This window comes from Anomaloglossus baeobatrachus, chromosome 7 (genome assembly GCF_048569485.1).
Source record: "Anomaloglossus baeobatrachus isolate aAnoBae1 chromosome 7, aAnoBae1.hap1, whole genome shotgun sequence".
Classification (NCBI taxonomy): Eukaryota; Metazoa; Chordata; class Amphibia; order Anura; family Aromobatidae; genus Anomaloglossus; species Anomaloglossus baeobatrachus.
In genome coordinates, this window is record NC_134359.1 from 49,381,560 (window position 1) to 49,891,262 (window position 509,703).

General features: G+C 45.7%; 1 protein-coding gene across 5 annotated transcripts; it reads right to left on the reverse strand.

Annotated features, from left to right (window-relative positions):
* Positions 1-112,750: 112,750 nt before the first annotated feature.
* On the reverse strand, positions 112,751-408,438 carry LOC142245033 (sodium channel protein type 2 subunit alpha-like). Of its 5 annotated transcripts, none has more exons than XM_075317276.1 (27): positions 408,210-408,438; positions 338,697-339,011; positions 300,304-300,424; positions 288,901-288,988; positions 288,675-288,803; positions 281,381-281,472; positions 280,016-280,279; positions 269,168-269,231; positions 267,189-267,330; positions 263,225-263,431; positions 262,054-262,356; positions 257,563-257,904; positions 252,288-252,420; positions 239,268-239,506; positions 206,802-206,975; positions 203,505-203,864; positions 200,943-201,428; positions 154,045-154,168; positions 152,754-152,908; positions 149,758-149,931; positions 145,050-145,172; positions 127,091-127,372; positions 126,229-126,282; positions 124,381-124,518; positions 121,560-121,664; positions 121,193-121,463; positions 112,751-115,590 (listed from the first exon to the last, which is right to left on the reverse strand). In XM_075317276.1, the coding sequence occupies exons 2-27, from the start codon at positions 338,961-338,963 to the stop codon at positions 114,395-114,397; spliced, it is 6,033 nt and encodes a 2,010-aa protein (XP_075173391.1). In that variant the 5' UTR covers positions 338,964-339,011; positions 408,210-408,438; the 3' UTR covers positions 112,751-114,394. The 5 variants fall into 5 exon arrangements, with proteins under 5 accessions (XP_075173391.1, XP_075173388.1, XP_075173390.1 ...); XM_075317273.1 differs by having other exon boundaries at positions 257,530-257,904; XM_075317275.1 differs by lacking the exon at positions 145,050-145,172 and adding an exon at positions 145,448-145,570 and having other exon boundaries at positions 257,530-257,904.
* Between the last annotated feature and the right edge of the window lie 101,265 nt (positions 408,439-509,703).

Below are 509,703 nucleotides of genomic sequence, written 5' to 3' on the forward strand. Positions count from 1 at the left end.
GAAACAGAGAGACAGTTACTATTCCGGGCAGCGGATATTGTGTGCAGAATAAATTTTTGTTAATACATTCTATTTTGTTAACAACAGTTATTAACCCGGGCGAAACCGGGTAGTACAGCTAGTGTGTGTGTGTGTGTGTGTGTGTGTATATATATATATATATATATATTATACAGTTGTGCTCAAAAGTTTACACACCCCGGCAGATTTTTGCTTTCTTAGCCCTTTTTCCGAGAATATGAATGATGACACAAAATATTTTTTTCCACTCATGGTTAGTGGTTGGGTGAAGCCATTTTTTGGCAAACTATTGTGTTTTCTCTTTTAAAATCATAATGACAACCAAATACATCAAAATGACCCTGGTCAAGAGTTCACCCACCATGGTGATTTTGGCCTGATAACATGTACAGAAGTTGACACAAATGGGTTTGAATGTCTAATGAAGGTAACATCCTCACCTGTGACCTGTTTTCTTATAATCAGTGTGTGTGCATAAAAGCTGAGTGAGTTTCTGGGATCCAGACATCTTTCATCCAGCCACTGATGTTTCTAGATTGTGATGCATCGGGAAAACGAAAGAATTGTCAACGGATCTACGGGAAAAGATAGTTGAATTGTATAAAACTGGAAAGGGATACAAAAAGATATCCAAGGAATTGATAATGCCAGTCAGCAGTGTTCAAACTGTGATTAACAAATGGAAAATCAGGGGCTCTATAAAAACCAAACCACAATCAGGTAGACCAACAAAAATTTCAGCCACAGCTGCCAGAAAAAAATGTTCGGGATGCAAAGAAAAACCCACTAATAACATCAGCTGAAATATAGGACTAACTGAAAACTATCGGTGTGGCTGTTTCAAGATGCACAATAACAAGGCTGCATGGTTGAGTTGCCAGATGAAACTTGCCATTACTGTGCAAATGCCACAAACTATCTCGCCTACAATATGCCAAACAGCACAGAGACAAGCCCCCAAACGTCTGGAACAAGGTAATTTGGAATAATAAGATGAAAATAAAACCTTTTGGCCACAACCATAAAATTACATTTGAAGAGGTGTCAACAAGGCCTATGTTGAAAGGGACACCATTCCTACTGTAAAGCACGGAGGTGGATCACTGATGATGTGGGGATGGGAGAGCTACAAAGGCACAGGTAACTTGGTCAAAGTTGAAGGAAAGATGAATGCAGCATAATATCAGCAAATATTGGAGGCAAATTTGCACTCATCAGCCAGGAAGCTGCGCATGGGACGTAATCCGATGTTCCAACATGACAACAATCCAAAACACAAGGCCAAGTTAACATGTCATTGGCTATAGCAGAACAAAGTGAAGGTTCTGGAGTGGCCATCTCAGTCTACTGACCTCAATATCATTGAGCCACTCTTGGGAGAACTCAAGTGTGCAATTCATGAAAGAAAGCCCAGGAATTTACAGGAACTGGAGACTTTTTTGCCAAGAAGAATGGGCAGCTTTACCATCTGAGAAAATAAAAAGCTTCATCCACAACTACCACAAAGGACTTCAAGCTGTCATTGATGTTAGAGGGGGCAATACACGGTATTAAGAACTGGGGTATGTGAACTTTTGATCAGGGTCATTTGGATGTTTTTGGTTGTCATTATGATTTAAAAAGAGAAAACACAGTAGTTTGACAATAAATGGCTTCACCCAACCACTAACCATCAGTGGGAAAAAGATTTTGTGTTATCAGTCATATGCTTGGGAAAAAAGGCCAAGAAAGCAAAAAATCTGCCAGGGTATGTAAATGTTTAATCACAACTGTGATTTATATATATATATATATATATATATAAGTATATAACATATTAGTGCCTTTCTAAAGTTTTCATGCAAAACAAACTAAAATAGGGGCGCAAATGAGAAGCACCAGTGAGATAAATGAAACTTTTTCACCTGAGAAAGACAACATTGTTGTTGAAACGTGTTGTGACTTTAAGGGACTACTAATAAAAGGATTGTTTTTAAAAAAATACCTCTAAAAAACATTTCCTGGTTTCCTCTAATCAGATATAGTACTCCATCAGACCGGCGTCTTTTTTTCTTACATATTTCTAAAGTATGCAGCCCCCTTGAATTTTTCTACCTTTTCCCACATTTCAGGCTTCAAACATAAAGATACAAATATTAATGTTGTGGTGAAGAATCAACAACAAGTGGGACACAATTGTGAAGTTGAACAATATTTATTGCTTATTTTGACCTTTTTTTAAAAAAAAATAACTGAAAAGTGGGGTGTGCAATATTATTCTTCCCCTTTAAGTTAATACTTTGTAGCGTCGCCTTTTGCTGCGATTACAGCTGCAAGTCACTTGGGGTATGTGTCTATCAGTTTTGCACATCGAGAGACTGAAATTCTTGCCCATTCTTCCTTTGCAAACAGCTAGAGCTGAGTGAGGTTGGATGGAGAGCGTTTGTGAACAGCAGTTTTCAGCTCTTTCCACAGATTCTCGATTGGGTTCAGGTCTGGACTGTGACTTGGCCATTCTAACGCCAGATACGTTTATTTGTGAACCATTCCATTGTAGATTTTGTTTTATGTTTTGGATCAGTGTCTTGATGGAAGACAAATTTCTGTCCAAGTCTCAGGTCTTTTGCAGACTACAACAGGTTTTCTTCAAGAATGGTCCTGTATTTGGCTCCATCCATCTTCCCATCAATTTTAACCATCTTCCCTGTCCCTGCTGAAGAAAAGCAAGCCCAAACCATGATGCTGCCACCACCATGTTTAACAGTGGGGATGGTGTGTTCAGGGGGATGAGCTGTGTTACTTTTACGCCAAACATATTGTTTGGCATTGTGCCCAAATAGTTCGATTTTGTTTTCATCTGACCAGAGCAACTTCTTCCACATGTTTGGTGTCTACCAGGTGGCTTGTGGCAAACTTTAAACAACATTTTTTATGGATATCTTGGAGAAATGGCTTTCTTCTTGCCACTCTTCCATAAAGGCCAGATTTGTGCAGTGTACGACTGATTGTTGTCCTATGGACAGACTCTCCCACCTCAGCTGTAGATCTCTGCAGCTCATCCAGAGTGATCATGGGCCTCTTGGCTGCATCTCTGATCAGTCTTCTCCTTGTTTGAGATGAAAGTTTGGATGAACAGCTGGGTTTTCGTAGATTGGCAGTGGTTTGATACTCCTTCCATTTCAATATGATCGCTTGCACAGTGCTCCTTGGAATGTTTAAAGTTTTGAAAATCTTTTTGTAACCAAATCCGGCTTTAAACTTCTCCACAACAGTATCATGGACCTGTCTGTTGTGTTCTTTGGTCTTCATGATGCTATCTGCGCTTTAAAGAGAACACTGAGACTATCACAGAGCAGGTGCATTTATAAGGAGACTTCATTACACACAGGTGGATTATATTTATCATCATCAGTCATTTAGGACAACATTGGATCATTCAGAGATCCTCAATGAACTTCTGGAGTGAGTTTGCTGCACTGAAACTAAAGGGGATGAATAATATTGCACGCCCCAATTTTCAGTTATTTATTTTTTTAAAAAGTTTAAAATAAGGAAGAAGTTTCGTTCAACTTCACAATTGTGTCCCACTTGTTGATGATTCTTCACCATGACATTAAAATTTGTATCTTTATGTTTAAAGCCTGAAATGTGGGAAAAGGTTGAAAAATTCAAGGGGGCCGAATACTTTTGCAAGGCACTGTATGTAATATATATATATATATATATATATATATATATTTATTTAAAATGTGCTGTATATATTCTAGTTTATTGTATATGGACATTGCTATATACCTGTATACCAACACCTTTACCTTGACCTCTTTTCCACATTAAATATGGGTCAGAGATCTTTGGTTGGTTGTATAAGTTCTGTGACTCGTCAGAGACCCTTACATTTCTTTTAGCTCAAAAACAATGAAAAATCCACTTTTCACTCATTATTCACTAGACATTTTGCGGTAAATAGTTACAGTATTCTTGGATCCAACACATGTCTTAAAAGTAGGTCATCCTTCACATGAAGAACATGTTCATTTTTTTCTTGATCACAACATGAATAAATAATGAAACTGCTGTTTTGGAAACTCCAGTTATAAGCTTTGCATATTCTTCTGTAGAGATAAGAAAATGATTAGTTCAAGTCTCCTTCCTGTTCTTAGGAATTTGACCAAACATGGGCTCACTATTTTTCATAAGAAAAGAACAACATTTATAATCAGAAATCCAAATGGAATTCAAAAATAAAAAATCTGAAAAAAAAGTGTCCATCTTTTGTTTAAACAATAATAATAATAATAATAATCATAATAATAGCAATCATAATAATAATAATAATATAAAAATTAACCCTTTAATATTTAAATAAATAAATAATAAATTAATTAAGTTTGCAATCCACTAACTGAAGTTGCGCTAACATGCCAGCAAAATGCTGCACCCCCTTCATTGTTTTCCAGGAACATCTTGGTATATTTGGTAGTGACTGTGCTGCTACTGCAGATCTGTCTCATTTATTTAAATGGAATTTGTCAGCAGGTTTTTTTCTACTTCATCTTATAGCAGCATGATGTAGGAAAAGAGATCCTAATTCCAACGATGTATCACCTAGATTACTGGCTGCAGCTGTTCTGACAAAATCGGCCATTCTGACAAAATTTGAATTTTAGATTTAGCTATGTAGCAGAGCTGAGAGCTGTCCCACCCACATCTTCATATAGAGATTGTACATTGACAGTGTGGTGTCAATCCGAGGAGGGGGTGTGCCGTACTGCCTATGCCTGACGTAGTCCAGCAATGAAAAGTCCAGCTGCTTAAACAAACATAGCAAATAAACATCAGATCGGACCTTGACAAGACAGGCATTCCTGAATTTTATGTTTTACCCTTTGCAACATGCTGTCTTTAGCTTACATAACAAAAACCTGCTGACAAATTTCCTTTAAGTGACTGTTTTATGAATTTATCGTATAACTTAGATTACTGCGTGCAGCCGTTCTGACACAATTTTAATTTTTAGCTTTAGTCATGTAGCTGAGCCCAGAGAGATGTCCCCACCCACACCAGGCTCTCAATAGAGATTGTACATTGACAGTGCGGTATCAGTCACAGCAAGGGGGTGTGCCGGACTGCCCTACACCTGAGTTTCTAGTCCTGTAATGATAAGGGTCCTGCTATTAAAAACAAACATAGCAAATAAACAAAAGATCAGACTGTGACAAAACAGGCTTCCCTGAACCTTCTGTGTTAACCCTTGCAGGATGCTGGCTTCAGCTTACATAGCAAAAACGTGCTGAAAAATTCCCTTTAAACAGACAGTAAATAGTGATGAGCGAGAACTACCATGCTTGGTGCTTAGTACTCGGAATGAGCAATTGGATACTTCAATGGGTGCTACTCGAGTACCAACTATAATGAAAGTCAGTCAAGCATTTTTTCAGGAAATCTTCCAGAAAAACTCAAGTTCCCCACTGCGTTTCATTATACTCAATACTCGAGTTCTGCCCGTCCGAGCGTCCAACTGCTTGTTACAAGTATCAAGCACCCGAGCATGGTAGTGCTTACTCATCACTAGTTATGGGTACCGAAACCCCGAGCATGGTAGTGCCAACTCATCACTAGTTACAAGTACCAATCACCTGAGCGTGGTAGTGCCCGCTCATCACTAATTATGAGTACAAAGCACCCGAGCATGGTAGTGCTCACTCATCACTAATTATGAGTACCGAGCACCCGGGCATGGTAGTGCTCGCTCCTTACTAGTTATGAAAACCAAGCACCTGAACATGGTAGTGCTTGCTCATCACTAGTTACGAGTACCTAGCACCCGAGCATGGTCGTGCTCGCTCATTACTAGACGTGATGTCAGCATAACCCATAATCGCTGTGGGTCCCACTGCTGGGAACCCATTCTTAAGATTGATGAGTATCCCAACAGGAGGGACCCACAGTGATTAGCAACCTTATTACCTATCGCATGGATTGGTGATAACTTGCTACGTTGAGACAACCCCTTTAAGGTTTAATTTCTAACTGTTTCAAGCCTTAATACTGTAATACCCCACAAATGTCTTGGTCTACCTCCTTGGCATCCATGTAGGAGCTACTTGACTAGAGATTGTTTGTGAAGGAAACGTCACTGATTAGGGAATCATGCAGAAAAAACCAACCGCATGCAAGGTTTAAGAGGATCAGCAAACCCAATGTATATATGGCATATCCATTGCAAATAAGATCTTTTCATTTGTATATGTCACCTGAGATGGGAGGTTCACTATACGTTATGGATGGTGAGGAATGCCGGGGAAAGAACGAGGAGAGGCATATGACCAGTCATTAATAATTAGTAAATGATAAAACAATGTGACTTGTCAAGATCTGATAACTATTGAAGAAAAAAGTAATATTGTAAGAGTATTATCCATCTGCAAGTGTATCATGAGTCATCCAGCCAAAAATAGGCCCCCGCGTACTGTATGAATATAGGTCAGTACTGTATGCATTCATTGAAGTGTTCTATATACTCCTACATCCCTGAATGTCTGCTGATTGACTTTTTTAGTTTAGAGGCTTAGGTTCCCTTCTGCGCTCGTTAAAAATTCCAGTGTTGAGGCATCAAAGATTTATGTGATTTTTTTTTTTTGCCGCATTGAATAGATTCTCAAAAAAGAAGCACGAATGACTTGTTAATGTCCTGGCACAAAGAAATTACTATAACTTGGTACCAAGGGAGTGTTTAAGGGGGCAACAAAATTTCCTACTCGATCGTGGTCGCATGTAACTTTTTCACTTATATAGATAACCTCTTCAGAGCGATATATTGGATGTGCCCCGTGCCAATCCATGTAAGGCCTAGTTCACATTTGTACAGAGGTCTATACTGGGAATTCAGACAAAACCCCCAACAGAGTCATTCAGTATAATGGTACAGGTGATTCACTTTTGTCACTTTGGTTCTGGAAGTGTCCATTGTGCATGCCTAAAAATACATGGTGTGATAGAAGAGACCGCTGTTCCAAAGCAGCTTTGTGTGTCGTGATACTGACATATTACACCACAATAGATTTGGGAGAGACCCTGGCTGATATAGGGAAATGTTTAGACAACACAAAAGTTGGAAAGAGAACCTGCTGATCCATCGTTAAGGAGTTGGGTTCATCGGCGAGGGAGACTTCTTATATATTTTTTGGTCATGCCCTGCCTTACAGCGGTTCTGGGAGGGAGTGAAGGACATTATCAGGTTGGTGACTGGAATCACGCAGACTTTGGACCCAGAGTTGTTTTTTCTCCAACTTCCTGAGACCTCTTCTCGATCCTACAAAAGCTCTCAGCTTGAGTTTCCTGGTGATGACGGCCAGTACATGTGTCCCCCTGGGATGGAAGGTCCTCTGTCCCCTCTATCTGTGACGCCCTGGCCTATCAGGTCATCACAGGGTATTGTGCAATCTGCCCTTCTGCACAGTATCTGCATCCTCCTTGGTTACGGATCCCTGTTCGTTGGTGTTGCTAAGATCAGAGCCAGTCAAAACCCTAAGAACACTCTGCACCTTACCCACCAGACACACCATTGGGGGGCCTGAAGGGAATAGGGCCGCCCACTTGGGGGGTTGGTAAGGGGAAGTGATAAGTGTCAAAGAGTGTGAAGTGGTGAGCGAAGGGTGCAGAGCTGGGCTCCGAGTAGAATCCTAGGTTGCAGACGTTGGTCTGGGCCTGGGAGGAGCTGGAACCCCGGTCACAGGGGATCGTGTCAAGGGGCACGGGCTTGCCGAGGAGGGCAGCCGGCGGCCTTGAGCCATCTCCGGGCAGGGGCCAGTACACGACGGGGTACGTGGACCATAGGCCGGGAAGAAGCTTCAAGCGTCCTGGTAATTTACCCGACGGGGGTGAAGTCTTCAATATTCATCCCTCACCCCCTCCAAAATCGGGGTACTAGTGCAACGAGGGGATAGGACTTTTCCCAATTACAGTCCACCAAATCCCAAGCGTGGAACCTGAGAGCAAGCTCACTCTGTTAGCCATACGGGTGAGCGGGACCTGATTGGTACCAGACTATAGGGTCCAACATGTGAGAAGGTGCCACGGAAAAGGCCACAGGCTAACAAGCAACACCAAGGGCACGGATCCAGGCATGCTCCCCCGTTGCTGCAGCGGTGCTCAGAACTTTGGTTTACAAGCTGCCGGTGTCAGTATTTTTGGACTGAGTGAGTACGCAGAGACCCTTCCTTTTCCCAACAGCACCCCCCTGCACAACCACCGGGCCCCGGGGCACAAACCCTCTACCCACGGAGGGGTTAAACACCTTGCTGCCATACCACCGCCACCGGGCTACCCCCCACCAACAGCAGCGGTGGTACTCCATATTACCACACACCGTGGGTGGCGTCACAAACTTCTAACTCCCCTGTATATACCCCCCTTTTCAAACTCGAGTGACCATGTGAACCCCCGGGTCTGGAGACCCCTCGAGCCACCTCGGTTCTGGATCCGAGCGGCTCGGCCGCTGACATGGGGCGGTACACCTCGAAAAACTTGGCGTCACAAACAGGATACAAGCAGGACCTACTTACCTGGGTGACGTGCGCCTTAAAAGTCGAAAACCGTGAGTCAAGACTCCTTTTCCCTCCAATTCCGCCATTGTCCGCCATCTTTTCGCACCAAAACACTGTCTTCTCTGAGAAAGTGCGCAAAGCCTAAGCCCCGCCCTTCGTCTTGCATGTGAGGCCGGAACTGGAAGTTCCCAGAGGGCCACAGCGTGCAAAAGAGTGCTGAGAAAAGACCAAGGGGACGTGACAAAATGTAATACCAGCGGAAGTAGCCAGGACTCTGTCACAACATTCCTGAAAGATGCGGAGCCAGGTGGTGGCGGTGCGAGCCTGTGAGATCGAAATCCCACGTGAAGAGAGGGTAAGCGGTTACCCAGTCCCTACTGATTGCCCAAATCCGGCCACAGCGGCTGAGGGATCCGGACTGCCCCCGCTCGTGGAGAGCAGTCCACCGTCACCTACTCCGTTCTCGGCGGACGCCAAGCCGCCCACACCAGCCCCGGCAGCGGAACCTTCAGTGCATTTACAGAAAGTCCCAGCTGTGGAGATCCCGACCATGACCCTCATTCCAGTCGCGGCAGCAGTCATCCAGACACCGGCCAGACCAGACCCGGCCACCTCACCGGGCCCGTCCTCAGAGGCGGAGTACCCGTACCCTGCAACCCCGGCTGTGGAGCAGTTGGTTTGTCTACTAACAACCACAGAAGCGGAGCCAAAGAGTCCATCTATCCCGCTACCGCGCGACATTCAGGTAGCTGTTGGGGCCGCCGGAGTTCAAATAAAGCCAGAGCCAGATAGGGAGCTGAGGCTGGACGTTGATGCCCCCTACTGGAAACTACAACAACACCACAAACAGATGATGCCAGCGATGACCACACAAGAACGACAACGACAAGATATGCTTGCCCGAACCTGGAAAGAGAAAGAGTATCTGAGGAAGGCTACATTCCATGTCCGTGGACCACAACGCAAAGGGTACGTCAGGCGGTTTAACCCCGAGAAAGGATGGGGTTTCCTCTGGGGGAAGCAGATCTCCCAGAAGAGGTGTTTGTCACGCGGCAAGATATCGAGCAACATCTCCCAAGTGGCCATCCAGGTCGCAACCTGGAGGCCGGAGAAGTGGTCAGCTACACCCAGCACTGGTATGAACGGGGCTGGTACGGCCTAGATGTGAAACGGCTTGCTATGGTTGATGAGCGAGGGGTAAGAGCCGCCGCCGTCGACTACCGGCCTTCCAGTGAGCGGTACAGAGAAGAGTGTTGAAAAATGTTATAATACCAGTAGTTTTGCGATGCCATAGATTTGTTAGGTATCGGTGCTTTCATTTATTGTTTTTCACAGTTTGTTATTTTTCATATAGAAACTGTTAGTAAATAAGTGCCTAATCAACCAGTTTTAATGAAAAGAGAGAAAATTACCAGATTTGCAAGAAGATTGATAAAATGTGTACAACCGGTACATGGACTCCGTTAAAGTTTTATATATACAGTAGGTAAAAATGGACCATGGTCACAGGACTGGCATAACCAACACGAACTTGTGTATTGTACATAGTTGCACCTCCTGTGCCAACCAGAGTCATCTAAAAACAACACCCTGGACCTTAACCTGGTCACGGACCCACCATAGGTTTCCAGGGGGAACAGGTTGTTTGGGTGGCGGGTTACTGGGTCCGGGACGTTGGGACTGGACTCTCGCAGGAAGGGGCTGCAACGGAGTAGGTTGAGCCTCCGTTACCATTGAAACCGGTAGCGTCCCACAGTTGGACTGCGAACTCTTAAAAAGTTAGTAACGTTTAAGTAAAGTGCCTCCCCTGTGTGGGATGGAACCCATTAATAAAAGTATGTAATGCTTAAAATGTTCCTTTTCTTCTACAGTTAAAAACAAAAATAAACCTCTGGTGTCCTGTAGCTCGGGGACGAGCTACGTTTAACCAAGGGGGAATGTGACGCCCTGGCCTATCAGGTCGTCACAGGGTATTGTGCAATCTGGCCTTCTGCACAGTATCTGCATCCTCCTTGGTTACGGATCCCTGTTCATTGGTGTTGCTAAGATCAGAGCCAGTCAAAACCCTAGGAACACTCTGCACCTTACCCACCAGACACACCATTGGGGGGCCTGAAGGGAATAGGGCCGCCCACTTGGGGGGTAGGTAAGGGAAGGTGAGAAGTATCATAGAGGAGCAGAGTGTGTAGTGGAGAGCGCAGGGGCCAGGGCACGACTGGGTACGTGGACCCTAGGCCGGGAAGTATCTTCAAGCGTCCTGGTAATTTAACCGACGGGGTGAAGTCTTCAATATTCATCCCTCACCCCCTCCAAAATCGGGATACTAGCGCAACGAGGGGATAGGACTTTTCCCAATTACAGTCCACCAAATCCCAAGCGTGAACCCTGAGAGGAAGCTCACTCCGTTAGCCATACGAGTGAGCGGGACCCGATTAGTACCAGACTATAGGGTCCAACAAGTGAGAAGGTGCCACGGAAAAGGCCACAGGCTAACAAGAAACAACAAGGGCACAGATCCAGGCATGCTCCCTCCTTGCTGCAGCGGTGCTCAAAGCTCTGGTTTACAAGCTGTCGGTGTCAGTATTCTTGGACTGAGTGAGTACGCAGAGACCCTTCCTTTTCCCAATGGCACCCCCCTGAACAACCACCTGGCACCGGGGCACAAACCCCCTACCCACAGAGAGGTTAAACACCTTGCTGCCATACTACCGCCACCGGGTTCCCCCCACCAACAGCAGCGGTGGTACTCCATCTTACCATGCACCGTGGGTGGCGTCACGAACTTCTAACTCCCCTATACATATCCCCCTTTTCAAACTCAAGTGACCGCGCGAACCCCAGGATCCGGAGACCCCTCGAGCCACCGCGGTTCCGGATCCGATCGGCTCAGCCGCTGACACAGGGGCTGTACATATCCACGTGGGCGTGTAGAGTGAACGATCTCATGTATATGGAGGACCTGACGAGTCGACTTCGCTCCTTGACAGATATGATGTCTTTTACAAAACATGGTAAATAGATACCCCCAGAACGAGTGTGGGTCTGCGTGTCGGTATGTGTCCTGTTTTCTGTTGGTCCCTCATGTGCGTCCCCCTCCTTCCTCCCCTCTCCTTCACCTCCTCTTCTCCTTCTCTTTGTCTGCTCCTCTCTTGTCTGTTCACCATTTTCTTTCTTTCCTCTTTTTCTATTTTTATTTTTGCTCCCCTGAAATATTGAAAACTCGATCAATATGGAAAGACTATTGTGATGTTATCTTGATATGTTGATGGTTTGCAGATGTGTACCAGGCCAGGCAAGGCCAAAATTTGTATGTTTTATTTAGGGCTGTTTATATGTTTGCTGTTAAATAAAGAATTAAAAAAAAAAAGGAGTTGAATTCAAGTATTGGTTAAAGAATAAGGCGCTAAAGGAGGATTCCTGTTTTGTATAGGGAACACAAGTAGACACCTACTGGTGAACAAAAGCTCTGGTGTAGGGAGTGAGTACATACCGATATTTGCTGTATTAAACAGCAGCCCCTAGTGCAGCTAAATAGGACTGTACTACAACTATCACAGGCTCCAAAAGTGCCACAGTCTATAAATAAATTGTGCACTACTGTAACCAGCATTGGACTGGCCCAGCGAGACACCAGACTATACTCCGGTGGGCCTCAGGTGCTTGGTGGACTCCCAAGCAGAACATAGAGTGGATCCTCCAATAACTGGTCCACAGTTGTACAAAAATGGCCCCCATCCTATAGGCCTGAAGCTGCCAGCTGTTGTTATATGGCAGCGTCCATTTTAACGACCATGCCGGTTTTGAACCAGCAAGAGGACACAGAGGACACTCACAGAGTGAGTGTGTGTTGCTTTCATTATCGATTATTTTTTTTCTACATGCCCTGGTATGTGGGAGAATATGTGGGGTTTCAGACTGTGTATAGGATGCTATTGGGGGTAATACTGTCTATAAGGGGCTATTTTAGGCTCAAACTGTTTATAGGAGCTATGTGGAGGCTAATACTGTTCATAAAAGGCTATATGGGACTCATACTTTACATGAGGGGCTATATGGGGCTAATAGACTCTATAGGTGTGTATGTGCATAAGTGGCTACTTAGGGACTCATGCTATATATAAATGGACTTGTATGGGCTCATACTGTATATAGGGGGTTGTGTGTAGGCTCATGTTGTATATGGGAGGCTGTGTGTGGGCTCATGTTGTATGTAGAGGGCTGTGTGGGGGCTCATACTATAAATAGGAGGCTATATGGGACTGTGAATAAGGGGCTGAGTGTAGATCATACTGTATATAGAGGGGCTGTGTGCTGATCATACTGTGTCTGGGGGTTGTGTGTGGGTCATACTGTATATAGTGGTGCTGTGTGTGTTACACTGTAAATAGGGGGTTGTGTGTGGTCATACTGTATATAGGGGTGCTGTATGTGTTACACTGTAAATAGGGGGTTGTGTGTGGTCATACTGTATATAGGGGTGCTTTGTGAATCATAAGGTATTATAGGGGGGCTGTGTATGAGTCATATTATATATAGGTAGGCTGTGTGGAGGCTCATACTGTATATAGGGGGGTTTCACCATACTTAATTCTGCTCAATAGTAAGTAATACAATTAATATTAATATACAATAATAATATGATTAATATATTAATATTGAGCAAAATTAATTTCAGCATATTGGTCAGCCTCCGCAACAGTCAAAGTTTCTCATTTGGCCCCTGAAGATAATTAATTGCCCACCCCTGCTATACACTATATACAGAGCTCCTGTGTATAATGTCCACTGGTAGTCCGGCGTCTCTGATTGTTTGCAGTCAGACCACGCCCTCACCCTGTGTGACAGCACATGTGACTACTGGGAATCACACATGCTGGTTGCATCTCCATAGTGGTGTAAAAATAAATAAATAAAAAATTGGGTCCCCCCATATTGTAAGACCCAGCACAGATAAAGCATATGGCTACAGGCTGCAGCCTCCATCTGTGTGCTTATAAATAAATAATTTTTAAAAACTGGCTCTCGGTTCCCTCCCCCAATTTTGATACCCAGCCATAATAAACCCGACAGCTGGAGGCTGGTATTTTCAGGCTGGGGAGGCCGATGGTTATTGGGTCCCCCCAGCCTAAAAATAGCAGCCTGAAGCCACCCAGAATTGTCGCATCCATTAGATGTGACAATTCCGTAACTTTACCTGGCTCATACTGATTGCCCTGGTGTGGTGGCAATCAGGGTAATATAAGCTGCCACTAAGCCCTAGATTAGTAATGGGAGGTGTCTATGAGACTCTCCGATTACTAATCTGTAAGTGAAATTAAATGTACACAAACATGGAAAAATAATCCTTTATTTGAAATAAAATACAAAAAACTCCACTCTTTTTCTCCAATTTAATAACCCCAAACACCCAGTTCCGACATAATCCACACGAGGTCCCAAAACAATCCGGCTCTGCTACATACTGAAGTCACAGCGTGCAGACAAAGTACATGACTGCATTCTGAGGCTTCAAGCAGAAACTGAGTGAGCCACAACTGTGAGCATTGACGTCACTCAATTTATCTGCGGTCACAGATGGAGGTTCCCACTGTACCCCACTTGTAACTGCAGGTAAACTGACATCTGTTGACCTCATTAAACTCAGTGATCTCACCTCAGGTGAACCGAGTTCACAGACCTTCACTTCCTGACAGAAAACCACGATTTTTTTGCCAAGAGATACAGATTTGGTGCTGAACTTTGTACATCATTTACCTGCACCAAATCTGAATCATATGAATAGAAAACAATACATCAAAACAGTATTTTTTTTCTCATGCCGAAAAAAAACAGTGGTGGACAACAATGGAGCTACCTGATAAAACATCCGATAAGATGCTTACAAGTTATATACTAGCTATACGCTAGTGTGAGCATACCCTAAGGCTGCTTTACACGCTAGCGATGTCGCTCGTGAAAGCACCCGCCTCCGTCGTTTGTGTGTCACTGGCAAATCGCTGCCCGTGGCGCACAATATCGTTAGTCCCCGTCACATGTACTTACCTGCCTAACGACGTCGCTGTGGCCGACGAACTACCTCTTTTCTAAGGGTGCGATTCGTGCGGTGTCACAGTGACGTCACACGGCAGGCGGCCAATAGAAGTGGAGGGGTGGAGAGCAGTCGTAGGAAAGACACGCCCACCTCGTTGCCGGAGGACACAGATACGGTGTTGTTCGTCGTTCCTTGGGTATCACATGTAGCGATGTGTGCTGCCTCAGGAACGACGAACAACCTGCGTCCTGCACCAGCAACAATATTTGGGATTTGAACGACGCGTCAACGATCAACGATGTAGTGAGTATTTTTGATCGTTAGTGGTCGTTCATATGTGTCACACGCAACGACGTCGCTAACAAGGCCATGACCCCAATGACATCTCATTAGCGATGTCGTTGCGTGTAAAGCGGCCTTTACTCTAGTGGACTCTGGATCAAGACTGGTGACAAAATGTAATTTTTTATGAATTCAACCTTTTGTCTCTGAGCTGATGACGGATTCTAGATGCTAAATAATCTGTTGTTTTCTTCCTAACCTACCGTGAGAAAATTTGATGGATTATCAGAATTCCCAGGCTATAGAGTGTTAATTTTTGCTACTTAAATGGAGGCAAAGCAAATTGGGCAATCTGATCAATTCAGCAAGTATATTGTGCATGTGACTGTATTCAGCAGGGTCTGCAGAGCAGCATGCTGAGGTGGGAGTTATGTGCTGCAGTAATAAAGCCTCTGGAAAACATGACACATCCTCATTCCAATTGCAGCAGCTTCCATCAACAGCTACAATATCACATAATCCCAGGGAGAAACCTCTTGTGCATTATGTCTTTATAACTGACTCCGGTCCCTTGATGGTATTATTTGGTTTTACAATGCTGCACTCTCAGCCTTAAATTTTCACTTACAATGTAAAAAAAACCCTCGCTAATGTTTAGCTACAACTGGCGATATTAGTCTTCGCGAGTTCTAGTCCGACAACCGAAGGCAACACATATTGGTGCTATTAATTATTAATAAACGCATAACTTTGCATTATGTGAGTAGTACTAATGTCGCCATTAATGTGAACTGCTAAGTACAAATGAAAAGGTCTCGGTGGACTTTCTATAGAAGACAACCCCATTTCGGCTACAGTTAATGGGATTGTCCTAACAAGAATAGTTTTTTTGAAAATAACTCAAAATTGGTTAAAATAACACAGCCACAATTTAAAAATCAAAAAGACACACACAAAAAAAAAAACAAAAACAGGAGTTAGGATACTGTGTAAAATGTCAAGAACACAAGAAAGTGCCCGGCTGGAACCTCCACCCCCCTCCCCAGGGGGTAGGTGGAGGCCGGCATGACGTGGCTAGGGGGGGATAGGGTGAAGGAGAAGAGGGGTGGGGTTATAGAGACTGTTAGGGCAAGCTAGAGGGGAAAGGAGCCATTGCTGCGGCTGCAGCTGAAGTGTTTGTCCCGCCCACCCTCCCCTTTTTGTATTGTTTCGGGTCATAGTGGCAGAGGCGGTTGGGGTAGGGTCCTCAAAGTTGGTGAAAATTGGATTGGGGGGTCCAAATGGAGGGGGAACCCCCGTTAATTTACTGGTTTGGGGAGTGGTCTGGTGATCATGGGGGAACGTCGGCTTGGTGGGGTCGGTTGCCGTGTTTGGTGGTTTAACCCTTCCCCCTCATATTTGTTTGGTGTTCCCGTGTTGGTGGTTGCGACTGGGAGTAATGGGGTTTAGGGGGAAGGTAAGATCGGAGTATTGGGTGATCACCAGATTGTTTGAGCTTCGAGGACCACAACCCCCTTTATAAATGTTATTGTAAGTTATGTTTAAATAAAGGCTGCTATCTCAGGAAAATCCACCGAGGTAATAGACATTTTTCACATTTTTTTGTAAAAAAAAAAAAAACTACTTTAGAAAATGATGGCAGCAGCACATCTAAAAAAAAAAGTTGTGCCCAAGCCGTGTCTCCCAAGCCGTGTCTTTGGGAAATGAGAAGCCCAATTGCTAGATTTTTGGGAGAGGGAGAGGAATGTTGTCCTATTCCTGTCTGATATCAAATTCTCGGTACTCCAGACTCCCACGATTTTTTCAATTTTTTTGTTTCATAATGCAACAAATGTTTTCCATTGGTGAAAGGTCTGCACTGCAGGTGGCCGTTCATCTCCAGAACTCTTCTCCACAGCCATGCTATTGTGTTGGATGAAGTATGTGGTTTAGCTTTGTCTTGCAGAAATATGTATGGTCTTCCCTGAAATCAATGATGTCTGGATGGGAGCATATGTTGTTCCAAATCTTCTACATATTGCTGAGCACTGATTGTGCCTTTTATGTGTAATCTGCCCATGTCATAGGCATCAATACCCCCAAACATCAGAAGTGCAGGAACTGTGCTCTGATAACAAGCTGGATGGTCCCTTTCCTTTTGGATCTGAGTCCATGGTTTCCATAAAGATTTTCACATTTTGATTCATCAGACAACAGAACAGTTTTCTCCAGTTCATTCTAAATGAGCTTTGGCCTAGAGAAGACATCACCATTTCTGAATTGTGCTGATATGTGGCTTCTTCTTTACAGGATAGAGCTTTCACTTGCATTTGTAGATTGTACAAAAAACTGTGTTCACAATGATTTCTGGAAGTATTCCTGAGCCCACAAAAACATTTACAAGACTGAATGACTGTTTTTAATGCAATGGTCATGAAACATGACCATCGAATGTTGACCGTCAACCTTGTTCTTTGTTCACATGTACTTCTCCAGGATCTCTCATTATTTTAATGATATTATGTACTGTATATGGTGGGATATTCAAAATCTTTGCCATTTTTTACATTGAGGAACAATTTTTCTGAAATTGTTCCAAGATATCTAGATGCAGTTGTTCACAAATTGGTGAACCTCTGACTATCTTTGCTTCCGAGAGACTCTGCCTCTTTAACATGCTTTTTTTATACACAGTAATGTGGCTTAGTTGAACATTGACTCTCCAGCTATTTTTTATTAGTCCCACTTAATTTTCTAACCTTTTTTTTTTTTTAAGGGGTTCTATGCTACCTGGTATAAAAATAGGAGGACAGAAGACCTCCTGTTTTTAGGAGAAAAATAAGCCTGGTGTAAAACGCGTGTCAAAGGTACGTCCCAGGCTACCACACAGTTCTTATGACCACCTGTTTTTATACCAACATTGTTTTTTCTTCGTCTACACTGTTTCTCAGCTCTGCAGCGTCTAACAATCTCCACACAAGGTATTTAACCCTTTTTCTTCTTATATATATAGGCTAACCTCTGTGTATCTTTATCCACTTTGAACTATTTTCTTGTTGCCTTTGAGCATTTGTACTAATAACAGATGCCTTCCCTGGACACTTGATCCCTTACACCTTTTCATATATATATATTTTTATATATAAATGCATATATATTTTTTGCACAAGCATCATCACATTTACCTTTTTACAGTGTTTTTTTTACTTTATCATTTCTGCATACTCAGCTGCTCTTGGACTCTGTCTATTTATGTTGTGTTATGTTGTCTTTCACTTTGAATAGTGGATATTTGGAATGTATTAACTTGCTGATCCCTGTAGGAATTTTTTTCCAGTGTATTTGTGGTGATCTGATGTTTACCAAGATAAACCGCCGATTATATTCCTCTTGATATTCTTGCAGTCTGAATACCTCTTATACAAATAATTCTATTTTTACAATTAATTGCTACAGTTGTGTTCATTTATTCATTAATATCAAGGCCCCTGTGAGACTCTAGATTTGTTTGACATTCTCCCTTTTATCTAAAGATTTTTTTGTCCTGATTCTCTTGTGGCTCTGTAGAGCCCTGTATTTTCCAGGTTCAGGCTCGGTGGGAGGGGCCTATTTGGTCATGCCTCATTTCGGGGGATCGCTCTGCCTTACCTTGGAGTCGTTTTACCCGGAACACTGCCAGTGATAGTTCCTGCTCTGCAGTGTACATTTCTGGTTCCCGTGAGTTGTTCTGATCTTGTCCTGTTACCTAGTTTTCCATTCCCTGTTCCTTCTCTTTTCCTGCCCTGTCTCTACTCCCAATCTCCTTCACCTCTGGCTTGTTCTGTTGTGAAGCCCCGCAGGTGTTGTGTCGGTGTCGGTGCGTTACCTTCAGGGACTCCACGTAGCTGGTGCTGGTCACAGGTAGGAAATCTTCGGTTTTTGATCGTGACGCCACTCTCAGTATTTGCGGTCAGAGGGGACCGCCACTGCAGGTTAGAGGACGCCTGGGGCTGATGGTGGGTGCAGTCGGGTGTAGTAGCCTCCTGAGAGTGAGGCAAGCCCCAGGGCCCTTTGTAAAGCTGTAGTACCACAAGTCGCAGAATGACCACACACAGGCAGAGTGTCTTTCAGGGTTTTTACTCACTTCAGGTGGCAGGGTGAGTAACCCGGGCGTAGCTGGGATGAACCAGGTGGGAACCAGGTATCCTTCCGGCTGACTGTATGAGGGTGACTACAAACTCGCCTTCCTTAGCCCTTGGTGGTTTGGGGTGACCCCGACTTTGAGTCCCTATGGGGGTCACCCAGGGAAGATGCTCCAAGCCTCTCTCCCCTTCTTGTTTTGCCGTGTGCTTGTTCCCCGGGCCAGGCCACTCCAGCCTCTTGCCTCCTGTGACCTATGGGCCCTACTTGCGGTTACGTGGCTGCGGCTTTTGGTTGTTGTGGTGTGGGCTGTAAGAGCCCCACACCGGCAGGTTTAGCAGGGAAAGGTGAATCTATCCTCGCTTCGGGATCTGCCGCCCGGTTGGGCCTGGTGCTCTCTAGAAGTCTCCTTACTTCCCACTCCGTGCACTCTCTAGCTGAAGCTGGCTTTCAGGCAGCACTCCTAGTTGACCGTTCTCCCCCGTCTGTAGTCACTGCGCGGGCGCTGTTAGACAGCATCAGCCCCACAGGTCTGCTCCTCACTGAGCCCTATGGAGTTCTCCTTCTAACTGACTCACTGCTCCTCCTCTCCTGTTCTTGCCTACGCCACCTAGCAACCAGACTCTCCACCACACCCCTTGAGAGGAGATGGAGGCTTTTGGCCCCCTCCACTATTCCAGTGGAGGTATAGGCTTTGCCCCCTCCTGGGATCCCCAGGGGTCCTCTCATGGGTACATGTGTGAGACCTGATCACTATGCGCCTGTGTTCCACACCCCGGTCAGCCTTCTGGATTACCTGTATTGTACTGTCCCCAGCATGGGTGCAGTACTCAGTGGTGCCTGACCAGGTCAGGGGCGCCACATTCCCCCTTAGTTATCACCAGCACGTCCTCGGGCTGCAAGACAACATTTTAAAATGCATAAAACATTAAAACATGTAAAACATTTTTAAAACCACCAGGTATCAGACATCACCACCCTCCACCCACAAGTCCGTTAACCCACCCAAGACCCTCTCAGGAGGCAGGTCACCGGTCCTGTTGGTAACCAGGTCTGGGCCATCTACTTCCCCAGACCTTTCCTCCAATCTTCCTCTCCCGTTGGCCGCGACTTCAGCCACTTCTGGCAGGATGTAGAGGCGGCTTTCATGGGCTGGTGGTTTCAGGGTATACCTGGCCTGGTGGATCCGCGCCGTCAGCCTCTTCTGGCAGGATGCAGAGGCGGCCTCCACAGTTGGTGCTGGCCAGGTACCCTCTTTGTGGTGGTGAGCCAAGGCCCCATAAACAGGCGTGCTCTCTGGTCGCAGGTGAGCCAAGGCCCTTTTCTACGGACGGGCCCCCCTGGTTGCAGACGAGCCAAGCCCCTAAACAGGCTGGCCCTGGTGGTGGTGCCACTGGTGTAACTATTTACACTGCGAGAGTTTGTGGCTATAGCAAGTTCATAGCCTTAAAGTTTATTTCTCACAATAGTTTTTGTGGGCGCATTTCTTTAACGTTGCAAACAAAACTTGTCAAAACTGGTCAAAACAGTAACTTCTTACTTTCCTTTACTTTACTTTTTACTCCTCTTTTTCACTAGGGCGAGGGCACGTTGGGCACTGGCACCTGTGACTTTCCTGCTCTTTGTCTCTGTCTTCATCTGTGGTTGCCTCATCTATAGGTTCTGTGTCTTTCCTTTCTTGGTCTGCATCTGATTCCTTTTCTGTATCTGTTTCTTTATCTCTGTCTTGTCTTTCTTGTCTTTCTTGTCTTTCTTGTCTTTCTTGTCTTTCTTGTCTTTCTTGTCTTTCTTGTCTTTCTTGTTGCAGGGGATGGCTGTAAGGTTTGTTGGGACATAGCGTTACGTCCAGAGCATACAATCCTCTTTCGCCTTGATGCAGGGTGAACTGAACGGAATCTCCCATCTTTAGATTTCTGCAAGGGTGTCCTCTTGGCAGATGAGCGTTCACATCTCTGCGGTTTACAAATATCCCTTCTTTTATTCCTGGTGCTACAACGAATCCATAGCCGCTTTTCAGATTAAAGTCTTCCACTACGCCATAACACAGGGGTCCTCTAGCCTGGGCTTTGGACTCTCTCAACAAACGCTTCTCCTTTAGGTCTCTGGCGGTGACTGCTCTCTGTTCAGGAGACTGTGGTGCTGGAGCAAACTGTGTTCTTCTGCGCCGTGTCTTGCGGGCTGGATCCATGCCTGTGGGCTCCCAGGTGAAGCTCTTAGGCAGCTCTTCTTCTGCAGAGGGGGTCAGATCCTCCTCGTCCCAGCGGGAGTATGGCAGCATTTCCGGCTCTGAATACACAACTGCTACTGGTGGCACTGGAGTCGGAGTCAACCCTTCTGCTTCCTGGCCTCCTCTCCCCCTTAGTTCTTCCTGGCACTCCAGCTGTGGCAGTGCCGGGGATGGATGCTCTTCAGCCGGCCCAGGTGGGGGACTCCTTGGTGTAGCTGCTGCAGGAGTTAGCAGGAGACTCTTTGGGGTATGCGGAGGGGGTATGTACTGGCTCACCAACCATTGTGGAAATTTGGCCTCCAGGTCAGCCTTCATCTGCCAATATGCAGGGTCTTCACCCACCGTGGGCTGCCTATCAGGGACCTCTGTGGACCGGGGAGCGGTGTCTGCTCTGGCCTTGCAGGCCGGGGAAAATGATAAGGTAGTCTTCTCTTCTTGGCGGGCCACGCCCTGTATGGCGGCGGCCTGGTCTTGGCGGGCCGCGCCCTGTATGGCGGCGGCCTGGTCTTGGCGGGCCGCGCCCGGGATGGCGGCGGCCTGGTCTTGGCGGGCCGCGCCTGGCATGGCGGAGGCCTGGTCTTGGCGGGCCGCGCCTGGCATGGCGGCGGCCTGGTCTTGGCGGGCCGCGCCTGGCATGGCGGCGGCCTGGTCTTGGCGGGCCGCGCCTGGCATGGCGGCGGCCTGGATCAGTGTCGCTGTTGCAGGGGGCTCTGTGCAGGCTGGGCTGGACGTCGCTGCAGCAGTCTGGGCTTGGCGGGCCGCGCCCTGTATGGCGGCGGCCTGGTCTTGGCGGGCCGCGCCCAGGATGGCGGCGGCCTGGTCCTGGCGGGCCGGGCAGGGCATCGCTGCAGGGACTGGGCCTTGGTGGGCCGAGCAGGGCATCGCTGCAGCCGCTGGGGCTTGGAGGGCCGCACCTGGCGTGGCTGCGGCCTGCTTCAGCGTCGCCGCACCGGACGCCTCTTCAGGGACCGCGGACGTGGCAGCAGGGGTCGGGGCACTTGCGCGGGCCGGGGCATCATTCGACTCACCCGTTGTTGGTAGCACTGGGGTCTGCGTCGTCGCCGTCCCGCCTGACACCCGGCGCGCAGCTCTCCCTTCATAGGCCCGAACCGCCGCGGTCATCTCCTGCAGTTCCATCCGTTCCTCCCGAATCTGCTCCACGACCCGGGTCTCCAGCCGGTTGCAAAACTGGGCCAGCTCTCGGTACCACCAGGCAGCGGAGCCTGGTTCTGGGTTCCTGCGGTCAGACGCCATTTCTTCTGCGCCGTCTTCTGCACGGTCTCCCAGCAGTGGACTCTTCGCTGCCTCCTGTAACAAGCTGTCCAGTTTCTGCTCTGCCTCTTTCAGCAGCTCCTCTCCCAGCAGCAGGCTTGTGGCTTCCTTTCCTTCCCGCCGTCTCTCGACGCTTCCACTCTCATAGCTGGCAAGGTCAGAACTCTCCAGGGGATCTCTGGGTAGCCACACCTCTTCGTGGGCGGTAACTTCTTCCAGCGCGGGCTGCTGTTGTTTTTCAGCGCGCTTTTCATGGTGGCAATATGGCGGCGCTTCCAATTTTTCAAGCGGACCGCCCAGGCACATGGTCACCTGTCTGAACAGGTCTAGTCCTTATCCTGTTCACAGCGCCAGATGTGAAGCCCCGCAGGTGTTGTGTCGGTGTCGGTGCGTTACCTTCAGGGACTCCACGTAGCTGGTGCTGGTCACAGGTAGGAAATCTTCGGTTTTTGATCGTGACGCCACTCTCAGTATTTGCGGTCAGAGGGGACCGCCACTGCAGGTTAGAGGACGCCTGGGGCTGATGGTGGGTGCAGTCGGGTGTAGTAGCCTCCTGAGAGTGAGGCAAGCCCCAGGGCCCTTTGTAAAGCTGTAGTACCACAAGTCGCAGAATGACCACACACAGGCAGAGTGTCTTTCAGGGTTTTTACTCACTTCAGGTGGCAGGGTGAGTAACCCGGGCGTAGCTGGGATGAACCAGGTGGGAACCAGGTATCCTTCCGGCTGACTGTATGAGGGTGACTACAAACTCGCCTTCCTTAGCCCTTGGTGGTTTGGGGTGACCCCGACTTTGAGTCCCTATGGGGGTCACCCAGGGAAGATGCTCCAAGCCTCTCTCCCCTTCTTGTTTTGCCGTGTGCTTGTTCCCCGGGCCAGGCCACTCCAGCCTCTTGCCTCCTGTGACCTATGGGCCCTACTTGCGGTTACGTGGCTGCGGCTTTTGGTTGTTGTGGTGTGGGCTGTAAGAGCCCCACACCGGCAGGTTTAGCAGGGAAAGGTGAATCTATCCTCGCTTCGGGATCTGCCGCCCGGTTGGGCCTGGTGCTCTCTAGAAGTCTCCTTACTTCCCACTCCGTGCACTCTCTAGCTGAAGCTGGCTTTCAGGCAGCACTCCTAGTTGACCGTTCTCCCCCGTCTGTAGTCACTGCGCGGGCGCTGTTAGACAGCATCAGCCCCACAGGTCTGCTCCTCACTGAGCCCTATGGAGTTCTCCTTCTAACTGACTCACTGCTCCTCCTCTCCTGTTCTTGCCTACGCCACCTAGCAACCAGACTCTCCACCACACCCCTTGAGAGGAGATGGAGGCTTTTGGCCCCCTCCACTATTCCAGTGGAGGTATAGGCTTTGCCCCCTCCTGGGATCCCCAGGGGTCCTCTCATGGGTACATGTGTGAGACCTGATCACTATGCGCCTGTGTTCCACACCCCGGTCAGCCTTCTGGATTACCTGTATTGTACTGTCCCCAGCATGGGTGCAGTACTCAGTGGTGCCTGACCAGGTCAGGGGCGCCACACTGTGATCCCGACTCCGCTTACTTCTGTGTACTTACGTGTCCTCCTGGCTCCTGACCCCGGCTTGTACTCTGGCCACGGCTCTGCTCCCCTTCTGTACCTGATGCTACTTCATGGCTTACCGACCACCGGCTTATACGTGACCTCGGCTTCTCTTGCTCCTCGGTACTGACGTGACCTCCCGGCTTCTGACTCTCGGCTTGATCGACTACTCTGCAGACCAACTCCGCTTGGGTATTGGTGACCGCTTATGGGCTTGCACCTCACTAAACCTTAATATTTGACATCATTCTAGTGTACCTGTGCCCCCTTGTGGTGACTTCATTCTAGTGTACCTGTGCTCCCTTGTGGTGACATCATTCTAGTGTACCTGTGCTCCCTTGTGGTGACATCATTCTAGTGTACCTGTGCCCCCTGGTGGTGGTGACATCATTCTAGTGTACCTGTGCCCCCTGGTGGTGACATCATTCTAGTGTTCCTGTTCCCCCTGGTGGTGGTAACATCATTCTAGTGTTCCTGTTCCCCCTGGTGGTGGTGACATCATTCTAGTGTACCTGTGCCCCCTGGTGGTGGTGACATCATTCTAGTGTACCTGTGCCCCCTGGAGGTGGTGATATCATTCTAGTGTACCTGTGCCCCCTGGTGGTGGTGACATCATTCTAGTGTACCTTTGTCCCCCCGGGTGGTGACATCATTCTAGTGTACCTGTGCCCCCTGGAGGTGGTGACATCATTCTAGTGTACCTGTGCCCCCTTGTGGTGACTTCATTCTAGTGTACCTGTGCTCCCTTGTGGTGACATCATTCTAGTGTACCTGTGCTCCCTTGTGGTGACATCATTCTAGTGTACCTGTGCCCCCTGGTGGTGGTGACATCATTCTAATGTACCTGTGCCCCCTGGTGGTGACATCATTCTAGTGTTCCTGTTCCCCCTGGTGGTGGTAACATCATTCTAGTGTTCCTGTTCCCCCTGGTGGTGGTGACATCATTCTAGTGTACCTGTGCCCCCTGGTGGTGGTGACATCATTCTAGTGTACCTGTGCCCCCTGGTGGTGGTGACATCATTCTAGTGTACCTTTGTCCCCCCGGGTGGTGACATCATTCTAGTGTACCTGTGCCCCCTGGAGGTGGTGACATCATTCTAGTGTACCTGTGCCCCCTTGTGGTGACTTCATTCTAGTGTACCTGTGCTCCCTTGTGGTGACATCATTCTAGTGTACCTGTGCTCCCTTGTGGTGACATCATTCTAGTGTACCTGTGCCCCCTGGTGGTGGTGACATCATTCTAGTGTACCTGTGCCCCCTGGTGGTGACATCATTCTAGTGTTCCTGTTCCCCCTGGTGGTGGTAACATCATTCTAGTGTTCCTGTTCCCCCTGGTGGTGGTGACATCATTCTAGTGTACCTGTGCCCCCTGGTGGTGGTGACATCATTCTAGTGTACCTGTGCCCCCTGGAGGTGGTGATATCATTCTAGTGTACCTGTGCCCCCTGGTGGTGGTGACATCATTCTAGTGTACCTTTGTCCCCCCGGGTGGTGACATCATTCTAGTGTACCTGTGCCCCCTGGAGGTGGTGACATCATTCTAGTGTACCTGTGCCCCCTGGTGGTGGTGACATCATTCTAGTGTACCTGTGCCCCCTGGTGGTGGTGACATCATTCTAGTGTACCTGTGCCCCCTGGTGGTGGTGACATCATTCTAGTGTTCCTGTTCCCCCTGGTGGTGGTGACGTCATTCTAGTGTTCCTGTTCCCCCTAGTGGTGGTGACATCATTCTAGTGTTCCTGTTCCCCCTGGTGGTGGTGACATCATTCTAGTGTACCTGTGCCCCCTGGAGGTGGTGATATCATTCTAGTGTACCTGTGCCCCCTGGTGGTGGTGACATCATTCTAGTGTACCTTTGTCCCCTGGTGGTGGTGACATCATTCTAGTGTACCTGTGCCCCCTGGAGGTGGTGACATCATTCTAGTGTACCTGTGCCCCCTGGAGGTGGTGACATCATTCTAGTGTACCTGTGCCCCCTGGAGGTGGTGACATCATTCTAGTGTACCTGTGCCCCCTGGTGGTGGTGACATCATTCTAGTGTACCTGTGCCCCCTGGAGGTGGTGACATCATTCTAGTGTACCTGTGCCCCCTGGTGGTGGTGACATCATTCTAGTGTACCTTTGTCCCCTAGTGGTGGTGACATCATTCTAGTGTTCCTGTTCCCCCTGGTGGTGGTGACATCATTCTAGTGTACCTGTGCCCCCTGGAGGTGGTGACATCATTCTAGTGTACCTGTGCCCCCTGGTGGTGGTGACATCATTCTAGTGTACCTTTGTCCCCTAGTGGTGGTGACATCATTCTAGTGTACCTTTGTCCTCTGGTGGTGGTGATATCATTCTAGTGTACCTGTGCCCCCTGGAGGTGGTGACATCATTCTAGTGTACCTGTGTCCCCTGGTGGTGGTGACATCATTCTAGTGTACCTGTGCCCCCTGGAGGTGGTGGCATCATTCTAGTGTACCTGTGCCCCCTGGAGGTGGTGACATCATTCTAGTGTACCTGTGCCCCCTGGTGGTGGTGACATCATTCTAGTGTACCTGTGCCCCCTGGTGGTGGTGACATCATTCTAGTGTACCTGTGCCCCCTGGAGGTGGTGACATCATTCTAGTGTACCTGTGCCCCCTGGAGGTGGTGACATCATTCTAGTGTACCTGTGCCCCCTGGTGGTGGTGACATCATTCTAGTGTACCTGTGCCCCCTGGAGGTGGTGACATCATTCTAGTGTACATGTGCCCCCTGGTGGTGGTGACATCATTCTAGTGTACCTGTGCCCCCTGGTGGTGGTGACATCATTCTAGTGTACCTGTGCCCCCTGGTGGTGGTGACATCATTCTAGTGTACCTGTGCCCCCTGGTGGTGGTGACATCATTCTAGTGTACCTGTGCCCCCTGGTGGTGGTGACATCATTCTAGTGTACCTGTGCCCCCTGGAGGTGGTGACATCATTCTAGTGTACCTGTGCCCCCTGGTGGTGGTGACATCATTCTAGTGTACCTGTGCCCCCTGGTGGTGGTGACATCATTCTAGTGTACCTCCGCCCCCTGGTTGTTTGTGTTACTTTTTTATCTTATTATTTGTTCAATAAAGATTTTTTTTATTCACTTTAAACTTTACTTCTGAATTTCTGTAGGATTTTTGTTCGAGTTGAGTATAGGGTTTTTATATATTTTTTTTATTTAATACTCCACCCAGGGCCAAATAACATTAACTTTTAAAGTGTGGGATAATGCCTTTAATTATATTTAATAAGTTAAACTTGATGAAAAGTTTCCAATCACCAAAATGCAAAAGGTTAAAGCTGCATTATTGTCACAAGGGACTTTGGGAATAGCATGAAACCAGGACCCCTAAGCTGACCCTCAGACTAAAGGGGCCCTTTCCTATCCTTATTCTCAGAGATACCTCTAATGGTTGGGATGTCTGGGTCTCCTTCCTCGCCCAGCTCCTGACCAGCCCTGATCTTATACCCCCTCCCTTGGGGAGGGGGGGATAGGAGTGTAATTTAACTCACAGATATAGACAAACAGGGGAACCAAAACTCTGTCAAACAGCACGTGCTCATGGAGGTATAAGACAATAACAGATTAGGAGGAAAACAAGAGCAGGGTGGAAACAACAAGTCAACAATTAACTCCACAACAACACCAAGCACAGGCTACTCTTTCTCCATCAAATCTGGGACACAGACCAACACAGCAGAAACTATTGTCGGCATGGGTAGAAGATCTCCTCCAACCTAAGTATGAGAGAAGCAGATGTGATTGGCTTCCTTATAACATGTGATCCCAGAAACCTAACAAGCAGGCTAGCAGAGGTTAACTCTTGCTAGCCTGTCTATGAATGAGCACACAGCTGGTCGATGCCCGAGTCTGTGTAGGTCAGCAGCACCAGAGAAACCATTGGGTGGAGTGTTAGAATCTGCAATGTGAACAGCGTCTGATGCTGCCATGACAATCTGCGAGTTTTGTGTAAAACTCTGTGTAATAATTATCTATGGGGAAAAACCAAACAGAAAAAAATACTCCTAAAAACAATGTTTATTAAGGTAAAATATTAAAAATGCTCAGAAATACAGAGCATAATAACTCTTATATTATCAAAAGTAGTTTACTGGTCACGTGAAGTGAGTGGGAGGACAAGAAGGGTACAAAACCAGCTAGTGAGGGAAGGGGCACTCGTTATCTCAACGTTTATAGGTGAGCCCTAGGTAGCATGGCTCCAGATCTTTTAATTGGAAATGTGAGTAGCCTATTATCCTTAGGGATATATCGGGGATGGTCTCTCCCTCCCTTATAGCTACCTACCAGCGGAGGTGCACCTTAAGGTATTGGGTACCCCCCGCTCCTCGTCGGCTGTCCCTAAGCTGTCCCTTTGACCCGCAAGTCGCAAAAAGACCCACCACCAAGAGTGGAAGTGCAAAATAGTCAATAGGTCATTATCAAATAATGGTTACCTAGAAACATTGGTAACCGTGATACAGCTTATCCTTAAATAAGGAAAGAAAAAGCAAGATAAACTACTATGTAGTATATTTTTGCATCAAATTTGGGAATCCATACACAGTTCTTACGTATGCTCCTCATGCAATAATAGCCAATTCTTACTGTACATATGTATATTCATGCACAGTTACATAAGATGATATTAAGATACCAATGTACCGATGATGTATAGTAATAACAACATATAATCCCAGCAGGGAACTTATCTGCTGAGGTCACTGGTGACAATCCAACATCCCGACGCGTTTCCCCCCTAAATTTTTATCTTAGGGGTTCATCAGGGGAAGAAGAACCAAGGATTTCATTATATCCGAATACATCAATTTCATCAGTTTTTATATCTGGACAGAAAAAGAGATCGATTTCCCAAATTAGGACATACAATGACATCCCAGACTAAACATACATTCTCCATAAGACAATACGTCAACATCAGACGTCACTAACCATTATTTGATAATGACCTATTGACTATTTTGCACTTCCACTCTTGGTGGTGGGTCTTTTTGCGACTTGCGGGTCAAAGGGACAGCTTAGGGACAGCCGACGAGGAGCGGGGGGTACCCAATACCTTAAGGTGCACCTCCGCTGGTAGGTAGCTATAAGGGAGGGAGAGACCATGCCCGATATATCCCTAAGGATAATAGGCTACTCACATTTCCAATTAAAAGATCTGGAGCCATGCTACCTAGGGCTCACCTATAAACGCTGAGATAACTAGTGCCCCTTCCCTCACTAGCTGGTTTTGTACCCTTCTTGTCCTCCCACTCACTTCACGTGACCAGTAAACTACTTTTGATAATATAAGAGTTATTATGCTCTGTATTTCTGAGCATTTTTTAATATTTTACCTTAATAAACATTGTTTTTAGGAGTATTTTTGTCTGTTTGGTTTTTCTGCACGAACACTCCTAGTTTTATTGTGTTTGGTTGTAAATTAATAATTATCTATCCATATCATTCATTTCTATTCACAAAAATTGCCCATGTGCCATGCAACGTCTATGTGAGGACCCAGCCTAATGTACTTAAAGGGGTATTCCAATCTTCAAGATCCTATCCCAATATGTAAGATATGTAATAATAATAGTTACTGATAGGCAGACCCAGACTGTAAAAGTTTGGATCTGAGCGGTTTAAAAATTATCCGGGTGCTGGACCCGGGCCCGGAGTTTTCAGGAAACTCAGGGAAGTAAAAATAAAAATAAAACAAGCGCTTCATACTTAGTGAGTCTCAAAATAAAAAGGACTGCATGCTATTTTTTCATTATAATTTAAATAAATATTTAAAAAAATGGTGTGGGGTCTCCCAATTTTGATACCCAGCCATGATAAACCCCGACAGCTGGGGGCTGCTATTCTTAGGCTGGGGAGAACCATGCTTATTGCCCCCCCAGCTTAAAAATAGCAGCGATATGGGCGAACCCGATATCTGCATGTTCGCCCATTACTAATAATAACAATAAATAGAAAATTCTTCCAGTTAAAAATGTAGTATATTTCTCCTGATATAGCCATGTCTCTTACCTCATGTGCAGAGTATTGAAACTTAGGTATCCATGGCCACATCCACTCATATAGTGACAGTTAAGGCTGCTTTACTTGTGTTGATATGTCAAGTGATCGCATTTGCGATCGCACCCGCCCCCATCGTTTGTGCGGCACGGGCAATTTGTTGCCCGTGTCGCACAAAGTCGTAAACCCCTGTCACACGTACTTACCTTCCAAATGACCTCGCTGTAGGCGGCGAACATCCACTTCCTGAAGGGGGATGGACGTTCGGCATCACAGCGACGTCACACAGTGGCTGGCCAATAGAAGCGGAGGGGCGGAGATGAGCGGACGTAATATCCCGCCCACCTCCTTCCTTCCGCATAGCCGGCAGCTGCAGGTAAGCTGCAGTTCATCGTTCCCAGGGTGTCACACAAAGCGGTGTGTGCTGCCTTGGGAGCAATGAACAACTGGAGCACAGAAGGACGTTCGATTTTTAGAAAATGAGTGACGTGTCAACGAGCAACGATAAGGTGGGTATTTTTGCTCGTTCACAGTCGCTCGTAGCTGTCACACGCTACGATATGTCAAACTATGCTGGATGTGCGTCACTAACGACGTGACCCCCGACGGCATATCGCTAGATATATCGTAGCATGTAAAGCGGCCTTTAGTTGCTCGTGGTTATAACCATGGATACCTAAGCAGCAATACCCTGCATATGAGGTAAGAGACATACCTAATCTACATTTCTAATTGGAGGTATTTGCTAATATTATTATTACACCTACCATTACTACATATTGGTATTGCATCTTGGAATCTGGAATACTTTAATTAATACTTTTTTTAATTAATTAAAAAAATCCTCTAAAAAAATCTTTTGAATAAACTTTATTAGTAACACTAATAACAACTTGGCTGCAAATTAGACCATGCAATAAAATCCAGCTCTTGTTTTCCCCGGTATAATCCTCCATGACCTTCAGAAGAACACTTTAGTGTTCATTAAAGTCTGGCTTTGCTTCAAACCCTAATCTTTCCAGGAAATGATGACTTTGATTGGTGGATTGGGGCGGTGTAGGCGGAGAGCGGCAATCAATTATCATATCAGCATTGTGTACATCTCATCACATATTCAGCGTAGTATCCTGTATGTGTACATAGAGATCACCTGCCAGAAGAGGAAGCCACGCAAATGTATGCAAAGCACACAGCCCTCGGCCGGAGTCAGCGCAGCGCGTCTGCTGGGCACAATGACTGTTGGAGCTATATGAAAGAACATTTGTTTGGGAAATCTGTCGTTCACTTATATAATAGCTGGTGGGGTTTTTTTTGCATATACCATATCCATTATTATGAGTGCACTGTACTAACAGGTTAGGATGCCAATGATTTTGCTTACTGCCTTCCTGCGCCTTCATTCATAGCAGAGCCGTGGATAGGCTTTATTTTTTCATTAGGAGGTAAATGTTTCGCTTGCTGTACGGGCTCTGAACCTAAACACTCCAGATAAGGGCTCCTCCAGGCATCTGATTTTTGTGTAGGAATGTTACCTGTGGTTTTCACGGATTACACTCATGCTTGACATAGTCTATGAGGCCATTCACATGTCCACAGAGAGGGTTTGATCAAAAATAGCAATGCAAATCTATAGATCCGTGAAAAAATTGCACTTGGATGACATCTGAGAGCGTTCCAATTATTATGGACTGTCAGAAAGGAGAAGGTGGAGAATACCTATGGTGTGCTTCTGCAGTATTAAACATGTAATACCATGGTTGGGAGCCCACTCATGGGTCTTGGGTCACTCCCTTGTGCTGAACCCCTTAGTGCGGTGTTCTGCCCCTCACTCACTAGGTGTCATGGCGACTCCGGACTCAGTTCACATTGCAGAGTCTGGCAGGCAATTTGATGCTCCTTAAGTGGCCTTTACATGCTGTGACATCGCTAGCATTAGCTAGCAATGTCGAGCGCAATAGCACCCGCCCCGTCGTACGTGCGATATTATGTGATCGCTGCCGTAGAGAACATTATCGCTACGGCAGCGTCACACGCACATACCTGCTCTGCGACATCGCTCTGGCCAGCAAACCGCCTCCTTTCTAAGGGGGTGGGTCGTGCGGCATCACAGCGACGTCACACGGCAGGCGGCCAATAGAAGCGGAGGGGCGGAGATGAGCGGGACGTAACATCCCGCCCACCTCCTTCCTTCCGCATTGCCGGTGGAGGCAGGTAAGGAGATGTTCCTCGCTCCTGCGGTGTCACACACAGCGATGTGTGCTGCCGCAGGAACGAGGAACAACATCGCTAACATCCTGAAAACGATTTTTTGTTTCAGGACGACCTCTCCACGGCAAACGATTTTGCCCTCTTTTGCGATCATTTAAGATCGCTCTTAAGTGTTACACGTTGCGATCTCATTAATGGTGCCGGATGTGCGTCACTAACGACGTTACCCCGACGATAATTCATTAACGATATCGTAGCGTGTAAAGCCCGCTTTAGTTGCTCAGCCAGATTCAGACGTTGACTGTTTAGTGCTCTCTGGTCATTGGTTTAGCAGGAGTTAATTCCAGCTGACTGGTGAATTGCCCTGGGGTTACAGGTTGCTGACGTCCTATCACAGCCACCTCCGCCGTATAATAAATGGTGGAACTTAGCCTCACATGCCGATTATAGCTCCAGCTTTGCTCCAGTGTTATCAGTCTTTGTGCTTGGTGATCCAGTTGTTGGTGAACTGTTGTATGCTATTTGGTGTACTGTGGAAATATCCTTGTTGTTTATTTCCTCCCTGTACTTTATTTCTCCCTGAGCATGTATTGTCTCTATCTCTGTGTGTGCCTGCAGTGAGTTTGAGCCTTGGTTTTTCCCTGTCTCTTGCTATTTGTAGGATTGTTTACTCTTTTCCAGCCCTCCCCGGGACCCGAGGTGGTCTTAGACCAGGGCTACTCATGTGTTAGGGCTACGCCGGTGGTCCAGATGTCGCCACTATCTGGCGTGTAAAAATAGCAACAAAAAGAGGATAATATCCTCCAAAAATTAAGTATTACTCACAGCAAGTTGGGCTGCAGTGTGTACATCGCCCAGGCCAAAAACTAGTGCTCTACCAGGATACAGCTAAACCCCCACTAAAGTGGAAGCATCACAGGTGCAGGAGAAGCAAATCACGCACACTTCCATAGAATGGAGGGGGGAGAATGCTAGATGATAAAACTGCACACTAGTGGCTTGCATAGAGCGCTGTTCACACATGCAGATAACACAGTCACAAACCCGCAGCCTATTAGGTGACGTCCATACTATTAGATCAGGCGGGCTGCCAAGCCGTTCCCCACTGTGTATCATGTGTATCGTGCATGATACATAGGTGGGGTACGGCAGGGCAGCCCGCCTGATCTAACTGTATGGGCGTCACCTAATAGGCTGCGGGTTTGTGACTGTGTTATCTGCATGTGTGAACAGCGCTCTATGCAAGCCACTAGTGTGCAGTTTTATCATCTATCAATCACCCTCCTCCATTCCATGGAGGTGTTTGTGTGATTTGCTCATCCTGCACCTGTGATGCATCCACTTTAGTGGGGGTTTAGCTGTATCCTGGTAGAGCACTATCTGGCGTACCTGTGGAATAAGAGATAGTTTAGGGTCCCTATTCTGAGGGCCAGTCTAGGTGTCCCTACTTCTGGTTACCATGTCACATAGCTAGGCCTCTGATTCTGCTTTATGCTGTAGTGGAAATGTCCGATACTTGATCAGCAGAATATTTGTGCGTTTCTGTGATTGAGCCTCTGTCTACATAGTGCTATGTGGTCTACACATTACGTTTTACTATAAAGCACATTATATGACTCTTGGCTAAATTATCGGACAATCACCCCAAGTCGCCCATACACAGGAATGCACAACTATTCACTTCTGTAATGTATTTTACTTTTAGAGCTGTTAAAGAGGAATAAAAGTCAGGTTTTGTTACTGTAAAAGGGGGAAATATTGAAAACTATGATATAGAACTGATTAGCCAGAGATATCTCTCTGTTGCATTTTGCAGAGATAATTCCTGGCTGGAAGAAGTTGTTATAGTGGTCTGTGCTGGGTGGAGAAGAAAAGAGAAAATGATTGCCTTCCATTGGAGACTTCTCTGGCAATCATTTCAAGTTACCTGCATTGTACATACTGCTACCTTCCCCTATACGGTCATCGTATGAGGGTAATATTGGTGAGAGTGCTGAGAGTTTATATTAATAATCAGTATGGCGGTAATACTGATTATTAATATAATCTGTTATACAGAAATTAAAGTCAGGTATTGTTATTGTAGAAGGGGGAAAACACTGGAAACCATGATGTAGAAGTGTTTAGCCAGAGATATCTATGCGTTGCATTTTGCAGAGATAATTAATGGCTGGCAGAAGTTGTTTTAGCAGTCTGTATTGGGTGGAGAAGAAAAGAGAAAATGATTGTCTTCCATTGGAGACCTCACTGGCAATTATTTTGAGTTACCTGTATTGTACATACTGCTACCTTCCACTATACGGTCATCGTATGAGGGTAATATTGGTGAGAGAGCTGAGAGTGTTTATTATTAATCAGTATGGTGGTATTGCTGGTTATTAATATAATTTGTTACAGAGAAATTAAAGTCAGGTATTGTTACTGTAGAAGGGGCGAACACTGGAAACCATAATGTAGAAGTGTTTAGCCAGAGATATCTATGCATTGCATTTTGCAGAGATAATTAATGGCTGGCAGAACTTGTTGTAGCGGTCTGTACTGGGTGGAGAAGAAAAGAGAAAATGATTGTCTTCCATTGGAGACCTCACCGGCAATTATTTTGATTTACCTGTATTGTACATATTGCTACCTTCCACTATACGGTCATCGTATGAGGGTAATATTGGTGAGAGAGCTGAGAGTGTTTATTATTAATCAGTATGGTGGTATTGCTGGTTATTAATATAATTTGTTACAGAGAAATTAAAGTCAGGTATTGTTACTGTAGAAGGGGCGAACACTGGAAACCATAATGTAGAAGTGTTTAGCCAGAGATATCTATGCATTGCATTTTGCAGAGATAATTAATGGCTGGCAGAACTTGTTGTAGCGGTCTGTACTGGGTGGAGAAGAAAAGAGAAAATGATTGTCTTCCATTGGAGACCTCACTGGCAATTATTTTGATTTACCTGTATTGTACATACTGCTACCTTCCACTATACGGTCATCGTATGAGGGAAATATTGGTGAGAGTGCTGAGATTTTAGATTAATAATCAGTATAACAGTAATATATGGTCAGGTTGTTGTGGTATTATTTGTCCTCTCTTTATGAGGGCGGCATGGTGGCTCAGTGGTTAGCACTACAGTCTTGCAGCGCTCCCCTTGGTTGCGTGTGTTTCCTCCGGTTTCCTCCCACACTCCAAAGACATACAGATAGGGACTCTAGATTGTGAGCCCCAATGGGGACAGAGTCGCCAATGTATGTAAAGCGCTGTGGAATTAATAGCGCTATATAAATTAATAAAATTATTATTAATTATTATTATTAGTAAATTGGTCTTGGTATACGTTTTGCTCAGTAACAGGTTGGTGATTATATTCAGACACTATGTGGTGGTAATATATGGTCCTGATATGACACCATTATTTGTTTCTTGTATGCGGTATTATTGGAATATTGATTTTAGTAATGGCATGGGACGGGGATAATATTTCTATAATATATCTTATTGGCATGTTTTTCCGTCACAATTATATATTGTGATTGTATTTTTTTATGGGGGCTAAAACAAACGTTTTCAATGCTACTGGGGTCCGGACTTCAGAGCAATGCGCTATAGTGTGTTTGCAGAGGGTAAGGGGGTCCCAGGGCCAAATTTTGCCCTGGGCCCATGGGTATCTAGTTACTTCAGTGGGGAAGAGGGACTGTTTTCGTGGCTCACCCTGTATATATGACATGATAACGGATTCACAGAATACAGTCAGATCTGATGGGGATTCCAGCCGAGACACTAATATTAGATTACATTCCAAGAGCAAATATAATAATATCACTCTATTACTTATGAAATTACCCAATGGAGGAACAGATGTGACCCCGCATCCGAGCTTCGCTTGAAGGAAAATGACCATTGAAAGCCGCGTGATTGAAAAAAGGATTTTATGGTCCAACTTAAAATGTAGGTTTTGTAGGCGAAATATTCATAAAATGTTATCAGTCATTTGCCAGATGCCCTAGAACCAGAGAGAGACATAAACACTGGAGCCGGGATAGAAAGTGCTTTGTGGGACTTTGTATCTGGCTTATAATACACACACATCAAAGAGATGATGACTCCAGAGGACACATAGATGGGATTAGTGAAAAGTTGTCCCGCCATGATATTTGTCCAGGTGCTGGTATATGTACAGGTTTATTTGTCCTGCCTGTCAGATCCCCATACACTATGGAAAAGCACTCGTTTACATTTATTAAGGGTAAATAACGATTTTCCATAGTCTTTGAATACACAATTGAACACAGACAAGAAAAGAACTGAACCACCTGCATTGTGCCTTAAAGGAACAGATACATATAAACTGGGAGTGAGATGCAAATAAAGAAAAAAAGGTACAAAAATAGACAATAATACACATAAAATTGTCAATGCAAATGCATGGTACACAAATAAGGTGCAGTGCATATGGGATATGCAAATGCAGAAAGTTAATGCTCTGCAATTTTAGGCAAGGCTGCACTTGTTTCGTATGTGACAGTGAAATAGGGATGACCGGAGGGGCTGAATGATGACAGATCGGCAACAGTTTAAATAGGTCGACTATTCTTCTAATGCACACAGAACAGTCAGTAATAGATACATTACCTTAGATGTTATTGTTCTTGGCAGCACATGTCCTGTTTACACAGGACAATGCGCTGATGAGAAAGATGATCTTTTAAAGGGAACCTGTCACCAGATTTTGCCCATCTAAACTAAAGCTAGCACCTTAAGCAGCGCCTGTGCTGCATTCTATGAAGGTGCATGTGACCCCCTGCTCCCCCCCTGTAGAACCCACAAATACCTTTATAAAATCTCCCACCATGTATGTAAATTGCCCGCTCAGGTCTGATGGGCGTCCTAATCTGTGTCTCTTGTCCGTCCTTTCACCCTCCTCCTGTGCTGATTGACGTGGATGACGCCTCCGTCACCATCCACTTAAGGCCGCTTTACACGCAGCGACATCGCTAACGAGATGTCGTTGGGGTCACGGAATTCGTGACGCACATCCGGCCTCGTTAGCGACGTCGTTGCGTGTGAAACGTACGAACGACCGCTAACGATCAAAAATACTCACCTTATCATTGATCGTTGACACGTCGTTCTAATCCCAATTATCGTTTCTGCTTTTGCATGCAGGTTGTTCGTCATTCCTGAGGCAGCACACATCCCTACGTGAGACACCCCAGAAACGACGAACAACAGCTTACCTGCGTTCTCCGGCAACGAGGTGGGCGTGTCTTTCCTTCGGCTGTTCTCCACCCCTCCGCTTCTTTTGGCCGCCTGCCGTGTGATGTCGCTGTGACGTCGCACAAACCGCCCCCTTAGAAAGGAGGCGGTTCGCCGGCCACAGCGACATCATAGGGAAGGTAAGTAGTGTGACGAGGCCTAACGATATTGTGCGCCACGGGCAGCAATTTGCCCGTGACGCACAAACGACGGGGGCAGGTACGTTCGCTAGCGATCTCGCTAGCAAGATCACAGCGTGTAAGCGGCCTTTAGGCGGGCAAGTTCTCACACCTGCACAGACACATTCCCAGCTGACGCAGGTGCACTTCACTCTGCCCTATTGCGGACATAGGCGAAAACTTGGTGCACCTGCGCAAACTGGCGAGATCCCTGCGCAGGTGCAACATTTTGCCCGGGGATGTGGATGATGTCAGTCGCGTTTTGCACGTCACAGGGCAACATGTCGCGCCTGAGAAAAGAACTGCGCAGGCGCACTTATATTTTTGGCTCTGCTTGTAATAAGGTAGAGAAAAATGTGTCTCCATGAGACGGGAATATGTCTGCGCAGGCGCAAGATTTTGCCTGCTTACGTGGATGGTTCCCGAGGCGTCATCCACGTCAATCAGCTCAGGAAGACGGCGAAAGGAGGCAGAGGAGGCACAGATTAGGACGCCCATCTGTCTTGCTAAATTCTACTAAAAAGGGGGCTGAAAGCCCGTACTTACGAAGCGCTCACTGATATCCTAATCAGGCACGAATACTAATATTCTTTATTGCAAGATACTATTTATTTTAATAGCACATGAATAGTTAATGGTACATAGGCATTTAGAATCTTATATAATAACAGAAATATGCATCAACATTACCGTTTGTTGTAGCAATCCTTTCACATCGGAGGGAACTCGAGTTAATGATAAAGGAATCAACATCATGGCATCTTGCATCACAGGAACAGTGCGTACACTTCAATGTCCTGGAAGGTTTCCCTAACATTAAGCGAGTCTGGTGTATTTTTATAGGAAAACATTGTAGGTTGTGTTTAAATGGTCACCAGCATGTGACAGCTGAGTCATGTTCATGTAACTTGACCACAAAATGCTGTGGGCACCGGCAGCTTCCTGCACATTTCCTGCACATCCTGCCAGTTGACAACTGACCGACCATAGTTTGACCATAGTGTTAGTGAAATATTGCAATGAGCCGTAAATTTCATATGCAAGCTTCCTTAAACCTGTCTTTAAGCTAACCACAAGTTTCCGGCAAGTGGAACTGTAAATGTTACTTCCTTATTATCTAAAAACTGCTTCAAAACCTGGTTGACATGTATTCCTTGGTCATCATTAGTGAAATATTATCCAAAGGACATCTCTTTGATACTGAATTATTGATAGGTCAAATAATATCTGGGATCACTCCTATCTTTTGATTATGATTCCTATCTAATTACATTCAAACTTCAGTCATATCACATTGGTATCACAATCGGTCCTTGATCCCAGGGATTATTTTCCATCATCAGTATTCCACTAGAAGATCACTCGGAATATACCATACCATGACCAAGAAATATTGTTTGCCACAAATTTTGTTTTCTTGGTTTGTTTAGATAAATGTTGAATCACAAATATAATCACTTTCACTACTTTTGTACAGTATATTAAAACTAAAAGCAATATTATCTGAAAAGCTCCCTTGAACATCATGTGTTTTGGCATTTGCTCGATATTCAAAGGAATCATTACACATTACATTTCCCGATCTGTTACTACAAGTTTCACTAGTCCCATTTATGAACATATTGGCATAAGGCCATAACATATCATGAATTGTCCTTTCCACTAAGCTGGGTTTAAAAGCATCTACAGTATTTATAGCTGTCCCAAAACTTATTTTTATATTCCCCATAGGGATGAATCCCAGGTTAGTCAGTCCAGTCTTATATCTTAGTACCCAAATTCCTCCCTTAAAAGCCAGATATTGCAAATTTGTGACTTTTGCATTGAAATTGCCTTGCCACCATGGAAGATTGATCCATCCCACTATGGAAATGGGTACTGTAATATTCTATAGACGAACACTTCGAGTGTCTTTATCAGCAAGATGATCAGAACAACTTTTCTACTTTAAGATTTCCTCCATCGATACCGGGACATCCAGATAAGGGATACTGGTGGCTGTAACCGAAGAATGTGTACAGATCCAGCAATCTGTGTGTTGAAAATGTGATGGTGCATCAGAAATTCATTCGCCACAGGTTCCTCCTGATGTAGACTTGTCCATCCAACGACCAGAGAGGCAAACATCAAACACAGGAATTTCTCCATCTCATCACTATCGAGCTCTTCCCAGTAACCGATACCATGGATTCCGCTTATTTACCACACCTTCTGCAAATAAAGATACACTATTATTCTCGTAAATAACATTTTTCTTGTGGGACATATTCCCACTTCTCCACTCCTGGTCTCATTATCAGGAGAGTACGATCTTTTCCGACCGCTATTACTTCTGTCTCTGAGGGCAGTCCTTGGAGGTTTTGAATCCATATTTTTGCTCCTACATTTGTAATATTAGAGGATCCAAAACCTTTAGTACCCCGTATTGTTAGTTCTGCCGGGGCAGTTCCTTCTCTTATTTCAGACAAGTTTATTGGAATTATTAACATCTGAGCCACCTTCTGGTGTTTCATCAATATCAAAGGTTCATTTCCCAAATTTAGCATCAGTACCTTGATTTCTCCCTGATAATCTGCCTCTATTACCCCTCCCACCACTATGGCTCCTTTTAACGCTAAGCTAGAACGAGTGGCTATTTGACCATAATGATCCTTTGGTGTATGGCAACCCAATCCTGTTGAAATTGGTTTTACCTTACCTGGGGGTACCACGACAGTTTCAAATGTACTGAGGTCTAAACCTGCTGAATAAGGTGTCGCTCTTTCTGGTGTGCCCAAACAGCTGTACCTTGCCTTGTCAACTGTTGGACTGACTTGTCTGATGGCTGCTGCTTTATCTGCTTCTGAATTAAACAAACGTTCAAGTGAGTTAGTAGGGACATGAGCATCGACATGAAATACAGTGGTCTTGGTAGATTGAATAATCCCTTCAATGTCTTGCCACACTACCCTGACCATCTCAAACACATTTTGCTGTTCCTCTCCCCAGTGGAACTCATATTTTTTCCTCGTTACTTTGTACAAATGAGCCAACATTTGTCCCAAATGAGGGATATGTTGTCTCCAAAAATCAAACAATCCAATATAAGACTGAGTCTCCTGTTTGGATTTAGGGACCGGAAAATTAATAATTTTCTGTCTGGCATTGGGCAAGATCTCTCTGTGCCCCTTGTTCCACTGAATCCCTAGAAATGTTACCACCTGAGACGGTCCTTGAACCTTGGCATCACTGATTTCCCATCCTTTACTCCACATATGAGCAACCAGTTTTGTCAATTGATCTTTCACACTTTGCTCATCTTGTCCTTGTATCATTATATCATTGATATAATGTGAGATCTGCATTTCCTTATGACAAGACATAACCCCAAAGGAGAATTTTCCTTCGGTTAGATTCAGAGTCATCCATTTTAGGATATCAATTCCCAAATTATATTCTGGTATAGGAACTACCAGTACCGTATACTCCTTGATAGGTAAATTACCTATCTTCAAAGCTACCTGTGTCTGAACCCCGGTGATCACTTGACCACCTAGTCCAGCAATTTTTACTCGAGGTCCTTTTATTGTTTCTGGGTTTCCATGAATTAAAGTAGCCTCCGCCCCCGTGTCAATCAAAGCTGGGACTCTTTGAACATTTCCCCCTTTCCAATGTATGCTAAGATTGACGTAGGGACGTTCGTCCCTTTTTATCAATAGGGGGGCTTGGCTGGCTACCTATGGTAAATCACTTCCTTCTGAACTTTTATTTACACAGACTTTAGTCTGTGTATTAGCCCTTCCTTCCGTGACCTTTGTGGCCACGGCTGCAGCCAGTTCTTCCCATGGATAAACTGACTGAAAATCTTCCCAAGACACATTCTTTGGGGGTTTTTCCCCTTTTCCTTCTGATTTCTTTACCTTGGGGGTTTTTGAACCCCCTTCCACATTTGTAGTGGTCACTTTCTTTGTGGATAGAACTTTCTGTTTGTACAACTTCCATAATTCTCCTGTCTCCTTTCCATCAATCCTTTCCTTATTGATCCCGGCTTTAAGCAAAGCCTGGAACATATCTTTGCGAGACACTCGTGGGGCCTTCCCTACTGATTTCTCTTTCCAATCAGGATTGTTTGGCTTACTGTTACCAACATGGCCTCCAGGGGACGATTTATCCCACTGTCCCATATTCTGTAACTCCTTCATCCTCCCTAGAACTACATTGATTGATTCTCCAATCAGCGCTACAGTTAAGGTTAAAATAACTGTTTTGTATGCTGGAGGAGCATGTTTAACCAGCCTATTTCTTATGCTGGCTTTCAATGGGTACTGGAGATAATCATCGTCCAGTCCCAAAAGAGGAAGAGCATTCCTCATTGCTTCTTCCTTCAGCCTTTCCATACCATCTTTTAAGGTATACCAAGGTTTATCATTGATAGGAAAGTCTGCTTCTGATGGATATTTGTCCAGAAAAGCATGGGCTAGGATCATGATTAAGTTTTGAGTACCATGCTCATTATGATCAACAAAATAATTTTTTATTGATCTCTGAATTTCTGGGTCCTGAGACATGGTGACAAATTTTGCCACGTCTCCGGCGTCAAAGTGCACTCCACCTCCTCCGAGATCGTGCACCCTGACCAACCAGGGAATTTCTCCTTCTCCTGGTTTTTGTCTAAACTGTGTTAAAATGCTATCAACTTCTCCTTGAGAGTAATCTTCAATGGTTACTCGATTTTTTACATGAGGAATTGTTCTCTCATTTGTGATGGCATTACCATCTTCGTCATATTGCAGATTCCCCTGACCATCCCGGACATGTTCCCGGATGATCTCATTCTCTGTCCTCTCTAGGCGCCTCCTTACGGGATTAGACTGAATTTTCCCTTTATGGTAATCCTCCTCATCAGATGATGAAGATGAATCCCACACATCCCCATCCCAAGTATCGGGATCCCAGTTTATAGAAGCTGGGACGATACTTTTAGGTACTTTGGTTTTATTTACTTTTCCTCTTCTTTTCTTGTACTTATTTTGAGCAATTTGGATTTTATTTATCTTTCCTCTTCTTTTCTTGTACTTATTTTGAGCAATTGTTATGGCAGCTTTTTGTGCCACATTCTGATAATGTTCCAATTTATCCTTCAACAGTCTGGTATTACATTCCAGAACTGTTTTCAGGCCACCTAATTCTATCATCTTTTGTTCCATCTGGGAACTTTTCTTCTGCATCTTTAGATTACGCTCATGCATTACACTATATGCACTTGCCAAAATCCAGATGCGCCGTCCTAAAGACACTACATCACCTGCTTTCACAGGGACACTACCGAATACCTTCACAACATCAGTAGGTACACAACCCTTAAGCTTATTCTGCCATTGTTCTGCCAATCCACAATTGACCAATTCATGTGCTATAAGATTGAAGGGAGCCTCAGTCCAGCTGGGGATCTCCACAACAACCTCCTTAACATTATCCTTACGTTTTCTGAACATTTTGACACTATGCAAAAAGATTGAAAAAATATCTGGAATTTTGCCAAATATATGTTTTTTAATTTCTAAATTACAAAAATTCGTTAATTACTTCTTATAGAAGTAATCCTGCCGACTACGCCAATTTATGTCTTGCTAAATTCTACTAAAAAGGGGGCTGAAAGCCCGTACTTACGAAGCGCTCACTGATATCCTAATCAGGCACGAATACTAATATTCTTTATAGCAAGATACTATTTATTTTAATAGCACATGAATAGTTAATGGTACATAGGCATTTAGAATCTTATATAATAACAGAAATATGCATCAACATTACCGTTTGTTGTAGCAATCCTTTCACATCGGAGGGAACTCGAGTTAATGATAAAGGAATCAACATCATGGCATCTTGCATCACAGGAACAGTGCGTACACTTCAATGTCCTGGAAGGTTTCCCTAACATTAAGCGAGTCTGGTGTATTTTTATAGGAAAACATTGTAGGTTGTGTTTAAATGGTCACCAGCATGTGACAGCTGAATCATGTTCATGTAACTTGACCACAAAATGCTGTGGGCACCGGCAGCTTCCTGCACATTTCCTGCACATCCTGCCAGTTGACAACTGACCGACCATAGTTTGACCATAGTGTTAGTGAAATATTGCAATGAGCCGTAAATTTCATATGCAAGCTTCCTTAAACCTGTCTTTAAGCTAACCACAAGTTTCCGGCAAGTGGAACTGTAAATGTTACTTCCTTATTATCTAAAAACTGCTTCAAAACCTGGTTGACATGTATTCCTTGGTCATCATTAGTGAAATATTATCCAAAGGACATCTCTTTGATACTGAATTATTGATAGGTCAAATAATATCTGGGATCACTCCTATCTTTTGATTATGATTCCTATCTAATTACATTCAAACTTCAGTCATATCACATTGGTATCACACCATCGGACTGGGCAAGTTTCATACATGGCATGAGATTTTATAAAGGTATTTGTAGGGTCTACAGGGGGGTCAGAGAGTAACATGCACCTTTGTAGAATGCAGCACAGGCGCTGCTTAAGGTGCTAGTTTTAGTTTAGATGGGCCAAAATCTCGTGACATATTCCCTTTAAGTAGGCCAAAAGATAATTTCACCCGATGAATATGTAGCATTCACGGGGCAGGGGTTAAATACTCGTCGCTGGGCTGGTGTTGTCGGGTCTGGGATGTCACGGGTGGCCCTGCCCGCCTTCGTGGCCCCGAGGTGTACACGAAAAGGGGAATGGAGATGGGATGAGGATGGGTGATGTTAGGAGTTGTAGTTGACTCGTGACGCCACCTGCGGTATGCGGCCAGGGATTAGCCGCTGATGCGATCTCAGTTCTCTTGGACAGATGGTGTTGCAGCTTGGATAGTTCAGCTTCCCGCAAATGAAGCTAGGCCCCAGGGAGGATGATGATGGTAGTAGTAGCCGTTGGCGCCGAAGCGCGGGGCGACGATGACAGCAATAATGGGCTGACACAGTGGCTGCGTTTCATGGTCTTTACTCACTGTCCGTGGGCTACCCGGAGGTACCGGTGTCCTCCGTGATAGGCTCCAGCGGATCCTGGATAAGTTAGAGGTAGCCACCGGTATTTGAAAGTGTCCTTTCCCAAGGGATGCCCTTTCAGAAGTGAGGAACCCGTGCTGAGCTTCCTGCTCCAAACCTCAGGCTCCGTAAAGAAAAAGAAGGAAGAAAGTGGTGTCATGATGCCAGAACTGAGGTCTTGACTTGACTGCTGGTTGTCTAATGGTTGATCCTACTTATACCTCAAGTGGTGCCCGCCCCCCCAGGTGGTTGTCCTAGTGACCGAGAAAGTCCCATGCCTCGTGATGGCAATCCCCCAGCCTACCCTAGTCCAGTCCCCAGTGAGGAGGTACCTAAGCTGTATGTAAGGTGAAATGTGGAAGTGCAGTACACTGTGGTGACTGAAGCCTCAGGGGCACCACAAACGTTCATTTTGATCTTTAGTCGGGCGATTGGCAGCCTGTTTACACTGCACAATTATTGTGAAAGGAGCAATCCTAGACTCCCCTTGGAATGATCTCTAAATTTGATTGATAAGTCAAAAGGCTTCCAAACACCATGTTGAAAAAAAATGTCTTCAACATCATTTCAGAAAACAAAAATTGCTTAAAAAAACAACCAAAGAGCAGCATTTTCCTGAAGTGGATCCCTCTTGAAAAACTAGTATTTTTCCTCCTCTAACTTCTCCATGTCAATATAGCCTTACAAATAGTGATGTGAGATTCATACCAATTGCTGACGTGTGAGACGTGTGAGTGTGGCCTAGGGGTCATTCATATGTCACTTTTCCATGTACAAGTTCTATCTGTGTTTTCATCACTCGCGTGTGAGTGTGGTCTAGGGGTCATTCATATGTCACTTTTCCATGTACAAGTTCTATCTGTGTTTTCATCACTCGCACCTCTCATAGTCTATGGGGCTGTTCACATGTCCATTTCTTTCCGGCACGAATGGTCCACACCAATACATAGAGAAATGTTGAATTATGATTTGCAAAAAAAGTAGAAAAAAAATCAAGTAGCACTCAATCTTATTAAAACATTATGGAAGGTAGCGGGATGCATATAGGACAATGGCCGTTTCACGTCTAACACATGTTTTAACGGGTCCCAGACTGGGACTACTTGATTTTTTTAATACATGCTGTTTGATAGAAGAAGCTTGAGGACATTTATAGGGGTTGTTAAGGTTTGGCAAGAAAGTCTGCAGTCACTATATGTAAATGTAACCAGGTGCCAGGAATGCAGCACGGAATAAAGGCAACTCAGTGGTGACATTGATGGATTTTTATAGTACGGGAGCAGAGAAAGGAATGGATAAGTGGAAGGCAGAACAGAAATTCAAGGCAAAACAAAGCAGATCAGAGTTAGCAATATTCACAGTTTCAATCAACTGATCAGTTGCATACAATCACTGAAAATGTTGGTGAACAAATTCCATTAATAATAACCCAACTCCTGGTCCTATCGTCAAGAGAGCTTCAGTGTCACCCTACTTGTAGTAATATACAATTAAGCCAAAAAGCCTAAACTGTAAATAAGTCTATCTATGTTAATGGTGCACTAAGGTTGGCAAAATTGTGTTGCGATTCATTACATCAACAGTCTATCTCTAGTAATTTATTTTTTCTTAGTACTGTACATCAAGGCGAGAAGTAATGATCCGGCTCACTTAGATGCTGCATCAGAGCAAATGTTCTTTCCCCGGTCTCTAAGTCCTCAGTGTCCAGTCTTGACCGCTTAGCCTGATCCTTCTCTGGGGATGATACTCGGCTCCAGTGCTAGACCTCATAGCCTGATCCTTCTGTGCCAGCAGCTGGTCTGTTCGGATCCGGATTCGCGGTGGCTCGAGGGTCTCCGGACCTGGGGGTCGTGAGGCCACTCAAATGAAGGGGGGTATTTACAGGGGATGTATTAGAGTTCGTTACGCCACCCGTGGTATGTGCTAATTAGGAGTACCACTGCTGCAGTTGAGAGTACCCAGGGGTGATGGAATGGGGGAGACAGGTGTTGTGACCCTCAACGAGTAGGGGGTATGCCCGGGACTCAATGAAGGTAGGGGGAGTGCCGTTGGATGCAAAAGGGTCACTTGCATACTCACTTAGTCCATTAAGCTGACACCGACAACTGGATAATCCAAAGTTCTGGATACCGCTGCTGCTGAGGGGAGCTTAGTTCGGGTCCTGTCCCCAATGGTGCTGCCTGGTGATCCGTGACCTGCCTCCTGGAACTAAGTTTACTTCTCTGTTGGTCCCGGTAGTATGAAAACTGCCGGGTCCCGCTCCCCACTATGGCTAAGTGTGGGAGCTTGCTCTCAGGGTTCACGCTTGGGATTTTATAGACCGTTTTGAGTGGAAAGTCCTATTCCCCTCGTTGCGCTAGTACCCCGATTTTGGAGTGGGTGGGAATGGCTCTTGAAGACTCCGTTGTCCTTTGGTAAATTGTCAGGTTGCCTGATGCTACTCCCCGACCTAGGGTCCACGTACCCCGTCGTGCCCTGGTCCAAGCCCAGTGATGGTGCAAGGCTGCCAGATGTCCTCCTCGACAGACCCGTGCCCCTTCCCACAATCCCCTGTGACCGAGAGTCCAGCTCCTCTAGGCCCAGACCACCATCTACCACCTAGATTACTTTCCAGGAGCCCTGCTCCTGACATCCTCTCACTTTCACTTCTCAAGCTCAACAACTTTCCTCTAACACTTCTGACCTCCCCTCCCCAACCCCCCAGGTGGGCGACTCTATTCCACTCAAGCCGTCCACTGGTGTGTTTGGTGGGTGTGGTGCAGGGTGTCTCTAGGATTTGATTAGCTGATGTAGGAAACTCCATATGGTTAGGGACCCAAAACCAAGATGGAGGTGGATACTGCACAGGAGGGCAGATTGTGCAATACCCTGTGACGACCTGATAGTCCAGTAGAGCTGTGTGTTTGTCTGTATGTACAGTTAGGTCCAGAAATATTTGGACAGTGAAACAATTTTCGCGAGTTGGGCTCTGCATGCCACCACATTGGATTTGAAATGAAACCTCTACAACAGAATTCAAGTGCAGATTGTAACGTTTAATTTGAAGGTTTGAACAAAAATATCTGATAGAAATTGTAGGAATTGTACACATTTCTTTACAAACACTCCACATTTTAGGAGGTCAAAAGTAATTGGACAAATAAACCAAACCCAAACAAAATATTTTTATTTTCAATATTTTGTTGCGAATCCTTTGGAGGCAATCACTGCCTTAAGTCTGGAACCCATGGACATCACCAAACGCTGGGTTTCCTCCTTTTTAATGCTTTGCCAGGCCTTTACAACCGCAGCCTTCCGTAGTAGTGCCTATTACATAAACAAACATCCTAATAACTGGAGTTCCCAAAACAGACAAAGGACCAAGATAGACTACCAGTAAGTCAAATACAGAAAATGATAAATATATTAGAAGTACAAAACTTTATTTATTCATCATTAAGTTAAACTACCAAAGTAACCCCATAAAAACACCACACAACCCAAGAAAGCAAGGCAGTGTGGTTAGGATAGCAAATAACATGAAGGTCTCAATACGTACTGGGCAGTATTCAAATGATACACAATACATAATGCATAACAAAATTGTAAGGTATCCGGAAATACTAAATAACATGCTACACAGCAAGCCATAGGCTATTACTTTTAAATCTTCTTTTAGACCTCCTTATAAAGTGCCAGGGTTCAATCCATCCACAATACTAATCCAATTGTGCCATAATACATGCGCCATTAGGAAATTACACTGCCCAGTGCCCCGACGCGCGTTTTGCCCACAGCTTCGTCATGAGGCACTGGGGTCAGTTTTTTATAGGTCCAGTGAGTCCCTTTAGTTTCTGTGGGTTTTGGGGTGTTTTATGGGGTTACTATAACAGTTTGTTAAACTTAATGATGAAGAAATAAAGTTTTGTACTTTTAATGTATTTATCATTTTTTTTATTTGATTTGGCCATAGGAATGCTCCCTTTGTAGCCATGGCACCAACTTTGCCTTCTTCCTGCTGGCCTGACATTTTATATTATGTAACTGCACCACATTTGTCACCCGACCCATTGTTCCCATCTTACTCTTCCCTCTAGAAAAGACACTCCCTGCAGTTCAATTGATGTCGGTTCTGGTTCACAGGCAGATTGCAGTGTTGACCTACAGCTGTTGTGGAGCATTCAAAATGGGCATCTTCTTTCGGCGACTCTATGCAGTCATGTGACCACAAGTATGCAATATGCATATTCCTAGTCACACTCCAACTAGTCGTGCGCAGCCTCTCTCAATACAAGTAAATTGAGCACATCTGGTCAGAATGTGAATTCTGATAGTGTGCAATGTGAGGATTTACAAGTCTTCAGTCACATAGAGGGACTGCAGACTTTCGTGTCAGACATGGACAACCCCTTTAGGTTCAGCTCCCTGTATTGGTAATGGCCAAAAGGCTAGGCTACTTAAGGTGGCTTTACACGCTACTAGATCACTAAAGTGGTCTCGTTGGGGTCACGGAATTTGTGACGCACATCCGGCCGCTTTAGCGATTTTGAATCGTCGCGAAAATGTTAAAAATCGCTCATTGGGGACATGCCCCCCTCTTCCCAAATATCGTTGCTGCTGCAGTAACGATGTTTGTCGTTCCTGCGTCAGCACACATCGCTATGTGTGACGCCGCTGGAACGACAAACATCTCCTTACCAGCGTCCACCAGAAAAAGAGGAAGGAAGGAGGTGGGCGGGATGTTCAGGCCGCTCATCTCCTCCCTCCTTTTCTATTGGGCGACGGTTCAGTGACACTGCTGTGACGTCGCTGTGGCGCTGAACAAACCGCCCCTTAGAAAGGAGGCGGTTCGCCGGTCACAGCGACGTTGCTGCACAGGTATGTGTGTGTGATGCTGCCGTAGCGATAATGTTCGCTACGGCAGCGATCACCACATATCGTTACAACGACGGGGGTGGGTGCTATCACACTCGACATCGCTAGCAATTGCTAGCGATGTCGCAGCATGTAAAGAGGCCTTTAGACTCCCTTCTGGTTGGTGGAATTTTGAAAAATCAAAACCGTCAATCTCTGCAAATCTGGGACTGTTGATATAATAAAGGATGTGCTATGGTAGAATCCAAAGCCCTCCCTGCTACATAAGAAAACACTAGTAGTATAATTTAACATGTATGTTGGGGGTTATCAAAGGGAGAGTCAGGCAATTCATGCTACCCAAACCATGGATGATTGTAAACATCTAAATTGTTTTCTGAAACACTGTGGTATTCCAGAAAGACTATACTTTGATGGGAACTTAGCCAGAGACAAGACTAGTCTGTCTGCACCCCCAGCTGGCTTCTACCAGCGCTGCTGCAGGTGACTGACAGATCTCTCCCCTCACCATCTCCCGCCTCGACTATTGCAACCTCCTGCTCTGTGGCCTCCCTTCCAGCACTCTTGCACGCCTCCAATCTATCCTAAACTCTGTGGCCGAACTAATCCACCTGTCCGCCCACTATTCCCCTTCCTCGACTCTCTGCCAATACCTTCATTGCCCAAAGACTCCAGTTCAAAACACAAACCATGACATACAAAGCCATCCACAACCTGTCTCCTCCATACATCTGTGACCTAGTCTACCAGTACCTACCTGCACGCAACCTCAGATCTTCACAAGACCTTCTTCTCTACTCCTCTCTTATCTTCTCTTACCACAATCGCATACAACATTTCTCTCCTGCCTCCCCTATACTCTCTAACACTTTACCCCAGCATATCAGACCCTCACCTACTGTGGAAAGCTTCAAAAGGAACCTGAAGACCCATCTCTTCCAACAAGCCTACAATAATGCACAGACCACTGCATAACCAGCTCTGTCCTCACCTACTGTATCCTCACCGATCCCTTGTAGACTGTGAGCCCTCGGGGGCAGGGTCCTCTCTCCTCCTATACCAGTCTGTGCCTTGTATTGTTAATAATTGTTGTTCTTGTTTTTTATGTATACCCGTTTTCACTTGTAAAGCGCCATGGAATAAATGGCGCTATAATCATAAATAATAATAATGTACATGCAAGGTGAAAAACTTGTCAATCATCTTCAGCAGTGCTGGGAATAGCCGGCTGGAAACGGATCTTCAAACTATATTTTTTATGAAACGCCAGAACTTTTCAGAGAATTCTATACTTGGCTATAATCGTGCAATTGAATTGGGGCAGAGGAGCTTTATGTTACACCTCAGGGGAAGGAAGGAGAAGTCAATCACTCTGGGTATATGGGCTCCATGGCTGCTACAAGCAGACCTCAATGGTGCGTGTTGCTTAATATCAGGTGTACTTTCCTCTACAGCTTTTAGACTGAAGTTTAGTGACCCAGTTCTGCAGCCGTACAGTGCAGTGCACTCGCTCTTCTCCTCCATGTCTCTGTTACACAGCTCTGTAGACGGCTTTATAAATAAATTACACCCCTGTAACGCAATAACGCAGATATCTGAATAGATCTGCTATATCATTTTATTTTTGAATCTTTAGAATTATGATGTTTTTGTTTCTCTGGTGCCGTGGAGGATTTGACATAATGTATCGATAGTGATGACATGGAGCCGGCATGCACTTCAGGGAGAGTCGGTCCCTGCTCTCAGGCTCTTAGCACAACAGATTAGACTGAAAAAAAAGCAAAGTCAGGTCTTCTTTTATGCAACATGATCTGTGCAAGACAGGCTCTTCTTCATTATTTATTGCCGGTATTCAAAACACATTCGACTTGAATCTCCCGTAACGTTCGTTACACTGACCGGTTTAACTTATTCGTATCATATTTGATGACCACTTGGAAGAGGAAGACCATTCAGTTTTCACGTAAAAGAATTAAATGGGATGTCCTGGATAGGTCATCAATATCCGATCTGCGTACACCTACTGATCAGATGTTATCAGTTCCAACGGCAGAACAACAAAGCGCCGTTCACTGTGTACTGGCAGCACCAAGGTACTGAAGCTTAGCTCTTTTTGAAGTGACAAGCTGCAGTAACCAAAAGCAACCTCCGTGAAATGTACGGAACTGTGCGGTTCTGGCTTTGTGCACTCTTTACATCCGGCTGCCACTGGAGGCTGATAATAACTAATCGGTGGGTGTATTGGTTGTCAGACCGTTCTGATATTGATTACCTATCCTGAGAACAAGTAGTGGATAATGCCTTTAAATTATTAATGTTATAATGTCTAGAGATGAGCGAAAGAGAACTGTAAAGTTCGGGGTTCATACCGAACTTGTATGTCATGGATGTGTCATGGTCTGTCACGAAGGTGTCACGGCTAGAGATGAGCAAACCTCAGGCTCGGGGTTCGGGCTCAGAAAATGACGTGAAAATCCCTGTGATGAGTTGAGCGCTGTGCTGGTGACTATGTGATTACCTGCATTGCGCGGGCTGCTGGAAGTGTTTGTTTGTCTCAAATTAGGCTTTCATTCATCGTACTGAGATGTTTTGTTCATGGAGAATTCATTAAAAAAAAACACCGCCCACCTTGCTCCGAAAATGTTTTGCTACGGGCCTAAAGCAAAACATTTCCGGAGATGGGTGGACGGTGTTTGTTTTTTTTATTAATTATCCATGAACAAAACATCTCAGTACGCTGAATGAAAGCCTAATTTGAGAGAAATAAACACTTCCAGCAGTGCGTACAATGCAGGTAATCACTTGGACACAAGCACAGCACTCAACTCACCACGGAGATTTTCACGTCATTTTCTGAGCCTGAACCCTGAGCCTCAGGTTTGCTCATCTTTAGCAGTGACACGGGGATTTTCACTGTCATTGAGTTCAATGAGGTCCCCTGAGGTCAGTTTTGCTGCGGTCACAGGTGTGGTACCATGGGAACCTCCAGCTGTGACAGCAGATAAATTGAATGACGTCACCGCTCACAGCTGCGGCTCAGTCAGTCTCTGTCTGAAGCTACAGCGTGCGGACATTTTCTGTGCCCGCACTTTATGTAGCAAAGTCGGAATCGTAGTGGGACCTTGTGTGGATTACGTCGGAACTGGGTTTTTGGGGTAAATAAATTGGAGAAAGTGTGTGTTTTTTTGTATTCCATTTCAAATAAAGGATTTTTTTTGGTGTTTGTTTATTTCTTTTCATTTACAGATTAGTAATGAGGGGGTCTCATAAACCTTTCCCATAACTAATCTAGGGCTTAGTGGCAGCTGTGAGCTATTATTAATTCTTCATATTACCCCGATTGCTACCGCACCAGGCAATCGGGATGACGTATGGACATCTTCATAATATGTGGATATTCCATGATTGCACGAGATAAGAATACACCATTAAAGCACTTTAGATATTAAGAATCCAGTGACTGATACAACCTCTTACTTCCCATTGGGAAATCAAATTAGGTCTTGGGTTAATGTATGAGAGACTTTAAAGGAGCACTCCAGTAAGATAACACTAGAGCAGGTCCCTTTAAATGATCATGTATTATCAACTATGCTTCTTCAATAGGACAAATACTACAAGACTCCTACCTGTCATCTTATACATTTGTCGGTAAGAAAAACTATTACTGGATGTAAAGACCAGCCGTCTCATTGCATGCAAAATACTTATTCACTATCCAAGGGAATATTACATTTTGTGATCATTTCCCTTTAAGGAAATCAGATTAAAAGAAAGCAAAGCATATTTTTAGTGAATCCATATGTTCCCAGGAGGCTGACAATTTCTAGGTCTGAGCCGTACCATGGATCTAATGTAAATACATTATCGAGACAGATAGAGCATGGCACTTCCCAACACTAATACTCAACCATCATCTACAGTTATGGATGCTCATGAGCACATAAAGCCATTATACTGTACAGATAATATCTAGAGGAGACAGCGTGCAAATGGATATAGGCAAGGTAATGCCAAGTTATGGCAGGCCCAATATATGATATGACTGCTATATGGTATGTCTGGTATGTCCGTTCTTAGTGTCACCTAATGGGGTCCATCAGGTTTCTGTTTGCTTTGACGACAAGAACATCGTTGCAGACGACAGCATTATTGCCGATGGCAATGAGCCCTTGTCGGGGCTGGACATGCCATGGGCTGGGTTGCCAACGATCCAAAAGTTCCAGCACAGTGCTTAATAATAGGCCACTTTTTTTGCACTATCTGTAAAAAAATTTAAGGCATTCGTGATTTTTTTTAAACTGAATGCACTTACCGTATTTTTTTTGAATTATAAGACACACTCCACATTTAGAGGAGGAAAATAGGAAAAAATAATTTTTAATGTTAAAATGAGGGTCCGTCTTATAATCCTAGTTTGTCATAATATCTCACCGGAGGGAGCGGCGATGGTGGAGCAGCTCAGAAAGGTCACAGGAGGCGGGGTCTGCGACGCTGCAGGCTCAGAGGAGGGGTTGTTGCATCTCAGAAGGGTCAGTGAACGGAAGGTTGTTGATACTGTGGCCTTGGAGGTGATGCGGCAGCGGGCGCCATTGATCTGTCGGTGTGCTGTGGGGGTGTCACTGCAGTGAAATGACAGGGTCACAGGACAGGATGTCGCTGTGGCAGCGAGCGCTTCATCTGACTGTGGGCTCCATTGAATCACCCGCGGTTGACACAATGGACTTCAAGAAAATAGGAGGTGGCGCATGCACAGAAAGGCCTCCGCGGCCATTTTCTTGAAGTCCATTGCGTCAATCTGTGCACGCCGCCTCTGCAGCCATTTTATTGAAGTTTATCACGTCAACTGCGGACTATTCAATAGAGCCTGCAGTCAGATCAGGTGCTGCGGTGATACTGCAGCAACACTTCAGTATCACCGACCCTTCCTCGTATGACCCCGCTCCACCACCGCCGCCCCGATAAGCCATATCTGCATTGTAAGACGCACCCCTATTTTACCCCCAGATTTGGGAGAAAATAAGTGCGTATTACAATCCAGAAAATACGGTATAAAAACTATTTTGACTGTCATCATTTTACAGTTTACAGTGAATGCAGCTGATGTTTTCATATCAGAATGATGATCTGGAGACATGAATCTCTTATAATCATAATCATTTATTATGGTTTTCCAATGTGACCATAAAAAATATTGTCTGTCCGTGATTTTTTTGGTAAGACGTCCAAAAGATATAAAAAATCAAGTTGGCAACCATGGCCATGGGCCTCATTCATCATTTCTGATTTATTGAAGTCACTTTATTTTGGATGTATCTATAGAAGGCCCTTACCGAGGCAGCCAGGTTTCCCTGTAAAGATAATCTGAGAATCCAGCTCAAAACATACGAGGTCTCTTTATTTATATGACGTGCATAATAATAGCAAACGTCACATCAACGCGTTTCAAGTGCAAGATGAACTCTTAGTCATGACTAAACTAAGAGTGACTAAACGCGTTGATGTGACGTTTGCTGTTATTATGCACTTCATATAAATAAAATAAACCTCGTATGTTTTGAGCTGGATTCTCAGATTATCTTCACTCGTTTGGAAGCCATGGTGAAGCTGGATCCAAAAATTCCATACTGAGGAAAGATGGACATAGTGGTGAGCTGGACTTTCTTTTTCTAATACAGTTTGTATTGTTGCATCTGGCGACAGATCCACTTGAGGCACAGTATTACCATAAAGTGAATCGGAAAGTAAAAAGGTTTTACACACTGTTAATGGTTCATAATGAAACTTCCTTGGAAAATCCATCAACTCTAACCTCCGGCAATCAATGGACTTCACGGAAAAGGTTATGAAATAATCATATGTGATGTGTTGGAAGATCTATAGACACACAAATGCTGGGCTCCTTAAAGGGGCTGTCCAATAATGACCCCTTATCAATAACTCTACCATGCATCCTGAGGCCATTGTTAAGGTTGTCCAGTAGTAGACAATGCCTTTAAATACCTTTCAATAGTTAAAACATTTATATTTCTTACATTGGTATATCAGAAGAGGCTGAATATAGCAATATGTGTGTTTGTGATATTTAGAAGAATCACAGATGTGATCGTCAGCTTGTGGCCCTCCAAATGTAAAAAAAGGAAATTACAATACTCAGTAATATCATTCCACAAATGTCTCATATCCTTCTACTAGCCCACTTGTGCTTTCAGGTATAAGGGGGACTTTGCACACTACGACATCGCAAGCCGATGCTTGCAATGCCGAGCGCGTTAGTCCCCGCCCCCATCGCAGCTGCTATATCATGGTGATAGCTGGCGTAGCAAACATTATCGCTATGGCGCTTCACATGCACTCACCTGCCCTGCGACGTCGCTCTGGCCGGCGAACCGCCTCCTTATTAAGGGGTGGGTCATGCGGCGTCACTGCGACGACACACGGCAGGCGGCTAATAGCAGCGGAGGGGCGGAGATGAGCGGGACGTAAACATCCCGCCCACCTCCTTCCTTCCGCATAGCCGGTGTGAGCTGCAGGACGCATGTAGGAGATGTTCCTCGCTCCTGCGGCTTCTCACACAGCGATGTGTGTTGCCGCAGGAGCGAGGAACAATATCGTACCGTCGCAGCCGCGTAATTATGGAATTCCCCGACACTACACCGATGATACAATTACGACGCTTTTGCGCTCGTTAATCATATCATCTAGGATTTACACACTACGATGTCGAGAGCGACGCCGGAAGTGCGTCACTTTCGACATGACCCCACCGACATCGCACCTGCGATGTTGTAGTGTGCAAAGTGCCCTTTAAACTTAGAGATGTATAACAATCAAAAAGACTACTGGAACACCATTGTGAATGTAAAGAGGGTGCTAGCCAAAAAATACACAATCCATATGAAGTGAAAGCTGCACACCAAATTCAGAGAAATATGGACAAGCATAACTGCTTTATAATACATAACCAATGAAAAATACAATTAGCCATATGAAAAATTGAAATAAAATGAAATGTGATATTGCATAACTGCTGAGGATTATTTGAAAAAAGAGATATTTAGCTAATGTATTGATCAATTCATTACTGCCCCATAACCACTTCACGGTAATCTCTTATTTATGGGGTCCCTAACAAAATGTTGCCTCTATATGCGGTTAAAACCTGCTTGTGTGCATGGGTACCTAACCAAATGTTACCTCTATGTGCGGTTGAAACTTGCTTGGGCATGGGAAGCAAGGGACCATACACAAGGGAAGACTACTGGAACACCATTGTGAATGTGAACAGGGTGCTAGCCAAAAAATACACAATCTATATGAAGTGAAAGCTGCACACCAAATTCAGAGAAATATGGACAAGCATAACTGCTTTATAATACATAAGGAATGAAAAATACAATTAGCCATATGAAAAATTGAAAAAAATGAAATGTGATATTGCATAACTGCTGAGGATTATTTGAAAAAAGAGATATTTAGCTAATGTATTGGTCAATTCATTACTGCCCCATAGCCAACTTCATGGTAATCTCTTATTTATGGGGTCCCTAACAAAATGTTGCCTCTATATGCGGTTAAAACCTGCTTGTGTGCATGACTACCTAACCAAATGTTACCTCTATGTGCGGCTGAAACTTGCTTGTGCATGGGAAGCAAGGGACCATACACAAGGGAAGACTGCTGGAACACCATTGTAAATGTGAACAGGGTGCTAGCCAAAAAATACACAATCTATATGAAGTGAAAGCTGCACACCAAATTCAGAGAAATATGGACAAGCAGAACTGCTTTAATGCAGTTTTTTTCTGTCTGAGAACCCAGTCCCGCCCTTTAGCCATGTTTATTCAATTTCCTATATAGCCAGGTCCCTTGCTTCCCATACACAAGCAGGTTTCAACCGCACATAGAGGTAACATTTGGTTAGGTACCCATGCACACAAGCAGGTTTCAACTGCATATAGAGGCAACATTTGGTTAGGGACCCCATAAAAAAAGAGATTACCGTGAAGTTGGTTATGGGGGGGTAATGAATTGATCAATACATTAGCTAAATATCTCTTTTTTTCAACTAATCCTCAGCAGTTATGCAATATCACATTTCAATTTTTTAAATTTTTCATATGGCTAATTGTTTTTTTCATTCCTTATGTATTATAAAGTAGTTATGCTTGTCCATATTTCTCTGAATTTGGTGTGCAGCTTTCACTTCATATTAATAATTAGAGATGAGCGGATCAGTGGAATTCGGTTCTGGGTGTTCCGATGGATTTTAGTTGGGTTTGGGAACAGAACTTGACGTGAACCCCAATTGAAGTCACTAATTGGGCAGTTCTGGTCTCCACCCACATGCAGCCAGCCATAAACATAACACTTCCAGGAGTGGGGTTTTTCCAATTTTTTTTGGGGTGCACATTACATCCAATCACGCTGTTGTTACCCTCCAGTACAAGCCGATGAAACACTGCAAGCGGCTCGAAGTGGGCTGAGCACCGAGCGTACACAAGTACAGCAATGCTAGTGCGAGTGGTTTGCATTCGTAAGGCACCCAAACTCTGAACCAGAACTCCGTCTTTTTTTGTAAAGTATGTGTTTGGTATGAACACCAAACACCGAACCTCGGGTTCATTCATCTCTAGTAATAACAGACATCTTTTACTCTCCCTTTTTACATCTACTTATTTTCACATCCAAGACTTCTCCCGTGCTGTACCTATTCTACAAAAGTTTTTACCAAATTAAATTTTCTTTCTACAGTCAAAGCTGTGAATGTGCCCTGAAATCAACTTTCTTTAATGATATCATGCTTTTGTCAGATTTAATTTTATTCCAGCTTCAAGCATATCCTATGGCCCACACACAACTTGACTCGGTGACAGATACGTGATCACTCAGATTTTCTGCCCTTTACGTACTGACTATGCCTCATTATTTTATGCATACTGTATTATCCCTCTGTGCCTTTATATTACAGCATTAATATAAATCTATAGTCCCATACTTTACCTCCATATGACTGGCTCCATATGGAGACTCATGAAGATTTTTGAATCCACAAGAAAAAAAAGGGCCATTTTTCAAATGTATGGAAGCACAGTAATTAATGGAGATTGTTGTGTATGAGACATGAATTATAGGGATTCTTTGTAGGTGACCCAACCAGTAGGTTGGGTCACTGAACATTTAAAGAGGTTGTCCACTAAAAAGCATAGCGGACACATCGGTGTAAAGCTGAGACAGAAGGCTTTTTCTAAATACTGTCTGTAGCCCATTCTACCCGTGAGTTGTGCTATCGCTGTAAGCTCATTCCTCCTCACATTACCTGGGCTGCAGGGACCTCTGATGTCTGATGATGTCATGTCAACTTCCGGAATTGAAAGTTGACCCGGCATCACCGAGGTGGGACCCAGTATTCGTGAGTGACTGGGCTTTTGGTGAAGTTTCATCACACTTCACAGCCCATCATCTCGCGTGTTTTCTCCTTCACTGCAGAGCACCGCAAGCACGAGCATTGCTGGGCTATGATGTGCAGGGAAACTCCACCCAAGCACAAGCTGTGCTGGACTATGATGTGCGGGGAAACTCCGCTTTGCACAGGCATTGCTGGGCTATGATGTGCAGGGAAACTCCACCCAAGCACAAGCAATGCTGGGCTATGATATGCGTGGAAACTCCGCCCACGCACGGGCGTTGCTGGACTATGATGTGCGGGGAAACTCTGCCCACGCACGGGCGTTGCTGGGCTATGATGTGCGAGGGAACTCCGCTCACGCACAAGCGTTGCTGGGCTATGATCTCTGAGGAAACTCTGTTCAAGCACGAGCATTGCTAGGCTATGATGTGCGGGGAAACTCCGCCCACAGCCCAGTCACTCATGGAGACTGGATCCCGCCTCGGTGATGTCTGGTCAACTTCCAATTTCGGAAGTTGATGTGACTTCACCGGGCATCATTGGTCATTGCAACCCAGTTCACGTGATGGGGATGAGTGGACAGCAATAGTGCCGCTCACAGGCAGAATGGACAACAGAAGGTATTTAGCAAAAGCCTTCTGTCACAGCTTTATACTGATGTGGCCACTATGCTTTGTAGTTGGCTAGCACTTTGTTCTTTATTTGTGTCTCCATTATATACACAATTTATATAAACTTTTCCACCAGGGGAAAAACTATTGCCAGTTTTCGATTTATATTTTATATCTAACTGTTTAATTCCTTTCCAGACTGGAAAGAATCTTTAAACACCCAAATGAAGGTTTATATGAATGTTGGTTCATCATGACCTGATGTAAACCTACACATCAATCAAATTGAAAATGTTCATGTGGCACTGATCACATCTTTTATGCAAGCATACAAATTATCATTGGTCAGCAGCACATTCTCTTATGTCAACAATAATGTATGTCAATTTCAAAAAGGAGCTGCCAGCAGTGAATCTTGATGAATCCTCAGAAAACCAGTTTTCTCCTCACTGATAGTCTTAGGGGTACTGTGCACGTTGCGACATCGCTACTGCGATATCGCCGGGGTCAAATCGAAAGTGACGCACATCCGGCGCCGGTAATGATGTCGAAACGTGTAAAGCCTAGATGCGCCGATAAGCGATCGCAAAAGCGTCAAAAATCGGTAATCTGTGTAGCATCGGTCATTTTCATAATAACCAATAGGAGATACGATGTTGTTCCTCATTCCTGCGGCAGCACACATCGCTATGTGTGAAGCCGCAGGAGTGATGAACATCTCTTTACCTGCCTCCACTGGCTATGTGGAAGGAAGGAGGTGGGCGGGATGTTTACGTCCCGCTCATCTCCGCCCCTCCGCTTCTATTGGCCGCCTGCCATGTGACTTTGTTGTGACGCCGCACGACCCGCCCCCTTAGGAAGGAGGTGGGTTGCCGGGCAGAGCGACGTCGCAGGGCAGGTAAGTGCGTGTGAAGCTGCCGTAGCGATAATGTTCGCTACGGCAGCTATCACAAGATATCGCATGTGCGACGGGGACGGGTACTATCGCGCTCGGCAGTGCTAGCCAATGCTAGCAACGTGCAAAGTACCCCTAAGTGTAGGGATTTGTGCATTATGGCACTCGTACTCTATACTGAATAAATGAAAGTGATTTTTTTTGAAAATCTTGTTTCCAATTTTTCACCATTTGCATATCAGTAACACGTCTATCCATCCTGTGATTTCCATATGTCCACGACTTTTCCTACTTGGTGTAGGAGGAGTGTAAAATGTATGGCAGCAATCAAAAGAATAAGCGATTTTCTTCTTTTCTTTCAACCCACGGAAAAGAACACTAAATAGAAAAATTTGTGGCTAACGGCAGGGTCTAAGAGGAAGGCTATTCTCATTGCGGAGACTGACACACCAATCCAGGATACCAATGGTGAGGAGACTTTAAGCTGAAATGCTCCTCTGGTAAATATGCAAATTGTCTGTTCAGTGATTAAGTATACAAACTCTAGTGCCACCTATTGGAGGTGGCAATCCTAAAAGTCAAACGTGACCCTTTTAACGACCTTTGGCATATGCCTTAGAATTTATGCCTGATCAGAACCTCAATTTGCAGACACAGTGGTTCAGGATGGTTGTGCCTCATCAGTGCAAAGTAAGAGATCTGATCTGGTTGTATGAGAGGCTAAGATGGGATCCAAGGGGAAGCTATTCTTGTTGCGGAGACTGACACACCATTGCAGCATGTCAGTGGTGAGGAGACTTTAAGCCGCAATGCTCTTCTGGGAAATATGGAAATTGTCTCTTCAGTGAGGAAGTAGACGATCTCTAGTGCCACCTATTGGAAGTAGCAATCCTAAAAGTCAAAAGTGACCCTTAACAAGCTTTTTCATATGACTTAGGATTTATGCCAGATCAGAACCTCAATGTGCAAATATGTTGTTTCAGGATGGTTGTCCCTCATCAGTGCAAAGTATGAGATCTGACCTGGCTATATGAGAGGTGAAGACGGGGTCCAAGGGGAAAGCTAATCTCCTTGCGGAGACTGACACACCAATCCAGCATTTAAGTGGTGAGGAGACTTAACTTTTAGGATTGCTACCTCCAATAGGTGGCACTAGATTTCCTCACTGAAGAGACAATTTGCTAAAGGCAGTAAGGCCGTGCTCACATCAGCGGTATTTTGCCGCAAAACCGGATCCATCATAAATGCGTTTCAGTTCCATTTATTTACAGTGGAATTGCGGCAAGATGCGGTCACATCCTGTTGTGTATGCCGCACGCAACCGCATGTGACTGCATCTTGCTGCGATTCCATTGTAAATTAATGGAACTGAAATGCATTTATGATGGATCCAGTTGTGCGGCAAAATACCGCTGATATGAGCGCGGCCTAAGTTTACCACCTGCCCTCTGGATCCTATGTGGCTTATCTTTTACTAGCTGTACTACCTGGCTTCGCCCGGGTTAATAACTGTTGTTAACAAAATAGAATGTATTAACATTCCCGGGATAGAATGTATAAATAGAATGTATTAACGCCCAGGATAGTAACTGTCTCTCTGTTTCTCTCCCATTCTCTGTCTGTCTCCCCCTCTGTATATACCGTATCTCGCTGTCTCTCTCTCTATCTCTTTGTCTGTCTCTTTCCCTGTCTGTCTCTGACTATCTCTGTCTCTTTCTCCATCTGTCTCAATCTCTTTCCCTGTCTGTCTATCTATCTCTTTCCCTGTCTGTCAATATATCTCTGTCTCTTTCCCTGTCTGTCTCTTTCCCTCTCTTTCCCTGTCTGTCTCTTTCCCTCTGTCTCTTTCCCTGTGTCTGTCTCTTTGTCTTTCTGTTTACCTGTCTTTGTCTGTCTCTTACCCTGTCTGTCTCTTTCCCTTTCTTTCCCTGTCTGTCTGTTTCCCTGTGTCTGTCTCTTTGTCTGTGTCTGTCTCTTTCCCTGTCAGTCTGTCTCGTTGTCTGTGTCTGTCTCTTTGTGTCTGTCTCTTACCCTGTCTATGTCTGTTTCTTACCCTGTCTGTGTCTGCCTCTTTCCCTGTCTGATCTGTCTCTTTCCCTGGCTGCATTGTGACATGCCAACATTCCATATAAGGGTGTGGCTGCGCATTCTTCTGAAGTTCTGGCTGCACTATGGCTCCCAGCTCCATTCGCTTTAATGGAGGCAGGTTTTTTGGCGAATAACTGTAAAGCGCGGGGTTAAAATTTCCCCTCAAAACATAGCCTGTGACGCTCTCGGGGTCCAGACGTGTGAGTGTGCAAAAGTTTGTGGCTGTAGCTGCAACGGTGCAGATGCCAATCCCGGACATACACACACACATACATACACACACATACACACATTCAGCTCTATATATTAGATAACATTATGTAATGACTAGAGTGCTTCTTAATATCTTTGTGGAATAGTTCAAATATTTCACAGAAATCTTCACACTTGGGTCCAGCTTGACTTTTACTACTGTTACATCTACAAACTCCGAACCTCTGATATCCTGTTCTGTAGATTTCACACTGTGGCTCAATTACACCTCACAGCATGGAGGCGAGCTAGCCCGAGAACATCTAAAAGCTATTTTATCCAGAGAAAGGTGAGCGCATGTACAGAACTGATAATTGGATAAATACTTTTTTGCCGTCCTGTAGAATGGAAGCATTTGGAAATGGTCTGATGCATTCACTAAGTGAGTACATTCCCCAGAGGCAGCGGTAATGTAATATTGTGCCTTGTGTGCAGGGTCGGATCACCAATAAAAGGCCCATAACCTCTGATTGCTTGGCTCTTCTTCCCCATACTTAGCATTCCAAAATGACATATTACATAACCTAGTAGCATTTGTAATCAAACCATATAAACCCGCCATCAAGGTATCTGATATTTGAGCAAAAAAAATTAATGAATTTGAATACCGATTAGGGATGATCGAATACCTCAAATATTCGGCTTCAAGAATATCCGACAAATAGGTCGCCGCTATGCGAATATTCGATGCGCAATGTAAGTCTATGTGAAGCCCGAATAGTTCCGATTAGTTGTTATTCGGGTTTTCCATAGACTTACATTGCGCATCGAATATTTGTGGATAGTCTAATAGCGGCGACCTATTCGGCAAATATTCACAAAGCCGAATACTTGAGGTATTCGATCATTCCCAATACCGATATAACAGTGAGAGAAATACTAAACTGCTGTAAAGATTAAACAGACATTCATTCCCCATTTTCTTATCGAAAAGAATATACATAGACCTAAAAGAGAAGCTGTCACCAAGTCAAAAGTGTCCAGTTGTTGTGTTTATTTTATTCCCAATGCTGCCCTGAGTATTCAGTTTTTATCATTTTAAAAGTGGATTTATCATTTGCAAAAAACCCCAAAAAACTAAATATCTTGTAAAAATGCTTGAGCTCTCCCCATTCTGCTGCTCTTTTCCTTTTTGCGCTGTGTTGCTCCATTGCGGAGGTATTCACATTTGTTGCTTTTAGAGTGCAATATGTGAATGTTACACTTACACGTGGTGGACGCGTCTATACAACAGACGTCTGACACACACCAAAAAATACAGCAGACAAAACAACAAGAAAGGGGGGACACCAGGGATTCAAGAACAATGGTGGGCCCTAGTACTAGTGAGAGGGGTAGATGGGACACCTCCTATCCTCACCTGCAGCTCTCCCTACATTCCTAGCCAGGCCTTATACAGTCTCCGCATCTGTTGCCGAGCAGGAACCTGAGACCCTGATAAAAACTCTGTAGTTTCCCTGGCTAGTGCGTTGGCAGGTGGGAGAAGCTAGCTTCACCACTGCATGAATATAACACAAGGAAAGGTAAGACAAACAAGGGGAAAACAGCAACAAAAAATATAAAGCCCGGCTTCTGGAACACTCTAAGCTTCTTCCACCAAAGGGGCCAGAATACAAAAGGATTTGTATCTTCAGCAAGGATTGCTGGGAAACACCTCTTTTTAACCTGAAGGGACGTGGCTACAAAGCAGCTGCAGCTGACACACTCACCAAGGAAATGCTGGAAAAGCTGCTAGCAGCAAAACTGACATTAACCATTTCAGTACTAAGAGAAACTAAACCACATTTAAATGTAGAGAGCCTGATGGAGATGAAAGGCTTCAGCCCTATAGCTGTCACTAGTCTCCAAACACTGGGAGATGATTGTGACAGGGAAATCTCTGCATGCAGACCAACTGGGCGTTTCTTCAGTCTTCTCTGGGGTGTGTGCTTCCACCTCTTCCTCCCAGATGCTGCCAATCACAGCAGTCTCAATAGTTGCTATGCCGTGATCGGTAGTGTCTGAGAGGGAGGAATTAAAGAACACACCCCCACAGAAGACTGAAAATGGTCTGCAAGCAGAGATTTCACATACCGGGCTCCGAAATCAACAAATGTGAATATCTCTTCTTCAATAGGGCAATGCAGCACAAGATGGAAAAATGCGGGAACTCAGGAATTTTTACAAGGTATTTTACTCAATTTTTTTGAGCTGGTGACAGGTCCTCTTTAAATCTGCCATATGATTTAAGAGAAATGAGCCTTTATATTTAGCTCAAATTTTATGGTCTTTACCAAAGGGATGTGGCTGATAGAGTAATAATGCAGAGCGGTCTAAAGACACTCCCTCAGAGAATCCTGTGAGCCACACCCAATTGTAAGACCATAAAATCAGCACTTAATATATAAAGGTTTAAATCTCTGGGACAGTATGGTGGAATTTAAAAAAAATAGGTAATGGAACACTGAGGGGAACAGCGGGAGTAAAATAAAGACACTTCAGAATTCTCATTGACTTTGCTGGCATAAGAATTTCCTTGCAGATTTGTGAAAATCAGAAAACAAAAACACAACATGTTCACTCAGCCTAAAAGCAACGGAAAAAAAAAGGGCAGAAAAAAAGCTGTAAATTACGGCAAAAATTCTAGTTTTTGCCGCATCATTTTTCCTGCCAGGAGATGCAGATTTAGTGCAGAAATTTCTGCAATTAAATCTGCAACTTGTGCACATAGCCTTAGTGCAGTTTTGTCAGAAAACTGCAAACAAATGATGCCAGCGAAGTCAATGAGAATCCTGAAATGTTGTGCACACATTGAGTTTTTCTCTTTGCACATTTGGTGCAGAAAATAATGGGCAGCATGTCAATTCTTTAAGCACTTTTGACAGCATTTTTCACCAAAAATGCAGCAAAAACACATGCGCTCTACGTTTTTTCCTGCCAAGAGATGCAGAAATGGTGCAGAACCAAATACTCAACGTGTTCACATAGCCTAATGCCGGCATCACACGGTACGATATATTGGGCGATATGTCGTCGGGGTCACGTCGTTAGTGACGCACATCCAGCGTCGTCAGAGATATTGTAGCGTGTGACACCTCCGAATGACTGTGAACGAGCAAAAATACTCACCTTATCGTTGCTCGTTGACACGTCACTCATTTTCAAAATGTCGTTCCTCCTTCTGTGCTCCGTTTGTTCATTGTTCCCGTGGCAGCACATGTCGCTCCGTGTGACACCTTGGGAACGACGAACACAGCTTACCTGCGTCCTGCCGGCAATGCGGAAGGAAGTAGGTGGGCGGGATGTTACGTCCCGCTCATCTCCGCCCCTCTGCTTCTATTGGGTGGCCGCTATGTGACGTCGCTGTGACACACCGAACGTCCCTCCCACTTCAGGAAGAGGATGTTCGCCGCCCACAGCGACGTCGCCCGGGAGGTAAGTGCTTGTGACAGGGGGTTAACGACTTTGTGTGCCACCGGCATCTAATTACCTGTGACGCACAAACGAGGGGGGCGGGATGCGATCCATTGTGCAATCGCACAATAGATCGTTCCGTGTGACGCCGGCATAAGGCCATGTCATGTGCCCACAGGCGAATGTAACTCCGTATTTTGCAGAATTCCTGCCTTTCTACTATGGAGATACAGGGTGGGAAATCCGTATGAAATCCAGTTTCCGCAGGTTTACCGCAACAATTCTGCAGAAATACCGCAGCAATGGATAGCTGCGGTTTCCGGGGAGTTGCTGCGTGAACCTGCAGAAATACCTGCAGAAAAGTCCGCAGGTACGACTTTTCTGGGCACATAGCCTTAAAATAGCAGACATTTTTTTTTGGGCTTGACTTTTCCATTTTATAATCCAGAATTTGTTATTGTTCAACACCTCTTGAGTACCATTGATACCAGATTACAGAACTGTTACCATAAATACATAACCAGGACAGGCTCTGTGAGTGTCGCGCTTGATTGATCAGTCGTGGGATAATCTGCGCAGCATGATACTGAATTTCCACGTACGGTGCATGGGGGCCCAATGGGATTGTGGTCATTGGGAGGAGGGGAGCACGTAATGGGAGTTGCACCAAATATTGCATGGCTGAAATTATCGGGTACCCATGACCTTAAAATTGAATATATTTGCACTTTATTTTTAATTTTAGTATGATTAGTTTTTAATTATCTGCCAAGTGTGTATCAGTTTAGGAGAATTCACCGCGCTGAGTGTTGTAGCAGAATGTAGAGCGTGCTCCGAGGTGGAGTGCTTCATAAATCATAAATGATGTGCCTTTTACAGCTTCCATCAAAGTGCATCCAGGAGACCATGTGGTTTCTCTGTGAGATCCTCTCTCCTTGAGGGAGGCAGGAACACAAGCTGTAGCTGGGCAGATGCAGAACAATGATGTATATATATTGGGCGGATCTGCTCCACTCCCCTCACCGGCAGCAGTAAGGGATGGGGGGTATTAATCCGGAGGTTGATGGTATCATTCTTTTGTACAAGACTTTGTAAATTGCACCATCCCCCTCCGCAACCGATGGAAGTGCAGACGCTCGGCACAGCAGTCATTATGTATTCCAGTTCTGCAGAATCACTGCGTCAGGAGGTTTCTTTCACCTCTACCCCGAGCGGCGGCCAAACTGAAAATCACTTTCACACCAAACATAATCATCTCAATCAATACGACAATGTCCATTAAGACTTGGCTAATTCCATACCGGCTTAATGTGAAACCCATCAAATGCAGATTAATTGTAGTTTACTTCAATACATTATTCAGGGGTTCTAGTATCAAAATATAATATAGTGGCCTTAATTATTTACTGCTGCTGATGGGACGTCTACGTAGTCCAGAGATTGGTGCACACGACCGTCTTCTCTCCATCCGAGAAAAACGGCCTGGTTTATGGTAGGTCTCTTTCACACGTCCGTGAAAATCACGCACGTTTTTCACGGACGTGTCAAAGGTGCGTATTGCCCTCCATGTGCCGTGTTTATGCTACACGTGTGTTCTCCGTGTGGTATGCGTGATAACACACGGAGAACGGGAACTTTCTACTCACCTGTCCCTGGCATTGCTGTCCGTGGTGCTGATTTTCGGTCTCTGGTCCTGCCGACTCCCCGCAGCTACTGCTTCCGGCCCGCAGTGAAGTGAATATGCAATGAGCATAATGAGTGGGGGTCGGAAGCAAGTGACAGCAACGGCAGAGACAGCAGGGCTGGAGAAGGTGAGTACAGAAATTCTTTTTATTTCACAGGCACATGTGTTTTCTCTGGTGCATGTCACATGGTCCGTGTGCGGTACGTGTGACACCCGTGATGCCAGAGAAAAACGGACATGTCTACGTGTGGAGCACACAGGCACATGTATGCTTCCCACGGTCCATGGCAAAACACGCACGTGAGCGCAGACCCATTGATTTTAATGGGTGTACGTGTGCCAGTGTCTCCGGCACGTGAGGAAACGGACCAAATACGTACCGGAGACACGGACGAGTGAAGGGGGCCTAAGATATTGATCAGAGTGGAATTAGTTTTTCTCAGAGGTGGAGAATAAAAAAAAAAGTTTCACCACCTTCTCCATTGTGTCAGCCTGTGAAAATCGAACTGCACTCAGGTGTCATCCGAGTGCAGTCCAATGTTTTTCCCAGACTCATGGACTTGCATTGCCAATTGGACTCTCATTTCACTGATTTTTTTTCCTTGGACCTCTCGAATAGTGGTGCACGGAGATATCTTAGGTCCGAGTACGCTCCATGAAAATCACGGCCTGCGGTTGGACGATAAAATCAATTGTGTGCACGAGTCCAAGAGCTTAGCTAGCATTTAGGTTACGTGCACACATTGCTTCTTTTCTGCACATAAAAAGCATTTGTTGGCTGAAAAAAAGCAGCTAAAAAAATGCGCGTTTACGTATTTTTTCACATGTGTTTTTTCCTGCTTCTCTTTGTGCTTTTTTTTAGTCTTGGCAGATGCGGCAGATGAAGCGCTGTACCCCTGCGATTCCAACCGGGTGTCCGGCTGATGTTACAGGTAGAATGCAGCACTCACTGCCCGCAGTTTAACCCTTTAACTGCTGAGATCAATGCAATAGCAGCATTCAGGAGGCAGGGAGAAGAATCTCTTACCTCTCCCTGGCGATTGGGTCCCTGTAATGCGATCACAGGGACCCTATTGCTGCCATGGTAACCCTGAGTCGTCACTATGACTGCGCCGGGTTACTGAGCTACAGAGAGCCTCACACACCATGCTGTATGCACAGTGTGTCAGGCAAAGTGCTGCACTATAATCCCCTGTAGCGATAAAGCATTGCAGGGGATTATAGAAACGCACAAAAAAAAAACCCGCACAAACCTAGTGACATGTGGCTTCTTTTTTCAGCAACAAAATCTGTAAGGAAAAAAGAAGCAGCGTGTGCACAGCAAGTCACGAGTTTCATAGACTTTGCTGGGATACGTTTTTCCCTGCAGTATTTATTAACATCTGGAAGGAAAAATGCATGAAACAACGCGGGAAAAAAACGTGACGAGTCCACATAGCCTTAAAGTTATCACCTATGCCCAAAAAAGGGGCTCGGAAATGACCCATTGTTATAGAACAGTAGCTCTGCACTCGGCTCTCAATGGTGATCCCATAGAGAATAAGGGGTGTTGCAACGCGCAGATGAAGCCACTGTACAGTAGGCATTTTTGAGCCCGATTCTCGGAATAGGTGAGGGTCTTAGATTCTCCATATTTCTTCACAACGATACCGCCAGCTCCCTAGTTCTTGTTGTGTGTAATTGTTTGGTATGACATGATGATGTCCAAGCAACATCAAAGATCTTCACCTCTTTTGCCATTCGTGGTCTCATGATGTAAAATTAATGAAAATGAAAGCATTACAACATATATGCCAAAAAAATGTCTGAAAGATGCGGATATCACTTGTAAGGCCCACATCAGTCTCAAGAAAGTGGACCCATTGCTGTCAGTCGAGAACTGGCCAACCAAGTGCATCTCAAAAGATTTGCATAGAAGCTTCCAAAATTGCCCGGTGCAACTGCTCTGCAACCTTCCAAAACTCCCATCTATCAGACCCTCTTCAACAAGACATTTACTGTATGGTATATTCTGTAGATTTTCCTTAAATGTGATATCCATAGATACAGATGTTATCTATAAAGTAAAGCGGGCTTTACACGCTGCGACATCGCTAATGCGAACTCGTTGGGGTCACGGAATTCGTGACGCACATCCGGCCGCATTAGCGATGCCGTTGCGTGTAACACCGATAAGCGATTTTGCATCGTTGCAAAAACGTGCAAAATCGCTAATCGGCGACACGGAAGTCCATTCTCAAATCTCGTTACTGCAGCAGTAACGAGGTTGTTCCTCGTTCCTGCGGCAGCACACATCGCTGCGTGTGACGCCGCAGGAACGAGGAAGCTCCCCTTACCTGCCTCCCGGCCGCTATGAGGAAGGAAGGAGGTGGGCGGGATGTTACGTCCCGCTCAGCTCCGCCCCTCCGCTGCTATTGGGCGGCGGTTCAGTGACGTCGCTGTGACGCCGCACGGACCGCCCCCTTAGAAAGGAGGCGGTTCGCCCGTCACAGCGACGTCGCCCGCCAGGTATGTATGTGTGACCGGTCTGGGCGATGTTGTGCGGCACGGGCAGCGATTTGCCCGTGTCGCGCAACAGATGGGGGCGGCTACCCACACTAGCGATATCGGGACCGATATCGCAGTGTGTAAAGTAGCCTTACTAAGTAAAGAACTATAAGAGATCTTGGTTAAATTGGCAGACAGCTGAGGGCTCCATGCATAGGCAGCACGTGTCCTACTTTCTCCGCCAATATCACCAAAATCACACAACCATTTAATGTGTATTGATGCCTTCAGAGATATACTGACAGGAGAGATACAAATTGGGATGTTTGAATTTATTGCTGTACAGTCAGATAATCAACTACTTGATGAGTCTGGAAGGGCCAACTCCACTCTCCCCATAGAGAATACAAGTATGTGTATAGGGGGAAGTTGGGAGAGAGCTGTTAGCTGTGAGTTATTTAAAGTGTATGGCCAATGCAACCATTTAGTGCACCCTGATGTAACTGGATGTTACAGTCAGAGTGCACATGTATGTGTATGTGTATGTATGCATAAGCCTGATTCATACGAGTCAGATGTAACACAGCTGCTGCATCCACCTATAACAGCAGCGACATGAGCAAGCTCTGATTGCTACTACTTAGCAATTAGGATACCATTATCAATCAATGACAGTAGCTCTTTTTTTAAAAAAAATCATACTTGTATACGTCAACAGTCAGTTTGCAAGATGTTGGTCCACAGACTGTGGTATATGGCTGGACAGCTGCTCCATCTTTCTGGGAGGCTGCTTGGTCACTTTGGCTGGGAGACTGCTTGCATCATCTGACTGGGAGGGAGCTCACTCTATCTGGCTGGTAGGCTGCTTGTGACGCGCCCACAGAGTCTTGGGGGTTACTTGTCACCAGGCCGGTGACGGCTTGGGATGTCACAGCGGCCTGGCCCAATTTCGTGACCCTGGCGGTGTCAATAAAGATTGGGATGGGGAAGATAGGAGTAGTAGTTATTTGTGACGCCACCTGTGGTATGCGGCTATGATGGGAGCCACCACTGCAGCGAGATGCCTTCTCTCTCTCTGGGGCGGATGATAATGCAGCTCAGATGGTCCAGCTCTCCACAGGCAGAGCTCAGGCCCCGGGGAGGATGTTGGGACTGGTAGGGAACTCCAATAAGGGAAGGAAGACGCGGGAAGGATTAGACAACACAGTGGTTGCAGTTAAGTTGTTTACTCACTGAGTTGCTCTGTTGGACTGCCGGACTCCACTGTGATGGGCTCCAGCCGATCCCAGATAGTTCGGAGGCCAGAACCGGTGTTTCCCTCAGTGAGTCCTTCCTCCCTGCGCTGTGTTGTGTGAGTCCCTCCGGCTTGAAGCTACACGGGGACCCAAGTCCTGGGAATGGTAGTTTTCCCCATCCCATGTAGCAGGCAGCGCGGGTCCATAGATGGAGCTGCCCTATGATCACGACTCCTGGCTCTATATGGTGCTTTGCCCCGGGATCTGTGTGTGGGCCAGAAGGCTTGAAATACTCTGCCTGGTGGATTCTCCTGGCGGGACTTGCAGTGCCCACCAGCCTAGGGCTTTGCACCCTGAGGTGTGCGCTATCAGCTCTCCCGTTAGTGACCGTGTCCTCCTGCGTTTCACTTGTTTCCGGGTCGTTTTTCTACTGACTGAGTGTGTGTGTGTCGCCTTGCTCCCCCAAACAAATAGTAGGTGGGAGACCCCAGATGATATGGTGACCATCCTAAATGACGATACCCTAACCCAGACCCATTGAGAGGTCAACTAGCTATGTGTGTTGGTGGATTGTGGCTTACCGGCAATGACCTCCTCCTTACCCGGGATGAATACTGCACCTCTGGTGAGGCGCAGAACCCTGTGGCGACTGAAGCCTCAGGGGCATCACATTTGCACCATCTGACTGGGAGGCAGCTAGCTTTATCTGGCTTGAAGGTTGCTTGCACCATCTGGGTGGGAGGCTGCTTGCACCATCTGGGTGGGAGGCAGCTCGCTCTATCTGATTGGGAGCCAGCTTGCTTTATCTGGCTGGGAGGCAGATATCTCTATGTGGCTGGGATTCTGTTTGCACCATCTGCCTGGGAGGCTGCTTGCTCTATCTGACTGGGAGTTAGCTTGCACCATATAGCCATTGTCCACCATTTTCACACAGCTATCACCTTCCTGCCACTGGAGACACCAATGACGTCATGTGTTGCTGTGTGGATAATGTCTGGTGTCTTTTGTAAATACTGTGATGTAATGTGTCCTGTATATTGTATTGTAACGTGATGCTTTTGTGTAATATTAATGTAATGTATAGTTTATAATGTGAATGTCATGGTGTAAGTTATAGTAATGTATAAGATGTAGCAGTGTTGGTAAGGTATAATGTTTACATGTAACTAGGTGTTTAGTTAAGCTTAGTCTGCAAAGCAAGAAAGTAGGAACACTTAGGGGTACTTTGCACGTTGCGACATCGCTAGCATTGGCTATCGATGCCGAGCACGATAGTACCACCCCCGTCGCACATGCGATATCTTGTGATAGCTGCCGTAGCGAACATTATCAGTACGGCAGCTTCACACGCACTTACCTGCCCTGCGACGTCGCTCTGGCCGTCGACCCGCCTCCTTCCTGGTCGTGCGGCGTCACAGCGACATCACACGGCAGGCGGCCAATAGAAGCGGAGGGGCGGAGATGAGCGGGACGTAAACATCCCGCCCACCTCCTTCCTTCTGCATAGCCGGTGGAGGCAGGTAAGGAGATGTTCCTCGCACCTGCGGCTTCACACACAGCGATGTGTGCTGCCACAGGAACGAGGAACAACATCGTATCTCGTATTGGTGCGACATTATGAAAATGACCGACGTTTCACAGATCACTGATTTCCGACGCTTTTGCGCTTTACACGTTGCGACGTCGTTACCGGCGCCAGATGTGCGTCACTTTTGATTTGACCCCGACGATATCGCAGTAGCGATGTCGCAGCATGCAAAGTACCCCTTAGAGTTGTGTTCGGACTAGCCCACCCTGGGAATGGTCAGCTGATAGAGGAAGGTGACAATTCATTCTAGAAAGAGTCAGTGAAGGCCTAGTGAGCATATGTGACAGACGTATAGTGTCTCGGTCGCAAGGGCCTAGGGCAGTCATAGTGAACCTTTTACAGGCCGAGTGCCCAAACTGTAGCCCTAAACCCAATTTTTTTTCCGAAGTGCCAACCAATCCTATTATATAAAGAATTGATTTTAATCTTACCTTTGCCGTCTTCTCCTCAGCAGGGGGTATCACGCTCATGCTTACCACACATGGAAGCTGAGCCCCTGCCCTTTCCAGAAATAGCAGTTGGATTGATCTTTCTGGAAAAAAATTGCAGCATATTAGACAGAGATTTTAGCCTGGAATGCAATCAGATGTCACCCTGTAATCCATATCTACATTTCAAAGTTTGAAGATCTCGAAATCCCATAAAGACGTACGAGTGGCTCCCCTCCCCTTTCATTGTGTAGTTCTGTCCCCCTTCCTCGGCCACTTCCTGGTAAACATGTCCCCCATCCTGATATAGATTTCCTACATTCTGGTATATTTGTCCCATCATGGCCCCATCCTGGTAAATGTCCTCCATCCTGGTAAATGTTACCCATTCTTGCATGTTCCCCTATGCTGGTAAATGTACCCCATCCTGACATATTGCCCATCCTTGTAAATGTTCCCCCATCCCGGCATGTACCCCATTCCTGGTAAATGTTCCCAATCCTGGTTAATTTACCCCATCCAGGTAAATGTACCCCTTCCTGGTAAATGTACCCTATCGTGGCATATTTCCTCCATCCTGGCATGCATGTTTCCCCATCCTGGCATGCATGTTTCCTCCATCCTGGCATGCATGTTTCCTCCATCCTGGCATGTATGTTTCCTCCATCCTGGCATGCATGTTTCCCCCCCATCCTGGCATGCACGTTCCCCCCCCATGCTGGCATGTGTGTTCTCCCACCCCATGCTAGCATGTGCGTTCCCCCACCCCCACCCCACACTGGCATGTGCGTTCCCCCACTCTGCCATGTGCATTCCCCCACCCCCACCCTGGCATGTGCGTTCCCCCACCCCCACGCTGCCATGTGCGTTCCCCCACCCCCACGCTGCCATGTGCGTTCCCCCTCTCCCACCCCACGCTGCCATGTGCGTTCCCCCTCTCCCACCCCACGCTGCCATGTGCGTTCCCCCACCCCCCACGCTGGCATGTGCGTTCCCCCTCTCCCACCCCACGCTGCCATGTGCGTTCCCCCTCTCCCACCCCACGCTGCCATGTGCGTTCCCCCACCCCCCACGCTGGCATGTGCGTTCCCCCTCTCCAACCCCACGCTGCCATGTGCGTTACCCCTCTCCCACCCCACGCTGCCATGTGCGTTCCCCCTCTCCCACCCCACGCTGCCATGTGCGTTCCCCCACCCCCCACGCTGGCATGTGCGTTCCCCCTCTCCCACCCCACGCTGCCATGTGCGTTCCCCCTCTCCCACCCCACGCTGCCATGTGCGTTCCCCCACCCCCCACGCTGGCATGTGCGTTCCCCCTCTCCCACCCCACGCTGCCATGTGCGTTACCCCTCTCCCACCCCACGCTGCCATGTGCGTTCCCCCTCTCCCACCCCACGCTGGCATGTGCGTTCCCCCTCTCCCACCCCACGCTGCCATGTGCGTTCCCCCTCTCCCACCCCACGCTGGCATGTGCGTTCCCCCTCTCCCACCCCACGCTGCCATGTGCGTTCCCCCACCCCCCACGCTGGCATGTGCGTTCCCCCTCTCCCACCCCACGCTGCCATGTGCGTTCCCCCTCTCCCACCCCACGCTGCCATGTGCGTTCCCCCTCTCCCACCCCACGCTGCCATGTGCGTTCCCCCACCCCCCACGCTGGCATGTGCGTTCCCCCTCTCCCACCCCACACTGGCATGTGCGTTCCCCCACTCTGCCATGTGCATTCCCCCACCCCCACCCTGGCATGTGCGTTCCCCCACCCCCACGCTGCCATGTGCGTTCCCCCACCCCCACGCTGCCATGTGCGTTCCCCCTCTCCCACCCCACGCTGCCATGTGCGTTCCCCCTCTCCCACCCCACGCTGCCATGTGCGTTCCCCCACCCCCCACGCTGGCATGTGCGTTCCCCCTCTCCCACCCCACGCTGCCATGTGCGTTCCCCCTCTCCCACCCCACGCTGCCATGTGCGTTCCCCCACCCCCCACGCTGGCATGTGCGTTCCCCCTCTCCCACCCCACGCTGCCATGTGCGTTACCCCTCTCCCACCCCACGCTGCCATGTGCGTTCCCCCTCTCCCACCCCACGCTGCCATGTGCGTTCCCCCACCCCCCACGCTGGCATGTGCGTTCCCCCTCTCCCACCCCACGCTGCCATGTGCGTTCCCCCTCTCCCACCCCACGCTGCCATGTGCGTTCCCCCACCCCCCACGCTGGCATGTGCGTTCCCTCTCTCCCACCCCACGCTGCCATGTGCGTTACCCCTCTCCCACCCCACGCTGCCATGTGCGTTCCCCCTCTCCCACCCCACGCTGGCATGTGCGTTCCCCCTCTCCCACCCCACGCTGCCATGTGCGTTCCCCCTCTCCCACCCCACGCTGGCATGTGCGTTCCCCCTCTCCCACCCCACGCTGCCATGTGCGTTCCCCCTCTCCCACCCCACGCTGCCATGTGCGTTCCCCCTCTCCCACCCCACGCTGGCATGTGCGTTCCCCCTCTCCCACCCCACGCTGCCATGTGCGTTCCCCCTCTCCCACCCCACGCTGCCATGTGCGTTCCCCCTCTCCCACCCCACGCTGCCATCTCCGTTCCCCCTCTCCCACCCCACGCTGCCATGTGCGTTCCCCCTCTCCCACCCCATGCTGGCGCTGCCGCACACGAGTTATAAAAAAAAAAAAAAAAGCATCGCACAACTTACCTGCACACGCTCCCCCGCTGCGCGCTGCTGGATCCTCAGTTCCCACGCGGCCAGCAGACGGCGCTGGCGCTGCTCTCTGACGCTCCTCCGTCTCCTAGGCAACCCACTGCAGCCTGGGGGAGGAGGAGTGTCAGAGCGGAGGAGAAATGTCTCCTCCGCTCCAACACAGATTTGATCTGCCGGCGCGACTGCACTAGCAGACCAAAGCTGCAGCATCGGGCGACAGCACGCATGCCACCAGAATGGGCTCAGCGTGCCCCTGGTGGCACGCGTGCCATAGGTTCGCCATCACTGGCCTAGGGTAGTCAGCCGGCTGGTGGCCTGGTGGATCGGTCATGGTGGTGGTCCCCAGAAGATGTGGCCCTAACCAGACAAGTAAAGGGGATATTTACAGGAGAAGTAGGTTGTGATACCAGCTGGAGTGCTGACCATGGGTGGCCAGGGGCTGACCATTGGTGGCTGCAGTAATGCTTTCAAGGGTAGATGGTGGAGCAGCCTGGTGGCATACTCTCTCCAGGTTGGGTAGATCCCTTGTAAGATAGAACAGGGTGATATCGTAGATGGTGCAGGAAGGGAGGAATGATGAGGGGGTAGTGCAGTGCAGTAAGAAGGAGGCCAAACAAAATCTTTGCAATTCTGTACCTTTTACTTGTAGATGATGGTGGTTACAGTACAGCCGGAGTACAGAGCAGGTCAGGTGCCCGGGGTCCTACCAGTCTGGAAGCAGCTGGGGTCCACTCACAAAAAGAGAGTCAAATTGTGCCGCCTGAAGCTTTCAGGGTCCCGCTCCATACAGTTAGTTAGAGGAGCTGTGCTCTCGATGGCTGACACTTGGGATTTCAGTGACCCGCATAAGCTGGAAAGCCCTATCCCCCTCGTTGTGTTGGTGCCTTCGATCTCTGAGCTCTTGGGGAAAGTTCATAAAGAGACTATCCTCCACAGGTTAATTATCAGGTTGCGTAAAGCTACTCCCTGATCTAGGGTCTAGTACCCCGCCGTGCTCGTTACCAGTCCGATTACTAGATTTTCCAGTGCTGACCATTCTCCAAAACTAAGTCTGGGCACCCTTCTCTAATACCCTGGGACCGGGTGTCCGACTCCTCTGGTCCCCGACCACCATCTGCGATCTAGCCAAAATCCCCAAGGGAGCTCCAACTCCCTCAGCTCCTCACTCTCTGAGGGTTACCACTCAACTCACTAAGTCTCTCCCACCAATCTGCATGACCCCTAGGCAGGTGGCCCTTTTCCAGCTAGACCACCCACTGGTGTGCCTGACAGGGTGTGGTGTGAGGTGTGGATTTGGATGCTGATGCAAGGAATACCGACAGTTAGGATCCCAGAACCATGGGGGGTTGAGCTCTGCACCAGAAGAGAAAGGAGTGCAGTTCCCTGTGACACCCTGACTAATTCAGGGGTGTCACATCAGCAGTCTTGCCCATGGTTGTGTAGCTTACTGAACCAGACTAAGGGATCATTTTAAATGCTTAGGCAGCCTTTGCAGGTGTTTTGTGGTAATTATTCTGCTTTTCTGAGATAATGACTTTTGGGTTTTCATTGGCTGTAATCCATAATCAGCAACATTAACAGAAATAAACACTTAAAATAGATCCCTCTGTGTGTAATGACTATATAATATATAGGAATAGATCCCTCTGTGTGTAATGACTCGTATAATATATAGGAATAGATCCCTCTGTGTGTAATTACTCCATATAATATATAGAGGAATAGATCACTCTGTGTGTAATGACTCTATATAATATATAGGAATAGATTCCTCTGTGTGTAATGACTCTATATAATATATAGGAATAGAACCCTCTGTGTGTAATGACTCTATATAATATATAAGAATAGATCACTCTGTGTGTAATGACTCTATATAATATATAGGAATAGATCCCTCTGTGTGTAATTACTCTATATAATATATAGGAATAGATCCCTCTGTGTGTAATGACTATATAATATATAGGAATAGATCACTCTGTGTGTAATGACTCTATATAATATATAGGAATAGATTCCTCTGTGTGTAATGACTCTATATAATATATAGGAATAGATCCCTCTGTGTGTAATGACTCTATATAATATATAGGAATAGATCCCTCTGTGTGTAATGACTCTATATAATATATAAGAATAGATCACTCTGTGTGTAATGACTCTATATAATATATAGGAATAGATCATTCTGTGTGTAATGACTCTATATAATATATAGGAATAGATCCCTCTGTGTGTAATGACTCTATATAATATATAGGAATAGATCCCTCTGTGTGTAATGACTCTATATAATATATAAGAATAGATAACTCTGTGTGTAATCACTCTATATAATATATAGGAATAGATCACTCTGTGTGTAATGACTCTATATAATATATAGGAATAGATCACTCTGTGTGTGTAATGATTCTATATAATATATAGGAATAGATCCCTCTGTGTGTAATGACTCTATATAATATATAGGAATAGAGCACTCTGTGTAATGACTCTATATAATATATAGAAATAGATCACTCTGTGTGTATTGACTCTATACAATATAGGAATAGATTCCTCTGTGTGTAATGACTCTATATAATATATAGGAATAGATCCCTCTGTGTGTAACGACTCTATATAATATATACGAATAGAGCACTCTGTGTAATGACTCTATATAATATATAGGAATAGATCACTCTGTGTGTAATGACTCTCTATAATATATAGGAATAGATCCCTCTGTGTGTAATGATTCTATATAATATATAGGAATAGATTGCTCTGTGTGTAATGACTCTATATAATATATAGGAATAGATCGCTCTGTGTGTAATGACTATATAATATATAGGAATAGATCGCTCTGTGTGTAATGACTCTATATAATATATAGGAATAGATCACTCTGTGTGTATTGACTCTATATAATATAGGAATACATTCCTCTGTGTGTAATGACTCTATATAATATAAGTGTTTCCCATTTTGTATTGAATTACTGAAATAAATACATTTTTTGATGATATTCTAATTTATTGAGATGCACGTGTATGTTTTACTGGGTCTCTCTATGCCTCATTACAGTTAGTGGCTGTTAGTTATAACATACATGGATAAACAGTACATCAGGCACCAGCATAGACGTGTTGCTGCTCATAGATACCAAGTAAAAACCTTGGCTCATGCTTGCCAATACTGCAAGATTACAGTATATAATATAAGGGATGACATGATCAGGTTCATGTACTTATATGGACAAAAAAAGTAAATAAGCAAAAAAAAAATTATCTATTGCAAAAACATACATATAGAAGTGTAAATCACCTCCTTTTACCAGGTCAAAATTAAAGAAATAAAAAGTAAAAATAATAACTATACTTGGTAGTGTTGTGTCACTAAAAGTCTGACATATTGTGGGGCATCGCAGCCATGTTTGTGATGCTGCCCCCTGACTGCCGGCCCTAATATGGTCAATAAAGTGATGTCCCCTTTAAGAAGGAAACATCTCATTAGTTATGCAGTGATGCGCAGGTGATGTCACTGGCCCCGCCCCCTGTAGTATATATACCTCAGCACGTCCCGGGGGCGGCCTCTCTCTGAAGGACCCAGACCTGTCTGGTCAGCCGGAACGATGGACCCACTTCAGGAAGCGGTAAGAGAGCGTATCGGCAGGGAAGGGAGCAACTGGCTCACGGCGCTTTTAATCGCGGGTGACTCCGTTCCTGCCGAGGTTCAAACAACAAAGACCGGGGGGCGGAGATCTAAAAGGATTGCCCGCCCTCCGGTGCGTTTGAGCCCACATTTACAGTCAATAAAGAGTGGGAGGAAATTTACCTCAGGCTCTGTCCAGGAAGCCACGCCCACTCGGGTCTCTGAGGTAACCACTGCAGCTGTGGGAATCCCTGTGGGAGTTTATCAACACAGGCCAGTCATTCAGGGGGACAGGGGTTTTATCGAGTCTGGGCGCTGTTTCACCTCAGAAGGGGCTATTCAAGTGCAGCCGAGTTTGGAATTTTTGGCTCCCATCACTGGTGGCTGCAATTTAAGGGAGGGTATAAACGCTCAGCAGGGTAATTTAGTTATTGTTCCCACATACACTGACCTGGGGAGACCCATAATGGGAAATAACCAGAGTGTGAGTCAGGGTTCCTCAGAATCCACTGGTGACCATGCGCCAAGGAGAGATAGCCGAGGCACTATGACAGAATCTCAGAGGGAGGTAGGGAGAGGGGGTGGGAGGACCCCTACCATATTACAATATGCAGCAAGCCAGCAAACAGAGTGGGTTCCTGGAATTGTAACTCCCCCTATATCTCAGGCCACTCTGCCTATGCTTCCCGCCCCAGTAGGGTCTGCGACGGTGCCTCAGGGCAATAATACCCATGCCCAGGTACTTGTTCAACCAGCTCCTCAAGCATTAGGGGAAATATTTAACCCATCTTTAATGGTACAGAGCGGGGTACAGCAGGTCGCAGCAGCGGCAGTTCATAGTACAGAACGGCAGTCACAGTGGTCATGCGCAGGAACCCTGGCCGGTGCTATGTCACACGGTGCAGGCAGCCGCCATGATTTCTCGTCATCCTCATCATCAAGTGAACGGTACGGGCATCGTCATTCAGGGCATTAAGGGCATCGTCGGCATAGTAGACGTAATAGGAGGTCGAGATCCAGACGGCGTAGTAGACGATCAAGATCGTCGCGCTGGCGTTCTCCCTCTTCTTCGGAAGATTCACTAGCTGAGTCAAGGATCAGGAGAAGATCAACAAGGGAGCAATCGGTCAGGACGGTCGCCCAACCTCCAACACAGAGCGAACCTTTGCAAGAGCTGGTTTCAATGACATCGCCACATGGTGAGTACCCTTATGTGGGTGTATGGAAAGGTGGTTCGTCACAGGGGATGGGGAGTATGGAGCCTTCTGGTCATAAAGTTTTTATAAATCCTAAATTGCTTCATACTGATGGAGTCGATGGAGTCCCTCCATTGCCCACCCCTTTACGCCCGGATTTATATAAAGAGGGCTTATTTTGTGGAGTCCCTCCATTGGGAGCCCATTTGGACGAACAAGTAAAAGAAGCTATATGGGCTAATAAATATGTGGACATTTGGTCTTTTATATCTACCGAACAGAATGCGGTAGATAGAGAACAGCGTTTCGGGGAGAAGTCTTACGATCGTAAACCTAAGGTCGCTAAGACTATAAACAATTGGTTACAGGTTTTCGCAGTAATGGGTTGTGTTATGGGCCAACATCATCCGGAACGGTGTTCAGAACTCTTTATTTATATGGATGTTATCTACAATTCATATAAGTCACATGGTGGTTCAGCTTGGTGGAAATACGATGAGGATTTCCGCCGGCGCTTGGATATTCAGCCCCACTTAGGTTGGGGTGTAAAAGCCACGGATTCATGGCTGAGGCTGATGATGGCGAAAAAAACCTTGCAGCCCTTTCCAGGTTCGGCCGCTGGACACGGGAACCAACATACAGGTCCAGTGGCCGTCCGCCGTCCCGGAACATGTTGGGCTTTTAACGAGGGGTTCTGCAAATTTTATGGGCTGTGTAAGTTTAAACATGAATGTTCAGCATGTGGAGCCCTCCACCCGGTTTCAAAGTGCCCAAAACCGGGACACAAAGTTCCAGGACAAAAGCCAAATACCCATAGTGAACACCGCGACCCCGGTGAGCGTAATCAGGATGGGACCGTGGCTAGACAGGTACCCCAATAAACCGGCAGCTGCACAGCTTAGGTTTGGTTTTTCTTTTGTTTTTTTCATCCCTTTTGTTTACTCTAGGTCTCCATCTTCTTCCCCCAATTTGAAATCTGCGGAGGAACATCCGGAGGTTATTCGGAAAAAACTGGATAAGGAAGTTGCGCTTGGTCGTTTTAAAGGCCCTTTTAGAGTACGGCCTTTTCGCAATTTAAGGGTATCCCCATTGGGGGTTGTGCCCAAAAAAGACCAAGGCCAATTTTGTTTAATCCATCATCTGTCTTATCCAAGGGGCACTTCGGTGAACGATGGTATTCCGGAAGAGGAATCTGCGGTGAAATACGTGCCTTTCGATAAGGCAGTGGAATTAGTTAGGGAGGCAGGTCCAGGTGCCCTTTTAGCAAAATCTGATATTGAATCCGCTTTTCGGTTGCTACCAGTACATCCTGATTGTTATCACCTTTTGGGTGCTATGCTAGAAGGTGCATATTATTTCGACACCTGTCTTCCGATGGGTTGCTCCATTTCTTGTCAGTATTTTGAAACTTTTAGCACATTCCTGGAATGGGTAGTGCGGAAGGAAACAGGATGTTCTTCAATAACCCATTATTTAGATGATTTTTTATTTGTTGGCCCCGGGAATTCGCCTATATGCGCAAATATTTTGGTTCAATTTAAACAACTCATGAAAGATTTTGGGGTTCCACTGTCACAAGAAAAGACCATAGGCCCAGTGACAGAATTGGCATTTTTAGGGATAGTGATCGACTCCAAGGCAATGGAATTCAGGCTCCCACAGGACAAAATATCTGGTTTACTGCACCTTATTCTGGGTTTTTTGTCCGTTAACAAGGTCACGTTAGTTCAAATGCAATCGTTATTGGGATCCTTGAATTTTGCGTGCAAAGTTATGCCTATGGGTAGAATATTTTCAAGGCGCCTTGCTTTGGCCACCCGCGGGGTAAGATTGTCTCACCATAAAATCAGGTTAACTGTTCCTTTGAAGGAGGATTTATTGGTATGGCGGTCCTTCTTGGAAAATTATAATGGCCGCACATGTTTCCAGGAAAATATGCAATCAAATGACGAGTCGGAACTGTATTCCGATGCGGCCGGGTCAGCTGGATTTGGAGTAATTTTTGGTAACCAATGGTGTTCAGAGAAATGGCCTCAAGATTGGGAAGAGCGGGCATGGACGAAGAACCTGACTTTGCTTGAGCTGTTCCCTATAGTGGTCGCTACGGAATTGTGGGGTGAGGCTTTGAAAAACAGGCGTATAACTTTTTGGTGCGATAACGCCAGCGTCGTACACGCTATTAATCATTTGTCCGCTTCCTCTCCTCCGGTCATCAAGTTAATTAGGTTCATGGTTTTAAAATGCTTAAATTTAAATGCGTGGTTTAGAGCAAAATTTGTACCTGGTTATAGTAATAAGATGGCTGATGCGCTCTCACGTTTCAATTTCCAGAGATTTCGAGAGCTCCATCCTTCGGCACAGGAGGAAGGTCTGGTATGCTCTGCATGGTTGTGGGATGTCCCCATGCACTAACATCCATGGTTCAAGGATCGGTGGCCCCATCAACCTGGCGTGCTTATGGTAAAGCATGGAGTGAGTGGTGTGACTCGGGAGGTGTGGCTGAGGGCAAGCCCTCAAGAGATGTTTTATTACAGCAAACATTGCATTATTTAACATATCTGAATAACCGGAACACATCTGGGACTGTCGCTCGTAACCGATTATCGGGCCTGGCTTTTCATTTTAAATTGCGGAACTGGCTGGATGTGACAAAGGCTTTTTTAGTGACCCAGGTATTAAAGGGCTGGTTAAAGAGTGCCAAGCGAAAGGATCCTAGAAGGCCCATTTCATTCCTTTTGCTGGCAGAGTAATAAAGGGCGTGGGAACGATTTGTTACTCACAATATGAGTCCATTTTGTTTTCGGCCGTTTTTGTAATTGCGTTTTTTGGTGCGTTGCGAATTTCGGAGCTTATTCCAAGGACACTGGGGTCAGATGGGGGCTTGCGCCAAGATGACGTGCTGATATGTGGAAATGGGTTACGTATCAGGCTGCGTAAGTCAAAAACAGATCAGTCAAGTAGAGGCACATGGTTCCCATTGTTTTCTATGGACGGCCCAGTATGCCCGAAGGCATGCGTTACGGCCTTCTTAGGGGTTAGGAGCAATGGCGAACAATTTTTCATTCATGAGGATGGTTCACCTCTTTTGTCGGGACAATTTTTGGCGGTAATGCGAAAAATTTTAAGCTCATTGAGTTTACCCGCGTCGGAATTCGGCACCCATTCCTTTAGGATCGGGGCGGCTACGGAGGCATCGCGGGCTGGCATGCAAGAACTGGAAATCCAGAGGGTAGGAAGGTGGCAATCGAAATGTTTCATGAGATATATAAGACCTGATTTGATTCTAAGTCCAGCTTTCTCTACAAATGTTGTTTAGTTCCCCGGAAAACGATGTATATATGGATATACAAAAAAAAAAAAAGGGGATTGTCGGACAGATATGACATTCGGTGGTGGGTTTGTAGTTCTTGTATTAACACAGTTTTTATTACAGGTGAAAACCGGCCTAGCGTTTGGATTTTGGGACATTCGTTTGTATATTGGGCCGCAAGGAGAGCCGATTCCTGTCCCGGTGGTCGAAGTCTAGGATTTCTGGAAGAGGACATCAATTGGAGGGGTTATAGGGGCCTGTCATGGCCACAGGTCCTACCGGAAGTCGTGAAGATTGCAAATAGTGTGGCAGCGCCAGTTGTCTTGGTCATTCATGCAGGGGGAAATGACTTAGCCTCTTTTCCCTTGGCAGAACTTTTAACGTTAATGAGGTCAGACATGGATAAGTTTCCATGTTTCTTCCCGGTTTTCAAGCTAGTCTGGTCTGAGGTGATCCCCAGGCTTACGTGGCACGGGGCTAGAGAGGGTAGCGCCATGGAGAGAACCAGGCGCACGCTTAATCAGCGAATTTCGAGGTTTGTCCGTTTCAAGAACGGTGTAGTGGTTCGCCACCATCGCCTAGAAGGGGACAACTCCTTTTTCTTGCGTCCGGATGGAGTTCATTTAAATGATTCTGGTTTGGATATTTTTCTGGAAGGGATTCGTGAAGGTATTGCCCAGGCTCTTGTGGGCTTGGGGGGGGGTCACAGCTCATCAGGATTTCGCTGTTCCTTGGCGGAAGGGGTTGTTAGAGGTGGCTGGAGACACCCGCACCGGACGGCCGGTTTAGGCGGTAAATATCCCAAAAACCCCATTTTTTGTGTGTTGGCCTTGTTAAGGCCTCCTGTTGAGTTTATAAGCTGTGACCTTTAAATTTTTGCCCCTGGAGAAAAAGATGAGAGCTTCTAATTATCAGTCTCTCCTTTATATAATAAAATGACATTTAATAAAAAAGTTGGATTTAAAAGAAAAAAGACTTGTTGTGGTGTTTTCTTTTTGAAGGGGACGGTTTGGTGGTGGGTCTGGGCAGTCATAAACTATTTAGACTGCATGTTAAATGCCACATAGAAAAAAAAATATGATCCATTTTGTGAGTTTACACATTTTCTCCTAAAATGAAAAAAAAAATCCAAAAAAAAAAATCATAGTGTTGCAAGTATCCCAAAATTAATGTCAGCAAAAACACACACACACACACACACACACACACACACGGTACGGAAAGTATTCAGACCCCTTTTAAATTTTTCACTCTTTGTTTAATTGCATCCATCTGGTAAAAGTTCATTTTTTTCTCATTAATGTGCACTCTGCTCCCAATCTTGACAGAACCTCCCCCCCATGCATACATTTTTGCAAACTTATCAAATAAGAAAAACTGAAATCTCACATGGTCTTAAGTATTCAGACCCTTTGCTCAGTATTGAGTAGACACACCCTCCTTTTGAGTTAGTACAGCCATGAGTCTTCTTAGGAATGATTCAACAAGTTTTTCCACACCTGGATTTGGGGATCCTCTGCTATTCTTCCTTGCAGATCCTCTCCAGTTCCATCAGGTTGGATGGTGAACGTTGGTGGACAGCCATTTTTAGGTCTCTCCAGAGATGTTCAATTAGGTTTAGGTCAGGGCTCCGGCTGGGCCGGTCAAGAATGGTCACAGAGTTGTTCTGAAGCCACTCCTTTGTTATTTTAGCTGTGTGCTTAGAGTCATTGTCTTGTTGGAAGGTGAACCTTCAGCCAAGTCTGAGGTCCAGAGCACTCTGGAAGAGGTTTTCTTCGAAGATATCTCTGTACTTGGCCACATCCTTCTTGTGCTGCGAGCATGAGCTGAGTGTCATGCGAGCACTCACACTAATTCCCGTGTGGCCTCAGCCTAACTGGTGCCCTCCATTTGCTCAGATCGACATTCTGCTCCTTCTGGATCCAACATGGTGGCATGCGCAGTGCAGGGGTAATTCTATCCCACATACAGGAAAGGTAGTGGAGGCATAGTTTGGACTTACCACTGCACTTCCTATGCCACCATATTGTATGCAGGAGGAGGAGAACATCAATCAGCTGATGAGGAACCGAGAGGAAATGGAGGGAATCAGAGATGAGTTTACATGAGAAATGTATAGCTGCTTTTCACTTCCAGTTTGAGGTTCGTTTTAATGGGGTTTTCCAGTACTGCCTAATCAATCCAGTTCCTGAATTAAAATAAAAGTAATGTATACTACACCTCTCACAGTCATGACATGACATTGTTGCGTCACATAACCCACTGCAGCCAATGAGCAGGCGCTGTTTGGCTTAAGCCTTTACTATTCTGTTAGAGCAAATGCCATCCTGACAGAATAGTGATAAACTGCAGCCAAAAACCAGCCGTTGATTGGCTGCAGTGGTTTCATGACACAACAATGTTAATTCAACCGTTAGGAATAGTGGTGCCGACATTGCAGGAACCGCACCATTGTGGAAGGTGAGCATTCACTGTTTTTATTTTAATTGAGGCTCTGAGTTTATTAAGCAGGGGTTGTGTCACGCACAGAGTAGGAGGTGTCCATATGTACCGCGAGACATATGTGTTCCCTATGGCTAGGGAGAGAGGTGAGGGGACACCTCCTGAACTTACCTCAGTTTATTACTTGAGCTCACTAGCGTCCCTATATGGGGTGTTTCAACCCGTCACTGAGCCGGATACCTAATCTTTCTCCAGCCCTTCAAACAACTTGGCTAGGGAAATGGCCGGCGGGAGACACTAGTCCCAACACTGCACTAATAAAAATGGAGGGAAAGGAAAAACAGACAGGTGGATAAACTGAAGGACACAAACACCAAATTTCACAGCAGCAGATAGAATCCAAAGTAGCAGGTGGATGGGCACAGGACAATTCCTCAGCAGTTCCTTCCACCAGGATGGCCAGAGTAAAAAGAAATCTAACAACAGTAAGGATTTCTGGGAAAACTCTGCTATTTAAACCTAAATGGGCGTGGGTTCAAAGCAGCTACAGCTGACATGAGCTACTGACAACAAAAACTGACTAACTCATGAGACGACAAAGGAAAGGAGACTTTGTTTAAATGATGAGTCAAGATGGAGATGGGAGGCTCCAGTTCCAAGGCTGTCAGAAGTCTCATTCAGTAGGGAGACGACTGTGACAGGTTGTCCGCTAGTGGACTACCCTTTCAGCAGTCATGCACTCAGCATAGTACAGCTCTATACATATTGCAGCTATGAAACATCCATGTGCCTGAACCTTTAGCAATGCTGATATTTATTAGACTATCCGTAAGTTCATATGCAAATAGGTATCCAGTAATGAGCCCAGGAAAATCACGAATAATAAAAATTAAGCCATAATAAGATCCATCAACAGCATCTATCCTGCTCGTTTATAGTTTTCAAGAAGAATACAAATGTTTAGAGAGTCGAAACAAACTAAAGTGTAAGTAAAAGATGACAAACAGGCAGACTATACAGACAACGAATGAATGTGGAGTGTGTTTTCATATCCCGGAGTAAACGGTAATAACAAAAATGTTTATTATTACATCAACACTTGAAAATATAAACGACACACCACGGGTCTAGGCTTCATATTGCTGTCAGACTCTCCATGTTTCTCTTGTAATAAATCATTTACTGCCTTTCGATAGTTCAGAGTAGCTAAATGGATTACATTAATGACTAGACGCTTGCCTTAACTCTGCTCCCCAGGGTACAACATTCAGGTCAAAGAAAGTACAATAAAGCACTCAAGTAAATACTCCTGAATTAGCAATATTCTGCCTTTGTCTTTAGACAAGGTGGAGTAGTAAAAATGTAGCAATGATTTTCTTTTTCCCACTAAGTGATGGGGTCTAGTAAGCAGAACATGGAAGTATCGGATGAGCATCTTGTCCAAGATATCACGACTTTCCAGTCACCAGAACGAAACCTTCAATATGTGACATATAAGAAAGGAAAAATATAAATGTTTATGTAAATATCTAGAATTCTTGTCTGGATATTGATGATTTGGGAATCAGGAAAGAAAAGGTTCCCCTCTATGGTAGAATGACTGATGCATTATGTTTTTATTGTATTTGCCTCTGGATCAATAGGGTAAATAAAAGTTATAAAATTTACCGTTTCTACCTCATTGACATCTTCTGGTTAAATTTGGAGGACTTGAGTCTTTTTTCAATAACACTGTAACTAATATGACATTTTTAATATTTAGACTATTTATGTTGAACTTGAATAACACTTTGACCCCGATTCATTAAGACTGGCATTTTGCACATGAGTCGTAAAGGGTTTACTGCATGCAATGCAATATGCATACTGCCAGCCACATTCCAACTAGACGTGCACAGCCACCCTCAATTTACCTGTATTGAACAAGGCTAGACATGTCTAGTTGGAATGAGTCCGGAAGTATGCATATACTGTATTGCCTATTTGAAATCCTATTACTGCTCATTATCACCTCTGGCATTGAAGAACCCTTAGGGGTACTTTGCACACTACGACATCGCAAGCCGATGGTAGCGATGCCGAGCGCGATAGTCCCCGCCCCCGTCGCAAATGCGATATCTTGTGATTGCTGCCGTAGCAAAAATTATCGCTACAGCAGCTTCACATGCACTTACCTGCCCTGCCACATCGCTCTGGCCGGCGAACCACCTCCTTACTAAGGGGGCGTGTCATGCGGCGTCACAGCGACGTCACACAGCAGGCGGCCAATAGAAGCGGAGGGGCGGAGATGAGCGGGACGTAAACATCCCGCCCACCTCCTTCATTCCTCATTGCAGCCGGGACGCAGGTAAGGAGATGTTCCTCGCTTCTGCGGCTTCATACACAGCGATGTATGCTGCCGCAGGAACGAGGAACAACATCGTAACATCGGTCCTTCCGAAATTATGGAAATGACCGACGCTACACCGATCATACGATTTTGACGCTTTTGCGCTCGTTAATCGTAGTAAAAAGGATTCACATACTCCGATGTCGACAGCGACGCCGGATGTGCGTCACTTTCGATTTGACCCCACCGACATCGCACCTGCGATGTCGTAGTGTGCAAAGTACCCCTTACATTGTGCATTGCACTCAATATGAGGATTCACAAGTCTGTAGATACACATAGTGACTGCAGACTTTCATGAAAAGCCTAGACAACCCCTTTAAGTAAGGGAGTCCTGGAATTAGGCTGATACGCAGTTTTTTTTCTTCAGCGAAAAATGCACCCTTTGGTAGAAAAAAGAAAAATGTATAAAAAAGCATGCATTTTTGCAGCGTTTCGGTGCGTTTTTGGTCATGCGTTTTTTCAATATATTCAATGGAAAACCACAGGTCAAAAATGCAGAAGAAAGTGACATGCTGCTTCTTTTTTCTGAAACCAAAACTAAAAGGAGAAAAGAAGCAATGTGCGCACAGCCTTTCTGAATTCTCATAGACTTTGCTGGGGAGGGTATTGCATGCAGTTTAGGGCAACAAACTGCACCCAAAAGCGCCACGAAAATGTGGCAAAAACACAGTGTGCGCACAGGGCCTAAAGACCCCTTTACACACTGCAACATTGCTAGCAATATTGCTGTAACGTCACCGGTTTTGTGACGTAATAGCGACCTCCCCAGCCACATTGCAGTGTGTGAAACGCATCAGCGACCTGGCCCCCGCTGTGAGGTCGCTGATTGCTACAAGTCGTTCAGGACCATTCTTTGGTCCTTTGTTTCCTGCTGCGCAGCATGTATCGGTGTGTTTGACACCGTTACAACGACATCGTTAGCGACCCAGCCCATAGGCGTGCTATAGCGTTCCCTTTCCAGTGAGGTCGTTCTGCAGGTCCGTATCGCTGTTGCGTCGTTTTCCAGGTTTGCCTGCCTGACAGCTCACCAGCGACTGTTAGAGACTTTCCAGCGATCCCGGCCAGGTCGAGATCGCTGGTGGGATCACTAGAAAGTCTCGGTTTGTAAAGGGGCCTTAAGAATCACTATCTTAATTAAGGGTCTCATACCTGCTGTGTAACTTCATTAGAAATGTTAGCCTAGTCAAAAACTGGCCTAAATTACTTTTATTGCATCAACTATGATGGAATTGTTGGGCAGGTTTCACCATGACCTACAATGTCCTGCCCCAGCAGGTCCGACTTTCTGTGGGACATTTTTGTGCAATGTAAAACTGCACAAACACTTTGCGACTTTTGATGTTGATTTCTTTTACAAGCTAATCCCAGACAATTCCGCCAAAGTCGTAAAGTGTTTGTGGTATTTAAAATTGCACAAAAATGTTGCGGTTTCCAGGGGTTTTGCACCAGAATTCTGGTGAAAATATCTTCATGAATCAGCCCTTCATCTTTGCCCTCTGAAGTTAGCCCTGTGTGACATAAATAACACAGCGATGTCATATAAAAGTGTGAAAGAGCCACTGACAAAGACCTTTTATTTTAGGAACTGATAGAAATTCATCTCACAGACCTCAATTAAAATGTTTTTCCCTTTTTTGTGCCTATACTTGTATAACGTCAGAAAAATATTTTAGGTAGCACTGAAAATGATTGTTCTCCCGCTCCATTTAGGAGAGGATTGTCCCCAATACAGAAACTCCATCAAATAGCTGACGTGGAGAGCAGCTCCAAAAGAGTATCTCTGTGGAGGACCTCGGATGTCCATGCATTACATGTGCTGCCTACTGACTTTTAAGGGTACAATGTAAATCTACTTAAAATCTTTGGTGTAAATAGCTTGGGCGGTCTGTAGACTTATGGTGTAATGATGTAAGAAAAATCTGTAGCAACCCCAACTTTCCCGTGTCATTTACAATTTTAGGGTCTTTTTAACCAACATGGAAAAGGTGCAACTACTACCTCTGTGCACCCTATAGCCTTGCCCAGGGTAAGGTGGTACTGAAGTCTTCACTAATGCTACTTGTACTCTCTCACTTATACACTACTGTGTATGCACTCTCTCCTCTAGAGGACATTGTGAATTATGGGGTTAGAAGGCAATTTTAGCCAGGGTTGTATGTTGCGTGAAGAGATGTTTGGTAGCACATTGAGAAATATTTTTCCTTCCGTATATTCAGTATTGAGATATTCCCATATATGCTCTGATTATATCAACCTTGATCCAGATTTCGTCACAGGAAACCCTTTTTCTAAACATTGCTGTCTAGGGATCAACTTATTGCTGGAGATGTGACACCTGGAATCTTCACCATTCGACATTAGATATTTTTGTATGGCTCTACATTTTTCCTTTCGCGACCATGGCATTGTGGTATTTCATGGAGATTATCGATCATGTGCATTCTTAATAGAACCACTGGAGATAGACTTACACTACACTTGGGTGGTCTATGATACTCCCGCAAGAATAAGGCCTAAGCCACACGGCGAGAAAAACAGTGCGAGTGGAGTGCGATAAAACATCGCATTCCCCTCGGACCAATTCTAGCCTGTTTGTCAGCACACATGAGCGATTATTTTCTCAGCCCTAATCGGACCGAGAAAACAATCGCAGCATGCTGCGATTGTAATGCGAGACTCTTTCTCTTGCACCCATTCAAGTGAATGGGGTGAGAGAAAAATCGCACTGCACTCGCGGTACACCGGTGTACCGCTAGTGCAGTGCGTGAATGGCAATAGCCGGCTATGCAGGAGAGAGGGAGAGAAATCCCTCCCTCCCCTCCTCAGTGCCGGCCCGCCCCCTGCAGCTGAGGTCTGCTTGCACGAACGGACCTCAGTTGCAAGGACACACGCATGACACTCGGCTCTGCTGTACTGCCAGCACGAGCCGAGTGTCATGCAAGTGGATCGCAGTAGTCCCCGTGTAACCCCAGCCTAAAAGGAATATCGGTACTCATGATTGACCACCATCCCATTCACGGGAAGATCTTCAGAGCTTCTATTCTCGGAATCCCCAATGATCGATCTTATGTATAGTAGGGGATAACTTCCAAATTTGAGAATACTTCTTTAAAATAAATTATTTCTCTGTAGAACATACACAGCAGAATAACTTAATACATAATGTTGTATTATATTTTATGTTTAATTATGATGCAAGTCACAGAGTATTTGAGCTTTAATTACTGGACCTTCGTGTGATAATTATCACCAGTATCCGTCATACTTTATTTTAATTAGCTTTACTACTTCTCCAATTACCAGGATTATCCCATTTATGTTCCAAAAAAAAAATCTGTAATTCCAATATGTTATCTTGAAAGTCGTCAATGTAAAAAGATTAAAAAAAGGCATAAAAAAAATGTTAATCACATATTTGAATTGTAAGATTGTGAGAACGGCAATATTCTGCCCTCTGATGAAATGACTCTGGATCCTGCCCCAGTCTACACAGCACAAGCTTAAGAATTAAATTAGTAAGTGTTGTTCTATTGTGGGGATGTTATAATGACCCCTTCCCAATCAGGTGTCACCAACCTCTAACTATATAATAGAGGTGCTACTATAACTGTATTTCTGCCCTCTGATGGGGATGAAATGGCTCTGGATATTGCCCCAGTCTACACAGCACAAGCTGAAGAATTAAATTAGTAAGTGTTGTTCTATTGTGAGGATGCTTCAGGATTCTTTTTTAAATATACAGTCAAAAGAAAAAAAGAAGTACACCCTCTTTGAATTCTATTGTTTATATATTAGGATATAATAAAAAAAAACCATAATAGGATATAATAAACAAAATCTGGTCTATCAAGGTAAAAATAAATACAACCTCAGATGGACAACAACTAATACAAATGTCATCATGTTTTTATATATTTAACAACTGGGCCAAAAAGCAACAGTTGAAAAAATTGTAGGCATTTGTTTCTGCACAGCTCAATTAAGGTCCCACCACAGAATTTCAATTGGGTTGGGGTCTGGTCTTGGTCTGGGTCATCGCAACAACTTGAGTCTCTTCTTTTTCAACCATTCTTACGTAGATTTACTGTTGTGCTTAGGATTATTGTCCTGTTGCTCAACTCAGTTTCTAAAGCTTTGGCTTTTTAATTGTGGCCTCATTCCTTCCTCTAAAATACTTTGGTATACAGAGGAACTCATGGTCGACTTCTGGCTGCAAAATAAGGCTAAATCATTACTCTTCCACGACAATTGATATCAGGTGTTTGTGCTGATATAGTGTGTTTGCTTGTTTTTTTCCAAGCACATCAAAGAGCGTTATGGGCGGCCAATCTTTGTTATTGTCTATCCATAGAACATGTTTTTTTCAAATTTATCTATGCAAGCATTCTCCTGGCAACCATTCCAAATAAGCCATAACTCTACAGGCTTTTTCAGATTGGACTGTCATGTATTTAAACATTTAACATGATAACTGAGGCCTTTAGAGTCTGAGCTGTAGCTCTTGGGTTTTTTAAATTCCTATGAGCATTGCACAATCTGACTTTGTGGTGAATTTGCTGGAACAGACACCCTTTGAAAAAAATGACAAGGCTTTTGAATGTCTTCCACTTGTGAATAATCTTTCTCACAGCAGAATGATGGACTACAAATTGTTTGGAAAGGGCCTCATAACCCTTCCCAATTGTAGGACACCAATAATTGCTTCTGTAAGATCATTGCCAAATTAAAAAGCCTCTCCTGGCTGCTAATTTTCCTTTTAAATGAAGGATGTACTTAATTTTTACATATTGCTTCTGCATTTTGGCCCTGTTTTTGTTAAATAATGGCACAGTGAAATGTCATGTGTTATTGTTTATTTGGAATTGTATTTACACCATTTTAAAACCTTCTAAGATTTTTCAATAATTATTTTTTACCTATGTCCTGAATCGTTAAACCATAGAATTCAAACCCGGTATCTTTAGGTTTTCTCATAACTATAGGTAGCAACACAGAAAATTAAATTAAAAAAGAAATGAAAGGAACAACTCACATCAAAATGTTTAATGTTAAATAAATAAATAAATAAATTACTATTAATACAAGTAGATGAATATCTGGTGTGCCCGACTTATGAAAGATCATGTGTAGTACTTCTGTTAAATCATATATGATTTTAATTGATATTAAGATACTTTAATTTTGGTGGGTAAACGTACAGTAGATTTTTTTTTTCCACTGTTTTTCAAAGATGGTGAAAGAACACACACATATTTCATCTTTCTTTTGCTTTACATTGAACAAATGTCATTGCACTTAATGACATTTTTCTTGAAAAGCACTGTGGACAAATCCAATTTCAAATGTATTATTTATTTAGTCTTTTCAATTATTTAAAGGGGTTGTCCACTACTTGGACAATGTCTTCTGATTCCACGTTTCCATCAGGTAAAACTAAAAAGCCTGTACTCACCTCCCGTGCCGGCACAGTTCCAGCAATGCCGGGGCTCACGTGATGTTGTGATGTCACATGAGCACCGTGTCCAATCAGTGCTGTCTTCTATCTCCCCGCTTTTGAACTAACGAGTAGTCAACAGGAAGTGAACGCTGCGGCAGCCACTCACTTCCTGTTGATTGATCCTGTGTCCAAAGGTGCGGAGACAGAAACCGACACTGATTGGATGCAGGGTTCACGTGATGTCAAAACTCCATATAAGCCCCAACACCGAGAGCTCAGACACCGCTGGAAGGGTGCCGGTACGGGAGTTGAGTATGGTATTTATTATTTTTCCTGGGGAAAACTTGGAATCAGAAGGGGTTGTTCTAATAGTATACATCCCCTTTAATGTGATGCAGCCATCATCTACATTTTTCACACCATTATTTGTACCACAACCATCCCATTTAAAGGGGTTGTCCACTACCCCTCCTATTTACTTGAATATATCAGGATTGGTCACTAAAAGGCGCATTGATCTGTACCATTCTGGTTCTGTTCACTGTGTATTTCCGGTGACCATCAGAACTGGTAACAGTTGATCAGTGGGGGCATCAGACACCCAATGATCTGATATTGAATGATGTACCCTAAATATACAGTCAGTTATCATCAGTATTTAATTGTAAATATTTTGGGGGAAAAAAGCGAAAATGAGTGATGCAATGGCATACATGTAAAGGATCCTAAATGGGTGTGTGTAAAAATGTAAATTAATTTTATATTTCCAGACATGCAATACAAACTGTTGTCCCCATTATTGCATTCTGAACTAATAAAGGGAGGGGATCCCTATTTCAGGACCCTCATCAATCAGCTGAGACCGAAAGATGCTACAACAAGGTCTATGTCCCTGAAGGACCCGGCGTGTCCATTAATTATAAAGACATTTCATTATCTCCAATGAAAACGTTTTTTTGTTATATTTCCCTGTTGTGGCGCTGCAGGAAAAGCAAACACTTGTTAACACTTTCCCAATAAGATGCTAGGACAGCTCATAATTGGAAAATTTGGGGGCAGCTTAAAAGGGTTATTCCCATCTTTATAAATGGATATTGTTGGATAGTGTTTATAAAAACAAGGAGGAGTTTTTCAATTTACTGGTTTTAAAAATGTACAATTGCTCTTAAGATATTAACACTTTTACTTTAGATTTGTTTACAGCTTGTTGCCTAGGAGATCAACTGTCTAGCTTGTAAACACTGCACTAAGGCTGGCCATGTTGATTAGGAGGTATTAATGCAGTCCAGTAATCCTGACCAGCTTTAAAACTATGCTTACAAGCCCAATGGAAAAGAGTTTGTAAGCACTGGACATGCTCTGCTGTCTAGTAGTGGTGGTCGGGCCCTAAGGAAACGAGCTGTAAACAAAACAATAAAAAAGTATTCATATCTCAAGAATAGCTGTAAATTTTAATAGGCAGCAAATTGCACAAATGCTTGTACACACGTGGTCAAAATTGTTGGTACCCCACGTTTAATGAAAGAAAAACCCACAATGGTCACAGAAATAACTTGAATCTGACAAAACTAATAAATAAAAAATCTATTAAAATGAACAAATGAAAGTCAGACATTGCTTTTCAACCATGCTTCCATATAATTTTTAAAAAATGAAGCTCATGATGGTACCCCTGAAAATAATGTGCCAAAAGGTAAATCGAGGTGTGTCCACTAATTAGCAGCACAGGTATTTACAATCCTGTAATCAGCCAGTGGGCCTGTATATAGGGCTACAGATACTCACTGTGCTATTTGATGACATGGTGTGTACTACACTCAACATGGACCAGAGAAAGCGAAGGAGTTGTCTCAGGAGATTAGAAACAAAAATTATAGACAATTATGTTAAAGGTAAAGGTTATAAGACCATCTCCAAGCAGCTTGACGTTCCTGTGACTACAGTTGCACATATTATTCAGGAATTTAGGATCCATGGGGCTGTAGCCAACCTCCCTGGACGTGGCCGCAGGAGGAAATTTGATGACAAATCAAAGAGACGGACAACACGAATGATAATAAAAGAGCCCAGAAAACTTCAAAAGAGATTAAAGGTGAACCTCAAGCTCAAGGAACAGCAGTTGCAGATCGCACCATCCGTCGTTGTTTGAGCTAAAGTGAACTCCATGGGAGATGAACCAAGCAGGACACCATGGTTGAAAAAAAATCATAAAAAAGCCAGAATGGAATTTGCCAAACTACATGTTGACAAGCCAGAAAGCTTCTGGGAGAATGTCCTATGGACAGATGATACAAAAATTGAACTTTTTGGCAAGGCACATCTGCTCTATGTTCACAGACGGAAAAATGAAGCTTATGAAGAAAAGAACACTGTCCCTACAGTGAAACATGGAGGAGGCTCAGTTATGTTCTGGGGCTGCTTTACTGCATCTGGCACAGGGTGTCTTGAATCTGTGCAGGGTATAATGAAATCTTAAGACTATCAAGGGATTTTTAGAGAGAAATGTGCTGCCCAGTGTAAAAAAACTTGGTTTCAGTCGCAGATCATGGGTCTTGCAACAGGATAATGATCCAAAAAACACACAGCTAAAAACACCCAAAAATGGCTAAGAGGAAAACATTGGACTATTCTGTGGCCTTCTATGAGCCCTGAACTAAATCCTATTGAGCATCTTTGGAAAGAGCTGAAACATCTGGAAAGGCAACCTTCAACCACCAGACATTTGGAGCAGTTTGCTCTTGAGGAGTGGCTAAAATACCTGTCGAGAGGCGCAGAAGTCTCATTGACAGTTACAGGAATCGTGTGATTGCAGTGATTGCATCAAAAGGTTGTGCAACAAATTATTAAGTTAAGAAGAAGGTGGAAGAAGAGGAGGAGGAGAAGGAAGAGGAGGAGGAGGAGCAGGAGAAGGAAGAGGAGGAGGAGGAGGGCGCCATCATTTCTGTCCAGGCCGATTTCATGAGTTTTATTTTTTTTAAATTCTGTGGAAGCAGAAAAGCAGCAATGTCTGACTGTCATTTGTTCATTTTCATAGATTTTTTATTTAGTATTACTGTTCTCAGATTCAAGTTATTTCTGTGACCATTTCATTAAATGAGGGGTACCAACAATTTTGACCCTGTGTGTATCTACAAGCACTATCTGACAATAGCCATTTATGAAGATGGGAATAACCCTGTAAGATTTATGTCTCTACTATGGATCATGATGACTTGACCTATTTTACCTGTCTCAAAGGTCATTTTGCCAATAATTAAAAATGAAAAATATACCCTTTTAAATGTAATGTAATTGTATTTTGGGCAGCACGGTGGCTCAGTAGTTAGCATTGTTACTTTACAGCGCTGGGGTCCTGGGTTCAAAACCCACCAAGGACAACATCTACAAGGAGTTTGTATGTTCTCCCCAGTATTTGTGTGGGTTTTCTCTGAATTCTTCGTTTTCCTCCTACACTCAAAAGACACACAGATAGGGAATGCAGATTGTGAGCCCCAATGGGGACAGTGATAATAGTATCTGTAAAGTGCTGTGGAATTAATGGTGCTAGCTAAGCAAGTAACATAATACATTTCCCCAAACTACTTTTTATATTGTTTGATTACATTTCATTAAAAATAAAATTTTGCAAAATATCAAATTCCTTTAGTACACATACAGAAGAGTGGACAATTGCACCCACTAAACAGATCAAATTTTTATGAATGGAGGTGAACAAGGCTCTCTGCAGAGGCTGGTCTCGGCTGCCATTCCCTCTGGGTGCCTTAAATGTTAAACCAGCACCAAGAATATGTATGTGACTGGACCACTGGCAAGAGCCACCATACATGAGATAGCTGTTGGCCTAAAGCTTTAAAGGGAATGTGTCACCAGGCTTTTGCCACCTAATCTGAGAGCAGCATAATGTAGGAGCAGTGATCCTGATTCCAGTGATGTGTCACTTACTGGGCTGCTTTAGGCCTCTTCCACACTCACGTGTAAAAAACGTACGTTTGCTGTAGTCCGTTTTTTGTATCCGTGTTCCGTATTTGCAGTCCGTTTTTCCCCTCCGTGTAGTGTCCGTATGCATATCGTGTGTCATACGTGTGTACGTGTGTGCGTTTTCCTGTGCGTGAAATACGTCAGTGTGTGTTCCGTGTGCAGTCCGTTTTTTGTGCGTGTTTAACATGTTTCACACATTGAGATAATGGTGATTACTTGGAATTAAATGACACATAGGTGTATGTGATTAGGACATAAATATAAGTTAACTATAAACTGTTTCCTGCTTGTATTTTGCCTTGGAGCACCTATGTGTTGTGACAAAATTTTCACAATGCCATTATCCACGGAGGCCTTAGTGTTTTTATGTTGGATTATATCTCGTCGTTTTGGCGTTAGACGGCACATGTTGCAATATGATAATGTAAGAAGAACCAGATTGTGGGTGCATCCACTAATGATGATGCGGCCTATGCATGGTCATTTCCATACTTTATTTTTTGAGTTACGGAATTTCCCAGATAAGTTTTTTTCATACTGCCGTTTGTCAGTTGAGAGTTTTGATTACTTACTAAATATTTTACGACCTCATTTGCAACATCAGGACACTTGGATGCGGCTTTCCATTTCCCCAGAGGAGAGATTTATGGTGACTCTGAGGTATTTGTTTTTTTTTATAATTTTTTGTAAATGTGTTATATTTCACATTGAAATGTGTAATTGATCTTTATTGATGTAATATCTGTTTTGAATCAATGTTTGTTTTTTATTTTGATTGCTTTAATTTAAAATAACATATTGTTAATTGTGAATCATTGTTTGTCTTGTTTTCATAGATTCTTGGCGACTGGTCAATCTTTTAGTGCTTTACATTTTGATTTTTTGTTGGGGAGATCAACCATTGCCGTTATAGTACATCACACATGCGACATGATATGGCAACATTTAAAAGAACAAATGATGCCTCAGCCCAAACAGAGAAGATTGGTTGAAAATCTCTAAGGGCTTCAAGGACTCTGTTGACTTTCCTAACTGCATAGGAGCTTTGGATGGCAAGCATTTCAGAGTTAAAAAGCCACCAAACTCTGGGTCACGTTATTTCAATTTTCATAAGTTTTTTTCCGTTGTTATTTTGGCATTGGTTGACACAGAATACCGTTTTATTTATGCAGACATTGGGGCCTATGGTAGTGCCTCAGATGCCCGTATTTTCCGTTCATCAAGATTAGCCCAACGCCTGCAAGAAAATGCATTATTGATCCCCCCACCAGTTGCCCTACCTGGTACATCTGGACCGTTGGCACCATATGTGATGGTAGCAGATGCAGGATTTGCATTATCCAAACATGTTATGCGACCATATCCAAGGAGATCCATTGATGACAGGAAACAGTACTTTAATAATCGGCTAACTAAAGCAAGACGTTATGTGGAGTGTGCATTTGGTATTTTAGCTAACAAATGGCGCATTTATCAGACAACTATTCAGTTGCAGCCAAACTTTGTGACATCTGTCCTCAAGGCTACCATAGTGCTTCACAATTTCTGTCGGATACATGAAGGAGGAACTTATGTGGATGATGAATTTCAGATAAACCATGTTGTTAATCCAACAGGTGAACCTATGTCTCATAATTCCGTGACATCTGGTTTACAAATTAGAAATTTATTTACTGATTACTTTAATTTTTTTGATGATAATAATAATAGTGATGTTTGTTAAGATTGTCATGGATTAATTTAGATAAAAATGTATTATTTTTTATTATACGAAAATGTGTAATTTTTTCTGAACATCTAAGAGCTTAAATCTTACTTGTATTAAAGTGAAAATGCGTTAATCATCAACTGACATTTCTGTTAACAACATGGATTTCTGAATGTTGTATGTATGTTTTTGTAAATTTCTGTGTTACTATCATGTTATTTTTGTTATTTTAAACTTACAACATTAATAATGTTAAACGTCTATTGAAAAAATGCAATATTATTTAAAAATTTAAATAATAAAGATGATAGTTTTTTTAACAAACATATTTTTTATTAATAATAAGCATATTAATCCATAAAGTAATGCTGTTATTTTTTCACATCAAAATAAAAAATTAACATATTGTTCATCTTCTGTTAAATTTTTCAAAATGTAAATTTTTATGGTATTCTTTCTAAAATTAAAATTATACTTTACTTACAAGAGTACATTTTCAAAAATGTGTGCATTGCTTACAATGTTGAAAAATTGTCGACCAATTAAGTTGGTCTCATGTTGGACATTGACATAGACATAATAAATGTAAAATGTGTTTTGAGAATATAAGAAGTAATCTAACCATCAAATTGGTTGGGTACAAATGTGTTCCTAAAATAAAAAAGAAAAACCATGCCATCAAACATATATGTGATCCGTCACTAAATATAATCACACATGTTTTTTTTTTTTTTTAAACTCAGAGTTTACACATTTTTGGAAATCCTTTTTTTTTGAAATTTTGACACATTCATCATATTTGTTGTTTGAATGTAAAGATTACCAAAAATGTGTATCATAAGTCAACAAGATCTTCTAGTGAAGTAACCTGAGTGTTGCTGAGTATGTTGTTTTGTGTGGCCTCAGAAATGGTATTTTCAGGAATGGAAGTTGTTTGCTGAACAACATTCCTATTACTAGCTACAGTAGTGTGTGGAACAGTCTGTTGCATGCTTGTTTGTCCCAACACATTACCTGTTGTTGAGTACACCTGTGGATCTACATGGGTAATTGGGTATTGTGTGTGTGTATGTTGTTGACCTTGAGGATAGTTGACTGATGTTTGTAAGTGTGGTGTAGGTAACATAGTTGAGATTGGATAATGAGGCATCATGAATGATTGTGGGTATGTTGAACCAGGAAACAAGTTAGGTAAACCACCAATATTTGTGGGTTGAGTAAAGTAACTAGTACTTGGAGTGGGTTGTAGATTCATATAGTTCATGGGTTGCTGTGAGGTAGCACTTTGTACAGTGCTTAAGGCACCAGTATTGGTTGCAACATACCCTTGTCTAATTGGTGTTGGGAATAACGTACTTGAAGCAATTGAAGGTTGACCAGATTGTTGTAATACTGGATTATTGACTATTACAGTTGCCATTGTTGTTTGTGTTGAAATTGTATTTTGATTGTCTGTTGTGTTTGGGACTGTATGTTGTTGCATAATGGTACGCCAATTTTCTATGGCCTCATATACTCTCACTGGTTCCTGTTCTGCCTGACTAGCTGACAGGAGGGTCAGCATAGCAGCACGTACACGTTCCTGCCTATCGGATGGAATTTTGGTTAAGCTAGAAGATAAAGACCGACAAAAGCGCTCGGCATCTGTTTCTGGAATTAGAGTGTTCATTATGTGAATAATGCGTGTGTCAATTATTTCCGGTAAGGATCTCATTTCCTCAGGTCTCCGGATTTTTCTTGCACGTAGAGGTTGTGGTGCAAAACGTGGAAGTACATTTGTTTGTGTTGATTGTGTAGCTGGTGTGGTTGTTTGTTGTGTGGATGAGCCTTGGGTGTTGGTTTGTGCACTCTCTGTCCCACCCTCATGTGATTCAGTTGCTGCATCTTGTTGAATCTCTGGATTTTCACTGTCTTCTCTGCCAGGTTCTTGTTCTGATGCTGAGGTGGCTGTAGCAGAGGGACCTGCTGTTGGTTGATCATCTGAATCGTCTAGATTATCCTCCGTTCTATAAGAAATGAGACAACATATTACAATGTTAACATTTATATTTGTACAATTATCTTAATGAAGTAAATGAATGTTGTTTTTTTTTTTTCTTTTTCTAAAAAAAAAAAAACTTACTGTGTTACTTCTAAGATGGGTGCTAGGAAGCTTATTTGTTCATAATAAACATATCTGCGTTTGCGGCCTTGGCTGGATGAGGATGGTATAGGGTTGTACTCCCTTCGGTACTGATCACGTGCTGAACGCCAACGCCTTTTGACCAAGTCAACTGTGTAATTTAAATAAATATGTCACTTGCAACATTCACCATAAATCTGCCCACATTAATTAAAATAATGTTTGCTAAATGTAATATACAATTTAACAAAATAATGTTGGCCAAATACTTTTGAGGAAAAAACATTTTTTTATATATTCTTCATTCAAAAGCATTTTTAGACATTCACACATAACAAAATAATATTTCTGATAAATTATCTTTGAAGTAATTGTCATATATATTTAAATTTTCCATTTTTTTTTAGAGCAATATCATTTGGCAAAAAATTATTAGAAATATTATTTTATTCATGTAGGTCATGATATTGAAATGTTATTTAACTAAATTAAAAAAACATATTAAAAATAAAAAAACATGAATTGAAATTGTGATACTGAAATTAGACTAATAAAACAGGGAATTTAAAAACACATGACAGTTTAATCAGTTAATTAATTAACTTCATGAAGAATTCAAAGTCAGATTACAAAAATAAGTATACTTTGATTTTTGTTAGTTATGAAATGTTTGGTTAACTTTTTAAACATTTAACATGAACTCAATATATAGAGTAGTACATATACCAATTCTTCACAAAGATTTTTTAACTAAAAGACAACATAACTATAACAAAACATTCACAGTTTGTAATTATTTGCAAAATCCTAATATATATATTAAATAAATAAATATAAAAACATACAACAACTTACCATATTTAGCACGCTTTGCAGGCGAACATCTAGCCCATGCATTATTGGGGTACACTTCCTCAGCTACTTGATTCCAATGGCGGTCAACTGTCAGTCGGTCATGGTAACCATCAACACGTGTATCCCATAATGGTGGGTGAGTCTCGACAGCTGTTATCAGTTTCTCCGTGTCCACCCGTGGTGCCATTATTATATTTCGAAGCCGAAATTGTGCTCAAAATATATCTTTCAATACACAGAACTACAACTGCTTGCTTGCTCACTCCTTCTGCAAATGCATAGTTAGTTTTGTGCTAAAAAAATATGTTAGCTACGCCACCTGAAAGTATTTGAGATTGTAACAACCTTTCTAATGAAAACACGGACACGGACCACACGGATAGCATACGGAGCCCATCCGTATCACGTACGTGTAAACACGGACCCATAGGATTTAATGGATCCGTGAGGACGTTATGCCGGTGGAAAACGGACATGTCAGCGCTTTTTCGGCACGCTCAAACGTACGCACGGAACGGACACACGCTCCGTGCGCAAACACTGACGTGAGGCTTTTTATATTAAAAATACTGTGTCAACATCAGCACGTGTCTCCGGTACGTGTAAAAAATGCCAAAAACGTACCGGAGGCACGGATGTGTGGCGCAGGCCTAATGTAGTTTTGATGAAATCACTGATAAATCGGCAGGAGATCATCATGACAGGACTACGTGCTGCAGTTAGACCAGTATATTCATAAGATCTGAATGTATAAAACATTGATTTTATCAAAATGACAGCAAAAGGCTCAGTAAGTGACACATTGCTCGAATCAGGGTCTCTGTCTCTACATTATACTGCTCTCAGATAGGGAGCAAAAACCTTGTAACAGATTCCTTTTAACGGCCAACAACTATCTCCCCTGATTCCTTCATAACCAGCCACCTTGGATTGCTCATCTGCTTTCTGGCCCCAGTAGGTGGACTGATACCAAATGAAATACCAAATCCTTGCAAAATTGGTAGGTTTGGCCAATTAGTGTAGTTACCGCTGTACTGCCATCTTTAGCCCAATTGAGATTCCATAATGTACAGCTTGAAAATAGCCAATAAACAATAACGAGTGTTTATTAGACTGCTCATTTAGCAAATATCAATGGCAATCATCCGGCGAAGAGGCAAAATGCTCGTTCGTTGAGTACAGAATTCTTGTTGAACAGCGTAGTAATGATTATGGATTCAACTCAGTATCAGCAGATTCTTGACAATAATGTGCAAGAATCAGTGACGAAGTTGAAGTTACGCAGGGGATGAATATTTCAGCAAGACAATGATCCAAAACATGGCTCCAAATCTACTCAGGCATTCATGCAGAGGAACAATTACAATGTTCTGGAATGGCCATCCCAGTCCCCAGACCTGAATATCATTGAACATCTGTGGGATAATTTGAAGCGGCTGTCCATGCTCGGCGACCATCAAACTTAACTGACCTGGAATTGTTTTGTAAACAGGAATGGTCAAATATACCTTCATCCAGGATCCAGGAACGCATTAAAAGCTACAGGAAGCAACTAGAGGCTGTGATTTTTGAAAAAGGAGGCTCTACAATATATTAATGTCACTTTTATGTTGAGGTGTCCATACTTTTGCACCGGTCAAATTTGGTTTAAATGCGGATTGCACATTTTCTGTTAGTACAATAAACCTCATTTCAATCCAGAAATATTACTCAGTCCATCAGTTATTAGATATATGAAACTGAAATAGCTGCTGCAAAAACCCAAATTGTTATAAAGAAAAAAGGTTAACATTAATAGGGGTGCCCAAACTTTTTCATATGACTGTATTCATTGGAAAGCACACAGCCTCACCTCTATCAAGACATTTTGCAGATGCCTTCGCTTAAACAGATTTCCCCTGGTAACAGATTCCCTTCAACCACAGTTCTTCACATGCTTGTTTAATTAGAAGCGGGTATGTAATAAATAATGAACATATGTCTACCAGCAATAAACTGCATGAATATTAAATCATTTACTTGTTTCAGAGAGACTGTTATATGAAAAGACAGCATTTTGGACCCGTGCACATGGCTGAGCCTTTATGGGGAGGTTTTATGGCTTTTTCATTTGGAGCTACATATACAGCCTCTGTGCACTCCAATGCAGGCTATGTCGGGTGCTGTATGTAAGGGGATATTGTCTCCTAGAAGCAATATTTTGTTATACTTCTCTTCATACCAAATCCAGTGTCATGATTTTTTTTTTGCTGTATCCAACAGAAAAAAAAACAGAAAAATACTCCATATGCCACAGTATGAAATCAAAAGGCATATAGAGGAACAGTGTAGGCCTCATGCATCTCATGCAGCCCTGTTATACTGTATTACAGCCACGTGCCATGTCCTGCAAGGTTATGACAATTAGGATTTGTTCTAAATGGTGTAGTACAGAGGCAGCACCATGCAACTCCATATAGCTACTATGTAGACTGACTGATATACTGATAACTGCCTTTTTATTATACTATACCATTGCTTTATAGCAAATTATTTCTGAAATAAGGAGCTAATCCAGATCCAGATATATCCAGCAATCCAAATAATCCTCAGGGGTGTAGCTATAAAGGTAAGCGTCGCGCCTGGGCCCGAGTGCCAGGGGTTCAAAGTCACCTGCATCCTATACTGCTTTATAATTGGCATGTGGAAGCTGGTGGCCTTAGCACTGATTTTGGATTGTGATTTACAATCTTCAAGTTACAGTGATTTGTCCATATTAAAGGGGTATTCCCATCTGTGGGGGTCTGACCTCTGAGTATGGGGTCACAATACTGATTCAGTGCTGAGATGCATACACCCTTTTTGTCTGCTCAGCTTCATTACAGTCCCACAACTTTGCAGGGTACTGCAATCCACCCTATTATTCACTTAAAGTACCACTTCAGTGTATTTTTGTTTTTCATTTTTCCATCCGTTAGCCACAGAAATGTTTGTTTAGTGCATGCATTAAAAAAAATTACCATTTGCCATCCTCTGCCGTTTTAACCACTGCTCGAGTCCACTTCTCAATCTTGTGACCTGCAGGCTTACAACAGTGTTTCTTTATGGACTGAAAGTTAGGGTGGCTTTACATGCTGCAATATCTGGCCCGATATCGCTAGCATGCGACCCACCCCCATCGTTTGTGCGAAACGGGCATATCGCTGCTCGTCACGCACAAAATCTGGCACCCCTGTCACACATACTTACCTGCATAGCGACGTCGCTGTGAACGGCGTACCGCCTCCTTTCTAAGGGGGCGGTCCGTTCGGCGTCACAGCGACGTCACTAAGCGGCCGCCCAATGAAAGCGGAGGGGCGGAGATGAGCGGGACGTAACATCCCGCCCACCTCCTTCCTTCCGCATTGTGGCCGGAGGCAGGTAAGGAAATGTTCCTCGTTCCTGCGGCGTCACATGTAGCGATGTGCACTGCCGCAGGAACGAGGAACAACTTCGCCCCAGCGACAGCAGCGATAACTGGCAGCGGACCCCCATGTCAACGAGGAGCGATTTTGGCCGTTTTTGCAACGATCCAAAATCGCTCCTAGGAGTCACACGCTACAACATTGCTACAGCGGCCGGATGTACGTCACAAAATCCGTGACCCCAACGAGATCGCTGTAGCGAAATCGTAGCGTGTAAAGCCCGCTTTAGTCTCTTAGCGGTAGTGTATGAGAGGAGGCCATCAAACATGTACACTTAAAAAAGGATCTAACGGTCCGTGTTGAAAGCTGGCATGAAAGCGCCGTGGTCATAGGATGCTGGAGAACCACCCGAGCTAAGCTGGAAACGGCAGAAATGGCGATCAGTATTTTTATGCAAATACAGAACAATATTGCTGGTGACTGGCACCACTCCACATCTCTTCCCCCTCATGAAGCTTTCTGCGAGACGCGTAGGGGTACACACCAACTAAAACTCCTTCTGAAGTGACCTTCCACATGCGTGAGTTAATTGTTTCCTCCTTTGGATCTATCCTTCCATCTATATAGATGGATCATTTGGACCTAACGTTTGGGCTCTTTGTAGCCCTAGATAGATGACAAACTGGTCCTTTTTTGATTACAATTAACCCCCTGTTGGACTTTTTTTGCTTGACTGAGTCCCTCCTGCATGTCAACACTTGCCATATACTTTTGATTTGTCAGGCTATTACCTAGAGGTCTACTTACCTTGATTACTATGTAGGGTATATTGTGCCAATTTTCCCTTGTCCTCGTTCTCCTGCACTATATATGTATTGCTATACTGTATCCTTATTTGATATCCCAATCCTCTATATTTAATAAAAAGGAATTTTTATATGCAACCAATTGATATTGGGTGGCATTAATTAGGTTGGTACACACTTTTGGCACACAAAGTCCTATCCTCTCTCATTTTCTCCTCAATATTGCTGGAGAAGCACCTGAGCTAAGCTGGAAACGGCAGAAGACGGCGATCAGTATTTTAATGCAAACACTGAACAATATTGATGGAGAAGCGTTCGAGCTATGCTGGAAATGGTAGAAGACGGCAATCAGTATTTTAATGCATAGATTGAACAATATTGCTGGAGAAGTGCTCGAGCTATGCTGGAAACAACAGAAGACAGCGATCAGTATATTAATACATACACTGAACAATATTGCTGGAGAAGTGCTCGTGCTATGCTGGAAACGGCAGAAAACAGCAATCAGTATATTAAATCATACACTGAACAATATTGCTGGAGAAGTGCTCGTGCTATGCTGGAAACAACAGAAGACAGCGATCAGTATATTAATACATACACTGAACAATATTGCTGGAGAAGTGCTCGTGCAATGCTGGAAACGGCAGAAGACAGCGATCAGTATTTTAATGCATACACTGAACAATATTGCTGGAGAAGTGCTCGTGCTATGCTGGAAACGGCAGAAGACAGCGATCAGTATTTTAATGCATACACTGAACAATATTGCTGGAGAAGCGCTCGTGCTATGCTGGAAACGGCAGAAGACAGCGATCAGTATATTAATACATACACTGAACAATATTGCTGGAGAAGTGCTCGTGCTATGCTGGAAACGGCAGAAGACAGCGATCAGTATATTAATACATACACTGAACAATATTGCTGGAGAAGTGCTCGTGCTATGCTGGAAACGGCAGAAAACAGCAATCAGTATATTAAATCATACACTGAACAATATTGCTGGAGAAGTGCTCGTGCTATGCTGGAAACGGCAGAAAACAGCGATCAGTATTTTAATGCATACACTGAACAATATTGCTGGAAAAGCGCTCGTGCTATGCTGGAAACGGCAGAAGACAGCGATCAGTATTTTAATGCATACACTGAACAATATTGCTGGAAAAGCGCTCGTGCTATGCTGGAAACGGCAGAAGACAGCGATCAGTATTTTAATGCATACACTGAACAATATTGCTGGAAAAGCGCTCGTGCTATGCTGGAAACGGCAGAAGACAGCGATCAGTATTTTAATGCATACACTGAACAATATTGCTGGAGAAGTGCTTGTGCTATGCTGGAAACGGCAGAAGACAGCGATCAGTATTTTAATGCATACACTGAACAATATTGCTGGAGAAGCGCTCGTGCTATGCTGGAAACGGCAGAAAACAGCGATCAGTATTTTAATGCATACACTGAACAATATTGCTGGAGAAGCACCCGAGCTAAGCTGGAAACGGCAGAAGACGGTAATTAGTATTTTAATGCATACACTCAACAATATTGCTGGAAAAGCGCTTGTGCTATGCTGGAAACAGCAGAAGACAGCGATCAGTATATTAATGCATACACTGAACAATATTACTGGAGAAGCGCTCGACCTATCCTGCAAACGACAGAAGACAGCAATCACTATTTTAATGCATACACTGATCAATATTGCTGGAGAAGCACCTGAGCTAAGCTGGAAACGGGAGAAGACGGCGATCAGTATTTTAATGCATACACTGATCAAATATTATTGTGAGCTAATATATGGGGAGTTAAAAAAATATTGAGTGGTACTGTAAATGGAGCAGTGCACGGAGGGTGATTGGGGAACAGCAAAAAGTGAGAGAGCTGCAGCGTTACACCAGTGCTGTAGCCAATAGATTCTGAGAATCGGCATGGGTTCTGGAGGTTGATCATAAACTGATGGCATCTCTTAGCAATCCACCATCAGTTTGTCAGATGGGAATATTCCTTTAATGCATTGACTTCTACATTTCGATAAAGTAATAACAGGGACTGAATTATTAATGAGGCTGCACAGCTAATTACATGGATTACTGCCCACTCTGCATAATTCTTGATGTACAGTATAATAGTGCAATGAAATGCCAGATAAAATAAAAATGAAATAATAAAAGAGAGGCAGAACACAAATATACAATACAAAATGTAATCTTTATTCTTTTGGCTTGTTTGTAATGTAGTTAGCTGTAATTTTAGGTAATAGCATTTTCCTGCATGCAGTTCACAGTACACTACAAGTCATTATTCCTGGAAAGCAACGGATTTCTACATTAAACGTCTGCATGTGTCCAAAAACAGAACTGAAGTTGAACATGGTGTCATAAGCAAATTCATTTTTTTTTTTTGGAAAAAAAAAAAATGAAGAATGTGGATCCCACATATTGGCTAAAACATTCCAGTGCAGCATGAACAATAGAATGAGTAATTTAGACTCTAAAAAGGAAATGTAAACCAGGCCTATACAACTTGTGGCTTACCAGCGACTGATCCACTACAATCCTGAGAATGCCGTACCAGCCAGTTAACCGATGAAGCGAGCTGGAAGGTGCAAACGTTCAAAGCGTACATAGGGCATTTTGTGGGCTTAAAGGAATTCTCCACCTTAGGCTAAGTTCACACTAGTGTATAAAAAATGGTCTGATTTTCATTAAGGACCAACTACAGTGTCCAATGTTAAGAATTACAATATATCAGTACAAATCATATGCTATACGAGGTTTTTTTTTTAGCTCTTGGGTACGTCTCTTCCCAAATAGGTGGGCACTAAGTGCATGTAAAAAAAAAAAAGTCATCTGACCAGCCCAATTGAAATGCATTGGTCCGAATGCTGTCAGTTGTTTCCATGAGCTAAAAATCTGGGCATGCGGTCATAGTCCAAAATTTCAGCAGTTGCTTTGAAACAACTATCTGGCCATGTGAGCATAGCCCAAAATTTCAGCAGTGACTTAGAAACAACAATCTGGTTATGTGAGCATAGCCCAAAATGTCAGGAATTGCTTAAAAACAACTATCTGATCATGTAAGCATAGCCCAAACTTTCAGCATTCGGTTAGAAACAACTATCTGGTCATGTGAGCATAGCTCAAAATATCAGCAATCACTTAAAAACAACTGTCTGGTCATGTAAGCATAACCTAAAATTTCAGCAGTCGCTTAGAGACAAATATCTGGGCATGTGAGCATAGCCCAAAATTTCAGCAGTTATTTAGAAACAACTATCTGGTCATGTGAGGATAGCCTAAAATTTCAGGAGTCACTTAGAAACAACTATCTGGTCATGTGAGCATAGCCCAAAATGTCAGCAATTGCTTAAAAACAACTATCTGGTCATGTAAGCATAGCCCAAAATGTCAGGAATTGCTTAAAAACAACTATCTGGTCATGATAGCATAGCCCAAACTTTCAGCATTCGGTTAGAAACAAATATCTGCAGTTATTTAGAAACAACTATCTGGTCATGTGAGCATAGCCTAAAATTTCAGGAGTCACTTAGAAACAGCTATCTGGTCATGTGAGCATAGCCCAAAATGTCAGCAATTGCTTAAAAACGACTATCAGGTCATGTAAGCATAGGACAAACTTTCAGCATTCGGATAGAAACAATTATCTGGTCAAGTGAGCATAGCCAAAAATTTCAGCAGTGGCTTAAAACCAACTATCTGACCATGTGAGGATAGCCCAAAATTTCAGCAGTGGCTTAGAAACAACTATCTGGTCATGTGAGCATAACCCAAAATTTCAACAGTCATTTAAAAACAACTATCTGGTCATGTGAGCATAGCCCGAAATTTCAACAGTCACTTATATAGCCATAGCTGTACGGTTAGGCCTCACTGTATTACTGATTTAGCTCGTTGCACTCTTGTTAACTTCGTGAAAATCGGTAACATAGTAAATGCTGATAAGAACTGTCCTTGAAGTCTTAAGGGGTATATCCACCATTGCAACCAATTTTTTGTGTCACCCCAAAGTATATAATATAAAAAAGTGAAGCTACTTTCCATACATATACAGCCCTTATGAAAAGTTTTCCATGTTTCCATGGTAACAGACTACAAACAGACCCAGTGTAGTCAGATCCTGTCATACTTCCTTTGATCTGTTCGATTCTTATTACTGACCTCAAGATTGTATGTAATCAAAAATTAAAGTACAGGTGGGAGGGGAGGATCATACCACAGAGAATTTATCTGTAGTCTGCTACCATGGAGACACATAGGTCTGCATGGGAGCTGTAGACCCATACTGTTATGTTTAACATTGACAAAGTTGCTCCATTTTTAATTTTTTTTAGATTTTAGGTGCTTCAAAGCTATAAAAATATGTTGTAATAGTGTACTCTACCCTTTAGACACTCGGTAATACTACCAGAATGTAGTGGATTTCCTTAAACTGATATTTCGAAGAATATAGATTACAAAATCCATTAGGCACTTTAGATATCACTCAGAAAAAGTTTTTTTTGTGCTCCATCATAAAAGGGGCCTCTTATCAATTAGTATCTATACAGGTCTTCATTCGACCAAGTTGTTGGGACATCATCGGTACCCGGTAGCCCACATTTCCTTGGCCCACAAAATGACCAACGCCCAACGTTTGCTCAGTAAAATGGATGCCAGAGAGCAACAATATGTCCAAGCCTTATGTAAATGATTGAAAATGTATATAATATATATATATATATAAATATATATATTTAACCCTTTCAGCTAGCCCTTCCTGAAATAACTTGCTGGTCAAGCATTTCTGGGGAACCGGTGTTGAAAAAAATTAAATCCCTGATGCAGGCATTTCTCACAGTCCCTGCAAAAATGTTTTGCCTGGTGTTACGTCTGTCATCAACATACATGTGGTTTCATTGTGCGAGCTGTGGTCCCATATTTTTACACACTTACTTCCGCAATCAGCAGGGGTGCACCAAAAAAAAAGAATAAAAAAAAAAGAAAAAAACAAAACAAAACAAAAAAAAAAGGAATTATAATAAAAATAGCAAATTTACAACTTTCTTTGTCATTTTTATTTGCAAAGGTCTCCAATTTAATAGTGCTAAGCATGGGCAAGTAACAAAAGTGACCACAACATTAACCCCTGAAGTTTAGGTTATTTTTTTTTTTTGTTTTTTTTTTTCATCTATTCTTGTTATGTACAAAATGCTGAAAAATAAAGCTAAATGAATATTTACAGTATTTATAGATTTTTTTTTAATTTTCTTCTTCCTAAAAACCTCTGTATCCTTTAACGCAGTCTTGCAACACATCCAATCAAATCTGAACGAAAACGAATCCTAAAATAATACAACAAAAAAGAGGGAACAAAAAAAGGAAAATAACTGCAAACTATTGCTTAATCCTTTAAAGACTGCAGAGCAGAAGCAAAAAAAAAAAAAAAAGAAAAAAAAGGATTAATAAAGAAATGAGTTATTTTTGAAAAATTTGTCTTACTCAACCATTGACATATGGCTTTCCATAATATATACTGCTGGATGGTGGGGAAATAAAATATCATAAGCAGCCCTGGCAATACAAACATGCACCTGTGATAGCGTCCAAACTATTTATATTGGTACAGAATATTTCTATATTTTTTTTTCCAAAAGCTTGCAAACTACACATATTGTGGTACATATTTGATGCAATAAATACTGTGCCCAAACCATTATTTTCTTGCTCAAACATCCACCAACGTAGTAAAGGAACTATTTACATACCATAACATAGGCATTTCCATTGGCTTGTACAATGTCAACCTCGCTGACAAGCTGAAGATGGCCAAAATAATCATAACAATGCAGGAGAAAGCCTAAAAAACTGTAATTTTTGTAATTTTTGGGGGTCAACCTGTGCTACCGGTTAAAGAAATTTGATAATCTATGCCTCCTGGCACTAAGATCTTGCGGATTTGTATCTGGTGGTTGCATAAATCGTGAATCCATCTGTCCTTAGATGTGGGATTTTCGAAGGGACAAAACAGGCACATTTTTTTTCCGGCTGTGACACGGCATGAACAGTTAAGCACCCCAACAATAAGTGTCACTTGATAATGATATTTTTTTTTTGTATCGCTATTTTTTATTATTTTTTCCCATGCATGACCTATGAGCCTGGCATGCTTTCATGCAATCAGTTTTCTTCATATATGTAATAGAGAAAGATATTGAAGAACGCCTGGTCCTCATACCTTTAAAGTGGTAATTATCAGCTCCTTCCCAACATAAAACCCAATTTACAAAAATAGTCGCATATAATCGTAGAGAACCTATGAATTCAAAAAAATGATGAATCCATAAACATAGAACTTGTAAACATATGGCAAATATGGCAGTTGAAATGCAAACAGTGGATACAAGTAGTTTACTAAAGTGTTCAACACACAAAAAAAAACAATAGGATTTGTATCCCACAAAATGGTCCCCATTCCGGACAGTCTGAGTAGCCATTTTGACTATCCCCTTCAGCAGTGTCAGCTGGGAAATTAACCCCTTTACTTCCGCAGGGACCGGCAAAGCATCCATGTGATGCCTTTGCGAGCCTCTATAGCAGTGAAGTGGTTAAAACAGTAACCTCCAGTCAAGGTTTGTTGAGCAGTCTTTATAGTCCGATCCTGACAGGGGGTCACTGTCGAATTGTAGGCACTGACCAAAAGTACATAATTTTTAAGAACTGTCAGTTTGGCATAAATCTCTGAAAGGAGTCCTGCTGACATAAAGAATGTTCACAGGCTGTAAACAGTTTGCCAGGTTAAAAACTACTTTTTACGCTCCCTGACGTCTTTCCCCCTGTCTTCCTTCTCTATTTTGTCTTTTTCGTGTTTTTCTTTGTCTGGTTTTGTAACACTGTCATAGGACGGGGGAGAAGTAGTGGAGGGAGTGATATCTACTTTATCTGTGGTGGAGTTTCCATTGAGTCGGTCACTCAACATGTCTTTCCGTGTTATTAAACTATCGCCATCTTTGCCCTTCTCTTGATGGTACATAAAGGAAGCACGTTTTAAGGATTTCCTCAGAAGGTAACTTCGGAAAGCTCGTTGGATAATAACGGCAGACTGTTCCTCTTGTTTTCTACGTAATGTTGATGTGATTGGTTCGTAAGAGGCTTTGGAAGGGTTGGAGGCCATAAACCTTTCTTCCATCGGTGCTCTGAGATTATCCATTTCATCTCCTTCACCCAACACACGCTTTGTAAAGGCGAAAAGGATGTCAAGGCAGTGAATTCTGTCACCGCTTACCATAGGAAGATCCATTGCAATAAGCTGTACATGGTTTGGTTTTGGTATACGAAGAGGTGGATCCAGTGCATCAGCAAAGTCAGTTAATTTACTATATTGAATAAATTGTGTTGCACCCGGATCAAACTTTTCCCAAACTTCGTAGAACATCTCAAAGTCATCCTCCCCTAGAGGTTCAGCGCTTTCTTCGGTAGCAACACCAAAATTCTCCAAAATGACAGCAATGTACATGTTCACCACCACTAAAAATGATATGATGATATAACTTACAAAAAAGAAAATTCCAACAGACGGGTTACCACAATCACCTTTGACAGAACTCCCTGGATGTTCTGCTTTCGGGTCACAATCTGGATATTTACTATTAAGAATTGGATTCAACAGTCCATCCCACCCGGCGGAAGTTGTGATCATGAATAAACAAATCATGCTGTTGCCAAAAGTTTCAAAGTTGAACATATCATCGATGCCGCTTTCTTTCTTCACATAAGCAAAGTTGGACATTCCAAAAATGGCATAAATAAACATAACCAGGAAAAGCAATAAACCAATGTTGAACAATGCAGGAAGTGACATCATCAACGCAAAAAGCAAAGTACGAATCCCCTTTGCTCCCTTAATAAGACGTAGGATACGACCTATTCTGGCGAGTCTTATGACCCTGAACAGAGTTGGTGACACGAAATACTTCTCAATGAGATCAGCCAAAAACATTCCTATGGGTAAAGAAGAAAAGAAAATGGAATGAGAATTTTCAGTGAAGCAATTGTTTGTCATGCTTACATATGTATCCACTACCACTCAAACAAATTGAAACTGACTTAAAGGGAATCTGTGAGCAGTTTTTTGCTATGTAAGCTGAGGACAACATGCTGTAGGGGTTAAAAAGCAAAGCTCAACTGTGCCTGTCTTATCAGGCTGTGTGCTATTGCTTTCATATACTAAAGGCTTTATAACCTAGCGATTACCATTACTGGACTAGGAATTCACATGCAGACCAGTCCAACACACCCCCTGCTGTGAATGACACCTCACTGTCAATGCACAATCTCTGGGCTCATCTATATGCTAATTCTAAAGGCACTGACTGTGTCAGAGCAGCTGCAGCCAGTAATCTAAGTAATACATCATTGGATTCAGAGTCTCTTTGCTTACAACATGCTGCTCTAAGATAAGGTAGCAAAAACCTTCTGACAGATTCCCTTTAAGCCTATCTGGATTGCTAGACCCTCACAAATAGTCTTGTCATGTCATATGTGAATGGATTTCCAAATAATTCTATGTACAAGTAAAAGCATTTCAAAACTGTACATTTAACTAAATTAACAACATTAATAAAATCCTCCCTTTTACTTTATGCAATTTACAACTTCATACATTATGGATACATTTACAAATACAAGGTTAGTACTCTATAACTTGTTGAAAGTCCATAGGTACAGGACCACACTAAATTAAAGGGTTATTCCTATCTTCTTAGATAAATATTCTCAGACAGTTCTTGTAAATACAAACATTTTTGCAATATACTGCATATTAAAATTTGCAGGCATTCTTGAGATATTAACACTTTACTTCTGTTTACTTTTGTTTTCCCAGGAGATTGACCACTGCTGTTCAACTTGTAAACACTACACTCAAAACAGTGCATACAAGTTCATTAGAAAAGAACTTGTAAGCACTGCGCATGTTCTGCTTTTTAGCAGTGGTCTGTCTCCAAAGCTGTAAACAAAAGAAATGTGTTGATAATTCAAGAATTGATGAAATTTGTAATAAAAAATTGCTTTACCCGACGATATTCATTTATGAAGGTTGCGGATAACCCTTTAAGGGTAAACTAAACTGAATTACTGGAAAATCATTAAGATTACAAATAGTCTGCTACAGGATGTCACGATGATTAATTTGATGGAAGAGTGGTTTGGATAATTGGCTTGAAAGAGGTGATACAACAAGTTAGTTACTTTAAATGGGCTGTTGCGGTTGGATTATTTTGCCCCTAAAATTGGGCAATTGTCTAATAAGGGTTCTTATCCCTCATCTGAATTAAAGGGAATCTGTCAGCAGATTTTTGCTACCTCATCTGAGAGCAGTATAATGTAGGCAAAGAGGCCCTGAGTTCAATGATGTATCACTTCGATTAGTGACTGTAGCTGTTCTGACAGTGAAAGATTTTAGATTTTGTATGTAGCAGAGCTCTGAGAGCTGCACCTGCCCACACCAGGCTTTCAGTGTACATTTCCATAGAGAGAAGCTGCTAATCACAGAAGAGGCGGCGTTTGACTACAGCTCAAGGGCTGCTGAGACCCACTAATGATAACGATAACAGGCTTAAGCTAACACTGCAGGTAAATAAAATAAGACTGTGAGATAACAGAGGCAGGGCTGAAACCTCTGTTTTAACACTTGCAGCATGTTACATTGCAGAAAGCTATTGACAGAGTCCCTTTAATACTGTGAGATTACAGATTAAACTTGATGGTCTTTTGATTCTTTAAAGAATTACAAAAATAATGGCATCTCATCTAATCTTAATCAGCCAACCAAGTTAATGAACTCCTGCAGGAGCATTTGTCTTTTTATCATAAATACATGTATTTTGGGCTAATTAAAATAATGAGCTTGTTCTCATATCTGTGTCTCTCTAAGCTTTAGGGTACCCTCACACTAAACGACCTAGCAGCGATTCCGACCACGATACAACCAGGCAGGGATCGTTAGTGCGTCACTACATGGTCGCTGGTGAGCTGTGAATCAGGCAGATCACCATAGCGACCAGCCACAAGCCACCAGCGATCCGTGTAACGACGCTGTGCTTGTAGCTAGGGTACACATCAGGTTACTAAGCAAAGCGCTTTACTTGGATACCCGATATGTACCCTCGTTACCAGTGTACGCCGCTCTTAGGCTGCCAGCGCTGGCTCCCTTCACACGTAACCAGGGTATACTTTGGGTTACTAAGCAAAGCACTTTGCTTGGTTACCCGATATTTACCTTGGCTACCAGCGCGCTCGTTGGTCTCTCACTGTCAAACACGCTGATGCAAGCTGCACAGCAGGACTCCTAAGAGCAAAAAATGAACCAGAACAGTGTGTAACGATCAGCGATTTCACAGCAGGGGCCAGGTCACTGCTTAGTGTCACACACAGCGAGATCGCTGATGAGGTAACTGGTACGTCACAAAACCTGTGACTCAGCAGCGATCTCGCTATGTGAGAAGTACCCTTTATTCGTCCTCTTCTAAATTATCTCAGCAATACATTTATCACTAGGTGAAAGTTTAACTTTAATTTGATCATAGATCAGCTTAAGAGATCGTTTAGGGAAGAATTACTAAGGGTTACAAACCCTGCCATCTGAATTTTTTTAACCCCTTAGATAAAAGGAAAAATATACATGTTTGGTATCTACGAATTTGTACTGACAAGAGGCTTCATACTGACACATCAGGTTAACCATATAGTGAACACTGTGAATAAAATACCCCAAAAACTATTGCGCAATTGCACTTTTTTGAAATTTCACCACACTTGGAATTTTTTCCCCATTTTCCAGTACACAATATGGTAAAACTAACAATTTCATTCAAAAGTACAACTCGTCCTGCAAAAAATAAGCCCTTATAAAATGAAAACGTTATGGCTTTCGGAAGAAAGGGAGGAAAAAATGAAAATGAAAAATGGAAAATCGCCCGGGAGTGAAGTGGTTAAAGAAAATCCATCAACGGGTCAGAAATGGCCAGTTTTCCTTCTTTTTTTTTACCACTCCTCCTCCAAGTATTTTTTTTATTTTTATTAAATCCAAGATACAGTTACTGAGATATTTATTGCTATTTTTTAATGCTCTTTAACAGGGGTGCATGGCTCACAGGATCCTCTGGGGCTGTCTTGTATTATTACCCAATGAGCAACATCCATCATTTAAAGACCATAAAAGTAACACAAAATAAAAAGGCCCGTATCTGTAGAAACGTAACAAAAAAATAATGAAAAATGAGGGAAAAAACTGGACACTCAACTTGGTGACAGGTGCTCCTTAATTTAAGAAAACAAACAAAACTTGCCTCTGAATGTGCCCAATTGTAAAGCCCCTTCAATCTACCTAATTATATAGTATATATTTATTACAATGTTTTGTCATTTTTATAATTCTTCAAGAGACAAAAATAGCTTTCTGAGGTCCCACATATAATCATGGTAAAAAGTGTTGACAACCTTGAAATTGATCTAGAAAATTAAGTATTTCTTCCAGAAAATGATTACAATTACATATGATTTGTTATACACATATTTTTTCCCTTGGTGTGTATTGGAACAAAAAAAAAAAAAACAGAGGAAAAAAAGGTAAATTTCACATAATTTCACACAAAACCACAAAAATAGTCCAGGCAAAATTGTTGGCACTCTCAACTAAATATTTGGTTAAACACCATTTGGAATAAATAACTGCAATCAATCACTTCTTATAACCATCCACAAGCTTCATACACTTCTCGACTGGTATTATGGACTCTTCGGGGTACTTTGCACGCTGCGACATCGCAAGCCGATGCTGCAATGTCGAGAGCGATAGTCCCCGCCCCCGTCGCAGCAGCAATATCTTGTGATTGCTGGTGTAGCGAACATTATCGCTACGCCAGCTTCACATGCACTCACCTGCCCTGCGACGTCGCTCTGGCCGGCGACCCGCCTCCTTCCTAAGGGGGCTGGTCGTGCGGCGTCACAGTGACATCACACGGCAGGCAGCCAATAGCAGCAAAGGGGCGGAGATGAGCAGGATGTAAACATCCCGCCCACCTCCTTCCTTCTGCATTGCAGCCGGGACGCAGGTAGGAGATGTTCCTCGCTCCTGCGGCTTCACACACAGCGATGTGTGCTGCCGCAGGAACGAGGAAAAACATCGGACCTGTCGCTGCACCAGCATTATGGAAATGTCGGACCCTACACCCATGATACGATAACGACGCTTTTGCGCTCGTTAATCATATCAAAAATGATTTGCACACTACGATGTCGACTGCGACGCCGGATGTGCGTCACTTTCGATTTGACCCCACCGACATGGCACCTGCGATGTCGTAGTGTGCAAAGCCCGCCTTCCTTTTGCAAACTGCCCAAGGTCTCTCACATTTGAAGGCGTCTTCTCTTCTCCCAACAGCAATTTTAAGATCTCTCCACTGGTGTTCAATGGGATTCAGATCCGGACTCATTGCTGCCACTTCAGAACTCTCCAGCACTTTGTTTCCATCCATTTCTGGGGGCTTCTTCAAGCATGTTTGGGGTCATTGTCCTGCTGGGACGTAAACCCAGCTTTCTGATACTGGGCATTACATTGAAACTCAAAATCCTTTGATAGTCTTCAGATTTCATGATGTCTTTAATTCAGTCTAGGCACCCAGTGCCAGAGGCAGCAAAACAATCCCAAAACATCTTTGATCTTCCACGATATTTAACTGTAGGTACTGTGCTCTTTTTTTTCTATAGGCCTCATTCTGTTTTCAATGAACAGTGCTTTACCAAAACATTCTATCTTGGTCTCATCTCTCCACAAGATACTTTCACACAAGGATTTTGGCTTATTCATGTACAATTTGGCAAACTGCAGTCTAGCTTTCTTATGCCGCTTTGTGGGGTCCTCCTGGGTCTCCTCCAAAGCGTTTAATTTCATTCAAATGTGGACAGATAGTTTGTGCTGATACTGATGTACCCTGTGCCTGCAGAGCAGCTTGAATTTGTTTGGAACTTGATTGGGGCTGCTTAATTATCCACCATCTGGACTATCCTGCTTTGCAACCTTTCATCAATTTTTCTCTGCTGTCCACAACCACGGAGATTAGTTACAGTGCCATGGGTTGCAAAGTTCTTGATTATGTTGCATAATGAGGACAAAGGAATGTCAAGATATCTGGAAATAGACTTGTAATCTTGAGATTGTTGATATTTTTCAACAATTGTGGTTCTCAAGTTCTCAGACACTTTTTCTGTTCTACATGCTTGACTCAACTTCTCCCCTTTTTATATGGGGTAAGTTGTGATTTTCATATTGCCCTCACCTATTACTTGCCACAGGTGAGTTTGAATGATGCTTGAAACAAAGTTGTTTATCCACAATTTTGGAAAGGTGCAACAATTTTGTCTGGCCCATTTTTAAGTTTTTTTGTAAAATTATGTTCAATTTGCATTTTTGTCACTCTTTTTTTTTGTTGTGCCAAAACATACAAAGGAAACAAACGTGTATTACAAAATGTGTAATTGCAATAATTTTCTCCAACACTTTCGGCCATGACTGTCAAAGCTTATACCTACAAGAAATACCTACCTACAATTGAAAGAATGACAACCACAAAATCAAATATATTCCATCCCATTGTGAAGTAATAGTGCCGGAGAGAAATAAGCTTGAGCACACATTCTCCAGTAAAAAGAACAATGAAGACTGCATTAATCCAGTACAAGTTGTTCTCCATATCGTCACTTTGGTCATCAGTTTCAATCATCATCGTCACCATGTTTAGGCAGATAAGAACCATGATAGTGATGTCAAAGGGTTGCATGGATACAAAGTCAAAGACTGCACCTTGAAATTTGTTCTGAAATAGGAAAAACATTATACAATGAATTTCAGAAATGGGAAGAATTTACTGTAACATTCTGACTTTCTATGTTTACAAGGGTGAAAGCCGCACCTGAGGCCTTGGAACAGGCTTTTGTGGTTTTTTTGATCCTAACTTTTTCATGGCATTGTAATATTTCTTTTGTTCCTCTGTCATGAAGATATCCTGACCTCCGAATTATAGGGAAAAAAATCAAACATGGTTATGACAAAAGAATTCATGGATTATACGTTAGGTTAAAAGGATCTGCTGCTTCTTTCTGACACATCTATTTTCACAAATTCTTAGGGGTACGTTGCACGCTGTGACATCGCAAGCCGATGCTGCGATGTCGAGCGCCATAGTCCCCGCCCCCGTCGCAGCAACGATATCTTGTGATTGCTGCTGTTGCGAACATTATCGCTACGGCATCTTCACACGCACTTACCTGCCCTGCGACGTCGCTCTGGCTGGCGACTCGCCTCCTTATTAAGGGGGCGGGTCGTGCGGCGTCATAGCGATGTCACAAGGCAGGTGGCCAATAGAAGCGGAGGGGCAGAGATGAGCGGGACGTAAACATCCCGCCCCCCTCCTTTCTTCTGCAGAGCTGGTGTTAGACGCGGTGACGCAGGTAGGAGATGTTCCTCGCTCCTGCGGCTTCTCACACAGCAATGTGTGCTGCCGCAGGAACGAGGAACAACATCGTACCTGTCACTGCTGCCAAATTATGGAAATGTCGAACACTACACCGATGATATGATAACGATGCTTTTGCTCTCGTTAATCGTATCTAAAAGGATTTCCACACTACGATATCGACTGCGACGTCGGATGTGCATCACTTTCGATTTGACCCCACCGATATCGCACCTGCGATGTCGTAGTGTGCAAAGCCCGCCTTACATTCTTCACAAAATACTGATTGTGAAGTATGTAGTCTACATGGAGCCATTTTTCTCGAATTCCTCTTTGAAATGACAACTGGGAATTATCAAGTTGGGGGGAAGGTCACTACATAGCCTTACATTAGTTTAGAGACACAGACCCACAGGTTCTCTACGCGTTCCATTCCAGGTCCTCGTGCTCCACCGCATTGCGTTCCAGGATTCTCTGCCAACTGGATGCAATTGGTATCACAAAATCTGGTGTGTGTGTGTGTGTGTGTGTGCGATCTGATGTGTGTGTGAGTGCACATGAGTATGTGTGAGCGAACTGATATATGTAAGTCTTGGCCAGAAGAAGGGGAGGATGGCGTAGAGCATAGCTGCTGGGAAGGCTTGCCGAAGATCGCAGGAGGACATGGGAGCCATGCAGATGCCTGGGGTCTGGTAAAAAGGACTCTCCTGGGAAGTGGGATATGCATTTTTGGGGGTAAACTTTCCCCCAATCGTGTTTCCTCGAGAATATGCCCTAACCTGAAAATAAGCCTTAGTACATTTTTTGAGGCAAAAAAAGTATGACGGTGTCTTATTTTTGGGGAAATACGGTAGCAGCAGAGAGGGGGTTGTACATATCTCGCAACAGTGTAGAGGTGGGAAAATGTATGTACAGGGATGGGAGAGAAAACAAGCTGTAGACAAATAGGAAAGCACATAATAAGGAAATAAGTGCAGGATAGAAGCTGTGCTGATATAAGAGCTAATGAAGACAGCACACTGGATACACACAAACCTCTCACCCAGCCTATATTACTGGAAGAGAAACTCACCCAAATAAAAAATCTGAAACTTGTATCAGTCTGAAAATTTCATGTCAGGAGTTCTAAAATTAAGTGAAGGAATGAAGACTACCGACTTAAACTTAGCTCAATTTTTTTTTGCTAAAGGTAATGTAAAATAATGCTCTCCATGCCAAACTTCTCCATAGCCTATATATACAATGTATACATTTTCAGCCCAACCCAATTATGATTGAAGCTGAAAACATACAACAATTTGTACCTATCAATTTTAATTTCTAGAGGCATCGTTCAGTTCTGGGGATATGTGCAATAAAATGGGAATATGCCGGTTTCAGAACAAGATATAAAGTACATGTTGGTTCAGCATAGGTCTAAAATGCTTAAAACTAGAGATGAAAAGATCCATTGAAGTTCGGGTTAGGCGGGTTCAGCCAAACTTTAGATAAAGTTCAGTTCTGGACTCGGACTTGACCTGAACCTCATTGGAAGTTACTGATTTGGGCAGTTTGGCTCTCCGCCCACATGCAGCTAGTCATAAACAGATCCCTTCCGGGGGAGGGTGGGCTGAGTTTTTTTCTTCTTTTTTTGTACAGACCACATCTGATAATGCTGTTTTTGCCCCCGAGCGGCAAATTCTGAACTCGAACACTGATTGTTTTGAAAAGTCTGTGTTCAGTGCGAACACCAAACTTTACTTTTCTGGTCCACTGATCTCTATCCATAACCAAACCTATACAAAAGAGAGCAATTTTGCAGTACGTTTGGTTGCATACGTCGCCCTTGTCTCAGCAATATTGGAAAGTGTGGTTGACTTCACTCGTCAATGTCAGAAAGGTCTTTTTTTTAATGGGTGTCAATGGTAAATACATGCATTCAGTTACCTATATCTGAAGCGTACTGTATGTTTGGTAGTAACATTTGAAAAGCCTGAATACAGTGTGAACTTAGGCAAGATTGGAGGACTTTGTGATATTTTGTATCCAAAGAAACCCAAAATTTTGGAAAGCAATTAAGAATGCTATGGTCAGTCATATTCTACACATTGTATAAATAATATGCTTCCCGATAATACGCTTTTACTACCTATTAAAAAAAAAATCATATCTTTAAAGTACAACATTGAAGGCGTTTTTAAAAGTTGGGCTAACTGTATATTCATGTAAGGGAAGAGATTAGAGAGTCATTTAGAGCTGATAGAGTTCAGTGACAAAATATTAAATATGAAATACTTATCTTCTTTTTCTGTTGATTAAAATTATCAATGATGACACCAATGAAGAGGTTGAGTGTAAAGAAGGATCCGAAGATGATAAAAATAACAAAGTAAAGATACATGTACAGATTGTCTTCATACTTTGGTTGCTCTTCCATCTGAAAAACCAAATAACAAAAGAGTCAAAGTGAAACGGAACAAGTGGTGTAATAACTGCACAGCATTAGCGGAAAACCCGGGCAGTGATTTTGGGCAATTTGTCTTGATCAATTTACAAATTGTTCAAATTCGCTCATTTCCTAAAATTCAATACAAATTCGATTCACATAGAATCAATTTGTTCACCACTAGGGCATATGATTGCTAGGATAATTTTAAATGAGTTACTTTGCTGTTTCTCTATATTAAAGTGAACCGGTCTGGTGCAATATGCACCCAGAAGCACAAGCCGTTCTGGGTGCATACTGCTAATCCTTGCCTGACCGTCCCTGTATCTAGTAGTATAGATAAAGAGATCTTTAGTAAGAGTATTTCTAAATATCCTTTATGATATGCTAAAGTGCACAGTGACTAGTCGCAAGGGAGTTAGATCCTGTGCTCTTTCCACCCTTTTTTGCATGTTAGCCCGCCCATAGGGTCCTGCTAACATGCTATTCAATGTCCATTGCCCAGCATCATCATTGGCAGTGACACGCATACATGTGTCTGCTGCCACCACTCCAGAACCCTGAGTATAGGGTCAGTGCCCATGATCCCCAAACTTCCGGTCATGCGCACTAAACCAGTTTGAAGCCGGGACACGTACACCTGGCTTCATAGTACACATGACCGAATGTCCGGGGATCATGCACACTGAGCCGAAATCCAGCGTCGGGGGCGATGGCAGCAGAGGTGAGCGCGACCATGCTTCTGACTCTGCACATTCATTAGCATGTTAGTATGTCCACAGGGGTGTCCTTACATGCTAAGGGGGTCAACTAGCCAAGGGATGTAACGCCCTTGCGACAAGTGGCTGGCCTTATTAGCATATCATAAAGGATCTTAAGAAATACTTTTTCTAGAGATCTTTTTAGCTATGCTACTAGATACAGGGGCGGTTAGGCAGGGATTAGCAATATCCACCAAGAACTGCTCATGGATCTGGGTGCAAATTGCACCTGACAGGTTCCCTTTAAACAGTTTAATTTATTTATGGAACACTTATATAGCACCAATAATTCCACAGAACCTTACAGATGTGATCATCACTGTCCCCCTTGGTACCTGGCATCCTAGGTAATAAAATGAAAATCCTTCTGCTCTTGAAAAGAGGATATTTAAGAAGAGTAAATTGCAAAGTTGCTTTCTCTTATAAGCACTTTTCAATTTTACCTAAGAAGATGATAAGGTCTTTTACGATGAAGGATCAGTGAATTCGTGATAATTCAAATTTGGCAAAGTAATTCAAATTTGACTAAGAAAACTAATTTGCATCTAATGTTTTAGATTTTTTTTAATGTCAAATTAGATCTGATTGCCATAAAAAAATAGTTTATTATGCTTTGAATTAATTGGTTGGGAAGCTTTTCCTCAGCCCTGCAGTTTCCCGTTGGTCATCCACCCACTACCAAAGGCACCTGCTCCAGTCTTCTCTTCACTCTATGTCACATACCACCAAAAGTGGCAAAGAGTGAAGAACATCTAGCCCATACGAATCTAGAAAAATGGCAACTCAATGGCCATTATGCTGGATTTGATCAAATAGAATCCCCACAAATTTGAATTTGCTAGATTCTGCAAATTTTGGGAAATTCAAAATGTATTTGAATTGGTTTTCTCATCCATAACATATATATATATTTATGTAACCTATGTTAGTGCAAACTCACCTTTCTTGAATCAACTGCAGCATACATAATGTCCATCCAACCTTTAAATGTTGCCTATAAAATTGATTAAATAAATTAAAATATAATACTTTTAAAATGTAAAAATATTAATCCAAAAGATGGTCTAACGACTTTTTAAATAAAATATTTACATTAAAAAAATATGCTGAAAGTAATAGAACGAGATCTTCTCTAAGTAGAGTTTAAAGGGAATCTGTCAGTATGTTTCTGCTATTTTATCTGAGCACAAAATATTGTAGGGAAAGAGATTCTGATTCCAAGGATGTGTTACTTACTAGGCTATGTGTTGTGGTTTTAATAAAATCAATGTTTTATAAGCAGTAGATTGTCACTAGAAGACTAGATTGCAGGCCAGTCCAGCTGATATGTGTAACCCCGCCCCCACGTCTGATTTGCAGCTTGTATACAGGAAGCTGCCAATCAGGTGTGTGGGCGGGGTTATACACAGCTCAGCATTATGACCTCTGCTACATCTGTAACAAAAAAAAGGGATTATATGAAAACTACAGCAAGCAGTGCAGTAAGTGATACATCGTTGGAGTCAGGGTCTTTGCCCCTACATCATGCTTCCCTTGAATTACAAAGCAAAAACCTGCTTACAGATTCCCTTTAAGGATATAAAACATAGTACATGAGAAAACAGACTGATCACATGGGAACACTGCTGACATGTCCATGGGTCATAAATGAACAATACCTAGATAAAGTACAAATATGATACAGTATACTTGATTACATGTTCAGTTTTATCATTAAAGAGGGCAGACCTCTATGATGTTCATGTATTCTGATGGGGCAAATGAAAAGGAGTTATGTGAAGCCAACAAAAAAAATGTCTTACCACTTGAAGTAAAGAAAGGTAGCCAAAGCCAACATTGTCAAAGTTCACTTTGACATTTTTCCATCTTGCGGATTCGTTTTGATTTATAAGTAGAAAACAGTCTGATTTGTTATTAACTTCGTCAGTAGAAAAGTATTCTTCTGTAGTGACATTTATGCAGTAGCCATATTTGCCAGAGAACATGTTGACTCCCATAATGCTGAAAATTAGCCAAAAAATTAGACAAACCAGCAGCACGTTCATGATGGAAGGAATGGCGCCTATAAGGGCATTAACAACCACCTGGTATAGAATTGAGAGGGGAAATACATATTAGTATGAGTTTCCATCAATTATGCTAAATGATAGTGGGATAGAAACAAAAGTAAAAAAAAAAAAATTATGAAAAAAAAAATTACAAAGTATGATGATGAAATGAAGCACAAGCAAAGTGTAAGAGAATGAATAATTAAATGGAAAGATAAAGAAGGTAGAGAATTTGCAAAAAGAGCTAAAAAAAAATATTTTGGGGGTAAAATAATCAATAACCATTGTTCATACGTATATTGTTTTTGAAAGAAAATAGAACACAAATTGAAAAAAAAAAATTACCTTATTAACTACAGATTTGAAAACTTAAAAAAAATCAAATAATGAATGAAAAAAATGTTAACACGTATGCAAATATATTTTTAAAACAAAAGAAGAAAATAAAGTAATGATATAAATTAAATATATATTGTGCTTTAAAATACAGAATTATATGACATATGATATGATTGATAGAATATTCTATAGATGGAATAATAGAAGCATGCAGGTGATAAAATGTTAGGTCATCAAACTTCCTAGTGCAAGCAAATTTTTAACATGATCTATTCGCAAACCACTAAATCTAGTAGCCAGCTAATGATGGGTTGGAAGCTAGGCAGGCAGCAGTGATATATTCACGAAGACTATTATTCCATTCTGTGCATGGAAACATTCTTAGCAAAGAGAACCATTTCCATTTGGTATTTCACCGGACTTAATTTCAAACTTCAGTCTTCAACCATTTTGTCTAAATTTAATGTCAAAATTCTATACAAAATTATTCGATTCTTTTCATTTCCTTTTTTGTGTTTTTAAATTTAAATTTTTGAATTATTAAAAAAAAGTATTCAGTTTGCATAAATTCAAATCAACAGTAACAAAGATCATAATACCAATTATATTAGCTATGAAAATGTAAAGATTAAAGGGGTTTTCCAAAGTCATAATACTGATGGTGCATCTTTGGGTAAGCCATAATTATCAAATCGGTAGAGGTCTAAAGGTCACTTTACATGCAGCGACATCGCTAGCGATTTCACTCGTGAAAGCACCCGCCCCCGTCGTTTGTGCGTCACGGACAAATCGCTGCCTGTGGCGGACAATATTCGTAGAGCGCGTCACACGCACATACCTTACTAACGACGTCGCTGTGGCCGGCAAACAACCTCTTTTCTAAGGGGGAGGTTCGTGCGGCGTCACAGCAACGTCACACAGCAGGCCACCAATAGAAGCAGAGGGGCGGAGAGCAGCCGCATTAAGTCACTCCCACCTTGTTGCCGGAGGACGCAGGTAAGCTGTTGTTCATCGTTCCTGGGGTGTCACAAATAGCGATGTGTGCTGGCTCAGGAACGACGAACAACCAGCGTCCAAGAAGATTAAAAATAATTGGGAAATGAACGACGTGTCAACAATCAATAATATTTGTGGTACTTGGGATCGTTAGCGGTCGCTCGTGTCACACGCAATGATGTCACTAATGACGCCAGATGTGCGTCACAAATTCAATGACCCCAGCGATATCTCGTTAGCGATGTCGTTGCGTGTAACGGGGCCTTAACTCTTGGTATTGAAGCTAATAGGACAACGCTGCAAGACTACAGGTGAGCGGATAAGGCAGGATTTGAATTTACCTGTTTGTATGAATTTTCTTGAGAAATTTGATTTATAGGGAATGTATTCTCTACGGATTAAGTGCCCCTTATTTTGGTCTAGAAAGAAAGGGGAAGTCTCCAGCATCCACGTAAGGGACAGGTGAGTAGATTATAAAAAAGTTTATACTAAAAATTAATAAAAACAATTATGGAGCTAGAAGTGAACCACCATGATACAGACAGTGGATGATAACCTATGCGTTTCGGCAAAAAGACACCTTATTTATGTATAATCCCATTTCTTTCTTCTCTGCAAGATTCTGTCCAAGGCCAGGGCGGCTTCGTGCACCGGTTGTGACATCCTCCGTTGAAGTGGGTGAGCTGATGTTCTATGTCTTCTTATTTTGGCCTAGGGTCTCTCCAGACCCCATAACATAGTTAATAAAAGATGTAAGAAAAACCAAAACATTTTTACTCACCTTACTGCTCATCTCTCCTGAGTCTCCACTCCTCACCATCACTTGTCTAGCCCTCACCACCTCTTGTTATCACCGTTGTAAGTGCTGTAATCCTCATGCCTCTCATGTTAGCCTGAGACTTCCGGCTATGATGAGGTCCAGAAGGTCACAACAGAATTATATCACATGTGTCATGGTTAAGGATGGGCAAGCTTGGAAATCGATTCAAGAAGATCAGGCGCTCTGTAAGTGCTCAACTCAACTAAATAGTATAATGGAAGTCAATGATTGGGCAAATCGTCTCTCTTCCCACATGCAGCCAGTCATCAACAGAGCATTTCCGGGAGATGGATGGTGGGGTTTTTTCTTTTGATACACTACATCCTAAAACATTGTTTCAACTCCCAGTGAGAGCCATTCATAGACTGTAAGCAGCTGCTACTGGGCAGAGCACCAAGCGTACCTGGGCACCCGAATGCTTGATCAAGCGGTTAGCATAAAAACAGCATCCAATGTCGGACACAGACTGGGAGTGGCTCTCCTTGGGGGTGCCTGCACACATCATGCAGTGAAGCAAGCCTGTGCTCTGTGGTCTTTGTTTCACGGGCAAAATATCAGATAAAGCACAAAGCTCCGGCACACTCCAAGAATAAGAGAAAAAAGTCGTATTTTTGAGGTATATTTTATTTAACTTGTGTATAGAAAAGTCCAACGTTTCAACCTTAGTTTAGGTCTTTGTCAAGAACATTCTAAAACACAGTCAATAATTGAGGTTTTTGCTAGGCAACGGTTGTTGCATCAAAGTAAAGGCAGCTTATAAGGTGGTATACCTTGCAATACTGTATATCGGAAATACGGACATAATGGTCCAAGGAAGTGAAAAAATTGGCTCTTTTTATCTTATATCAAGATTTGAGATGAAAATCCAACAAAGGGAAAGTAAGTGAGAGCGCTATATGCGTGTACTAAACCACTCCCCAGGCTCTTCAAGAGTTTAGATTAGATCAGAATGAGATGAAGGTGCTCTGGCTGCAGAGAATTTGTATAGGGTAATGCAAGAGTGCAACTACATGTTCAACCTTCAGTGGTGGTTCAGGGTGTGACATCTAAGAGAGGGGAGTCAAAATATCAGAGCACCTGAGATACTCGACCGATCACCGCAAGTACCTGAGCACTCCAATGCTCGATCGAGTAACGAAGAGTGGCGATCACACTCACTCATCACTAGTCATGATCAGAAGTTTTGACAAGGACCGGATGGGTGACCGTGAGAAGTGGAGAGACGAGCAGCAAGACGGTATTAGGATTCTTTTGAAAACCTTTTGATGGCTCAGTTCAGAAAAATGTCTTCCAAGTTGCTGAATCTGCATCTGCCTGGAAGTAAATTACAAAAAAATCTGGATCTAGGCGAATGAAAGTTTATGTAAAATTCAAGAAGAATTCAATTCCTTTTACTCATCTCTAAGCAGGACGCGAGACGGTGAATGGCGTGCAGGTAGACGAAGCAGTATCAATAATGTAAAGGCTGCAGCGCTCGCATGAGCAACATCCTCCCTTCCAACTGCTGAGAAGGCAGGGTTGTATTATGCTACGCTCACACAAAACATTTCCACTGCAGACCTTCTGCAGTGCTGGATATAATTGCAAAGAAGCAACGGAGTAGTCGCACATTTAATCCTTTGCATCACAAAGGAGTGTAGTTCGCACCAGCATTTGCAAGCATAAGTTGATATTCTGCAGATGTCAAACCTGCAGCCCCTGTCAATTTACGCTTTGGATATATTTTGCAGCAATGGTATACGATTTTTACAGCTCTCATGTACTATGCTGGCACTGTAAAATGCAACGTTTGGGTTTTTTTTGCAAACGAATACCCAGTGGAAAATCCGCTGTGTTTTTGCTTGTTGAGAATTTAGCCTTAGGGCGGCTTTGCACGTTGCAACATCGCACGTGCGATGTCGGTGGAGTCAAATCGAAAGTGACACACATCCGGCGTCACTTTCGACATCGTTGTGTGTAAATCCTAGATGATACGATTAACGAGCGCAAAAGCGTCGTTATCGTATCATCGGTGCAGGCTCCGACTTTTTCATAATTACGCTGCCGCAACAGGTACGATGCTGTTCCTCGTTCCTGCGGCAGCACACATCGCTGTGTGTAAAGCCGCAGGAGCGAGGAACATCTCCTTACCTGTCGCCGCCGGCTATACGGAAGGAAGGAGGTGGGCGGGATGTTTACATCCTGCTCATCTCCGCCCCTCCGCCACTATTGGCCGCCTGCCGTGTGACGTCGCTATGACGCCGCTCGACCCACCCCCTTAGGAAGGAGGCGGATCGCCGGCTAGAGCGACGGTCGCAGGGCAGGTGAGTGCATGTGAAGCTGGCGTAGCGATAATGTTCGCTACGCCAGCTATTACAAGATATCGTACCTGCGACGGGGACGGCGACTATCGCGTGCAACATCGCAGTATCGGCTTGCGATGTCGCAACGTGCAAAGCCCGCCTTAGACTGGAGTGGCCATCAACATTGTAATCCTGGAAAACCCTCTTAATCTATGTTTAGGATTGTGACGCCAGTATAGAGTGTCCATGTACAGTATTTTCTGGATTAGTTTCATACTATTTACAGGAATGATGTGGAGTACTTACTGTGACTTTGTAAGATCTTGTGACATATATTTTATAGAGAGGAAATCACAGAATTCCATGCTGGTATACTGCATATAAAACCATCAGGCTTAAGCTAAATGGAATGTAACAAAGCCCACAATTGAAACAAAACAATTCATGTAATAATGTGTTTAAATAATTCTTATGTTTAGAAAGAAAAAAAATCTAATTTTTTTTTCTTCTACTCAAAAGATGCTATATAGGCTGCCATAGTACTTAAAATGTGATCATATGCCCAGTTAGAGGCTTAAAAAATAAATTGTATTAATGTTTTGATTTTTTTTTTGTATATTTCAGTACTAATATTAAGTATACATTACCATTACACTTACCGTATTTTTCGGATTACAACATGCACTTTTCCTCCCAAAAATTAGGGAGGAAAATGAGAGGTGCATCTTATAATCCGAATGAAGTTTACTGGGAGATGGAGAATGGGTGCTGTGCTGGCTGCTGTTGGGGCTGTGCTGGCTGCGGTGGGGGCTGTGCTGGGTGCGGTGGGGGCTGTGCTAGCTGCAGGTGTGGTGCTGGCTGTGTGGAGCTGAGCGCTGTCGCGGGTGTCCCAGATGCTCTGTCGGTGGTGTGGGCTGTGGGCTTCAAATAATGGCACTCAGAGTCGGCACATGCGCAGATGGAGCTCTTGGTTCAAGACCTCATCTGCACATGTGCAGTCTTTGGCCCATTGATCTCCCAGCAGCGGAGGTGGTGCGTACACAGATAAGATCTCGACTTGTCATTGAGCCAGGAGCTCAATCTGCATACGTGTCAACTCCAGGTGCCATTTCTTTGATGCCCGCACCGCCGACAGAGCATCTGGGACACCCGCCGCACCGCCTCACTCTACAAAGCCAACATGGCACCCGCAGCCATCACAGCCCCAGCGCAGTCATCACAGCCCCCACCGCAACTAGCACAGCTCTCACCGCAGACACCACAGCCACCACCACAGTGCATGCAGTATCGTCCTACTCTAGCACTGCCCCTGCCTCCTATGACCCCGCTCCACACCTGTTGCTGCCCCCCCCTCCAGTAAGACACCACCGGAGTATAACACGGACCTCTTTTTATTACCTTTTTTATCTTTAAATTTGGGGTGCGTTTTATAATCCGGTGCGTATTATAAAATGAAAAATACTCACCTTTGTGCATAGTCGTTCCCTTTAACCCCTTCCCACCAAAGCCAGGTTTCACCTTGCTACCTCCAATTTTTTCAAATCTGACAATGTGCAACTTTATGTGGTTATAACTTTGGAAAGCTTTGACATATCCCAGTGATTCCCTTGTTTGTTTTTTTTCATGGCACTTAGTACTTTATGTTACTGGTAGAATTAGGTTGCTATGATTTGCGTTTATTTAAGAAAATGTCATATATTTGCTGAAAATTTTTCAATTTAGAAAATTTTTCAATTTTTTTTCAATTTGAATTTTTAGACCATTAAAACAAATAGTCAAACCACACAAAATTGATAATAGTTATTTACTGCATGTCTAGCCTACATCAGCATCATTTTTAAACCATCCTTTTATTTTGTTAGAATGTTAGAAGGCTGAAAAGACTTGTCTACTACCTTTACATTGATGGCCTATCCTTAGGATAGGTCATCAATGTCTTATCGGCTGGGGTCTGATACCCCACATCCCAACTGATCAGCTGTTCATGACCCAGCAGCTGCAGGCAGACAGAAATGCTCAGCTCCGATGTTGCTCCGTCTTCTCATAGTGGCCATGGCCGGGTACTGCACATACGGCCACGGCTGCTATCAGAAGATGGAGCAACTGCGGAATTGAGCATTTCCGGTTTCCTGATGCCGCCACCGGGACCAAAATTATCTGATCGGCAGGGGTGCATGGTGTCAGACCTCGGCCGATCAGACATTAATGACCTATCCTAAGGATAGGCCATCAATGTAAAAGTAGGAGATAACCTATTTAAATCTTTAGCAGCAATTTTTTCAACAAAATGTAGTAAACTTACTATTTTTAAGGATTCCTTCACTTTTGAAGTGATTTTGAGGGGCCTATTTAGCAGAAAATCCCCAAACAAGTCCCTATTTTTAAAGCTGAACCCCTCAATGAAGTCAATACTGCATTCAGGAAGTTTGTTAACCTTACAGGTACTGCACAGAAATTAACACAAAGTGTAATGAAAAAATTAAAAAATTAAATATTTTTCAATTAAAAATGTTGCTTTAGCCTCAATTTTTTCCATTTTAAAACGGGAGAAAATGGATTACACAATTTGTTATACAATTTCTCCCAAAAGTAGAAACATCCCATATGTGATCAGATACTACGGTTTTGGAAGGCGACAGGGCTCGAAGAGATAGGATGTTATTTATTTTTTGGAGCCTAAATTTAGATGGAATAGATAGCGGCTCTTGAGGTGTCAAAACAGTAGAAACCCTCAACAAGTGACCCCATTTTGTAAAATACACCCTGTAAGAAATCTGTCTAGGGGGGTGAGCATTTTGAACCCACAAGTGTTTTACATAATTTTCTACTATTTTTTTTTACTATTTGACCAGTGAAAGAAAATATTACATTTTTTCCACTAATCCTAAAGGACCCTACAATTTGTTACACATTTTTTCCTAAACAAGGCAGTAATGGTTGGAAACTACTGTTTGAGCACACCACCGGGTTCCGAAGGGAATTTGACTTTTGGAAGACAATTTTGGCTGAAATAAATTATGGAATTGATGCTGCATTAGCAGAACTTCTGATGTGCCAAAATAACAGAAACCCTCGAAAAAAGGGAATTAATTTAGGAAACTAGACTCCTTATTTAATTCATGTAGGGGTGTAGTGAGCATTTTGAACCCACTGGTGCGTCACAGCATTTTAAGCCATTGGGCTATAAAAGCAAAAAAGTTATATTTTTTCCACTAAAATGTTGCTTTAGTCTCAAATTTTTCAGCTGGAGAAACCCCAAGTTACCCCATTTTGGTTACTACACCCCTCAAGGAATTCATCTAGGCGTGTAGTGAGCATTTTAAACCCACAGGTGTTTTACAAAATTTCATAATATTGCGCCATCACATATGAAAAGTTATGTTGTTTTCCACTGAAATGAAACACAATTTAAAGTGGGTTCTTCGCACTATAGCAATGCCATACATGTGAACGCTAACTGCAGTTTAGATGTACTGTGTTACATAGAAGGAAAGACGGTCATTTGGCTTTGAGAACTTGTATTTTGCTGGGTCATTTTTTGGAAAGGGGGGAGGCAGAGCCATGTCTCCTCCCAGAGCCTTTGGGTGACCATTATTCCGGAAACCCCATTTTTTCCTTTCACAGGTTTTGAATCTGAATAGGAGTTTGTTTTTTGTAAGAGTTGCAGCTTTTATTGGTACCATTTTGGTTTAAATAACATTTTGAACCACATTTTAGGCCAAGTTGTCATTTATCTTGTGCTATGCACTGAGTATTTACATCAGAGCTTCCATTGAAATCGCAAAAAAATTATTTAGACAAAACCATTCACTGAAATGAGGCACATGGAAACTAGAGATGAGTGAAAATTTAAAGGTCCGGTTCGCCATGTACAGTCGAACCTTAAAAAAGTTTGGTTTGTGACCCTGACTTGATCCAAACCTCAGTGGAAGTAATTGGGCAGTTTGTGGCTCCACCCACATGCAGCCAACCATAAGCAGACTTCTGGGAGGTGGGTGGGGTTTTTCTTTTTTTTTGATGTGTGTGTGCACAGATTTTACCCCCAGTGTGAGCCATTCAAACACTGTAAAGGGTACTTTACATGCTGCGACATTGCTACCGATATATCTTCGGGGTCATGTCGTTAGTGACGCACATCCGGTGCCAGTAGCGACATCGCAGCGTGTGACACAAATGAGTCACGATCAACGAGCACAAAAATGTGAAAAATCGTTGGTCGTTGACACGTCGTTCATTTCCTTAATATCGGTGCTGCTGCAGGTACGATGTTGTTCGTCGTTCCTGCGGCATCACACATCGCTATGTGTGACACCGCAGGAACGAGGAACATCTCCTTACCTGCGTCCACCAGCAATGCGGAAGGAAGGAGGTGGGCGGCATGTTCCGGCCGCTCATCTCCGCCCCTCCGCTTCTATTGGCCGGCTGCTTAGTGACGCCGCAGTGACATCGCTATGACGCCGAACGCACCTCCCCCTTGAAGGAGGGATTGTTCGGTGGGCACAGCGGCGTCGCTGCACAGGTTTGTGCGTGTGATGCTGCCGTAGCGATAATGTTCGCTAAGGCAGCGATCACCAAATGTTGCATGGGCGACGGGGGCGGGTGCTATCGCGCTCGACATCGCTAGCAATTGCTAGCAATGTCGCAGCGTGTAAAACACCCTTTAGGTGGCTCAGACAGACTGAGCATCACTCATACCCCAGCACAGCGCTGAGTGGTTTCCACTCATATCTAAAGGGGGCTTTACACGCAGCGATATCGCTGCACTAGGGCAATCGGGAAGAGTCAGGTAAAATCACATCTAATGGATGCGGCAATCTTGGGTGGCTGCAGGCTGCTATTTTTAGGCTGGGGGGCCTAATAAGCATGTGTATCCACAGCCTAAGAATACCAGCTATCGGGCTTTATCATGGCTGGGTAAAGCATACGTCTACAGTTGCAACCTGTAGCCATATGCTTTATCTTTGCTGGATATCATAATATGGGGCATCATAATGGCAATTTTAATTTAGTTTTACACCACGAAAGTGACCCGCAGACAGCGCCTATGATTGGTTGCAGTAAGACGCTGTCGTACAGGTTGGGGGTGTGTGACTGCAACCAATCACAGACACCAGGGCGGCCGGTGGGCAGGGAAAGCAGAGCATTTCGCCGAAAAATAATGATTGTCCCTGGAAAAAGCAGAAAAAGAATGAATGGCCTTGAAGCAGTTACAGCAGTGCAGGAGGCTAGGTGAGTATGAAGCGCTTGATTCATTTTTAGTTTCTTTATTTTTCCTTTATGTTTGTTTTTTATTTACCAAGTTACTGAATCCGGATCATTAACCGGAATTCCCTGATAATTCCAGGCCCAGGTGGAACACACGGGCATGTTTGAAACTGCGCAAATTTGGACTTTTACAGTCCAGGAAGAGTCAGGTAAAATCACATCTAATGGATGCGGCAATCTTGGGTGGCTGCAGGCTGCTATTTTTAGGCTGGGTGGGGCCAATAAGCATGAGTATCCACAGCCTGAGAATACCAGCCCCCAGCTGTCAGGCTTTATCATGGCTGGGTATCAAAACTGATTCCCTGATAATTCCAGGCCCAGTTAGAACACACGGGCATGTTTTAAACAGCGCAAATTTGGACTTTTACAGGCCGGGTCTGCCTATCACTAGGAACCAGTGTGAAGCACCCCCATATTAATCAAGAATATCTTAATAAGGTACTTTACAATAGTTTTCTAAGCTTGATATACTCTTCCTTTGGAGTATATTTTCTTTGTAAAGTAAAACATGAGTTCAACATAGATTAATACAGCACTGGGACAATAGTGCTGAGGGGTGTCGTATTCAGCCAAAGTATTAACGTCCAGAGGGAAAGGTCGGCACAACCAAACCATTGGAAGAATTTCATTTTATCCGATGGTTGCGCCGACCTTTCCGTGCAGAATTCAATACATTTTCTTTGTTTTTCTCTTGCAGTAATCAGTATGTCAATTGGCTTACAGTGTTCTTACATCTCAAGGCAGTGATTCTCAATGGAACAAATCACATATTTGACCCCGTGGAAAACACAAACATACAATGTGGGGACCATCACTACTGGAGATAATCCAGCTCTCTGTAACATGTACTTATTTCTCACAAGAACACATTCATGTGATTTCAGAAAATAACACGACTTCTTTGATATAAAAAATTCCGTCTTTCGTAGTTAACATATATTATATATAAATACTTATTGTGATTGGATTGTCAAATGGACTGGAAGTTTGAAATACCATTTTTAATTCTGAGTGCAATCCAGTGAGCATGCAGAGCTGACACTTCAACTTTAACGTCTTAGTTTTGTTTTTTAAAGTTGAGTTGTCTGTTTTCTTTGAATTCAAGCAGTGTGTGACATGCTTCCGTGTCTTACTGTTAAATGCATGCATCGAAATATTGCTGATTAAATCAATGGAGACTTTTGCTGCACAATAAGATAGAACTACACAAAAATCTAAAAAAACACAATCCTATATTACTTATTACCCTTTAGTGTATTTTATAATGTTTGATATAATTTACTTATGGTAAATTCAATAGAAACTATGATGTACACTGTGCGGCAAGATATCCTGATGCGGAAAAGTTTAACTTGACACGTTCACTTGCTTGTGCCGTATTAAAGAAGACCTGACAATCGGAAAAATATGGAATCAGCTTTTTAGCTTTTTCCCTGTTGTAAATATCGCTGTTCTCCTGAAGCTGCCATTATTTTTATTTTGTTCCAAAACCTTTCTGCTCCTGAGATACGGCCCCTTCTTCTGTGATATAAGTCTTTTCTTTTTAGCCAAGGGGGTGTGGTCCTCATAAAGACACCTACAGAGAAAAGTTGAGGATCACACCTCCTTGGCTAACAATACTGTTGAAAAGTTGAGGATCACGCCTCCTTGGCTAACAATACTGTTGAAAAGTTGAGGATCACGCCTCCTTGGCTAACAATACTGTTGAAAAGTTGAGGATCACGCCTCCTTGGCTAACAATACTGTTGAAAAGTTGAGGATCACGCCTCCTTGGCTAAACATACTGTTGAAAAGTTGAGGATCACGCCTCCTTGGCTAACAATACTGTTGAAAAGTTGAGGATCACGCCTCCTTGGCTAAAAATACTGTTGAAAAGTTGAGGATCACGCCTCCTTGGCTAACAATACTGTTGAAAAGTTGAGGATCACGCCTCCTTGGCTAAAAATACTGTTGAAAAGTTGAGGATCACGCCTCCAGAAAAAAGTTGAGGATCCTTCCTTGGCTCACAATACTAGATTTATATAGAAGAACAGGGGGGGGGGGCATATCTTAGGAACAGTCACAATACTAGATTTATATAGAAGACAGGGGGGCCATATCTTAGAAACAAAGAGGCCCTGGAAAAAAAGAGAAAACAAATTCCAGATTCAGGAGAACAGTGGCATTTACACCAGTTTTCTTCTTTTTTTTTTTTCCATTTTTAGATCATAATATTATCAAATGAGGGATCCTCTCTAATATTCAGCTGTATGTAAGGTACAAAAAAATGCTACATCTGTAGTCAGTTTGTCTATAATTTTGCCTGTTCAAATAACTTTATATGTAATTTTTCAAACACTAACATACAATTAGTTGTATTATTTGAAATATGTTTTTATTAATATAATACATAAAAATCTAATTATTTTTATTAGTATTATTATTATTAATAATAATAATAAATTACAAGTAACAGTCAATATTTTAAAAATATATATACATATATTCTTAACAAGTATTTTAACCTTTTAAAAATATATATTTTTTCTAATATGATTTTTTAAGACTTTTACAGCATATGTATCTTAATGATGTCATTATACATCATATATTGACATTAAATCCTAAATGTAAAAAAAGAACAAACACAAAAACAAAAACCTTTCCATAACTAATTTCTATCACGTAATAATTTTAAGTTTTCTTAGAAAAAAAAATACCTTAAAATATTTATTTATTTTCTGGTTTAAATGTGCATAAAAAGAATATATATTTTTTTCAGATTCAGTGCCGTAATATTCCCATTTAATTACACCTTCACTTAACAAAAAAATAAAAAAATCATAATCTATTTATTTATTTAGTGCACAAATGTGGATAAAAATAATAAAATATATATTTTTTTAGATTCAGTAATATTCCCATTTAATTCCACATTCACTTAAATAAATAAATAGTTTATATTTTTTTCTTAGTTTTTGTTTATAAGTGAAGGTGGAATTAAATGTGGATATTACTGAATTTAAAGAAAAGAAAATATTATGTTTCTCCACTAAATAAATAGTTTATGATATTTTCATTTCTTTCTAAAGTGAAGGTGGAATTAAATGTGAATATATATATATATATATATATATATATATATATATATATATATGTATATATATATATATATATATACATACACGAGTATATATTTTCTCCACATTTGTGCCACTAAATAAATAAATAGTTTAGGATTACTTTTAGTTTGTTTGTTTTTTGTTTTTTTTTAAGTGACGGTGGAATTAAATGTGAATATTACTAACTTTAATAAATATATATTTTATGATTTTTATCCACATTTGTGCCACTAAATAAAATAAATAGTTTATGATATCTTTTAAGGGGTTTTTTTTAGTGAACGTGTACCATAATTAAATATGAATATTACTGTATCTAAAAATATATATTTTATTATTTTTTGTGCCACTAAATAAAAAAACTAAGATAAAAATAATATAAACTATATATTTGTTTATTTAGTGGCACAAATGTGGAGAAAATAATAAAATAAATATATGTATATTTTTGAGATTCAGTAATATTCACATATAATTCTACCTTCACTGAAAAAAAAACTTTAACAAAAAATCATAAACTATTTATTAATTCAGTGACACATATGTGGATATATATATATTTGTATGTATATATATATATATTTAAAATTCAGTAATATTCACATTTAATTCCATTTTCACTTAAAAAAATAATGAAATAAGTGATGCATTAGCAAACAATCCTGTAAGCTATGTCTAAAGTCATTGCTACAAGAAAGAAAAAAAATAATAGATTATATTTATTTATATTGAATTTGTATTCTTAGAATTATTTTTATGTCAGTCATCAGATAGTTGCAGAGAATTTAAAAAAAATAAAAAATAAAAAAAAAATTTTATGATCTGACGGTAAAATGAATTAGCGAAAACGTTATTTAAACTATACCAACAGCGATTCACCACATATGACATGGCGACAGACAGTGGTCTAGGAATATTTTTATAAGGAATATTTAGGAGCCATTCAGGTTAACAGCAACAATGTATCCATGCTTTGGATGAAATACGTTTAATTTCTGATAGCTGGAAGACTTCGATATTGAGTTAAAGGGTCTATTAAACAGAAATGTTTCAAAATATGGAACCTACAATCTACTGTTAAGACAAACTGTATTTTCTGCCATTTACGAGGACTTTCAGCTCAAGGAATTTTTGTAATACAACCACTGGTTCTTGTATGAGCGCAACACAATGTCCTCGTATGGATCTGGCACATCGATGATATTCCCTGAGAAGTTCCACACCTTTAACTGCTCTTAATCATTGTGTACAATAGTTTTATCAGCTCATCAAGAACTATCTACCTATGATAATACTAATCAGGACAAAAAATAACAACAATTCTATGGTTTTTTTTATTTGTAAACTGTATCTTGATGTCGCTGCTATAAATGCCGGAACTGATTTTTTTTTTTTTTAGGCATAATATTTAATTATTAGCAGATAATATATACCTGGCATATTCCCTTTACTTAGGTATATCTGTTCAAAACACACAAAAAAATAGGATTAGCTATAGTACATATATATTTATATATACTGAACAAAAAATATAAACGCAACAGTTTCATTTTTGTTCCCATTTTTCATGAGCTGGACTCAAAGATCAAAGACTTTTTCTATGTACAAAAAGGCCTTTTTTTCCTCAAATATTGCTAACAAATATGTCTAAATCTATTACTGAGCATTTCTCCTCTACTGAGATATTCCATCCACCTCACAGGAGTGGCATATGAAGAAGCTGATTACACAGCATGATTATTGCACAGGTGCGCCTTAAGGCCCCGTTACAGATAGCGATGCCGTTAGCAAGATCGCTGAAACGTCACAGGTTTTGTGACGCAACAGCAACCTCGCTAGCGATCTCGCTACGTGTGACACATAGCAGCGATCGCCCCCCCATGGCAATATCGTCGATCGTACCTAAACATCCTGGTTCATTTTTTGATCATTGGTGTCCCGCTGGGCAGCATGAATCGCTGTGTTTGATGCCATAACAACGACGAGCGACCTCGTTGGCACACCTGGGTGGAAACACTATGCCTCTATCGAGGTCTGAGTCATCAGAATAGCTGCTGTGTGACAGGGTCCCAACAACCACCAAGGTCGTTATACGGATCACCGTATCATTGCTGTGTTGTTAATTCGATTTGCCTGTTTGCCACCTCACTAGCGACCATGTAGCGACGTACCAGCGATCCTGACCAGGTCATATCTTTGTCGGGATCTCTGGAACTTTGCTATGTGTAATGGGACCCTTAGTCTTGCCACAATAAAAAGCCACACTAGAAAATGCAGCTTTATGCACAATGCCACAGATGTCTCAAGTTTTGAAGGAGCGTGCAATTGTCTGTTGACTTCGGGAATGTCCATCGAATCTGTTGCCCATGAATTAAATGTTAATTTCTTTACCAAAAGCCATCTCCAAAGGCGTTTCAGAGAGTTTGGCAGTACTTACAGCCAGCCTCACAACCACAGACCACGTATAACCGCAGCGGCCCAGGACCTCCACATCCAACATCTTCATCTTCAAGATCTTCTGAGACCGGCCACCTGAACAGCTGCTGCAACAATCAGTGCATAACCAAATAATTTCTTCCCAAACTGTGAGAAACCATCTCTGGCAAGCTCATCTGCTGGTCATCATCCTCATCGGGGCCTCCACCTGACTGCAGTTTGTTGTCGTAAACAACTTGAGTAGACAAATGCTCACATTTGATTTTATCTGGCACGTTGGAGAGGGGTTATCTTTATGGATGAATCCAGGATTTCACTGTACAGGATACATGGCAGACTGGCCCCCAGACAATAGTGTAAAACTGCACATCACATTTCAAAGTGGCATTTTATTGTGGCCAGCCTAAGGCACCCCTGTGCAATAATCATACTGTAATCAGTATCTTGATATTCCTCACCTGTGAGGTGGAGCGATTATCTCGGCAAAGGAAAAGCGCTAACTAACACTGACTTAGGCCTCTGCCACATTCACGTGAAAATCACGCACGTGCCGAGAGACACGTATTTCCCCTGTGTGTTGCATGCAGGTATGTACGTGTCTCTGGTACGTGCGGGACACGTGTGTTCTATGTGTGCTATCCGCGATAGCACACATAGAACCGGTAATTAACATACTCACCTGGTCCTTCCTGCTGTCCGCGCTGCTGTCCGTGGTGCTGATCCTCGGTCTCCAGCCCTCCCGTCTCCCCGCTTCTGCTGCTGCCAGGCAGTGAAGTGAATATTCAATGAGAATAATGAGCGGTGGTCGGCAGCAAGAGGCAGCAGCGGCAGAGACAGGAGGGCAGGAGAAGGTGAGTAAATGTTTTTTTTTTTCACTGACACGTGTGTTTTCTCCGGCGCGTGTAACACGGGACCGCATCCACACTACACCCGTGTGATACGGGTGCGGGCCGTGTGACACCCGAAAACACTGACATGTCAGCGCTTTGAAAAACGCACACGTACAAACGCACATGGACACACGTTCCGTGTGGTTTTACGTGTGTGTGCCTGCTACAATAGGGTAGCATTGCTTAACATATCTCCGTGCCGCCGGTACGTGTAAAAAATGACAAACACGTGCCGGCGGCACGGATGTGTGTCACAGGCCTTAAACAAATTTGTGAACAATATTTGAGAAAAAAGGTTAATTGTGCATAGAAAAAACCTTAGATCTCAGAGTTCAGCTCATGAAAAATGGAGCGAAAACGAAAGTGTTACGTTCATATTTTTGCTCAATATATGTAGAATAACAAATGATCCCTCTTTTTCTGTGCATTTAAACTTTTTAAAACAAAACACTAATATAACATACTAGGAATCTCACTGACACTATGACTGGCAGTGCCCAGTGACCCACATGCACTGTTAAGGTATGGTCATAGCACGTTTTTTTTCTGACTTATTTTAAGCAGGTACACTCCTAAAAAATGCATGAAAAAGCGGTCACAAAATGCTCAAAATAATTTCTTCTTTATTCCTTTGGAAAAACAATTTGCTGTTTATATTTTCAGGACTTTGAGCATTTTATAAACGCTTAAAGGCCTTCCAAAATGCCAAGCATTTAAAGGACATGATATGTCCATTCTTCAGTTGGTTTTCACCATGAGGGCACTCAATATTTTAAAGATTCTGAAAGACGCACAGGTGTGTCTTTAGATTTTTTGTGAGTATTCTCACTTCACAAGATACTAATGTTTCATTCATTGTTTAATGGATGTCAAAAACAAAAATCCAAAAATCAGCAAAAAAGCTATAAAAATGCCAAAAAAATAGATAAAAAAAGTTTATAAAAAAACACCAACAAAAGTGTTAATAAAATGTTCCAGGAAATGTTAACAGAACTTATCAAAAACATTACAGGATAAGAAAAATGTCAGTATTTCCTTAAATAGTTACCATTAGAAAAATTTGATATTTTTAACCTCCACAAAAAAAGCACAGTGGACATACTCTTACTCTCCATTCAAATGCATAAGTCCATAAAATATAAGAACAGCCAAATTTCACATAAAAAAAAAAAAAAAAAAGAACAGAGCAATTTAAGACAACCTTTCATAAAAACAAAAAGGTGGTTGTCCCGATGGATGAGTTGTTGGCTTATGTAATGGAAACTGTGCCCAAATGAACCAAAATAACAATAATATTGTCTATTTTCTACGGACTGCTTGATATAAGATAAGTTGTGTGATTGAGAAAAGAAATTAGTACTATTTCTGTTGAATAGACTCGATCATGAGCAAAGCCGGTACATGTGGTAGCGTATGATTTTGGCAATGTGTTGAAGCACCCTGTCCAATATCTGTTAATAGCGAACAGTACTTATGAGGTTATCGCAGCATCTCTGCATGGATTTATCATTCCTTGTGCTTGTTCTCACATGCATGATTTATTTCTATGCATGCATTAATTTCAAGGCCTTTAAGGTGTCTTACCCTCATCCCTTCAAACCGTGACAGGGCCCTCAGAGGTCTCAATGCCCTTAGTGTCCTAAGGGACTTTATAGCCCCTAATTCTGAGTAGCCCAAGGCATTGGCTATTAAGCTAACCAAAGATACCTATACAAAAACACAAAAGTAATAATCTCATTGGTTTTCCCAAATCTTAAATAATTCAGTGCATCATATACCAATGGCTTATGCAGAAGATGATGCCGGAAGTCCTCTGTGCCACACACCTAAAATCTTAAAAAAAATGAAATATTGTGAAAATTACAGCCCACCTGTTGGTGAAATGAAGGTTAGTATTCTTACCATATTTCCATCCTGAACATACTAGAACAGGAACCTACAGAAAGAAAAAGAATGCCCCTATCTGTATTTTTGGGTCTTACCCTCATGCCTTCAAATCTTGATAACGCACGTAGAGGTCTCAGTGCTCTCAAGGTCCTTAGAGACTTAATAGCGCCTAGTTGATCATAACCGAGGGCGACCGCCAAAAGTGATATGACAGATATCTGTTCAGAATTAATGGCATTATTATTAACGGCCTTCTTGTTTTGTTATAGCTGGGCTGAGTAATATCTACTTATTTTTTATATTACATGGTATATATTTTCTTGACTATTTTTAGATATTTTTGTATCATGTTAAAGTTAACACAAAAAAAAGTTTACAAGAAAACTAAATAAGAAACAACAAAAATTTAGAGTGAAAAATTAAATTATTAAAAAAGGCCTTTTTTGAATATCAGCACAAAGTTAACTTTGTTGTAAATACTTTATTTTTAACATTTTGTGCCTCACCAAAACCTTCATTTTTTTGATTTACTAAATATTTAATATATTTCATTGACCATTCTCTCTTTGATATATTTTAAGTTGCCTTTGTCTGTTAAGGTAAACTCTTTAACCCTATTTGGTGCTGGTCCACTGATTCTCAAACAGATTTTTTTTTTTTTTTTTAGGTGCCCCGATATTCCAAAGTTTAGCATTACTAGTAATAAAGAGTGCCCAATATGAAAATGTTCTATTCAACCAACTAGATGTATACCACAGAACGTCTGTGTGGGCGTTTGCTTTTTCTTCTCTACGACACTCGCCAATCTAAACACAGCCACGTTATAAAGGGGAAAAAGCAAACTCACACAGACAAGGTTATGTTCTCCTTAGATGAGCTTTGTCTCACATGAACAGTCTGAGAACTCGGCAGTAGCCGCTTCCCTTACTGGTACTGGAGTACCGGGGAAGACGAGAAAAGCAGCTTTGGAGAGCAGGCACCTAGGTGAGCAGCAGCGCTGAACACCAGACAGTTTTTGGAGAGATACACTGCTTCTTACCTTGTGCTCCAGCTCTCCCGCACTGCTGCTCTACTTTACCCTGCCTCTCCAACAGTAGGAAGGGGCATAGTGACTGTGGAATGAGAACTTGGTGATTTGCTTTTCCTCTCTATGATATGGCCGTATTTTTATTGGCCAGCATCACAGAGGAGAAAAAGTAAACAACCACATATATGCCCAGTTGTTTGAAGGGAAAAATTAAATATTGGGCTTTCTTTATGGCTGTGGGGCATTAACTATGGAATGGAGGTACATTTTCTAGAATCAGAGGCTAGTTGAAGGAAATACTTAGTTTAAATTTAAAAAAAAAAAATCAGTGAAAAGTGCTACAGTGAAATATGGTCAAAACTGGTTTTAAAAAATATTTTTTAAAAAATGTTTTCCAGGCATATGTCATACTAAGGAGTATTTTTTTGGATGGTTAATAAATGTAAATAAAATAGATAGACTTTTTTCATGTACTATATTTTTCGAATTATAAGACACACTTTTCCTCCCAAAAATTTGAAAGGAAAATGAGGGCTGTGTCTTATAATGCAAATGTAGCTGACTGGGAGGTGGAGAATGGGCTCTGTGCTGGCTGTGGAGCGCTGTGCTGGCTGCAGGGTGCTGTGCTGGCTCTGGTGGGGGCTGGGTTGGCTGTGGTGAGGGCTGTGCTGGCTGTGGTGGGGACTGTGTTGGCTGCGGTGGGGGCTGTGTAGAGCAGGGCGGTGTGGTGGGTGAGATGCTCTGTAGGTGGTGCAGGCTTCAAATAATGGCACCCAGAGTCAGCACGTGCACAGATGGAGCTCTTGGCTCAAGATGTCATCTGCGCAACCGCCACCTCTGGTCCACTGATCTCCCAGAAGCGTAATTAAGGAAAATGGCACCCAGAGGTGGCACATGCGTAGATGAGATCTCGGCTTCTCATTGAGCTGAGAGGTCAATTTTTGCATGTGCTGATTCTGGGTGACATTTCTTTAAAGCCCACACTGCCGCCAGAGCATCTGTGAAATCCGCTGCACCATCCTGTTCCACACACAGCCAGCACGGCGCCCACAGCCAGCAAAGTCTCCGCAGCCAACTCAGCCCCCACCGTAGCCAGCACAGCCCCCACCGCAGCGCCTGCAGGATCGCCCTACTCAGGCACCGCCGCTGCCTCCTATGACCACGTTCCACTATCGATGCTGCCCCCACCCTCTGGTAAGACACCATCGCAGTATAAGACAGACCCCCCCTTTTCTTAACCTTTTTTACCTCTAAATTTGGGGTGCATCTTATAATCCGGTGTGTCTTATAAAACGAAAAATATGGCAATTCTACTAAACCTGTTTTTTTCTGTATAAGAAAATAAAAAGGTAATTATTCAAAAGGGAAGAAAATTTGTCTTTTAGCCATTAGTACAATATTTAAAATCAATAAGAATGGAAAAAATATATAACTTATTTTTTAATGACAAGAGACAATAGTGGGGAAAGTTAGCCTATCCAAAAAGCTTAAACTAGAAATATTTATTGGGCAACTATACCATACATTATTCTTTTTTTTTTCCCTAACACAAAAGCAATGAAAGCAAGCAATATGAATTATAAGATCAAATGATATAAAGATAATATTATATAATAAAAAGAAAAAAAAATATTTGCGTGTTTTGACAGAAAAAAAATATTTCAATTCTAATGAAAGATTTGGTTTTACAGATGGAACACAAATCATAAAACAAAAAAATCATAATTCAAAATAAAAAAAATAAATGAAATGCACCACAATAAAACCACATGTTAAACAAATCACAGCACTCTAATAGTTCCTTTCATTAGAATCATACTGCAAGCAGTGATCGAATGTGCAACTAATATTTTACAGAAAAATACATTTAAAAACAATAAAAAATCTCTCCTTATAAATATAATATCAGTAATGTTACCTTCCTTATATTAATTTATATACACTTTTTTGGTTTTAAGTTATATATATATATTTTTTTGTTGGGTTATATAGCCATCATAAAGTGAAATATTAAATATATATTCGACCACTGCTTGCCACATACAATGGTTTAGGGCCAATAATGCAGCTGATTAACATACCCGCTACTGAAAAATTTTAGCACCATTGATTCCTTTGCAACTGGCACTCAACCTTAATGTTTCTGATTACCCTTCAGTCTTCTTCATATAGCCTTGATGAAAAAGTATGTGTCATTAGTCACAGTACTTACCATGTACTGTTGATGCAAAGGGGGAATACCTGAAGTATTTTAAAGTTTAATTTTCTTTAATTTTTTTTTACCAAAAACATTTATTGCCTTTACATGTCAAAACCTTAAATCCCACGATCATCAATATAAACATCTTATAATCAAAATACCAAATTACACCGACTGTCCATATGTTTTAAGCCATGCATGTTTTTTTTCATTATGGACTTCAGTTATGAAATGCTCAAAAAAACCCTAATATTTTGTAGTATACTTGCTTTTTATATGGTACTTGAAAAGCAAAGTCTATATAAAATCTAAAAGATGTGCAGAGGGCAAAAATAAGCTAATGTACCAGAAAATGCCACTCCTTTATCAGTGTTTTTGTGTGATTTACTAAAAAAAAAAAGGGGGCACCACTTCCTGTTAAACCCCTATTGACAATATATTGACGACCTTTCCTACTGATTTCAATATTATCCCCAAGGAACCCCCTTTAAAACTATTTATGGCACTTTTAATTTGGCAAGTAAGAAAAGATTTATTAAAGAAGCATCTAAACCAATAAATTACAGTAAATCTACATAAAAGGCTTTGCATTTCGTAATTGAAGTCAAATGAGATTTTGTCATCATTCACTGAAAAAGGACATAAGATCCAGATCATTTTTGTCACACGTCATAATAGAATTTTTTGAAAAGTGATTGGAGGAACCTGATTATTGGTATGCAAAAGTTTGGGATATTGTTGGTTTATAAAATAAACATAAATGTAAAAAATATATAAATAAAAGCAACAAAGATAGCCAAGAAACTTCAATTTTCAAATAAAGCGTTATTTAAAAGCGAAGAATTTCATTATGAATTTTGAATACAAAAAAAGGTCACATGTAAAAGTTTGTAGTATAAATCATCAAATTCTCACAATGTGACATGTAAACAATAAAAGGAGTGTAAGGTGTACATTTTTCTGCATATATATATATATAACAAAAATCAACCAAAAATCATTAAAAAAGGTAACTTTAGAACAATTGTTAAAATGTAAAATTGCTTTTAAATTTTTACATACTCGGATCTATTCTAAGCATTGTTCTAGCCATCATTACTCTAAGCAATATCTTTTGACTTGTTTATCATAAGGATTTAATAAGATACTTGGTGTAATGGTATGTTTTTGATACCTACATCGACAATCAGGAAGTCCAGCCAGCACCAGGCATTGGTGAAATATTTGGCAAATCCATAGGCCACCCATTTCAGAAGCATTTCAAGAATAAAGATATATGTGAACACCTTATCAGCATATTCCAGCATGGTCTTAATTGTTTTCCGTTGCTCAATGTAAATGTCTTCAAAAGCCTAAAGTTTATAAAGTAACATAAAATTCAATTAAAAGTGCGTAAATTATATGTTATATATATAATTGTAATTTAAAGTGAAACTCTAAACAAAAATTAAAAAGTAAATGTTGAAGGTATCCCATAAAATGTTACTTGAGGTATAGTGGTTGTCCACAACTTAGATATTTCTGACCTATTCATAAGATAAGTTATCAATAGTAGCACAGTAGGAGTCCGACACCCCCAAGGATTAGTTGTTTGTGGTTCCGGGGGTCATATGTATATATTGTATGATGCTAGTACAGCAGGGGTGGACTTTACATTGGTGCCCAAGCGTAAGGGGGCCACTACTACCTCCAAACTAGGTGCAATCGGACATTATGATGGACTATTGGTTACATTGGTACCTAAGAGTAAGGGGCCACTACTACCTCCAAAGTAGGTGCAACTGGACATTATGATGGACTATTGGACTGAAAAGGGCCTATATACGGTTCTTGCACTGGAGCCTTAGTCTGTTTGTGTCCGTTAATGTGGAACAGCACAGTTCAGTACACTGTGTTGAGGTCATTCTTGAGCCCTAGAGTCTAAATTCTATTCCAGAAAATAGGAGCTGAGCTACACAGTGTTCAAACCTATGCTGTGCCAGCTCTGTATACTGTGTACATCTGGTTGCCACCAGATAGTTGATAGTTGTAGTTAGAGTTGATTCACAGGATCTGTTTCATCGGCCATGTCAGTAATCTGTATCCAATCGACAGGAATCCTAAAAACCGACCTCTTACTTGTTGGCATCTGTGGCTCTTCATTGGATTACCTAGCCTTGTATGATGTCACGTGTGTGTCACGCCACAGCGATGATGTCACACCAAACTACTCAAAAGAAGAGCAACGGTAACTGTCAAGTAAGAGGCAGTTCTCACGATGAGAGATGAGCGAACCTTTGGAGGTTTGGTTCACTGGCAGCAAACAAACTGAACCTCCAATGGTCTGAATTTGGCCTGAGGAGGTTCGGAATCACTGATTGGCAGTTTGAGTTTCTGCCCACATACAGCTAGCCAATTCTAGGGGAGAGTGGACAGGCTTTTTCAATTTTTTTTTGTTACACACTACATTTATTAATGCTGTTATTACGCCCAGTGCCAGCCGATCAAACACTGCAAGTGACTCACACAGGGCTGAGCACCAGTGTACCTAAGCACAGCATTACACGTGTGAATTAAGTTCGCACGCAAAGCATCCAAACTCCAAACCTAAGCTCTGTTTTTTTAAGTTGGTGTTTGGTTCGAAAACTAAACCTTGTGTTCGCACATCTCTACTCATGACAAGACCAATAAAACTAGTCCTGAGAATCCATTTGAATCAACTTTAATTTTAGTATTTTTCATGGTGGCTGATAAAGTCAGTTCTGCCCATTGGTCAAGATGGTGATGGTGCATGGCTGAGGCCTTGCAAAAAAATAATATGTCATGGTGGTAAAAAAACAAATGGTAGTTAAGTAATTAAATATTAATCAATGTTTACATTTATATTTCTTAATTCAATAGTACTCATGGAAATAAGTAATTTTGTAATGTATCTTATAAATAAAAAGTGCTTATTTTTCCTCCTGGATTGAGCCATATTTTCAAATCATAGGTAAACTCTGTATGATCTGAAGGCAGATTTTCCCATTGCTGAAACAGGAGATGGCATTTAGTTCTTTTAAAATTCTATAGAGGGGGAGTAGCTAGAGTCAGACACAGACATTCTACTGAACAACCGTTACAATTCTCCATAGAACTTGATGAGAACCAGCTCTTAAGGGCACTTTACACGCTGCGATATCGCTATCGATATCGCTAGCGAACATACCCGCCCCCATTGTTTGTGTGTCACGGGCAAATCACTGCCTGTGGCGCACAACATCGCTTACACCCGTCACACGGACTTACCTTCCTAGCAACGTCGCTGTGGCCGGCGAACTGCCTCCTTTCTAAGGAGGCGGTTCGTGCGGCGTCACAGCGACGTCACACGGCAGCAGTGCAATAGAAGTGGAGGGGCGGAGATGAGCGGGCGGAATATCCCGCCCACCTCCTTCCTTCCTCATTGCCGGTGGATGCAGGTAAGGAGATGTTTGTCGTTCCTGCGGTGTCACGCATAGCGATGTGTGATGCCGCAGGAACGATGAACAACCAGCGGTATGCACCACCAACGATATCATGAAAAGGAGCAACGTGTCAACGATCAACGATTTTTGACGTTTTTGCGATCGTTGATCGTCTCCCCTAGCTGTCACACGCTGCGATGTCGCTAATGATAACGGATGTGCGTCACAAACACCCCGACGCTATATCGTTAGCGATGTTGCAGCATGTAAAGCACCCTTTAGATCCTTTGTGTTCACATCAGACAGATTTTTCCAGCAAATTAAAAGTTGAGAAAGAATGATCAGTAACAGGAGGAAAAAAAAGCAGATTTCTAAAATACATTACGTCTTATTATTCATGATTCATGAAAAAAAATGACAGTTAATCTTTAACAATTTTTGAAGATACAAATTTCCATGTGACTGACCAAAAACTGCTTACAACAGAAATCAGAGTGAAAATAAAATATATTGTACATATATTTTATTACCAGAATATATATATAAAACCATATCCTCTAGTGAATAATCAGTGTTTATTAAGCAAGGGGTTGAAATAAAAAGCTAATGTTTTCTCATCACAATTAATAGAGAAACATTGTTTCCCCCAGGCTTGAAAGACTCTTAGGAAATAACAATTAAAGATGATAATTAAAGTGATAGAATCATCCATATTAATAGAAATTACATGAGAGAAGGTTGTAGACACTTACCAGAGCCCCGCTGCTAAGTAAAATCATGAAGATAATGAAAGTCTCAAACCAGTTGTGCTCTACAATCCGGAAACATGTTTTCCTCAGGTTCCACCATTGCTTTCCTCTCCCCTCTAATGTACTGACATCACAACACGGGAATTTCCTTATACAGCCTGCAATCACAGGACACAATTTATATTTTCAATCAGTGATATTAAGTAATATCTATCTACCTCATTCCCTGTAAACTTGTCAAATCCTAAGAATTTAGCATTTTATTAATTGAAATCCTCGGTGTTTGTATGAATATTAGTCCAGTGGGCGGCCCTACTCAGTGATCAACAGTTCTCCCTTTATGATTGTGCATATGGAGATAGCTGTCAATCACTGATTAGGACCTCCCACTGAACTCATATACAGACAAACACCAGGGATTTTAATGGATAAAATACAAGTTATATTAAATCTTAATACATAATTCTGCTCAGCTTCTCTTTCTCTGTATCGTGCTATACACACAACTCGCATGCACATTGTAAAAGGTTCCCTTTCAGGCATATTTAGACAGGCTGATAATTGGGAACAAGCGCTTGTAGGAACACTCATTTTCATATTATCCATCTATCCAAATAGATCGTCAATAAACCGACAAAAGGAAAAAAAAAAATTAACAATGACCAAAACGAGAAAATTGGGTTGTTTGAAAAATAAAGGCTAATGTGAACAGAATATACTGAGTGATTATACAATTAATATGTTCTGTGACCAATATAAGAAAAGGTTACTTGCAAAATTCGTTGCTTTTACTCTTTGTCACACTTTAAAAATTAAAATAAATAAAAATCCAAGTGAGAATGTATATATGATACATAAACCCTAACTAGCCTTAAAAAAGCAAAAAATACTGTAAAAATACCAAAAGTTATATCCGGTAATTGGCAGGCAGAGGTAGAAATCTGCTAAACATGGCCTGGTTATAAGGCTCAATACATGCGATATCAGGAGGTTAATTTAAAGCTTATTAATGTTAGTAATGTGAATTTTGTATTTCTTTCCATCAGAATTTTAAATCTTTATAATTTTTTTTTGCATTACTCAGTTGTGTTTCTTAAGTAGTAATTGTTTTTTAAGCATCTCAGGGGGAAATGTATAAAACACATGGAGGGCAATTATTGTAGTTCTGTAATATACCTATTGAAATCGTAAACGGCTAATTGAAAGATTAATGTTTTGTGCTGTGAGTAAATGCATAGAAAATGACAAAACTAAAAGCGTGGAGGACAATACTGTCACGGCATGAAGAAAATACCTTCTGTGAAGCAAGCATCTGGTTCCTCGATTTCCTCTTGTTCTACTAAAGCTACGGGTTCTCCTTCCCCCGCTGGCCTGATATCAACAGTACTGCCTTCTGACGAGCTTGATAGGGTCAACTTCTGCAAAAAAAGTGAGTAACAAGTACCATTAAAGATACATTTCCTCCTAATTTGTAGCTCTTCAAGCTAAATTGTCATTTGTCATCTGATTACTTGCAGTGAAGCAATATCATAAGACAAATAGTGAGCCCTAAGGGCTGACATCTTGACTAACAGTTCCGGATCACCATCTCTTTACTGCACACGGCCTACACACTGTCATGGCACTGGGATAATGTTTTCGAGGAGACCTCAATGCTCAGTTTGTTAAAATCATGACAGTAGATATTCCATAAATGTCTGATAGATGTAGATATAACCTTTGGGATCTGCACCTATTTTAAGAAAAGGGTCACACGAGTTATTTGTTGCAACCACTGTGGAAAAAAGTGACTGCGAAAGCCCAGCTAGCCATTTACTTCAAAGGGAGTTCCAAAGATACCTGAGACAACTGATCACTTTACTTCTGCAAGATTTAAGCTGTAATTCACATTGCAACCACTTAGTGACCATGTTATGGACATGATTATATGAAGATGCCCAAAATACAGGACAAGATGACGCTTGCAAGATGACTATTTGAATTCAGAGACACTTAAAGACACTTAAACACTGTCTGGATCTTTTCTGGTCAATTAAGCTTGGAAATCACCGAATGAAGAAACATGAATCTTAACCTTTCACATTCTTAACCTTTAATCTTCACCTTTAAGGGTATTATAAAAAGTACAGCTTTATGAACCGTGTTGAGAAATGTTTAGGAAATATGTCTCTCCTATTTCATTAGGTCCTTTTGTCTGATGCTGAGAACTCCTTGAAACTTAAGATATGATAAAGCATTGCACCCTTTGGAAGGATTCCAAATCTTTCCCAAGAGACCATTATAAAAGCACCGTACTTCCTTAAAATAAGTCTTTTGCCTGCTTTAATCAAAGCTATTTGATCGGTGTGGTTATTGTATGCATATCGGATTGAAATTTGGCTGCAGACAATTAAGGATTGTGCACCCCCGTAGTGTGCACCTTCAAATCAACGACATAATGACACAAAGTGTAAACACCTTTTGTTATAAAATATTTTTTTTAAAGCTAGACATTTCAGCATTTCAGAAATTTTTGAATTTTTTGAGCCAAAGTAAGGAGAATTGATGTGAATTGATTCATAGAATCCAGACTATCACCTATATGAGTATTCTATGGCTGCTGGACGCAAGCCCTGAGAACTTCCTCCTACCCCCGACATCGATGGCTCTTATTTTGATTAACTGGCTTGACATGGCATTGATTGTGCATCATGGCGCTATGAGGAAGTCTCACCAGGCTGGCTAATCAAAAAAAGAGCCGTGAATGCTGAGAGGTAGAAGGTCGCTCTCAGGGCTCAGATTACTGACCTGGACACTAAAATGGGTCATGTAAATGAAGTAGCATTAACTCTAGCATCTACTGATGTCACTGAAACAACACTGTACAGATGTGACAATCGTCAAACAAACATTTGCGTCGTCCTTATACTATTTTCATGTATGTTTGGCTGCCCATTCACTTTATATTACAAGCAGCATGTTATTTTTTGGGGCACAACAAAAATTAATTTGGCTTTACCTGTATATTAGTAATCTTCAAAAAAATTACTGTAGTAGGCAGATCCAATTATAAGCAAAAAAGGGTGTGTGGGACTCAGCACCAATGTAAAAGAGTAAAATTCTTCATATTTTATTAGATAAGTTTAAAAAAGAGTTCACAGATCATCCAAAACTGCCATGCGGCTTGCCGTGCGGCTTGACGCGTTTCGGACACAAAAGGGGAATTAAAAACAGTCCTTAATCAGGACTCTTTTTTAAACTTATCTAATAAAATATGAAGAATTTTACTCTTTTGCATTGGTGCTGAGTCCCACACACCCTTTTTTGCTACTTATCCTGGATCACGGACCAGCCTGTCCGGGGGACTGCGAGCATCCACTACAATCTGGAAGACATCATATGGGTGAGCTGAAAACCTTTATCTCTAGATCCAATTAAAAGTAGGGCACTTTTAAAATTCACCTTTGTACCCCCAAAACTGCCTTTAGCCCCCTTCACATGTCTATGTTTTCTGTATGTATGGTGTCCATTTCCACATGTACTGGAGACTCCTTCACACACATCTTCATTAAAATCTGGGTTGATTTTCATACCTTTATGTGACCTAGTGCCTCTAATGAGCGGTGATATCAGTAACATTTCAGCTGTTCAGGATCACTAGGTCACCAGGTCACTCTAGGTCATGCTGCGCTGCTCGAGACCTGACGTCTCTGAAGAGCAGTGACATTAGTAACGTTACCACTGTTTAGGGTTACTAATAATATTTTAAGGAAGAATATTCAGATTTGTTCTTGCAACTACAAGAAAAAGACAAACGTGAAGAGTATAGAAAACAAAGGGATGCCATTAATAGAACACATTGTAACGTTCACAGCCAGTGTAGTGGCAGCGAGTGGGATTAGTGGAACCACTGAACCACAGAGGGGACCAGGGCTTACCCTTTAGTGGGGAGCTTAACTAAGTATCCAACGTGAGGTGGATGCCAGGTATCATTCCCAGTGCAGTGACTGGGATTGTGGCAGCTGACCCTCAGGGCAGATGACGGACTCAGGAAAAGCCGGTAAAGATGGGGTGACTGAGACAGGTTGGATAGGCGGGTATGGACAGGAATGGTGGGCACAGCAGGGATAGACAGGTGTGGGAAGGCAGGTACTGTAGACGGACACAGGGATAATGGGACAGGAGCTCAGGACCTGACAAGCTAAGTAGGAGACTGGAGACTGACTGACTAACTAGAAGCATTGCACAGGCATCTCCTCTAATGGGAGGATGCCTTAAATACACTGTGCTTCTCAGCCTTAGACTGAGAGTAATTTCCTGGAAATAGCACGCTGGCCCTTTAATAGGAAGGCAGGTGTGGGTGCGTGATTTAGGTGCACTCCCAAGAATCCTGTGCGGCATGCACAAGGCCCGGGAAGGGAAGGAGGCAGCAGCACACATGAATGGCCGGGGTGGTAAGTCGGCGTCTCTGCAGAGCCACTGGTGCTACACACATTCACATGTTACTAGTCTTAAAGGGAACCAATCACCAGGATTTCCCTATATAAGCTAAAGCCAGTGCTATACTGGCACTATCAGGCTGATTCTATACATACCTGTAGTGGTCAGCTCGGATGTTTAGGTTTTGAAATCCAAAAAAGTAAATTTTAAAAAAATCTGCAGCTGCTTGAGTGGCAGTTGCAATGGAGCAGATAATATATTCATAGTTATCCCCTCCCTCTATATTCTAACAGCATAAGTATTATACAAACCATTCACTTTGTTGCAGGACCTGTGTGAGGCCATACCCATGTGACCTGGTATCCAATTTTGTTGGCTGAGGCCCCACCCCTTCTGGGCACATGGGTATGACCTCACACAGGTCCTGCAACAGAAAAAGTGAATCATTTGTATAATACTTATGCTAATTCTAACAGGGGGAGGGGATAACTATGAATATACTATCTGCTCCAGTGCAACTGCCACTCAACAAGCCGCTAATTTTATAAAATTAACTTTTTTGAATTTTAAAACCTAAACATCCGAGCTGACCACTAATGGTATGTATAGAATCACCCTGATAGTGCCAGTATAGCACTGGCTTTAGCTTATGTATGAAAATCCTCGTGATTGGTTCCTTTTAAATTTTAAATCTTTTAAACATATGTATTATTAATGACATCGTAACAGAGTTGCAGATTAAAAATTTTTTTTATTTTCAGATGATCCAAAACTGTGAACAGTATTATCTATCAGACAACTTGGATCAGAAAAATGAGGTGAAAATGGTCTCTGCCATTTCAGCAAACTTATACTTATTAGATTGTTAATGTAGACACCATCAAAAGTGAAACATGCTCTTTAGTAAAAAAAAAAGTTTTGCTCTCGTTATGATTTCTAATTGTCTCCTTTCCGTGTAAATTGTTGTCCACTGCCTATTGTCAGGATTTATCCATCTATATTTACAGACAAGCAGGATAGATTACAGTTAATGGTGATGTGTCCTTACAAGCCTCATGCGACCCCAGCCCTTATACAGTATGTAACAACCATTTTCCCTTAGCAGCTCGTACATCAAATCACATCAGCAATTCTAACCTCCCCCACACATTTGCTGTGTCCGCCACCTCATTCTCCACGTTTTCCATTTTCCACCTTGTTTATTACAGAATATTAGCACTTCTATTCTCCAATTCACTCTATATCACAGTCTTAGCTATTATCTCTAAGTTTTTCACTCTCTTCCCTGTTTCTCATAGTACATCAGCAATACAAATTCAATAAATATTGTGTGTAGAGATGAGCGAACACGAACTGTAAAGGTTGGGGTTGGTACTCACCTTTGGGTGTTCTGGGCTCGAACTGGAACATTGTCTTCTAAATAGAAGAGTTTGGGTGCTGTCTGTATACTAACCGCTCGATCAAGCATCGGGGTGCTTGAGTATGCTCAGTGCTCAGGCAGTCACTGAAAGGCTCTCACTGGGGGTCAAAAGAATGTTTTGAATGCTGTGTTTCCAAAAAGGCTGGGGGCAGCTCAAAGTACTGTAATGCACAGGCGCGAGGAAAGGTTGAAGACCGCATGCGCACTACAGTACTTTGAGCAGGGCAAATCAAAATACACCTCATTGCCGGCTAGTGTGCATGATGTAGTACGTGTCGTGCACATGGGACTCAGAGGAAGGAGAATGGTTATTGCCGCAGACCAGAGAGATGAGGCGCCAGACCGGAGAGCAGCAACACCCATTGGGCTGAATGCCTCCTAGCTGAGTTATATAAAAGTGTTTTTTACGTTATACAGCACGCCCTGGGCTCTTAGGCCTAAGACACACGGCATGAAAATCGGACCGAGTGGAATGTGATAAAACAACTTATTCCACTCGAACCAATATTAACCTATGTGTCAGCACCCATGAGCAATTATTTTCTCAGCCCCAATCAGACCAAGAAAACAATCACAACATACTGCGATTGTAATTGGAGACTCTTTCTCTTGCACCCATTCAAGTCTATGGGGCGAGAGAAAGATCGCACTGCACTTGCAGTACACCGGTGTACCGCGAATGCAGGGCGAGAATGGCAATAGCCGGCTGTGGAGGAGAGAGGGAGATAAATCCCTCCCTCTCCTCCTCCGTGCCGGCCCGCCCCTCCTCAGCGCTGGCCTGCCCCTCCTGAGTACCGTCCCGTCCCCCGCAGCTGAGGTCCAATCGCATGATCGGACCTCAGTCGCAGCGACACTCGCATGACACTCGGCTCCTGCTGTGCTGCCAGCGTGAGCCAAGTGTCATGCGAGGATCGCATTAGTCTCCGTGTGGCCCCGGCCTTATATGTAGCATTCTAGAATGCTGTATATAAAAGAGCTCTGTGGTGGTGGCCGCAGCTTTTAGTCGCCAAATGTTGTGACAGGTTGCTTTTAATGCCCTTTTACGGTTCAGAGAAATGGTGGCCAGCAGACATCATTTTGCTGAATCATTGCAATTACAAAAGAATCCACAGATTTTTTCAAGATTTGTGTAGAATCCAATTCCACTCTAATTTATTCACTCATCTCTATTCATTACTAATGCTGCCATAAGTGTGCAGTTTTGGATCCAGATGATATTCCACAAAGACACATACGTGACTATCACTTTGGAAGCCAGTCAGGATGTGCAATGTGATATGGAAAGCAATTATCCCCATGATCACACAGAAGTGTTACCATGAGATCACCGGATCACCGCAGCTGCAGATCTGCACTTGTATTTATAAGCACTGGTAACTCAGCATAGAACGTTTTCCCATTTTTATGCACTGAGGGACATTTTCTGCATCACATTTAATAATTCTTATTTTCAGATGACTCTGCTCTATCACGAACACTTGAACATTCTAATTTTGGCATGCAGCTGCAGCGTCTTGTGGTCTCAGACTGTTCAGAGATTAGTCTACTATCATAAGGATCATGTTTATTTTCTTCTTGTCTTTTCTATATTCCTTGCCTATATATGAAGACATGTAACTTAGGCAGTCATTGATGATTCAAATCTGTTATTGTCTTTAAAGCGGACGTGTCACCAAGTTAAAGTGGCCAATTTGTGCTGTTTTTTTATTCCTGCTGCTCTCATGAGTAAGCTTCTTCTTCTTTTTTTTTTTTTTTTATAGCCACTATACACCGTGTGCAGACTTATTAGGCAAGTTGTATTTTAGAGGATTTTTTTTTATTATTGATCAACAACTACAGTGCTGGCCAAAAGTATTGGCACCCCTGCAATTCTGTCAGATAATACTCAGTTTCTTCCTGAAAATGATTGCAATCACAAATTCATTGGTATTATTAACTTCATTTATTTTGCTTGCAATAAAAAAACACAAAAGAGAATGAAACAAAAATCAAATCATTGATCATTTCACACAAAACTCCAAAAATGGGCCAGACAAAACTATTGGCACCCTTAGCCTAATACTTGGTTGCATAACCTTTAGCAAAAATAACTGCGAACAACCGCTTCCGGTAACCATCAATGAGTTTCTTCCAATGCTCTGCTGGAATTTTAGACCATTCTTCTTTGGCAAACTGCTCCAGGTCCCTGAGATTTGAAGGGTGCCTTCTCCAAACTGCCATTTTGAGATCTCTCCACAGGTGTTCTATGGGATTCAGGTCTGGGATTCATTGCTAGCCACTTTAGTAGTCTCCAGTGCTTTCTCTCAAACCATTTTCTAGTGCCTTTTGAAGTATGTTTTGGGTCATTGTACTGCTGCAAGACCCATGACCCCTGAGGAAGACCCAGCTTTCTCACACTGGACCCTACATTATGCTGCAAAATTTGTTGGTAGTCTTCAGACATCATAATGCCATGCACACGGTCAAGCAGTCCAGTGCCAGACGCAGCAAAACAACCCCAAAACATCAGGGAACCTCCGCCATGTTTGACTGTAGGGACCATGTTCTTTTCTTTGAATGCCTTTTTTTTTTCCTGTAAACTCTATGTTGATGGCTTTTCCCAAAAAGCTCTACTTTTGTCTCATCTGACCAGAGAACATTCTTCCAAAACGTTTCAGGCTTTCTCAGGTAAGTTTTGGCAAACTCCAGCCTGGCTTTTTTATGTCTCGGGGTAAGAAGTGTGGTCTTCCTGGGTATACTACCATACAGTCCCTTTTCATTCAGACGCTGACGGATAGTACGGGTTGACACTGTTGTACCATCGGACTGCAGAGCAGCTTGAACTTGTTTGGATGTTAGTCGAGGTTCTTTATCCACCATCTGCACAATCTTGCACTGAAATCTCTCGTCAATTTTTCTTTTCCTACCACATCTAGGGAGGTTAGCCACAGTGCCATGGGCATTAAACTTCTTGATGACACTGCGCACCGTAGACACAGGAAGTTTCAGGTCTTTGGAGATGGACTTGTAGCCTTGAGATTGCTCATACTTCCTCACAATTTAGATTCTCAAGTCCTCAGACAGTTCTTTGCTCTTCTTTCTTTTCTCCATGCTCAATGTGGTACACACAAGGACACAGGACAGAGGTTGAGTCAACTTTAATCCATGTCAACTGGCTGCAAGTGTGATTTAGTTATTGCCAACACCTGTTAGGTGCCACAGGTAAGTTACAGGTGCTGTTAATTACACAAATTAGAGAAGCTTCACATGATTTTTCAAACAGTGCCAATACTTTTGTCCACCCCCTGTTTTTATGTTTGATGTGGAATTATATCCAATTTGGCTTTTTGAAAATTTTTTTTCACTGAAGACAAATTAAATGAAGATAATAATACCAAAGAATTTGTGATTGCAATCATTTTCAAGAAGAAACTGAGTATTATCTGACAGAATTGCAGGGGTGCCAATACTTTTGGCCAGCACTGTATGTTCTCAAACAACCCAAAAGACTCATAAATATCAAAGCTTATTATTTTTGGAAGTTGGAGTGTTTTTTTTTTTAGATTTGGCTATCTTAGGAGGATATCTGTATTTGCAGGTAACTATAAAGCGGGCTTTACACACAACGACATCGCTAACGAGATGTCGTTGGGGTCACGGAATTCATGACGCACATCCGGCCTCGTTAGCAACTTTGTTGCGTGTGAAATGCAGGAACGACCTGTTAATGATCAAAATTACTTACCAAATTGTTAATCGTTGTCCAGTCGTTCCCATCCCGATTATCGTTGCTGTTGCAGGACGCAGGTTGTTCGTCATTCCTGCGGCAGCACACATCGCTATGTGTGACACCGCAGGAACGAGGAACATCACCGTACCTGCGGCCGCCCGCAAAGAGGAAAGAAGGAGGTGGGCGGGATGTTCAGCCCGCTCATCTCCGCCCCTCCGATCCTATTGGGCGGCCGCTTAGTGACGTCGCTGTGACGCCGAACGAACTGCCCTGTAAGAAAGGAGGTGGTTCGCCTGCCACAGCGATGTCGCTAGGCAGGTAAGTATGTGTGACTGTTCCTAGCGATGTTGTGCGCCACAGGCAGTGATTTGCCCGTGACGCACAACCGACGGGGGCGGTGCTTCCACCAGCGACATTGCTAGCGATGTCGCTGTGTGTAAAGCCCGCTTTACTGTGCAGAATTATTAGGCATCTTAATAAACCAAATATATTCCCATCTCACTTGTTTATATTCACCAGGTAAACCAATATAACTGCACAAAATTTAGAAATAAACATTTCTGACATGCAAAAACAAAACCCCAAGAAATTAGTGACCAATATAGCCACCTTCTTTATGATGACACTCAACAGCCTACCATCCATAGATTCTGTCAGTTACTTCATCTGTTTACGATCAACATTGCGTGCAGCAGCCACCACAGCCTCCAGACACTGTTCCGAGAGGTGTACTTTTTTTCCCTCCCTGTAGATCTTACATTTTATGAGGGACCGCAGGTTCTCTATGGGGTTCAGATCAGGTGAACAAGGGGGCCATCTCATTATTTTTTTTTACTGGCCAGCCATGCTGTGGAGTAGATGGATGCATGTCCTGCATGAAAATCATGGTTTTTTTTACCGATACCAACTTCTTCCTGTACCACTGCTTGAAGAAGTTGTCTTCCAGAAACTGTCAGTAGGTCTGGGAGTTGAGCTTCCAGAAACTGTCAGTAGGTCTGGGAGTTGAGCTTCACTCCATCCTCAACTTGAAAAGGCCCCACAAGTTCATCTTTGATGATACCAGCCCATACCAGTATCCCACCTCCACCTTGCTGGCATCTGAGTCGGAGTGGAGCTCTCTGCCCTTTACTGATCCAGCCTCTGGCCCATCCATCTGGCCCATCAAGAGTCACTCTCATTTCACCAGTCCATAAAACCTTTGAAAAATTAGTCTTAAGATATTTCTTGGCCCAGTCTTGACGTTTTATCTTATGTTGCTTGTTCAAAAGTGGTCGTTTTTCAGCCTTCCTTACCTTGGCCATGTCCCTGAGTATGGTACACCTTGTGCTTTTTGATACTCCACTAACATTGCAGCTCTGAAATATGGCCAAACTGGTGGCAAATGGCATCTTGGCAGCTTCACGCTTGATTTTCCTCAATTCATGGGCAGTTATTTTGCGCCTTTTTTGCCCAACACTCTTCTTGTGACCCTGTTGGCTATTTGCCATGAAACGCTTGATTGTTCAGTGATCATGCTTCAAAAGTTTGGCAATTTAAAGACTGCTGCATCCCTCTGCAGGACTTTTTAGAGCTAGTGATGAGCGAGCATGCTTGTAACTACTCGGTACTCGCACGAGTATCGCTGTACTCGGGCTGCTCGGCGGGGACCGAGTAATCTTGCGATACTCGTGCTGTACTCGTGGTCTTCATCCCTGCATGTTGGCGCTCTTTTGAGAGCCAGCCCTCATGCAGGGATTGGCTGGCAGACCACTGCAATGCCACAGCCCTGTTAGTTGTGGAATTGCAGTGATTGGCCGGCCTGCACAGCGTGACCGAGCCTTTATACCGGCCGGCGCGCTGTGCTCTGCTCACAGCTATCCAGACAGTGAGTGCAGGGAGAGTGTCGCTGATTCAGGGAAAGCTTTGCGGCCCTTTATAGTTAGTTCCGGAGCAGGGCTGCAAACAGTGTGACCAGAAGTCCTTCTCAGGACTATTCTAGTTGTATACAGGCAGGCAGGGTATAGCCAGGTCGGAGTACAGTAGCAGAGTCCTTCTCAGGACTATTGTTGCTATATACAGGCAGGGTATAGCCAGGTCGGAATACAGGCTAGTGACCAGAAGAGTCCTTGTCAGGACTATTGTAGCAGTATACAGGCAGGCAGGCAGGCAGGCAGGGTATATAGCCATTCCTAGTGGTGACCGTATACCAGCCTTCATCATATCTGGGGCTGGTGTACACAGTCTAAAACAGTCCAGATAGTGTCAGACTTCTCAGTAATTGTCGCTCCTAAAAACCAGTTAGGTTCTTATTGCGTCCGTGCTTGCATTTAAAAACTGCACGTGTGTGCCTGTTGGTGGCAGCGTACAGGTGCACTTGTGTGCGTTTTTCACAAACTATTATATAACGCACAAGTCTAGTGTATAATACACGTCAGTCAGCAGTGTCTGATAGTGTCAGACTTCTCAGTAATTGTCGCTCCTAAAAACCAGTTAGGTTCTTATTGCGTCCGTGCTTGCATTTAAAAACAGCACGTGTGTGGCAGTCGGTGGCAGGGTACAGGTGCACGTTTTGCACAAACTATTATATAACGCACAAGTCTAGTGTATAATACACGTCAGTCAGCAGTGTCTGATAGTGTCAGACTTCTCAGTAATTGTCGCTCCTAAAAACCAGTTAGGTTCTTATTGCGTCCGTGCTTGCATTTAAAAACCGCACGTGTGTGTCTGTCGGTGGCAGTGTACAGGTGCACGTTTTGCACAAACTATTATATAACGCACAAGTCTAGTGTATAATACACGTCAGTCAGCAGTGTCTGATAGTGTCAGACTTCTCAGTAATTGTCGCTCCTAAAAACCAGTTAGGTTCTTATTGCGTCCGTGCTTGCATTTAAAAACCGCACGTGTGTGTCTGTCGGTGGCAGCGTATAGGTGCACGTTTTGCACAAACTATTATATAACGCACAAGTCTACTGTATAATACACGTCAGTCAGCAGTGTCTGATAGTGTCAGACTTCTCAGTAATTGTCGCTCCTAAAAACCAGTTAGGTTCTTATTGCGTCCATGCTTGCATTTAAAAACAGCACGTGTGTGGCAGTCGTTGCCAGCGTCAGGCTCCATATTGTCCCTGGATAGAGACGTGCATGATGGCCTGTAAACATGAAGTGCCCATTGTAAGGAAGTGGGTCTATTGTAGTATAGCCCTTAGGCAGGGCAGCCAAAAATTTGGAGGCTCCACATTGTCCCTGGATAGAGATGTGCATGAGGGCCTCAAAACATTGTTCCCATTGCAAAGGAGCGGGTCTCCTGTCGTTGTAATGCCCATTCAGAAAGAATGGGCGAAAAAATTTACCACTGGGGGTATACCTGAAACAACGGCTTAACTATTGTAACGGTCACCATGATGGCGCATGAGGAGAAGGAGGAGCAGTCCAGCGATTAGCCAAAGTCCAGAAGTGTGTTACCATGGGTGAGTGGAGGTACATGGCAAATTCCCGTTACAAACTTTAAATTCCGCTGTCATTTGCTGGTGGTGTGTGGTGAAGTCTGGCCAAATCCAACCCTTGTTCATCTTGATCAGAGTCAGCCTGTCAGCATTTACAGTTGACAGGCGGGTGCGTTTATCTGTAATGATTCCACCTGCGGCACTAAAAACACGCTCTGACAAAACGCTAGCGGCAGGGCAGGCCAGGACTTCCAAGGCGTAGAGAGCCAATTCATGCCACGTGTCCAGCTTGGATACACATTAATTGTAAGGCACAGAGGAATGTCGGAGTACAGTTGTTTGATCTGCAAGGTACTCCTTGAGCATCTGGCCAAACTTAGGATTTCTTGTGGCACTACCCCTCACCTCAGGGGCTGTGGTATGTGAGGGGCTGAGAAAACTGTCCCACATCTTAAAGACTGTTCCCCTACCTCTGGCGGATTGGACTTGTGCCCCTCTCGGCTGTACGCCTTGGTTGTCCACTGATTCCTGACCTATGCCGCTAGCGTTTTGTGAGGGGAATGCTTTGCCTACTTCCGTGACTATGGCCTTCTGGAACTGCTGCATTTTGCCTGACCTCTCCGCCTCGGGAATAAGAGACATAAAGTTCTCCTTTTAGCGTGGGTCTAACAGTGTTACCAACCAGTAATGATTGTCGGCCAAGATGTTCTTAACGCGAGGGTCACGAGACAGGCAGCTTACCATAAAGTCAGCCATGTGTGCCAGACTCTTAACAGCCATCACTTCAGTATCCTGACCAACACGATGACTGAACATGCTGTCCTCCTCCTCCTCCTCCTCATCATCTACCCTGTCCTCTGGCCAGCCACGCTGAACCGAGGATATGACTGCATGTCATATCCTCAATTTGGCCAGAGAGTTGCTCCATGTCTTCATCCTCCTCCTCGTCATAGTCCTCCACTGCACATTGTGATGAGACGAGGCTGGGCTGTGTGTTATCACCCACACCCACTACTGTTTGTTGCTCAAACTCATCGCGCTCCGCCTGCAATGCATCATGGTTGTTTTTTGAGCAGAGACCATTTTAGAAGGCAGAGAAGCGGTATGGTGACGCTAATAATGTCGTCATCGCCGCTCACCATCTTGGTGGAGTCCTCAAAGTTTTGGCGGATGGTGCATAGGTCGGACATCCATCTCCACTCCTCAGGTGTTATGTGTGGAGTTTGACCCATTTCCCGACGGCTTAGGTGATGCAGGTACTCAACAACTGCCCTCTTCTGCTCACATATCCTGACCAACTTGTGCAGAGTTGAATTCCAACGCGTGGGGACATCACACACCAGTCTGTGTGCCGGAAGATGCAAACGGCGTCTTAAGCCGGCAAGGCCGGCTGAAGCAGTAGGTGACTTTCGAAAATGTGCAGACAGGCGGCGAACTTTTACCAGCAGATCAGACAGCTCTGAGTATGACTTTAGAAACCGCTGAACCACGAGGTTGAGCACATGGGCCACGCATGGAACATGTGTCAGCTGGCCTCGCCTCAAAGCCGCCACCAGGTTCCGGCCATTGTCACACACGACCTTTCCTGGCTTTAGGTTCAGAGTTGTGAGCCAGTGATCTGCCTGCTGTTTCAGAGCTGTCCACACCTCTTCTGCATTGTGGGGTTTGTCACCTATGCAGATTAGCTTCAGCACTGCCTGTTGCCGCTTCGCCGAGGCAGTGCTGCAGTGCTTCTGTGTCGCCCTGGACAAGCCAGGGGCCACAGAGCACAACACTTAAACACCCCACACTCCCTGCAGGCATATCATAGTCAAAACACAAAATCCTTGTTGCCTTCCCCAGGGGCTGTTGTCCACACCAGGGTGTGGAGCCAGGCGGTTGGTCTCCACCCACCGAGGAGGAGGGAAAACACAGGCAGTGAGAGTTAAGCTAAGGAAGTGGAAGGAGGAAAGTAGTAGAGAGGAGAAAAGTGACAGCAAAGAGCCTGAAGTTGGTCCGGGTGTGTGGCCCGGACAGGACAGCAAGGTTGGCAGGATGTGGTGACCGTCTGCAGTGGAGGCCGATTGGAGTCTGCCGTAAGGACCGTGGACGGGTGGTGACCCGGCCGTACCGGACCGGTATACAAAGAGAAGTCAGCACCATTGGCAGAGGACTTTCGGATCCCGGCAAGGCTTGGTGTCGCCGTGAATTTGCCAAATCCGTTAGTGAAGGGGACCTCAGGGTTTCCAAACAGCCAAGTCCAGATAGAAGGCAACCGTCCAACCGTGAAGGGGAGACACCGCCACTGCCAAGGGCAACCGTCTCCCAGGGCCAGCGCCTGTGGGCAAAAGGGGCTCCTCCGGCCCATATCCAGGTCGGGGAGCGGGTTACCGTTGGGAAACCATCACTACCAACACTTAACTTAGGTGCAGGGAGAGACAGTCATCACTAACCTGCAGGGAGGAACAACCGCAGCCGTCCGAGGGACCCGTCCATCCAGCCACTTGTTTTACCGTGAACTGTGTCATCATCATTAGGCTGAGTGAGTACCTCCGTGCCGTGCGGCACAGCGCTGCCCCTGCGACCCTGCACCTCATCAGGCCCCGCAACCCGCCTGTCATCCATCTCTACCCCATCACCAGGCCCCGGGACAACCAACCCCCCTACCCACGGAGGGGAGAAATAACAACAAAGCTGCTCCCTGTCACAGGCTCCCGGGATCCCCGTCCAGAGCAGCGGTGGTGTCCACACAATCACCACAACCGTGGGTGGCGTCACGGACAATATCCCCAAAACCCAAACCACCCCTTTTCACTCACGGGCGAGTAGCGCCGCTCGAGTCCCCGGGATCCGGCCATCGCTCGAGCCAACGAGCAGCAGCAGCCGTAGAGCAGCGGCAGCCGGACCCGAGCAGTGGGAGAGCGCACCGTCCCCTCCTCCGCCCGCGACACTTCCAGCTTGGGACTGGTGTGGAGGGTAAAGTGGATCAGGATGCGCAGGAGGAGGAGGAGGCTGAGGAGCATGACATTCCGGAGCTGTAGAGTGTGTGTGAAACCCTGACTGAGGTAGGGCCTGCAAAACTTGGTGTGTGAAGGACGTGTTCCGTCCCTCGCTCAGACTGGGTCCCAGCTTGCACAATATTAACCCAGTGTGACGTCAACGAGATGTAGCGGCCTTGCCCACATGCACTTGTCCACGTGTCTGTGGTTAGGTGGACTTTGGCTGAAACAGCGTTGTTCAGGGCACGTGTGATGTTTTGTGACACGTGGTTATGCAATGCGGGGACGGCACACCGGGAGAAATAGTGGCGGCTGTGGACCGAGTAACGTGGGACAGCTGCCACCATCAGGTCGTGGAATGCTTCTGTCTCAACCAGCCTAAAAGGCAACATTTCCAGCGCAAGCAGTCGCGAAAAGTTAGCATTTAGAAGTGTGGCATGTGGGGCGTTGGCAGTGTATTTGCACCTGCGTTCAAAGGTTTGCTGAATGGATAACTGAACGCTGCGCTGGGACAAGGACGTGCTTGATGATGGTGTTATTTCTGCGTGGGTAACTGCAGGTGCATGGCCGGAGGAGGCTTGTTCGCAGGCAGCATGGACAGGGGATTGGCTCGCATGCACAACCAGCGAAGACGTAGCAGTGACATCAGCAAGCACTGCTCCTCGACTCTGTTGTACTTCCCACAAAGTCGGGTGCTTGGCTGACTTGTGCCTGATCATGCTGGTGGTGGTCAGGCTGCTAGTTTTGGTACCCCTGCTGATGCTGGCATGGCAGGTGTTGCAAATGGCCTTTTTAGAATCATCTGGAGTCAACTTAAAAAACTGCCAGTGTCAGAGTTCCGGGTTTTCCAGTTTTCTTTTGAAAGAGCTTGCCCTTTGTTAACATGGAGTTTTCTGTTCTGTTGCCCTACTTCCTGTCCATCTGTTTAAAAGCCGCCCCTAAAGCTTAGTCCAGTGCCTGAGTATACTGCTTCCTGTGTGCTCCTGCCCTGCTGCTTTTGGTTCCTGATTGTTATTCGGATCCTCTTGGAAAACAACCGACACCGACTCTGGACTTCATCTGGTATCATCTAGCTGTGCCCGGACTCCGTTTGCCGTCTTTGGTCGGCACTTCTGCCCGGTTCCTTCCGTTTAATACCACTCTGGACTCACATCACGTACGGACATTTTTGGACTTACCTATTGCCCTTTTGTGTCCCGGCTGCTGCGCATTTAGAGCTTCTGGGGTGATTGCCAGACAGTCCCTGTATAGGGGTTCGCTCTTGGTGGTCTCCCTGGGGGAGTCCGGTGCGCGGTCCCGGGAATTCCCTTTCGCTCCGTCCCTGGAAGGTATTTCCTGTATTTATGTTCTACTGTGTTTTTGTTCCGTTTATGTACATATTTGCTGGTTGCATATTATAAACGTCTTGCACCAAGAACTCGTCTCTGGTTGTCATTGCCCTAACGCAATCGAAATCCTCAATACATACAATAGTATTACAGCCAGACTCGGGAAGACCTAACATTTGTACAGGCACCTTGTGTCGTGTTGTTCCGGGGAACAGTTGCCTGACGTCTGCCTGGGGCCACCACTCTGCTTCTTACTGCCTGTTGGGATGCTACGCCTCCCTCCCCCTGTGCACTGCTGTCCTCGCTCTGCATATCCTCCTGCCAGGTTGGGTCAGTTACTGGATCATCCACCACGTCGTCTTCCTCTTCCGCACCCTGCTCCTCCTCCTGACTTCCTGACAATTGTGTCTCATCATCGTCCACCCCTTGTTGAGACACGTTGCCAACTTCGTGAGAACGTGGCTGCTCAAATATTTGGGCATCTGTACATACAATCTCGTCATGGCCCACTTCAACAGGAGCTGGCGAGAGGCCAGAATTTGTGAATGGAAACGTGAACGAACAGCTCTTCCGAGTGTCCAAGTGTGGGATCAGTAATGTCCGTGGACGTGTACTCGGCCTGGTGGTAGGAAGGAGGATCAGGTTCTGAAATGTGCGGTGCAGTATCACGGCTACTGACACTTGACCGTGTGGAAGACAGAGTGTTTGTGGTGGTGCCAATCTGACTGGAAGCATTATCCGCTATCCAACTAACAACCTGTTGACACTGGTCTTGGTTCAAGAGCGGTGTACTGCTGTGGTCCCCAAGAATTTGGGACAGGACGTGCGAGCGACTAGATGTGGCCCTTTGTTGTGGCGAAATTAGAGCTTGCACACAACCTCGGTCTCTGCCTGCACCACCATCACGTCCACTTCCTTGTTCGTTGACAACACCCTTGCGCATTTTGCAATGCTGTGCTGATGTGTATTCACTAGACTTGTGCGTTATATCCAAGTTTTTGCAAAACTCACACAAATGCAGCGGAAAGCTGCCACCAACAGGCACACACGTGCGGTTTTTAAATGCAAGCACGGAGGCACTAAGAACCTAACAGGTCTCTATCCAGGGACAACATGGAGCCTCCCAATTTTTGACTGCCCTGCCTAAGGGCTATACTATAATACACCCACTTCCTGACAATGGGCACTTCAGGTTTACAGGCCATCATGCACGTCTCTATCCAGGGACAATGTGGAGCCTCCCAATTTTTGGCTGCCCTGCCTAAGGGCTATACTATAATACACCCACTTCCTGACAATGGGCACTTCAGGTTTACAGGCCCTCATGCACGTCTCTATCCAGGGACAACGTGGAGCCTCCCAATTTTTGGCTGCCCTGCCTAAGGGCTATACTACAATAGACCCACTTCCTTCCAATGGGCACTTCAGGTTTACAGGCCCTCATGCACGTCTCTATCCAGGGACAACGTGGAGCCTCCCAATTTTTGGCTGCCCTGCCTAAGGGCTATACTACAATAGACCCACTTCCTTACAATGGGCACTTCAGGTTTACAGGCCATCATGCACGTCTCTATCCAGGGACAATGTGGAGCCTCCCAATTTTTGGCTGCCCTGCCTAAGGGCTATACTATAATACACCCACTTCCTGACAATGGGCACTTCAGGTTTACAGGCCCTCATGCACGTCTCTATCCAGGGACAACGTGGAGCCTCCCAATTTTTGGCTGCCCTGCCTAAGGGCTATACTACAATAGACCCACTTCCTTCCAATGGGCACTTCAGGTTTACAGGCCCTCATGCACGTCTCTATCCAGGGACAACGTGGAGCCTCCCAATTTTTGGCTGCCCTGCCTAAGGGCTATACTACAATAGACCCACTTCCTTCCAATGGGCACTTCAGGTTTACAGGCCCTCATGCACGTCTCTATCCAGGGACAACGTGGAGCCTCCCAATTTTTGGCTGCCCTGCCTAAGGGCTATACTACAATAGACCCACTTCCTTCCAATGGGCACTTCAGGTTTACAGGCCCTCATGCACGTCTCTATCCAGGGACAACGTGGAGCCTCCCAATTTTTGGCTGCCCTGCCTAAGGGCTATACTACAATAGACCCACTTCCTTACAATGGGCACTTCAGGTTTACAGGCCATCATGCACGTCTCTATCCAGGGACAATGTGGAGCCTCACAATTTTGGACTGCCCTGGCAAAGGAAAATACTACAAAGACTCACTTCCTCAAAATGGGCACATTAGACTCAAGAGGCCTTCATGTACGTCTCTTCTCAGGGACATCGGAGTGCCACACAATGTTTTCACGTAAAATCTTTCATGTATTAATCTCAAAAAGTAACATACACCAGCTCTATCTCACTATTGGGTATGTGCCCTTAACATTTCCGCCATGAAAAATCATTTTGGGGTCATTTTGGAAGGTTTTCTGGTGAATCCGTAAAAATGGCGTAAAACGCGGACAAAATTGTTCACAGCTGTGACTTTTCAGTGATAAATGCTTCAAGGGGTCTTCCCCATGCTGTTGCCATGTCATTTGAGCACTCTTCTGAGACTTTTGTGACATTTTTAGGGTTTCTCCATGCTGCCGGGGGGTCATTTCACAAAAATACTCGGGTCTCCCATAGGATAACATTGGGCTCGTTGCTCGGCCCGAGTACACGAGTATCTTGGGAGGCTCGGCCCGAGCTTCGAGCACCCGAGCTTTTTAGTACTCGCTCATCACTATTTAGAGCCCGTCAAATCTCTCTTCTGACCCATTTTGCCAAAGGAAAGGAAGTTGCCTAATAATTAAGCACCCCTTATATAGGGTGTTGATGTCATTACACCACACATCTTCTCATTACAGAGATGCACATCACCTGATTTACTTAATTGGTAGTTGGCTCTCAAACCTATACAGCTTGGAGTAGGACAACATGTATAAAAATTATCATGTGATCAAAATACTCATTTGCCTAATAATTCTGCACATAGTGAATGGTTCCAGAGATATGGACATTTTGACTTGGTGCTAACTTTTCTGGACTTTATAGCAGCTAAACTTTGAACATTTTTTGTTTATATTTGGCAAGCAGTTTAATTGTCTGCAGATTGGTGGCGCCTACGCAGCCCATGCTTTATATTTAATTTGTACCCCACTCTGTGTGCACACTCAGACAGGAGCTGTGCTCTCCTGTCTGCTGAGCTTTCTATTGAGCTCAGGGTCTCAGGCTCCAAACCCACATCGATCTGCAGGCAATTAAAGTAGTCCAGTAGGCTCCTTGATTAAGGGCGGCTTTGCACATTGCGACATTGCACGTGCGATGTCGATGGGGTCAAATCGAAAGTGACGCACATCCGGCGTCGCAGTCGATATCGCAACGTGTAAAACCTTTTTGATACGATGAACGAGCGCAAAAGCGTCATTATCGTATCATCGCTGCAGCCTCCGACATTTCCATAATGCCGATGGTGCGACAGGTACGATGTTGTTCCTCGCTCCTGCGGCAGCACACATCGCTGTGTGTGAAGCCGCAGGAGCGAGGAACATCACCTTACCTGCCGCCGGCGGCTATGAGAAGGACGGAGGGGGGCGGGATGTTTACATCCTGCTCATCTCCGCCCCTCCGCCGCTAGCCGTGTGACGTCGCTATGACGCCGCACGACCCGCCCCCTTAGGAAGGAGGCGGGTCGCCGGCCAGAGCGACGGTCGCAGGGCAGGTGAGTGCATGGGAAGCCGGCGTAGCGATAATTTTTGCTACGCCAGCTATCACAAGATATCGTACCTGCGACGGGGGCGGGGACTATCGCGTGCGACATCGCAGCATCGGCTTGCGATATCGCAACGTGCAAAGCCCGCCTAAGACTGGCATGCACAATTCCAATCATAATGAATCAGCCTCTTGGTTTTTAGGTGTCATTTTTGGATACTTACAAGTAGGGATGAGCGGATACGGACTGCAAAAGTCTGGATCCAAGCGGTTTCAAAGATTTCCGGGTGCCGGACCCGGATCCGGGTGCACGATCCAGATCCGGCACTGGGGAAATTAATTGAAAAATAAAGAAAATAAGAATTAAGTGAGAGTTTCTTACTTACGAGACTTGGTGTCATGGTGGCAAACTGCTTCCAGGTCACGCATTCACTTCCTGTACTGCGCAGTACAGCTTTCCGTGCTTTCCCTGCCCACCGGCCCTCCTGTCGTCTGTGATTGGTTGCAGTCAGACGTGCCCCCAGCCTGTGACAGTGTCTGCCTGCAGTCATCGTGGCTCAGTCATAGGCTACACTCACAGCCAATGGTCGTTCTCTATGGTCGCTGGCTGTGAGATGTAGCAGAGCTGGATGTGTCGTCGTGGGACCTCGCGTGTATTACGTCGGACCTGGAGGGGTGTGTTGAGATTAATAAAGTGGTGAAGGAGGTGTGTTTTTGTATTTTTTTTCTAAATAAAAGATTTTTCTCTGTGTTTGTATTTATTTAATGTCACTTATAGATTTGCGATGCAGGTATCTTATAGACGCCTGTGCCATCACTAACCTAGGGTTTAGTAGCAGCTGTGCGCTGTTATTAACCCCTGCTATTACCCTGATTGCCAACGCACCAGGGCAATTCAGGAAGAGCCGGTAAAGCACCGGGATTGTTACATCTAATGGATGCGGCAATACCGGGCGGCTGAGAATACCAGCCCCCAGCTGGCTTTATCTTGGCTGGGGATCAAAATTAGGGGGGACCGCATGTCGTTTTTTTTTAAATAATTATTTATTTCAATAAAAAAAAGCCGTGCCGGTTGATGTCATGCCACACTTGTACGAGTCTGACATTGCATCACCGTCACAGTCGCGCACACTTCTGACAGGAGCATGGATGTGTTTTTAGGTACATGCATGCTCATGTTGAAAGAACGGCAGGCGGTGCCGGGTGATGTCAGGCCAGACTTGCACAAGTCTGACATCGCATTACCAGCACAGCCGCGCACACTTCTGACAGGAGCGTGCATGTATTTTTGGGCACATGCACACTCATGTTCAAAGAGCGGCAGGCCGTGCCGTGTGATGTCATGCCAGGCTTGTACGAGTCTCACATCGCATAATCGGCAGAGCCGTACACTCTTCTGACAGGAGCGCATATGTTTCTGTCTACATGCACGCTCACCATACTGACCCGCAGACTTTTGCACTGCTTTCCCCGCCCACTGGCCGTCCTGGCACCTGTGATTAGTTGCAGTCAGCTGACACTCATGGTCGGGGCGCGTGTAACTGCAACCAATTACACGCGCCGGTGGGCGGGTAAAACAGTGAATATTGAATTGTCGGCTCCGGAAGGGAAAAGCGTGACCTGGAGTTTGCCGCCATGACACAGCCTGGGTGAGTATACCGCGGCACACGCTCTTACATCACTATCCCTTTTACCAACATTTTCAAACTCCGGATTCTAGTCCCCATTGACTTATATGGGCACCGGATTACGGAGCGGATCAGGTTTTTTTTTTTTATTGAGCAGTGATCTGCCGGTCCCGTTTTTTTGCGAGTCCGAGCAGCTCTACTTTCAAGATAGAATGTAATTTTTACTGTGAGAGAAAAGTCTCTATCAGCCTAATGATGTCTAATTAGCTGCCATGGCAGCCATGGACTAGAACAGGTCAACAAGTCATCTCCCATATATGAAAGCCTCCCTAAGAGAGGGTCTAATAGTCTGCCAGTCAGTTTTATAGAAGCCATGCACTGTGTTAAGTAAGAAATCAATGAAAAGTGTGTTTAAGTCCCATAGTGACTGACATGGACTATAGATGAGCGAACCCGAACTGTATAGTTCAGGGTTTGTACCAGAATTTAGTGTCCGATGTTGAAATCCAAACACGGACTTCTCACGGAAGTTCATTTTTGAGTTTGTACTTCAGATGATGAATAATGTTTGTTGAAAGTCTGCTGTGCAGCCCATCATCAGGCTTTTTTTGGCTATGAGCACTTCCTCAGCCACCACAACCATAGTGAGTATTGGCATGGCTGCGGGCAGTCAAACATACAAGCAAATAGTATAAGGACAACACAAATATTTGTTTGACAATTGTCACATCTGTACAGTGTTGTTTCAGTGACATTAGTAGATGTTAGAGTCAATTCTAATCGACTTGCATGACCCAGTCCGGTGTCCAGGTCAGTAATCTGAGCCCGAGCGACCTTCTACCTCCCAGCATCCACGGCTTTTCTTTTGATTAGCCGGCCTGGTGAGACTTCATCATAGCACCAGGATGCACATATGATGCCATGTCATGTCAGTTAATCAAAAGAAGAGCCATCGATGTCGGGAGGTAGGAGGAAGTGTGAGTTCCTGTACTAACAGTGGCCAGGTACACAACAGTCCAACCAGAGCACAGTTTTGGAGGAGGAACTGTTTTCACAGCAGGGTGGCACTCAAAACAGCTCACAAGCATCACTGGCATGTGGCTTGGGGAATACAAGGGACACAGATGATATACCTCCCACCATACATAAGTTATTCCATACATATCGAAAAAATTCCTATATTTTCCACCATAATACTTGTGATACCTTAACTTAAAAAAGTGGATAATCAAAAACAAAGAGGAATTCGAGTATATTATATCAATTATATCTTTTTTATTTTGCAAAAATTTTAAACATTTATTTAATCAACACCCATTTTTTTAATGAATGTTGATTAAATAAATGTTTAAAATTTTTGCAAAATAAAAAAATCACTTGAAAAAAACACACATAGGGGGAATTTTTGACCATAAGTTATTGATAAGACAGGTGGAGGGATACTTTACTCAAAATTGTTAGATTTATAAAATATATAAAAAAATATATAAATCGAGCAATACCCCAAAACCCTCCCCAATATTTAAATATATTGCACTAATGGAACTAATATATATAAGAGACCACTGTGTAGACTTATTAAGTCCCCAACTATTCACTTACTATATAAATTCTATTCCACTTTTCAATAAATATTCTGTAGAAATATCTGATTGAATAAATATATAACTAATTATAAATATTTTTAAATATTTTTACAGTAGTTCATGGAGGGAATAAATATTCAAAACAGACACAGGAATTGTTACTAAAAATATAGAAGAGAATCAGCCAGTTAATATATATATAATAGCTATTTAGACAATTAGTGCGAAAATCCTACGGGTGTAAAATAGGTAACATAAGTGTGCCTATTACGGCTAAATATATCCTCTAGATTGCACCCATTTCAAACATAAGCCGACTCCCTACAATCAGAGGCTCAAATTTCTCAATATAAATCAATCCGTGCAATACTTACATAGTGCAAGGTCAAAGAAACCCACCAAACACCTCGACGCACGCTTCAAAGAAACCTTTTCATCAGGTGGCCAAGGAAATCGAAGATAGCGGGAATATCACGCCCAGAAAATGCATCCTATATCCCTTTCCAAAAGACGGCCACCAGTGCCTTTTGACGGTCTGTGGACCTTAACGTAACTGCATGAATGAGGATGCAGCCACGGCAACACGACCCGGTTTATCAAACATTTTCAGGAAAGCTTCCAGAAAGTCAAGGACGTCAGAGGTGCCCGTATCTCTGCTCTCCCACAGAAATTAAATAAAGCGAGAGCCTTCCCGCTGAGGTGTGACATCAGGACAGCCACTTTGGCCCACTCCGAAGTAAACCAATGTGGCAAAAGTTCCAAGTGCAAGGAGCACCGTCAAAACGTGGAGGAGCAGACAAACAGGGCCAGGATTCTGTCAGTGCCGAAGCTGCAAACCGGACAGATACCGATGAAATGGCTGGACCCAGGTCATTCAGACTGGTGTTGACGGTCCACAGAAAGGATATTATCTGATCCTGCTGTTCCAACATCTGAGACATCTCCTGGTACAGTGCTGGCAGCGAAATGGCATGATAAACTGGAAAAAATGCTTTCCCTGCTTTGATCTATCGATTCCGTAGACATACAACACTCTTCTTGCCTCATTCTTATGGGAAGAATTCAGACTTGGTGCCACCAAGCAACACCAGCTATGAATACAACCTTGGGAAGTTGCGCTTTCTAACAAGGCATTATAAGGGAATCCTGTAGGCCATAAATTAAAAGGGATCTGCCTAGGCTAAAAAAATGCACCACAGGAAAAAAACAAAATCTTCAAAATTGGATTAGAACGAAACAGCACTCGCTATCCTACAGCCAATGCAACAAGACAGACAGTAATTACCTTATAATACAACAGCATTAAAACAGCTCAGAAAATGTGCTCAGAGGATTTTATTTTAACTTAGCAGAGAGGATAGAGTAGTAATCCACTTACAACCATCTTACAGAGTCCCCCGGACTGGGTGTCTGACATACCTCTGTAAAAATATCTGTTCGGGATGAAATGGGTCAAAGTTAAAATGTAAAGAATAGCTCCAAAATGCATCGGTCTACTTTTACCCAAATTGACCAATAAGTTTACTAATATTGATTATACTGTATATGTCAGGGATCTCTGTGCTGCCTGGCAGCCTGGAGCCTGTGGAGAGATTTGAAATTACACAGTGGCCCCTGGGTTGTGGTCACGGAGTGGCTGCTGTCTGGTGGAGCAGGCTGGCAGACGATGATCAGGAAATACCAGGTCAGAAAAAGGAACAGAATTGTCAAAAACATTCGCAAGGACAGAAACAGGAATCAACCTAGCAAACCAGGAGCAAATAAATTGAAAGTGAACCAAAGTATGTTGAACTTACAACTGGCAAGAAGCTAATGGTTTATATAGTGTGAAACCCTGCCCAATGTTCACAAAAGGGAACAATTAGAAATCCATATACAGTGTGTTCACCCATAGCTTGTCCACCGCCATTAATTTGAGAACGGCGGCAGCTATAGGAATAGAAGTGGTGTCTAGGTATAGTAAAGTAGCCAGGCGCTATGCAATGAAACCACCTATAGCGCCACCTGGTGGAAAACAACGGAGTATGCATTTTTATCTCGAAAACTAAACGAGATAGAGAAAAAAGTGAATTAAAAAATTGTTGGGCATCATCAATTCAATATGAATCGACACCTTGCATACAGAAATGCTATGATATGAAACCCATGATCCCCCAAAACATTGAATGCTGGTCACGCATATGGCGCTCATTTAACTTTGATGCTCAAAGTGGCCACCGTCAGCTGCAATGTACATCTGGCCTCTGGACAGCATACTGTATCTTGCTGCACGTTGTGCAATATGGTAGATGACACATTTGCACAAGCATCTGTGATACATCGTCGTAGATCCTGCAATGTTGGTGCAGGGGTCGCATACACCTGCTGTTTGATGTGACCTCACAGAAAGAAGTCCAATGGGTTCAGGTCAGGTGAGCGTGGTGGTCACACAGCCACCATACCCAATGACTTGTAGGGAGGTCTCCATGAGGTATCGCTTCACGTCCGCAGCCTTGTGAGTTTTACACGTTCTTATCATAGCATTTCTGTATGCGAGGTGTCGATTCGTATTGAATTGATGATGCCCTACAACTTTGTAATTCACCTTTTTTCTCTCTCGTTCCATTTTCGAGATAAAAATGCTAACTCCGTTGTTTTCCACCAGGTGTCGCTATAGGTGGTTTCATTGCGTAGCGCATGGCTACTTTACTATACCTAGACCCTACTTCTATTCGTATAGCTGCCGCCATTGTCAAGTTAATGGCGGTGGACAGGATATGGGTGGACACACTGTATAGGAATTAACCTTTCTGCCTAAATAGCACCACGAGTCACAGAATATAAAGCAGACTGGTTCACTATCAAGCTGCAAGGCTCACAATAATGTTACAATATATTGTAAATGAAAGTGAGTGAAATACAGTATCCTCTTGTCACATGATGATTGTCCTTTCTTCAATGAAAGCCATCCTCAGGAGTGGCCAACAATGTATTACATTACCGTGCCCTCACGTGAGCCTCGGGACAGTAAGTGCCAGCACTGCTGGAAAAGCACTGGCACAGGAGGTAAGTATAAAGGGGGCTTTACAAGCAACGATATCGCTAACGATATGTCGTCGGGGTCACGGAATTCGTGATGCACATCCGGCGTCGTTAGCGATGTCGTTGCGTGTGATACCTATGAGTGAGTGTTAACGATCAAAATTACTCAACTAATCGTTGATCATTGACACGTCGTTCATTTCCCAAATATTGTTGCTGTAGCTGGACGCAGGTTGTTCGTCGTTCCTGAGGTAGCACACATCACTACGTGTGACACCCCGGGAACGGCGAACAACAACGTACCTGCGTCCTGCTGGCAACGAGGTGGCGTGTCGTAAATGCGGCTTGTCTCCGCCCCTCCGGTTCTATTGGCGGGCCGCTGTGTGACATCACTGTGACGGTAAACGAACCTCCCCCTTAAAAAAGAGGTTGTTCGCCACCCACAGCGTCGTTGCTAGGAAGGTAAGTATGTGTGACAGGTACTAGCGATTTTGTCTGCCACGGGCAGCGATTTGCCCGTGACATACAAACGACGGGGGCGGGTACTTTCACGAGCGACATTGCTAGTGATGTCGCTGTATGTAAAGCAGCTTTAAGCTCTTTAATTGTAACGGGGAAACACATTGGAAATGAGAAGGGGTTGTCCAAATAGGGGATCCCTTTTTACATTATATTAAGTACATGAAGAGACTAAAAAGCTGTTATTCTGGCATTTATATTTTTCTTTTTTATTTAATGTGTTTATTAAAGGGATTGATTAATTTTTATAGTTAGAGACCTTAGCATAGTAATTCCAAATATATTTCTTTTTTACCTTTATATTTATAGTGGAAATAGGAGATGATTAAAATTTTTGCATTTGTTTAACTGTTTCTATATTTTTAAAACTTTTTTTTATAACGTTATACTTTAATTTTTACTCACCGTATTGGACTTGATACTTCATACCCTTGACTGCTTGTATAATAAATAGCATTACAGAAATGTTGCAATATATAGAGTTAGTTATGATTGTCTATGAATCCCAGCATATCCCTTAGTTTCAGAAGAGTACCAACACAGCATGAATGTGGGCCTTCAAAAGACCCCGACTGCCATGGAAACTCGTCAGGACCTCGTGATCGCATTGGCGACATCTCCATTAATTGTCATCATCAGAAATTGAATCTAAATAATTAAAGTGGAGAGCGTTCAACTCCTAAACCACTTCCACATTTGCAGACCCCAGCATGGACATACTGTTACATGCATTTGCATTGAGACTAAGGAGCTACTTGCTTTTTACCTTTTCACTTTTCAGTAGAGATCTCGAATCTGCTGCAAGGACTGTAAGGTTTTGACTTAAGAGTAGTCACAAACTAGTGACACAAGGTTAGGGAAAAAACAAGCAAACCAAGAATCACTAAACAGGGGTAAAATCAAGGAGTGAAGTCAGATTCGCAGGGTAAAGCTGGAGTCACACACGACAGCGACAACGACGTCGCTGTTACGTCACCATTTTCTGTGACGTAACAGCGACCCTGAAAGTCATTACCTGATCGCTATTTAGCTGTCAAACATGTAGTTTTAAACAACGACGGAGCAGCGATCATAACGACCTCGACGGTCATTGGGACGTGTCACACGCGTCGCTGTGCGACGGCTCAGACCTTGATAGAGGCGTGGTGTTTAACCCTTTGCGTTGCCTTTTTCATGCCCCTCTGTTCCGATTGGTGGAAAAATACAACTACTATAATACTGCTCCTATATACAAGACTACTATCCTATATACAACAAATTGAGAACACAAAGCATACCTACCTTTTCAATCACAAGGTATGATGAAAGATTCACAAAGAACGACGCACTAGCGACACCAGACAGAGACTACTACGTGCAACACAGAATGGAACTTTAAGAATGAAATCACTGTAACGCCTTCGGCAAGTTATCCAATCGGAACGCTGTTGTGACCACCAATCGGAGTCGTGGGGGCGTTGTAAAAAACACCGCAAAAACACGCCCTTGTCCTGCCTTCAGTCCCATGTCACTGCATTCAGCATCGTCGTGACCGTCGCTGTTACGGTGTCAAACACAAGGATGCATGTGGTGCAGCGGGATAGCAGCGATCAAAAAATGAACTGGGATATTCAAGAGCAAGCAGCGATCTCGCAGCAGGGGTCTGATCGTTGTTATGTGTCACACATAGCGACATCGCTGTTGAGGTCGCTACTATGTCACAGAAAATGGCGACTTTGCAGCGACGTCGTTGTCGCCGTTGCTGTGTGTGACACCACCTTTAGAGATAAGCAAAGCCAGGCAAATTTTGTCTGAGGTCAGATCAGATTGGCATACAAAAGAAGTCAAGAAACAACATAGTCAAAACATAAAAATAGCAGTCCGAAATAACGGATCAAAGGTGTGCTAACCAAATCCGTCATGCAATTCATCTACTGACCAGTCTTCCTGATTGGCTGGTCAGTTGGACATCTTGATTGCCAAAACCAATCCCTAAACCTCTGAACCTGATCGAGAGGCTGACCACACCGGGCATGATCTACTCAAGGTCCTTTTAGACCCACCAAGAAGACCAGAACAGTGACAACAGGCAAAGGAAAACGATGTAGGAATGTGGAGAGGTAAGTTGATTACACTTATATTATGTTTTCACACACAAGTTATGCAGTTTATAAATCAAAGCATCCAAAACTTACATTAGTCAAGCAAAATACCTGTTCTCCAATGAACAGCTGCTACAGCAGAATGTTCACCATGTGTTACAGCTGGCACCAACTAACGATGGGTTGAGCACAGCTCCTGTGCTGCATTACAACTCTGCTAAAATGTGATTGAATGAAGCTTCCTGTTAGTGCTATTCTAGCATGAGATGGAGAACTGTTAATCATTGATAGCTACTAGTGATGAGCGAGCACTATCATGCTCGGGTGTTCGGTACTCATAACTAGTGGTGAGTGAGCATTCCCATGCTCGGGTGCTCTGTATTCGTAACTAGTGATGAGCGAGCACTACCATGCTCGGGTGCTCTGTATTCGTAACTAGTGATGAGTGAGCACTACCATGCTCGGGTGGTCAATATTTGTAACTAGTGATGAGCAAGCACTACCATGCTCGGGTGCTCAGTACTCGTAACGAGCAGTTGGATGCTCAAATGGGTGCAACTCAAGCCCCCGAATATAATGAAAGTCAATGGAAAACTCAAGGATTTTTCTGGGAAATCTTCCAGAAATACACCCAAGCCCCCATTGACGTCCATTATACCCGGGTGCTCAAGTTGCGCCCACTCGAGCATCCAGCTGCTTGCTACGAGTACCCAGTACCTGAGCATGGTAGTACCCGCTCATCACTAGTTACGAGTACAGAGTACCCAAGCATGGTAGTGCTTGCTCATCACTAGTTACGAATACCGAGCACCTGAGCATGGTAGTGCTCGCTCATCACTAGTTACAAGCACTGAGCACCTGAGCATGATAGTGCCCGCTCCTCACTAGTTACGAGTACCGAGCACCCGAGCATGGTAGTGTTTGCTCATCAGTAGTTACGAGTACTGAGCACCCGAGCATGGTAGTGCTCGCTCATCACTAGTTACTAGTACTGAGCACCCGAGCATGGTAGTGCTCGCTCATCACTAGTTACTAGTACTGAGCACCCGAGCATGGTAGTGTTTGCTCATCACTAGTTACGAGTACAGAGCACCCGAGCATAGTAGTGCTCGCTCATCACTAGTTACTAGTACTGAGCACCCGAGCATGGTAGTGCTCGCTCATCACTAGTTACGAGTACCAAGCATGGTAGTGCTCGCTCATTACTAGTTACGAGTACTGAGCACCCAAGCATGGTTGTGCCCACTAATCACTAGTAGCTACACTACTCCTACTCCTGTGTAACCATTAGGCTATTTTGGCTTTCATAGAACCTCTCAGTCATATGCTTGGTTGTTCAATGAAGTTAGTGGCAGGCACCTTTTACACGACAGTAGATACTCTCCAAGCATGCTATACTTGATGCTTACAAACCTGTTCGGGTGCAATACAAATAGACCATTTAGTGGAGCTCTTGGAAAAATGCTTGTGATTTTTGATGTTTGTTGAGCAATCAGTCACTTTTGGAAAAAGGCAGGTATTATATGAGCCCAGAATTACTCAAACGCTAAAAACAATCTTACAAATCTTTGTGTTTAAACCCAAAACCAGGTTTGGCAAATTGCAGCAGCCATTCGAACATGATGGTTTAACTGAATTTAAAAAAAAAAAAGTAAAAATAATTCCCATGTTTATAAAACACTCGTAATCACAATTGTGAGACAACAGGAGATCAAACTTCCACTAATGTAACATTAAGTTATTTTTAAAGAGGCCCTTTCACTGGATTTTTACATTTAAACTGAGTGCCTAATCTAATCGGTGCTGCTCCACTGATTCGGGAACAGTTTTTCATTTTATTCTGTGCCCCAATGGGTCAAAGTTATGCCTCCTGGTAATAAAGCTACAAATTTCCCGTACAACGAACTGGGCGTGTACCACAGAACTTCTCGGTGGGCATGGCTGGTTTTCGATTGGTCAAAGTCAAAGGAAAAAACACAAACAGCACTAAGAAGTTCTGTGGTATGTGCCCAATTAGTTGAAGGGAAAATAAGAAGGAGGCACAGAAAAATAACAAAGAACTGTTCCAGTATCAGCGGAGCAGCACCAATTCGATTAGGTACTTAACTTAAAGGAAAAAAAAAAATCAATTCAAAGGTCCTCTTTAAAGAAACACTAAGCATAGAAAAGTATTTTATAGCAGTTCCTCTTTCAATCTCCTAATTTCCTTGGATTCTCTGAAAACTGAGAAAAATATGAATAAATCTTATCTCATTTATTGGTCTCAAGAGATGAATCTTGTCCTTCTCATCCTAACAACACTTTATATCACTGTAAGATAATTGGCTGCAGCAGGAGCCTCCCCCCCTCCTGCCCTGTCTACAGTTGGACAAAAAGACTGTTAAACTGTGCCCTCTTTCATAAGCCCCACCCCTCAGTTAATCTACAGCCAAAATAGGAACAGATCAGGATGAAATTAACCCTCTCCAAAATAGTTGCACAACGCCACACTTTAACATTGTAACGGCTGGTGGGTGTGGAGTCAGTAAAGCAAAGACCTGGCTTACTCTGGAGGGGTGTAACTAAGTAGCTACCTGGTTTTTGCTAGGGCAAAACCCATGGTTAGATAGTCGAAGGACACGACAAAAAGCAAAAAGAAAGAAAACATAGGCGAGGACAGGAGTGGCGAGGTCAGGACAAATGGGAGACAAACTAGGAGAGGTCAGGATAAACAGGAGGAAAGTCAGGAGAAGTCAGGATAAACAGGAAGAAAGTCAGGAGAAGTCAGGATAAACAGGAGGAAAGTCAGGAGAAGTCAGAATAAACAGAAGGAAAGTCAGGAGAAGTCAGAATAAACAGAAGGAAACTCAGGAGAGGTCAAGCTAAACAGGAGGAAAGTCAAGAGAGATCAGGCGAAACAGGAGGAAAGTCAAGAGAGATCAGGCGAAACAGGAGAAAAGTCAGGAGAGGTCAGGATAAACAGGTGGAAAGTCAAGTCAGGAGAAGTCAGAATAAACAGGAGGAAAATTAAGAGAAGTCAGAATAAACAGAAGGAAAGTCAGGAGAGGTCAGAATAAACAGAAGGAAAGTCAGGAGAGGTCAAGCTAAACAGGAGGAAAGTCAGGAAAGATCAGGCTAAACAGGAGGAAAGTCAGGAGAGGTCAGGATAAACAGCAAGCCAGGGCAAAAAACAAGAGAGACAAAATAGAGAGACCAAACAGACAGTACAGTGAGGAGAAAAGACAAAGATCTACTTATGATCAGGCAACTGTGTGTGTAGCACCCCAGGGTTGCCACAGTAACAACACAAAGGGTGAACTCCCCACACACAACACCAAGACCTCCTGGCCAGAAGGAGGAGACCAAGCTGCTTCCCTGTATATTCTGGTGTGGAGAGGAAGTGGTCAGTTGAGTTTCAGTTTGTTTGTTCAGTCAGTGCAGAGGACTGAGGAAAGAGGATCTGCAGGTTGGAGCTGGGACAGCTCACCTCAGGATCCGCTGACCAATTCCAGGCCTAAGCTGAGGGTCTGAGGAAAGGAGACAGATTAATCAGAGGAACATACCTGGGAGAAAGAGTATTGCTGAACTCACCCCAATGGAGCACACAGAACGGATGCCGTATCCGAGGCTGAGCAGATTACACACCGCACAGTTAACACCAGAGAAGTGAAGATTCCACATTCTTCACCTTTACCACAGACACAGCAACAAGCGCAGGGTTCAGGAACACTACAAGGAAGGACTCGAGTTGCCTGTCAGGTCGGTACCTGGGAGAACAGGGCCGGCTGCCTAGTTCACACAGCAGCAGGGCCACACAAGCACAGTGAAGATAAGGAAGCCAAAACGGCCCGGCTGGGTGGGAGAAACCCTGAACCCTGCACAGACTCCGTGGACAGTACTCTGCTGACTACCATCATCAGTAAAGGACAAAGAAACTGCAAAACCGTGAGTCTGCTTGTTTATTGTGCTTGTGTCTTGCACTCCCTCCCCCATAGACTATCACACTGCCCCGGGGAGAAGGCTCTACCCGTGGGGAGCCGTCCCATCTCAAGCTGCCATCCATCACCCTGGAGGTTCTGCAGCAGCGGTGGTCATCTCTGATCACATTCCATGGGTGGCGTCACGTACATAACCCCCTTTTTATTGTGGAACCAGGGATCACAGACCGGGTCACGACACTGTGATCCCCTTTCCAGAAGCGACCCCTTGGCCCGGTGCTGAGAATCCCCTTAACCCCTGGCGACACATGTGGAGAGAGAATCTGCCTAATATACTGAGTGCTGGCAGGGGATAGGCTGAAGAATAAACACTCTGCAGGATACAGAGAATACAAATTCTTGCAGTCTGGCTGCACCGTCCTATAGCCAGGAGGAGACTCACCAGCAACAGGCGGATGCAGCAGAACTGGGACAGTTGCATGAGAAAACTCAGAATTGCTGGTCAGACACAGAAAGATGGGTGCAGTTAATATGATGGTGAATACCATCACAGGCCTGACAAACATGCAATTTATAGCAGTATGCTAGTGCAGTGGCCACATTGGTAGTCCAAGACTGCTCGACAAATGCCTTGGAAACCTCATCATAGCTGTCGGAATTCCTGGCACTTTTTCTGATTAGTAAGCTCTGTGTGACATCTTGCATGGGTCATGCTGCAATAATGACCCCTTTCCGGGTCTGTTAATTGGAAGAGGGGGCTGAGCATGTCAGCAGATAGGAGGAGATCTGCTGGACTATATTCTTGCGGACTAGCAATATTGCCGCTGCACCAATCTTTTATTCCTAATTATATTAATATTTACCGATTTTGACCCTCTTTTTGTGATAACATTTTTGAGGAATGTCATTAATTGATTGTCTGAGGCATTACTGCTGCTCCCACAAAGCAGTGGGAGTTGTACGGGGTACAAAAGCACTGCGTACACTGGCATGGAAAATAAAAAAAAAAAAATGTAAAATAAAAAGCCATTAAACATAAAATCTGATTTAAACCGTAGGTCATTCTCTGATGACACATTCCCTTCAAAGTCTTTCTTCAGGGAACCAAGCAACAAAAGTTCTTTCAAGATATGAGTGACATCCAGTTATGTCGAAATGAATAGATGTGGGAGAATTCTTCAGGTCATGGTGGAAACCAAATCTTTGTCGTCAGAGAGAACAAAAAAACCTTACATGAACATGGTGGGTGGTAAAGTTTTAGATAAAGCATTGGATCTGCTGTAACCACTATTGATTTTATTAGGCACAATTCCAAGGAAAAGTAATACTATTTGTCTATGGATAGAAAATATTTACATTGTAAATTGAATCTGTCACCACCTAATCTAAGAGAAGCATAATATAGAGACAGAGATCCTGAATCCAGTGGTGTGTCACTTACTGAGCTACTTGCTGTAGTTTTGATAAAACAGTATTATCATTAGTGGGCTAGTAAACCTGCTGCCATGTAGTCCTCCATATTCATGAGCTCTGTATAATCCCACTGCCACCACTATTTAACAGCTTTGTGCCTATGCAGAGTGAACACAGAAAGCTGCCAATAAGTGGTGTGGGCATGGTTTTACAGAGATCAGCTCTCAGAGAATTGGTAAATCTGAAGCAATATAAAACAGTAAGTTTAAAAAAACTACAGCAAGTAGCCCCAGTATGTGACACCACTGGAATCAGGACTTTTGACCCTACACCAAGATCCTCTCAGATGGGATAGCAAAAACTGAGGGACAAGTGAGTAAACTATCTTACCCAAGGGCTTAAAGAGTGGGGAGGAAAGGAAGGGATGAGATGAAGGAAAGAACACTTTAATGGGGAGGAGAGGAAAACAGGGAAGGGAGTGGAAAAGGGTTATGCGGGCGTCACACGAGACGATCTATCATGCGATATGTCGTCGGGGTCACGTTTTTCGTGACGCACATCCGGCATAGTTTACGACGTCATCCCGTGTGACACCTACGAGCGACGCAGAACGTGTATCGTTGACACGTCGCTCATTTTTAAAAAGTCGTTTATTTTTTCTGCGCCGGTGGCTCATCGTTCCCGGGGCAGCACACGTCGTTCCGTGTGATACCCTGGGAACGATGAACACAGCTTACCTGCGTCCCACGGCTCCCGCCAGCTATGCGGAAGGAAGGAGGTGGGTGGGATGTTTACGTCCCGCTCATCTCCGCCCCTCCGCTTCTATTGGCCGGCCGCTGTGTGACGTCGCTGTGACGCCGAACGTACCACCCCCTTCAGGAAGAGGATGTTCGCTGCCCACAGCGACGTCGCTCAGCAGGTAAGTGCATGTGACGGCGGTTTAACGACTTTGTGCGCCATGGGCAACTAATTGCCCGTGACGCACAAACGACGGGGGCGGGTGCGATCACTCGTGCGATTGCACAATAGAACGTATCGTGTGACGCCCGCATAAGAGACAACAGAGAACGTTTATAACAATTCAAGTATATACAGTATACATAAAGAAGATAAAATGCTGAATATGAAAAAGTAAAATATTACTCACTCGATACGTTAAAGGGAACCTGTCACCAGGATGACAAAGATGGCCAAAAGAGGAGGCGCCGGTACCGGAGGACGGAGATGCCCAAATGACCCAACTCCACCGCAGCGACCATTTAGGTGTGTATTATAAAGTGATTTTTATGTTCTCACATTGGCCTGGGCTCTTATATACAGCATATTACAATGCTGTATATAAGAGCCCAGTAGTGGTGGCAGCAGCTTATAGGCCCCAAATCTGGTGACAGGTTCCCTTTAAGGTCTACATATATTGCTATGTATTGAGTATCCTTTATATTGGTATTGTTTGTTTTGTCTTTATTGTTTGTATTAAAATTCTTTAATAAAATTTATTTCATCCCAAAAACTGTATATATATATATATATATATATATATATATATATATATATATTTAAATTAATGGTACCTAATCTCTTTTATTGGATTACATAAAATTTGTTTGGTGGTAGAAAACAAATTTAAAATAAAAAATACTTACTCGTTAAAAAAGGGAAATAATTGTAATTGATGTTGGCATTAATATAGATGAGTTAACTCATTTATCCCTACCTGGGAACTTATTCAGAATTGCCCCTTTTCTTACAGATTCTCACATTAAGGGCTCGCTCACACAAGCGTATAAATCAGACAAGTGCAATCTGATAAAAAATGGACTGCGTATGGGTGACAAGTGGGAAAGAAAAGTCCTATTTTTCTGGATAAGAAAGTGATCGATTTTCCAATTTTTCTACATGCTCGTGTGACGTCATCCTAAATGTGATCCTGTATAGATGGAACAAGTAGGTTGCCTTCAGACAAAAAATACAAAAAAAGAGTTCACTATCAGCTCACTAATCCCACAGATGTTCGGTCAGCCTGGGTGCAGTGCATAAAGACTTGTGCCGGCTCCCAATATACCGTATTTTCCGGCATATAAGATGACTTTTTAACCCCTGAAAATCTTCTCAAAAGCCAGGGGTTGTCTTATACGCCGGGTGTCTTCTTATACGCGGTGCACGGTGCTGCATGAGCCCATTGTTTAGTAATGCCCTCCATCGGTCCCCTTCTTACACACAATAAATATTATTCTCACCTGTCCTCCGCTCCCGCGGTGCCTTCAGCTTCTTCAGGCATGCCCACAGACCTGCCAGACCTGCAATAGCGTCCTATACACGGGGTCGATGCCGCTGCCACCATGGCTTTACTGCAGTTGAATGCTTTGCGGTGCTGTAAAGCACTCAACTGCAGTAAAGTGCTGACAGCAGCAGCAGCCCCGTGTACAGGACACCATCATGGAGGGGTCTATGTGCCTCCATGATCGCATTCCATACACTGGGGCCGCTGCTATCAGCACTTTACTGCAGTTAAATGCTTTACGGCACCACAAAGCATTCAACTGCAGTAAAGCCACGACGGCAGACAGCACCCCCGTGCATCGGACGCTATTATGGAGGGGTCTATGGACTTTGCGGTCTACAAGAAGCAGCTGAGGACACCACAGGAATGGAGGACAGGTGAGAATAATGTTTATTGTGTGTAATAAGGCGACCAGTAGGAGGGCATTACTAAACAATGGGCTCATTACTGCAAGGGGGGGGACAAGGATGGGCACATTACTAAACAATGGGGACATTACTGCAGGGGACAACACTAAACAATGGGAACATTACTGCACAGGACATCACTAAACAATGAGCACATTACTACAGGGTACATTACAAAACAATGGGCACATTACTCGGGTCGGCTTATACTCGATTATATATGGTATATCCCAAACTCAATATTTTAACTGGAAAATTTGGGGATCATCTTATACCCCAGTCGTCTTATACGCTGGAAAATACGCTATGTAATATATATATACACACACATATATATATATATATATATATATATATATATATAAAAATATATATATACATATATGTAAATGCAAAACGTTCCAAGGAAATACAGCTCAGAATCCAGCTCCCGCAATCAAAGAGGAAACAAAAATTACAAAAAAACTTTGAAAAAAACTCCTTATTGAACCATGTTAAAATCCATTAAAATTTCAGTGACGCGTTTCAAGCAGATAATTGCCCTTAACCGTAGCATGATTAAGGGCAGTTACTCGCTCAAAACGCGTCAGCAAAATTTTCATGGATTTTAACATGGTTCAATTAAGAGGTTTTTTTTAAGAAATTCTGTTTCCTCTTCAATTGCGGGAGCTGGATTTCCTTGTAAATTTTACAAGAGCACACAACAAGCAGAACATAAAAAGGACATAAAAGGACATTGCAGCGCTCCGCCTCTCCCCCAGTGATGCTGTAATCAATCACTTGATAAATGAGGACTTGCCAACATTTCGGTTCTCGCAATAGCCAGATTTACTGCACCTGTGGCTAGTAAAAAGAGCTTCTCCTTTGCAGCTTGCACTGCTATGGCTAATCTTTGTATACTAGTGATATCTCAATGTCATGATAAAAGACACCTTTACATTGCAGCACGTTCCTTATAGCAATTCTCCACATAAAACTCTTATCACACGAGCACTATGTGCTACATTTTATCCTACATTGTGGAGCTTTCCATGTTCTTAGATTTTTTTCCATTTAAGTGATGTAAAAAAAAATCAGATGTTTGTAAAATGAAATTGTAAAAACAAACCTTTGGTTTGTGAAATATTTTCCAAGACTTGTAATGTTTTTGTCGACAGAGTTGTCGGAGGGCTTATCTTTTTGCATCACTATTTACGAGTACTGAGCACCCGAGCATTGTAGTGCTCATTCATCACTAGTTACGACTCGAGTACTGAGCTCCCAAGCATGGTAGTGCTCACTCATCACTAGTTACGAGTACTGAGCACCTGAGCATGGTAGTGCTGTTACGTCACCGCCGGAGTCTGCTCCAGCGACTTCTGCTCCGATCCCCAGGCGACGCCGTGTTCCTGCCGTGGATGGTGCTGGTGATGGGAGAGGAATCGATGCCAGCGGTGGGCGCAGGCTCTGATCATCCACTGGGCTGGGTTAGCTTGGGATCTGCAGTACCGCTGGCTGACTGTGGGTGGCATGTGTCTTCCAGCTGAAGTTGCCAGCGTTCAGCTACAGCCAATGGGAAGACACCACACCCTTCTTATTAACCCTCCTGTCACATGACCACTGCCAGAGATAGTTCTGATTTTCCTGGCTCCTGTTACGTCCTATTCTGTTTGGTGATTCCTGTGTGTTGACTTCTGCGTGTTTTCTGACTACCCTCCTGCCTACTGTTTTTGTACCTTGCTGCCCGATCCGGAATTGACCTCTGCTACGTTAGCTGACTATGTCATTGCCTGCCGATTCTGTCCCTGTTCCACAATTCCTGGTTTGACCCTGCCTGACTACTACTCTCATCGGACTGCAGCCTTCCACAGGTAGTGATCTCCAGTTCCCTGTGTAATTCCAATCTGAGTCTGAGGATCCAGGCAGGCGTTACAAGTTCTCATTCATCACTAGTTACGAGTACCAAGCACCCGAGCATGGTAGTGCCCACTCATCACTAGTTATGAGGACTGGGCACCTGAGCATGGTAGTGCTCGTTCATCACTAGTTACGAGTACCGAGCACCCAAGCATGGTAGTGCCCGCTCATCACTAGTTACAAGTACCGAGCACCCGAGCATGGTAGTGCCCGCTCATCACTAGTTACAAGTACCGAGCACCCGAGCATGGTAGTGTGACGCCCTGGACTAACCAGGTCGTCCCAGGTAGTCATACACCACACCACACCCCCTCCCAGTTAGGTAACACCAGCCAAACTAAAACCCTTGTCACCACCCTCCAGGTTTGATGTCCATACCAGGGGGAGGGTGGAGCCAGATGGTTGGCTCTGCCCACCGATGAGTTCACAGGCTTGGAGGCGGGAAAACAGTTAGTCTGAGAGACACTAGTTCAAGTGCAAGTCGAGAGCAGTCAAGGTCACGGGCAGTCCTGTGTCCGTGCCCTGATAAGAGACTACCAGGTGGCTGGGTCGGAGCCCAGTCACAATTGGCAAGGAGGCAGACGGTGGTGGCCGCCTGCAGGAGAACGGGAATACGACCGGTGGAACCGTAAGGGACCGGGACAGGGTAGTGGCCCGCCAGAACCAAACCGGGGAGCCAACTGGATACCGGAGCACCAGGCAGGGTACTCAGACTCCGTACAAAGCCCTGAACCGACAGGGCCGAGTCGAATCAACTGATTGCGGGCTGGTTTCAAGGACCTACCCCACACAAGTCCCTTTAGAAGACAACAGCGCAAACATACAGGGTAACACCACCGCCAAGGCATATAGTCCCAAAGGACCAGCGTCTGCGGGCAAACAGGCTCCTCCAGCAAATACCAGTCGGGGAGCGGACTACCGGTGTCTAGGCACAGGAGTCAGAACATTTACACAGAGGTGCAGGAGAAAGGTGGAGACCACCAACCTAATCTGGAAGAAGCTGCAGCCGGCTGCGGGCCCCGTTCATCACTCCGTTTGGTTTACCAGTGACTCCAGTGTCTTGTGTCAGAGTGAGTACACCAGTGCCATCAGACACCGCACCGCACTGCACCACAACACTTCACCCTGCACCCTGGCCCTCGCCTACCGGGCCCCGGGACCAACACCCCCTACCCATGGAAGGGTCAACACCTAGCTGCGCCATTACACCGCTCCCGGGATCCCCATACCTTCACCGCAGTGGTGGTGTCCACAATCACCACAACCCGTGGGTGGCGTCACGAACTATCATTCCAAATCAAACACCCAAATCCCCGCGTGTAGCGCCAAATCCTTTGCAGAGCGACGTGACCCCCGGGTCTGTGAGAGGCTCGAGCCACCACCCGCAGTACGAGCACGGATCCAAGCAGCTCGGCGGTCGCAGCCGAGCCAGCGGGGCGGTACACATCGACTCTTCTGGCGTCACCAACAGGATAGAACCATCCACTTACCTGTGGAAGTGCGCCTTCAGATCATCGCCAGCGGCGTCCCGCTGTAAAATCGGAGAATCCGCCATCTTGGGCGAAAAGTTCCCGCCCGAGCCGTCTTCCCTGAACAGAAAGGGCACGAAGATGAAGCCCCGCCCCCCGAGAGCGGAGCGGAGCAAAAAGAAAAGAGAGTGCTCGGAAAATACCAAGGGGTGGCGGGTGAAGATCCAGCCTCATGTGACTGAGGAGATAAAAGGCAGGGACGCCAGGACTCTGCTACCCATCTGGTTCCTGGACATCCGGCAAGCAACATGTCCGCCCCACCAAGAGAACCCGAGTCCCCGGAGCTTGTGTCCGGGTCGGCGGCATGGCTGGAGGTCTAGACGATGCTACTGTGTCGCCGCAACCAAGCTGAAATGCGCCTCCTGATGGATCGATAGACAGCCGAGGTGGAGGAGCTGGTGATGGTTGCGCAGTTGTACGAGGTGGAGACCATTCTTGCGGAGCGGGTAGGTGACCCATGCCCCTATGTCCCCGAGGGACTGGCCGCTGCGGCTGAGGGACCCGGTCTGCCCCTGGCTCCTGTATGGTCTTCCCCTGTATGGTCTTCCCCGTTGCCCGTGCCGGCCACCGTTGCTTCCCGATCCAGCCCGCTGCCATCTCCACTGGCGGCGGAGTCCGCGGCCCTGGCCCAAGAGGATCCGGATACCCCTGGAATCGTTGGCCCGGAAGAGGGCATAACAGTGCCTGTGGGAGCTGAAGGAGCGGCCGAGCCAGAGGTGCCGGCTGCGGCCCCCAGTACGACAGCTGGTGGTGAACGGCCCGCAGCTGAAAAAGGGGTGGAACCCGGCCCGCGGTGCCCCGTCGCCAGTCCTGAAGAGCTGGATAGCAGTGACTCGGGGCCCGATATGGAGCCGGTTTCAGAAGATGAGGAGACCCCTGGCCTTATCGATATGGAGGCCACGTACATCCCGCGGAATGGTTGGAACGGGTACCGGGCGGCCCTCTCCCGCCGCGCATGTTGTGTGCTGGAATTGTACGAGGGCGAAGTGGAGTCTGCCTCAGAGGATGAAATCCCTCGCCCCCGAGCAGAAGACAAACAAGAAAGTTAAAGTGCGGTAGCGGTTCCCGGCTACCATGTTAAAGTCCCCGTTGGGACCCTGACTGCCCGTCCCTGTTGGGACTTTTGTTGCCCCATTTTACAAAGACAAGGCTGAGAACTTGCAGGCCACCCCAAAAACTTTTGGGTTTGTAAATAATCCCCTCCCTTAACCGGCCGTCCGGTTTCACCGCCTCCGGAGAGGCAGACTGGAGGATGGGCCTGCGGGAAGCTGATGGCCGAGGCCCGCCACCAGTACAACCGGTGGCCATCCTCTGAGTCAGGGGTCCCCTGGACGTGAGGCCTCTGAAAAGACTGTGAAACCCGCACCCGTCCCGTTGAAACACCTGGGTCTGTTCCTGGACTGGGGAAAAGGGGTGCTGCCCACTTCTTAGGGGCAGCATCAAGGTCTAGGTTGTTTGGGTGGGTGACTGAGGATCCGGTTCTCGTGTTATTAAAATGTTACCGTAACGTTCAAGCATGTGCCTCCCGCATGGGAAGATCCAAAAATATAAAAATGTTGAAAATGTTATTATACTTGTATTGTTTGTCCAGTTTTCTATTTTTCAGAAGCAAAAAATACACCGGTGATGGACGGGCAGCCCGCGGACGGTCTGCATTAAACCAAGGGGGAATGTGACGCCCTGGACTATCCAGGTCGTCCCAGGTAGTCATACACCACACCACACCGCCTCCCAGTTAGGTAACACCAGCCAAACCAAAAGCCTTGTCACCATCCTCCAAGTTTAATGTCCACACCAGGGGGAGGGCGGAGCCAGACGGTTGGCTCTGCCCACCGAGGAGTTCACAGGCCTGGAGGCGGGAAAACAGTTAGTCTGAGAGACACTAGTTCAAGTGCAAGTCGAGAGCAGTCAAGGTCACGGGCAGTCCTGTGTCCGTGCCCTGATAAGAGACTACCAGGTGCCTGGGTCGGAGCCCAGTCACCATTGACAAGGAGGAAGACGGTGGTGGCCACCTGCAGGAGATCAGGAATACGACCGGTGGAACCGTAAGGGACCGGGACAGGGTAGTGGCCCACCGGAGCCGAACCGGGGAGCCAACTGGATACCGGAGCACCAGGCAGGGTACTCAGACTCCGTACAAAGCCCTGAACCAACAGGGCTGAGTCGAATCAACTGATTGCGAGCTCGACTCAAGGATCTACCCCAAACAAGTCCCTTTAGAACACAACAGCCCAACAATACAGGGTAACGCCACCGCCAAGGCATAGAGACCCAAAGGGCCAGCGTCTGCGGGCAAACGGGCTCCTCCGGCAAATACCAGTCGGGGAGCGGACTACCGGTGTCTAGGCACAGGAGTCAGAACATTTACACAGAGGTGCAGGAGAAAGGTGGAGACCACCAACCTAATCTGGAAGAAGCTGCAGCCAGCTGCGGGCCCCATTCATCACTCCGTTTGGTTTACCAGTGACTCCAGTGTATTGTGTCAGAGTGAGTACACCAGTGCCATCAGACACTGCACCGCACTGCACCGCAACACTTCACCCTGCACCCCGTCCCTCGCCTACCGGACCCCGGGACCAACACCCCCTACCCACGAAGGGGTCAACACCTAGCTGCGCCATTACACCGCTCCCGGGATCCCTGTACCTTCACCGCAGCGGTGGTGTCCACAATCACCACAACCCGTGGGTGGCGTCACGAACTGTCATTCCAAATCAAACACCCAAATCCCCGCGTGTAGCGCCAACTCTCTTGCAGAGCGACGTGACCCCCGGGTCCGAGAGAGGCTCGAGCCACCACCCACAGTACGAGCACGGATCCGAGCGGCTCGGCGGTGGCAGTCGAGCCTGTGGGGGGCGGTACCGTAGTGCTCTCTCATCACTAGTTACAAGTACCGAGCACCCGAGCATGGTAGTGCTCGCTCATCACTAGTTACTAGTAATGATCTTTTTTGGCAAATGTTATTGTGAAGGGAGGAGGTAAGCTGCGGCATCACATATTATGAATGGTGGATCCTTTGCTATCCACTGTATATAAAGGTGTTACCTGTTATTTTTATCCTGTTTGTGATGATAAGGAAACTGCGGAAAAAACATCTGTACAAAGCAGGAAGTGTGAAACTGGTATTAGACCTACTAGTAGGTGGATAAATTATAAATTTCTTTTATTTTATTTTTTTATAGTAATAGTGGTATGAAAATTAAAAAAAAAAAAAAAAAAAAAGATATATAGATAGATATACAATTTACAATTTATGTTTTAAGGGAATATTCCAGTTTCAGCCATTTTTTTCATATAGCAAAAAGCTACACATTTTCTAGCAAACCTTTATTGTGATACTCCAACATTTTTGAGGTTTTCTGATTGCTGTCCCTGTCATTCAACCTCTATTATTTAATTCCACAGACAAAACGTTCTCCTGGTCCTTGTGATGGTCACCCAGCCAATGTTAGAAGACACAGCTCTGATATTTGTACAGTTATAATCTATGCATTTTTTTCTGTTCTAAAAACTGGCACAGGAAACAACCCAGATGGATTCCACAATAATTAGTGGGATCCCTCTGCTTCCATTTTTATGAGTAATGCAACAGATCTGTTTTGCACGACTTCCATTTTTTTACCCCTCAAATTGGAATAGACAAACATAATGTGCAAATGGAAATGTGATCCCAGACTGATGTCCATCAGTGGGCTCATTCTGGCAGTCTGCACCTCTTTGTCTTTTTTTGAGCTCCACTTTGCTGATTTATGACCATAGACCACATCAAAGTTGAACTGAACTTTGATGTGGTCATAAATCAGTTGAAAAGAGCTCAAAAATAGAAAGATAAAGAGAAATTAGAAACTCCATCAGAACTAGCCAACTGATGTATTCTCAGATAATTCTTTCCGCAGCCGACATTGTGAAAAGAAGCAAAAAGCATATAAAAGAAAAATAGTGTAAGACTTAATAAACTCAAATTGTAAAAAGTAAAAAACAAACAACCAAACAACCAAAAAAGGTGATTATATCCTTAAAATTACAGAGTAATCCCGGACCTATATAAATCATAGAATCATAGAATATTAGAGTTGGAATGGACCTCCTGGGTCATCTAGTCCAACCCCCTGCTCAAAGCAGGATTCACTAAATCATCCCAGACAGATGTCCGTCCAACCTCTTTTTAAAGACTTCCATTGAAGGAGAACTCACCACCTCTCGTGGCAGCCTGTTCCACTCATTGATCACCCTCACTGTCTAAATTTTTTTTTCTAATATCTAATCTGTGTCTCCTCCCCATCAGTTTCATCCCATTGCTTCTAGTCTTTCCTTGTGAAAATGAGAATAAAACTGATCCCTCTACAGTGTGACAGCCTTTAAGATATTTGTAGACAGCTATTAAGTCTCCTCTCAGTCTCCTCTTTTGCAAGCTAAACAATCCTAAATCCTGTAACCGTTCCTCATAGGACATGGTTTGCAGTCCAGTCACCATTCTGGTCACTCTTCTCTGAACTTGCTCCAGTTTGTTGATGTCTTTTTTAAAATGTGGTGCCCAGAACTGGACACAGTATTCCAGATGAGGTCTGACCAAAGAGGAGTAAAGGGGGGTAATGGCTTCACGTGATCTAGACTGTATGCTTCTGTTAATACATCCTAGAATGGTGTTTGCCTTTTTTGCTGCTGCGTCACACTGTTGACTCATGTTCAGTCTGTGATCTATTAGTATACCTAAGTCTTTTTTACACATGCTTTTGGATAGCTCTATTCCTCCCATGCTGTATATGCTCTTTTCATTATTCTTGCCAAGATGTATGACTTTGCACTTCTCCCTGTTAAAAAACATTCTATTAGTTGCTGCCCATTGTTCCAGCTTGTTTAGATCTTGTTGAATCCGCTCTCTCTCTTCTTTAGTATTAGCTATTCCTCCTAACTTTGTGTCATCAGCAAATTTAATCAGTTTACCCTTAATACCTTCATCTAAATCATTGATAAAAATGTTGAACAACACGGGGTCCAGGACAGAGCCCTGTGGTACCCCACTTGAAACAGTCTTCCAAATGGATGTGCAGCCATTTATGACCACTCTTTGACTCTGATCACTAAGCCAGTTACAAATCCATCTAACAGTTGCCTTGTCCATTCCACACTTGGTCATTTTTTCAATAAGGATTGTATGAGATACTTTGTCAAATGCTTTACTGAAGTCAAGATATACTATACCTACTGCATTTCCCTGATCCACCCAGTCAGTGATTTTGTCATAGAAGGAAATTAAGTTAGTCTGACATGACTTATTAGTTATATCACAAAAATGTCACAATAAATACACAGCCCCTGTTCAATTCTTTATGATTTATTTTTCTCTGTGGCTCCTTATGTAGGTTTAGGATTTAATTTATATCTGATCTATAGAAGGTTTTGAAAAAAAAATAATAAAACAGATAATGTAAGAAAACAGTCGTGTTTCAACTCAATATCTTGAAAGATAATACTATTGATAAGGACATTTTTGTCTGAATGATGTTTTCAGTCATTTCCAAGGGAACACAAGGCCAGAGATCGAACAACACAAAATAAAAGTCTCAAAATAGTTTCAATAGATATTAAACAAGTACTGACCACCATATTATATCATTGATCAAAAATAATGATAAGCGAACACTACCATGCTCGGATACTCAGGAGCCTGACTCTCGGACGGACTCGGCTCATGTACCAAAAATAATGGAAGTCAATGGGGAACTTCACTTTCATTATATTCGGTACATGAGTCGAGCCCATCCAAGCGTTTGAGTACCGAGCACCTGAGCATGGTAGTGCTCGCTCATCAATAGTTACCAGTACAGAGCACCTTAGCATGGTAGTGCTCACTCATCACTAGTTACGACATCCGAGCACCTGAGCATGGTAGTGTCCGCTCATCACTAGTTACGAGTACGGAGAACCCAAGCATGGTAGTGCTCACTCATAACTAGTTACGAGTACAGAGCACCCGAGCATAGTAGTGCCCGCTCATCACTAGTTACAACACCCGAGCATGCTAGTGATCACTCATCACTAACCACCACTCATTGGGAGTAATATATGTGTCTTTGAAAAAGTTACTGGATGTGATATGACCAAGTCCAAGGCAGACTCTAATTTAGAGGAAGACTCCTACCAGGCTCTGAGGTCAACACAATCTACAGAAGGAGAGGAGGAGGGAACTGAACAAATCCTGTCTACTCTGGACAACATTTTCGCGAACCTTCCACATTCTATCAGATATTTCCTCTAAGCTGAAGTCTGCTTCCTGCTGATCACATTTGTATTTAGTTGCCCTCTATCACTGCACATAAACTTTTAACTGGTCAAAATGTCACTCTGACGGAATCCGAATATAATGGGGAGGAAAGATAGAAAGAGGTCATCAGACAATTAGCTCTAACATTCAGTATATCATCTATGCAGGAATCTTTCCTGACTCTGTACCCCCCCCAAAAAAAAAAAAAAAGAACCCAAAACCACCTGCAGGAGCACAGTGGGAATCCGTCAACACTGGACAAGACCCTTATCACTGGTCAAGGAGGTGTTCTCGAAAGAAACCCAAAAATGAAAAAGAGGAGAAGGTTGTTACCAAACAAAATCTGACCTATACTAAACCCAACTATATAGTGCAACATTGGAGATCCCCAAGCCTGGGTATGACCCTAATCACCAATCAAGACAACATACCCTAAAGGACTCCGAAAAGATGTGTAGAAAAAAAGAGAAGATCATCACGTAGTTACATCACCCTTTGCTATGCCAAAAAAACCCCATCCATTAATAAGGATCGGCTTCGGAGATTAACAAACACAAAAATGATTAGGCGAGTAAACTTGTCTACTCAAAACTTCATAGAAGAAGTAAAAATGTACCACAAAGAGATTGTAGCAATCCAACCACCTTAATGAAAAGAAAATCCATGTCTTACCTCTTTGCTCTCTTCCATATCGGACTCACTGCTAAATTCCTCCGTATTCAGGTTTTCAAAATCCGATTCTCCAACAGCGATAGGTACGGTGACGGTGAGGCTTGGGTTGTGAATAAAGGACATATAATCACTTTCATCAATGATGTATTTCTCAACACTGCTACCGATTCCACTTGTGGCAGTAGTTCCATTCCCGTCTTTCAAGTACTCAAAATCTTTGCTGATTTCCACAGTGGTGTGGTTGGATATGCAGCTGTCTTTTTGGTTTTGCATGTCATCTAGGGGTTTGTTTTCCTCCAATTCCTTCTTCTTTTTGACAAATGCATTCTGGATGAACTCGCGAACGCTCTTCTTGACGTAGGCTATCCCAGTGTGCATTCTGGCCACAGCAATTTGCAGATTGTTCATTTCATTATCATCGTCTGTGGCAGCGAGATTGTCAGAGCTAAACGAGCTCAACAGCAAAGCTAAGAACAGGTTTAACACCTATGGAAGCAATTAAAAGATAAGATGACATATCAGGAATTTGCTAAATTATTATGAATATAAACTAAATTCTACATTTTCACTCAAGCGTTGCAATTAGAAAAATTACTCTTTTTGATTTGAGGTCCAAAACAAGAACTTGGCATTGTTCAGTAAACCCCCACAGATCTGACACTATGGACCTCTTCTAGCTAATAGACATCATCTTGGGCCCTATTAATATTCGATTTCTTATTACTTTGTGCATTTGCAATGTGAAAGCTCCTATGGTACTGTACATGCTAAATGTGTCCATAGAGTTCTTTTGGCAGACAGATGGCAAATGGATGATGGATGACTTCCAAATATATGTTGGCATACTGCAACAAGAGCCCAGTGTAGAAAAAATGTATGTTAAAGCACCACTCCAGCATTCTTAGTTTTGTTATACTGCTGAAGTAGTGCTTTAAATCTAAGTCCCCTCATACTCCCCCTCCAGCGACTTCACCTTCTTCCAATATTTGGTCTCTAGAACTATGCGGCTTGCCGGCAGCTCCAGTGTTTCCCGATACGTGCCGGAAGTCAGAACTCAATACAACTCTATGAGAGCCTTGTGCTTGCTCTCATAGACTTGTATTGAGTCCTCATGATTTATCTTCTGAATTCAGAACAGTCAGAAGTTACGGGAGCAAGATGCCATGGGACTGGAGCGTCGCTAAAAAAAGGAAGCAACTGAACTGTCAGTATAAGACCGGGAGCAGGGGACTTAGATCTAAAATGCCACTCCGTGCTGAAAAAAACCTCGCTGGAGTGGTGCTTTAATTGTATATGCCATTACTTGGAATCCACCATACGTATCAGCTGAATGGATGCCATTATAGACTGGATCCATTAAATTATGACATCTGTAACCTATAGGCTTTATAGAATGTTTATTGCCATCCTTTAGGCCTCTTTCACACGTACGTGACTCCGGTACGTGTATGGTCAGATTTCTCACGTACCGGAGACACGTACACACGTAGTCCCATTAAAATAAATGGGTCTGCGTTCACGTGCGTATTCTGCCATGGACCATGTGTACGTGTGGAGTATACGTGTGCCCCACACGGAGACATGTCCATGTTTTCTCCGGCATCACGGGTGTCACACGGAACGCAAACGGATCACACGTAACACAAACGGACCACACGGATGTGTTCTGTGTGACACGTGCCGGAGAAAACAAATGTGTATGCGAGAAAAAAACAAAACTTTACTCACCTTCTCCAGCCCTCCTGTCTCACTTGCTGCCGACCGCCGCTCATTATGCTAATTGAATATTCACTTCACTGCGGCCGGAAGCTGCAGCAGCGGGGAGTCGGCAGGATCGGAGACCGAAGATCAGCACCACGGACAGCGACGCCAGGGTCAGGTGAGCAGAAAGTTCCTGTTCTCCGTGTGTTATCACGGATAACACACGGAGAACACACGTAGGCCATGCACACGGCACACACGAGGGCAATAAGCACCTTTGACACGTCCGTGAAACACGTGCATGATTTTCACGGACGTGTAAAAGAGGCCTTAATGGCTACATCATGAAAGCTCACAGGGCATCTGGTAAAAGGATGCCACATTAATCAAGTCCATAAGGTTCTCTTACCAGACAGCGACTAAAAGGTTGACTTTTAAGTTATTGTCTGACCAGTATGCCATAAAAAGTTGGAATACTGTAGTAGATTATGTTTCTCGAGTAACAAGTATCTGTTAAGGGCTTATCTCAATTTGATAAATAGATAAAATTGCAAAGTCCTTTTAAAAACAAGCAACTTTGCAATTTAAATCTGCGGACCCAATGTGGCCGGTAACTTAGGCAAATAGCGCATGGCACAAGTAGGCTCTATGACTTACAGCCTGCTAACGCCATTCGGAAGCTGGCTGGAACACTGGATCTTACCTTCAGTCCCCCTGCCACAATAAGATACTAAATGCTAAGTCCCCTTTACTGAAAAGCAGAATGAAACAGAGAAATATGCACCCTTCGCATGCACAAGTGACCACACCCAAAGCACACCATGCTATCTTCAAGAATGTTCCTCAAATTAAATAACTTACCACTAAATTTCCGATGACCATCACCATCATGAACACTGTTAAACACATAGATTGCCCCGCCACCTCCATACAGTCCCACATGGTCTCAATCCATTCTCCGCATAGTACTCGGAATACAATCAGGAAAGAGTGGAAGAAGTCATTCATGTGCCAGCGAGGAAGAGTGCAACTTTCGGGAGCAATTTTACAGACACATTCCTTGTAGCTTTTGCCAAATAGCTGCATGCCAACTACGGCAAAGATGAACACGATGATGGCCAACACCAAGGTCAGATTTCCTAAAGCTCCCACCGAGTTGCCGATGATCTTGATCAACATGTTAAGGGTAGGCCATGATTTTGCCAATTTGAAGACACGAAGCTGAAGGAGAAAAAGTAAAGTATTACTCTAAACATGCTTACATGCTTTATTTCAGTTTCATGCCCTAAGACAGGTTACATTAAGTCACATTGTTCAGGAAATAAAAGAATTTTAAAAAGGGATCAGAATGGGCTAAAATTAAAAAAAAAAAGTTGATACTCTATTTACCCCTTCAATCTCCCGGAGCTTAAGCTCCGATAATTTCTTTTCTCCTCACAGGTCTTTGCTTTCAGTCCAGTTTTGACCCAATGGACCCAATTCCAGGCTGAGGAGGGTAACTGCTTTATCCAGGGATTAGTAGGGGTTGGGCTCTCGCTGACACCATAGCCAGGCAGGGGGAGCAGTGATGGAAAGTTTTGAGTTTTTTCCTATTTTATGCCAGTCTGAGCCCTATTCCACACATTTTTTTAATTAGTTGGAAAACCCCTTTGAAATGATTGTCTCACAACTAAAAAATAACTTCCAGAGATATCATAGATATTTCAAAGAAAAGTATGAGGCATACTCTCCCTATCCAGGAGAGATCGATCACAGGTTGCTCTGGGCGCCCCTCGTGTTCTTTTGTTACCTATCTATTGAGGTCAGTAACTGGCAGAAGAGGTCAATGAACTGGAATATAAAGTCATCAGAAAAGCCATGGTAGCATTTTGTTAAAGTTACCTGACCGCTGCAGCCAATCACAGACTTTAGTGGTCAGGTGAAGGAAGAACAGGACATCATTGCTTTCTGCCTAGCAAGAACTAGATTCACAGGAATTGATATTTGTGCGCACCGTATTTTTCGTTTTATAAGACGCACTGCATTATAAGATGCACCCCAAATTTAGAGGCGGAAAATGGGGGGGAAATGTAATGCTAAAATGGGGGTCCATCTTATAATCCTAGTTTGTCTTATAATAGTTCACTAAGGGGGAGAGGTGGTGGTGGAGTGGCTCAGGAGGGTCACAGGCGGCATGGTTGGAGATTCTGCAGGCTAGGAGGAGGTTGTGTCATGGCACAGGAGGGTCGGTGGAAGGAGGGTCGGCGATGCTGTGGGCTCAGAGGAGGAAGAGTCGCAGCTCAGGAGGGTCAGTGATACTGTGTCCACGAGGATATCGCAGCAGTGGCGGCGAGCAACATTGATCTGCTGGCGCACTACAGACTCCATTGAACTGTCAGTGTTTGACATGATAAACTTCAAAAAAATGGGTGCATAGTCGGCGCATGCGCAGATTGGCCTCCACGGCCATTTTATTGAAGTCCATCGCGTCGAGCCTCGACAGTTCGATGGAGCCCGCAGCTTTCCCGGCAGATCAATGTCACCCACCGCCGCAATACACCCAGGTCCGCAGTTATTGTGGACCCTCTGTCCTGTCCTGTGACCCTTCTGAGTTTCTCCACTGCAGTGACACTCCCCCCTCCTCCGAGGTCTCAGTATTGCTGACCCTGCGCCACCACCACCACCCCGGTAAGGCATATCTGGATTTAAAGATACACCACCATTTCACCCCCAGTTCTGTTGAAAAAAATACATCTTAGAATCCAGAAAATACAGTATTCCCAATTTTATTGCTTCCCCAAATTTTTTTTAGGTAACAGACAACTTCTTAAAAAATAATAGTCACAATGTTCAATTTTGGTCTTTTTTGACCATGTAACTTATTCAATTTGATGTCAGAGTCCCCATAAACGAGACATTAAATATATTTGTAAAAACATTGACTTTTTCTCCCTCGTGTTCTCCAAAAACAACTGTTATTGGTGAAGGAAAGCAGGAAAATTGTTGTCCACATTCTCTGTGATCACAGCTCTGGAGGATTGCTAGCCTTCAACTGTCATACTTCTCTCGGTGGCCACTGTCACTTGTGGACTTTTTGGACAGTCACTCAATTTCTAAGAATTACTCTACTATAGAGGTCCCCAACCTTTCTAACCTTTAGAGCCACATCCAGGTCTGGACCCCAGAGTCCCCATTACCGGCATAATGACAGCCAAGCTTGTCTACAGAAATCTCACTGAGGTAGTATACCAAGATTCAGGGGTCCCAATCTTATCCTCATTCAGATCTGCTCTTCGATGTGGGCCTTTTCACAAAAGTCAAAATCTGGAGTCCTGTTCTTCATAGATGTTTGCTAAACCTACTGCTAATGTACCAAGCTGGAAGACAGTCATGAGCCACACATCACCAGCTCGCGAACCACATGTGGCTCCAGAGCTACAAGTTGGGGACCCATGCTCTAGTAAATGGATAATTGTGTCTTAGGGGCACTTTGCACACAACTACATCGCAAGCCAATGCTAGCGATGCCGAGCACGATAGTCCCCGCCCCCGTCGCAGCAGCGATATCTTGTGATAGCAGCCGTAGCGAACATTATCGCTACGGCAGCTTCACATGGACTCACCTGCCTTGCGACGTTGATCTGGCCGGTGACCCGCCTCCTTATTAAGGGGGCTGGTCGTGCGGCGTCATAGCGACGTCACACGGCAGGCGGCCAATAGAAGCGGAGGGGCGGAGATGAGCGGGAGGTAAACATCCCGCCCACCTCTGTCCTTCCGCATAGCCGGCGTGAGCTGCAGGACGCAGGTAGGAGATGTTCCTCGCTCCTGCGACTTCACACACAGCGATGTGTGCTGCCGCAGGAATGAGGAACAACATCGTACCTGTCGCTGTCGCGTAATTATGGAATTCCCAGACACTACACTGATGATACGATTACGACGATTTTGCGCTCGTTAATTGTATCATCTAGGATTTACACACTACGATGTCGAGTGCGACGCCGGATGTGCGTCACTTTCGACATGACCCCTCCGACATCGCACCTGCGATGTCGTAGTGTGCAAAGTGCCCCTTAGTCTTTACATTTAGCGTCCTTTAAACATTTATTTCCATTTTAACAATAGTAATCGATTGCTAATTATTTCAAACAATCCTTTTCATACATTGTGTAAACTTACCAATCTGAATGATCTGAGAACTGACAACCCTTCCACATTCGAAAGACCGAGTTCCATCAAACTGAGAGAAACAATAATACTATCAAATATGTTCCATCCGACTTGGAAATAATAATATGGATCAAGGGCAATCAGCTTAAATACCATTTCAGCCGTAAAAATACCAGTAAAGACCTTGGAAGAAAACAAAAAGGCATATTTAATACATGGGTCATCATCATTAATCACATATAAAACTTAATCAGCAAAAGCTGGATTTTAGCATGATTCTATTAAAAAAAATGTGACTGTGTCTTTTGAAGCAAATTTGAAAAAAAAAAGAAGCAATAAAACAGAAAAGAAAAGCAATATCTGCATTTTCTGTGCCGCATTGTGCCGGAACATAATGTTAGCACCGTGATCTCTTCTCAGTTCTAAAAATGGAAAATGCAATGTGAAATTGCATAATGTGAGTAGCACTTTGACATAGATCGATTTAGTATGGTTAGAGTTGGCGCAAAAGTGTAGAATTTATCTTCCGTGTATAGGATTTTACTGATTTTTAATGGCTCTTTGGGACTGACGGATATAGTAGAGCGCTGTACCCACGTTGTCCCATAGACTTAGAATAGAGCAATGATTATAATGGCAAACCATCTCTCCATGTTCTAATGGGGGTCTCAAAAGAGTGACAGTGTGTCAGCATTGAACAAATTGACAGACCCCCTAGTCCCTATGAGACCACAATAAGCTTTCACTGGTTCCCCACATTGTGCTGGATCCCTACTCAGGCACCATATCTCTCATGGAGTGACTTCATTGTCTATATATTATCAGGGGCACTTTGCACACTACAACATCGCAGGTGCGATGTCGGTGGGGTCAAATTGAAAGTGACGCACATCCGGCGTCGCAGGCGACATCGTAGTGTGTAAAGTCTTTTTGATACAATTAACGAGTGCAAAATCGTCGTAATCGTATCATCGGTGTAGCGTCGGTCATTTCCAGAATTTGGAAATGACCGATGTTACAATGTTGTTCCTCGTTCCAGCGGCAGCACGCCGCAGGAGCGAGGAACATCTACCTGCGTCCCGTGGCTCACGCCAGCTATGCGGAAGGAAGGAGGTGGGCGGGATGTTTACGTCCCGCTCAGCTCCGCCCCTCCGCTTCTATTGGCCACCTGCCGTGTGACGTCGCTATGACGCCGCACAACCCGCCCCCTTAATAAGGAGGCAGGTCGCCAGCCAGAGCGACGTCGGAGGGCAGGTGAGTGCATGTGAAGCTGGCGTAGCGATAATGTTTGCTACGCCAGCTATCACCATGATATCGCAGCTGCGACGGGGGCGGGCACTATCGCTTGCGATGTCGTAGTGTGCAAAGTGCCCCTCAGTCTTATGAACAATATGCCCCTTAACATATAAGCTCAGCCACACGGCAATCTTTGGTAGGAACCCATCTGAGAAGAAAACCCATCCGCACACCACAATTGCAGTGTGTAAGATCAATGGATGTAGCAAGCAGCTCTGCCCTACATTCCTAACCACTTAAAGGGAACCTGTCACTAGAATTTTCGCTATTAAACTAAAAAAGAATCCCCTTCTGCAGCTCCTGGGCTGCATTCTATAAAGGTTCATCTGCTACTTACCCCCCTTTCAGACCTAAATAAACACTTTATAAAATGTTACCTTTTGGTATGCTAATGAGCTTTGCTGGCCACGGAGGCGGGTTGTATTGCGTCCGTTATTCCCCCTCCTGCCGCTGTTCGCCGTCACCCAGTGTTGATTGACATAGATGAGGCCGCCGCCCTCATGTTACTCAGTGCTCCTGAAGTCTTGCGCATGCCCAGTGGCACTATCATGGGACTGAGCACTGTTCAATTCGCGAGCGCCGGTGATCTTATTGCGCAGGCGCGATTATGGGCGGGTACTTGGATGACGCTGGTGATGACATTACCAGCGTCATCCAAGTACCCACCCATAATCTCGTGCATGAGCAATAACATCACTGGCGCTCGCAATTTAAAAACAGTGTTATCCAGCGATAGTGCCACTGCGCATGCGCTAGATTATGAGCGGCTACTTGGATGACGCTGGTGATGACAGTGTCATCACCAGCGTCATCCAAGTAGCCGCCAACAATCTCGTGCCTGCGCAATAACATCACTGGCGCTATCGATTTGAAGTGTCCAGCGATAGTGCCACTGCGCATGCGCGAGATTATGGGCGGGTACTTGGATGACGCTGGTGATGACAATAAGTGTTTATTTAGGTCTGAAAGGGGGGCCAGTAGCAAGATGAACCTTTCTAGAATGCAGCCCAGGAGCTGCAGAAGGGGATTCTTTTAGTTTTATAGCAAAGATTCTAGTGACAGGTTCCCTTTAAATGCTGTTTTCCCAAATGACAGCTGCATGTCAAGGGTTAAACGGTTGTGATTGGCGAAGTTGTTCCAAGTTACCGTCTGTATAAAAGAGCTGGAACCAACGCATTATGGAGCGGGCTTAACCACTAGCGGACAGAGACAGAAAAGGTTCCCTGTGCAAGAACAATACAGTATATGGGCCGTTTGCAGTCTAATATCTCATCAAAATGCCTGATTTGGAGGTAGAAATGGGCCCCCTGACCTCTTGGGCCCCTGTGCACCCACACAGGTTGCACTACTGATATGTCCGCCCCTGGGCTTAACTACTGAGCCTACTCCAAACCAAACAGCAAGTGAAAACATCCTTTATAAATTAGATTAATGGCTGAAGGCTGTATTTATATTTGCAGTCATCATCCATTATTCAACGGTAACCTAAAAACATTTACGGTTTCCTATGTATAGGTCCCATGCACACCTATGTTATACCAGTAACCATTTATTACTCAAATCCCACGGCCGCCTCACTTAGATGATTACCAAATGTTCAACTTGAAACTGGATTGCTATGCATGTGACAACCTATTTAAAAGGCTTAACTCATGTGTGCTGAAGCTGATCCATAAAAAAGTTAATGATAAAGTACCTGTAACTTGTTCAAAACATTGAGTTAAATACCTTGTAAAAATACATGAGCTCTCCTGATTCTGCTACTCTTTTCAATTTTGTGCTGCGTTACTCCATTGCCAAAATATTCAAGTTTGATTTTTTTTTCTGGAGTGCAGTATGTGAAATCTCTACTTGGGAGTCCAACTTGGAGGTTTTTTATTATATTATTATATTATTATACTTTTATTACTCTCTCTCAAACATGCTGCTAATTATAGATAGCTTAGTAGCTAATTTAGCAGTATATCCACTTCAGCTGCGGCAGGGCAGTCATTGGCAGCATCTGGGAGAGAGGTTTGATAGCACACACCCATAAAAAACTGAAGAAACTCTCAGTTGGACTACAAACAGAGATTTCCCATACTGTGCTGCAGAAGAAACAACTGTGAATTTCTCTGCAATGGAGCAACACTATACAAAACAGGAAAGAGTGGCAGAATCGGGGAGCTCAATGATTTTTACAAGCCATTTAACTCTTTTTTTTATTTTAAAGTGATTCCAATATATGGGGAACTCCATAAATATTACTTTGGTTCAGAAGTCAAAAAACGTTCTGAAATTGTAGTATAGGACACTTAGATATTTTGTGACTGCAATAAAATGGAATAAAATGTAATTTTTTTAAATATGTGTCCTCCAAGTCTTTGTAAATCATCCCAGTTGGACTACAAGCAGAGATTCCCCATAGTGTGCTGCAGAAGAAACAGTTATAAATTTCTCTGCAATGCAGCAACACTATGCAAAACAGAAAACAGTGTCAGAATCAGGGGAGCTCAATGATTTTACAAGTTATTTAGCTGTTTTGTTTTCTTTTTTGTTTTTTTTTTTAAAAAGTGATTCCAATATATGGTGAACTCCATAAATATTACTATGGTTCGGAAGTTAAAAAACGTTCTGCAATTGTAGTACAGGGCATTTAGATATTTTGTGACTGCAATAAAATAGAATAAAATGTAATTTTTTAAATGTTTCCTCCAAGTCTTTGTAAATCATCCCAGTTGGACTAAAAGCAGAGATTTCCCATAGTGTGCTGCAGAAGAAACAACTGTGAATTTCTCTGTATTGGAGCAACACTATACAAAACAGAAAAGCGTGGCAGAATCAGGGGAGCTCAATGATTTTTACAAGCCAATTAGCTGTTTGTTTTTTGTTTGTTTTTTTTTTAAAAAAGTGATTCTAATATATGGGGAACTCCATAAATATTACTATGGTTTTGGAAGTCAAAAAAAGTTCTGCAATTGTAGTACAGGGCACTTAGATATTTTGTGACTGCAAAAAAAAAATACAATAAAATGTAGTTTTTTAAATGTTTCCTCAAAATCTTAGTAAATCATCCCAATTAGACTACAAGCAGAGATTTCTCATACTGTGCTGCAGAAGAAACAACTATGAAATTCTCTGCAATGGAGCAACACTATGCAAAACAGAAAAGAGTGGCAGAATCAGGGGAGCTCAATGATTTTTACAAGCTATTTAACTCTTTTTTTTAAAGTGATTCCAGTATATGAGGAACTCCATAAATATTACTATGGTTCGGAAGTTAAAAAAACATTCTGCAATTGTAGTACAGATCACTTAGATATTTTGTGACTGGAATAAAATTGAACAAAATGTAATATTTTAAATGTGTTCCTCCAAATCTTTGTAAATCAACCCAGTTGGACTACAAGCAGAGATTTCCCATAGTGTGCTACAGAGCAAACAACTAAGAATTTCTCTGCAATGGAGCAACACTATGCAAAACAAGCTATTTAACTCTTTTTTTAAAAGTGATTCCAGTATATGGGGAACTCCAAAAATATTACTATGGTTCGGAAGTTAAAAAAAACGTTCTGCAATTGTAGTACAAGGCACTTAGATATTTTGTGACTGCAATAAAATAAAATGCAAAAATTTAAAATGTTTAAATATGTTTCCTGCAAATCTTTGGAAATCATCATACAACCCAGAGAGACATATTCAGAAAGGCAACAATCAGAAGAAGAATCTCATGTTTGCAGATACTGTATCCGCTAAATTTCGCAGTAAGTGCGTGGATCTGTCATTTGGATATTTTCAGAGGTACCGTACTAAATGACACTCCATTTAATAATTCATCTCTTCAAAGTACACGAAAGGGAGAATAAACAATGAAACTGACAACCTCAGCCAAAGTGTGGTTGCTAATTACTCGGCACACAAAGTGCACTGCGGTCTATTAATTTTTCATGCCTTTGGCATAAAAGGATAAAACATAGCGCAAAATCTTTGCTGGCAGATGAGGGAATGAAAACTTTTGGAGAGGATTTTGGATAATCCGGAGACATTATCCAACATTTTAGGGGTCAGAGCTCCACTTTACATTTTTCTGTGCTCCACTACCCATACACACTTAACTGGCAGATGTTTAGGCCACAGTCACCATTATAGGAATTGATCTCAATTCCCTAAAGACTTCAATAGGAGCAGCATACAATTCACTGGATTAGAGGACCTAATCTGAGGCATCCCTTTTCAGAATGTGCTTACGGCGGTGATCAGTGGATCCCTGTACATCCTACCCCGGTTATCCCAGGCACACAAGTTATTCTGCCAGCGGAGGCTGTGGTCAGCTAAGTAAATGACTTGAACCTGCCAGAATAGGAGCTGCCTATGTAGAGAAGATCTCTGGGCTTATAAATGAGGTCTTGAATTGAATAGGTGAAAGGGAGTGTAATACTGGGCCTATATAGTGGTTGAAATAAGTATTGAACACGTCACCAATTTTCTACGTAAATATATTTCTAAAGGTGTTAAACATAAATTTATCACCAGATGTTGATAACAACCCATCCGATACACACAGGCAAGGAAATTAAAACATGAATGTCCATAAATGTTGTGATGGATAATAATGAGAAATTACAAAGGGAAAAAGTATTAACACAGGAAGAGAGGCGCAAAAAGCCATGAAAAGTCATGACACCAGCTGAAATCTATCAATATCTAACAAATAATGTTGCCACTTAGTGAAAAATATCAGTTGGTTCAACTGATGGCCTATAAAAAGGTGTCACATTACCAAGGTGCCACACAAGAAACATCTCATGATGGATAAAACCAGTGAGCTGTCTCAAGACCTTCACAAACATATTGTTGCAAAACATACTGATGGCATTGGTTACAGAAGAACTTCTAAACTACTGAAGGTGCCAGTGAGTGCTGCTCGTGCCATTATCAGAAGTGGAAAGAACATAATTTCGCTATAAACCGGCCATGACCAAGTGCTCCGTGCAAGATTTCATAGAGAGTGAAAAGAATTATCAAAACAGTTGTCCTAGAGCCAAGGACACCTGTAGTGAGCTACAGAGAGACCTGGAATCAGCAAGTACAATTGTTTTTAAGAAAACATTAAGTAATGCACTCATACCCCAAACACACCAACAACAGTAATGTTTGGAGGTGGAAATATCATAGTGTGGGGCTGTTTTCAGCATATGTCACTGGCAAACTTCATATAACTGAAGGAAGGATGAATGGATAAATGTACTGAGACATTCTTGATAAAAAAAAAATCATTAACATACACAATTCCTCCTGCTTTAGAAGTATAAATGGGTCCCCTTCCCTCTTGGGCCCCTGTGTGATTACACAGGTTACACTAATGATATGTCCGCCCCTGCATAGAAGGATCCCATGGGACCTTCAGGATTTGAAGAGTGTTTGTATGGAAGAATGGACCAAAATCACACCTGAGCAATGTGTTGCATGTGACTAGTTTGTCCATATAAAAGGCGTGTTGAAGCTCTCAATATCAACAAAGTCTTTTGCATGAAGTATTAAATACATTTTAGTAAGAATGTTCAATACTTTTTCCCTTTGTCATTTCTCATTATTACACATAACAAAATTAATGAACATCTATGGTTTGATTTCTTTGCTTGTGTGGACTGGATAAGCTGTTACCGACATCTGGTTAATTTCAAAAGCACTTTTCAAAACATATTTACTTTAAAAATGTGTGACGTGTTCAATACTTTTTTCACCCTGTCTGTCTATAATAATGCTCTGTGAGCAAGGATGGTTGACCTTAGGGAGATCAACATCCTTCCCGGTGAAAGACCTGGCTAGTTTCCTGCCAGCGTTGAGAAACATGTGATGGTGTCTCCGCAGGCCTTCTTGCTTTGAATATTTCCCAGGGGGCATTGCTCTAGAATCACTGCATTGAGAAACACGTGATGGTGTCTCCGCAGTGGTGGATGTTGATCTCCCTAAGGTCAACCATCCTTGCTCACATAGTCTTTTACTAGGCAATGTCCCACTAGCCAGATTCCTACTCCACACTGACGAGGGGCAAATACCCCGAAACGGCTGTCTGTGGATGGATACCATGTTTGGCATAGGTGGTCTCCTTGACTGGAGACTGCCCTTCCTGTGGTTGTTCCTTCCTGGTGAAAGACCTGGCTAGTTTCCTGCCAGCGTTGAGAAACATGTGATGGTGTCTCCGCAGGCCTTCTTGCTTTGTATAATAATGCTCTGATTTATATAGTTATATACAGTACTTCAGCAAGCAGCATGAACTACAAAATCTCAGTTATTCGTATAGCAGGATATAGCAATAACCATGATTTCTGTCAGGGCCGGGCGGTCGGGCAGACCCAGGAGGTGGATCCACTGGACCGAACTCTAAGATGGTGGTAGGGAGTCCGGTAGCTGAAGCACTGATGGGCAGCAGAACAGTCCGTGCAAGTGAAGGTAGCGAAGGAGTCCCTGGGACCACGGAGTCACAGATGGTAGTCCGGGTGACGTAGCTCAGGTTCGGAGGCCGAGATGATGTCAGGCGGGGTCCGGAACCTTGGGAGCGAGATGACAGGTCACCGCAGGGATCCGAGATGGTACGGACTGTCAGATGGCAGACGGACAGCGTGCGGGGCTCGGGATTCAGCAGGACTGGATGGCGAGGCGGGATCAGCTCTAGAAGAGAGATACGTAAGTATGGCAGGAAAACACAAGGAGACCTGACTCCTAGCTCAGAAAACACGAAGATCAGGCCCCGCCCCCTTGGACAAGAACCCCCTTTATACCCCGTACCTGTCTAACCTCATTTCCTGTTAATGGGCGCTGGCCCTTTAAGAAAGGGTCAGTGACCGCGCGCGCGCCCTAATGCGCGCGCGCGCGGCCCGGGTGCCAGAAGCCAGGGAAGGAGGCTGAGAGGAGGACGCAGGGGAGCCGAGCAGGGCCTGGGAGGCCGTCGGGCGCCGGGATCGGCGGCCAGGAAGCCCAGGAAGGACGGGCACAAGGGACTGGGACGCGGGGAGCGTGGCAGGTGAGCCGGGGAGCGGGGCAGGGGACCCGGGAAGGGGAGCCGAGGACCCGAGGAGCGTGACAGTACCCCCCCCCCCACGCCCCCCTCCCCGCAACCGAGACATGAAGGCACGGATCAGAGGAGTGCCCACATTCTCCCTGGGTTCCCAGGATCTATCCTCAGGACCATACCCCTCCCAATCCACCAGGAAGAACTGCCGGCCACGAACAGTCTTCATGGCCACGATATCTCTTACCGCGTAGATGTCGTCCTCAGCAATAGGAGGAGGAGCCGGGCTGGCAGCAGCGGAGAAGGGACCAAGGAACACCGGCTTGAGGAGAGAGACGTGGAAGGAGTTGGGTATTCTCATCGTGGCCGGAAGCTTCAGTTTGTAGGAGACCTCATTGATCTTGCTGAGGACCTTAAACGGCCCGATGTAGCGAGGACCCAGCTTGTAGGAAGGAATCTTCAGTCGGATGTACTGGGAAGCAAGCCAGACCAGGTCACCAGGAGAGAAACACGGAGGGTCTAGACGCCTTTTGTCAGCGTGTTTCTTCATCCGCTGGGAAGCGCGCCCAAGGGACGCCTTGACAGAGTCCCAAATGGTAGCGAAGTCACGGGCTACAGTATCAGCAGCAGGGACATCCGAAGAAGGGGATATAGGCAACGGGACGGAAGGCTGTAGTCCGTAAACGACATGGAATGGAGATTTGGAGGACGACTCACTGACGTGGTGGTTATGGGAGAACTCAGCCCAAGGCAGAAGCGTGGACCAGTCGTCGTGATGGACGTTGACATAGTGACGTAAGAAGGATGTCAAGATTTGATTGACCCTCTCCACTTGGCCATTAGACTGAGGATGGTAAGCGGAAGAGAAGTCCAGAGTCACTCCCAGATGTTTGCAGAGAGCCCTCCAGAAGCGGGAGGTGAACTGAGTTCCTCTGTCGGACACGATGTGGGAAGGAAAGCCATGTAAGCGAAAGATGTGTTGTATATAGGCTTCCGCGAGTTCCTGAGCAGAGGGCAGTCCGGGCATAGGGACGAAGTGAGCCATTTTGGAGAACCGATCCACCACGACCCATATGACTGTGTGTCCGGAGGATACTGGCAAGTCCGTAATAAAGTCCATCGCTATGTGTTGCCATGGAACTGAGGGTATCGGCAGAAGCAGAAGACGGCCATAGGGCAGGTGTTTGGGCGTCTTGTTCCTGGCACAAGAGGGGCAGGCAGAGACAAAGGCGGCAACGTCCGTGCGAAGGGATGGCCACCAGTAATGGCGTACAATCGCACCCCATGTTCTCTTCTGGCCTGCATGGCCGGCTGTTTTCGAGGCATGACCCCAGTGTAACACTTTTTCCCTGTCGGTCTCAGAGACATAGGTCTTCCCGGGTGGTATCTGGGCCAGAGTGACAGGAGCCACCGGAACAATCTTGTTAGGAGAGATGATAGGTTGGATAGTCTCTTCCTCCTGCTCCAGGGGCATGAGAGACCTAGACAAGGCATCAGCGCGTATATTCTTGTCCGCGGGTCGGAAATGAAGCTGGAAGTCAAACCTGGCAAAGAATAAGGACCACCTGGCTTGCCGTGGGTTCAGTCGCTGAGCGGACCGCAGGTATTCCAGGTTCTTGTGGTCCGTGTAGATAATCACGGGGTACACTGCTCCTTCCAGGAGGTAGCGCCACTCCTCCAGAGCCAGTTTGACCGCTAATAGCTCTCGGTCACCGATGGTGTAATTACGTTCAGGTGCTGAGAAGCTTTTAGAGAAGAAACCGCAAGTCACCATCTTCCCGGAGGAGGATTTTTGCATGAGCACTGCTCCGGCTCCTGAGGAGGAAGCATCCACCTCTAAGGTGAACTGGCGGTTTAACTCTGGTCGGTGGAGTACAGGAGAGGAGGCGAATGCTCGCTTCAGGGAGCAAAATGCGGCGTCGGCCGCAGGTGACCAGTCCTTTGGATTAGCCTCCTTTTTGGTCAGAGCGGAGAGAGGAGCAGTCAGGGCGGAGAAGTGAGGAATAAACTGGCGGTAGTAGTTGGCAAATCCCAGGAACCGTTGGATTGCCTTCAGCCCAGAAGGGGGAGGCCAGTTGAGAATGGCGGAGACCTTCTTGGGATCCATCTGCAGCCCAGTCCCCGAGATGATGTATCCCAGGAAAGGAAGAGAAGACTGCTCAAAGACGCACTTCTCATATTTGGCGTAGAGACGATTCTCTCTCAGTCTTTGTAGAACCAGCTTTACGTTCTCTCTGTGGGTCTGGAGGTCCGGAGAGAAAACAAGAATGTCATCCAGATAAACTACTACACATACGTAGAGGAGGTCCCGAAAAATGTCGTTCACCAGTTCTTGGAATACGGCAGGAGCGTTACACAGACCGAAGGGCATCACACAGTATTCATAGTGCCCATCGCGAGTATTAAACGCGGTCTTCCATTCGTCCCCAGAGCGGATACGAACTAGATTGTAGGCACCCCGAAGATCCAGTTTGGTGAACACACGGGCTCCTCTGAGCCGATCGAACAGTTCGGGGATGAGCGGTAGGGGGTACTTGTTTTTTATAGTAATCTGATTCAAGCCCCGGTAGTCAATGCATGGGCGAAGGTCACCCTCTTTCTTCTTAACGAAGAAGAAGCCTGCTCCCGCAGGAGAGGAGGATCTCCGGATGAATCCCTTTGCCAGGCTTTCCATGATGTAGGTGGACATGGCCCTGGTTTCGGCTGGAGACAACGGATATATCCGTCCTCGAGGTGGTGTTGTTCCTGGGAGCAGGTCGATGGCGCAATCGTAGGGACGGTGTGGCGGAAGTACCTCAGACTCCTTCTTGTCAAAAACGTCCGTGAAGGACCAATAGGCCGAGGGCAGACCCGGTAGGTTCTCAGGAACCGGAGGTCGTCGGACTGGTTGTATAGACTTTAGACATCTCTCATGACAGGCAGAGCCCCAACGGGTGATTTCGCCAGTACCCCAGTTGACTGAGGGTTCGTGTGTTCGCAACCAAGGAAGTCCCAGCAGGACTTGGTGGGACATGTGTGGAAGGACGTAGAGAGCGATGTTCTCGGTGTGCAGAGCACCGATACACAGTTCCACCGGCTTCGTGATCCAGGAGATGGTATCAGAGAGGGGTCTCCCATCCACCGAGGCAATCAGTAGGGGCTTCTCGAGTAGAGTAACAGGCAGCTGGTATTTGTCCACCGTGGCCTGCTGGATAAAATTGCCTGCTGCTCCGGAGTCGAGGTATGCCTCAGCCGTGAAGCGCGTCTCTCCTGTTGATACTTGTACCGTCCACATAACTGGGTCGGAGAGAGTCCCAGCACCTAGGGTGGCCTCTCCTACCAACCCTAGGCTTTGGAGTTTCCCGGCCTTTCCGGACAGGAGCGTAGGAGATGTGTGTCCCCTCCGCAGTAAAAGCAGAGGCCCTTGGCGAGCCGCTCTGCTCGACGTTGGTCAGACTGTCGTACTCGATCAACCTGCATGGGTTCGTGGACAGGAATCCCAGCTGTAGATGACTGTGGCACAGAGGACTTCTGTGGCGGAGAGGAGTGCCGTACCGCACGTCGCTCACGAACCAGCTCTTTGGAGCGCTCCTGAAAACGAATGTCCACTCGCGTGGCTAGGGCAATCAGGGCATCTAGGGTGGAGGGCATGTCACGACCCGCCAACTCATCTTTGATGCGACTTGACAGTCCTTCCCAGAAGGCGGCTGTCAGGGCCTCATTATTCCACCCGAGTTCAGAAGCCAAAGTGCGGAAACGGATGGCGTATTGACCCACCGTCAGTGTTCCTTGACGTAGGCGGAGAAGTGATGAAGCAGACGCAGAGGCGCGTCCCGGCTCGTCAAAGGTACTGCGAAAGGCCTGCAGGAACTCTTGAAGATCCTTGGTCATGGGGTCCTCCTTCTCCCACAAGGGGTTCATCCACGCCAGTGCCTCGCCCTCCAGGTGAGACATTATAAAGGCGACCTTGGCTTGGTCGGAGGCGAACAGATGGGGCAGCTGCGTGAAGTGAAGGGAGCATTGGTTTATGAAGCCCCTGCAGGTCTTGGGATCTCCAGCATAACGAGGAGGTGACGCCAAACGGAGTCGGGAAGCATCCGACGCGGCTGCCACTGGTGCGGGAGCCGTGGATTGCCTAGTGGGAGACCTGGGTGCTGCAGGCGTCATTGATGCTTGTAATGTGTACAGGCGAGTGTCCACGGAGGTCATAAATTGCAGCATGCGGGTCTGGACTTCACGCTGGCGTTGGAGTTCCTCTTGCAGGGCCAATAGTGCTGCAGCGGGATCCATGGCCTGATCTTACTGTCAGGGCCGGGCGGTCGGGCAGACCCAGGAGGTGGATCCACTGGACCGAACTCTAAGATGGTGGTAGGGAGTCCGGTAGCTGAAGCACTGATGGGCAGCAGAACAGTCCGTGCAAGTGAAGGTAGCGAAGGAGTCCCTGGGACCACGGAGTCACAGATGGTAGTCCGGGTGACGTAGCTCAGGTTCGGAGGCCGAGATGATGTCAGGCGGGGTCCGGAACCTTGGGAGCGAGATGACAGGTCACCGCAGGGATCCGAGATGGTACGGACTGTCAGATGGCAGACGGACAGCGTGCGGGGCTCGGGATTCAGCAGGACTGGATGGCGAGGCGGGATCAGCTCTAGAAGAGAGATACGTAAGTATGGCAGGAAAACACAAGGAGACCTGACTCCTAGCTCAGAAAACACGAAGATCAGGCCCCGCCCCCTTGGACAAGAACCCCCTTTATACCCCGTACCTGTCTAACCTCATTTCCTGTTAATGGGCGCTGGCCCTTTAAGAAAGGGTCAGTGACCGCGCGCGCGCCCTAATGCGCGCGCGCGCGCGGCCCGGGTGCCAGAAGCCAGGGAAGGAGGCTGAGAGGAGGACGCAGGGGAGCCGAGCAGGGCCTGGGAGGCCGTCGGGCGCCGGGATCGGCGGCCAGGAAGCCCAGGAAGGACGGGCACAAGGGACTGGGACGCGGGGAGCGTGGCAGGTGAGCCGGGGAGCGGGGCAGGGGACCCGGGAAGGGGAGCCGAGGACCCGGGGAGCGTGACAATTTCACATACAAAAAGTTGTAGCATGAGGGTACAAGATATCTAAAAGCGCATGGTAATTTCAGTCTGCCCCTTATATCTTGTCTTTCTACCTATTCTTTGTATCCAAGCCATCTGCCTTCAAATTTCCACTGCTCTTTTTACTGTTCCCTTCCACATTTTTCTGTAACCGCTAACTGTACCTCAGCTCTAAGCGGAGGTGGGCCCATTTTGCTGTTAATTTTGCAACACTAGTTATAGTTACACCCCTGAGTAAGCCACAGAGAATGGGACCTGGAATGCATAGGATATAAATATAATTTCCCAGGTCAGAGCTCATACTAACAAGTCTCAAGCTTTTTTGTCTAGCAACATCAGTATTAGAAATTATAAGGTTCACAGAAAGGGGAAACAATTCCAGCACCCTTGATAGTAAAAATCCAGGATTTAGATTAAAATATCACACTTATTGGGTAAGTTAAACTTAAGGAGACATGTAGTAGATATGGTCTACGCGTTTCGAGCATGCAGGCTTTGTCATGTGTAAGAGCCTGCGTGTCTACTACATGTCTCCTTAATTTTAAATTACCCAATAAAAGTGATGTTTTAATCTAAATTCTGGATTTCTACCATTGAGGGTGCTGGAATTTTTTCCCCCATTCTTTTTGTGAACCTTGTTAAAGCCAGCAAGTCGGACTGGACATTCCGTGCACCGCCCGCAGCAAGACACATTGGGGGTGGTGAGCTGATATACCAAAAACTTTGTTTTCTTTGTATTAGAAATTAAAAGTTAACCGGTTACGACTAAGGAAGACTCTCTTCCGAAACCCATCAACCACGCCCTCATGTCTGTACATGTAATGGATTTTAATTAGAACTAATAAACGGGATTTTAATGATGGATATTTTCCCTGAATGAAGACGTTTTTTGTTGCCGGATTCCACCTCCTTTTCTGCAAGTTCCTTAGCCTTTGTTTTCCGTGCACCGTCTGGCTTCTTCCATGGATGGACATTTATACTGACTGGTGAGCTATATAATCTTGTTTACTGAGACCCTGTAGTGTTTGATCTTGTCAAGAGATATCTGTCACTCAGAAGCCAGTGAAGTCCCCAAACTGCAAATTGAGAGGTCGTAACAATGCACTGAACCCTGGGCTTTGGTTTAGGTTTCAGGAAGCCCCCCCAATCTTCATCACTAACTGGTCCTGTGAGTCCCAGTGCAACTCAGTCCAGCTTTACAGTATACACTGTTACGGTCACCTCCCCTTCCTACAGTCCCATGTCCAGTCTCCATAGCGGTCCCACCATGACCAGAGTAAAGCTTCGCATTCTTAGACATTTAAAAGGAAACCACTCGACTAGTGTACTACATTCACATGCCAGTTAAGATTAACATGGTACCTTGACGGTTATTGGCCCTGGCCACTAGAGTCCTGTCCTAGAGTCCTGTCCTCTGGCTCATATTGTCTCGGGCCACCCTGTTTGAGGATTGGTCTCTCATTTCAATGTTATTCAGTCTCTGTGTCTCTATCAACTTTTGAAGTTCATGCTATCTCACGTTCCACCTCCTCTCCTTCTCCTTTGTTGCCACAATCCACCCACTTTATGTGACCTTCATGACCATCTGACTATACATCCGTTACTTTCGCTCATTAGCTCTTCACTGACTCCTCCAGAATGAACAGTCACTTTCCCTTTCACTTGACCACTCCCATTGTGGGCTACTCCCAACGTTTAACTGTTACTGACCGTACAGTCCGGCAACTTCCAGTACAAGTGCTGTACAACACATTACCGCTTTCAATACTTACTATACACTATACCTTACATCAATTTATGCAGAATACGGTACATTACAATCCACATGACACAATATTTACAAGAAACGCAAGACATTATTCACATTACAAGATAATGTGATCGGTGTCTTCAGGGGAAGGAACGCGACTGCAATTGTCCACCACCATATTACACAGATATGAATCTATTAAGTATTTTAGAACAATGGTTTCTACTGACAAAACAAGGATTTGCTGTTTGCTGACATTTTTCTGTGCACAGCATCCAGAGCTGCAGGATCTGCCATATAAGCACTTTGTGCCTTTCTACATGTCATGATTAAAGGTGACCTCTGCCATCCCAATACAACCACAGAAATAAATAGGGCAATATTCTAGATAACACGGCTTATCCAGTAATGTGCATGCAATAGAGAGTAAATCAGTATAATTTCCTCTTATAGTTGAACATTTAAAAATTGGCAAATAATTCGCCAAGACAGCAGTAAGGGATTCTTAAAGGGTATGAGCGATCGTATTTTAGTATTGCTCCAATTCACCTAAAACATAAAGCATACAATAAAATGCATCTAGAAAATGTACATACCCTTACTTTCAAGTTATTTTTCTAAGTATACAACTGCTTCTATTTTTTTAAATGGGAAGATACTACGGCTTTGGCGTAAGGGAAACCTTTATATACTGTATTTGAAAAATTTTCGCGAACATTAGGGAGATTTCTGGAAAAGGAGAAGATCCTCCAAATTTTTGAAAGAGTTGGAAATCTTTTGTTCACGGTAGGAGCCTAAGGGGCACTTTACACGTTGCGACATCGCTACCACTATATCGTCGGGGTCACGTTGTTAGTGACACACATCCGGCGCTAGTAGCGACATCGCAACGTGTAAATCCTAGATGGAACAATGAACGAGCACAGAAGCGTACAATCTCGCTGATCTGTGTAAGCTCGTTTATTTCCATAATGTCGGATCGACCGCAGGTACGATGTTGTTTGTCGCTCCTGCAGCTCCACACATCGCTGTGTGTAAACCCGCAGGAGCGACAAACATCTCCTTACCTGCGTACCGACGGCAATGCGGAAGGGAGAAGGTGGGCGGGATGTTATGTCCCGCTCATTTCCGCCCCTCTGCTTCTATTGGCCGGCCGATTAGTGGCGTCACGGTGACGCCGAACGCACCTCCCTCTTGAAGGAGGGATTATTCGGCAGTCACAGCGACGTCGCCGAGCAGGTATGTGCGTGTAAAGCTGCCGTAGCGATTGTGAGGCAAACCCTGGGATATGAAGATGAATTATGACTTCCAGTCATAATCGCTCTCATCACTCCATGGCAGTGCCCCCTCCCTTCTTGTTCTCAATGTCCACCATCTGGGAAGGTGTCACATCCCACTTACACCTCCAACAGCCATCTCCTGTGATATGGAAATGAGATGATGTGGGAACAATGGACACAGGATGACTCCCTGCCGTGACCCTGTAGTAGGGGCTGCTATCTAATTAGCAAGGCTATGGAAGTATCCAGACAGAACGACTCCAGTAAAAAATGGTTCATATCTCGCAAGCCATATTTCCGATAAATATGGCAACCATAAAAATGGTGTCTCCGCATGCGGACGATGCTGGCACACCCTTTTTATGGGAGCAGGACCTGGGGAAATACCCCAGGCGTGATATCAGCCAATGGGGAACTAGTAGGCAAGTCATGAGTCCTCTCGTTCTGTAGCTAAATTCATAGCTGTCACAATGAGAGCGTTGGCGTCCGCCTACGACGCTCCCAGGCAAAGTTATGGCCCATATTCCATGTTGGGATATTGTCCATAACTCAAGCCAGGGGTGGAGCAGTGCTCCCTCTGAGGTCACGAAGGTAGGAGGGGACCTGGATTTGCCCAGGTTGATAACCCTACTTCGGCCATTTTCCAGCGTTCTTTCGCTGGGGGTCACGTGTAGGAAACATCTGTGGGAAGGATCCTAGAAACCTGGCCTACAGCGCCCCCCTGTGGCCAGACGCACAAGGTAACTGCTGGAACTGTGTATGCCTGTTTGTAACCCATGCTTTGCTTGTAACTGTACTCTGACATAACTGTATATTCTGTAGATTCCCTATTGTATATATTGTAGTTTCTAGTGTGCTTTAGGCTGATTAAATTATATAATTAATCTTGGGCTGTTCTGTTATCTCGATCTTGAATCCCACGTCTGTGTGTTCGGCTAATAGTTACCGTAAATCGGTTGGTGGCAGCGAGTTGTGCCAAGGATTATTGTGGGGAGGCCAGTGAGATTCGGGGAGGTTTTATATATTCCGCCCGCGGAGGTCGGGGGAATATATACCCTACTCTCACCGGGGACCCTTCAATAATCGGCATAAGTAGTATAGCGGCCTCCTTGCTTATTGTCGGGCAATTCCATAATTGGCCTGACTATAAGAGGGGCGCTAGAGAGCGCGTCACGTGCTCTGTCTGTCGGTCGGGAGGTATAAAGGAGGGGTGACCCCCACTTGTTACCCTGTCGGTCGGGAGGTATAAAGGAGGGGTGACCCCCACTTGTTACCCCCCGATTGTGACGTACTGGTAGCCAGCGCGGGGGATTTCTGAGTGACCCCCCCGGTGGTTCGTGACATATTGGTGGCATAGCGGTGGGATCGAGATAATAGTGTGTGTGAGTGTGAGACCCATACTCCCAGACACTAAAGACTGCCTGCAGCAGCTGTGGCTGCTGGGGTCTTCAGACTAGCTCAACACTAGAGTGTCAGAGTGCAGATACTGTAAGGTGTGTGGAGGCATCAGGTGTCAGTTCTGTGTCAGTGACCAAAGTCTGCAAGAATGGCTGAGAGCACCAGGAGCAAAGCCAAAGGAATGGCCGATGCTCAGGCCAGAGACGATGAGGAGGTTGTCCACGAGCCCTCCAAGAGCCCGACGCCAGAGAACAGCTCTGCAGAGGATATCGCACAACCTGGCACTGCTGGACAAAATGAGGAGGAGCTCGCCCAAGGGTCCTCAACGAGCCAGATGCCAGCCCTCCGCTCTGCAATGGACAGTGAATCACCAGGCTCCGCAGCGGGCCGCAGATCACCACGTGCCATTCCACCAAGCCTGGGAGGCTCGGATAGCCTTCTTCAAATGGCTATGGCCCTTCTCCAGGCTGGAGACCAGGAGGGCTACAAGGAACTCCTGGCAGAGCGCAGGGCAGAGCGGCAGGCGGCGCGTGACGCTGAGGCTGCGGAGCGGCAAGCAGCGCGTGAGGCTGCGGAGCGGCAAGCAGCACGTGAAGAGCGACGGCAACAGGCAGACCGTGACCACCAGCTGCAGCTAGCTCAGCTCCGGCCCTCATCAGCCACACGTGACCTTCAAGACACCAAACTTCCAAAGGTCCGTGTTGAGGACTTCCCAGTGCTGGAGAAGGATGGAGACTTGGACTCTTTCCTGACTGCTTTTGAACGGACTTGCTTGCAGCACCATCTGGACAAGGATCAGTGGGCCAAACACCTGACCCCCCGTCTAAGGGGTAAGGCCCTGGATATCCTTGGGGACTTGCCTGCTGAGGCAGATCAGGGCTACGACACCATCAAGCGGGCCCTGATCCAACAGTACAACCTCACTCCGGAGTCCTACCGCAAGAAGTTCCGGACCCTGCAAAAGGGACCAAAGGACTCCTGGGCTGACCACCGGCGGGCACTTGCCCGAGCTGCCGACCACTGGACCCAAGGCCTGCAGCTTTCCACCGGACCGGAGATCCTGGACTTGTTCATCACGGAGCAACTCTTGTGGAACTGCCCTGAGGATCTCCGCCAGTTCATCCGAGACCAGAAGCCAAAGGGGTCCACGGCTACAGCTGCCCTGGCCGATGACTACACCAACAATCGGGCTCCTGAGGCCAGGAGAGCAGCCACCAGCAGCACCTGGAGAGGGGGTAAGATGAATTCTACGACTGCCCCACCTGCCCCTAGACTGCAGGGGGTGTCCCCCTCAACTCCCCTCTCCAGGCCCGTGGCAGAACCAAGACGGTGCCACCAGTGCAACCTACCTGGACACTTCAAGGCCATGTGCCCTCAGCGTCCCAAGGCCCCGGCTCCGTCCCAAGGGCCGCCCAAGGTGTATTGTGTGGGTGGGGGTGGTGGTAGGTCCCTGGACAGCTTCCAACCTGTCACCGTCGGCCGGTCTGTGACCATAGGACTGCGAGACAGCGCCTCGGAGGTGACTCTGGTGCGGCCTGACATGGTGTCCCCCCAAGACTTGATCCCGGGAAAAACCCTCGCTGTCTCCGGGATTGGAGGCATTGACCCGGCGCTGCCTGTTGCTGACATTTATGTGGACTGGGGCGCAGGGCGAGGGGTGAGGGAGGTGGGGGTAACTGATCGGATCCCTGCAAACGTGCTACTTGGGACAGATTTGGGGCAGATAACCTCCCAGTTTGGGCCCCCCCAAGGGCTGAACCTTCAGCCCGTACTGACATGACTCCTAACAATGTTAATGTGTTATCTATGAATGATGTAAGGGAGGAGGGAGTGAACTCTGATTTTTCTGCTTGCATAGACACACACTCAGCTGCAGCTGTGACAGGGGAGGGGGTCAGAGAAAGGTGTGACAATGCCTCTACAAGTAATCAGCCTGTGAGCTGGGATCTGTTGCCCTCTGCAGGGATAAGCAGAGAGCAGGGTGCTGCAGGGGGAGGACCAGTGTGTGGGGTGGGGGCTACCACAGCAAATGTGGGGTCCCCAGAGATTTCACAGCGGGGTTCTGTTGCTGCAGGAGGGGAACAGGCAGGTGAGATTGGGGCCGGTCCAGGAGCGGAAGTGCTCCCAGGTAAGATCTCGGTGCATGGTTCCCCCACAACCGGGGTGTCAGGAAGCCAGGTAGGTCTGCCTGAACCGGCGACTTGGTCAGGAACGGAGGAGGAGCAGGCACGACCCACGGTCGCAGCGGCTGTGGCCGCTGTCACCCGCAGTGGGAGTGCTGGAAGCCAAGGGGCCTCCCGGAGGTCCGATAGCTCTTCCCCTTCTGACCAAGTGGCAGCCGAGTCAGGTGGAGGCCAGGACACAGGTCCCGGGGTACTGACCGAAGATGTGACAGTCTCGTCGATTCTGGCCACATCTAGTCAGGGGTTTCAGGCAGCGTTAGAAGCTGACGACAGCCTGAAAGCTCTAAAGGAGCAGGCGGCACAGCCTCCCTCGGACTCGGACCCGGAGCGAGTGGTCTGGGACCAAGGACGGCTGTACCGGGCCACGGTCCAGCAGGGTTCACCGGAGGCGTGGCCCAGGGACCGACAGTTGGTGGTACCCTATCCGTTCCGGACGGAGTTGTTGCGGATCGCACATGAGATTCCGATGGCCGGACACCTAGGGATCGCTAAGACCAAGGCCAGGTTAAACCAGCATTTCTACTGGCCAAAAATGGGGGCCGATGTGGCTGCCTACTGCCGTTCGTGTGAAACCTGTCAGAGAGTGGGGAAGGCGGGGCCACACCCCAAAGCCCCACTAGTATCTCTGCCAATCATCGATGAGCCTTTCAGGAGGGTGGCTGTGGATCTGGTCGGCCCGCTGGCCATCCCCAGCAGCTCCGGGAAACGCTTCATACTGACGGTAGTGGACTATGCCACCCGGTACCCAGAAGCAGTGGCCTTGTCGTCCATTCGGGCTGACAAGGTGGCCACCGCATTGCTGGAGATTTTCTCCCGAGTGGGTTTTCCCCAGGAAATGCTCACTGACCGGGGGACCCAATTCATGTCCCAGCTGATGGAGGCCCTCTGTAAGCAAGTCCAGGTGCGACATCTGGTGGCCAGCCCGTACCATCCACAGACTAATGGCCTGTGCGAGCGGTTCAATGGCACCTTAAAGCAGATGCTTAAGATGTTGGTCGACTCCCATGGGCGTGACTGGGAGCGGTATCTCCCACACCTGTTATTTGCTTACCGGGAGGTTCCACAGGCCTCAACAGGATTCTCACCGTTTGAGCTCCTGTACGGGCGACGTGTGCGGGGCCTCCTGGCTCTGGTGAAAGAGGCTTGGGAAGGGGATTTGGCCACCCCTGGAGTGTCGGTTATCGAGTATGTCATGCGCTTCCGGGACAAAATGCAGGCCTTGACGCAACTGGTACACGACAATATGGCTCAAGCCCAGGCCGATCAGAAGCGTTGGTACGACCAGAACGCTTGTGAGAGGACCTACCAAGTGGGTCAAAAGGTGTGGGTACTGGTCCCCGTACCACAGGACAAGCTTCAGGCAGCCTGGGAAGGCCCATACCTCGTGTACCAGCAGCTCAACCCTGTGACGTACCTGGTCACCCTGGACCCTGCCCGTGGAAGGCGGAAGCCCTTCCATGTGAACATGATGAAGGCACATCATGAGCGGGAGGCATGTGCGCTCCCCGTGTGCAACTTGCCCGAGGAGGGAGAAGCGGAAACCCTCTTGGATATGCTAGCCCAGGTTAGGGCAGGCGGATCCATTGAGGATGTGGAGGTTGGCCACCAGCTCTTGGAAGACCAACGGTCCCAGCTGTGGGCCACCCTACACCCCTTCCGGGGGTTGTTTACCAACCAGCCCGGAAGGACTAACTTGGCTGTCCATCACGTGGACACTGGGGATCATCCCCCGATCCGGCGTTCAGCATATCGGGTCTCCCTGGAGGTGCAGCAACACATGCGCCAGGAGATTGACGAGATGCTGAAGCTGGGGGTGATCCAGGCATCCAACAGCGCTTGGGCCTCGCCTGTAGTCCTCGTCCCTAAGAAGGACAGAACCACTCGGTTCTGCGTGGACTACAGGGGGCTCAATGCTGTCACGGTCGCCGATGCGTACCCAATGCCACGCATCGATGACCTGCTCGATCAGTTGGCCGGGGCTCAGTACCTGACCATCATGGATCTGAGCCGGGGATATTGGCAGATCCCCCTGACTCGCAAGGCCAGGGAACGCTCTGCCTTTATCACCCCATTTGGACTGTACGAGTCCACGGTGATGCCATTCGGGATGAGGAATGCCCCTGCCACCTTCCAGCGGATGGTCAACACCCTGCTCAAGGGACTTGAAGGGTACGCGGCCGCGTACCTGGATGACATTGCCGTCTTCAGTCCCACCTGGGAAGATCACCTAGAGCATCTAGCACAGGTGCTCAGGCGGATCCACCAGGCAGGTTTGACCATCAAGCCGGGAAAGTGTCAGCTGGCCATGAGCGAGGTCCAGTACCTCGGTCACCGGGTAGGCGGGAGAACACTGAAGCCCGAGCCTGAGAAAGTGGAAGCCATCGCATCCTGGCCCACCCCCAGGACCAAGAAGCAGGTGATGTCCTTCTTGGGGACCGCTGGGTACTATAGGAGGTTTGTTCCATGCTATAGTAGCCTGGCAAAGCCCTTGACGGACCTCACCAAGAAGAAGCTGCCCTCTGCAGTCGATTGGACAGTGGACTGCGAGACAGCCTTCCGGGCCCTAAAGGACGCCCTGTCCAGCCCGCCCGTGCTACAGGCAGCCGACTTCACGCGGCCGTTTGTAGTACAGACCGACGCCAGTGACTTCGGCCTCGGTGCGGTGCTCAGCCAGGTGGACTCTGCGAGCCAAGAGCACCCAGTCTTGTACCTGAGCAGGAAGCTGTTACCACGGGAAGTGGCCTATTCCACGATGGAAAAGGAGTGCCTGGCCATAGTGTGGGCCCTGCAGCGTCTGCAACCCTATCTATACGGGCGCCACTTCATCGTGGAGACGGACCACAATCCCCTCAGCTGGTTGCACACCGTCTCTGGGACGAATGGGCGATTGTTGCGATGGAGCCTTGCGCTCCAGCAATACAACTTCACCATTCGCCACAAAAGGGGCCGTGACCACGGTAACGCAGACGGGCTGTCCCGACAAGGAGAGGTCGCGGACGGGCGCACGGGGGAACACCGGAGTGTGCTGCCCCCTAGCGCCCTCAAAAGGGGGGAGGTGTGAGGCAAACCCTGGGATATGAAGATGAATTATGACTTCCAGTCATAATCGCTCTCATCACTCCATGGCAGTGCCCCCTCCCTTCTTGTTCTCAATGTCCACCATCTGGGAAGGTGTCACATCCCACTTACACCTCCAACAGCCATCTCCTGTGATATGGAAATGAGATGATGTGGGAACAATGGACACAGGATGACTCCCTGCCGTGACCCTGTAGTAGGGGCTGCTATCTAATTAGCAAGGCTATGGAAGTATCCAGACAGAACGACTCCAGTAAAAAATGGTTCATATCTCGCAAGCCATATTTCCGATAAATATGGCAACCATAAAAATGGTGTCTCCGCATGCGGACGATGCTGGCACACCCTTTTTATGGGAGCAGGACCTGGGGAAATACCCCAGGCGTGATATCAGCCAATGGGGAACTAGTAGGCAAGTCATGAGTCCTCTCGTTCTGTAGCTAAATTCATAGCTGTCACAATGAGAGCGTTGGCGTCCGCCTACGACGCTCCCAGGCAAAGTTATGGCCCATATTCCATGTTGGGATATTGTCCATAACTCAAGCCAGGGGTGGAGCAGTGCTCCCTCTGAGGTCACGAAGGTAGGAGGGGACCTGGATTTGCCCAGGTTGATAACCCTACTTCGGCCATTTTCCAGCGTTCTTTCGCTGGGGGTCACGTGTAGGAAACATCTGTGGGAAGGATCCTAGAAACCTGGCCTACAGCGCCCCCCTGTGGCCAGACGCACAAGGTAACTGCTGGAACTGTGTATGCCTGTTTGTAACCCATGCTTTGCTTGTAACTGTACTCTGACATAACTGTATATTCTGTAGATTCCCTATTGTATATATTGTAGTTTCTAGTGTGCTTTAGGCTGATTAAATTATATAATTAATCTTGGGCTGTTCTGTTATCTCGATCTTGAATCCCACGTCTGTGTGTTCGGCTAATAGTTACCGTAAATCGGTTGGTGGCAGCGAGTTGTGCCAAGGATTATTGTGGGGAGGCCAGTGAGATTCGGGGAGGTTTTATATATTCCGCCCGCGGAGGTCGGGGGAATATATACCCTACTCTCACCGGGGACCCTTCAATAATCGGCATAAGTAGTATAGCGGCCTCCTTGCTTATTGTCGGGCAATTCCATAATTGGCCTGACTATAAGAGGGGCGCTAGAGAGCGCGTCACGTGCTCTGTCTGTCGGTTGGGAGGTATAAAGGAGGGGTGACCCCCACTTGTTACCCCCCGATTGTGACGTACTGGTAGCCAGCGCGGGGGATTTCTGAGTGACCCCCCCGGTGGTTCGTGACAGCGATAATGTTCGCTACGGCAGCAATCAACACATATCGCCTGTGCGACGGGGGCAGGTACTATCACGCTGGACATCACTAGCCAATGCTAGCGATGTTGCAGCGTGTAAAGTACCCCTTAAGGTCAGCATTCCCTCAATGTGTTATCAAACTAAGCCCTGGCGTCCAATCACACAAGTATGAGGGTGAGAATAGGGCGCAGTTTTGAAAAAAAAAAGGGTGTGTTCATGCCTTAAAAAAACGGTTGGGAGTTCTGAAAAATTGCAAAGTCAGCATGCTGTCACGGCCTTCTCTCTGTTACTAGAGAGTTGTGACAGCATCTGGGCAGGAATCTCCCTTTGCCATCTGAGACTTCACCCATTAAACGTATTCCCTTTCTTTTGGTGATGAAAGGGTTAATGTCAGTTTTGCTTTCCAGCAGCTTCTGACTATTGGTGGTAGGTGACCACTCCCTTCCCTTATATATGGTCACATCTATCAGTAGAGGGTGCTGGTTATGCTGAATCCATTCTGTAGTTAGGCTTCGAGGTGGAAGGAACTGCTGGAGCCATTGTTGCAGTAAAACAGTGTAGGCTGCAGTACTGGTGTTTGACTGCAAGCTAAGAAGCTGGGCTTATCCTTTTGTTGTTTCCGCCATTTGTCGTACCTTCCCTGCATGTTGAATTAGTGCAGCGGTGGGACTAGTGATCCTCACCTGCCAACTCACTAGCCAGGATTATTACAGGGTCTCTCAGGGTTTCAGATATCTTGCTCGGCAACAGGTTGGAAACCTGTATAGGAACTGGCTAGGAATGCATCATCCCTCTCCCTAGCACCAGGGCCCAATGCTGTTAACATATTCCTGATGTACCCCTTGTTTGGTGTACCCCTTCCCCAAGTCCATGAGTGACACGTGCATGGCATTATTTGAAATTCCACATAAATTTATTGAAATAGTTGCACCAGCGCAACCACCCCACTGCTAACAGTTCTGAATGACTGGCTCCATTTTTGAGTTAGTTGGAAATCTTAGCAGTGAGACACAAAGTAACAAGCAAAAGGGTAACAATGTTTTGAACTTTCAGGCTCCATATCTCATCATCCACTATAGCTTTCAGCGTAAGATGAGCTTCGTTTAATAAACAATCATCTTGGCTATATTATACATAAATTTGACTTGCAATTACTTAGCATATGATAAGATATGCAGATTCTTGTCATGTCACTGCATTTTTACTGTTTTGCTCCTAGAAATTTAAATTTGTATTATTTTGTTAGTATTCTGAAAATCTCCATTGGCTTTCAAACTTGCCTAAATCCTTCTGGGCATGCTCTCCTATCAGATTCAAGCATGTCTCGACAGAAATCTGATCTCAAGTCTCTTCTACATGTTCCCAAGGTTGGTGTATACTGGTCGACAACCTTGGGTATATATACAGCTTTTTCTTCATCTCTACCCACAAATGTGCGATTGGGTTGAGGTCTGGGGATGGTGAGGGACAATCCAGCACCTCTACTTCATTGTCACTGAACAATTTCTTCTCCAAACTCGAAGTATGTTTCAGGTCTTTGTCCTGCTGGAACACTATGTCGTCCTTTTCATACCCATAGTACTTAAGTGTACAAATTAATTCATCTTGTACGATACTCACATATAGCTCAGCATTGAGACCACCATTGATTCTGGTCAAGTATGTAACACCTTTGGCTGTGAAACACCCCATATCATGTGTTACAGTTCCTGTTCTGGGTATCTGCGTGTCTCCTTCCCCTTTGCTGTGGCACTGGAGACTATGTTCGAATTTCTTGCTACTGCACATGTGCGAGCGCTGGAGACTAAGTCCTATCTTGGAGCCATTGCACATGTGCGAGTGACATCATCACTGACACGAGGTCACATGTCTCTGACACCTTCTAAGCTGATTGGCCGCTGGTCATGTGCTTGTGACACGAGGTCACATGTCTCTGACACCTTCTAAGCCGATTGGTCGCTGGTCATGTGCTTGTGATGCCTTACTCGGTGATAGGCCAGCGTGACGTCATTCATGTCATTCTGGCAGCGGATTGGCTCTAGTGTCCTCCATCTTGGATGAGGCACAGAGTCTATATAAGACCCTGATGCACGCCGCCCGGCGCTCAGTCCTCTTGGTTCCTGCATAGGAGTAGACGCTCTGTGCATGTCCCTTGCGGCACCTATTCTATCTAGGTGAGCGTTATCGGTAGGGTAACGCTCTTGTACCTTGCAGCTTATGCTGTAGTCCGTATCCTCGCACCTTAGTGGAGTGGACATAGGCAGGTGCTTGCTGCACATGGTCTGACTGGGCCTTGTGGTTCTACTCTGAGGTGAGCACTATCGGTAGGGTAGCGCTCCTGTACCTTTCAGCCATACTGTTGTCCGTGTCCTTGCACCTTAGTGGAGCAGACATAGGTAGGTTAGGTGGTCGTTGCCTTCTAGGGTAACGCTCCACTAAGCTGCCTCCTGCAGCAGTCCGTATCCTCGCACACTAGGGGAGCGGTCATAGGCAGGAGTTTCAAGCTAGCAGCCTTGCTGCTGTCCGTATCCTTGCACCACAAGTGGAGCGGACATAGGTAGGTGCCATATTGCACACACTACACCTAGTTTCTGTGACTGTTAACTGAGACAGGTGCTTTCACGCTCACAGACTGTGAGACTTCTATGCACTTTTATGTTGTATTCCTCACTCTTTTGCATTTCCACTCCTATGTTATTCTAATAAGGTAGTCGCTGTGACTTAAACAGTAAACTCCGCTATTGGTCTTGGTGACACTGTGACACAACAGTGTCAGTACCGCTTTGGTGGTACAGGTTTCCCCTATCCTCTGCCATACTCTGCAGCAGAGCTCTGCACGGTGGACCCTGACTGTCGGATAGCCTTCCATTCCCTTATTATCCGACAGCCCCCGTAACATCAGGCTTCCTCTACTGAACTTGACAGTTCCTTCAATTTCTCAATCCATTGGCCCCTTTTTCCCTTGTTTTTTCCAGACCCATTTGCACCCATCAGAGTCTAGTCTAGTGACTTTCGTCTCATCGCTTCATATCAACCATTTCTAATTTTCTGCTGTCCACTTTTCGTGCTTCTTTGCAAATTCGAGCAGACGCTTCTTATGATGATATTGAGGTCGAGGTTTATTCTCCTTATTTTGGCCAACACTCCAAACTTGTGTAATGTGCGTTGCTTGGTGCTTGCATGGACGTCTGTGATCTCCCTATTACAAAGTATAAGAGCCGCCTCCACTGCCGACCGAGAAGTGACAGACCATGTGATGAGCTGACTTGTTGACTTTGATATTTTGCCTGGATGTCCACCTCTTGGCTTTTAAATGGATGAATGGACTTTATTTCATATTCTTCCACCTGTGATGGCCTCACATGATGCAGTTTGGCCACTTTCTTGGTTTTGAGACCGCTATCGATGAGCTGGATGATGCTCTTTCTCTTTTCTTGGGAAATCTTCTTCATGGCTGTTCCTCAATTTGAACCAGTGATCTTTCGCTTGGGAATCAACCTAATAACACACTGAGCTATTAGGGAATGTGAGAACAGGTTGTAATTTGTAGTAAAGAGGAAGAAAAATGTTTTTCAAACACCCGGAGCAAAACAGTGACATGACAAGAATCTACATAACTAATCATATGCTAAATTGTTAAAAGCCAAATTTATTACTGAGATAGCCATGAAGGTGGTTTATAAAATGAAGGTCGTCTCACGATTAAAGCTGTAGTGGATGGTGAGATATGGAACCTGAAATTGAGAAGTTCAAAACATTGTTACCCTTTTGCTTGTCACTGTATATTTGCTGTGAATGGGTCTAAAATGTCAGATAGAAAAGCCCCTTTAGGATTTTAGTGCAGTTTACATACATGTCAATTTAAAGAGGACACAAAAGTATTTTAAAAAATTGAAAATAAACAATAAAATCATTAAATATAATAAACATTAAATAAATAAAATCAGGGCTGGAACAAATATATACCTTCCATATAAGCCCATAGCTCCTTCACAAATATAAGTGCATCAGTTCAAAGCACTCAAAGCACGTTGACCAAGACAAGCATATCTCAGCCCAGGCAGGTTAACACAATGAATAGATGTGATTCCTATTTCAATGCAAATTAAGCCTTTATTAGATGTGCTGCAAGTGGCTCTGTTCAATAAAAGACGCCTGCACTTCTTCAATTGTGCCAGTTCAGCAGCCTCCATACTGCAGAGTCAGAGATTCCATCGAGTAAACAGCGCACTGAACCTGCCGGGACTGCAGCACTGGCAGCTTTTTAGACCAGTAGATCAATGTATGTTCTCTCATGTTCATTTACTTTGCTGATTGTCATAAGCTATAAAGAGCCAACATCTTCAACGTTCCCAGGCCTTGCAGTTCCTAAAATTTGATTGCTAACATTCTTTTTGTTTTTAATGTCTTCGTTGAGGATCATGAATCATTTTGGCTGAAAATAAGTCCAGGCTTGTGTTGGTCTTCAAGTTTTCAGGGAAAAAGGGAAATAAAGCAAAACTGCACATATCATTATTAATGGGTTGTCCGGCCTTAGGGGCACTTTGCACACTGCGACATCGCAGGCCGATGCTGCGATGCCGAGTGCGATAGTGCCCGCCCCCGTCGCAGCAGCGATATGTGGTGATAGCTGGCGTAGCGAAAATTATCGCTACGCCAGCTTCACACACACACTCACCTGCCGTGCGACGTCCCTGTGGCCGGCGACCCGCCTCCTTGTTAAGGGGGCGGGTCGTGCGGCGTCACTGCGACGTCACATGGCAGGCGGCCAATAGGAACGGAGGGGCGGAGATGAGTGGGATGTAAACATCCTGCCCATCTCCTTCCTTCCGCATATCCTACGGAAGCCGCAGTGACGCCGGTAGGAGATGTTCCTCGCTCCTGCGGCTTCACACACAGCGATGTGTGCTGCCGCAGGAGCGAGGAACAACATCAGACCATCGCGTCGGCGTAATTATGAATTACGCCGACGCTGTACCGATGATACGATTACGACGCTTTTGCGCTCGTTAATCGTATCATCCAGGCTTTACACACTGCGATGTCGCATGCTATGCCGGATGTGCGTCACTTTCAATTTGACCCCACCGACATCGCACCTGCGATGTCGCAGTGTTCAAAGCCCGCCTTAGGCTACAAGTCTGCAGTCAAACTATTTGGCTATAGACTTGTGAATCTTCACATCGGGAAATAAAGAAAAACTCCACATATCTGTCATGCTAGGTATGGCAAAAGGGAAGGGAAACCCTGTGTCTAGGGAGAGGGAAGATGGTGACCCCTGACCGAACCTACTGCTGGTCCCTGGGGTCCCTCACCACCCTAGACAGGTTTCACACCAATGTGCCAAGCCGGATACTTGACCCTAGGTATCCCTAGTGCTGGGTCCTAAATAGGGAATGGATGGGATGAGCTCTTCGTCAACCCTATTAAACACTACAAAGACACAAGGAGGACACAGGGGAAAAGTATGAACTAGTTATCTACAGATGACACCGGTAGACGTTCAGCAAAGTATACAGCAACAATACCACAGCACAATACACGCCACCTGCTTGCAACCAAGGCTTAAATCAACTAAAAAATATCACCAGCATCAGAATATCAGAACACAGAGCAAACACACACTGAGGAAAGCTACAACTGGCAGTGGTCTTACCACTGCCATCCAGATAAAGAGTCAAGCATTCACCTTGAATAGGCAACACATGGCAGAAACCCCGTAAGTCTGGTCAGATAGGGCAGCTGGGCTTCCAATAACAATATTGACAGCCTAACACACCCCTGCCTCACAATGGACAACTGGACTGTCACTCACAATATCGACAGACCAGCGTGCCACTGCCTCACAATGGATGAAAAGCATGCCCTTGATCTTATAGAGTGGCTGAGCTGTCACTCACGGAGATCATTGGACACCATAAGTGGTGAAATCATCCCAGACTATGTCTGACCTCACTTGCATTGAGTGAGGCCAAGCATGTCTAGTCAGCACGTGACCACAAGTATGCAAATCACATACCTGCGATCACGCACCTACTGCTCCTGATGCCGGCACCGGACATTCCTCATAGAGTGCAGTGAGTACAGACAATCCCTTTAATAATGAGATGACAATGCTGACCCTGTCAAACTCTACACAGTAAATCAGAAAAATAAGATGCAAAAATCCAGAAATTTCATCCAGGCCAGTCGATTACTGTTTCCCTTCAGTTTTTTGTGGTCAAATGGAAATCACACCCCACCAGAAACATATCGTCATAGGGACCCAGACTAACCACAGTTCATGATGCATCAAATTACATTTAAAACCAATTTACATATTTATAAACAATACATTTGATTTCAATACATAACGTCATGACTTATAGATATTTCTTAGCTCCCCCTACTTATTTAAATGTATATAGATGTTTTTTTACAGGTCCATTCGCTTATATTGTTGAGTTTGATCAACTCATCTACTAAGGATGTGAAAAGGCAAATTCATTATAATGGGTCCGTGGTCTATCTGCAAAAATAACGAACAACATATGTACAAAAAAAATGCTGTGTGAAAGCGGCCTAAGGCCTTTTTCACACGTCCGTGAAAATCACGCACATTTTTCACGGACGTGTCAAAGGTGCGTATTGCCCTCCGTGTGCCGTGTTTATGTTATCCGTGATAACACACGGAGAACAGGAACTTTCTGCTCACCCCTGTCCCTGTCGCTGCTGTCTGTGGTGCTGATCTACGGTCTCCGGTCCTGCCGACTCCCCGCTGCTGCTGCTTCCGGCCCACAGTGGAGTGAATATGCGATGAGCATAATGGGCGAGGGTCGTAAGCAAGTACCAGCAGCGGCAGAGACAGCAGCGGCAGATACAGCAGCGCTGGAGAAGGTGAGTATAGAAATTATTTTTATTTCACAGGCACGTGTGTTTTCTCCGGTGCTTGTCACACGGATCACATCCATGCGGTCCGTGTACGGTCCGTGTGACACCTGTAATGTCGGTGAAAAATGGACATGTCTACGTGTGGAGCACACGTATGCTCCACGCAGACACACGATCCATGGCAAAACACACACGTGAGCGCAGACCCATTGATTTTAATGAGTCTACGTGTGCCCATGTCTCCGGCATGTGACCAAGCACGTACCGGAGACATGGACGTGTGAAGTAGGGATAAGCCTGTGTCAGTCTGTGCAATAGTAAAAGAGATGACAAGGTGTTGGCATAAAGGAATATCCAAAAACATATGTTTAAACTGTAAAGAAGCCTTTCCAGTAGCTAAACAGGAAAGGGTTCTTTACAGTTAGAGTAGTCAGATTGTAGAATGCTCTACCACAAGAGGTAGTAATGGCTGACACTATAACAACTGGCTTGGATGATTTCCTCAGTACACATAACACTGTCGGTTATAAATAATTTAATGACAAAATATATAATTGGTGGAGGAATGTTGAACTAGATGGACCTAGGTCTTTTTTCAACCTATATAACTATGTAAAAAATAAATATATAAAGCAATAATATGGCAATGGTATTAAAAATGTAATAAAACAAGTAAAAAAAAAAACTGGAAAAATCCACCAAAAATTAAAAGAAAAACATTTTTATTTCACATTTTCTTGCACATGCATTACATGAATGAGAACATAATACATAATTACTTGGATTCAACACAACCGTAAAAACTTGAAGAATTAATTTACCAGGTTATTTAGCGTGAAATGTGAAGATGTTGTTCATGGAATTAAACAATATGTCACTCTCTAAAGTCCAATCAACCAAAAAGTTTGTCTTTTCAACATTTTTTACCCTATTATCGTGCTAAAATACTGGTATTTTATATTACTTTTACTGTTCTTTGAAATAAGAATTCCCTCGCGAATTCCTCGTCTTGTTTCTATGCCAACCTTTCTAGTATCAAGATAAAGTTTCACACTTGCAAGCTTGAGATGACATCTTTCTTTTCTCCGGCTGAATCCTGACCCATAATGAGATTGATTTGATCTCGGGTTCAATCTTAGCCGGAGAATTGGACTTACATAATGGAGCACACCTATGGTAGATGTCAGTGGTTATGCTTGATGTCTCGAGAGAACAGAAAATCGTACAAATACTTTATTTTATCAGGTAAAGATATTTATTAACACAAGAACTTACCAGATTTCCAACAGAGAGAACGTTATTAAATTCGGGGGTTATGGGATAATGCTCCATGGCCATGAATAATGTGTTTAAAACAATGCAGATCGTAATCGCAAGGTCGACGAATGGGTCCATGACTATTACGTTGAGTACGTGCTTTATTTTTAGCCATGCGTCACAGCAGTCCCATATCAGGTATGTGTTGGCAAACTTGTTCCAACATGGTGGACATTTCTGCCTGGATTCTTCCAATTCTGTAGAATGCATAAAAACAGTCGAAAAAAAGGGTAAATTACCAAGGGACTAGTTAAATAATGCTTGAGTACTCTGTCAGATGAGAAGAAAAACTACACATTTTTAAATAACTCCCAATTAGAAAATTTAAAGTTATGGTGGAATATTTCATTGGCGGGTATTGCATTCATGTGAAAACCACCTTAGGCCTGTTTCAGACGTCAGTGATACTGGTATGTATGTGCTAGTTTTTATACCCTACCCTAACCTACTGTATCCTCATCTATCCATTGTAGACTGTGAGCCCTCGCGGGCAGGGACCTCTCTCCTCCTTTACCTGTCTGTGTCTTGTAAACAAAGAGACGTTGTCAGCTCACCCCTCTTCACTCCTGGACTCCACACCGATGCAAGGAACGCCCTGGCCCGGGTGGAAGGCAACATTAGAAAAAACAAGGATCCAGCATCATGGAGAATGGATGAATAAAACTTGCTTTTATTGGAATTCGTTAAAAACAGATATTCAATCCAGTGGGCACAGAGGCACAAGTACTGTAGCGGGTTACCCAACGCATTTCGACCAGAGAGTCTTATTCATGCCATGAATAAGACTCTCTGGTCGAAACGCGTTGCATAACCCGCTACAGTACTTGTGCCTCTGTGCCCACTGGATTGAATATCTGTTTTTAACGAATTCCAATAAAAGCAAGTTTTATTCATCCATTCTCCATGATGCTGGATCCTTGTTTTTTCTAATGTCTGTGTCATGTACTGTTTATGATTATTGTACTTGTCCCTATTATGTAAACCCCTTTCACATGTAAAGCGCCATGGAATTGATGGCGCTATAATAAAAAATAATAATAATAATAATAAATATATGTACCAGAATCACTGACATACGCAGACGCATTAAAATCAATGGGTCTGCTCACACATCTGTGATTTTTCACTGACCGTGTCTCCGTGCGGCGTGCACGCGTGTCCGTGATTGCCGCATGGAGACATGTCTGTTTTTTTCTGGCATCACCTATGTCCCACGGACCACACTACGATGGGATCCATGAAACACGTACCAGAAAAAAACATACATTGAAAATAAAAAGCATTTTTAGCTCAACTGTCTCCAGCGACGCTGTGTTTTGTCTCTGCTCTCTGCTTCTTCTTGACCGGCTCATTACTGGCATGCATATTCATGTATGCAGCCACAGCCGACCCAGAAGTAGCTGCAGAGGTGACACAGTGGAGGCCGGATGCTGCATCGCGGGACTGTTCAGCACCACGGACAGCAGGAACGTTGGCAGGTGAGTTTATCTCCATATGCAATCACGGAATACGGATCACGTATCACAGATTGCACATGGACAACCCACGTGTGCCAAGAATCACAGCACATGGAGAGACATAGGCATTTCTAACACGGCAGTGAAAAACATCTGTGTTTTTCACTGACGTGTGAAACAGGACTTAAGCAATGAGTCATTTTTTGTTGATATATTCCTCTTAAAAATGACCTGCCTCTTTCTCAAAAAAGAAAAATTGAGTTTAAATTAATTGTAAAATTCCCCACACTCCCCTAATTCTGCCTCTTTTTTCCATTTTGTGCTACGTTGCTCCATTGCAAAGATACTCACACTATTGCTTTTGGAAGGCAATATGAGAAATTTCTACTTGTTGTGCAACTGGGCATTTCTGCAGGGTTTTTTCAGGAATGTGCACTTTCACTACTCCCTCCCAGATGCTACCATAGTACTAGGAGTCTCAGGCACTGCCAACCTATGATTCACATGAAAATTTGGAGAAATGCCCAGTTGCACTACAAGGAGAGATTTCACATATTGAACTGTGATGCAACAAATGTAAATATCTCTGCAAAGGAGCGACACAGCACAAAATGGAAAAAAAGGTAGAATCAGGGAAGCTCAAGGATTTTTATAAGGCATCTAAATAATTTTTCGGGAAGCAAATCACAGGTCCTTTCATACTTTGTGTAAGAGATCATTCTGAATCCATGCTCGCCCTTAGGCCGCTTTCACATTGCGTTTTGACCTACGTTCACTGGTCCCGTCGGGGCATCCGTCCGACTCCCCTCTCCCCCACAAAACATGTTTCAAACGCATCTGCTGATGGGGCCATAGATTATAATGGAGCAGGCGGAGTGACTTTGTGCTCTATCTTACACCACTTTCGGGCATATATGTTTTCTGCAGGTGGACACCCAGATGTAGTAGACTATGTTCGGGTGTCCGCCTGCAGAAAACGTTTATGCCCGAAAATAGTGCAAGACAGAGCACATGCTGACTCCGCCTGCTCCATGATAGTCAATGGCTCCATCGGCGCATGTGTCCGAAACACGTTTTGCGGGAGGGGGAGGGGGGTTTCGGACGGATGCCCAGACGAGGCTAGTGAACGTAGGGGAAAACGCAATGTGAAAGTGGAGTTACATGATTGTGATTCAATTTCTCTTTATTCTGATAGCTCAATTAATACAATCATCTGATTTGCATGAACATGGGGGCTGTGGTTTCTACTACATGTTCCTCAGATACTGACTCTATCAGATTTCAACTTCTTTGCCAATAGTAAAGACTAGAGATGAGTGAACTTGAGGTTCGGTGTTCAGAATGAACCCAGATTTTTCCAAAAAAACAAAGTTCGGGTTCGGAGATTGGGTAGTTTGCAAATGCAAAATCACTTACGCGAGCATCACTGTGCTCGGGTATGTACGGTGCTCGGCCCAGTGCGAGCCGCTTGCAGTGTTTGATCGGCTCGTACTGTGGGTAACAATAGCGTGATCGAATGTAGTGTGCACCAAAAAAAAAAAGAAATTGGAAAATAATGGTCATAATAAGAAAATTCCCTATTGGAGTAATGCAGGCAAGGTGAATGTTCAAAGATTCATTATCATCACCATCTACATATACAGCATTATTAGAGAAGTGCAATTTTGTAGTCTCTAGAGTTTGGTAGTTTAGCTGAGTAGATTAGGTTATACCTACATAAATCAAAAGCCTTTGGGAGAGTTGTAGTTGGTTCATCTAAGTTTATATGCAAGTTGTAATTAATGCCTCAAATGAGGTGAGAAGTCACTCTTTAAGAGCCCTTAAAATAACAAAGTTTGCAAAAATGTTTTATTGTTTATTCCTTTAATTGCCAGCAGATCGGTGGTGGTCCAGGTTCTGAGACTTTCAATAACTACCAATAACTCAAAAAAAAAACAACCCTGAAAAGTGCACAGAGACAGGAGACGGGAGCGCACAGCTTCTACCTAAGCATCCAGAGAGCGGAGGATGGATTCAATAGAGAATCTATGGCCCTCATTCATTAAAACTGGCATTTTGGACACTAGTGTTAATGAAGTGAGTGCTGCAGTAAGATGTGATGAATTCATTAAGGGGATTGGGCTCTTTAATGAATTACACGCATCCTTTAAACTGCCGTGTGTCACCGCCAGAAATGTGTGCCAGACATGGGCTGTTGTAATCTACTGCACTCAGTGAAGGAAATTCTAATACATTTATCAGGTGTGCTTCATCATGACAAAACTCTGCCCCTTGTATCAAAAATTGGTGGAGGTGTCTGGAATTTGGCTAAAAAACATACAACTTTGCAACGTTTTTGCTATGTTTCAAGCAGTTTTGCTCCAGAATTCTATCGAAAAATGCTTGATAAATCCGAGGCTAAGGGCGGCTTTGCACGTTGCGACATCGCACGTGCGATGTCGGTGGGGTCAAATCGAAAGTGACGCACATCCGGCGTCACTTTCGACATTGTACTGTGTAAATGCTAGATGATACGATGAACGAGCGCAAAAACGTCATTATCGTATCATCGTTGCATTCACCGACATTTCCATAATGCCGGTGCCGCGACAGGTACGATGTTGTTCCTCGTTCCTGCGGCAGCACACATCGCTGTGTGTGAAGCCGCAGGAGCGAGGAACATCTCCTTACCTGCCGCCGGCGGCTATGCGGAAGGACGGAGGTGGGCGGGATGTTTACATCCTGCTCAACTCCGCCCCTCTGCCGCTATTGGTCGCCTGCCGTGTGACGTCGCTATGACGCCGCACGACCCGCCCCCTTAGGAAGGAGGCGGGTCGCCGGCCAGAGCGACGGTCACAGGGCAGGTGAGTGCATGTGAAGCTGGCGTAGCGATAATTTTCGCTACGCCAGCTATCACACGATATCGTACCTGCGACGGGGGCGTGGACTATTGCGTGCGACATCGCAGCATCGGCTTGCGATGTCGCAACGTGCAAAGCCCGCCTAAGTCTTCTCTTTAATCCATACTTCACTGTGTGTCTCCTAAGCTGTGTGTGTCTCTTAAGCTGTGTGTCTCCTAAGCTGTGTGTGTCTCCTAAACTGTGTGTGTCTCCTAAGCTGTGTGTGTCTCCTAAACTGTGTGCGTCTACTAAGCTGTGTGTATCTACCAAGCTCTGTATGTATCCTAAACTATGTGTCTTAAACTGTGTGTCCTAAACTGTGTGTGTCTCTTAAGCTGTGCATGTCTTCTAAGCTGAATGTGTCTCCTAAGTTGTGTGTCTCCTAAACTGAGTGTTTCTCCTAAACTGAGTGTGTGTCTTCTAATCTGTGTGTCTCCTAAGGTGTATGTGTCTCCTAAACTGTGTGTGTCTCCTAAACTGAATGTGTCTCCTAAACTGTGTATGTCTTCTAAGCTGTGTGTCTCTTAAACTGTGTGTGTCTCCTAAACTGTGTGTGTCTCCTAAGCTGTGTGTGTCTCCTAAGCTGAATGTGTCTCCTAAACTGAGTGTGTCTCCTAAGCTGAGTGTGGTCTTCTAAACTGTGTGTGTCTCCTAATCTGTGTCTGTCTCCTAATCTGTGTGTCTCCTAAACTGAATGTGTCTCCTAAGCTGTGTGTCTCCTAAACTGTGTGTGTCTCCTAAACTGAGTATGTCTCCTAAACTGAGTGTGTCTCCTAAACTGAGTGTGTCTCCTAAGCTGAGTGTGGTCTTCTAAACTGTGTGTGTCTCCTAATCTGTGTCTGTCTCCTAATCTGTGTATGTCTCCTAAACTGAATGTGTCTCCCAAGCTGTGTGTCTCCTAAACTGTGTGTGTCTCCTAAACTGAGTATGTCTCCTAAACTGAGTGTGTCTCCTAAGCTAGTGTGGTCTCCTAAGCTGTGTGTGTCTCCTAAACTGTGTGTGTCTCCTAAACTGTGTGTGTCCCCTAAACTGAATGTGTCTCCTAAACTGTGTATGTCTTCTAAGCTGTGTGTGTCTCTTAAACTGTGTGTGTCTCCTAAACTGTGTGTGTCTCCTAAGCTGTGTGTGTCTCCTAAGCTGAGTGTGTCTCCTAAACTGAGTGTGTCTCCTAAGCTGAGTGTGGTCTTCTAAACTGTGTGTGTCTCCTAATCTGTGTCTGTCTCCTAATCTGTGTGTGTCTCCTAAACTGAATGTGTCTCCTAAACTGTGTGTCTCCTAAACTGTGTGTGTCTCCTAAACTGAGTATGTCTCCTAAACTGAGTGTGTCTCTTAAGCTAGTGTGGTCTCCTAAGCTGTGTGTGTCTCCTAAACTGTGTGTGTCTCCTAAACTGTGTGTGTCTCCTAAACTGTGTGTGTCTCCTAAACTGTGTGTGTCTCCTAAACTGTGTGTGTCTCCTAATCTGTGTGTGTCTCCTAAGCTGAGTGTGTCTCCTAAACTGTGTGTGACTCCTAAGCTGTGTGTATCTCCTAAACTGAGTGTGTCTCCTAAGCTGAGTGTGCTCTCCTAAGCTGTGTGTGTCTCCTAAACTGAATGTACCTACTAAACTGAATGTGTCTCCTAAACTGTGTGTGTCTCCTAATCCGAATGTATCTCCTAAGCTGTATGTGTCTCCTAAGCTGTGTGTGTCTCCTAAACTGAATGTGCCTCCTAAGCTGTGTGTGTCTCCTAAACTGTGTGTGTCTCCTAAGCTGAATGTATCTCCTAAACTGAATGTGTCTCCTAAACTGAATGTGTCTCCTAAGCGGTGTTTGTCTTCTAAGCTGTGTGTCTCCTAAACTGTGTGTGTCTCCTAAACTGAATGTACCTCCTGAACTGAATGTGTCTCCTAAACTGTGTGTGTCTCCTAATCCGAATGTATCTTCTAAACTGTGTGTGTCTCCTAAGCTGTGTGTCTCCTCAACTGTGTGTGTCTCCTAAACTGTGTGTGTCTCCTAAACTGTGTATGTCTCCTAAACTGTGTGTCTTCTAAACTGTGTGTCTTCTAAACTGTATGTGTCTCCTAAGCTGTGTGTGTCTCCTAAGCTGTGTATGTCTTCTAAGCTGTGTGTGTCTCTTAAACGGTGTGTCTTCTAAGGGCCCTGCTGCTGATGAGTAGTATTACATGGACCTTTTTTACACTGTCCTTCTTATGTGATGAATAAAAATCCATAATCAAGAAAGTTGAATAACAGCTGAAGTTTATTTCAACACTTTTCAAAGCCTATCCTGGCTTCTTCTTCAGCAAAAACCCCAATCATAATGATTGTGTTTTTTTCTGATGAAGAAGTCCGGCTAGGCTTTGAAACGAGTTGAAATTATCCATATAATACTAATGATGATCATCTTCATACTCCTGCCTTGGATCTGCACCTCTACTTACATATCATTGTCTTATCACCTAATAACATTAACCCTCTATATTTACCACTGGATAAGACCCTATGCGCTTTTTTTCCCCCCAGCATCTCAAACTGATTTCCTAAAGACCCTCAAACAGCTGCTGGCAATTATAGGGACATTTTTCGTTTTGTTTTTTTTTTTTACAAACATTAAATTACTCATTCAAGGGTTTAACAAAATCTGCTCAAAATCATACAAAAACAATTAAAAATAAACTTTCTTTGATAATCCTGTAAATGTATAAAATGGTAAAATGCAAAAAATCTAATTAGAATATTTAAACATGTTCAATGGACATAAAGCATAAAAAATAGGTTTTTCTGGCTAAGATCAAGAGCATAACTAATTCTAAAATTAAAGCCATATACAGAAAGTGACAGAGTTTTGTAGGGCCAGCATTATAATTTGCCTACAGCAGTCAAAATCTAGCTTCTCCATGTCTACATTGTGTAAGTCAATGTGAGTGACAATGGGCCTCCGTCAGCAAATATCCTGGACAAACAGAAACGAACAACCAGTTAACGAAAAAAAAAAAAGAAAGCAGAATGAATGGTAGCCATTAATCCTAGAAAATGATCTAAAAAGGTAAAATATGGTGGAGTAATTAAATAAAAAAGAACTAAAATGAAATAAAGGGAAAAAAAAGATTAAATAAGGTGGAGTAATTAAATAAAATTAAAAGAAAAAACCCATTAATAAATAAAACAAAATAATTAAATGAAATAAAAGATTAGATAATTTAGAAAATATAGTGGAGTAATTAATCCCAAGAAAACATAAAAAAAATGTAAATTTTTCATGTTGAATTAATCCAAATTTGAAAAATAGACTCTTCATGATTGTTCCCAAAACTTGTAGAGCGTTAAAGGGGTTGTCCACTACTTCGATAAGCCCAACTCATTCTCCTTATTCACCCCTGTAAAAATCAGTAAGCTTATACTCACCTCCGATGCAATCACAGTTCCAGCGATGTCTGAAGTCGTGCTCCTGGGGCCCATGTGACATTGTTATGACCTGCGACCAATTAATCCCGACTTCCTTCACCCAGTTTTTGGACTTTTGAGTAGGAAGTCAGGACAGCACTCACATCCTGCTCAAATGGCCAAAGGTGAGGAGACAGACACCGGTCCCTGGGGACACGACTCAAGACATCGCTAGAACCACGGCCGAACCAGGGGTGAGTATAGGCTTATTCATTTTTACTGCTCCAACAAAGGGAATGAGTGGGGGTTATCCAAGTAGTGGACATCCTTTTTAAGCCACCAATATAATTACACACATGGTCAAAATTGTTCATACCCCTCGTTTAATGAAAGAAAAACCCACAATGGTCACAGAAATAAAGTCTGCTTTACACCTTACAATTTTGCATACGATATCGTATGCGATGTGACCCGCCCCCATCGTATGTGCGGCACGTTCAATTTGTTGACCGTGACGCACAAACTATTATTTCCCGTCACACGCACTTACCCTCCATACGACCTCGATGTGGGCGGCGAACATCCACTTCCTGGAGTGGGAGGGACATTCGGCGTCACACCGACATCACACGGCAGCCGGTCAATAGAAGCGGAGGGGCGGAGATGAGGGGGACGTAAACATCCCACCCACCTCCTTCCTTCCGCATTGCCGGCGGGAGCCGCGGGACGCAGGTAAGCTGTGTTCATCGTTCCCGGGGTGTCACACACAGCGATGTATGCTGCCTCAGGAACATTGAACAACCTGACGTTCAATTTTTAGTAATTGAACGACATGCATGCGATCAACGTTTTAACGTTCAATCGCAATCGCACGGAGGTTTCACACGCTACAATGTAACTAACGATGCCGGATGTTCGTCACTTACGACTTGACCACGCCGACACATCGTAAGATATATTGTAGCGTGTAAAGCCCGCTTTACTTGAATCTGACAAAAGTAATAATGAATAAAAAAATCTATGAAAATGAACAAATGAAAGTCAGACATTACTTTTCAACCATGCTTCCACAGAATTTTTTAAAAAATAAAACTCATGGGCTACAGATACTCACTGTGTTGTTTGGTGACATGGTGTGTACCACACTCAACATGGGCCAGAGGAAGCGAAGGAAAGAGTTGTCTCAGGAGATTAGAACGAATATTATAGACAAGCATGTTAATGGTAAAGGTTATAAGACTATCTTCAACGAGTTTGATGTTCCTGTAACTACAGTTACATATATTACCCAGAAATTTAAGATCCATGGGACTGTAGTCAACCTCCCTGGACGTGGCCGCAGGAGGAAAATTGATGACAAATCAAAGAGATGGATAATACTTATGGTAACAAAAGAGCCCAGAAAAACGTCTAAGGAGATTAAAGGTGAACTTCAAGCTCAAGGAACATCAGTGTCAAATTGCACCATCCATTGTTGTTTGAGCCAAAGTGGACTTCATGGAAGACAACCAAGGAGGACACAATTGTTGAAAAAAAAATCCTAAAAAGCCAGACTGGAATTTGCAAAACTACATGTTGACAAGCCACAAAGCTTCTGGGAGAATATCCTATGAGACAAAAATGGAACTTTTTGGCAAGGCACATCAGCTCTATGTTCACAGACGGAAACAATAAAGCATATCAAGAAAAGAACACTGCCCCTACTGTGAAACATGGAGGAGGCTCTGTTATGTTCTGGGGCTGCTTTGCTGCATCTGGCACAGGGTTTCTTGAATCTGTGCAGGGTACAATAAAATCTCAAGATTATCAAAGGATTCTAGAGAGAAATGTGCTGCCCAGTGTCAGAAAGCTTGGTCTTAGTCGTAGGTCATGGGTCTTGCAACAGGATAGTGACCCAAAACACACAGCTAAAAACACACCAGAATGACTAAGAAGAAAACATTGGACTATTCTGAAGTGGTCTTTTATGAGCCCTGACCAAAATCCTATTGAGCATCTTTGGAAAGAGCTAAAACATACTGTCTGCAAAAAGGCAACCTTCAAACACTAGACAACTGGAGCAGTTTGCTCTTGAGGAGTGGCCAAAATACCTGTCGAGAGGCGCAGAAGTCTCATTGACAGTTACAGGAATCGTTTGATTGCAGTGATTGCCTCAAAAGGTTGTGCAACCAAATATTAAGTTAAAGAGGGAACCATCATTTCTGTCCAGGCCTATTTCATGAGTTTTATTTTTTTAACAATTCTGTGGAAGCAGAAAAGCAACAATGTCTGACTTTCATTGGTTCATTTTCATCGAATTTTTAATTATTATTACTTTTGTCAGATTCAAGTTATTTATGTGACCATTGTGGGTTTTTCTTTCATCAAACGAGGGGTACCAACAATTTTGACCACGTGTGTAGGTAACCATTGTTTGGCCAATTATTTGGGCGGTACCTATCTCACCCGACGCTCTGCTGTGCGCTCTTATGTTCTCGCTGAGCAAGCCAATGTCACACATCTTATGGTGGAGTATATCTCTTAGAGAACAAAAGGATTTTTGCTGTCCAAAACGAGACATGATCCTTATCTTCCCAAACAATCAGCTTTTCACACCCAATACACATTAGACTATCATCCAAATATGTCAGTATCATCCGGTTCAGCTGAGTTCAGTCTAATATGTATGGGGCATTAATTACTATCTAAAGGGTAGGGGCACTTTTAGTTTGACTTTTATTCTCTACGAGAGAGTCTCTGTCAGAAATCTCTAGCGGTTTATCTCTTAGAGAACCAAAGTCTGAAATCGTACATGCTAATTGGGCAGTTCGGGTCTCCGCTCACATATAGCCAGCCATAAACAGATCACTCCCAGAGAAGAGTGGGCAGGGTTTTTCCATATTTTTGTTTGGTGTACACTACATCTGATCATGCTGTTGTTTCCACCAGTCCCAATGGCTTATTCAAACACTGCAAGTGGCTCGAACTGGGATAAGGACTGAGCATACCTGAGCACAGTGATGCTCACTCGAGTGGTTTGAATATGTAAAACACCCAAGCTCTGTTTTTTTTGTAAAGTCTGTATTTTGCATGAACACCAAAAAACAAAACTCGGTTTCGCTCATCTCTAGTCACAAGTCTATGATAGCCAGAACAAGGCTCTCATAGACTTACACTTAAGATTGACTTCTGGAGCACGCCATGAAACACTGGAGCAGCCGGCGGGTCACAAACTGTAGAAGACTGATAGAAGCGGCAGTGGTAAAAGATGAAAATGCCAGCGGGTAAGTGTAAGACAGGGGGAGTCTAGGGACAGGGCACTTAGATTAGAAGCATAACTCTAGTGGTGAAATTAAAAAAACTGCTGGAGTGGTGCTTTAAAGGGAACCTATCACCAGGTTTTTCCCTTATAACCTACGGCCACCACCAGTGAGCTCTTATATATACAGCATTCTAATGCGGTCCGGTCAAATGGGTGTCGCTGCTCTTTGGTCCCGTGCCTCCTCTCTGCAGCGATCACCGTCCTCCTGCCCAGTCCCATGTGGATGATGCATCCGGTGTCATTCACAGAGAGGCCTCCATTGCTCTCCTGTGCATGTGCAGTTTGATCTACCTGGCTGAGGACAGACCAAAATACTGTAGTGTGCATGTGCGGGCAGTCTTTGACCTTTTCCCACGCCTACACATTACAGTTGCCCTCAGCCGGGCAGATCAAAGTGCTCATGCGCAGGAGCGCAATGGAGACCTCTGTGTGAATGACACAGGATGTGTCATGCATACGGGCCTAGGCAGGAGGACGGAGATCGCAGCAGAGAGGAGGCGCCAGACCGGAGACCAGCGACACCCATTGGACAGAACCGCCCCTTAGATGAGTATTATAAAAGTGTTTCCGGTCTGGGCTCTTATTACAGTATATTAGAAGGATGAATATAAGAGCTCACTGGTGGTGACCGCAGCTCATAAGGGAAAAACCGGGTGACATGTTCCCTTTAAGTATAAAGAGAGTCCTACATTATATGAAAAACTACTCACTCTCCTAGACATGTTATTAGTGAAGAGGAATATTTTTAGGAATCCATACAGTTTTTAAAGATAAAGTTTAAAAAAAAAAAAGAACAAGTATCCAAACAAAAATGTAAGAAAAAAGACGTTCATCTTCAATCTCCCTCTGGTCCAAAACAGATGATCCAGTGTCCTCTGTTGGCCTATAAGGCTATGTGCGCATGCTGCGTTTTTTGATGCTGCGTTTTTGTGTGTTTTTTGCGGCAAAAACGCATCAGTAAAAACGCATGCTTTTTGGTTGCATTTTGGATCTCTGCGTTTTGCTGCGTTTTTCCAATGCATTGCATGGGTGGAAAATGTAGTAAAACGCAGAAAAGAATTGACATGACCATTTTTTTTTTCAGCTCAAAAACGCAGCAAAAAAAAAAAAAAAGTTGTGTGCGGACAGCAAAAATGAAAACTCATAGGCTATGCTGGGGAAGCAAAGTCGTGCAATTTTGAGCTCAAAAACGCACCCGAAAAACACGCAAAAACGCTGCAAAAAAACGCACTGTGCCCACATAGCCTAAAGGGGGTGTTACATGCAGCGATATTGCTAGCGATATCGCTGGTGAAAGCACCCCCCCACCGTCGTCTGTGCGTCATGGGCAAATCGCTGCCCATGGCGTACAAAATAGTTTGGAGCCGTCACACGGACTTACCTGCCTAGCGACGTCGTTGTTTCTAAGGGGGCGGTTCGTGTGGCGTCACAGCGACGTCACTAAGCGGCCGCTCAATAGAAGCGGAGGGGCGGAGATGAGTGGCCGTAACATCCCGCCCACCTCCTTCCATCCTCATTGCCGGCGACCGCAGGTAAGCTGCTGTTCATCATTTCCGGGTTGTCACACGTAGCGATGTGTGCTGCCTCAGGAACGACGAACAACCTGCGTACTCAACAGTCAACGATTTTTTAAAAAGGAACGACGTGTCAACGATGGACGATAAGGTGAGTATTTTCCATTGTTAATGGTTGTTCCTTTGTGTCACACGCAACGACGTCGCTAACGATGCCGGATGTGCGTCACGGAATCTGTGACCCCGGCGATATATCGTTAGATCCGTCATTGCGTGTAACGGGGCCTTTACAGAGCGCCAGTGATCACAGCAAGTGACCACTGCAGCCAATCGGTGGCCTCAGATGTAACATGAAAGCAAACTAATCATCTTTTCTAAAGCCAGAAAACCCACTATCATACATGCAAATGCATTAACATTTAGCGTAAAAGTAGCAGTAAATACATGTACATGGTGCACAGTACCTTCTAATGTGTTGGTGAGATTGCTGGCTATACTCAGAGCGCGTTGCCTCAATATAGGATCTTCTAACAAGTCCATAGAAACATGATATGAACTTAATCTTCTTTTCCTCAAATCATTTTCCATGTTTGTCCCCTAAAAAGAAAATTAAAAGTTACTAGAGAAGAATGAAGGGTCACCCGAATGGTGTCCTTCTATTGTCGCGTCATGCATCAAGCAACTTAATATAGCTAATCTGCAGTCTCAAACGAAACTTATTAAATTATAATTGGCTTCTATTTCAGCACTTGCATTGCTTAATGCATGCACTAGCACTTTATTTTTGTGTATGTGTGCTTTTCCCTACGGTGCCGCATTAACATAAAACATGACCAGCCGCACCTTTATGCCAAACAATTGCAAAAAAATGGCTAAAATTAGAAAAAAATAAATGTCTATTAGTATTTTATTGGAAACCTACAATTATCACACTGTGTAGCTGGTCATTTTCCTGGTAAACTGTATCCTATAAATACACTGGCACATTTTCTGTCTTTTCGTGACAGTACAAGCAAAATAATAAGTGGAAGAATTATTTGCAGCGTCCTATGATATTGTGTTTGCTAAGGGTACATTGACTAAGTGGTATCGCCCTTTAACCGGATCCTGATAACCGTTTTATGCTGCCCTAATCATTGCTCTAACCCCTGAAACACAGCAGAGCTTTATTATAATACAGTTTGAGAAAGAATCGGGGCCCAAAAAGATTCTGAGGATGGGGAAAGGAAAAATGTTTTTTGAGCAAATCCCCTCATTTCACAGTAAAACAACCTGCCACTATTTTTTAAAAATGCTGATGATATCCCTTTAAATGTAGTTGGTTGTCAGACAGCACAGTTGTCAGGTACTTTTCAAATAGGGTCCCTCATATCATCAACTAAAGGCCGTAATGTTTTTGAGCTGATAACAGTACAGAATGAAGGGCTGGGCACCTCGGCATTGATGTGCATCATCAACAACAATAAGATGGCGGTGATGCAAGTTTTTCACCTACAAATATATAATAGTATATGGATAAAGGAAAGTAAAGTGTAATCCTTCCAAGTCTCCTCTTTTGACTTCACTTTAGTGCCTGTTTGGTCTGTACTGTTTTTAATTACGCTGCACTGTAAGGTCCTTTTCACACAGCCGTTTAAAAAAACACGTTAGTTTAGTCCATCCATGTGTATGTGTGCGTCATCCATGTGTATGTGTGCGTCATCCATGTGTATGTATGTGTCATCCATGGTGTGTCATCCATGTATATGTGTTTGTCATCCATGTATCATCCATGTGTATGTGTGTGTCATCCGTGTGTATGTGTCATCCTTGTGCCATCCAAGTGTATGTGTGTCATCCATGTGTATGTGTGCGTCATCCATGTGTATGTGTCTGTGTCATCCATGTGTCATCCATATGTATACGTGTCATCCGTGTGTATATGTGTCATCCTTGTGCCATCCAATTGTATCTGTCATCCGTGTGTATGTGTGTCATCCGTGTGTATGGGTGTGTCATCCATGTGTATGTGTGTCATCCGTGTGTATGTGTCATCCATGTGTATGTGTGTCATCCATGTGTATGTGTATCATCCATGTGTATGTGTGTCATCCATGTATGTGTGTGTCATCTGTTTGTTATCCGCGTGTGTGTGTCATCCGTGTGTGTCATCCGTGTGCATGTGTGTCATCTGTGTGTATGTGTGTCATCCATGTATGTGTGAGTAATTTGTGTGTCATTCATGTGTGTGTCATGTTTGTCATCCGCGCATGTGTGTCATCCATGTGTATGTGTGTCATCCGTGTGTATGTGTGTGTTATCTATGTGTATGTGTGTCATCCATGTATATGCGTGTGTCATTCATGTGTCATCCATGTGTATGTGTGTTATCTATGTCATCCATTTGTATGTGTGTGTCATCCGTGTGTATGTGTGTGTTATCTATATGTGTATGTATGTCATCTGCATGTATGTGTGTCATCCGTGTGTATGTATGTCATCCGTGTGTATGTGTGTCATCTGTGTATATGTGTGTGTCATCGGTGTGTATGTGTGTGTCATCTGTGTGTGTCATCCGTGTGTGTGTGTGTGTCATCCATGTATATGTGTTTGTCATTCATGTGTTATCCATGTGTATGTGTGTCATCTATGTCATCCATGTGTATGTGTGTGTCATCCGTGTGTGTCATCTATGTGTATGTATGTCATCTGTGTTTATGTGTGTCATCCATGTGTATGTGTGTATCATCCGTGTGTACGTGTGTGTCATCTGTGTGTATGTGTGTGTCATCTCTGTGTATGTGTGTATCATCCTTGTGTATGTGTGTATCATCCGTGTGTATGTGTGTGTCATCCACGTGTATGTGTGTCATCCGTGTGTCATCTGTGAGCTTTCTATGTTTTTCCACTATGGTTAAAATAAGAATGAATTTACAAAGCTTCTGCTATATTTTGCAATGGTAAAAACGGACGGCACACGGATGTCACTTGGATGTCATACACGTGCTGTATGCATTGGCTTGTATGGGTCCATGTTGCCAGTTAAAAAACAGACATGTCTCCGTGTGGATCACAAGAACACATGTGTGGTTCACACAGACTATGGTCCATGTGAAAACACTAAGGTGTGAAAATCACCATAGATTTTAATGAGGATCCACATGAACATGTCTCCGGTACGTGTGAAAACAGACACCACATGTACCGTAAACATAAGAGTATGAAGGGGACCTAAAGGATAGCGGAATCCTAATTCCCATTTCTATTGAGGTATAACATATCGAGAGGTGTCTTAAGCACCAGAGAGCCATCTAAAAGAGGTCACCTTGTCCCTGGTGGATGGGTTTACACAGTTTTGATCAAAACTGTTAACTAAGTACCTCCCCTATCATGGAGTTAATTTGTCCATTAATTGCAGAGTGCTGGTGCGCAGTACATATATATACATACTGTATATATTTGCATTACATCCACAAGGTACAGGCTCCTGTAGGTTGTAGCTGGATCCTGTTGTGTACCAGTTCATTTGATCCCGAGGTGTCGAATATTTTGGAAATCTCCATGTCGCTGGTGGATGAGCTTACACCCTTTTGATCAAATCTAAGCATCTACGGTATTTTTATGTGTGTAGCAATAACGGAGTCCATTTAGTCATTAATGCAGAGTGCTGTATATATAGATTAGAATCTAAGTTGATAATAACTAAATAAAAACTGTTATCATTTTTATCAGTTTGTTCTTCCTGATATCATTGAGATCTGTCTATATTCTCACTAGAGAGCTCACGAGTCGCGACCACAGAATCTACTGAATATCCTGTTACTGGCCGTGGACACAGGCAGATGTCAGTTGTGATAGTAACTAATCCCTTCCTTCTGTACGGTCGAGCACTCTTCAGCATGTACATTTTTTTAGTCTTGAAATTTGAGATGTAAAATGTATGAATATTTGATGTCACCTATTTTATGTGAGCTAACCAGTAAGGTTCTGCTCACATCTACATCGGGGGCTTTGCTAGGATTCCTCCTTGCACATGTGAACATTTTTGACTGGTAAAATAGTGTTGCATGTAGCGCCTTGACATAGTCAATGGTTTCCGTTAGAGCAGATCTGGGTAAGTTATACCAAGCTAATATACAGAACATTTGGTCTACTGGTAAGATAAAAACAAATTGTGTCTAGCATCAGTGATATTCTCAGTCTGATGTATTCTGTGATGTCAAATTGATGAAGCATACTGTAGTTTGTTGAATATTCTCTAGATCTATGTAACGCCGGCCTCCCTGCACTGTACCGCCTCCTCTCACCGGCAGGGACACTGACATACTCACCACCACAGCTGCCCTGCTCCCTCCCCTGCTCCTTCTGCAGTCCCTATGCTTCAAGGCTTCTTAAAGACCAGTGCACACACTCAGAAAGTATTCCCAAGCTTATGACTGGGAACACTGGGTATATATGACACCTTCCCCTGTAGGGAGGTGCCTGAGCAATTAGGTTTCTGGTTAGTCTGCTCTTGTAAGTTCTCCAGTCTGCTGTCTGCCCCTTGTCTCAGATCTTGAACCTGTCCCACCTGTTCGTGTACCCAAATCTGTTCTTCCTGTCCGTTTACTCAAAACTGTTCATGTACCCAAACCGCTCCTGCCTGTCTCCTGAACTGGAACCTGATCTACCAGTCCATCTACAGTAGCTGTACCCATCCTGTTTGTCTCAATTTTCTGAACTCATTCCGCTAGGACGTCTCCAGTACCTGTACCCATCCTGCCTGTCTTCAGTTCTTGAAACCGTCCTGCCAGTCCATCTCCAGTACATGTACTTGTCTCCAGTTCCTGAACTTGCTCTGCCAGTTTTTCTCCAGTACATGTACCTGTCCTGCGTGTCTTCAGTTCCTATACCCATCCTGCCAGTCCATCTCCAGTACCTGTACCAATTTTGCCTGTCTCCAGTTCCTGAACCGGTCATGCCTGTCCATGTACCTGAACCTGACCTGCCTGTCCATGTACCTGAACACAACCTGCTTGTCTCAAGTACTTGCTCATCCAGCTTGTCTCCTGAACATACTCTATTTTGTCAGCCTTCACTATCTGCTTTTGCCCTCCATACCTGCGTCCCTGACCTTTGGGTCAGCTGCTGCAGTACCGCGAACAGTCCTGTAGTAATACCTAGTGTCCACCAGTAGCCCAGTCTATCCTCACCATCAGAAGCTCCTGTGAAAATCCGGTAGTCACTTAGTCAAGCCCCTCCAGGGTAAACCCTGTCTCTGGTGCAGTGGGTCAACACCCACTAGTGTAAAGCTGGGCAAGGAATCTCCATTCGATGTGCTTACATCCAACTGCCTCCTGAGCTTACAACTTTCGGACAGTGGGGGTGTTGGACCCCCACCAGTTTAATAACTTTAAACAAGACAAACCTTCAGGTAATAAATTATTGTAAGACATAAACTTTCTATATCAATAAACACATGATCCCCAAGCTATGTCTTCATGTTACGATGCACCAGGGTTCTCCTCTAAGTACTTGACTCAACTTTAGATGCACACTCGAGTGATATGTGAATGTACTATAGGACTAATGTATAATAAGGTGTACGTATTGATAAATTATGCTGTTAGTACATTATAGGCCTTGCAAAAAGCAGTCACATTCAAAGCTTGACCAACCAAATTATTTGTTCCTGAGGGAAGCACCTTACAAAGGCTACCATGCCTTATCTATATGAAACTTCCTTACATTGTCATCAGAAGCTGGTTTATCTATTATCACCTCTGGCAGTAGTAGTCCAGCAGGCGATGTTGGGGCAGACGGACCACCGAACAGAGAGACCACTCCATTGCAGTCCACGGTGCTGTGCATCTTGCCATTCACTGGAAGCACTGGAAGGGTTCTTGATGCTTTGCTGGCTTGACTTAAGTTACTTCCCCGTCTTTGTCTGTGCGGTACAAACAAGGATCCTCGTCTACTCTCATTGTCTTCGAATGTGCTGTGTTCATCGTCTGCAAAATCGTTTTCTGATGCCACATCCTTCCCACGGCCTAGAAACATGCTGAACATGCTGGTCCTACTGTTGCGCCTTGGTGTGACATCATTGCGGACATCCAAAAGAGACTTTGAAACAATAACAAGAAACAACATCAGCAATACAGTTTTAAACCAAAGCTAAACCAATACCCAAAACCTGCAACATATGCACTCCAACAACAGTCAATAGAAAGCTCTCAAAACCACATCATTCACATCAAAAAATGCATACAGGATTGGTGATAAATGTACTATCACTGAAGGCCGAATTGTTGGGACTCACATTGATCCTAAGAATGGGGGTCCTAAAGTCAAATAATGCACAAATTGCATGACTACTCCATTCACTCTACGAAGACTGATGGAAGGATTAGTCCCATAGAAATGAAAAGAGAGGTGGTTGAACATACACATTACTAAATTTTGGGCTCCCGCCAATCCAGAGCAAGAGGGTTGCCAACTTAACTTTACTCATGCTTGAAACCACTCTATTCACCTGCAGGCAATTGATGTCTATGTCTCTCTATCCCATGGAAGTGAATAAAGTGGTGGTTGAACATGCACACTACTAAACTTTGGGCTCCTCAACTACCCAGAGAAAAAAAGGTCCAAAATGTAGTAGTACACATGCTTGACACCACTTCGTTAACTTATATGGGGTTGAGAGGTATCTCTGTAAGTCCCATATAATTGAATGAAATGAAAGGACCCCCCTACCATACCATACCACTTCATTTACTTCTATCAGTCTGATAGAAAAGAATGTAGTGGTGGTCAAACATGTCATCTACTGCGTTTTGGACTGCCCCACCAATCCAGAGGAAGAGGGTTACAAAGTTTTGTTGTACACATACTTGATAGAACTACATTCACTTCTCTGAGATTGACTGTTACCTCTGATAGTCTCATAAAAATGAATGGAGTGGTGACAAACATGTGCCATACTGAACTATGGAAACTCTACTGATTAAGGGCTCCGCCACACATCCGTGAAAACCACGTCCGTGTAAAACGGGCCGTTTTTCGGGTCCGTTTTCCGTTTTTTATGTCCGTTTTTATGGTATGTGTGACCTGCGTGTGTATCCCGTATGCTAGCCGTATGTGCGTGTGGAATGTCCGTGTGTGCGTGAGTGAAATAACTGACATGTGTATGTGTTGTCCGTGTGAAATGTACGTGTGTGATGCAAAATGTCGTTACTACATGTCGGAAGACAGAGTAGCGGGATGAGAATGAACTCGGGTGAACTTCACCCGACTTCATTGTCATGCCGCGGCTCTGTCTTTGTGCCGTGTACTGATTAGCGGTCACCTGTGAAGGATTCACCGGTGACCACTAATCCCCCGAGTGACTGAAGTGTCCCCCCCTCTCTCATACTCACCGTTCCCCGATCCCCGGCGCTGCACGGCGTTCACACTGCTCCGGCGGCTTTTTCTAATTTGAAAAAGCCGGCCGCCCATTAATCAATCTCGTATTCCCTGCTTTACCCGCCCACCGGCGGCTGTGATTGGTTGCAGTGAGACACGCCCACCACGCTGAGTGACAGGTGTCACACTGCACCCAATCACAGCAGCCGGTGGGCGTGTCTATACTGTGCAGTAAAATAAATAAATAAATAATTAAAAAAACTGGCGTGCGGTCCCCCCCCATTTTAATACCAGCCAGATAAAGCCATACGGCTGAAGGCTGGTATTCTCAGGATGGGGAGCTCCACGTTATGGGGGGCCCCCCACCCTAACAATATCAGTCAGCAGCCGCCCAGAATTGCCGCATACATTATATGCGACAGTTCTGGGGCTGTACCCGGCTCTTCCCGATTTACCCTGGTGCGTTGGCAAATCGGGGTAATAAGGAGTTATTGGCAGCCCATAGCTGCCAATAAGTCCTAGATTAATCATGTCAGGCGTCTATGAGACACCTTCCATGATTAATCTGTAAGTTACAGTAAAAAAACACACACACGCCCGAAAAATCCTTTATTAGAAATAAAAAACACAAACAAATTCCCTCATTACCAATTTATTAACCCCGACAAACCCTCCATGTCCGGCGTACTCCACGGACCTCCAGCGTCGCGTCCAGCTCTGCTGCATGCAGGTGACAGGAGCAGCAGAAGACACCGCCGCTCCGGTCACCTCCACGCAGCTAATGAGATGAGTAGCGCGATCAGCAGCTGTCAGTCAGGTAACTCGCGATCCAGCGGTGGCCGCGGGTAACCTCAGTGACAGCAGCTGATCGCGCTACTCATCTCATTAGCTGCGTGGAGGTGACCGGAGCGGCGGTGTCTTCTGCTGCTCCTGTCACCTGCATGCAGCAGAGCTGGACGCGACGCTGAAGGTCCGTGGAGTACGCCGGACATGGAGGGTTTGTCGGGGTTAATAAATTGGTAATGAGGGAATTTGTTTGTGTTTTTTATTTCTAATAAAGGATTTTTCGGGCGTGTGTGTGTTTTTTTACTGTAACTTACAGATTAATCATAGAAGGTGTCTCATAGACGCCTGACATGATTAATCTAGGACTTATTGGCAGCTATGGGCTGCCAATAACTCCTTATTACCCCGATTTGCCAACGCACCAGGGTAAATCGGGAAGAGCCGGGTACAGCCCCAGAACTGTCGCATATAATGTATGTGGCAATTCTGGGCGGCTGCTGACTGATATTGTTAGGGTGGGGGGCCCCCCATAACGTGGAGCTCCCCATCCTGAGAATACCAGCCTTCAGCCGTATGGCTTTATCTGGCTGGTATTAAAATGGGGGGGGACCGCACGCCGTTTTTTTTAATTATTTATTTATTTATTTTACTGCACAGTATAGACACGCCCACCGGCTGCTGTGATTGGGTGCAGTGTGACACCTGTCACTCAGCGTGGTGGGCGTGTCTCACTGCAACCAATCACAGCCGCCGGTGGGCGGGTAAAGCAGGGAATACGAGATTGATTAATGGGCGGCCGGCTTTTTCAAAAGAGGAAAAGCCGCCGGAGTTTTTATAACAGCCGTGCAGCGCTGCGCTGGAGATCGGGGAATGGTAAGTATGAGAGAGGGGAGAACTGACCGACAGACAGCTAGAGGGACAGACAGACATAGAGACCGACCGACGGACTGAGGGAGAGAACGAAACATAAAAAGAAAAAAGACTGACATGACATGAAAAAAGCACAAAACATACAGGGAACAAACAGAGATGCGTCCGTGTCACTCGGACGTGCGCACAGACCCATTGACTTTCATTGGGTCCGTGCTGCGTGTTGCGTGAATAAAACGGACATGCTGGCGTGAGACACGGCCCACAAAACGCATCACGGAGACGGACTAACGGACATAACCAAAAACGCAAGTGTAACCGCTGAGATATAGTAACATTGGTGCACGTTTGGCCGTGTCTCCAGTATACACGGAAACGGACCAAACACGCACGTGTTTCACGGATGTGTGTTTCAAGCCTAAGAGAAAGAGGGTCCTAAACTTAGCATTGTGCATGATTGGCCACCATTTTTTTCACTTCAGCCATGCCCCCTGTAATCATACACTTATCTCCTATTTTATGTGTTAAAAAGGCTTGCTCTAGGTGAGAATATTGGTTCAGTGCTGTCCCAGAAGGTAATGCATAGTGATGACCGAATACTAAATATTTGCATTCGGAATATTTGTACCGAATACCTAGGTACTTTTGATCCATGTGTTTTTTCTTACATTGAATTTTTGGAGTTTTAATAGAACCAGTAAAAGTTTTTGGTTCTACCTTGGTATTCTCCTGTAGACATTGATGCTGGGTCTGCCCTCTGTTTGTTTGTAGGTACTATTCCAGTATTCGTCATGAAGAACGAAGCTAATGCAAGTCAATAGGGAACCCGAGCATTTATCTTGAAGATTTCCCAGAAAAATGCTTGGGTTCACCATTGACTTGCAATAGGTTCCTTATTCGTAACAAATACCGGAATAGTTCCTAGGTATTCAGTATGAATAATCCAAATCCGAGTATTTAGTATTTGCTCATCACTAAATGAAGAGTTATATAGCTATGAAAATCACTCTGCATCCCGACATACACTTCCAAAAGATATGGCTAGTCTTATTTAGGGCTTGGCTTCTTTGGATCAGTACGTAAATCCTACTAAAATATTCCATAAAATAAGATTTTTATGAAATATATTCTAGACAATGTGACTAATCATCTGCAGTTATGTATACTTTATAGGAAAATGTTTATATGAAATTAATCATACAGGTCATCAAGTACCTCGTGAGGAGATGAGGTCTTTGTCAATCTGATTCCATCATAGAGAAACTTTTTTAGGTTGCTTTCTGATGTGGATTTGTGAAACTTTTCGTCGTCACCCTTTTCGTCTCCATCCCCTTTCTCTTTTTGATGCCGTTTCTTTCTTCTGTTTCTCCTTTCCTTGGCACTTTTTGAACTTAATTTGGTACTTTTCGAACTTAACTTTGAAGCTTCAGATGAACTTTCAGAGAGTCCACCATAGCCGGTTCCTCCACTAAACTCTCTGGAGCCAAGCGCAACCTCCTGAGCTGCTAATGCGGCTGTCTAGAGAAGGACAAAAAGGTACATGGTGATATTCAAAGGTGTACATAGAAATTAGGGGGCCTCATAGAAAAAGTTTTAATTGGGCCCCTCCCATAAAAAAATAATATTCAGCTGGGTCACATAATAACATAAGTCACAACCTTTAGCTCTTTCAAAGTTCTTTTCTTCCTATCGATGCCCCTAGATAGCCCTTTCATTGCACCCATAATGTGTGATACCAACAAAAGGGCCTCACAAATTATATACATGATACTCCCAAAGTTAATTCCCCTACAGTACCCTTCACACGCACAGTATGATGACCCTACTGTACCCCCCTTAACTACACCAGCAAAGCATGGTGACAACCAACACAGTATAATCCCCAACTGTGACCCACACATGGCCCTCAATGCAGTATAATGGGCCTAGATACAGTATAATGGCTCCCACAACCCTTCACACTGTATAAAGGCTCCCACTAGACCTCCAAATAGCATAAAGGCCCGTACACAGCTAACAACTCTTTTACGTTATTCCCCCCAAACAATTACGTTATACCATATCCATAGGGTACAGGCAGAAATAGCTAAGCGCTTTAGTCAGCATTCCCGTAGACAATGAATGGAACAGAAGTTGAGAATGTGCACCTCTGTTCCATTCAAGACAAAGCAGCAGAGTCCCATTCCTGGACTTTCAGAGCAACAAGCTCAAGATCCCTGGGGATTCTCATGAGTTGTATACTCTGCAATCAGCAATTTATCGATTATGAACAAAGGAAAACTTTATTTTCGGTGGATATAACTCCTTAACTTGAAAATAAAAAGCAGTACCAATTTGTTTTAAAATGTATTTCAAACTCATGGAATCTTGATAGTTAATATATCACCTGTATGTCTTCTTGATGTTTTCTCAGCTGCTCCATCATTAGCTGAAATTCGATTTCCTTCTGCTCGGCTTCTTCTAGAGTTGCCTGGTTCTGTTCTTCATAAGCCATGGCGACAACAGCCAATATCAAGTTCACCAGATAGAAGGAGCCCAAGAAGATCACCAAGACGAAGAAGATCATGTAGGTTTTCCCAGCAGCTCGAAGGGTCTACCGGGAAAAACAATCACAAAAATGGATATAAATTCTTTTTGAAAATTTGTTCTGGATTATATATTTGTTTGTTCATTAACGTTGTTAAGAATACAATTGATCTGCATTTCTGTGTTATGGATCCAGTTCAGTTACATTCATTCTTAAATAATAGATGATTCATTGGATTATTCAATGAAAAAAATCTGTATTATTTATCTACAGGATAAGTAAAAAAGGTCTGATTTTGTGGACCCTATTGTTTGGACTCCCACTGATCACAAGAACTTGGGTCTCAATCCCTCCATTTCACTCACTTCAAATCCATAATGAGGAGGAGTTTTAATAAAGCGGTGGTCAAACATAGACACTGTGAAGCATATCGGAGAACTCTGGACCTTCAGTCTGGTGATGAAACTATCATACAGGTGCATGTCAATAAATTAGAATATCATCAAAAAGTTAATTTATTTCAGTAATTCAATACAAAAAGTGAAACACATATATTATATAGAGTCATTACAAACACAGTGATCTACTCCAAGTGTTTATTTCTGTTACTATAGCTTACAGCCAAAGAAAACCCAAAAGTCATTATCTCAGAAAATTAGAATAATTAACACAAAACACATGCAAAGTCATTCTAAGCGTTTAAAATGGTCCCTTAGTCTGGATCAGTAGGCTACACAATTATGGGGAAGACTGCTGACTTCACAGAGGTCCAGAACACAATCAGTGACACACTCCACAAGCAGAGTAAGTCACAAAAAGTCATTACTAAAGAAGCTGGCTGTTCACAGAGTGCTGTATCCAAGCATATTAATGGAAAGTTGAGTGGAAGGAAAATGTGTGGTAGAAAAAGGTGCACAAGCAACCGGGATAACCGCATCCTTGAAGGATTGTTAAGAAAAGGCCATTCAAAAATTTGGGGGAAATTCACAATGAGTGGAGAGTGGACTGCTGCTGGAGTCAGTGCTTCAAGAGCCACCGCACACAGACGTATCCAGGACATGGGCTACAAGTGTCACATTCCTTGTGTCAAGCCACTCATGACCAATAGACAACGCCAGAAGCATTTTACCTGGGCCAAGGAGATAAAGAACTTGACTGTTCTCAGTGGTCCAAGGTGTTGTTTTCAGATTAAAGTAAATTTTTCATTTCATTTGGAAATCGCAGTCCGAGAGTCTGGAGGAAGAGTGGAGAGGCCACAATCCAAGCTGCCTGAGGTTTAGTGTGAAGTCTCCACAATCAGTGATGGTTTGGGCAGCCATGTCATCTGCTGGTGTAGCTCCACTGTGTTTTATCAAGACCAAAGTCAGCGCAGACTTCTACCGGGAAATTCTAGAGCTCTTCATGCTTCCCTCTGCCGACAAGCTTTTTGGAGATGGAAATTTAATTTTCCAGCAGGACTTTGCACCTGTCCACACTGCCAAAAGTACCAATACCTGGTTTAATTAACCACAGTATCACTGTGCTTGATTGGTCAGCAAACTGGCCTGACCTAAACCCCATACAAAATCTATAGGGTATTGTCAAGAGGAAGATGAGAGACGATAGACCCAACCATGCAGATGAGCTGAAGGCGGCTATCAAAGCAACCTGGGCTTCCATAACACCTCAGCAGTGCCACAGGCTGATCACCTCCATTCCACACCGCATTGATGCAGTAATTCATGCAAAGTAGTCCTGACCAAATATTGAGGCATTTACTCCACAGATTTTTCAGTAGGCGCCAACATTTCTGAGTTAAAAATCATATTTTGAGTTGGTTTTCTTAAATATTCTAATTTTCTGAGATAATAACTTTTGGGTTTGCATTGGCTGTAAGCCATAATCATCAACATTAACAGAGATAAACACCTGAAATAGATCCCTCTGTGTGTAATGACTCTATATACTATATAGGAATAGATCCCTCTGTGTGTAATGACTATATAATATATAGGAATAGATCACTCTGTGTGTAATGACTCTATATAATATATAGGAATAGATTACTCTGTGTGTAATGACTCTATATAATATATAGGAATAGATCCTGTATATTTATCACTCATACTATGGAAAAAGTATTACCATTTTTTTTACTATAAAACATACTTTTTATAAAGATAACATCTTGCTAATATGTATGTGCGTTTCATAGACCACAGTCAGTGAGGTCAGCAGTGCCGAACGTCCCTTATAAGCAGTGCTTATGAATGCTCTACCCTATAGCTGAGATTACTAAGCTGCTGCACAGTTCTCTCTCCATCTGTGTAATTGATGCTGAGCAGGAGAGACTGAGCTGAGCTTGCTCGGGTTACTAGAATGGACCTTTGGTGCACAGGCTGAAGAAAAATTAACCGGTCACATGTAGATAAGATGATTTAGAGGTACTTCTCACATAGCGAGATAGCTGCTGAATCACAGGTTTTGTGACGTACCAGTGACCTCATCAGCGATCTCGCTGTGTGTGACACTAAGCAGCGACCTGGCCCCTGCTGTAAAATCGCTGATCGTTACACACAATGCTGGTTCATTTTTTGGTCTTTGCTCTCCTGCTGTGAAGCACACATCTCTGTGTTTGACAGCGAGAGAGCAACGATCTGAATGTGCAGGGAACAGGGAGCCAGCTTCTGCAGACGCTGGTAACCAAGGTACACATCGGGTAACCAACCAAAGGCTTTGCTTGGTTACCCAATATTTATCTTGGTTACCAGCATCCGCAGCTTCTAGAAGCCGGCTCCCTGCTCCCTGCACACGTAGCCAAGGTACACATCGGGTAACTATAAGCAAAACGCTTTGCTTAGTAACCCGATGTGTACTATGGTTACCAAGCACAGTGTCGTTACACGGGTCGCTGGTGGCTGGTGGCTGATTTCTGATCGCTGTGGAGATCTGCCTGATTAACAGCTCACCAGCGACCATGTAGCGACGCTCCAGCGATCCCTGCCAGGTCAGATCGCTGGTGAGATCGCTGGAGCGTCGTTTAAGTGTGACGGTACCCTTACACTCAGGAGAAGAGTCTCCGTGTCCCACATAAAGGCCAATCTCCTGCATTTCCACATGTTCTTTGTGCACCATATATGTGATGCCATCCTTTATGTGTGGTTATGAAGGACACAGAACATCAGTGCAGCACAGGACGGCTTGATATATAATCTACAATAGGCATTCTTGATAGTGCGGAAATTAGAAGAACATCTACTAAAGTGTACAACCGGCTAAATCATGTATAAAGAGACATCGGGAATGTAGGTGACTCCGCAATAAATGTCCTCCTACTCTTTATGAACTTTGTCACCAGACAATCAATGTAAACTGTATTGTGACCTTGTTATGTCACTGTTGGGGACAGTGTATAATGTCCTTTAATTTTTGGTATAACCCTCCTAATTTACTTCTACCACTTTAGAATAATTCATTAACCCCTCTCCTACCCTAGAGCACCAAGAAACGAGCACAACCAAAGCAAAACAACATTATCCCGTCCACATCTTTATATCACCAGGGTAGTTTTAATATTAATATTTTGACCTATTTTTCTGTTGTCCAAGCTTGGTGCGTCTTATCGTTAGGTGTGTCTTATAGTCCGAAAAATAAATGTTTTCCAACCTATAGGTTAGAGAATTATTAATTCATTAATCTAAATTGGCCAAAAATGTTGTACACAGTTCTTCATTGAAACAAGTCTTTAGTCACCACGAGGGGAAACTCATTGAATACAGATTTACAATTCAAGAATAATTCTATCACTTTAGTAACTATATTATGTCTCCACATCATTGCTCACCAGTTGGTAAAGGTTCTCCCAGTAGTCCTGAGTCATCAGTCGAAACAGAGAAAGGAAGGCCCAGCTGAAGGTATCAAAGCTCGTGTAGCCATAGTTTGGGTTCCTCCCAGTTTTTAGACACACAAACCCTTTTGGACATTGGCTGAAATATAGATCATTACAAGTATAAATCGCAGATACGGTATAATAATTCCTAAAATTAGGATAATTTATTTGATTAAAGGGAATATTCTATTTTTGAAACATACTTATTATGTTATATATTTTTGTTTTAATTTAGCATTTTTTTAAATTTTTCATATCCAGATCTGTATTAAAAGTAATATGAAAGCTTATAATTTTCACACTGACGATTATGTTTAATTGTACCACCTATACGCTGACGACACTCAGATCTACCTCTCTGGTCCAGATGTCACTTCTCTGCTGTCCAGAATCCCGGAGTGCCTATCGGCTATATCTTCCTTCTTCTCCTTTCGCTTCCTAAAGCTCAATGTGGCCAAAACTGAACTAATTATCTTTCTTCCAACTCACCTACACTCTCCACCTGATCTATCTATTACAATAAATAACATCACACTTACCCCAGTACCCAAAGTTCAGTGCCTCGGAGTGACCTTTGACTCTGCCTTGTCCTTCCTACAACACATCCAATTTCTCACCACCTCCTGCCACCTTCAACTCAAAAATACTTCCAGAATCCATCCTTTCCTCAATTCCCAATCTACAAAAATGCTAGTGCATGCCCTCATAATCTCCTGCCTCGATTACTGCAGCATCCTCCTCTGTGGCCTCCCTGCTAACACGCTCGCCCCTCTCCAGTCCATCCTTAATTCTGCTGCCCGAATGATCCAGCTCGCTCCTTAATACCACCCTGCTTCTCCTCTCTGCAAATCCCTCCATTGGCTCCCAATCTTCCACTGTATCCAATTCAAACTACTAACATTGACTTACAAAGCCATCCATAATCTGTCTTCTCTGTATATCGTTGAACTAATCTCTCACTACACTCCAACACGTAATCTCCGCTCCTTCCAAGATGTCCTTCTCTCCTCCTCTCTCATTCTTACCTCATGCAACCGCCTCCAAGACTTCACCCGAGCATCCCCAGTCTTCTGGAATTCGCTGCCTCAACATCAGATTATCTGCTACACTTGCAAGCTTCAAACAGAACTTGAAAACTCATCTGTTCAGAAATGTGTATAATCTTCAATGACCACACTGCTTCACCACCACCACCACAGCTGCCGCCTCATGAATGTTCAGAGCTGCTGCCTCACCACCGTGCGGAGCTGCCGCCTCACCACCGTGCGGAACTGCCGCCTCACCACCGTGCGGCGCTGCCGCCCCATCACTGTGCGGACCTGCCGCCCAACTTACACCCCAGCTACTGTCTCCTCCCCAAAATCCTATAGAATGTAAGCCCGCAAGGGCAGGGTCCTCTTCCCTCTGTACTAGTCTGTCTATTGTAACTTGTATATGTATTCTGTATGTAACCCCTTCTCATGAACAGCACCATGGAATCAATGGTGCTCTATAAATAAATATTAATAATAATAATAATAATAAAAATAATAATAATTGAAGACTTGTGTTTTCTGTTATTTCAGGAAAGTCAAAGGGACATAAGCAACAATAGACCAACTCTGAACACCTTCATAGTTGTATTGAATTAGGTAAGGAGGAGCATACCCTGAGCAGGGTTTAAGGTTATGTGAAAGGAGAGGAAGAAGGTTGTCTGTGACACCTCCTATTTGTGAATGGTACAACCCGCTGGCCACTGATTTAAGCCCTTTAGCAGTCACAGTCCGCGGGACGGACTGGAACAACCAAAGGGCCAGATGTGGCCAGAGGGCTGCATTTTGCCCAGCCCTGATTTGCCACATAAAGAAGAACAAGGAGACCTGGAAGTGAAGATATGCCCCTTTTTCACATATATATATGTTAAAGACAATACATTACATTTTCTTATTACTTACCCGGCATCTGAACTGTTGCCACAGAGAAGAGCATCCCTCTGCCCAGCCAAAAAGTAATAATTTCCTGTTTGGAAAGCAAAAATATCTAAATTGTAAAAGATGTGAGATCATTTTAAATGAGAGAACACATTTATCTATTCCATCCTTATCTATTGATTTAGTTCTACGGACATGGCCAAAAGTGTTGTCACCCTTGAAATTGTTCCAGAAAATGAAGAATTTCTCCAATCAAATTATTGCAATTATGTGTTTTGTTATGCTCATGTTTATTTCTATTTGTGTATTGGAACAACACAAAAAAAAAACGAGGAAAAAATGCGAATTGGACATAATTTCACCGAATCTCCCAAAATGGGCTGGACAAAAATTGTTGGCCCCTTCAACCTAATATTTGGTTTCACGCCCTTTGGAATAAATAACTGCACTCAATCACTTCCTATAACCATCAACAAGTTTCTCACTCCTCTCCACTGGAATTTCAGACTCTTTTTTTATAAACTGCTCCAGGTCTCTCATATTTGAAGGCGTCTTCCCCCAACTGCAATTTGAAAATCTCTCCACAGGTGTCAATGGGATTTAGATCCGGACTCATCACTGCCACTTCAGAATTCTCCAACACTTTGTTTTCATCCATTCTGACAGTGGGCACTATATTGTGACCCAAAATCCTTTGGTAATCTTCAGATTTAATGAGGTCTTGTACAAAGTCACGGCACCCAGTGCCAGAGGCAGCAAAACAACCCCAAAACTTCTTTGAACCTCCACTATATTTGACGTAGGCGCTGTGTTCTTTTCTTTGTAGGCCTCATTCCATTTTTGGAAAACAGGAGAACGATTTACTTTAACAAGCTGTTTTATCTTGGTCTAATCTGCCTACAAGACGCTTTCAAAGAATGATTATAGCTTACGAACATTTTGGCAAACTGCAGTCTACCATTTTTATGTCTCTGTGTCAGCAGTGGGGTCCTCCTGGGTCTCTGTAAAGCATTTCATATAATTTACATGTCGAAATGGATAGTTCACGTCGACACTGATGCAACCTGAGCCTGCAGGTCAGCTTGAATTTCTATGGAACTTGCTTGGGGCTGTTTATACACCATCTGGACTATCCTGTTTTGCAACCTTTCATCAATTGTTTTCTGCCATCCATGTCCATAAATGCATTGTACCTTAATAAAATATCTTTCTTTTTAATCAACTAATAGTTCCCCGGTACCTGCAGCGCCCAATATACACCGCAACCTTTTCATTTTACTTATCCATGTTCAGGGAAAGTAGCTACAGGAACATGGGTTGTAAACTTCTTGATCATGTTGCCCACTATGGACAAAGGAGCATCAAGAGCTCTGGAGATGGACATATAACCTTGAAATTGTTGTTATTTTGCAACAATTTTGGTTCTACGGTCCTCAGATACTTCTCCACTTTCTGCTCTACATGCTTAGTGTGGCACCCACAGACACACAATGCAGAGATTGAGTCAATTTTTCCCATTTTTATCTGGTTTCAGCTGTGATTTTCATATTGCCCACACCTGTTACGTGCCACATGTGACTTTGAATGAACATCACATGCTTGAAACAAAGTTGTCTAGCCATGATTTTGGAAACGTGCTAACAATTTTGTCCAGCCCATTTTTGGGGTTTTGTGTGAAATTATATCCAATTTGCCTTATTTAACAAGGATTTTTTGTGTCGTTCCAATACAAACAAAGGAAATAAACATGTCTAGAACAAAATTTTTGTAATTGCAATAACTTTTTGGGAGAAATACTTCATATTCTGAAACAATTTCAAGGGTGCCAACAAATGTGGCCATGACTGTAACTTAGAACATTCAAACTAAAATCAAAACTTCAAATTTCTGGGCGACAAAATTTTTTAACACTTTGGATACCATATGATAATCAGGATATTGGTAAATATTCTTTAAAGGACTTTGTCAGCACAGAATGACTTATCAAACCAAGAACAGGGGCTCGTGCATCATGGTGGGGCCAAACATTTAATTACACCTTTCCACTTGCTGGGACTAAAACCCAAGGTATTTACTGCATTTACCTAAGCATATACAGTCTTTTTTTAAGATAAATATATTAATTTTTTGTTGTTTTTGTTAATTTTTTTTTGTATTTTTATGTTTAAAACATATTAGGGGCGGTTTAATATTAACAAACCCGACATGACAGGTTCCCTTTAAGACTTTGAGGATATCGAGTACCTTCAATGCATCATATCTTAACATGTACAGGCTCAAATGGCCAATTTGCTGTATACTAATGCCTATGAAGAAAAAGCCCATGAAGACTTTGGTAAATACACTGTGTAAATAGAACAGATCAACCAATTAAAGCATATCTGCCATTTTAATTAACTTTTCAGAATAGGTGTGCTCATGAGGAATTACATTATTCCAGGCCATTATATGACCTATTTACTGCATATGTCATGGGTTTTTGCCCCTCTGCAGGCTTAAAGGGAACCTGTCATCAGAAATTTGGCTTTCAACCTAAATGTTTCCCCCTCTGCAGCTCCTGGGCTGCATTCTAGCAAGGTTTCTATACTTTTTGTGCCCCCTTTTAAACCAAAATAAATACTTTATAAAACTGTACCTTTCGGTTTGAAAATCTTGTAAATCGTTCATGGGGGCGGGCCGTGTGGCGTCCGTTGCTGTATCTTACGCCATCCCCCATGCTCCAAATCATCCCTCATAACGCCGCCCACTGCGCCCGAGGTCCCGTGCACGCCGGGACACCTGGTGACGTGGTCGTACGCACGAGAGTATGGGCGGCGTTGTGATTGCATCGCATACTCTCGTGGGCGCGCTCTCCCCTCTGTACGTCGCTCAGATCCTCTCCGCTTCTCCTGTAGTGGCCTGCTCCGCTCCTCCCATCTATTTCCTGCTGCAGGGTACGATGGGAAGGAGGTGACGTGTGGCCGGCGCAGAACGCTGGAGGCAGTGGGGAAAGGGCGGGCACGAGAATATGGGCGGGCACTTGCGATGCAATCACAGCGCCGCCCATACTCTCATGCCTGCGACCACGTCACTAGGTATCCCGGCGTGCACGGGACCTCGGGCGCAGTGGGCGGTGTTATGAGGGATGATTTGGAGCATGGGGGACGGCGTAAGATACAGCAACGGACGCCACACGGCCCGACCCCATGGACGATTTACAAGATTTTCAAACCGAAAGGTACATTTTTTTAAAGTATTTATTTTGGTTTAAAAGGGGGCACAAAAAGTATAGAAACCTTGCTAGAATGCAGCCCAGGAGCTGCAGAGGGGGAAACTTTTAGGTTGAAAGACAAATTTCTGATGACAGGTTCCCTTTAATCTATAGTTTTCAGTTGTCTCTGAGCTGGTGGGTGAAGATTGCATATAGTATTTTTCACTGTTTAGCACATGTTCAGAAGTAACCACAGCATGGAAGACATTATACAGCAGTATTGAGCAGTGTATGTGTGAATCCAGCTCTAGGATCAACTAAATTACTCAGTAACTTCTTCATAATTTGCCCATTTTGTTTGTCTCTGCTTGATTTCTCACTCCTTCTTTCCTTTTTTTATAGTGTATAATATGAGGTTCAACCCGACACCTCACAATGTATGCTGTCAGTCTGTTTTGATCAAGATAGATGTGTTTTTTGTTATTTCCACAATGAACGGTGAGTTCAGGAAACTAACGGGAGGGGAAGAAGTGGCTCATAAGTGAAGAAAGAATTCTTTGATAAGAAATATAACATTTCTTACTGTATATCCTTTGGTACTATTGATTCATCCCACATAAGAAAAAAAAGTCAGCTTATCGGATTGCCATAATGTAACCCATATAGAAGGATGCACGGAAAGTTCCAGAGCGGTGTTCCCATGGAACGTTGAATAGAAAGTTACAAAAAAAATGAAGAAAACCAGCACCCAAAAAAAAATTATACAAAAAAATCAATTTATTGAAAAGCCATTAAAATCCAAATAATAACATTAAAAATATATGGATGTCATGAAACGTTACGCGTTTCAGACCTAAAAAAATGGGTGCCAACCCTGTATATAAATGGTTCACTGAAATGAGTGGATCCATGGAAGTTTGGTTCGGAAAGTATAGCCAGACTTTAGATAAAGTTTGGTTTGGGACCCGGACGTGACCTGAACCCCAATGGAAGTCACTAATTGGGAAGATCGGGTCTCCTGCTACATGCAACCAGCCAAAAACAGATCACTTTCGAGGGCCTGGGTTTTCCATTTTTTTAAGGAGGGTGCACACTACATCTGATCACGCTGTTGCTACCCCTAGTGTGCGCCGATCAAACACTGCAAGGGGCTCGTACTGGGCTGAGCACAGAGTATACCCGAGCACAGTGATGCTTGCACAAGTGATCAGAGCCCGATCTCCAGATGCAAACTCTGTTGTTTTGTAACGTCTGTGTTTGGTATGAACACAGAACACCGAACCTTGGTTCGCTCATCTCTAGAAAAGACCTAATTTTTGAGGTCCGAAATGCGCAAGGTTTCATGTTTTGCTTATATTGTTAATGTTTTTATTTGGATTTTAATTGATATTTTACTATCAAAAAATTGTTTCTGGATGCTGGATTTCTACGTTTTTCTAGTGACCTACTATTAATTCATGCAATGTTTGTTGAAATGACAAGGACCAATTTAATCATCCAAGCACATAAAGAATCCAAAATGAACAGCTGTAATACCAATTCCATTTAATTGTGCAACAGAACCAAAATCCCAGGAATCCTCTTTCAATCATTTATAAAAAATGGTATATTCTCTAAATGGGCTATAGTCAGCAGTGGGGGCCGCAGGGATCTGTGCTAGGACCAAATCTTTTTAATCTCTTTATTAGTGACCTTGTGGATGGGATTGATAGTAAAGTGTCAGTCTTTGCTGATGATGACACCAAACTATGTAGGATATTAAAAACTGACCTTGATAGTACAATATTACAAAACGATCTTGATAAGATGTTAGAATGGGCAGATACTTGGCAAATGAGATTTAATGTTGATAAATGTAAAGTAACCTAGGACGGAGTAATCCTATAGCTGCATATATATTAAATGGAAGTAAACTCGGGACTACAGAACAGGATAAGGACTTGGGTATTCTCATTACAAATAAGCTGAGCAGCAGCACTCAATGTCAGGCAGCAGCTGCTAAAGCAAACAAAGATTCTAGGGTGTAGAAAAAGAGAGATTAGATCCTGGGATCCTAATGTATTGTTACCCCTCTATAAATCACTTGTAAGGCCACATCTGGAATATGGGAACCAGTTTTGGGCTCCACATTTTTAAAAGGACATTCAGAAGTTAGAGTCAGTTCAAAGGCGGATAACTAGATTATTACAAGGAATGGAGGCCTCACATATGATGAGAGGTTGGGAAAGTTAGATATGTGTAGCTTAGAAAAAAGACGTCTCAGAGGAGACCTCATTTATATGTATAAATACATGTGTGGTCAATATAAAGGACTGGCACATGACTTATTCCTTCCAAAGACAATACTAAGGACCGGGGGCACTCACTGCGAGTGGAAGAAAAGCGATTCCGACAGCTACATAGGAAAGGGTTCTTTACAGTTAGAGCAGGCAGACTGTGGTATGCCCTACCACAAGAGGCAGTAATGACAGATACTGCAACAGCTTTTAACCCCTTCACGACCTTTGACGGATCTATCCGTCATGAAGCGTGTTACGTTAAGCCCCACCCCCTGCCGCAGGCAGGATGCGGCGATCCGCGCACATATCAGCTGTTTTCAACAGCTGACATGTGTGCCTGCATGGTACGAGTGGAATCGCATTCCACCAGTAACATTAACCCCTTACATCTCGCTGCCAAAGTCTGGCAGCGAGATACATTTGGTCATGATTTTCACTTACCGCCGCCCCCACCGGAAGTCACGTGAGTGATCACGTGACTTTCGGTGGTTGCCATGGAAGCACAGGGTCATGTGATGATGCCTGCAGCTATGACGAGTCACTTTCGTTTTCACTCGGCCTGGAGGCCAGTGAAGCAGGAAGTGACCGTATCTGCTGTTTACAGCTGTATATCTGTGATCAGCAGATAGATCAGAGCGATCGGATTGTTGATCGCTATAGCCCCCTAAGGGGACTAGTAAAATAAAAAAAGGAAAAAAAAGTTTTAAAAAATAAAAAAAAACCCTAAAAGTTCAAATCACCCCCCTTTCACACCATTGAAAATTAAAGGGTTAAAAAAAAAAAAATATACACATATTTGGTATCGCCGCGTTCAGAAATGCCCAATCTATCAAAATAAAAAATCAATTAATCTGATTGGTCAACGGCGTAGCGGCAAAAAAATTCGAAACGCCAAATTACGTTTTTTGGTCGCCGCAAGTTTTACGCAAAATGCAATAACAGGCGATCAAAACGTAGCATCTGCGCAAAAATGGTACCATTAGAAACGTCAGCTCGAGACGCAACAAATAAACCATCACTGACCCATAGATCCCAAAAAATGAGAACTCTACGGGTTTTGGAAAATGGCGCAAAACGTGAGCCACTTTTATTGGACAAGTTTGTGAATTTTTTTTAACCCCTTAGATACAAGTAACCCTATACATGTTTGGTGTCTACAAACTCGCACCGACCGCAGGCATCACAATGACACATCAGTTTTACCATAAAATGAACACGGTGAATAAAACATCCCAAAAACTATTGTGCCATCACACTTTTTTTGCAGTTTTTCCACACTTGGAATTTTTTTGCTGTTTTCCAGTACACCATATGGTAAAATTTATAGTTTCATTTAAAAGTACAACTTGTTCCGCAAAAAACAAGCCCTCATATGGCAAGATTGACGGAAAAATAAAAAAGTTACGGCTCTCGGAAGAAGGGAAGCAAAAAACAAAAACGTAAAGTGCCCGGGGGCTGAAGGGGTTAAAAAAGGGCTGGATGATTTCTTCAGTACACACAACATTGTTGGTTATAAATTACATAATGACAAAATATATAATTGGTGGAGAAAGGTTGAACTAGATGGACCGAGGGCTTTTTTCAACCTAAGTAACTGTGCAACTATGTAACAATGGGACATTTTCTAATTACATATTAGTTTTAAAGGAATATTCCAGTTTTAGGCTCTGTGCGCACTAGGCCGTTTTGCCCACGGATTTACCCACGGATTTGCTGCGGAAATTTCTTAAGAAATGTCTGCAATCTTTGTGCAGACATTTCCCAGCAAATCCTATGAGATAAAAAAATACCCCCGGAATTTCACTCCATTCACTGTAATGTAATCGCGAAATTCCGGGGGTATGCCGCAGGTAGCAAATGATGTGCGGTATACCCCCAGTATAGCCGCGGTTTACCTGCGGTAATGTTCATCACTGCCTGCAGTTTTGCAAGAAGCAATGTCATTATGCCAGGAAGAGGAAGCGGAGCAGAGTAAACACAGACGTCACACTCCCTGGACGCCGCACAGAAGCACTTCCGTGTGACCTCCAGGTGCCCGTGCAGTCTGTGTCCCGATCCAGACTCGCGGCTGCCTGCCCTGCAGTGTCAGTGTGTGCCCGCAGTGTCAGCAGCTTGTCACGCTGCAGCGCAGGCAGACACTGACACCCTGCAGTGCCGGCAGCCGCGGGGATGACGATCGCTGCTGTCAGGAGGTGAGATCATTACCTGCTGTGATGATCTCCTGCCTCCTGACGTCACCGCTGTCACTGCTGTCTATGCCCGTCTCGCGGGCGGCCCGAGACTGTCACTAGCGGTGACGTCACGGGCTCTCGCGATACTTCTGACAACGCTGCGGGCATAGAAGTCAGTGACAGCGCTGACGTCAGCAGTACAGGAGATGATCACAGCAGGTAATGATCTCATCTATGCTCCTGATGGCAGCGCTCGTCATCCCCTGCAGTGACCTGGGCTATTGATGTTAGCTCCGGTCATTGCATTGCTCTCCCAGCCAATGGGGAACATTCTGTTCTTCATTGACTGGGATAGCGACTATGGTATGGATCGCCGTGCCCCCCCCCATCCTTATTGGATTACGCCGGACGTGGAATTGATTGTTCTTTTCAATAAATTGGTTAAAGAAGGAATGTTTGGGGAGTGTTTTTTCAAATAAAACTTTTTTTGTTGTCTATTTTTTATTTCTTACTGACTGGGTTGGTGATGTCGGGTATCTGATAGACGCCTGACCTCACCAACCCCAGGGCTTGATGCCAGGTGACATTACACATCTGGCATCAACCCCATATATTACCTTGTTTGCCAACGCACCAGGGCAACGGGATGAGTTGGGGCGAAGCACCAGGATTGGCACGTCTAATGGATGCGCCACTTCTGGGGCGGCTGCGGCCTGCTATTTTTAGGCTGGGGAGTGTCCAATAACAGTGGACCTCCCTAGTCTGAGAATACCAGACCACAGCTGTCCGCTTTACCTTGGCTGGTGATCCAATTTGGGGGGGGCCCTACGTTTTTTGTTTTAAATTATTTATGTAATGTAAAATAACAGCGTGGGGTGCCCTCTATTTTGGATTACCAGCCAAGGTGAAGCTGCCAGCTGTGGTTTGCAGCTGTCTGCTTTACCCTAGCTGGCTACAAAAGATGGGGGGACCTCACGTCGGTTTTTTTTTAATTATTTATTTATTTTATGGCTAAATACAAGGCTAAGCACCCTTTAGTGCCACATGAAAGTCACTAAAGGGTGCCAGCTTAGAAAATGCAGAGGGGTGGGACATTATATAGGTCTTTCTCATCTATCTCTATCTATCTATCTATTCATCTATCCATCTTTCACTCTATCCATTATCTGTCTATCGATTATCTATATTATTTATTGCAAAACCGCATGGACCAACCTGCGGTAAATCCGCGGCAAATCCGCATGCGTTTTTCCCGCTGATTTTTCCGCAGGTGCGGAAATCTTCAACTCCCAGAAGTTTCTCAAGAAATTTTCTTGAGAAAAATCACTTTTCTAGTGCGCACAGAGCCTTAGACATTTTTTTTTGTATACCAAAAAGTGAAACATGTTCTAGTAAACATTTTGTGTCATACTTCAACATATTTCAGGTTTTCTCATTGCTGACAATCAATGGAACCTCCATTATTTAATTCCACAGACAAAACATTCTCCTGGTCCTTGTGATGGTCACCCAGCCAATTTTTAGAAGACACAGCTCTGATATTTGTACAGTTATAATCCATGCATTTTTTTGTTTCTGTTCTAAAAACTGGCACAAGATGGAATCCAGATGGAACCCATAATAATTTGTGGGATCCCTCTGCTTCCATATTCATGAGTAATTCAGCAGATCTGTTTTGCACAACTTCCATTTTTTTACCCCTCTAATTGGAATAGACAAACATAATGTGCAAATGGCAATGTGATCCCAGACTAATGTCCATCAGTGGGCTCAGTCTGACAGTTTGCACCTCTTTGTCTTTTTTTTGAACTCCAGTTTGCTGATTTATGACCATAGACCACATCAAAGTTGAACTGAACTTTGATGTGGTCATAAATCAGTTGAAAAGAGCTCAAAAATAGAAAAATAAAGAGAAAATTAGAAACTCCATCAGAACTAGCCAACTGATGTATTCTCAGATAATCATTCTGCAGCCGACATTGTGAAAAGAACCAAAAAGCATATAAAAGAAAAATAGTGCAAGACTTAATAAACTCAAATTGTAAAAAGTAAAAAAACAAACAACCAAACAAGGCTTTTTAAAATATTTTAAAAAGAACTTTAGGAAGCTAGAGTCAGTTCAAAGGCGGGTAACTAGACTCTTAGGCTATGTGCGCACGTTGCGTCGGAGTACCTGCAGTTTATTCTGCACGTTTTCCTTCCCTTGGTTTTTGACCAAATGGCTTTTGACCATTTTTTAGCGCTAAAAACGGATGCGTTTTTACCGCGTTTTTAGTGCGTTTTTAGCGCTTTTTACCTGCGTTTTCACCTGCGTTTCTGCAGATGCGTTTTTGAGATCAAGACACTGAGAAATAAAGTTGAATTCGTCAAAAAGAATGAAAAAAGAGAAAAAAAGTATAAAATTAACTTTTAATAAAACTATATGGGAAATTATCAATTTTCATGAAAAAATAGTGGTTATGCACATTTTATCAGAAAAATAGGTGAAGTTTATAATTTTTTAACATTTAAATTTTCGGTTATTGTGTGTGTGTAAAGGAACATTAGAACCCATTAATTTTTGTCCAAAAAAGCATGCGTTTTTGGAGCCAAAAACGCAGTGGAAAAGCAGGTAAAAAGCATGAAAAACGCAGGAATTGTGATTTTGGTTGCGTTTTGCCATTTCTCATTGACTCCAATGTTAAGGAAACGCTGCAGAAATGGCAAAAACAACTGACATGCTGCTTCTTTTTCAGCATGGTTTTTTACCACAAATATGCAATTTAAACGCTGCAGAAAAAAAGCAAAGTGCAGACAGGATTTCTGCTTTTCCCATAGACTTTGCTGGCAATCAAAAACGCATGCGTTTTAGCGCAAAAACGCTGATGCTAAAAACGCTGCAGAAACGCGGAAAAAACCGCAACATGCGAACATAGCCTTAAGCGGGCTTTACACGCTGCGACATCGCTAGCCGATGCTAGTGATGGCGAGCGTGATAGCACCCGCCACTATCGTTATGCCGATATGTGGAGATCGCTGCCGTAGCGAAATTATCGATATGGCAGCGTCACACATAACTGGTGCTGGATGATTTCCTCAATACACGCAACATTGTTGGTTATAAATGACTTAATGTCAAAATATATAATTGGTGGAGGAAGGGTGAACTAGATGGACCGAGGGCTTTTTTCAACCTATGTATCTATATTATTAATCCCGTAAGAAATTGTAAATTTGTAATACACATACTTACTTTCATTCTGGACATATTCTTCTTTGTCAAATGGATTTAATGTTACGTTTATATAGGAACCATTGATACCAGCCGTGGAGTTAAAGTAAGAGGTAATATTTGCTTCGTAATCTGGGGGCCACCTAACGCACTTATTTCTTAAGTGTCCCATAAAAAGTTGCAGTCCTATTAGTGCAAAGACACTCAGACAAAACACCGTGAGGATCATCACATCTGAAAGCTTCTTTACCGACTGGATCAGAGCCCCCACAATGGTCTTTAGACCTAGAAAAACAGGTAGATGGTTATTGTATGCTAAAAAAAAAAGAAAATGAAACTATGCAATAAAAAAAAAATAATGAGACCTGTAATAAGATCTAAATCTCATGCAACAGCCTAAAGAAACTTTAATGTATGTGCAATTGTGGAAAATGGTGGAAATTCAGCGGGTGAAGGAGATAGCAATAGTCATATCGAATATGTGAAAAAAGTGAATGAAGGATGGATGATGAACTTTTTGTAAGAATTAAAAAAATAATAAAAAAAATAAAACCCTTGTTTTATAGGAAAACAAGTCATTTCGCACTTCATGCTATAGGTGAAGTCTACCATAGGCATAGAGCTTGAATAAGTGCTGGAATCTATACAATACAAATGTTGACAATTTTATAACATACTGTACAGTTTTTTTTGATAAGGTAACACTTTCCGGCAAATGATTTTCATGGTCGTATATTATAAAACTGTGTCCAATTCATAAAAAGTCAAGAAATTTTTTTTAATTTTTTTTTTTTTTTTAAGATTTCAATTTCCCATGCAATGCCCATGCGTCCAGGAACTACCATGTTCACATTTCATTTTTTTTTTCCAAATCTAATTTTTACTTAATTTTTTTTTTTTGTAAAATTCTAATTTAAGACATTTACTTTTTGTATCTTGATTCAACATGTAATCAAAAAACACATAGCATTGTTTGGGATGAAGATAACGAGTTATGACAAAAAACAACCATAAAGACATTCACATATAGGGTTAGTTGGATGTGAAACTTTAAAAAAAAAATAAAAAAAAAGGAAACAAACAAAACATCACGCAGGCTGGGTATATTGCGATGCCCCATGCAAAAATTTTTTGTTAAACTCTAAGGCTGATTAAAAAAAAAATAAATAAATAAAAAAGCTTTAACATGACACGGAAAAAAAAACAAAAACACAAAATCGTTTGGAAACCAAGCATTTGCCAAGCGATCTGTGCTTTTTGTATTATTTTTTTTTTATATAGATATATATATTGCAATGCAAGCAACAAGGCTCAATGCTCAAAATGTGATTATTGTTAGATGGAATAAAAAAAGTAATCAGCCTAGGTGTTTAACCTGTCTCTCACCTGGAATGACTGAAATTGTTTTCAATGCTCGGAGAACTCTGAATGTTCTCAATGCTGAGACATTGCCCAGGTCCACAAACTCTGTCACATATCTGCAATAGGGGAGTTCACACACAAACACAATGACAGACACAAAGAAACAGTTGGATGTACAAGGGGCCTAACACCTCACACCAATTTCTTCTTACCTGGAATTACAGAAATAGTTTTCAAAGCTCTTAATACTCTGAAAGTTCGAAGAGCTGAAACATTGCCTAGGTTTACAAATTCTGTTACATACCTGTAGGATTAAATCAGAGTTATTCAGGATAATTACTTAGGTCTTTCTTTAAGACCTTTTTGTTGGTGTTCAAGTTCAAAAATTTCTATGGACTATTTTTTTTTAATAGAAAGTGAGCATCAGCTTTTCCGCTGTAAGTCGCTCACGGAATTTGAAGGCCAATTAAAAAAGTTATCGGTTGAGAATTGGTGGGAGTTGTGTTGGAGTAGGTATTATTTTTGGTCAAAATTCATCTACATTTCAAGATCTCTTTCTTTTAGTAGAGAGAGAGAACCCAGTTAAAAAGCAGTTGTTTTAACTAATTTCTGTAATTATACTTTCTAAATTTTAGCAAATTTTTTTTTATCATATATGGAAATACATAGATCTCAATGTTAGTTGGTTAATATTTGAGATTTACAATTTCTAACATCATACTATGTACATTATCAGATATTTCATGCACTATTTACTACCGGATAGGAACATTTTTGTTACTACTTTTTGGGTGTTTTTAATGTTACATTTTCAAAAAGTTATAATTTTGAATACCCTCTTTTCCATCTGTTTGAATCCTAAAGAGTAATTCCTTGCCTTTGCCATATTGATCTTGAGTTACATTACATTTCATAACCCAAACTCACTTAGAATTCTACGGGTTGCTTCTTGAAGTCCATTGGCACTGATGGATAAGCCCTACACATCTTATCTGTCCTTCAAAAATGTAAGGGAAAAACTTTTCTCCTTGTAGAGACTGACAAACCAATCTGGCTGCCAGTGAAGAGACTTATAGCTCCAATGCTCCTCTAGGAAATATTCAAATTGTCTCTTCAGGGAGGAAGGAGACGAACTCTAGTGCCACCTATTGGAGGTAGGAATCCTAAAAGTCAAAAGTAGCCCTTTAAGGAGCCTTTTCATTTGACTTATGATTTATGCCAGATCAAATTGAGGTTCTGATCTGACATAAATCCTAACTCATATGAAAAGGCTTGTTAAAGAATCACTTTTGACTTTTAGGATTCCTACCTCCAATAGGGGGCAATAGAGTTCGTCTCCTTCCTCCCTGAAGAGACAATTCAAAAATGTAACGTACTCTGTAATATATTTAGTGAAGTTTCTTTTTTTTGTCACATAACTGTATAGTACCTTATGTGAAAAGTAAAACTTGTTGGTTCTTTACACAATAGAGGAAACTTTTGAGGACTTACTCTTAATTATTGCCTTTCATCACACTATTTGGGAATAAAAACATCTCTGTTGAGTACTGGTTTTTACTAAGGAGATCCAGTTGAAGTATTGAGTTTTATTGGCCTTTCTTGTGCCACCTCTTTGAGGCAGCTACTGTAGAAGTCAATATCTTGCCCGTTAACAAGACATCCAAAATGAGTAAAAAAAAATTGGCTCTAACCAAAAATGGTTGTTTTGATATGACTTTTAAGTGAAGTAGTCTTCTGATGCAGGTTTGGTCTCATTATTGTGTCATAGTCCTGGGATTTAAAAAAGTACTTTTGAAGGCCAGTCCTAATTTGTTGCCAAAATCCACAAAAGTACACAAAAAGTTAACTAATATAGGACATCAGCGCCAAGTAAGAACTAGGAATTCTATAAAATACTGTAAATACTTTAAAATTTAGGGTTTGTATGTACAAAATAAAGAGAAATATCTTTATATAAACTGCGAAAAGAAGAACCTGCATCTCTCTGTTACATGAGAGCTTAAATGGGGTTCATAATCTGATCAACTATCCTCTACATTATTATTTAGTAATTCCTGATATCTATATCTATAGGGGATGCACAGTTTGTAATTTCATCTGATCCCAGGTGCTTAAATGGTCCCAAACGGTCTTTATGCCACATACTAGCGGACCAGAACTATCAATATCTGAAGGTAGCTAAGTGGTCCTGTTTTGGATTTTGCTTTTGGGTTCAAGAGATTTAGGCTTCACATTTTAAGGCATTGTCTAAGTTAATGATAATGATGTTCTATACTTGGGAAACATCATCAATTTCAGATTGATGGTGGTACGATACCCTTCGGTGATAGCCAGATGGAATCAGTGAACAAAGCTGAACAGCACAGCTATGCTGATGAGAACTACCGGTCAACTTGTATTTTTTTGTAAAAAATGGAGTCTGAAAACCAACACCCTACCAATAATCTGGTTTCAGCATTATCATGGCTGGATGGAAACAGTGTAAGGAGCTGGAAAAGCAAAGCTTCTTTAACTGTGTAGTGGCTGCTGCCAAGAACTGCAGCTCAGCTCCTATAATTTTGAGTAGAAGTTGAGCTACAGATACTCGCAGCGGCCATGATAGACTGAACAGATCTCTGCTGCTCCGGCTTTGTACACTGTTTACTTCTGATCTGTCATCAATATCATTACTCTGGACAACCCTTTTAAGTAAAACTGTTTTCCAAATGTATTTGAGACTAGAGGTTAGACACTTGGCTGGAGAAGCAATGATAGTAGGGTTCACTGAGTTATGTCCCTCACAACGGGCTACCTAATTACCAACAACAAATAAAATTGGAAATGTATTTTAATTTCAGTTTTTCAACATAATCTCTCTAGACATAGAACACAATTCTACCGTATCATCCATTTAATAGGAATGATTTCATGGCTCGCTTTCATTGGACTGCAATGTAATTAATGAGTTCTCAACCCCAGTGCATCTCGCAAAAAAACCATGGAAACATAGTTTTAGAAAATAGAAAGAAAATACTAGGTGGTGCTATAGGGACTCAAAATCATACAGAAAAATGAGAGGCGGGAAACAGTTCCTTTTCCTGAAAAAGCTAGGGATAAACACACTAGAAAAATCCAAAGAAATCACATTTCCGCGTTGACCTGGCTTCAGGAAGACTCTTGTATGTTAGGAATCCTGAAAAGTGAAATGACCATAATACCTAATGATTGGCTCTAAGTTTTTAGATTGTGACTGATCAAGAATTATATACCACTTCTTAAATGTCCTCATAAATTGCTGTATAGCAGGTTACAGATTGAAGGCCTTTATACAATACTCAACATGAGCATGAGCCAACAAAACGTTCTGGCCAAAATTAAAGTAGGAGAAAAATATTTTTTTTTAATTCATCCTGTCCCTGGTCCTCTAATTTATATATGGTAATTCAGCTTGTGGGATCCTCAATTAGATCATGTGATCTCATGGTGATCCCTTCTGAAATACATGGATCTATGTTCTCTAAAGGGGTTCAGCATCTCATCCACCAGAACGTCCTATCTGGAGAAATAGAACAAAAAAAGCAGAAAATCCAAGACATCACCACTGCTGAAAACAGCTGTCTGGAGAATAGAAGATGTAACTCAGGTTGCTTTATTGTTAAAGGGGTTGTCCACTACTCGGACAACACCTTCTTAATCAGTATGTTTGCCCCATTAAAATAACAATGATTATATTCACCAGGGCCAAACACTGAGAGCAAAGGGCCCCTGTGGAAGAATTGTGTATGATAGGCTGGCAAAAATTAAACGTCACTGCTATGCACTATATGCTGACGTCACTGCTCGGTGCATAGCAGTGATGTTTGATGGCCCGATCAAACAACCGTGGTTACCGGCGGTGAGCCCCTTTTATATCAAGCACAGATCGCCTGCTGAGGACCCAGAGCCCACACTGTCTAGCCAGGCCAGTTAGACCCTGTCATCTCCCCTCTGGGCCCTGGTGAAGCCGCACTGGCTGCACCAGCTCTATATATCCGCCAGTGATATTTACATTTGGTACTTGTGCTGTTCCAGCAGTGTCAGCACTTGCTCTCCCGTGGCTCATGAGACATTATTATGTCATGCAAGCCCTGTGTCCAGTCAGTTTCGGCTTCCCTCTTCCCACCTTCAGATAAATTGAATATTAAATAGACGTCAGAGTTGCAGCAGGCTGCTCACTTCCTCTTCATGTTTAATCTGTCCAAAGACATCACGTGATCCCCGGGAGAGTGAGTGCCAACACTGCCAGAACAGCACCAACATCATAAGTGAATATAAGTGTTGTTATTTTAATGGGGACAAACATGCACTGAAAAAAGGTTGTCCAAGTAGTAGACAACCTACCACTTTATTTCATGATTTGGAATCTTTATCAGTCCAAATACAGTATGCATGTAATATAAATAGTAAGATTTCACATGTATGTGCACTTTTACTGTCTCATACACGGTCTGATGAAGATACCAATTTGGTTGAATATTTGGTATCTTCATTTGATTGAATATTTTAACAAAAGAGATAATCTTGCAAGGCAATGGAAAAAAAAAACTTCAACCTTATCTCATGATTTTAATCAGGAGATACCCAGAGTATATCGATGCACTGTAAAAAATTCAATAAGCTTTTTTTTGGATAAAACCAAAAACTTTATTAAGCAGTTAAATACACATTAAAATAAACAGGGAGACACACCTTATGAAGGACGGGTAATATGCCTCTAATTAGAGCACACATAGGTATGTTAGTCAGATTGAACACAATTATTAAAGACTTTTATGTCTACAAGCATAAATACAGGCAAATCAACAATGTATATCATATAAATATTACTACTATTGCCGAAATTATCAAAAATTGGACAGTATAGACGGCAGTGCGGTAGTTTCTTGGTTGTATGAGGGTGTAAATGAAACATTCACCTATATACACGCGGTACCGCCAATACACTCCAATTTATAGTTAGCCTGAGGCATACTAGCCACATGTAAACTAGTTGCTATAATAACGTAGATGTGCACCATCAACTGTCTATGCATTAAATATAACCATGTGCACACAGTAATCCTGAAATGGGACGATATAAGCGGCAATAATTTTTAATTATATATAGGTGTAGCAAGCTTTCACCTATATAGACGCAGCACCGCTAACATCATCCAGCTAAATATTGTCACCAGCATGAGATATATTAATAAATGTATGCGATCAAACTACAGTGATAGTGCTCATCCACGTTGTCAGCTGTCCATAAATTAAACACAATATTATTCACAAGATCATCAAAAAATTGGACAACAGCGGCAATGCGACAATTTTTTATATGAAAGTGTAGCAAGGATTTCAACTATACACACGTAATGCCGCTAATATGGTCCAACTAAATGTTATCACTAACATGAAACATGTTAGAAAGATATATGTTCACTAAGACAACGTGAATGTGCACCACTGTCTGCAAATTAAACATATCTCCGTGCACAGAAACACCTGTTCAATACATAGGATATGCTACTGCTAGTGAAACGTCACCTATTCCATAACGATTTGCAGTGTGTTTGTGAATTAAATGACACACGTGTTATAGATCACTAAGTGCACGTGTAAAACCAAAATGCTATTAGTAAAGTACAAATGGTGGTGCCTCGATTTACTCTGGGTATCTTCTGATTAAAATCATGAGATAAGGTTGAAGGTTGTTGAATTGGAGTGATGCTCTATGATTTAGTTTTGGACAAGTTTGTTAACTAATGGAAAAAAAACCCTGCTTCTTTAAGACAAGACTACATTGATTAGTTTATGATAAAAAAAAAGGTTAAAACCATTAAATGCAGTCTTGTATATGCAAATGCTATGAATAACCTCAAATTTTAAAGTGTTATTTATTTTTTATCTTCAAAATAGAACATAAAAAACCATTCTGGGTGAACCAAAAAAATTAAAAAAGAACAAAAAAGTAAAAATAAATTTTTACTCTATTCACTCTATTCGAAGTTGCTCCTCGTTGTTGGAAAAGAGTTGATTATTCACCAATACATTGCAGTAGATGTTATATTTTTAAAGGGAACATGTCAGGTTCTGTATGTACCCAGAACCAAGAGCAGTTCTGGGTGCATATTGCTAATCCCTGACTATCAATCCCAGGCTATAGTAGCATAGATAAATAACTTTAGAAAAAGTATTTCTAAAGATCCTTTATGATATGCTAATGAACACAAGGATTAGTCGCAAGGGCGTTACTTCCCTTGGCTAGTCAGCCCCTTTAGCATGGAAGCATGCCCCTGTAAGCGTGTTAACATATTAACAGTGTTAGAGGATGGTCATGCTCACCTCTCTGCTGCCATTGGGCCCTACACTGGATTTCAACTCAGTGCACATGATTCCTGTACTTCTGGTCATGTACACTATGAAGCCGGGTGTACATGTCCCTGCTTCAAACTGGTGTAGTGCGCATGACCAGAAGTCTGGGGATCATGTGCACTGAGGTGAAATCCAGCATCAGCCGCGGTGGCAGCAAAGAGTGCGAGCATGCCTCTGACGCTGCGCATTCATTAGCATGTTAGCACGCCCATGTGGGCGTGCTTACATGTTAACAGGGCCGACTAGCCAAGGAAGTAACACCCTTGCAGCTAGTCTTTAGAAATACTTTAGCACCCCAAACTGCTTGTGGTTCTGGGTGCATACAGAACCTGTCAGGTTCCCTTTAAGCTTTATTCATCAATTTGGGTGCCTCAATTCTTCTTAAATAAATGTGATCGATGTCATAGAAAAAAAATGTACTTGATGATTGACTTCACAAATTACTCTTATAGTATTTGAACTTTTCTAGAAGATTTTCGATGCACATCTATTTAATTAATTCATTAAAGGGTTGTTTAGTTTAGAAAGCCTTTTATACACTCTAATAGCGTATCTAAGTTAATATGGAAGAGACCTCTTTTCAGGATTCTCATCTCTTGGCCAGAGTGGTGGAAGCATCTCTTCTTTCGGAGGACCAGTCCGGCATCACACGGACATTCTACTGATGTAATATTTTATATTCTGCTGCAGGGAAATTAAACATTTACTACCAGGTTTACTTACAAAATACAGCTATTTACTATGGGTCTTAGTAGAGGACACTTTGCGATCAGCTTATTGTTAAGGAACACTTAGAACATTGTCCAAAGTGGACAAAAACATCAACAAGATGTTTTAGAACATGGTTACATTTTAAGGTCTACTAAGCTAACCTTGAAAAATGGTGACTCAACTATACAGGGGTATATAAAATGAAGCACAATCTTAAAATAAAAGAGATACTTACGCCATGACAATGACGCTGAAGTCAAGCCAGTTCCATGGGTCCCGCAGAAAAGTGAAACCTTCTAAGCAAAAACCTCTCGCCAGAATTTTTATTAGAGATTCAAAGGTATAAATCCCAGTGAAGGTGTATCTGTAGTTCACAATAAGATCATCTCATGTTGGGTTGCAAAAATATTATACAGCCGTAATAATAATAATAATGGTCTTTTATGAAGTTTATCACTTACTCTACATTCTTGGTCCAATCCGGGGGATTACTCATGGTCATGAACACACAGTTGGTCAAAATAGTGCACATTATGAGCATGCTGAATAATGTAAGAAAGGGTTAAGGAAAATTACAGAATTGTCTGCATTATTATTAGGTCACTTTGCATGTAATATTTCTGAAGTTAGATACCAGGTAGATCAAATAAAATACAGGATTTTATTTTTTTAAATAACATTAAGGGTATGTTCTCACTATGCTTTGTGATGGCTTAAAAATGTAAGGAACCTGCTAACAGGAAATAAAAAATTGCCTTATGCTGGTGGGAAGGAGTGCTCAGTCAGAAGGCAGATTCCTCCCCGCCCATAAAATTATAGCCTGTTCAGTCCAGGTAGAGACATTTAGGTATGGACCCAGCATACAGGATACACCTTGATGCTGGCTGCTGGGCTTACATAAAACTGTCCCTTTTTATGAGCTAAGTGTCTCAATTTTTACATTTATTTCATTAGCAGTAATGCATGTCCTGCAGATTCCGATATTCAATGGTTGCATACCTTAGTGTTTCAGAGTGCAGCTGTATATTTGTTAGACAATATTTCATATTCAGTTTGTACTTCTTCACATTTGTCTGTTAGGAAGTGCCGTCAGTTTTTTCATTTTAGATTATAGGGTCATGCCTTCTGACTGAGCACTCCTTCCCACCAGCTTAAGGTGAATTTTAATTTCCAATTAGAAGCTTCCTGCCCACCCATAAAATTGTAGGCTGTTTAGCCTGGGTAGAGGCATTTAGGTGGGTACCCAGCATAAGAGGTACGCCTTGACGCTGTTTGCTGGGTTCACATAAAACTGGCTATTTATATGTGCTAAGCGTCTCAATTTTTAAGTTATTTCCTTAGAAGTAATGAATGACCACCAAATTCCTGTATTCAATGTTTGCGTACCTTAGCATTTCAGAGTGCAGTCGTATATCTGTTAGAGCATAGTTCATGTTCAGTTTGCACCTGTTCACATATGTCTGTTTGAAAGTGCCATCAGTTTTCTCATTTTACAGTATGTGCAGACAGTGTCTTTTAGACGGTGTTTTTCCTAAAGAGTCTTATTGTGACATCTGATTTTGGACACCTTTTACTCTACTTTACCGATCACTTCTATTGTAGCGGCTTCACTGTTTTCTAAGCCTGAATCAGTTAAAAAATGTGACAAAAGACCAAACAAGTTTGATCTGCATATGTTCACTCTTTTATAGTATTTTTGGGGGAACCTTTTCAAGCAGTTTACAGGCAACATCAGCCAAAAAAAAGCAAAACATTATTTGCACCTACCCCTAGAGCCCTGGAGAGGTTTTAAAGAGTTTTGTAAGGTTTTTTTTTTTCCTGAACCATATTTCGCATACTTTTGATTGGACAATGACTAATTTGGAGAGGTTTCCTCCAGGATCCAATTCACAGAAATGACATGAAGTTTATTTTTTTTTCTACCAGGCATTTTCTAAAACCTCTTCAGGAAAGAAAGGCAAAAAAGAAACAAAAAACTTCCTGATAACAATAACAAACTTTATTTCCAATAAAAAAAAAAGAATTTGGAGTGTTTTCAAATAATTTGTGAGCAGGATTTTGGAGTGGATCTGCTCCAAAAAAGAGCAACTAAAAAATCCTCAGTTTTATCATATACTTAGATATAAAGACAACAGCGGATTATTAATTTTTTGCTTGACTATTCTCATCACAAATCATTCTATAGGACGAGAAACTATTTTAAATGTACTCCTATGAATTCTATTATTTTTAAATTGAAATATACCGTAATATATAGATTTGGGGTAGCAGGGTTCGCAAACCTAAGTTCTTTAAAGGGAACCTGTCACCAGATTTGGTGACTATAAGCTGCGGCCACCACCACTGAGCTCTTATATACAGTAATCTAACATGCTGTATATAAAAGCCCAGGCTGCTGTGTAGAATGTAAAAATCACTTTATAATACTCACCTAAACGGTTGGTGCGGTGCAGCCGGGTAAGATGGGTGCCTCCGTTCTCTGGGTACAGCACCTCCTCTTTCGGCCATCTTTGTCGTCCTTCTTCTAAAGCCGGGGTGCATGACGCGTCCTACGTCATACACACTAGCCGGCATTGAGGTTCTGCGCAGGCGCACTACAATACTTTGATCTGCCCTGTTCAGACCTCAATGTGTGGATGATGTAGTACACGTCATGCACCCAGGCTTCAGAAGAAGAAGGACAAAGATGTCCGAAAGAGGAAGCACCGCACCCGGAGAACAGAGACACTGATCTGACCCATCTGCACCGCACCAACCGGTTTAGGTGAGTATTATAAAGTCATTTTTACGTTCTACACAGTGGCCTGGGCTCTTATATACAGCATGTTAGAATTCTGTATATAAGAGCCCACTGGTGGTGGCCGCAGCTTATAGGCCCCAAATCTGGTGACAGGTTCCCTTTAAAGAACTTAGGTTTGCGAGCCATGCCACCCCAGGTCTATATATTATATTTCAATTTTAAAAAAATGGAAATAATGTCAATAAATTTAAAATAGTTAAAATTTTTAGTTGAACACTGGCTATGCTACAAGTATTTAATTTTTGGGAAATTGTAAGGATAATAATAGATGTGAATCATATATAAATAATAGCTTTGATTGATTAACTTTATCAGATTACGGAGGAATTTCAAAGAATTATGTTTAACGATGTGAAAAAAATTCCCTTTAAATTTCACAATGTATTGCTATCCTTTAAATTAAGTGTTTTTGCTAAGGCAATTTATAAATTTATAGCTTCTCGTGATTGAAAAAAGAAGCCAAAAAAGTAAATAGATTTTACGAAGGTAAAGGAGGATTCAGTTCAATTCAAATAATCAGCACAGGAGAATAGAGGGAACGTAGCATTGCTCCATTCCTCTATTACTCCTCCTGGAAATAACGGTATGAATATATTAATAACTGGGCGTTACGTGCTGGGGGTATGTCTAAAGCGGGCTTTACACGCTACGACATCGCTAATGCGGAGTCGTTGGGGTCACGGAATTCGTGACGCACATCCGGCCGCATTAGCGATGCCGTTGCGTGTGACATCGATTAGCGATTTTGCATCGTTGCAAAACAGTGAAAAATCGCTAATCGGCGACACGGGGGTCCATTCCCAATTATCGTTACTTCAGCAGTAACGAGGTTGTTCCTCGTTCCTGCGGCATCACACATCGCTGCGTGTGACGCCGCAGGAGCGAGGAACGTCTCCCTACCTGCCTCCCGGCCGCTATGCTGAAGGAAGGAGGTGGGCGGGATGTTACGTCCCGCTCATCTCCGCCCCTCCGCTGCGATTGGGCGGCGGTTCAGTGACGTCGCTGTGACGCCGCACGGACCGCCCCCTTAGAAAGGAGGCGGTTCGCCGGTCACAGCGACGTCGCCGGACAGGTAAGTATGTGTGACGGCTCTGGGCGATGTTGTGCGGCACGGGCAGCGATATGCCCGTGTCGCGCAACAGATGGGGGCGGGTACGCACACTAGCGATATCGGGACCGATATCGCAGTGTGTAAAGTAGCCTTAAGGCCTCTTTCACACGTACGTGCCTCCGGTACGTGTATGGTCCGGTTCCTCATGTACCGGAGACACGTGCACACGTAGACCTATGTCTTCCTATGGTGTCGGACACACGTATGTATTTTCGCACGGAACGTGTGTCCGTTCCGTACATACGTGTCCGTGTGTTTCTCACGCGGACATGTCAGTTTTATCTCCGGCATCACGGTTGTCACACGGAACGCAATTGGGTCTCACGTAACACACACGGACCACACGGATGTGTTCCGTGTGACACGCACCAGAGAAAAGACATGTGTCTGCGAGAAATAAAACAAAACATTACTCACCTTCTCCAGCCCTCCTGTCTCTGCCGCTGCTATCACTTGCTGCCGACCGCCGCTCATTATGCTAATTGAATATTCACCTCACTGCGACCGGAAGCAGCAGCAGCGGGGAGTCGGCGGGACCGGAGACCGAAGTTCAGCACCACGGGCAGCGACGCCAGGGACAGGTGAGCAGAAAGTTCCCGTTCTCCGTGTGTTATCACGGATAACACACGGAGAACACACATAGGCCATGCACACAGCACACCGAGAGCAATAGGCACCTTTGAAACGTCCGTCACAAACATGTGCGTGATTTTCACGGACGTGTAAAAGAGGCCTAACACAGACCAATCAGAAATGACAGGACGAGACTGTGTAAGGAAATGTTCCTAACATTGGACAAGAGAGATGGAAACACCTAGTTGTCATTTTTTTAAAGGGCCACAACCTGTAGTTATGCAAGGTTTTTACTATTTTAATTACATTGAGACACCTCTTTTTTATAAAAAAAAAAACTGTGTTTTTTAAGGAAATGCCTGTATTTCTAATAAAATTTAAATTTTGGAACATTTTCACCCAGTACTCTATTTTCAGTCGTTCCTTTGGAATTCTTGAAAGGGTTATTCCCATTTCCAAGATAATATGTAGTAGGTGTCATAATAATAAAATTAGCAAATACCTCCAAATAGAAATAAAAAAGAAAAATCAGCTCACCCAGGTCTATGGAGACTCCAATGAGCGACAGGTGCAAGGATAGAGGCCGGCCACGCCAGGAAATTCCACAAAAAGCAAAAATATCCAGCATCCACGTCCAGGTAAAATATAAAAGTTGTATCTTTATTCAGAATCCATTAAAAACATAGGGTGATGAACATCACATCCCCAACAAATATAGAAGTCCTCTTGGACCCCTCATACAGATGGTATGCGTTTCGAGCTCCTCGCTCTTAGTCTGAGTCCGTGGATGCTGGATATTTTTGCTTTTTCTCCAATTAGAAATGTAGTATAGTTTTCCTGATAAGCTGTCACTTACCTCATGTGCAGGGCATTACAGTAGCTTAGGTATCAATGGTTGCTAGTGGTCATAACCATGGATACCTAAGCTACTGTAATGCCCTGCACATGAGGTAAGCGAATTAGCTTTTCAGAAGACTTAGGGGTACTTTGCACACTACGACATTGCAGGTGCGATGTCAGTGGGGTCAAATCGAAAGTGACGCACATCCGGCGTCGCTGTCGACATCGTAGTGTGTAAAGCATTTTTTATACGATTAACGAGAACAACAGCATCGTAATCGTATCATCAGTGTAGCGTCAGTCATTTCCATGATTTGAGAAAGACCGATGTTACGATGTTGTTCCTCGTTCCTGCGGCAGCACACATCGCTGTGTATGAAGCCGCAGGAGCGAGGAACATCTCCTACCTGCGTCCCGGCCGGCTATGCGGAAGGAAGGAGGTGGGCGGGATGTTTACATCCCGCTCATCTCCGCCCCTCCACTTCTATTGGCCGCCTGTCGTGTGACGTTGCTATGATGCCGCACGACCCGCCCCCTTAGGAAGGAGGCGGTTCACCGGGCAGAGCGACGTCGCAGGGCAGGTGAGTGCATGTGAAGCTGCCGTAGCGATAATGTTCGCTACGGCAACTATCACCATGATATCGCAGCTGCAACGGGGGCGGGGACTATCGCGCTCGGCATCGCAGCATCGGCTTGCGATGTCGTAGTGTGCAAAGAGCCCCTTAGACTACATTTCTAATTGGAGGCATTTGCTAATATTATTATTATTATTATTATTATTATTGCACCTATTACATATTAGGATGGAACCTTGAAGATGGGAATAGCCCTTTAAGGAATTGCAAAGGAATGACTGAAAATAGAGTTTTTGGTGAAGATGCTTTAAATTTTTAATTTTACGGAAATATAGAAAAAACACATATTTGAGGGTCTTCAATAAAAAAGGGGTCACTAAATTTAATTAAAATAGTAAAAACCGTACAGGTTGTGGCCTATACAGAATCTCTTTTTTCCCGAATGATATAAGACGTTTCAACCTCACCAAGGTCTGCTACTCCTGTGCTAGGAGTCTAATGAAGACAGTAAATCCTACTTCTACGACTGTATGAAAGTGATGGGGGAGCAGCTGCGGACTGCATAGCCCTTACAAAACAATCAGTGTCAATGTGATGACTAATGACCGCCCTGAGTATATTGTTAGACTGTCATAAATCAAGACTTTCACTAATGACTGATTACATCAACAGAAAAGGTAACGCCTTACAGGCATCGGAAACAAAATAAAAAAAATCAGAGGTACAAGAACATGCCCAAAAACTTGAAAGAGAATTTAGAAAAAAATCAGAGGCAGAAGAACATTCCCAAAAATTTGAACGAGGATTTCAACCCAAATTATTTATTTATAGAGATATTGGCATAGTTCAATTTCATTTTGGTAGCCATTTTGAATTAAACTTTTCCAGATGCTCCAAAGTCTTATTTATCAAAGAGAATCTGTTGCAGGTTTTTGCTATGGAATCTGAGAGCAGCATGATGTAGGTGAAAAAGCCCTGATTCCAGCGATGTGTCACTTTCTGGGCTACTAGCTATAGGTTTGATAAAAATCACAGTTTTAAGAGGAGAAGAATATTTTGGAGGACTAGTAAACATGCTGCCAGGTAGTCTTGACCCACCCACACCACTGATTGGCCGCTTTCTGCATATGAACAGCATACACATAAATCTACCAATCAGTGGTGTGGGCGGGGTTATACACAGTTCATCATCCAGAGGACTGTTACATCTGAAGCATAGAAAACAGGGTTTAATCAAAGCTGCAACACATTGTAAAATAAGTAAAATAAGGGGTCCCTGTCCCTTCATCATGGTGCATTCAGATGGGGTAGCATAATCCTGCAAATAGATTTCCTTAAAACACATAACCATTTTTATGTGCAGCATGGAAATGCTCTTTAAGGCTAAGTGCAAATAGAGGTTTTTGTTTTGTTTTTTCAGTTTTTTGAAGAGTGGGTTCAAAAAATGATTGAAAATTTGCTTTAATGACTTAAAAGACTCATACATTTCTGTTGTAAAAGCACTTTGCTGTTCATATGTTCAGTTTTTCGAGCATTTTTTTCTGCTCAAGGTTTTGAAAAACACTGTAGAAAATTAAAATTTTCTTATCACTTCCTTGAAGGGTCTCCTGATAGAAAAGGTCTCAAAACTATGCACTGTCTAATCAAAAGGCAGCAAAAAAGCTCCAGCAATAAAAAACACAAAACTCTTCCAAAATGCTTCAAGATTGTTTCCGGAAACAAAAAACTCCTTCTCTCCCCCCAAAAATGAAGGAGTCTTTCTTGATGTAATGCTCGCTGCTGGAGATGGTAAGGCAGGGAGCAGGAGTGGACCCAATGGACCACAGAGGGGACCCGGGCTTACCCTTTCATGGCAAGAGATTGACTAAGCACCCACCGAGAGACAGATGCCAGGTGCCACTCCCAGGGCAGTGACCGGGACTGTGGCAGCTGACTCTCAAGACAAGGACCAACACAGGTGCAGACAGGCAGAGTCTCTAGTGTAGACAGGGATCACCGGGTTTTCTGAGGGAGAGAATATGGCCAGGACGGACAGGCAGAGTCACTAATGTAGAAAGGGACCACAGGGATGGCTGAGGATAGCAAGGCCAGGATGGACAAGTACCGAGGCTACCGACAAGATGGGGGAACTGGAATAGGAAAATGTACACTGGTACGGACACGAACAACTAGTTAGCTAGGGAGCTAAACTCTAATTAACAACGTTGCTCAGGCACCTCCCCTAGTGGGAGAGTGCCCTAAGCACCTTGTGCTTCTCAGCCAGCAATAGGCTGAGAGGAATTTGCAGGAAATGGCGCACTGGCCCTTTAAGAGAAGGGCAGCTATGCGTGTGCACACCTTAGGCGCTCTCCCAGAGGACCTGTGGGGTGTGCATAGGCCCTGGGAGGAGTAATCAGGGAAGAACCACGTTGAGGACCGCACTTAAGCCAGGCTGTCCATGGCAATGAGTAAGATGGTGTCCCTACTAGGAAGAGCAATGCAGGGACTCCGGTGCTACACTTGAAACAGTTGCCACTTGAAAAACTTGTTTTTGAACACCCCTCAAAAACTGTCTACACATATCAAGTGGTAATTTATGTAAATTTAAAGTAAAAAATGGAAATCTTCTGTTCAGCAGGCATCTAATGCTCTATGTTTATGTAGACTCTGATGGATTTTCTCAGTTGAATTTAGAATATGAATTCTATGAACCTTGACCAAAACCAGGAAAACAATACATTTGCATACAAAAAGTGGTTGACCTTGGAAAAAAAAACTTTTTTAATGCAAATTTATAGATATTATAACTTGCAGTCTGCAGATTTTCTCAGGGAGAACTGGCATTCTACTCAACAGGAGTAAGTTTGCACTTAAAGGGCAGTTAGCATCAGAAAACAACCTGTTGTTTAAATCAGATTTTTGTGTTAAATGCATCTTTATCTTTTTTAATTTGTCAATTTTTTCCCTGTAACTTATTCTGTATTAAAAATAAACATTTGAAATCTTGCTATTTTCCCAGTAGCCACTAGCAAATATTTACACTCTAACTTCCTGTTGTTTCAGGAAATAACACATGTACATTAACAGCAATGGTCACACCCCTGACACCATCTGTTGTGCAGTGTCCTGCGTTGCACTTGCTGGGTGTGATGGCATTGTCAGACTCTGTTCACACTGCAGAGTTCTGACAAACTGCCTGGTATTCTGGGATAGTTTCACAGCCTGTCATGGGCATCAGCTGGTTCTGGCTTCACTCCTCTCCAGTACAGCGGGAGTTAATTCATGCTGGCCTGTGATCAGCTGCTGGGAGCTCCGGCTGCTGATCACCATCTCCAGCCTTTATAAGGTTCTGAATTTTGGGTCTGAGTGCCGGATATAGCTTTGCTTCCTGGTTCCTGTGGTTTTCCTCTTACATGTTGATCTACGCAGTTTTGTGTAGAGTGTGAGTCCTCCCCTTGTGTCTTAATACCCTACCCCTTTTGCTTTACTCCTCAGTTCACATACTGTCCCCCCTTTGTGTTTAAATGCAGTGTGTGCGAGTTTTCGTTTACCCTTGTCTGTGCCTATTTATAGGGTTTTGTGTACTGGGTTTCTGGCCCGCTCACTGGGTGGGGGAAGTAGTATCAGGACTTGGACAGGAGACAGGGCCACACTGGAGGCTCAAGCCTGACTACCATTGAGACTACCTCCGAGATAAGAGACAGCGCAGGAGTCCCAGTCTTAAGGGTACTTTGCACACTGCAACATCGCTAACCGATGATAGCAATGCCGAGCGCGATAGTACCCGCCCCCGTAGCACATGCGATATTTTGTGATAGCTGCCGTAGCAAACATTATCGCTACGGCAGCTTCACACGCACTTACCTGGTTGGCAAAGTCGCTGTGACTGCCGAAGAATGCCTCCTTCAAGGTGGCGGTGCGTTCGGCGTCACCGTGACGTCACTAATCGGCCGGCCAATAAAACTGGAGGGGTGGAGATGAGCGGGATGTAAACATCCCGCCCACCTTCTCCCTTCCGCATTGCCAGTGGACGGGGACGCAGGTAAGGAGATGTTTGTCGCTCCTGCGGCTTCACACACAGCGATGTGTGGAGCTGCAGGAACGACAAACAACATCGTACCTGCGGACACACCGACATTATGAAAATGACCAACGTGACACAGATCACCGATTTTTGACTGTTTCATGCTCGTTCATCTTTTCTCCTAGGCTTTACACGTTGCGACGTCGTTACCGGCGCCGGATGTACATCACTTTCGATTTGACCCCGACGATATTGCAGTAGCGATGTTGCAACGTGCAAAGTACCCCTTAGGGGTCAGCCTAGGAGCCCCAATTACATCGTGACACCATCTTTTGAATTGAAGCATCTAATGAGCATGTTAAAATATCATTATGAAGGGAGTTAGAGCAGGGGAGCTGAATAGTGGATCCTATGTTATCAGCTGTGTATAAGGGTGTTACCTGTAATCCTGTGAAAAGGTTTTGGTACCGTGTTAGCCAGTTGAAAAATTATTGAATCTTCTCAGAGAGAGGAACAAAATTATAATCTTGTGATACCTTTTAATGGCTAACTAAAATAAAATAAAGCGATGTTACAAAGCAAGCTTTCGAGACATCTCAGGTCCCTTCATCAGGCATGGTATGACATGGTATGGATTCTTCAGATATTTTGTCATACCAGCCTGATGAAGGGACCTGAGATGTCTCGAAAGCTTGCTTTGTAACATCGCTTTATTTTATTTTAGTTAGCCATTAAAAGGTATCACAAGATTATAATTTTGTTCCTCTCACTGAGAAGATTCAATAAACTGTAATCCTGTAATTGTAATCTTGCCTCTACTTGTAAGGAGCCTAATGAACATTCTTCCTCGAAGGACAGTAATTAGTTATCTAAAAAAGCCCCAGTGGCCCATGTGAAAACTGCAAGATTACTATTTTTTAATACAGATCATGATCTAAAAAAAAATAAACAAAACACAGCCAAAAAAAACAAAAACTCAACAACACGTATCACTAAAAAAAGTCATTTTTTGATTATATTAAAATTGAAATATAAATGTATTGCTAGATTTCTAGTACTGGTTACTTACGAATCAGGACAATTATTAGCTGGTTGGTGTGTGGCTTAGTTTGGCAGACATTCATCTATAAATTGTTTTTCAAGATCATTAGGTCAAATAGTAGACTAATACAATTGGTAAATAATTATATGGATAGAATAAATACATATTAGCTGGCTTGTCAATTATAACTATCTAATAATAATAATAATCACACAATAAAAATAGACAAGAAGGACACAGACAATATAAAGAATTAGAGTAGTTAACATCAAAAAGATAATAGAAAAACAATAAAAATGATGGACATTTTTCAAAATTAGAGCAGAACATGTTTAAATACTTTTTGTAGATATTTTGAATAATTATTTTGTACATTTTTTTTTCCATTTTTATGCACATTTGTTTTTATATTTGTTACTGGTCAAAAAAAATAGTAATGTTTGGTGCATTTTTTTATGCATTCTGTACAGCCTTTTTATGCTTCTTTATGTATTTCTTCTTTAGAAAGAAATTTTCTTCTGTATTTTTTTTAGAAAGTACAAAAAATAAAAAAAATGCACCGTGTGAATAAGATTTTTGCTGCATAAAAAAAGTTGTGTGAACAAGCCTTTATGTTTAAAAAAAAAAAATAAAAAAACCCACATATATATTTATATATATTTATATATATATATATATATATATATATATATATATATATACACATACAGTAGATATATATATATATATATATATATATATATAAATAAATAAAAGTATATATATATATATATATATATATATATATATAAATAAAAGTATATATATATATATATATATATATATGTATATATATAAATATATATATATAATACCTTATAGTTATAGATTCACATTTTAAAGTCGCAGTTATGGATGAATTGTAAGTATTAGTAAAGGATATGAATGTACCAAAATCTTTATTGAATATCTTCTAACGGGGTTGAAGGGAGTTAAAATGTACAAGGCAGACGTGGCACTAAAGCGGAAGAGTGTCTTCCCTCTATTCAATACTATAAAGGTCTAGACAGAAAGAAAACAGAAAAGTGTTAGTTTTAGGGTTACAGGAATAAAAAAAGAAACAATCAAATTAAAAGCAAATATAGTACAGTGATGCCAATGAGGATGACATGTGATTACTGAGGACGTGATTGGCTGCAGTGGTCACATGCCAGTATTGCACACCATTCCTGGCGGACTGTAAACAGAAACCAGCAGAAGGCAACCGGAACGTCTGCTCTGAATCGACAGGGGACTCAAATAGTGTTTGTTTAATCTTTGTGCTTCATAGAAATCTTGGACAATTCTATACTAAATATATAAACTAAAAGGAGTGAAGTATTGGCAAAAACTTGTAAAATGTTGAACCATGATGGACAGTGGCTGAAAATATGAAAGGTTATACATGACATTACACAAGTATATCAACAAGCAAAGAATAAGACAGCTATTTTTCGCTAACTTTCTGAAAGCATATGAGTAAGAGGCAGCAAAAAAACAGGACCAGACTATGTAGAAGTTGTTTGTACACTTTTACCATGGAGACACATCAGCCTACGTAGAAACTGTATACACAAAACAGCAGGACAGTTCAAATGAACAATATCTGCAAATTTTTATTTTTATTTGCAATGCATCATAGCGAAAAAAGAAAAGAAAAAATATTACAGCAAAAATGGACGACACTTTAACACGGCTTTTAGATTTATCAAAAAGGAGATCTATCTCTAGAATGGGGCCACATTGTTGTTATCTGAAATGGAAAGGTTGCTACTGGTGATGAGTGAGCACTACCATGCTCGGGCGCTCAGTACTCGAAATGAGCAGGTCGGACGCTCGGATGGGTGTGATTCGAGTACCGAGTATAATGGAAGTCAATAGGAAAAATCGAGAACTTTTCCAGAAGATCTTTCAGAAAAAATGGTCCTGTTTCCATCATACTTGGTATTCAAGTCGTGTCTAACGTGCTCATTTCGTGTACCATGCACCCAAGTATTGCAGTGCTCGCTCATCACTATTGATGAGTACCAAGCACTTGAGCATGGTAGTGCTCACTCATCACTAGTTACGAGTACCGAGCACCCGAGCATGGTAGTGCTCACTCATTACTAGTTACGAGTACCGAGCACCTGAGCATGGTAGTGCTCACTCATCACTAGTTACGAGTACTGAGCACCCAAGCATGGTAGTGCTCGCTCATCACTAGTTACAAGTACCGAGCACCCAAGCATGGTAGCGCCCACTCATCACTAGTTACGAGTACTGAGCACCCGAGCATGGTAGTGCCCGCTCATCACTAGTTACGAGTACTGAGCACCCGAGCATGGTAGCGTCCACTCATCACTAGTTACGAGTACTGAGCACCTGAGCATGGTAGTGCCCGCTCATCACTAGTTACGAGTACTGAGCACCCGAGCATGGTAGTGCTCGCTCATCACTAGTTACGAGTACTGAGCACCCGAGCATGGTAGTGCTCACTCATCACTAGTCATGAGTACCGAGCACCCGAGCATGGTAGTGCTCGCTCATCACTAGTTACGAGTATCTAGCACTCGAGCATGGTAGTGCTCACTCATCACTAGTTACGAGTACTGAGCACCCAAGCATGGTAGTGCTCACTCATCACTAGTTACGAGTACTGAGCACCCAAGCATGGTAGTGCTCGCTCATCACTAGTTACGAGTACTGAGCACCCGAGCATGGTAGTGCTCGCTCATCATTAGTTACGAGTACTGAGCACCCGAGCATGGTAGTGCTCTCATCACTAGTTACGAGTACAGAGCACCCGAGCATGGTAGTGCTCGCTCATCACAAGTTACGAGCACCTGAGCATGGTAGTGGTCGCTCATCACTAATTACCACACATGCAAGATTCTTCAATTTCAATTGTATTGCAGTTTAGAAAATTTCCATGCAAGTGTATTGGGAAATTTGGTAACGCCAATACAAACAGATGGAGATAACCGTGCATGCATGGTTAGCTTTCTGTTCCAGGCAGAAATAGATCTGGGTTCTGCCCATGGGACCTTCAAATGTCAGACATTGGTCACCTATCCTATGAAAATGGCATCAGATGAGATAATGTAGTTGTTGGAATAATATAAGAGGTTTATAAATTACAATTAGCAACAGTAGCTGAGAAATCAACTACAAATACAAATAAAAAAATTCTTATGGTGTAAAGTTTTTGAAGTGCATATGTCGCGGGCGGGGAGGAGGGTGTCAGCACACCGCGCTCACCCCTTCTGCTCGGGTCCGGCGGCTGCTCAGTGGTGGCTCGAGCCGTGGGCCGGATCCCGGGGGTTTCTTGAGCGGCTCTCCTCGCCCGTGAGTGAAAGGGGGGTTTTGGGATGTTGGGATAATGTCCGTGACGCCACCCACGGTTGTGGTGATGTGTAGCACCACCGCTGCTCAATGCGGGGATCCCGGGGATGGTGATGGGGAGCAGCCAGGTGTTGTGTTGCCCCTCCGTGGGTAGGGGTTGGTGATCCCGGGGCCCGGTGCAGGGCTTGGTGGGCGCAGGGACGCGGGGGCAGCGCTGTGCCTTGCGGCACTGTGGTACTCACTCAGCCTGAGACTTGGACACAGTTTGTACGGTAAACCAAACGGCTGGTAGGACGGTCCCACAGACGGCTGCTTTGCTTTCCCGGTAGGTGACGGTGATGTCCCTCTTCCTTGCACCTGTATGTACGGATAGTTGCGATGGGTCCCCACCGGTAACCCGCTCCCCGGCTTCAAGCTGGGCCGGAGGAGCACTACACTTTGCCCGCAGGCGCTGGCCCTCAGAGACTGGTGCCCTGGCGGTGGCGGTGCCTCTGTTGTACGGGTTGGGCTGTTGCCTTCAATCGGGACTTGGTTGTTGGGGGAATCTACGTCCCCTTCACTGACGGATTCGGCAAATTTGGCGACTCCTAGCCTTGCCGGGGTCCGAGAGGCCCCTGCCCTGGTGCTGACTGTCTTTCGGAACACTGCTCCAGACCACCGGGCACACAGCCAACGGGGTCCTTCCAGGAACTTCCAAACGGTCCCCCTCCAGACAGTCACCGCCGTCGCTGACCTTGCTGTTCTGGCCCTACACAAAGCTGGGCTCTCAGGCTTGCACACTCTGCTCTGTCACCACTTCTTGCTTTCCTCCTTTTCCACTTTTCTTTCCTTCACTTTCACTTCTCTGCTGTTTACTCTAGCCCTACCCGGGCTACCCTGCTGTTGACACAGGCTCACCCTGGGCTCATCTGCTTCTCTACTCAAGCCCTGCCTGGGCTAATCAGCCTGACACTTCCTGCCTCCAGAGCTGTGAGCTCCTTGGTGGGCGGAGCCAACCGCCTGGCCCACCCCCTGGTGTGCATCATCAGACTCCTGGAGGAAGGCAACAAGGATTTTTGGTTCAGCTTAGGTGTGCCTACCTGGGATGTGGGGTGCGGTGGTGTGTGACCTGTGTCCCCTGGCTTGCCCAGGGCGACACACATACTGTATATAAGTTTTCTTGAATTCAGCAATCTCGGGCCAGTAGTTCTTCTAGCCAACCCAATATTCTCAAAACATATATATGACTTTTTAAGTAGTCCCTAGGAATCTCCACCATTTTGCTGAGGTAGACCTGCAAGTGGAGGGAATAAAATATATCATGTAGAGAAATGTAACCTGTATGAACTTTTTGAAGAAACTAACCAGGGAAGACCTAAACTACTATGGAGGGTTTACTTATCTGAATCTAGGTCGGATTTTTTTAATTTTAAATCTATGTGCATAAAGGGAGCAAAAGTTTGCATGAAAGGGATAAAATAGTGTACTATTTAAAGCTGTTTACAGAACGTTCATGCTTCTCCGTTTCATGGCTATGATGTAGGCTCTTTTCCCACCATGTTTGAGCCTCCTCTGCTGGCTCCATTGGGGGAGTCTGTCTGGAGCTTCGAAAAATAGGATTCAGAAGAAACCCAGACTGAGCCATTAAATGCAATGAAGCAAATAGACTCTTAGGCTATGTGCGCACTAGAAATGTGAAGTTTCTCAAGAAAATTTCTTGAGAAACTTCTGGGAGTGAAAGATTTCCGGACCTCCGGAAAAAATCCGTATCAAATCCGCATGCGGATTAGCCGCGGATTAGCCGCGGAATAGCCGCGAATTTGCCGCGATTTTCCCGCGGGTGGTTCCCTGCGAATTTTGCAGGCTGTACTGCCGAAATCCACAGGGTACCTGCGGAAAAGATTTGACATGCTCATTTTCTCAAGAAATTTTCTCGAGAAATTCTTCTCAAGGAAATTTCTTGATAAAAATCCGCACAGTGCGCACAGCTATTTTTTTTTCTCATAGAATTTGCTGGGAAATGTCTGCACAAAGATTGCAGACATTTCTCAAGAAATTTCCGCGGCAAATCCGCGGGTAAATCCGCGGGTAAAACGCACTAGTGCGCACAGAGCCTAAAGTCTGCAGCTGGTGTCTATCTTTTATGTTGGACACAATAGCACAGTAAAAATAATGCTATTTTGTCCACCATAAAAGATGGATCTCGCCATAAAAAAGGTCAACTGGGGGCGAAAGTTGTGCAGACATTGGACTACATTTTCCTCATTATAAAGAAGTAAAAAAAAGGGAGTTACCACCATAACCAGTGACCTGTGACCCTACACAAGCCTTATCCATGGGTATTTAGAAACCTAGGTATCCACTCTCTATGAGTTGGTAGGTGTGAGTGGTAGTTTCATCATTAATGTGCACTTGTGTTGTCTTTGCCTTTATCAAGGGGATATGCATTGATGATGCAATAGTTTTGTGATCTGCGTTGATAAATATGGCTGCATTTTTTCTGCTATGTTTTTTGAGATGCATAACATGGTCACCTGTCTCTAAGGGATATATAACACAATTAACTGTCACTAAGGGATATATAACATGGCTTCCTGTCTGTCAGTGATAGATAACATGGCTGCTTGTGTCTTGGTGATGTATAACATGGCTGCCTGTCTCCAGGTAATGTATAACATGGCTGCCTATCTCTAGGGGATGTATTATATAACTTCTTATCTCTAGGTAATATATAACATGACTTCCTGTCTCTAGGTGATGTATAACATGGCTGCCTGTATCTAGGTAATATATAACATGACTTCCTGTCTCTAGGTGATGTATAACATGGCTGCCTGTATCTAGGTAATGTATAACATGACTGCCTGTATCTAGGTAATATATAACATGACTTCCTGTCTCTAGGTAATATATAACATGGCTGCCTGTATCTAGGTAATATATAACATGACTTCCTGTCTCTAGGTGATGTATAACATGACTGCCTGTATCTAGGTAATATATAACATGACTTCCTGTCTCTAGGTGATGTATAACATGACTGCCTGTCTTCAGGTAATGTATAACATGGCTGCCTATCTCTAGGGGATGTATTATATAACTTCTTATCTCTAGGTAATATATAACATGACTTCCTGTCTCTAGGTGATGTATAACATGACTGCCTGTATCTAGGTAATATATAACATGACTTCCTGTCTCTAGGTGATGTATAACATGGCTGCCTGTATCTAGGTAATGTATAACATGACTGCCTGTATCTAGGTAATATATAACATGACTTCCTGTCTCTAGGTAATATATAACATGGCTGCCTGTATCTAGGTAATATATAACATGACTTCCTGTCTCTAGGTGATGTATAACATGACTGCCTGTATCTAGGTAATATATAACATGGCTTCCTGTCTCTAGGTGATGTATAACATGACTGCCTGTATCTAGGTAATATATAACATGACTGCCTGTATCTAGGTAATATATAACATGGCTGCCTGTCTTTAGGTGATGTATAACATGGCTGCCTGTCTCCAGGTAATGTATAACATGGCTGCCTATCTCTAGGGGATGTATTATATAACTTCTTATCTCTAGGTAATATATAACATGACTTCCTGTCTCTAGGTGATATATAACATGGCTGCCTGTATCTAGGTAATATATAACATGGCTGCCTGTATCTAGGTGATATATAACATGGCTGCCTGTCTCTAGGTGATGTATAACATGGCTGCCTGTATCTAGGTGATGTATAACATGACTGACTGTCGCTAGGGCATGCATAACATGGCATGTTTCTTATAAAGTATAACATAGCTTACAGTCTCTAGATGATACACAACATGGCTTCCTGCCTCTAGGTGATATATAACATGGCTGCCTGTCTCCAGGTGATGTATAACATAACTGCTTGTGGCTTTGGCATACAAAACATGGTAGCGTGTTTCTTATGAAGTATAACATGGCTTCCAGTCTCTAGGTGATACATAACATGGCTACCTGTCTGTTGGTGATATATAACATGAATAAGACTAGCCACTGGTATAGTACCACAATCAAAAAATAAATCAGAGTAGCAAGCCGGGGTACAGAAATATAAAATTTAATTTTTAATAAATTTCCTTAAAAGGAAGCAAGAGATCCTTACTTCGTATAAAATGTTATCATAAAAAATGCCAGCCTAACAACAATTCCCCTTCAGCATGAGGAAAGTGGGGTTAACAAATAGCCAGAAAAAAAATTCCTAAAGATAACAAAGCTGTGGTATGCTAACCTATGCAATCTGTAAGCAAGGGTAGCTACCAGCAGTGAACTGGACTAGTACAGTACCACAGGGTCCAGAAAACACTGACTTAAGAAAAATGGAATGGTCTCACCCAAACGAATATGATCCATCCACCTTCAAAAAAGGATCCTCAAAACATCCTGGGCGTCCCAATGGTCCTTAACTGGACAGATCATTTGGTCCCCTTATTCTAGAGTTGAGGTGCTGGTTGAGGTCCTGGTGTCCCTGTTCTCCTAGGAGAACAGGGACACCAGGACCTCAACTCTAGAATAAGGGGACCAAATGATCTGTCCAGTTAAGGACCATTGGGACGCCCAGGATGTTTTGAGGATCCTTTTTTGAAGGTGGATGGATCATATTCGTTTGGGTGAGACCATTCCATTTTTCTTAAGTCAGTGTTTTCTGGACCCTGTGGTACTGTACTAGTCCAGTTCACTGCTGGTAGCTACCCTTGCTTACAGATTGCATAGGTTAGCATACCACAGCTTTGTTATCTTTAGGAATTTTTTTTCTGGCTATTTGTTAACCCCACTTTCCTCATGCTGAAGGGGAATTGTTGTTAGGCTGGCATTTTTTATGATAACATTTTATACGAAGTAAGGATCTCTTGCTTCCTTTTAAGGAAATTTATTAAAAGTTAAATTTTATATTTCTGTACCCCGGCTTGCTACTCTGATATATAACATGGCTGCCTTTCTCTAAGTAATATATAAAATGGCCTTCTATCTCTAGCTGACATATAACATGGCTGTCTTTCCGTAGCTGAAGTATAATATTGCTGCTTCTCTCTAGTTGATATATAACATGGCTTCCTGTTGTTAGGTGATGTATTGTAAGTGAGTATAGAAGCTGCCCACATCCCCCCTTGAAGACCCTGTGATTATATAATGCAATGCTATGTTTAAAATGTAGTTTTATCTATTTTGTGCCCACCAACTGTGAGTATGTAGTAGACAAGGTTAATAGTTGGGGACCGGCCCAGCTTTTGATGAATTACGTGCGCACAGAGGATACAACGCTTAAAAGTGCTGGAAGAGACAGTAAGCGCAAATAGGGTCTTATCCTAAAACACTGTTAGTAAAGGTGAGGGTAGACTCACCTGGTGCGGTTGTGAGAGTCATAACCACTGTAATGGCGTAAATACTGCTGCAGCAGAATCCACGTGGAGATGCAGTTCAAATATGGAGAGAAAAGGGTTAATAAACCGCGCTGCCGTAGAAAGGAAGATTCATGTAAAAGGAATGATTTTATATATCTACGCATTTCAAAGCCTTATGGCTTCTTCCTCAGGACAAATCGTATATGATTTGTCCTGAGGAAGAAGCCATAAGGCTTTGAAACGTGTAGACATATAAAATCATTCCTTCTACATGGATCCTCCTTTCTATGGCACGGTGGTTTATTAACTCTTCTCTCTCCATATTTGTGGGCACAGAGGAAGTAGCTTCTTGTTTATTCATTCAGATAGGTATAAGCATTGAGAAGTAACAGACCTATGGTCTTGCTGCTTGCAGACTTGCATAGAAATTATGTTGTGTGTGAAGAGGAGGATCACCATATATCAGATAGTACATTCAAAGGGAAGCAAAGGGTAAGTGGCGGCCAGATAAAAGACTAGTTATCGCTCAGGTGAGCAGCAGGATGAGGTTCTTATCTCAGGCCAGAAAGTTTAAAGAGAACTAAAGGTCCAGTCACACTAAGCAACTTACCAGCGATCCCAACAACGATAGGGATCGCTGGTAAGTTGCTAAGAGGTTGCTGGTGAGCTGTCACACTGCGACGCTCTAGCGATCCCACCAGCAACCTGACCTGGCAGGGATCGCTGGAGCGTGGCTACACGAGTTGCTGGTGAGCTCATCTGCAACCAGTGACCAGCCCCCAGTCTCCTAGTTACAGCACACATCAGGTTAATTAACCCGATGTGTGCTGCAGCTAAATGTGCACAGAGCAGGGAGCAGCGCACAATGCTTAGCGCTGGCTCCTTGCTCTCCTAGTTACAGCACACATCGGGTTAATTACCTGATGTGTGCTGCAGCTATCTGTGCACAGAGCAGGAGCCGGCAGCACAGGCAGTGAGAGCGGAGGAGGCTGGTATCAAAGGTAAATATCGGGTAACCAAGGACAGGGCTTCTTGGTTACCCGATGTTTACATTAGTTACCAGCCTCAGCAGAAGCTGGCTCCCTGCTCACTGCACATTAGTTGTTGCTGTCGCTGTCACACACAGCGATCTGTGCTTCACAGCAGGACAGCAACAACTAAAAAATGGCCCAGGACATTCAGCAACAACCAACGACCTCACAGCAGGGGCCAGGTTGTTGCTGGATGTCACACACAGCAACATCGCTAGCAACGTCACAAAAGTTGTTCGTTACCAGCGATGTTGCTAGCGATGTTGCTTAGTGTGACGGGGCCTTAAGCTGAAGGAAGGATTCATTATCGCACACATGAGGGTCTTAATAATACAATCTATACTAGATAAATAGCTAGGGTGTTGCCATGTAGGGACCTAAGGAGAGCTGAAGATGTTGTGGCACAGCATGGAGCGTGTATCACTCATCGAATGGACTTCGAGGACATTAGTGAAGCGTCTTATCAACGTACCTGAGCCAGAGGGTCCTCACAAACAACTGAAAGTTGAGAGTAGTTGTGAGAGGCCGTCCCGACACACATCGACCCTTACGACCCTCACAGGAAGATTCCTATAATGGTTGTAGTTATGTAGCATGTAATGGAAGTCATGTATATGGGAGTCTCACCCATGGAAAAGGTAGCCCCAACAATGTGCCGCTCACTGCCTAAATGGACCTCCGACGTGCATTTCGCGATGTTAGTTGACCGCTTCGTCAGGGAGAGACAAAGCGTTCAACTAACATCGCAAAATGCGAGTCGGAGGTCCATTTAGGCAGTGAGCGGCACATTGTGGGGGCTATCTTTTCCATGGATGAGACTGCAATATATTTTTGGGAACTCTATTTAGGACAATGTGGTTCATGGAGTCCATTGTAGACAGTAATACTTTGGTTAAATAGCGTGACAACTGTGTCTAAACAATTTATTCAATGTTCCATTTCCCCTTTGTTGTTAAATTGGTTATCTTCCCTGATTTCCCTGTACGGAACAGTTTGTTGTCTGCTTACCTTGGGATGGCTTATCCCCCTTTTCTTATAACATTATGTAGCACCTTGTTTTTAATGTGTATTTTTTCTAATATTCTTTATACTTTTTTGATTAACAAAAATATTTGCACTATAAGATATTTAATGCTCCTAGTGTTCTCCTTTGTTGTTATCCTATAATGGAGTGGCTTCATTATTAAAGATTGATAGACTTTTTGAGATGTTGTGCATTAATTCTATTCTGTTGTACTCAGTCCTGACCTGCCACATTTAACGGTATCCTGCGGTCATATTGATCGTCAAGGTAGTAGCAGAAACATCCAGCCAGGACCCCCATTTTCCTGTAGCGTATCCGGGTATGGATGATGTTCATCTCGCTCATGACTACTGCCTCTGCCCACATTACAGTATAACATGGTTGGGCTGTCTCTAGGTGATGTGTAACATGGCCTCCTATGTCTAGTTGATATATAACATGGCTGCCTGTCTCTAGTCAATGTATAAAATGGCCTATCACAATATGACGTAAAACATGGCCTCCTATCTCTAGGTGATGTATAACATGACTGCGTCTCTCTAGTCAATGTATAACATGGCCTATCACAATGTGTCGTATAACATGGCCTCCTATCTCTAGGTGATGTATAACATGGTTGCCTGTCTCTAGGGGATGTATAAAATGGCTGCCTGTCTCTAGGCAATGTATAACATGGCCTATCACAATGTGACGTATAACATGGCCTCCTATCTCTAGGTGATGTATAACATGGTTGCCTGTCTCTAGGGGATGTATAAAATGGCTGCCTGTCTCTAGGCAATGTATAACATGGCCTATCACAATGTGACGTGTAACATGGCCTCCTATCTCTAGGTGATGTATAACATGGTTGCCTGTCTCTAGGTGATGTATAACATGGCTGCCTGTCTCTAGGCAATGTATAACATGGCCTATCACAATGTGATGTATAACATGGCCTCCTATCTCTAGGTGATGTATAACATGGCTGCCTGTCTCTAGGCAATGTATAACATGGCCTATCACAATGTGACGTGTAACATGGCCTCCTATCTCTAGGTGATGTATAACATGGCTGCCTGTCTCTAGGCAATGTATAACATGGCCTATCACAATGTGATGTATAACATGGCCTCCTATCTCTAGGTGATGTATAACATGGCTGCGTCTCTCTAGTCAATGTATAACATTGCCTATCACAATGTGACGTGTAACATGGCCTCCTATCTCTAGGTGATGTATAACATGGCTGCCTGTCTCTAGGCAATGTATAACATGGCCTATCACAATGTGACGTGTAACATGGCCTCCTATCTCTAGGTGATGTATAACATGGCTGCCTGTCTCTAGGCAATGTATAACATGGCCTATCACAATGTGATGTATAACATGGCCTCCTATCTCTAGGTGATGTATAACATGGCTGCCTGTCTCTAGATCAGGAGTCCCAAACCTGTGACTCAGGAACCACATGTACTGTATTTTCTGGCATATAAGACAACATTTTAACCCCTGAAAATCTTCTCAAAAGTCGGGGGTCGTCTTATACGGCGGTGCTGCTGTCTGCCGTCATGGCTTTACTGCAGTTGAATGCTTTACAGTGGTGGAGCAAAGCATTCAACAGCAGTGGCAGCCCTGTGTATTGGACGCGATCATGGAGGGATCTATGTGCCTGCGGTCCACAAAGAAGCACTTCTTCATGATCGCATCCCATACACGGGGACGCCGTCGCTGCGGTCAGCGCTTTACTGCAGTTGAATGCTTTATGGCGTCGCAAAGCATTCAACTGCATTAAAGTCATGAAAGTAGCCTGCAGTGGCGGCTCCGTGCAACGGACAAGATCATTGAGGGGTCTATGTGCCTGTGGTTTGCAAGAGCAGCTGAGGACACTGCGGGAACAGAGAAGAGGTGAGTATAATTTTTATTGTATGTAAACAATGGCATAATAGGTGACAAGAAGGGGACCAGTAGGAGGACATTACTAAACGATGGGCACAATACTATTGGACACATTACTAAACGATGGCCACACTACTAGAGGACACATTACTAAATGATGGATACTTTACTAGAGTACACATTACTAAACTATGGGCACATTACTTGGGTTGGCTTATAATCGAGTAGTTGAGGAGCCATCTTATACGCGCAGTTGTCTTATACGCAAGAAAATACGGTAGTTTGCGGGTCCATTATTTTTGGCTTGTGCCTGTCTGCCGACTTGGTGCATTAGCACCAGGTTTCTTAAACAGCTGTGAAAAGCAGGCCTCCAGATGGTGAAGTTTGTGACTAGTACCACACAGAGAATCAAATCTAGAGATGCACATATACTGGATTAAGGATTGAGCGATAAATCAGTATGATAAGCTGGAGATAAGATGATAACACTAGTTAAAGATTTATTTAAAGATAGATTCAACAGTGTAGTGGCAGTGGCTGATGTCGGGACACCAAATGGGGTAAGGTGGAAACCCCTGGATGTAAGTAAACTTCCTCAGTGGGATTTCTATGGAGACATTTTGGCTGTTTTTATACTGGTAATGAGGGCTTTGGATGTCACTACTGTCGCGGGCGGGGAGGAGGGTGTCAGCACACCGCGCTCACCCCTTCTGCTCGGGTCCGGCAGTTGCTCCTGGTGGCTCGAGCTGCGGGCCGGATCCCGGGGTGTCTCGAGCGACACTCCTCGCCCGTGAGTGAAAGGGGGGTGTTTGTTGGGATTATAGTTCGTGACGCCACCCACGGTTGTGGTGATGGCACCACCGCTGCTCAGTGTGGGGGTCCCGGGGATGGTGATGGGAGCAGCCAGGTGTTGTGTTGCCCCTCCGTGGGTAGGGGTTGGTGATCCCGGGGCCCGGTGAAGTGATGTGAAGTGTAGGGCCTGGAGGGCGCAGGGACGCGGGGGCAGCGCTGTGCCTTGCGGCACTGTGGTACTCACTCAGCCTGAGACACGGACACAGTTTGTACGGTAAACCAACGGCTGGTAGGACGGTCCCACAGACGGTTGCACCTGCACTCCCGGTAGTTAACGGTGTTGTCACTCTTCCCTGCACCTTGTGTTCTGATGGTGGTAGCGGTGGATTCCCTCCGGTTACCCGCTCCCCGGCTGCAATCTGGGCCGGAGGAGCTCTACACTTTGCCCGCAGGCGCTGGCCCTGGGGAAACTGGTGCCTTGGCGGTGGCGGTGTCTCCCCGGTAATGGTCGGGCTGTTGCCGTCAATCGGGACTTTGTTGCTGGGAGATCTACGTCCCCTTCACTAACGGATTTAGCAGATCTGACGACTCCTAGCCCTGCTGGGGTCCGAAAGGCCCCTGTCCTGGTGCTGACTGTCCTTCGGAACACTGCTCCAGACCACCGGGCACACAGCCAACGGGGTCCTTCCAGGAACCTCCGAACTGTCCCACTCCGGACAGCCACCGTCGTTGTCAACCTTGCTGGTTCCGTCCGGACACACAGTCACGGACCTTCAGGCTTTTCTGTCACTTTCTACTTTCTCCTTTCTACTTTCACTTCTGGTTGTTCACTCTAGCCCTTCACTGGACTTCACTCCTGCCCTGCCTGGGCTTTCTGCCTGGTAACTTCCTGCCTCCAGATCTGTGAGCTCCTTGGTGGGCGGAGCCAACCGCCTGGCCCACCCCCTGGTGTGCATCAACAGACTGCTGGAAGAGGGCAACAAGGGTTTGTGTTTTGACTGTGGTGTTCCTACCTGGGATGTGGGGTGTGGTGGTTGTGTTCTGTGTCCCCTGGCTTGCCCAGGGCGACACATTCCCCCTTAGCAAAATGCAGACCGTCCGCGGGCTGCCGTCCTACACCGGTTTTATTTTTCTGCAAAAAGGGGATAACAGGGTTAAACAAAGCATACATTTCAATAACTCTTCCCAAGACGGGAGGCACATTTACTTTTAACGTTTCAACGGTGTACGGTCACGGTTTCCGCTCTCTCCCACCCAAGCAACCTGGCCCTGATGCTGCCCCTAAAACCCAGGCAGCACCCCTTGACCCACAGTCCAGCACAAGTCACCCGAGCGGGATCTGTCCTTCCCTCCAGAGGGTAGCCACCGGTCCCCTTGGTGGCTGGGCCCTGGCCTGCTCTGCTCAGGGCCCTCCCTCCAACCTGCCTCTCCGGAGGCGGCATTGCGGAAACGGTAACGGTACCCAACATATTTACAAGCCACTAACGTTTGTGGTTGCCCTGCAGAGTTCACGGGCTTGTCCATGGCAGTTCCCATGCACTTTTAAACTTTGAACGGTCCCCACGGGGACAACGGTACCGGCTCCAGCCGGTTGCTAATCACAGAAGACAATCAGGTAACAAACTCGGTTCAATCAGTGTTTTTCCATTTTTCAAAACTTTCAAACAACAAACAAGCAGGTGGTCCCAACGGGGACGGTGCTGCGGGCATCTGCTGCCCTTTTGCGGCTTAACAGTCCATTCTCACTCGTGGGGCTCTAGTGCCACCTTCACACGGTGCACCGCTCTGGACCCCAATGGTAGCTCGCTGCAGGCGATCCTCTTCCATATTCATGCGGGCATGCACATCCGCTCTACACCCCTCTCGGGCATCGATCTCCCTGCGCAGCTGCTGTCGCCGCCGCTCCCAGCCGGGAGTACTTTCTGTTTGCTCCGGTTCAGCATGTGCGGGGGATGGACCCAGCCAGAGTCCCTCCGTGTCGGTTACGACCGGCACCTTCAGTAATGAGGGACCCCGCTGTGACATGGCCTCCTCTGCCTCCTGGCAGCTGCATCCCCGCCGTGTCTCCGGTGCATCTTTGCTGACGGGCTCAGCCTTTGGCTTCTTCCATAGAAGCGGTTCAGGGTGGTCATGAGCTTCTGCTGCAGGTCGGTCCGCCGGGGCGGATTGGCAGGGTACCGCTACCGGTGGTGGTGGTAGCGGGCCTAGTGGCGGGGCAGCAGCAGCTAACGCGGGTAGCGGGAGAGGCAGCAGGGTGAACGGGTGTAGGCCGGGCCCCTCAGCCGCAGCGGCCGATCCCTCGGGAATACAGGGACGTGGGTCTCTTACCCGTTCCTCCAAATCTTCCTCCACCTCGCATCTCCGCATAGAAGCCACCGCTTCCACCATGTCGGCCTCCCACTCCTCCAGGAGGAGCTGCATGCGGACCTGCAGACGGCTGCTTAGCTGGGCGGTCCGGACTTCCACCCACGCCGTCATGCCGGGCGCGGGGACCACGGTGTTGTTGGTCGGACTCAGCATCTTTAGCAGCGGCCTCTTCCAGGAACCAGTCAATGGCCGCAGGGTCCTGGCGTCCCTGCTTGTATAGCCGCAGCTACATGCGGCCGTCCGCCATCGCGTCCCCCTTAGCTCTTTCCGGCCCCTCCTCTCTCGGGGCGGAGTTTTGGCCTTTGCGCCTCTACTGCTCGAGAAGACGCTCGAGCGGGAACTTTTCGCGCCAAAGATGGCGGCTTCTGAAATTTTTCTGCCGGACACCTCCGGCTGTAACAAGGCGCACCTCTACCTGACGGCAGAGCGGTAAGATCCTGTTCGTGACGCCAAGTTGTCGCAGGCGGGGAGGAGGGTGTCAGCACACCGCGCTCACCCCTTCTGCTCGGGTCCGGCAGTTGCTCCTGGTGGCTCGAGCTGCGGGCCGGATCCCGGGGTGTCTCGAGCGACACTCCTCGCCCGTGAGTGAAAGGGGGGTGTTTGTTGGGATTATAGTTCGTGACGCCACCCACGGTTGTGGTGATGGCACCACCGCTGCTCAGTGTGGGGGTCCCGGGGATGGTGATGGGAACAGCCAGGTGTTGTGTTGCCCCTCCGTGGGTAGGGGTTGGTGATCCCGGGGCCCGGTGAAGTGATGTGAAGTGTAGGGCCTGGAGGGCGCAGGGACGCGGGGGCAGCGCTGTGCCTTGCGGCACTGTGGTACTCACTCAGCCTGAGACACGGACACAGTTTGTACGGTAAACCAACGGCTGGTAGGACGGTCTCACAGACGGTTGCACCTGCACTCCCGGTAGTTAACGGTGTTGTCACTCTTCCCTGCACCTTGTGTTCTGATGGTGGTAGCGGTGGATTCCCTCCGGTTACCCGCTCCCCGGCTGCAATCTGGGCCGGAGGAGCTCTACACTTTGCCCGCAGGCGCTGGCCCTGGGGAAACTGGTGCCTTGGCGGTGGCGGTGTCTCCCCGGTAATGGTCGGGCTGTTGCCGTCAATCGGGACTTTGTTGCTGGGAGATCTACGTCCCCTTCACTAACGGATTTAGCAGATCTGACGACTCCTAGCCCTGCTGGGGTCCGAAAGGCCCCTGTCCTGGTGCTGACTGTCCTTCGGAACACTGCTCCAGACCACCGGGCACACAGCCAACGGGGTCCTTCCAGGAACCTCCGAACTGTCCCACTCCGGACAGCCACCGTCGTTGTCAACCTTGCTGGTTCCGTCCGGACACACAGTCACGGACCTTCAGGCTTTTCTGTCACTTTCTACTTTCTCCTTTCTACTTTCACTTCTGGTTGTTCACTCTAGCCCTTCACTGGACTTCACTCCTGCCCTGCCTGGGCTTTCTGCCTGGTAACTTCCTGCCTCCAGATCTGTGAGCTCCTTGGTGGGCGGAGCCAACCGCCTGGCCCACCCCCTGGTGTGCATCAACAGACTGCTGGAAGAGGGCAACAAGGGTTTGTGTTTTGACTGTGGTGTTCCTACCTGGGATGTGGGGTGTGGTGGTTGTGTTCTGTGTCCCCTGGCTTGCCCAGGGCGACACACTACTGTTGAAAGGCAGAGCACAATCCAAATGTCACTACTTGGGGGACCATGGATTTGGCACAAGACCCTCTCTCACAGCTGAATGTGGCTCTCAGGGTAAGAAAGGCTGTGTACCACTGCTGTAAATGATATAACATGTCCTCCTATTTATATTTATTTTCCCTACTCTTGGTGAAGTTTTGCAAACTCACAGACTAACCTTTGTCAGTGTAACGGGTGTGTCACGGGTGACAGACAGTCACGTGGTTTCTGGCCATAGAAGGTCACAGCTTTTGGCTGCGCAGTATGCTCCCTGACTTTCCATTGTTACTGCTGTCAGTATTGACTGGTATAGGTAGCTTTCCTGCTTGATTCAATCTTTTCCTTTTGGACCCAGCAGGAGCTCGCCTTCCACCCAGCTGCTGATCATCAGCATTATCTTGGTGCTTAAATACTCCCTTTCGTCCTTTGGACTGATGCTGGTGATATTTTCAGTTCCATCAAGCCGAGGTTCCAAGCAGGTGGCTTGTATTCCTCTGTGGTATCGTTGCTGAAAACTCTGCTGAACCTCTATCTGAGTCATCTAATGATAAGTAGTTAATGCTTTTAGCCATATGTGCCCCCTTGTGTTTTCTATAATAATGTTTAACACTAGAAGTCCCTGAAATTTTGAGCTCCCCCCTGAAGTCCCGAAAGAGGGTCAAATGACCCTTAGTCCAAACTGAATAGAACTAACTAGAAACTAAATGGCTAAACTCAATGGAAAACAACAACCTCCTGTGGTGCGACAGTAATGGCATAATTAGAGAACAAAAGATGGTGATTATAGGATGTCAGCTAAAATCCTTCAGATCATTTGACCCGTGTCTGGGTTCCAAAGGTAGAAATGTTAAATGACCCCTCTCTGGGACTTCTAGTGTTAGAGGTGTTGATGAAGAGGTCATGCCATACGTTCCCTATTTAGGGTCCAGCACTAGGGATTCCTAGGGTCAGGTATGCGGCTCGGCGCATAGGTGCGGAACCTATCTAGGGTGGTGAGGGATCCCAGGGACCAGCTGTAGGTTCGGTCAGGGGTCCCCATCTTCCCCTTTCCTAGGCGTAGAGTTTCCCTTCCCTTCCCTTTTCTTATGTTCTGGGTAGCGTAACAGTCAGGGGTTGCATGACATGGGGCGGGCACATAAACAATGTCATATTCACAATACTTAGCCAATGTATGCATTTCTCTCCTCTGATCTGTGAGCTATCCTTTTCTAGGCAGAGCCTAATGTACTGGGATAAGGAATTTCTGCTCAGAAAATATATTTTCTCTTCCTCCAGCTTTGTTATGTCCATTGAAGTAATTGCAGAATTCATCCCAATCTGTAATTAATAGGTTTTATTTCCCATTACCTCGGATAATGACAACTAATTATCTTTACAAAGCATCATTCTACAAAGAGGTTACCCGCTATTCATTGCAAAAGCAGGAATACAAGTAATAGACTTTTGGCCGATATTCAGAAATATTCAAGCAGAAGTGATGGTAAAATAGAGAGAAAGTTAAGAGGGTGTAAGTATACGCAATAAACACTTATAAACAGTCTATTAAATATGAATACAAGATGAAGCGATTATAAGAAATTGCTCCTAATGACACGACGCTTGGAGAAAAAGAATCACATTAAAATTTTCGGAATGACTGGGCCGAACTCTGTCCCTAATATTCAGCTTCATAGCTGCCATGCAAACAGTCTCGCCTGCGCCCACTTCACCAGCAAACTAACAACTCTCTATTTATTAAATACATTTTAAAAAATTAAATTAATTTTTTGGAATTTTTTACATTACATTTTATAACAGGACTATCTACTGTATATTTTTTTAAACCAACCTTCCAGGGTTGTTGATGGTATTAGTCTATATGTGGCTGGCACAGGACCACTGCAGTCAATCAGTGACTGCAGTTTGCATATAACATGATAAGGCCGCTTTACACGCTGCAATATCGTTACCGATATTGCTAGCGTGCGTTCCCGCCCCCGTCGGTTGTGCGTCATGGGCAAATCGTTGCCCGTCGCGCACAACATCGTTAGCCCCCGTCACACGGACTTACCTTCCCTGCGACGTCGCTGTTGCCGGTGATCTGCCTTTTTTCTAAGGGGACGGTTCGTTTGGCGTCACAGCTACGTCATTAAGCAGCCGCCCAATAGAAGCGAAGGGACGGAGATGAGCGGGAGAATCATCCCGCCCACCTCCTTCCTTCCTCATTGCGTGTGGCCGCAGGTACGATGTGGTTCCTCGTTCCTGCGGTGTTACACATAGCGATGTGTGCTGCCGCAGGAACGGCAAACAACATCGTACCTGCAGCAGCAATGATATTTGGGAATAGAGCACCGTATCAACAAGCAACGCTATGGTGAGTATTATTGCTCGTTAACGGTCGCTCCTGCATTTCACATGTAACGACGTCACTAACGAGGCCGGATGTGCGTCACGAATTCCATGACCCCAATGACATCTCATTAGCAATGTCGTTGCGTATAAAGCAGCCTTTAAGCTACTTTCACATTTCCGTCATTTTCCCTCAGTCACAATCCGTTGCTTTGAGAAAAAACTGAATCCTGCAAAATAATTTGCAGGATTCCGTTTTTATCCCCATAGACTTGTATTAACGACGGATTGCAACTGATGGGCCTGCATTGCATCCGTCATGCGACGGATCAGCCATAGAATGACTGACCGTCGGGCGGAAGACAATGTAACGTTTTTCCAACTGTCGAAACGACGCACTGCGCAGGATTCTGTCGCAATCCATCAAGAGGTATAATGGTTGTCTATGGTGCAGGAGTCTGCCATAATCCGTCGCACAACGGAATACAGTGCTGGATTCCATCATTTTCTACTGAGCATGCCCAGTATGTGTACAATCACATTGCAAGGCTCCATATTGGCTTGATAGGAATAATCCACATACTTCTGCACAATTTTAGCTATAACACCATTCATTATGCTCCTTTCTCTCCAAACTGTCACAGATGGCCTATGAAAACACAGTTTATATAGGTCTCCAAAATGTCTGGCACTCCCATTGTGCTGTCCCAAAAAAAGGATCACCGACGGATTTGTCGTAAAACGGATGAACAATGGATGTAACAGACGCGACAGATCAGTTATTTCACATTTCTGTGAATGGAATCCTGTGAAATAACTCATCCGTTGCGTCCGTTGACAGCTAAAAAGCAATGGATCCGTCATTCCGTCGCAAAGACGGACCTGGAGGATTTGAAACAACGGAAATGTGAAAGTAGACTTTCAGTTATGGAAGACATAATGCCAGCTAATCAGTGACTAGTCCAGTCAAATGCCGGCCGTACGTAAGCAAAGACAAGGAGCATTATTGGATGGTCAACGCTGGATTATCTTATCAAAGGAACAAAAAGTTGAGTGATGTTTCATTACTCTGTGGAACTTCTGCAACTGTTTTATTCTTCATGATTCTAAGTCGGATAAACTCTTAAAAAGCACCTTACCACTTAAGGCCTGCAACACACATCCGTGCCTCCGGTACGTGTTTGGTACGTTTTTGCACGTACCGGAGACACGGAGACACGTTGACCAATGTTACCCTATGGTAGATGGCACACACACGTAAAATCACATGGAACGTGTGTGCGTGTGGTTAGTACATGTGTGCGTTTTCCCACACGGCCGACATGTCCGTTTTTTGCGGTCAGCCCGCAAGCACGGACCCGCTAAAGTCAATGGGTCCGTGCCGGCACGGACGGCACATGGAGCATGTACGTGTTCAGCACGTGCCATCCGTGTGCGTTTTTAAACGAACAATGTCGTTTTTGGGGGGGTTTTTTTGATAAATGTCAGTCTACTTACCTTTTTTTCTGCTGTTCTCAGTCATCATCCCTTTGGCGCTCGGTCTGTATCTTCCCCTGTCGCATACTCACCGATCCCTGATCATCAGCGCAGCGAAGAACAGCTGTTCCAAAGATATGCGGCTTCAATTAATTTGAAAATGCCGGCCGCTCATTAATCAATCTCATATTCCCTGCTTCCCCTGCCCACAGGCGCCTATGATTGGTTGCAGTTAGACACGACCACACACTGAGTGACAGCTGTCTCACTGCAACCAATCACAGCCGTCGGTGGGTGCGTATATACTGTGCAGTAAAATAAATAATTAATTAATTAAAAAAAAACGATGTGCGGTCCCCCCCAATTTTGATACCAGCCAGGGTAAAGCCATACGGCTGAAGGCTGGTATTCTCAGGATGGGGAGCTCCACATTATGGGGTGCCCCGCAGCCTAAAAATATCAGCCAGCAGCCGCCCAGAATTGCCGCATCAATTAGATGCGATAGTTCTGGAACTCTACTCGGCTTTTCCCGATTTGCCCTGGTGCGTTGGCAATCGGGGTAATAAAGAGTTAATGGCAGCAACCCATAGCTACCACGAAGTCCTAGATTAATCATTGCAGGCGTCTATGAGACACCCCAATGATTAACCTGTAATTTAAAGTTAATAAACACACACAACAAAAAATCCTTTATTTGCAATAAAAAACACTAACAAATACCCTCGTTCACCACTTTATTAAGCCCCAAAAACCCATCCATGTCCGGCGTAATCCACGGAGGTCCCGCGTCGCTTCCAGCGTAAAATGTTATGCTTCTGACACTCTACAGGAGAGAGAAATGACCCTACTGACCATAAGAGCTTACACTCTACAGGAGAGAGAGGACTCCGCTGATCATAAGAGCTTACACTGTACAGGAGAGAGAGGACCAGCTGATCATAAGATCCTACACTCTACAGGAGAGAGAGGACCCCACTGATCATAAGTGCTTACAATCTACAAGGAAAGATAGAGGACCAGCTGACCATATGAGCTTACACTCTACAGGAGAGAAAGAGGATTCTGCTGACAATAAGAGCTTTCACTCTACAGGAGAGATAGAGAGAGGACCTCACTGACCATAAGAGCTTACACTCCACAGAAGAGAAAGAGTAATCCAGCAAATGTGCAAATTGAACAATGAAGAGAGAATTGAAAACGCTACTATGAAAAATATTGTGTTAATTGTTAATTGTTTGTTTGCTGGCAATGAAATTTTGCAATACCATTGTTAAATCACAAAACAATCCAATGAGCAATAAAAGCAACAACAATTGTCAGAATAACAATCATGAACATAAATCTAAAAGGGGAACAAAGCCAATTTTTGAAAGCCTAAACATTTTAAATGCAAGCAGAGAAGCAAACGGGTTTTACACATCTGGCATTCATGGTATGAGTACAGACTGCAGTTTCTGGCCCTGCACCAGGTCTCCTGACAGTTTTGTAAGGAAGTGGACCCATGGTCGTGTTTCTCCCCTGAAGACACCAATCGCGTCAGTGCTGTGTAATGTAATGCATGATAGAGATGAGTGTTGGTAATACAAGATAGAATTGTATAATGTGTAAGATGAAGCAGTGTTGATAATGTAATGTGAAATGTTTTGGTATTTTGTAAGGTATAGCAGTGTTATGTAGGAGTGATAATGCAGAGCATTATAATGTGTGTGTGTATAGAAATGTAGGTAAAAGGTCAAGTCTGCCCAGCAACAGGCTGTAGGGGCAAATAGAGTTAATGTTGGAACTGGCTAATAGGGGAGGGGTTAGCGTGCAGGGAAAGAAACAGGTTTCCTTTTAGAACTTCAGACAGGGATTACTTTGTATCTAGAGCAGATGTGATTTTGAGCTCAGCAATGACAAGGGTGTCCCTGAAGCTAAAAGCGACTGGAGCCAGGGATAGTGTAAAAAAGGAGGTAAAAGGTAGACAAAGTATCCACTGTAGTCTGGTCAGCGTGGTGACCAGGAGAACTAGCGACTGGGAAAGTTGGTACCTCATACAGGACACACAGCACCAAGGCCCCAGACAGTCTATGACTACAGAAGGGGAAGGGCCTGGTCACACAGTACGTGAGACAAAAAGGGAACAATGGACAGACTTTCTGAAAGCATCAGTAGCATGAGGCTAGAGTTTGTCCATAGTGGCACACTATCTCCTTGGCAAGGAGAATGGGACGCAGAGTAGCACTAAGGGATGGAATGACTCTCACGGTCGGTACTGTGATGGTGGGCTGGATGGTAGAGAAACAACCGGGACTAATGAGGACAGGAACAACTAGGTTGGAAGGAGTGGAGAGACTATTGGTGGTGATCCTTGGTATAGAGCAACAAACATCTGAGAAGATGTGTACCCGCAATTCCCTGTGTACTGTGTTTGTCAAGTTACATTTAAGTAAAAGACTGTGTTTTAAGAATTGAGGGGGCTCTTTCTTTGCTTAAGGTAATGTCTGGTCCAGGCCAGCTAAAGCCATCAGCCTGCATGGGCGAATCACCCTCATGATACAAGTCCACACACCCAGCCAGGACCACCCCATCTTTACTGTGTGGGGTGACGAGAGAGAACAGCATCTCATTCGGGACTACTGAACTACCGCTCCTTGTCACGCAACAGTCTGATGAATTCAGGTTAAGAGACCTGAAGCTGGTCTGGACAGTGTGGTCTATATTCACACTGTGAAGACTGGAAGTGAGAAAGTAGCTTAATTGTCCCATAGTCCTTTCACTCTTTAGTCATTTTATCAGATAGCAATTTTGTGCACCATTTTCTCCAGATGGACGCTGTACAGTACCGTGATGATATTTTGATAAATACATTTTTTACTGACAATCAAAATTATTTACCACAAACTATAAATTTTACTAACTTTTTGCTGTTTCCAATAAACCGATGAAATAAAAATGTAAGATATGTCAACAAAATCAAAATAACGAGCGGTTTCTCCAAATTGCCTCTTTTACGAAGTAATGTGGTCCCAGAATTAGTCAGCCCTTCATGACAAGTGTACTTATTACTTAGTAGAGCACCTATGACTGCAGACATGATACGATACACCACCATACACCAGCTTCTAGCACCGTTACAGAGGAATCTTAGTCCATTCCTCATGGGCAATGGCCCCCAGTTCACTAATTTCATTGTGTTTGTATGCTGCAACCTCCATTTTCAAATCTCATCACAGAATTTTTATGGAGTTGGAGATGGACGCTGTAGAAGTTTCCTAGCCTTCTCTTGAAACCAAGGCTTTGTGTATTTCAAGGTATTATTTGGATAATTGTCTTATTTCAAGGTCCAATGATGGCCAAATTTCAGTTTCCTTACAAAAGGCATACTACTTTCTTCTAGAATTTCCTAACACTTGATTAAATTTATCTAGCCCTGCCCCATACTGCAGATCACCCGTGTCAGAGGAAGCAAAGCCCTCAAAATTCACTGAGCCACCTCCATGCTTCACAGAGCCACCATGCTGTACTGTATGTAGGGTGTTCTTTTCAGCATATGCTTCATTCGTCTCCTTCAGACATGCTGTTGATCCATAAGGCCAAAAAGGTTCAGTTCTACTTCATTGCTAAATAGAGCAGATCCCAAAACCCCTGTGGCTTACTTTTAAGGTTTTAAGCATATTGTAGACGATTTTCTTGTGTTTTTGTATTAGTAAAGGTGTAAATTTTGGAGTATGAGTATGAAGACCTGAATCATTTAGTATGTGCCTTACTACGTAAACTAAAACCTGGGTGACTGCTGTGCACAAGGTTTGCTGTGGGTCTTTGGCTGTCAGGTCAGGGATTTTGACCAGGAATCTGATTGAAGACAGTGCTAGCAATATTCCTTTACCTTCAATCTTGTGAACTCCACTTCCAACTATATTTCCAGGAAGAGTCAATGTTTTTGTTTTCATTTTGTGTCCTTTTCCTTGTTGGTTGAGAGCAAAGATCTCTTAACTTTTTGGATCACTCCCTTGACAACTCAAGAATGTTATTGAACTAAAGGCCATTGCCATAAGGAATGGGCTAAGATTCCTCAGGAATGCCTCCAGGAGCTGGTGTGTGGTGATGCAACAGGTTTTTAACAGGTCACAACAAGAGTAAAGACTACAGATGAGCGAACCCAAGGTTCGGTGTTCATACCAAACATAGACTTTATCAAAAACTAAAAAATTGCATTACCTTAAAAACAAATTACTTTATTAACACTGTGAGGGACATCCTGAGATATGATCAGAATTATGGCAAAGTCCTACACCTACACCCCCCCTCCCTGCACACACAGAGATTCCCCTCAGATCACTCAGCATCTGGGAAGGTGTCAAATCCAATTACACTGCCAAGCCAGAGGAAGACCCCCCTGGGGGGATATGTCCATTCATCAAGGGAGTGGAGTGGGTGGGAAACTGGAAAATCTTGAAAAGCTTCAAAGGCATCCAGGACCCTCGTTCCCAGCAGGAGTTCCTATTCCTGACTCTGTATTGTCATACACAGTTATGATATTACCGTGCATCTGAGCCATACACCCACTACATCGTTAAAATTGGGACTCCAAGCTGCATCTCTGTATACCCTCGAATTCTTTGTCGCGCCCTGGGGCGGCGAGATACAGAGAACTGCGAGAAAGAGTCCGGTAGAGGAATCGTGCGTGGAGTCAGTAGGCACAGGGGATACAGATGGATCTGATGACACCAGAACCGTCCCGATCGGACCTCACTGTCCGGAGTTGCGGATCATATTCACTTTGGGATATTATTTTAGACTCAGGACAGGGGTGGGGCAGTACACCCCTGTGAGGTCACCAGGTGGAAGGGGACATGGATTGTAGCCAGTTTGATAAAGACAATGTGGACATTCTTGGCTTGTCTTTACTTGGGGGTCATGTGTACTATACACATGTGAGGAAGTCCATGAAACCCTGGTCGAACGGCGCCCCCCTTTGGCCAGACACATAAGGTTACTGCTTGATCTGACTCTGTTTGTGACCACATCTTATCTGTAAATGTACTCTGACATATCTATATATTCATATTGTATATATTGTAGTATCTAGTGTGCCCTTAAGGCGATTAAACATATATATTTTAATCTTGGGCTGTTCTGTTATCTCGATCCTGAATTCCACGTCTGTAAGCTTGGTGTAATAGTTATCGTAATCGATTGGTGGCAGCGAGTTTATGCCAAGGATCATTGTGGGGCAACCAGTGAGATCTGGGGAGGTTTATATATATTCCGCTCACAGGAGTCAGGGGAATATATACCTTACTCTCACTGGGAACCCTTCAATCATCGGCATAGTAGAATAGCGGCCTCCTTGCTTATTGGGTCCCTGATGTCTCCGTGTACCTTTTGATTATGATTCATGGATGTTTTTAATTGTTGATTTTTGTCCCCACAGTATTGCACGAACATTGAGACAGAGGATGGTGGCATGGTATGTATGGTCTATGTCCCCCTCCTCTTTCCCCATGTTCTTCTCAATTATCTTGGTCTTTTGTAGAAAAAAAAAATTGACATTTTTAAAAAAAAATGTGGTGTGATCTGATGTTATATAGAAATGTCGAATGTATAGTATATCCTTTTTATCATCTATATAGGTTTATTGATATCATATTACGATACATTGTTATATGGGTGAGTAGATGGTATATTTATACCAATATAAATTTGAGGTAATATCTATATTCATTTTCCTCTACAACCACGACTATGGTACGGTCTTTTCAACATTATTGTGGACCTTTGAGGCTATACTCAATTTCCTCTCTATCCATGACTAGATTACAATAACATAATAATATAAAATATACTGCTGGAGTGACGTGAAGATATCGTTTGTTTGAAGACAGGTTTCCCCTGTTATTAAATAATGTATATTATGACGTGATCACATTATGCGTCTCCTCTTTAACCACGACTAATGTGGCATTATTGATTCATGGGTAGGGTTTTTTTAGTGATGTATAACATATGTATATTGTGATATAGGAACATATTGTGTATTTGAGCATCGTTATGTATATCGATATTCTGTGGGTATGATCTGTTTATACATTATTGATATGACGAATGGGGTACATGTGCGATTTAAACAATGACAATATCTCCGCTGAATATGGAGTTTGATATGAGGTCTGGATGTCCCTGGAGGGTTATGCGGGCTTCACACGGTACAATCTATCGTGCGATTGCATGAGCGATCGTACCCACCCCCGTCGTTTGTGCGTCACGGGCAAATCGCAGCCCGTGTCGCACAAAATCGTTAAACCGCCATCACACGCACTTACCTGCTGAGCGACGTCACTGTGGGCGGCGAACATCCTCTTCCTGAAGGGGGAGGGACGTTCGCCATCACAGCGATGCTGGCCAACAGAAGCGGAGGGGCGGAGATGAGCGGGACGTAAACATCCCGCCTACCTCCTTCCTTCCGCATAGCCGGCGGGAGCCGCGGGATGCAGGTAAGCTGTGTTCATCGTTCCGTTCATCGGAGCGACGTGTGCTGCCCTGGGAACGATGAACAACCTGCGCAAATAAGATTAAACAATTTTTTAAAAATGAGCGACGAGTACACGATCCACGATTTATAACCGATTTGGAGTCGCACGTAGGTGTCACACGAGATGACGTCGTGAATGATGCCGGATGTGCGTCACGAAAACCGTGACCCCGACGACACATCGCACGATAGATCGTCTCATGTGACGCCCGCATTACTGCGTCTGCGCATGGAAGCTGCCTGGATTGCTCTGGGAACAACTATAAAGCCTGAACGATACTATCGGAGGAGGCCTGTGACATCATTCAGACATGAATGGGAGTGTGATAATTGGATTGGCCTTTGGGAGTCATGTGGTTTGCCTGCAATGAACTTTGGATACTGGATCTCCATGACAACGATGCCACTCAGGAATGGAGCTGCGTTTTACATACAAGTGCGGCGATTCTGTGATATCTGTATGTACTATACTATGCACACTACGACATCGCAAGCCAATTGTTGCGATGCTGAGCGCGATATTCCCCGCCACCATCGCACATGCGATATCTTGTGATAGCTGCCGTAGCGAACATTATTGCTACGGCAGCTTCACATGCACTCACTTGCCCTGCGACGTCGCTCTGGCCGGCGAACCGCCTCCTTCCTAAGGGGGAGGGTCGTGCGGCGTCACAGCGATGTCACACGGCAGGCGGCCAATAGAAGCAGAGGGACGGAGATGAGCGGGACGTAAACATCCCGCCCACCTCCATCCTGCATAGCCGGCATGAGCCGCGGGACGCAGGTAAGGAGATGTTCCTCGCTCCTGCGGCTTCTCGCACAGCGATGTGTGCTGCCGCAGGAACGAGAAACAACATCGTACCTGTCGCTGCACCGGCATTATGGAAATGTCAGACACTACACCGATGATACGATTTCAACGCTTTTGCGCTCGTTAATCATATGAAAAACTATTCACATACTCCGATGTCGACAACGACGCCGGATATGCGGCACTTTCAATTTGACCCCAACGACATCGCAGCTGCGATGTCGTAGTGTGCAAAGTACCCCTTAGTCTATTTTGCATTATATTATGTCTTTAACATCTGATGAGATGTAGCTTTGTCAGATCGCTCTATTGTAACATTGTTTATGTCTGAGATTAATTCGCATATGTGGGTGTGAGGTTGTTTTTAATTGGTTTACATGTAATTGACATTTGTATAAATATTGGACAGCTGAGATCTAATGCTATGCTTGAAAAAGACAAACTGATGTCGAAACGTTGCATGCTTACTGCACTATGATGGAATAAAGAAAGAAAAGAATCTGCACTCAGGAGGACGCTATTTGTTTCTTTACATGGTATTTGGAGTCAAGTAATCCCTTGATACTGAACAGGCGTCCCAAGGCCGCCGGAATGTGTGCTACACAGGCGGCCATTGACTATAAGTGCTGCAGTCTGCTGTGTTTATATTCTGGAGACAGGAGGACTATGGGAATGGTAGTCACGGGGTCAAAAACTGACCAATTCAAAATAACCACAATTACTGCTTTTTTGCAAAAATATAACAAGTGTTTTATTCATATAATAAATAGCAAAAAAGTGACATAACATGATAAAAACAACATTACACAGTGATCAGGCTACAGCAAGGAGGTGTCACTGACACAATAGAACCAGGAGTCCACCCTTCATTGGGGAAGCAGAATCACCAAAATAATAGGTGGGACATGGCCAGAAGAAACAACAACGGATACTGGGCCCAAATAAACATCAATGATCCGGAATGTGCACACCTATCAAGTGTGCACCAAAGAGGATCAGCATACATAAGGGGTCCAATATCCGAAGAGTCAGACCATTAACCACACCACAATTATAACAGAGACAGGCATTAAAAGATGCAACACATTACTGTGCACAAAGTCCCTGTGCTGCACTCACCCATAATGAGGAAGGTGGTACCCGAGTAAAACGTTTTACTCGGGTACCACCTTCCTCATTATGGGTGAGTGCAGCACAGGGACTTTGTGCACAGTAATGTGTTGCATCTTTTAATGCCTGTCTCTGTTATAATTGTGGTGTGGTTAATGGTCTGACTCTTCGGATATTGGACCCCTTATGTATGCTGATCCTCTTTGGTGCACACTTGATAGGTGTGCACATTCCGGATCATTGATGTTTATTTGGGCCCAGTATCCGTTGTTGTTTCTTCTGGCCATGTCCCACCTATTATTTTGGTGATTCTGCTTCCCCAATGAAGGGTGGACTCCTGGTTCTATTGTGTCAGTGACACCTCCTTGCTGTAGCCTGATCACTGTGTAATGTTGTTTTTATCATGTTATGTCACTTTTTTGCTATTTATTATATGAATAAAACACTTGTTATATTTTTGCAAAAAAGCAGTAATTGTGGTTATTTTGAATTGGTCAGTTTTTGACCCCGTGACTACCATTCCCATAGTCCTCCTGTCTCCATATCAAGTAATAGGGTGTAGTCTTTATTGGTACCTTAATTATTGGTCACATCTTGCCCTCATTCTTTTATATTCATGTGTTTATATTCTATTGGGGTTCAGTCTAGTCCGGGTCCCAAACCGAAATGTATCTAAAGTCCAGCTGAACCCGCCAAAGTGAACTTCCATGGGTTCGCTCATCTCAACTAAAGACGCTTGTCATTAAGGAGGGAAATAATTCTGAGACTTCCATAGTCATTAATAGTGGCATTTTTTAATGAATTTGAGTAAACAACTTATTGTATTAGTTATGTTTAGCCATTTAATTGTTCTTGTTTGTTTGGTTTATAGCAAACAACAGAAAGTTAGTAAATTTTGCTACAAAACCTAATTTGCAATGAGGGGTTCAATAATTTTGAGTGCAACTGTAGCTCTACTGTAATTCTTACTTTCACATATATGCACACACATATATACACATTATTAAATGATCAATTATTTTGCAAAAATATTTAATCCCTGTAAACGGAGATTGTGCAGTAATGGAGTGGGGATCTCTTGACTGCAATGTGATCTTAGATGACATTGAATCTGAAATGATCATTATACTACAACACAGAAAAAAAGCCATGAACAATGTCTTCTGAAAATACTTGCAATGCAGAATACTCTTAAACGAAATAATGTTACTATAATAGGTATAATAACATTATAAAATAAGTATAATTGTGCGACATAACCCCTGGGAATAAATCCACAATAACGGTTTTCAAAAAATGTCTGCAACTAAATTAGAAGGTAAAGCAATGCTTATTACTGTGTGAATACAATGTTCTTTAGAAAATCAAAATATGTAGTGCGTTTTAGAGAAGCATATATATCGCTTTTAATGTTTTCCATTTACATATTTAGTGCCTACAAATTGTGTAAGGAGTCTTCTGAAAAAGGGTACATGTCTGGTATGTCCTATGGAGTAGGCATGTCTGCAAAGATTTCTGGCACTTGTCAGGGTCACACGAGTATAGAAATCGGATGTGTGCCATCCAATTTTTTATGAATAGCACTTGGACCAATGTTATTTAATATGTGCTGATACCCGATTTACTTCACTGACCGAATCTGCATGCTCAACTGTGGAATCGGATCACATGCACCCATTCAAGTCTATGGGTGTGTGGAAAACATTGGACTGCACTCAGATGTCAACCAAGTGCAGTCCAATTTCTGCAGACTCACATAATGGAGAACGTTGGGACTCCATTTTCTCCTCTTTCGTTTGAGAGAATCAGATTATACTCTGCTGACACTCTGATTGGACTCGGACCAGAGTTTGACCGGAGTGTCATTAGCATAATTGACCTGATTATCCCGGATGAGAGAATCTATGGTCTAGTTACCCTGACCTAAGTATGAGACCACACAATGTGGCTTGCAATGCATTTGAAACTCTGCCCACCTACAGTTGATTTTGGTGTGTAATCATGTGGTCAAAGCGCCCCCGGGAGGACATACATAGTCTCTGACGTACGGCTAACTCCACAGTGTGGTCTAGCCCTTGATCTTGATGCCCTAAAGGAAATTAATGTGTCGCATATTCATGCAAACTATCAGTCTGCTAGAAAAACTGAGCAAGAAGCTACAGCTGCATCTCCCACCTACCCTACTCCAGGTCTATTATTTAGTATTTAACAGTAAACTTATATGTTGGTGACAAATGACATTTCAATTACATAAAGCCTTAAACATGAAAAGGAGAACTACAAACTACAGGGAGGTACGAAAAATGTCAATTTGTCCCTAATACATGGACGAGTGCGCTTTCAATTTTGGGAGAAGTTTTGTTCATGTTGAAAGGGTCAGGTTACTCTCAGTGCAGTGGTTTCCGATGCCTTGTTTTCAGCAGGACAAACTCTAAAGGCCCCGTTACACGCAACAACGTATCTAACGATAGAGCGCCGGGGTCGCGGATTCCGTGACGCACATCCGGCATCATTAGCGACGTCATTGCGTGTGACATCAACGAACGCCCGTTAACGATCAAAAATACTCAACTTATCGTTGATCGTTGACACGTCGTTCATTTTAAAAAAATCGTTGATTGTTGAGCTCGCAGGATGTTCGTCGTTCCTGCGGCAGCACACATCGCTATGTGTGACACCCCGGGAACGACAAACTACAGCTTACCTGCAGCCGCCGGCAATGAGGAAGGAAGGAGGTGGGCGGGATGTTACGGTCGCTCATCTCCGCCCCTCCGCTACTATTGGGCGGCCGCTTAGTGACACCGCTGTGACGCCGCACGAACCTCCCCCTCAGACAGGAGGCGGTTCGCCGGCAACAGCGACATCGCTAGGCAGGTAAGTCCATGTGGCTCCTAACGATTTTGTGCGCCACAGGCAGCGATTTGCCATGATGCACAAACGACGCGGGCGAGTGCTTTCACCAGCGATATCGCTAGCGATATCGTTGCGTGTAACACCCCCTTAAGGGTCTGCAGATAGAGCAGATTCCCTGTCACCTATTAAAGTTCAATTTTTATCAACTTGTAATTATTAGTTACAATTTCTGCACAAATTTTTCAATGTTTTTTTATATGGATTGTAATTTTTTGTTTGTTTGCTTGTTTTTTAATTTAAGGTTCCAAATTCTCTGTATAGACAAGTAGTTAAAAGCATTTTCCAGAATTTCAAAATTGATGGCCTAACTTCACCTCTACTGATATCAGATCCACCACCATTATTGCTCAATTAAGTCATCGTTTACCAGGTTTATCGACCTACTTTTAGTGGTGCCTGATTTAGGTATTTGTCACGTCCTCGCCAGAGTCCGCTCCTGCGACTTCTGCTTCAGTCACCAGACGCCACCGTATTCCCGCTGTGGACAGTGCTGGTGATGGGGGAGGAGGCGGTGCCAGTGTCTCTAGTGGGAGCAGGCTCCGCTCATCCACTAGGCTGGGTTTTCCTGACGCCTGAAGTACCACTGGCTGACTGTAGGTGGCGTGTGTCTTCCAGCTGAGGTTGCCACTATTCAACTACAGCCAATGGGAAGACACCACACCCTTTTGATCTCCTCTTCTGTCTGCTGGTCACTGCCAAATATAGATTGTATTCCTGGTAGACTCTGGTTCTCCCTGCTCTGATTGATTCCTGCTTGAACCCCAGCCTGTTCTCTGACTACTCTCCTGCCTGCCGTATTTCTACCTCGCTGCCTGATCCGGATTTGACCTCTGCTTTGTTTTCTGATTACGTCCTTGCCTGCCTGACTCTGTCCCTGTTTTGCATTTCCCAGTTTGACCCTGCCTGGTTACAACTCTCATCGGACTGCAGCCTACCACAGGTAGTGATCTCCAGGGCCCTGTGTAATTCCAAATCCCTGTATAGGGGTTAAAGGGTTTCAGGTTCTGGGGGATCCTGCTTTGTGAGCGGCTTTCCTCTAGCCTGTCCATCATAGCCTGTCTGAGTCTGTGGATCCAGGCAGGTATTACAGTATTTCAGGTCAGTAGCATTAGTCCTATTTAAATGGTATCTGTCACCAGGTTATTGCTCACCCATCTGAGAGCATCATAATGTAGAGAAAGAGACCCTGATTCCAGCAATGTGTAACTTTCTGAGCTGTTTGCTGTCATTTTGATAAAATCACAATTTTTTCTCTTGTACATCCAGCAGTTCTCTGAATGCTGAGCTTTGTGTAACCCGTCCACACTACTGACTGGCAGCTTTCTGTGTATACTGTGCATAGGCAGAAAGCTGCAAATCAGTGGTGGGGGTGGGGTTATACACAGCTCATGAATATGGTGGACTACATGGCAGCAGGTTTATTAGTTCTCTATAGTGATAATGTCCTCCTGATAAAACAGGGTTTTTATAAAAACTGCAGCAAGCAGCCTGATGAGTGACAGATTGCTGGAATCAGGGCCTTTGTCTCTTAATTATGCTGCTGTCAGTTTAGGTGGAAAAAAATTGGTGACAGATTCTCTTTAATTCGAAGAGACGGAGCTGTCATATCAAGCACAACAGCTGTGCCTGGAAAAATTGAAGGAGAGGGGATTGCTGGAGTCTGCTGTTAAAGGGGTTGTCCACTACTTTAAGGGCGGCTTTGCACGTTGCAACATTGCACGTGCGATGTCGTTTGGGTCAAATCGAAAGTGACGCACATCCAGCTTCGCAGTCGATATCGCAACGTGTAAAACCTTTTTGATACGATGAACGAGCGCAAAAGCGTCGTTATCGTATCATCGCTGCAGCCTCCGACATTTCCATAATGCCGATGGTGCGACAGGTACGATGTTGTTCCTCACTCCAGCGGCAGCACACATCGCCGTGTGTGAAGCCGCAGGAGCAAGGAACATCACCTTACCTGCCGCCGGCTGCAATGAGAAGGACGGAGGTGGGCGGGATGTTTACATCCTGTTCATCTCCGCCCCTCCGCTTCAATTGGCCGCCTGCCGTGTGACGTCGTTGTGATGCCGCACGACCCGCCCCCCTAAGGAAGGAGGCGGGTCGCCGGCCAGAGGGACGTCGCACGGCAGGTATGTGCGTGTGAAGCTGCCGTAGCGATAATAATCGCTGCGGCAGCTTTCACTAGATATCGAACGTGCGACGGGGTCGGGACTATCGCTGCAGCATCGGTAACACATTGTTACCAATGTCGCAACGTGCAAAGCCCGCCTAATACTGATGGCCTATCCTTAGGATAGGTCATCAATGTCTGATCGTCCAAGGTCCAACACTCAGCATTCCTACCAATAGGCCGTACTCGGTGCCGGCGGCAGCAGGAGGTGGTCGAAAATGCTCAGTTCCGGAGCTGCCATATCTTCTGATAGCGGCGGATGAATACTGGAGATCCGTGTCCCATTCAAATGAATAGGAGGCGGATGTGCAGTACCCAGCCGCGGCCACTATCAGAAGATGAGGTAGCTCCAGATCTAAACATTTGTGTCCACGGTTGCAGACTAGGAGGAAATCCTGTGTAGTCAGATTCTGCAGTCAACATAATTTATATATTTGTCCTATCTATGTTAATTAAATGAATATTAGCGTAAATAGGCTATGGATGGACTGGAGATATGTGGTCATGGGAGCCACAGTGGTGTTGTTCTCCCCACCGGGGGGGCAATGCTATGCCTGGAATCAGTGGGGAAATCTCCAGGTACAATTACACACAACACTTCCTAACTCAGGGCAGAAGGGGGAGCTCAGGTCCTGTTTGAGGCAAGCTTTCCTGTGCATTCTGGGCTGGGGAGGGGTTAGACAGAGGAACAGGAAGAGGGACCTCAGTTAGTTCAAGAGTGGCAAGGAAGGAGAACAGTCGCTGTAAGAGAGCTGTCTGTAAGCTTTCCAGAACCAGGTGCAGAAATCAGGACACTGGGGTCCTCAACTGACGGGTTCTAACGGCCCAGCAGTAACACCCAGAGGACAGGAGATTCCACATCTCCTGGCCCACCAGAGTCTCCTAAAGCGAAGTAGCACAATAGAGCCCCGGGCCACAGAAATACAAGCGGGCCCTACATCCGGCTCTCACTGCCTGCCACAAGGGGCAAGGCATACAGCATCTAAGAAGGAGGATGCAGTTCTCCTTCAGGCCACAGCGACCCATACACAGAGCATACTAAGGAAGGCCTCCAACCCACCTGTCAAAGAGAGCTCCCTGACTGCTACCAGGCTGACTGGACCACTGTAACTTCGGGACCATAACGATTGACCATTAAAAGGTAAAAGAAACTACCGGCCTGTTGTCCAGTTACTGTTGACGTCCTCAGTCCTGCACCCCAGCGTACAACACCATAGACTGCCACCTCCATCATCCTCCCTGGGGCCTAGCTCTACCTGTGGGGAGCTGAATCATCCAAGCTGTGTTACCATCCGCCCCAGAGGACATCACCCGCAGCGACAGCTAATCCCTGGCCGCACACCACAGGTGGCGTCACAAGACAACTACTCCCAACATCCTCAACCCCTTCCTCATCATCATCCCCATCTTTCATCCCTTTTATTGACACCGACGGGGTCACGAAACCGGGCAGGGCCATCCATGACATCCCCTGACCCTCACCGGCCTGGTGACGAGTATTCCCAAGACCCCGTGGGGCCCGTCAGATATGTCTACAGGATCAGACTACACAGGATTTCTTAGCAATTTAGTAGAGGAGTTGCAGACACAAAACGGGAGGAGCTTTTCATTAAGTCCATTTGCAAAGTTGCCCAATTTTTCCATAGATACATACAAGTATAAAAAAAATTAACTTATATAACTGTATAAATTCATTTTGACAATAGATCAAAGAAATGTCTGAGATGTGAACTTATATTAATTCTCATTTTGTCCGTTCACTCGTGTCTGACCCTTGTATACTCTGTAGGCCAGTACTCGCCATGCTTCCATTATCCACGTCTTCTTTAGCTTGATGTTCATTCTTGTAGGTATCGGCCTTCCTTCTCCCCAGTTTCCTATTACCACTGACCAATTCAAGTAACATTTCCCTTTCTAGTGAATTTGACCTCATCACGTCTCAAATAGGTCATATTTTGTCCAGTGATTTTGCCTTCCTGGTAGAAATGAGTGAATAAATTCAAGTGGAATTGATTTTTACTCAAAATACCCCATTTTCCAAATTGGGGATTTTTAGGAATTCATTTTCACCAAGGATCATTAAACGGTTAACACTAGAACTACTGAGGTAGTCATTTTGACTACTTTGCACCATGTATTTCTATATAGGTGTCACGAGTCCAGTAGTTCTAGTGTTAAAGGGAATCTGTCGCTCTCGACATCGTAGTGTGTAAATCGTTTTAACTACGATTACCGAGCGCAAAAGCGTTGGTATCGTATGATCGGTGTAGTGTCGGTCATTTTCATTATTTTGGCTGCAGCTACGGTACAATGTTGTTCCTCGTTCTTGCGGCAGCACACATTGCTGTGTGTAAAGTCGCAGGAGCGAGGAACATCTCCTACCTGCGTCCTGTTTGTAATGCGGAAGGAAAGAGGTGGGCGGGATGTTTACGTCCTGCTCATCTCCGCCCCTCCGCTTCTATTGGCCACCTGCCGAGTGACGTCGCTGTGACGCCACACGACCCGCCCCCTTAGGAAGGAGGCGGGTCGCCGGCCAGAGCGACGTCGCAGGGCAGGTAAGTGCATGTGAAGCTGCCGTAGCGATAATATTTGCTACGGCAGCTATCACAAGATATCGCAGCTGCAACGGGGTCGGGGACTATTGCGCTCGGCATCGCAGTATCGGCTTGCGATGTCATAGTGTGCAAAGGGCCCCTAAGGGTTAAAACTTAGAATTCAGGGATTTCCTGTCTTGTTAAGGTCTGATCTGTTGTTCATTTGCTATGTTTATTTATTTTACAATGTCACGCACACAGCAGTCCGGCACACCCCCTTCTCTGATTGACACCTCACTATCTATGTACAATCTCTATAGAGAGCCTGGTGTGGGCGGTACAGCGCTCTCAGCTCTGCTACATGGCTAAATCTAAAAAATCAGAACAGCTGCAACCAGTAATCTAAGTGATACATTGTTGGATTCAGAATTCCTCTGCCTACATCATGCTGCTCTCAAGGGAGATAGCAAAAACCTGCTGACAGATCCGCTTTAACAAAAATAAAAAAAATCCTTATACTCACCTCCTCTCACCTCACCCTGTATGGTCCTCAATGAATCTTCTGATCTCCCCCGCAAGAGCTGAAATCCCGGGTCAAATCTGTATATGCATGTGTGGCGCCCCTGCGGCTTTAGGCACCACAGGGTACTGCACCTCACCAGAGGTGCAGTATTCATCTCGGATATGGAGGAGGTCGTCACCAGTAAACCACCAACAACACACTCAACCAACACATAATACGGGAGCTCTTCCACTGGGACTGGGCTAGGGTAGGTGCTGGGGTGGCCATCATGAGGTATGGGACCTTTTGCCCACTAGTTCAGGAGCCCGGGAGGCAGTGCACCAACAGGGGTTAGGAGCCATCACACACAATAGTCAGTCTGTTCTGGGTGCAGGAAGCACCAGGTCGCACTCAGGAGGAGATAAGCAGAGACACAGACAGTTTGGGACCCATGGTCTGGAGCTGGAGGCTCGTCTTGGGTTCTTAGGAAAGAAGGGGGATCCCGGGGTTCGCGGGGAGTACAGAAGGCACCAGTGACCCGTTCCACAGCCCAGGAACTGGGAGTGGAGGGAAACTGACGAAAGGAGATGCACAGAAGGAAACACTGGCCTCAACCTTCAAAGTATCCGGGATCGGCTGAAGCCCATCACAGTGTAGCTCGGTGCTCCAACGGCAGTGTGCTTCTAGTGAGTAAAGAACTTGAACTGAACCCTCTGTGTCGTCCCGTTACTGCCGGCACTTCCAACATCGCGCCCATTTGCCATAGACAACTACCACTCCTATCATCCTCCCTGGGGCCAAGCTCTGCCTGTGGAGAGCTGTGAAACCAGAGCTGCGTTACCATCCACCCGAGCAGAGAGACTTCCCGCAGCGGTGGCTAATAATTGGCCCATCGTCCCCATTCCCAGCTCTATTGACACCTCAGGGGTCACGGAACCGGACAAAGCCATCGCGGCGACCCAGAAGAACCACGGCCCAGTGATGGGTAACCCTCAGACCCCGTGGGCGCGTCACATGCGCAAGGTAACTTCAGGAATTTCACCATAAGTGTCGTGGATCAACAGATGAGTCGAGGACTGGATAGGTGACAGTGCTGAGCGGAGGGGCCAGAAAGGTAAGCGATGAGGGCAGTATGAGGATTTCTATCTTTATAGAGATCCCAGAGCGTAAGGGATATTAATTTCCATTGGAAAAACTGCACAAACAGGCAAATTCGAATTTATAATTTCTGGGACAACTTTGGGTTAATGCAATCAGGAACATCACTTTTGGTGATCCCAGCTGTCCATGGGTTTCTTATAAGCCTTACACTAATAGGTCTAAAGAAGATTTTTAAAGGGTTACCACACAAGGAGAAAACTTTTTCTACTGTACTACTTGCCCCCTACCAAAAATATACATTTTCTATCTTGATACAATAACAATCACAATATACATAATACAACATTTGATTATAATTAATCAAAAATTACACTTACCCTTTTGTTACTGTAAAATGGGTCAAGATCCTCCATTGGTTCTGTGACCATTTCTGAAGGTACGTCTCCATATATGAAAGGCAAGCCTTTGCCTGCTTCCAAGTCCGAATTGGGCTTGGGGCCATTTTCATCATCATCATCTCTTCGATCCTTTGCTGGTTTTTTAGCTTTTTCTTCGGCAAAGCGCTTCTCGAGAACAGCAAGAGATTCTCTAGTGAACAAGCGAAGGCTGTCAGGTCCTGGTGGGGGTAAAAGTGGCTGCTCCATCTTCTCATCCTGCACTAATTACCAATCAGCCTCTCACACATGAAGGTGCTGGGGAAAAAAGGAAAAGAAAATCAGTGTCAATGTACAAATAATTATAATGTATTATAGTCAACATTCAAACCATTGTGGACGCATACAAATACTAAATACACTAAATTATACTAAATAGCACTATGTACACCAAATATAATGTACATAGAGAAGACCAAGTCCCATCAAAACAAAAACCCATTCATTTCATTAACAATACGTTTCCATAACCATCCATTCCTAAATCTGTAGGACTTTTATCCTGGTTCTTGTCTAGACTGATGATTTTTAACAGAACTTTCATATCCCTTCCAGGTCACAGTAGATATTCATCTTTTTTTCAATTTTCACAACCATTCATGGTCAAGTAGGCTCGGGGGTCAGAGCAGTATATATGCCCCCCTGGACTGTTCCCCTAGTAAATGTTTAGGGCTGCCTGGGAACTTTAGCAGCAAGTATCTTTGCTGTCAGCCACATCATAATGGATAAATAGCACAGCGTATTTTTAGTGCAGCCCCATCCCATAGTCAGTTTCATGAGAGGCTTAGGAGTGATGTACAGCAGGAGGGGGCTGAGGAGAGGAGTGATGTACTGCTGGTGCTGCCACCGTGCGCTTCGGCGCCAACGACCGAGTCCCCCGACGACTACTCCCTCCAGCATCCTCCCTGGGGCTCGCTCCTCCTGCGTGGAGCAAAACCATCTTGGCTGCGACAATACCATCCGCCCCAGTGGACAGCGACCGCAGCGGCGTCTAAATCCCTGGCCGCATACCGTAGGTGGCGTCACGACAATCAACTACCCCCACCATCCACCCTTGCATCCACTCTCCTACCGATCCACCCTTCTGCCCTCTTCATTGTGGACACCTCGGGGCATGGAACTTGGCCAGGCCACCCGTGACACCGCAGAGGACCTGCATCTCCCGGCCTGACGATGAACACAAGGTAACCTCTTGCCACCTGGGTGCTATAACAGCAGGAGGGGGCTGAGAAGCAATGTACAGTAGAAGGGGGCTGAGTAGCAATGTACAGCAGCAGGGGGCTGAGGAGTGATTTACAGCAGAAGGGGGCTGAGCAGCGATGTACAGCAGGAGGGAGCTGTTGAGCGATGTACAGCAGGAGGGGGCTGAGGAGCAATGTACAGCAGGAGGGGGCTGAAGAGTGATGTACTGTGTGGCGCCCTGGACAAGCTAGGTCACAGGTACTGCAACAACACACCCCACACCCCGGTTAGGAACATCAAGGTCAGACACAAATCCTTGTTGCCTCCCTCCAGGGGCTGATGTCCACACCAGGTGGGGCGGAGCCAGGCAGTTGGCTCCACCCACTGAGGAGTTCACAGTCCTGGAGGCGGGAAAAGGAAGACAGTTCAGTTTAGAGTTTGGAGAGTGAGGAAGTAGTAGTGGAGGAACTGACTGGCCGTGTCCGGGTACGTGGCCCGGGCACAGGAACAGCAAGGTTGGCAGACGGTGGTGACCGTCTGCAGGAGCGGCCGATTGACGTACAACCGTAAGGACCGAGGACGGGGGCGGTGGCCCGCCGGTACCGGATCGGGGAGCGAAGAGAAGCCAGCACCATCCGGCAGGGCCTACGGACCCTGACCAGGCTAGGAGTTGCTGTAAAACCAGTCAAATCTGTCAGCGACGGGAACCTCCGGGGTTTCCCAGCAATAAAGACCCAATTGAAGGCAACCGTCCAAACCGTGAGGGAGATAAAGCTACCGCCAGAACTAGAGCTCCCAGGGCCAGAGCCTGCGGGCAAAGGAAGGGCTCCCTTAGCCAACATACCGCTGGGGAGTGGTCTATCAGTGGGAAACCATTGGGGCCGAGAACAGAACACCGGTGCAGGGAAAGACAGTTACCACCAACCTACCGGGAGTTACCGCCGCAGCCATCTGTGGGACTCGTCCATCCAGCCGTTTGTTTTACCAGAGACTCCGTGTGCGTTACTGGCTGAGTAAGTACCACCGTGCCATCTGGCACTGCGCTGCCCTGCGACCCTGCACCCGGCCAGGCCCTGCAACCCATCTTCCGACCTCCACCACCGGGCCCCGGGATCACCAAAAACCCCCCTACCCACGGAGGGGAGAAAACATCTCAGCTGCTCCCTGTCAACGCTCCTGGGATCCCCGTACAGAGCAGCAGTGGTGTCCCAATCTCACCACAAACCGTGGGTGGCGTCACGGACAATATCCCAAAACCAAACCACCCCTTTCACTCACGGGCGAGGAGCGCCACTCGAGTCCCCGGGATCCGGCCCACCGCTCGAGCCACCGACCGAGTGAGCAGCAGCAGCAGCTGGACCCGAGCAGTGGGTGAGCGCAGCGTCCCCTCCCCGCCCGCGACAACTTGGCGTCACGAACAGGATCTTACCGCTCTGCCGTATGGTAGAGGTGCGCCTTGTGTCCCGCCGGAGGTGTCCGGCCGAAAATTTTCCGAATCCGCCATCTTGGGCGCGAAAAGTCCCCGCTCGAGCGTCTTCCCGAGCAGTGGAGGTGCGAAAGCCGAAGCTCTGCCCCTGAAGAGGAGGTGCCGAAAAGACACCAAGGGGGCACGGATGGCGTCTGGCCGCATGTAGCCCGCGGCTATAAAAGCAGGGATGCCAGGACTCTGCAGTGATACTTCGGTTCCTGGAGGACACCGCTACCGACATGTCCGCTCCGTCTAGCCACGCAGAAATTACGGAGCCGGTGCCTGGAACAGCGGCATGGCTCAGGGCCCGCACAGTGGCAATCTGTCAGCGCTACCGGAGACAGATATGTCTGCTGATGGAGCGGTGGACTGCGGGGGTGGAGGAGGTGGCGGCGGTCGCCCGGGTGTACGGGATGGAGGCTATGATGGAGGAGCTGGCGAGTGACCCATGCCCCTGTGTCCCTGAGGGACCGGCCACTGCGGCTGAGGGACCCGGTCTGCCCCTGGCCCCCGTACTACCTTAGTCTTCCCTGCCCGCGTGCCCCGCCGCTGCCGGGCCGTCTGGCTTGCGCCCCCTTGTAGCGGCACCAGAAGCGGACGACAGTGACTCTGGGCCCGATACCGAACCTGTCTCGGAGGACGAGGGAGTCCTCGCCTTGTGTGACATGGAGGCCACTTACATCCCAAGGAATGGAAATAATGGATATCGGGCGGCCCTACCTCGTCGTGCCTGCTATGCGCTGGAGGGGCTGGTACCCGTGTTTTTCCACCCGGGGCCGGCTGAGGAGGATGAAAGTGAGCAGTGATGGCAGCGGTCCCCCGCCGCAAGTTGTCCCCGTTGGGACCATCAGTACAGTTGTTAAATGTTTGAATAATAAGAAAGAGGAATCAACCGAACTGTTACCAGATTGACACCGTGATTCAACCGGTCGTTGCCGGCAACTAGTCCCCGTAGGGACTTTCTGCAACCGTTGCGTAAGGAACTGCTTACGGACACGCCCGTGAACTTGCAGGGCAACCACAAACTTAGTGGCATGTAAATATATTTGTTGGCTTAATACCGTAACCGCCTCCGGAGAGGCAGATTGGAGGAAGGGCCCGCAGTGGAGTAGGCTGGGGCCCGGCCACCACCTGAACTGGTGGCGATCCTCCGGGGGGTCAGGGGTTCCCCATGGACGTGGGTCCCCTGAAAGGGACCATACCCGCTCGGGCAACTTGGAGCTGGACTGGGGCAAGGGGTGCTGCCCACTTCTTAGGGGCAGCATCAGGGCCAGGTTGTTTGGGCGGGGGGAGAGCGGAAGCTTTACCGTTAATTGACTACCGTTTGTAACGTTAAAAGTACCATACCTCCCGTTATGGGAAGTTATAAAGAAAAGCTTATGTTGTGTTTTTACATGTTTACCGTTTTTCTACCTTTTACGGTTAACAAAAATAAAACCGGTGATGGACGAGCAGCTCGCGGACGGTCTGCGTTTAACCAAGGGGGAATGTGGCGCCCTGGACAAGCCAGGACGTCACAGGTACTGCAACAACACACCCCACACCCCGGTTAGGAACATCAAGGTCAGACACAAATCCTTATTGCCTCCCTCCAGGGGCTGATGTCCACACCAGGTGGGGCGGAGCCAGGCGGTTGGCTCCACCCACCGAGGAGTTCACAGTCCTGGAGGCGGGAAAAGGAAGACAGTTCAGTTTAGAGTTTGGAGAGTGAGGAAGTAGTAGTGGAGGAACTGACTGGCCGTGTCCGAGTACGTGGCCCGGGCACAGGAACAGCAAGGTTGGCAGACGGTGGTGACTGTCTGCAGGAGAGGCCGATTGACGTACAACCGTAAGGACTGAGAACGGGGGCGGTGGCCCGCCGGTACCGGATCGGGGCGCGAAGAGAAGCCAGCACCATCCGGCAGGGCCTACGGACCCCGACCAGGCTAGGAGTTGCCGTAAAACCGGTCAAATCTGTCAGCGACGGGAACCTCCGGGGTTTCCCAGCAATAAAGACCCGACTGAAGGCAACCGTCTAAACCGTGAGGGAGATAAAGCTACCGCCAGAGCGAGAGCTCCCAGGGCCAGAGCCTACGGGCAAAGGAAGGGCTCCCTTAGCCAACATACCGCTGGGGAGCGGGCTATCAGTGGGAAGCCATTGGGGCCAAGAACAGAACACCGGTGCAGGGAGAGACAGTTACCGCCAGCCTACCGGGAGTGACCGCCGCAGCCGTCTGTGGGACTCGTCCATCCAGCCGTTTGTTTTACCAGAGACTCCATGTGCGTTACTGGCTGAGTAAGTACCACCGTGCCGTCTGGCACTGCGCTGCCCCGCGACCCTGCACCCGGCCAGGCCCTGCAACCCACCTTCCGACCTCCACCACTGGGCCCCGGGATCACCAAAACCCCCCTTACCCACGGAGGGGAGAAAACATCTCAGCTGCTCCCTGTCAACGCTCCCGGGATCCCCGTACAGAGCAGCAGTGGTGTCCCAACCTCACCACAAACCGTGGGTGGCGTCACGGACAATATCCCTAAACCAAACCACCCCTTTCACTCATGGGCGAGGAGCGCCGCTCAAGTCCCCGGGATCCGGCCCACCGCTCGAGCCAACGACCGAGCGAGCAGCAGCAGCAGCCGGACCCGAGCAGTGGGTGAGCGCAGCGTCCCCTCCCCGCCCGCAACAACTGCAGGAGGGAGCTGAGGAGCGATGTACTGCAGAAGGGGACTGAGAAGCGATGTGCAGCAGGAGAGAGCTAAGGAGCGATGTACAGCAGGAGGGGGTTATGAAGTTATGAAGCAATTTATGAGGCCTGCAAAAATATGTACTGCAGAAAGGGGGCTGAGGAACAGTGTACTGCAGGGTGGGATTGTATGTTGAGGGAGCTGAGAGGAGTAAACCATCTGCAGGGGGATATGATATAATCAGAGAGGGAAGATTTACTGTAATGCTGGGGGATTACAAGAGGGTGAGTTATTGCAATAGTGGCGGGGAAGGGTGGATTACAATTGCAGTTTCTTCCCACTGTATAATTAAATATTAAGTGCAAATTGCACTCATGTTATTTTTGGTGGTTTTGCAGCCATTAATAATAAGTAAACTACTTGTGATTTATTTCTAATGATACAGCAGAAAGTGGCTATGAATTTATTTGATCCTTGGACACATGGTAGCTGAAGCCGGTGTTACATGAAATCCCAGCCTAATAGGCCATGACGCTCATGGGCCAGTAATTTTTGCTTGCCCCATGACAACATTTTCCAGCCAGCCGTTTTATTTAGCCAGGACGGCAGATTGTGTAGTGATCGCTCTTGGGTACTGCAGCTCAACTCTTATTGAAATGAATGGGAGCTGAGGTGCAGTACCCGAGAACAGGAGCTGTGTACCTTACACACCTGTATGCTACAAAAAGCTTATCGGTGAGTGTTTGGGGTTCCGGACCCCTATTGTTCCACATTGATGACCTACCCTAAGCATAGGACAGCAATATCGAAGTCCTTGAAACTCTCTTTAAACTCTACTTCTAAACCCCCAACCACAAAAAATCATGGTGATCTTTACAATACTGTACATACGACAGAGACTCTAATTCTCTCTCATTCTCAGTGGTGACTATAATCTTCCAACAAGCAGCACAAAAGAGCAAATGAAATATAACATATCGCTTAACAAGTTCAAAGAAGGATCTGCAGATTCAGAAACGGGGCGCGTGACACCCTCCGTTCACTCTTTTGACAGCAGAACAGCAGGAGTCGGCTTTTTTTTCCCTTTTACGTCTTGTTATAAAATATAGGCAGAGAGTATAGATTTCTAATCCAGTTTAATGAATGTAACTTTGCCACTTTTGATTGGCAAGAAAGGCCGCCGTGATCGTGTGATGCTGCCAAAACGTTACTGTAAAAAAAGGGATGCCCTGTCTAATGATAAGGCTGGCTAGTTTGAAAAAACAATGCACTGAAATCTGACTTCTTCCCACTTTGCTCCCATAGACTGATATATCACTTCCTATGCATATGTAGCGCCCCTGAACCCCTCAGGGCACTACTAGGTACTGCATCCTGACAAAGATGCAGAGCCTACCCCTAGGGACCTGGAAGACCAGTGCCGGTACCACCTAAACACATAACATCCCCAGTTTACCACTCCCAATTAGGGATGACTGACTAGTCCGGGACCCAATGGATGGCGGAGCCAGTCCAGTCCACTAGATGGCAACCCGGTGGGAGGGGACAGACAAAAGAGCCCAGTAATGACAGTTGAAGGGGACGGACATGTCTCCAGACGGGGTAGTGTAACAGTGACCAGGTGGCGTAGGAGAGTGGTTGCCAGGGAGGGTACAGCCAGGTACCCCTGGAACCAGAGCACCGACGAGGCACAGGGCCCTAGGTCAGGCAACAGCTTCAGGCAACCTGACAAATACCTGCACAGTGAGGGGACCTTCACGGACTTCACTGACCCAAGAATCCGGGGGCACCAGCAGTAAAGATTGAGCCAGGGACCGGAACAGAACACTGACCCTACAGGGTTCGCACTGACCGCCGTATGGACGAGAGACTGCCGACAGACAGTAAGGGACCCCCAAATGCTCCAAGCTATGGGGTCCCACCAACCAGTGAGAGGTTCCGGGGAAAGAGCATACTAGGTCTCCACACCGGCACTGGGACAAAAGGGACCAGGGGTCTGAACCAGCCGTCCTCAGTGTCTCAGCTCAACACTACCGTGAGTTAAAACAGATGTTGCACTTGTGACGCCCTGGACCCCAGGGGTCACAGGTCACTACACTCACCACATACACCCCCACACTAGAAAGGTACCACCAGTCAACCACAAAGACCTGATTGCCTCCCTCAAAGTTAGACAGGCACACCAGGTGGGCAGAGTCAGGCAGAAAGACACGCCCCCGAGGAGTCTGCTGGCCTGAGGCAGGAACACAGTAGTGAGTTCAGTTCAGTACAGCAGAGTGGAGAGTAGGGGAGTATGGTTCTGCTTGGGGCCTGGGTTGAAGCCTAGGACCCCCTAAACAGTCAGGCAGGCAGACGGCAGTGGCCGCCTGCAGGAGACCGGGAATACGACCAGCGGAACCATAAGGGACCGGGACAGGGTAGTGGCCCGCCGGAACCGAACCGGGGAGCTAACTGGATACCGGAGCACCAGGCAGGGTACTCAGACCCCAACTAGGCTATATGCCACTACCATAGTCAGATTAACTGATTGCGGTCTGGACCTCAGGGGTTCATTCCCACCAAAGTCCCGATTGAAGGCAACAGCCCAAGCCGTCCGGATAAGAGCCACCGCCAGAGGCCAAAGATCCAAGGGCCAGCGTCTGCGGGCAAAAGGGGCTCCTATGACACATACACGCCGGGGAGCGGACTACCAGTGCCCAGGCACAGTGGTCACACTACAAACACAGGTGCAGAAGAAAGGCGGACACTGCCAACCCGACTAGGAAGCTGCAGCCGGCTGCGGGCCCCATCCATCCCTCCGTTTGGTTTACCAGTTACTCTGTGTGGTTTAATCGTGAGTACACCAGTGCAATCCGGCACCGCACCGCACTGCACCGCAACCCTGCACCCTACAATCTGGCCCACAACCCGACCGGGCCCTGGGACCAACATTCCCTACCCACGGAGGGGTCACCACCTAGCTGCACCACTATACCGCTCCCGGGAGTCCCCGTACCTTCACCACAGCGGTGGTGAACACTATCATCACAACCCGTGGGTGGCGTCACGAACAATCATCCCGAAACGAAACACCCGCACTCCCCCGTGCGTAGCGCCAACCCCCCTTGCAGAGCGACGTGACCCCCGGGTCCGTGAGAGGCTCGAGCCACCGCCCGCAGTACGAGCACGGATCCGACCAGCTCGGAGGTCGCAGCCGAGGCCGCGGGGCGGTACACACTGCATCCCCATCGTGTGGTCTCCCTTCTTTCTGCGCCGGTCCCACCATTCACTCCCTGGGGCCCGGCCCTACTTGCGGAGGGCCTAACATCCAGGCTGCCATCACTATCGACCCCAGTGGTAACAGACTGTGCAGCGGCGGTTCTATCACCATATCCGCAACCCGCATGTGGCATCACGATATAAACTCTTTTCATCTCTCCTGTATATAATTCTTCTTTAAAAAGTGACCCCCAGGGTCACGGAACCGGGCATCGGCCGTTACACAACTGTGACACAGCATCCCTGTATATTTACAGCCCGGGACAGAGTACCCCATAGCTCTGGGGTGTCACACATACACATCAGGAGAAACCATCAGTCTTAGGGAGGTAAGCTCAGAGGGGAGAAGCCATCAGAACCTGCTTCAGACTTGTCCTCTAAGACACATTGTTCTCTATCGCGGCCACAGAAGGTGACACCATAACCAGGTATTCATAGTTGGAGGGCCCACCAATGACATTTTCAGCTAAATATGTGTTCTTGAACACAATCAAGTGAAATGTATTGTGGAGTAAAGAGCCGTTGGCTCCCTTCACCGCAATAGCTATACACGCCGTCAGGCCTGGTCAAGGGCCAGTAGCTGAGATCAGCGTGCTTGTCTCAGGTGGCGCAACATGTCACTACCATGCATCGTCCACCCTCCCTTTCACCGGCTATTTAGCAGGAAGAGGATGTTGATCACCAAAGCATCACTGATACGTAAGAATCTTTATTTTTTTTATTGTACTGGAGAATAGAGTTAGGATAGTGGACAATATTATAGGGTAGAAACCTGAATGGGGAAAAATTTGTAGTATAGGAGCCATTATTACATTATGGGGGACATTTTTGCAGGAAGGGGCCAGGGACTGAGGACATAATTACTGAATGGGGGCCCAGGACAGAAGACATTATTACAGGAATGAGCCAGAATGGAGGACAATATTACAGAATAGGGGCCATTATTACAGAATTGAGGACATTAATACAGGAAGGGGCCAAGGACAGATGACATTATTACAGAATGGGGGTCATAATTACAGAAAATGAAAAGGACATTATTACTAAATGGGGGCCATTAATACAGGAAGTGCACCAGGACAGAGGACATTATTACTGATTAAGGGCAATTATTACAGGAAGGAGCCCAGAATATAGGACATTATTACTGATTAGGGGCACATGGACAGGAGATGTTATTACAGAAAAGGGCCAGATCGGAGGACATTAGTATATGGGTGCATATGCCTGACCAATATGCTGGTGGTAGCCCAGTACCAAATTTTGCAGCGGAACCCATAGAACTCTAGTTAGGCCACTGGCAGCCAGGATGGGGGACATTATTATATGAAGGGTCCTGGAACTGGGCACATTATTACTGAATGGGGGCCCAGGACAGGAGACATTATTACACGAAGAGGCCAGACCGGAGGACATTGTTACAGAATAGAGGCCATTATTACAGGACAGGGGACATTATTACAGGAAGGGGCCCATGACAGAAGACATTATTACTGAATCGGGCCCATGAACAGGAAACATTATTATAGAGAGGGGCCAGATTGGAGGACATTAGTATATGGGTGCACATACCGGATCAACATGCTGGTGGGAGATCAGTACCAAAATTTGCAGCCGGACCCATAGAACTCTAATTAGGCCACTAGCAGCCGGGATGGGGGACATTATTATATGAAGGGTCCTGGAGCTGGGCACATTATTACTGAATGGGGGCCCAGGACAGGAGATATTATTACACGAAGAGGCCAGACCGGAGGAGATTGTCACAGAATAGAGGCCATTATTACAGGACGGGGGACATTATTACAGGAAGGGGCCCAGGACAGAAGACATTATTACTGAATGGGGCACATGGACATGAAACATTATTTATAGAGAGGGGCCAGATTGGAGGACATTAGTATATGGGTGCAAATACCGGACCAACATGCTGGTGGGGGCCAACTACCAAATTTTGCACTGGGACCGCCAGGATGGGGGAAATTATTATAGGAAGGGTCCTGGAACTGGGCACATTATTACTGAATGGGGGCCCAGGACAGGAAGAGGCCAGATCGGAGGACATTGTTACAGAATAGAAGGCATTATTACAGGATGGGAGACATTATTACAGGAAGGGGCCCAGGACAGAAGACATTATCATTGATTGGGGGCCATTATTACAGGAAGAAGCACATAACAGAGGACAATATTACCGAATAGGGGCACAAGGGCAGGAGACATTATTACAGGAAGGGGCCAGATCGGAGGATATTATTACATGGTCCCATATGGTTGACCAACATGCTGGTGGGGTCCCAGGGCCAAATGTTGCACTGGGACCCATAAAACTTTAGTGAGGCCACTGGCAGCCAATGTCTGATTCATTCTGACTATGGCATGGGCAGCATGAATATATTGTCAGGTTCCCTTGCAAGCTGCATATGATAGAGATTGTATATTGTATAGATCCAGTAATTAACGTTATTTCTTTCAGCCAACAACACAATATATATATAGTTATCATTATCCAATTTTTCTCCACATTCCTTGTATTTACACAATTCAAGTATAATGCTCAAAGCAGATCTTTCACCAGATTACAAACTGTCTACATTGCATTGATATCATATCCCTGATGAGACTGGTGTACTTACTATGAAAATCAAAGTCAGATTGGCTGTATAATCCTGTATATTATTTTCTTTACATTGTAATTCAATGGTAGATGCATTCATCTGTATAGGCTGGGAATGCTTCAGCAACTCAAGTAACACTATTGTCATGTCCCCACCGGAGTCCGCTCCTGCAACTTCTGCTCCAATCACTAGGAGACGCTGTGTTCCCACCATGGATAGTGCTGGTGATGGGAGAGGAGTCGGTGTCCGTGGCTCTGCTGAGCGCAGGTTCCACTCATCCACTAGGCTGGGTTTCCCTGGAACCTGCAGTACCACTGACTGACTGTAGGTGGTGTGTGTCTTCCAGCTAAAGATGCCATCATTCACCTGCAGCCAATGGGAAGACACCACACCCTTCTTACTCCCCCTCCTGTCATGTGACCACTGCCAGAGATAGTTCTATTCCTGGCTCCTGTGTTATTTGTATAGTGATTCCTGTGTACTGATCTCTGCTTGTTTCCTGACTATGTCTTCTGTTTGCTGCTTATGTACCTCGCTGCCCGATCCGGATTTGACCTCTGCTACGTTTTCTGATGATGCCCTTGCCTGTCGATTCTGTCCCTGTTCTGCAATTCCTGGTTTGACCCTGCTTGACGACTACGCTCTCGGACTGCAGCCTTCCACAGGTAGTGATCACCTTGGGCCCTGTGTAATTCCAAATCCCTGTATAGGGTGTGAGACTGTGACCGGGGTTATCTATGACGGCCGGTATGTCTCACCCCGGTTGTGCTCACTCCATGATAAAAAGCAACTCCACTCCGGGGTTAATGCTGTTTCCCTACAGGCTTCAGGAAGGGTTAAAAGGAAACAGGAACGAGGACAGGTGTGCCGGGTGTGAGGGAGTGATCACATCTCCCTGAGTTCTCTGCCGGAAAGGCACATATGTACTATTGTGGACTTGTTCTTTGGATAATAAACCGTGTGCTGTGAACCTTGGTGCCTGGATCCTGTGTCTTCTGCAGCGCAGCCGACGACGCTACCTCACATATGGTGGAGAATCGGCGGGCATGTCAGCCGGTGAGGTGTAGCATCCATCCCTGGTGACCCAGCTGCGCATGTCCTGGATTCGAGCGGCTATACTACAGCCCAAACCCGGCGACGCCATGGAGGACATACTAAAGCATTTGGGTCAGGCTAATGCACAGCAGCAACAGGCTAATGCACAGCAGCAACAGACCAATGCACACCTGCTCCAATCCTTGCAAGTGCAGGAAAAAAAATTCCAAGAACAGATGGATCAGGCCAATGCACGTCAGCAGCAAGCCTTGCAATTGCAGGAAAAAAGGCACCAAGAACAGATGGTTCTCCTGGCCAAGTCGATCCGTGCCGGACCGGCAGCAACAACCCAGGGACCGAGTGACGACGGCAGCGTCCGGAAAGCGGTGAGACAAGCGTTGCAAAAGATGACCCCGGGTGATGATGTGGAAGCGTTCCTGGCGGTGTTTGAGCGGGTGGCCGAGCGGGAAAAGCTGCCGACCCCGCAGTGGGCTGAGGTATTGTCACCCTATCTGACGGAGGAACCCCAAAAAGCGTACCTGGACCTCTGTACCGAGGACGCCATTGACTATGTGACCCCGAAAGCCGAAATACTGGCTCGGTTGGGGGTGAATACCTATGTACGGGCTCAGCGGGTAAATCAGTGGTTCTTTGAGGAAGCCAAACCTGTACGCTCCCAGGCCTATGACTTGTTGCATCTCGTAAAAAAGTGGTTGCAGCCTGACACTCTGAGCCCGGCGCAAATGATAGAAAGGGTAGTTGTTGACCGTTTTGTACGCACTTTACCCGTCACCATTCAACGGTGGGTTGGACAGGGCGACCCAAGTACCCTGGACCAATTAGTATGCCTGGTAGAGCGGCATGTGGCTACGCAGGACTTGATACGGGACACTGAGACTTTGCGTACCGCCCGTCGGTCCGGCCCCTCCAAGCCTAGGGCCAAGGACCCACCGCTGACACCGGTGCGGGAGTCCGCTACCGTCCCGTCTGAGGCCGCACCCTCCGTCCCTGAGGTCCGGAAAACTATGTACCCTAAACGACAACTCGTCAAGGGGGTGTCCTTCCCTATTAGATGTTGGCGGTGCCAGCGGGTGGGACATATGGAAGCCCAGTGTCCCCTCACCACGGAGCCCATGGATTGTGGGGTTACCCGACGGGGTTCAATGTATGCTCAGGTGGTGTGTACCGCTGACCTGGTCTACCCAGAGACTGAGCCCCACTTGTGCCAAATACAGGTGAATGGATGTCCGGTTACAGGCTTGTTGGATTCCGGAAGCTTAGTGACCCTTGTGCGATCAACCCTAAGGGCTAAAGTAAAGGCCACAGGACGTACCGTGGGGGTGGTTTGCATACATGGGGACCGCCGAAACTATCCCACGGGGATAGTCACCATCACAGCACCTTGCGGTCAGGTGCAACATGAGGTGGGACTTATTAATACTCTTCCCTATGATGTGATCCTAGGAAGGGATCTGCCCTATTTTTGGACTTTATGGAAGGGACCTCCTAAGTCCCCTCAGATATTGGTCAGTCCGGGACCTGAGCCCTACAATCCTGAATCCGGGACGCCTGCCGTAGGGATCCCCATGATAGGGACAGGATGTGAACCTGATAGGTCGCCCCTAGAGGTATTGGCAGGAGAGGCTGAGACGGTCGAGCCCATCCCGGAGTTGGAGGCGTCCCCGGATACGTTTGGGACAGCCCAACTCCAGGACCCTACATTAATACATGCCCGGAGTCGGGTGACAGTAGTTGACGGGGTGGCACAGCTGCCTGGTGCCCAGGTAAGATACCCCCATTTCGCTCTTAAGCAGGATTTACTCTACCGGGTAGATGAAATTCGGGGCGTAGGGGTAGAGCAGTTGGTGGTACCCCAGCCGTATCGCCGGCGGGTCCTCGACTTGGCTCATAAACACCTGATGAGTGGTCACCTAGGGGTCAAGAAAACGCAGGAGCGAATATTACAAAGGTTCTATTGGCCCGGGGTCTTTGGGGAGGTAAAACGGTTCTGCGAAACCTGCCCGGAGTGTCAGCTTACCTCACCCCTGACCCACTTTCGCAGTCCGTTGGTACCGTTACCCATTATAGAAGTCCCTTTTGAACGGATAGGGATGGATCTGGTGGGGCCCCTCGTAAAGTCTGCTCGAGGGCACCAGCATATCCTAGTGATCGTTGACTATGCCACCCGGTATCCCGAGGCGATACCTCTCAGACATACTGCAGCAAAGCTTATAGCTCGGGAGTTGTTTGCTGTGTTCTGCCGGGTGGGGTTGCCCAAGGAGATCCTTACGGATCAGGGGACCCCATTCATGTCTAAAGTGACCAAAGAGCTATGCCGGCTACTCCAGATCAAGCAGTTGCGTACGTCTGTGTATCATCCTCAGACGGATGGTTTAGTCGAGCGTTTCAATAAAACCCTGAAAACCATGCTAAAAAGGGTGATCTCCAAAGACGGGAAAGACTGGGATATGATGCTTCCCTATTTGATGTTTGCCATACGAGAGGTGCCACAGGCATCCACGGGGTTTTCGCCTTTTGAATTGTTATACGGGCGACATCCCCGGGGATTGTTGGACCTGGCAAAAGAAACCTGGGAGCAGGAGCCCACCCCCCATAAAAGTGTGATTGAACACATTTTGGGTATGCAGAACCGCATAAGCGCGGTCATGCCAATTGTGAAGGAGCATTTACAGGAGGCTCAGGCCGCGCAAAGCGGCCGCTACAATAGACAAGCCACCGTGCGGACCTTTAATCCCGGGGATCGGGTGTTGGTATTGATCCCCACGGCGGAGAGTAAATTCCTGGCTCAGTGGCACGGCCCCTACGAGATAAAGGAAAGAGTCGGGGTGGTTAACTATAAAGTATTGCAGCCCGGTAGGCGGAAACCTGAACAAATATACCATGTCAACTTATTAAAACCTTGGCAGGAACGGGAAAGCCTGATGGCTGTTTTCTCCCCATCTCCCTCCTCTTCGGGTCGTTCACATCCGGCTCCAGCGACCTCCGGAGAGGACGAACCGGAAGTAAGGATTGGAGAAGCCCTCACCAAGCAACAGAGGCGAGAGGCCAGACGGTTGGTTCAGCAGAACCCCGATGTCTTCTCTGAGCTGCCCGGTAGGACCAGTCTGATACGACATGATATTGTCACCGAGCCCCACCTGAAGGTACGCCTGAAGTCATACCGGGTACCGGAGGCTCGACGACAAGCCATATCGGAGGAAGTAAAGACAATGTTACGCCTGGGGGTCATTGAAAAATCCCGGAGTGAATGGGCTAGTCCGATTGTCCTAATACCAAAACCCGATGGCTCCTTAAGGTTCTGCAATGACTTTAGGAGATTGAACGAAATATCCAAGTTCGATCTCTACCCCATGCCCCGGGTGGATGAGCTGATTGATAGGCTGGGACAGGCGCGATATTTTACCACACTCGACCTGACCAAGGGGTACTGGCAGGTGCCACTGACGGAGTCCGCCAAGGAGAAAACCGCTTTTGTTACGCCGGAGGGTCTCTTCCACTATGTTGTCTTGCCTTTTGGGTTACATGGCGCTCCGGCCACGTTCCAGAGGTTGATGGACTTAGTGCTGGAACCCCACCAGGCGTATGCATCAGCGTACCTGGATGACATCATTATTTACAGCTCCGATTGGCAGACCCACTTGGAACAGGTACAAGCGGTGGTGGACGCGCTTCGAACAACCGGATTGACAGCCAATCCCAAGAAATGTGCATTGGGGCTCACGGAAGCCCGCTATTTGGGCTACGTGATAGGCCAAGGAGTGATTAAGCCCCAAATTAACAAGGTTGAGGCGATCCAGAAGTGGCCTAGACCCCTGACCACGAAGCAGGTTAGGGCCTTCCTGGGTATCGTGGGGTACTACAGGAGGTTTGTAAAAGATTTTGCGGGACTATCAGCCCCCTTGACGGACCTTCTCAAAGGCAAGAAGTCCGTCATGGTGCGCTGGACTCCGCAGGCCGAGGACTCCTTCCGGGCCCTGAAGGAGGTCCTGTGCGGACAGCCCGTTCTGGTCAACCCTGATTTCCGGAAGGAGTTCATAGTACAGACTGACGCCTCGGAGGTCGGCCTGGGGGCAGTGCTGTCTCAGGTGGTTCAGGGGGAGGAACACCCCGTCACCTTCTTGAGTAGGAAGCTCACCCCTCCCGAGCGGAATTATAGCGTAGTGGAGAAGGAGTGCCTGGCGATCAAGTGGGCCTTGGAGTCCCTACGCTATTACCTGCTGGGACGGCAGTTTCGCTTGGTGACGGATCACTCTCCACTGGTCTGGATGAGGTCTGCCAAGGAACGAAATGCCCGGGTTACCCGGTGGTTCCTTTCTCTACAGAACTTCCGGTTTACGGTTGAACACCGGGCCGGTAGGTTGCAGGACAACGCCGATGCCTTGTCCCGCGGCCCGTGTTTGATGGCAGGAGTTCAACCCCGCACGCTTGAACTGAGGGGGGGGGAATGTGAGACTGTGACCGGGGTTATCTATGACGGCCGGTATGTCTCACCCCGGTTGTGCTCACTCCATGATAGAAAGCAACTCCACTCCGGGGTTAATGCTGTTTCCCTACAGGCTTCAGGAAGGGTTAAAAGGAAACAGGAACGAGGACAGGTGTGCCGGGTGTGAGGGAGTGATCACATCTCCCTGAGTTCTCTGCCGGAAAGGCACATATGTACTATTGTGGACTTGTTCTTTGGATAATAAACCGTGTGCTGTGAACCTTGGTGCCTGGATCCCGTGTCTTCTGCAGCGCAGCCGACGATGCTACCTCACAAGGGGTTAAAGGGTTTCAGGGTTCTGGGGGTCCTGCTTGGTGAGTGGCTTCCCTCTAGCCTGTCCGTTACAGCCCGTCTGAGTCTGTGGATCCAGGCAGGCATTACAACTATGCCTCAAAGATAGGATGGACAGAATCTTTCCTCTAATGAAGCAGGTGGCATTGTTAAATACAGTATATGAATGAGTAAAAAACACGATAGCTAAAGAATAAAACACATTAAAAAATATGTCATCAGATTTCAAAATACTAAGACCTGATGAGGCTGATGTACTTTCCTTGAAAATTCTTCAATATAAAACTGTATAATCCTTATATTAAAATAAAAATAAAACAAAACTCTTTTTATATAAAGTGGAAAACAAATCTAAAATAGGATCATACTATCATTCTAGCATTAATTTCTCAAAGTAAGTACACCAGCTTCATCAGGTCTAAGGGGTACTTTGCACATTGCGACATCGCAAGCCGATGCTGCGATGTCGAGCGCGATAGTCCCCACCCTGTCGCAGATGCGATATCTTGTGATTGCTGGCGTAGTGAACATTATCGCTACGCCAGCTTCACATGCACTCACCTGCCTTGCAACGTCGCTCTGGCCGGCGATCCACCTCCTCCCTAAGGGGGCGGGTCGTGCGGCGTCACAGCGACGTCACACGGCAGGCGGCCAATAGCAGCGGAGGGGCGGAGATGAGCGGGACGTAAACATCCCGCCCACCTCCATCCTTCCGCATTGCAGCCGGGACGCAGGTAGGAGATGTTCCTCGCTCCTGCGGCTTCACACACAGCGATGTGTGCTGCCGCAGGAACGAGGAACTACATCGTACCTGTCACTGCATCGGCATTATGGAAATGTCGGACGCTACACCGATGATACGATAACTACACTTTTGCGCTTGTTAATCGTATCAAAAAGGATTTGCCCACTACGATATCGACTGCGACGCCGGATGTGCGTCACTTTCGATTTGACCCCACCGACATCGCACCTGTGATGTCGTAGTGTGCAAAGCCCGCCTAAGACATCTATATGATAATATCTAATATATTCAGTTTGCAAAGTGAAATATGGTGAGTGATCTGGTGTAAAAAGGTTTTGTTTTTAGTATAGGACAACCATGACACTTCTCTACAAACACTGGTGTAATTGGAAGCTTGTTGGCTCCAATGGAGAACCTCCATCAGGGTGCCTGACAATCATGGATCTTACTCTTTCTAAGTATTGGTCTGCGCATATTTGATAAAGGGAATTTCTGCCCCCCCATAGGCTCAAGACGCCACCTGTACCAGCACAATATTGCACAAAAAGACCATGTCACTCCCCAGTCTGACTGATTCACGAATCACGAGGTTTGTTACAGAGAACCAATCACCAGGAAGCAACATTTTTCTGTTAGCTGAGGCCCCACCCCTTCTGGTCACAGGTCCTGCTAGGTTGATTGTAAAATACTTATGCTAATTCTAACGGGGAGAGGATAACTATGAATATCCCCCCAGATATTATCTGATCCTCAGCTGCTGTCACTCAAGAAGTTGATGATTTTATAAACTTTACTTTCTTGGATTTCAAAATGTAAACATCCGAGCTGACCACTAAATGTATAGAATCAACCTGATAGTTCCAGTATAGCTCTGGCTTTAGGTTATATACGAAAATCTTGGTGATTGGTTCCCTCTAATCAAGCAGACAGAATAAGAGATTTCCAGCACCAATGATCCAATTAAAACTCTAGCTTGGCTTTATTAGAATATCCACAGAAGAAGTCACAAAGTATAGATACTGATGCGTTTCGGATTCATTATGATCCTTAATCATAGCAAACTAAGGATCACAATTGATCCGAAACGCGTCTGTCACTGTACTTTGTGACTTCTTCTGTGGATATTCTAATAAAGCCAAGCAAGAGTCTTAGTGGAATCATTGATGCTAGAAACCTCTTCTTCTGTCTGCATTCACTACAGCTACGCCCCTGTCTACGAAGACTACCAAACATAACCTGAAGAAAAAAAAGGTCCAAAAAAAGGGTATACAAATGCAGACAATAATATATAGTTTTTAGCCTAGATTTGTATGGTAATAAGTTAGTTAATTGTAATTGTACATCTGCATGGAACAGGAATCATCATAACCATGCCAACAAGAAGCACGCACAAACCCTTTACATCTAGCTACTTCATCATTTATCCATAACTGCTGCATTGCTAAAGACTGCGTAATCCAGCCTCTCGTCTGCTGCAGCAATTGTCAGCCCTGGAGCATGGGCGTAACGAGAGCTGTGGCAGCCATAGCAGGGCCCTGCAGAGACCCACTAACATCTAAAAGCCTCCCATACAAATTAGACAAAAGTAAGACTCTGCCTGTATTGGCCGACAGTATTTTGTATGTAGGTCTCCTGGCTCTGCCCCGATATCATCTGTAGGGGACAGCAATTTCAATTTTAACTTCCAAATGCCTTCTTCTTCCCAAGATAATCCACCTACAGAGCCGGTCAGCAGTGGCTTTCTCCACTCTGTGACATTTGTTCAGGACCACAGACACAGGGTGGATATCACGGACAGACGAGGGTCAAGCCACCCATTCATCAGCATCCAGATAACCCCGAAACCCTTTAACCCCTCTACAGGGATCTGGAATTACAACAAGGTCCAGGAGATCACTGCCTATGGAAAAACTGCAATCCAGGGAAGAATAGTCATCAGGAAGTGTCAAAACCAGGAGGTACAAAAGGGGCAAAAGCAGCAGGCAAAAGGGTGGTCAGTAAATCAGGCTAAGGTCAACTGGAGATGGCAGCAAGGTACAAAAACACCAAGCAGGTAAATAGTTAAAAAATCAGGCAGAGGTCAAAAATACAGGGAGCAATAGTTAAAAGGGCAAGGTGAACAAGAGCCGCAGCAGTAAATATACAAAGGCTACATCTAGCAGCGACCAGCAGACTGTAGGAGGATTAAGAAGGGTGTGGTGCCTTCCCATTGGCGGTGGCTGAAAGAGATATCTTCAGCTGGAAGGCATACCCCACCACAATCACCCAGTGGTGCTGCAGATCCCAGTCAAACCTAGCTTAGTGAATGGACGGACGCTGCCTCCTCCAGAGCCACAGGTGCTGACTCCCCCCCTATCACCAGCACTGCCCACAGCAGGAATATGGCATCTCCTGGTGACTGGAGCAGAAGTCGCAGGAGCAGACTCTGGTGGAGACGTGATACTCTCCCCTTGAACTCAACATAAAAGCTCAGCGGATCCAAATGTTCATGTGTATGGGTTAAGAGATAGCTGATGAATGGACACCTGGCCATCACCTGTATTATTGTCTATGGCCAGCATTCGAGGACTGTTCCTTTCTAGAACTGCTATAAGGACTCTTTCATAAATGGCACAATTATTCATACCTTTAAAGAGGTTGTCCGGGAACTATGTTGATGAACGGATAGTTCGAAAGAAAAAGGAAGTCGGCAACAATCCATGTTGAATAAAAAAAACTTATCTTCAATCTTTGTTAGTGTCCATAAAATGTAAAATCTCAAACATTGAAGCAGTATCTTACGCGTTTCTGGAGTACGATGCACTCTTAGTCATATCCTTAGGATTGGTCATGAATACTAGACTGGTGGCAGTCTGACACCTGGCATACCAACCAACCACTCAGCTATTTGCAGGTCTTGTAGCACCCAAAAGGAGACAATATATGGAGATGGAGCATCACAACTCCATACAATGTTCTCCGGAACTCCAGCATGACTGGTCAGTGTGGTGTCATATGTCTCACAACCATCAATTTGAAACTGAAGACCTATCTAACGGATAAGTCTTCTATATCTAAGATTCCCATTCACATTACATAAAAATCACACGGACCAGCCTCTAAAGTGTATGGACTGGAGGCCTTCGGACTCACCTCCGACAAATGATGTCGGAAGAGAGAAGGATCTGGTCTACTGAATTTCAAGAGCTGATTATTTTATTTCACTTGGATATAAGCAGCAGTCAGAGGAGTCTGGCAGGGACTCTCTCATTGAGAGTCGGGAGTGATGGCAGTCAGCAATATTATCATTTGACCTACACTTCTCTAATATGTAGGGCCAGCTTAAGTCGTAAATTACTCCTTTAATCATTACTAATTTTGCTGATGTTTTCCTTCCCAGTCACTAGGTGGTAGGAAATCATGTGATTTTTCTAGGCTTTCCTATTAATACAAGTTATAGAGGTTGTTCACTACTTTAATATTGATGGCCTATCCTTAGGACAGGTCATTAATGTCTAATCTGCCGGAATCCAACACCCGGCACTTCAGCCAATCAGCAGTTCTCGGTGCAGCTATAGCAGGCAGCCAGAAATGTTCAGTTCCGGAGCTGCTCTGTCTTCTGAGAGCACATCCACCTCCTAATGATTTGAATGGGAGGCGGATGTGCAGTACCCAGCCGCGGCCACTATCAGTTGACGGGACAGCTCCGGAACTGAGCATTTCAGGCTGCCGCTGCTGGGACTTGGAACAGCTGATCAGTGGGGGTGTCGAGTATTGGGCCCCGGCAGATCAGACATCGATGACCTATCCTAAGGATAAGCCATAAATGTTAAAGCAGTGGACAATCTCTTTAAGCTCAAGCCCTTGGTTGATAGATAACAGGACCATAGACATGGTTATATACTCTGTATGTCTTGAAAGGAATAATTACCTATTAAAAAGGTGAGAAAATATTCTAGAGAGTTCTTTCCAAACTGATTTTTTTTTTTTTTTAAGAGCCTCGTATAGCTGTCAGGTACAGAATATCCAGCTAACAAGATCACCTCACTCCTGCATATACTGTACAGCTAATGTGAACTGTCATAATGATGGAGGATTTAGAATTTCATTCATTTGATATTTTTAGGTGAGAGAATTAACGCCTTCCTGACATGTACATACTGGGGCAACAGACATTTGTTCTCAGTGGATTTTTACTGCATTTTCTGAGAACTAAGGAAAATGTAATATTTTTGCATCCTGATTCTCTCTTGGGGATCACTTAATCATCAAGATCCTGTGCAAAAATCCAGGGTAAAACTGACAGATCTGGGCCATAGCACCCCATTTTCATGGATCTGTCAATAGCCATTGTGCTCTCCTTGACCACAGGATTCTGGGCAGGACTCTGTCAATTATAAAAAAAGCCTTTTTTTAGGTACTGTCTTAAAGAAAACCTGTCCAGTTTTCACTCTTTTTTTAATCTGCCATATAGCTCCAGCTCCAGGTATGTGGATTTTTTCATATAGTTTGTCAAATATGCAAATGTTGATGTTATCTACCAAGGGGGTAACACAGATATTGAATTTTTTGCTTGTTTTTTTCTATAGCCAAAACCTGATCGATTGGCTTTAAAAAGCTGCAGCCAAATGCAGGTTTTCCCATTTTTTGCTACTTTTCTTGCTGTATTTTCACTGTTTTTTTAAGGATGGTAGGGCATTGTTTACTTTCACACATTGGTAGGGCATTGTTTACTTTCACACATTTGTAGGGCATTGTTTACTTTCACATGTTGGTAGGACATTGTTTACTTTCACACATTCGTAGGGCATTGTTTACTATCACACATTGGTAGGGTATTGTTTACTTTCACATTTTGGTAAGGCATTGTTTACTTACACACATTGGTAGGGTGTTGTTTACTTTGACACGTTGGTAGGGCATTGTTTACTTGACATTTCCAGGAGGGATTATCCGGTCGTTGATTCCTATATTATTCCCAATTACCCTTACCCGGTATCAATAATACACGGACACTGCTTGCGACTTGGTAAAAATGGCCACAGCAGCCATTTATTGCCTATTGTTTACACACTAACACAAGGGGGGCGCCGTCCAACGGGCGTCCCCAACATTTAACAATAGGTAATACCATAATAATAATAATACAGTACGTAATGCAATACGTAACCCTGGGTAGGCCCGGTCCAGAAACCACCTTCCACCACCAAAACATGATCCCTGGCCGCAATACACACCGGACCGGAGATGAGGTATGAATCACCTACGGATCAATACCCCCAACCTTGCAGGACCCATGCCTGCAAGATCCTTGTAACCGGAGCCACTATATCCTACAAGTGACTCTCCAATCAAATAACATTATCCGTTAAACCGCCTCTGGACCAGACCTACCCCCGCCATAAGTCCGGTCCAGAAGCCATACTCCCACCACCAGAACACAATCCCTGGCCGCAACACACCGACCCAGAGATACGAGGCATTAATCACCTACGGATCAATACCCCAAACTTGCAGGACCCTATGCCTGAAAGATTCCTGTAACCAAAGCCACTGTATTCCGCAAGTGACCATTCAATCACACAAACCGTCAGAAACACGATCCCTGGCCGCAACACACCGACCCAGAGATACGAGGCATTAATCACCTACGGATCAATACCCCAACCTTGCAGGACCCCATGCCTGCAAGATCCCTGTAACCAAAGCCACTATATCCTACAAGTGACCCTTCAATCAGACAACCGTCAGAAACACGATCCCTGGCCGCAACACACCGACCCAGAGATGGGGGCATTAATCACCTACGGATTAAACCCCCCCCAAGAAGCATCAAGTATCAACCGTGTCTCAAAACCTTACATTCCTCTTTACCTCCAACCCAAAATTATACCCGTCCGCAACCTCCAGTCAAGATATATGAGGCATCAATCACCTACGGATCCATCCCCCATGTGCATAACAGTAACTGTGACCTCAAAAACCTTAAAGCCCGTTAGCGACTTTAATCCAACAACATCCCCGGCTGCAACCAGCCCAGAGATAAGAGGTATTAATTACCTACGGATCAAAACCCCTATGCCTTGCAGAACCACGTGCTTGCACTGCACTTGGATCCAGAACCATGACCCCAACTAGTGACTCCTCCTGCGAATACCATTTCACCAAAATGGATCACTGACCATAACCATGGTCCCATATTTAAATGAGGTAAAAGTCACCAAAGGAGTAATACCCTTACCCAAACCAAAAACTCCCGTACTTTCTATTACCCATCACCTGGGGCACTGTAGCCACCTGTGACTCCCTGGCAACCATCAACTCCTTAATATATAATTCTTGGCAACAACCCTGACCCATATATAAGGCATTGATCACCAACGGAACAATACCTCCACCCTGCAGACAACCTTGTACCTGCAGGTCACCAGTAACCTGAGCCAATGTACCTTTTCCAATGGCTCTCCATCCAAACACCAGTAACCATTAGCGCTCCTCTGGACCAGACCTACCCCCGCTGCTGTGACAAAGGACATAATCCCCATTATTTATGCTGCCCATACACATATACATCATACACATCATATACATATACTCCCACATTACCACCCATCTTATTCACCCACTTACAAGAATCCCAAATGACAATATACATCACAATCCACAAATAAATAAATCTCTTTTCTTTTCGTTTTTTTTTCTTTGTTTTATTATTTTATACACGACACTTTCTCCAATCCTTTCTTTTCTCTTTTTTTTTTTTTTTAATGGCTCTTAAAATTGAATAATTATACATGCATATAAACACACCAATAATAACAATACACAATAGAAGGGAGGGTGGGTGGGAAGCTGTCATCCAGGAAGTGCAAGAGGAGGTAATTGACTCCCACCTCCTATTATATACACCATGAAGCTCCCTCCTTTCCTACCACCACACTCCACCCCCTAACCAATCACCTTCTTTTCCTCATTCCTAAACGAACCAACACTGTTTAACCTTATCAACTCCCTACCCTCCGGGCTGTCATGTCGCCCCTACACCCTATGGGTTCCATGGCTTTCTTGACATTTTCAGGAGGGATTTTCCGGTCGTTGATTCCTATATTATTCCCAATTACCCTTACCCGGTATCAATAATACAGGGACACTGCTTGTGACTTGGTAAAAATGGCCACAGCATCCCTTTATTGCCTATTGTTTACACACTAACACAAGGGGGGCGCCGTCCAACGGGCGTCCCCAACATTTAACAATAGGTAATACCATAATAATAATAATAATACAGTACGTAATACAATAACCCTGGGTAGGCCCGGTCCAGAAACCACCTTCCACCACCAAAACATGATCCCTGACCGCAACACACACCGGGCCGGAGATGAGGTATGAATCACCTACGGATCAATACCCCCCACCTTGCAGGACCCATGCCTGCAAGATCCTTGTAACCGGAGCCACTATATCCTACAAGTGACTCTCCAATCAAATAACATTATCCGTTAAACCGCCTCTGGACCAGACCTACCCCCGCCACAGGACAGGCCACGTGACACTTTGCGTGGCCTGGACCCCCACACACCCAACGCTTGCTCCCCCAACTTGCAAGCCAAACCAACCATTAAAACCTTTCCATCCATCACTTAAACTCTGAGCAACCAATATATGCACCAGCCAGCATACCCAGTCCACCTTACTGCACCACACTCCCCTGATCCTTGGTGGCAGGAGCCACCGGGTCCCTCTGACGGCCACTCAGGCCCATCGACACACCATGCCACAAGCTCCCAAACTATACCGGAATCCACACCATGCCCCGCTGGCCTTATTATAACCAATTAAATGCAGTACCGACTATACCATCGTCCTCCCCAGTACCGACCAAAGAACCACTGTACAGTCACCCTGCTCCTCCTCCTGTCTCCAGCTGAATTCAACCACAACTGGGGTTGAGATACAACAACAGGATGACACTCACACTGCTTATGCTACTGGGTCACTTTGCAGCCCAAACCTAGTTCTCCCAGGAAGCCGCTAAAGTGAAACCCCGCTGTAAAACGACTGCAATCCATAGCCTTGAAATTTCCCCTACAGCTGACCTTGCAGCTTCCCCAGAGCCAAATATCACTATCGGTCTCCCCTGACAGATTTATTCTGCCATCACCCCCTCTGACAACAACAGAGGCTCGAGCTGTCTTCCCCAGAAAATCCCAAAATCTTCCCACATACTCAACAACCACACTAATGGACCTTCTTCATCCGAAATCAGGCCCACTTAATCTCCACGAGGCCCACATGGCCTAACGGAACCATGCCCCACCCCAAAATTAACACGGCCTAAAAAAACAAAACAACCGCAACCATCGCCCTGTACCCCTTACTGAGGCAAAGATATTGAAGCATTACCTTCGATCCCCAAGGTCCCCAACAACACCTCCAAACCATAATGCACAGTCCGCTTCCCTCCGCAAACTGGACCACGACAAGCTCCCTGTACTACAATGCCCACCGGAAAATTGCAGCCACAACACTGGCCCGATTGACTCCATATGCAACTATGGGCATCAGGAGACACAACTTTACCAAACACCATGTCCGGGTCTTTCGATCTCAAGGAAAATCTTGTGACACACAACCCCCTTTGAGCTCTCATATTACACCCAAAGATAAATTAAAAACCTTGGCCACACCATAGTATCCGCTCAAAGCCGACCACCGAGGGGCGTATCACTATTTTCCCGTAACGCACAACTGCACCTTCAAACCAAATACCTTCGTGCCGTGAGACCGGAGCACCACGACTCCCTAAGTAAACCCTTACCCAGATGCCCATACCCACCACCGGGCCAAGCATTCCTTTATTTTTTTTTTAAATTGTATATGAATATATAATAGACTCCACCAGCCCACAGATGCCAGGGGTCCACCCATGCAAAACACCCAATAATACCAGATGGCCCTAAGCTATCCGACTTACACTCTATGCACCACAAGTACCCAATCCTCTAGTCCAAACCGTAACTCGCATAGTCCCCACCCGTAATCAAGGCTGTCCGAAGAACTCCATTATTCCGTCCGCAGCCCACCATTGCTGATTAACCGAGTTCACCCACAGGAGCCAAAGCTGCCGAAACACCTACATTGACACCAATTCAGTCACGCTGGACTCAACATTCCTCCCAGCACCAACCTCCACAATGGGATAACATGCTGACTAGCCACAAATTAACCCCATGTTACCATTGATGCGGTTGCAAACCTACAAACCCATTACAGCAACCAACACCTCACCTTCTCCTACATTTCCACTCTCCTTTATTCAATTATCCACAGCAACCCTTGCGCTATACCATGGCCCCGCACCTACACATCACTCACAAAAACCCCCCTGAAAACTCCCCGCACACACCATACCGCGGGACCCCTCGCCCCTTTACCTTACCCACCATAATTCATCCAATAAGAACCACCATGCATCAGAAGATTAATAATGAAACACCCCAGCAAACCTTCAATAACTGCGCCGTTTCACCCGCTCACATCTGCTGCAATCATCAGCACCCTTAACCAAGTCTCACAAGACCTAAACTGCGGTAAACGCCGAACCTCGCCATCCCCAACCTGAAACGGTGACCACCGGACCTGACGCCACCTGCACCCTCACGGCCCGCTGCCATGAGACCACCCCGTCTGTAACTCTGCCCCTGGCCTCCAGAACATGAACCCACACCCCCCGGGGACCACGGCACCAACCGACCTATGAACTAACCACATGCTCCAAACCCCCCCAGCTGCTACCCATATCTCCAGACACTACTCCACTATAGCGACTGTCCCCCCACCACTACAAAAAGGCTGAAACTTAAATTGATTACCGCGCCAGGCTGCCTCCAGATCAGCCGTCACCGTCCTTTTCGCCAGTCGTCCGTCGCTGATCTCGGGACAGTCCCTCAAGCTGCCGCCACCGAATGCCCGCCGGGTTCGCCCCCTGACGCCAGGAGCACCGTGTCCACATGCCCTGTTTGGGCCGATTGTCGCCTCCACAATGCTGGGCACTCCCCTCCTGGGGGAAGCCGCTACTGATGAGAGCTGCACCCTTGTCCCAATGCCTGCTCCAGGATAGACAGCAGGCCTCCTGTCTCCTCCTCGCCGCCACCTGCTGCGCCCAGTCCTCCGGTCCCGATGATCCAGCCACACAGGTGAGGTGACCCTGCAGGCGCCTCCTGTTTCCTCCTCGCCGCCGCCTACTGCGCCCAGTCCTCCGGTCCCGATAATCCAGCCACACAGGTGAGTGACCCTGCAGGCGCCTCCTGTCTCCTCCTCGCCGCTGCCTGCTGCGCCCAGTCCTCAGGTCCCAATAATCCAGCCACACAGGTGAGGTGACCCTGCAGGCAGCCGTCCTCTGCCCCCCCCGCGGAGGGAGGGGGGGGGGTTTGTCCATCCACCGCCGCTGGGCACGCTCCCGGCTGGGAGCGGCCGCATCACTCCAAAATCCAGCCCGAGGCCTCACACCGGAAGTAAGCCCCTGGGCTGGACACGCCCCCTTTTCGGCCGTCGCGGCCCTGCAGGAGATTCCTCCCGACAGCCAGAGCGGGCGCAGCAAGCTACCGCCGCCCGCCCAGCTGCGGAGGGTCCCCACGGGAGTGGGGGCTCTCACGTTGTCCTCCTCACCCCCCACCTTCCCCAAAAGACCCCGGCGAGTCCTGAAACTACCAGCACTGCAGCAAAGGGGGGGGAAGGTGCCGAGGAGATACCCAGGCAGCCTGGGTGTGGGACTGCGCTGCCTGGGCGCCCTGCACCGCCATGCTGACCAGATCCAAGGATTCCTCAGGACATCATGATGGAGGTTCCCCAGCCCGTCCAAGCTGCAGATCTGCGATGTCCAAATCCATCAGGCTGGATGTCATGGTGGAGGTTCCCCAGCCCGTCCAAGCTGTCATCCAGGAAGTGCAAGAGGAGGTAATTGACTCCCACCTCCTATTATATACACCATGAAGCTCCCTCCTTTCCTACCACCACACTCCACCCCCTAACCAATCACCTTCTTTTCCTCATTCCTAAATGAACCAACACTGTTTAACCCTATCAACTCCCTACCCTCCGGGCTGTCATGTCGCCCCTACACCTTATGGGTTCCATGGCTTACTTTCATATGCTGGTATGGTATTTTTACTTTCACACGTTGGTTAGGCATTCAGTTGGTGTCACGTGTGTGTCACGGGTGACAGACAGTCCTATGGTGTCCGGCTGTAGAATGTCACAGCATTTGGCTGTGCAAACTGCTTCCTGACCTTCTATTATTACTGCTTGGTGTATTTGGTATCCTATGTATGTCTTCAGCTTAGTTGTCATTGTGACGCCCCTGAACTAGTCAGGGCATCACAGGGTACTGCACTTGTCGTGGGCGGAGGGGATGCGCTCGCCACGCTCGGGTCCGGGGCTTCTGCTGCTGCTGCTCGGTGGCTCGAGCGGTGGGCCGGACCCAGGGACTCGAGCAGCGCTCCTCACCCGTGAGGGAAAAGGGATGGTTTGTTTAGGGAGAGAGTTCGTGACGCCACCCATGGGACGTGGTGGTGATGGCACCACCGCTGCTGGTGACGGGGATCCCGGGAGAGATGGTAGGTAGCAGATAGGATGTTGTCCCCTCCGTGGGTAGGGGTTGGTGATCCCGGGGCCCGGTGGTGTAACGGGGAGGCTGGATGGCTAGGGTGCAGGGTTGCAGGGGCAGCACAGCGCGGTGCCGGATGGCACGGGTGTACTCACTCAGACAATCAACGACAGAGTCTCTGGTAAACCAAACGGCCGGATGGACGGGTCCCGCAGCTGGCTGCAGTGTTGTTGTGCTCTCCCCGGACGGCTGATGGTGGCTGTCTTTCCCTGCACCTGTTAGAATGTTCTGACTCCTGTGGTTGCCCACCAGTAGTCCGCTCCCCGGCATATAGGTGCCGTAGGAGCCCGTTTTGCCCGCAGGCGCTGGCCCTTGGATCTCTAGCCTATGGCGGTGGCTGTATATCCTCTCGGTGTGGACTGTTGCCTTCTGTCGGGTCTTGGTTGTTGGGAAACCCCTGGGGTTCCTGTCAAACTCGGATTTGACTATTGTTGGTGGCTCCAAGCCTGGTCGGGGTCCGATGGCCCTGCCTGAGTGCTTAGCTTCACTCCGCTCCCCGGTTCGGTACCGGCGGGCCAACGCCCGACCCTGGTCCTACGGCTCTGCAGAGATTCACTAACTACTGCAGACGGCCACCACCGTCTGCCAACCTTGCTGTCAGTGCCTGGGCTCCTACCCAGGCACACGCAGACGTTTTACTCCTCTCACTTTCACCTCCTAAACGAAAACTGTCTCTTTTCCCGCCTCCAGGCCTGTGAACTCCTCGGTGGGTGGGGCCAACCGCCTGGCTCCACCCCACCTGGTGTGGACATCAGACCCTGGAGGGAGGCAACAAGGGTTTTTGTCTGACTGGTGTAACTGTCTAGGGGAGGGGGTGTGTAAGGTGTTATGTCTGTGACTACCTGGCTAGTCCAGGGCGTCACACACTTTCTATTCTTCAGTGCAGGGCTCAACCCCCCATGGTTCTGGGTTCCCAACCTATGGTACTGCCAACATCAGCATCCAAATCCCAACCACACCTCACACCACACCCTGTCAGACACACCAGTGGGTTGCTCAGCTGGATTAGGGCCGCCCACCTAGGGGGTCAGGCAGACTGGTGGGAGGGAAGTAGAACAGAACAGTGGTAGCCCTCGAGTAGTGAGGAGCTAGGGGAGTGTGTGGCTCCCTGAGAGTTAGTGGTTGGGTCGCAGACGGTGGTCTGGGCCTGGAGGAGTCGGAGACCCGGTCGCAGGGTATTGAGGCTGGGTGCCTAGACCTGGTCTTGGAGGATGATCAGCAGCTAATAGTCTAATAACCGGTCCAGGACCGAAAACAAGGCGGGGTATTGGACCTTAGGTCAGGGAGTAGCTTCAGGCAACCTGGCAATTAATCTGCGGAGGATGGTGACTTTATGGACTGTCCCCAAGAAGCTCAAAGATCAGGGGCACTAGCGCAATGAGGGGGATAGGGCTACCGAGACGCCGAGACGCTACCACCAACACCGGCAGCGGAACCTCCAGTCCCCATCTATGAAACGCAGGCTGCAAACCCCCTGGCCTTATCACCAGACCAGGCCACGACACAGCTCGTCCCAGCACCGGCCCAACCGAACCTGGCTGCATCACCTGGCCCATACCCCGGTACGGAGCACCCGGACTCTGCAACCCTGGCTGTGGACCAGTCGGTTTCTCTACCCACCACGGTGGAGGCGGAGCCTGAGGAGATGCCGGTTCCGCTACCGCGCGGCATCCCGGCGGCTGCCGGGGCTGTAGGAGTTTACTTGCAGCCAGTACCTGTAGGAGAGGCAAGGCCGGACGCTGACGCCCCCTATTGGGAAAGACAACAGCAAAACTGCACCTGGAAATTACTACCCGAGAACAGCGACGACGGGAGATTGCTGCCCGCACCAACCGAGAAAAAGACCATCTGAGAAAAGCCACCTTCTGGGTTAGAGGGTCACGGTACCGTGGCCTGGTTGAGCACTTTGACCCCATTAAGGGGTGGAGGTTCATTGCGGAGCCGGGCTTCGCTGCTGGAATCTTTGTGTCCCAAAGGCATGTTGCAGAACACCTCCCCAGGGGCACCCTGGCCGGAATCTGGAGCCGGGAGAGATGGTGTCCTATTTCCGGCATTGTAGTGAGCGGGGAACGTCATCTGGCTGCCCCACTCCATCTCCCCTGGGTACTCCCATCGGCAGCAGCGGTACTCCCCTTACCGCGAACCATGGGTGGTTTCACGAACTCTTATCCCCTGTAAATAGTCCCCTTTACATTTGAGTGACTGCAAGCCCCCAGGTCCGGAGACCCTCGAGCCATAGCAGACCTCAGATCGAGCGGTTTGACTGCTGCAGGGGCGGGACATCATCCCTTTCCCTTTAGGACCCAGCGGAGTTCCTCACCCTTTCAGTTGATTTTCATCAGAACTTCCCTTGGTGTCTTTATATACCCTCACTTCCCCTTACTCTGTGCTGGTGATAGGTCTAATACCTTAACAGGTCTTCAGTGTAAGCAGTCAGTTTGTATTCATCTGGAGAAACTTTGTTATTGTTGCAGTTCCTCTCCCTGAGTCATCAGGAGGTATGTTATTTGTTTACTTCCCCCCTGTTTGTTATCCCTGTGTCTTCTTTAGAGCTTAGTAGGGTTGACTAAGTGCTCATCCCATCCGTTCCCTACCTAGGGTCTATTTCAGGGTCAGCCAGGGTCAGGTATCCGGTCCGGTGCATAGGTGCGGAACATATCTAGGGTGGTGAGAAAAGCCAGAGCCCAGTGGTAGTGTCAGGGGTCACCATCTCCTCCTTCCCTAGACACAGGGTTTCCCTTCCCTTTCAACATTCTCTTGTAGCGCCATAGATATAATATAAAATCTTAGCAGTTTCTCTCTTTGTATAATGCTCTCTGTAAGTCATATCAGTGACCATATATTGCCATCCTATACTTTAACGCCTATGTCATAATATCAGTTATAATAACCATGTACATCAGGCGCAGTAACAGCACTAAAGGCCCCTTTATCTCTGCATCTGGGACACCCGACATATATTAGCGACGGGTCATTACTTTACAGCACTAAAATAAGAGGTTTGCCAGGATTGAGAGGTTCTTAAAGGGGTCCTGTCACCAGGTAAAAATTGCAGTTCATGTTCTTATTCTTTGCCCTCTGTTACTCTGAGTATATCATTTCTTTTTTTCAATATGCAGCACCCCCTTTTAAAGATCATAAAAATTAGTACAAAATAAAAAACACATATCTCTCATAATGTAAGGTGGATAAAAAAAAATAGAATACTCAAGGGATCAGAGTCAAAAGTGGACACTTTTGACCTTGTGTCAGGTCTTCTTTATTACAAAGCTATCCAGCTCCATCTTCAGGAGCAGCTGATAACTTTGAAACGCATTGAATAGACAGCATTCTCTTCACTTGTGTGTCCTGGTCTCCTTCTCCAAGGTATATCTTCTACAGCAGCGCAGAGTAATCACATATCTTTCCAGTTTAATTCTTATCTTCACGAGTGTTTGCTGCAGCTGATGTTACATATCGATATATTGTTGTGTATCACACAACCAAATCACTGCCATCTTTATCTTGTTTTTAACCAGTTAAGACCCTATTGCGCTTTTGGTTCCACATTGTCTCTAAGGCCAAGGCCACACGGGGACTACTGCGATCCTCGCATGGCACTTGGCTCACGCTGACAGCACAGCGGGAGCCGAGTGTCATGCGAGTGTCACTGCGACTGAGGTCCGATCGTGCGATCGAACCACAGGTGCGGGGGTCAGGCCGGCACTGAGGAGGGACGGGCCAGCGCTGAGGAGAGGAGAGCTGGAGCTGCGGAGGAGAGGGAAGGATTTATCTCCCTCTCTCCTCCCTTGCCGGCTATTGCCATTCTCGCTCTGCACTCGCATTACACCGGTGTAACGTGAGAGCAATGCGATGTTTCTCTCGCCCCATAGACTTGAATGGGTGCGAAAGAAAGAGGATCACCTTGCACCCGCAGCATGCTGCGACTGTTTTCTTGGTCCAATTAGGGCTGAGAAAATATTCGCTCATGGGTGGTGGCACAAAGGTTAATATTGGTCCGAGTGGAATGTGATGTTTTATCGCATTCCACTTGCTCCGATTTTCATGCCATGTGTCTTAGGCCTAATTCAGGGTCTGTCACTCTCTACCTGTCCTCCATGTGTAGTGTGGGGTTTGTCACTCTCTACTTGCCCTCCATGGGTAGTGTGGGGTCTGTCACTCTCTACCTGCCCTCCATGTGTAGTGTGGGGTCTGTCACTCTCTACTTGCCCTCCATGTGTAGTGTGGGGTCTATCACTCTCTACCTGTCCTCCATGTGTAGTGTGGAGTCTGTCACTCTCTACCTGTCCTCCATGTGTAGTGCAGGGTCTGTCACTCTCTACCTACCCTATATGTGTAGTGTGATATCTGTCACTCTCTAGCTGCCCTCAATGTGTAATGTGGGGTTTGTCATTCTTTACCTACCCTCCATTTGAAGTACGGGGTCAGTCACTCTCTAACTGACCTCTAAATATTGTAGCGCCCCTTAAACCATCAGGGTGCTACATGGTTCTGCATCTCCACGAGGATGCAGGGCCTACCCCCTTAGGGACACAGAACCCCAGTGCCAGTAACACCAAAAACCCAGGTAATCTCAGTTTTCCCCAACAATCCCCTATACAATAGTACCTAGCTAGGGTTGACAAAGAACGCAGGCAGCGTTCGAAAAGCGTAGCCTTCTGCCGTACATGGACTCCCTATTTTTGTCCTTGTCATCACATTAATTTTGAGGTCCTTCATTAAAATTTTGCAATAGTTTTACTACAACTCCGGAAGCTGGATTTTTTCTTCTTCTATTGGACCCTTGCACTGCCAGAGTGTTATCCGTGCATGCCGGACCTTGCCCCAGTTGAGCTGGATCACCTTCCTTCTTTCCCCTATACAATAGTGTGGAGACACGGGGCTCAGTGGGTGCTCTCGTCCACTAAAACCCGCCGCCTTTAGAAAGACAGCGTGGCTCAGGGCTCATCCCAACTGAACACCGGCCTCCTTAACCGTGGGCGTAACACTACTCAGACAACACAGGGTGAGGGAACCACAATAATTAGACTTTATTGGATCCCCAAACAATTAATGGCACATAACACATAACCAGCAAAACACACAAATGTAACAGGCAACAGAGTCTCATCCTTCCGCTGGCTCACCAGGGATTTAGAATGTCCATGCCTCACAGGTTCCAAGCTGTCTGAGGTCTGCAAAGTCTGTAACAGGTGACTGAACTGTCCCAACCTGAGTGTCCTACTTAGGTAGTCCTGGTTTGATGTTAAAATCCTGGCAGCCGGAGTTGAAATCCTTAGGCTGCGGATATGGTCTCCAACCGGAACCGGAGCCCCTAGATTGAAGCCATAAGATATCCTGATCCTCTAGTCAGCTCCTGAGAGCTTAGACTGGATCAATCAGCATCCATCAACCTTCATCAACCCCTTCTTCCTAAAGAAACTTTAACCCATGAGAGTCCATGTCGTCACATTCCTCCCCCTTCTTAATATTAGCCAGACATGATAGGGTTCCGATCATCCTTCTCCTCTTGACGGCATTGTCCTTTTTAATGGTGAGGTCAGCAACAGAGGCTTGCATCTATACACCTCCCCCTGATTACCTCCCCCAAGTTGAGCAGCCATATTGTGGACAAGCACTAAGGTGGGGTCCATGAGTTGGGCCTGCACAAATCTCCCACTATCAATCCTGCCCCAGTCAATAGCCACAGTGTGGTTAGGCTTACTCACGGTTCTTGGCTCAGAAGTGGATGATGGAGACCGGGAATGCAAACCATCCCTGGAAAAGATGTTAGAAAGATCCACATCAGGGTCCTGCTTGGCTTGGAGGTGGGTGATGGCTTCTTCAAACTGACTGGATAGTCCTTGTCCTAGGTCATTCTCCAAAATGACTGGTGTGAGCAGGTAATTCACAAGCCCCACTTTCACTTCCCTTTGAGTGGTATCCGAAACAACAGGCTTGGTGGGGCCATCTATGAACCCCACTTCAACTTCCTCCTGGCTAGTCCCCGAAACAACAGGTGTGGGGAGGCTGTCCATAAACTCCATATGGACCTCTTCCTGGTCAGACCCCAAAGAAACTGGTGTGGGGACGGTGTCCATAAGCTCCACATCAGCCTTGCTCTGGTCAGTCTCCACAATGACAGGTGTGGGGAGGCTGTTCACAAGTCTCACATCAACCTCTCTCTGGTCCTTTCCCGAAATAACTGGTGTGGGGACGGTGTCCATAAGCTCCACATCAGCCTTGCTCTGGTCAGTCTCCACAATCTCAGGTATGGGGAGGCTGTTCACAATCCCCACATCGATCACTTCCTGGTTGGTCCCCAAAATACCAGGTGTGGGGAGGTTGTCCACAAGCTCCACCTCAACCTCTCCCTGGTCGGTCCTTAGGTCCAACTGCACACATGCCAGAGGAATGTCTGAGCGCTGGCCCTCAGCCAGGGAGATGGATAATGGGAATCTGGTACAGGGTCTTCTGGGGAAACAATAACTGGGCTTACCAGAGTGATGGAAGATCCAATGTCTCGAAGTCCCTGAGCCTGTATATCACCGACCTTGACCGTCTGGATGTGGGGATGGAGGTTGGCTGGTGTACGGTGTCCGGCCTGCCGTAGGGTGTGTACTGGATAAACCACTTCCTCAGCTATTGGTGTTTCTTGGGAGTAGCATTCCTCAGGTCTCGTTGGTTCATCTCGGCATATGTTGACTGGTTGGAGTGTCAGACGGGCTCCAAGCATGCGGCCTCGGTTTTGGAGACAATCTTTATCCATATGTCCATTGCGCCCACATGTATAACAGCGCCATGGATTGGGCGAGTCACAAGCCCTGTTTGTAGTCCTTTGTTTTGGCGCAGCTTCTGCTGGGTAGCGGGACCATCCTTCTCGACTGGCTGGTGTTAGCAGTACTGCAGCTGGAATCCCATAAACATATTCCAGAACATAAGCCCTCTCTTCTCTTGAGGATCTAAGCCCCAATGCATCCAACAACACTGTGGCTTGGGCCATTTTGGACAAAGTTGATTCCCGATTGTCACTAGATCCATGATGTGGCACATAGTTTAAATCCTCTGGGTCAATATCGGCGGGATCCTCATCGTCCTCTGCATCATTCTGGGCATCCCAACGGACTAATTTCTGGATCAAGGCTGACCGAGTCTCAGCGTTCCAGTAGATAATCTTTCGCCTCTGGCACAGATCCTGTAGCATCCATTTACTGCAGCGGTCGTAACTCCTCTCTTGTCCTTGTCCCATGGCTGAGCTGGTGGGGTTGGACATGGCAGCGTCCGAAACCTGAATGCCTCCCCTATGGCCTGCTGGGTATGCTTATGTACCTCCCTGGTTGTTGAGCCCTGGACGGTGTCCGAAAACACCAGTCCGCTGCAGCTCCCCTGGGTAAACCAGGCTGAGTAGTATCCCACCGCTGCCACCAATTGTGGAGACACGGGGCTCAGTGGGTGCTCTCGTCCACTAAAACCCGCCGCCTTTAGAAAGACAGCGTGGCTCAGGGCTCATCCCAACTCCTTAACCGTGGGCGTAACACTACTCAGACAATACAGGGTGAGGGAACCACAATAATTAGACTTTATTGGATCCCCAAACAATTATTGGCACATAACACATAACCAGCAAAACACACAAATGTAACAGGCAACAGAGTCTTACCCTTCCGCTGGCTCACCAGGGATTTAGAATGTCCATGCCTCACAGGTTCCAAGCTGTCTGAGGTCTGCAAGTCTGTAACAGGTGACTGAACTGTCCCAACCTGAGTGTCCTCCTTAGGTAGTCTTGGTTTGATGTTAAAATCCTGTAGAGCTGTAGGGGGAAAAAGCGCAATAGGGTCTTACCCGGTATGAGGGTAGAGAGACAGAAAGAGGTACACTCACCTGGTAGGGTTGTGCAAGTCACAACTCCTTATGATCGCATGTGAGTGCCTTTTTGTGGTTTAGCAGCGGCCCCGGAATGCAGTATATAAAATATAGGTCAGGTAAAGAGAAAACCGGTTTAAATGCCGCGCTAAAAACCACTGATGTTGTAGATGAAAAAGATTTCCTTTATTTCATAATTCTACGCGTTTCAGAGACATCTCCGTCTCCTTCCTCAGGAATATGATTTATTTTCCTGAGGAAGGAGACGGAGATGTCTCTGAAACGCGTAGAATTATGAAATAAAGGAAATCTTTTTCATCTACAACATCAGTGGTTTTTAGCGCGGCATTTAAACCGGTTTTCTCTTTACCTGACCTAGATGTTAAAATCCTGGCAGCCAGAGTCGAAATCCCTAGGCTGCGGATATGGTCTCCAACCGGAACCGGAGCCCCTAGATTGAAGCCATAAGATATACTGATCCTCTAGTCAGCTCCTGAGAGCTTAGACTGGATCAATCAGCATCCATCAACCTTCATCAACCCTGGTGGCTTAAAGAAGTCCCTTTTATAGCCATAACCTTCCCTTAGGATACACTGCGTCCTCATCGATTGGTTGGACAAGATTGCTTCTCCCATTGGATGAATTTCAAGCTGCATGGATAATGTTCATTTAAATGATGTGCATAGAAAGACTCAGTATATCTACATGGAGTCGGCAAGTCACCGACTAGACAATGGCTACTAAGGTAATTACATTATCAATACACAACTACAATACAATGGTTACTGGAAATGTCTGGAGAACAATACGTCTGTCTTTCAGTGGCCAACACAATTACATTGAGTCAACAAGAGTCTTGTAAAAACAATGAGGGACTTCTCCCTCGTCTATAGACAATCTATCATGCTGTCTGGCTGGATTTTAAGAAACTTTAACCCATGAGAGTCCATGTCGTCACAAATAGTACCTAGCTAGGGTGGGACCGATGGCCGCCTAGAGGTGGAGCAAATCCAGTCCACTAGTTGACCAGGTAGGGGGCAGACTGTGGAGAGTAGTCAGTGAGTTGACAGCAGCAGAAGAGTAAAGGTGTGACTGAGCAACATCCTGACTCGTGTTAACGCTTACCTAGTATGCAGCAGAGGTGGTTGCCGGTGGAGTAGAGTGGAGTACTCCCGGAACTACGCACTGACGGGGTACAGGACCCTAGGACAGGAAAGAGCTTCAAGCCGACCTGTTAACACCTGCACAGCAAAGGGGACCATCAAGGACCTTGCTGACCCTAAAGAATCTGAAGACTCAGTAGCAAAGGGAGAACCGGGGACAGGACCCGAGACTCCATCTCCACATGGTTCACGCAACCGTCAGGCGGACAAAAGTGGACAAACCACAGACCGTAGACCCCAGTGTTCTATACCACGGGGACCCACTTACCAGAGACAGGTACAGGGGAAGAAAGTATCAGAGAACCGGACTGGCACTGGGATGAAGGGGACCTGGAGGCAAAACAAGTCAGCCTTGGGCAACCAGTTAACATCTCAGCAGTGAATAAATCAGTTGCACTGAATACCTGTCTGGACTCCTTTTTCCGACGCCCACCGCACCACACACCCTCTGGGGAAATACCCTACTTGCGGATAGACTACTATACTAACTGCTAATACCATCAGCCCCAGTAGAGAAATTTTGCAGCGGCGGCTCTCTATATATAGCCGCAACACCAAGTGGCGTCACGAATAAAGTTTATTCACCAATCCCCTGTAAATATCACCATTACAAAAAGGGCCCAGGGCACGGAACCGGGTAACGGCCACCATCATGACATTCTCAAGATGTACACTGCCCGGAACCGAGTACCCCATATCCCTGGGTGCTACAGTATAGTGCAGAGTTTCCCACTCTGGAGAGCTATCTGCTCTCCATGGGGGTTAGGGAGCACTGTCAGTAGAAAGCTCTGGCAGTTCTTATAAGGCCCTTCATTGACAAGCTTTGCACTTGCTACGTCATGTAGCAGATCCAAGAGGGGGCCCTGGCCTTCAGCTTTTAAATCCTTTGCGTGAATCTTGGATTGGGTACACAGAGTGGCTACTGGACGATGGAGCAAACTGGCAAAGGGTGGTCAGAAAGTCGTATCAATACCAGAAAGTCAAGGACAGTAACGAATGGTCAGACAGAATTATAGTCTAAAAACAAGCCAAAGTTAGAAAAGGGAATCAAGCTAGCTAAACAAGAGCTGAATAACAGAAGTGAACCAAAGCAAGTACAAAATATAACTGGTAACTCCCAGCAATATGCCAGACTAAGCATTACTACAGGTCCCAGAGGCACTAGTATCTCCGGCTGGAGAAAGCCTCCGCAGGGATTTGTGAAGCACACTATCTTAAAATTTGAGAACAAAATCTACAGTCCCTGACAGAAGTTCTGTCGCTTATCCATGTTATGTAAATAAAAGCTTATAACCTGACTTTAAATTCATCCATTGGTTTCATAAATTACTCTTTTGAAATCTGAAACCCTCCCAAATTTGGTTTAGGTTATGAAAATAAATTTGCTGCAAAGCTGAAATATTGATCATTTATTGAACACAGTGAGGTCATATTTTGGCAAGAGAAAAGTTTTGTCGCCTTGTCATATAATGCACCCAATCTTAGTTTACATCCTCACCTATGCTCACTAAATGATCGGTTAATTAGTGGGTGTGTATAAAAAGAAATCCAGCACCCCAGACCTTCACTTGAACTGCAACTTGACCTCTGACAACATGACAAAAATCCACCCTGTGACGAAAGCCTTGATTATCAAGATGCTGAAGACCAGATCCACTGCAGAGGAGGCTGGCACCTTAATGTGTCTCAGCGTCAAGTACAAAGAATTAAAAAAAGATTTGAAGAGACTGGAGATGTTTTTGACAAGCCCAAGTCCAGCAGATCCCGCAAGACAACTGCTCAGGAAGAACGTTTGTTGGTTAGAAAATCCAAAGCCAGCCGCTCTTCCACTGGAGCAGAGCTCCAACGGGCCTGGTCACCTCAAGTCCCTGTGTCAACTAGAACAGTTTGTTGGATTCTGTCTCAAAATTGCCTCCATGGTCAAATCAGTGCCCAGAAGCCAGCACTAAACAAAAGACAATTAAAAAACGTGTGGCATTTGCCAAGTCCCACAGCCTGCTAAACAGACGGATGCTGGAAAAGTGGCAGAAGGTTGATTTCTCTGATGAATCTTCAGTTGAATTACACCACAGCCGCTGAAAATACTGCAGGAGACCTACCGGAGCCCGTATGGATCCAGAAAACAGTTAAGTTTGGTGGTGGAAAGATCATGGTCTGGGATTACATTCAGTATGAGGGTGTGCGAAACATTTGCAAGGTGGAAGGCACTATCAATAGCCTAAAATATCAAAAAGTATTAGCTACCTCTTACATTCCCAATCATAAAAGTGGTCAAATTCTGCATCAGGATGGTGCTTCATCTCATACATCCATCTCTACAACAAAGTTCCTCCTGGCAAAGAAGATGAAGGTGCTCAAGAAATGGCCAGCCCAGTCACCAGACATGAACATCATTGAGCATGTTTGGGGTAGGATGAAAGAGGAAGCTTGGAAGACAAAACCAAAGAATCTAGATGACCTCTGGGAGGCATGTAAGACTGCATTCTTTGCTATTCCTGATGACTTCATCAATAAATTGTATGACTCATTGTTGAACCACATGGATGCAGTCCTTCAAGCTCATGGAAGTTACACAAAATATTAAATATGGCTGTAATAGACCCACAACTTCATTTACCAATGTTATGCAACATATCTTTGTATTAGAAGTTAATTATTTGTTTGAATTTCACATTACTTTCTGTGGGCGACAAAACTTTTGTCTTGCCAAAATCTGACCTTTCTGTGTTCATTAAATGATCAATATTTCAGCTTTGCGGCAACTTTATTTTTATAACCTAAACCAAATTTGGGAGGGTTTCTGCTTTCAAAAGAGTAATTTATGAAACCAATGGATGAATTTAAGGTCAGGTTCTAAGCTTTTATTTACATAACATGGATAAGCGACAGAACTTGTGTAAGGGACTGTACAAGGTTAATTACCTCAATTATTTTTATATGGATCAATACCTATGGGTCCCACCTTGGTAGAAGGAACCTTAACGAAGCACTTGCACAACATTTTTATTTCTTAACCTGTCTAAATGTGTATATAATGTATTTTAAATCCGTTAATATCCTTAAGGCCGCTTTACATGCAGCGATATCGCTATCGCTAGAGTGCGTACTCGTCCCCGTCGGTTGTGTGTCACGGGCAAATCGCTGCCCGTGGTGCACAACATCGCTAATACCCGTCACACATACTTACCTGTCTAGCGACGTCGCTGTTGCCGGGTGAACTGGCCCCTTTCTAAGGGGACGGTTCGTGCGGCGTCACAGCGACGTCACGAAGTGGCCGCCCAATAGAAGCGGAGGGGCAGAGATGATCGGAACATACATTCCGCCCACCTCCTTCCTTCCTCATTGCGGGCGGCTGCAGGTATGAGGTTGTTCCTCGTTCCTGCGGTGTCACACATAGCGATGTCTGCTGCCGCAGCAATGAGGAACAAGCTGCGTCCTGCTACAGCAACGATATTTGGGAAATGGACAGCGTGTCAACGATCAACGATAAGGTAAGTAAAATTGCTCGGTAATAGTCGTTCATGTGTTTCACAAGCAACGACATCGCTAACGGGGCCGGATGTGCTTCACAAATTCCGTGACCCCAACGACATCACGTTAGCGATGTCATTGCGTGTAAAGCGGCCTTTACAGGTCATAGTCTTCCCCAGTTTCCAGCAATGCTCCAGTCTTTTTCTCACTCACGTGATTGCAAATATGACTCGCTGGATCACACTGGAGTGTATGAGTGAGCCAGAAGTCACTTTTACATTGTAGGCCTATGGCCCATAGTGTACATTATAAAAGCAACTTTCAGCTCACACATAAACCCAAGTGTGATCTGGCAAGTTGGAATTGAAGTCATGTGAGTAGAGTACCGGAACGGTGCTGGAAAATGGGGAAGACAATGACCTGTAAGTGTATTACTGCACTTGCACTACTTTACATACAATTTTAGACAGTGTTGATGTAGTTCTCACTTAACTTAAAAGTTTCTGGAATTCATTGTACGGTGAGAATTAAAGAAATACACAGGCATGTAATTTTCAAAGCTCTCCAAATGATTTTAATGAGCATCATATTTTTAAAGGCCACAGAAAACTAGGCGTACCATGCATAAATTTAGGCACTCCTTACAGTATAGCAAATAGTAGAATATATAACTGCATAATAAGTTAAGATATTCTCAGCATCCACTCAGCTAAGCCACATCCCCGAAAAAGTCTTTGTTACAAAAGTGAAATCCCACACAATAAGAAAATGTTTTGGCAGGTTTGAATATTTTTAACTCCTTCTGTACTTTAACAACACATCTAGGGAATAACAATTTTCATGGGAAGTTTGTAAGTTTCTTTTAGTGGACATGTGGCGCCCCTGACCTGGTCAGGCACCACTGAGTACTGCACCCATGCTGGGGACAGTACAATACAGGTAATCCAGAAGGCTGACCGGGGTGTGGTACACAGGCGCATAGTGATCAGGTCTCACACATGTACCTATGAGAGGACCCCTGGGGATTCCAGGAGGGGGTGAAGCATGAGCACGGCCTCCATCTCCTCTCAAGGGGTGTGGTAAGAGAGTCTGGTTTCTAGGTGGCGTAGGCAAGAACAGGAGAGGAGGGGCAGTGAGTCAGTTAGAGCAGAACTCCATAGGGCTCAGTGAGGAGCAGACCTGTGGGGCTGTTGCTGTCTAACAGCGCCCGCGCAGTGGCTACTGACGGGGGAGAACGGTCAACTAGGAGTGCTACCCGAAATCCATCTTCAGCTAAAGAGAGGGCACGGAGTGGGAAGTAAGGAGACTGCTAGAGAGTACCAGGCCCAAACGGGCGGCAGATCCCGGAGCGGAGATAGATCCAACTTTCTTTTGCTAAACCTGCCGGTGTGGGGCTCTCAAAGCCCACGCCACAACATTACCAAAAGCCGCAGCCACGTAGCCACAGTTAGGGCCCATAGGTCACAGGAGGCAAGCAGCTGGAGTGGCCTGGTCCAGGCGACAAGCACACGGCAAACGAAGGGGAGAGAGGCTGCAGCATCTTCCCTGGGTGACCCCCATAGGGACTAAAAGTCGGGGTTACCCCAAACCACCAAGGGCTAAGGAAGGCGAGTTAGTAGTCACCCTCACAAGTCAGCCTGAAGGACACCTGGTTCCCACTTGGTTCATCCCAGCTACGCCCGGGTCACTCACCCTGCCATCAACTGTGAGTAAAAACCCTGAAAGACATCCTGCTTGTGTGGAGTCATTCTGCGCCTTGTAGTTCTACACATCTACACAGGGCCCTGGGGCTTGCCTCACTCTCAGGAGGCTACTACATCCGACTGCACCCACCATCAGCCCCAGGCAGCCCTTAACCTGCAGTGGCGGTCCCCACTGACCGCAAATCTGAGAGTGGCGTCACGACAAGAAGAAGATCTCCTACCTGTGACCAGATCCAGCTGAGTGGAGTCCCTGAAGGTAATGCACCGACACTGCATCTACACCGGTGGGGCTTCACATCTGGCGTCACGAACAGGATAAGGACTAGACCTGTTCAGACAGGTGACTATGTGCCTGGGCGGTCCGCTTGAAAAATTGGAAGCGCCGCCATATTGCCACCATGAAAAGCGCGCTGAAAAACAACAGCAGCCCGTGCTGGAAGAAGTTACCGCCCACGAAGAGGTGTGGCTACCCAGAGATCCCCTGCAGGGTTCTGACCTCGCTTGTGAAGAGAGCGGAAGCGTCCGGAGACGGCGGAGCAGAGAAGAAGCCAGTAGCGTGCTAGAAGAAATGGAGTCCAGACACGGATACCCAGAGCCAGGCTCTGCTGCCTGGTGGTGCCGGGAGCTTGCTATCTTCTGCGACCAGCTGGAGGCCAGGATTGTGCGACGGCTCAGAGAAGAACGCACGGAGCTTCTGGAGATGGCGGCGGCGGTTCGGACCTACGAGGAGGGAGCCGCGCGACGCATGCCAGACCGAGCGGCGACGACTCAGACCCCGATGGTGCCACCGATGGGTGAGTCCAGAGATGCCCCGGCCAGCGCAAGTGCCCCGACCCCTGCTGCCACGCCTGCGGTCCCAGAAGAGGCGCCCGGCGCGGCGCCACCGAACCAGGCCGCAGCCACGCTAGATGCGGCCCGCCAAATCCAGGCCGCCGCAGCCATGCCCCGCCTGGCCCGCAAAGGTCCGACCACCACTGCGATACTGATCCGTGCCGCAGGTGTGACGCTGACCCAAGCTGCCACCCTGCTGAGCCCAGTCCGCCAAGACCCCACCGCAGCAGCGACGCTCGTCCGCGCCGCAAGTGAGATGCTGAACCAGGCCGCAGCCCCGCCAGGTGCGGCCCGTCAAGCCCCGATCGCAGCAGCGACGCCCAGCTCAGCCTGCACAGAGCCCTCTGCAACAGCGACGCTGATCCAGGCCGCCGCCATGCCAGGCGCGGCCCGCCAAGACCAGGCCGCCGCAGCGATGCCCTGCCCGGCCCGCCAAGACCAGGCCGCCGCCATGACAGGCGCGGCCCGCCAAGAAAAGACTACCTCATCATTTTCCCCGGCCTGCAAGGCCAGAGCAGATACCGCTCCCCGGTCTGAGGAAGTCCCTACTAGGAAATCCCTGATAGGTGAAGACTCCGCATACTGGCAGCTGAAGGCTGACCTGGAGGCCAAGTTCCCACAGGAGATGGTGGACAGATACATGCTCCCTCCGCACACCCCTAAGGCAACCCCTGCAGCAACCACGCTGAAGAGTCCACCGCCTGGGCCAGCTGAGGAACACTCATCCCCAGCGCTGCCACAACCAGAGTGCAGCGAAGAACTAAGGGGGAGAGGAGGCCAGGAAGCTGAGGAGCTGACTCCGGAGCCACCAGCAGTGGATCCATACTCAGAGCCGGAGATGTTGCCCTATTCCCGTTGGGATGAGGAAGACCTGACACCGTCCGCTGACGAAGATCTGCCTAAAAGTCTCACCTGGGAGCTTGCAAGCTGTACCACGCAGAGTTCAGGCCGCAAGACAAGGCGTCGCAACAGAACAACGCTGTCCCTTGCACCGCCATCTCCAGAGCAGAGAGAAGTCACGGCCAGAGACCTACAAGAAAAAAGGTTCCTGAGAAGAGCCCAAGCACAGGTCAGAGGACCCCTTTGTAGAGGAGTTGTGGAAGACTTTAACTTGAAAAGCGGATATGGCTTTATTGTGGCACCGGGTATGAAAGAGGGCATTTTCGTTAATAGGAGGGATGTGAGAGCCCACTTGCCCAGAGGACACCCTGGCAGACACTTAAAAATGGGAGACTCAGTACAGTTCACTATGCATCAGGGAGAAAGAGGCTGGTATGCCTTAGATGTAGCACCATGTCCCAAAGAAGAAAGAAAAGACAGAGATAAAGAAACAGATGCAGCAAAGGAAACAGATGAAGATCAAGAAAGAAAAGACAAGGAACCTACAGATGAGACTACCTCAGACGACGACAAAGAGCAAGAAAGCAGCAGGTGCTGCAGCCCAACAGGCCCAAGCCCTGGTATGGAGGAGTAAAGGAAAGTAAGAAGTTCAGCAGTTAGAAAGTTAAAGTTTTGAAAAGTTTGTTTTGCAACGTTTACGTTTAAGCATGTGCCCACAAAAACTATTGTGAGAAATAAACTTTAAGGCTATGAACTTGCTATAGCCACAAACTCTCGCAGTGTAAATAGTTACACTAGTGGCACCACCACCAGAGCCAGCCTGTTTAGGGGCTTGGCTCGTCTGCAACCAGGAGGAGTCCGTCCGTATATAGGGCCTTGGCTCGCCTGCGACCAGAGAGCATGCCTGTTTATGGGGCCTGGCTCTCCACCACAAAGAGGGTACCTGGTCAGCACCAACTGTGGAGGCCGCCTCTGCATCCTGCCAGAAGAGGCTGAAGGCGCGGATCCACCAGGCCAGGTATACCCTGAAAACCACCAGCCCATGAAAGCCGCCTCTACATCCTGCCAGAAGTGGCTGAAGTCGCGGCCAACGGGAGAGGCAGATTGGAGGAAAGGTCTGGAGAAGTGGATGGCCCAGACCTGGTTACCAAAAGAAACCGGTGACCTGCCTTCTGAGAGGGTTTTTTGGGTGGGTTAACGGACTTGTGGGTGGAGGGTGGTGATGTATGGTACCTGGTGCTTTTAAATGTTTTACATGTTTTAATGTTTTATGCATTTTAAAATGTTGTCTTGCAGCCCGAGGACATGCTGGTGATAACTAAGGGGGAATGTGGCGCCCCTGACCTGGTCAGGCACCACTGAGTACTGCACCCATGCTGGGGACAGTACAATACAGGTAATCCAGAAGGCTGACCGGGGTGTGGTACACAGGCGCATAGTGATCAGGTCTCACACATGTACCTATGAGAGGACCCCTGGGGATTCCAGGAGGGGGTGAAGCATGAGCACGGCCTCCATCTCCTCTCAAGGGGTGTGGTAAGAGAGTCTGGTTGCTAGGTGGCGTAGGCAAGAACAGGAGAGGAGGGGCAGTGAGTCAGTTAGAGCAGAACTCCATAGGGCTCAGTGAGGAGCAGACCTGTGGGGCTGTTGCTGTCTAACAGCGCCCGCGCAGTGGCTACTGACGGGGGAGAACGGTCAACTAGGAGTGCTACCCGAAATCCATCTTCAGCTAAAGAGAGGGCACGGAGTGGGAAGTAAGGAGACTGCTAGAGAGTACCAGGCCCAAACGGGCGGCAGATCCCGGAGCGGAGATAGATCCAACTTTCTTTTGCTAAACCTGCCGGTGTGGGGCTCTCAAAGCCCACGCCACAACATTACCAAAAGCCGCAGCCACGTAGCCACAGTTAGGGCCCATAGGTCACAGGAGGCAAGCAGCTGGAGTGGCCTGGTCCAGGCGACAAGCACACGGCAAACGAAGGGGAGAGAGGCTGCAGCATCTTCCCTGGGTGACCCCCATAGGGACTAAAAGTCGGGGTTACCCCAAACCACCAAGGGCTAAGGAAGGCGAGTTAGTAGTCACCCTCACAAGTCAGCCTGAAGGACACCTGGTTCCCACTTGGTTCATCCCAGCTACGCCCGGGTCACTCACCCTGCCATCAACTGTGAGTAAAAACCCTGAAAGACATCCTGCTTGTGTGGAGTCATTCTGCGCCTTGTAGTTCTACACATCTACACAGGGCTCTGGGGCTTGCCTCACTCTCAGGAGGCTACTACATCCGACTGCACCCACCATCAGCCCCAGGCAGCCCTTAACCTGCAGTGGCGGTCCCCACTGACCGCAAATCTGAGAGTGGCGTCACGACAAGAAGAAGATCTCCTACCTGTGACCAGATCCAGCTGAGTGGAGTCCCTGAAGGTAATGCACCGACACTGCATCTACACCGGTGGGGCTTCACAGACAACCACACCTAGAATGTCTCAGATTAACAAATAAGGTCTGACTACTTTATGTATTCAGTACATTCTCTATCACTTTAGGACAGATTAACTTCAAACTCACAGATTGTTTGACCTATGAATCGAATATGTGGCTGAAAAAGCACCAAAAAGAGGATGATATCCAGAATTATAGAATTCTGGAAAAATTTGTATGGGTTCTTGATATTGATTATTATTATTAACAAATTCAACCTCCAGAAGATGTTCCAACTGATTAGACTACTGAAGATATTTTTTTTTGCCCTGAAAAAAGCACTAGGTCTTATTTTCGGGGTATGGCTTATTCTCAGAGAAACATGGTTGGGGGAAAGTTCCCCCCCCAAAAAAAAGATGCAGATCCCCCTTCCCATGATTGTTATATCTACCAGACCCCGGGCGTCTGTGTGGCTCCCAAGCTCTCCTGGGATCTCTGGTGGGAGCTCCCAGCAGGTATGCTCCACGCCATCCTCTTTCTGGCCAACACTCATACATCAAATTGCATACACACACTCATACAGACACGCTCATGAGATCGCACATACAATCGCACGCACACACTCACCATATTCGGTGAAACCACTTGCTTCCAGCCAGCAGGGACTCTCTGTTCTTTTGTCTCTATGATGCGTTCCACCGCTGGGTCCTCCATGCATTCCACCCACAGGTCCTGGCACGCCACTGCACAATGTCCCAGGTCCTTATGCCGCCCAGAAGCAATCAATATCGCTGAATGTGGTGAGTGTGTGTGTAAGTACCGTAATCTGATGTGTGAATGTGTGTGTGTGAAGTGTGTGGGTGTGCATTCCGCTGCAGGTCTTTGATGCGTTCATCTGCTTCTGGACGGTGTCTGGTGAGTATGATCGCAGGGTCTTCTCTCTTCTTTCTTCTCTCTTTTGTGGGTGTCTGCTTTCTTTCATGAAGTGTCCTATAGTATTTTTTAACTTTTATAGCTGCATGGACACTTCATTATTGAATCGCGACTAGATCTTATTTTCAGGGTAGGTCTTATATTTAAGCCTTACTGAAAACGCTTACTAGGCCTTATTTTTGGGGTAGGTCTTATTTTTGGGGAAACATGGTACTTGAGCATCTAATTAATATTTTTGGTTTAACCACTGGTATCTGGATGGCAGACAGAAGAAAAAGAAAGATAAAGACAACTCAATACTTATTACAGAATCCCTTCCAGAATTTGGAAATTAATGAAGGACCCCGTTCAAGATGATGTTGTCAAGAATATCATACAGACGTACAAAATGAATGATGAATGTATTAAAGGTTTCAGAATTAGATAACTTAGACAAATGGAGAAAGTGAAACTGATTACAAAATCTGTCAACCACTAACCTAAATTATAGTTTTTGATTCAGGGGATGGAAAATCATTAATAAAGTCCTTGGAAAAATGAACTAAGGACTTTTAGGAATAGGTAAGGTCCGGAGAAATGCGTCAGGATGGGTTCAAGGTGTTTTAGCTCAGTCATAGACTCCACATGTGATAATATATTCCCTACAGTTCCGAGTCTAATCCTAGGGTGCCATGTGAGCACTAAATCATGGGATTCCTGTAGGACTCGCAGACGAAACTTAAAAGGAACAAACAATTTTAGACTTAAGGCTACTTTACACGCTACAATATCGGTACCGATATTGCTAGCGTGCGTACCCGCCCCACCGGTTGTGCGACACGGGCAAATCGCTGCCCGTGTCGCACATCATCGGCCGGACCCGTCACACATACTTACCTTCCCTGCGACTTCGCTGTGACCGGCGAACCGCCTCCTTTCTAAGGGGGCGGTCCGTGCGGCATCACAGCGACGTCACTGAGCGGCCGCCCAATAGAAGCGGAGGGGTGGAGATGAGCGGGACGTAATATCCTGCCCACCTCCTTCCTTCCGCATTGGGGCCGGCGGCAGGTAAGGAGAGGTTCCTCGTTCATGCGGCGTCACACGGAGCGATGTGTGCTGCCACAAGAGCGACGAACTACTTCGTACCTGCAGCTCCAACGATATTCGAGAATGGACCCCCATGTCACCGATGACCGATTTTGCACGTTTTTGCAACGATGCAAAATCGCTCATAGGTGTCACACGCAACGGCATCGCTAATGCGGCCGGATGTGCGTCACAAATTCCGTGACCCCAACGACTTCGCATTAGCGATGTCATAGCGTGTAAAGCCCGATTTAGGATATTGTCCAGGGCTATATTTTGAGATCTATGAACCTATACAGTCAGATCTAAAGAAATAGAGGACAAAACTATACCTTCAGCAAGAGCAGGAACTTGTTCAGAGTCCTCAGACATAGTCAGAAACTCTGGGAGAGCCTGTAGGCGAATATGTTTTTAATTGCAGGTCTGAATGTAACCACATAATCAAATCTCGAAAAGAACATTTCTTGTTGGATTTTAATGATTTAATAACGGAATAATTTTATGAAGAACGGATGCCGGATCTATTTATCCATTTTCTTTATTGCTGTAGGGGACACCAGCCACTGTGATCGGGACATCTGTGGATCCTTTAGAATTGATGGTGAGATACCTTTCCTTTTTTGCTGCCATTATGCAGTGTGTGAGCTACTGTCAAGGTCATTATACAGCGGACGCGATAATGTGAGGGGTTGTCATAAACTGTGAGGGCTATTTTGGGGGCCATTATACAATTTGGTGGTTACTGTGGGGACCATTAATCAGTGTGTCTGCAACTGAGGTGGCTATTATACAGTGGCCATTGTTGTGGGGGAGCTATGCGTCCATCATACTGTATATAGGGGAATTACAAGAAAAAAGAAGAAAAAAAACAACGATCAAACGCCCATAAATTTCAAAAAGTGTATCAATTTTTATTAAGTACAAAAGTAACAACATATATGTATATGTGTAAAAATTGGTAGACACATGTACATCACAGGGTTATTGGACTAGATCCAATTCAATGTGAGCATTAACATATTATTTATTTATCCGCACTCCTTACATAGGTCATGCCACTAGAGGTCACTGGTGTCCTACCATTAACACCCATAGAGTAAAAGGAAACTCCATTTATTGTAAGGATGGCCCATACACACATATACTGGAATTTCTACATCGATGATATATGGGCAACAAGGAATAATATATAATCACTTTAGATAGGACAAAATTATAGTGTGTGGTGGCGTGTAAAGATGGATCCTCACAGTCCAGCAGCACCCGACGCGTGTTTCGGCTCAAGAAAAAAACCTTTGTCAGGGGGCATGTATGTAGGGGAGCTGTGCATGAGTGGAACTCAGGTACAATATTAAGTGGACACTTAGGAACAATTATTGTTATTGGGTCACTTTCTATGGGCAAAATGAGAACACTGTTTTCTAGGGCACTTGCACAGGGCGTTAATATTTTCTAAGGAGCAGTTTACCATTTAGAGGGCAGGTAGCATTATTGCTATGTAAAGAGCACAGTGGTGGAATTATGTGTGGCAATGTGAAGAGCCCTGTTATTGTACCGCACAAGCAGGTGCAGTAATAGCGACACATATGGCAGTAGTGGCTCAGCATTGGGGTGACAGTAAGAGGAGGCGTTTGTGCAGGTTGGGAATAGATGTGGACGGAGCTGGAAATGTGAAAAGCCAAATGTGCTTTTGTTGGAATCTCTGCACACAAGTCCTGGCTGGAAGAAGTTGTTGTGTTGGTCTGGGCCAGATGAAAACCACAAGAAAAATGAACTACCGCATCAGAAAGAAGATCAGCTGTAAGTCACTATCTATAACTGTACTGAATTCTCTTATATGCTCTGCAGGACTGGTACATACCACTAAACGGTCATCATATAACGGTAATATCAGTGTTGGTCTTTTTATAGAGTTTTTTTTAGTAACAGCATTGTCATCTGCTGAGGCTCCCCTATACCTTAAGATTAGGCTGCACCACTGTTGTTGTTACCTGGTTAGAGGCCAAGTCAGATGTTTCACCCCCCCGAGCTGAGCCCCTAACTATGCCCCAGTGGGGGGAAGGCAGTAAAAGACATCCATAGTCTGTTCTCTACTACATTGGAAGGCTTCCATCTCCGACTACCGGTAAGCCAGAAGAGAGCAGAATCAGTTAGTAAGGAGCGTGTTTCCTCGAAGGAAGCATTAAAAGGGAGCACCGGGACAGCTGACAACTGTGGTGCAGTTGTGAAATTTAAAAGACTAAAAGACTAAACCAGTAGCAGGGAGGCGGAGTTGGCGCCCATAGTACCTGGGAAAAGGACAAACACGCCACAGAGCAGGCACATGTCGTCTTCAGAGGAAGCATCTGGAAGTGCGCTTAGACCAAACAAGGCACAAGTCCCATGGTCCACCAAGGAATCCAAAGCCCACTTTCCATCAGTGATGAACCCAAAGACCAAATACCCAATTCATTCACCAAGGAACTTGAAAACCAAAAACTCCATTCCTTCACCAAGGAACTCGAAGACTGAATACCCTATTCTACCATGGAGGAACCCTAAGACCAAAAATCAGATTCCATCAACGAGGTGCTAAAAAACTGAACACTGAATGTCACGATTCGAAGGGCATCAGGCTGTACGGTCAAGAACCAAAACCAGAATACTGATTATCAGAGAGAAGGAAGAACAGACATGTTCCCCAGGCCAACTTCCCATTCATTCATACAGCAATGAGAGACTAGTTACCTATCTAGTGAATTAGCTCAGTGGAGACGTGTAACATAATTGAGTTAGAGCTAGTGAATCACTCATACAGATAGATTTGCTTAACATCTAAGTTTGCTTGCAACTTATACACTGTGACTATAAGTAGGGCAACACCGACGTCTTCCCCATGACGGAAGGATTGGGATTAGGATAACATAAAGGAAATTTCCTTGCTATAATTGTAAAGTAATTGTATGCCATCGATCAGTCGAGTGTAATTGAAGCTTGCCAACTGTAATCTGATTTGTATACTCAGTTTATAACTTGATTTTCTCTCACCTATCCCTTCCCATTCCCCTTTTCCCGTAAAATAAATAGAAATCTTGTTAAGTCACACTGAGTCGCCTTCTTTTCACGTGGCATTCCTGGCCCTACTTTACACATCTGCACCCACTCCTTCACAGCTTGGACCTTTGAGTGTTCCATTTAGAATCTGTTAGCGGACAAAATATACTCCAGGAAATTTACGTCTTGAGCCAATAAAATACATTTTTCAAGATTAGCAAATAAAAATTATCTCTCTCTTTAGAGTACAGTGTGTTCATGCCGGATATGTGACTCATAATTAGGTGAATAACAGACAGGCAACCATATATTCACCACTTACAGTAAATCACAAAAGTGAATGCGGCTTATGGTCTGAGCACTGACAGGTGGACCCCCCACCCCTGTAACCTCTGCAGCAGTGCTGGCAAAAGTCATATATCTATTTTGAAAAGACAATTTCTGGATATGACGAACGTGCAGTCAACTTATTTCATTGACCATGACGAGGCCTGTTCTGAGTGGGACCTGTCTTGTTAAACCACTGTATAGTCTTGGCCACCATGCTGCAGCTCAGTGTCAGGGTGTTGGCAATCTTCTTATAGCCTCGCCCATCTTTATGAAGAGCAAAAATTCATTTTTTCAGATCCTCAGAGAATTCTTTGTCATGAGGCGCCATGTTGAACATCCAGTGACCAGTATGAGAGAGTGTGTGAGCGATAACACGAGTAGATTGCAAGTCTTCTGGCCCACAGAGTGCCCGGGGCACAGCAGCATACTAGAGCCAGGAGCCGTGACAAAAGAGTGGCACCAGTAAAAGACTTGTGCTGCCTGCCATACGGGACTGAACCAGAACCAATACAATGACGAGGGTCTCAGCGTAGCTTCAAACCATAGGGACTCGCACATCACAGCACAAGTAGGAAGAACACACAGAATGGAAGCATCGGTTGTGACCTCCAAACTATCTGGGATCAGCTGGAGCCCATGACAGCGTAGTCCGGCACTCCAGAGGCGGTGATAGTTCAGTGAGTAAAGAACTTTGAATGAAACCCCTGTGTCGTCCAATCCTTCCCACACCCTACCCTCGTCATAGCTGCACGGCAGCAGGAGACTACAACTCCCAACATCACTGGGGCCTGTTCTCTGCCTGTAGAGAGCTGCACCATACAAGCTGCGCTACCATCTGCCCCAGGGGACACCTCACGCAGTGGTGGCTCCTATGTTAGCCGCAAACCACAGGTGGCATCACAAATACAAACTCTATTCTCCCCTGTAAATAACCCCTCCATCTTTATTGACACCGCCGGCATCACGGAACCGGGCCTGGCCGCTGTGACATTCCAACCCCCTACACCGGCCCGGTGATGAGTAACCCCCCAGACCTCGTGGGTGCGTCACTGTATATAAGAGCTCACTGATCGTGGTTCAGCTCATAAGGGAAAAAACTGGTGAGAGGTTCCCTTTAAATTCTTTACACCGCCATAGTGAATTCAAATCCGTTTACGATGGATGAACACAGGAGTGTATAGGATTAATGTCGTACTGTCGTTAATGTAGCACCTATAAAATTCTAGGAGTCCTTACTTCACCTCTTTGCATCTCTGAAAACATGCCTTATTACAAAGACGACTTCCCGACAATCAATGCCTTTAGGGGAGAGTACCGTGCTTTACTGATGCACAATATGGCATTACATAGAGTGCCTACTGGATCATTATACAGACACATAATACATAGGCCCCATCCTATGGCATAAGGATGCAATCCGATTATGTAGCTAACCAAATATTCCTCCATCCCCAGTGAAAATGATGCAGAAACAGAAGTTCCAGGCGGCACACAATCCTTCAAGGTGCACGTGTCCAAGGAAGGCATCCACAGTATAATTAATACAAAGGACCGGCACTCCAAATCTTCTGAAATATTTTTGTAGTTTATTCCATCATATCATACAGGCGTAAATTACGCGTTTCGGCTAATAGTGAGCCTTTTTCACATCAGTGAAAATGATGACAGAATCTGCATGGCACGTTGCAACAAAAGCTTTTTAGCTAAGAGCCCACAAAACAGTGCAAGGTCTTCGGAGCTACATTACAACCCTAAAAAGAATTAATTGCATTAACTCATGTAATATTACAAAGTGTAAAAGCTAATCAGCCTAATAGATAAAATTGCTGTTGATCATAAACAGAGGGACTGGAGTGAAAGTATTCATTATCTGCAATTACAGACATTTCCTGTATTAAAGTTGGTGGTGTCCACGGGGAAACTGCGTTCCCAATCCGAATAGTGTTTCTGGTAAACTCCATCCATTATTAAATCATTACTGGTTCCACAGGATATTCAAGCTTTATTTATCAAATTCCGTTCATTATACTACCAAGAACACTAAAAATTCATGAAAAATTAGACACGACCACAATTTATACAAAAATACAATATATGGTATACCGTATTTTCCGACGTATAAGATGACACCCAACTTTTCCAGTTAAAATATAGAGTTTGGAATATACCATATATAATCGAGTATAAGCCGACCCGAGTAATGTGCCCATTGTTTAGTAATGTCCCCTGCAGTAATGTGCCCATTGTTTAGTAATGTCCCCTGCAGTAATGTGCCCATTGTTTAGTAATGTCCACTGCAGTAATGTGCCCATCCTTGTCCCCCCCTTGTAGTAATGAGCCAATTGTTTAGTAATGCCCTCCTACCGATCCCCTTCTTACACACAATAAACATTATTCTCACCTGTCCTCATTCCCGTGGTGTCCTCACCTGCTTCTTGTAGACCACAGGCCCATAGACCCCTCCATGATAGCGTCCTGTACACGGGGCTGCCGCTGCTGCTGTCAGCAATTTACTGCAGTTGAATGCTTTACAGCACCGTAAAGCTTTCAACTGCAGTAAAGCCAAGACAGCGGCAGCGGCGGCGGCCCCGTGTACAGGATGCTATTATGGAGGAGTGCTTCTTGCGGACCGCAGGCCCAAAGACCCCTCCATGATAATGTCCTGTTCACGGAGCCGCCGCTGCTGCTGCTGTCAGCGCTTTACTGCAGTTGAATGCTTTACGGCACCACAAAGCATTCAACTGCAGGAAAGCCATGACGGCAGCGGCGGCGGCCCCGTGTACAGGACGCTATCGCGGAGGGGTCTATGGGCCTGCGGTCTGCCAGAAGAAGCTGAAGGCACTTCGGGAATGGAGGTCAGATGAGAATAATGTTTATTATGTGTAAGAAGGGGACCGGTAGGAGGCCATTACTAAACAATGGGCTCATGCAGCACCGTGCACCGCCGTATAAGATGACACCCGGCGTATAAGATGACACCCGACTTTTGAAAAGATTTTAAGGGGTTACAGTACCATACTAGCATCCATAAAGAAGACCCATCGCTAGATCAAAAATGCTCTTGTTTATTCTCACTGCTTCTTTGATTATTCGGTTTGGTTTTGGGTTTTTTTTACTTTCACCAGACGGCTTTAGAAATATAGGCCTTTTTTATATGTTGCTAATTTTTATGTTTTTTTTTTACCAAGGGGGCATGGCTCATAGGGCTATCATTAGGCTGCATTGTTATCCTTGAAGTTACACCCTTTTGGAAAAGACCAGAAAAAGTTGCAAATAAAATTTCACATCTCTGGAATTATATGGAGGATTTACAAACACAAACCCAACAATTAAATATTCAGGGGAGCAGTAAGAATAACATAAAAGCAAAAACTGCCTGATAACTTTCGATCTGGCAAAAGGTCCACCCTCACTAGAAAATAATACCGTGCTTCCATGTAAATAAGGCAGGGTCTTATATTATTTTTTGCGCTAGGGCTTATTTTCAGGGGATGTCTTATATATTCCCATGAACAACAATTCCCATTTATTCTTGAACAAAAAAAAAATATCAATATTTATTCAATGTAATCACATTTTGGAATATCAACATTTTGTGTTAATCCTATCACTTCAGATGCACATTTTCTTATCTGATCAGCTTTTCCCATGGTGCAGACCCAGTCCTATAGTGGTGGGTACAGACCATATTAACAAAGGTTTAAAAAATTACTTGTTTACGTTTATTATTCTCTATGCACTGCTAAGTTTACCCCCAAAAGAAAGCAGACCCCCCCCCAAAAGAATCACACTTATCAGACCCCAAACAATTGGAGTTGGCAAGTGAGTGGGCTCTCACATACACATCTGTGTTGCTGTCAGGTCCCCCTGAGTTCTACAGCAGTTGGCTCCCCCTGGTGACTGGAAGAAGTATGACTCGCGCAGAGAGATACTGGTACCCGATCTGTTTCTAAGAGCTGCAATGCAGCAGGGATCTGATAGCTACATAGATCTCTGTGTGAGAGCCCATCCACCAGCGTCATTTGCCAATTGTAATTGCTTGGGGTCTGTAGAGTGTGATTTATTTTTTTTTGGAAGGTGTTCTGCTTTCTTTTGAGGGTGTCTGCTTCCTTTTGGGGCTGTCTGCTTCCTTTTGTGGCTGTCTGCTTTCTTTGATGAAGAGTCCTGTTGAATTCTTTAACATTTTTAGCTGCTTGGATACTTCCTTATGGAACTAGGGCTTATTTTTAAAGTAGGCCCTATATTTTAGACATACTCAAAAAAGTCCCAACAGTACTACTAGGGGTTATTTTTGGGGTAGGTCTTATTTTCGGGGAAACAGGGATCTGGTATAAATGCCAATGTTCTCTAAAATCTGGTGGGTTTTTTTTGCTTGTTCCAGTGATGTTCTTAAAAACAGAGTAAAGCTCCATTTTTAAAATATGGCCCTTCTTCCCTGTATGTTAATCTAGTCTTGTTAGCTAAGGGGGCTCATGAAGACGCCCACAGAGAAGAGTTGAAGACCACTGCCCCTTGATTAACAAGAGTAGATTTGCATACAAGGTGAATTGCTTAGGAACAGAGAGGAGCAGGAACAAAAATGTATTAAATTTTTATTTTGTTTTAAGCTATTTATTCATTAATTTTTTTTATATATTTATGGCAAGTAACAGATGCTTTTTTCTGGAGGGGAAAGGATTTGATCATGATGCAGAGTCTGTATGTTCTCCCCGTGTTTGGGTGGGTTTCCTCCAGGTTCTCCGGTTTCCTCCCACACTCCATAGACATACTGATAGAGAATCTAGATTGTGAACCCCGATGGAGACAGTGTTGTCAATGTATGTAAAGCGCTGTGGAATAATTGGCGCTATATAAGTGAATAAATCTTATTATTATATTATTATTATGATGGCCTTTTTTTTTATCAATATCAGATTGTTGAGTTTCGAATTCCGACATGCATCCCCTTACTTCTTTACTAAACAGTGTCATACATTTGGTAGGGGCTGAGCCTAGTGTTGCATGTAAGACTGCACTGATCTAATATTCATATACAAGGTAAAGAGGAAAACTGGCAACCCGATGACTTGATACTATCAAGAAAATGGCAGGGAAGACCCTGGTGGCCCTATATAGTCTGCAGGGGATCGATTTTCCCACAGAACGTTCATCTATCAAGTCACCATAACTCGAGATTGAGTTGAAGGCCGTTAAATAATAATAAGGATAAACTATTAGTTTAAAAATCCCTGAAACCTTCCATTAATACCACTTCCGCCATCAATGAACACACTACATGACACAAGGGTCATTGAAACAAACATTATATCATTCTCTGCTAGAAATTAAAAATGAACACAACCAGGGGTGGACATATCATTGGTGCAGCCTGTGCAACCACACAGGGGCCCAAGAGGTTGGGAAGCCCATTTCTACCTCTAAAGCACATGGAATTGTGCATTTTAATGAGTTTTAGGGCTGCAAAGGTCCCATACTTTGTTCTTGCACAGGGACCAGTAGCGTAGCTAGCGGGGGGGGCAGAGGGTGCTCAGAGGGGGCCGACCCGGAGCTGCAATACCATTAACTATATCAGCGTGCACAGTGCGCCGATATAGTTAAATGGGCCCGCAAAATCCCTGGAAGCCACACGGAAGCACTTCCGTGTGACCTCCGTCGGGTGCCCATGCAGTCTGTGTCCTGCTTCAGCCCCGCAGCTGCCCGCACTGCAGTATCAGCAGCTTCTCACACTGCAGTGCTGGCAGCCGCGGGGATGACGAGTGCTGCTGTCAGGAGGTTAGATGAGATCATTACCTGCTGTGATGATCTCCTGCTCTCCTGACATCAGCGCTGTCACTGCCTTCTATGCCCGCCACGTTCTCACATCAAGTCTCGCGGATGGCCCGAGACTGTCACTAGCGGTGACGTCACGGGCTCCCGCGGTTGTTCGCTGTGAACGCGGCGGGCATAGAAGTCAGTGACAGCGCTGATGTCAGGAGTGCATGAGATCATCACAGCAGGTAATGTACCTAGCTAACCTCCTGACAGCAGCGCTCGTCATCCCCTGCAGTGACCTGGGTTGACCTATTGATGTTAGCTCAGGTCACTGCACTACTCTCCCAACCAATGGGGAACCTTCTGTTGTTCATTGACTGGGACAGTGACTATGGTATGGATCGTCGTGAGACCCCCTTATTGGATTACGCCGGACCCGGATTTGATTGTTCTTTTCAATAAAATAGTGAAAGAGGGAATGTTTTGCGGAGTATTTTTTCAAATAAAACTTTTTTTGCTGTCTATTCTTTTTTTTATTACTGACTGGGTTGGTGATGTCGGGTATCTGAGGCATTCCAGATTACCCCTTGGTCCTTTACCATTTTTGATTAGCCTTGCTGTATTCATGGGACAATTACCCCTATTACCTGGCCACGGAATATAATCCTTAGGCTCCCCTCTCTTGATGTGACTAATCTTCATAATCTATTGCATCATCTCACACTGAGTTCAGCCCTTACTGTATCCTCCACATGAGAGCCCCCACATGTCACATAAATACGGCCGTAATACTGTCCGGACATTCCTCTACCCTGACTCCATCCAGAACCACGGATTCTATTAGTAGCCTTGTGCTTCTCCTATAACCTACATTGTCTCTATTTCCACTTTATACTGTGTGTGCAGGACTCTTCCTTTACACAATACGGTATTTCATGTCCCTGGTGAAGGCTCTCATATGAGCCGAAACGTTGGATCTTGCATTGCTCTTTATGCCACACACTGACTGTTATGGAATTTTTCACGAATTAAACACCAGCATATTAAAAGTAACCTTTGACTGGATATTCTCTTTTTCTCAATTTGTGTGCCGGGGTTTTCTGAATTATTGGGTATCTGATAGACGCCTGACATCACTAACCCCAGGGCCTGATGCCAGGTGACATTACACATCTGGCATCAGCCCCATATATTACCCCGTTTGCCACCGCACCAGGGCAACGGGATGAGTTGGGGCAAATCGCCAGGATTGGCACATCCAATGGATGCGCCACTTCTGGGGTGGCTGTGGCCTGCTAATTTTAGGCTGGGGAGTGTCCAATAACAGTGGACCTCCCTAGTCTGAGAATACCAGACTACAGCTGTTCGCTTTACCTTGGCTGGTGATCCATTTTGGGGGTGACCCGGTGTTTTTTGTTTTAAATTATTTATTTAATTTAAAATAACAGCGTGAGGTGCCCTCAGTTTTGGATTACCAGCCAAGGTGAAGCTGCCAGCTGTGGTTTGCAGGCTGCAACCGTTTGCTTTACCCTAGCTGGCTACAAAAGATAGAGGGACCCCACGTCATTTTTTTTTAATTATTTATTTATTTTTTGGCTAAATACAAGGCTAAGCACCCTTTAGTGCCACATGAAAGTCACTAAAGGGTGCCAGCTTAGAATATGCAGAAGGGTGGGACATTATATATGTCTTTCTCATCTATCTATCTATCTATCTATCTATCCATCTATCCCTCCATTCATTAATTCATTCATCCCTCTATCTCTGTCTATATCTATCTATCCAACTCTATATCTACTCATCTATTTATCTTTCTTGCTGCTTCGCAAAAAAAACGGAAGGCACACAGATGACACACGGATGACACATGGACTGTATACGGAACGGATGTCACACAGATGCCACACGGTTGCATCCATGAAAAAAACGGACCATTTTTTGCGGCCCGCAAAAACGGAACGGTCATGTGAATGTAGCCTAAAGGAAAGGAAACTTGTCACCTCCAATATGCGATCTGACATATTAGCAGACGCATATTTGCCCTATTAGCAGCTCCCTACCCATCCCTGTGCTGTAAAATTGTGTAATATGAAAGTAATAAAAAAACAATTTATTACTTTCATATTTCCTATGTAGATTACAGAGCCGCTGTCCCCATGGGCGGCGCCTTGCCCTATGGGCATCTGCATACTTTCCGTGGTATCACGCCCCTGTGGGCCTGATACAATGGAGTCACATGAGCAACGTCCCCGTCGCTCTTTCTATCCTGCGCACGTTTATACTTACCATTGCGGCAGACTTCTCTTCCGGGTTCTCCTTGTCAGTTTCAGACGCGCACTGCACATCATCAATCTTTCTATCAAGCTACCAAATCCAAGACCAAACACTGGGCTATTTTCTTAGAAGAAAACTTAGAAGTTTTAATATTTTACATCCCTTGAAAAGATCTTGAAATAATCAACCCAGGTATTAACACTAGAAGTCCCAGAAATTTCGAGCTCCCCCTGAAGTCCCGAAAGAGGGTCAAATGACCAAATACAATAAACTGAATAGAACTAACTAGAAACTAAATGGCTAAACTCAATGGAAAACAACAACCTCCTGTGGTGCGACAGTAATGGACTTAATTACAGAACAAAAGACGGTGATTATAGGATGTTAGCTAAAATCTTCAGGTCATTCCACCCGTCTCTGGGTTCCAAAGGTGGAAATGTTAAATGACCCCTCTCTGGGACTTCTAGTGTTAAACCTTTATGCCAGTCAACTGGATTATCAGTTGGTACATCCGTTTTTGACCACTATTTTTTTTGCAACGCTTCCACCACTGACATTTGATACAGTGTGACAAGTTCTATAGAAAGTAAAACATACTATAAAGAAAAAGACATGGATCGCACATCCCAAAATATACAATGATCTAAAGCCGCTAGGCAAAAAATTAAATAGAACATGAGGTTCTTTGTTACCATTCTGATCAGATTGTATTAAGCCCACTGCCACGTCACGGCAAACCTCTTGAGTGGGTCCCTAACCTAAACCTTTTTGTGCGGCACCGTGCACCAACCACTGCTGCAGCGACAAAGCGCCAGCAGGGCAGGCGACCTGGTGCCTCACAGCACACATGCTGCAAGGCAAAGCCCCCAAGGCTCCAGGCCGCGCCGCCCCACTGACACGACACCGCCACAACAGCAGCCACCACACAGCACCAGCACACAGTGAGAGGAGCTGTGCACTCACCTCCCACTGGCTCCCATATGTGGACAGAAAGTAAAACATACTTGCCAATTTTCAGGAAAGCCCTTTAAGGGAAAGAGCATAATGGGGTGTGCAAAACTAGTGGAAAAATTTGCTCATAACCTTGCCTCCTCCAAGCCCACACCATGGAAGAAACCTTCTGTGTATATTCAGTGCATGCCCCAAACATATGCTGCAATAAACAACGTTGAACTGTCTTATTACTCCAAACACCCTCTACCCTGTATAAACAGAGGGAGGTGAAGAAGACATAAAGGTACAAAAGAGAAATAGAGGAGAGTAGGCTTTCTATATATCATTGCCTGCATTGGACCTATGGTCATTCTTTGCCCCTGAAAACACCAATCGCGTTAATGCTGTGTAAGGTAATGCATGATAGAAATAAGTGTTGGTAATATAAGATAGGATTGTGTAATGTGTAAAATGTGGCAGTGTTGATAACGTAATGTGAAATGTTCCTGTATAATGTAAGGCATAGCAGTATTATGTAGCATGTGGTAATGCAGAGCATTATAATGTGTGTATAGAAATGTAGGTAAAAGGTCAAGTCTGCCCAGCAACATGCTGTAGGGACAGACAGAGTAAGGCCCCTTTCACACATTAGTTTTTTGTCGTCAGTCACAATCCATCGAATTTTGAAAAAAACAGATCCGGCAACTGATGCCGCTGGATCCGTTTTTTTCTCATAGACTTGTATTAGCGACGGATGGCCTCATTCGACGGACTCATCGAAAATTGATTGTCTGTCGGACGGAGACAATGGACAAAGTAAAGTTTTATGTCTACGTCAAAAAAACGGACAGCTACGGACTCGTCGCCGTTCATCGTTTGGTATAATGGAAGCCTATAGGCATAGAATCCTTCGTAATCCATCAAATGACGAGATCCGTTGTCGAATTCCATTTTTTTTAACTGAGCATGCTCAGATAGGGTGTAAAAACACTGTTGGGCTGAAAAAACTGATACGACGGATCCGTTTTTACAACGGATCCGTCAAATCAGTTTTTCCACAATCTGCGTCGGATCTTTAGAGCCATTGGATTGTGACTGATATTAAAAAACTGATGTGTGAAAGGGGTCTTAAAGGGAACCAACCAGCAGGATTTTCATATATAAAGTAAAGCCAATGTAATACTGGCACTAGGATGCTGAATTTAAGTATACCTTTTGTTCTGAGATTGGATGTTTTATTTCAGACATATGAGCAAGTAAAGTTCCAGCAATGCACTGCTATTTGATTGACAGGTGCAACAGGAAGGAAATATGTGGGTCGGGTCTTACTATCTACTCCCGCCCCTGTCTCCCTGCTTGGCCTTCCCCCCTTGTCGCCGTCATAGATGTTAATTCCGGCTGAGATTTTTCGATCGGCAGATAGTCACCTGTGGTTTGTTTGGAAGGATTTTAGCCAGAATGGGGTAAGCCTTTAAAAAAGGCCATGCCCTTTCCAAACATTTTTTCATTGGTCCAAATTCCGAATGGAAATTAGTTATAAAGCAGACCTGATCACTAGACACTTCATCTTTCCTGGAGCACAGCAAAGAGTGTCGGATGGGGTATTTTGCTCGATAGTAAGACCGTTTTATCACTCGCCTGCTGTAGCACCTGTTGATGCGGTCCACAACCTGTCTCTCAAAATCCTCATCATTTGAGCAGAGACACCGTAGCCTCAAGAACTGTCCGATGGGAATTGACCCCTTAAAAGTAAAAAAAATTGAGTGTAAGCACGAATTCTAATAAATTCATGATGAAATTGCCACTTGGCCCAGATGGGATAGACATGTTGAGGAAGAACTTTGTAGCTGCCAGCACATCACTATGTTTAAGGTTAGTATATAGGGAGTCTGGGTGTAGCTGTATGTAGCGTTTAGCTGTATATAGACTGTAGATGTATATAGGCTGTAGCTGTATATAGACTGTCTATAGACTGTAGCTGTATATAAGGTGTAGCTGTATACGGGCTGCAGCTGTATATTGGGTGTAGCTATTTATAGCTGTAGCAGTAAATACGGTGTAGGATGTACAGTATGTATGTAGCTGTATATAGGGTTTAGCTGTATATAGGGTATAGCTGTATATAGGCTGTAGCTGTATATCGGGTGTAGCTGTATATAGGGTGTAACTGTATACAGAATGTAGCTGTATATAGGGTATAGCTTATATATAGGTTGTAGCTGTATAAAGGTTATAGCTGTATATAGGGTATAGCTGTATATAGGCTGTAGCTGTATAATGGGTGTAGCTGTATATAGGATATAGCTGTATATAGGCTGTAACTGTATATCGGTTGTAGCTGTATATTGGGTATAGCTGCAGCTGTATATAGGGTGTAGCTATAAATTGAGTGTAGCTGTATATCGTATGTAGCTGTATATAGGGTGTAGTGGTATATTGGATGTAGCTGTATATAAGCTGTAGCTGTATATGGGCTGTAGCTTTATATAGGTTGTAGCTCAATACAGAGTGTAGCTGTATATAGGCTGTAGCTGTATATAGGGTGTAGCTGTATATAGCTGTAGCTGTATATAGGCTCTAGCTGTATATAGGGTTTAGATGTATATAGGGTATAGCTGTAGCTGTATATCGGGTGTAGCTGTATATAGGATATAGCTGTATATAGACTGTAGCTGTAGATAGGGTGTAGCTGTATATAGGGTGTAGCTGTATATAGAGTGTAGTTGTATATAGCGTGTAGCTGGATATACGGTGCAGCTGTATCTATATACAGCTGCACCGTATATCCAGCTACACCCTATATACAACTACACCCTATATACAGCTATACCCTATATGCAGACTATGTACAGCTACACCTTATATATAGGTGTAGCTGTATATAGGCTGTTGCTGTATATAGGGTACAGCTGTGTATAGGGTGTGGCTGTATATAGGTTGTTGCTGTATATTGGGCGTAGCTGTATATAGGGTATAGCAGTATATTCAGTGTAGCTGTATATAGGGTGTAGCTGTATATTGAATGTTGCTGTATATTGAGTGTAGCTGTATATTGGGTGTACCTGTATATAAGCTGTAGCTGTATATAGGGTGCAGCTGTATATAGGCTGTAGCTGTATATAGCATGTAGTTGTATAAAGGGCGTAGCTGTTTATAGGGTGCAGCTGTATATAGGACGTAGCTGTATATAGGACGTAGTTGTATAAAGGGTGTAGTGTGCGCTAATCTATTAATATGTTTCCCCTTCTCTATGATAACATCTGTGTTGTTCCCAATTTACTGTATTCGAGCCCTGACCACTGTCTTGTCATGGAAATGATGCCCTCCTGGTTCGTCCTTGTCCTTACAGCTGCGTGCCTGTCACAAAACGTCTGGGAAAAAATAATTTCAGTTTGGCTTTGCTTTTTCCGCTGACACTCTCTAGAATCCATTCTGTCCCATGACGTGACCGGCTGTGACTCACCCCTGCTTTGGTGACAGCTTGTCCCATTGTCACCGATGCTCTCAAACACTGAAACCCCTTTCATCTTTGGAAATTAAATCATAGACTAAAAAGGAGGGTCTGGCAGTGCACCAACTCCTTCATAATCTCAACTAACATCTGAAAGATATTTAGTATTTTATATCTCCTTATATGCCCCCAACTGGTGAAAGGTTGCCTCTCAATCATTAGTCATCTACATGAGGTCTGGCAAAGATGCCCAATGGTTGATTTTGGGGTTATAAAGGCCAAATTACGTTTCAACCGCAGCATTTACAGGGCTTTCTTGAACCGATCAGGGTAAATTCTTCTGATCCATTTTTACAGGGCTTGTTCACCATTACTTTTAATTTCATCCTAGTCCTAGGGGACTAAAAGGTTATTGGTGACTAGACCATAGTGACAAGAAACTGGCACCAAAGTGGATTTCAATTAGAGCTGTCTTGCTATTAACTCTAAAATTAGTGTAAGAAGCTGACACCAACCTGGTTGTCCATGGTTGCTATCCATAGACTGTCTATTTAACAATTATCAGTAGGAATATTTGAATATTAAAAATTAGATTATTGTTTCATAAACTAAAAATTATGGTTCGATTTTTAAGAATGTATGAAATATTACAAACAATATTGTATGACAAAGTAACACGTTATATACTGAGCTGCTTTTTGGGTACCGTAGAATGGACCGAGCATGAGGCCCATTGTGGTTCCTAATTTTTAGATATTTTATTTACCCTCAATACTGTAATAAAAATGTATTTATAAAGCGTTTCCAATTTCAAATATAGCATTTTTGAAATGTATAAAAACATGTATTATAGTAGTCGGGAGGCAACACCCCTCAGCTTTCCTGCCGCGATGGAGATCTGATGGTATCACTGAATGTACAACAGATGGTGTAATGTATCCATATGTGTCCTCAACTCTACATCCTCTTGCCTTTTGCAGATCGAAAATTGCCAATAATATTACAAAATGCTGATGCATTAGTTTTTAGATGAATAGATTGTTTTATTATTATTATTATTATTATTATTAATAATAATAATAATAATCTTTATTTCTATAGTATTAAAGTGGCCTTCAATTAGAGCTGTCTTACATTTGACTCTAGAAATTTGATGTAAGAAGCTGATGCCAACCTGGTTGTCCATGGTTGCTATCCATAGACTGTCCGCTTAACAATTATAAGCAGGAATACTTGAATATTAAAAAAAAAGATCATCAGATTATTGTTTAATAAACTAAACTTTTAAGAATGTATGAAATGTGAGAAACATTAATTCATGACAAAGTAACACATTATATATATATATATATATATATATATACATATATATTTATATATATATATATATATATATATATATATATATATAGAGTTGGTTTTTGGTTACCATGGAATGGACCAAATATGAGGCCCATTGTGGTTCCTAATTTTTGTAATTAACCTGCATCTCCTGTCAGATAATTTAGTTACCCTCAATATTGTAATACAAAATGAATTTATAAAGCGTTTCCAAACGCAAAATTAGCATTTTTGAAATTTATAACAACATGTACCATAGTAGTTGGGAGGCAACACCCCTCGGCTTCCCTGCCGCGATAGAGTCTGATAGTATCACTCAATATACAAAAGATGGTGTTATGTATCCATATCTGTCTCCAGCTCTACATCCTCCTGCATTTTGCAGGTTAAAAATTGCCAATAATTTTCCAAAATGCATTATGTTTTAGAAAATATGTAGATTTTATTATTAGTTATAATAATAATATTTATTTCTGTAGCACCAACATATTCAGCAGCGCTTTACAATTCAATGTTATTTTTTTAGGTAGAAGTGGAGAGCTGGGAATGAGCCGGGGAGTTCCTTCACGAGGTGTCTTGTTACTGTAGTTATCAGCCATAGTTATCAGTCATTTCAGGCTGATACTTTGGACAGGTCAACCTCCTCTACAGAAAAATCAGTATCTCAAATCACATCTTTATATTATTTAATGTTAATCTCATTACTATAATTTTTGAAACGGGCCAGAATGGATTTCGATTTTATTAACCCTTTAAGACACCACTTATACCATGAGCATAAATTGGTTTAATAATGTCCAGTGGGATAGAAATATATCTGTAAAATATATTAGGGTTCACAGAGGATAGGGGTACATTATATGACATCACTTATGCTGTGTATATATGGTATGGGGTATAAAGACATTTCAAGACCACAAGGTCAGTAACAAATGGCCATTTCTTTTCCATCCACATAAAAGCTCCAACCATATATGAGACCTTGTGTTATGCTAAAGGTTTCTGGCAGGAACTCCTCTATAATTAATGACCATTTCAAAGGAAGTGACCGTTTCTGATGAGTCAGGTGAATTCAGTAATGTAGACGACTGCAGCGAAAAGGGAGGTAAAAAAAAATAAAAAAAATAAAAATGGAGATTCTCCGAGGAAGCACGGCGTCTTCCTCCGAGGCGGAAGAAACCCAAATGATCTTTTTGCTTCTGATAAATGATCTTTTTGTTGTGTGGGATAATGATCAGCTCCTGCATGACTGCACATCTATATCATGGGGCTCTTTTCATGTTATGAAAACAAAGGGGCCCTCTTGGGAGATGATCCGGCACCAGGCCCGCCCGGGACGCACATCAATGAGAAAGGTGATAATAACTTCATCTTAAAACGCGGCCAGTGTCCTGGAATTTTGGGAAACAATCCCAAGGCCGAGGACGTGATCAGACTCAATGGACGACCCTCCTCCGTCGCCTCCTGTGCATTTAGAAACTGCTACGTGCATTTTTTTACGGCTAGATTTAGGGTTCATCTCATTGCATCCACCCACGGAAAGCAAATTCCACCGTATAATAACTATATAGTAATCTAATTGTCCATATAAAAAATGCAGATATACACCAGCCCTGTACATTTTGGGAAATGCGCAAAAGAAATCAATGGTGTCACATTAGTTACAATATGCAGCATAGCCAAAGCTTATGAAACCAAACAGTGCCATCTAATGGAGCAAAATCATGATGACACTTGAGGCATGGTGATGGTCTGCATCCTGATGTGCTGGCGGTGCCTCAATCGTCTATGAAGCTGTATTACATAAAGTCAGAAAATCCTTTTCCCTTCTCATCCATAAAACAGCAAATCGTCTACGTATCGCTTGTCCGGAACAGATAAATCAACCATTTTTTGCACTATTGCTCTGTATCATCAATCCATGTCAAATCAGCACGTTCTAATGGGTCATTTAAAGAAAATAAAATAACAAAAATCTTAATATATTTTTACATTTTTTGTCCTCATCCTTTATTACGTACAAGTCTAAATCACTAATTGTCTGTCACTAATTGAGGCCCTTAATTTAGAAAGGTTGGTGGTGCAAAATCGAAAAGCCAGACCAAGTTAGTCCCATGGCCGATGACATACGTGATAAAATACGAATGTGTCATTGGGATCCAGCCATAGTCACCGCTGCCTAAATTCTAGAAGCAACCTGAGTCATGTAAGGAGGAGACCATACAAGAATGCTAGCTCTGCATTGTGTCTACACCAATGTCCTGGGGTCTCAGGAAACACTACCCTGCTGTTTGCGCAGAACCAATATATGACCTCCATTGAAGACACTAAGTTCAGATAAAGGGAGGGTGTGGGGTTTTTTTTGTTTAATTTTACAGCCTCCCTTTTCTCCCCATGTTACCTATTCTCCATCATTTATTCACGAAGTGTCTTCGCAGCAGCATCAGGACCACTCCAGGCCACTAAATCAAGGTGGCACCAAATGCAGCATAAGCATCATCAGAACTATCCTCATACAATGTATCAAAATAAAAAGATATATAGCAAAACATAGAGGTTCTACAGTATCCTCTCCAATCTCATGCACTGCAGCACTGCTGCAAACATTATTACTAAACCAGGCAGGGACCTGCCATAACAGCAATGCTCAAAAAAAAGCTGCAGGCTTACCTGATGTGGGAGAAACTCTGCAAATCATATCAGAAGAGGGACCTGCACCAACAAAATAATCAAGATGGAATGTTGCTCCTGCTCAAGAGGCTGAAATCTCTAGCCTCAGAAGCTGACAAAGCATTTACCCTTAATCCATTATGCCTGAAAAAGACCGTGAAGCTCCTCCACAACCCTCTTCTTTTCTCTCTCTGCTTCCTGCTCTGAGCATCACTCTACAGTGGCTAATATATACCAAGAAAAGGCTTACAGAAGCATAGAAGGCTGCAAAGGAACAGTGGACTCCAGTGCCACCTGCTGCACCAAGCTCTAACTGCAGCATGCAGCTAGTACACGTTTACAACAATATTCTGCAAAGGGTTTGCCGCATGACTGACAACACAGGGGGGATAAATATTTTAGAGGAAGGGGCAGTGCATCCACTAAAATGACAGATGCATGAAATAGGTGTACACCCCGGAAAGATGATGCATGGATATTCTCTAAGGCTTCTACTGATGGAGTATTTTTTATTTTTTTTTTACCAGGTTGCATTTGTTATGCAGTCAATTCGATTTGCATTCAGAATGATAGATCATTAAGTGTAATGCATAGTGAAGCTATTGAGCGGTCACTGACACCATCCTGTATGGACACATACAAAGCGCTATGTTATGGCAGACAGTGCTCTGATATTGGATTTGCAGGAGGATGCTTCTCAGTAGGATGATGTCACATAAGGTGTGGGCTCTGGGGGAGAAGAGATGGATCAGATATATTCAATAAGGTCAATAATATGTGTAATAGTAGTAGAATTCTTCCTCTAGTACAACCCGCGTTATGTTTTCTGTCTATGAAGATTTTTTTAAAGGGCTGAGACAGTGGTGTTAGGGAGGGGGGCACAGGGGCAGTAGTCCTGGGTGAAAAATTCTTAAAAGAACATTTTTTTTATATGAGGGGCTGCTGAAAAGTCTTTGGCTTTACCCAAAAAGAAATGAGATAGGATGATGACATTTATTCCACATACTCTCCACTGTTGTCACTACACTTCTTACATCAGTATTCCAAGTTCTGTAAGCCTAGCAAATAGAAGGATTTCAGTTGTGCCTCACACCAGGCATGAATAGCAGCCATGGCATCAGAAACGGTGTGAAATTTGGTACCCTTGAGGTGTTTCTTCAGGTTTGAAAACAGATGCTAGTCGGAGGGAGATCTGGTGAATAAGGTGTGTGGTCAACCAGCTGGAAACCCAGCTCTGCCAGTTTTGCCGTGGTCGCTTGTGCAGTGTGAGTGGAGGTGGTGTCTTGCAGGAACAAGATTCCTTTGGACAGCTTGCCATGCATTTGGCCTTCAGAGCTGCCTTCAAATGGTCCAAAAGTTTAATGTAATAACTTGCATTGATGGTGGAACCCTTTTGAAGGTAGTGCACTAGCAGCACACCCTCCTTATCCCAGAAGACTGACACCATCACCTTAGTGGCCTATTTTTGCACCCTGAACTTCTTTGGACAAGGAGAACCACTGTGTCTCCACTCTTTTGACTGGTCCTTGTTTTCAGGATTATACAAATAAATCCAGATCTCATCCGTAATGACCAGTCGATCCAGGAAGTTTTTATCAGTCCGGAAACGCTGACAAATGGACCAGGAAGTTTTCACTCGCATGCTTTTCGGATCTGTTGTCAGACATTTGGGGACCCACCTTGCAGAAGCTTCCTCATGTCCAAATGTTCATGGATAATGACACAAACACGTTCCCGAGAAATCCCCATGATGTCTGCTATTGCTTTAGCTGAAATTTGTGGATTCTCCAGTATGAGGTTGTGCACAGCATCGACGATCTCTGGTACAACAACCACTCTCGGTTGTCCAGGACGTTCCTCATTATTGGTGCTGAAGTGGCCCGTTTTAAATTTGGCAACCCAGTTCTTATCTGTGGAATATGAAGGGCATTGATCCCCCAATGTCGGCGACATATCACCATAAATATCCTTCACGGACTTTCCTTGCAGAAACAAGAATTTTATCACTCCTCTGCTCTCAGTTGCTGTGAATATCGCATTAGACTCTGCCATTTTGTTTTACTGCGTGCGCAGAACACTGTTGCCATAAGCAACAAATACAAAATCTTGAAAACATACAGTATATTAGACACATAAGGCTTTCATGTGATGTAACATTCATTACCATAGGAACAAAAAAAAGATCACAAAGCCAAAGACTTAACAGCAGCCCCTCGTAAACTGTATTGGGCTCATCCGCCCAAATGCAAAAGCTCCAATGTGGCCCCCAATTATTGGAAGCCTTTAATAGCATTGGTCTCACAATCTTGCCTCTGTCGAGTCATCACCTCATTTGTTTGTACTCCCTCCATGATGATTGCTTTAACTTCATACTTACAGATATCTTGAGGAAGGCTTAGAATAAAAGCTTTTTCGTATCCAAATAATCAATAAAAATCATACAAAAGCAAGAAGTTAGAGCAAAAATATATTTGCAGTGACCATGTAATGCTAATTTCACATTTTGCGTTTTGTCTTCAGTCAAAATCTGCTCTTTTGGCTGTAAAGAAGCTGCTGTCAAAAAGCAGGTTTTGCTGCACTTTTGTTTGCTGCATTTTTGCTGCCTTTTTTTGCAGGGTTTTTGCACTCTCTCATTGCTTTCAATGGAGAAAAAAATGCTGCAAAAATGCGGAAAGCAATGATATGCTGCTTCTTTCAGAAACGCAGCAGTTTTCAATTTCAGTCAGAAAAAAAACGCAAGTGTGTGTGTTTGCATGATAGTTCTGAAATCTCATAGCTTTTGCTGGTACTGTAAAAAGTAGCTTTTAATTTGTATAAAACTTCTGAAAAAAAAACGCAGCAAAAACGCAATATGTGAATGTGCCGCCCCCACGACAGCCGACGGGCTGCTCGGATCTGGATCCGCAGTGGCTCGAGGGGTCTCCGGACCCGAGGTGGTATCGCACGGCCACTCAAAATGAAAAAGGGGGGTATTTACAAGGGGTGAACAATAAAGTTCGTGACGCCACCCACGGGTCGTGGTAATGTGGGATACCACCGCTGCTGCGTTTGGAGGAGCGCCCGGGAGCGATAGGATGGCAGCTTGTGATGTTAACCCCTACGTGGGCAGCGGGAAGGTGTCCCGGGGCTCGGTAGTGGAAGGATGGGGACCCGTCGGGAGGAGAGGGATACCACGTACTCACACAGTCCAGGAATTCTGACACTGACAATGGGTAAACCAAAGTCCTGAATGCCCTGCAGATGTTGTTGGAGCACGCTGGGTCCGTGCCCTTTTGGCGTTGCTGGTTGGCCTGAAGCCTTGTCCCTTGGCACTGTGTTTACTCTTTGTGGATCCCTTTTGCCTGAAACTACTCAGGTCCCGCTCACCTGTGTGGCTAACAGAGTGAGCTTGCTCTCAGGGTTCACGCTTGGGTTTTTCTGGACGGTTTTGGGAAGTCCTATCCCCTTCGTTGCTCTAGTACCCCGATTTTGGAGCGGGTGGAGAACGGCTTGTGAAGACTCCGTCCTCGTCGGGTAAATTACTGGGCTGCGTGAAGCTACTTCCCAGCCTAGGGTCCGCGTTCCCCGTCGTTCCCTGGCCCCTGCCCAGTTTTAGCACAAGGCTGCCGAACTGCTCTCCGTGGCAGTACTGTGCCCCTTGCCACTATCCCCTGCAGGTCCAGCTCCTTCAAGGACAGGCCAACGTCTAGCACCTGGGACGGGTACAGGAGCCCAGCTCCGCAGTGTGACCTTTCACTGTCACTGCTGCACTCGAACCGACTACTGATTACCAACTGACACTTCTGGCCCTCCTTCTACCATCCCTCCATCTGGGCGGCCCTATTATCTCGGGCTGCCCAATGGGTGTCTGGTGGGTGTGGTGCAGAGTGTTCCTCAGGATTTGTGTATGCCTGTTCTTAGCAACACCAAAGGGACAGGACACGTAACCAAGGAGGAGCAGGTACCATGCAAAAGGGCAGATTGCACAACACCCTTGTGACGGCCTGATAGGCCAGGGCGTCACATGAACATAGCCTAAAGTGGGTCTGCAGCGAAAGAGAAACAAGTAGTACAGCTAGTGATGAGCGAGCAGCACTAAAATGCTCGGGTGCTCGGTAGTGGAATCGAGCAGGTTGGACAAGTAATGAGCATAATGGAAGTCAATGTGAAACGCAAGCATTTTTCCAGAAACCTGTAACAGGAGGGCCAGGGAACAAATCTCTCTTTCTCCTTCCTGGTAGCAGCTTCCGTAAAAATGAGAGAGAAATAATATGCCTACTGGGAAATTTAGTATATTGAGCACCTGCACAGTACTTTATTGAGTAAGAAGCATCTCGAGCATCCAGATACACCCTGATCGAGTATCAAGCAGTGCCGAGCACCCTGATACACCCTGATGGAGTACCAAGCATCATGACCACCTTGATGCACTTTGATCGAGTACCAAGCAGGACCGAGCACCCTGATATATGCTGATCAAGTATTGAGCAGTGCCGAGCACCCTGATGCACCCTGATCGAGCATCAAGCAGTGCCAAGCACCCTGATACACCCTGATTGATTACCAAGCATCATGACCACCTTGATACACCCTGATCGAGTACCGAGCAGGGCCGAGCACCCTGATATATGCTGGTCGAGTATTGAGCAGTGCCGAGCACCCTGATGCACCCTGATCGAGCATCAAGCAGTGCCAAGCACCCTGATACACCCTGATTGATTACCAAGCATCATGACCACCTTGATACACCCTGATCGAGTACCGAGCAGGGCTGAGCACCCTGATATATGCTGATCGAGTATTGAGCAGTGCTGAGCACCCTGATGCACCCTGATCGAGCATCAAGCAGTGCCAAGCACGCTGATACACCCTGATTGATTACCAAGCATCATGACCACCTTGATACACCCTGATCGAGTACCGAGCAGGGCCGAGCACCCTGATATATGCTGGTCGAGTATTGAGCAGTGCCGAGCACCCTGATGCACCCTGATCGAGCATCAAGCAGTGCCAAGCACCCTGATACACCCTGATTGATTACCAAGCATCATGACCACCTTGATACACCCTGATCGAGTACCGAGCAGGGCCGAGCACCCTGATATATGCTGGTCGAGTATTGAGCAGTGCCGAGCACCCTGATGCACCCTGATCGAGCATCAAGCAGTGCCAAGCACCCTGATACACCCTGATTGATTACCAAGCATCATGACCACCTTGATACACCCTGATCGAGTACCGAGCAGGGCTGAGCACCCTGATATATGCTGATCGAGTATTGAGCAGTGCTGAGCACCCTGATGCACCCTGATCGAGCATCAAGCAGTGCCAAGCACCCTGATACACCCTGATTGATTACCAAGCATCATGACCACCTTGATACACCCTGATCGAGTACCGAGCAGGGCCGAGCACCCTGATATATGCTGGTCGAGTATTGAGCAGTGCCGAGCACCCTGATGCACCCTGATCGAGCATCAAGCAGTGCCAAGCACCCTGATACACCCTGATTGATTACCAAGCATCATGACCACCTTGATACACCCTGATCGAGTACCGAGCAGGGCTGAGCACCCTGATATATGCTGATCGAGTATTGAGCAGTGCTGAGCACCCTGATGCACCCTGATCGAGCATCAAGCAGTGCCAAGCACCCTGATACACCCTGATTGATTACCAAGCATCATGACCACCTTGATACACCCTGATCGAGTACCGAGCAGGGCCGAGCACCCTGATATATGCTGGTCGAGTATTGAGCAGTGCCGAGCACCCTGATGCACCCTGATCGAGCATCAAGCAGTGCCAAGCACCCTGATACACCCTGATTGATTACCAAGCATCATGACCACCTTGATACACCCTGATCGAGTACCGAGCAGGGCTGAGCACCCTGATATATGCTGATCGAGTATTGAGCAGTGCTGAGCACCCTGATGCACCCTGATCGAGCATCAAGCAGTGCCAAGCACCCTGATACACCCTGATTGATTACCAAGCATCATGACCACCTTGATACACCCTGATCGAGTACCGAGCAGGACCGAGCACCCTGATATATGCTGGTCGAGTATTGAGCAGTGCCGAGCACCCTGATGCACCCTGATCGAGCATCAAGCAGTGCCAAGCACCCTGATACACCCTGATTGATTACCAAGCATCATGACCACCTTGATACACCCTGATCGAGTACCGAGCAGGGCCGAGCACCCTGATATATGCTGGTCGAGTATTGAGCAGTGCCGAGCACCCTGATGCACCCTGATCGAGCATCAAGCAGTGCCAAGCACCCTGATACACCCTGATTGATTACCAAGCATCATGACCACCTTGATACACCCTGATCGAGTACCGAGCAGGGCCGAGCACCCTGATATATGCTGATCGAGTATTGAGCAATGCCGAGCACCCTGATACACCCTGATCGAGTATTGAGCAATGCCGAGCACCCTGATGCACCCTGATCGAGTATTGAGCAATGCCGAGCACCCTGATACACCCTGATTGAGTACCGAGCAATTCTGAAAACCTTAATACACCCGGACCGAGTACCAAGCAGGGCCAAGCACGCTTGCTCATCACCAGTTATAGCTATATGTGCATTTTTTCATGACCCTGGATCACTGATAAGCCACACTGTAGACATGGTGGATGTGTTGTGGATTCGTACGATCCTGACAGAAAATTAAACATTCTGTTCCTGATATGCAAAATTATACTTATTGTCCTGTCCCTTTAGTGATAGATGTGGAAAACCAGCTCCGTTTGTGCAGAAGTGATCGCCTTACCGTCTGTGCTTTTCCACAGCTCATAGAGCAAATTCTGTGAATCAGGCTACAGAGATACAAATGCATTGTAGCCAGCACAGCAAAATGTATGGGAAGGGTAGGCATCGTGTCATTACATTGTCATTGATCTCCTTCTGTGCAGTTTATGGACAAACATGATTCCTCTTTCCAGTAAACCATGCCCCCAGCTATTACATAATGTGATAGTATTACCTCCACTCATCATCAATGACACATCTGAGTTCTGGGGACAAGGAGATAATGATGGGAAGGAACAGTATTAATAACTCTGACCCAAACAGAGGGTTACTGGAGCAGACATACTATCCTTATCATCAGAACTACGTACTATAACTAATGCAAAAATATATATCTGTCCACAATGGCTCACAAGTTCAATTTTTTTCTTCTCCTTAATCCAAGAGATATAACTTTTTGATTTCTCCGTCATCATAGCCATATGAGGGCTTGTTTTTTTGTGGGATGAGTTGTACTTTTGAATGGCGCCATCCATGTTATCATGTGATGGAATAGAAGTTGTGAAAAAAATTCCAAGTGCTGCAAAATACTCCAAAAAAAGCAGAACTCTGCTATTTTTATTTACAGTGTTCATTTTACGGTAAAATTGACCATGTGATATGATTCTCCAGGTCACCACCATTACGAAGATACCAAACGTGCACAGTTTTTGTTTAATTTAAGTAATGAAAAAAAATTTGTAAACCAAAAAATGTTCGCTTGTTTTTTGCGCCTCGAGACATTGTTTTATTGATATAATTTGGGGAAGGATACAATGTTTTGATCGCCTTGCACAGGTGAAAATATGCAATTGTGTATTTTTTTTTAATTGCCGCTACAACATTTACCGATCACTAGTGATGAGCAAGTACTAAAAAGCTCGGGTGCTCGAGGCTCGGGCCGAGCATCCCAAGATACTCGTGTACTCGGCCCGAGCACCGAGCCCAATGTTATCCTATGGGAGACCCGAGTATTTTTATGAAATGACCCCCGGCAGCATGTAGAAACCCTAAAAATGTCACAAAAGTCTCAGAAGAGTGCTCAAATGACATGGCAACAGCATGGGGAAGACCCCTTGAAGCATTTATCACTCAAAAGTCACAGCTGTGAACAATTTTGTCTGCGTTTTACGCCATTTTTACGGACTCACCAGAAAACCTTCAAAAATGACACCAAAATGAATTTTCATGGCGGAAATGTTAAGGGCACATACCCAATAGTGAGATAGAGCTAATGTATGTTACTTTTGGAGATTACATATAAGATTTTACGTAAAACATTGTGTGGCACTCCGATGTCCCTGAGAAGAGACGTACATGAAGGCCTCTTGAGTCTAATGTGCCCATTTTGAGGAAGTGAGTCTTTGTAGTATTTTCCTTTGCCAGGGCAGTCCAAAATTGTGAGGTTCACCAATGCCCCTGCATACAGACGTGCATGAGGGCCTGTAAACCTGAAGTGCCCATTGTAAGGAAGTGGGTCTATTGTAGTATAGCCCTTTGGCAGGACAGCCAAAAATTGGGAGGCTCCATATTGTCCCTGGATAGAGACGTGCATGAGGGCCTGTAAACCTGAAGTGCCCATTGTAAGGAAGTGGGTCTATTGTAGTATAGCCCTTAGGCAGGGCAGCCAAAAATTGTGAGGCTCCACGTTGTCCCTGGATAGAGATGTGCATGATGGCCTGTAAACCTGAAGTGCCCATTGTAAGGAAGTGGGTCTATTGTAGTATAGCCCTTTGGCAGGGCAGCCAAAAATTGGGAGGCTCCACATTGTCCCTGGATAGAGACCTGTTAGGTTCTTAGTGCGTCCGTGCTTGCATTTAAAAACCGCACGTGTGTGCCTGTTGGTGGCAGCGTTCAGGTGCACTTGTGTGCGTTTTGCACAAACTTGGATATAACGCACAAGTCTAGTGAATACACATTAGCACAGCATTGCAAAATGCGCAAGGGCGTTGGCAACGAACAAGGAAGTGGACGTGATGGTGGTGCAGGCAGAGACCGAGGTCGTGTGCAAGCTCTAATTTCGCCACAACAAAGGGCCACATCTACTCGCTCGCACGTCCTGTCCCAAATTCTTGGGGACCGCAGCAGTACACCGCTCTTGAACCAAGACCAGTGTCAACAGGTTGTTAGTTGGATAGCGGAAAATGCTTCCAGTCAGATTGGCACCACCACAAACACTCTGTCTTCCACACGGTCAAGTGTCAGTAGCCGTGATACTGCACCGCACATTTCAGAACCTGATCCTCCTTCCTACCACCAGGCCGAGTACACGTCCACGGACATTACTGATCCCACACTTGGACACTCGGAAGAGCTGTTCACGTTTCCATTCACACATTCTGGCCTCTCGCCAGCTCCTGTTGAAGTGGGCCATGACGAGATTGTATGTACAGATGCCCAAATATTTGAGCAGCCACGTTCTCACGAAGTTGGCAACGTGTCTCAACAAGGGGTGGACGATGATGAGACACAATTGTCAGGAAGTCAGGAAGAGGAGCAGGGTGCGGAAGAGGAAGACGACGTGGTGGATGATCCAGTAACTGACCCAACCTAGCAGGAGGATATGCAGAGCGAGGACAGCAGTGCACAGGGGGAGGGAGGCGTAGCATCCCAACAGGCAGTAAGAAGCAGGGTGGTGGCCCCAGGCAGATGTCAGGCAACCGTTCCCCGGAACAACAACACGACACAAGGTGCCTGTACAAATGTTAGGTCTTCCCGAGTCTGGCAGTTTTTTAAGTTGGCTCCAGATGATTCTAAAAAGGCCATTTGCAACACCTGCCGTGCCAGCATCAGCAGGGGTACCAAAACTAGCAGCCTGACCACCACCAGCATGATCAGGCACATGTCAGCCAAGCACCCGACTTTGTGGGATGTACAATAGAGTTGAGGAGCAGTGCTTGCTGATGTCACTGCTAAGACTTCGCTTGTTGTGCATGCGAGCCAATCTCCTGTCCATGCTGCCCGCGAACAAGCCTCCTCCGGCCCTGCACCTGCAGTTGCCCATGCAGAAATAACACCATCATCAAGCACGTCCTTGTCCCAGCGCAGCGTTCAGTTATCCATTCAGCAAACCTTTGAACGCAGGCGCAAATACACTGCCAACGCCCCACATGCCACACTTCTAAATGCTAACATTTCGCGACTGCTTGCGCTGGAAATGTTGCCTTTTAGGCTGGTGGAGACAGAAGCATTCCGCGACCTGATGGCGGCAGCTGTCCCACGTTACTCGGTCCCCAGCTGCCACTATTTCTCCCGGTGTGCCGTCCCAGCATTGCATAACTACGTGTCACAAAACATCACACGTGCCCTGAACAACGCTGTTTCAGCCAAAGTCCACCTAACCACAGACACGTGGACAAGTGCTTGTGGGCAAGGCCGCTACCTCTCGTTGACGGCACACTGGGTTAATATTGTGGAAGCTGGGACCCAGTCTGAGCGAGTGACGGAACACGTCCTTCCCACACCAAGTTTTGCAGGCCCTACCTCAGTCAGGGTTTCACCCACACTCTACAGCTCCGGAATGTCATGCTCCTCAGCCTCCTCCTCCTCCTGCTCATCCTCATCCACTTTACCCTCCACACCAGTCCCAAGCTGGAAGTGTCGCGGGCGGAGGAGGGGACGCTGCGCTCTCCCACTGCTCGGGTCCGGCTGCTGCTGCTCTACGGCTGCTGCTGCTCGGTGGCTCGAGCGATGGCCGGATCCCGGGGACTTGAGCGGCGCTCTTCGCCCGTGAGTGAAAAGGGGTGGTTGGGGTTTTGGGGATATTGTCCGTGACGCCACCCACGGTTGTGGTGATTGTGTGGACACCACCGCTGCTCTGGACGGGGATCCCGGGAGCGGTCACAGGGAGCAGCTTTGTTGTTATTTCTCCCCTCCGTGGGTAGGGGGGTTGGTTGTCCCAGGGTCCGGTGATGGGGTAGAGATGGATGACAGGCGGGTTGCGGGGCCTGATGAGGTGCAGGGTCGCAGGGGCAGCGTTGTGCCGCACGGCACGGAGGTACTCACTCAGCCCAATGATGATGACACAGTTCACGGTAAAACAAGCGGCTGGATGGACGGGTCCCTCGGACGGCTGCGGTAGTTCCTCCCTGCAGGTTAGTGATGACTGTCTCTCCCTGCACCTAAGTTTAGTGTTGGTAGCGATGGGTTCCCACCGATAACCCGCTCCCCGACCTGGATATGGGCCGGAGGAGCCCCTTTTGGTAGATATTATCCTATTCAGTTATATGTAGTTTTTTTTTCTGAATGTGAACACAGCTCCGCCCCTTCGGCCATGTTTTTTTCCATCTCCTATATAAGGGTCACAGAGCTAGGAACCCCAATATAGAGATATACCTTGACGAGGTCTTGGGGCTCAGTTACATTGATCAATGCGATTGCTAAATATCTCCTTTTTCCTAATATTCATGGCAGGTATGCAATTCATTATTCACATGTTCAAATTAGCAAGTAGGATTTTTCATTGTATATTCCAATATTTTTCCATATGCTTGAGGCATTATACCATTATCTAAGTTTGATGTGCAGCCTTATCCTTGTATAGTATGGGTTTATGGCCCAGGCACTGACAGCAAGGTTGGCAGATGGTGGTGGCTGTCTGCAGGAGTGGTGGAGCAACGCGGAACCGTAGGACCGGGGTCGGGCGACGGCCCGCCGGTACCAACCAGGGAACAAAGTGAAGCCAGCACACAAAGGCAGGGCCATCGGACCCCGACCAGGCTTGGAGCCGCCGTCAATAGTCAGATCCGAATGTGACTGGAACCCCAGGGGTTTCACAACAGCAAAAGTCCCGATTGAAGGCAACCGCCCACACCGTGAGGGTATACAGCTACCGCCTAAGGCTAGAGACCCAAGGCCCAGCGCCTGCGGGCAAACGGGCTCTTCCGGTACCCATACACCGGGGAGCGGACTACCGTTGGGAATCCATAGTAGTCAGAAGGAGAACATCAAGGTGCAGGGAAAGGCAGCCGCCATCACCTGTCCGGGGAGAAACACTGCAGCTGGCTGCGGGACCCGTCCATCCAGCCGTTTGGTTTACCGAGGACTTTGTACCTTTCCTGCTGAGTGAGTACCCCCGTGCCATCTGGCAACGCGCCGCGCTGTCCCTGCAACCCTGCACCTCGCCAACCCTGCCTCCCCGTCACATCATCACCGGGCCCCGGGACCACTGACCCCTACCCACAGAGTGGGAAAACAACATCCCAGCTGCTCCTTACTATCGCTCCTGGGATCCCCGTCATCAGCAGCGGTGGTGCCTATCTTCACCACGACCCGTGGGTGGCGTCACGGACTAAATCCCCCAAACCAACCACCCCTTTCACTCACGGGCGAGGAGCGCCGCTCGAGTCCCCGGATCCGACCCACCGCTCGAGCCACCAAGCAGCAGCAGCCGCAGCAGCACCGGACCCGAGCGTTAGCGAGAGCGCAGCAGCGACGGCGTCCTCCCCGCCCGTGACAAGTTGGCGTCACGAACAGGATTGGACCCCTCTGCTTACCAGTAGAGGTGTGCCTTGTGATCTCCGCCGGCGGTGTCCGGCCGAAAATTTTGAAGCCCAGCCATCTTGGCGCGAAAATCTCCCACTTGAGCATCTTCTTCGAGCAGGGAAGGCGTGAAAGCGAACACACTATGAAGAAAAAGACATGGATCGCACATCCCAAAAATACAATGATCTAAAGCCGCTAGGCAAAAAATTAAATAGAACATGAGGTTCTTTTGTTACCATTCTGATCAGATTGTATTAAGCCCACTGCCACGTTACGGCAAACCTCTTGAGTGGGTCCCTAACCTGACCTTTTTGTGCGGCACTGTGCACTCACCACCGCCGCAGCGACAAAGCGCCAGCAGGGCGGGCGACCTGGTGCCTCACAGCACCCATGCTGCAAGGCGAAGCCCCCAAGGCTCCAGGCCGCGCCGCCCCACTGACACGACACCACCACAACAGCAGCCACCACACAGCACCAGCACACAGTGAGAGGAGCTGTGCACTCACCTCCCACTGGCTCCCATATGTGGACTGGGAGCAAAAAGAAGGCTGACCCCTCTTGCAGTCTCCTGCTGATTAAAATCACCTGTGCCAAATGGGGAGAGTGCAGATCCAAGCAAAAAAAGAAGGATAGAATGTTGTATAACACACTATGAAGAAAAAGACATGGATCGCACATCCCAAAACTACAATGATCTAAAGCCGCTAGGCGAAGCCCCGCCCCCAACAAACGGAAGTGCTGAAGAGTACCAAGGGGGCGCGAGAGTGTGTCTGCCTGATGTAGCTGAGGCTATAAAAGCGGGGACGCCAGGACTCTGCAAACATAACCGGTTCCTGGAAGCGGCTTGCAACATGTCCGCACCATCAGAGAGGCCTGAATCTCCGGAGCCTGCCCCCGGGACGGCGACTTGGCTGAACACCCAAGTGATGCTGTTGTGCTGCTGTAACCGGGTCCAAGTACGGGACATGCTCGATCGCTGGACCACTGAGATGGAGGAGCTGGCCGCGGTCGTGCGGGCGCATGAAATAGAGACCATGCTAGAGGAGCTGGTGAGAGACCCACACCCTTGTGTCCCTAGAGGACCGGCCGCTGCGGCTGAAGGATCCGGTCTACCCCTGGCCCCAGCAGGGCCCGACTCATCGCCTGTGCTGACCGCCCATACAACCCCACCCAGATCACCGTCCCTGATGGAGGTGGCAGAGTCCGTGTTGCCCCGCCAGGGCCCGGAGACCCGAGAGGAAGCCAGCCCATCGATCACTGGAGCGGGTAACGTAGAAGAACCGATAGCAGACCTCCATACCCCCGCCAATGACGGATCACTTGCCACTGAGGAGCCACGAGTCTGGGCTCAGCTGGAAACCGTTACCGGCCTGCCAAGTCCCACCAGTAGTTCCCTGGAATCAGATGACAGTGGCTCGGGGGCTGACACGGAGCTTATCTCGGAGGAGGAGGGAGTCTTCGGCCTGTATGATATGGAGGCCACTTACATCCCTCGGAGTGGAAATAATGGAAACTGGGCAGCTCTTCCTCATCGCGCCTGCCGTGTGCTGGAGGGGCTGGAAACCGTGCTTCTTCACCTGGAGCCGGGTGAGGAGTACGGAAGTGAGCAGTAGTGGCAGCAGTCCGCCGTTGTAAGCAGTTGTCCCCTGTTGGGACCCTCAGCAGTTTGATTGAATGACTAATGAACCGTGAACCTTCACCTGATTGTCTAAGTTATTATTCCAGCCGTTGCCGGCAAGTTGTCCCCGGAGGGACTTTCTGAGTTTCACCAATTGCATGAGAGACTACTCATGGACATGGCCGAGAACTGGCAGGCCACCCACGAACTTGTGGGCTTGTAAATAAGTTGAGGGGTGATTTTCCGCAGGTGCCGCCTCTGGAGAGGCAGATTGGAGGAAGGGCCCGCAGCAGAGGAGGCTGGGGCCCGGCCACCACCAGGACCGGTGGCCATCCTTCAGGAGTCAGGGGTCCCCCAAGGACGTGAGGTCCCCTGAAGTGACAGCCGGGTGCGAGTCACCGTACCTGTTTCCGCTCGGGCAGCCTGAACCTGGACTGGGGTCAAGGGGTGCTGCCCACTTCTTAGGGGCAGCATCAGGGCTAGGTTGCTTGGATGGGAGAGCGGAAGACATCCGTCCATCTGTTATTATTAAAAATGTTTTATATATGTGCAACGTTTAAGTGTCCTCACAAGAAATGCTTATGTTTGAAAATGTTTACATATTATTTATATTTTTTACAGTTTTAAAAAGAAAAATAAAACCGTTGATGGACGGGCAGCCCGTGGACGGTCTGCATTTCACCAAGGGGGAATGTGGCGCCCTGGCCTAGCCAGATCGTCACAGATAACATACAAACACCCCCCACCCCCATTAGACAGGGACACCAGCCAAACAAAAATCCTTGTTGCCTCCCTCCAGTGTCTGATGTCCACACCAGGTGGGGCGGAGCCAAGCAGTTGGCCCCACCCACCAAGGAGTTCACAGGCCTGGAGGCGGGAAAAGTGTCAGATAGAAGTGAGGAGTGGATAGATAGAGTTTGGAGTTGGAAGTGTGAGGAGTAAGCACTTGGGTGTCTGGGTTTGTGGCCCAGGCACTGACAGCAAGGTTGGCAGACGGTGGTGGCCGTCTGCAGGAGTGGTGGAGCAACGCGGAACCGTAGGATCGGGGTCGGGCGACGGCCCGCCGGTACCGACCGGGGAGCAAAGTGAAGCCAGCACACACAGGCAGGGCCATCGGACCCCGACCAAGCTTGGAGCCACCGTCAATAGTCAGATCCGAATGTGACTGGAACCCCAGGGGTTTCACAAAGTCCCGATTGAAGGCAACCGCCCACACCATGAGGGTATACAGCTACCGCCTAAGGCTAGAGACCCAAGGGCCAGCGCCTGCGGGCAAACGGGCTCCTCCGGTACCCATACACCGGGGAGCGGACTACCGTTGGGAATCCATAGTAGTCAGAAGGAGAACATCAAGGTGCAGGGAAAGACAGCCGCCATCACCTGTCCGGGGAGAAACACTGCAGCCGGCTGTGGGACCCGTCCATCCAGCCGTTTGGTTTACCGAGGACTGTGTACCTTTCTTGCTGAGTGAGTACCCCCGTGCCATCCGGCACTGCGCCACGCTGTCCCTTCAACCCTGCACCTCGCCAACCCTGCCTCCCCGTCACAACATCACCGGGCCCCGGGACCACCGACCCCTACCCACGGAGGGGGGAAAACAACATCCCAGCTGCTCCTTACCATCGCTCCCGGGATCCCCGTCATCAGCAGCGGTGGTGCCTATCTTCATCACGACCCGTGGGTGGCGTCACGGACTAAATCCCCCAAACCAACCACCCCTTTCACTCACGGGCGAGGAGCGCTGCTCGAGTCCCCGGATCCGGCCCACCGCTCGAGCCACCGAGCAGCAGCAGCAGCCGCAGCAGCGCCGAACCCGAGCGTTAGCGAGAGCGCAGCAGCGACGGCGTCCTCCCCACCCGCGACACCAACACTGAAAACTGAAAAGAGATTTAAGGCTCCTCCCCCTTCTTGCCCCATCTTCACCATCGGTGGGTGTGACAGTGAGGTTGCCATAGCAGCCACATGCTGTGCTGTCTGCACCCTCATTCCTCTCTGCACCTCAGAGTAGGAGTTTGATGAGGCTGTGATGTAATTGGTGTTGGGTGATGCCAGCCACTGTCTGGAGACCTCCTCTCCTCCCTGTTCTTCTGCTAATGCTATCAACAACGAGACTCCTTCCTAGAGCTCAGAAGACTGGTAGGAGAAGGAATTTTAATTTTTAAATACTATTTAATTTGAAAGGTTGTGTAAAAGAAAAGTGGATCTATATACAGCAGTTTGGGAGTGTGAGGACTTAGCTATGTATGCTATATGTGGGGACGTGGAAACTGGCTATATATGCTATAAGTGGGGGAGGAAGGAACTAGGCCATATAGGCTATATGTGTGGGAAGGGAGGACTAGGCTATATAAGCTATATGTAGGGGAGGGAGGACTAGGCTATATATGCTATATGTTGGGAAGGGAGAACTAAGCTATATATGCTATATGTGGGGGAGGGGGGCTAGGCTATATAGGCTATATGTGATGTAGTGGGACTAGGTTATATTTGCTATATGTGGGGGAAGGGCGGACTAGGCTATGTGGAGTATATCAGTGGTAGAGTGGATACTAGGCCACGTAGGCTACATGGGGGGAAGTTGGACTAAGATATATAGGCTATATGTGGGGGAAGGGGGACTAGGATATATAGGCTATATATGTGGAAGTGGAGACTAGGCTGTAGAGGCTATTTGTGGGGGAAGAGGAGTTGGCTATATAGGCTGTAAGTGGGGGAGGGGTTACTAGGCTTTATATGGTATATATGGGGAGGGAGACTGGGCTATATAGGCTATATGTGGTAGAGGGGACTAGGCTATATTTTATACTTGGCTATATATGCTATATGTGGTGGAGAAATATGCTATTGTGACGCCCTGGCCTATCAGGTCATCACAGGGTATTGTGCAATATGCTCTTCTGTGCAATATCCACCTCCTCCTTGGTTAGAGGTCCCCAACCAAAGGTGTTGCCAACAGCACCTAATTAAAACCCTAGGAACACTCTGCTCCACACCCACCAGACACACCAGTGGATGGCCTGAGTGGAATAGGGTCGCCCACTTAGGGGGGGTTGGTTAAGGGGAGGTCAGGAGTGTCAGGAAGTAATTTCCAAATTATCAGACACTTTTCAAGGGTCATCAGATGCTAGAACTTAAAAAAAAAAAAGGTCAGGAAGTAGTCAGAAGTGAGAGTTAGAGCGTGAAGGAGAGAGGAGGTCAGGAGCTGGGCTCCTTGGAAGTTACTAGGTGGCAGACGGTGGTCTGGGCCTAGTAGGAGCTGGACCCCCGGTCGCAGGGAATTGTAACAAGGGGCACGGAAGAGTCGAGGAGGACAGCCGGCAGTCTTGTATCATCACCGGGCTGGGACCAGGGCACGATGGGGTACGTGGACCCTAGGTCAGGGAGTAGCTTCAGGCAACCTGACAATTGACCCGACGAGAACGGAGCCTTCAAGATACGCTCTCCACCCACTCCAAAATCGGGGTAATATCGCAATGAGGGGGATAGGACTTTCCACTAAACGGTCCAGGAAATCCCAAGCGTGAACTCTGAGAGCAAGCTCCTTCAGTTAGCCAGACTGGGGAGCAGGACCCGACTAGTTTCAAGCTATAGGGGCCAACTAAGAAGAGAACAAGGTGCCAAGGGAAAGGTCACAGATCATCAGGCAACACCAGCGGGAACGGGACTCAAATGTGCTCCCCTCAGCGGTAGTGGTGTCCAGAACTTTGGTGTCGGTGTCAGCTTTATGGACTGAGTGAGTACGCAAGTGACCCTTTCATCCCCAACGGCACGTCCCCGTCACCATCACTGAGTCCGGGGGCATTCCCCTACCCGTGGAGGGGTTAAACACCTAGCTGCCCATTCCAATGCCACCGGGTACTCCCAGCTGTAGCGGTTGTACTCCACCTTACAACACACCACAGGTGGCGTCACGAACTATATGTGGGAGATAAGGACTAGGCTATATAGGCTGTATGGGGGATAGGGGGACTAGGCTATATTGTCTATATGTGTGAGAGATGGCACAAGGTAGGCTATATGTGAGGTAAGGGAGACTAGGCTATATATGCTATATGTGTGGGGAGAAGGCTATATGGGCTATATGTGGGACAGGAGGTATTAGGTTATATAGCCTATATGTGTGAGAGGGAGACTATTTAATAGAGAGCAAAACTTCATGGAAAAGGTGCGCTGGTGAGGGTGGCCAAGAAATTCAACATAATTTACTCCACAAAAGGGGTGTAAATACAACAGAATTGTAAGCGTGTTCGCGATTGTAAGTCATTTCTTGTGGTGGCACATGAAAGCTGAAAAATGCATCAAATTCATTAAGAGGCACACAATGTTTCAGGCCACATTCACCCCTCAGTATTTTTCCATCAGTGTTTGTATGCCAAAGTGGGAGGTGGTTGCATTACCCCTACTCCTACTGTGTTTTATGTTAGTTTATGTGCTTTATTCCAATGTAAAGGCATTTAAACTATCATGTATAATGTATTAAGGCTGTACGAATGTAGCACTTCCTAGTTATAGAGGGAGCTTAGAGTAAAGGTAAGAGGGGTGACAGATAGCAAGTGGGTTGGTTAGAGAGATGGGCCTAGTGAGGTGTTAATTCTGCAGTGCGGTTGCTGGAATGAAGACGAGGCCTTGTAACTTGGGCCTGTCGGGGAACCCCGAGGTATCCTCCAAGGGTCCGGAGCCTTAAGCCTAGACTTAGAAGAGCCCAGGCACTAGAGGCCATCAAGATAGGGTACCTGGGATGGGCCAAAGGAAGTTGAGTTACTAGAAGCCAGTGAGAGGACCACAGTTAGTGAACAGTAAGAAAGGGGAAAGAGGAGGCATATGCATAGGAGGTGGTGGACTAGGTCCCAGATAGCAGGATACAGAAAATGGTCAATGGCAATGGCACTTTCTATTGGGAATGACTGTAAAGATTGGGGTGCACTTAGTAGGTTCCAAGGCGACAAGATTCAAGATAGAAGCAAGGCACTCCCAGGTTGACTGCAACGTGAATTTATTTGAGTGGTCTCCAACAATGTGCATGAAAAAACATTTTTGGTCCAATTGGACCTTCTTCAGTTGCACATTAAGGAGGTGGGGATGCCTGTGAACCATGTGGCGGTGGACACTGCGCTTTCAGCTCACAGGCATCTCCACCTCCTTAACTGCGTAACTTCAACTTCGTCACTGATTCTTGCACATTATTGTCAAGAATCTGCTGATACTGAGTTGAATCCATGGGACCCTCAACTTTAACAAGATTCCCGGTGCCGGCATTGGCCACACAGCCCCAAAGCATGATGGAACCTCCACCAAATTTTACTGTGGGTAGCAAGTGCTTTTCTTGAAATGCCGTGTTTTTTTGCCTCCATGCATAACGCCTTTTTGTATGACCAAACAACTCTTTGTTTCATCAGTCCACAGGACCTTCTTCCAAAATGTAACAGGCTTGTCCAAATGTGCTTTTGCATACCTCAGGCGACTCTGTTTGTGGCGTGCTTTCAGAAATGGCTTCTTTCGCATCACTCTCCCATACAGCTTCTCCTTGTGCAACGTGCGCTGTATTGTTGACCGATGCACATTGACACCATCTGCAGCAAGATGAAGCTGCAGGTCTATGGAGGTGGTCTGTGGATTGTCCTTGACTGTTCTCACCATTCTTCTTCTCTGCCTTTCTGATATTTTTCTTGGCCTGCCACTTCTGGGCTTAACAAGAACTGTACCTGTGTTCTTCCATTTCCTTACTATGTTCCTCACAGTGGAAACTGACAGTTTAAATCTCTGAGACAACTTTTTGGATCCTTCCCCTGAACAACTATGTTGAATAATCTTTGTTTTCAGATCATTTGAGAGTTGTTTTGAGGAGCCCATGATGCCACTCTTCATAGGAGATTCAAATAGGAGAGCAACTTGCAAGTGGCCACATTAAATACCTTTTCTCATGATTGGATACACCTGCCTATGAAGTTCAAAGCTCAATGAGGTTACAAAACCAATGTAGTGCTTTAGTAAGTGCGTAAAAAGTAGTTAGGAGTGTTCAAATCAAGAAATTGATAAGATTGCCCATACTTTTGCACCGGTCAAATTTTGTTTAAATGCGGATAGCACATTTTCTGTTATTACAATAAACCTCATTTCACTCCAGAAATATTACTGAGTCCATCAGTTATTAGATATATGAAACTGAAATAGCTGTTGCAAAAACCCAAATTGTTATAAAGAAAAAAGGTTAACAGTAATAGGGGTGCCCAAACTTTTTCATATGACTGTATATAAATTTTTTTTTATTTATTTACTTATTTTTAAACATTTTGAGCCTTTTTTAAAAAAAAACAAAAAAAAGAAAAACAAGCTAAAAAAAATGAATTATAGCTGAATTATCCCTTAAGGTTGTAAAATCTGTGGTCCACTATACTGGTGAATACATATCTGTGCCGTAATATATTTGCATATTGTCACTGCTGATAATCAAATACACCAACAATTGGATGAGAGGTTTTACGAGTGCGTGATAGTTTTACAGTGAGTGCTTGATATAGCTGTAAGCGCCAGTTTACGTCTTATCTACGCACTAACAGTACCAAAGTAAGTAGATTGTTTGCATTAAGGACCGGACACCGAGGAATCGTTCCAGTGTTAGGAAGTTGGAAACGCAGACAATACATTTGATAAGTAATGCACCTACTTTAGCAGTGGCACTTGGGTTGAGATCTCCCAGGTGATTGAAAGCACTCATCCTGCTAATGATGTATAATGCACACATTATCTGTGGTTGTTAATACAGTAGCATTTCAGGCCATGCTTTTTGCTCTCTTAATTTCCTCCTAAGTGTGTCTGCTTAACCCAGCCCCCAATCTTTAGGTGCATTCAACATATATCATCCCATCTGGCCTTCTTAAATGGTTAAATCTACAATTTTACAATGTAATATTTTACAATGCAGACAATATTAGTACCGAAGTAGAATTTTTGGTTATTAGTTTGGGACATGACTAGTGATGAGCGAACTCGAGCTGTAAAGTTTGAGGTCCGTACCGGTCACCTACTATCCTGTACTCTAACTTGTACTTCTCAAAAAAGTCCATGGTTGAGTTTGGATGTTGTTCATACGCTGAATAAAGTTTGTTGAAAGGCTGCAGCTTAGCCAATCAACAAGCTTTTCGGCTGTGGGCACTTCCGCAGCCATCACAACCATGCCGATGTTTAGGACACAAGCCATTCGATGCTTGGGACACACTGTCCTTTGGAAGTTCACAAAAGCAAAGTAAGCCCCCTCCCCCCAACATATTTTACACTTCCATCCATTAGTGCCTTTCATGAGGCACTAAACAGTGTTTTTAGTCTTGTTTAACCATTAAATAAATACATTTAAAGAAACGACTTGGGATCCCCCCCATTTTAGATGACCAGCCAAGGTAAAGCAGATAGGTTTTGTCAGGCTAAGAGAGTCCATGGGGTTCAGGGTCTTTAGTCAAGTTCGGGTCAAGTTCAGATCCCGAAACAAACTTTTAACTAAAGTATGGCCAAACACGCCAAACCCAAATATCCATGGGTCTGCTCATTACTACACATGACATGTAGGTTAAGTTTTCATGCAAATACAGTGTGTATTAGAATATTTCATATATATATATAGATATAGACAGCGTCGAACTGGCTACCGGAGAAATCTCCAGTAATGCCAGGCCTGGATTCAGGTGCCTGCATTGCACTCCGGAGCTCTTACCCGAGCTCCGGAGTGCAGCGTAGACTGTACCGCGAGCGCCAAGTGATTGATTCCCCGGTGCTTGCGGTTCAGTTCATGTCAACTGCAGACATCCCGGGCTAATCTCCAGTGCTCTCACCTGAACTCTGGAGTTCAGCCCAGCCTGTCTGCAGCTGTCATGAACTGAACAGCAAGTGCCGGGGAATCAATCACACGGCGCTCGCGGTACAGTCTAGGCTGCACTCCGGAGCTCAGGTGAGAGCTCCAGAGTGCAATGCAGGTATCTGAATCTAGGCCTGGCATTACTGGAGATTCCTCCGGTAGCCAGTCCGATGCTGGATATAGATATTTCCTAATGCGCAGTCAGTACCAAACACGCTTTTTAGCAGGACAATGATTTGGTGTACCAGATCCATAGCATACAGCACACCAACAGAATCTGATGGACCTTATTTGTCGCGGGCGGAGGAGGGGACGCCGCGCTCTCCCACTGCTCGGGTCCGGCTGCCGCTGCTGTTGTGGCCTCTGCTGCTCGGTGGCTCGAGCGATGTGCCGGATCCCGGGGACTCGAGCGGTGCTCCTCGCCCGTGAGTGAAAAGGGGGGGGATTGGTTTTGGGGATTTATTGTCCGTGACGCCACCCACGGTTGTGGTGATTGTATGGACACCACCGCTGCTCTGTATGGGGATCCCGGGAGTGATGGTATGGAGCAGCTAGATGTTGGCTCTCCCCTCCGTGGGTAGGGGGGTTGGTGGTCCCGGGGCCCGATGATGGAGAGTTAGGATGGTTGACAGGCGGGTTATGGGGCCTGTTGGGGTGCAGGGACGCAGGGGCAGCGCTGTGCCGCACGGCACGGAGGTACTCACTCAGCCCAAGGATGATGACACAGTTCACGGTAAACAAGCGGCTGGTTGGACGGCTCCCTCGGACGGCTGCGGTGTTGATGTTCCCTGCAAGTTAGCAGTGACTGTCTCTTTCCTGCACCTAAATACGGTTGTTGGTAGCGATGGATTCCCACCGGTAACCCGCTCCCCAGCTTGGATATGAGCCGGAGGAGCCCCTCTTTTGCCCGCAGGCGCTGGCCCTGAGAAATTGGTGCCCTGGCGGTGGCGGTGTCTCTCCAATATGGTTGGACGGTTGCCTTCAATCGGGACTTTGGCTGTTGGGAGACCCAGGAGGTCCCCTTCACTGACGGATTTGGCAAATTCACGGCGACTCCTAGCCTTGCCGGGATCCGAAAGGCCCCTGCCAATGGTGCTGGCTTCTCTTCGTATACCGCTCCGGTACCGCCGGGCCACCACCCGTCCACGGTCCTTTCGGCAACCTCCGATCAGCCTCTCCTGCAAACGGTCACCACCGTCTGCCAACCTTGCTGTCTCAGTCCGGGGCACACACCCGGACCAACTTCAGCCTCTTAACTGTCACTTTCTCTTCCACCTTAACACCTCACTCCAGCTCCTCTACCACTTCAACTCAACTCTCAAACTAATCTGCCTGGTTTTCCCGCCTCCAGGGCTGTGAACTCCTCGGTGGGCGGAGCCAACCACCTGGCCCACCCCCTGGTGTGGACATCAGCCCCTGGAGGAAGGCAACAAGGGTTTTGTGTTCTGACCTTGGTGTTCCTGCAGGGAATGTGGGGTGTGTAGTGGTGTCAAGTCTTTTTGGCTTATGCTTGGACAGTAAATATTTGTATACCTTTTTTAACTGTGGATGAAATAGAAGTCTACAACACTCTCCTTTTCCTACACAAAGAAGGAAAACCAGAAATGCATAAAGCTATAATAAAGTAACAATTTTAAAGACGTTATTGAAATAAAAACACCGTTTGTTGATTCAATGAAAAAATCCCAGTTGGAAGGTCAATGAGATGCCTCAAAAAATGCTGGTCATAGTATGAGGTTTATGTAGCACAAACATTGTTTACTATACAGCCACATATTTCTGATAACAAAAGCACAAAATACAGTGTCTTGCGAAAGTATTCGGCCCCTGTGAATTTTTCAACCTTTTCCCACATTTCAGGCTTCAAACATAAAGGTAAAAATGTTAATGTTATGATGAGAGATCAACAACAAGTTGGACCCAATTGTGAAGTTGAATGAAATTTATTGCTTATTTTAAACTTTTTTTAAAAAATAAAATAACTGAAAATCGGGGCGTGCAATATTATTTATCCCCTTTACTTTCAGCACAGCAAACTCACTCCAGAAGTTCATTGAAGATCTCTGAATTCTGAATGATCCAATGTTGTCCTAAATGACTGATGATGATAAATATAAGCCCCCTGTGTGTAATCAAGTCTCCATATAAATGCACCTGCTCTGTGATAGTCTCAGTGTTCTGTTTAAAGCACAGATAGCATCATGAAGACCAAGGAACAGAACAGTCAGGTCTGTGATACTGTTGTGGAGAAGTTTAAAGCCGGATTTGGTTACAAAAAGATTTCCAAAACTTTTAACATCCCAAGGAACACTGTGCAAGCGATCATATTGAAATGGAAGGAAGGAGTATCATTCCACTGCAAATCTACCAAGACCCGGCCGTCCATCCAAACTTTCATCTCAAACAAGGAGAAGACTGATCAGAGATGCAGCCAAGAGACCCATGATCACTCTGGATGAACTACAGAGATCTACAGCTGAGGTGGGAGAGTCTGTCCATAGGACAACAATCAGTCGTACACTGCACAAATCTGGCCTTTATGGAAGAGTGGCAAGAAGAAAGCCATTTCTCAAAGAAATCCATAAAAAGTGTTGTTTAAAGTTTGCCACAAGCCACCTGGGAGACACCAAACATGTGGAAGAAGGTGCTCTAGTCAGATGAAACCAAAATCACACTATTTGGGCACAATGCCAAACGATATGTTTGGTGTAAAAGCAACACAGCTCATCTCCCTGAACACACCATTCCCACTGTCAAACATGGTGGTGGCAGCATCATGGTTTGGGCCTGCTTTTCTTCAGCAGGGATAGGGAAGATGGTCAAAATTGATGGGAAAGGGAATGTAGCCAAATACAGGACCATTCTTGAAGAAAACCTGTTGGAGTCTGCAAAAGACCTGAGACTAGGACGGAGATTTATCTTTCAACAAGACAATGATCCCAAACATAAAGCAAAATCTACAATGGAATAGTTCACAAATAAACGTATCCAGGTGTTAGAATGGCCAAGTCACAGTCCAGACCTGAATCCAATCGAGAATCTGTGGAAAGAGCTGAAAACTGCTGTTCACAAACGCCTCCATCCAACCTCACTCAGATCCAGCTGTTTGCAAAGGAAGAATGGGCAGGAATTTCAGTCTCTCGATGTGCAAAACTGATAGACACATACCCCAAGTGACTGCAGCTGTAATCGCAGCAAAAGGTGGCGCTACAAAGTATTAACTTAAAGGTGATGATTAATATTGCACGCCCCAATTTTCAGTTATTTCTTTTTTAAAAGTTTAAAATAAAATAAGCAATAAATTTCATTCAACTTCACTTGTTGATTCTTCACCATAACATTAAAAATTTTATCTTTATGTTTGAAGCCTGAAATGTGGAAAAAGGTTGAAAAATTCAAGGGGGCCGAATATTTTCGCAAGGCACTGTACATATCTATTAATCGATAGTATTGTAGCAGCTATATTTATGTGCATTCCTATATATGGTATTTAAAAGAAAAGTATCCTATAGTAAAATAAAGGCATGTCTTCCCATATCTGGCTCTATTGAGTATCTTATATACAGTTAGGTCCAGAAATATTTGGACAGTGACACAAGTTTTGTTATTTTAGCTGTTTACAAAAACATGTTCAGAAATACAATTATATATATAATATGGGCTGAAAGTGCACACTCCCAGCTGCAATATGAGAGTTTTCACATCCAAATCGGAGAAAGGGTTTAGGAATCATAGCTCTGTAATGCATAGCCTCCTCTTTTTCAAGGGACCAAAAGTAATTGGACAAGGGACTCTAAGGGCTGCAATTAACTCTGAAGGCGTCTCCCTCGTTAACCTGTAATCAATGAAGTAGTTAAAAGGTCTGGGGTTGATTACAGGTGTGTGGTTTTGCATTTGGAAGCTGTTGCTGTGACCAGACAACATGCGGTCTAAGGAACTCTCAATTGAGGTGAAGCAGAACATCCTGAGGCTGAAAAAAAAGAAAAAATCCATCAGAGAGATAGCAGACATGCTTGGAGTAGCAAAATCAACAGTTGGGTACATTCTGAGGAAAAAGGAATTGACTGGTGAGCTTGGGAACTCATAAAGGCCTGGGCGTCCACGGATGACAACAGTGGTGGATGATCGCCGCATACTTTCTTTGGTGAAGAAGAACCCGTTCACAACATCAACTGAAGTCCAGAACACTCTCAGTGAAGTAGGTGTATCTGTCTCTAAGTCAACAGTAAAGAGAAGACTCCATGAAAGTAAATACAAAGGGTTCACATCTAGATGCAAACCATTCATCAATTCCAAAAATAGACAGGCCAGAGTTAAATTTGCTGAAAAACACCTCATGAAGCCAGCTCAGTTCTGGAAAAGTATTCTATGGACAGATGAGACCAAGATCAACCTGTACCAGAATGATGGGAAGAAAAAAGTTTGGAGAAGAAAGGGAACGGCACATGATCCAAGGCACACCACATCCTCTGTAAAACATGGTGGAGGCAACATGATGGCATGGGCATGCATGGCTTTCAATGGCACTGGGTCACTTGTGTTTATTGATGACATAACAGCAGACAATAGTAGCCGGATGAATTCTGAAGTGTACCGGGATATACTTTCAGCCCAGATTCAGTCAAATGCCGCAAAGTTGATCGGACGGCGCTTCATAGTACAGATGGACAATGACCCCAAGCATACAGCCAAAGCTACCCAGGAGTTCATGAGTGCAAAAAAGTGGAACATTCTGCAATGGCCAAGTCAATCACCAGATCTTAACCCAATTGAGCATGCATTTCACTTGCTCAAATCCAGACTTAAGACGGAAAGACCCACAAACAAGCAAGACCTGAAGGCTGCGGCTGTAAAGGCCTGGCAAAGCATTAAGAAGGAGGAAACCCAGCGTTTGGTGATGTCCATGGGTTCCAGACTTAAGTCAGTGATTGCCTCCAAAGGATTCGCAACAAAATATTGAAACTAAAAAATTTTTTTGGGGTTTGGTTTATTTGTCCAATTACTTTTGACCTCCTAAAATGTGGAGTGTTTGTAAAGAAATGTGTACAATTCCTACAATTTCTATCAGATATTTTTGTTCAAACCTTCAAATTAAACGTTACAATCTGCACTTGAATTCTGTTGTAGAGGTTTCATTTCAAATCCAATGTGGTGGCATGCAGAGCCCAACTCGCGAAAATTGTGTCACTGTCCAAATATTTCTGGACCTAACTGTAACTAAATTGCAATCACTGCCATGTATAAAGTGTCATGGCCGTCTCTCCGTTACTACAGACTTGTGACAGAATCTGGGCCAGAATCTCTCTTTGCCATCTGAGACTTCTCACATTAACTGTAATTCCCTTTCCTTTGGTGCTGAAAGGGTTACTGTCAGTTTTATTTTGCAGCAGCTTCTGACTCCAGGCCTCAAGTGTTGCCGGTTGGTGACCACTCCCTTTCCCTGTATATGGGCACATCTCACAGTAGAAGGGCCAGCTATTCTGAATCCATTCTGTAGCTAGGCCTCGACGTGGAAGAAGCTGCTGTTGGGTGGGCCTTATTGCAGTGAAGCAGAGTAAGCTGCAGGCCTCGTGTTTGACTGCAGCCGTGAAATGAGGCTTATCTTTTGTTGTTTCCACTGTCTGTCATACTTTCCCTTCATGTCATACTAGTGCAACGGTGGGACTAGTGATCCTTACCTGCCAGGTCACTAGCCAGGGTTATTACAATGTCTTTCAGGGTTTCAGTTACCCTGCTCAGCAACAGGTGAGAAACCTGTGTAGGGACTGGCCAGGATTGCAGGGTGCAGCTGCAGGTGAGTGCAAAAGGTGTCCCATCATCTCCCTCACTTTGGTCTTCTAATGAACTCTGTTTTCCTATGCTACCTCGCATCGCAGCAAAAGTGAGTAAAACCCCCTATTATACACTGTGTGAACAGTGTGTAATGCCACAGTATCTACGTTTTGGTTTTGCCCTTTCTGTCTGTGTTGCCATCACACTATTGCCCCTTCCTTCCTTGCAGGGGCAGAACATTTATGTTTTGGTCATGAGAACAGTAAGACACGGGACTCCGGCATCTTCACCATTAGGAATAATCCAGAGGTTATGGATAGCCTAGGGTCCCCTAGCATAACAGAAAGTATAGGAGCCCAATGTCTCTCTCTATCCTACATTCACAGCATCACACCAGCATACTAATTAGTATAAGTATAATATACAGGTGCATATGTACGCTGTGGCCACTAGTAAACGAATAAAACCTACAGAAAAAACATAATGCGTAGGCACACTGCAGTAAAATAATTAGAAAAATTGTCAGACTACGAGCCTTTTCGGCAAGTGGTCCAGGACTGATGGCTCAGGAGGAGGAGCGGTCAGTAAAGTGACCTCCTCTGTGCCCCAGTAATGAGCGACGGTTTTAGTGATGGGTTTGAAAATAAAGTTTAAAAAAAAATGATCTTGTCAGGTTATGGTACAGGGGTGCCTTTGGCCCTATGGCTTGTGATTTGGACAGCGAGTCTCCACCCCTTTCCCACTTTTGCCCGCCCATAATGTTATAGGGTGGTTGAGCCCATGGGGTTTATAAGTCGCCCCCCCCCAGCTGTCGGCTTCTTACCGGTATCGATTGACGGAAGCTCCCCTCCCACTATCCCCTTTTGTTTTGTTCGGATGTCCTTTATGGTAATGTTGCAAGTCACGGCTGGCGGTAATTCAAACGGTTATGGGACCAAGGACGTACATGCCCTCCAGGAGCTCGAGGGGCAAACCATTTTGGTTAATAAAAAAATAAGAAGTTTCGAGTTCCAAGTAAAGTTTTAAGGAAGTTGAGAAAGGCTAAAAAAATCTGTGGCCGACCCCGTCCACTAAAAGGTGATCAGTCGTAGTGTTTGTATTCCCACCTGGGGCACGGGTGGTTGGGAGGTGATGTTTTGGTGTATGCCATCAGTCATGTAACAAACATAGGGTTCTTAGTTATCATTTAATTTTTATAAAAGAAGCGTAAACGCCATTCCACTGCTACAAGGTGTACACAATTAGAATGACCTTATCTGTGTCCCAGCCTATTTTCGGGCATGAGTAGCACATAGAGTGTTGAGTTATTAAAGTAGGGACCATCCTGGATATGGTTGGAAGGGTTTTATGTTTTTTTTTATTAAAAAAGTTAACTAAAGGGTGCTTTATACGAGACGACGGATCATGTGATGCATCGTCGGGGTCACGGTTTTCATGACGCACATCCGGCATCATACACGACCTCGTCTCGTGTGAAACCTCTGAGCGACGCAGTATCGCTCACAAATCGTGAGTCGTGTACTCGTCGCTCAGTTTCATAATATTGTTTAATTTTACTTGTGCCGGTTGTTCATCATTCCCGAGGCAGCACACGTCGCTCCGTGTGACACCACGGGAGCGATGAACTCTGCTTACCTGCGTCCCACGACTCCCGCCGGCTATGCGGAAGGATGGAGGTGGGCGGGATGTTTATGTTTATTGGCCAGCGGCTGTGTGACGTCGCTGTGACGCCGAACGTCCCTCCCCATTCAGGCAGTGGACGTTCGCCGCCCACAGCGAGGTCGCTCAGCAGGTAAGTACGTGTGACGGGGGTTTCCCAAATTTGTGCGACACGGACAGCGATTTGCCCGTGACGCACAAACGACGGGGGCGGGTACGATCGATCGTGAAATCGCACAATCGGTCGTCCCATGTAAAGCAGGCTTAAGTACGCTATGTTTTTAAAAATGTGTTTATTTAATTACTGCAGTGTATCTGCACATTGTTTTTATTTTATTTTATATAAATATTAACCAAATTATGTAACATCACACTGTCACAATGGTGCGAGTAATACTTAAGTATAACGATATGACATGTTCATTGTATAACTGTTACTATAAATATGTTTGCCACTTCCTACACTATGCAAAGTGGATGGGAAAGTTTTGGAGAAAACAACTAGATCAGATTCTGTAATTCTGCAAATGTAACTTAGTCTTTGAAAATAACAATATATATTTAGAAATCTGTAGAAAAGTGCAGAAAACAAGTTCATTTTCTGATTCCCATTTTGGGTGTTTATCTCATGAAGACTTGGCCAGAACCCTACTCCACACTGATGAGGGGCAATACCCCGAAACAGCTGTCTGTGGATGGATACCTGGCCTTGGTATTTCCCTTGTCATATCTTTAAACTCGTCAAGAGCTGGATATTGACTGAAAGGGCAACTTAATATTGTGTTTGTGGTGGTCTCCTAAAAAGAGCCACTCCTTGGCTAGGTCCTTCCCGAAGGGATATCTGGCTATTTTCCATGTCGAGACTCCTAACAGAGGCTCCCCGGTTCTTTTTTGATTTTCATACTTCCCAGTGGGCAATGCACCTAGGATTTCACTGTGTTGAGCGCCCTCGCTGGCTGCCGGCAGTGTTTTCTCTGGCTGGTCTCCCCGAGATCAGTGATTGTTTTGTCTTGCTGGTCTACTAGGCATTGCTCCCACCTGGCCAGAATCCTACTCCACACTGATGAGGGGCAATACCCCGAAACAGCTGTCTGTGCAAGGATACCTGGCCTTTGTATTTCCCTTGTCATATCGTTATACTCGTCAAGAGCTGGATATTGACTAAAAGGGCCACTTAATATGGTGGTTATGGTGGTCTCCTAAAAAGAGCCACTCGTTGGCTAGGTCCTTCCCAGAGGGATATCTGGCTATTTTCCGTGTCGAGACTCCTAACAGAGGCTCCACTGATCTTTTTTGATTTGCATATCTCATGAAGATGGCATCTATACCTTTTGTTTAGTGGAGGGGAAAATGTTATCCCACCCCTTAAGGCAAAATGATTGTGGGAGACAACTTTTAATTTGTTTTTATATTAGTGCTTTTTTTGTTATTATGTGCATTGGCATTGCATATATTTTGTGCATGCAGTAGTTGTGCTTTACAAATACATTTAGATTTGGTGCAGCATTAGGTCTTACTGGCCTGGATGGAACACATGGTAATGATTGCCAAAACCACTGTACCTGTTTGCAGAGGCTGATTGGGAACATGAAGGCTCTTCTTCGTCGGCAGTTACTTTGGGGGGCAGCAAACCATCTAAGGAAGGGGCCTCTGACTGCTTACTGCGGGGTGTTTTGCACTGTTTAGCTCTTCCTTTTGCGAATTTGTTGTGTGAGGGGTTCATGAACCAACAAGGACCATAGTCATGTTGGTGAACATAAAAAGATGAATTGCTTGTTGGCTAATAGGTGTATTGTTAGAAGCAAACATAGGGCTGATTGCTTTAATAGCAAAATGGGAGAACTTTTTTCAACTTCAAAAAGAGAGTCAAACTTGGCACATTACCAAAATAAACTGTGTTCCTTGCTAGATAAAGCCTTCTCCAAACACATCCCTGCCAACGTCATGTCTGACCAGAAGACCCCTCTCTGCTCCATGCAGATCCGTGGATCACCTGCTTGTGCTAGCACTACTGATACAACAATTAGGAGAGGCAGCTGCGGTTACATTCTATATGACATGATACACCAACCTGACACACATTAGCAAACAGAGACACAACTGCCTGAGAAACCAGGATTAGTCGTAGATTGACTATGTCATTTTTCATACATTAAGCCCTCATCCCATGGACTTCTGAGTCTGCAGTAGGACCAGTGACAAGAATTGGCCCAGTTTGCCATTGGGATTTTGTTTTGCCTATCCTCTGCTGTACTGTCAGAGAGGGATTCAGTATGGCAGATGGTTTTGTCTCACCCAAGTAGTCTAGATTGTCCTCCACAGTTGTGGAAAACCTTATATTTGTCAAAATGAATGAGACCTGGATTTGTGCTTATATTCCTTCACCTACTGTTGATGCCAGTGAGTAGGTTAGCCATAGCATGTCTGCCTGTCAATTGTGTTTTGTACTGTTTTGCTTCTGTTGCTGCTAGTGTCGATGACTCCTCAAAGCCTGGATTCTCTTTCCTATCCATCTATTGTTCTATCTTTTCATGCCCCATCATAATCTACACTGTCTGGTTGCTGTCACTGCTGTGGCGCCCCTGAGGCTTCAGTCGCCACAGGGTACTGCTTCTCACTTAAGGTGTAGTACTCATCACGGGGAAGGAGAGGTTAATTGCTGGTGTTTCTCATAATCACACACCAAACCAGTTAGGTGCTTTCCCACTGGAGACTGGACAATGGTAGGCGGGGGGGGGGTGGCTATTACGAGGCATGGGACTTTGCCGGTCCTTCCCCTATAAGTTTTCCTGTGCTGGTGAGCCACCCTCTCACTTAACCCTTGCTGCTCTGTCATCTCCCAGTCCATGCCTTCCCTCTGAGGGACCCAGGACCCATGACCACTGGTGGCAGCCGGACATATTACAAGGGGGGGGAGGAATATATATTAATGCAAGACAGTTTACAAAAATACAACACATTACTACAATGTGTTCTACAAACATACTCTGTAGTTCCAATATTCACCAGTGGGGACGTGGGGGCGATAGGACACTGGTCACCCTATTACACTGCAAAGGGTAAATAAACCTGAACCTGCTAAAAAAAATAAAAAAAAATAAAAAAGGATATTTATTGGATAGACTTTTAAAATTACATTGATTCTTTACTGTCCAACTTTCCAAACAGCAAACTTATTGCTGCTCTCAGAAAAAAGATAATTTTTGGCTGGCTTGTTAAAAAGTTTTTTTGTTTTTTTTTAACAGATCTGTTGCTACTCCTCAAAAAAGGGATCATTTTTGAACACTGCTTTATTTCTTGTACAAACTTAAGCACGACAATTATTGATATTCCAAAAAAAGAATTTTTGTGGACCATTTTTAGATTTTAATAAGCATAAAAATGATTTTTTTGCAATGTGTCATGAGCTGTGCTGCTGCAGCTCATCAATATTCCATCAGGGTGAAAGTCCACTCTCACGGAAGAGTAAAGGCTGTAGCTGATGAGTGGCTGCTCGTTGATTGCAGCCAGCCCTTGATACAAATGACAGCAACGCCGACATTGCTGGAAACGCGCCACTGGAGAAGCTGAGTATCCATTGTTTTTGTTTTTATTGATGCCCTGAAATGATTACATAGATAGTGAGTTATTAATCAAGCTAAAGAGGCTTGTGCTGGGCGCGGAGAAACAACCTTGGGAGCCAAAGGCTTGAAAAGTGCACTGATTTACCCAGAACACTCAAAGCCTCATTTGCATATACATTAAAATACTGATTGCTCAGTAGTGCAGCAACAGATAAAAGATATAAAGGTGTTAATGTATCTAGATCTCAAGGAACGTCATGCCCAGATATAGGTAGTTGGGGGGGAGGGTGATTATCCAGACAGATTCCCTTTATGGCAGGATATAATGATTATGGCATTAGAAAATATTTTGATAAATGGATGTAGTTAAAAAAAATATAATATTGTTATATTAAAATGAGCACGTATTTTATTGAGTGAATCGGTCTAAATTCTACATATCTGCATAAACTATTTCATGACATTTTGAGTAAGATTATAGTACAATAATACACACTGATCTAATTTTTGTGATACTGAAGAGCAAAATCCTTCAAGGAATATAGATTACAATAGCTCTTTTACAAGCTTCACTGTGAAAAGATGTGACTTGAAATTGAGGATGCAAGAACATTTACTGTAGCTATGCAATAGTCTTAATGCCCTCTTGTGGCAGAAGGTTAATATACAACACTAATGTAGAAGCTTATTACAACTTCTATCTATAAAGGAATTAGAATGTTTATTAGTCAGTATTCTCCATGTACAGGTAGAAAATGTTAACTTAAATAGTTATAATTAAATAAGTATATGTGACAACTCTGTATCCAGAAATTAAACCAGAAAACGTCATCAGTTTGCTTTGCACTCAATTAAAGAGGAAGGGAAAAATAAATAGTGAACACTGAATTTGCATTACTGTCCAGAAAACAAGAACAAAAATGGGAAAAAATGAATTACTTTGCAAATAAAAATGGCCAAATTTACTTGAGCCCAGTCACCACGCCAAGGTGTAAAGGCCCCGTCACACACAACGAGATTGCTAACGAGATCGTTGTTACGTCACCATTTCTGTGACGCAGCAGCGATCTCATTATGTGTGACACCTACCAGCGATCAGGCCCCTGCTGTGAGATCGCTAGTCGTTGCTGAATGTTTGGGACCATTTTCTTCAAAGGCGATGTCCTGCTGGACAGGACGCATCGCTATGTTTGACGCCTACCAATGACCTCCTAACACAGTCCCAACACCCGCTGAGATCATTATACAGGTCGCTGATCGTTACTGCGTCGTTGGTAAGATCTGACTGTGTGACATCTCACCAGCGACCTCCCAGTGACTTACCAGCGATCCTTATCAGGTCACATCGTTTTCGGGATCGCTGGTAAGTCGTTAAATGTGACGGGGGCTTAACTCTCAACTGGGTCCTAATCTCATTTATGCCTTTCTTTATTTCCAAACTGATCTCTTATATGGGCTAGAAAAGAACCTTGGCGTGGTAACTGGGCTCAAGTAAATTTGGCCATTTTTGTTTGCAAAGTAACTAATTTTTTCCCCAAAATGTTTTCATGTTTTCTGGTCAGTAATGCATATTTACATTCCAATGTTCATCATTTGCATCCTTAAGTTTTTTCACATCCCCATTAAGTGAATGCAAATGTTATTTTGGATAATATATGTTATGTTCAGTTTGCACCAGTTCGGACCAAAAGTTTAGGAAGTGCCAGCAATTCTTCAATCAGTTTGCTTTGGGCCAGAAATATTATGTAATAAAAAATAAAATTTTTAATAAAGGGCTGACATTTAGAAAAAAAAAAACAAAAAACCCAAAACATTTAAAGACAGCTACTTTTGTTCTTAGGCTATGTGCACACAATGCATTCTTCAATGCAGTTTTTGATATGTTTTTTGACAAATCTGCACCAAAATATGCATGCCTTTCCTAAAGCCAGCAAAGTCTATGAGATTTTTGAAGTGTTTTGCCAACATTGTTTTTTTTTCCTTGCAGATTCTGTTGCAGAAATAATCTCCAGCATGTTAATTGTTGGGTGTTTTTTTATTTCTGAGTTGTTTAGCCCTTCCAGTCATTGACTTCTTAAAAAAAAACGCATGGAAAAAAGCACCAAAATATACACCAAAAATGGAGGTGTTTTTCTATGCTTTTTTGGTGCATTTTTCTGGCAAAAGGTGCAGATTTCATGCAGAAAATGTCTTCACCAAATCCGCAATGTGTGCACATACCCTTTGACTGAAATCCCATGTTACATTGTGAGGCAGGTTTTTCAGCCAAAGCCATGAAGGGATTCAAAAATAATGATAAGTACAGACAAAAAAAAATACTAAAATTTTTGGATTTAAATAAAAAAAAATAAGTTTTAATGCAGTGTTTATTAGCCAAAGTGAATAAAAAACGAATAGGGAATACAAAGAAGACCTTTACCTCCTGTTGGATCAAGCTCTGGTGAAAAACTGTATAAAAAATTGCAATATTTTTCCAAAAACAGTTTATGAAACTCAAAGATAATTGCAGGGGACAAGCACTTCTCTCTTATCCACTCCAGAAGAAAAATCAAGTGCTCCTTGAATTATGGAGAACAGGAAGAAAATGTTCCGTGAGAACAGAAAACTAAATTTAATTATGACTTTGAACAAGAAAAATGATATGAATGGATTTACTTGGAAACCCCCCAGTGGTTTTATGTCTAGGAGCTTTATCTGCATATCTAGGTGTAATTTCTTCACAAGGAGCTCATAAAATGATGTAACCGACCAAGCGTTGGTCATTTGTCACATCCATGCCTGTGCTCACTGGTGCACTCCCTCTATTGCTATTGCCTGACAAGTTTGATTCCAGTTTTTGACCTCTGCTCATGCCTGATGATTTTGTTCTTGTCACTCATCTCCTGGTATTGACAGTTTTCTAACTATCCTTTGTCAACCCACTCCACCGGCCAGCAGCCACTCTGTGGACCCAATCCAGGAGCCCTTGTTTAAGTGCAGATCCTTGTGTAGGGGTTAACAGGTGAAGGCAAGAGCAACCACTGAGATCTGTTAGGCCTGCGCCACACATCCGTGCCTCCGGCACGTGTTTGTCATTTTTTACACGTACCGGCGGCACGGAGACATGTACAGCAATGCTACCCTATGGTAGCAGGCACACACACGTAAAACCACACGGAACGTGTGTCCGTGTGCGTTTGTACGTGTGTGCGATTTTCAAAGCGCTGACATGTCAGTGTTTTCTCCCGCAGCACGGGTGTCACACGGCCCGCACCCGTACCACACGGGTGTAGTGTGGATGCGGTCCCGTGTGACACGCGCCGGAGAAAACACACATGTCAGTTAAAAAAAAACAAAACATTAACTCACCTTCTCCAGCCCTCCTGTCTCTGCCGCTGCTGCCTCTTGCTGCCGACCGCCGCTCATTATTCTCATTGAATATTCACTTCACTGCCTGGCAGCAGCAGCAGCGGGGAGACGGGAGGGCTGGAGACCGAGGATCAGCACCACGGACAGCAGCGCGGACATCAGGAAGGACCAGGTGAGTATAATAATTACTGATTCTACGTGTGCTATCGCGGATAGCGCACGTAGAACACACGTGTCACGCACGTACCAGAGACACGTACTTACCTGCACACAACACGCAGGGAAAATACGTGTCTCTCGGCACGTGCGTGAAATTCACGTGAGTGTGGCAGAGGCCTTAAACAGAGAGCTGCAAGGCTACCATGGACACAGCTTCTCTGACAATCAAAAGCTGGATTCACACGATGGTATGGGATCCGATGCGAATGCATCGGATGTGATATGCTAATGACCCTCTGTCACCATGAACCGAGTGTCATGCAACTGTGATCCGATCCTGCGATCGGATCACAGTGTGCCGCTCCTGCAGCAGTTGGACTGCTCGAATCCGGGGGTTTTGCTGTGGCTCGAGGGTCCCCGGACCCGGGACTCAGAGGCCACTCAAATCAAAGGGGGAATATTTACAAGGGATAGTTCGTGACGCCACCCGTGGTTCGCGGTAAGGAGAGTACCCCTGCTGCCGATTGGAGTACCCGGGGGAGCTGGAGTGGGGAAGCCAGATGGTGATCCCTCCATGGGTAGGGGAGGCCCCGGGACTCTGGAGAAAGGTGGCGGATAGTGTTGTGCAGCTTATACGGGCAAGCAGGACGCAGGGAGGGCAGTGTACTCACTTAGGTCGTGTGGATGTTGATGCGACCAATAAGCAGACTCTGACACAGAAGTAAACCAAGTCTCTGGGTGCCGCTTTGGGGAGCCCGTCCGGGTGTCCATCGCCACTGGTATTGCTTATTGGTCTGGAGCCTGCCTCCATGCAGAATTGTGTAGATGTTCCTAGGTAACCCGTTGGCCTGAAGCTGTCAGGCTCCTGCTCCCTTTATTTAGTGGAGCAATGCTCTTGATGGCTGACACTTGGGATCTCAGTGGGTCGTATAAGCTGGAAAACCCTATCCCCCTCATTGTGCTGATGCCTTCAATCTCTGAGCACTTGGGGAAAGTTCATAAAGAGACTATCCTCCAAAGGTTAATTATCAGGTTGCGTGAAGCTACTCCCCGATCTAGGGTCCTGTACTCCGCCGTGCTCGGTACCGGTCCGGTTACTGGACTTTCTGGTACCGACCGTTCTCCAAAACGAAGTCAGTACACCCTTTTCCAATACCCTGCGACCAGGTCTCCGACTCCTCTGGTCCCAGACCACCGCACCGCATGAGAAACGAGAGTGCAGTTCCCTGTGACACCCTGATAGAGTCAGGGGCGTCACAACAGCTGCGGAGGAGAGGAAGGGATTTCTCTCCCCAACCCCTCCATTGTCAGCTGATGCGATTATCACACTGTACTCAGATGTCATCCGAGTGTAATCCGATGTTTCACTCGCACCCATAAACTTGTATGGGTGCAGGTGACACGGCTCTTTCTGACAATCGCAGCATGCTGTGACTTTTCTCTCATCCAGAATCTGGATGGGAAAAAAGCTGACCATCTGCTCAACCTCATTGAATAACATTGGTCAGAGTGCAATGCGAGATTTTCTCACATTGCGCTCATCCAATTCATATGCCCGTGTGAGGGTACCCTAATAGTTGTCAAAGGTGTAAATGATAGTGGAGCTGGAGAGCCTCTGTGCAATTTGGTGCTCTTGTGCCCTGTGCATGTGACACGAGCTTGCAGCTATGCCCCATTTTCATAGATGCTGTTGCTTTACACTTAACAGCACTTTTTCCCTGATGGGTGCCCTGTGTTCTCTCAACTACCACTACATGGATTTACATGGAACAGGCTTTGCCTCCTCTCATTCATATTTCTAGTTGCCAAGTCTCTTGTCCATGAATGCACCACTCGCATTGTGCAAAGAGGGGCCATTGGGTCTCACTCATGGACAAACATACTAATAGTTCTCGATCTACCTTATCTTGTGGAAGCATCCTCAGCAGGGCACTTCTAAGCCCTAATATAAATTGATGTTTGTGGACAACTTCTGACTCTCCAAATGCCCATGCCTTGTGTCATTTTTTTACTAATGGGCATCCATCGGTTTAAAATTGCAGCACGGTCTCTTCCTCCTTCTGAAAATGGGCAAACAAAAAGTTTTCTGATGACACAACATCATCTTACATGTCTTCTAGCACTTGTGCCATCTGTACAAGGTTCATCATTACTCTTTGGCAACAACCCTTAGCTGAATTTAGCCTCAAGTCAACTTTAAAATGGGGAGGAACAGTAGTAGATATTGGATCAGAGTCTACTATTTTCTTCTGCTGACACGCCCGCACCGGGGCCTGTGGGCCCTTATTACTGGGCCACGGTTCTGTTCTGGGATGTTGCGGTTGCAGGGCCCGGCACTGTGACCATGGTGGTGTCATTAAATATAGATGGTGGTTTTGGGGATTATTTATAGGGGAGATGTTGTGACGCCACGTGTGGTATGCGGCAAGATAGGTGCCGCCGCTGCTGTTCAGTTTCCCCTGGGGTCGATGGTGACGCAGAAGACTTGGAATAGGTATCCACAGGTAGAGCTAGGCACCAGGGCTGCTAGGAGTAGTAGTCTGTAATGGTGGGGCACAGGGCTGGAGGCACAGGGAATAACCGGACGACACAGGGATGCAGTCACAAGGTCTTTACTCACAGTTCAGAGTTCCAGGTTAACACGTCCAGACAAATGCTGCCTTTGGAGTGCTGGGTCCTGCTGTGATGGGTTCTAGCCGATCCCGGATAGTTCGGAGGCCTAACCCGGTACACCCTTCTGTGTTCCTTTCCTGGTCACCTTCCTGCACTGACTTCTTCCACCTGTCCCGTTCCTACAACACAGAGTCCCGAGCCGGTGTCCACGCACCCTGTCGGGTGGCTTGAAGCTCTATCCCTTGGCCCTATTTGGTCTCCTTTTCACTGGTTGTGTGTGGATTTTGCATCGGCACTTAAAGTAACCTCAGCCTCCGGTTAGCTAGCTGAGTCTTGAAGTTCTCCACTAGTTGAGGGGCCGGTCCCCTACTACGGTCAAGTCCCTCCACTCCGGTATGTCGTATGTGGAACGAGGCCACAAGAGTATGGTCGCTCCTGTGGGCTCTAGGACCCTTTCTACCAAACAAATTTACAACCAGCAATAGGTAATCAGACAGGGAAAATTTTGTAGTCCATCAAGGTGCAAGATAGTACCACCACCCCATGATTACAGTAAATGGATATGAAACTGACTCAAATTATTATAGAACCAATTCACACACAAGAATCAGAAAAAAATCAGATAAAAGATAAGTCTTTATTGAAACAAAGTAAAACCAGAGCTGGGGTGTAATTACATAACAGTGCAAAAGGTGGCGTGCATGAGCAGTGAGGAAAAGCCTGATGTCCGGTTAGATGTATAAACAATCAGCTCAATATAGCCTCAAGGGAACCCAATACCAGGGATAAATTAGGTTACACACCCCATGGTGGGTAGTATCACTCGAGGAACTTATATATGAAGAGAGGTACATAACCGGAAAACATTTAAAACTCACCGCTGAGATGACGCCAGGTCCCGCCTACGCACGTTTCGGCGCTAGCCTTCGTCAGGGGGGCGTGGCTTCATATCGGCAAAGTGAGGGTATAAATACGGTGCCCCAGCCAGTTGTGTGTGGATTTTGCATCGGCACTTAAAGTAACCTCAGCCTCCGGTTAGCTAGCTGAGTCTTGAAGTTCTCCACTAGTTGAGGGGCCGGTCCCCTACTACGGTCAAGTCCCTCCACTCCGGTATGTCGTATGTGGAACGAGGCCACAAGAGTATGGTCGCTCCTGTGGGCTCTAGGACCCTTTCTGTTGTGTGCCTGGGCCAAGCTGCAGCAGCTCCAGACCAGACCACAGGTCTTCTCTCCTCCACTGCTCCTTCTGACTAGCTCACGTTCTACAGTGTGCTTTCACTAACTGGACTTTACCCCCCAGCGGGCGCCATAACCCTGGTCTGATGGAATGTTGCCAATGAGAGTGTCTGTGTTTTTTGTATCCCGGTTTGTGATCTCCTCCTTACCCGGGAATGGGATACTACACCTCTGGCTGACATGCAGTACCTCTGTGGCTACTGAAGCCTCAGAGGCGCCACACTGCCAATCTTTCAAAATTACACTACATTCAACTTGCCACGTTGCATCATAATTGGAGCCGGCCATGGATGATAATGTGAGCCTAGATAATGAATTTACTCCTGTCTTTACTACTGCTGACTACAGTAGTATCACCTGCATTGTACAAGCGGGGGTCAATGGGTTTTACTGTTCACATTTACCATTTCAGAATTCTGACTGCTGTAACTATTTTATTTATCCATGGACCTATCTGAAATTAATCTTATCTTATTTTCAGTTGTATTTTCCTGTGGAACCAATTTGCTTAGCGTTTAACTTTTAGCAAGATTCATCAGGGGTAATGTAAAGAAAGAACAGTTCCAGCATTTTTTTTTTGTTTTATTGCAGAACGCATTGAAGTGTTAGTTTTAAGGTAATTGATTTTAGTTCCAAATCGTCTTCAATTAAAATTGTACTTTCTTTTTAAACTGCATGAAGTGATAGGAGATTTATTAGGCGAGACTGTTTGGGGGGTATAACTATAGGGGGTGCATATATACATATATATACAGTGGGGGAGAAGAGTACTTAGTCAGCCACCAAGGTGATTTTCTGGATTTGATATTGTGGCGCCCCTGAGTACTGCACCCATGCTGGGGGCAGTACAATACAGGTAATCCAGAAGGCTGACAGAGGTGTGACTACACAGGCGCATAGTGATCAGGTCTCACATATGTACCTTTGGGAGGTCTTCTGAAGGCTTCCAGGAGGGGGCGTGACCTCCATGTCCACTCAAGGGGTGTGGTAGAGAGCCTGGTTGCTAGGTGGCGTAGGCAGGCACGAGTGGGGAATGGAAGTGAAGAGGAGGAGGAGTTAGGCAGTTAGAGTATGGAGCTCAGACAGAGCAGATGTGCAGGTCCCACAAGTGAGCCGGTTTAGTGCGCAGCTCAGGAAGAGCAGAAGCAGACCCTGGAGCTGTTGCAGTCTAACAGCATCTGCGCAGTGACAACTGATGGGGGAGATCGGTCACCCAGTAGTGCCACCCGAAATCCACCCAAGGCTAAAGAGAGAGCAATGGAGTGGAGAGTAAGAGGACTGCCAGGGAGTAACCAGGCCCAAATGGGTAACAGGTCCCAGTGCAGAGATAGATCCACCTTTCTTCTGCCAAACCTGCCTGAGGGGGCACTTCAAACCCCCAAGACAACACCACAGAGTCCGCAGCCACATAGCAAAGTGAGGGCCCATAGCTCACAGGAGGCAAGCAGCCAAAGTGACCTGGTCCAGGCTACAAGCAAACGGGCCAAAACGAGGGGAGCAGCAACTTCCCTGGGTGACCCCCATAGGGACTGCAAGTCGGGGTCATCACAAACAACAGAAGGGCTAGAGAAGGCGAGTCAGTAGCCACGCTCACAAGTCAGCCTGAAGGACGCCTGGTTCCAGCCTTGTTCATCCCAGCTACGCCCGGGTTGCTCACCCTGCCACCATCAGTGAGTAAAACCCCTGAAAGACATTCTGCTTGTGCGTGTGAGTCATTCTGCGACTTGTAGTTCCACACTCCTACACAGGGCCCTGGGTCTTGCCTCACTCTCAAGAGGCTATTACAACTGACTGCACCCACCATCAGCCCCAGGCATCCCTTAATCTGCAGTGGCGGTCCCCATTGACTGCAATTCTGAGAGTGGCGTCACGACAATCCCAAAACGAAGGTTCCCTACCTGTGACCAGACAGTCCCATCACGTGGAGTCCCTAAAGGTAATGCACCACTACACCACACCTGTGGGGCTTCACAATATCTAATTTTGTTGCTCATAGGTGTGGTCTACCTATGATGTCAATTACAGGCCTCTCTCATCTTTTAAAGTGGGAGAAGTTGCACACTTGATGGCTGACTAAATAATTTTTTCCCCACTGTATATATATATATATATATATATATATATATATCTCAAAACATAAGTAATATTCTGTCTCTTCCTGGTAGCTGTGATTCCAAAGCGCTCTAATTATCAGTCCCTTAGATAACTGTATGATTGTACTCACACTACCGGCATCCACAGATAGTTCAACTCAGCCATAAACGATGACTTGTAGAATGACCAGGAGAGACGCTGTAGTTTTCTTCTAGAATCTTGTATTAAGTACAAAGTAAAGGCAGGTGAAAAGGAATAATCTGTACAGGGTTGTAGACATGTGTCTTCAGCAATGGTTCCTCTCTAGACTAAACTGAGGAAGAAAGGGAGGAGCATTCTATACAAAAGCCAACTAAGGGAGGAACATAGGGACAAACTTCATACAGTCTAAATCTACCTAGTAGCAATAAGGAATTTCCTGATAGGAGGAAAAATATGCAATGCAAGAAATATATACAACACGTTCCGATTTATGGGACATAACACTCCCCGTCTGAAATCATCTGATTTCACAAGTCCTTGTACAATGTAAGGAGTCGATCCTGTCCCTCGATGTCACGAAACCTGTAACGAGAAAGAGAGAAACACAAAACATGCAACGGTAATGCACTGAATTCAAGTCCATGCTTGGTCGATGACGCATAGTCCTTGTGTAAAAATGTAAAGGTAGAAAAAATGAAAAATGAATTCAAGTTCAACAAACCCATCTTCAGATTGGGGAAGCCGCAAACATGCCAACTCTTCCTCCAACCCAATAATCCAACGGTAAAGTTTTAGTCCAAAGGAAAAGTTCAAGGTTCAATTGGGCATGGACAGTTGTGTCTCAGTACAGCAGGGGTAAGGAAAGGTACGCTCCCTGCTGTGGTAGTGTCCAATGACAAAGTTAGTTCATGTAACGTCCTCCTTCGGTAAAAGTAGCATGAGTTTGGTGACTGTACGAAAGAAGATTCGGGTTGAACCGCCCTTCGTCACCTTCACTTCTACCTTCCGGGTCGTTCCATCGTCGCTGAGTACAGCCTTGGTGACGAGTCCCATTGGCCACTCGTTGTGATGAGCCTCTCTGTCTTTCAGCAAGACAACGTCTCCTACATGTAGGTTAGGAGATGACTTCTGCCATTTGTGACGGCTTTGAAGCAGATGCAAATACTCGGTCTTCCACCAATGCCAGAACACGTTGGACAGATGTTGTACTTGCTTCCATTGACATCTGAAAATGTCCTTTTGATTGAAGTCCCCAGGAGGGACTGAAACAGCTCCAATTTTCTGTGTGAGGAGTGTGGCTGGAGTGAGAATCATTGGAGCGTCGTGGTCGGATGATACAGGAACCACAGGTCTGGCGTTTATTATAGCGGATACCTCTGCGAGGAAGGTCACCAGCACTTCGTGGGTGAGAGGAAGTTTGTGATTTAGTAGCATGGGATCAAGGATTCTTCATGCGATCCGATCATGCGTTTCCAGGATCCACCCATGTGTGACGAGTGTGGGGGATTGAGCACCCAGGTACAGCCATTGTCAACCAAGAAGTTGTTTAGCTGCAGTTCTTTACAAGCCCCTGGGAAATTAGTTCCACCGTTGGACCGGAATTGTTTGGCATGTTCTTTGTCGATGACAGCATGATGATACACACACATGTGCCAGCCGTGGCACGTTAAAAACTTGTAGAAATAGTGAGCGATGTGAATAAGACGAGCTACGGCTTGTACCGCAGATGACCAACTTGAGAAGTGCTCGAAGCGATGAGGTCTCAACTTCTGTTTTGATGTCACTGAAGTGTAGCGAGCAGAGACGATTGGTCTAATTTCCTTGTCGGATTCTGATTCCACCAGCTCGTAAATGTTGCCAACGTAGTTATCGCAGGTCTCCTCGCATAAGATACTTGAAGGTGTCAGCTACATGTTGTCACCGAGTTTGGACGCTGCAGTGAGTCTCGTTCCTTGGTCAGCTGGGTTTTGTTCGGTGGGAATGTGGTGCCACTGTTCGGGATGCTCTCTGTCGAGCATATTTTGCATAAACTCGACAAAGCTTTTCTCCATCTCTGGTTTTCTTTCCAAGGTGTGTTTTAGAGAGGAGAACCTTGCGGTTGCTTGCTGGAAGTTGTTTGGCAACCTTGGCCTTGGATACCGAAAGGGTAATGGGGCTACCCAACTGTTAGTTGTTTTGAGAGAACTCTTTATCCATAATCTTTATGAATCCCTTGTCTTCTCTCATTGGTGCCAACTTGTTGCTTTCGTTTGTAGACTCAAACACTGTTGATCCAAAGTCGTCATCCCAGAGATGGCATGCGTCGACGCAGTCGGGCTGCTGTCTCCACCTGGTGTCGATCAGCCTCTCTTTCACCCAGTAGTGATGCAGACATGGTTGAAAGTGAGTGCTGCGACTGTTTGGGAGGATGTTTAAGAGAGGGGGAGAGAAGGTGTGCAAAAAGAGGGATACACCTATATCACATACAAAAATAGGTCTTTATTAATTTGAAGACACAAAAACACACATTTAAAATCCTTTAAAACAGGCCAATAGCCACAATAAACATAATTTGTCCCTATAGGAGGCAAATTAACACCTCCTTCCCAAAAGGCAAAATAAATATATAAAATCTATATAGGAGTGGTTTCCCAAGGCATATGTTTGTACACAAATCAAATTAACCTGTTATACAATAAGGATCATATTATATGAAAAAAGCACAATACAGACAATATGCTTATGCATACAATTATGTATATATACAATCAGTATAACATTCAGTACAAAGATATATATATATATATATATATATATATATATATGCCAAGCTAAATCCCTATAGATAGATGACCCAGTAGATGTTAAATCCTAGTCAATATCAAAACCAAGGGAATAGTAACCACCCACAGCAATAGATTACCAGCCAGGCTGGATTTACTAGGTAGAAAAATCCATATGATAACGGAAGGCAGGCGATAAGAGTCCCCACATGTATCGTTGTCAGCAAGGACAACTTCGTCAGGGGTGGGCGTTTGGGAGGATGTGTGTCTTGTAGGAGGAGATTGCGTCGGGAATCTTCATCCTGCCTACGCAGACGTTTCTTATGATCACCCAGCCTAAGTCGTAGAGCTGAGCGAATGGCGCGTCGTGTAGCCCGTTGATTTGTTGGCGTACTTTGTGTAGCCGGAGGATGTCCCTTCCATGCAGAATAAGGATTTTTGCACTATGATCGAGAGCTGGGATCTTGCTGGTGATTGTTCTCAGGTGAGGGTGGTGAAGAGCTGCCTCCGGTGTTGGAATCTCTTCCCGGTTAGCCGGTATCTGGTTGCACTCGATTAGTGTTGGTAGAGGTATCTCTACGGTATTTTCAAGAGATGTTACCACGAGACCACTGGCTCTTCTTCCGCAAGCTTCTGAGATGCCGCTGCAAGTACCTAGTGTGTAAGGGTAGTCATTTCCTTTTAAGCCAAACAAGTCGAAGAGTTCAGACCTGGCAAGTGAAATGTTGCTCTGATCGTCCAGGATGCTGTACACCTTCACGGCCCTTTCTGGGTGACCTTTGGGATATACCATTACTAGGCATATTTTCGCACAAGACTTGTCCCAGAGATCTTCTCCGCAGACTTCTGTGCACGAGGAGGATTCTGTGAGGTGGTTTGCAGCTTGGCCTGTACTCTCCCCACCATGACTTGTGGTAGGAGAAGGTGTAGGTGCAGGATCAGGCTGAGATAGGTGGAGCACTTGTACGTGATCCATGCTATCACATTCCATGCACTTAATTGTAACCTTATAGTCCTTGGCAAGGTGTTCTGTAGAGGCACAACACCTGAAACATACCCCAAACCTTTTCAAGAGTTCCTTTCGTTCTTGAAGGGTTTTCTTCCTGAAGCCAATGCACTTCTTCAGGGGGTGTGGCAGTTTGTGAATAGGACACTGGTGGTTCGGATTTTCCGCCTTCCCGCCTTCATTGCCCTTGTCTAGTGCTGACGTTGGTGTAGGTGGTAGAACGTCAGTCTATTTGACTGATACTGGGCCCCTACGTTTTCTGTCATTTTGATGAGTGCTCTCATACCTGGGAGCTGGTGAAGTGGAGTTGGTGGGTTCTCCACAGGTGAAGCTGGGGTCTGCCTTACGTTCCGCGATGCCGTTGATGAACTCGCAGAAGTAGGAGAATGGAGGGAAGGAGACTTGGTGCTCTTTTTTTATAGTTTGTTCCTACCATGGTCCACCTTTCCTGCACGTTGTAAGGTAACTTGGTGACTATGGGTTTCACCCCACGAACAGTGTCCAGGTAGCTGAGTCCAGGTAGGTGTGTGTCTGTTTTGCTCAGCTGGAGCTCGGACAGCAGGTCGCTGAGTTCCTGGTACTTTGAAGCATCCTTGCCAGATATTTTGGGAAGGTCATATAGTTGTTTGAGTAATGCATCTTCAATTGCTTCAGGACTGCCGAAGCCTTTCTCTAATCTGTCCCATGTGGTTGCGAGACCAGTTGTTGGGTCGCTGATGTAGACGGATCTGAGTCTCTTGAATATCTCGGTAGACCGTGGCCCTAGCCACCTGATTAGCAAGTCCAGCTCTTCGGCAGCCGTAATGCCGAGGTCACGCGTTGTGGTTTTGAAGGCACACTTCCACCCTCTGTAGTTTTCGGGCTGGTCATCAAACTTTGTGAGACCAGTGTTGGTGAGTTCTCGGCAGATCATGTACCTCGCAAAGTCGGACATGTCTGATCTTTACGACATTGGGGGCACATTTGCTGACTGTGTGGTGCTGGTTGCGTGGTTCGTAGCTTCTTGGTTCGGGAACATGGGAAAGTACGGAGTGGCGTAGGTGTTTAGACCAGCGACCGGTTTGGTGTGTACAGTCTCTGTTGTATGCGGGGCTGGAACTACACAGTTGTTGGCAGTGTAGTGCCTTGCCGGCATGTTAGGTTGCATGTAGACATGGGCATACAGAGGTTGCTGATGCGCAGGGTGTGGCTGTGCATTAAAATATTAAGCAGGTTCAGGCTGAAAAGTCTGAGGTGCATTGGACTGACCTGGAAGGCTGGAAGCTGTAGGCGGATCAGTGTCTTGAAGCTCTGGAGAAGTGTTAGCACTGACGGGAATGTTGATGGTAGTTGGCAGTTCGTTGGCTTGGCTCAGCACGTAATCTCTTGTACGCTTAAGTGAGTCTTCTGTGTCGAGATCACACAAACTGGCGCTGCCTTCTTGGCTCCCACCCAGAGCTTGCTCAAAGACCTTTAGCCTTGCCATGGCCGCCACATGTTCACATTCCTTCTGTAGGGCTTCAATTTCTACTTCCTTGCGTGCAGATTCTGCAATTGTCTCTACTTCTCTGCGTGCAGATTCTGCTTTCATCTCTGCTTCTCTGCGTGCAGATTCTGCTTTCATCTCTGCTTCTCTGCGTGCAGATTCTGTTTTCATCTCTGCTTCTCTCTAGGCGAAGATGGCTTGTACTTTCGTTGTTTCTGCTTCAGCGCGTGCCTTTATGAGCTGCTCGTTGAGGGTTGAGTACCTCGATGAGCCTGATTTGAGTGAGTGCCTTGAGCTATTAACGGACCTGGATTTGTAAGATGCCGCTTCTGACATTTGCGCCATTTTTGCTTCAGTCTCGCTCACAATGTCACGCACGGTTTGGTCTCGTTCAGCATTAAGCTGTTGGAAGTCCTGTAGTTCTTTTTGAGACTCAGACGTATTTGATCTCAGCAGGGTAGAGGAATATTTTTTACAAATGTCTTTGTAGGACTGGTATGTTGAGTTGTTCAAGGGCTCCCTCTGGTGGTAGCTCATGAGCACCAGGCGCAGATAAAACAGTCACTTGTTTTTGCACTCTTTGCCACAATAATGTTGTGTGGGCAATTAGTTCACTTCTGGCTCTTTCTAGGTTCTCTTTAACCTTCCATGTTAATTTGGTCAACCGCTTAGATCTTTCACGGTAATTTAAGTGTGAGTCCATGTCTTTCTCTCGTTGCTCTAGAGCAGGTAGTGAAATTGTTCTGTTTGCCTCCATCAAGAAGGGTGAGTGCTGCTCTGCACTAGTTGTCAGGGAGACCTGACTGCAGCTTACAATTAGCTTATGGGTGATTCTAGGTTTATAGCTGCACACAGTTCTGATAACAGGTTAATACTTTACAGGGCACTTTCTGTCTGCAAGCTGCTATAAAGTTTTATGCTGTGTCTTGTTATCAGCCCCTTGGGGTAATCCTTTCTCTGGATTGTATGCAGTATAGCACTCCTGGAAACAGGTTCTTTACTGATATATGTATACTAATCCCGGTCACAGCTAGTCCTTTTCACTATTCTGTCTCTTCCTGGTAGCTGTGAATCCCAAGCGCTCTAATTATCAGTTATCTAATTATCTATTAGATAACTGTATCATTGTACTCACACTTTAAAGCATCAACAGATAGTTCAACTCAGCCAGAAACGATGACTTGTAGAAAGACCAGGAGAAACGCTGTAGTTTTCTTCTAGAATCTTGTATTAAGTACAAAGTAAAGGCAGGTGAAAAGGAATAATCTGGGAGGAGCATAGGGGCAAACTTCATACAGTCTAAATCTACCTAGTAACAATAAGGAATTTCCTGATAGGAGGGAAAATATGCAATGCAAGAAATATATACAACACATTGTTCCCATACTAGACTGAAAAATACAATGAACTATCTGAAAAAGTGAAGAACATGAAAATGGAATATGCATAACTGCTATGAATAATAGGAATATAAGAGATGTTTAGCCATTGTATTGATCAATGCAAAAGAGCCCCAAACCAACGTCAAGGTAATCTCTATTTTTGGGGTCCCTAGCCTATATGTTACCTCACCTGCAGTTAAAAAACTTGCTCTGTATGGGAAGCAAGGGACCAAGCTATATATGTGAAGTGAAACAAATGGCTGTGGGTGGGGCAGGGTTCTCAGACAAAAAGTGCATACTAACTAAAGAATGTATGTCTGGAACACCATGTATTTTTCAGTCTAGCATTCCCATAGCAGTTTTGCTTTTCATCATTCCCATATACATTGTGACTTGTGTGCAACTCTTTATCCTATTGTATAGTTATATGTTTTTGAGTCTTGCACCATGTTCACACCATTGGTGTTCCAGACATACGTTCTTTAGTTAGTAAATATACATATAGTATATTCAGACACACTGTAATACAGAATATAACGTGGACATGTATGTACAGTATGGTCCCATGTATGAGCTGGGAAATAGAGCCGAAAGACAGACACACACAGATCATACTCACCAGCCGCAGACGGCTCCAACACTCAAATCCTGGCACGGTGTGCAGTGACTTCCTGTTTGTACTGCAAACAGCAGCCTATTTAGTGCATGCGCAGTACAACCCTTATGAGGAAAAGAGGGCAGTCGTGCAGTGTCTGACATCACTGAAGATGTCAACTTGGCCATACCCTCTGCTTCGGCAGTCATATTAGTAGTGCTGCTGCAGCGGTGACTGGAGTGGGGCCTGGCGAAGAGGTGGGGATAGAGTAGGGCCCGGTGAAGAGTTGGTGAGGTGGGTCCCAGGGCTTCATAAAGCGTACATTAATTACCCCGGGCCCCCTCTTCATCGGGCCCCATACACCAGTAAGGATAAAAATGCGCTAAAGGCGGCCCTGCACCAACCACCATTTTCCACACTGGTAAATCATCAAGAGCAGGTAAACATAATTTTGCATTGCTGCATGGCATTCTCATAATACCCTTCAGTTAAAACAGCTAGCCAACCGCCACTGTAAAAGGCATAATAATCCACTATTTCAGTGTTCCCCAACTGCTGTCCTCAAGGACCACCAACAATATATGTTTTCAGGATTTCATTAGTATTGCACAGGTGATAATTTAATTCCCTGCACAGGTGATGGTTCCAACGCCTGTGCAATGCTAAGGAAATCCTGAAAACATGCACTGATGGTGGCCCTGAGGACTGGCGTTGGGGAACACTGATCTAGGGGATTATCATCCTTTGTACAATGGTGGTTTGTACCTGTGCCATCACAGATCAGTGGTTCCCAGCAGAGAACATGTTGTATGGCAGAGTGGTTTTCCTTCACCAGAGTCACTGAATAAGTCTCTTTCTCTTGTACAGTGAAAGATCTTATGTATTAAAAAAAAAAATAAAGTTGATTGGCAGGTCCAAAAAATAGATACAACCTTCAAATTTTATTCCAAGTATCAAACAATTCAAATCCACATGCTGGTGATAGAAAACAAATCTCACGCATTTTTGACACTGTGTGCACCATTAGTCATAGAGAATACAGAAACATTCTAGAAACAAACTGTCACACAAATTTTTACAAACTTCGCCGACTATCATGACAGCAGCGTCTACTGCTCAGACTAGAGTATGACACTCCTCCCAATAACTTCTCTGATATCTATGATCAATGCAGGCAGACTCGGGTGTCGACCTGCAGAGTGGTAATTCATAGGCACATGTCGCGCCCCGAGGCAGCCGAGCTGCTCGGATCCGGACGGACAGTGGCTCAAGGAATTCCGGATCCAGGGGCTTCGTCGACACCAGTTTTAAATAAAAAGAAAAAGAAAATAATAAAAAGTCCGACTACGTGACTCGCGGTTTGCAGCCAGGGATGGTAAGACCGCCGCTGCGGGTTCCCGCTGGGGATAATGGATGGGGGCAGGGTGGATGGTGGACCCCTCCACAAGCAGGGATTTTCCCCCAGGGGTAGGGGAAGGGTTAACGTGGAGGTGTGCGGCAATAAGTCAGTCCAGACAGGGAGTGCAGTTTGATTGTCTTTGCTTACTGGATTCGCGCCTCGGGATGTGCTGGATCCCAGGTGCGCCCGTATCCTTTATAGCTGTGCCAGCCAACCTGGTGCCACTCTACCACCGATACACTCTGGTGTATTTGTCAGTCCTCCCTGGCGTTGAGCACTTGGAGGTTTTTCTGGTGTCTGGGTCCTGCCGCAGGCAGCTTGGACTATTTAAGGGAATTTCTCCCGGTCCCCTCTTTGCTGCTGATGCCTCGGACGTTAGTGGTGGCAGATGAATCCTGGAAACCCACCCGCCTGGCAGAGTTCACAAATGGCTTGAAGTCCTGGTCTGTTCTGGGATCTGCAGCCCGTGCGTGTAAAGTACTGTGAACCCTAGATGTCCACCCCACAGGATCCCTCTGTCCTTGGAGCTTGCTCTCTCTCGCTCTCCAGCTACTTTTCTCCTCTGAGTGGCTGATCTTTCTACTTAGGTCTTTGCGGATTCTTTTCTACTTTCCTTGAGTCTCAAGAGTCTGTTGTCTGTCTTGACACCTTTCCTTTTACTACCACACACTTCTCTCCTCAACTCCTTCCTCTTTCACTTCCTTTCTCCGACTAACCAACTCCTCCTGTTGTCTACCCACACTTCCCAGGCCACTCTCTCCTCCCCTAGGTCTGGTCCTTCCCTTCCCAGTTGGCTGCTTGTTAGCTCACAGTGCCCAGTCCTGTCATCTGGCTCTAAGGGGGGGTCTCCCACCCTGGTTGTGAGTGTAGATGTCTTGGTGTGCTAGTTTGTGTGTGATGACTGGCACAGTCATGTAGGACCCGAGCTGTTACCTTGTTGTTACCTTGTTCTTGTGACACCTGGTTACCGGAGGGGCATCACACACGCTATCAAGAGTTCATCTTTGCTAGTCTGCTTGTTAGTCTCCTTTGATTACATGTTGTGGCAAAGCCAATCACATCAGTTCCCCTCCTATATATACTGGCTAGATCATTTTACCTATGCCAGCTATAGTTTATCTTAGCTGGTCTGGTGAGGTGTTGTGATTCAGATTATTTGGTGGTTATACTTGTTGCTGAGTGCGATTGTGGAGTTAACACTTGTTGCCATTTTGTTGCTTCCTATCTACTTTTGCTTTACTCCTGAGTCTCTCTTTGTCTATACCTGTGTGTGTGCAGTGTCAGAGTTGGGGTTTTCCCTTGTCTGTCTTTATCTGTTTTCCATCACACTCCTGCCCCATCCTTTCCTTGAGGGAAGGGGTATGAGAGTAATAATGGTCAGGAGCATAGCCAGGAATGAGACTCCGGCATCTCCACAATCAGGAGTAGCCCCCTGAAATTAGGGATAGCCTAGGGTCTCCTAGTGTTAGGGACAGCATAGGAACCCCTCTCCCCAGATATTCTAACAGTCATCCTGTGACCCAAAGCTTTTAAAGCAGAACTCCCCCAATTATGTGCAAACAATGATTGAAATTAGGCAAATATGTACACAAAAAACATAGTATGCCGCCTGACAAATATTGAAATCAGTATTGCACATATTCTGGATGCATATTATGTTTTTTGTATACACATTTGCCTAATTACAATCATTGTTTCCACATGATTGGGGGAGTTTTGTTTTATAAGGTTTGTTTCCACAATGTTTCTGCATTCTCTATGACTAGGGGTCCACACAACACCAGAAACGCAGCATGTGGATTTTAATTGTTTGGTGCTCTTGGTAAAAAATGGTAGATTTTAACTATTTTTTGCATATGGTGATCAAGTTTTCTTGGATATGTGACTCCCTGGACTATTCGGGTCGTCACAGGGTACTGCACAAACTGCCCTCCCCGTGCAATATTCAACCCCCCATGGTTCTGGGAAACTAACCTGCAGTACTGCCTCCACCAGCATTCACAAATCCTAGATACACTTTGCACCACACCTGTCAGGCACACCAGTGGGCTGCTTAAGCAGGAATAGGGCCGCCCACCTAAGGTCAGACAGGGAGGTGGAAGGTGTCAAGTTAGTTCAGTGGTAGCCCTCGAGCTGTGAGGAGCTCTGAGGAGGCTGGGAGTTGGAGCTCCCAGAGGGGAAGTAGACTAGGTCGCAGAAGGTGGTCTGGACCTAGAGGAGTCGGACCCCCAGTCGCAGGGGATTGAGGCTAGGTGCCTGTAACCCGTTCAGGAGGACGATCAGCAGCCTGGTCCTATCACTGGTCCGGGACCGAAGGCTTGTCGGGGTACACGGACCCTAGGTCAGGGAGAAGCTTCAAGCGACCCGGCAATTAATCTGCGGAGGACAGAGCCTTTATGGAGTGTTCCCACCAAACTAAAAGATCGGGGGCACTAGCGCAACGAGGGGGATAGGGCTTTCCTAGCAAGCGGCCCACTGAAATCCCAAGTGTGAGCTCCTGAGAGCAGGCTCCTTCACTTAGCCACAATGGGGAGCGGGGCCCGGACAGCTCCAAGCTACCGGGCGACAACGGACAGTCTAAACTTTTGTGCCAGGAGGCAGGTTATGGACCACCAGGCAGTGCTGCTGGGGACGGGACACGGACAAGCTCCCCTCGAGAGGCAACGACAGTTATTCATTTGAGTGTGGCCCCTAGCCCCCGGGTCCGGAGACCCTCGAGCATAATTACCACCCCCGGATCCGAGCGGTTCGATCCGCTGCAGGGGCGGCACAGATACATTTTCTGTGTCAACAGTATTTGAAATGGCATATAAAGGACAGATTTCATTATTTAGTGGACGGATCCTTTCTTTCATGCCTATGAAGCAGAAACCATTATAGTCAGCGAGGTTCTCTGTCCCCTAAATGCATTTTTTGATCAATTACAGTATTGAAATTCACGCAAATATAAATTTTGGGGTAAAATTAGGTGAATTTGTTGAATTTGAATTTCAAAAGACTCACTAATCTCTAGTATAGTAACTGAAACTTTGAATACGCTGCTTGCAATTACTTCACACGAACTTCCTTCCCGCTAGCATAGATTTGTGTCTCTTATAGAGCAGTACAACACACACTAACAGTGCTTGTTTCAGTCCTTCCTAAGGTCATTTCTCTTGGCAGTGATGCACTTTAGTAACTTTTATCTGACAACTTGCACGGTATAGCAGTTTACTCTTTTGGTTACCATGTAGAAGTCTCTCACTGACAGTCTCCAGCCATCTCTGATGTGGTGTCGTCCTCAAACTGGCTTTGAAAGACAGTAAACACTTCCCCATCTGTAAGGAAGTGGAGTGGCTGCCCACACCCCCCTTGATGTGATTATGGTATTATATAGTGCATTAGAGTGTTTTAAAATGTATTATTTATCTGTTGAGTGATTTTCATGCACTTAGTTGGGTGCAGACAGGGTTAGTATTTGGGAGCAACCCAGGATGGGAGGAGCTGCACGGGCACTTAGGCAGTTGTCTTCTGTATACTTTCAGATAGTGTTCAGCTTTAAGAAGTGAAAGTTCTAAGATTTAACTATTTGCATACTTTCATGTAAATGTCGCGGGCGGGGAGGAGGGTGTCAGCACACCGCGCTCACCCCTTCTGCTCGGGTCCGGCAGTTGCTCCTGGTGGCTCGAGCCGTGGGCCGGATCCCGGGGTGTCTCGAGCGACACTCCTCACCCGTGAGTGAAAGGGGGTTGTTTGTTGGGTGTGGGGATTGTTATAGTTCGTGACGCCACCCACGGTTGTGGTGATTGCACCACCGCTGCTCGGTAGGGGGGTCCCGGGGATGGTGATGCGGAGCAGCCAGGTGTTGTGTTGCCCCTCCGTGGGTAGGGGTTGGTGATCCCGGGGCCCGGTGATGAGATGTGAAGTGTAGGGCCTGGAGGGCGCAGGGACGCGGGGGCAGCGCTGTGCCTTGCGGCACTATGGTACTCACTCAGCCTGACACACGGACACAGTCTGTACGGTAAACCAACGGCTGGTAGGACGGTCCCACAGACGGCTGCACCTGCACTCCCGGTAGGTAACGGTGACGTTTCTCTTCCTTGCACCTATGTTGTCCGATGGTAGCGGTGGATTCCCTCCGGTTACCCGCTCCCCGACTGCAATCTGGGCCGGAGGAGCTTTACACTTTGCCCGCAGGCGCTGGCCCTGGGGAAACTGGTGCCTTGGCGGTGGCGGTGTCTCCCCGGTAATGGTCGGGCTGTTGCCGTCAATCGGGACTTGGTTGCTGGGGGATCTGCGTCCCCGTCACTGACGGATTTGGCAAATTTGGCGACTCCTAGCCTTGCCGGGGTCCGAGAGGCCCCTGCCCTGGTGCTGACTGTCCTTCGGAACACTGCTCCAGACCACCGGGCACACAGCCAACGGGGTCCTTCCAGGAACTTCCAAACTGTCCCCCTCCAAACAGTCACCGCCGTCGCTGACCTTGCTGTTCTAGCCCTACACAAAGCTGGGCTCTCAGGCTTTCTTTCCTTCTTTACTCCTTTTCTTTCCTCCACTTTCACTTCTTGGTTGTTTACTCTAGCCCCTGCCTGGGCTTCTCTTCACTCCTTCCATGTCCCTCACTGGACTCTAACTGCCTGGTTACTTCCTGCCTCCAGAGTTGTGAGCTCCTTGGTGGGCGGAGCCAACCGCCTGGCCCACCCCCTGGTGTGCATCATCAACCTCTGGAGGAAGGCAACAAGGATTTCTGGTTAGCAGGTGTGCCTACCTGGAGTGTGGGGTGTGGTGGTGTTGTGACCTGTGTCCCCTGGCTTGCCCAGGGCGACACATAAACAGATGTGAGAAACTTCAGTTCCATCAAGGAAGACGAAAAATAAACCAAAGTGGGAGGAGCTGGGTTGTGCTAACCACGTCCCAAGAGGGTGAGTCCAGATGGCCTGGATGGTGGCCACCCCCTGGCAGATACCCAGAGAACCCCCTCTATCGGCTGAAGGTCAGTGGGCTCCCATGGCGAGAGTAGGTCCTGGCGAACCGGAACCAATACTGTCACTAAGGATCCAGTCATAGCTTATAGCTAAATCCCTGTAAGTGGGACGATGGGACCTCTGAATGAATATTTGAATCTGCCCGACATAGTGAAGCTGAGAGAGGGGATGACGGGCTCAGAGGCCCGAGTACCAAGGAAGTGGCTGGCCGGCAAACTGAGTGAGGTATCGGTTGCTAACGGCAACAACAGAGTAAACCCAGAGTATGTGTCCCGAGGACTGTGTGAATTACAAGATGTCACTGTAGTGAGAGAGAAGCGATGTGCCCGCCGCTGGTGTGATGTTGAATTGGTTATATCCGTGACCAGTAAAGAAACATTCTTGTTTAAGAGAGACGGTGTCTTTGTGTAGTGCCTGGGGGTACCGGGACCTGCTGCAGCTGGCAGCTGGGAAAAGGTCCTGAGGAAAGAGCTAGCCCTGGCCGTCGGCCTGAGAGTAAGTGCCCTGCACCACAAGTCCCAGGAATCCTTTCCCTACACTAGAGGGGCAAACGTGGTGCAGAAAACTGAACCAGGCCTGCACCGCAGCAAGAAGGCAGTATCAGCCATGACTACCACCGCACCCCACTGCCCATCTAACAGCGGGATGATATGCTGATAATTGTAGCTGGTTGCTGGATTGTAGTCTGCAGTAGCTGTGCAAATACTCAGACAACTGGCTTGAAAATAACAGGGAAGTGTGTGCACTACTACTTGAATACTTAGGTGGTGCATAGCCACTTAAGTTGGCCCTTAAATACCTTGGATAATGACATCAATTGTGCTAGCCTTTTAACCTGGCACGGACTAGAAAAGTTGGAGCCGTCCTTAAAGGAAGGAAGCAAAGCCGGGCACTGGATCCAGGACAGGTGAGTAACAATTTTGAAGGAAGCAAAGCCTAGCACTAAAGCCAGGACAAGTGAGTAACAGTTTTGAAGGAAGCAAAGCCCGGCACTAAAGCCAAGACAAGTGAGTAACAGTTTTGAATCAAGCAAAGCCCGGCACTGGAGCCAGGACAGGTGACTAACAGTTTTGAAGGAAGCAAAGCCCGGTACTGGAGCCAAGACAGGTGAGTAACAGTTTTGAAGGAAGCAAAGCCCGGTACAGCAGCCAGGACAGGTGAGTAACAGTTTTGAAGGAAGCAAAGCCTGGTACTGGAGCCAAGACAGGTGAGTAATAGTTTTGAAGGAAGCAAAGCCCGGTACTGGAGCCAGGACAGGTGAGTAACAGTTTTGAAGGAATTAAAGCCCGATACTGGAGCCAGGACAGGTAACAGTTTTAAATCAAGCAAAGCTGGGTACTGGAGCCAGGACAGGTGAGTAACAGTTTTGAAGAAAGCAAAGCCCGGTACTGGAGCCAGGACAGGTGAGTAACAGTTTTGAAGAAAGCAAAGCCCGGTACTGGAGCCAGGACAGGTGAGTAACAGTTTTGAAGAAAGCAAAGCCCGGCACTGGAGCCAGGACAGGTGAGTAACAGTTTTGAAGAAAGCAAAGCCCGGTACTGGAGCCAGGACAGATAAGTAACAGTTTTGAATCAAGCAAAGCCCGGCACTGGAGCCAGGACAGGTGAGTAACAGTTTTGAAGGAAGCAAAGCCCGGTACTGGAGCCAGGACAGGTGAGTAACAGTTTTAAATCAAGCAAAGCCAGGTGCTGGAGCCAGGACAGGTGAGTAACAGTTTTGAATCAAGCAAAGCCCGGTACTGGAGCTAGGAGAGATGAGTAACTTTTTTATATATCAAAAGAAAAAAATCAAAAACACAATTTTTTTTATTTTTCATAGCCTAAAATGTAAACCAGATTAAAAGAATTTGTAATTTTTAAGATTTCAATCCCTTTGAATTATGGCCCATTACTGTGATATATATTGTTGGCATTGGAGGAAGGTATCCTCATATTAATGTGCTTACGAATGGTTTGGATAGACTGATTATTTTTATTTTAACACATAGTCATTTAACAGCATGAAATTAATATACATGACACAATTTTGGCTTGGTTTACTGGTGTTCCTTCTGTCATTGTTTGAATAGAATATGAGGGTGAGCAATATTTCATTTTTCTCCCATATTAGAAAGTTGATATTTGTAATGCATGTACATATGTCTTCTATATACAGAGTAACAGTAAATCAGATGAGGCGATCCTCAACATCAAAAGTTAAAGGGAACCTGTCTGATGACTAATGCAGCTCAAATTATGTGCAGGATGAATCAAAGTCTGGATGCAAAATGGCAGCCAGCTATATTTTTCTATTGGGCTTTTTAGAAAAAGATCCAATCAAGAACCATAGGGAGAGATGAGACTAGTCCAGCTCTGCTGTTGGCCGCCTTCTCTCTCCACTGCTCTAGTTGATTTACAGGTCTTTTACACACAGAAGAGACCTGTCAATCAACTATAGCAGTGCTGGGATAAGGTGAAGATGGAATAGTCATGACTCTACCTTTGATCCCGGATGTTTAAATGATGTTTTTTCCTAAATGTCGAAGCATTTTAGAGAAAAACATACCTGGCTGCAATTGTGCGCAAAGCTCTCATTCATCCTACCCATGGTTTGGGCAGCATGAATCGGCAGATAGACTTGAACTCTACATAGAGTTTTTCCTCCATGACCAATATGAAGTGTGATCCTGCAGTCATGTGTTAAGCGGGCTTTACACGCTACGATATTGCTAGCGATATCGTACACAAAAGCACCCGCCCCCGTCGTGCATGCGATTTCGTGTGATCGCTGCCGCAGCAACGTCACACGCACTTACCTGGTCGGCGGCGTCACTGTGACTACCGAACAATCCCTCCCTCAAGGGGGAGGGATGTTCGGCATCACAGCGACGTCACCGCAACGTCACTAAGCGGCCGGCCAATCAAAGCGGAGGGGCGGAGATGAGCGGGACGTAACATCCCGCCCACCTCCTTCCTTCCGCATTGCGGCCGGCGGCAGGTAAGGAGACGTTCCTTGCTCCTGCGGTGTCACACACAGCGATGTGTGCTGCTGCAGGAGCGATGAACCACATCGATAATCAACCATTACCGATTTTTGGTTTTGGGATGAGAGCCATGGTGAACGATTTTCACCGTTTTTGAGGTCGCTTAAGGTCGCTGGTAAGTGTCACACGCTGCGATACCGTTAATGACGCCGGATGTGCGCCACTAACGACGATAAAACATTAACGATATCGTAGCGTGTAAAGCCCCCTTTAGGCTGAGTTCACATGTCCTGTAGTCATCCATTATCACGAATCCATTAGAGATCCGTTTGCAAAAAAGTTGTGCAGACACAACTTTTTTGTCCGTTGTTAAATAACGGATGTTGGGCAGATCTGTTTTTAACATGTGGAGTCTATGGAGGACAGATCCGATGACGGATTGACATTTATCGTCCATTTGTAATGGATCCATTAAGAAAACAACAGATCTGTTACAAATGCAAGTACAACGGATGACTAAATAGCAATCCGTTAATGGATCCATTGACCATAGATTTCCATGTTAAAAAAAAATGGATCCGAAGGAAATCAATTTCCCAACTAATGCATTTTAACCGATGACTACAGGACATGTGAACATAGCCTTAAGGGGGCTTTACATGCAATGATATCGCTAACGATATGTCATCGGGGTCACGGAATTCGTAACGCACATCTTCATAGATTGTGCAGGGGGCGCAGGACGCATGCATTTATGCTACAGTGCTAGACGCAGCATAAATGCATGTAATACGCACACATGCCCTTAGGCTGTGTGCACAGTGCATTTTTATGCCTTTTTTTTATGCTTTTTTGGGTGCAGTTTTGTCATAGAATTGCATGCCTTTCCTAAAGGGTGCTTTACACGCTGCGACATTGCGAGCGATAGCACCCGCCCCCGCATCTTGTGCGAAATTTGGTGATCGCAGCCGTAGCGAACATTATCGCTATGGCAGCGTCACACGCACATACCTGGTCAGCGACGTCGCTGTGACCGCCGAACAATCCCTCCTTCAAGGGGGAGTTGCGTTCGCCGTCATAGCGACGTCACTAAGCGGCTGGCCAATAGCAGAGGAGGGGCGGAGATGAGCGGCCGGAACATGCCGCCCACCTCCTTTCTTCCGCATTGGCGGTGGACGCAGGTAAGGAGATGATCGTCGTTCCTGCGGTGTCACACATAGCGATGTGTGATGCCGCAGGAACGACGAACAACATCGTACCTGCAGCAGCAACGATATTTTGAAAAGGAGCGACGTGTCAACGAGCAACGATTTTTCACGTTTTTGCGCTCGTTGATCGTCGCTCCTTGGTGTCACACGCTGCGATGTCACTAACGACGTGACCCCGACGATATATCGTTAGCGATGTCGCAGTGTGTAAAGCACCCTTTATGCCAGGAAAGTCAATGAGAATTCTGAAGTTTTGTGCACACGTTGCTTAATATTTTATCCTTGCAGATTTGGTCCAGAAAATAATTTGTAGCATGTCAATTCTTTCAGTGTTTTTCCATCTGTTTTTCCACCCCAAATGCATGAAAAACGCGTGGAAAAAATGCACCAAAAAGAGGGCAAAATAAATGCATAAAAAATCTATTGAAAACGATGCAAAAATGCTCAATTTTTTTCTGCCAGGAGATGCAGATTTGGTACAGAAATTCCTGCAACCAAATCTGCAATGTGTGCACATAGCCTTAGAGGGAAGATTCCTTATGACACCATTATTTTTCAAGTCCAGTATTTGGATACACTGTGTCACACAGCAGGTAAAGTAATAGGTGTTAATGGAGAAACAATAGGAGTGAGATTGGAAGTAACAATAAAGTATTGAATTTATGTATGTTTTGAAAGAGTGCAGTAAAATATTAATTTTGAGTTTCACATTTCCGGTCACCCCCTACTGCTCTTAATAGTTTATAGTTTAGCGGGAACTTTTCCTTTGTCTGTGACCCTATATAAACTGGTCACATGTACTAATAAAGGAGAAATCTTTGAGTACACCATATTAAGCATGTGCTGTATTGATTTCCCGAGCGCTCATAAAACAAATCTTATTAATTTGAAGTTCAAGAGACACAGAAGAAGTGTATTACGCTCACACTGCAGGGTAGTGATATTTGGTTGTGATATATTGATATTATTTAAAATTTGTATATATACACATAATTTTATGCTTTTTGGTTTTTTTTTGTGTCAAAGGCTATGTGTCCACGTTGCTTTTTACCTGCTTTTTTGCTGCTTTTTCAACTGCAGCGTTTAATGCCAAAATGGTTGTGTTCTGCTTTTCAAGCAAAGTCTATGGGAATTTGGGTTTCTTGTCCGCACTATGCAGTTCAAACTGCAGCCTTTTTGTAGCAGAAATGTGGGCAAAAAACTCTGCTTTGCAGTTCAAAACTCAAATGGCAAAAACAATTGACGTGTCAATTGTTTTTGCCATTTGGGTTTTGCACTGCAAAGCTGAGTTTTTGTCCAAAGTTCTGCCACAAAAAGGCTGCAGTTTGAACTGCATAGTGCGGACAAGAAACCCAAATTCCCATAGACTTTGCTTGAAAAGCAGAGCACATCTATTTTAGCATTAAATGCTGCAGTTGAAAAAGCAGCAAAAAAAGCAGGTAAAAAGCAGGTAAAAAGCAACGTGGGCACATAGCCTCAACCTTCGGGGTTTGTACTATTTATATTTCAGGATTCTGGTAAAGCTCATGGAAGTGATAGAAATGATTACACACTGCCTTTTAAATGGGACTAATATTGACTGTGCTGTGGGTACAATATTTGAACATGATGGGCCCCACTTTTTAACATTGTTCAGGTCCATATTTTGCCTAAAACGAAACCCAAGCGTCTGTTTCTCCATAGTATGGCAAAAGAATGAGGATTGTGCATTCAGAGAGGAAGCAGACTTGAATCCCTATTGGAAGTAGCAATCCTAAAAGTTAATATTGACCTTTTAACCCCTTCAGCCCCGGGGCACTTTCCGTTTTTGCATTTTTGTTTTTTGCTCCCCTTCTTCCGAGAGCCGTAACTTTTTTATTTTTCTGTCAATCTTGCCATATGAGGGCTTGTTTTTTGCGCAACAAGTTGTACTTTTAAATTAAACCAAAAGTTTTACCATATGGCGTACTGGAAAGCAGCAAAAAAATTCCAAGTGTGGAAAAATTGCAAAAAAAGTGTGATGGCACAATAGTTTTTGGGATGTTTTATTGACGTTGTTCACTATATGGTAAAACTGATGTGTGGGTATGATGCCTGAGGTCGGTGCGAGTTTGTAGACACCAAACATGTATAGGTTTACTTGTATCTAAGGGGTTAAAAAAAATTCACAAGCTTGTCCAATAAAAGTGACGTACGTTTTGCGCCATTTTCCGAAACCCGTAGCGTTCTCATTTTTTGGGATCTATGGCTCAGTGACAGCTTATTTTTTGCGTCTCGAGCTGATGTTTCTAATGTTAGCATTTTTGTACAGATGCTACGTTTTGATCGCATGTTATTGCATTTTGCGTAAAACTTGTGGCAACCAAAAAACGTAATTTTGGCGTTTGGAACTGTTTTACCACTACGCCGTTTACCAATCAGATTAATTGATTTTATATTTTGATAGATCGGGCATTTCTGAACGCGGCGATACTAAAAATGTGTATATTTTTTTTATTTTAACCCTTTAATTTTCAATGGGGGGAAAGGTGGGTGATTTGAACTTTTAGGTTTTTTTGGTTTTTTTTTATTTTTTAAAACTTTTTTTTACTTTTTTTATTTTATTTTACTAGTCCCCCTAGGGGGCTATAGCGATCAGCAATCCGATCGCTGATCGCTATCTGCTGATCACAGCTTTACAGCTGTAAACAGCAGAAATAGTAACTTTCTTTTTCCCTCTGCTCCTGGCAGAGGAAAAACGAAAGTGAAACTTCGTAGCTGCAGGCGTCATCACATGACCCTGTGCTACGATGGCAACCACCGAACGTCACGTGATCACTCACGTGACTTCCGGTGGGGGCGGCGGTAAGTAAAAAACATGGCCGCGCGCATATAGATATCGCTGCCAGACTTTGGCAGCGAGATCTAAGGGGTTAATGTCACGGGTGGAATGCGATTCCACTCGTAACATGCAGGCACACATGTCAGCTGTTGAAAAAAGCTGATATGTGTGTCGATCCACGCCGCCTGCTCACGGCTGGGGGCGGGGCTTAACGGGACACGCTCCATGACGGAAATATCTGTCCATGGTCGTGAAGGGGTTAAGGAGCCTTGGCAAATGACTTAGGATCAAAGCTAAACCAGAGCAGCATTGCATATCTTATAAGCCTCCTTACACTGGCATGTCCGGTATGTCACTTTCCACAGGGAGAAACGGTACCACTTAGACCCAAGAAGAAAGCTGGATGCTCTTGTCATGAGTGTATTTCACTCGGGGGAGACCCGATTGAATCTGCTATCGGAAGGTCACAGTGCTTTGCCGCTGGCAGGTTCACTACTGCTATTTGATAACATCTCCTTGCTAGTAGTGCTGTAAGAATTAAGCACTCTTTCCCCTGCCTGGCTGCTGGCTGTAGCTGCCTATCTCAGGTGCGTCTACTTGGGATCACTCCCCTTCCGTATTTAAGTCATGTGATCTGATCACATGATGCCGGTGATAGAAACTGAGACCTCATTTCTATGTGGTCCACTTTGGAAGGAGTCTGCTCTGGAAGAAGTCTGTCGTGTTGTGTGCAGCAGTGGTGTCTACTGCACTAAAACCATCTGGAGTGTTTTTCCTTTGCATATCTATTTACCCTTCTTGTATTCCTACCCTCGTGTTTCCTTATTGTAGTGGCGAGACTAGTGATCTTGTCGGCCTGCTCATTAGCCAGGGAGAGAGTAGGGCTAGCTGAGGGCTTAAGGTATCCGGCTTGACCACAGGTTGCAAGAACCTGTATAGGACTAGGGACCTGTACTAATGAGCTCGGGAGTCAGCTTGAGGTGAGTTCAGGAGGTGCCTGCTCACCAATCTCCATAGTGACAGGGACCTCCGTTTTAATGTGACCCCTGTGTTCTCTGTGTGTTGTAACATCTTCTGGGGGTTTACCAAGCAGAAGGTAAACCCCACTAGTTATATGCGTGACAGCTCTGCATAAATATGATTCATCCAATCCCATTTAAACCAGTGGTTGACTATAATCTTATATTATATTGTTGTATATTGATGCCAAATCTCTTACCTCTTGTCCCATCTACCCGTGTGTTATATTCATCATCATCCTCTGTGTATTCCGAGTTTGTTCTTTGTTACGGCTTCATAAGTGCATTAAGGCAGGATACAATATACCGTATTTAAAATTTCCAAGTTCCCTATTGGCCAAAAACTAATTATTTGGACTAGTACGGCACTTTCTGCAGAAGACATTGGGATGCTGGTTAACGATTGAATAATGTCATTCTATAACCTCAGAAGTTTGTTGATATTTGAATACATTTTCATTACATCATTTCCATCCCTGCAGGGGAATCGTATATTATATTCCGCAGATACAAATGTCAGAAAACACTCATTAGTTTGGAAAAGCCATTTGCTTTTAGCATTTCATCTGATTTCTTATTTAATTAGGTATTAATTAGGAGGGTGAAAAAAAAAATAATATATTTGTATATATACTGAATATCTCGTTTGTAATTGTCTTAAAGTCTCTGCACTGATGAGTACCACATATTTGGTGAACAGCAGTAAAGTGATGATAACCAGAATTATCACCATAAGGGTACGGTTACACTTGCGTTTTGTAGGGGTGAATGCAATCCGATGAAACGTCGGATTGCAATCACACCAGTGCAAAACTATGGGACAGCGTCCATCTGCGATTGATTTTTCATGCCACTTTGGCATGAGCAATGAATTGCAGCATGCTGTGCTTGGCAGCGAGTCCCGGCTCACACACACCCCCATACAAGTCTACAGGAGCGTGTGAAAGATCGCACTGCACTCGCAAGTCATCTGACCGCAGTGCGATGTACGCAGAGAAGGGCCAAAGAGGAGAGAGAGAAAGATCCCAAGATCGGATCACAGTCGAATGATCCTCTGCTCATGCTCGTAGCCGAGGGTCATTAGCATATCATTTCCAATGCTCACGCATTGGAAACTCTGCACAAGTGGAACCAAGCCCTTACTGTACAATCCCAACACCATTGTGTGGTTCCATAACTTTTCCCAAATCTTTGCAATACTTGAATGGCAAGAGGGCACAGAAAAGCATTAGGCTTCTTTTACACTGCGTTTTGCCTTACGTTTAGTGGTCCTGTCGGGGCATCCCTTACCCCACCCCGTAAAATGTAGACTACGTTTTGGTGTCTGCCTGCAGAAAACATTTGTGCCCAAAAATAGTGCAAAACAGAGCACATGCTAACGTAGTCTGCTCCATTACAGTCAATGGCCCTGTCGGCGCATGCGTCCGAAACACGTTTTGCGGGGTGGGGGAGGGGCGGTTCGGACGGATGACCCGACGGGAGCAGTAAACATAAGGCAAAACGCAGTATGAAAGGGGCCTTAAAAAATAAGTATGAGCCCCAACACTGTTGGATCCAAGACAGCTGGAAACTGAATAAAACTATGTTATCATTTGGAAAATGGTTTTCGTACCTCTTATATGGCTGACTCTAGGATTGACCAAAGAGCTTTATAGGACCCTGATCCAGTGGCCATGATGGTAGTCCGTGACTGCTGCACCAGTGAACTGCAAATGTGACGCCCTGGCAAAACCAGGTAGTCACAGATGACTGTACCCCCCCACCAAGGGTACAGGAATCGCCTCCTCCTTGGGAATTAACACCACACATCCCACACATAGGAACATCAGCCACAAATCCTAGTCCCCCCCCATGACACCCAGTGGGTCGGACCAGGCAGATGGGAACGCCCACCTAGGGGTCTTAAGGTGACAAGGGGTGGGAACAGTCAGTTGGAGTTTGAGCTTGAGTTTGAGTTCAGTAGAGTGGAGTGGAGAGCTGGAGTCGGCGAGGAGCTGAGGTGCAGCGTGGTCAGGGTTGGAGCCCTTGGACCACGGGAGGACCGACTAGGTGGCAGACAGCTTTGTAACACCACAGGCGACAGAGACATGGTCGCGGGAGACCTGAAGTGGACCGGGGCAGGGTTGTAGCTTGCCGGTACCGACGACGGAAATCCAGTTCGGAGGCCGTGCACAGGCAGGGTACCTGGACCCTAGGACGAGGCAAGCTTAAAGCCCCTTGTAAATTGACCAGCAGGACAAGGTACCAGGCCTTGTTCCCAAAAAGAGAAGCCCAGATAGAGCAGACCAGAAGCCCAACGCGGGGGACAGGGTGTCCGCTAAGAACCCACTGAAGTCCCACGGGTCCGCGTCTGCAGGCAACGGCTCCCTCTGCGTCCAAAACTTCAGGGGAGCGGATTTCTCCCGTTCCACGCTGGGTTAATCCATACACCACAAAACACGAGTGCAGGAGGAAGGGCCCCTACACTGCCAACCCGTGTGCGGGATCAGCACACCCCTCCAGAGGCAACCGGCATCCGGCCTTGGTTTACAATACAGATTTGGTGTGATTTCTTCCTAATTGTGAGTACACAGGTGTCATCCGGTCCAACCTGCCGACAGCGCCCCAGCCCTGCTTCTTACCTACACCTGGGCCCTGGGACTACACCTTTCCCCTACCTGTGGAGGGGATACCACCTTGCTGCCCCTACATCATCGGTCCCGGACGCCGGCCCCGAGAGGCAGCGGCGGTGCCACCATCCCATCACCGCAACCCACGGGTGGTGTCACAGACAATCTCCCATGTAAATACCTCCCTTTTTCACTGTGTGCGAGGACGGGCAGTTGCACGAGCCCCAGGTCCAGCCACCACTCGAGCAGCCCCGGTTGCCACAGCGGAGGCGGCACCCGTCCGCGACACAAACCTCCTACTTTCTTTGTTGCAATCAGCGCCTCTCCTGCATAGTACGCTCTTGTGACTTGATGCATGGGCCTATGGATCAGGAGAGGTAGTGGGATGCCACAGGTTTCTCAAAAAAACATTAAATTCAGAAGGTGACCAGTAGCGAAATCAACAAAAACAATTCCACAGAGCGTAATACTGCAACACTCTTAGGCGGGCTTTGCACGTTGCGACATCGCAAGCCGATGCTGCGATGTCGCACGCGATAGTCCTAGCCCCCGTCGCAGGTACGATATCGTGTGATAGCTGGTGTAGCAAAAATTATCGCTACGCCAGCTTCACATGCACTCACCTGCCCTGCGACCGTCGCTCTGGCCGGCGACCCACCTCCTTCCTAAGGGGGCGGGTCGTGCGGCGTCATAGCGACGTCACACGGCAGGCGGCCAATAGCGGCGGAGGGGCGGAGATGAGCAGGATGTAAACATCCTGCCCACCTCCTTCCTTCCGCATATCCTACGGAAGCCGCAGTGACGCCGGTAGGAGATGTTCCTCGCTTCTGCGGCTTCACACACAGCGATGTGTGCTGCCGCAGGAACGAGGAACAACATCGGACCGTCGCGTCAGCGTAATTATGGATTACGCCGACGCTGCACCGATGATACGATTACGACGATTTTGCGCTCGTTAATCGTATCATCTAGGCTTTACACAGTACGATGTCGCATGCGATGCCGGATGTGCGTCACTTTCAATTTGACCCCACCGACATCGCACCTGCGATGTCGTAGTGTGCAAAGCCGCCCTTAGATAGAGATGAATAGACCTTAAAATTCGGTGTACGTGCCAAACACAGACTTTAAAGAAAAATCAGAGTTCGGGTGCTTTATGTATGTAGTAGACCACTTGATCGCACATCGCTGTGCTCGGGTATACTCGGTGCTCAGCCCTATCGGATGTAGTGTGCTCAAACAAAAAAATCTGTTCATGACTGGCTGCATGTGGGCGAAGAGCCGAACTGCCCAATCAGGGACTTCCAATGAGGTTTTTGGTCAAGGTCCAGGTCCACAACTTTATCTAAAGTCCGTCTGAACCCGCTGAACCCAAACCTCCACTGGGGTCACTCATTTCTACTCTCAGACCAAAGAATGATTATTATGCTATTATACTATTTCAATTACAAAAATTGAATCAAATAAATGCAGTGGCACACTATACAGTATATAATATATCTATCTATATATATATATATATATATATATATATATATATATATATATATGTATATATATATACACAGTACAGACCAAAAGTTTGGACACACCTTCTCTTCTCTAGAACAACTATTAAGAGGAGACTTTGTGTAGCAGGCCATCATGGCTGCTAGGAAACCACTGCTAAGGACAGGCAACAAGCAGAAGAGACTTGTTTGGGCTAAAGAACACAAGGAATGGACATTAGACCAGTGGAAATCTGTGCTTTGGTCTGATGAATCCAAATTAGAGATCTTTGGATCCAACCACCGTGTCTTTGTAGAAGAGGTGAACGGATGGACTCTACATGGCTGGTTCCCACAGTGAAGCATGGAGGAGGAGGTGTGATGGTGTGGGGGTGCTTTGCTGGTGACACTGTTGGGGATTTATTCAAAATTGAAGGCATACAGAACCAGCATGCCTACCACAGCATCTTGCAGCGGCATGCTATTCCATCCGGTTTGCGTTTAGTTGGACCATCATTTATTTTTCAACAGGACAATGACCCTAAACACACCTCCAGGCTGTGTAAGGGCTATTTGACTAAGAAGGAAAGTGATGGGGTGCTACACCAGATGACCTGGCCTCCACAGTCACCAGACCTGAACCCAATCAAGATGGTTTGGGGTGAGCTGGACCACAGAGTGAAGGCAAAAGGGCCAACAAGTGCTAAGCATCTCTGGGAACTCCTTCAAGACTGTTGGAAAACCATTTCCAGTGATTGCCTCTTGAAGCTCATCAAGAGAATGCCAAGAGTGTGCAAAGCAGTAATCAAAGCAAAAGGTGGCTACATTGAAGAACCTAGAATATAAGACATATTTTCAGTTGTTTCACACTTTTTTAAGTATTTCATTCCACATTTTTTAATTCATAGTTTTGATGCCTTCAATGTGAATCTACAATTTTCAAAGTCCTGAAGATAAAGAAAACTCTTTGAATGAGAAGGTGTGTCCAAACGTTTGGTCTGCACTGTATATATATATATATATATATATATATATATATACTGTATATATATTTTTGCCCAATCCTTAGTTTCATCGTGTTGGCTTCAACTCTAGAATATCTTAATTAACTTTGTGTAAAAGGTGGAGACTTAAAAATTTCCGCACTGAATGTATTGATGAACAATTAATTCCATTCTTTAAAGAGGACCTGTCACTTGTTAAAAAAATTGAATTACATACTTGAGCTCCCCTAATTCTGCCAATTCTTTTTTCCCATTTTTGACTGCGTTGCTCCTGTGTCGCCCTGGGCAAGCCAGGGGACACAGATAACAACACCACTACACCCCACACTCCAGGTAGGCACACCTGCTAACCAGAAATCCTTGTTGCCTTCCTCCAAGAGTCTGTGATGCACACCAGGGGGTGGGCCAGGCGGTTGGCTCCGCCCACCAAGGAGCTCACAACTCTGGAGGCAGGAAGGAAACCAGGCAGATAGCTCAGAGGAGAGCTGGAGAGAGGAGTTCTGTCAGGGAGGAGGAAGTGGAAGGAGTGAGGAGTAGCCCAGGCAGGGGCTAGAGTAAACAGAGAAGTGAAAGTTGTGAAAGTAAAGAAGCAAGCAAAGTGACAGAAGGACAGAAAGCCTGAGAGCCCAGCTGTGTGTAGGGCTAGAACAGCAAGGTCAGCGACGGCGGTGACTGTCCGGAGTGGGACAGTTCGGAAGTTCCTGGAAGGACCCCGTTGGCTGTGTGCCCGGTGGTCTGGAGCAGTGTTCCGAAGGACAGTCAGCACCAGGGCAGGGGCCTCTCGGACCCCGGCAAGGCTAGGAGTCGCCCAATTTGCCGAATCCGTCAGTGATGGGGACGCAGATCCCCCAACAACAAAGTCCCGATTGACGGCAACAGCCCGACCATTAACGGGGAGACACCGCCACCGCCAAGGCACCAGTTTCCCCAGGGCCAGCGCCTGCGGGCAAAGTGTAGAGCTCCTCCGGCCCAGATTGCAGTCGGGGAGCGGGTAACTGGAGGGAATCCACCGATACCACGAGATCACACAGGTGCAAAGAAGAGAGAAGTCACCGCCACCTACCGGGAGTGCAGGTGCAGCCGTCTGTGGGACCGTCCTACCAGCCGTTGGTTTACCGTACAAACTGTGTCCGTGTCAGGCTGAGTGAGTACCATAGTGCCGCAAGGCACAGCGCTGCCCCCGCGTCCCTGCGCCCTCCAGGCCCTACACTTTACATCTCTTCACCGGGCCCCGGGATCACCAACCCCTACCCACGGAGGGGCAACACAACACCTGGCTGCTCCCGTCACCATCCCCGGGACCCTCACACTGAGCAGCGGTGGTGCCATCACCACAACCGTGGGTGGCGTCACGAACTATAATCCCAACAAACAACCCCCTTTTCACTCACGGGCGAGGAGTGCCGCTCGAGACACCCCGGGATCCGGCCCGCAGCTCGAGCCACCAGGAGCAACTGCCGGACCCGAGCAGAAGGGGTGAGCGCGGTGTGCTGACACCCTCCTCCCCGCCCGCGACAACTTGGCGTCACGAACAGGATCTTACCGCTCTGCCGTCTGGTAGAGGTGCGCCTTGTTACCGCCGGAGGTATCCGGCAGAAAAATTTCAGAAGTCGCCATCTTTGGCGCGAAAAGTTCCCGCTCGAGCGTCTTCTCGAGCAGTAGAAGCGCGAAGGCCAAAACCCCGCCCCGAGAGAGGAGGGGCCGGAAAGAGCTAAGGGGGACGGAAACAAGATGTCTGCGCCCGACAGAGCCGCTGGAGGAGCGGTGGTCGCAGCCGCAGCGGCACCCGCGGATGGGAATGGGCCTGCCCAGGTCCCGGCCGTACTGGCGGGAGGTGCCGCGGCCCCCGCGCTTGCTCAGGTCATGCCGTTTTTCTTGCCCTATGCGCCCGGAGCTGCCTGGCTACCGCAGTATGACGGGAAACCGGATGCCCTACAGGCCTTCCGGAAAAAGCTTAACCCGTTGCTAGAGCTGTACTCCCTGACTGATAAGCAACGTGCAGCGATAGTGCTAGGCCAGTTAACCGGTGCGGCGGAGCAGGAAGCGGAGACCTGGGCCGAGGGGGACCGGCTCTCTGTAGCCACCATCTTCGAGAAGCTACAGACTGCCTTCGAGACCCGGACAGAAGCTGAGCTGAGGATGCAGTTTTACCAGTGCCGGCAACGAGCTGGGGATAGCATTCGGGACTATGCTCTACGTCTGCAGACCGCCCTCCGCACGCTGAAGCGGGTGAACTCTATTAATGAGGCGGATAGCAACAAGATGTTGGTGGAGCAATTTGCGCAGGGGATGAGGTCCCCTGAGGATCGTAAACAGCTCCGGCTGTGGGCCCTGGAACACCCTGATGTGGACTTTGCTGTGTTAAAGGAGCGGGCTATCAAAGCACTACAGCCCCCAGCTGCTGAAGTTCTGGAACCCGTCCCGTGGCCCGTCGAGACAGCTCCCGTTGTGGCGGCTCCAGCCAAACCAACCTCCTTACTACCTGCAGCCTCAAGCAGCACAGTGGAAGAACTGGCAGCCCAGGTCCGTCGCCTGGACGGAGACCTTGCCAAAATCCTTGCTGCACTACAACCCCTGACCAGATCTCAGCCCCAAGCGCAGATACAGCTTGCTGACAGTCCCGAAGATGTTCCCTGGATGCAGCGGAGAAGCGCTAACAACCCGCGGAGCAGACCTCCAATCTGCTACAAGTGCCGTAAGCCGGGCCATGTTTACCGACAGTGCCCGTTAAACGAGCAACCCCTGGGGCCCCGGGCCAATCCTCAGGAGTAGAACACCGTGGCCCCCCGGACTGGCGAGACCGATATGTCGGGGCCCGCCCTATCATCCCTGTGGCTGTGGACGGCATACCCGTGATGGCTCTCCTGGACACTGGATCACAGGTAACTACCATACCGTATACCTTGTACCAGCAGTATTGGGCCACAGACGAGCTGGCGCCTCCAGACCCTAGTATAAATTTGATTGCCGCTAACGGACTTCCATTGACCCAGGTGGGGTATAAAGAAGTGGCTATGACAGTGGGGCAAGCTGAACTGCAACATCAGGGCATGATTGTGATCATGAATGAACCTAGTGATCATAACCCGAAAATAGTGCTGGGAACCAATGTGATGGAACACTGCATGGCTGATGTGTTGAACCTTTTGCAACGGCTAGCCGCCACGGCGGCGGGGAGCCGGCAGAGGGCTGTGCAGCGTGAGATCCGCGCCCTGATGTACCGCCAGCATGTAAGCTCAACCGGAGGGGAGATTGGTGGAGTGCGAGTGATGGATGTTGCTCCATTGACTGTGCCCCCTAGGAGTGAGATGATGATCTGGTGTAGGGCAGCAGTAGGGCCTCAGGGGCGTGACTACCCTGCGATGATGGAGCCCATGCCTTCCGAGCACTGGCCCACTGTAGTGGCCGCCCGAGGGGTGGTAGATGTGAAGAAAGGGAGAGTGCCTGTGAGAGTGTTGAACTGTGGGGAGGAGGAAGTCAGGCTCCCCCGGTATGCCACCATTGCCAAACTACTCACCCTGGACCCTCACACTATCCAGGAAGCCCGTCCATCCACACTCCCACCTACCACCAGCACTTCCCCACCCCAGGGGGACACCAAGGAGTGGCACCAACAGCTACATGTGGGCACTGATGATACCCCTACACATCACAGGGCAGGGGTACACAGGGTAGTGCAGGAGTACGAACAGGTTTTCAGTAAGCACCCCCTAGACTTTGGGCAGATCAAGGGGGTCCAACACCACATTCCCACGGGTGAACATCCCCCTATCAAAGAGAGGTATAGACCTATTCCCCCTGCACATTACCAGTGTGCCAAAGATATGTTGAAGAATATGAAGGAGGCAGGGGTTATTCGGGACAGTTGTAGTCCCTGGGCCGCTCCGTTGGTACTGGTCAAGAAGAAGGATGGTACCATGCGGATGTGTGTGGACTACCGGAAGATCAACCAGATAACCCATAAAGATGCCTATCCATTGCCTCGTATTGAAGAATCTTTGGCTGCACTGAGAACTGCAAACTACTTCTCGACCCTTGACCTCACCAGCGGATACTGGCAAGTGGCCGTGGCCCCCGAGGACCGGGAGAAGACCGCCTTCACCACCCCGATGGGGCTCTGCGAATTCAATAGCATGCCGTTTGGGCTGTGCAATGCCCCCGGGACCTTCCAACGGTTGATGGAGTGCTGTTTGGGACATTTAAACTTCGAGACCGTCCTGCTGTATTTGGATGATGTGATTGTTTATTCCCAGACGTATGAAGCCCATCTGGAGCACCTGGCCGAGGTGTTCGCGTCCCTTGCCAAGTTCGGGATGAAGTTGAAGCCCTCGAAGTGCCATCTGCTGAAACCCAGGGTGCAGTATCTAGGACATGTGGTGAGTGCGGATGGTGTTGCCCCCGACCCTGAGAAGATCACTGCCATCCAGAGCTGGCCGAGACCAACCACAGTGAGGGAAGTACGGCAGTTCCTGGGGCTGGTGGGGTACTATCGGCGTTTTATAAAGGGGTACACGAAGATGGCTGCCCCCATGCAAGATCTCCTCGTGGGACAGACCAAAGGTGGTAGACCCATTGGAGCCCCACTGTTGTGGGAGGACCAGCATGAGGAGTCCTTTGGCCAGTTGAAGGCGGCCTTGACCGGAGAAGAGGTCTTGGCGTACCCTGACTATGGGCGCCCGTTCATTCTCCACACGGACGCCAGTAACGTGGGGCTAGGAGCGGTCTTGTCCCAGGTCCAGGATGGAAAGGAGAAGGTGATTGCCTACGCCAGCCGAAAACTCCGGCCGACCGAAAGGAACCCTGAGAACTATAGCTCCTTCAAGCTCGAGCTATTGGCGTTGGTGTGGGCTATCACAGAGCGGTTCCGCCACTACCTGGCGGCAGCAAAATTCACCGCGTTTACGGACAACAATCCGTTAACTCACCTGAACACGGCCAAGTTGGGCGCGCTGGAGCAGCGGTGGGTAGCCCGGTTAGCCAACTATGATTTCACCATAAAGTACCGAGCTGGTCGTGTCAACATCAATGCAGATGCACTCTCCCGGATGCCCCATTTGTCAGAAGAGGGGTGTGAGGACGACGACCTCGAGGAGATTGAGTTGCCTGCGTTTCACCAGCCGCCTACTGAGAGGGTACAGGTATGTCAGCAAAGGGTGGATCTGGACCCGCGGCCCAGTCAAGAGTGGCAGGACGCCCAGGACCAAGCGCCGGCTGTCCGCCTTGTCAAGACTCTGGTGGAACAAGGCGCCATGGGAATGGACCCCAGCGCTCCAGCCGAAGCCCAACGCTTGTGGAAAGAACGGAAACGGCTTTACCTACACCAAGGGAGGCTGTACCGTGAGCTGATCAACCCGAAGACCCATGAGAAAATATGCCAGTTAATCGTTCCTCAGGCTGATGTCGCTACTGTACTGCGGGCATACCATGATGGTGCTGGCCACTTCGGGTGGAAGAAGCTGGAGATGCTGTTGAGAGAGCGGTTCTATTGGAGTGGGATGCGTGAATCGGTGGAAGCCTGGTGCCGAGAGTGCGGTCCTTGTACGCTGAGGAGAAAGGACGAGACTAGCCAGAGGGCACCGTTACATCCCATCGTCACCCATCAGCCGCTGGAACTGGTCGCCCTAGACCATGTTAAGCTCACCCCTAGCCGAAGTGGGTACACCTACGCATTGACCATGGTAGACCACTACTCCAGATTTATGGTGGTAGTCCCCGTCAAGGACCTGACTGGTCGAACTGCTGCTCGTGCGTTCCAGGCTTATTTCTGCCGACCTCATGGGTACCCCGAGAAGGTGCTGACTGACCAAGGCCCGGCTTTTGAAGCAGAGGTGTTTCACGAATTCTGCCAGTTGTACGGCTGCAAGAAGATCCGGACCACTCCGTACCACGCCCAAACCAACGGCATGTGCGAGAAAATGAATCATTTGGTCCTGGGGCTCCTCAAGACGCTACCGCTGGAAGAACGGAACATGTGGCCGGAAAAGTTACCCGACTTGGTCGACATGTACAATAATATCCCCACCAGCTCGACGAAGTGCACCCCAGCGTATCTGATGAGGGCCCGGCCTGGCCGCCTGCCGGTGGATCTGGAGATGGGGTTGGAAGCTCCGGAAGCACTCCCTTCAACGGCAGAGTGGGAGAGTCGGAGGAGGGCCCAGTACCGGCAAATCCAGGAGTATGTAGAGAAAAACCTCAGTCGAAGTCGAGAACAGCAAGAGCACCGGTTCAACCAGAAGGCGCCTGCAGGTCCTTTCCAGCCAGGAGATGTGGTGCTGAAACGGAAGAGAAAAGCCCACAAACTGGATGACCAGTGGGAGCAAGTCCCTTACGTCGTACAACCCACCGAGTGGGACAATGGGAAAACCTACCAGATCAGTCGTGACCAAGGGGGCACCCTGGCCACAGTTTCTCGGGACCATTTGAAAAAATGCCCCCCAGTATTGAAAGCAGAAGCTGAAGTACCGGTTTCTCCACCAGTGGAAAAGGCAGCAGAGGTAATCCACACTGTAATGGGTGACTTCCCAGCAAACTGGCCTACACAGAACGGCGCGGTGATACTTCCAGTGATACTGTTCCCACAACCCGTGGATGAAGAAGTAGTGGAAGCGGTTAACCGTGAGCCAGAACCAGTGCCAGTGCCCAGGGATGAACCTGTACCCAGCCCCCCTGCACCTCCGCCTGCCCCACACTGTAGCAGGGAGGAGGAACCGATTGTTCCCTCTACCCCACTGTCTAGCACCACCGACACCGGGCCCCGAAGGTCCACCCGTTCCAACCTAGGTAGACCCCCACTTAGGTACAGGGAGACCGTTCTATGAGTGAAAGGGGTCCGCAAATGTAAAAGGTTGTTGTGTGTGTGTTTGAAAAAGTTGAAAGTTTTGAAAAATGAAAAATGATTTACCGAAGTTTACCTGATTGTCTGCAATGATTAGCAACCGGCAGGAGCCGGCACCGTTGTCCCCGTGGGGACCGTTTAAAAAGTTATGCATGGGAACTAGCCATGGACAAGCCTGTGAACTCTGCAGGGCAACCACAAACGTTAGTGGCTTGTAAATATGTTGGGTACCGTTACCGTTTCCGCTATACCGCCTCCGGAGAGGCAGGTTGGAGGGAGGGCCCTGAGCAGAGCAGGCCAGGGCCCAGCCACCAAAGGAACCGGTGGCTACCCTCTGGAGGGGAAGGACAGATCCCGCTCGGGTGACTTGTGCTGGACTGTGGGTCAAGGGGTGCTGCCTGGGTTTTAGGGGCAGCATCAGGGCCAGGTTGCTTGGGTGGGAGAGAGCGGAAACCGTGACCGTACACCGTTGAAACGTTAAAAGTAAAATATGCCTCCCGTCTTGGGAAGAGTTGATTAAAAATGTTATTTATGTTTGATTAACCCTTGTTATCCCCTTTTACAGAAAAATAAAACCGGTGTAGGACGGCAGCCCGCGGACGGTCTGCATTTTGCTAAGGGGGAATGTGTCGCCCTGGGCAAGCCAGGGGACACAGATAACAACACCACTACACCCCACACTCCAGGTAGGCACACCTGCTAACCAGAAATCCTTGTTGCCTTCCTCCAAGAGTCTGTGATGCACACCAGGGGGTGGGCCAGGCGGTTGGCTCCGCCCACCAAGGAGCTCACAACTCTGGAGGCAGGAAGGAAACCAGGCAGATAGCTCAGGGGAGAGCTGGAGAGAGGAGTTCTGTCAGGGAGGAGGAAGTGGAAGGAGTGAGAAGTAGCCCAGGCAGGGGCTAGAGTAAACAGAGAAGTGAAAGTGGTGAAAGTAAAGAAGCAAGCAAAGTGACAGAAGGACAGAAAGCCTGAGAGCCCAGCTGTGTGTAGGGCTAGAACAGCAAGGTCAGCGACGGCGGTGACTGTCCGGAGTGGGACAGTTCGGAAGTTCCTGGAAGGACCCCGTTGGCTGTGTGCCCGGTGGTCTGGAGCAGTGTTCCGAAGGACAGTCAGCACCAGGGCAGGGGCCTCTCGGACCCCGGCAAGGCTAGGAGTCGCCCAATTTGCCGAATCCGTCAGTGACGGGGACGCAGATCCCCCAACAACAAAGTCCCGATTGACGGCAACAGCCCGACCATTAACGGGGAGACACCGCCACCGCCAAGGCACCAGTTTCCCCAGGGCCAGCGCCTGCGGGCAAAGTGTAGAGCTCCTCCGGCCCAGATTGCAGTCGGGGAGCGGGTAACCGGAGGGAATCCACCGATACCACGAGATCACACAGGTGCAAGGAAGAGAGAAGTCACCGCCACCTACCGGGAGTGCAGGTGCAGCCGTCTGTGGGACCGTCCTACCAGCCGTTGGTTTACCGTACAAACTGTGTCCGTGTCAGGCTGAGTGAGTACCATAGTGCCGCAAGGCACAGCGCTGCCCCCGCGTCCCTGCGCCCTCCAGGCCCTACACTTTACATCTCTTCACCGGGCCCCGGGATCACCAACCCCTACCCACGGAGGGGCAACACAACACCTGGCTGCTCCCGTCACCATCCCCGGGACCCTCACACTGAGCAGCGGTGGTGCCATCACCACAACCGTGGGTGGCGTCACGAACTATAATCCCAACAAACAACCCCCTTTTCACTCACGGGCGAGGAGTGCCGCTCGAGACACCCCGGGATCCGGCCCGCAGCTCGAGCCACCAGGAGCAACTGCCGGACCCGAGCAGAAGGGGTGAGCGCGGTGTGCTGACACCCTCCTCCCCGCCCGCGACACTCCTTTACAGAGATATTAAAATTTCTTGCTTCTGAAGCACAGCATGTGAAATCTCTTCTTGCAGACCAAGAAGTATTTTTTCAGAATCTTTTTTTGTGCTTTCACCTCTCCCTCCCAGACTTTGACAATTGCAGCTTGTCAGCATCTGAGACTGATTAAGTGCTAGATCTGACATTGAGCAGTGATTGGGAGGGAAGGGTAAGGCTATGTGCGCACGTTGCGTCGGTGTACCTGAAGTTTATTCTGCACGTTTTCCTTCCCTTGGTTTTTGACCAAATGGCTTTTGACAATTTTTTAGCGCTAAAAACGCATGCGTTTTTACCGCGTTTTTAGTGCGTTTTTAGCGCTTTTTACCTGCGTTTTCACCTGCGTTTCTGCAGATGCGTTTTTGAGATCAAGACACTGAGAAATAAAGTTGAAATAGTCAAAAAGATTGAAAAAAGAGAAAAAATTATAAAATTAACTTTTAATAAAATTAAATGGGAAATTATCAATTTAAATGTAATAATAGTGGTTATGCACATTTTTACAGAAAAATAGCTAAAGTTTATTATTTTTTTACATTTAAATTTTCGGTTATTGTGTGTGTGTAAAGGAACATTAGAACCCATTAATTTTTGTCCAGAAAAGCATGCGTTTTTGGAGCCAAAAACGCAGTTGAAAAGCAGGTAAAAAGCATGAAAAACGCAGGAATTGTGATTTTGGTTGCTTTTTGCCATTTAGTCACTAAGTCATTTATAACCAACAATGTTTTGTGTACTGAGGAAATCATCCAGCCCTTTTTTAAAAGCTGGTATAGTATCTGCCATTACTACCTCTTGTGGTAGGGCATTCCACAGTCTGACCGCTCTAACTGTAAAGAACCCTTTCCTATTTAGGTGTCGGAATCGCTTTTCTTCCACTCGCAGTGAGTGCCCCCTGGTCCTTAGTATTGTTTTCGGAAGAAATAAGTTATGTGCCAGTCCTTTATATTGACCACACATGTATTTATACATATAAATGAGATCTCCTCTGAGACGTCTTTTTTCTAAGCTAAACATATATTTCTCATTGACTCCAATGTTAAGGAAACGCTGCAGAAATGGCAAAAACAACTGACATGCTGCTTCTTTTTCAGCATGGTTTTTGACCACAAATATGCAAATTAAACGCTGCAGAAATAAAAGCAAAGTGCAGACAGGATTTCTGCTTTTCCCATAGACTTTGCTGGAAATCAAAAACGCATGCGTTTTTGCCCAAAAACGCTGCTGCCAAAAACGCTGCAGAAACGCGGTAAAAAACGCAACGTGCGCACATAGCCTAAAGGCCAGGGGTGGATATCAGTAGTGAAACCTGTGCAGGAGGTAAGGGGGTCCATTACCACCGCCAAAGCATGTGGAATTGTGCATTTTGATGAGCTCTTGGCTGTAAAGGGCCCATATATTGTTCTTGCACATGGGCCCTTTTCTTTCTGTGTCCACCAGTGGAAAATAAATAGATAGCTATGGGATTGTTGATGGCTAGATAGATAGAGGGATAGATAGATAGAGGGATAGATAGATAGCTAGATAGATAGATAGATATGCAATAGATAGATAGATAAATAGAGTGATAGATAGATAGAGGGATAGATAGATAGATAGATAGATAGAGGGATAGATAGATAGATAGATATGAAATAAATAGAGTGATAGATAGATACGATAGATAGATAAGATAGATAGATATGATAGATATATACGATAGATACAATAGATAGATAGATAGATACGATAGATAGATAGATAGATAGATAGATAGATAGATAGATAGATAAATACATACGATAGATACGATAGATACGATAGATAGATATGATAGATAGAGGGATAGATAGATAGATACGATAGATAGACAGATACGATAGATAGATATGATAGATAGATACGATAGATACGATAGATAGATAGATACGATAGAGATGTGAAGCCCCACAGGTAGTGTGTCGGTGTCGGTGCGTTACCTTCAGGGACTCCACGTTGCTGGATCTCCGTCACTGGTAGGAAATCTTCTGTTTTTGATCGTGACGCCACTCTCAGTATTTGCGGTCAGAGGGGACCGCCACTGCAGGTTAGAGGACGCCTGGGGCTGATGGTGGGTGCAGTCGGGTGTAGTAGCCTCCTGAGAGTGAGGCAAGCCCCAGGGCCCTTTGTAAAGCTGTAGTACCACAAGTCGCAGAATGACCACACACAGGCAGAGTGTCTTTCAGGGTTTTTACTCACTTCAGGTAGCAGGGTGAGTAACCCGGGCGTAGCTGGGATGAACCAGGTGGGAACCAGGTATCCTTCCGGCTGACTGTATGAGGGTGACTACAAACTCGCCTTCCTTAGCCCTTGGTGGTTTGGGGTGACCCCGACTTTGAGTCCCTATGGGGGTCACCCAGGGAAGATGCTCCAAGCCTCTCTCCCCTTCTTGTGTTGCCGTGTGCTTGTTCCCCGGGCCAGGCCACTCCAGCCTCTTGCCTCCTGTGACCTATGGGCCCTACTTGCGGTTACGTGGCTGCGGCTTTTGGTTGTTGTGGTGTGGGCTGTAAGAGCCCCACACCGGCAGGTTTAGCAGGGAAAGGTGAATCTATCCTCGCTTCGGGATCTGCCGCCCGGTTGGGCCTGGTGCTCTCTAGAAGTCTCCGTACTTCCCACTCCGTGCACTCTCTAGCTGAAGCTGGCTTTCAGGCAGCACTTCTAGTTGACCGTTCTCCCCCGTCTGTAGCCACTGCGCGGGCGCTGTTAGACAGCAACAGCCCCACAGGTCTGCTCCTCACTGAGCCCTCTGGAGATCTCTGCTCTAACCGACTCACTGGTGGGTTTTTCCATCTCTGCTCTTTCTGCTGACATCTCCTCAGTCCGAGCTCCCAGCTCTAACTAACTCCTCCTATCTCTCTTTCCTTCCCCACTTGTGTCTGCCTACGCCACCTAGCAACCAGACTCTCCACCACACCCCTTGAGAGGAGATGGAGGCTTTTTAACCCCCTGCCACTATTCCAGTGGAGGTATAGGCTTTGCCCCCTCCTGGGATCCCCAGGGGTCCTCTCATGGGTACATGTGTGAGACCTGATCACTATGCGCCTGTGTTCCACACCCCTGTCAGCCATCTGGATTACCTGTATTGTACTGTCCCCAGCATGGGTGCAGTACTCAGTGGTGCCTGACCAGGTCAGGGGCGCCACATTCCCCCTTAGTTATCACCAGCACGTCCTCGGGCTGCAAGACAACATTTTAAAATGCATAAAACATTAAAACATGGTAAAACATTTAAAAGCACCAGGTATCAGACATCACCACCCTCCACCCACAAGTCCGTTAACCCACCCAAAACCCTCTCAGGAGGCAGGTCACCGGTCCTGTTGGTAACCAGGTCTGGGCCATCTACTTCCCCAGACCTTTCCTCCAATCTTCCTCTCCCGTTGGCCGCGACTTCAGCCACTTCTGGCAGGATGTAGAGGCGGCTTTCATGGGCTGGTGGTTTCAGGGTATACCTGGCCTGGTGGATCCGCGCCGTCAGCCTCTTCTGGCAGGATTCAGAGGCGGCCTCCACAGTTGGTGCTGACCAGGTACCCTCTTTGTGGTGGTGAGCCAAGGCCCCATAAACAGGCGTGCTCTCTGGTCGCAGGTGAGCCAAGGCCCTTTTCTACGGACGGGCCCCCCTGGTTGCAGACGAGCCAAGCCCCTAAACAGGCTGGCCCTGGTGGTGGTGCCACTGGTGTAACTATTTACACTGCGAGAGTTTGTGGCTATAGCAAGTTCATAGCCTTAAAGTTTATTTCTCACAATAGTTTTTGTGGGCACATTCTTGAACTTTAAAACGTTGCAAACAAAACTTTCAAAACTTTAACTTCTGTACTTCTTTTCTGTACTTTACTTTACTCCTCTTTTTCACTAGGGCGAGGGCACGTTGGGCACTGGCACCTGTGACTTTCCTGCTCTTTGTCTCTGTCTTCATCTGTGGTTGCCTCATCTATAGGTTCTGTGTCCTTCCTTTCTTGGTCTGCATCTGATTCCTTTTCTGTATCTGTTTCTTTATCTCTGTCTTGTCTTTCTTGTCTTTCTTGTCTTTCTTGTCTTTCTTGTCTTTCTTGTCTTTCTTGTGGCAGGGGATGGCTATAAGGTTTGTTGGGACATAGCGTTACGCCCAGAGCATACAATCCTCTTTCGCCTTGATGCAGGGTGAACTGAACGGAATCTCCCATCTTTAGATTTCTGCAAGGGTGTCCTCTTGGCAGATGAGCGTTCACATCTCTGCGGTTTACAAATATCCCTTCTTTTATTCCTGGTGCTACAATGAATCCATAGCCGCTTTTCAGATTAAAGTCTTCCACTACGCCATAACACAGGGGTCCTCTAGCCTGGGCTTTGGACTCTCTCAACATACGCTTCTCCTTTAGGTCTCTGGCGGTGACTGCTCTCTGTTCAGGAGACTGTGGTGCTGGAGCAAACTGTGTTCTTCTGCGCCGTGTCTTGCGGGCTGGATCCATGCTTGTGGGCTCCCAGGTGAAGCTCTTAGGCAGCTCTTCTTCTGCAGAGGGGGTCAGGTCCTCCTCGTCCCAGCGGGAGTATGGCAGCATTTCCGGCTCTGAGTAGGAGTCTGCTGCGGCTGGCGTCGGAGTTAGCCCTTCTGCCTCCTGGCCTCCTCTCCCCCTTAGTTCTTCCTGGCACTCCTCTGATGGCAGGACTGGGGATGGACTTTCTCCTGCTGGCCCAGGCGGGGGACTCTCTGGTGTAGCTGCAGGGGTTACCTGAATCTCCTCAGGGGTGCATGGGGGGCGCAGGTACAGATCCACCAACCACTGGGGAAACTTGGCCTCCATGTCAGCCCTCATCTGCCAGTATTCTTCCTCCAGCGTGGGCTTCCTATCAGAGACCTCCGGGGACTGGGGAGCAGTGTCAGCTCTGGCCTTACAGGCCGGGGTAAATGCTGAGGTAGTCTTTCCTTGGCGGGCCGCGCCTGGCATGGCGGCGGCCTGGTCTTGGCGGGCCGCGCCTATCATGGCGGCGGCCTGGTCTTGGCGGGCCGCGCCTATCATGGCGGCGGCCTGGTCTGTGCGGGCCGGGCAGGGCATCGCTGCGGCGGCCTGGTCTTGGCGGGCCGAGCAGGGCATCGCTGCGGCGGCCTGGTCTTGGCGGGCCGCGCCTATCATGGCGGCGGCCTGGTCTGTGCGGGCCGGGCAGGGCATCGCTGCGGCGGCCTGGTCTTGGCGGGCCGCGCCTATCATGGCGGCGGCCTGGTCTGTGCGGGCCGGGCAGGGCATCGCTGCGGCGGCCTGGTCTTGGCGGGCCGAGCAGGGCATCGCTGCGGCGGCCTGGTCTTGGCGGGCCGAGCAGGGCATCGCTGCGGCGGCCGGGGCTTGGCGGGCCGCACCTGGCGTGGCTGCGGCCTGCTTCAGCGTCGCCGCACCGGACGCCTCTTCAGGGACCGCGGACGTGGCAGCAGGGGTCGGGGCACTTGCGCGGGCCGGGGCATCATTCGACTCACCCGTTGTTGGTAGCACTGGGGTCTGCGTCGTCGCCGTCCCGCCTGGCACCCGGCATGCAGCTCTCCCTTCATAGGCCCGAACCGCCGCGGTCAGCTCCTGCAGTTCCATCCGTTCCTCCCGAATCTGCTCCACGACCCGGGTCTCCAGCCGGTTGCAAAACTGGGCCAGCTCTCGGTACCACCAGGCAGCGGAGCCTGGTTCTGGGTTCCTGCGGTCAGACGCCATTCCTTCTGCGCCGTCTTCTGCACGATCTCCCAGCAGTGGACTCGCCGTTGCCTCTGATAGCAAGCTGTTCAGTTTCTGCTCTGCCTCTTTCAGTAGCTCCGCTCCCAGCAGCAGGCTTGTGGCTTCCTTTCCTTCCCGCCGTCTCTCGACGCTTCCACTCTCATAGCTGGCAAGGTCAGAACTCTGCAGGGGATCTCTGGGTAGCCACGCCTCTTCGTGGGCGGTAACTTCTCCCAGCGCGGGCTGCTGTTGTTTTTCAGCGCGCTTTTCATGGTGGCAATATGGCGGCGCTTCCAATTTTTCAAGCGGACCGCCCAGGCACATGGTCACCTGTCTGAACAGGTCTAGTCCTTATCCTGTTCGTGACGCCAGATGTGAAGCCCCACAGGTAGTGTGTCGGTGTCGGTGCGTTACCTTCAGGGACTCCACGTTGCTGGATCTCCGTCACTGGTAGGAAATCTTCTGTTTTTGATCGTGACGCCACTCTCAGTATTTGCGGTCAGAGGGGACCGCCACTGCAGGTTAGAGGACGCCTGGGGCTGATGGTGGGTGCAGTCGGGTGTAGTAGCCTCCTGAGAGTGAGGCAAGCCCCAGGGCCCTTTGTAAAGCTGTAGTACCACAAGTCGCAGAATGACCACACACAGGCAGAGTGTCTTTCAGGGTTTTTACTCACTTCAGGTAGCAGGGTGAGTAACCCGGGCGTAGCTGGGATGAACCAGGTGGGAACCAGGTATCCTTCCGGCTGACTGTATGAGGGTGACTACAAACTCGCCTTCCTTAGCCCTTGGTGGTTTGGGGTGACCCCGACTTTGAGTCCCTATGGGGGTCACCCAGGGAAGATGCTCCAAGCCTCTCTCCCCTTCTTGTGTTGCCGTGTGCTTGTTCCCCGGGCCAGGCCACTCCAGCCTCTTGCCTCCTGTGACCTATGGGCCCTACTTGCGGTTACGTGGCTGCGGCTTTTGGTTGTTGTGGTGTGGGCTGTAAGAGCCCCACACCGGCAGGTTTAGCAGGGAAAGGTGAATCTATCCTCGCTTCGGGATCTGCCGCCCGGTTGGGCCTGGTGCTCTCTAGAAGTCTCCGTACTTCCCACTCCGTGCACTCTCTAGCTGAAGCTGGCTTTCAGGCAGCACTTCTAGTTGACCGTTCTCCCCCGTCTGTAGCCACTGCGCGGGCGCTGTTAGACAGCAACAGCCCCACAGGTCTGCTCCTCACTGAGCCCTCTGGAGATCTCTGCTCTAACCGACTCACTGGTGGGTTTTTCCATCTCTGCTCTTTCTGCTGACATCTCCTCAGTCCGAGCTCCCAGCTCTAACTAACTCCTCCTATCTCTCTTTCCTTCCCCACTTGTGTCTGCCTACGCCACCTAGCAACCAGACTCTCCACCACACCCCTTGAGAGGAGATGGAGGCTTTTTAACCCCCTGCCACTATTCCAGTGGAGGTATAGGCTTTGCCCCCTCCTGGGATCCCCAGGGGTCCTCTCATGGGTACATGTGTGAGACCTGATCACTATGCGCCTGTGTTCCACACCCCTGTCAGCCATCTGGATTACCTGTATTGTACTGTCCCCAGCATGGGTGCAGTACTCAGTGGTGCCTGACCAGGTCAGGGGCGCCACAGATACGATAGATAGATAGATAGATAGATAGATACAGTAGATACGATAGTGTCCCTGGATATGCCCCATCATAAGCCATGGACTTCCATAGCCCCCATCCTAGAAGTGCCCCCACAGTCCCCACCCTGGATGTGCCCCATCCATCCTTCCTACAGTCCCCACCCACCATCCCCACAGCCCCAGCCCCTAATGTACACTTGCTTTGGCAAAACTAATTTGTATTTGGTCCTGCCAATAAAGCTTATTTGATTTGATTTGATTTGATTTGATAGATACGATAGATACGATAGATGGATAGATGGATAGATAGATAGATAGATAGATAGATAGAGGGATAGATAGATACGATAGATAGATACAGTAGATACGATAGTGTCACGGGGTCCTTCTCCCATATCACACAATCAACAGAGCGAGCGATGGCTGTTCAATCCAATAAGCATTTAGTTCAAGCAAAACAAAACGGTCCATAACATAATCCACCATACAGAGGGTAAAATATTGTAGAAACACAAATATAGTCCAGAAAGCGATAAATAAATGTCCAGTCTCTCTCTGAGAAGCCGCAGCTTCTCCCATAGGATCAATCCTTCTCTCCTGAAGTTCTCAAACAGACTGCCCAATTCTTCAGGTAAGCAGAGAGTTTAGGTGGATCTCACGCCCCCTCCCCTGACTTAGGAACAAAAGCCTGTTGGGGGAAGAATTAAACCTGCAAATGGGACAATGTACACACAAGGTACACAGAATGGATAGTGAACCACGCCCAAACATTAACCCACACAAAATGGTACACAATCCACAATATTACACCATCCCAGATAGATAGAGGGATAGATAGCTAGATAGTTATGGGATAGATGGATAGATAGATAATGGATGGATAGATATCTAAAGAAAACCAACATCATGGTGTTCCAGAAGAGAAAAAGAAGATTTGACCAGCATCCTTCATTTGTCGTAAACGGCTGCACTCTAGCAGGAACAGACAAATACACCTACTTGGGCCTGGAAATTCACCAGTTAGGGAGCTTCAAACAAGCCATAGAGACCCTGAAAAACAAGCCCTGCAAAACCTTTTATGCCATCCGAAGGAAATTGTATCATCTGAAGCCACCAGTGAGGGTCTGGCTAAAAATCTTCGATTCCATCATCGTCCCAATCCTCCTGTACGGCAGCGAAGTCTGGGGCCCTCACACTTACCCAGATTGGTCAAGGTGGGATTCCAGCCCAACAGAAATATTCCACCTGGAATTCTGTAAGCACCTTCTCCAGGTCCATCGAAGCACCTCCAACAGCGCCTGTCGGGCCGAGCTGGGCAGATTCCCTCTACACCTAGCAGCTCTGAAGAGGTCACTATCATTTCAGGCTCACCTACAGAGTAGCAATCCAAGCTCCCATCACCACAAAGCTCTGATATATATACGTGGGCCAGATGTACCAGGACCCCTGGCACAGCTCTCCCAAACCCAACTGGACAAAATAACCAATCACAGCAGCCTGACAAGAACCAGAATCAGGAAGATGGTAGACGAGGGCCAGGAGAGGTATGTCAATGACTGGATGACCGACATCAACACCTCACAGAAACTGACCACGTACCAGAGTCTACAGAGAGACTACAGACTGGCCCCATATCTGGAAAAACTACCGGATCCCAGAGACCGCAGGACCCTGAACCGATATAGACTCAGTGCCCACAGTCTAGCCATCGAATCCGGTCGACACAAGCAGAGCTACAAGCCCAGGGAGGACAGACTGTGCCAACACTGTGACCTAGAGGCCCTGGAGGATGAAACCCACCTCCTGCTACACTGCACCATGTACTCAGCAGTGAGGGACACTCACTTCAGGAGACTCTCCCATCTCTTCCCGGATTTCAGCTCCATGAAGGAGGAAGAGAAAATATATATCCTGCTGGGGGAAGAAGAGAGCGCAGTGGAGATAGCAGCGCAGTATGTGAGCGAATGTCATAGACTTCCAGAAAGAGAACTATGATAAGTCATGGACTTCCATAGCCCCCCATCCCAGATGTGGCCCCCCCAATCCCCACCCTGGATATGCCCCAACCACCGTTACTACAGTCCCCACCGTGGATATGCCCCATCCACCGTTACCACAGTCCCCACCCTGGATATGCCCCAACCACCGTTACTACAGTCCCCACCCTGGATATGCCCCATCATAAGCCATGGACTTCCATAGCCCCCATCCTAGAAGTGCCCCCACAGTCCCCACCCTGGATGTGCCCCATCCATCCTTCCTACAGTCCCCACCCACCATCCCCACCGCCCCAGTCCCTAATGTACACTTGCTTTGGCAAAACGAATTTGTATTTGGTCCTGCCAATAAAGCTTATTTGATTTGATTTGATATGCAATAGATAGATGGATGGATGATGGATAGATATGAGATAGTTGATAGAGAGATAGAATAAATAGTAGATAGATAGATATGCAATAGATAGATATAGATAGATAGATGATAGATAGATAGATAGATATGCAATAGATAGATATAGATAGATAGATAGATAGATAGATAGATAGATAGATAGATAGATAGAGGGATAGATAGAGGGATAGATAGATAGATAGATAGATAGATAGATAGATAGATAGATAGATAGATAGATAGATAGATAGATAGATAGATAGATAGATAGATAGATAGATAGAGGGATAGATAGATAGATAGATAGATAGATAGAGGGATAGATAGATAGATAGATAGATAGATAGATAGATAGATAGAAGGTTGGACATATAATTGGTGCAGCCTGTGCGACTGCATTGGGGCCCAAGAGGTAAGGGGACCCATTACTACCTCCAAAGCACGTAGAAGTGTCCATTTTGATTAGCTTTTGGTCTGCAAAGGGCCCATATATTGTTCTTGCTCAAGGGCCCTTTTCTGTCTGTCTCCACCAGTGGATAGATAGATAGATAGATAGATAGATAGATAGATAGATAGAGGGATAGAGAGATAGATGGATGGATAGGAAGATAGATAGATAGATAGATAGATAGATAGATAGATAGGAAGATAAATATATTACAGACAGATAGATAGAGGGATAGATAGATAGATGATAGATAGATAGATAGATAGATAGATAGATAGGAAGATAGATAGGAAGATAGATAGATAGAGGGATAGATAGATAGGAAGATAAATATATTACAGATAGATAGATAGAGGGATAGATGATAGATAGATAGATAGATAGATAGATAGGAAGATAGATAGGAAGATAGATAGATAGAGGGATAGATAGATAGATAGGAAGATAAATATATTACAGATAGATAGATAGATAGATAGAGGGATAGATAGATAGATAGATGATAGATAGATAGATAGATAGATAGATAGGAAGATAGATAGATAGATAGATAGGAAGATAGATAGGAAGATAGATAGATAGATAGATAGATAGATAGATAGGAAGATAGATAGGAAGATAGATAGATAGATAGATAGATAGATAGGAAGATAGATAGGAAGATAGAGGGATAGATAGATAGGAAGATAAATATATTACAGATAGATAGATAGATAGAGGGATAGATGATAGATAGATAGATAGAGGGATAGATAGAGGGATAGATAGATGATAGATAGATAGATAGAGGGATAGATAGATAGATAGATAGATAGATAGGAAGATAGATAGGAAGATAGATATATTACAGACAGATAGATAGATAGATAGATAGATAGAGGGATATTCCACCTGGAATTCTGTAAGCACCTTCTCCAGGTCCATCGAAGCACCTCCAACAGCGCCTGTCGAGCTGAGCTGGGCAGATTCCCTCTACACCTAGCAGCTCTGAAGAGGTCACTATCATTTCAGGCTCACCTACAGAGGAGCAATCCAAGCTCCCATCACCACAAAGCTCTGATATATATACGTGGGCCAGATGAACCAGGACCCCTGGCACAGCTCTCCCAAACCCAACTGGACAAAATAACCAATCACAGCAGCCTGACAAGAACCAGAATCAGGAAGATGGTAGACGAGGGCCAGGAGAGGTATGTCAGTGACTGGAGGACCGACATCAACACCTCACAGAAACTGACCACGTACCAGAGACTACAGAGAGACTACAGACTGGCCCCATATCTGGAGAAACTCCCGGACCCCAGAGACCGCAGGACCCTGAGCCGATATAGACTCAGTGCCCACAGTCTAGCCATCGAATCCGGCCGTCACAAGCAGAGCTACAAGCCCAGGGAGGACAGACTGTGCCAACACTGTGACCTGGAGGCCCTGGAGGATGAAACCCACTTCCTGCTACACTGCACCAAGTACTCAGCAGTGAGGGACACTCACTTCAGGAGACTCTCCCATCTCTTCCCGGATTTCAGCTCCATGAAGGAGGAAGAGAAAATATATATCCTGCTGGGGGAAGAAGAGAGCGCAGTGGAGATAGCAGCGCAGTATGTGAGCGAATGCCATAGACTTCGAGAAAGAGAACTATGATAAGCCATGGACTTCCATAGCCCCCCATCCCAGATGTGGCCCCCCAATCCCCACCCTGGATATGTCCCATCCACCGTTACCACAGTCCCACCGTGGATATGCCCCATCATAAGCCATGGACTTCCATAGCCCCCATCCTAGAAGTGCCCCCACAGTCCCCACCCTGGATGTGCCCCATCCATCCTTCCTACAGTCCCCACCCACCATCCCCACAGCCCCAGTCCCTAATGTACACTTGCTTTGGCAAAACTAATTTGTATTTGGTCCTGCCAATAAAGCTTATTTGATTTGATTTGATTTGATTTGATAGATAGATAGATATAGTACAGATAGATAGATAGATAGATAGATAGAGGGATAGATAGATAGATAGAGGGATAGATAGATAGATAGATAGATATAGTACAGATAGATAGATAGATAGATAGATAGAGGGATAGATAGAGGGATAGATAGATAGATAGGAAGATAGATATATTACAGACAGATAGATAGATAGATAGATAGAGGAATAGATAGATAGATAGATTTACAGATAGATAGATAGATAGAGGGATAGATAGAGGGATAGATAGATAGATAGGAAGATAGATATATTACAGATGTGAAGCCCCGCAAACGCTGTGTCGGTGCATTACCTTCAGGGACTCCACGTAGATGGATCTGTCTGGTCACAGGTAGGAAACCTTCTTTGTAGTTTGTCGTGACGCCACTCTCAGATTTGCGGTCAGTGGGGACCGCCACTGCAGGTTAAGGGATGCCTGGGGCTGATGGTGGGTGCAGCCAGTTGTAGTAGCCTCCTGAGAGTGAGGCAAGCCCCAGGGCCCTGTGTAGATGTGTAGAACTACAAGGCGCAGAATGACTCAACACAGGCAGGATGTCTTTCAGGGTTTTTACTCACAGTTGATGGCAGGGTGAGTGACCCGGGCGTAGCTGGGATGAACCAAGTGGGAACCAGGTGTCCTTCAGGCTGACTTGTGAGGGTGACTACTAACTCGCCTTCCTTAGCCCTTGGTGGTTTGGGGTAACCCCGACTTTGAGTCCCTATGGGGGTCACCCAGGGAAGATGCTGCAGCCTCTCTCCCCTTCGTTTGCCGTTTGCTTGTCGCCTGGGCCAGGCCACTCCAGCTGCTTGCCTCCTGTGACCTATGGGCCCTAACTGTGGCTACGTGGCTGCGGCTTTTGTGGTGTTGTGGCGTGGGCTTTGAGAGCCCCACACCGGCAGGTTTAGCAAAAGAAAGCTGGATCTATCTCCGCTTCGGGATCTGCCGCCCGTTTGGGCCTGGTACTCTCCAGCAGTCTCCTTACTTCCCACTCCGTGCTCTTCTCTCTAGCTGAGATGGGTTTCGGGTAGCACTCCTAGTTGACCGTTCTCCCCCGTCGGTAGCCACTGCGCGGACGCTGTCAGACTACAGCAGCCCAGGGGAAGGGGTCAGCTCTCCTCGGAGCTCCCTGGACTCTGCTCTGAACCGGCTCACATCTGGGACCTTCACTGCTGCTCCTGTCAGAGCTTCACTTTCCTGCTCCTCACTCCTCCACACTCTGCTGCAGACTCTAGACTGTTTACTCCTCCTTCTCTTTTCCCTTTTGTGCCTGCCTACGCCACCTAGCAACCAGACTCTCTTACCACACCCCTTGAGAGGAGATGGAGGCTTTTGGCCCCCTCCACTATTCCAGTGAAGGTGAAGGCTTTTCCCCCTCCTGGGATCCCCAGGGGTCCTCTCATAGGTACATGTGTGAGACCTGATCACTATGCGCCTGTGTAGTCACACCTCGGTCAGCCTTCTGGATTACCTGTATTGTACTGTCCCCAGCATGGGTGCAGTACTCAGTGGTGCCTGACCAGGTCAGGGGCGCCACATTCCCCCTTAGTTATCACCAGCACGTCCTCGGGCTGCAAGACAACATTTTAAAATGCATAAAACATTAAAACATGGTAAAACATTTTTAAAAGCACCAGGTACCATACATCACCACCCTCCACCCACAAGTCCGTTAACCCACCCAAAACCCTTTCACGTTGGCCGCGCCTTCAGCCACTTCTGGCAGGATGTAGAGGCGGCTTTCATGGTCTGGTGGTCTTCAGGGTATACCTGGCCTGGTGGATCCGCGCCTTCAGCCTCTTCTGGCAGGATGCAGAGGCGGCCTCCACAGTTGGTGCTGACCAGGTACCCTCTTTGTGGTGGAGAGCCAGGCCCCATAAACAGGCATGCTCTCTGGTTGCAGGTGAGCCAAGGCCCTATATACGGACGTGCTCCCTGGTTGCAGACGAGCCAAGCCCCTAAACAGGCTGGCTCTGGTGGTGGTGGTGCCCTCTGGTGTAACTATTTACACTGCGAGAGTTTGTGGCTATAGCCAGTTCATAGCCTTAAGGTTCATTTCTCACATCAGTTTATGTGGGCACATTCTTAAACTTTAAAATGTTGCAAAAACTTCAAAACTGGTAACTTGCTTTACTTTACATGAACTTTATGCAGACTCCTCCATACCAGGGCTTGGGCCTATAGGGCTGCGGCACCTGTTGCTTCCTTGATCTCTTTCTTCATCTGTGGTTGTCTCATCAGGAGGTCCTTTGTCTTTTCTTTCTTTATCGCTGTCTTTCCTTTCTTCTTCTTTAGGACATGGTGCTACATCTAGCGCGTACCAGCCTCTTTCACCTTGATGCATGGTAAACTGCACTGTGTCTCCCATTTTCAGGTTCCTTCCAGGATGTCCTCTGGGCAGATGAGCTCTCACATCTCTTCTATTGACGAAGATACCTTCTTTGATACCAGGTGCAACAATGAACCCGTATCCTGACTTTAGGCTGAAGTCCTCCACTACTCCTCTACAAAGGGGTCCTCTGACCTGTGCTTTGGCTCTTCTCAGGAACCGTTTTTCTTGTAGGTCTCTGGCCGTGACTTCTCTCTGCTCTGGGGATGGCGGTGCAGGGAAAGACTGGGTTCTACTGCGGCGCTGTGTCTTGCGGGCTGGATTCTGCGAAGTGCAGCTTACAAGCTCCCAGGTGAGGCTTTGGGGCAGATCTTCCTCAGCAGAAGGTGTCAGGTCTTCCTCGTCCCAGCGGGAATACGGCAGCATCTCTGGCTCGGGGCATGGATCCACTGCTGGTGGCTCCTGAGTCAGCTCCTCAGTTTCCTGGCCTCCTCTCCCCCTTAGTTCTTCTTGGCACTCCTTTGGTGGCGGTGCTGGGGATGAACTTCCTTCAACAGGCCCAGGCGGGGGACTCTTTGGCGTGGTTGCTGCAGGGGTTGCCGGAATCCTCTTGGGGGTGTGCGGAGGGAGCATGTACTGGTCCACCAACCATTGTGGAAACTTGACCTCCATGTCAGCCTTCAGCTGCCAGTATGCGGGGTCCTCCCCCAGCGTGGGCTTTCCAGCAGGGACCTCTTTGGACTGGGGAGCGGTGCCTGCTCTGGCCTTGCAGGCCGGGGTAAATGGTGATGCAATCTTATCTTGGCGGGCCGCGCCTGGCATGGCGGCGGCCTGGTCTTGGCGGGCCGCGCCTGGCATGGCGGCGGCCTGGATGGGCGTTTCTGGCGCTGCTTGGATCGGCGTCGCAGCTGCGATGGGATCTGTGCAGGCTGGGCTGGGCGTCGCTGCAGCGATCGGAGCTTGGCGGGCCGCACCTGACGGGGCTGCGGCCTGGTTCAGCACCTCACTTGCGGCGCGGACGAGCGTTGCTGCTGCGGTGGGGTCTCGGCGGGCCGGGCCTAGCAAGGCGGCGGCCTGGGTCAGCGTCACACCTGCGGCATGGATGAGGGTCGCGGTGGCAGCCGGTTCTTTGCGGGCCGGGCAGGGCATCGCTGCAGGGACCGGGTCTTGGTGGGCCGAGCAGGGCATCGCTGCGGCGGCCTGGGCTTGGCGGGCCGCACCTGGCGTGGCTGCGGCCTGGCTCAGCGTCGCCGCGCCGGGCGCCTCTTCAGGGACCGCGGGCGTGGCAGCAGGGGTCGGGGCATCCGGGCCGGCAGGGGTAATACTGGACTCACCCATCGGTGGCAGCATCGGGGTCTGAGTCGTTGCCACTCGGTCTGGCGCTCGGCGCGCGGCTCTCCCTTCATAGGCCTGAACCGCGGCAGCCATCTCCAGAAGTTCCATGCGTTCTTCTCTGATCTGCTCCATGACCCGGGTCTCCAGTCGGTCGCAGAACTGGGCCAGCTCCCGATACCACCAGGCAGCGGAGCCCGGTTCTGGGTTTCTGCGGTCAGACGCCATTTCTTCTGCGCCCTCTTCTGTACGATTTCCCAGCAGTGGACTCGTCGTTGCCTCTAGTAGCAAGCTGTTCAGTTTCCGCTCTGCCTCTTTCAGCAGCTCCTCTCCCAGCAGCAGGCTTCTGGCTCCCTTTCTGTCCCGACGTCTCTGGACGCTTCCGCTCTCTTCACAAGCGAGGTCAGAACTCTGCAGGGGATCTCTGGGTAGCCACACCTCTTCGTGGGCGGTAACTTCTCCCAGCGCGGGCTGCTGTTGTTTTTCAGCGCGCTTTTCATGGTGGCAATATGGCGGCGCTTCCAATTTTTCAAGCGGACCGCCCAGGCACATGGTCACCTGTCTGAACAGGTCTAGTCCTTATCCTGTTCGTGACGCCAGATGTGAAGCCCCGCAAACGCTGTGTCGGTGCATTACCTTCAGGGACTCCACGTAGATGGATCTGTCTGGTCACAGGTAGGAAACCTTCTTTGTAGTTTGTCGTGACGCCACTCTCAGATTTGCGGTCAGTGGGGACCGCCACTGCAGGTTAAGGGATGCCTGGGGCTGATGGTGGGTGCAGCCAGTTGTAGTAGCCTCCTGAGAGTGAGGCAAGCCCCAGGGCCCTGTGTAGATGTGTAGAACTACAAGGCGCAGAATGACTCAACACAGGCAGGATGTCTTTCAGGGTTTTTACTCACAGTTGATGGCAGGGTGAGTGACCCGGGCGTAGCTGGGATGAACCAAGTGGGAACCAGGTGTCCTTCAGGCTGACTTGTGAGGGTGACTACTAACTCGCCTTCCTTAGCCCTTGGTGGTTTGGGGTAACCCCGACTTTGAGTCCCTATGGGGGTCACCCAGGGAAGATGCTGCAGCCTCTCTCCCCTTCGTTTGCCGTTTGCTTGTCGCCTGGGCCAGGCCACTCCAGCTGCTTGCCTCCTGTGACCTATGGGCCCTAACTGTGGCTACGTGGCTGCGGCTTTTGTGGTGTTGTGGCGTGGGCTTTGAGAGCCCCACACCGGCAGGTTTAGCAAAAGAAAGCTGGATCTATCTCCGCTTCGGGATCTGCCGCCCGTTTGGGCCTGGTACTCTCCAGCAGTCTCCTTACTTCCCACTCCGTGCTCTTCTCTCTAGCTGAGATGGGTTTCGGGTAGCACTCCTAGTTGACCGTTCTCCCCCGTCGGTAGCCACTGCGCGGACGCTGTCAGACTACAGCAGCCCAGGGGAAGGGGTCAGCTCTCCTCGGAGCTCCCTGGACTCTGCTCTGAACCGGCTCACATCTGGGACCTTCACTGCTGCTCCTGTCAGAGCTTCACTTTCCTGCTCCTCACTCCTCCACACTCTGCTGCAGACTCTAGACTGTTTACTCCTCCTTCTCTTTTCCCTTTTGTGCCTGCCTACGCCACCTAGCAACCAGACTCTCTTACCACACCCCTTGAGAGGAGATGGAGGCTTTTGGCCCCCTCCACTATTCCAGTGAAGGTGAAGGCTTTTCCCCCTCCTGGGATCCCCAGGGGTCCTCTCATAGGTACATGTGTGAGACCTGATCACTATGCGCCTGTGTAGTCACACCTCGGTCAGCCTTCTGGATTACCTGTATTGTACTGTCCCCAGCATGGGTGCAGTACTCAGTGGTGCCTGACCAGGTCAGGGGCGCCACACAGACAGATAGATAGATAGATAGATAGATAGATAGAGGGATAGATAGATTTACAGATAGATAGGAAGATGGGTATATTACAGATAGAGAGATAGATATGGGATGGCTAGATGATAGATATTTCTTAGAGCTGCTTTATTCTCTTCTGACACCAGATGGCGCTCATAGAGTGACACATGCGGTGTCACAGCCCAAGGTCTTTTCCAATAAGTGTAGGAGAAATCACCTGTTCAGTTTTCTCCATCATGGCCCCAGTGTGGGAAAATCAATGTGTACCTACATTTGCTGCTTCACTTTCATCCCCTTTGTTCATCATTGTGCCATATTTTTTCAAAAATGCATCATAAATACGAAGAGCAGGAAAATTCGAAAACCATCATCCATGTTAATCAGTGTTTCCCAAACTCCAGCCCTCATCATCCAGATGATGTTTTATGATACAATAATTATTAGGTTTTCAAATTTTGTATATAAAACTGTTATAACAAAAACAATCATGTGTTAAGGATTCTGCAGAGGAGAGAGATAATAATGCCATCGCCTGCACAATACGAAACACACAGATTGCACAGATTTCCCATTGCTTCATACAGCTCACTATATTTGAGGAACTTATTGAATAATATTATATGACGGGCTGTTCTTCATGTGGGACAGATTCATAGTAAATTTCTACTTGTCGTGTGCTGTAGCTATACAATACATATCAGTAACATTGAGAAAACAGAGCTGCAGTTTAAAGCATGGTGGATGCACTTAGAAATAGGAAGCTGTTCATTTTAGTCAATGCTACTTTAATTTAACTTTTCTGTTCTGAGGGCAATATCTTTAGATTCAAATAATCCCATGGCACCAATAAAGCTTTATGAGAAGGGGTATGTAAAATATGTCAGATAGGTACTGATTCCAATTCCAGGATTACAAACTTTTGGAAAAATAGGGGTTCTCCCCTCCCAGATTATACTCTAAAAAGTGTTGATCCTTATTGTTTGATCTTATTGAGATCCATAAAATATGATTCGCTAATACCATCTGGCAGACACTGATGCCTTATCCATCTTGTTTGGGGCAATGGCTATAGGATGTTAATACAGGTGTTAAAAAGTTAATTGCATAGATTGTACAAATATAGAAAAATTTTCAGTTTAGCTGAATTTTTCTGAAATATTTGTTTTGCTGTAAATCACATGTATTTCAATTGCCCTGAAAAGACGTGTGTAACACTGTGAGGGTTCCTAGAGCTGTATCCAACCCCTTTCAAGCTCTTTAGCATCAAAGGGGTAAGTAAGGGGTGGAGTGTGATATGCCAGTATGAGGAGTCTTAAACACCTCGCATGCTCCTCTTAGCACAAACACAGCCTTAGTAATGCCACAGTGACCTCCATATGACCTTCACACTATCGGTAAACAGATGTGTCGTCACACTATCTGTACAGTTATATCAGTGTTTTATAGCTTTATCTCACTATCTCTTAGGGGTGCTTCACACACAGCGAGCTCGCTGCCGAGATCGCTGCTGAGTCACGCTTTTTGTGACGCAGCAGTGACCTCATTAGCGATCTCGCTGTGTGTGACACTGAGCAGCGATCTGGCCCCTGCTGCGAGATCGCTGCTCGTTACACACAGCCCTGGTTCGTTTTCTTCAAAGCCGCTCTCCCGCTGTGACACACAGATCGCTGTGTGTGACAGCGAGAGAGCGACAAATGAAGCGAGCAGGGAGCAGGAGCCGGCGTCTGACAGCTGAGGTAAGCTTGTAACCAAGATAAACATCGGGTAACCAAGGTGGTTACCCGATATTTACCTTAGTTACCAGCCTCCGCAGCTCTCACGCTGCCTGTGCTGCCGGCTCCGGCTCTCTGCACATGTAGCTGCTGTACACATCGGGTTAATTAACCCGATGTGTATAGCAGCTAGGAGAGCAAGGAGCCAGCGCTAAGCAGTGTGCGCGGCTCCTTGCTCTCTGCACATGTAGCTGCATTACACATCGGGTTAATTAACCCGATGTGTACAGCAGCTAGGAGAGCAAGGAGCCAGCGCTCAGTGTGCGCGGCTCCCTGCTCTCTGCACACAGCGCTGGTAACTAATGTAAACATCGGGTAACCATACCCGATGTTTACCTTAGTTACCAGTCTCCGCAGCTTCCAGTCGGCGGCTCCGTGCAAGCGCAGCGTCGCTTGCACGTCGCTGCTGGCTGGGGGCTGTTCAGTGGTCGCTGGTGAGATCTGCCTGTTTGACAGCTCACCAGCGACCATGTAGCGATGCAGCAGCGATCCTGACCAGGTCAGATCGCTGGTCGGATCGCTGCTGCATCGCTAAGTGTGAAGGTACCCTTACTTTTGACATCTTCCCACTGTCTAGATTTGCCACAATATGGTTGCTGCATTCCCTGCCTCTGCTTTTACACTGGCTACAATAATTATTCCTTATTGGCTGTGCTATACCATGTGATGTAACAGCTGTAAGGGGTGCTTCACACACAGCGAGCTCGCTGCCGAGATCGCTGCTGAGTCACGCTTTTTGTGACGCAGCAGTGACCTCATTAGCGATCTCGCTGTGTGTGACAATGAGCAGCGATCTGGCCCCTGCTGCGAGATCGCTGCTCGTTACACACAGCCCTGGTTCGTTTTCTTCAAAGCCGCTCTCCTGCTGTGACACACAGATCGCTGTGTGTGACAGCAAGAGAGCGACAAATGAAGCGAGCAGGGAGCAGGAGCCGGCGTCTGACAGCTGAGGTAAGCTGTATCCAAGATAAACATCGGGTAACCAAGGTGGTTACCCGATATTTACCTTAGTTACCAGCCTCTGCAGCTCTCACGCTGCCAGTGCCGGCTCCGGCTCTCTGCACATGTAGCTGCTGTACACATCGGGTTAATTAACCCGATGTGTACAGCAGCTAGGAGAGCAAGGAGCCAGCGCTAAGCAGTGTGCGCGGCTCCCTGCTCTCTGCACATGTAGCTGCATTACACATCGGGTTAATTAACCCGATGTGTACTGTAGCTAGGAGAGCAAGGAGCCAGCGCTCAGTGTGCGCGGCTCCCTGCTCCCTGCTCACACTGGTAACTAATGTAAACATCGGGTAACCATACCCGATGTTTACCTTAGTTACCAGTCTCCGCAGCTTCCAGACGGTGGCTCCGTGCAAGCGCAGCGTCGCTTGCACGTCGCTGCTGGCTGGGGGCTGTTCACTGGTCGCTGGTGAGATCTGCCTGTTTGACAGCTCACCAGCGACCATGTAGCGATGCAGCAGCGATCCTGACCAGGTCAGATCGCTGGTCGGATCGCTGCTGCATCGCTAAGTGTGAAGGTACCCTTAGGCATTTTGGGGAAGCCCACCTGGCCACAACCGAGGTCATGTGAACTTCTTTTAGCTGATATCATCTACAATTTGTAATATGATGGCAACTATTTTTTTTTTGTAGCCTGATGAATGTAAGAATTAGATAGACTCATTAACTTACCAATAAAGGAACCCTAAATGCATCGTCTATCCGGTTGTTATCAGCAGTGCCCATGTCCTGTATTTCTGTTGTGGCGCCCCTGACCTGGTCAGGCACCACTGAGTACTGCACCCATGCTGGACAGTACAATACAGGTAATCCAGAAGGCTGACCGGGGTGTGGTACACAGGCGCATAGTGATCAGGTCTCACACATGTACCCATGAGAGGACCCCTGGGGATCCCAGGAGGGGGAAAAGCCTTCACCTTCACTGGAATAGTGGAGGGGGCCAAAAGCCTCCATCTCCTCTCAAGGGGTGTGGTAAGAGAATCTGGTTGCTAGGTGGCGTAGGCAGGCACAAAGGGAAAAGAGAAGGAGGAGTAAACAGTCTAGAGTCTGCAGCAGAGTGTGGAGGAGTGAGGAGCAGGAAAGTGAGGCTCTGACAGGAGCAGCAGTGAAGGTCCCAGATGTGAGCCGGTTCAGAGCAGAGTCCAGGGAGCTCCGAGGAGCTGACCCCTTCCCCTGGGCTGCTGGAGTCTGACAGCGTCCGCGCAGTGGCTACCGACGGGGGAGAACGGTCAACTAGGAGTGCTACCCGAAATCCATCTTCAGCTAGAGAGAGAGCAACGGAGTGGGAAGTAAGGAGACTGCTAGAGAGTACCAGGCCCAAACGGGCGGCAGATCCCGAAGCGGAGATAGATCCAGCTTTCTTTTGCTAAACCTGCCGGTGTGGGGCTCTCAAAGCCCACGCCACAACACCACAAAAAGCCGCAGCCACGTAGCCACAGTTAGGGCCCATAGCTCACAGGAGGCAAGAAGCTGGAGTGATCTGGCCCAGGCAACAAGCACACGGCAAACGAAGGGGAGTGAGGCTTCAGCAACTTCCCTGGGTGACCCCCATAGGGACTCAAAGTCGGGGTTACCCCAAACCACCAAGGGCTAAGGAAGGCGAGTTAGTAGTCACCCTCACAAGTCAGCCTGAAGGACACCTGGTTCCCGCCTGGTTCATCCCAGCTACGCCCGGGTTACTCACCCTGCCACCTGAAGTGAGTAAAAACCCTGAAAGACATTCTGCCTGTGTGGAGTTATTCTGCGCCTTGTGGTACTACGCACCTACACCGGGCCCTGGGGCTTGCCTCACTCTCAGGAGGCTATTCCAACTAACTGCACACACCATCAGCCCCAGGCGACCCTCAACCTGCAGTGGCGGTCCCTACTGGCCGCAATACTGAGAGTGGCGTCACGACAAGAAGAAGATCTCCTACCTGTGACCAGATCCAGCTGAGTGGAGTCCCTGAAGGTAATGCACCGACACAACACCTGTGGGGCTTCACATCTGGCGTCACGAACAGGATAAGGACTAGACCTGTCCAGACAGGTGACCATGTGCCTGGGCGGTCCGCTTGAAAAATTGGAAGCGCCGCCATATTGCCACCATGAAAAGCGCGCTGAAAAACAACAGCAGCCCGCGCTGGGAGAAGTTACCGCCCACGAAGAGGTGTGGCTACCCAGAGATCCCCTGCAGAGTTCTGACCTCGCTTGTGAAGAGAGCGGAAGCGTCCAGAGACGGCGGGAAGGAAAGAGAGCCACAAGCCTGCTGCTGCAGAGAGAAGAGATGGAGTCCGGACGTGGATACCCAGAACCAGGCTCTGCTGCCTGGTGGTGCCGGGAGCTTGCTATCTTCTGCGATCAGCTGGAGGCCAGGATCATGCGACAGCTCAGTGAGGGACGCACGGAGCTTCTGGAGATGGCTGCGGCGGTTCGGACCTACGAGGAGGGAGCCGCGCGACGCCTGCCAGATCGAGCGGCGACGACTCAGATCCCGATGGTGCCACTGATGGGTGAGTCCAGAGTTGCCCCGGCCAGCGCAAGTGCTCCAACCCCTGCTGCTACGACCGCGGTCCCAGAAGAGGCGCCCGGCGCGGCGACGCTGAGCCAGGCCGCAGCCATGCCAGGTGCGGCCCGCCAAGCCCAGGCCGCCGCAGCGATGCCCTGCTCGGCCCGCCAAGCCCCGGCCGCCGCAGCGATGCCCTGCTCGGCCCGCCAAGCCCCGGCCGCCGCAGCGATGCCCTGCTCGGCCCGCCAAGCCCCGGCCGCCGCAGCGATGCCCTGCTCGGCCCGCCAAGCCCCGGCCGCCGCAGCGATGCCCTGCTCGGCCCACCAAGACCCGGTCCCTGCAGCAACGCCCAGTCCGGCCCGCCAAGAACTGGCCGCAACAGCGACGCAGATCCAGGCTGCCGCCACGCCAGGCTCGGCCCGCACAGACCAGGCCGCCGCCATGCCAGGCGCGGCCCGCCAAGACCAGGCCGCCGCCATACAGGGCGCGGCCCGCCAAGAGATTGCATCACCATTTTCCCCGGCCTGCAAGGCCAGAGCAGACACCGCTCCCCAGCCTAAGGAAGTCCCTACTAGGAAATCCCTGATAGGTGAAGACTCCGCATACTGGCAGCTGAAGGCTGACCTGGAGGCTAAGTTCCCACAGGAGATGGTGGACCGATACATGCTCCCTCCGAACACCCCTAAGGCAACCCCTGCAGCAACCACGCTGAAGAGTCCACCGCCTGGGCCAGCTGAGGAACACTCATCCCCAGCGCTGCCACGACCAGAGTGCAGCGAAGAACTAAGGGGGAGAGGAGGGCAAGAAGCTGAGGAGTTGCCCCCGGAGCCAGCAGCAGTGCTAGTCCCAGAGCCGGAGATGCTGCCATATTCCCGCTGGGACGAGGAAGACCTGACACCTCCTGCTGACAAAGAAGACCAGCCCAACCGCCCCACCTGGGAGCTTGTAAGCTGCACTTCGCAGAATCCAGCCCGCAAGACACAGCGCCGCAGAACCCAGTTTTCCCCTGCACCGCCATCCCCAGAGCAGAGAGATGACGTCAC

Coding starts and splice junctions, on each gene's coding strand:
- LOC142245033 (XM_075317273.1), bottom strand. CDS start 338,963: ATGGAGCAGCCACTTTTACCCCCACCAGGACCTGACAGCCTTCGCTTG. Junction 257,905..262,053: donor AGACCTCATCTCCTCACGAG/GTACTTGATGAC, acceptor ATTGTTTCAAAG/TCTCTTTTGGATGTCCGCAA. Junction 201,429..203,504: donor TGGTCATCGGAAATTTAGTG/GTAAGTTATTTA, acceptor TTGCTTCCATAG/GTGTTAAACCTGTTCTTAGC.